Source organism: Phyllobates terribilis, unplaced genomic scaffold (assembly GCF_046119375.1).
Source record: "Phyllobates terribilis strain yellow unplaced genomic scaffold, ASM4611937v1 Scaffold_14__1_contigs__length_39327217, whole genome shotgun sequence".
Classification (NCBI taxonomy): Eukaryota; Metazoa; Chordata; class Amphibia; order Anura; family Dendrobatidae; genus Phyllobates; species Phyllobates terribilis.
The window spans coordinates 11,761,692-12,338,407 of record NW_027362774.1 but is presented as its reverse complement, the minus strand read 5'-3'; the positions used below and the strand labels follow the sequence as shown (position 1 = coordinate 12,338,407).

Sequence of the window (576,716 nt, the reverse complement as noted above, 5' to 3'; positions counted from 1 at the left end):
TCGGGATCTCGATCTTGAAGCTTGGCCCATTCTTGCTGGGACAGGGGAGATCCCACTACGGCTTCAATCCCTCCTACCGCATACTGGCGGCTATCTTCTATTTGCTTTGCGAGCCGGGCAAAGTCAGGCATCTCATCTTCCTCCAACTCTTCATCCCGGTCCCCCACTGGCGGGGATGATGTCACTCTAGACAGGCTGTCAGCATTCTGATTCTCGTTCCCCGCTCTGTATTTAATTTTGTACTGGAATCTAGAGAGCCTGGCCATCCAGCGCTGTTCCATTGCCCCTAGTTTGGCATTCTCTAGGTGGGCAAGAGGATTGTTGTCCGTCATGACCAGCACCTCCGCTCCTGTCAGATAGCCGGCAAATTTCTCCGTCATAGCCCAAGTCAGAGCCAAGAGTTCCAAGCGGAAGGAGCTGTAGTTGACGGGATTCTTTTCGGTGTCACGGAGAGACCTACTGGCATAGGCTATCACGCGTTCTTTATTATCTTGAACTTGAGAGAGGACCGCCCCTAGACCTTGAAGGCTGGCGTCGGTGTGCAACTGAAACGGTAATGTGTAGTCTGCATATGCCAGAACAGGGGGTGATGTTAGAGCAGCCTTAAGTGCCTGAAAGGATTTTTCTCGGTCAGGCCCCCAACTGATGCGTCGTTCTCTGGGGCTGTTCGCGGTCCCTCGGAGAACCTCATGCAGTGGTTCAGCAAGCCGAGCAAAGTCCTTGACAAACCGACGGTAGTAGCCTGCCAGCCCCAGAAAAGCCCGGACTTCTTTGACGGTAGTTGGCTGCGGCCACTCTTGAACGGCTGCTATCTTCTCCGGAGAGGGCTGGACACCTTCGGCCGAGATCCGGTGGCCCAAGTAGTCGATTTCCTGCCGGAACAGACGGCACTTGCTGGGCTTCAACTTCAAGCCGTGTCTCCTCAAGCGCTGGAACACTTGGCCAAGCTTGTGAAGATGATCTTCAAAGGTGGCGGAGTATACCACGATGTCGTCAAGGTATATCAGCGTAAACTCAAAGTTGAAGTCTCCCAGACAGCGTTCCATTAGTCTCTGAAAGGTCCCCGGTGCGTTATTCAAGCCGAACGGCATCCGGTCGAACTCATACAGGCCCATGGGAAGGATGAAGGCGGTCTTTTCCCTGTCCTTCTCACTCATTGGAACCTGCCAATATCCACTGGCCAGGTCTAGGGACGAAAAATATTTGGCCTTCTTCAGGGCGGTCAGTGACTCTTCGATCCGAGGAAGTGGATATGAGTCCCGGATAGTGCAAGCGTTCAGCCTACAGTAGTCCACGCAAAACCTTAGGGAACCATCTTTCTTTTTGACTATCACCACGGGTGCAGCCCACGGGCTCTGGCTTTCACGTACCACTCCGGCGTGTAGCATAGATTCTAACAGGCTTTTCACCTCCTGGTATTGCTGAGGTGGTATCTGCCGGTACCTCTCGCGGATAGGGGGGGTATCGCCCGTGGGTATCTCGTGCTGGATACTGGTGGTACACCCAAAGTCTGTGTCATGCCTTGCAAAGGAGTCTTGGTGTTCCCGCAGGAGTTCCTCCACTTGAGACACTTCTTGTTTGGTGTATTGAGACGTCTCTAGCTGCACTTTTTCCCGTAGTTTTCGCCCAATGTCTTCATCGTCTACTTGAGCGTTTATGGCTGAGACGGTTACCGTCCAGTCGCCTTCTGTAGACGGGGTGAATTCTAGGGGTCCAATGGGATTCACTTCCGTGGGTAGAGCATATACCCGGGCAAGTTGAGTTCCGGCTTCAAGGGCTAGGCCTACGTCCGCAGTGTTGTTTAGCCTGACAGGGACTCTCCCGTTCCTCACGACGGCTAGAGTGCGAGCAACTAGTGGGTTTAGCTTACCCCCACTTGGGGTCTTCGGCTCGATCAACACTTCAACCCCCTCAAGTTGTCGGTGGGTGTTAAGGGGTAAGGAAATGACTGTCTCTTTTTCAGCGGGCAAAGTAATCCGAGTACGGCGTGGCACCGTAATGGCGGCTAGGGGTAGTTGTTCCTCTGCCATCTGTTGAAGTCCAACGGTCCGGATTACGCGCTGGAACGCCAGACGAGTCGGCTTATGTTTGGTGACCTTCTGCCAGTATTTGGGTCCTTTTCTTGTCAACAGCATAAGATCCAGGTCTTTCAAGATGTTCATTCCTACTATCACTAGGGTCTCGGAGCCGAAACCTTCCTTGACGATGACGATCCCTCGTTTCCCTAAGTCCAGTCCGCAGGCCTTTGTGTCCATCCAAGCACCTCCGGTCACTGGAATGGGTAGATTATTAGCCGCAATAATCTTAATGGCGGTGTCTGGGTCACGAGCAGTTCTTGGTTTGAGGTAATTTTCGTAAAACTGTTCAGAGATCGTGGTCACTTGTGACCCGGTGTCCATCAGTCCCTGTACGGCAATTCCTTCCAGGACAACTTCAAGTGTCGGGCTATTCGAGGCAAGAGCACTCTGCCATCGGCTCTGTTTTTCCACACCCCTCTCCTTGGCCTCCGCTGCTGCGCGAGCCTCAGCTGCAGGGGTGTCTAGTTTAACAGCGGCCATTGTGGTGAGGCTCGGCGTGGTAGCTCTGCTTGTGGATATGGCTGGGGTTCCATTCGCTGGTCTGATCGAAATTCCCTTCGCTGGGGTGACTGAGGGCTTGTTCGTTGGTGCGACGGAGGTTGTTGCGGAGGGAAGTGTTGAGGACAACGATTTGCCCTATGGCGAGGATCACCGCATGACCAACACTGTCCCACGGGACGACTAGGCTGTCTTCGCTGGTCTCCCTGTCGGTCTAATGTTAACTGTAATATCTGTCTCTGTAAGTCTGCTACCATCTGTTTCAGGTCTTCCGATTCACTGTTCGGATTTTTAATGTCAGATATGGATCTGCACGCAGCACCTTGAATCCCCACATCCATGACGGGTCCCCTTGAACGTTCTATGGCTTCCTGTTTGACTTCAGCAAAAGTAAGAGCCGGCATCATCCGGATCAAGTCCTGTAACGTGCGGTTAAGATACTGGTCTCTCAGTCCTATTACAAATTGGTCTCTCAGTACCAGGTCACGAGAAGCCATACCAGCTAGTTGCTCCCCTTTTCCACAGGTTTGTTCAAGGAGTACCTGAAGGGCGTTCGCATATTGGGGAATATCCTCCCATTCAAGCTGCGTCCGTCTAAAGAACATGTGTCGCAGTGTTCCCTGGTATGTGGTCGGCCCATAGGTGTTCTCCAGCACCCGCACCAAATCATCTACTGTACGCTGGCCCCTGACCGTCTCCAGTCTGACTGTCGTCCATGCCTCCCCCTCTAGCGTCAGTACCGCCATTTCTGCCAAGGTCTTAGGGTCAATATTATACATTTCCCCCAGTATCCGGACTTGTTCTGCCCACTCTGGTACAGGGTAGTTTCGTCCGCCAAATTTCCTGACCTGATTCACAATAGACACCGGCGGGGCTTTCTGACTGTACACGTGGCCTGGGTGGGAATCTTGTTGGTCACAGATCCTGCCGACTACGCCAGATGAAGTGACCGCGGGCAAGGCGATCTATGATCTGGCCCAGCAAGATCCCCACACACAGACTCCATCTTGATAACCGTATCTTTACTCGTATACATTTTTAACACAGCAAAGAAAAAAAACAATAAATGACAACCGTAAATATGCACAGTAATAACGTGTACTGATAAGCTGACCCTCACTGTCCCTACTCACACGTTACCAGTCCTTTACTCCAGAAGGATGTGTCCCCCGTTGCAGGCCTGTCTGTCTTTGCAGGAGGGCGTCCCAGCCGGAAAAAAAAACAGGAACAACAAATTACGCTGAAAGGAGGGGATACTTCGGCCTCTCGCCAGAGGACCCGCTTACAGTCTCTCTGATCCGGATAGAAGCTCTGGTGGGTCCCCTTATGTAGTCCACACTCCAGTAGCAGGGAGTGTAATAGCTGTATCCCTCAGCAGTGAAGAAGCTGGGGAAGGCCCCGAGGATATGGTGTCAGGTAAAAGAAATCCCGTTGAGAGTCTCTCCTGCGCCACACACGAGGGCCTGCACACCGTCCTGGCTCTTTTCACAGACCACAGCAAACTCCTCGCGCGCTTTTTCCTGCTTCCCACTTTGGTCACGTGACTCTCTAGGGCGGGACACAGGAGGCTCAGTCTTTTTCTCTGTCATCACACCCTGCGCAGGTGCAACCTCTGGCCACAAGGTGGCAACATCATCCTGTGTAATCACTTCTGTAACAGGCTCTATATCAATAATCACAGAACAGCCAGAGCCGGCCAGCTCACTACAATATCACAACCCAATTAATGACGGGAGTAAAGAGCCTTTCATCTTGATTAAATCCGCACTTCACTTGCAGATTTTTATTGTGACATCTTTGAGAAATCCAGCGTTGAAGTGGAGGCTGTACTTCCAGCTCCCCGGCCTCTCTCCCTTTTCCCCACGGCCTCCAGTCTATTGGAGACCGGTCACTCCTATTTCCACTGCCCAACATTTTGCACAGGTGCCGTCACTGTTGGGGGCAACTTCCTCTGTGGGGACGTCTGTTGCTGCCCATGCCCCTGCCGCTGGCATCTGTTGCTGCCCATGCCCCTGGCGTCTGTTGCCGCCCATGCCCCTGGCGTCTGTTGCCGCCCATGCCCCTGGCATCTGTTGCTGCTGCCCATGCCCCTGGTGTCTGTTGCTGCCCCTGCCGCTGGCATCTGTTGCTGCCCATGCCCCTGGCGTCTGTTGCCGCCCATGCCCCTGGCGTCTGTTGCCGCCCATGCCCCTGGCATCTGTTGCTGCTGCCCATGCCCCTGGCGTCGTCTGCTGCCCATGCCCCTGGCGTCGTCTGCTGCCCATGCCCCTGGCATTTTTGGCTGCGGCATTCCTGCCACTGACATCTGAGGCTGGGGTGACCCATGCTGTTCATTGCTGCGGTGGCCCATGCCCCTGGCGTCTGTGGCTGCGGCGACCCCTGACTCTGGCATTTGTGTCTGTGGCTGCAGCGGCTCCAGCCTGTGGCTCATTTGACAACATCTTGATTTGCTGGGATCTGTAGTACTACTTCCTCTGATCACAGTGGGGATGATGGTGTACAGCCCTATCACAGTGAGATCTCATCTACAGTATATATGAGCGGTGGTCTTCAGGAGAACTCCATGTTGTTGCCCCCAGTAGACCATCCGGCGCTCATGAGATCCAGATTTCTGCCTGCTGTATAAGAGTCTGGATCTGTTTTCTTTCTCTCCCGTTTGGGTTTCTGCCCCAGCAATTACATTGTTTCAATGTGACAAATACCTGGAAACAATGTGAGATTCTGCAGCAACAATGAAGCCGCTGGGGATCTCGGCAGACGGCTGCGCCGCTACAATGACACGTAACGCTGAAAGCTGAATGATATCTGCGGGATTTAGAGATCGCTGCACCATATGTCGCTGCTCTACTCAATCGCCAGAGAGCGACGTGAACTTTGTGAAATGCTACTTCTAATAAAAGTCTAATATCCGGTGCGGCCAGGAAGAGTCGGAGCAGGACGGGCGGCTGCTAATATTTCACTCCGAATTTCTCAAGTTCGGACCACATATATACAGTATATGCACCCGGTCTTTATAAATTATTACATGTCTACTGGTGATCAGTAATGGGACCAATGCCCATCTAACAATTCTAGCAAAAAACCTGGTGACAGATTCGCTTTAATGGCACAGAGCAGCCTGCGTGGCCTAAACCTGCTCCCATAGCTGCAGCGTCTCCATCGAGCGCATCAAAGAAGTCATTGATCGGTGATTACACAGGAGCTGCCAGCAGCGGATCTTGATGATTTGCCCAAGTGCATTCAGCAGTAGAACCTTCCTCAGACGACCATTAATAACCTCAGTTACCGCAGCCAAGGCTGGAGGTGCCAATATTTATGCAAAAATTAGTTTCCATCTTTCCATTATTTGCTTATCATTACTATGTCTCCATCCTGTGATTTCCATTACTCCACGACCTTTCCTTCTTGGTGTTGTAATTTCAATGTTGAGGAGTGTATATACAATATATATAAGTATGCAACATATTTCCATGTTACTGGGGTCAGTGCGTCCTTTCAGGAGTAATGAATATTACATGTCTATCTTGGAGAGATTAACTTTCCCCAATGTATTTACGTTTTTTCCAGGAACTGCGACGGTTCAGTGAAGAGTTTACGAGTCTAAAGAACAACCCGCACTTAAGAGCATTTTCCTGCTCGAGAAATGATTTCTTCTCCTGTCATGATGTTTCCTCTGCATCAGATAAAGGTACGTGCTCGAATAAACTTATACTGTATATTGTCAATTGTTTGTTATTGTATCTATAATACTGCCGAAGAATATAAAAATACTGCCCCTATGTACAAGAATATAACTTATATAATACTGCCCCTATGTACAAGAATATAACTACTATAATACTGCCCCTATGTACAAGAATATAACTACTATAATACTGCTCCTATGTACAAGAATATAACCACTATAATACTGCCTCCTATGTACAAGAATATAACTACTATAATACTGTTCCTATGTACAAGAATATAACTACTATAATACTGCTCCTATGTACAAGAATATAACTCCTATAATACTGCCCCCTATGTACAAGAATATAACTACTATAATACTGCTCCCTATGTACAAGAATATAACAGCTATAATACTGCTCCCTATGTACAAGAATATAACTACTATAATACTGCTCCTATGCACAAGAATATAACTACTATAATACTGCCCCCTGTGTACAAGAATATATCTACTATAATGCTGCCCCCTATGTACAAGAATATAACTACTATAATACTGCCCCTATGTACAAGAATATAACTACTATAATACTGCCCCCTATGTACAAGAATATAACTACTATAATACTGCCCCTATGTACAAGAATATATCTACTATAATACTGCCCCCTATGTACAAGAATATAACTACTATAATACTGCCCCTATGTACAAGAATATAACTTATATAATACTGCCCCTATGTACAAGAATATAGCTACTATAATACTGCCCCCTATGTACAAGAATGTAACTACTATAATACTGCCCCCTATGTACAAGAATATAACTACTATAATACTGCCCCTATGTACAAGAATGTAACTACTATAATACTGCCCCCTATGTACAAGAATATAACTACTATAATACTGCCCCCTATGTACAAGAATATAACTACTATAATACTGCCCCTATGTACAAGAATATAACTTATATAATACTGCCCCTATGTACAAGAATATAGCTACTATAATACTGCCCCCTATGTACAAGAATGTAACTACTATAATACTGCCCCCTATGTACAAGAATATAACTACTATAATACTGCCCCTATGTACAAGAATGTAACTACTATAATACTGCCCCCTATGTACAAGAATATAACTACTATAATACTGCCCCTATGTACAAGAATATAACTACTATAATACTGCCCCTATGTACAAGAATGTAACTACTATAATACTGCCCCCTATGTACAAGAATGTAACTACTATAATACTGCCCCCTATGTACAAGAATGTAACTACTATAATACTGCCCCCTATGTACAAGAATGTAACTACTATAATACTGCCCCCTATGTACAAGAATATAAATACTATAATACTGCTCCATGTACAAGAATATAACTACTATAATACTGCCCCCTATGTACAAGAATATAACTACTATAATACTGCTCCCTATGTACAAGAATATAACTACTATAATACTGCCCCCTATGTACAAGAATATAACTACTATAATACTGCCCCTATGTACAAGAATATAACTACTATAATACTGCTCCATGTACAAGAATATAACTACTATAATACTGCCCCCTATGTAGAAGAATATAACTACTATAATACTGCCCCTATGTACAAGAATATAGCTACTATAATACTGCCCCCTATGTACAAGAATGTAACTACTATAATACTGCCCCCTATGTACAAGAATGTAACTACTATAATACTGCCCCCTATGTACAAGAATATGACTACTATAATACTGTTCCCTATGTACAAGAATGTAACTACTATAATACTGCCCCCTATGTACAAGAATATAACTACTATAATACTGCTCCATGTACAAGAATATAACTACTATAATACTGCCCCCTATGTACAAGAATATAACTACTATAATACTGCTCCCTATGTACAAGAATATAACTACTATAATACTGCTCCCTATGTACAAGAATATAACTACTATAATACTGCCCCTATGTACAAGAATATAACTACTATAATACTGCCCCCTATGTACAAGAATATAACTACTATAATACTGCCCCCTATGTACAAGAATATAACTACTATAATACTGTCCCCTATGTACAAGAATATAACTACTATATTACTGCTCCTATGTACAATAATATAACTTCTATAATACTGCCCCCTATGTACAAGAATATAACTACTATAATACTGCTCCTATGTACAAGAATATAACTACTATAATACTGCCCCCTATGTACAAGAATATAACTACTATAATACTGCCCCTATGTACAAGAATATAACTACTATAATACTGCCCCCTATGTACAAGAATATAACTACTATAATACTGCCCCCTATGTACAAGAATATAACTACTATAATACTGTCCCCTATGTACAAGAATATAACTACTATAATACTGCTCCTATGTACAAGAATATAACTACTATAATACTGCTCCTATGTACAAGAATATAACTACTATAATACTGCTCCTATGTACAAGAATATAACTACTATAATACTGCCCCCTATGTACAAGAATATAACTACTATAATACTGCCCCTATGTACAAGAATATAACTACTATAATACTGCCCCTATGTACAAGAATATAACTACTATAATACTGCCCCCTATGTACAAGAATATAACTACTATAATACTGCCCCCTATGTACAAGAATATAACTACTATAATACTGTCCCCTATGTACAAGAATATAACTACTATAATACTGCAAATATGTACAAGAATATAACTACTATAATACTGCTCCTATGTACAAGAATATAACTACTATAATACTACTCCTATGTACAAGAATATAACTACTATAATACTGCCCCCTATGTACAAGAATATAACTACTATAATACTGCCCCTATGTACAAGAATATAACTACTATAATACTGCCCCCTATGTACAAGAATATAACTACTATAATACTGCCCCTATGTACAAGAAAATAACTGCTATAATACTGCCCCCTATGTACAAGAATATAACTACTATAATACTGTCCCCTATGTACAAGAATATAACTACTATAATACTGCTCCTATGTACAAGAATATAACCACTATAATACTGCTCCTATGTACAAGAATATAACTACTATAATACTACTCCTATGTACAAGAATATAACTACTATAATACTGCCCCCTATGTACAAGAATATAACTACTATAATACTGTCCCCTATGTACAAGAATATAACTACTATAATACTGCTCCTATGTACAAGAATATAACTACTATAATACTGCTCCTATGTACAAGAATATAACTACTATAATACTACTCCTATGTACGAGAATATAACTACTATAATACTGCCCCCTATGTACAAGAATATAACTACTATAATACTGCCCCTATGTACAAGAATATAACTACTATAATACTGGACCCTATGTACAAGAATATAACTACTATAATACTGCCCCTATGTACAAGAATATAACTACTATAATACTGCTCCCTATGTACAAGAATATAACTACTATAATACTGCTCCCTATGTACAAGAATATAACTACTATAATACTGCCCCTATGTACAAGAATATAACTACTATAATACTGCCCCCTATGTACAAGAATATAACTACTATAATACTGCCCCTATGTACAAGAATATAACTACTATAATACTGCCCCCTATGTACAAGAATATAACTACTATAATACTGCCCCCTATGTACAAGAATATAACTACTATAATACTGTCCCCTATGTACAAGAATATAACTACTATAATACTGCTCCTATGTACAAGAATATAACTACTATAATACTGCTCCTATGTACAAGAATATAACTACTATAATACTGCTCCTATGTACAAGAATATAACTACTATAATACTGCTCCTATGTACAAGAATATAACTACTATAATACTGCCCCCTATGTACAAGAATATAACTACTATAATACTGTCCCCTATGTACAAGAATATAACTACTATAATACTGCTCCTATGTACAAGAATATAACTACTATAATACTGCTCCTATGTACAAGAATATAACTACTATAATACTGCTTCTATGTACAAGAATATAACTACTATAATACTACTCCTATGTACAAGAATATAACTACTATAATACTGCCCCCTATGTACAAGAATATAACTACTATAATACTGCCCCTATGTACAAGAATATAACTACTATAATACTGCCCCCTATGTACAAGAATATAACTACTATAATACTGCCCCTATGTACAAGAATATAACTGCTATAATACTGCCCCCTATGTACAAGAATATAACTTATATAATACTGCCCCTATGTACAAGAATATAGCTACTATAATACTGCCCCCTATGTACAAGAATGTAACTACTATAATACTGCCCCCTATGTGCAAGAATATAACTACTATAATACTGCCCCTATGTACAAGAATATAACTACTATAATACTGCCCCTATGTACAAGAATGTAACTACTATAATACTGCCCCCTATGTACAAGAATATAACTTATATAATACTGCCCCTATGTACAAGAATATAGCTACTATAATACTGCCCCCTATGTACAAGAATGTAACTACTATAATACTGCCCCCTATGTACAAGAATATAACTACTATAATACTGCCCCTATGTACAAGAATATAACTACTATAATACTGCCCTCTATGTACAAGAATATAACTACTATAATACTGCCCCCTATGTACAAGAATATAACTACTATAATACTGTCCCCTATGTACAAGAATATAACTATTATAATACTGCTCCTATGTACAAGAATATAACTACTATAATACTGCTCCTATGTACAAGAATATAACTACTATAATACTGCTCCTATGTACAAGAATATAACTACTATAATACTGCCCCCTATGTACAAGAATATAACTACTATAATACTGCCCCTATGTACAAGAATATAACTACTATAATACTGCCCCCTATGTACAAGAATATAACTACTATAATACTGCCCCCTATGTACAAGAATATAACTACTGTAATACTGTCCCCTATGTACAAGAATATAACTACTATAATACTGCTCCTATGTACAAGAATATAACTACTATAATACTGCTCCTATGTACAAGAATATAACTACTATAATACTGCCCCCTATGTACAAGAATATAACTACTATAATACTGCCCCTATGTACAAGAATATAACTACTATAATACTGCCCCCTATGTACAAGAATATAACTACTATAATACTGCCCCTATGTACAAGAAAATAACTGCTATAATACTGCCCCCTATGTACAAGAATATAACTACTATAATACTGTCCCCTATGTACAAGAATATAACTACTATAATACTGCTCCTATGTACAAGAATATAACCACTATAATACTGCTCCTATGTACAAGAGTATAACTACTATAATACTACTCCTATGTACAAGAATATAACTACTATAATACTGTCCCCTATGTACAAGAATATAACTACTATAATACTGTCCCCTATGTACAAGAATATAACTACTATAATACTGCTCCTATGTACAAGAATATAACTACTATAATACTGCTCCTATGTACAAGAATATAACTACTATAATACTACTCCTATGTACAAGAATATAACTACTATAATACTGCCCCCTATGTACAAGAATATAACTACTATAATACTGCCCCTATGTACAAGAATATAACTACTATAATACTGCCCCCTATGTACAAGAATATAACTACTATAATACTGCCCCTATGTACAAGAATATAACTACTATAATACTGCTCCCTATGTACAAGAATATAACTACTATAATACTGCTCCCTATGTACAAGAATATAACTACTATAATACTGCCCCTATGTACAAGAATATAACTACTATAATACTGCCCCCTATGTACAAGAATATAACTACTATAATACTGCCCCTATGTACAAGAATATAACTACTATAATACTGCCCCCTATGTACAAGAATATAACTACTATAATACTGCCCCCTATGTACAAGAATATAACTACTATAATACTGTCCCCTATGTACAAGAATATAACTACTATAATACTGCTCCTATGTACAAGAATATAACTACTATAATACTGCTCCTATGTACAAGAATATAACTACTATAATACTGCTCCTATGTACAAGAATATAACTACTATAATACTGCTTCTATGTACAAGAATATAACTACTATAATACTACTCCTATGTACAAGAATATAACTACTATAATACTGCCCCCTATGTACAAGAATATAACTACTATAATACTGCCCCTATGTACAAGAATATAACTACTATAATACTGCCCCCTATGTACAAGAATATAACTACTATAATACTGCCCCTATGTACAAGAATATAACTGCTATAATACTGCCCCCTATGTACAAGAATATAACTTATATAATACTGCCCCTATGTACAAGAATATAGCTACTATAATACTGCCCCCTATGTACAAGAATGTAACTACTATAATACTGCCCCCTATGTGCAAGAATATAACTACTATAATACTGCCCCTATGTACAAGAATATAACTACTATAATACTGCCCCTATGTACAAGAATGTAACTACTATAATACTGCCCCCTATGTACAAGAATATAACTTATATAATACTGCCCCTATGTACAAGAATATAGCTACTATAATACTGCCCCCTATGTACAAGAATGTAACTACTATAATACTGCCCCCTATGTACAAGAATATAACTACTATAATACTGCCCCTATGTACAAGAATATAACTACTATAATACTGCCCCTATGTACAAGAATATAACTACTATAATACTGCCCCTATGTACAAGAATATAACTACTATAATACTGTCCCTATGTACAAGAATGTAACTACTATAATACTGCCCCCTATGTACAAGAATATAACTACTATAATACTGCCCCTATGTACAAGAATATAACTACTATAATACTGCCCCTATGTACAAGAATGTAACTACTATAATACTGCCCCCTATGTACAAGAATGTAACTACTATAATACTGCCCCCTATGTACAAGAATGTAACTACTATAATACTGCCCCCTATGTACAAGAATATAACTACTATAATACTGTTCCCTATGTACAAGAATGTAACTACTATAATACTGCCCCCTATGTACAAGAATGTAACTACTATAATACTGCCCCCTATGTACAAGAATATAACTACTATAATACTGCTCCATGTACAAGAATATAACTACTATAATACTGCCCCCTATGTACAAGAATATAACTACTATAATACTGCTCCCTATGTACAAGAATATAACTACTATAATACTGCTCCATGTACAAGAATATAACTACTATAATACTGCCCCTATGTACAAGAATATAACTACTATAATACTGCCCCTATGTACAAGAATATAACTACTATAATACTGCTCCATGTACAAGAATATAACTACTATAATACTGCCCCCTATGTACAAGAATATAACTACTATAATACTGCCCCTATGTACAAGAATATAGCTACTATAATACTGCCCCCTATATACAAGAATGTAACTACTATAATACTGCCCCCTATGTACAAGAATGTAACTACTATAATACTGCCCCCTATGTACAAGAATATGACTACTATAATACTGTTCCCTATGTACAAGAATGTAACTACTATAATACTGCCCCCTATGTACAAGAATATAACTACTATAATACTGCTCCATGTACAAGAATATAACTACTATAATACTGCCCCCTATGTACAAGAATATAACTACTATAATACTGCTCCCTATGTACAAGAATATAACTACTATAATACTGCTCCCTATGTACAAGAATATAACTACTATAATACTGCCCCTATGTACAAGAATATAACTACTATAATACTGCCCCCTATGTACAAGAATATAACTACTATAATACTGCCCCCTATGTACAAGAATATAACTACTATAATACTGTCCCCTATGTACAAGAATATAACTACTATAATACTGCTCCTATGTACAATAATATAACTTCTATAATACTGCCCCCTATGTACAAGAATATAACTACTATAATACTGCTCCTATGTACAAGAATATAACTACTATAATACTGCCCCCTATGTACAAGAATATAACTACTATAATACTGCCCCTATGTACAAGAATATAACTACTATAATACTGCCCCCTATGTACAAGAATATAACTACTATAATACTGCCCCCTATGTACAAGAATATAACTACTATAATACTGTCCCCTATGTACAAGAATATAACTACTATAATACTGCTCCTATGTACAAGAATATAACTACTATAATACTGCTCCTATGTACAAGAATATAACTACTATAATACTGCTCCTATGTACAAGAATATAACTACTATAATACTGCCCCCTATGTACAAGAATATAACTACTATAATACTGCCCCTATGTACAAGAATATAACTACTATAATACTGCCCCCTATGTACAAGAATATAACTACTATAATACTGCCCCCTATGTACAAGAATATAACTACTATAATACTGTCCCCTATGTACAAGAATATAACTACTATAATACTGCTCCTATGTACAAGAATATAACTACTATAATACTGCTCCTATGTACAAGAATATAACTACTATAATACTACTCCTATGTACAAGAATATAACTACTATAATACTGCCCCCTATGTACAAGAATATAACTACTATAATACTGCCCCTATGTACAAGAATATAACTACTATAATACTGCCCCCTATGTACAAGAATATAACTACTATAATACTGCCCCTATGTACAAGAATATAACTGCTATAATACTGCCCCCTATGTACAAGAATATAACTACTATAATACTGTCCCCTATGTACAAGAATATAACTACTATAATACTGCTCCTATGTACAAGAATATAACCACTATAATACTGCTCCTATGTACAAGAATATAACTACTATAATACTACTCCTATGTACAAGAATATAACTACTATAATATTGCCCCCTATGTACAAGAATATAACTACTATAATACTGTCCCCTATGTACAAGAATATAACTACTATAATACTGCTCCTATGTACAAGAATATAACTACTATAATACTGCTCCTATGTACAAGAATATAACTACTATAATACTACTCCTATGTACAAGAATATAACTACTATAATACTGCCCCCTATGTACAAGAATATAACTACTATAATACTGCCCCTATGTACAAGAATATAACTACTATAATACTGCCCCCTATGTACAAGAATATAACTACTATAATACTGCCCCTATGTACAAGAATATAACTACTATAATACTGCTCCCTATGTACAAGAATATAACTACTATAATACTGCTCCCTATGTACAAGAATATAACTACTATAATACTGCCCCTATGTACAAGAATATAACTACTATAATACTGCCCCCTATGTACAAGAATATAACTACTATAATACTGCCCCTATGTACAAGAATATAACTACTATAATACTGCCCCCTATGTACAAGAATATAACTACTATAATAATGCCCCCTATGTACAAGAATATAACTACTATAATACTGTCCCCTATGTACAAGAATATAACTACTATAATACTGCTCCTATGTACAAGAATATAACTACTATAATACTGCTCCTATGTACAAGAATATAACTACTATAATACTGCTCCTATGTACAAGAATATAACTACTATAATACTACTCCTATGTACAAGATTATAACTACTATAATACTGCCCCCTATGTACAAGAATGTAACTACTATAATACTGCCCCTATGTACAAGAATATAACTACTATAATACTGCCCCCTATGTACAAGAATATAACTACTATAATACTGCCCCTATGTACAAGAATATAACTGCTATAATACTGCCCCCTATGTACAAGAATATAACTACTATAATACTGCCCCCTATGTACAAGAATATAACTACTATAATACTGCCCCTATGTACAAGAATATAACTGCTATAATACTGCCCCCTATGTACAAGAATATAACTACTATAATACTGCCCCTATGTACAAGAATATAACTACTATAATACTGCCCCCTATGTACAAGAATATAACTACTATAATACTGCTCCTATGTACAAGAATATAACTACTATAATACTGCCTCCTATGTACAAGAATATAACTAATGTAATACTGCCCCTATGTACAAGAATATAACTACTATAATACTGCCTCCTATGTATAAGAATATAACTACTGTAATACTGCCCCCTATGTACAAGAATATAACTACTATAATACTGTCCCCTATGTACAAGAATATAACTACTATAATACTGCTCCTATGTACAAGAATATAACTACTATAATACTGCTCCTATGTACAAGAATATAACTACTATAATACTACTCCTATGTACAAGAATATAACTACTATAATACTGCCCCCTATGTACAAGAATATAACTACTATAATACTGCCCCTATGTACAAGAATATAACTACTATAATACTGCCCCCTATGTACAAGAATATAACTACTATAATACTGTCCCTATGTACAAGAATATAACTACTATAATACTGTCCCTATGTACAAGAATATAACTACTATAATACTGCTCCCTATGTACAAGAATATAACTACTATAATACTGCCCCTATGTACAAGAATATAACTACTATAATACTGCCCCCTATGTACAAGAATATAACTACTATAATACTGCCCCTATGTACAAGAATATAACTGCTATAATACTGCCCCCTATGTACAAGAATATAACTTATATAATACTGCCCCTATGTACAAGAATATAGCTACTATAATACTGCCCCCTATGTACAAGAATGTAACTACTATAATACTGCCCCCTATGTACAAGAATATAACTACTATAATACTGCCCCTATGTACAAGAATATAACTACTATAATACTGCCCCTATGTACAAGAATGTAACTATAATACTGCCCCCTATGTACAAGAATATAACTTATATAATACTGCCCCTATGTACAAGAATATAGCTACTATAATACTGCCCCCTATGTACAAGAATGTAACTACTATAATACTGCCCCCTATGTACAAGAATATAACTACTATAATACTGCCCCCTATGTACAAGAATATAACTACTATAATACTGCCCCTATGTACAAGAATATAACTACTATAATACTGCCCCTATGTACAAGAATATAACTACTATAATACTGCCCCTATGTACAAGAATATAACTACTATAATACTGCCCCTATGTACAAGAATGTAACTACTATAATACTGCCCCCTATGTACAAGAATATAACTACTATAATACTGCCCCTATGTACAAGAATATAACTACTATAATACTGCCCCTATGTACAAGAATGTAACTACTATAATACTGCCCCCTATGTACAAGAATGTAACTACTATAATACTGCCCCCTATGTACAAGAATGTAACTACTATAATACTGCCCCCTATGTACAAGAATATAACTACTATAATACTGTTCCCTATGTACAAGAATGTAACTACTATAATACTGCCCCCTATGTACAAGAATATAACTACTATAATACTGCCCCTATGTACAAGAATGTAACTACTATAATACTGCCCCCTATGTACAAGAATATAACTACTATAATACTGCCCCTATGTACAAGAATATAACTACTATAATACTGCCCCTATGTACAAGAATATAACTACTATAATACTGCCCCCTATGTACAAGAATGTAACTACTATAATACTGCCCCCTATGTACAAGAATGTAACTACTATAATACTGCCCCCTATGTACAAGAATATAACTACTATAATACTGTTCCCTATGTACAAGAATGTAACTACTATAATACTGCCCCCTATGTACAAGAATGTAACTACTATAATACTGCCCCCTATGTACAAGAATATAACTACTATAATACTGCTCCATGTACAAGAATATAACTACTATAATACTGCCCCCTATGTACAAGAATATAACTACTATAATACTGCTCCCTATGTACAAGAATATAACTACTATAATACTGCTCCATGTACAAGAATATAACTACTATAATACTGCCCCCTATGTACAAGAATATAACTACTATAATACTGCCCCTATGTACAAGAATATAACTACTATAATACTGCTCCATGTACAAGAATATAACTACTATAATACTGCCCCCTATGTACAAGAATATAACTACTATAATACTGCCCCTATGTACAAGAATATAGCTACTATAATACTGCCTCCTATATACAAGAATGTAACTACTATAATACTGCCCCCTATGTACAAGAATGTAACTACTATAATACTGCCCCCTATGTACAAGAATATGACTACTATAATACTGTTCCCTATGTACAAGAATGTAACTACTATAATACTGCCCCCTATGTACAAGAATATAACTACTATAATACTGCTCCATGTACAAGAATATAACTACTATAATACTGCCCCCTATGTACAAGAATATAACTACTATAATACTGCTCCCTATGTACAAGAATATAACTACTATAATACTGCTCCCTATGTACAAGAATATAACTACTATAATACTGCCCCTATGTACAAGAATATAACTACTATAATACTGCCCCCTATGTACAAGAATATAACTACTATAATACTGCCCCCTATGTACAAGAATATAACTACTATAATACTGTCCCCTATGTACAAGAATATAACTACTATAATACTGCTCCTATGTACAATAATATAACTTCTATAATACTGCCCCCTATGTACAAGAATATAACTACTATAATACTGCTCCTATGTACAAGAATATAACTACTATAATACTGCCCCCTATGTACAAGAATATAACTACTATAATACTGCCCCCTATGTACAAGAATATAACTACTATAATACTGCCCCCTATGTACAAGAATATAACTACTATAATACTGCCCCCTATGTACAAGAATATAACTACTATAATACTGTCCCCTATGTACAAGAATATAACTACTATAATACTGCTCCTATGTACAAGAATATAACTACTATAATACTGCTCCTATGTACAAGAATATAACTACTATAATACTGCTCCTATGTACAAGAATATAACTACTATAATACTGCCCCCTATGTACAAGAATATAACTACTATAATACTGCCCCTATGTACAAGAATATAACTACTATAATACTGCCCCCTATGTACAAGAATATAACTACTATAATACTGCCCCCTATGTACAAGAATATAACTACTATAATACTGTCCCCTATGTACAAGAATATATCTACTATAATACTGCTCCTATGTACAAGAATATAACTACTATAATACTGCTCCTATGTACAAGAATATAACTACTATAATACTACTCCTATGTACAAGAATATAACTACTATAATACTGCCCCCTATGTACAAGAATATAACTACTATAATACTGCCCCTATGTACAAGAATATAACTACTATAATACTGCCCCCTATGTACAAGAATATAACTACTATAATACTGCCCCTATGTACAAGAATATAACTGCTATAATACTGCCCCCTATGTACAAGAATATAACTACTATAATACTGTCCCCTATGTACAAGAATATAACTACTATAATACTGCTCCTATGTACAAGAATATAACCACTATAATACTGCTCCTATGTACAAGAATATAACTACTATAATACTGCTCCTATGTACAAGAATATAACTACTATAATACTACTCCTATGTACAAGAATATAACTACTATAATACTGCCCCCTATGTACAAGAATATAACTACTATAATACTGTCCCCTATGTACAAGAATATAACTACTATAATACTGCTCCTATGTACAAGAATATAACTACTATAATACTGCTCCTATGTACAAGAATATAACTACTATAATACTACTATGTACAAGAATATAACTACTATAATACTGCCCCCTATGTACAAGAATATAACTACTATAATACTGCCCCTATGTACAAGAATATAACTACTATAATACTGCTCCCTATGTACAAGAATATAACTACTATAATACTGCTCCCTATGTACAAGAATATAACTACTATAATACTGCTCCCTATGTACAAGAATATAACTACTATAATACTGCCCCTATGTACAAGAATATAACTACTATAATACTGCCCCCTATGTACAAGAATATAACTACTATAATACTGCCCCTATGTACAAGAATATAACTACTATAATACTGCCCCCTATGTACAAGAATATAACTACTATAATACTGCCCCCTATGTACAAGAATATAACTACTATAATACTGTCCCCTATGTACAAGAATATAACTACTATAATACTGCTCCTATGTACAAGAATATAACTACTATAATACTGCTCCTATGTACAAGAATATAACTACTATAATACTGCTCCTATGTACAAGAATATAACTACTATAATACTACTCCTATGTACAAGAATATAACTACTATAATACTGCCCCCTATGTACAAGAATATAACTACTATAATACTGCCCCTATGTACAAGAATATAACTACTATAATACTGCCCCCTATGTACAAGAATATAACTACTATAATACTGCCCCTATGTACAAGAATATAACTGCTATAATACTGCCCCCTATGTACAAGAATATAACTACTATAATACTGCCCCTATGTACAAGAATATAACTACTATAATACTGCCCCTATGTACAAGAATATAACTGCTATAATACTGCCCCCTATGTACAAGAATATAACTACTATAATACTGCCCCTATGTACAAGAATATAACTACTATAATACTGCCCCCTATGTACAAGAATATAACTACTATAATACTGCTCCTATGTACAAGAATATAACTACTATAATACTGCTCCTATGTATAAGAATATAACTACTGTAATACTGCCCCCTATGTACAAGAATATAACTACTATAATACTGTCCCCTATGTACAAGAATATAACTACTATAATACTGCTCCTATGTACAAGAATATAACTACTATAATACTGCTCCTATGTACAAGAATATAACTACTATAATACTACTCCTATGTACAAGAATATAACTACTATAATACTGCTCCTATGTACAAGAATATAACTACTATAATACTACTCCTATGTACAAGAATATAACTACTATAATACTGCCCCCTATGTACAAGAATATAACTACTATAATACTGCCCCTATGTACAAGAATATAACTACTATAATACTGCCCCCTATGTACAAGAATATAACTACTATAATACTGTCCCTATGTACAAGAATATAACTACTATAATACTGCTCCCTATGTACAAGAATATAACTACTCTAATACTGCTCCCTATGTACAAGAATATAACTACTATAATACTGCCCCTATGTACAAGAATATAACTACTATAATACTGCCCCCTATGTACAAGAATATAACTACTATAATACTGCCCCTATGTACAAGAATATAACTACTATAATACTGCTCCTATGTACAAGAATATAACTACTATAATACTGCTCCTATGTACAAGAATATAACTACTATAATACTGCTCCCTATGTACAAGAATATAACTACTATAATACTGCTCTTATGTACAAGAATATAACTACTATAATACTGCCCCTATGTACAAGAATATAACTACTATAATATTGCCCCCTATGTACAAGAATATAACTACTATAATACTGCCCCTATGTACAAGAATATAACTACTATAATACTGCCCCCTATGTACAAGAATATAACTACTATAATACTGCTCCTATGTACAAGAATATAACTACTATAATACTGCCCCTATGTACAAGAATATAACTACTATAATACTGCTCCTATGTACAAGAATATAACTACTATAATACTGCCCCCTATGTACAAGAATATAACTACTATAATACTGCTCCCTCTGTGCAAGAATATAACTACTATAATACTGCTCCTATGTACAAGAATATAACTACTATAATACTGCTCCCTATGTACAAGAATATAACTACTATAATACTGCTCCTATGTACAAGAATATAACTACTATAATACTGCCCCTATGTACAAGAATATAACTACTATAATACTGCTCCTATGTACAAGAATATAACTACTATAATACTGCTCCCTATGTACAGAATATAACTACTATAATACTGCCTCCTATGTACAAGAATATAACTACTATAATACTGCCCCCTATGTACAAGAATATAACTACTATAATACTGCCCCCTATGTACAAGAATATAACTACTATAATACTGCTCCTATGTACAAGAATATAACTACTATAATACTGCTCCCTATGTACAAGAATATAACTACTATAATACTGCTCCTATGTACAAGAATATAACTACTATAATACTGCCCCTATGTACAAGAATATAACTACTATAATACTGCTCCTATGTACAAGAATATAACTACTATAATACTGCTCCCTATGTACAGAATATAACTACTATAATACTGCCTCCTATGTACAAGAATATAACTACTATAATACTGCCCCCTATGTACAAGAATATAACTACTATAATACTGCCCCCTATGTACAAGAATATAACTACTATAATACTACTATGTACAAGAATATAACTACTATAATACTGCTCTTATGTACAAGAATATAACTACTATAATACTGCCCCTATGTACAAGAATATAACTACTATAATATTGCCCCCTATGTACAAGAATATAACTACTATAATACTGCCCCTATGTACAAGAATATAACTACTATAATACTGCCCCCTATGTACAAGAATATAACTACTATAATACTGCTCCTATGTACAAGAATATAACTACTATAATACTGCCCCTATGTACAAGAATATAACTACTATAATACTGCTCCTATGTACAAGAATATAACTACTATAATACTGCCCCCTATGTACAAGAATATAACTACTATAATACTGCTCCCTCTGTGCAAGAATATAACTACTATAATACTGCTCCTATGTACAAGAATATAACTACTATAATACTGCTCCCTATGTACAAGAATATAACTACTATAATACTGCTCCTATGTACAAGAATATAACTACTATAATACTGCCCCTATGTACAAGAATATAACTACTATAATACTGCTCCTATGTACAAGAATATAACTACTATAATACTGCTCCCTATGTACAGAATATAACTACTATAATACTGCCTCCTATGTACAAGAATATAACTACTATAATACTGCCCCCTATGTACAAGAATATAACTACTATAATACTGCCCCCTATGTACAAGAATATAACTACTATAATACTGCTCCTATGTACAAGAATATAACTACTATAATACTGCTCCCTATGTACAAGAATATAACTACTATAATACTGCTCCTATGTACAAGAATATAACTACTATAATACTGCCCCTATGTACAAGAATATAACTACTATAATACTGCTCCTATGTACAAGAATATAACTACTATAATACTGCTCCCTATGTACAGAATATAACTACTATAATACTGCCTCCTATGTACAAGAATATAACTACTATAATACTGCCCCCTATGTACAAGAATATAACTACTATAATACTGCCCCCTATGTACAAGAATATAACTACTATAATACTGCTCCTATGTACAAGAATATAACTACTATAATACTGCTCCCTATGTACAAGAATATAACTACTATAATACTGCTCCTATGTACAAGAATATAACTACTATAATACTGCTCCCTATGTACAAGAATATAACTACTATAATACTGCCCCTATGTACAAGAATATAACTACTATAATACTGCCCGCTATATATGAGGATACTCCTGATGTAAGTATCTCATTGGATAGATGGCAGTATATAATGAACACTAAGCAGATATTTGGCAGTGATGGATTCTGGGTAATGTAATGTGACATTTATAATATTGTGCTGATGGTTTTCGGTCTCGGAGTTAATGTTCCCTCACTTTGGTGCTTTCTCTCTGCACGTTCCCCTTAGTCAGCAGTGAGGTGACCGACCAGGAGAGAACGGTTATACACTGGCAATCTGTGGCTGACGTGTGGTCGCGGCTGGATTTATGGTCGCTCTGGTCCCGGCTGTTATACATGTTGATGAGGCAGCGCTATTATTTTCGTGTTATTTGCTTACTGTGAATCTGCCCATTAGGAGAATTGCTTAGGTGACAATTTCATAAATCCATATTGGAGTAGAAATGATGGATTCACATGAATCATGGTGAAACTCCTCTATTAGTTATATCCATTTAATCGGGGGCCGATGCAAACAGAGGGGGGCCCCGTGTAAGGCCAGTACAAGGGCCAGTAGCCCATCATGGTGCCCCCTCTATGGGTCTGTGGCAGAAGCTGCTTGCAGCCGTGGAGGTGGATGTGGACCCCTGAGCGTCTGCAGCGGTGTCATCCCCATGAGCGTCTGCAGCGGTCTCATCCCCTGAGCGTCTGCAGCGGTCTCATCCCCTGAGCGTCTGCAGCGGTCTCATCCCCTGAGCGTCTGCAGCGGTGTCATCCCCTGAGCGTCTGCAGCGGTCTCATCCCCTGAGCGTCTGCAGCGGTCTCATCCCCTGAGCGTCTGCAGCGGTCTCATCCCCTGAGCGTCTGCAGCGGTCTCATCCCCTGAGCGTCTGCAGCGGTGTCATCCCCTGAGCTTCTGCAGCGGTCTCATCCCCTGAGCGTCTGCAGCGGTCTCATCCCCTGAGCGTCTGCAGCGGTCTCATCCCCTGAGCGTCTGCAGCGGTCTCATCCCCTGGTCCTATTTATGTTTATTGATTTACAACACGTTTGAATACAATTTTGCAATAAGGGATAAACAAAGAGATATTTGTTAAAATGGAATTTATAGATTACTCCCTGGTCCTATTTGTTACAGTGTATCAGCGCAGATTATACAGGTGTACCAAACCCTCAGCTGTTAGATATATGAGGTCTGTCCCTGATGGAAACAAAAATGTCAAAATGTCTGTTTACAAGTCAATAAATTGTAACATTTTTCAGGATGTGAAGAAGAAAGGGATCAGGGTGGTTATTGCATTTCTGCTCTTAGCTGTGCAGGGGACTGCAACAAGTCAGTGAGGGGGTGCGGCAGCTCCCTGCACAGCGGGGGTCCAACTCCACGGGAATGTTGCTGAGTAGGGTAAAAGGAGCAGCTCTGGGGGTCTAGGTTGTGGTACTCTTGAGGAATTGATGCTCTTCGGATTTGTTATTGCTTGTTATGGTGCAAAACCCCTTTAAATCACCCTAAAAGCTCCTGTAAGTGTTTGGAGGGATTGACCTCGGCTCCCCGGCTCCGCTCCTCATTCCCTCGCCAGACTTGGCAGCACTCCCGGGTAGAGCGATCTGCGGCGTCTGAAAGAGTAAAGCCATGTTTCCTTTACTTCTTTCAGATCTGCTGCTCATAAGATAATGACGCCCTTTAAATATTTTCATAATCTGCATAATCCGCACAACAGATCAGACAACAATGAGGACGTTACCACTTGTTCCTTTAAGTACTTATGTGAGATAACGTTTTTGATGTCGATCGTCTTCAGTAGATGATACAAACAATCGGTTTTCTGGACGACGACGACATTGTGCATCGGTATAACGAGTCTTTTCTGCACCCGGGGCAAAGATTTCATGGGGTGTTCTAGTATAACAAATGTCACAGATGTGGCAATAATGTCTACAGTGGTGGGGGGTCCGCCTTCTGAAACGCCCGCTTATTGCAGAATGAGGCACCTTTGTCCCCCATATGAACGGCGCAACGTTTCATTCATTCTCTGTGTCTGGCGGAGAAAGCCGAACATTACTAATCCGTCTGCGTCTGTCCGACTGAGTGTGTAGAAAAGCGCGCGTTATGGGGTCCCCTGTAGATAGGTGATTACATCCTGCCACTAGAGTACCCCTCTATGGGAAAAGCAGATGAGCCCTCCTGTAAAATTAGCTTGCCGCTAAGGCTCCGTTCCTATTAGATTTTCCACTGCAAATTTGATTTATTTTAATATATCACATGCAAATGCTGCAAAAAATATCTGCAATGTAAATGTACATGAGCTGCGGGTTTCAGATCCTCTGTAAATTGTATATGTGAGACTTCCCTGCACCTCCTTCCTTATCTATCTGCAACGATAGGAACCCGGCGGTCCCTGTTCTAGAACAGTATATGGGTCCTGTGCCGCCCAATAACTCCTCATAGTGCACAATTCCTCCTGCTTTGGAGGTGGATGTGGTCCCCTGACCTGTTGGACCCCTCTGCAGCTGCACAGGCTGCACCAGTCATATGTCTGCGGATGCCCCTGCGTGCGGATTTGCCTGCAGAGCGCTTGAGGTCCGCAGTGCATACTTCCTTAGGCAATGTTCACACGTGTTTGAGTTTTTTAGCGTCACAAATCTGCAGCAAAACCTAATCTCTGTCTTGAAATCAGCTGCGTCAAAAACGCAGATTTTGCTGCGTTTTTTTTTCACTGTCCTTCTGTCTCTATTTATGCATGTACATAAAGTTCTGTGAAAAAAAAACCCAAAAAAACCCCGTTCTATTTTGCCATAAAAAACGCTGAAAAATTGCACCTACATTTTTTGGTGCGTTTTTTTCACCACCCATTACTTCCTATGGGTGAAAAAAATGCTGAAAGAAGTGACATTCGCTCTATTTTCCAAAAACCCAACTAAGACACAAAGTACACAACAACAAAAAACATGATGTGTGAACAGAGAATTCTGGTTTCCTGTAGACTTTGCTGGTACTGAAAAACTCAGCTGAAAATTTGCATAAAAATCTGCAGCAAAATACGCTGAAAAACCCAACGTGTGTGGACATAGACTTAGGGTCGAGCACCTACAGCAGATTTTTGTGCACCAAAAATAAAAAGAGTGTTAGCAAGAAAAACGCTGCAGAAAATAAGAGCATTTTTGATGCGTTTTTATTTTACTCTTTATTCATTTCAATTGGTGAAAATTGCAAAAACACTGAAAGAATTGACGCGGTGCAGATCTGAAAAAAACACTTTGATGGCTCAAATCCACAAGGAAAAAATGAAAAAATAAGCAGCGTGTTCATGAGATTTTAAAAATCTCATTCACTTTGCTGGTACCGTAAAGTGCAGCATTTTGTACCCATGAAAAAATGCAGTGTATGAACAAGCCCTTAGGTCATCAAAGCTGCAACCATTATCTGAAACACAGAGTCGCGGCTTCAGCACGAGTCAGATGCGCTTTGCCAGCGACGTTGTAGCCGCTCCAGTCCGATTCATCTGGCTGCGCTGCGTCTGTGCAGCGGCTGCAGGGATCGCCTGTTGTCGACCACCCGTCGTCGTCTGTTCCCCACCCCGCTTTCCATCCTGCTTACTGCACATGGACAGATCTGATATCATTGTAAATATTAGGAGAAAGAAAGCAAAAGGAAAACTTGGGAACAAGAATGTAACAAAAATAAACATTGAGAAAGAAACACTGTTGCACAAGGTAAAGTGGAGAGAGTGAGGCTTGCTATGGTGACAGAGCCTGAGGCTATGTTGGGAGTTGTAGTCTCACAACAGCTGGACAGTGACAGCTTGGAGGTGTTCCCCTTTAACCATGCCCGCAGCGCCCCCAGCAGAACAGCCTCAATCAGCGCTCGCGGTCTGGGTGAGAACCTGCCCATTTGTACCGGGCCCAGACGAGTTTTGCTAATGATATAATTGCCGCCGATTCCAGCAGCGACAGATTTGTATTCACACGGACGTCTCCCGACAAGGGGTCACTCTAATTAGAACATATCTCTGCGTTTTGCGCTCACATCTTGCCACGATCACAGTCCTTTTGATTAAACGCTGGCAGACAGGACGGCGGCGCGGAGCTCGGATGGGAAGCTGCTGTTTGCATGACAAGAATAAGAAATCTGCCGTTTCCTCCGTGCCGCACCTCTCATGCAAGAAGTGGGCAGATTGCATGAAATGAGCTGGTTCTGAGAGCGCCATTGTGTTCACGTTACTTCAAAAGCCGGGAGCAGATGTGATCCGTGTTATGTCAGACTGCTGGAATGGAGCGGAGCCGTCTCCAGGTGCCGCATCCTCTGTGTGTGATGGGCGCAGGACATGGCAGTCTTGCCACACTGCAGGACTGGGCTGTGGGCACTGGTAACCGAGGGGTTAACATCTCACTTAAAGCCAATATATAGTGCCAGGATTAAAGGGATTGTCTGATCTTGATATGGGAGCCATGGCAGCGATCCGCTGATCACCATGATCCAGGTCCTGACACTTCTGGCCAATGGTTTATATTGGTAGAGAAGCCAATGCCAAACCGACCTGCAGAGGGGACAGTGATGTAAAGGCTAGGACTCGAGTCTAGAACAAGAGACAAGACCACCCTGACTTATACAGGGAGTCCTCAGTGGGTGACAGCCTTTTGCACTAATAGAGACCACCGCTTTTATTATAGATGCTTGGATACGGATACATTGTTTATTGGAGTCGGCGGTAATCTGAAATCCATCTTTTTTTATCAGGGATTAAAGCCCCCCATAGACCATAGATGTCAGCCGAATTGATGTCTTTCAGGTGCGAGTACGATTGAAGCCCTGACCGCCAGCACTTATGGGACAGGGCGATGTCGGCAGTGCAGACACAGTATGGGGAGGATGGGTGTGGACACCGTATGGGAAGTGAGGGGGGGGTGGGTGCAGACACAGTATGGGGAGCGAGGGGGGGAATGGGTGTGCACACAGTATGGGGAGCAATGGGGGGATGAGTGCAGACACAGTATAGGGAGGATGGGTGTGGACACCGTATAGGAAGTGAGGGGGGGGATGAGTGCGGAAAAAGTATGCAGTATGAGGAGCAGGGAGGATGTCGGGAGACTGTTGAGGGAAATTGTGAGAGGAGACGGTATGGGATGAAAAAAATGTGAGGGGGCACAGTATAGAAACTGGGTAGGGTGGGAGGTGGTATGGAGAAGGGACAGTGTGAGGCCACAGCAAGGAAGGGACAGTATGCCGAGGAGGGGGGAGTGTGATGAGAGAGCACAGTACAGAGACTGGGCCCTATAGGGGGGACACAGTGCGAGAGGTCAGTGTGAAGAGGGGGCCCAGTATGGAAAGGATAGGACAGTGTGGAGAGCATGTACCATAAGATGGGCATAGTGAGGGGCAATTATTTATTCAGGGGCTCAGCATAGGGCAGATATTTTTATTCAGGAGCATTATAATGACTCTGCTATCTATAAGGGCATCGTGTGGGGATGTGCTGCAGAAGACCGGAGAAGATGGAAGTCTGCAGAGGCGAGCTGTGGCTGTGAAAAGTCATCATGGCATCTAGAAAAGATAAAGAAAAGAAAGAGAACGACTCCAATCAGAGACATCATCTATAAGGTATCTAGATATAAATGTTTATTTGTGATGCTGGCTAATTCTCATCAGTACTGTGGTTCCTGTATGGTCCTGAGTCTGATGATGACTGATCGCAACAGTTTCCAGTATCTCCTTACCATTCTTAAGGATATACTGGAAGTTTTAGTTTAATGCGATACAAATGTATATGGATCTGACCTGACATTACATTTCTTGTGCCATGTATTGATGGTGGTTTTGGTGCTGAATTCATGTACTAATGGTTGTTCTACTGATGTATTCATGTACTGATGGTGGTTTTGGTGATGTATTTCTGTACTGATGGTGGTCTTGGTGATATATTCATATACCTATGGTGGTCCTGGTGATATATTCATGGACTGATGGTGGTTCTTGTGATATATTCCTGTACTGATGAGGGTTTTGATGCTGTGTTTCTAAACTGATGGGGGTTATAAAGTGTATTTTTGTACTGCTGGTGGTTTTGATGATGAATTTCTGTACTGATGGTGATTCTGATGATGTGGTTCTGGTGATTTATTTCTGCACTGATGAGGGTTGTGATGCTGTGTTTCTGTACTTATAGGGGTCCTACTGATGTATTTCTGTACTTATGGTGTTTGTAGGGATGTATTCTTAAGCTGTTGTTGGCTTCTGTACACATGTAACAAGCCATAGCTTGTAAGATTACGTGATACATGTCTATGTTAATAAAGTGTTGTGCCGTCTAACAAGTTAAGGGTTACTATGTTTTTATTCATGTTAGGAGCATTAAAGGAGTTGTCATCAAAGTCAGCAGTCACTCTCTCTGACTGCAGACTTCTGAATTCGCACAGCACGCTGTCAGGATTCTCTGGTGCCGGTGGTGAGAGTGGGAGGTAACAAAACCATAAGTATGCGATTTGCATACATGCGGTCACAAACCAACTAGACATGCGTGGGCTCGCTCAATGAAAACAAATTGAGCGAGGCCGGACATGTCTAGTCGGAATGTGGCCTGAAGAAACTAATACAAATCTCATGCTTGTGGTGACATGACGGTCCACTCTTGCCACCGGCAAGGGAGAATCTTAAAAGTGTGCAGTGCATGCGCTGTGAGAATTCAGAAGCCTGAAGACACACACAGTGACTGCAGACTTTCATCTCAAACCTGGACGAGCCCATTCATTATAAAATGAAGAACTGTAGCCAATCCTGACAGCGTATAATCTACTCACTGTCAGGATTCAGCTCTGCTTGCTGGTTCTATCAGTCATCACATGGTCACTTTACTCCCATGCCATTTTCATACTTTCGGTCACGTGACAATGAGCTTTTCTTCCTGCATCTCTCTTACTTTCAGTGAACACTGAGAGAATTAGGAAGGGCAACTCGACGACACGTGGCTAAGTGTGCAAATCACATATGAATGAGCGGTGACACGGCGACTACTCAAACTGGTTGGAGGGGGGGGGGGGCGCCAAGCTGAATTCTTGCACTGGGTTCCGGAAAACCTAGATACACCTCTGCCTGTCCTCCCCCCTCCAGATCTATCTGTCTTCCACTTCCGGGCTCCACTGTCTTCCTCCTCCTCCTCCGGGCTCACCTGCCTTCCTCCTCCTCCTGCGGGCTCGTCTGCCTTCCTCCTCTTCCTCCTCCGGGCTCGCCTGCCTTCCTCCTCCTCCTCCTCCGGGTTCGCCTGCCTTCCTCCTCCTCCTCCTCCTCTGGACTCATCTGCCTTCCTCCTCCTCCGGGCTTGTCTGCCTTCCTCCTCCTCCTCCTCTGAGCTCGTCTGCCTTCCTCCTCCTCCTGCGGGCTCGTCTGCCTTCCTCCTCCTCCTGCGGGCTCGTCTGCCTTCCTCCTCCTCCTGCGGGCTCGTCTGCCTTCCTCCTCCTCTGGGCTCGCCTGTCTTCCTCCTCCTCCTCCTCCGGGCTCGCCTGCCTTCCTCCACCTCCTCCTCCGGGCTCGTCTGCCTTCCTCCTCCTCCTCCGGGCTCGTCTGCCTTCCTCCTCCTCCTCCTCCTCCGGGCTCGTCTGCCTTCCTCCTCCTCCTCCTCCTCCGGGCTCGTCTGCCTTCCTCCTCCTCCTCCTCCGGGCTCGTCTGCCTTCCTCCTCCTCCGGGCTCGTCTGCCTTCCTCCTCCTCCTCCGGGCTCGTCTGCCTTCCTCCTCCTCCTTCTCCGGGCTCGTCTGCCTTCCTCCTCCTCCTCCTCCGGGCTCGTCTGCCTTCCTCCTCCTCCTCCTCCGGGCTCGTCTGCCTTCCTCCTCCTCCTCCTCCGGGCTCGTCTGCCTTCCTCCTCCTCCTCCTTCTCCTCCGGGCTCGTCTGCCTTCCTCGTCCTCCTCCGGGCTCGTCTGCCTTCCTCCTCCTCCTCCTTCTCCTCCGGGCTCGTCTGCCTTCCTCGTCCTCCTCCGGGCTCGTCTGCCTTCCTCCTCCTCCTCCTCCTCCTCCTCCGGGCTCGTCTGCCTTCCTCCTCCTCCGGGCTCGTCTGCCTTCCTCCTCCTCCTTCTCCTCCTCCGGGCTCGTCTGCCTTCCTCCTCCTCCTCCTTCTCCGGGCTCGTCTGCCTTCCTCCTCCTCCTCCGGGCTCCTCTGTTTTGGTTTTTGGAACCATATTGACAGAAATCAATGGCACTCCAACGATTTGAAACTACAACTCCCAGGATGTCCAGGCATCTTGTGATTGTCAAGGACTTTTGGGACTTGTAGTTTATTAACAGCTGGAGAGTTTGAGGTTGCTGACCTTTCTCCAACCCCATGCATTATTGGAGTTGTAGTAAATGCAACAGCTCAATTTCAGGTTAATTAGTGGCCTAAGGAGTGTGGATGCAATTACTTTCCATGGTCACAATTAGATGGGGGCGCTGTTTTACTGGCAGCCATAGGATTCCTCTGATTGTCATCCATCATAGCAGCCTATTGAAGGATCTTACAATGAACACAAACCTGCTGGGATCATTCCCTAATAAACCACATAAAGGGGACGGCCAGTAAACCCTTCACAAAGTATCGCCACACGGAGAGCGATAAGCCAAGAATGAAATAAAAGAAGACACAAAAACAAGAAAGTAATTGCACCTCAGCGACTGTCATTGAGACCAACAGATGGGGAATAGAAAGATAATCAGATTTCAGAGCAGCAGGTACAGAAATCCATAAAGCAAAGTAACAAGAGAGCGGACGGACAGACGGACGGGAGGAGGACGAGAGGAGGACGAGAGGAGGACGAGAGGAGGACGAGAGGAGGACGAGAGGAGGACGAGAGGAGGACGAGAGGAGGACGAGAGGAGGACGAAAGGAGGACGCTGCTCCAGTGTCTGATGTTAGATGTAGATGTATATAGCGGCTCAAGCTCCGATATGTTATATTCTTACTAATGCAAGAGAAACAGCAGAGCGGAGTATGAGGACGGCAATCATATCCATGATTAGTGCTAATGGCTCCACTTCTCCTAGTGCTGAAATCACGCTAGCATGGAATATGCTGCTATTAAATCCTTCTCATAAACCATATGTAATCTGTCCACATACTGAATTAATATACATAAAACGTGGAGGCACTGTATATAATGTATATGCACTGCTACTGATCCTGTACTGATCCTGAGTTACATCCTGTGTTATACTCCGGAGCTGCACTCACTATTCTGCTGGTGCAGTCACTGTGTATGTGACACCCCAGGGGTCTGGTTGCCACAGTGATAGAGATATTACGTCTGTGAGCAGGTGGGAGGTCCTTTGGTCAGGGATCCTGTGCATGCCACACCTCCTGCCCAGTCTTGGGAGGGGAAGGACTTCCCCTATATAAACCTGGGGCTGAGGCAGGGTAGGGAGTTCTGAGAGGAGAAGACAGGGAGCAGAGCTGCTCTATGGGCTCTGCTCCACAGGCAGGCCCTGTCCTGGGGCCTGAGCCTGGAGTCAAGGAGAGTAGAGACAGAGAAGCAGCATAGGAAGAAACAGCAGAAGCTCATTGGGAGCAATATTACTACGAGTCAGGGGCTGGCAGCTGCAGAGCTCGCCCTGACTGAGAAGCTTTCTTACCGGACCCGGAGTCCGAGGCTGTGGGGACTAACTCTTACCCAGCAGCAGAAGCCGACCGGCAGGGGATTTCAGGTCCTCAGGCCCAGAAACCCGAAGGCACGGTCACACGCGTGGGACCAGCACCGCCATCGTGGAGCGGAAGCCATTAGAAGGCCCCGAGTCACCGGCCATACGGGTGAGCACCACACGGTACACTCAGGGACGTGGGCTACTTATATCCGCTTCTAGCAAGGTAGCCAGAAGAGTACAGTCAGTTTGGGAGGCCTACAACTCCGCCTGGCCAGGGGAGATCCCATCTGCTCAAGGACTGACCAGGCCCCGTTCACTAGCAAGTACTCCGGGAGGGTCTATCGTTGTTACCAGTAAAGACCCTGAATTACACCGCACCGTCTCTGAGTGGTTCCTGCTACCCCCATCATCCACATCTGCTGCCCTGAGGCCATACCCCTCCCGTTGGGGGTTATACCATCTACGCTGCACCATCAATCCACCGGCCTCAGCGGACTGTCCTGCAGCGGCAGCTCCATAGCTGCATTCAACGGGTGGCGTAGTCGTCCTGCATCTACCGCTGTTACATCGCCGCTCAGTTTGACTCCCTGGGCACGGACCGGGTCACCGCCACGAGACTACAACCCTCAAGAGATCCGGCTCCGGGTAAGCTCCCGCGTGCGCAACGCAGCGCGACACAGGCCCAGGGGCGCGTCAACTTTGGCGCAGTCGGCAGGATTTCGTGCCCGCAACCACCGGGTACTGCGTGCCTGAAAAAGAGACTTTTCAAACTTACCAGTGGTGAAGATTCCCGCCATCTGTGAAGATTCCCGCCATCCGTGGAGTTTTCCCGCCATCCGGCGCCATCTTCTGCCTTCTTCCCGCCATCCGAGGAGTTTTCCCGCCATCCGGCGCCATCTTCTGCCTTCTTCCCGCCATCCGAGGAGTTTTCCCGCCATCCGGCGCCATCTTGGAGACGCCACGCGGGAAGAAGAGGGGCGTGGACTCCCAAAGCGTGCGAGAACTGAAGCCCCGCCTCACGTCCGGACGTTGCGTAAGGTCCTGGAAGGAGCCCAGCAGACGCCGACGTCACAGGAGCGCGACGCCAGGTCCTCTACCCCGACGATTGACTGCGGAGCCGCGGCCTACGGAAGAGGATCTCCGGAAGGTAGGCCACGGTCCACTAGGGGGGGTAGGACACCAGGAACGGACAGCAAGATGGCGGACCGGCAGCAGACTAAGCTGCCCAGCATCGGCAGTGCCCCAGTCGTCGCCGGCCCCGACCAGTGCCGGGAGAAGACGCGTGACGCAGGAGCGGTCGCGGGAGCAGGTAAGAGGAGTCTCCCTGTCCCGGACGCTGCCAGCGTCAGCCTGCTCCCGGGCCCCCTGGTGGAGCCGCCGATTCCGGGCGCTGCAGACACCGACCTGCTCCAGCCCCCGCAACAAGCCCTGCGGCCAAGCCCTCCAGCCCTGGGCACTACCACCACCAGCCCGCGCCCAGGCCCAAAGTCGCACTCTCTGACCCCGGGCGTCATCAACGGCGACCCTCTCCAGGCCCGGTCGCAAGGCCTAGTGAACCAGGGCGCCGCTGTTCCAACAGTGCCCTCTACTTCCAAAGCACCCCCGGCCTGGTCGCAAGGCCGAGTACCCCCGGGCGCTGCCGCCCCTACGGCGCCCTCAACCTCCACAGTGCCACCCCTGGGCGCAGATCTTTTCGCACAACATGCCAGCCCAGACGGGCACCGCAGACGTGATCTCTATCCGGGTGATGTGGTTACTTTCACCCGGCATAAGGGTGCCAAAGGACTGTACGCCCTCCATGTACACCGTCTGACTGAGGAGGAGCTGCAGTACTACCAGTACGAGGAAGGCCAAGAGGACCCGGACGGGTCTGAAGCCTACACACAAGAAGGAGCAGGAGGATGCCGTTACTGAAGTACGGTAAAGTGGAACTGTACATAGTTACCCGTAGGGGTACTTGTGTTGCTAATTAAAATATGGTCCCCGTTGGGACAAGTGTGAACTGTTCCCGTGTGTCCCCTATCCTTAACCAGGCTGAGGACTGTGAGCAGCCATCCCATCTCCCCACAGGCTGAGGACTGTGAGCAGCCAATCCTTATCCCCACTGGCCGAGGACTGAGAGCGGCCATATCTTGTAAATATTATGTGTTTCCAGTTATTTATAGGAGTCCTTGGTGGATTTACTGGGAATCCTTTGTACAGTTAGTGGAGCGTAACCCAGGATGGACTAAAAGACTGTTAAGGACTCGGGGTAGGACAGACCCCTACCTGGTTACGTCTCCCTGTTTTGGTGAAATGGACACCTTGCTTTTCAAAACTGCACCCGGTTGCGGACACGCCGTAACCATCTTATGTGTTTTTCTTATTGTATTGTTATTGTTATACCTTGTTATGTTTTTCTAAAAAAATATGTTTAGTCCCGGAGTACTAAATTTCACTAGGGGGGAATGTGACACCCCAGGGGTCTGGTTGCCACAGTGATAGAGATATTACGTTTGAGAGCAGGTGGGAGGTCCTTTGGTCAGGGATCCTGTGCATGCCACACCTCCTGCCCAGTCTTGGGAGGGGAAGGACTTCCCCTATATAAACCTGGGGCTGAGGCAGGGTAGGGAGTTCTGAGAGGAGAAGACAGGGAGCAGAGCTGCTCTATGGGCTCTGCTCCACAGGCAGGCCCTGTCCTGGGGCCTGAGCCTGGAGTCAAGGAGAGTAGAGACAGAGAAGCAGCATAGGAAGAAACAGCAGAAGCTCATTGGGAGCAATATTACTACGAGTCAGGGGCTGGCAGCTGCAGAGCTCGCCCTGACTGAGAAGCTTTCTTACCGGACCCGGCGTCCGAGGCTGTGGGGACTAACTCTTACCCAGCAGCAGAAGCCGACCGGCAGGGGATTTCAGGTCCTCAGGCCCAGAAACCCGAAGGCACGGTCACACGCGTGGGACCAGCACCGCCATCGTGGAGCGGAAGCCATTAGAAGGCCCCGAGTCACCGGCCATACGGGTGAGCACCACACGGTACATTCAGGGACGTGGGCTACTTATATCCGCTTCTAGCAAGGTAGCCAGAAGAGTACAGTCAGTTTGGGAGGCCTACAACTCCGCCTGGCCAGGGGAGATCCCATCTGCTCAAGGACTGACCAGGCCCCGTTCACTAGCAAGTACTCCGGGAGGGTCTATCGTTGTTACCAGTAAAGACCCTGAATTACACCGCACCGTCTGAGTGGTTCCTGCTACCCCCATCATCCACATCTGCTGCCCTGAGGCCATACCCCTCCCGTTGGGGGTTATACCATCTACGCTGCACCATCCATCCACCGGCCTCAGCGGACTGTCCTGCAGCGGCAGCTCCATAGCTGCATTCAACGGGTGGCGTAGTCGTCCTGCATCTACCGCTGTTACATCGCCGCTCAGTTTGACTCCCTGGGCACGGACCGGGTCACCGCCACGAGACTACAACCCTCAAGAGATCCGGCTCCGGGTAAGCTCCCGCGTGCGCAACGCAGCGCGACACAGGCCCAGGGGCGCGTCATGTACATACATTACATTACTGTTCCTGAGTTACATCCTGTATTATACTCCAGAGCTGCACTCACTATTCTGCTGGTGCAGTCACTGTGTACATACATTACATTACTGATCCTGAGTTACATCCTGTATTATCCTCCAGAGCTGCACTCACTATTCTGCTGGTGCAGTCACTGTGTACATACATTACATTACTGATCCTGAGCTACCTCCTGTATAATACTCCAGAGCTGCACTCACTATTCTGCTGGTGCAGTCACTGTGTACATACATTACATTACTGATCCTGAGTTACATCCTGTATTATATTCCAGAGCTGCACTCACTATTCTGCTGGTGCAGTCACTGTGTACATACATTACATTACTGATCACGAGTTACCTCCTGTATTATACTCCAGAGCTGCACTCACTATTCTGCTGGTGCAGTCACTGTGTACATACATTACATTACTGATCCTGAGTTACCTCTTGTATTATCCTCCAGAGCTGCACTCACTATTCTGCTGGTGCAGTCACTGTGTACATACATTACATTACTGATCCTGAGTTACATCCTGTATTATACTCCAGAGCTGCACTCACTATTCTGCTGGTGCAGTCACTGTGTACATACATTACATTACTGATCCTGAGTTACATCCTGTATTATACTCCAGAGCTGCACTCACTATTCTGCTGGTGCAGTCACAATACATTACATTACTGATCCTGAGTTACATCCTGTATTATACTCCAGAGCTGCACTCACTATTCTGCTGGTGCAGTCACTGTGTACATACATTACATTACTGATCCTGAGCTACCTCCTGTATAATACTCCAGAGCTGCACTCACTATTCTGCTGGTGCAGTCACTGTGTACATACATTACATTACTGATCCTGAGTTACATCCTGTATTATATTCCAGAGCTGCACTCACTATTCTGCTGGTGCAGTCACTGTGTACATACATTACATTACTGATCACGAGTTACCTCCTGTATTATACTCCAGAGCTGCACTCACTATTCTGCTGGTGCAGTCACTGTGTACATACATTACATTACTGATCCTGAGTTACCTCTTGTATTATCCTCCAGAGCTGCACTCACTATTCTGCTGGTGCAGTCACTGTGTACATACATTACATTACTGATCCTGAGTTACATCCTGTATTATACTCCAGAGCTGCACTCACTATTCTGCTGGTGCAGTCACTGTGTACATACATTACATTACTGATCCTGAGTTACATCCTGTATTATACTCCAGAGCTGCACTCACTATTCTGCTGGTGCAGTCACAATACATTACATTACTGATCCTGAGTTACATCCTGTATTATACTCCAGAGCTGCACTCACTATTCTGCTGGTGCAGTCACTGTGTACATACATTACATTACTGATCCTGAGTTACATCCTGTATTATACTCCAGAGCTGCACTCACTATTCTGCTGGTGCAGTCACAATACATTACATTACTGATCCTGAGTTACATCCTGTATTATACTCCAGAGCTGCACTCTCTATTCTGCTGGTGCAGTCACTGTGTACATACATTACATTACTGATCCTGAGTTACCTCCTGTATTATACTCCAGAGCTGCACTCACTATTCTGCTGGTGCAGTCACTGTGTACATACATTACATTACTGATCCTGAGTTACATCCTGTATTATACTCCAGAGCTGCACTCACTATTCTGCTGATGCAGTCACTGTGTACATACATTACATTATAAGCACCTTGTATGACTTCTGGTAAAGGAAGGTCTATGCAAACAATGAACAAGGAGGAGTTGCTGAAGGATTTCAGCTCTGAGGTCTGCAGATATTTTAGGTAGATTGCACAATGGTGGACCTAGCTGTTTTGAATCGTTTTCGCGCTTGTAGTGTTTCAGGCTCTAGTAGTTCAGGTTTCCGCACTGCTGTAATATCTGGGTCCATTCCGCTCTGATGGGGATTTATTCCACTCTTAAAGGTGCAGTGCAGGATCCTCTGGTGGCCATTTAAACCCTGCGGCAGTGAGCTTTGGGAATAGCTTTTAAAAGGGGTTGCACACAATTAAAAAACATGTGACTTCTTTCTTTGAAAACAGCGCCACCCATATCCTGAGGTAGTGTGTGTTATTGCAGCTCAGCCCTATTGATTTCCTATGAGCTAAACTGTAATCCCAGATCCAACCTGTGGACCCGTGTGGCGCTGTTTCCCAGTTGATGAGGCCGATCCATTTCTTGCAATATTTCCTTTTCTCTTTTTCTAAAAATTAGTTTGACCTAAATGGAAGAAAAGAAGAAATAAGAATCCTATGAAATCACTTTTTGCTTCCGTCGTGCCGTTCTCGGCGGTGATTGCTGCCGCCTCTGCTCGCTCCTTGGAACTCTGCATATCCACCATCCTAACCTCAGGTTCATTCTATTAATGTCATTCTCCAGATTGTTTCCCTCCCGGCTGAATGTGTCACCTCCTCGTCTTCTTCATCTCCGATAGTACATTCAATCTCCCAGGATTAATTGTAGCATTCAAAGAAGGACTTGAAGTCGTGGCAAGCCTTGAATTTTCACTTTTCCCAGTTCTGTATTTTTGTGCCCTGCTACATTAAAGACTCTTTGGTGAAAAAATACTTTTCTTAAAAGGGGAATCCTACTTTGTAACACCCCTTCTCAGTGGCGTAACTAGAGTACCATGGGCCCTGGTGCAAAATTTGGACCTGGGCCCCCACCTCCATGTTGGTCAGATGTAAGAGCCTTTGTAGTGTTCTAGATCCTATAAAGACATATGTGTAATAATGTCCCCTTGTCTTGGTTCCTTTCTGTAATAATGTCCCCCATCCTGGGCCCTTTTCTGTAATAATGTCCCCCACCCTGGGTCCTTTTCTGTAATAATGTCCCCCACCCTGGGTCCTTTTCTGTAATAATGTCCCCCACCCTGGGTCCTTTTCTGTAATAATGTTCCCCATCCTGGGCCCCTTTCTGTAATTATGTCCCCCATCCTGAGCCCCTTTCTGTAATAATGTCCCCCATCCTGGGCCCCTTTCTGTAATATTGTCCCCCATCCTGGGCCCCTTTCTGTAATAATGTCCCCCATCCCGGGCCCCTTTCTGTAACAATGTCCCCCATCCTGGGCCCCTTTCTGTAATAATGTCCCCCATCCCGGCTCCTTCCTGTAATAATGTCCCCCATCCTGGCCCCTTGCTGTAATAAGATTCACCATCCTGGACCCCTTTCTGTAATAATATCCACTGTCCTGGACCTCTTCCAGGTAAAATGTCCTCTATCCTGAGCCCCTTCCAGGTATAATGTCCCTCCTGCCTGGTATAATGTCCCTCCTCATGGACTCCTTCATGATATTATATTCCTGATCCTGAACTTCCTCCATCCTGGTATAATGACACAATACCTTCCTGGTATAATGTCCCATGTTCTGAGCCCTTTACTGTAACAATGTCCCCCATCCTGGCCCCTTATTGGTATAATGAATCCCATCATGGTATAATGTTCCCATGCTGGGCCCCTTCCTTGTATAATGTCCCCCATCTTGGGCCCCTTCCTTGAATATTGTCCCCCATCCTGAGCCCCTTCCTGGTATATTGTCCACCTTTCTGGTATAATGTCTCCCCTCATGGTCCCCTTCCAGGTATAATGTTCCTCATCCTCAGCTTCCTCTAGTAATAATGCCCCCCATCCTGGCCCCATCCAGGTATAATGCCCTCCTTCCTTATCTTCTTCCTGGTATAATGTCCCTCTTCCTGGTGTAATGTCCCCCACTCATGGACCACTTCCTGGTATAATGTCCCTCATCCTGAGCTCCCGCTAGTAATAATGTCCCCCATCCTGGGCACCTTCCTTGTATAATGCCCCCCATCCTGGTATAATGTCCGTCCTTATGGACCCCTTCCTGGTATAATGTCCTATGTCCTGAGCCCCTTACTCTAATAATGTCCCCCATCCTGGCCCCTTCCTGGTATAATGTTCGTTCTGTTTTCCAAAACATTAAAAGAACAAGTAAACAATTTTTCTTACCTTCCTCTGCTCCCACGGTGTGCGGCGTCCTCTTCTGTACCTGGCAGCTGATGTCAGTGCAACATCACAGGTAGAGCATGACATTACTGCCATGCGCCTCTTGTGACCGGCAGGCCTCTGATTGGCCGGCGGCGTGTATTGCAGTGCAGGGAGCCGGCAGGTCCCTGCGCTGCAATACACTTCAGCAGAATATATGTCATTGGACGCACATCAGGCTGAAGTAGGTGCTGGTGTCAGCGGGCCCGCTTCCCGCACGGGCCCAGTCTTGGTCTTAGAGGGTGCTGTGACATTACCTCCTGTGTTTGGTGATTCTGTGTCATCAGCTGTGTATAGAGGAGTTACCTGTCATTGTCACCCTGCCTCTGCTGGTAATGAGCCTTCTGAAAATTCCAATGTCCAATGTGAAAACTACAAGATTACTAATTTTATTGGATTATGATAAGAGGGGAAAACAATTGCTAAAATTAAAAAAAAAAAAAGAATGCAACACAAAAGACTAATTTAACAAAAGGTGATTTTCTGCTGATCCATTCCCTTTCGATGACCTTTGTTCGGCTCCGTGAGCGTCCTCTGCAGGTGGCTGTGTTCTCATCTGTGGTGGCGTCCTCTGCAGGATTACAGATAGAGATACACTCTCAATTAGAGCCGCGTACATTCCTCTTATTTATGCTTTTGCTTTTTCTGGCGGCAATTCAGGAAAAATACATTTCCTCTCCTTGAGATTTATTGGCGCGTTGGGTCCATGAATTACGGTGTGAATATTCTGTGCTGTAATATTGTCATAAACCGAACTCGATTAAAGGGACAGTGATGGTTATTTATGTTTAGTGCCCCGGTATCTGCTCTCCGGGAGGAGCCGGGGCCGGTCGGATGCGCAGCTCATCTTATCTGCTGCTTCTTATACACATTGTGATGTCTCTCAGCATTAAAGGTTCTGGAAGATCCTTGTGTTACTGACAAACACAATACAGCTGTACAATGTGCCGAGTATAGTCAGGGGTCCGCCGGAGATCCAAGGGGGGCATGGAGGCTTCCAGAATGGAAATTTACTAACAATAGTTTCCTTAATAAACTCAATAATCCCTGCGTATAACCAGAGACTAAACTACCAAGAGAATGTTTGTCCCCTATCATTACATCTTGTATTATACTCCAGAGCTGCACTCACTATTCTGCTGGTGCAGTCACTGTGTACATACATTACATTACTGATCCTGAGTTACCTCCTGTATTATCCTCCAGAGCTGCACTCACTATTCTGCTGGTACAGTCACTGTGTACATACATTACATTACTGATCCTGAGTTACCTCCTGTATTATACCCCAGAGCTGCACTCACTATTCTGCTGGTACACTCACTGTGTACATACATTACATTACATTACTGATCCTGAGTTACATCCTGTATTATACCCCAGAGCTGCACTCACTATTCTGCTGGTGCAGTCACTGTGTACATACATTATATTACTGATCCTGAGTTACATCCTGTATTATACTCCAGAGCTGCACTCACTATTCTGCTGGTGCAGTCACTGTGTACATCCATTATATTACTGATCCTGAGTTACCTCCTGTATTATATGTATGTACACAGTGACTGCACCAGCGGAATAGTGAGTGCAGCTCTGGAGTATAATACAGGAGGTAACTCAGGATCAGCAATGTAATGGATGTACACAGTGACTGCACCAGCAGAATAGTGAGTGCAGCTCTGGAGTATAATACAGGAGGTAACTCAGGATCAGTAATGTATGTACACAGTGACTGCACCAGCAGAATAGTGAGTACAGCTCTGGAGTATAATACAGGATGTAACTCAGGATCAGTAATGTAATGTATGTACACAGTGACTGCACCAGCAGAATAGTGAGTGCAGCTCTGGAGGATAATACAGGATGTAACTCAGGATCAGTAATGTAATGTATGTACACAGTGACTGTACCAGCAGAATAGTGAGTGCAGCTCTGGAGTATAATACAGGATGTAACTCAGGATCAGTAATGTAATGTATGTACACAGTGACTGCACCAGCAGAATGGTGAGTGCAGCTCTGGAGTATAATACAGGATATAACTCAGGATCAGTAATGTAATGTATGTACACAGTGACTGCACCAGCAGAATAGTGAGTGCAGCTCTGGAGGATAATACAGGATGTAACTCAGGATCAGTAATGTAATGTATGTACACAGTGACTGCACCAGCAGAATAGTGAGTGCAGCTCTGGAGTATAATACAGGATGTAACTCAGGATCAGTAATGTAATGTATGTACACATTGACTGCAGCAGCAGAATAGTGAGTGCAGCTCTGGAGTATAATACAGCATGTAACTCAGGATCAGTAATGTAATGTATGTACACAGTGACTCCACCAGCAGAATAGTGAGTGCAGCTCTGGAGTATAATACAGGAGGTAACTCAGGATCAGCAATGTAATGGATGTACACAGTGACTGCACCAGCAGAATAGTGAGTGCAGCTCTAGGGTATAATACAGGAGGTAACTCCGGATCAGTAATGTAATGTATGAACACAGTGACTGCACCAGCAGAATAGTGAGTGCAGCTCTGGAGTATAATACAGGATGTTACTCAGGATCAGTAATGTAATGTATGTACACAGTGACTGCACCAGCAGAATAGTGAGTGCAGCTCTGGAGTATAATACAGGATGTAACTCAGGATCAGTAATGTAATGTATGTACACAGTGACTGCACCAGCAGAATAGTGAGTGCAGCTCTGGAGTATAATACAGGAGGTAACTCCGGATCAGTAATGTAATGTATGTACACAGTGACTGCACCAGCAGAATAGTGAGTGCAGCTCTGGAGTATAATACAGGATGTAACTCCGGATCAGTAATGTAATGCATGTACACAGTGACTGCACCAGCAGAATAGTGAGTGCAGCTCTGGAGTATAATACAGGATGTAACTTAAGATCAGTAATGTAATGTATGTACACAGTGACTGCACCAGCAGAATAGTGAGTGCAGCTCTGGAGTATAATACAGGATGTAACTCAGGATCAATAATGTAATGTATGTACACAGTGACTGCACCAGCAGAATAGTGAGTGCAGCTTTGGAGTATAATACAGGATGTAACTCAGGATCAGTAATGTAATGTATGTACACAGTGACTGCACCAGCAGAATAGTGAGTGCAGCTCTGGAGTATAATACAGGATGTCCCTCAGGATCAGTAATGTAATGTATGTACACAGTGACTGCACCAGCAGAATAGTGAGTGCAGCTCTGGAGTATAATACAGGAGGTAACTCAGGATCAGTAATGTAATGGATGTACACAGTGACTGCACCAGCAGAATAGTGAGTGCAGCTCTGGAGTATAATACAGGAGGTAACTCAGGATCAGTAATGTATGTACACAGTGACTGGACCAGCAGAATAGTGAGTGCAGCTCTGGAGTATAATACAGGATGTAACTCAGGATCAGTAATGTAATGTATGTACACAGTAACTGCACCAGCAGAATAGTGAGTGCAGCTCTGGAGGATAATACAGGATGTAACTCAGGATCAGTAATGTAATGTATGTACACAGTGACTGTACCAGCAGAATAGTGAGTGCAGCTCTGGAGTATAATACAGGATGTAACTTAGGATCAGTAATGTAATGTATGTACACAGTGACTGCACCAGCAGAATAGTGAGTGCAGCTCTGGAGTATAATACAGGAGGTAACTCAGGATCAGTAATGTAATGGATGTACACAGTGACTGCACCAGCAGAATAGTGAGTGCAGCTCTGGAGTATAATACAGGAGGTAACTCAGGATCAGTAATGTATGTACACAGTGACTGGACCAGCAGAATAGTGAGTGCAGCTCTGGAGTATAATACAGGATGTAACTCAGGATCAGTAATGTAATGTATGTACACAGTGTCTGCACCAGCAGAATAGTGAGTGCAGCTCTGGAGTATAATACAGGATGTAACTCAGGATCAGTAATGTAATGTATGTACACATTGACTGCACCAGCAGAATAGTGAGTGCAGCTCTGGAGTATAATACAGCATGTAACTCAGGATCAGTAATGTAATGTATGTACACAGTGACTGCACCAGCAGAATAGTGAGTGCAGCTCTGGAGTATAATACCGGAGGTAACTCAGGATCAGAAATGTAATGTATGTACACAGTGACTCCACCAGCAGAATAGTGAGTGCAGCTCTGGGGTATAATACAGGAGGTAACTCAGGATCAGAAATGTAATGTATGTACACAGTGACTCCACCAGCAGAATAGTGAGTGCAGCTCTGGGGTATAATACAGGAAGTAACTCCGGATCAGTAATGTAATGTATGTATACAGTGACTGCACCAGCAGAATAGTGAATGCAGCTCTGGAGTATAATACAGGAGGTAACTCAGGATCAGTAATGTAATGTATGTACACAGTGACTGCACCAGCAGAATAGTGAGTGCAGCTCTGGAGTATAATACAGGAGGTAACTCAGGATCAGTAATGTAATGTATGTACACAGTGACTGCAGCAGCAGAATAGTGAGTGCAGCTCTGGAGTATAATACAGGATGGCCCTATGTTCAGTAACTTTTGCTGTTGCTCTATATTCGGTGTCGGCCATGTTATGGGCGAGGACGGTGCGCGGCTTCCTCTGACATTCAATCATCTTTGCGGCTCTACGTGTAATTTCACAGCAGATAGAGCAGATTCTGCGGAGAGTCTCTTCACCGCGCCGTCACATTCCCTTTGAAGCCGGAATATCTTTTAATATTTATCAGTCTCCTTCTCTGACAGATGAAGGCAAAACGGCATCCGGCTCCGTATCTGCTGCTCAACCGAACCACAAGACGCGCAGGGCTCAGCTCCTCCCGCATTTTCTTGGCCTTCACTTGTATTTATACTCCAGTCACATCCAAAGCTTTCAATATTCTGCCGACCACCTCTGCTATACAGCAGATCATGTGCAGTGCTTACAAGCTCTTTTCCATTGAAGCTAGACAGGATCGCTGGAGCGCACTGTTAACCCCCAATGCTTACAAGCTAGACAGCAGAGGTGCTCGGTCTCCTAGGCAACGAGCAGTGGGGACAAGTGCTGTGTAGATGCAGCTTTGGTGGTGACTGGAGTATAGTATATAATATAGAATTGGTACAAGTGATTTAGTCTGCATTTACTTTTTTTGTTTTAAAGGGATTAGCTTTTTTTTTTTTTGCTTTTTTATGAGTTTTTGCATCCGACTGACGGGGTTAACACTCGAAAAACTTTCCCGTATTACAGGAGAAGTTATTGAAGTGCGTCCGGATTTGTTCCCCCCCGTTCGGCCTTTTAATAAGAGCTGATTGTGGTTCTAATCGCCCGGTCCTCCAGTGTGTCATATCCTTGAAAATGAAGAGTTTTCTGTGTAACGAGTCTGAATGGCGAAGATAAGCTCGTCCTGTCTGAATAATTTTCGGAGGAGGCGGCGTTTATGCTCCGCGGTTATCATGACCGTGAACGTTCTGCCTTTTGTAAATACCGTTGCTGCGGAAGAGCCATTGGTGCGATGTACGGATGAGACAAGTGCTCGGCTGATTTCCCCATGACAACACTTCCTGTCCTAGACCTCCTTGTTACAATGTAGCAGCAAAGGGAGGATTCTAGGACAGGAGAGAGATTTATCAGCAAATATGCATGCACAGTCTTAGGCTATGTTTGTAGGACACTATTTATTTTCACACTATGATCTGCCATTGAGTTGCTCAGGGATTGTTCAATTTCACACCTCCGTGGGCCACAGGTATTGTTTAATCTCACACCTTGTTCAGCCACAGGTATTGTTCAATCTCACACTTAGCTCAGCCAATGTTTTAATTAATTTAATTAAACTGTCCTAATCCAAACTGCCATCTCAGGTGACCAAGACAAGATGGTAAAATTACAAAAATAAATGAGTTTCAAGTACTGTTTTACTTTTTTTTTTCTTCACTAAAACGCAGCAAAACCTGATAGCTATATTCACACTAGGCATTTTTTTTCTGCGTTTTTTTTCCACCATCCATTACTTTCAGTGGGCAAAAAACGCTGAAAAAAGTGACATGCTCTATTGTGCAAAAAAACCATGCAAAGCACAAAATACTGACGAGACAAAAACCAAAGACATACTGATAGGCAATTTTAGATTGTGAGCCCCAATGGGGACAGCGATGATTATGTGTGTAAAGCGCTGCGGAATATGTTATCGCTATATAAAAATAAAGATTATTCTTATATTATGTGTGCATGAGATTTCTGAAATCTCATAGACTTTGCTGGTACTGTAGCTGAAAATTTGCGTAAAAAAAAAAAAAAAAAGCCTAGTGTGAACATAGCCTTAAAGGCAATTCTTTAAAAAACAAAGCAAAAATCTTACCGTTTTGTGTTCACAGCTCCTGTACCGAATAGCTTACTTGCATTTTTTTGTAAGTACGCAGCATAAAAAAAACCTCATTGTGGGACCGTAGCTTTAAAATTTGCAAAAGTATACACCCCCCTGATACATCTGTTGTAATTTTTATTTTTCTGCTCGTTTGTTCTACCATCAGCTATTTCGGTCTACAATACATAATTTTTTTTCCCCCCGCTGTCGTCGTGATAAATGGCGCCGAGCCTCCGAGAAACTCAGCTGGAAGCAAAAATTCATTTTTTTTTTTTTTTTTTTTTTTAAAGAAGAAAGAGACACCCGGGACTTAATTTTTCGTCGCTTCTGTCGTTTTTCATTAGCCGCGGCAGCGAGTGTTAACAGTCCGCGCATTTGTATATATTTTCGATGTTTCCACCATCCCCGGCGCGTATGAAATCGTCTCGCCTCTTTATTAGAACCTGCGAGGAAACTGAGCGTGAAATGGATTAGACGTCGTCCTCGGCAGATTTCTAATAGGAATCCTTCATAGGGTTTTATGGGCAGAACTTTGCTGACCACACGATACTCAGGGAGCTCCGAGAAAGGAGGCAACGTCCTACACGGGAACGTTCAGGGAGACCGGCCGCGCCAATGTCCTGTCGTCAATCAGCTCAGAGCTCTGCACATTTAAAGGGGCTGCACATTTTACAGATTTCTGTGACTTCCGGCCATCACTTTTTTTTTTTTAAATTCCCTACAGCGCCCCCAGAGGGGAAATTGAGTATTACATAGTTCTGATTGAAATCGGTGGACTGCCTGGATAATGGGTCCTCCGCTGCGGTAGATGCTTCCTCTATCTTTCCATTATCCCTGATGTGACAATTTTTCACATATATTTAATTAAGGATTTATTAAATAAAAGTTTTTCTTGCCAAGTTTATCAGTTTTTTGGATCATTTGCTTTCCAGTCCGGGTGACCACCATGATAGTACGAGTCATTATATGTTATGTTCTGCTACCAAAGCTAAGGAAAGAGAGGAGATCTGTCCCTACTATAAGACTCAGCTGAATCCCTACGATGTAACAGGGAACCTGATCCTGCGATCAGACCTGCTAAAGTCCTAATCTAGTCTGTACGGAGACCTATAGATGTGAGGAGGGAATCCCTACAAGTACTAAGGACTGGGAGGAATATGGGACACCTCCTAACAGAAATAGTAGCAGACAGACGAACAAACAAAATAGATAGAACATAGAGGTCCGTAGACCAAGCAAACTAACAGAGTTAGATACAGCGCACAGGCTAGCTAGAAAGTAGATATACAATGAAGTCCAGCAAAGCCAGAAGGGCGGAGCAGGATTAAATAGGCCAACAAGGTCATGTGACCAGCAAAGGAAAAAACCTAAGAGCAAGGTTCTAACAGTACCCCCCCTTCTAAGAGGATCCTCCGGATCCCCTAGGACCAGGCTTATCAGGAAATCTCCTGTGAAACGCTCTGATAAGTCTGGACGCGGAAACATCATCTGACCTCACCCAAGAGTTATCCTCGGGTCCGAAACCTTTCCAGGCCACAAGATACTGCAAACTACCTCTATACCGTCTAGAGTCAAGGATGCGAGAAATTTCATATTCCCCGTCCTCCACCACCGGAGGAACAGAGGCAGAGGCGTCACCATCCGACACAACAGCTTTTTTTAACAGAGAGACATGAAATACCGGATTAATTCTCCAGGAGGTAGGAACCTCCAACCTAACAGCAGATTGGTTGACAACCTGAAGCACCTTAAAGGGCCCAACAAACTTGGGACCCAATTTCTTAGAAGGAATCCTCAACCGCAGATTCCTAGAGGACAACCAAACCATGTCACCAACAGCGAACAAAACCTCCTGTCGTTTCCTATCAAAGTAGTCTTTAGATTTTCTGTTGGCCTCCTGAAGATTACCACGCACATCCGTCCAAACTCTTTCCAAATCACCGGAAAAATTCTCCTCCTCAGGCACGGCAGATCCCAACTTGGAGAACGACCCAAACGACGGATGTCTCCCAGAACAACAAAAAAAAAGGCGAACAACCAGCAGAAGAAGATGTATGATTGTTCAGAGCAAATTCGGCAAGTGGCAGAAACTCAGACCACCCCTCTTGATTGTCTGCCACAAAACAACGCAAGAACTGCTCAACATCCTGGTTTTTCCTTTCTGTCTGGCCATTAGATTCAGGATGATATCCGGACGAAAACGACAAATGAATTCCCAACCTGTCACAAAAGGCACGCCAAAAACGAGCCACGAACTGAGGACCCCTATCAGAAACAATGTCAGTAGGAACGCCATGAAGTCTGACAATTTCCTTGACAAAGGCCTTAGCGAGAGTTTTAGCGCAGGGCAGTTTGACGAAGGGAACCAAGTGACACATCTTACTAAAACGGTCCACGACCACCCAGATGACAGTAAAACCCTCAGAGGAGGGAAGGTCAGTTATAAAGTCCATAGCCAAATGTGTCCAAGGAGCACTGGGGACCTCCAAAGGACAAAGCAACCCTGCAGCAGGAGTATGTGAGGACTTAGATCTAGCACATTGACGCACCCACTTAATGACTTCCTTCTGCCATCCAGGCCACCAAAAACTGCGACCCACCAGTCTCTTGGTCTCAGAGATTCCGGGATGACCTGCCAACCGAGATTCGTGACACTCAACAAACAAATCTCTCCTAAAGGTCCCAGGCACAAACAACCTCCCATGGGGAGTGTTAGATGGGGCATTCTCCTGTGCTTTAAGAATCTCATCTTCCAAAACGGAGTCTAAAGCAGCTATCACAACACCTTCTTGTAAAATGTTCTCCTCTTTCTCAGCACCGACTATGGGAGAAAAACTGCGAGACAAGGCATCCGCCTTAACATTCTTAGTACCAGGGATGTAAGTAACGGAGAAATTAAACCGCGAGAAAAACAGTGCCCACCTAGCCTGACGGGCATTCAGGCGCTTGGCAGCATCAAGATATATCAGATTTTTATGATCCGTAAGAACCTGAACGGGAAATTCCGCACCTTCCAAGAAGTGGCGCCAGTGTTCAAATGTGAGTTTAATAGCCAATAATTCCCGATTACCAATATCGTAATTCAGTTCAGTCTCCGAAAATTTTTTTGAAAAAAAGGCACAGGGATGTAATCCATCCCCGTTATCCTGAGACAATACTGCGCCAACCCCCACAGAGGAAGCATCAACCTCAACCAAAAACGGCCTAGTAACATCAGGCTGCATAAGGATGGGAGCAGAGGTGAACCTCTCCTTGAGATACACAAAAGCTTCAATGGCCTCAGAAGACCACTGAACCGCATCAGCACCTTTCCTGGTGAGATCAGTCAGAGGTTTGACAATACTAGAAAAATTTTTTATGAATTTTCTATAGTAATTGGCGAAACCCAAAAACCTCTGTATCGATTTCAAACCAATAGGCCTAGGCCATTCCTGCACAGCCTGAACCTTAACCGGATCCATCTCAAAACCTTTGCTGGAGATAATGTAACCCAAAAAACTAATTCTCTGTACAGCGAACTCACATTTCTCCAGCTTAGCAAAAAGCGAATTGTCCATTAATAACTGTAATACCTCACGCACGCTCCGCCAATGAGACTCCAGATCTGGCGAATAAATCAAAATGTCATCCAAATACACAACCACATTTTTGCCGATCAAAGGTCTAAGGATGTCATTAATCAGATTCTGAAAAAATGCAGGAGCATTAGTAAGACCAAAAGGCATAACCAGATTCTCAAAATGACCCACAGGAGTGTTAAAAGCAGTCTTCCATTCATCACCCTCCTTCATGCGCAACAGATTGTATGCCCCCTTAAGGTCAATTTTAGAGAACCACTTGGCCCCCAATAACTGGTTAAACAGATCAGGAATCAATGGCAGTGGGTAAGGATTGCGTACAGTAATTTTGTTAATCTCACGAAAATCCAGACAAGGACGTAAACCGCCGTCCTTTTTTTTTTACAAAAAAAAATCCAACCGCCACAGGAGACTCAGAGGGCCTAATGTGACCGGCGGCCAAACTTGTCTGTATGTATTCCTCCAAAGCCTTCCTCTCAGGAATAGTAAGGTTAAATAAACGACTTTTAGGAAGAGTCGCTCCAGGGACAAATTCAATAGAACAATCATAGTCTCTATGGGGAGGCAAAACCTGCGATTCCTTCTCAGAAAAAACTCTCCAAAAATCCTGAATAGGAACAGGCAATTCTCCCCTATCCAAAGCTGCAATACGCCCGTTACAACACTTGTCATAACATTTATGGCTCCAGGATTTAATTTCATTGGTAGACCAATCCAGTACAGGATTGTGAAATTTTAACCAGGGCAATCCCAATATTACTGGAGAAGGCAAGTTATTCAACACTACCAAATCCAATTTCTCATGGTGAACACCATTAATAGTGAGAGGAAATTCACAGACCTTGAGAGTAATATTCTTCAAAGGGGAACCATCCACAGAAACCACAGCAATGGGGGAAGATAAAGGTTCAGGTTTTAAATTGAGTTTTTCCACGAATCCCCCATCAATTACATTCAGTGTAGACCCGCAATCAACAAACACCCGAAATTCCATTAATTTTTCCTGAGCAATCGTGGAAGCAGCTAAAAATACACCCTTGGAATTTAAACAGGCAATACGGGCATGACTGACCATTTTTTTTTCTTTCTTCATACGAAGCTCACAGCCTTTAATCAAATGACCAGATTTCCCGCAATAGAAGCACAAGCCTTGCGAAAAACGACGGTCTTTTTCTTGAGAGCGAGGTGCCACCGATCCAATCTCCATCGGTTCACCACTGTTAGTACACACATTCTCATAACCAGAAACTGACATAGCAGAGGATTTGCTCTCATTAACCCTAGCACGCAGTCTTCTATCCACCCGTATAGCTAATTGCATAGCCTGTTGCAAATCCTCAGGTGTAGGATAAGCAATTAGCAGGTCTTTAACCCTTTCACTGAGCCCAGCAAGAAATAGACTTTTCAGAGCAGAATCGTTCCACCCTGTTTGAGTGGACCAACGACGAAAATGTGTACAATATTTTTCGACATTACCTGATCCCTGTTTCAAACGTCTCAACTCAGTCTCAGCTGATGCGACACGGTCAGGATCATCATATAATAGTCCCAAAGCAGAAAAAAAACTATCCACTGATCTGAAGCATGTATCACTAGGTTGCAAAGAAAAGGCCCACTCCTGAGGCTCTTTGCGCAAAAGTGACATTATGAACCCTACGCGCTGGGATTCATCCCCAGAGGACTTAGGTCTCAAACGAAAATACAATAAGCAAGCATTTTTAAATGAAAAAAATTCTCGATGTTCACCAAAAAATAAATCCGGCAAACATACCTTAGGCTCCAAGAAATGTGCTCCAGGACAGTTACTCACGTGCTGACGGAGCTCGGCCACCTCCAGAGAGAGTCCCTGCAGGTGTTTAGCCAAATCCTGAACCGACACCATGATGGAACAGAAAAATCTTTCCTTAGAGAATTTGCTGGCTGAACTTACTGTTATGTTCTGCTACCAGAGCTAAGGAAAGAGAGGAGATCTGTCCCTACTATAAGACTCAGCTGAATCCCTACGATGTAACAGGGAACCTGATCCTGCGATCAGACCTGCTAAAGTCCTAATCTAGTCTGTACGGAGACCTATAGATTTGGGGAGGGAATCCCTACAAGTACTAAGGACTGGGAGGAATATGGGACACCTCCTAACAGAAATAGTAGCAGACAGACGAACAAACAAAATAGATAGAACCTAGAGGTCCGTAGACCAAGCAAACTAACAGAGTTAGATACAGAGCACAGGCTAGCTAGAAAGTAGATATACAATGAAGTCCAGCAAAGCCAGAAGGGCGGAGCAGGATTAAATAGGCCAACAAGGTCATGTGACCAGCAAAGGAAAAAAAACCTAACAGCAAGGTTCTAACATTATAAGCATTGAAGTGGTCACAGGAAGTTCAGAATACTATACAGTAGACTGCCTCTCCAGGCTGCACAGACTTGTTTCCAAGCCAAGGAATCTGTGATGAGGCCAATTTCACAGGACCGGCCGCAGTTCTCCCGACCCAAACACAGCAGCTTCACGGGCGTATATCAGGTCAGAAGGCCAAAAATCGTGGTCCGTCCTCTACAGAGCCCCGTTCTCAGGGTCTCTCAGTGTTCAGACCCCCAGCGATCAATAAGTTATCCCTTATCCTATTAATAGGAAATAACCTATTTGTACTGAAATCATGTTCCTGCCCTCCTCTCACCCCACCACCCATTTACAAGGTCAGTACACTCTTCACCTGAAATGCTCTGTGCTGCTGAGGACTCTGCGCTCTGTAGGTGCCAGTCTGTGGCCTCCAATTGCATCACTTCCCATTTTAACATTGCAAACCTGCTCCGGATCTCACTAGCATCATCACGGCCAGTTCCTGAAATACTCTGTGCTGCTGGGGACCCTACTATTTCCACTATAGAACTTTTAAGACTTTCTGACCAAATGCAAAGATCAGCGCTCGCCTCCCTGAAATACTCTGTGCTGCTTGGAACGCTGCTCCTTTTACTATGTCACTCTGTGACCACCCACAAGATCAACACACTCTTCTCCTGAAATACTCTGTGCTGCTAGGAACGCTGCTCCTTTCACTACGTCACTCTGTCTGTGACCACCCACAAGATCAACACACTCTTCTCCTGAAATACTCTGTGCTGCTAGGAACGCTGCTCCTTTCACTACGTCACTCTCAGTCTGTGACCCCCGAGAAGATCAACACACTCTTCTCCTGAAATACTCTGTGCTGCTTGGAACGCTGCTCCTTTTACTACGTCACTCTGTCTGTGACCCCCCACAAGATCAACACACTCTTCTCCTGAAATACTCTGTGCTGCTTGGAACGCTGCTCCTTTTACTATGTCACTCTCAGTCTGTGACCCCCCACAAGATCAACACACTCTTCTCCTGAAATACTCTGTGCTGCTAGGAACGCTGCTCCTTTTACTACGTCACTCTGTCTGTGACCCCCGAGAAGATCAACACGCTCTTCTCCTGAAATACTCTGTGCTGCTAGGAACGCTGCTCCTTTTACTACGTCACTCTGTCTGTGACCCCCCACAAGATCAACACACTCTTCTCCTGAAATACTCTGTGCTGCTAGGAACGCTGCTCCTTTCACTACGTCACTCTCAGTCTGTGACCCCCGAGAAGATCAACACGCTCTTCTCCTGAAATACTCTGTGCTGCTTGGAACGCTGCTCCTTTTACTACGTCACTCTGTCTGTGACCCCCCACAAGATCAACACACTCTTCTCCTGAAATACTCTGTGCTGCTTGGAACGCTGCTCCTTTTACTATGTCACTCTCTGTCTGTGACCCCCCACAAGATCAACACACTCTTCTCCTGAAATACTCTGTGCTGCTAGGAACGCTGCTCCTTTTACTACGTCACTCTGTCTGTGACCCCCGAGAAGATCAACACACTCTTCTCCTGAAATACTCTGTGCTGCTAGGAACGCTGCTCCTTTTACTACGTCACTCTGTCTGTGACCCCCCACAAGATCAACACGCTCTTCTCCTGAAATACTCTGTGCTGCTAGGAACGCTGCTCCTTTTACTATGTCACTCTCTGTCTGTGACCACCCACAAGATCAACACGCTCTTCTCCTGAAATCCTCTGTGCTGCTAGGAACGCTGCTCCTTTTACTACGTCACTCTGTCTGTGACCCCCGAGAAGATCAACACGCTCTTCTCCTGAAATACTCTGTGCTGCTTGGAACGCTGCTCCTTTTACTACGTCACTCTGTCTGTGACCCCCCACAAGATCAACACGCTCTTCTCCTGAAATACTCTGTGCTGCTAGGAACGCTGCTCCTTTTACTACGTCACTCTGTCTGTGACCACCCACAAGATCAACACGCTCTTCTCCTGAAATACTCTGTGCTGCTAGGAACGCTGCTCCTTTTACTACGTCACTCTGTCTGTGACCACCCACAAGATCAACACGCTCTTCTCCTGAAATACTCTGTGCTGCTAGGAACGCTGCTCCTTTTACAACGTCACTCTGTCTGTGACCACCCACAAGATCAACACGCTCTTCTCCTGAAATACTCTGTGCTGCTAGGAACGCTGCTCCTTTCACTATGTCACTCTCTGTCTGTGACCCCCCACAAGATCAACACGCTCTTCTCCTGAAATACTCTGTGCTGCTTGGAACGCTGCTCCTTTTACTACGTCACTCTGTCTGTGACCCCCCACAAGATCAACACACTCTTCTCCTGAAATACTCTGTGCTGCTTGGAACGCTGCTCCTTTTATTACGTCACTCTGTCTGTGACCCCCCACAAGATCAACACACTCTTCTCCTGAAATACTCTGTGCTGCTTGGAACGCTGCTCCTTTTACTACGTCACTCTGTCTGTGACCCCCCACAAGATCAACACACTCTTCTCCTGAAATACTCTGTGCTGCTTGGAACGCTGCTCCTTTTACTACGTCACTCTGTCTGTGACCCCCCACAAGATCAACACACTCTTCTCCTGAAATACTCTGTGCTGCTAGGAACGCTGCTCCTTTCACTATGTCACTCTCAGTCTGTGACCCCCCACAAGATCAACACGCTCTTCTCCTGAAATACTCTGTGCTGCTAGGAACGCTGCTACTTTCACTATGTCACTCTCAGTCTGTGACCCCCCACAAGATCAACACGCTCTTCTCCTGAAATACTCTGTGCTGCTAGGAACGCTGCTCCTTTCACTATGTCACTCTCAGTCTGTGACCCCCCACAAGATCAACACGCTCTTCTCCTGAAATACTCTGTGCTGCTAGGAACGCTGCTACTTTCACTATGTCACTCTCAGTCTGTGACCCCCCACAAGATCAACACGCTCTTCTCCTGAAATACTCTGTGCTGCTAGGAACGCTGCTCCTTTCACTATGTCACTCTCAGTCTGTGACCCCCCACAAGATCAACACGCTCTTCTCCTGAAATACTCTGTGCTGCTAGGAACGCTGCTCCTTTCACTATGTCACTCTCAGTCTGTGACCCCCCACAAGATCAACACACTCTTCTCCTGAAATACTCTGTGCTGCTAGGAACGCTGCTCCTTTCACTATGTCACTCTCAGTCTGTGACCCCCCACAAGATCAACACGCTCTTCTCCTGAAATACTCTGTGCTGCTAGGAACGCTGCTACTTTCACTATGTCACTCTCAGTCTGTGACCACCCACAAGATCAACACACTCTTCTCCTGAAATCCTCTGTGCTGCAGTGTGCACATTGTGAGTTTGGGCTGCAGGTGATTTTTGTCCCCCTGGCTCTGCTGTGCGAGATGATGGCTTCTCTTCCCCCTGTGTTTCGGGGCTGGATATGACAGCTGTACGGAGACTGAATTAATTTTGTGCCTAATTAAAGCATCATAATTAAACCGCCTGCTGTAGCAACAAACTATTTGTGGCGCTTTAGATTAACCAATTTGTTCCTACACTGTCCTCGAAGGTAATTACTGTAATCTGATTTATGCCGACGTTCCCGCGGTCGGATTTAATGCGTGAAGGATTGGTGTACAGAGATACCGGGTCATCCAGAAAAAAAAACGCCGCTCCGTCCTGATACGCGAAGCTTCATCACGCTGCGACCAAAACTTCTGCAACTTTTCTCAACTTTTTTTTTTTCCCCCCAATTTTAAACTATTTCGGTAGTTTTTTACTTGCTGTCAGTAAATAGAAACATTGTCATTATTACATGAAACAGATGGAGTATTTCTATTCCAAAATGTATCCGGTCTAGAGAAACCACAGCCGACTGATACATTGTAACAAACTCAGGACAAGAGAGAGATTGAGCTCCCAGATGTGCAGAATGGATACATTGTCCGCAAAATTAATGGACATGCTGCAGATTTTTCCGCAATGATAATCTGCAGCGGAAATTTCCGCAGCATGTGCACAGCAGATGCGGATTATCATTGGGGACCATGGGGCACGGATTACCAAGCGCTTTTTACGCGTTTTCACTGCGTAAATTCCATGACAAAAACGCTTGAAAAATGCATAGTGGGCACGCAGCCTTAAGACATTTCCAACCTTCCAAGAGGCAGAACTTCTTTTTTTTTTTCCCATCCACATAACGTTATGCAGGACGAGTTGTAGTTTTGGATGGCACCATTCATTTTACCATGTCATGTACTGAAAAGTGGGAAAAAAAATCCAAGCGGGAAGAAATGAGGAAAAATCCCACAATTCCATCATCGTTTTTTTTGGGGGGGGTTTCTTATTTATGTCTTTAATTGTGCGGTAAAAATGACCTGGCGACTAGATTCTCCACCTTTGTGCTCTTATGACAATACCAAATTTACCTATTTTTTTTGACAATCTGACTAACTAAAAAATCCACCCCCCCAAGAAAAAAACCCTAAAAAAAGAAGAGAAAAAGCCGATCATCTCGTATAGTAAAGTTACTCCACTCATAGGTGAAACTAGAGGTGCCTTTAAAGGGGTAGTATTATTATTTATGATTATAATTAATATATATATATATATTTAGGCTGAATTACATACATTTAAGTAAAAAAAAAATATATATATATTTTTTTACTTAAATGTATGTAGTTCAGCCTAAAAAATAAAAAAATAAAAATAAATAAAAATAAATAAATTATATAAATAATAATAAAAAAAAAATATATATATATATATATATATATATATTTATTTATTTATTTATTTTTATTACTTAAATGTATGTAGTTCAGCCTAAAAAATAAATAAATAAATAAAAAAATAAAAAAATATATATATATATTTTTTTTGCTTAAATGTATGTAGTTCAGCCTAAAAAAGAAAAAAAATAAAATAAAATAAAATAAATAATATATATATTTATTTTTATGATATAATTATAATATAATTTATTTTTTTTATTTTTTTGAAATTTTGTTTTATTTAAAATGTTGCACCGTTTGGCTTTTCCAGGCTCTTGGTTCCCTTTGATGTGATCTGTGCTCATAAATCAGCAGAGAACAGGTCATAAAGAAACAGATGGAAGAGTTGCCATCCTTCCTGCCAGACCATCAGAAGGAGCTCACTGTCCAATTCTCAGTTAACTCATTCTTCAGCCATCAATAGACAGTGTAACAGGCTATAGAAAGCAAACGGTGCAACATTTTTAATGAAACCCAATGACAAAAAAATATTTTTAGCCCTAAATACATGTAATTATGTAAGAAAAGGGAATTGTCTCCAAAGGTGGACAACCCCTTTAAGTTCTCCTTGGCGCTGGGTTATTATCCTGTGTTCTCCTTTTTCGGCGGTCTCCGGTTTTATCACCTCAGCTTTTTCTGGAAACACTTTGCTTTAGCTGACACAGACGGAGACGCGCTATAATTGTTTAGTGCTGCGCCGAGCTCCCGAATGCTCAGAGAGGCGATGAAAAGTCATTTTCTAAAAGATGAATTCTGCGAACATAAAGACACTTGGAATTGTTACAAATGTTCCTACATCCAGGGTTTACTAGGCAGGTACAGCGAACAGAGCCCCCCGGCTACCAACCCCCCGTCACACCGCCCTGACGAAAGCGGCGGTATCATTCTTCTAGAATGTTGGGAAACTCTAACCGAGGAGTAGAAACAATAAAGGGCACCTCCGCCTGGAAAGTATAGCAGAAGCCTCTTCTTATTCAGTTCAGGTTCTGGCAGCCATTATTGCCCTTCAAAGTCCTCAAATAGTAGACTTTAGTGATTGTTAAGATTATGATGCAATTTTGTCTCATTATGGACAATCCCTTTAACTGATCGCTACTGGTTCAGCTCCCAAAGATAAGCAGCCATCAACGGCTTTTACCCTGCAGCGGCCACTACAGGAAAAAATGTAGTATTACACGTGGTCATTGAAATGAATTGCTCTTTGTGTAATACAGAATGGCATCTGCAAGAATGAGAGCTGCACTGGCTCGTGGGGGAGCGCCCCAATCCAGGACCCCCACTCCCTTTATAATACAACATAAAAAAAAGTTAAGGTGAGAACGTCCCTTTAAATATCTTTTTCAAAGCCCCTCAATATCGACTTTTTTTTCCTGTGTTTTCGTAGCAGTAATGCCGCCGATCGCTGATAGATTGTGACTTTTTATTATTCACAGAACATTTACCGAACGGCTTTTAGGACATTTACATCAGCAAAAAAAAAAAAAAATCATTCAGGTTCAGGATCTGAGCGAGAGGAAAAGACTTTAATAACGCTGACATTTTCTTGCAATAAACGCTCTTCCTTCCTGCTCCTCTGACCTTCACTTACAAAGATGCCGTCTATTTAATCAGATCACGCAAAAAAAAAAATAACAGAAAAATGTGAACGCGGCTCATGCAGATCTATAGAGAAAGGTAATTTCATAGCGGAGATCAAACTGTAATATTGTATCATGAGAGGACAGGGAGCAATGAAATCCGAGAGACGAGGAGTCCGCTCAGTGCCCAGCACCGGCCACAGGTAGTAAAGCGCCGGCCGCAGGTAGTAGAGCGCCGGCCGCAGGTAGTAGAGCACCGGCCGCAGGTAGTAGAGCACCGGCCGCAGGTAGTAGAGCACCGGCCGCAGGTAGTAAAGCGCCAGCTGCAGGTAGTAGAGCACCGGCCGCAGGTAGTAAAGCGCCAGCTGCAGGTAGTAGAGCACCGGCCGCAGGTAGTAAAGCGCCGGCCGCAGGTAGTAGAGCGCCGGCCGCAGGTAGTAAAGCGCCGGCCGCAGGTAGTAAAGTGCCGGCCACAGGTAGTAGAGCACCGGCCGCAGGTAGTAGAGCACCGGCCACAGGTAGTAAAGCGCCGGCCACAGGTAGTAGAGCGCCGGCCACAGGCAGTAGAGCACCGGCCGCAGGTAGTAGAGCACCGGCCGCAGGTAGTAAAGCGCCGGCCGCAGGTAGTAGAGCGCCGGCCACAGGTAATAGAGCGCCGGCCGCAGGTAGTAGAGCACCGGCCGCAGGTAGTAAAGCGCCGGCCGCAGGTAGTAAAGCGCCGGCCACAGGTAATAGAGCGCCGGCCGCAGGTAGTAGAGCACCGGCCGCAGGTAGTAGAGCACCGGCCGCAGGTAGTAAAGCGCCGGCCGCAGGTAGTAGAGCGCCGGCCACAGGCAGTAGAGCACCGGCCGCAGGTAGTAAAGCGCCGGCCGCAGGTAGTAAAGCGCCAGCCGCAGGTAGTAAAGCGTTGGCCGCAGGTAGTAGAGCGCCGGCCGCAGGTAGTAGAGCGCCGGCCGCAGGTAGTAAAGCACCGGCCGCAGGTAGTAAAGCGCCAGCCGCAGGTAGTAAAGCGTTGGTCGCAGGTAGTAGAGCGCCGGCCGCAGGTAGTAGAGCGCCGGCCGCAGGTAGTAAAGCACCGGCCGCAGGTAGTAAAGCGCCGGCCGCAGGTAGTAAAGCACCGGCCGCAGGTAGTAGAGCGCCGGCTCCGCAGTCCCTGTTGTGGACTAAAAAGTGAAAAGTTACTTTTAAGAGTCTTTGATCCTCATTGACTTCTGCTGGATTCAGACTTTGATGCTTCTGGCGTTAAACATGTTCATCTCCAGAGACCAGTGAGGGGCAGAATATCGGCACACCAAGCGTTAAATGTAGGGATGGTGCAATAATCCTACCGTATGCAGGACTAAGTGTAACAGAGATGGGATCGGTAAATCCTCTGATGACACCTCCCTCTAATGATAATATAACTCTGCCGATACCACCCTCTAATGATAACATGACTCTGCTGATACCTCCCTCTAATGATAACATGACTCTGTGGATACCACCCTCTAATGATAACATGACTCTGCTGATACCACCCTCTAATGATAACATGACTTTGCTGATACCTCCCTCTAATGATAACATGACTCTGCCGATACCACCCTCTAATGATAACATGACTCTGCTGATACCTCCCTCTAATGATAACATGACTCTGCCGATACCGCCCTCTAATGATAACATGACTCTGCTGATACCACCCTCTAATGATAACATGACTCTGCTGATACCTCCCTCTAATGATAACATGACTCTGTCGATACCACCCTCTAATGATAACATGACTCTGCCGATACCACCCTCTAATGATAACATGACTCTGCTGATACCTCCCTCTAATGATAACATGACTTTGCTGATACCACCCTCTAATGATAACATGACTCTGCCGATACCACCCTCTAATGATAACATGACTCTGCTGATACCTCCCTCTAATGATAACATGACTTTGCTGATACCTCCCTCTAATGATAACATGACTCTGCTGATACCACCCTCTAATGATAACATGACTCTGCTGATACCTCCCTCTAATGATAACATGACTCTGCCGATACCGCCCTCTAATGATAACATGACTCTGCTGATACCACCCTCTAATGATAACATGACTCTGCTGATACCTCCCTCTAATGATAACATGACTCTGCTGATACCTCCCTCTAATGATAACATGACTCTGCCGATACCACCCTCTAATGATAACATGACTCTGCTGATACCTCCCTCTAATGATAACATGACTTTGCTGATACCACCCTCTAATGATAACATGACTCTGCTGATATCACCCTTTAATAACATGACTCTGCTGACCACCCTCTAATGATAACATGACTCGACTCTGCCGATACTACACCCTAATGATAACATGACTCTACTGATACCACCCTCTAATGATAAAATGACTCTGCCGATACCGCCCTCTAATGATAACATGACTCTGCTGATACCACCCTCTAATAACATGACTCTGCCGATACCGCCCTCTAATGATAACATGACTCTACTGATACCTCCCTCTAATGATAACATGACTGTACTGATACCACCCTCTAATGATAACATGACTCTGCTGATACCACCCTCTAATGATAACATGACTCGACTCTGCCGATACTACACCCTAATGATAACATGACTCTACTGATACCACCCTCTAATGATAACATGACTCTGCTGGCAACACCCTCTAATGATAAAATGACTCTGCTGATACCACCCTCTAATGATAACATGACTCTGCTGATACCACCCTCTAATGATAACATGACTCTGCTGATACCACACTCTAATGATAACATGACTCTGCTGGCACCACCCTCTAATGATAAACTGTCTCTGCTGATACCACCCTGTAATGATAACATGACTCTGCTGATACCTCCCTCTAATGATAACATGACTCTGCTGATACCACCCTCTAATGATAACATGATTCTGCTGATACCACCCTCTAATGATTGATAACATGACTCTGCTGATACCTCCCTCTAATGATAACATGACTCTGCTGATACCACCCTCTAATGATTGATAACATGACTCTGCTGATACCTCCCTCTAATGATAACATGACTCTGCTGATACCATCCTTTAATAACATGATTCTGCTGACCACCTTCTAATGATAACATGACTCGACTCTGCCGATACTACCCCCTAATGATAACATGACTCTACTGATACCTCCCTCTAATGATAACATGACTGTACTGATACCACCCTCTAATGATAACATGACTCTGCTGGCACCACCCTCTAATGATAAAATGACTCTGCTGATACCACCCTTTAATAACATGACTCTGCTGGCACCACCCTCTAATGATAAAATGACTCTGCTGATACCACCCTTTAATAACATGACTCTGCTGGCACCACCCTCTAATGATAACATGATTCTGCTGATACCACTCTCTAATGATAACATGACTCGACTCTGCCGATACTACCCCCTAATGATAACATGACTCTGCTGGCACCACCCTCTAATGATAGCATGACTCGACTCTGCCGATACTACCCCCTAATGATAACATGACTCTGCTGGCACCACCCTCTAATGATAACATGACTCGACTCTGCCGATACTACCCCCTAATGATAACATGACTCTACTGATACCACTCTCTAATGATAAAATGACTGCTAATACCACCCTCTAATAACATGACTCTGCTGATACCACCCTCTAATGATAACATGACTCTGCTGGCACCACCCTCTAATGATAACATGACTCTGCTGACACCACCCTCTAATGATAACAAGACTCTGCTGATACCACCCTCTAATGATAATATGACTCTGCTGATACCTCCCTCTAATGATAACATGACTCTGCTGATACCACCCTCTAATGATAACATGACTCTGCTGATACCACCCTCTAATGATAACATGACTCTGCTGATACCACCCTCTAATGATAATATGACTCTGCTGATACCACCCTCTAATGATAACATGACTCTGCTGGCACCACCCTCTAATGATAAAATGACTCTGCCGATACCACCATCTAATAACATGACTCTGCTGATACCAACCTCTAATGATAACATGACTCTGCTGATACTATCTCCAAATATTGGTGATTGCACTCTGTAATTTTAATGAGATGACTCTGCTGACTTCATTCCCAAATAATGTGATTCTGCTTTGCTGATCCTGCACCCTATGTACCGAGAGATTGCTCTGCTGACCATGCCCTCTAATGCTAATTAGACTTTGCTGACCCCTCCCACTAATGATGAAATGACTCTGCTGACCCCACCTTTTAATAGGAGGGCTCTGCTGACCTCGCCTTATACTGTTAATGAGGTTACCCTGCTCCCCCCACCGGCCTTAGATACTGAGATGACTTTGCTGAACTTCTGTCTTTGATGATTTCACCCTTTAATGACAATGTGGTGACTCTGCTCAAGTCTACACAGCAAAGTTAAAAAAGTGAAATGTGGAAAACTAAAAATGTCGACATATTGTTTTGCTCCATGATCCCCATAAGAACTTGAATATTTTAGATTTGTATATGAATGGACTCCAAAATATTGAAACTAATTGAATCCGATGCAGATGTATAGTGACATCACCGGTCCGGAGCAGGCGCCCCGCAGGCTCACTCCCCTCTTCTCCCACTATATATCTGCAGTGACATCACCGGTCCGGAGCAGGCGCCCCGCAGGCTCACTCCCCTTTTCTCCCACTATATATCTGCAGTGACATCACCGGTCCGGAGCAGGCGCCCCGCAGGCTCACTCCCCTCTTCTCCCACTATATATCTGCAGTGACATCACCGGTCCAGAGCAGGTGCCCCGCAGGCTCACTCCCCTCTTCTCCCACTATATATCTGCAGTGACATCACCGGCAAGTGCCCCGCAGGCTCACTCCCCTTTTCTCCCACTATATATCTGCAGTGACATCACCGGTCCGGAGCAGGCGCCCCGCAGGCTCACTCCTCTCTTCTCCCACTATATTTCTGCAGTGACATCATCGGTCCGGAGCAGGCGCCCCGCAGGCTCACTCACCTCTTCTCCCACTATATATCTGCAGTGACATCACCGGTCCGGAGCAGGCGCCCCGCAGGCTCACTCCCCTCTTCTCCCACTATATATCTGCAGTGACATCACCGGTCCGGAGCAGGCGCCCCGCAGGCTCACTCCCCTCTTCTCCCACTATATATCTGCAGTGACATCACCGGTCCGGAGCAGGCACCCCGCAGGCTCACTCCCCTCTTCTCCCACTATATATCTGCAGTGACATCACCGGTCCGGAGCAGGCGCCCCGCAGGCTTACTCCCCTCTTCTCCCATTATATATCTGCAGTGACATCACCGGTCCGGAGCAGGAGCCCCGCAGGCTCACTCCCCTCTTCTCCCACTATATATCTGCAGTGACATCACCGGTCTGGAGCAGGCGCCCCGCAGGCTCACTCCCCTCTTCTCCCACTATATATCTGCAGTGACATCACCGGTCCGGAGCAGGCGCCCCGCAGGATCACTCCCCTCTTCTCCCACTATATATCTGCAGTGACATCACCGGTCCGGAGCAGGCGCCCCGCAGGCTCACTCCTCTCTTCTCCCACTATATTTCTGCAGTGACATCATCGGTCCGGAGCAGGCGCCCCGCAGGCTCACTCCCCTCTTCTCCCACTATATATCTGCAGTGACATCACCGGTCCGGAGCAGGCTCCCCGCAGGCTCACTCCCCTCTTCTCCCACTATATATCTGCAGTGACATCACCGGTCCGGAGCAGGCGCCCCGCAGGCTCACTCCCCTCTTCTCCCACTATATATCTGCAGTGACATCACCGGTCCGGAGCAGGCGCCCCGCAGGCTCACTCCCCTCTTCTCCCACTATATATCTGCAGTGACATCACCGGTCCGGAGCAGGCGCCCCACAGGCTCACTCCCCTCTTCTCCCACTATATATCTGCAGTGACATCACCGGTCCGGAGCAGGAGTCCCGCAGGCTCACTCCCCTCTTCTCCCACTATATATCTGCAGTGACATCACCGGTCCAGAGCAGGAGCCCCGCAGGCTCACTCCTCTCTTCTCCCACTATATATCTGCAGTGACATCACTGGTTCGGAGCAGGCGCCCCGCAGGCTCACTCCCCTCTTCTCCCACTATATATCTGCAGTGACATCACTGGTCCGGAGCAGGCGCCCCGCAGGCTCACTCCCCTCTTCTCCCACTATATATCTGCAGTGACATCACCGGTCCAGAGCAGGCGCCCGCAGGCTCACTCCCCTCTTCTCCCACTATATATCTGCAGTGACATCACCGGTCCGGAGCAGGCGCCCCGCAGGCTCACTCCCCTCTTCTCCCACTATATACAGTTATATGAAAAAATTTGGGCACCCCTATTAATCTTAAGCTTAATGTTTTATAAAAATTGGTGTTTTTGCAACAGCTATTTCAGTTTGATATATGTAATAACTGTTGGACACAGTAATGTTTCTGCCTTGAAATGAGGTTTATTGTACTAACAGAAAATGTGCAATCTGCATTCAAACAAAATTTGATAGGTGCATAAGTATGGGCACCTCACCAGAAAAGTGACATTAATATTTAGTAGATCCTCCTTTTGCATCTAGTCTCTTCCTGTAGCTTTTAATGAGTTCCTGGATCCTGGATGAAGGTATTTTTGACCATTCCTCTTTACAAAACAATTCCAGTTCAGTTAAGTTTGATGGTCGCCGAGCATGGACAGCCCTCTTCAAATGATCCCACAGATGTTTAATGATATTCAGGTCTGGGGACTGGGATGGCCATTCCAGAACATTGTAATTGTTCCTCTGCATGAATGCCTGAGTAGGTTTGGAGCGGTGTTTTGGATCATTGTCTTGCTGAAAGATCCATCCCCTGCGTAACTTCAACTTTATCACTGATTCTTGAACATTATTGTCAAGAATCTGCTGATACTGAGTGGAATCCATGCGTCCCTCAACTTTAACAAGATTCCCGGTGCCGGCATTGGCCACACAGCCCCAAAGCATGATGGAACCTCCACTAAATTTTACTGTGGGTAGCAAGTGTTTTTCTTGGAATGCTGTGTTTTTTTGCCGCCATGCATAACACCTTTTTGTATGACCAAACAACTCAATCTTGGTTTCATCAGTCCACAGGACCTTCTTCCAAAAAGAAATTGGCTTCCCCAAATGTGCTTTTGCATACCTCAGCCGACTCTGTTTGTGGCGTGCTTGCAGAAACGGCTTCTTTCGCATCACTCTCCCATACAGCTTCTCCTTGTGCAAAGTGCGTTGTATAGTTGACCAATGCACAGTGACACCATCTGCAGCAAGTTGATGCTGCAGCTCTCTGGAGGTGGTCTGAGGATTGTTCTTGACTGATCTCACCATTCTTCTTCTCTGCCTTTCTGAAGGTTTTTCTTGGCCTGCCACTTCTGGCCTTAACAAGAACTGTCCCTGTGTTCTTCCATTTCCTTGCTATGTTCCTCACAGTGGAAACTGACAGGTTAAATCTCTGAGACAGCTTTTTGTATCCTTCCCCTGAACAACTATGTTGAATAATCTTTGTTTTCAGATCATTTGACAATTGTTTTGAGGAGCCCATGATGCCACTCTTCAGAGGAGATTCAAACAGGAGAACAACTTGCAAGTGGCCACTTTAAGTAGCTTTTCTCATGATTGCATACACCTGGCTATGAAGTTCAAAGCTCAATGAGGTTACAAAACCAAAAAAAGTGCTTTAGTAAGTCAGTAAAAAGTAGGTAGGAGTATTTAAAACAAGAAAATGATAAGGGTGCCCATACTTATGCACCTGTCAAATTTTGTTTGAATGCAGATTGCACATTTTCTGTTAGTACAATAAACCTCATTTCAAGGAAGAAACATTACTGTGTCCAACAGTTATTACATAGATCAAACTGAAATAGCTGTTGCAAAAACACCAATTTTTATAAAACATAAAGCTTAAGATTAATAGGGGTGCCCAAACTTTTTCATATAACTGTATCTGCAGTGACATCACTGGTCCGGAGCAGGCGCCCCGCAGGCTCACTCCCCTCTTCTCCCACTATATTTCTGCAGTGACATCACCGGTCCGGAGCAGGCGCCCCGCAGGCTCACTCCCCTCTTCTCCCACTATATATCTGCAGTGACATCACCGGTCCGGAGCAGGCGCCCCGCAGGCTCACTCCCCTCTTCTCCCACTATATATCTGCAGTGACATCACCGGTCCGGAGCAGGCGCCCCGCAGGCTCACTCCCCTCTTCTCCCACTATATATCTGCAGTGACATCACCGGTCCGGAGCAGGCGCCCCGCAGGCTCACTCCCCTCTTCTCCCACTATATATCTGCAGTGACATCACTGGTCCGGAGCAGGCGCCCCGCAGGCTCACTCCCCTCTTCTCCCACTATATATCTGCAGTGACATCACTGGTCCGGAGCAGGCGCCCCGCAGGCTCACTCCCCTCTTCTCCCACTATATATCTGCAGTGACATCACTGGTCCGGAGCAGGCGCCCCGCAGGCTCACTCCCCTCTTCTCCCACTATATATCTGCAGTGACATCACTGGTTCGGAGCAGGCGCCCCGCAGGCTCACTCCCCTCTTCTCCCACTATATATCTGCAGTGACATCACTGGTCCGGAGCAGGCGCCCCGCAGGCTCACTCCCCTCTTCTCCCACTATATATCTGCAGTGACATCACTGGTCCGGAGCAGGCGCCCCGCAGGCTCACTCCCCTCTTCTCCCACTATATATCTGCAGTGACATCACTGGTTCGGAGCAGGCGCCCCGCAGGCTCACTCCCCTCTTCTCCCACTATATATCTGCAGTGACATCACTGGTCCGGAGCAGGCGCCCCGCAGGCTCACTCCCCTCTTCTCCCACTATATATCTGCAGTGACATCACTGGTTCGGAGCAGGCGCCCCGCAGGCTCACTCCCCTCTTCTCCCACTATATATCTGCAGTGACATCACTGGTCCGGAGCAAGCACCCCGCAGGCTCACTCCCCTCTTCTCCCCCGGAGTCCATTATTCGCACCACATCATCCTGATGATATCTCGCACCGGACGGACGGATCTTCAGCTCGTCTCATTATTCTGAATCTTTCGGAGAGATTATTTTCTGTCCTTCTGAGACTGACGAGGAGATTTGTGTTGTGTCTGCATTTCATGAGATGATAAGTACGAGGACGTGCGCTCACATCTACGCTGCGTTTCCCAGGTGTTATGAGGATTATCTCATTTAACCATCAATCAAATACATGGAAATTGCGCTGCGGCCGTCGGATTATTGAATCGTAACTCCTCCATGAATGCAGAATTCTCCTGTCCGGCTGATTGAAGTTGCTGTTTGCTCTGTATGACTTCAACACTTATTTTCTTAAAGTGGTAGATGCTTTTTTTTTTTATTAAATATTGTTCAGTATGAAGGAAGTGAAGTAGTCACAGCTCCGCCCCTCTGACTGGTGTCCCTTCTGAGGGTGAATCTGGGAATAACACTATTTCTGCTTGTATCCAGGCTCCATCTCTGATTTTTCAGTTGTCTCTGAGCTAGTGGGTGAAACATAGCTGCTGTGATGTTTCCTATGCACAGTACACACAGATAAGGGATTCCTGCTCTCCTGACTCTATGTGGCATGTGTACAGAAGCAGCAGCAGCACAGAGGACATTTATATTGAGCAGTGTAGCCGTGAATTCAGATCTGGGGTGGGATAAAACGCGTACTAGAAAGCAGCAACTTGGATGACATAATACGGCAGTACGGAGTAATGTGGCTGTAAGACAAGCTCTTGGTAGTAGATATACGGCACTCTGTGTGTTGGGATGCGGTGCTCAAGTAGGGTTTCCAGCCCAAATTTAATATAGACAAAAACTTGGCACTCAAGTAGGGTTGCAGTAAAACAGAAGAGGCGTTTATTCCGGCAATCATAAACGTGTCTATATTTAAAACAAGCTCTGGGGTGAGTTAAAACTCTTACTAAAAAGCAGTAATATGGATAATGTTATATAGCCATACTGAACGGTGTTGCTGTAAATTCAGCTCTGTGGTGAGATAAACAATTACTAGAAAACAACACCATTGAGGGCATTATATAGAAATACTGAGCAGTGTAGCTGTAAATCCAGCTCTAAGGTGAGATAAACACTTAGTAGAAAGCAGCAGTATGGAGGACATTATACACCAGTACTGAGCAGTGTAGCTGTAAATCCAGCTCTAAGGTGAGATAAACACTTAATAAAAAGCAGCGGCATGGGGGATGATATACAGCAGTACTAAGCAGTCTAGTTGTAAATCCAGTTCCAGTGAGATAAACACTTAATAACAATCATCAGCATGGTAGACATTTTACAGCAGTACTGAGCAGTGTAGCTGTGAATCTAGCACTGGGGTGAAATAAACACTTACTAGAAAGCAACAGCATGAATGACATCATTATACAGCAGAATTGAGCAGTCTAGCTGTAGATACAGCTCTAGGGTGAGATAAATACTTAGTAGAAAGCAGCAGCATGGAGGATATACAGCAATACTGAGTACTGTAGCTGTGAATCACGCACTGGGTTGAGATAAACACGTACTAGAAAGCAGCGGCATGAAGGACATTATACAGCAGTACTGAGCAGTCTATCTGTAAATCCAACTCTAGGGTGAGATAAACATTTGCTAGAAAGTGGCAGCATGGAGGACATTATACAGCAGAACTGAGCAGTCTAGCTGTAGCTGCAGCTCTAGGATGAGATAAACACTTAGTAGAAAGCAGCAGCATGGAGGATATTATACAGCAATACTGAGCAGTGTAGCTGTGAATCCAGCACTGGTGTGAGATAAACACTTACTAGAAAGCAGTAGCACCCTCTGCTTTGCTCTGTGCCTCTCACACTTCTCTCCTCTCTCTCTGTTTAAACAGACAGCTGTAATGTGGTCCCTCAGTGTGTTGGCAGTCTGACCTCTCTTGAGCAGGATAACTCAGTATTGCTGAGTTCAGGAGGCAGGAGGAAGCAGAAGTGGCTCATAAGTGGAGAAAACGACTGATTTATCTGATATTACTATTATTAAGGGAATTCCCAGCTGTCAGGTCTCATTATACCCTGAACCCTCCGACAGCCGAGGGCAAATCTGAAATGTGATCTTCTGTCCAAACAAGAATATTAAAAGTCCATTTATGGAGCACTCAGCCCGGCCGCTCGCTGTTGACTCCACACATCCATTTTAATTCTATATTATTTTTTTTTTGCTATTTAATATTCCATTTACTATTGGCACTGCCTGAATTCAGGGGGATGTGATGGTCAGGTGAGAAGACATTGACTAAATGCTTATATATCAATGCAATAATTGAGTCCCTGCCACTGCAGTACAATGTCCTGTTCATCCTGAGTCCTCCTGGTGCATGAATAGAATGCAAAAAGGACAGTAACGACTGGGGTTAGAGGTAATTTTACACTCTAATCACCGTGTCTCCAGTACTGAGACCCTCCAGAGACCCCTCCATTTATTTATGGCTGATATGAGCGGCTTCTATGTTGCTCCAGCTGTGAGCTCAGCGGCTGCCCCTCTTATATCACTGCTGGGCCAATTCTGATCCCCCAATTCTAGGATTAATGCCTGAATGGATAATTCCCGGTCTGGAGGATGTCACCGTAATCCCCTATTATTCGGGGCAGGAGCAGTCGAGAGCTTAGTGTCAGTAAGTGGCGTAAAGCCCCTTGCTCCCCGGGAGTTTATTATTTTATCCTTGCTGTATACATAATCCTACAGTAGTGACTTATGGGGCAGTTGGCTAAGGCGCTAAAGTCTATGGGGGCGCCAAAGTTCACTCCCTCATGCCACTCTCCCCGTCAAGTGATCAGTGCCTAAAAGCATGGGCGTCTTCTTGGAGCAAAGCCGTGAGCTCCAGTCCAAATCTGCTTATGCAAAGTTGGTCATCAGCTGCTTTGCTCTGCATAGGCAGCAACCAAATTTATTAAGCAGAGCATAATGAAGTGAGTTTGTCATCTTGGTTTCTGCCTACACAGAGCACAGAAGCAGATATCAAACTCCACTCCAATCCTGTGTTCTGCATAAGCTGCAAACAAGATGACAAACTTGCTTCTTTATGCTGTAGTTTGTCATTTTTGTCGCTGCCTATGCAGAGCGCGGAAGCTTATGACAAACTCCTCTACACTCCTGCGTTCTGCATAAGCTGTGACCAAGGTGACATACTTGTTTTATCATGCTGTGGTTTGTCATTTTTGTTGCTGCCTATGCAGAGCGCAGAAGCTTATGACAAACTCCTCTCCACTCATGTGTTCTGCATAAGCTTCTACCAAGATAACATTCTCACTTCATGAGCTTTGTTATTATGATCGCTGCCTATGCAGAGCAAAGCAGCTGATGAAAAACTCCTCTCCACTGCTGCGCTCTGCATAAGCAACAACCCCTATGGCAGAAGATGAGCAGCTAATGAATGAAGGTAGTACTGAGTCACATGTACTGAGCCTGATTCAATACTATCTTCCTTCATTAGCTTCTCACATTCTGCCATCGTGGTTGCTGCTTATGCAGAGCGCAGCAGGGGAGATGAGCTTGTCATCAGCTCCTGCGCTTCGCATCGGCAGCAACCGAAATTACAAAGCTCAGCATAATCAAGTGAGTTTCTTATCTTGGTTGCTGCTTATGCAGAACACAGGAATGGAGAGGAGTTTGACATCTACTGATGTGCTCTGCATAGGCAGTAACCACGCTGCTTTATTCTGTGCTTATTCATTTTGGTTGCTGCCTAAGCAGAGCGCAGAAGCTTACGACAAACTCATCTCCACTCCTGAGCCTCTGCTCTGCATAGGCAGTAACCAAGATGACAAACTTCCTTCATTATGCTGTGTTTAGTCATTTCGGTTGTTGCCCAGGAAAGAGTGAAAAAGTAGGGGGGTCTCTGGACTTCTGATTGCAATGCTTTATGGGAAAAGATATGCAAATTAGCTCTCCTCAAGAAGGAAGAAGACTCGCTCTGTAGCGCCACCTACAGGATTAAATGGGTATTGAGTCGTTGTTTCTTTTGCCAAAAGCTTCTGATTGCTATTGGAACCGGTGATCGGTGTCACCCTGCTATGAACTAGACGTCCCTTTAAGAAAGACGATGTAAGACGCTAAGAGCAGTGGGGCATGAAGAGATCTGTTCCCAGACGGCGGGCGTGGCACAGCGCCATAGTGGACGTTACACTGCGTCCATGGAGGATATCACACGTGTCAATGTCACCTTCACATAAGGAACGTCTCCCTCTGATCTCTGGGAAGTGGGACCCGCGGCTTTATCAGCGTCGCTGTCCCACAAGGACCATCTGTCATGTGCTTCATTAATTCAGTGACAGCCTGCCCTCCTGTGCCACCTGCGCTGACCTTCCTGCGCCTCTCCGGTAATATATGTATAATCTCAGCCCTCGAGTGTCATTGTTTGCAATCTTCCATCTTGCGTTTGTTATCCCTCCACCGCCGGCTCCTTGTAAGGCAGAATATAAAACCCGCCGCTACTCGTGTTCCTTACAAGCCCCCGACCGCCTCCTGTGATGAAGGGGGAAGATATCGATCGGCAAAGATGATTCCAGATTTCCGATGAGGAACTTTACGAGTTGACCTTTCCGCCCGAGTCGCCACGGCCTTCCGATATACGAAGGCAAATCTGTCGCACCTTCACAGCCGGCGCGTTTCAGACAGAAATATCCGGATTCCCATGTGTGAGCCTCCGATCAATTCTCATAAGTAGAGCAGTCGCCTCCTGCGTTCCGGTGATTTATTGTCATTTAACCGCGGGACAGCGGCCGCCATCTCACCACGGGAACGCGGACGCCGACCGTGAAGGATTTTAAAGCTGTAACATATTTTTCTTCCTTTATGTTTATGTCTCATGTTGTCTTGCTCGGTGTAAGAAAACCTAAAACAAGTCTGTGCGGTATTGTAGAGGCAGTCCCTTGTAGAGCTGATACAATTTCATCTTGACATGGAGATCAGACTTCTGTATCCAGGAATATGGCCTTCAGGTTTGAGGCCACTTATGAGCCGCCATCACTTTATTTGTACCTGCATGTGATACAATTGGGCATTCGGATTTAGGGGTGATAAGGACTGGCCACGGTGGAACGTGTGGTGCTGGTATGGGGTCCTGTATGGCAGCCATGGAGGGATTATTTGGGTGCTGTGTGGAGGATTATTGTACTTCTTTCTATTATGTATACCCCCTTTTCACATGTAAAGCGCCATGGAATAAATAGCGCTATAATAATAATAGGATCCCTGATCTCACAGGATTCAGTCTGTGATCACATGAACAGACAGAAGGATCTGCACAAGCCTCATACACAGAAGATCTGGGGTCAGTTCTCCAAGATGTTTAGAACAACCTCCTGCCGAGATCCCATAAAAACTGTGAATAAGTGACAAGTGACCGAGAAGAAGTGATGAAGGTGAAAGGCGGTTACCAGATACTGACGATGGAGGTGACAGGCGGTCACCAGATACTGACAATGGAGGTGACGGGCGGTCACCAGATACTGATGATGGAGGCGACGGGCGGTCACCAGATACTGATGATGGAGGCGACGGGCGGTCACCAGATACTGATGATGGAGGTGACGAGCGGTCACCAGATACTAATGATGGAGACAACGGGCGGTCACCATATACTGAGGATGGAGGCGACGGGCGGTCACCAGCTACTGAGGATGGAGGCGACGGGCGGTCACCAGATACTGATGATGGAGGTGACGAGCGGTCACCAGATACTAATGATGGAGGCAACGGGCGGTGACCAGATACTGAGGATGGAGGCGACGGGCGGTCACCAGATACTAATGATGGAGGCAACGGGCGGTCACCATATACTGAGGATGGAGGCGACGGGCGGTCACCAGCTACTGAGGATGGAGGCGACGGGCAGTCACCAGCTACTGAGGATGGAGGCGACGGGCGGTCACCAGATACTGATGATGGAGGTGACGAGCGGTCACCAGATACTAATGATGGAGGCAACGGGCGGTCACCATATACTGAGGATGGAGGCGACGGGCGGTCACCAGCTACTGACGATGGAGGCGACGGGCGGTCACCAGATACTGAGGATGGAGGCGACGGGCGGTCAACATATACTGACGATGGAGGCGACGGGCGGTCACCAGCTACTGAGGATGGAGGCGACGGGCGGTCACCAGATACTAATGATGGAGGCAACGGGCGGTCACCATATACTGAGGATGGAGGCGACGGGCGGTCACCAGCTACTGAGGATGGAGGCGACGGGCAGTCACCAGCTACTGAGGATGGAGGCGACGGGCGGTCACCAGATACTGATGATGGAGGTGACGAGCGGTCACCAGATACTAATGATGGAGGCAACGGGCGGTCACCATATACTGAGGATGGAGGCGACGGGCGGTCACCAGCTACTGACGATGGAGGCGACGGGCGGTCACCAGATACTGAGGATGGAGGCGACGGGCGGTCACCATATACTGACGATGGAGGCGACGGGCGGTCACCAGCTACTGACGATGGAGGCGACGGGCGGTCACCAGCTACTGACGATGTAGGCAACGGGCGGTCACCAGCTACTGATGGGATTTACATTTCTCTTTTATTCGTTCACTTTGCATTTTGTTAATTGATAAAATAACCTATTATTATCGCTTCTCTTTTGAAAGGTTCTTATGTTGCAGCATTTTTTCCCCACCTGCCTATTACTTTTGCACAATCCTGTGTGTGTGTGTATATATATATATATATATATATATATATATATATATATATATATACATATATAATATATATATTCTCATCTTTACCGCCTCCTCATCTATTATATGGCTCTTCTTTAAGTCGCAATGTTTCCTTTCCTCTTATTGGAAACATCCTGATCCATTTCCCTTGGTTCCTCGGCTTTAGTTGGTTGTGAGGACTCGGTGATGTGAGAGGAATCAATCAGCAGCTCCGACTTCTGACGCTACCACTTTTCTATCGCAAACACTAAGAATAATCCCGGCAGCTCCCGTCCACCTCAATTATCTCAGAGGTAGAATGAAGCCGATAAAGTGAATCTTTCTAATACACATATTCGGTGTCAGCGGCTGATAGATCTTGTTTTGCTGCCTGGCGGACAGGCGGGATGACAGGGGATGGAGCGGCTGTGAAGGATCAGCTCTACCGCAGTCCTCACTCTGCAGCCGCCGCCGTGAGATTTGTCACTCCTGAGTGGGTCAATCTGGGGCCTCGTATATGGACACGTCCACCTCTCGCCTTCTCTGTGAAATAGCCCCGGTCATCACATTGCCGAGTTCCCAATCATCCATCACTGTCTGAAAACATCACAACTGGAATTTTATATTTAGTTGGGTCACGACTGTCACCAACAACAGTCAATTAATCATAGTCTCCTGCGCCCCAACGCGCGTTTCAGAAAGCCTTGCTTTATGGCCCCGTGGAGCCATTTCTGCTGTGCCTGTTGCACGGTTCTGCAACTGATACATATAACGGAGAGGATTAATCCTAAATAATTGTCCTGACTAGATAACGGTGATGGCCGGTCAGGGGCGGACATACTATTGGTGCAACCCAAGAGGTGAGGGACCACATCCACCTCCAAGACAAGTGATGATGAGCTGTTGGACTGCTCCATATATTGCCTCCCCTGATATAGGTCACACCCAAGAAAAAAAAGTTTACCCATCTTTCTTAACACCTTTATTTTTATTTTTCAAGATTTCTGCTCGCTATCAGTTTATAGACACTGAAGAATCCTCATGACCTGATCATTAGACTGGAGAAAAAAGATTTGCAAGACCTTGGTCCGGCCGCTATGTCAGTCTGTGACCACTGGAACCTCCTCCTACCGCTCACCATTTTCTCATTACTAAACCCCATACAAGGCCATTAGTGCTTCACCCAATGATGACGCTGCACTGGGTTTACTAATGAGAAAAGGTGGCGGGTCCTGCTCTGGTGCCCATAGACATCGACGTGGCCGCTGACCCGGGGTCCTAAGAGTCTTTTTTGCTTTACAAGTAGACACTGAAAAGTCCTCATGACCGTTCAACAGAGGTCCATGGCTGTCAAAGTTAGCAAATTTATATAGTGTCTGCAGGGTCGGACTGGTCTGTCGGGGTACCGGTGAAATGCCCGGTGGGCCCCCGAAAGAGAAGAAGGAAAAGAAAAACATTTTTTTTAAGGGCATGGGCCCTTTAAAAGCGCAAGAGGCAGGGTTTTGCGCATGCAGACCTGACCCACCACGACAACCATGGCCAGCGTCACCACCTGGCACACCCAGGCAAGTGCAGGAGCCCGTGAGTCGGGGTGGGGGGGAGGGGCAATCTCTGCATGTGTCGCGACTGAGACATAAAGCCGCGGTGACTAGAACGTATTGTACGAGCACGCCAAAGCTACTCGGTAAGCACCCGAGCGTGCTCTGTTAACCCCTTAACCAAGCATGTTCGCTCATCCCTAGATCCGACATGTCCGATTTCAGACTGCCGATCGCATTGTCTCTCGGAGATAAGTCGCCATCAGGCATAGCTGACAGCGGCTGTCATGGAGGACACAGAAGGGGGCGCTCCTGTGTATGGGAGAGACGGCCGAGAGAGCAAACAATTGGCCGAACAGTCATCTAGAATAATCAGTCCAGAGTCCTGATGTTGTTGGTCGGTTACAATGTATCCGGGGGGCCAAATAACACAAATCTCTTTCCTGCTTCGGAATCCAATTGAAAACACTGATACATTGTAACGAAGCCATCTGCTTTGTGCGCAGGATAAGGCAATCAGAAGAGATTAGGAGCAGAACCACGGCGCGGATGTGACCGGCACAAATCTGGGCTCAGCGGCAGCACAAGGTGGAAGGAAATCCCAGAGTAACATCACATAATCCCGTCCCGACTAATCCCATATCCGTCCGGATCCGCAGACACGCGGCGTCACACGGGAGCTCGGGGCAGCACCGTTATATTAACACGTCAGGAACAGAGCGGCTGCCATTTCATTAGGCGCAGAAAGCCCCCCGGACACGGGAGAAAAACGATATTTCTGCTGGAGCCAATACTAATAATAGTAATTAGTGTCAGCAGCCTGATGTACGGACCTCTGTACGCAGCGCGGGATTAACCCCTTCACACTCCGCGCAACTAATCCGGACAAGAGGAATCATGGCGTATGTAGCTTGTGCCTGGTATTGCAATTCCGCTGCACAGAAGTGAGGTGCAATACCAAAACCAACCTGCAGACAGGTGTGGCGCTGTTTTTCTAAAGAGAGCGGCTATGTTTCCCGATAACCATCTTCACGTCCAGCAGCTACACAGGAGAGACCGTATGACCCCTCTTATCCATGCAGCTGCCTGTTGTGCCGGCAGTGGGGGTCTCGCCAGCTCACCGTGCTCTAATGTGCTCTCTGTGCTATTCCCTCTAATGGAGTGAGCCGGGGCGAGCGTGTATGGCACGCCACATTAGTTTTCATGTATTTTTAAAGCGCAGAGTTTACGCTATGGGCTTTAATATGATTGTCCTGCCTGGAGAGGAAAGTCTAGATGTTTTTACGGGGTTCACTCTGGGTGAATACAATGTATCAGTCAATTCTACAGAAACAGCAAGAGACATACGGTATATGGCGCCATTCCTTATGGGTGGCCTCTACCAGGTCGAGGTCTATCGAGGACACAGGATGGACATTGATGAGGTCGCCTGCCTTTCTGTAAAGATAAGAGAGAATGTACAAAAAGAAAACAGGCACAATAATAGTGCCCAAAATAATACTAATGTAGAGTCTCCAAATGATAGGTCCATATAGTGCTCCCATAATAGTAACACATAATACCATGGGAAAATGAGCCAAGTGCTGCATAGTGCCGAATAATCCCTCCACACAGCAGCTAGATAACAGCGCCATACAGTGCTAGAAAATACCTCTGTACAGCACCTATATAGTGCCATACAGCGCCCAAATAATCCCTCCATACAGCACCCAAATAATCCCTCCATACAGCGCCCAAATAATCCCTCCATACAGCGCCCAAATAATCCCTCCATACAGCGCCCAAATAATCCCTCCATACAGCGCCCAAATAATCCCTCCATACAGCGCCCAAATAATCTCTCCATACAGCGCCCAAATAATCCCTCCATACAGCGCCCAAATAATCTCTCCATACAGCGCCCAAATAATCCCTCCATACAGCGCCCAAATAATCTCTCCATACAGCGCCCAAATAATCCCTCCATACAGCACCCAAATAATCCCTCCATACAACAGCCAAATAATCCCCTCATACAGCGCCCAAATAATCCCTCCATACAGCGCCCAAATAATCCCTCCATACAGCGCCCAAATAATCCCTCCATACAGCGCCCAAATAATCCCTCCATACAGTGCCCAAATAACAGTGCAACACAGTGCTAGAAAGTACCTCTATACAGCACCTACAGTCATATGAAAAAGTTTGGGCACCCCTATTAATCTTAAGCTTAATGTTCTATAAAAATTGGTGTTTTTGCAGCAGCTATTTCAGTTTGATATATGTAATAACTGTTGGACACAGTAATGTTTCTGCCTTGAAATTAGGTTTATTGTACTAACAGAAAATGTGCAATCTGCATTCAAACAAAATTTGACAGGTGCATAAGTATGGGCACCTCACCAGAAAAGTGACATTAATATTTAGTAGATCCTCCTTTTGCGAAAATAACAGCCTCTAGTCGCTTCCTGTAGCTTTTAATGAGTTCTTGGATCCTGGATGAAGGTATGTTTGACCATTGCTCTTTACAAAACAATTCCAGTTCAGTTAAGTTTGATGGTCGCCGAGCATGGACAGCCCTCCTCAAAAGACCCCACAGATGTTCAATGATATTCAGGTCTGGGGACTGGGATGGCCATTCCAGAACATTGTAATTGTTCCTCTGCATGAATGCCTGAGTAGATTTGGAGCGGTGTTTTGGATCATTGTCTTGCTGAAAGATCCATCCACTTTGTAACTTCATATTTATCACTGATTCTTGAACACTATTGTCAAGAATCTGCTGATACTGAGTGGAATCCATGCGTCCCTCAACTTTAACAAGATTCCCAGTGCCGGTGACGCGCCCCTGGGCCTGTGTCGCGCTGCGGTGCGCACGCGGGAGCTTACCCGGAGCCGGATCCGTGGAGGGTTGTAATCTCGTGGCGGTGACCCGGTCCGTGCCCAGGGAGTCAAACTAGACGGCAGTCTATTAGTAGTAAATAGTTGATGACTACGCCACCCGTTGAGTGCAGCCAGGAAGCTGCTGCTGCAGGGCAGACCGCTGAGGCCGGTGGTAGGATTGTGCAGCGTGATAGTATAACCCCCAACGGGAGGGGTATGGCCTCAGGGCAGCCGACGTGGATGATGGGGGTAGCAGGAACCACTCAGAGACGGTACGGTGTAGTTCAGGGTCTTTACTGGTAACAACGACAGACCCTCCCGGAGTACTTGCTAGCAAACGGGGCCTGGTCAGTCTTTGAGCAGATGGGATCTCCCCTGGCCAGGCGTAGTTGTAGGCCTCCCAAACTGACTGTACTCTTCTGGCTACCTTGCTAGAAGCTGATGTAAGTAGCCCACGTCCCTGAGTGTACCGTGTGGTGCTCACCCGTATGGCCGGTGACTCGGGGCCTTCTAATGGCTTCCGCTCCACGATGGCGGTGCTGGTCCCACGCGTGTGACCGTGCCTTCAGGCTTCTGGGCCAGAGGACCTGAAATCCCCTGCCCGACGGATTCTGCTGCTGGGTAGGATTTAGTCCCCACAGCCTCGGACTCCGGGTCCGGTAAAGAATCTTCTTAGTCAGGGCGAGCTCTGTAGCTGCCAGCCCCTGACTCCTTGTAACTCTGCTGTTTCCTATGCTGCTTCTCTTCTCCACTCTCCTTGTCTGACTCACCCTGCCTCAGCCCCGGGTTTATACAGGGGAAGTTCTTCCCCTCCCAAGACTGGGCAGGAGGTGTGGCATGCACAGGATCCCTGACCAAAGGACCTCCCACCTGCTCTCAGACATAATATCTCTATCACTGTGGCAACCAGACCCCTGGGGTGTCACATTCCCCCCTAGTGAAATTTAGTACTCCGGGACTAAACACATTTAGAAAAACATAACAAAGTATAACAATAACAATACTATAAGAAAAACACATAAGATGGTTACGGCGTGTCCGCAACCGGATGCAGTCTTTGAAGAAAAGCAAAGGTGTCCATTTCACCAACACAGGGAGACGTAACCAGGTAGGGGTCTGTCCTACCCCGAGTCCTTAACAGTCTCTAGTCCATCCTGGGTTACGCTCCAACTATATACAAGGATTCCCGGTAAATCCACCAAGGTTTCCTAAAAATAACTAGAAACACAAAATTATACACAAGCAACAAGACACAGAAAAACATAGATAAAACAATTTATACACTTTAAATTCTCCAGCGTGCGGGTAACTGGCCTCTAGTGGCCCGAGTGGACCTACGGAGCTGACTGTCTGGCCCTGAACTACAGGGTGTAGGAGCTGTCAAGTGTAAACTGGGCAGCTGTCTACCGGCTCCTTGTCTCACTAGGGGTACGGCAGGCTCACTATAAGCAGAGGGTTGATTCTCCTGTTCTGCTTGTGTGGAGTCTTCTGCCTCCTGGACCGGCTGTTCTTCCAGCTCTACCCGTTGCTCCGTAGGTTCTTGGGATGATGGTTGGAGGAAGGTGAGTACGGGTACCACAACTGCACCATTGACTTGAGTCCAAGACTGAGGAAAGTCCCCGAGCACGGTACTAACCATATCTTCCCTTTCTTCCACGGGTCGATGGTCTTCTTGTTCCTCTTCAGGGTTCCTCAGTTGTTCGGGACACTTCTTCAGGTGGTCCCGGGATACAATGGCTGTGGTTTCCCCTCCGTCTTTACTGATGGTACAGACCTTCGGGTTCTCGTGGCTTGAGGGCAGTACGGTGTACGGGTCCTTCTCCCACTGGTCGTCCAACTTGTGGAGCCGTCTCTTCCTCTTCAAGACCTGCTCTCCGGGTACCAGGGGAACAGCGGGAGCATACTGGTTGTAAGTTTTCTCTTGTCTTTCCCTAGCCTGACAGAGACTTCGCTCCACGCTCTCCTGTACTCTCCGGTACTGCTGCTGCCTCTCTGTGTCCCAGTCTGTTTCTGGTGAAGTGTCCTCGGGGGTCAGGACTCCCATTTCCAGGTCAACAGGTAACTTACCAGGTCTTGCCCTCATTAGGTAAGCCGGGGTACAGTTGGTGGAACCTACCGGGATGTGGTTGTATAGGTCCACCAGATCAGGCAACTTTTCAGGCCACAGACTGCGTTCTTCCAGGGGCAACGTTTTTAGAAGATCCATTACCACCTGGTTCATTTTTTCACAAAGTCCATTAGTCTGCGGATGGTAGGGTGTCGTCCTTATCTTCCGGCAGCCATACAGATTGCAGAATTCCTGAAAGACCTCCGCTTCAAAGGCAGGTCCCTGGTCCGTCAGCACTTGGTCCGGGTACCCGTGTGGACGGCAGAAGTGCTGCTGGAAGGCTCTAGCTGCTGTTTGAGCCGTTAAGTCCTTGACGGGGACGACAACCAAGAACCGGGAGTAATGATCCACGATGGTTAACGCGTAGACGTAGCCACTTCTGCTTGGGGTCAGTTTTACATGATCCAAGGCTACCAGTTCCAACGGTTGCCGGGTGACGATGGACTGCAGGGGAGTTTTCTGGCTGGCTCGGTCCTTCCTTCTCAGGTTGCACGGGCCACAATCTCTGCACCACTTCTCGATGGTTCCCCTCATGCCTACCCAGTGGAACCGCTCGCGCAGCAGGAACTCCAGCTTTTTCCACCCAAAGTGTCCAGCTCCGTCGTGGTATGCCTCCATCACCATGGCTGCGTCTCTTCGGGGCACCACTACTTGCCAGAGTAATTCATGCGTCCGGGAGTTAACCATTCTGCGGCACAACTTCCCTTTGTAAAGGAACAGTCGACTCTTCTCTGCCCATAGTTGTTTGGCTTCCTCCGGAGCGTCTGGTTCAAGGCGAGCCTCCGGCCGAGTCAGCATCTCCTTCACCAGTCGGACGGCAGGGTCGCTGTCTTGCGTTTCCGCCCAGTTGTAGTGGGGTAAGGGGTTCAACGTAGCAGCCTGCTTACTCCTTACCCGGTGGGAATACTGAATAGTCCCATGACGGTGGAACGCAGGGAGTTCAACTTCTTCCAGTCCCTCCGGATCTTCTCCTCCGTCCGGCAGGTTGGGCATCCTGGACAGGGCGTCCGCGTTGGTATTGGAGCGTCCTGCCCGGTATTTAATTGTGAACTCGTAGTTGGACAGACGGGCCATCCACCTCTGCTCCAGGGCACCGAGTCTTGCCGTGTCCAGGTGTGTCAGCGGGTTGTTATCCGTGTACACGGTGAACCGGGAAGAAGCGAGGTAATGCTTAAAGCGCTCAGTGATTGCCCATACTACGGCCAGGAACTCTAACTTAAATGAGCTGTAATTCTCGGGGTTCCTTTCGGTGGGTCGCAGTTTTCGGCTGGCGTAGGCGATTACTCGTTCCTTCCCCTGCTGGATCTGGGACAGTACGGCTCCTAGCCCGATGTTACTGGCGTCGGTGTAGAGGATAAAGGGCTGGCTATAATCCGGGTACGCCAGGATTTCGTCCCCCGTGAGGGCCATCTTCAGCTGGCGGAAGGACTCTTCTTCCAGCTCTTCCCATTTGAAGGGCGGCTTCTGGTTCTTGGCCTTCCGGGACTGGCCTATCAGGAGGTCCTGCATAGGTGCTGCCTTTTTGGTGAAACCGGGAATAAACCTTCGGTAGTAGCCTACCAACCCGAGGAACTGCCGCACTTCTTTTACGCTGGAGGGGCTTGGCCATCCCTTAACTGCGGTGATCTTATCGGGGTCGGGAGCCACTCCGTCAGCGCTCACCACGTGTCCCAGGTACTGCACCTTTGGTTTCAGGAGGTGACACTTGGAGGGTTTCACCTTTAGGCCGTAACTCGCCAGAGCCTCGAACACTTCCGCCAGGTGTTTCAGGTGGTCCTCATACGTCTTGGAATATACGATGACATCGTCCAGGTACAACAGGACCGTCTCGAAGTTTCTGTGGCCCAGACAACACTCCATTAGGCGTTGGAAGGTTCCTGGTGCGTTGCAGAGTCCGAACGGCATGCAGGTGAACTCGCTAAGTCCCATCGGGGTGGTGAATGCGGTCTTCTCCCGGTCCGCCTCTGCTACAGGAACCTGCCAGTACCCGCTAGTGAGATCCAAGGTAGAGAAGAAGTTAGCAGATCTTAAAGCAGCCAATGACTCCTCTATCCTTGGTAAGGGGTACGCATCCTTGTGTGTGATACGGTTGATTTTCCGGTAATCTACACACATCCTCATGGTGTTGTCTTTCTTTTTGACTAAAACTAATGGGGCTGCCCAGGGGCTACAACTATCCCGGATTACCCCAGCCTCCTTCATATCTCTAAGCATCCCCTTGGCGTGTTGGTAATGTGCAGGGGGTACGGGTCGATACCTCTCTTTTATGGGAGGATGATCTCCCGTGGGGATGCGATGTTCTACCCCCTTGACTCGCCCGAAGTCTAACGGGTGTTTACTAAACACTCTCTCATACTCTTGAACCACCCGATAGACTCCTTGTTTCTGATGTGAGGGAGTGGAGTCAGTACCCAAATGTAGTTGCTGACACCAGTCCTCCATGTCTTTCTTAGAGCCGTTACCTTCCTCCGGGTGAGATGGAGGCAAGGGTTCCACAGATTGTATAGAACTTTGATTAGTGGTATATAATTTGGCTAGCGTGGCATACCGGGGCAGGTACACTTCCCTCTCCCCGATATTTATTATGCGAATGGGCACCCTCCCATGGCGTACATTGACCACCCCCCGTGCTGTCAAAATGGTGGGCCTACTGTCTGAGTAAACTGGTTCTACCATTGCCTGGTAATCTCTACCTCTCAGACCAATAGCTGCCCGGCACCAAATCATCATTTCACTTTTTGGGGGCATGGCAATAGGAAAAGGGTCACACATTCTTACGCTACCAATCTCACCGCCGGAGAGTTCCACTTGTTGCCGTTGCATCAGTGCCCGGATCTCTTTCTGGAGCACCCGCTGCTCGCCGGAGCTGGCATTCTTGGCAACCTGCTGTAAAAGGAAAATCACCTCTGCAAGACAATTTTCAATTACATTAGTTCCTAGAGTTATTTTTGGGTGACTCTCATGTTTATCGATATCTACAATGATCAGTCCCTGTGCGGCCAGTTCGACTCTACCAATTTTGATGGTCACCTCTTTAAATCCGATCTGTGGCACGGGCTGACCATTGCTGGCGATGATACTCAAGTCGTCGTCGGGGTAGCGGGTAATATCCGAGTCATTCCAGTACTGCTTGAAGAGCACGTACGGGATGGTGGTGACCTGTGACCCGGTGTCCAGTAGGGCACTCATGGGAATGCCATCCAGTACCACAGGCAAGACTGGACGTCCTCCCACATATCTGTCGCGCCAGTTCGATGGGCCTGGTGATCTTTTTCCTGGGGGTTGGCCCTCTACCCCAGGTTGTGCCCGTTTAAAGAACAGTACCTTGCCATATGTCCGGGTTGATTGCAGCGGCGGCAGATGGGTCGTCCGTCCTCACTGTATCGGTCACTGGGTCTTCCTCTGGCCGGTGGGGTCCTCCTTGGTCGACGCCACGGGATGTCCTCCGGTCCGGATGCCAGCTGGATCTTCCCTGGGGTGGAAACCTGTAAAGACTGCACAGTTCGGGTTAGCGCAGCAACGCTCTTAGCTAGCTCTTGGACCTGATGGTGTAGGTCTGGAGCCGGGTCATTGTCCAAAGCCTGCGCATCAGCTCCCACAGGCCCTGCTGACAAGGGCGCCGCCTCCTGGTAGTAAGTGGTAGTGGGGCGTCTGTGGGTCACAACGCCACCTGGTGCCGGTTCTCGGAGCACCCGGATGGCTCTGTCCTTGAACTGTGCAAAGTCCAGATGGGGATCCTGTAAGGCCATTGCCCGCAACTGGGTTCGGTGGGCATTGCAATATAAACCCTCTATAAATTGTTCAGTCAACAGCCTGTCCTCGTTTCCCACCCCATCAGGGTCGGTCTGCTTTATGGCCCTCAGGGCCTCTTGTAGGTTTAGTGCATAGTCCCTTATACTCTCATGCGCTCGCTGCTTGCACCCGTAGAATCTAAGCTTAATCTCGGCTGAGGTGCGGGTATCAAAGGTGTCCTTCAGCCGGGTTAGTATCCCTGCGACAGTCTTCCTCCCAGGTGGCCAGGATTTTACTTCCCTTTTGGCTGCCCCGGTTAGTTGGGCCACCAGGATGCTCACTTTTTGCTCTTCTGTGAGGGGGTACACCTGGAAGAGGCTATCCAGCTTTTCTCTAAAGTCATGCAGGGTATGTGACTCCCCTGAGTACTGGGGTAGCCAAGCTGCTCCCGGGATATAGGGCATGGTGAAGGGCATAACTGCAGCAGCGGTAGCGCTGGCTGGGGTTGAGGCAGTGAAGCTCTCCTCCGTATCCGACATCTTCCTCCCCCCTAGTGGACCGTGGCCTACCTTGCGATGATCCTCTTCCGTAGGCCGCGGCTCCGCAGTGGATCGTCAGGGTTGAGGACCTTCCGTCGCGCTCCTGTGACGTCGGCGTCTGCTGGGCTCCTTCCAGGACCTTACGCAACGTCCGGACGTGAGGCGGGGCTTCAGTTCTCGCGCGCTTTCGGAGTCCACGCCCCTCTTCTTCCCGCGCGGCGTCCTCAAGATGGCGTCCAATGGCGGGAAAACTCCACGGATGGCGGGAAGAAGGTCGAAGATGGCGCCGGATGGCGGGAAAACTTCGCGGATGGCGGGAAGAAGGTAGAAGATGGCGCCGAATGGCGGGAAACCTTCACCACTGGTAAGTTTGAACAGTCTTTGCTTTTCAGGCACGCAGTACCCGGTGGTTGCGGGCACGAAATCCTGCCGACTACGCCAAAGTTGACGCGCCCCTGGGCCTGTGTCGCGCTGCGGTGCGCACGCGGGAGCTTACCCGGAGCCGGATCCGTGGAGGGTTGTAATCTCGTGGCGGTGACCCGGTCCGTGCCCAGGGAGTCAAACTAGACGGCAGTCTATTAGTAGTAAATAGTTGATGACTACGCCACCCGTTGAGTGCAGCCAGGAAGCTGCTGCTGCAGGGCAGACCGCTGAGGCCGGTGGTAGGATTGTGCAGCGTGATAGTATAACCCCCAACGGGAGGGGTATGGCCTCAGGGCAGCCGACGTGGATGATGGGGGTAGCAGGAACCACTCAGAGACGGTACGGTGTAGTTCAGGGTCTTTACTGGTAACAACGACAGACCCTCCCGGAGTACTTGCTAGCAAACGGGGCCTGGTCAGTCTTTGAGCAGATGGGATCTCCCCTGGCCAGGCGTAGTTGTAGGCCTCCCAAACTGACTGTACTCTTCTGGCTACCTTGCTAGAAGCTGATGTAAGTAGCCCACGTCCCTGAGTGTACCGTGTGGTGCTCACCCGTATGGCCGGTGACTCGGGGCCTTCTAATGGCTTCCGCTCCACGATGGCGGTGCTGGTCCCACGCGTGTGACCGTGCCTTCAGGCTTCTGGGCCAGAGGACCTGAAATCCCCTGCCCGACGGATTCTGCTGCTGGGTAGGATTTAGTCCCCACAGCCTCGGACTCCGGGTCCGGTAAAGAATCTTCTTAGTCAGGGCGAGCTCTGTAGCTGCCAGCCCCTGACTCCTTGTAACTCTGCTGTTTCCTATGCTGCTTCTCTTCTCCACTCTCCTTGTCTGACTCACCCTGCCTCAGCCCCGGGTTTATACAGGGGAAGTTCTTCCCCTCCCAAGACTGGGCAGGAGGTGTGGCATGCACAGGATCCCTGACCAAAGGACCTCCCACCTGCTCTCAGACATAATATCTCTATCACTGTGGCAACCAGACCCCTGGGGTGTCACACCGGCATTGACCACACAGCCCCAAAGCATGATGGAACCTCCACCAAATTTTACTGTGGGTAGCAAGTGTTTTTCTTGGAATGCTGTGTTTTTTTGCCGCCATGCATAACGCCTTTTTGTATGACCAAACAACTCAATCTTGATTTCATCAGTCCACAGGACCTTCTTCCAAAAAGAAATTGGCTTCTCCAAATGTGCTTTTGCATACCTCAGCCGACTCTATTTGTGGCGTGCTTGCAGAAAGGGCTTCTTTCGCATCACTCTCCCATACAGCTTCTCCTTGTGCAAAGTGCCTTGTATAGTTGACCGATGCACAGTGACACCATCTGCAGCAAGTTGATGCTGCAGCTCTCTGGAGGTGGTCTGAGGATTGTCCTTGACTGATCTCACCATTCTTCTTCTCTGCCTTTCTGATGTTTTTCTTGGCCTGCCAGTTCTGGCCTTAACAAGAACTGTCCCTGTGTTCTTCCATTTCCTTACTATGTTCCTCACAGTGGAAACTGACAGGTTAAATCTCTGAGACAGCTTTTTGTATCCTTCCCCTGAACAACTATGTTGAATAATCTTTGTTTTCAGATCATTTCACAGTTGTTTTGAGGAGCACATGATGCCACTCTTCAGAGGAGATTCAAACAGGAGAACAACTTGCAAGTGGCCACTTTAAGTAGCTTTTCTCATGATTGCATACACCTGGCTATGAAGTTCAAAGCTCAATGAGGTTATAAAACCAAAAAAAGTGCTTTAGTAAGTCAGTAAAAAGTAGGTAGGAGTATTTAAGACAAGAAAATGATAAGGGTGCCCATACTTATGCACCTTTCAAATTTTGTTTGAATGCAGATTGCACATTTTCTGTTAGTACAATAAACCTCATTTCAAGGCGGAAACATTACTGTGTCCAACAGTTATTACATATATCAAACTGAAAGAGCTGCTGCAATAACACCAATTTTTATAAAACATTAAGCTTAAGATTAATAGGGGTGCCCAAACTTTTTCATATGACTGTATGTAATACCTCCATACAGCATCTAAATATCAATGCCATAAAGCGCCAGAAAGTACCTCTATTCAGCTATTACACAGAGCTTTACGGCACCCAAATAACAGTGCAAGAAAATACCTCTCTACAGCACCTATATAGTGCCATTCATCACCCAAATATCAATGCCATACAGTACTGAAAAAAACCCTATACAGCACCTAAATACTATTATACAGCACTCAGTTAATACCTTCATACAGCACCAAAATAACAGTGCCACACAGTGCTAGAATGTACATCTATACAGCACCAATATAGTGCCATACAGCACCCAAATAATACCTCCATACAGCACCCAAATAATACCTCCATACAGCACCCAAATAATACCTCCATACAGCACCCAAATAATTAATCTTAGACAATAGAAGTTGCTGACTGGTATAAGAGAGAGAACCTTGCCCGCAAGGGCTCACAATCTACAAGAAGAATGTAACTACTATAATATTGACCCCTATGTCCAATAATATAACTGCTATAATACTGCCCCCTATATACAAGAATATAACTATTATAATACTGCCCCCTATGTACAAGAATATAACTACTATAATACAGCTCCTATGTACAAGAATATAACGACTATAATACTGCCCCCTATGTACAAGAATATAACTACTATAATACTGCCCCTATGTACAAGAATATAACTACTATAATACTGCCCCTATGTACAAGAATATAGCTACTATAATACTGCTCCTATGTACAAGAATATAACTACTATAATACTGCTCCTATATACAAGAATATAACTACTATAATACTGCTCCTATGTACAAGAATATCACTACTATAATACTGCTCCCTATGTACAAGAATATAACTACTATAATACAGCTCCTATGTACAAGAATATAACGACTATAATACTGCCCCCTATGTACAAGAATATAACTACTATAATACTGCCCCTATGTACAAGAATATAACTACTATAATACTGCCCCTATGTACAAGAATATAACTACTATAATACTGCCCCGGCCGGATGCTTTGCTGCATGTCGTGCAGGCTTTATGTGTCCTCGTTACCCCCGTTGTTTTCCTTTATGTGATTCGTCTATTAATGGGATTTATATTACAATCGGACTCTCTTCCTCAGTCGGTGACAGATTGTTGCTGATACTAATGAGAATCTTCAGGATATGAATTCCTTTTTTCCCCCCTTTTTCCTCTAACCATCCTGTGTTGCTTTCCTTTTTGCTATAAGGAGAGGAATAAACCTCCCATATGCTGCGTTCTTGTTTATGGTAATTTCCGCAGCTTTGTGTCTCCGGAGAGGAGGGGGGAAGGGAACTAAGGTGCTTGGTAAAATCAGCATTCTCGCTCCTAATAAATTTCATTGGCGCCAGATGGCTCTTTGATTATGTTTTAAATAAGTGGAAATATGGTTGATGGATTAATCAAATTGACTCCGGGAACTATCTTGTTGGCGGTTGAACGATACAGAAGCAATTACGGAGCACGGAAGAAAAAAAAAAATTGCGATTTTTAACTCATTGAGTGCCTAAGTGAAAATTGCATACCTGGTTGTGCAGTCCTATCGATGGCAGTTCAGGTACATAGCGTACTGCTGCTCTATTGTAGGGTGGAGGGGGCCATGACCCCAGAAGTAATGGCCCCCTGACTACTCTGCCCCCCCATCATATATGATGACCTCATATTAGATAAAACTTCATCAATGTTCCCTTTTAGTTTCTCCCCCTTGTTGTCAGTGAATAGGAACATACTGCGGCTATTTGTTCCAATGTATCCAGTGCGGACAATAGTCCTCAGCACAGACGTCCCCTGCACTGATACATTGTATCTGTCTGGAGACCAGATCTTCACCTAACAATTGTTACAAACTCTCAGAAGTTTTATTTATTTGTTTGTTTATTTATTTGTTTGTTTACATTGAGGAGGTAAAGGTGGCTGGGACCCTAGGAGGCAGCGATCATGCTATTATAGAATTTTGGATAACTAGAGGAGGAAGACATGTGAAGACTCAAACTTCAAGGTTAGATTTTAGAAAGGCAGATTTTAAGAGACTCAGAAAGAGAATAGGAGGGATCCAATGGCTGGATGTCCTTAAGGACAAAAATGTCCAGGAAGGATGGGAAATTTTTAAAAATGAGATTCTCAAAGCACAATCGTTAACAATCCCGAAAAGTAGGAAGAATGGGAAGCATTTAAGGAAACCAGGATGGATGAACACAGAACTTAAACACATGCTAAAAAGAAAGAAAGAAATGTTTATTAAATGGAAAGAGGGAGGCATATCTAAAGAAGATTATAATGCAGTCTGCAGATCCTGCAGGGCACGTATCAGGTTAGCTAAAGCTGACAATGAATTAAGGCTTGCAAGAGATGTCAAAAGCAATAAAAAAGGATTTTGGGGGTATGTCAAAAGTAAAAGAAAAGTCAAAGATGCTATAGGATTTTTACAGGATGAAAATGGAGAAATGGTAAGAGAGGATATTGAGAAGGCCGAACTTTTTAATTCCTATTTTGCATCTGTTTTCTCTCAGAAAGAAAATGTAACATCAACTGATCTTCACTGTCCTTTTAAAGGAATAGAGGAATCCAAGTTATCTGTAAACAGAAAGATTGTGAGGGAATATTTAGCTAACATAAATGAGTTCAAGTCTCCAGGTCCAGATGAATTACACCCCAGAGTACTGAAGGAGATCGTAGAAGAAATTTTAGAACCACTCTCCATAATCTTTGAAAATTCTTGGAGAACAGGAGAAGTCCCAGAAGACTGGAGAAGAGCAAATGTTGTTCCTATCTTCAAAAAGGGGAAGAAGGTGGACCCAGGGAACTATAGGCCGGTGAGTCTGACTTCTATACCAGGAAAGATCTTTGAACAAATTATTAAACAACATGTATGTAAGTACATGGATAAGAATGAAGTGATTAACCAGAGTCAGCATGGGTTTGTAACTAACAAGTCATGTCAGACTAACTTAATTTCCTTCTATGACAGAATCACTGACTGGGTGGATCAGGGAAATGCTGTAGATATAGTATATCTTGACTTCAGCAAAGCATTTGACAAAGTATCTCACACCATCCTTATTGAAAAAATGACCAAGTATGCAATGGACCAGGCAACTGTTAGGTGGATTCATAACTGGCTTAGTGATCGGACTCAAAGGGTGGTTGTAAATGGCTTCACATCCAGCTGGATGAATGTCTCAAGTGGGGTACCACAGGGCTCTGTCCTGGGACCTGTATTGTTCAACATCTTTATCAATGATTTAGATGAAGGAATTGAGGGTAAACTGATTAAATTTGCTGATGATACAAAGCTAAGAGGGATAGCTAATACTAGAGAAGAGAGAGAGAGGATTCAAAAAGACCTAAATAAACTGGAGCAGTGGGCAGCAACCAACAGAATGGTTTTTAACAGGGAAAAATGCAAAGTACTACATCTGGGCAATAAAAATGAAAAAAGCATATACAGAATGGGAGGAATAGAGCTAAGCAACAGTACATGTGAAAAAGACTTAGGTATACTAATAGATCATAGACTGAACATGAGTCAACAGTGTGATGCAGCAGCAAAAAAGGCAAATACAATTCTGGGGTGTATTAACAGAAGCATACAGTCTAGATCAGAGGTCCCCAACCGCCGGTCCGCGGACCAGGACCGGGCCGTTTTGGTTTTTCAGCCGGTCCGCGGGGAGAGGGGGCCCCTCCAGCCTCCAGCAGGGCCGCCATCAGGGCATGACTGCCCTGACTCCAGTATGGGGCCCGGCCGGTAGGAGCCCCCTCGGAGCCCCCCTCTTGTGCGTCTCTCTCCTCATGGGGCCCCCGGCCGCATGCTAAGCGCCGGGTCCGGGACATCTTAGCGCTGCGCTGCTGCGGCAGCACCTTCATTATTCCCCTGACTTCCGGTCATGTGACGGCGCCGTCACATGGCCGGAAGTCAGGAGAACCTGGTGTCAGCGATTTGGACGAGCGCCAGGATTCTGCAGGGATTGCATGGGGGTAAGTATAACAAGTTTTATTTTTTTTTTAAATACAATTAACTAGGAGTGGGGGGAATGGGAGATGCACATGGGGGGAGGGGAGAGATGAGAGATGCACATGGGGGAGGGGAGAGATGAGAGATCCACATGGGGGGGAGGGGAGAGATGAGAGATGCACATGGGGGAGGGGAGAGATGAGAGATCCACATGGGGGGGAGGGGAGAGATGAGAGATGCACATGGGGGAGGGGAGAGATGAGAGATCCACATGGGGGGAGGGGAGAGATGAGAGATGCACATGGGGGGAGGGGAGAGATGAGAGATGCACATGGGGGGAGGGGAGAGATGAGAGATGCACATGGGAGGGAGGGGAGAGATGAGAGATGCACGGGGGGGTGAGAGATGCACGGGGGGGTGAGAGATGCACGGGGGGGATGAGAGATGCACGGGGGGTGAGAGATGCACGGGGGGTGGATGAGAGATGCACGGGGGGGATGAGAGATGCACGGGGGGGTGAGAGATGCACGGGGGGTGGATGAGAGATGCACGGGGGGTGGATGAGAGATGCACGGGGGGGTGAGAGATGCACGGGGGGTGGATGAGAGATGCACGGGGGGGTGAGAGATGCACGGGGGGTGGATGAGAGATGCACGGGGGGTGGATGAGAGATGCACGGGGGGGTGAGAGATGCACGGGGGGGTGAGAGATGCACGGGGGGGATGAGAGATGCACGGAGGGGATGAGAGATGCACGGAGGGGATGAGAGATGCACGGGGGGTGGATGAGAGATGCACGGAGGGGGATGAGAGATGCATGGGGGTGAGCTGCACATGGGGGGGTGAGAGATGCACATGGGGGGGTTATTGTTTACATAACTTTGTTGCCTTATGAAGGGCGGGGGGGGCCCCCAAAAATTTCTTGCACAGGGGCCCACTACAGTCTGTGTCCGCCCCTGGGATGAAGTAAATGCAGCTGAACAGCAGCTGTCAGGACAGCTGCCCTGTCCTGCTGCAGGGCGTGATGGGGCCTCAGTGATGCGGCTCCTGGCACAGCACATTATGTGGGGCTCCTGGCATAGCTCCTGGCGGGGACCTGGTCTACACTATATGATAAGTATGCACTAAACTCCAAATCCCTCCATTACCCCGCCCCCATATGACCAAAGCCCCGCCCACCCCACCCCCTCCTTGCTGGGCCATGGAAAAATGATCTTGCTTCAAGCCGGTCCCTGGTGCAAAAAAGGTTGGGGACCACTGGTCTAGATCACGTGAAGTCATTATCGGTCTTTACTCCTCTTTGGTCAGACCTCATCTGGAATACTGTGTCCAGTTTTGGGCACCACATTTTAAAAAAGACATAGACAAACTGGAGCAAGTTCAGAGAAGAGCGACCAGAATGGTGACTGGTCTGCAAACCATGTCCTATGAGGAACGGTTGCAGGATTTGGGAATGTTTAGCTTGCAAAAAAGAAGACTGAGAGGAGACTTAATAGCTGTCTACACATATGTCAAGGGCTGTCACATTGTAGAAGGATCATCTTTATTCTCATTTGCACAAGGAAAGACTAGAAGCAATGGGATGAAACTAAATGGGAGGAGACACAGATTAGATATTAGAAAAAACTTTTTGACAGTTAGGGTGATTAATGAGTGGAACAGGCGGCCACGAGAGGTGGTGAGTTCCCCTTCAATGGACGTCTTCAAACAGAGGCTGGACAGACATCTGTCTGAGATGATCTAGTGAATCCTGCTTTGAGCAGGGGGTTGGACCAGATGACCCAGGAGGTCCCTTCCAACTCTACCATTCTATGATTCTATGATTCTATGATTCTATGATTCTATGAATGACTTTAAAAGGAAGAAAAAAATTTAAAATTGAGATGATTCTTTTTTTTTTTCTTTTGTATTGACGTGAAAATGAAGAAAAGCCGCCTGATATCTGCATAAATAATTCCGCTCAGACCTCATTAGGTTCCTGATATAAATGTAATGGTGTTAAAGATCAAACCTCCAGCTGCAGTAATTCCTATCAATCAGCAGCGAGGAGCAGAAATGGCTGTGATGTGCAGAGCTGGATGGATGAGGGGGTCTCTGCGGGCGATGTTCTGCCTGCACCACACAGGACCCCTGACATCTGCCACCAGTCGCTGCCGCCATTTCCTGCCACGTTGCCTCATTAATTTAGCAGCGTGAGATACGTTAGCAAAACTCATTTGTGTATACATGACGGATTATCTTCCCATTAGATTGTGAAGCCTGAGTGTATCTATCCGGGCCATGATGGGATATATCTTATATCGATAGATGAGACCTATTTGGTTCTACTATTACTCCATGCTTTACACTACAGCTCTGCTTTTATTATTTTGGATGTAATCAGCAACGCATTGGAACCTTTTGTTAAGGGGTTCCCCAGCTTGTTTCTCCATGCTTTACACTGCAGCTCTGCTTTTATCATTTTGAATGCTGCCTATAATCGGTAACGCATTGGGACCTCTAGTTAAGGGGTTCCGCAGCCTGTTACTCCATGCTTTACACTGCAGCTCTGCTTTGCTCATTTTGCCCGCTGTGTATAAAAGGAAACATACAAATTCCAAATGTCTCTTTAAAGGGCAGCTCCATAGACTGTGAGGCCGAGCATGTGCACCCCATCTCCATTCTTTTTGGGGGGTTTAAAGGTCCAATTTTGTATTCGCTGGGGGTCTTCTATCCCTTAAAAATATAAAGGCAACCCTTTAAGTGTCCCCCGACTTTGGGTGTCTGTGACTGTTAGAAAACTACAATTCCCATCATACCCTAAATCTTTAAACTCAGGTAGCAGATGAGCTGGTACACCATGCTTTATACTGCTGCTCTGCTTTGCTCATATTGACTGTTGTATATGAAGAGGAACCCCAGGAACCTCTAGTTCAGTGTTTCCTGACCTGTGTGTCTGCAGCAGGACTACAGCTTCCAGCATGCCCTGGTCTTTTAAGCTTTGGATTATTTTAATGACTGCAGGATAGTGGGGTCCGATGTACCTTACGTCGTTAACTCTTAATAGGCTTTTCCACGTGTGGGGTACCTGTATGGTGGTCTCTGCTAGCTATCAGTGAATAGACATATTACAGGTTCAGTATTATTTTTAGGGGATCGGTCACCAATATTTGACAGATCTTCAGCAGAGAGTGAAGGGGATGAGCTGCAGTGCCCCATGCAGCCACTAGTGAGCGCTGCAGACCCCTCTCTTTCCTATGTCTTGGCTGCGGACCCCCATCTATCAGATATTGATTGCTTGTTTATCCTTAGGACAGGCCGCCAATATCTGATTGGTGCATAGAAGAGCTAAAAGCAGACCGGGAGCACAACAGGCATCACCTTGGTAACAATGAAATCAGGGCCGCACGGATATAATTATGGTAATCTGGAGGTTTGTGCTCGGAGCACGATGACCTGAATGCCCTATAATAACAATGAAGCTGGAAGGGTCCGGGGGTCCGGGGTCACCGGCCGCCGACACACGGAGAAAGGAACGAGAAGAATCTCTCCTGATTGAAGGAAAACTACTGGGGGCAGCAAGCATCACTGTGTGCATTATCCCTGTACTGTGGCATCACTGTGTGTATTATCCCTGTACTGTGGCATCACTGTGTGTATTATCCCTGTACTGTGCTATCACTGTGTATGTTATCCCTGTACTGTGGCATCACTGTGTGCATTATCCCTTTACTGTGGCATCACTGTGTGCATTATCCCTGTACTGTGACATCACTGTGTGCATTATCCCTGTACTGTGACATCACTGTGTGCATTATCCCTGTACTGTGGCATCACTGTGTGTATTATCCCTGTACTGTGCTATCACTGTGTATGTTATCCCTGTACTGTGGCATCACTGTGTGCATTATCCCTTTACTGTGACATCACTGTGTGCATTATCCCTGTACTGTGACATCACTGTGTGCATTATCCCTGTACTGTGACATCACTGTGTGCATTATCCCTGTACTGTGACATCACTGTGTGCATTATCCCTGTACTGTGACATCACTGTGTGCATTATCCCTGTACTGTGACATCATTGTGTGTATTATCCTGTACTGTGACATCACTGTGTGCATTATCCCTGTACTGTGACATCACTGTGTGTATTTTCCCTATACTGTGACATCACTGTGTGCATTACCCCTGTACTGTGACATCACTGTGTGCATTATCCCTGTACTGTGGCATCACTGTGTGTATTATCTCTGTACTGTGACATCACTGTGTGCATTATCCCTTTACTGTGACATCACTGTGTGCATTATCCCTGTACTGTGACATCACTGTGTGCATTATCCCTGTACTGTGACATCACTGTGTGCATTATCCCTGTACTGTGACATCATTGTGTGTATTATCCTGTACTGTGACATCACTGTGTGCATTATCCCTGTACTGTGACATCACTGTGTGTATTTTCCCTGTGCTGTGACATCACTGTGTGCATTATCCCTGTACTGTGACATCACTGTGTGCATTATCCCTGTACTGTGACATCATTGTGTGTATTATCCTGTACTGTGACATCACTGTGTGCATTATCCCTGTACTGTGACATCACTGTGTGTATTTTCCCTGTGCTGTGGCATCACTGTGTGCATTATCCCTGTACTGTGACATCACTGTGTGCATTATCCCTGTACTGTGACATCATTGTGTGTATTATCCTGTACTGTGACATCACTGTGTGCATTATCCCTGTACTGTGACATCACTGTGTGTATTTTCCCTGTACTGTGACATCACTGTGTGCATTACCCCTGTACTGTGACATCACTGTGTGCATTATCCCTGTACTGTGACATCACTGTGTGCGTCACCCCTGTACTGTAACATCACTGTGTGCGTCACCCCTGTACTGTGACATCACTGTGTGTATTATCCCTGTACTGTGACATCACTGTGTGTATTATCCCTGTGCTGTGACATCACTGTGTGTATTATCTCTGTACTGTGACATCACTGTGTGTATTATCCCTGTGCTGTGACATCACTGTGTGTATTATCCCTGTGCTGTGACATCACTGTGTGTATTATCCCTGTGCTGTGACATCACTGTGTGTATCATCCCTGTGCTGTGACATCACTGTGTGTATTATCCCTGTACTGTGACATCACTGTGTATGTTATCCCTGTACTGTGACATCACTGTGTGTATTATCCCTGTACTGTGACATCACTGTGTTCATTATCCCTGTATTGTGACATCACTGTGCATTATCCCTGTACTGTGACATCACTGTGTGTATTATCCCTGTACTGTGACATCACTGTGTGCGTCACCCCTGTACTGTGACATCACTGTGTGAGTCATCCCTGTACTGGGACATCACTGTGTGCGTCATCCCTACACTGGGACATCACTGTGTGCATTGCCCCTGTACTGTGACATCACTGTGTGCGACATCACTGTGTGCATTATCCCTGTACTGTGACATCACTGTGTGCATTATCCCTGTACTGTGACATCACTGTGTGCATTACCCCTGTACTGTGACATCACTGTGTGCATTACCCCTGTACTGTGACATCACTGTGTGCCTTATCCCTGTACTGTAACATCACTGTGTGCGTCACCCCTGTACTGTGACATCACTGTGTGTATTATCCTTGTGCTGTGACATCACTGTGTGAATTATCCCTGTGCTGTGACATCACTGTGTGTATTATCCCTGTGCTGTGACATCACTGTGTGTATTATCCCTGTACTGTGACATCACTGTGTTCATTATCCCTGTATTGTGACATCACTGTGTGCATTATCCCTGTACTGTGACATCACTGTATTATCTCTGTACTGTGACATCACTGTGTGCATTATCCCTGTACTGTGACATCACTGTGTGTATTATCCCTGTACTGTGACATCACTGTGTGTATTATCCCTGTACTGTGACATCACTGTGTGCATTATCCCTGTACTGTGACATCACTGTGTGCATTATCCCTGTACTGTGACATCACTGTGTATATTATCCCTGTACTGTGACATCACTGTGTGTATTATCCCTGTACTGTGACATCACTGTGTGCATTATCCCTGTACTGTGACATCACTGTATTATCCCTGTACTGTGACATAACTGTGTGTATTATCCCTGTACTGTGACATCACTGTGTGCATTATCCCTGCACTGTGACATCACTGTGTGCGACATCACTGTGTGCATTACCCCTGTACTGTGACATCACTGTGTGAGTCATCCCTGTACTGTGACATCACTGTGTGCGTCACCCCTGTACTGTGACATCACTGTGTGCATCACCCCTGTACTGTGACATCACTGTGTGAGTCATCCCTGTACTGGGACATCACTGTGTGCGTCATCTCTACACTGGGACATCACTGTGTGCATTACCCCTGTACTGTGACATCACTGTGTGCGACATCACTGTGTGCATTACCCCTGTACTGTGACATCACTGTGTGAGTCATCCCTGTACTGTGACATCACTGTGTGCGTCACTCCTGTACTGTGACATCACTGTGTGTCACCCCTGTACTGTGACATCACGGTGTGTCACCCCTGTACTGTGACATCACTGTGTGTATTATCTCTGTACTGTGACATCACTGTGTGTATTATCCCTGTACTATGACATCACTGTGTGTATTATTCCTGTACTGTGACATCACTGTGTGTATTATCTCTGTACTGTGACATCACTGTGTGTATTATCCCTGTACTGTGACATCACTGTGTGCGTCACCCCTGTACTGTGACATTACTGTGTGCATTACCTGTGTGCTGTGACACCCCAAGACTCTTGCCTGTCAGCAGACTACAGGGTCCCTGGTGCCCCCTGTGGCTGTGTCTAGTACAGCAGCTCTGTCCTCTCATTCTGCTGATCGGTTGGGGACAGGCATTAGAACGGACCCTCAATATTTAAATCCCAGAAAACCCCTTTAGGGACCTGGTGCGGATCCAGGGTAGAAATCTGAATGTCAGCCGTGGATTCTCGCCACAGATCCTCATCCATCTTGTGTATCTTTGTATTTCCCGACAGCAAGCAGTGATTGTTAGTTACCCTCGGGCTGTAAACCCCATTTGCTCTTTGGGGGTCACGGGGCCGGCAGCGCCTTTATTACCCTGCAGCCATCAAGATAATCGTTCAGGAGTCCCGCGCCTGATATTCAAGGACAACAAGACGAGCGCTTGAAATATTAAAAGCAGAACCCGGCGCAACATTACAAATTCGATTTTAATTACTGTATTGTAGCAAAGCGCAGAAGGGTTCAGACTCTTTTGCAAAGTAATTACTTTACAATCTAGAACGCTTTCATGTACAAGCGCGCTGTAAATGCCTCCGCTGCTCGCACCGCGCACTCCGGGGCTCCAGGAAGTTTCCTTGAAAAGATGTTTTTTTGTCTTGTAATTCTGTATTTGTGCCGAGGAACAAAAGGAAATTAATTAGCGATCTCCGCCTGTTAATTAAAACATTGGAGATAATGGCGGCTCCTCGGCACAGGACCCCCCCTCTGTGCGCCCGCCACGCGCTGCTTTCCTCTGGGAGCTTTTTTTTTTTTAATTTCCTCTCGTTGAATCCGCCATTGTTGTTCCTGTGGCCGATGACGCCGGTGGTCCGATTGTGTCGGTTCTGCTTCAATGAGAACCCGCGTGATGATGAGACGATATATTGCGGAATTAGGATTGGTCTCTCCTGACCCCTTTGAAATTTGCAAGGACGACGATGATAATTGGACCCCGACCTGATCATTTAAAGGGAAGCTTCTCCTATGGTTCTTTATGTCCTATACACGCTCATATATTCTCCCTGACCCCCCGATAATTTATAATAAAGGGTCCTTGATTCTTAAAAGTCAAAATTCTAGAGAAAAATATGGCTCCTTTCTTTCTCAAACAGCGCCACTCCTGTCCACAGGCTGTATGTGGTATTGCAACTCATTCCTATTCATTTCAATGGCGTTTTGCTGCAATACTAGACACAACCCATGGCCAGGGGTGGTGCTGTTTCTGGAGGACAGCAGCTGTGTTTTTCTTCTATTGGTCAGCCCTTGTGTTTGGGATCCTCAGGTCTTGATGTTGTGATTCAGAGTGAAGCTTTCCCCATCGGGAGTCAGCAGGGAATCATTCAGTGAGCTGCACTGAGGTCACCACGTAAGGCTGATTGTCACAGATCTGCAGCGACTGCTTCAAAGTGAAATTCTGATCCAGAAAATTCAGGTTGGATTCAAATGAAGTATTCAGAAACTTTGCAAAGTTTTTACTTTTCTTGAGCAACATCATGCCTTATTCTCTAGTCACATCCAGAGCTGCATTCACAATTCTGCTTGTTTCTTTAGACTACGTGCAACATATGTTTTTGAGACGTTTAAAAACGACAAGTTTTTTTTAATGGCAACCGCTTCAAGAAATGCTCCTTTTTTTGGAAAGTTTTTGAAGGAGGTTTTTTTTTTTTTTGCAGTCTCTTGATTGGACCATCCCTAGTTTGGAGCATTTTCCATCAGGAGCTGAAACACAGATGTGACTGCGCACCCCCCAAAAAACACTGAATTTATGATCAGTAAAGTGGTTTTAGAACAGAAATGAATAGGAAAAATCAAGAGTTTTTTAGCAATTTTTCAGCCTTTTTTTATAGCGGATCTGCTCCAACAACTCCTCCAAAACCTCTGTGTGCACAACATCTTATGCTGCAGAGCTGCGTATCTCTGTGCTGCCCCCTGCTGGTTCACTGTAGGTGCAAAATTTGTGAGAGGTTACATTGTTGCACTTTCTGACTTCTCTGTTTTTGAGGTCCTGATTACAGAAATAACTTAAAGGTTCCGCGCCCAATGTAAAATCTATTACAGACCCCCAATTTTATGCAATTTACAATCTCCCTGATGCCCCCTTGGTTTCCAGACCCCTGTGTCATGGGTGTGTCAGGTGTAATAAACAGTCGCACTGGATCTGGCTGTAGAAAGTCACTGCGCTTGGCATTACAGACACCTTCTTCTTAGTCCTTCTTCCTTTAAGACCCAGCAGCGACCTCCCTCCTGCTGCTGATTGACACACCCTTGCCTAGGAGTTAAAAACATTCAGTTTACTAGATGGAATCGCCGGTGATACTTCTATGTACAAGCTTGGAGCACTAGCAGTCGGCTATCTTCTTCTCTGGTGCCCTTGGAGGACAGTTGGCGTTACTCCTCTGGTGTCTGCTCAAGTTTATCCCCTTTGTTTGTCTACCTTGTTGTCTTTAGTTTGTAGTGGGGCCTGACCAGTGCTCACCCCTCCCCCTCCCTATCTAGGGCCAAGCTCTAGGGACCTCCTGTGCTTAGGGTCCTGCTCGACGATAGGTGTGGAACCTATATAGGGATGGTAGGGTAGGCAGGGTGATATTAGATCTGCCTAGGGGTCTCCACTTCCCTTTTTCCTAGTGTTTCGACTTCCTCCCCCTCTTCCCTTCTTGTTGCACTTAGTCTTTCCCACACTTTCCATGACACCCTGATCACCAACAGCCCCTGCACCCCGGACTGTGCAAAATCTGCACCCAATCTGTCCTCGTGCTGCACCCCTACAACAGAGGGGCCCCATCAGCCACCAGGGCCCCGGGGGTGACTGCAGCCCCCATTACTGTGCCGCGCTCGCTCGCCTGATCTTACAATTATGTCTTCTGAGCTTTCTCCCTGTCAGTTCAGTCTTACATCCTGGACGACCTCCTTCTAAGCGGAAACTCAAAGCTTTTAATATTAAAAAGTGACAGGTGCCTTTCCCGGCAGCTTCGGGGGCCCGCTGTGCAGCAAATTTCTAGAAAAATCTTATCGCTTCCAAGGAATACAAATGTCCATCTCGTCTTCAGCGCACGAGGAATGGCCCCCGGGTGGAGGCGAGAGGAACCATAAGTCAGGGCTTTGCAAGGAAATCTAATTGGAAAGGGTCAGTGATAACAGATTGAGTGATGGCACATCGTCCGCCACAGGTGCTGCCGCCGCCAGAGGTGCTGCCCCGTCCATCCTCTCCTTAGGGGGGGGGGGGGGCTCGGTGATCGCATCATTTATCTCACCCCTTAAATGACAGCGTCTACTTCACTCCTTAGTGATGATTTATAATCCGGGGCGCAGTCATTTCCTAGCATCGTCCGGATGACTACCACTCTCAGCATCAGGGTCCTGTGGCCCATACGACAAGTCCAGTAGTAGAATAGTGCATTGGAGCCAACATGGCGGCTCTGCAGAGGTTTAGCTTTAGTCGTTGAGCTCCACAGGATCTGGAAGCCAAAAGGGGCCCCCAAAGTTTTCTAAAAGGGGCCACGGTGCTGTATAAGGGGATTCCAGCAGCTGACTCCTACATTTGACTGCTTGGTGACAAACGTAATAACACAGCAGCACTCAGTGTGCGCCAGGATGCGAGCGCTGCTGTATTCTTTTGCACATTATGCAGCCACAGCTGCTCGTGCCTGTTCACACTTGCTTTCCTCTGTTTGGAGGTGCGGATTCGTTTTTTTTTTTGCAATGTCTAGTGATAGAGCCGTCTGCCATCCCGGTGTCCGGCCGCAGCGATGAAGAGGTTTAATAAACAAATGATCATTAATAAATCAGCGCTTCATTTTCTGCTCCACAAGTGGAAGAAGAGAGCGACAATCGTGTGTATCTAACACTGCTGAGATACCTGGTGGTGAGTGAGAGGAGAAAAACCTCAGGAATCATCCATAATGGGACATAGACGAGATGTACCTCTGAGCCGTGTATCTAATCTTATCCTGTGTGATACTGTCTGCTGAACCGTGTATCTAATTCTATCCAGTGTGATACTCTCTGCTGAGCCGTGTATCTAATCCAATCCTGTGATACTGTCTGCTGAGCCGTGTATCTAATCCTATCCAGTGTGATACTGTCTGCTGAGCCGTGTATCTAATCCTATCCAGTGTGATACTGTCTGCTGAGCAGTGTATCTAATCCTATCCCGTGTGATACTGTCTGCTGAGCCATGTATCTAATCCCATCCTGTGTGATACTGTCTGCTGAGCAGTGTATATAATCCTATCCTGTGTGATGTGGGGGCCATTATACTACATGGATGGCTATGTGGGGGCCATTATACAATATGGAGGTCTATGTGGGGGACATTATACTATATGGAGGTCTATGTGGGGGACATTATACTATATAGAGGACATTATACTATATGAAGGACATTATACTATATGGAGGTCTATGTGGGGGACATTATACTATATGGAGGACATTATACTATATGGAAGGCTATATGGGGGACATTATACTATATGGAGGTCTATGTGGGGGACATTATACTATATGGAGGACATTATACTATATGGAAGGCTATGTGGGGGACATTATACTATATGGAGGTCTATGTGGGGGACATTATACTATATGGAGGACATTATACTATATGAAGGACATTATACTATATGGAGGTCTATGTGGAGGACATTATACTATATGGAGGTCTATGTGGGGGACATTATTCTATATGAAGGGCTATGTGGGGGATATTATACTACATGGATGGCTATGTGGGGGCCATTATACTATATGGAGGGCTATGTGGGGGACATTATACTATTTGAAGGGCTATGTGGGAGACATTATACTATATGGAGGACTATGTGGGAGACATTATACTATATGTAGGGCTATGTGGGAGACATTATACTATATGGAGGACATTATACTATATGGAGGACATTATACTATATGGAGGTCTATGTGGGGGACATTATACTATATGGAGGTCTACGTGGGGGACATTATACTATATGGAGGTCTACGTGGGGGACATTATACTATATGGAGGTCTACGTGGGGGACATTATACTATATGGAGGTCTATGTGGGGGACATTCTATATGTAGGGTTATTTGGGGGACATTATTATATATGAAGGGCTATGTGGGGGATATTATACTATATGGATGGCTATGTGGGAGACATTATACTATATGGAGGACTATGTGGGAGACATTATACTATATGGAGGTCTACGTGGGGGACATTATACTATATGGAGGTCTACGTGGGGGACATTATACTATATGGAGGTCTACGTGGGGGACATTATACTATATGGAGGTCTACGTGGGGGACATTATACTATATGGAGGTCTACGTGGGGGACATTCTATATGAAGGGCTATGTGGGGGCCATTATACTATATGGAGGTCTCTGTGGGGGCCATTATACTATATGGAGGTCTCTGTGGGGGCCATTATACTATATGGAGGGCTATGTGGGGGCCATTATACTATATGGATGGAGGTCTATGTGGGGGACATTATACTATATGGAGGTCTATGTGGGGGACATTATACTATATGGAGGTCTATGTGGGGGACATTATACTACATGGATGGCTATGTTGGGGCCATTATACTATATGGAGGGCTATGTGGGGGACATTATAATATTGGAAGGGTTATGTGGGGGACATTATACTATAATGGAGGACTATGTGGGAGACATTGTACTATATGGAGGACTATGTGGGAGACATTATACTATATGGAGGACATTATACTATATGGAGGTCTATGTGGGGGACATTATACTATATGGAGGTCTATGTGGGGGACATTATTCTATATGAAGAGCTATGTGGGGGACATTATACTACACTGCTCAAAAAAATAAAGGGAACACTCAAATAACCCATCCTAGATCTGAATGAATGAAATCTTCTCATTGAATACTTTGCTCTGTACAAAGATGAATGTGCTGACAACAAAATCACACAAAAATCATCAATGGAAATCACATTTATTAACCAATGGAGGCCTGGATTTAGAGTCACCCCCAAAATTCAAGTGGAAAAACAAACTACAGGCTGATCCAACTTTGATGTAATGTCCTTAAAACAAGTCAAAATGAGTCTCAGTATTGTGTGTGGCCTCCACGTGCCTGTATGACCTCCCTACAACGCCTGGGCATGCTCCTGATGAGGCTGAGTATTGTGTGTGGCCTCCACGTGCCTGTATGACCTCCCTACAATGCCTGGGCATGCTCCTGATGAGGCTGAGTAATGTGTGTGGCCTCCACGTGCCTGTATGACCTCCCTACAACGCCTGGGCATGCTCCTGATGAGGCTGAGTATTGTGTGTGGCCTCCACGTGCCTGTATGACCTCCCTACAACGCCTGGGCATGCTCCTGATGAGGCTGAGTATTGTGTGTGGCCTCCACGTGCCTGTATGACCTCCCTACAACGCCTGGGCATGCTCCAGATGAGGCTCAGTATTGTGTGTGGCCTCCACGTGCCTGTATGACCTCCCTACAACGCCTGGGCATGCTCCTGATGAGGCTCAGTATTGTGTGTGGCCTCCACGTGCCTGTATGACCTCCCTACAATGCCTGGGCATGCTCCTGATGAGGCTGAGTATTGTGTGTGGCCTCCACGTGCCTGTATGACCTCCCTACAACGCCTGGGCATGCTCCTGATGAGGCTGAGTATTGTGTGTGGCCTCCACGTGCCTGTATGACCTCCCTACAATGCCTGGGCATGCTCCTGATGAGGTTGCGGATGGTCTCCTGTGGGATCTCCTCCCAGACCTGGACTAAAGCATCCGCCAACTACTGGACAGTCTGTGGTGCAACGTGACGTTGGTGGATGGAGCGAGACATGATGTCCCAGATGTGCTCAATCGGATTCAGGTCTGGGGAACGGGCGGCCAGTCCATAGCTTCAATGCCTTCATCTTGCAGGAACTGCTGACACACTCCAGCCACATGAGGTCTGGCATTGTCCTGCATTAGGAGGAACCCAGGGCCAACCAGCATATGGTCTCACAAGGGGTCTGAGGATCTCATCTCGGTACCTAATGGCAGTCAGGCTACCTCTGGCGAGCACATGGAGGGCTGTGCGGCCCTCCAAAGAAATGCCACCCCACACCATTACTGACCCACTGCCAAACCGGTCATGCTGAAGGATATTGCAGGCAGCAGATCGCTCTGCACGGCGACTCCAGACTCTGTCACGTCTGTCACATGTGCTCAGTGTGAACCTGCTTTCATCTGTGAAGAGCACAGGGTGCCAGTGGAGACTTTGCCAACCCTGGTGTTCTGTGGCAAATGCCAAGCGTCCTGCACAATGTTGGGCTGTGAGCACAACCCCCATCTGTGGACGTCGGGCGCTCATACCACCCTCATGGAATCGGTTACTAACCGTTTGTGCAGACACATGCACATTTGTGGCCTGCTGGAGGTCATTTTGCAGGGCTCTGGCAGTGACCCTCCTGTTCCTCCTTGCACAAAGGCGGAGGTAGCAGTCCTGCTGCTGGGTTGTTGCCCTCCTACGGCCCCCTCCACGTCTCCTGGTGTACTGGCCTGTCTCCTGGTAGCATCTCCAGCCTCTGGACATTATGCTGACAGACACAGCAAACCTTCTTGCCACAGCTCGCATTGATGTGCCATCCTGGATGAGCTGCACTACCTGAGCAACTTCTGTGGGTTGTAGAGTCCGTCTCATGCTGCCACGAGTGTGAAAGCACAACCAACATTCAAAAGTGACCAAAAGATCAGCCAGAAAGCATTGGTACTGAGATGTGGTCTGTGGTCCCCACCTGCAGAACCACTCCTTTATTGAGGGTGTCTTGATAATTGCCAATAATTTCCATCTATTGTCTATTCCATTTGCACAACAGCATGTGAAATTGATAGTCAGTGTTGCTTCCTAAGTGGACAGTTTGATTTCACAGAAGTTTGATTTACTTGGAGTTAGATTCTGCTGTTTAAGTGTTCCCTTTATTTTTTTGAGCAGTGTATATGGATGGCTATGCAGGGGACATTATACTATATGGAAGACTATATGGGAGGACATTATACTATATGGATGGCTATGCAGAGGACATTATATTTGAAGGGATTTGTGGGGGCCATTATACCGTATGGAGGACTATGTGGGGAGCATTATACTATAGTGAGGACTATGTGAGGGCTATTATCCTGTTTTCAGGGCTATACGAGTATTATTATACTGTTTGGGGGGCTATTGGGTGTAGCCATTATACTGTGTGCAAGTAATTATACAGTGTGGAAGATTGTGTGGGGTACCATTATAAAAGGGGTTAATAAACTGTGTGGAGGGTTGTATTGGTGCCATTATACTGTATGTAGGGCTGTGTGGGGGTCACAGTTGGGGTATTATACAGTGTTGGAGTCGCCATAGATTGAGAGGACCAGGTACAGAAGGGTCATCATATTGTGCGTGTGGAGAGTACAGTGGAGGAATTCACCATGGGGGTATCATACTGTGTTTAGGGGGCACATTTGTTGGCATCACACTTTATGGGGGCAATGAAATGGGAATCTAGGGGCTTCAATAGGGGGAAAATAACTTTTGTAAGGGCTGCAAAGTAGTGAGATCTGCTCTTCTTTGACCCCGCCAAATATGAATGTATTTATTTTTTTGGGGTGGGAGTTGCAATGATTTCTATGTATGCCCCTGATGATTGGATTAGATACACAGCTCATCAGACTGTATCATACCTAATAGGATTAGATACACTTTCGGTGCATTTATCTGAGATCTTTCATGAGACCGTTTGTTCCAAATTATGATCTGACGGGTCCCGTGTGTTGTGTGTGATGGAGCCGCGCAGATTGTGTGTAGTTTTGGCGCGGATCTGCCGGCTGCTGCACCGTCCTCTCTGTTCTGTGCCGTACTCCTGACCTTCCTTTGGTCTTGTCCTATAAATACTTTCCGAACCTTCATCAGGTATTGTAAGTGCGGGGGAGGCGGCTCGTGGTTTGCATGCGTCCGCCGGGTTGTGTCTCTGAGATGTGGATTGCATTTAAAACAGAATTTGTGAAATCAATTTTGGCTCAGTAAATTGCTTTGAGATCTATTTCAAGGACGTGCGAGATATCGCCGCTTTCGTGCCGTCTGGCGAGGTCTCTGCAAGCCTCAGATGAAATGCACCGCAGCAATGAGGCCGAGTGCTCGGGAGTCAAATATAGCACCTGAAATGGACTCCGGGATCAATAGACCCGGACGCCAGCCGCTAATTAAAGTCTGACGGCCACGTTTCCCTAACTTAGGAACTTTAGCTGAGCCGGCGAATCCGTCAGACAGCGCAGGAATCTGCAGTCGTCTCATCACCCGCGATCAGCCCAAAACGTGTCTGATCCGACACTAAGCTCCAAGGTGACAGCTAAAAAAGGAGAATCAGCAACTAATAATAGTTTTCTTATGAGATTTCCAAAAATCCACGGGCAGATTTATAAAGGTGGTAATTATCCATATTCTGGACTGCCCATATACTCTGCTGTATATTAGGAGCAGGGAGATGAGATGGAGAGGAGCGGCTGTCATCTGATAGTGGCCTCATCGCCTGTAGTGGAGAGGAGCGGCTGTCATCTGATAGTGGCCTCATCGCCTGTAGTGGAGAGGAGCGGCTGTCATCTGATAGTGGCCTCATTGCCTGTGATGGAGAGGAGCGGCTGTCATCCGATAGTGGCCTCATCCCCTGTAGTGGAGAGGAGCAGCTGTCATCCGATAGTGGCCTCATCGCCTGTAGTGGAGAGGAGCGGCTGTCATCCGATAGTGGCCTCATCCCCTGTAGTGGAGAGGAGCGGCTGTCATCCGATAGTGGCCTCATCGCCTGTAGTGGAGAGGAGCGGCTGTCATCTGATAGTGGCCTCATCGCCTGTGATGGAGAGGAGCGGCTGTCATCTGATAGTGGCCTCATTGCCTGTGATGGAGAGGAGCGGCTGTCATCCGATAGTGGCCTCATCCCCTGTAGTGGAGAGGAGCAGCTGTCATCTGATAGTGGCCTCATCGCCTGTAGTGGAGAGGAGCGGCTGTCATCTGATAGTGGCCTCATCCCCTGTAGTGGAGAGGAGCGGCTGTCATCTGATAGTGGCCTCATCGCCTGTAGTGGAGAGGAGCGGCTGTCATCCGATAGTGGCCTCATCCCCTGTAGTGGAGAGGAGCGGCTGTCATCCGATAGTGGCCTCATCGCCTGTAGTGGAGAGGAGCGGCTGTCATCTGATAGTGGCCTCATCGCCTGTAGTGGAGAGGAGCGGCTGTCATCTGATAGTGGCCTCATCGCCTGTAGTGGAGAGGAGCGGCTGTCATCTGATAGTGGCCTCATCGCCTGTAGTGGAGAGGAGCGGCTGTCATCTGATAGTGGCCTCATCGCCTGTAGTGGAGAGGAGCGGCTGTCATCTGATAGTGGCCTCATCCCCTGTAGTGGAGAGGAGCGGCTGTCATCTGATAGTGGCCTCATTGCCTGTAGTGGAGAGGAGCGGCTGTCATCTGATAGTGGCCTCATCGCCTGTAGTGGAGAGGAGCGGCTGTCATCTGATAGTGGCCTCATCGCCTGTGATGGAGAGGAGCGGCTGTCATCTGATAGTGGCCTCATCGCCTGTGATGGAGAGGAGCGGCTGTCATCCGATAGTGGCCTCATTGCCTGTGATGGAGAGGAGCGGCTGTCATCCGATAGTGGCCTCATCCCCTGTAGTGGAGAGGAGCAGCTGTCATCCGATAGTGGCCTCATCGCCTGTAGTGGAGAGGAGCGGCTGTCATCTGATAGTGGTCTCATCGCCTGTAGTGGAGAGGAGCGGCTGTCATCTGATAGTGGCCTCATTGCCTGTAGTGGAGAGGAGCGGCTGTCATCTGATAGTGGCCTCATTGCCTGTAGTGGAGAGGAGCGGCTGTCATCTGATAGTGGCCTCATTGCCTGTAGTGGAGAGGAGCGGCTGTCATCTGATAGTGGCCTCATTGCCTGTAGTGGAGAGGAGCAGCTGTCATCTGATAGTGGCCTCATCGCCTGTAGTGGAGAGGAGCGGCTGTCATCTGATAGTGGCCTCATCGCCTGTAGTGGAGAGGAGCGGCTGTCATCTGATAGTGGCCTCATCGCCTGTAGTGGAGAGGAGCGGCTGTCATCTGATAGTGGTCTCATCGCCTGTAGTGGAGAGGAGCGGCTGTCATCTGATAGTGGTCTCATCGCCTGTAGTGGAGAGGAGCGGCTGTCATCTGATAGTGGTCTCATCGCCTGTAGTGGAGAGGAGTGGCTGTCATCTGATAGTGGCCTCATCGCCTGTAGTGGAGAGGAGCGGCTGTCATCTGATAGTGGTCTCATCGCCTGTAGTGGAGAGGAGCGGCTGTCATCTGATAGTGGCCTCATCGCCTGTAGTGGAGAGGAGCGGCTGTCATCTGATAGTGGCCTCATCGCCTGTAGTGGAGAGGAGCGGCTGTCATCTGATAGTGGTCTCATCGCCTGTAGTGGAGAGGAGCGGCTGTCATCTGATAGTGGTCTCATCGCCTGTAGTGGAGAGGAGCGGCTGTCATCTGATAGTGGCCTCATTGCCTGTGATGGAGAGGAGCGGCTGTCATCTGATAGTGGCCTCATCGCCTGTAGTGGAGAGGAGAGGCTGTCATCTGATAGTGGCCTCATCGCCTGTAGTGGAGAGGAGCGGCTGTCATCTGATAGTGGCCTCATCGCCTGTGATGGAGAGGAGAAGCTGTCATCTGATAGAGGCCTCATCGCCTGTAGTGGAGAGGAGCGGCTGTCATCTGATAGTGGCCTCATCGCCTGTAGTGGAGAGGAGCGGCTGTCATCTGATAGTGGCCTCATCGCCTGTAGTGGAGAGGAGCGGCTGTCATCTGATAGTGGTCTCATCGCCTGTAGTGGAGAGGAGCAGCTGTCATCTGATAGAGGCCTCATCGCCTGTAGTGGAGAGGAGCAGCTGTCATCTGATAGTGGCCTCATTGCCACCCTTTCCGCTGTTCTTCCCCCCTGTGTACCTTGTGTCCCTGTACTTTGCTCACATTTTGGGGTTATTTTTCCACCTTATGGGAGTTGAATGCTCCCTCTCTGTCGCTCACTTGCCCTTCATATCTGCGGCTGTTGCTCGGGGCCCTGATTGTTCCTTTAGTTTGGCGCAGTGGGTGCGGAGTCGTGGCGGCCGGCCGTTCTGAAGGCCCCAGTTCTGGCTTTTCTGGCACCGCTTCTCCTAATGAGGCGACATTGTAATGTCTCCGTCACATTTATTAGGAGTTTACGCTTTTGACACATCATTAAACCCAGACAAGTTCATGCATCAAAACTGTATATAAAAGTCATCTTTAATTAAAATTCACGTCTCCAAATATTCCAGTAATGGGGTAATGAAAAGGTTAATCTGAGCCGAGGACGAATCCCCCCCAATAATGTTTCATCATCGAGAGGAACATTAATTACTAAACTGCTCCCCGGAGACGCCATTATTGATTCCTTCCCTACAAATGGGATTAATATCCCATATAATTGAGATGATTTACGTCCTGCGCTCCCACATCTCACTAATCACATTCATAAACGACCGGACATCGAAAGCCGTCATCTGCGGGAAGAGGGGCTCACACTAAAGGAAACTCCACCTGCAGCAAATCTGTGGCCAATATTTCTCTTGTACTAACGTTCAGATACATTGTCTCCGACTCCAGTCACATCCAAAGCTGCAGTACAGAAAGCTTCCTGGTCACAGTGAGCAGTGCATTGTGGGAGCTCAGCCGTGCGATCTCGTCTTGGACCGACAGAATCAGAAATGCAGATTTTTATATGAATTCAGGAAACTGCGAGAAATAACTCAAGATTGGGGCAAAAATATATAAGAGCCTCATAAATGTCTTATACAAAGCTCCGAAGCAAATCATGATATGGCGATGGCGCCGAACTCGGGGTGACGGGACGGTCGGGGTGACGGGACGTGCTATAATTATATATATATATATATATATATATATATATATATATATATAGCACGTCCCGTCACCCCGAGTGTCTGCGCCATCGTCCTGTCACCCCGAGTGTCGGCGCTATCCGGTGTACAGGATATATTACACTGACAATGTCGTTATCCTGTACCCCTGGTGTTACTCTATGCCTTTACCTGTCACTTTATTTGCATTCGTGGCTGTCGCTCGCTATGCGTCCGTGGCTGTCGCTTGCTCTGTGTCCGTGGCCGTCGCTTGCTCTGTGTCCGTGGCCGTCGCTTGCTCTGTGTCCGTGGCCGTCGCTTGCTCTGTGTCCGTGGCCGTCGCTCGCTCTGCGTCCGTGGCCGTCGCTCGCTCTGCGTCCGTGGCTGTCGCTCGCTCTGCGTCCGTGGCTGTCACTCGCTCCGCGCCTTTCGCTTGCTCTGCCTTTGTGGCTGTCGCTTGCTCTGTGCCTGTCCCTTGCTCTGCGTCCATGGCCGTCGCCTCCTCTGCGCCTGTCGCTCGCTCTGCATCCGTGGCTGTCGCTTGCTCTGCGTCCGTGGCCGTCGTTTGCTCGGTGTGCGTGGCCGTCGCTTGCTCTGCGTCCGTGGCCGTCGCTTGCTCTGCGTCCGTGGCCGTCGCTTGCTCTGCGTCTGTGGCCGTAGATTGCTCTGCGTCCGTAGCTTGCTCTGCGTCCGTGACCGTAGCTTGCTCTGCGTCCGTGGCAGTCGCTGGCTCTGCGTCCGTGGCCGTAGCTTGCTCTGCGTCCGTGGCCGTAGCTTGCTCTGCGTCCGTGGCCGTAGCTGGCTCTGAGTCCGTGGCCGTAGCTGGCTCTGCGTCCGTGGCCGTCGCTGGATCTGCGTCCGTGGCCGTCGCTGGATCTGCGTCCGTGGCCGTCGCTGGATCTGCGTCCGTGGCCGTCGCTGGATCTGCGCCCGTGGCCGTCGCTGGATCTGCGCCCGTGGCCGTCGCTCGCTCTGCGTCCGTGGCCGTCGCTCGCTCTGCGTCCGTGGCCGTCGCTCGCTCTGCGTCCGTGGCCGTCGCTGGCTCTGCGTCCGTGGCCGTCGCTGGCTCTGCGTCCGTGGCCGTCGCTGGCTCTGCGTCCGTGGCCGTCGCTGGCTCTGCGTCCGTGGCTGTAGCTTGCTATGCGTCCGTGGCCGTCGCTTGCTCTGCGTCCGTGGCCGTCGCTTGCTCTGCGTCCGTGGCTGTCGCTCGCTTTGCGCTGTCTAATAATTGTGATAATATGAGACCTGAAGGAGAGAACACAATATATTTCTGGCAGTGATACGGAAATATCAGGTTATTTCTGGCGCCATATTTATGAATAATCCACAGTAGAAATGTTTCTCCGGTTACTTTGCTCTGCACATTTCTTGGTACGGAGCAGACGGAGCGGCTCGGGGGGGTTTCAGGGGTAATGTGTACCAAGTCGGGTTAATACATGGGTAATGGTCCAGGGAGCACCATGTGTGTGAATTGTTTTTTGCGGCTTCATTAACCATACGTTACCCAGAGTCGCACTGCATTAACTGGGATCCACCGGGAGAGAAGCGAGCGCTTAGCAAACAGCATGAGACCATGATGGCGAAGATTGGAAAGGCGACCGCAGAGAGACGCCATTCATGGAGTTTCTAAATGTGTTTTCAGTGAGGTTTTTACTTTTGTAAATCACTTCCACGCACAAACTTTACAATGCAAAGCGCGGTGCAGTGGGGTGTTACTGGCCAACTCGTTTGCTTGTTAAATCCGGTGGATGGCCGTCGCTTTGAGCTGCATGAGGCAAAGCACCAATGGGACTGTACCCTACCAGGTGTCGTAATTGTGACTGATAGTAGGCGCCCTACCTGGGACCACAGCCAGGCGCCCTACCCGGGACCACAGCCAGGCGCCCTACCCGAGACCACAGCCAGGCGCCCTACCCGAGACCACAGCCAGGCGCCCTACCCGAGACCACAGCCAGGCGCCCTACCCGAGACCACAGCCAGGCGCCCTACCCGAGACCACAGCCAGGCGCCCTACCCGAGACCACAGCCAGGCGCCCTACCCGAGACCACAGCCAGGCGCCCTACCCGAGACCACAGCCAGGCGCCCTACCCGAGACCACAGCCAGGCGCCCTACCCGAGACCACAGCCAGGCGCCCTATCCGAGACCACAGCCAGGCGCCCTATCCGAGACCACAGCCAGGCGCCCTACTTGGGACCACCTCTAGAGAGGGAAACGTGAAAACATGGATCTTGAAATGAGGACATATGAAGATGCTGAGTCCTTTAAAGAGTAAAACCAAGATGGCCTAGAGTTGGAATAATTTTGACTTTCAGAACTTGGATGGTGATGAATAGGACATTGAAAGAAAAAAATAGAAAGGATGAGGTGGTTCTTTAGAAGAGGAACCATGAGTGTCTTCAAAAACTTCCACCTTGAGGACAAGATTCTTGAGCAATCATGACTCCGAGAACTTGAACGATGATTAATAAAGCTTCGTGAAATGGGGCATCTCAAGAAGGAGCGAGCCCGAATGAGGTGCTTCTTTAGATGAGTGTCTTCAAGAATGATTCCTTGGATGATCATGATTCTGAGAACATGAGCTATGAAGAATGAGGCAATGATGTGAATTGGACATCTGGAAAAAGGAAATAAAAAGTTTCTGTAGAAGCTTGAATGATCATGACTTTGAGAACTTGAGCAATAATCAGTAAGACCTTGTATAATGGGATATTGAGAGAAGGAATGAGTCAGGAAGAGATGGTTCTTTAGAACCAAGAATGTCCCCAAGAAAGACTTCCATGATGACTTGGCGAACATGAATGGTGTTCTAGAAGACTTAGGAGAAGATGAAAAAAACAAAATGAGGTAGACCTTTAGAAGAGGAACGATGAGTGTACTCAAGAAAAACCACCATGATGAGGTGGACTCCTACAAGAGATACCCTTAGGGTTTGAAGGTGAGGAGAAGGATCTTCGTAGAATAAACTGAATATTTTGCTTGTCTTTAGTCTCATTGAGGATGATCCTCAGATGAACTCTGCATTTGTTCTTGGCAGCTCTGATCTGTGGCTCCACAATGGTGGTCAGTGCATTTGCTGGAAAAAAGAGCTTCTCTTCATGACCGCCAGCAAGAAGACATGAATGTTTAATGTGTTGGTTAGTTCTGTCTATCCCGTACGTGGAGGAAGCCCAAGGCCACGTCCATCATGTTCCACCAAGCATGATGTGAATTTATAAACCTCTGCACCATCGTACCTTTATTTAATTACTGCTCGATAATGTTCCTCTGCGTCTGGGTACTGAGGCTTCCCCAACATGACATATTGCGGAAACAAAAATTAGCCTGAATTTATCACTGCTCCGACATGAACATCTGTCTGTCAGGAGCGAGCGGCCCGGGCTCTCATCCGTGGGATTTTGTTTTTCCAGGAATAGAAAATGTGGACAGCTGCGAGAGATGAATAATGGAGGAGCTCACAATACGAGGCAGGGTAACAGCATCCAAACAAGACAATTATGGGCCGAGGGGGGGGGGGATCTCTGTGTCCACGGCAGTACCCGAGGCCGGCGTCTTACATGAACAGTATCCATGGATTGTGAACTCTGGAAAGTAGCGCGAGCCCCGCTGCGTCCGTGAAGTCAAAGCCGTTATTTCCTCTGTTACTATCTGCAAAGTGTAGTTTATATTGGCTTATTTCTATGCTGGTGCTGGGATGATGGTGTGAACGGTGACCTTCCATGACCCTCGTGTCGTCGCTGCACTTGCGTTACCATCCAATTTAAAGAACAATTCCATTCTCGATAGATCTCTCAACGTGACTTTTTATTGAATTGGCTTTGCAGACTGACTTCAGGGGTTTACAGATCTCGTCCCCCCATCATTCCTGCATGCAGTGCCGTTGGCATTATTGGCCTGGGAACTCGTGGCTTGCATGCCAGATCTCACCAAGGCGTCTATTTATTTGGACGCCTTACGGCAATGGTGCAAATCTCTTTCTGGGAAATTATATTTGTAAGTGTGAGGAGGAGGAGGGGGTCTGGTAACCCCACCATAATAGTTTTACACATGCAAAAGAGCATGCTGGGAGTTGTAGTTTTGCAACAGCCGGAGTCACAGGTTGGATAAAGCATGCTAGGAGCTGTAGTATTGCAACAGCCAGAGAGCCACAGGTTGGATAAAGCATGCTAGGAGATGTAGTGTTGCAGCAGCCAGAGTCACAGGTTGGATAAAGCATGCTAGGAGCTGTAGTATTGCAACAGCTGGAGAGTCACAGGTTGGATAAAGCATGTTAGGAGCTGTAGTATTGCAACAGCTGGAGAGTCACAGGTTGGACAAAGCATGCTAGGAGCTGTAGTATTGCAACAGCTGGAGAGTCACAGGTTGGATAAAGCATGCTAGGAGATGTAGTGTTGCAGCAGCCAGAGCCACAGGTTGGATAAAGCATGCTAGGAGCTGTAGTATTGCAACAGCTGGAGAGTCACAGGTTGGATAAAGCATGCTAGGAGCTGTAGTATTGCAACAGCTGGAGAGTCACAGGTTGGATAAAGCATGTTAGGAGCTGTAGTATTGCAACAGCTGGAGAGTCACAGGTTGGATAAAGCATGCTAGGAGCTGTAGTATTGCAACAGCTGGAGAGTCACAGGTTGGATAAAGCATGTTAGGAGCTGTAGTATTGCAACAGCTGGAGAGTCACAGGTTGGATAAAGCATGTTAGGAGCTGTAGTACTGCAACAGCTGGAGTGTCACCGGTTGGATAAAGCATGTTAGGAGCTGTAGTATTGCAACAGCTGGAGAGTCACAGGTTGGATAAAGCATGCTAGGAGCTGTAGTATTGCAACAGCTGGAGAGTCACAGGTTGGATAAAGCATGCTAGGAGCTGTAGTGTTGCAACAGCCAGAGAGTCACAGGTTGGATTAAGCATGTTAGGAGCTGTAGTATTGCAACAGCCAGAGAGTCACAGGTTGGATTAAGCATGCTAGGAGCATGAAGGGAGTTGTATTTTTGCAACAGAGGAAGAGTCATAGATTGGAGAGCATACTGGTAGTGATAGTTTTGCATTTGGTGGGAGAGAGCATGATAGGAGTTGTAGTTTTGCAATGGCTAAAGAGGCCTGGATCTGGACATTGGAAGGTCAGACTCCAGCTTCTCCCATCCTGTGGAGTAGTCAGATCTATAAAAGATTGCACAATTGTTTGCAGAGTTGAAGCCGTGCGGACGTTGTATCCGGCTACTGCTCATTTTGCAAGAAAACAGGAGGAAGCAAATGAGCATTACAGTGACTGTCAGCACAGAATGACTGTTCAGACCAAGCACATCTGCTCGGTGCATCAGGGCGAGGCCAATTATTTAAGTGCACCTTCCCACCTGCTTGTTTTCCATCTCAGCCCTTCTATGAAGCCTGAGCTGTCAATCATAGAGGGGAAGTGGAGAACAAGCAGGTGATGCACCGAGCGCCTGCACTTGCATTGAACAGTCCCTTTAAAGGCAAAGACTCCGCTAGTGACCCCCACCGAGCGATGCACAGTCGGGACCGAGATGAAGATCCTCACTTAATGTCCATGAAACAGTCGGCTCCTTAGGCTGAATGTTCTGAATTCTCCCATTTTCACGCTCTTTTCTCTTTATCTCCTCCGGCGGACGGATTTCATGTTCAGCTTACAAGTTTCTGGGACACCGGTGAGCAGCTCCTCCAGGGAACGAACTTGGTTAATGTGTAATGGAGCAGGTAATTGAAAAAGTTATAAGGAATCCTGACGGAGTCTTGGAAAGTGCCGAACGCTGGCTGCCAACCTCACGGGTGGTACTCTTAAAGGGAAACTGGCCCCTCAATAGGGTAAACCGCATCGATGCCCTTTACAAGCGCAAGTGTAACCTGGTCATATTTCTCTAGCTTTTGCAAAACTACAACTCCCAGCATGCAATGAACTTGCCCATTTTTCCATAGATCAATGGTCTCCAGCAAAGCTACAACTCCTAATATGTCTTAATGGCTGTCAGAGCTGCTAGGAGTTGTAGTTTTGCACCCTCGGTAGAACCGCCAGTTGGAGACCGCTGCAATAGACCTGCACTATGGGCTTTTGTCTCCATCATGGATGATAGATATGAATTAGGATCACGTCCTGATTTCAGCTCCCCGTCTTCTCAGATGAGCGACTCATGCAATAAAGCCTCATTTACATCCATTAAAAGTGACTGATCTTCACATAACGACTTGAGCTTTGCACCCGGCAGAACTTGACGTGATCGGATTTGTGTGATGCTCATTTCATCGGCTCAAGAAATAGGATTTTAATGAGGAGAAAAGTTGAAATTGACTGAGATGCCGTTCGCTGCGGGGAGCTGCTCTATGGAGACAGAGACTATTAGGAAACTTTGCTGAAGGGTCTGATAAATGAAGACTCGCAGATGCCAGTGTGGCAACCTCAGTGGGCGGATAACCCCCATTATCCAAGATGGTCCTGTAGGATTGATGGAGGGGTGAGCAAATATGACCAGGACAATCCCACTAACGGGCATATGTATCCAGGAGGACAACCCATGCATATATAGGACCCAGGGGCTTTAATAGAATACGTGCAAGGGTTGCAATCGCACCCGGGCCCCGGATCCTAGGGGGCCCCAAATGGGTCATATGAAAAGACTAATACTATTAAAGACCTGCGATAATTGGGGATCCTGTTGGAGTTTTGCATTGGGGCCCACAAGCTTCCATGGGATCTCTTTGCAGGCACACAGTTGGATCCTCTTCCCTGGCCCGAGCACCAGTATGGCCGCTATTGAAAGGTAACGTTAATTTGTATCTAAAGACTGAATGATTTGGTGTAATGCATCCATGGGAAGTACCTGTCCGGAGGGGATGCACCGGGCCGGACAAGTTACCACTTCTGATGACGGATCCTACGACAACGGACTTTAACCACAAAGTATCGGATGCATCGCCTGTCGTTAGACACAATATTCTACGCGGACTGTGAATATTCTGGCGCTTTCTCCTTGGGAACCTTCACCGCTTTGATACGTTTCCTTTATCTTCACCTTCGCTCAATTAAAGCTTCTTTACATGAAAATCGGTGACATTTCCCGACTAATTGTGTTTACAAAGTGATTCAACATTAATCTGATGTGTTCAGGTGTCGGGCGGCATCCACAAGCCAAAGTAACCGGTGCGGGGCGAACAACGCGCCACGGGGGAGAAGAACGCGCCACGGGGGAGAAGAACGCGCCACGGGGGAGACGCCGTCACATACTCAGAAGTGGTTATCTAAAGGGGAAACCATGTGGAAATTACAAAGTTATCCCATGGGCTCAGGAGATGGGCACTGTGCCCCAAATACCAGTGTAAGCTGTCACACCGTCATCCTCTGGCAGGCATTATGTTGGCTACCTGTTTCCCTATATATACTGTACTGATCCTGAGTTAGATCCTGTATTATACTCCAGAGCTGCACTCACTATTCTGCTGGTGCAGTCACTGTGTACATACATTACATTACTGATCCTGAGTTACCTCCTGTATTATACTCCAGAGCTGCACTCACTATTCTGCTGGTGCAGTCACTGTGTACATACATTACATTACTGATCTTGAGTTACAACCTGTATTATAGTCCAGAGCTGCACTCACTATTCTGCTGGTGCAGTCACTGTGTACATACATTACATTACTGATCCTGAGTTACATCCTGTATTATACTCCAGAGCTGCACTCACTATTCTGCTGGTGCAGACACTCTGTACATACATTACATTACTGATCCTGAGTTACCTCCTGTATTATACTCCAGAGCTGCACTCCCTATTCTGCTGGTGGAGTCACTGTGTACATACATTACTGATCCTGAGTTACCTCCTGTATTATACTCCAGAGCTGCACTCACTATTCTGCTGGTGCAGTCACTGTGTACATACATTACATTACTGATCCTGAGTTACATCCTGTATTATACTCCAGAGCTGCACTCACTATTCTGCTGGTGCAGTCACTGTGTACATACATTACTGATCCTGAGTTACCTCCTGTATTATACTCCAGAGCTGCACTCACTATTCTGCTGGTGCAGTCACTGTGTACATACATTACATTACTGATCCTGAGTTACATCCTGTATTATACTCCAGAGCTGCACTCACTATTCTGCTGGTGCAGTCACTGTGTACATACATTACATTACTGATCCTGAGTTACATCCTGTATTATAGTCCAGAGCTGCACTCACTATTCTGCTGGTGCAGTCACTGTGTACATATATTACATTACTGATCCTGAGTTACATCCTGTATTATACTCCAGAGCTGCGCTCACTATTCTGCTGGTGCAGTCACTGTGTACATACATTACTGATCCTGAATTACCTCCTGTATTATACTCCAGAGCTGCACTCACTATTCTGCTGGTGCAGTCACTGTGTACATACATTACTGATCCTGAATTATATCCTGTATTATAGTCCAGAGCTGCACTCACTATTCTGCTGGTGCAGTCACTGTGTACATACATTACATTACTGATCCTGAGTTACATCCTGTATTATAGTCCAGAGCTGCACTCACTATTCTGCTGGTGCAGTCACTGTGTACATACATTACTGATCCTGAATTACCTCCTGTATTATACTCCAGAGCTGCACTCACTATTCTGCTGGTGCAGTCACTGTGTACATACATTACATTACTGATCCTGAGTTACCTCCTGTATTATACTCCAGAGCTGCACTCACTATTCTGCTGGTGCAGTCACTGTGTACATACATTACATATCCTGAGTTACCTCCTGTATTATACTCCAGAGCTGCACTCACTATTCTGCTGGTGCAGTCACTACGTACATACATTACATTACTGATCCTGAGTTACCTCCTGTATTATACTCCAGAGCTGCGCTCACTATTCTGCTGGTGCAGTCACTGTGTACATACATTACATTACTGATCCTGAGTTATATCCTGTATTATACTCCAGAGCGGCACTCACTATTCTGCTGGTGCAGTCACTGTGCACATACATTACATTACATTACTGATTCTGAGTTACATCCTGTATTATACTCCAGAGCTGCACTCACTATTCTGCTGGTGCAGTCACTGTGTACATACATTACATTACATTACTGATTCTGAGTTACATCCTGTATTATACTCCAGAGCTGCACTCACTATTCTGCTGGTGCAGTCACTGTGTACATACATTTTCCTGTATTTCCATGTTACCGGCCTGGGGACTACAACTTGTTTAATTAATTCTGCCCGTAATAATATTTATCACACCGGTGCCAGGTAATCGTGGTCTCGGGCGGTCTCTGCTTGGGCTCGGTGACAGCTTGCCTCCCCGCTCACTTAGATTTGCAGAGCTGAGGTGTCAGGGATGTGACAGGTATCCTCACTGCTCCGATCACACCGCGGTGACAGCCCTGCTGCTGTCATATGCAGATAACGGAGCTCAGGGGGGCGCTGCGCTGGGACCGGTGAGGTCGGGGCGCCCTTGTGGCTCATCTCCTGCGCCGTCATGGAGAGATCAGCAGCCAGGAAACTGCATGAAAAACAATTCCTCACAATAAGGTCTTGGACTGATACATTGTAACAAGGACAATCATCAGGACTGGATCTTCTTATCCTGTTTGTTACAATGTATCAGTCTGGAGCCTTGGCTGTTTTGTTCACAGATGATGGTATACACTGGATACAATTGTAGCAAACCCTCAGCTGTGCAGGTTTTCATTCACTGACGGACTTAACTCTTTGGCAGGAGCTGAAAATGCCTCCTCTTCCCGCCTTGTTCTCGGGATCGGTGACCCACCAGCACTCAGCCCCATCTGGCGATGGTTTGGACGACACATTGTGACATTTTCATGCGCCCGATCCCTCGGCTGCACACAAAGCTGCTGCGACACCAGAGCGCCGGCTGCGCAAATGTCAGCGTCCTCATCTCGGAGCTGTAATTAAGGCCCCTTTAATGGCTCGTGGGTCCCCGCGCGGCCGCATCTGCTGCGTGATTCATCGCTAACTCACGCCCTCATATATTTATATTTTCCAAGGTTTTTCAGAAAAGGGGGAAGATTATTTGTTCTAAAACAGGTTGGCAAATCCCGAGCTATAAATGATCAGTCACCGCAGTTCTGGCATCTATCAGACGGACGCTGGGGTGCGAGCGCAGAAATAATGGCTGCAAGGCGCCACGGGGGGCGAGCGCAGAAATAATGGCTGCAAGGCGCCACGGGGGGCGAGCGCAGAAATAATGGCTGCAAGGTGCCACGGGGGACGAGCGCAGAAATAATGGCTGCAAGGCGCCACAGTGGGCGAGCGCAGAAATGGCTGCAAGGCGCCACGAGGGGCGAGCGCAGAAATAATGGCTGCAAGGCGCCACGGGGGGGGGGGGGGGCGAGCGCAGAAATAATGGCTGCAAGGCGCCACGGGGGGCGTACGCAGAAATAATGGCTGCAAGGCGCCACGGGGGGCAAGCGCAGAAATAATGGCTGCAAGGCGCCACGGGGGGCAAGCGCAGAAATAATGGCTGCAAGGCGCCACGGGGGGCAAGCGCAGAAATAATGGCTGCAAGGCGCCACGGGGGGCGTGCGCAGAAATAATGGCTGCAAGGCGCCACGGGGGGAGTGCGCAGAAATAATGGCTGCAAGGCGCCACGGGGGGCGTGCGCAGAAATAATGGCTGCAAGGCGCCACGGGGGGAGTGCGCAGAAATAATGGCTGAAAGGCGCCACGGGGGGCGAGCGCAGAAATAATGGCTGCAAGGCGCTACGGGGGGAGTGCGCAGAAATAATGGCTGCAAGGCGCCACGGGGGGCGTGCGCAGAAATAATGTCTGCAAGGCGCCACGGGGGGCGTGCGCAGAAATAATGGCTGAAAGGCGGCACGGGGGGCGAGCTCAGAAATAATGGCTGAAAGGCGGCACGGGGGGCGAGCGCAGAAATAATGGCTGCAAGGCGCCACGGGGGGCGAGCGCAGAAATAATGGCTGCAAGACGCCACGGGGGGCTTCTGTGCAAATCTCACCTGCTAGGGAAGGAGAAAACCGGGATTTTACTGCAGCGAAAGAACAGGGACATCTACGAAGCGGCTGATCATATCCCGTAAATGCAGCTCTGGCTGTGACTGGAGTAATAAGATGCTGCTTTCCTATTAAAGCGGTTGTCCAGAATTAGAAAACCATGGCAGCTTTCTTCTAAAAACAGCACCTGTTAATTGGTCGTGTTCATCTTCTTTTAAGCAATACCGCACCCAACCTGTGCACAGGGGTGGCGCTGTTTATTTTCAAGAAAGCAGCCAAGCACAACCCCTTTAAGTTCCAGGTTCCCCGGCTTCATACTGCCCCCCGCTCGTGTCCGCAGCGCTCTGCTGAGGAGCATTGTGGGACATGTAGTGCACAGGTTACTCATAACATAGGAGACTCCATGAAAAGCCATTTCCTTTAACAAAGTTTTAAAGGGAAAGTATCGTCAGAATGTGACCTAATGTTTTAATCAGAACTTTGTTACGTGTATTTATTTATTTATTTTTTTTCTTCATATCAAAATGTTTATTAAACATAATTAGCAATCTTTTTAGACTCACTCTTCCTGTTGTGTACAGAAGATTTTGCAGCAGTCTCATTATCATTACAGACAATTACTGATAACAGATCACCTCCTCCTGTACAATTACTGATAACACCTCTATATACAGTAGATAACACAGGATCCACCATTCACAATAGGTGATGTGACAGCTCACCTCCTCCTCCTCCTGTACAATAACTGATAACACCTCTATATACAGTGGATAACACAGGATCCACCATTCACAATAGGTGATGTCACAGCTCACCTCCTCCTCCTGTACAATGACTGATAACACCTCTAAAAACAGTAGATAACACAAGATCCACCATTCACAATAGGTGATGTCACAGCTCACCTCCTCCTCCTGTACAATGACTGATAACACCTCTATATACAGTAGATAACACAGGATCCACCATTCACAATAGGTGATGTGACAGCTCACCTCCTCCTCCTCCTGTACAATAACTGATAACACCTCTATATACAGTAGATAACACAAGATCCACTATTCACAATAGGTGATGTCACAGCTCACCGCCTCCTCCTGTACAATGACTGATAACACCTCTATATAAAGTAGATAACACAGGATCCACCATTCACAATAGGTGATGTCACAGCTCACCGCCTCCTCCTGTACAATGACTGATAACACCTCTATATACAGTAGATAACACAAGATCCACCATTCACAATAGGTGATGTCACAGCTCACCGCCTCCTCCTGTACAATGACTGATAACACCTCTATATACAGTAGATAACACAAGATCCACCATTCACAATAGGTGATGTCACAGCTCACCTCCTCCTCCTGTACAATGAATGATAACACCTCTATATACAGTAGATAACACAGGATCCACCATTCACAATAGGTGATGTGACAGCTCACCTCCTCCTCCTCCTGTACAATAACTGATAACACCTCTATATACAGTGGATAACACAGGATCCACCATTCACAATAGGTGATGTCACAGCTCACCTCCTCCTCCTGTACAATGACTGATAACACCTCTATATACAGTAGATAACACAAGATCCACCATTCACAATAGGTGATGTCACAGCTCACCTCCTCCTCCTGTACAATGACTGATAACACCTCTATATACAGTAGATAACACAAGATCCACCATTCACAATAGGTGATGTGACAGCTCACCTCCTCCTCCTCCTGTACAATGACTGATAACACCTCTATATACAGTAGATAACACAGGATCCACCATTCACAATAGGTGATGTGACAGCTCACCTCCTCCTCCTCCTGTACAATAACTGATAACACCTCTATATACAGTGGATAACACAGGATCCACCATTCACAATAGGTGATGTCACAGCTCACCTCCTCCTCCTGTACAATGACTGATAACACCTCTATATACAGTAGATAACACAGGATCCACCATTCACAATAGGTGATGTCACAGCTCACCTCTTCCTGCTGTACAATGACTGATAACACCTCTATATACAGTAGATACCACAGGATCCACCACTCACAATAGATGACGTCACAGCTCACCTCCTCCTCCTCCTGTACAATAACTGATAACACCTCTATATACAGTGGATAACACAGGATCCACCATTCACAATAGGTGATGTCACAGCTCACCTCTTCCTGCTGTACAATGACTGATAACACCTCTATATACAGTAGATACCACAGGATCCACCACTCACAATAGATGTCACAGCTCACCTCCTCCTCCTGTATAATGACTGATAACACCTCTATATACAGTAGATAGCACAGGATTCACCATTCACAATAGGTGATGTCACAGCTCACCTCTTCCTGCTGTACAATGACTGATACCTCTATATACAGTAGATAACACAGGATCCACCATTCACAATAGACGATGTCAAAGCTCACCTCCTCCTCTTGTACAATGACTGGTAACACCTCTATATACAGTAGATAACACAGGATCCACCATTCACAAGAGGTGATATCACAGCTCACCTCCTCCGCCTCCTGTACCATGACTGATAACACCTCTATATAAAGTAGATAGCACAGGATTCACCATTCACAATAGGTGATGTCACAGCTCACCTCCTCCTCCTGTACAATGACTGATAACACCTCTATATAAAGTAGATAACACAGGATCCACCATTCACAATAGGTGATGTCACAGCTCACCTCCTCCTCCTGTACAATGACTGATAACACCTCTATATAAAGTAGATAACACAGGATCCACCATTCACAATAGGTGATGTCACAGCTCACCTCCTCCTCCTCCTGTACAATGACTGATAACACCTCTATATACAGTAGATAACACAGGATCCACCATTCACAATAGATGATGTCACAGCTCACCTCCTCCTCCTCCTGTACAATGACTGATAACACCTCTATATACAGTAGATAACACAAGATCCACCATTCACAATAGGTGATGTCACAGCTCACCTCCTCCTCCTGTACAATGACTGATAACACCTCTATATACAGTAGATAACACAGGATCCACCATTCACAATAGGTGATGTGACAGCTCACCTCCTCCTCCTCCTGTACAATTACAGATAACACCTCTATATACAGTAGATAACACAGGATCCACCATTCACAATAGGTGATGTGACAGCTCACCTCCTCCTCCTCCTGTACAATAACTGATAACACCTCTATATAAAGTAGATAGCACAGGATTCACCATTCACAATAGGTGATGTCACAGCTCACCTCCTCCTCCTGTACAATGACTGATAACACCTCTATATAAAGTAGATAACACAGGATCCACCATTCACAATAGGTGATGTCACAGCTCACCTCCTCCTCCTGTACAATGACTGATAACACCTCTATATAAAGTAGATAACACAGGATCCACCATTCACAATAGGTGATGTCACAGCTCACCTCCTCCTCCTCCTGTACAATGACTGATAACACCTCTATATACAGTAGATAACACAGGATCCACCATTCACAATAGATGTCACAGCTCACCTCCTCCTCCTGCTGTACAATGACTGATAACACCTCTATATACAGTAGATAACACAAGATCCACCATTCACAATAGGTGATGTCACAGCTCACCTCCTCCTCCTGTACAATGACTGATAACACCTCTATATACAGTAGATAACACAGGATCCACCATTCACAATAGGTGATGTGACAGCTCACCTCCTCCTCCTCCTGTACAATTACTGATAACACCTCTATATACAGTAGATAACACAGGATCCACCATTCACAATAGGTGATGTGACAGCTCACCTCCTCCTCCTCCTGTACAATAACTGATAACACCTCTATATACAGTGGATAACACAGGATCCACCATTCACAATAGGTGATGTCACAGCTCACCTCCTCCTCCTGTACAATGACTGATAACACCTCTATATACAGTAGAGAACACAAGATCCACCATTCACAATAGGTGATGTCACAGCTCACCGCCTCCTCCTGTACAATGACTGATAACACCTCTATATACAGTAGATAACACAAGATCCACCATTCACAATAGGTGATGTCACAGCTCACCTCCTCCTCCTGTACAATGACTGATAACACCTCTATATACAGTAGATAACACAGGATCCACCATTCACAATAGGTGATGTGACAGCTCACCTCCTCCTCCTCCTGTACAATAACTGATAACACCTCTATATACAGTAGATAACACAGGATCCACCATTCACAATAGGTGATGTCACAGCTCACCTCTTCCTGCTGTACAATGACTGATAACACCTCTATATACAGTAGATAACACAGGATCCACCATTCACAATAGGTGATGTCACAGCTCACCTCTTCCTGCTGTACAATGACTGATAACACCTCTATATACAGTAGATACCACAGGATCCACCACTCACAATAGATGTCACAGCTCACCTCCTCCTCCTGTATAATGACTGATAACACCTCTATATACAGCTGATAACACAGGATCCACCATTCACAATAGGTGATATCACAGCTCACCTCCTCCTCCTGTACAATGACTGATAACACCTCTATATACAGTAGATAGCACAGGATTCACCATTCACAATAGGTGATGTCACAGCTCACCTCTTCCTGCTGTACAATGACTGATAACACCTCTATATACAGTACATACCACAGGATCCACCACTCACAATAGATGTCACAGCTCACCTCCTCCTCCTGTATAATGACTGATAACACCTCTATATACAGCTGATAACACAGGATCCACCATTCACAATAGATGATGTCACAGCTCACCTCCTCCTCCTGCTGTACAATGACTGATAACACCTCTATATACAGTAGATAACACAAGATCCACCATTCACAATAGGTGATGTCACAGCTCACCTCCTCCTCCTGTACAATGACTGATAACACCTCTATATAGAGTAGATAACACAGGATCCACCATTCACAATAGGTGATGTGACAGCTCACCTCCTCCTCCTCCTCCTGTACAATTACTGATAACACCTCTATATATAGTAGATAACACAGGATCCACCATTCACAATAGGTGATGTGACAGCTCACCTCCTCCTCCTCCTGTACAATAACTGATAACACCTCTATATACAGTGGATAACACAGGATCCACCATTCACAATAGGTGATGTCACAGCTCACCTCCTCCTCCTGTACAATGACTGATAACACCTCTATATACAGTAGATAACACAAGATCCACCATTCACAATAGGTGATGTCACAGCTCACCGCCTCCTCCTGTACAATGACTGATAACACCTCTATATACAGTAGATAACACAAGATCCACCATTCACAATAGGTGATGTCACAGCTCACCTCCTCCTCCTGTACAATGACTGATAACACCTCTATATACAGTAGATAACACAGGATCCACCATTCACAATAGGTGATGTGACAGCTCACCTCCTCCTCCTCCTGTACAATAACTGATAACACCTCTATATACAGTAGATAACACAGGATCCACCATTCACAATAGGTGATGTCACAGCTCACCTCTTCCTGCTGTACAATGACTGATAACACCTCTATATACAGTAGATAACACAGGATCCACCATTCACAATAGGTGATGTCACAGCTCACCTCTTCCTGCTGTACAATGACTGATAACACCTCTATATACAGTAGATACCACAGGATCCACCACTCACAATAGATGTCACAGCTCACCTCCTCCTCCTGTATAATGACTGATAACACCTCTATATACAGCTGATAACACAGGATCCACCATTCACAATAGGTGATATCACAGCTCACCTCCTCCTCTTGTACAATGACTGGTAACACCTCTATATACAGTAGATAACACAGGATCCACCATTCACAATAGGTGATGTCACAGCTCACCTCTTCCTGCTGTACAATGACTGATAACACCTCTATATACAGTAGATACCACAGGATCCACCACTCACAATAGATGTCACAGCTCACCTCCTCCTCCTGTATAATGACTGATAACACCTCTATATACAGTAGATAACACAGGATCCACCATTCACAATAGGTGATATCACAGCTCACCTCCTCCTCCTGTACAATGACTGATAACACCTCTATATACAGTAGATAACACAGGATCCACCATTCACAATAGGTGATGTCACAGCTCACCTCCTCCTCCTGTACAATGACTGATAACACCTCTATATACAGTAGATAGCACAGGATTCACCATTCACAATAGGTGATGTCACAGCTCACCTCTTCCTGCTGTACAATGACTGATACCTCTATATACAGTAGATAACACAGGATCCACCATTCACAATAGACGATGTCACAGCTCACCTCCTCCTCTTGTACAATGACTGGTAACACCTCTATATACAGTAGATAACACAGGATCCACCATTCACAATAGGTGATATCACAGCTCACCTCCTCCGCCTCCTGTACCATGACTGATAACACCTCTATATACAGTAGATAGCACAGGATTCACCATTCACAATAGGTGATGTCACAGCTCACCTCCTCCTCCTGTACAATGACTGATAACACCTCTATATAAAGTAGATAACACAGGATCCACCATTCACAATAGGTGATGTCACAGCTCACCTCCTCCTCCTGTACAATGACTGATAACACCTCTATATAAAGTAGATAACACAGGATCCACCATTCACAATAGGTGATGTCACAGCTCACCTCCTCCTCCTCCTGTACAATGACTGATAACACCTCTATATACAGTAGATAACACAGGATCCACCATTCACAATAGATGTCACAGCTCACCTCCTCCTCCTGCTGTACAATGACTGATAACACCTCTATATACAGTAGATAACACAAGATCCACCATTCACAATAGGTGATGTCACAGCTCACCTCCTCCTCCTGTACAATGACTGATAACACCTCTATATACAGTAGATAACACAGGATCCACCATTCACAATAGGTGATGTCACAGCTCACCTCTTCCTGATGTACAATGACTGATAACACCTCTATATACAGTAGATACCACAGGATCCACCACTCGCAATAGATGATGTCACAGCTCACCTCCTCCTCCTGTATAATGACTGATAACACCTCTATATACAGTAGATAGCACAGGATTCACCATTCACAATAGGTGATGTCACAGCTCACCTCTTCCTGCTGTACAATGACTGATAACACCTCTATATACAGTAGATAACACAGGATCCACCATTCACAATAGGTGATGTCACAGCTCACCTCTTCCTGCTGTACAATGACTGATAACACCTCTATATACAGTAGATACCACAGGATCCACCACTCACAATAGATGATGTCACAGCTCACCTCCTCCTCCTGTATAATGACTGATAACACCTCTATATACAGCTGATAACACAGGATCCACCATTCACAATAGGTGATATCACAGCTCACCTCCTCCTCCTGTATAATGACTGATAACACCTCTATATACAGTAGATAGCACAGGATTCACCATTCACAATAGGTGATGTCACAGCTCACCTCTTCCTGCTGTACAATGACTGATACCTCTATATACAGTAGATAACACAGGATCCACCATTCACAATAGACGATGTCACAGCTCACCTCCTCCTCTTGTACAATGACTGGTAACACCTCTATATACAGTAGATAACACAGGATCCACCATTCACAATAGGTGATGTCACAGCTCACCTCCTCCTCCTGTACAATGACTGATAACTCCTCTATATACAGTAGATAACACAGGATCCACCATTCACAATAGGTGATGTCACAGCTCACCTCCTCCTCCTGTACAATGACTGATAACACCTCTATATACAGTAGATAACACAGGATCCACCATTCACAATAGGTGATGTGACAGCTCACCTCCTCCTCCTCCTGTACAATAACTGATAACACCTCTATATAAAGTAGATAACACAGGATCCACCATTCACAATAGGTGATGTCACAGCTCTCCTCACGATGACATTTGCACACGCTCATTAGCTGCTTCAATACACAGTATAGGGTCAGAGTCCGTCCGTTGCTGCTAATGTTCCCGTGCTTTCCTGATACAACAACAATCATCCGTGTGAAAATTTCTATTGGTCTAATCGATATATTTTACTACAATTTGTGATATAAAATAATAAATTGTGACATTCTTTACATGTAACATAAAACCCTGATTTACACAATAGATGATTGTCTGAGGACACGTCGTTCCCTTCAGGACAGCTGCATTATACCAAGCAAAAGACGAAGCGCTGCAGCTGTGTCTGGTGACCCGTGAATGCAGCTTTGGTTGTGACTCTTGCATTGTCTCTGCATAGACCGTGGTGACACAGCTCGACTAGCAGCGACCGCGCCGTGATGACAGACGTGCTCCTGCGCTTCCCTTCTCGCATTCACTGCTTTTTTTTTTTTTTTCTTCTAACCAGAATTTTGCAGCACATGACGGCGCTGCGTGGTGAGATTGTCACGGCCCCCCGATGTCTGTGCTGTGGAGAGTAACATGGCCGCCTAACCATAGGCTGCGGCTTTCACAGTTTGCAATGTCTTCCGGTAAAGCCGTTTGGCCGCCATTTCTCCGGAGAAGATCCCGGATAGCACCACGGCCCCCGGCGGCGCCGCTCAGCATCTGGAGGACGCGTGAAGGGCGAGTGACGGACGCCTCCTTACTCCTTGTTCTTGGATTTCTCTGCTTAGTATTCGCTTCGTGACCGTGCGGTGGAAACGGCGCTTTCTAATTTCACATGGAATTCTTGTCGTCTTCTATTAGTGAGCATGAAATGTGAATGTCTCGGCTGCAGGGTCTCGAGACGTCACGAGACATCATCCCGGCCGGGATACAGAGCCTCCGCGCATCAATCACCGCCGGCAGATTGGTTGAGGATGCAGAACGTCTGGCGCCCTTTCTGCGCCCGGCTCTTAGGACCTGTCAATAGTGACAGCAGCGGCCCTGACGGCTCTGCAGCTCTCGCCGGCACACATGTAGCAGAGCTGAACGCGTGCCACCCTCTCCTGTGCTTCTGCAAAATTTTCTATTAAAGACATTTCACCTCCCCTCCCCCACACCACCTGCATTACTTAAGACATTAAATTGATTTTTCCAGTATATATATCATTTTTTTTTTTTTAGTTTATAGTGGGAGAAAGATTATAGTTCCATTATAAAATTCTATGTGCCACCACCAGAGGGAGCTCACGAGCTAAGGATCTCTACAGCTCCCTCTAGCGGTGACTGCAGGTATCCAGATGTTTATCATTTCCGTCTATGCAGAGGGTTTGGTGCTTTGTATAATAGCAAGGTGGCTGCACTTTACCGTGGGGAATTCTTTTTTTTTTTTAAGATCTCAGGGCCGGAAATGTTTCCGCAGATCGTGAATTCCAGTGAATAAATACATAACAAAGCTCGACCCCGGAGCAGCCGTTAGTATAAAAGCAAGAAATAAAAAGATGGCAAGAAATATAAATCGCTCATCCGAGGACCGTTTATTTATTCTTTCACGCCGTAAAAAAATCGCTAATTGACGGGAATTCTGGGTAAATGACTGACGGCAGCGTTTAAACCATTCATTATTAAGTCACACACACACACACACGGCAAAAACAGCAAAAAAAACAACCAGTCATGCAAATCTGATGTGGAGGAATCGTGGGTAATTTCTCCTCCGTTCACCTCCAAAGCTGCGATTACTTCTCAATTAGTTATGTGACTCGATGGCCCACAATGCACGATTGTCGTTGCAGCTTTGGCTGTGACTGGAGTAGAAAATGAACTAAATCCAAGTCCAGAGCACAGATCTATGATGAGAACATAATATTATATATATATAGATATATATATATAGATATATATCTCTATATATATATGAGTGCATATAGGACAGTATGGGATAACAGGCGTGGCCCCGTTACTGTACACAGGACGCCTGCACAGCAATGCATCACCACCCGCTATCTGTGATACTACCGGCTTAGATCAACGGTCCGTGGACATAAAGCAGCGATCATAGAGTATCTGCAGCTCCCCACAATCATCCGAAGGAGGAAAACCATAGTCATGTGGCTGATAACAGCGAGCAATAGTAAATAGAGGGGTGTACTGTCCTTTTAAATCCACCCCCTCTGTTCCTATATGACGAAGATCTCTGCTTGCTGTAAGTGACCGGAGACTGACACTTCTCCACAATGATATCCAGCCTCGACGATACAAATCTGTCTCCTGTGCTGATGGTTTGTTACAATGTATCAGTGCAGATTTCAGCTACTGGACAACTGTAACAAACCCTCAGGTGTGAATATGTGCAATCGCTGACAACAAGCAGAGGAAGTAAAAATGATGAAGAATTGATGACGCTTCGTGTCGGGAGACTCTGCCCACTCCTGCCGCTACGACATAGGGGGACCGGTCGCCGTCCCGGAGCGGCCGTTAAAGCCTATTTAATGCAATGCAAAACAGAAGCCAAGCCTTGCATAAGACCCCCCACCACTGGGGGTCTGAGGGCCTGTGGTGGCCACCTTAGCTGACGCTGCATGGGTCGTCGGTGCCAGGGCGGACTTCGGCCTCCAGCAACATGTTCATCACGGCCTTCGTCAGGTAGCTGCAGGTCCCTCTCTTGCCGAGTGGGGGAGTGTTGTAGAAGGCGGACATGTCATCCTGGGGGGAGAGCGCAGAATTAGAGAGCCGCCGGATCACATCTCATCATCCACCTGTTTGTTCGGCGCGCGTCGTGGGAGCACAGGAGAGGTCACAGCTCTGCAACTAACAGATCCTACTGATCAATTACTTCTAATTTTCAATACCTCTGCAGCTGTCAGTGAATGAAAACAGCCCTGTTTTTACTCATGCACCGAATACACCTCATTCACTGACAGCAAGCGGATAATGAAAACAGTGAGGAACTCAAGTGTAAAGTTCATTACAAAGTTGCAGAAATTCTTCTTTTCTTTTAATATCCTTTGTCGGGCCGACGCTCCTCCTTACCTGCTTCTCCGTTCCTTGAAGTCGGCTCTGATCGCTTTGAAAATCATTAAACGCCTCCTTCACCAGTCTGTCCAGATCCACCTTCTCCTGAAACTCAAACTCGGGGTTTCTCTCCAGGATGACGGAGACGATCATCAGGAGCTGAAGAGGGGGACGGGCGAGAAGTCAGCGCACGCGGGGATTAGGATGATTATTTCCTTCCTGATATTTTGCAGCAAATTATTAATATAATCTGTGGCGGAGATTTTTCAAAAATTCTGAGTGACCACAAGGGGCGCCCCGTGGTGCCGTGATGGGACTCGGTACCTCCACAATGATCTGCCGGTATTCGGGCTGTGAGATGTTCTGCAGCATGTCCTCCACCAGCAGGGAGAAGTTCATCTCATACATCGTCATGTCGGACAGGGTGGGTTGCTGTGTGTGAAACAGATTAAGGGTTAAATCTTGGTGCGGATGGTTTATCGGTGATCACAGGGCGATATCGGGGCAGACACTGCCATCTTCATACCTGAGGGAGGAACTTTCCGGACACTATGATCCCGCTGGGCGTCCGCTCCAGGATCTGCCATACTCGGTCGTAGAATCCGGACGGATTTCTGTTCAGAGAGCCGTCTATCTGCCTGCGGTTCAGCCAGCACCTGGGGGGGGAACGGAGGGGTCCGGTCAGTGACACACGGTGCAGAAGACTGCTGAAATGCAGCAGGAGTTACATGGAAACAATCAGCAATTAGGACCCATAGCCTTTACTGACACCCCCTAATATAAGGGTGCATTCACACAGATGTGATCATGCTCCCCTCCCCACAGGACGGCGGCGGTGCTCCCCTCCCTCCGGAGGACGCCGCTCCCCTCACTCCGGAGGACGGCGGCGGCGCTCCCCTCCCTCCGGAGGATGGCGGCAGCACTCCCCCGAGGACAGATCTCCCTGGAGGATGGCGCTCTCCTCCCCCAAGGATGGCGCTCACCTCCCAGAGGACGGCTCTCCCCTCCCTCCGGAGGACGGCGCTCACCTCCCAGAGGACGGCTCTCCCCTCCCTCCGGAGGACGGCGCTCACCTCCCAGAGGACGGATCTCCCCTCCCTCTGGAGGACGGCGCTCACCTCCCAGATCCCAGAGGACGGATCTCCCCTCCCTCCGGAGGACGGCGCTCACCTCCCAGAGGACGGATCTCCCCTCCCTCCGGAGGACGGCGCTCACCTCCCAGAGGACGGATCTCCCCTCCCTCCGGAGGACGGCGCTCACCTCCCAGAGGACGGATCTCCCCTCCCTCCGGAGGACGGCGCTCACCTCCCAGAGGACGGATCTCCCGTCCCACCGGAGGACGGTGCTCTCCTTCCCTGAGGACGGATCTCCCGTCCCACCGGAGGACGGCGCTCTCCTTCCCCAAGGACAGATCTCCCTGGAGGATGGCGCTCTCCTTCCCCAAGGATGGCGCTCACCTCCCAGAGGATGGATCTCCCCTCCCACCGGAGGACGGCGCTCTCCTCCCCCGAGGACGGCGCTCACCTCCCGGACTGCTGCGGCTGCAGAATACAGAGCAGGAGCTGTTTGATCTCGCTGGGCGACAGCTGGTAGATGTCCTCCTCTGGCTGCTCCCCGCTGCGGATCTTCAGCTCATATCTCATGGCATGAATTATCCATCTGTAATAGGAGGATTCAGACATTTCCAGCATTACAGCTCATCCACGTTTGGGGAAAAAGTTTAATTTTTACCATTTCATTTCCCTGGAGATGAGCAGCTACCAAACATCTATGTTGCCGTTTATCTCCAAAGAAAAGAAATTATATATATATATATATATATATATATATATATATATATATATATATATATATATATATATATACTTTGTATATTTCTAATTAAAGGAGCACTCCGAAGAGGGCGAGGTACTAGATAGTGGATTCCTTTAATCCTGCAAGTCAACATAGAAACGTCGCCCTCGTGGATTTACATTAACGAACCCCAGTAAGACGATTACGGCTCCGCTGCCCCCCGTACTGAGCCGCAGCCGCTAATTACATCCACAGGCGCAACAAAGGAAGGTGAAAGGGGATTTTATTTCTTTCCTTAGCCGAAGACCCTAAAATACACAGAAACCGGAAACAAGAGCAACAGGCGCTGAGCTTTATTTCTTGTTTCCTCCATTCACAGTCAGGTTTTGCTCTACGTTACCCGGCTTGTTACCTCTCATAAAGACGGCACAGAGGGACATAATCTGGAGCGGTCGGGGGGCCGCACTCACCCCACGCGGATCTTCAGCATCCCGCTGAACAGCTGCGGAGTGTTGGAGATGATCCACCCGATGTGGATGACGAGCTCCTGCTGCAGCACGGCCTCGCGCTCGTCGTACGGGCCGCACCCGCTGTAGATGATGTCCTTTATCACCCCGGGGGATAGCGGGTTGGAGATCACCGCTTCCTCGTGGCCAAAAACACCGAGAGTCACCTAAGAGGACACAGAATCGGGGGTCACGGCGGGAGCGGAACGGGCAGAGCGGCCGCTGATCGTCAGAGCCCCCCGGGCAGCCATGCACAGAGACGCTGCCGCCCGGGACTGCAGACAGGAAATCCCCGGCCGCTGGTCACCAAGTAGCCGATTAGTCCGTTAGCGAAGCAAAGTCATAGTTGTGATTCAATTCCTCACCCTCTCCAAGAATCCTGCTTGCTGTCAGTGAATACAGACCTGGCAGGGCCGATGCCCGCCGACCCTATACATCCCACAGCTGACTATTTCCTACAGTGTGAACTTGACAGATGAATGATGGGTGCTGACCCCATCGAGATCGTCTGGGCGCAACTGTAACAAATCCTCAGCTGTGAGAATTAAAAGGGTTTTTCTGGTTTAAAAAAACAAAAAACGTGTATTTTCTCACACTCCCTGGGTCCAAACACTCAATCTCCTGCAGCCACTCACTGAGCTCAGCTATCCTGAGATCAGATTGCCTGCAGCGCTGTCGACATGACATCAGCACTGCAGACAATATAACAGACACCAGGAGAAGCAGCGCAAGACTCAGAGCTAGACCCAGGAAGGGTGAGTAAAGCACAACTTTCCTGAAGCTGGAAACCCCCTTTAAGTCTTCACATTTTTTTGGGGATACAAAATTGTTCCCCTCATTCACTAACAAGAAGCAAATTGTGTAAGGGGTCTTGTGGGATGTTTTGTGGGACCCTCGGGACAAAATATCTGATAACGTCTGGGACCCCGGGACCCTCTTATAATACAAAAATGGGGTCCACTGAAGACTATTTGGCAGGTTGGAGAGGTGACCTTGGACACGGCTCACTCCAGGGTCGCCTCTCCGTTTAGTCGACCCCAATAAGCAGCCATATTGGCCCCCACTAAATCTATAGGGCTGCTGCCCCTCTACCACTGCAGGATAAGGGTCCTGACCTCTGACAGTCGCACACGGCTATGGTTGGACACATATATACGTCTGTAGGAGATGATGGTGGTTGTAGTACTCACCTGCTTGCCCTGAACTAATGCGTTAGTTATGGATGGGGCGAGGCTGTCCACTATTTTACCTAAAAGACTGGCAGCGAGACGCACAACAGACCTGCAAGCAGAAAACAGAGCAGTGCCACTCCACCGGCCAGACATGCGCCACCGGGCTGCGCTAACACCGACACTTCCCCTTTAAATCCCTATCTGCGTATTACATGAGAGGCGGCGGATGATCCGTCCGTCGTCGGCCGCTAACGAGGAAACAAGATTAATACAATCGATCAAATGTAACGACCCACAGACTGCAATCACTGAGGGGTCCTGTGCAGAGCGCCGTGGTACTACAAGTCCCAGGCTGCCCCCACATCAGGACACAGTGTAATCCTAAATCACCTTCTTTTATTACATTGTCTTCCCCTCCACTCACATCCAGAGCTGCATTCAGAATTCTGCTGAAAACCACATCCATACCAGGAGCTTCTGTGAATCCCTGAATTGTGGGAGAGCAACAAAAAACTACATGTCCCACAATGCACCGAGCCTGTGCAGAATTATGAATGAAGCTCTGGCTGTGACAAGGAAAGCTAAATACTCACATTTACATGAAGTAATGGGGGGTCTAGTCCTCTCCAAGCCTCAATGTGGTCTCCTACCACGTCTCAGTTCTGCCCCCTGCTGGCGGGAGCTGTAACCACTATATTAGGACACCTTATATCCTGTATACTGAGGGGTTCCACCCCGAGGGTCCGGTCGGCTGTGTTATCGCCTCATTATCCTCCATCCTACACCCGGACTAATGAGCCGTCGTCCTGACGAGCGGCAGGAATTCTGCGCAGTCTGTACAGGTCCGTGTCCCACAAGGTGGACACCTAATTGAGCTGCTGAGATTATTTTGCTCCTTGGGTTTTACGCTGCAGAACTCCAAGTAATGAGGATAATGAATGCCGAGCGCGCGTCAGGGCGCTGCTAATAGTCCATAATGGAGCGCTCAGTCCGGGCCGCGCTGCCGCTGGGTGACTGACATGAAAACGCCTTTCCGGCTGCGGCGCGGAACAGCGACGGTTCAGTTTCGGGAAGCGAAAAATGACTAGTAACGCGATTACACTGTCTGATCTGCAGAGCCTGGTTTGTCATGTGGCACAACCTCTAGGATGGTATACCAGAGCCAAGTTTGCCACCTGGATTTACATAGGATTGACAGTAAATCCTTCTTGGTGCACACAGTTGGCTCTGCTACATCTGATTATTACTCTCAGCTTCTCGTTATCGGAGGCGATGGGTTAGTTCATGCCGGTTAATCCAAGTGCGTGCAGAATTATGTTCCTGGCCGTGCAAAGCAAATCCGTGGCCGCTCCCGGAAAAGCCGACGACAGCGTGGTTGCGGCTTGTTACCTGCTTCCCGTGTACCACAAGCGTGGTGATATGTGGCGCCATAGACGAGGCCACCAACTGCATGAAGGCGGCGGTGTAACGGACCACAAACCTGCGTGTGACAACAGATAACAATCGCGGTGAAGTGGAAGGAGGCTGCAGGGGATGGGCTAGTTGTTTTTTTTTTTAATTTTTATTAGGAAGCCCAAAAATCCTAATCCTCCCATGAGTGACAAAAGCCGCTGTGTGTACAGGAGGAACATGCGGCTCCCATGGAGTGACCCCCTATACTATGAAAGTACTACCTAGCAAAATGGAGAGCGCTGGGACCATTCAGGGACAACATAAAGCCCCGGCGGGCATTGCCCCCCGCACCCGGTATCAGCGGGGGTGACTGTGGTGTTAGGGGACAGAACAATGTGACCATGCAGGGGGTCCGGGGTTAGGAAGTATTATAGCCGGATTATAGTGCAGTAGTGTGAATGATAGGGGTGAAGCGAGGGGTTACTAGTGAGACCGCCGACCTGGATAAAGGAGGACATCATCCGCCATGTAATACACTCACAAGTGACCTCCACTACACAGAATGACATCACATGTAATACTCCAGTCACCACCAAAGCTGCAAGCAGAATAGATCTGGAGGGTACACAGATACAGCACATCTCTGACTGAGCAGCACAGACATGGAACTGCTGCTTTGGATGTGACAGGAGTATAAGCAGAGTCCCCCACAATCACACCTGATGCCTATTATCCCCCCCCCCCCCCTCCCGATAGACCCCGGACTCACCAGAGCTTATTGCTGCCCGCTTTCCTATAGATCCGCTCCATGAAATCAGACACTGTACCTGCCGAAAAAAAGAAAGGCGTGAGAGGCGACGAGCATGGAGGAGGCGAAAGACGCGGGACCGCGGCGTCGCCCCAGCACAGAGGAGGCGAATGACACGGGACCGCGGAGTCGCCCCAGCACAGAGGAGGAAAATGACACGGGACCGCGGCATCGCCCCAGCACAGAGGAGGCGAATGACACGGGACCGCGACGTCGCCCCAGCACAGAGGAGGCGAATGACACGGGACCGCGGCGTCGACCCAGCACAGAGGAGGCGAATGACACGGGACCGCGGCATCGACCCAGCACAGAGGAGGCGAATGACACGGGACCGCGGCGTCGACCCAGCACAGAGGAGGCGAATGACACGGGACCGCGGCGTCGACCCAGCACAGAGGAGGCGAATGACACGGGACCGCGAAGTCGACCCAGCACAGAGGAGGCGAATGACACGGGACCGCGGCGTCGACCCAGCACAGAGGAGGCGAATGACACGGGACCGCGACGTCGCCCCAGCACAGAGGAGGCGAATGACACGGGACCGCGACGTCGCCCCAGCACAGAGGAGGCGAATGACACGGGACCGCGACGTCGCCCCAGCACAGAGGAGGCGAATGACACGGGACCGCGGCGTCGACCCAGCACAGAGGAGGCGAATGACACGGGACCGCGGAGTCGCCCCAGCACAGAGGAGGAAAATGACACGGGACCGCGGCATCGCCCCAGCACAGAGGAGGCGAATGACACGGGACCGCGACGTCGCCCCAGCACAGAGGAGGCGAATGACACGGGACCGCGGCGTCGACCCAGCACAGAGGAGGCGAATGACACGGGACCGCGGCATCGACCCAGCACAGAGGAGGCGAATGACACGGGACCGCGGCGTCGACCCAGCACAGAGGAGGCGAATGACACGGGACCGCGAAGTCGACCCAGCACAGTGGCGGCTTAATTAAGGGAGAAGAACAAGACAGTGGCCTCGCCGTTGCCTCTTCTGATTAATCGGCCCGAGGTGACACACGGATGGCGACGCATCGGGTTATTGATCAGGAGAAGCGTGGAGCCCCCCGGACTATTGATCAGGAGAGGTGCGAAGCCCCTGAATGTTTCTGAAGATGTATTTCTCGTAGTAACTTCTAATTTCCCGCTCCTTTTCTTCCCTGAAGACGTCTTAAGGACGTGGATTCCGCCTCTTAATTAGCGGCTCAGACTCCTTCCTAACAATCACGGTCGCGGGGATCTCGCAGGTTTTTGCCGTTTTATTGCTCTGAAGCCAAAAATTAAATAAAATAAATAATATCCAGGCGGAGAAGAAGTCTGCTAATCCATGTAATTAGCATTAACCCTTACTGTCCAGAGGGTCCGCCAGTGAAATAAGGGGGCAGAAACAATTCCCTAATATCGGGGAGAGCCGGGTGACCGCCCCACGCAGATTCTATACCTGGGCGGCCGCTCACCTTCCTTTGTGATGAAGTTCGGCCCTTCTCTCTTCATCAGGATGCTGATCAGGATAGCCTGAGAGGCGAGGCAGGTGCAGTCCTATGGAAAGAGGCGATGAGGGGGTTAACGGCTGCTAACTGCGAGCAATACCGGAGCCTTGGGCTCGGGGACTCACGTTCAGCTTCTGCAGGATCTCGTAGGTGGGCCGGTGTTTCCAGTCCGCTATGTTGATGTCCGGCTGCTTCTCTCGGTCGGTGACCGGGATGCTGGACTGCCGGTTGACCTTGGAGTGTTTCGGCACCTCCAGCTCCTCGAAGCTGTGGAACTCCGGGATCCTGAGGAACGATCGAAGGAGCGGTGAGAGCGGCCGGCGGAAGTATCCGCAGTAGTGCAGGCAACGCTAGTCTCCCGCCGCACTATGCTAATTTTCATGTTTTTTTCTTCTTATGATTACAATGGTGACACGGGTTCCCTACAGCACGGTGTGTAAATGTAGTTTGGCTGATAACAGAAAACAGTAACAGTAAAACTTCAAGTTCAAATATGGAATGAGCGTCTTCCATTTCTGACTCTTTAAAACAGTGATCATTGATGGTTCACACTCATAAGTGGGCTGTCCCTTTAAGAGCCCTGGTGTAGATGAGCAGTGTTTGCGGTAGGACTGTACGGGGCGGTGGGCGACTTACACTTCCGACTCATTGATCCTCAGGAAGTCCAGCTGCTCGACCATGGCTCCAGATATGAGAGTCTGCAAGAAGAAACACAATCAGAGTCTGGAGTAGACCCCCCAGATCCAGCCACGACCAGCGACCAGCCCAGATCCAGCCACGACCAGCGACCAGCCCAGAACCAGCCACGACCAGCGACCAGCCCAGAACCAGCCACGACCAGCGACCAGCCCAGATCCAGCCACGACCAGCGACCAGCCCAGATCCAGCCACGACCAGCGACCAGCCCAGATCCAGCCACGACCAGCGACCAGCCCAGATCCAGCCACCAGCCCAGATCCAGCCACGACCAACGACCAGCCCAGATCCAGCCACGACCAGCCCAGATCCAGCCACGACCAGCCCAGATCCAGCCACGACCAGCGACCAGCCCAGATCCAGCCACGACCAGCCCAGATCCAGCCACGACCAGCCCAGATCCAGCCACGACCAGCGACCAACCCAGATCCAGCCACGACCAGCCCAGAACCAGCCACGACCAGCGACCAGCCCAGAACCAGCCACGACCAGCCCAGATCCAGCCACGACCAGCGACCAGCCCAGAACCAGCCACGACCAGCGACCAGCCCAGAACCAGCCATGACCAGCGACCAGCCCAGAACCAGCCACGACCAGCGACCAACCCAGATCCAGCCACGACCAGCCCAGATCCAGCCACGACCAGCGACCAGCCCAGATCCAGCCACGACGAGCGACCAGCCCAGATCCAGCCACGACCAGCGACCAGCCCAGATCCAGCCACGACCAGCGACCAGCCCAGATCCAGCCACGACCAGCCCAGATCCAGCCACGACCAGCGACCAGCCCAGATCCAGCCACGACCAGCGACCAGCCCAGATCCAGCCACGACCAGCGACCAGCCCAGATCCAGCCACGACCAGCGACCAGCCCAGATCCAGCCACGACCAGCGACCAGCCCAGATCCAGCCACGACCAGCCCAGATCCAGCCACGACCAGCGACCAGCCCAGATCCAGCCACGACCAGCGACCAGACCAGATCCAGCCACGACCAGCGACCAGCCCAGATCCAGCCACGACCAGCCCAGATCCAGCCACGACCAGCGACCAGCCCAGATCCAGCCACGACCAGCGACCAGCCCAGATCCAGCCACGACCAGCGACCAGCCCAGATCCAGCCACGACCAGCGACCAGCCCAGATCCAGCCACGACCAGCGACCAGCCCAGATCCAGCCACGACCAGCGACCAGCCCAGATCCAGCCACGACCAGCGACCAGCCCAGATCCAGCCACGACCAGCGACCAGCCCAGATCCAGTCACGACCAGCCCAGATCCAGCCACGACCAGCCCAGATCCAGCCACGACCAGCGACCAGCCCAGATCCAGCCACGACCAGCGACCAGCCCAGATCCAGCAAGGAGGGGACCACATGATCTGGCAGCGAGTAGCGACCGTGCCCGATCAGGCAAGGAGGGGACCCCACAATGCAGCAACATTCAGTGACTGATACCGATGAGGCAAGGAGGGGAACTTCTGATCCAGGAGCGACCCTCCAAATCCAGCAACAAGCAGAGACTAGACCCAATCCAGAAGGGCCTAGCACCGCCATCACCCTATCTGGGCAGATTTTACCCCTTTTAGCGCTAAAAGGCACAAAACATAATTGTCTCCAATCTCCATAAGTGTCATTCATACGGCTAAGTGACCTTTACTAATCTGTTTATACTCCAGTCACATCCAAAGCTGCATTCGCGGTTCCTTTAGCTGCCGTCTGAAATCCATCAGCTTAGCGAAGCATCGCTAGTGCACTATGGTGCAGAGCCACGACCAACGACCAGTCCAGATCCAGCCACAACCAGTCCACATCCAGCCACAACCAGTCCACATCCAGCCACAACCAGTCCACATCCAGCCACAACCAGTCCACATCCAGCCACAACCAGTCCACATCCAGCCACAACCAGTCCACATCCAGCCACAACCAGTCCACATCCAGCCACAACCAGTCCACATCCAGCCACAACCAGTCCACATCCAGCCACAACCAGTCCACATCCAGCCACAACCAGTCCACATCCAGCCACAACCAGTCCACATCCAGCCACAACCAGTCCACATCCAGCCACAACCAGTCCACATCCAGCCACAACCAGTCCACATCCAGCCACAACCAGTCCACATCCAGCCACAACCAGCCACAACCAGTCCACATCCAGCCACAACCAGTCCACATCCAGCCACAACCAGTCCACATCCAGCCACAACCAGGCCACATCCAGCCACAACCAGGCCACATCCAGCCACAACCAGGCCACATCCAGCCACAACCAGGCCACATCCAGCCACATCCAGCCACAACCAGGCCACATCCAGCCACAACCAGGCCACATCCAGCCACAACCAGGCCACATCCAGCCACAACCAGGCCACAACCTGTCCGCATCCAGCCCGCATCCAGCCACAACCAGCCCGCATCCAGCCACAACCAGCCCGCATCCAGCCACAACCAGCCCGCATCCAGCCACAACCAGCCCGCATCCAGCCACAACCAGCCCGCATCCAGCCACAACCAGTCCGCATCCAGCCACAACCAGTCCGCATCCAGCCACAACCAGTCACAACCAGTCCGCATCCAGCCACAACCAGTCCGCATCCAGCCACATCCAGGCCACATCCAGCCACAACCAGGCCACATCCAGCCACAACCAGGCCACATCCAGCCACAACCAGGCCACATCCAGCCACAACCAGGCCACATCCAGCCACAACCAGGTCACATCCAGCCACAACCAGGCCACATCCAGCCACAACCAGGCCACAACCAGGCCACATCCAGCCACAACCAGGCCACATCCAGCCACAACCAGTCCACATCCAGTCCGCATCCAGCCACAACCAGCCCGCATCCAGCCACAACCAGCCCGCATCCAGCCACAACCAGCCCGCATCCAGCCACAACCAGCCCGCATCCAGCCACAACCAGCCCGCATCCAGCCACAACCAGCCCGCATCCAGCCACAACCAGTCCGCATCCAGCCACAACCAGTCCGCATCCAGCCACAACCAGTCCGCATCCAGCCACAACCAGTCCGCATCCAGCCACAACCAGTCCGCATCCAGCCACATCCAGTCCGCATCCAGCCACAACCAGTCCACATCCAGCCACAACCAGTCCACATCCAGCCACAACCAGTCCACATCCAGCCACAACCAGTCCACATCCAGTCCACAACCAGTCCACATCCAGTCCACAACCAGTCCACATCCAGCCACAACCAGTCCACATCCAGCCACAACCAGTCCACATCCAGCCACAACCAGCGACTAGCCCAGATCCAGCCAGGACCAGCCCAGATCCAGCCAGGACCAGTGACTAGCCCAGATCCAGCCAGATCCAGCCCAGATCCAGCCAGGACCAGCCACAACCAGTGACTAGCCCAGATCCAGCCAGGACCAGCCCAGATCCAGCCAGGACCAGCCCAGGTCCAGCCACGACCAGCCCAGATCCAGCCACGACCAGCCCAGATCTAGCCACGACCAGCAACCAGCCCAGATCCAGCCACTACCAGTGACTAGCCCAGATCCAGCCACTAGCCCAGATCCAGCGAGGAGGGGGCCACACGATCTGGCAGCGAGCAGCGACTAGCCCAGATCCAGCAAGAAGGGGACCACATGATCTGGCAGCGAGCAGCGACCGTGCCCGATCAGGCAAGGAGGGGACCCCACAATGCAGCAACATTCAGTGACCGATACCGATCAAGCAAGGAGGGGAACTTCTGATCCAGGAGCGACCCTCCAAATCCAGCAACAAGCAGCGACTAGACCCAATCCAGCAGGTCCTAGCACCGCCATCACCCTATCTGGGCAGATTTTACCCCTTTTAGCGTTAAAGGCACAAAACATAATTGTCTCCAATATTCAAAAGTGTCATTCATACGGCTAAGTGTCCTTTACTAATCTGTTTATACTCCAGTCACATCCAAAGCTGCATTCTCGGTTCCTTTAGCTGTCGTTTGAAAACCATCAGCTTAGCGAAGCATCGCTAGCGCACTATGGTGCAGAGCAAAGCGAGACAGGTAGCCCAAAGAGAGCGGGCGCTGCGACCTGACAGTCGCAGCTTTGTATCTGACTGGAGTACAAGGAACAATGACTAAAAAAACAGCATGAAAAATAATTTGCAAACTTGCTGCAGTCCCGATTCTGCTGAGGATTCGTTAGTGATGTTTTTTTTTTTTCGAGTGCTGCCCGCTTTGCGGATCGGTTGGAATTGGCACAGTGCAAGAGGGAAAACGGCAGAATTGTGATTACAGCTCTGGCTGTAAAGTAAAAACTAATTGAGACGCTATTGGGGGTGCAGTATATAAGACGAGGGGTGAAGGTGTCGCCTCGGGAACTTATTCCGCTCTGCACCCCCCTCCGGTTCACGGCGCTGGAAAAAAAATAAAAGCTTTTCTTGGAATCTTTTCTTGTAAGGAGCCGAAATCTGAATTAATTGGCAAAAGTTCAGGGACTGCGGAGGTAAATCACAGGACTGGCCGCCACTACGAGAATTTTAGAAATGTTCAATTATTTTAATGGTTCCTTAAAGCTCCGTCATTAATTTAAGTGGGGCGTGCGGAGGACGGGGGAGGGGACAGAGGAAAAAAAAAAATCCTTTTTCTGAGCGAAAGCAGAAAAATAAAAGTTGTCCCTTTTTTTTGGATCTGACTTCATCACGAGCATGAAGCAGAGCTCAGCGCGCGCCATCCTCCCCTCCCCCGTCGTCGCTTTAATTCATGTTTTTTTTTCCAACAGAAAATAAACATAAAAAAACAAATTAAATATTTAGCCAATTTTTTTCATGTTTTTTTTCGGGCGCGGAGGGAAATGCCGCCTGTCACTTACGTGAGATTAAAGATGGAGCAATTCGCAGGTCGTATGAATAAGTAAACGGAGCTAAAAGCGCAATGATTGTGCAGCCGCAGAAACACAAACCCCTCAATTATTCAGGCTGTGCTCCGGAGCTGCGCTCCTCTGCAGTCAGCACTCACAGAGCTGAGCTTGTCGCCTGTGGATTCATACAGGACCATCCGTGCACTAAGCTCTGCTACATCTGCGGGACGCAGCGCTGACAATGGCCGGGGGGTCCAGAGCCGCCGCCGCTCACCTGCAGTCTGTCCACGTGCACTTTGACGCCTGCCACGTTCCCATTCTTAAAGGAGGCGAGCATGTCCAGGATGGGGTTAAAGCGGCTCCCCCTGAGAGAAGGAACCAGGGCAGAGGTTACGGAGGCTGCAGTGTACAGGACCCCAAAACTTACGTCCCCCCCCCCCCATACTATACCGGATGTTGTCCTCGCGGATCAGCACCAGGAACAGAGGCCGCCCCTTCATCTTCCAGTACTGACGGATGAACTGCAGAGCGTTCTGCAAGAAAAAGAGCAAAAAAGCTGCAAGAACTACAAGTCCCAGCAATGCCGCTCACTCTCCACATCCCTTTAAAGAGTCGGCAGAGAGGGGGTTAAACATCTCAGACTTTCTCCCACGCGTTTCCACCCTGGTGGATTTGCAGTTCAGTCTCATTTACTTTATTAATTCGGCTAATTGAAATAGTTATCAGCGACATTTCCCCAAAATCGTCGTTTTACATTGCAGGAGGAAAAATGGAGACGAGTGCGGAATTAATGTTGGTGGTGAGGGGCAAGGAGAACCGGGGGGCCGTTATAACGAGCCCACGTCTGAGAGCCGCAGGAGCAGCACTGTGCTCAGCAAACCAGTGTTATAGCAGAGCCTATGTGCAAACATGGTCGACAGATCCCATGTGGTGAAGTCACTATAATCTCTGATGTGAGAAGGCAAAGACCGGCACCACTGATCCCGGCGCCCCTCTGAGGCCGTCTCCCCGATCCCGGCGCCCCTCTGAGGCCGTCTCCCCGATCCCGGCGCCCCTCTGAGGCCGTCTCCCCGATCCCGGCGCCCCTCTGAGGCCGTCTCCCCGATCCCGGCGCCCCCCTGAGGCCGTCAACCCGATCCCTGCACCCCCCTGAGGCCGTCAACCCGATCCCTGCACCCCCCTGAGGCCGTCTCCCCGATCCCTGCACCCCCCTGAGGCCGTCAACCCGATCCCTGCACCCCCCTGAGGCCGTCAACCCGATCCCTGCACCCCCCTGAGGCCGTCTCCCCGATCCCTGCACCCCCTTGAGGCCGTCTCCCCGATCCCTGCACCCCTCAGGCCGTCTCCCCGATCCCGGCACCCCTCAGGCCGATCCCGGCACCCCTCAGGCCGTCAGCCCGATCCCGGCACCCCCCTGAGGCCGTCTCCCCGATTCCGGCACCCCTCAGGCCGTCAGCCCGATCCCGGCACCCCCCTGAGGCCGTCTCCCCGATCCCGGCACCCCTCAGGCCGATCCCGGCACCCCTCAGGCCGTCAGCCCGATCCCGGCACCCCCCTGAGGCCGTCTCCCCGATCCCGGCACCCCTCAGGCCGATCCCGGCACCCCTCAGGCCGTCTGCCCGATCCCGGCACCCCTCAGGCCGTCTGCCCGATCCCGGCACCCCTCAGGCCGTCTGCCCGATCCCGGCACCCCTCAGGCCGTCTGCCCGATCCCGGCACCCCTCAGGCCGTCTGCCCGATCCCGGAACCCCTGCTCGTCCCAATACACAGGCTGAGTGCCAGAAGTTTTGTTTTTTACACTGATTGCTGTAACAGAAGAGATTATGTGAAGTGACAGCGCAGCGGAGCCGGCTCCGTCCTCGCGGGATTTACCTGAATGTCGTCAATGAGCAGCATGACGTCCTGGGACATGTAGAAGTCGCTCAGGTCGAACACGATGGGGTAACACACGACCGTCTTCCCGAGGATGCGATAAATCTGAAGACGAGACAGAAATGTGATAAATACAGGGGAGGGATCAGAGACATCTGTACCCATACTGGGGGGCAGGGTCCCACCTTCGATGTCCCCAGGCACCCGATGGGTCGGTCCGGTCTTCCTGACAGTCCCAGCTTCTCATGGACCCCGAGGTGCAGATAAGCCTGTAACAAAGCACAAAAAGGACAATAACCTAAATCAGCCGCGTTATTAGATCTGTGATATAAAGTAGTGATCGTGGGCGGCACGGACCGCTCATCATTAGACAGCTGATAACAGAGAGCAAGAGTCAGTGTACGGTGATAATAAACATGGCCGCTTATTTACGGTCTCCCGATACTTGAACTTTGGAGAGAAATGGGAAACTTTTCTTCCACTCGACATATGGCAGGATTATGCGGTGTTTGCAGAGCGGGGGAGGCTGGCACAGGAACGCCCCCGTCCAGTTGTATTGGTGACCTTGGCACCGCTGCCCGCTCTCATCGTCGTGATTCCCATTGCTTTGCTGGCACTGGCGATACACAGCTTGGCAGAGAAGGAGTCTTGGAGTTGGCACGAGGCTGCGCTGTGACTGGCACGGCTGCTGTAAGTCTGTACAGACCGCAGAGGATAAACACGGAGCCCTCCCCCGGGCGCGGTGCCCGCACCATACCTGTGCCCCCTCCTCAGACTCACGCAATGCCGACTCACAATCACTAATTTCAGCATGTTTCGCTGTCTCCTCCATTCATTGACCGCCCGCGACAAAGAGCCAAATTATGTCTCAAGCGCTAATTACACTTAGAGATGTCAAGATAACGAGCGCAAATCAGTGCAGACCCCTGGAGAGAGGCGGAGAGCGGGGTCAGCGAGACAATATGGCAGCTGCCGAGGAACTCACCTTAACCAACTCCTGCTGCGGCCAAATCTGGATGGGCTCCACCTGCTGCGGGGTCTGAGTCTGTATACCGTAAGTGTTCAGGAACACCTGCAACCTGGGCGCAAAAGAAAGTCTCACTGTAAACAACAGGGGGCAGTATTATAGTAGTTATATTCTTGTACATAGGGGGGAAGTATTATAGTAGTTATATTCTTGTACATAGGGGCAGTATTATAGTAGCTATATTCTTGTACATAGGGGGAAGTATTATAGTAGTTATATTCTTGTACATAGGGGCAGTATTATAGTAGTTATATTCTTGTACATAGGGGCAGTATTATAGTAGTTATATACTTGTACATAGGGGCAGTATTATAGTAGTTATATTCTTGTACATAGGGGCAGTATTATAGTAGTTATACTCTTGTACATAGGGGGCAGTATTATAGTAGTTATATTCTTGTACATAGGGAGCAGTATTATAGTAGTTATATTCTTGTACATAGGGGGCAGTATTATAGTAGTTATATTCTTGTACATAGGGGGAAGTATTATAGTAGTTATATTCTTGTAGATAGGAGCAGTATTATAGCAGTTATATTCTTGTACATAGGAGCAGTATTATAGTAGTTATATTCTTGTACATAGGGGGCAGTATTATAGTAGTTATATTCTTGTACATAGGGGGCAGTATTATAGTAGTTATATTCTTGTACATAGGAGCAGTATTATAGTAGTTATATTCTTGTACATAGGGGCAGTATTATAGTAGTTATATTCTTGTACATAGGGGCAGTATTATAGTAGTTATATTCTTGTACATCGGAGCAGTATTATAGTAGTTATATTCTTGTACATAGGGGCAGTATTATAGTAGTTATATTCTTGTACATAGGGGCTGTATTATAGTAGTTATATTCTTGTACATAGGGGCAGTATTATAGTAGTTATATTCTTGTACATAGGAGCAGTATTATAGTAGTTATATTCTTGTACATAGGGGCAGTATTATAGTAGTTATACTCTTGTACATAGGGGGCAGTATTATAGTAGTTATATTCTTGTACATAGGAGCAGTATTATAGTAGTTATATTCTTGTACATAGGGAGCAGTATTATAGTAGTTATATTCTTGTACATAGGAGCAGTATTATAGTAGTTATATTCTTGTACATAGAGGGCAGTATTATAGTAGTTATATTCTTGTACATAGGGGGCAGTGTTATAGTAGTTATATTCTTGTACATAGGAGCAGTATTATAGTAGTTATATTCTTGTACATAGGGGGCAGTATTATAGTAGTTATATTCTTGTACATAGGAGCAGTATTATAGTAGTTATATTCTTGTACATAGAGGGCAGTATTATAGTAGTTATATTCTTGTACATAGGGGGCAGTATTATAGTAGTTATATTCTTGTATATAGGGGCAGTATTATAGTAGTTATATTCTTGTACATAGGAGCAGTATTATAGTAGTTATATTCTTGTACATAGGAGCAGTATTATAGTAGTTATATTCTTGTACATAGGAGCAGTATTATAGCAGTTATATTCTTGTACATAGGAGCAGTATTATAGTAGTTATATTCTTGTACATAGGACCAGTATTATAGTAGTTATATTCTTGTACATAGGGGCAGTATTATAGTAGTTATATTCTTGTACATAGGAGCAGTATTATAGTAGTTATATTCTTGTACATAGGAGCAGTATTATAGTAGTTATATTCTTGTACATAGGGGGCAGTATTATAGTAGTTATATTCCTGTACATAGGAGCAGTATTATAGTAGTTATATTCCTGTACATAGGAGCAGTATTATAGTAGTTATATTCTTGTACGTAGGAGCAGTATTATAGCAGTTATATTCTTGTACATAGGAGCAGTATTATAGCAGTTATATTCTTGTACATAGGAGCAGTATTATAGTAGTTATATTCTTGTACATAGGGGCAGTATTATAGTAGTTATATTCTTGTACATAGGGAGCAGTATTATAGTAGTTATATTCTTGTACATAGGAGCAGTATTATAGTAGTTATATTCTTCTACATAGGGGCAGTATTATAGTAGTTATATTCTTGTACATAGGGAGCAGTATTATAGCAGCTATATTCTTGTACATAGGAGCAGTATTATAGTAGATATATTCTTGTACATAGGGGGCAGTATTATAGTAGTTATATTCTTTTACATAGGAGCAGTATTATAGTAGTTATATTCTTGTACATAGGGGCAGTATTATAGTAGTTATATTCTTGTACATAGGGAGCAGTATTATAGTAGTTATATTCTTGTACATAGGAGCAGTATTATAGTAGTTATATTCTTCTACATAGGGGCAGTATTATAGTAGTTATATTCTTGTACATAGGGAGCAGTATTATAGTAGTTATATTCTTGTACATAGGAGCAGTATTATAGTAGTTATATTCTTCTACATAGGGGCAGTATTATAGTAGTTATATTCTTGTACATAGGGAGCAGTATTATAGTAGTTATATTCTTGTACATAGGGAGCAGTATTATAGTAGTTATATTCTTGTACATAGGAGCAGTATTATAGTAGTTATATTCTTGTACATAGAGGCAGTATTATAGTAGTTATATTCTTGTACATAGGGAGCAGTATTATAGCAGCTATATTCTTGTACATAGGAGCAGTATTATAGTAGTTATATTCTTGTACATAGGGGGCAGTATTAGAGCAGTTATATTTCTCTACAATGAGAACATTTTGTAGGGGGACGGGACCCTCGTGGACGTATAATTAGTGTTTTGGACGGTAGCCGTTATAAACACCTGTTACTGAATTCCTTTTCATGGCGGAGACTTTGAGAAGAGATTTTTTATCGGGTTTCTTAGCAAAGAGAAGATAAAATCCTTGCAGACAATTTTCTTAGACAAGTTCTTGATTCACTGAGGTGTGAGCTGCACATGGTCGGATACAGATATATGGAAGCCTTATAGCGATATATTACAAATCCATTGCGGGTTTTCTTACCGCTGGCTCTCGGCTACTAGGGCCACGTGGATCACTGTGTCGTTGTCCAGGGGCCCCTAAAGATAAAAAAAAAATATTAACTGGATACTCCGGACAGTCATTACCTAGTCTAGTCATACGGTATACCGCCATTAGGTCTCCATGATAATGTTAGCAGCTCTGCAGTGAGGCTGGGACTTGTAGTCGCCATCCTTATGCAAAAAAGTGGCATCATCCAGGCCATGTGATTGAGGCTTTTACCACTACCATTATGGCGGCGATTTATGCGCCATTTTCCGGCGTCTTTCTGCTCACATTAGCTTCCGTCCTAACAATGAAGAGTGATGACTTCTATTAATAATGTTGGCGCCGAGCGAGTAACATCTTCATCACGGAGGGATTTGCAGCAGCGGTAAAATGGCCGGATGGCGAGCAGCGTTCCAGTCGGCGGCAGCCACAACGTCTCTAATTAAATAAAGCGGCACGCCGGCTCAGACTGCTTCTCTGCTAATGTGTTTCTTTACACCACAACCAAGAGCCATTAATCTCCCAGACAGCGGCGGGGGTCCCGGGGGCCGAGCAGCCGCCTCGCGGGGGGACGAGTCGTTCTATCAGTTTAGTTTCTGCAGCGAGAACAAAAGCGACAGAAAATGTATTTATGTTAATAATCGGCGACGAGGAAGGAGAACAAAGAGGTGAGAGCAAAGGCAAGAGCCCGAGGGTGTGATTAATGGGGTACTAACACTGCAGGCGGTAAGCTCTCCCTGTACCCTGCAAGCTACAGCTCTCTGTTATCAGGCCTGGGGTCCTGCACCTCTTATTCCATTATATTTTCCAGTTGTGGGTCTGGGGTCCTGCTCCTTTCATGATATTACGTCCCGGCTCCGAAGTCTTGCTTCTCACATATTACGTCCCGGCTCTGGGGTCCTGTTCCTCTCATGATATTACGTCCCGGCTCCGGGGTCCTGTTTCTCTCATGATATTACGTCCCGGCTCCGGGGTCCTGTTTCTCTCATGATATTACGTCCCGGTTCCGGGGTCCTGTTTCTCTCATGATATTACGTCCCGGTTCCGGGGTCCTGTTCCTCTCATGATATTACGTCCCGGCTCCGGGGTCCTGTTTCTCTCATGATATTACGTCCCGGCTCCGGGGTCCTGTTTCTCTCATGATATTACGTCCCGGCTCCAGACCCTGCTTGTCTCATGATATTACGTCCCGGCTCCGGGGTCTTGCTTGTCTCATGATATTACTTCCCGGCTCTGGGGTCTTGTTTCTCTCATCATATTACGTCCTGGCTCCAGGTCATGCTTCTCTCATCATATTACGTCCTGGCTCCGGGGTCTTGTTTCTCTCATGATATTACATTCTGGCTCCAGGTCCTGCTTCTCTCATGAGATTACGTCCTGGCTCCAGGTCCTGCTTCTCTCATGATATTACGTCCCGGCTCCGGGGTCCTGTTTCTCTCATGATATTAAGTCACGGCTCCAGGGTCCTGCTTGTCTCATGATATTACGTCCCGGCTCCGGGGTCCTGCTTCTCTCATGATATTACGTCCCGGCTCCGGGGTCCTGCTTCTCTCATGATATTAAGTCCCGGCTCCAGGTCCTGCTTCTCTCATGATATTACGTCCTGGCTCCAGGTCCTGCTTCTCTCATGATATTACATCCCGGCTCCGGGGTCCTGTTTCTCTCATGATATTAAGTCCCAGCTCTGGGGTCCTGCTTGTCTCATGATATTAAGTCCCGGCTCCGGGGTCCTGTTTCTCTCATGATATTACGTCCCGGCTCCGGGGTCCAACTTCTCTCATCATATTACATCCCGGCTCCGGGTCCTGCTACTCCCTTATGATATAATGTCCCGGCTCCAGGGTTTTGCTTCTCTCATGATATTACGTCCTGGCTCCAGGTCCTGCTTCTCTCATCATATTACGTCCTGGCTCCGGGGTCTTGCTTCTCTCATGATATTACGTCCTGGCTCCGGGGTCATACTTCTCTGTTATGATATTACTTCCTGGCTCCGGGGTCCTGTTTTTCTCATGATAATATGTCCTGACTCCGGGGTCCTGCTTCTCTTATGATATTACGTTCTTGGTCCTGCTCCTCTCTTATTACGTCTTGGATCCTTCTTTAAATACCATATTTTTTATGGTCCGGCTCCTCTTATTTCATCCCAGATCCGGGGTCCTGCTCCTCTCTTATTACGTCCCAGCTCTGGGGCACTGCTCCTCTCTTATTACGTCCCGGCTCCGGGGTGCTGCTCCTCTCTTATTACGTCCCAGCTCTGGGGCGCTGCTCCTCTCTTATTACGTCCCGGCTCCTGGGCGCTGCTCCTCTCTTATTACGTCCCGGACCCGGGTCGCTGCTCCTCTCTTATTACGTCCCGGCCCCGGGGTGCTGCTCCTCTCTTATTACGTCCCGGCCCCGGGGCGCAGCTCCTCTCTCATTACGTCCCGGCTCCGGGTTTCTTATCGTCTCTTATTACATTACCAGCACGGAGTACCTTTTCCAGCCAGATAACGCTCGGATTCGGACTCCAGGATGAGGCTTTGTTATAGACTTGAAAAATGATAAAGAAATGAAATTTTCAGCTCTGGCCGGAGCCGCTGAATCTGCAGTGAAATTTCACGGGCGGCTGCACCTGATGAAGTGTTTTATCAGACGCCGCGCTATCGTTTTCCAGTCCACTTATCCTCAGCCTTTGTGGCCGGCAGACTGCGGCGTCAGTGCAGCTTCTGAGTCAGATACTCTTCAGAAACGCACATTAGAAAAAAGGATCCAGGGAGAGAAAATAATATATACAGCAACGTATATACCCATGTTTAATCCTCACAGCTACCCCCAACTACTACCCAGCTACTTTTTTCTAGTGATTCAGTTATGAAGACTCCTTCCTGCTATGTATATCCCCACTTCTTCTTGAGCTTGTGCGTACAGACAGCAGCAAAACTGAGCAAGCAGAGCTGCAGTGTAAAGCATGGAGATAGATTTGCAATGGGACAGAAGGCAGATTTGGCATTAGCTCTAACCCCAATATTAATCCAATCTGTCGCCGTGTATCTAAAATGTGCAAAATCTATAAAAAAAAAAAGCAGATAAATATGTATTATGAAGGGATTACCGCCTGCCCGGACTGTGTACAATGGCCGCCGCTTATCAGAGGGGGACGTTATATGGTCGGGGCACTCACCTGGTTGGAATATCTCATGCTGATGTTCCTCTGGTCGCTCCGATGGACGTAACGGTGCAAGGGATCGATGTCCTTGGGGCTTATTAACTCCTCCACTAATAAGAAAAAAGAGAACGGAGAAGTCAATCTGTCTTGTTATATACCGCCACATCCGAACCAGCATCCTATACCCGAGACCCCCACTGATCGCAAGATCCAAAAGCGTGCGCCCGAGTCCATAGCCGAGTGCGGCGCCTGGACTATCCCTTTAATGCCCCCTGAAAACGATGCGCCCCTCGCTGACGGCAGCGTCTGGATGATGTGGCCCCAAATGTTCCAGTGTATAGAAATGATGAAGGACGGCGCTCCGTTCTCCCTCCTGGCGGCCATGTCTCATGTTCTGCAGAAGAGAAGGGTAATTTAAGGCCGGGACATAAATCTCTGCAGTTTTCCGGAGAAGTCGCGATGACACTTGAGTTCTGCACGAAGCGATGAACTGTTTTGCTAAACAACTCCCCCGGTGAAGGAGACCGGAGACGCTACCGCCCCCCGCTGATGGATGACTGAGCGGGACATTACTGAGTGCTCCGGCCAGGGATCAGTCCTGCCACGACACCGCGGTGCGACATATCGGAGAACAGATCACACCTGTGTACTACGCAGGATGTCAGTCATCACTGTGGCTCTGACATTCCATTCATGAAACAGGCGGCGCAGGATGAGCTGAGGACCTATCTCTATCTGTTCTAGAATATATTTGTATTCCCCGTTAAAATATAAATTACGCATTGTATTAGGATACCACTAACTAAGCTCCAAACTGGAGCATCCCTTTAAACATTAAAGGGAAAAAAGAACCTTTAGCAAAAAGGCAGAGCACATATACAATATGTAACCCCACCCCCCTCAAAAGTGCACAGCACCGTGGTTACGTCATGGGGAGCGATATCCCTTTAAGAAGAAGTGGGCGTCTCGATATTTGGCGCTTACCCAGGAGCTTGGAGATTATGTACAGCGCTTGTCCCCATAGGAAGAGCTTGCCGTCCCGGCCGCAGTTACTGGGGAACCTCTTCTGACTGTTGGGGTTCAGCTTCTCGGCGTCAACGAAGTCGGCGGGGACGTGGTAATACTCCGGGATGACGGGGCACCCTGCGGGAGATTACAAAGAGGGTCGATGAGCAGCCGAACCCCTTTGGGAACGGTTGGTCGATACGGATTCATAAAATGTCATCAGGGTATTTTTTTTTATTAATTGCATTATTTTGGGGTTAAAAGTAAATTTTTGAACCGTTCGGCTTCTACAGCCGCTATGCATCACAGTGCATTAACTCTCTCCGCAGCTGGCTATGTACTGTGACCCACAGAGGCTGCAGAAGACGAATGGGTCACACTTATTAATCAAACCCTATAGTAGTAAAAAGATGCCCCCAAAACCGGCCGTACACCTTCAGCTGACAGATATTGCTCCTACTCCCCCATACACATGCACGCTTGATGTAATGGATCACGCATGTGTTCTCAACAGTGACAGAATGTAGGAAGCCGCTGCCAGACACCATTGGAGGCCACTTATCTCTTATGTGGGCAAAATGATTGAGCATGCCGAAATTCATCAGCCCCATTCTTCTCAACATCTGCCATTACAGGAAAGTTGTGAGAATCCCCCCCAATATACACAAGATATATATTCATCAAATATATACAGCCTATAACGACCATGGGGGGTGAAGACCCCAAATCATCTTTAAAGGGTCGATATGGAGTTGTAGGGTTGCTGGCATTATGGACCCTGTTCTTTTTCCCTTGTGAATAGGCTTTTGCATGTTTTATTTCCCAGGGAGGATTGCATGACCTATAAGCCCCCCTACGCCCCCTTGGTGGTTTCCTCAAGGTCAAGATTTACACTTTAGACAGTCCACAAATGGTCACAGGAGCTTCATCAGCTGCAAATCACCTACCATCGAATGCAAGGAAAAGCACTGGATCCAAGAGGGCCTCAAACTCCTTCACTTGGTCAGGTTTTCCTCTGAAGACCCCTAAAATAAGGACAAAAAAAAAAAAAGAGTCAGCTCCAGTGACCCGATGACCCCATGGGACCCAACACGGAGGACAGTGATGGCTTTCAGGTAGCTACTTCCTGCTAACCACGGGCACGTGGAGACTTACCGGTGACACCGACTAAATGAGAGTGTTCACGTCTACACCCAATGGCTTGTTACAGAAAAGAGACATAAAATGGAGGTAATAAGTCCTGCAAGTACTTTCGATAAAAAAAAATAAGTTTATGCATTTGTGTTTGTTGGAAATGTTTCAATTGCTCGCCTTCTACATCCTCCATGTATCACCGTACATCACCTCATTCTGCACGGAGATGCGTAGAGGTGGGAGAAACCCAATGATTTTAGCGGAAACCTTTTGCAAAAACAAATTTTTTAACCCAAAATACAGAAATTTAAGTAGAAAGATATTAGGAGATTTCAGTTTGCAGATTTCTGCCCCCACCACGTCTGCTGCTCCGGAGTTTATTGGCAGACTTTGCGGCAAGTTTTCGTAGCAAGTTTTGATCAGATTCCAGGGGAAAAAAAAAAAAGTATCAAAAAAATCCGATTCGTCTCATCTTCTGGGTTTTACGTGGAGAGCAGATGTACGGAGCACACGTGCGACGTTCTGTGAGAAGCGTGTGCCGAGCATATGGAGAAGTCAGACGCATTTTTTTTTATGGATTTATTTTTAATTCCCGGTTTTGAGCTCAAGAAAAACACAATGAAAATTATTAACGATCCGACTGTATCCACAGATTTTCAGCCTCCTCGGTGTCATTTAACAACAGCAAGCAGAGGTCTTAAAAAAAACCCGTAACTTTTGCAATGTGTCACAACTTTTTATTAGACAGGAACAGGTGCGGCTCTGCTACATCTCTTGTGACACCCGGCGCAGGACGTGGGCGCTCTCTCTCGTTGTTGGGGGGGTGCAGCGCTGTTTACACGTTCGTTTCAGTGTGGAGGAAACAGATGGAGCGAGATATTATCGTCTTCTAATCAATCACTTTCTGTCGTAACTAAATAAGGACCCGTAAACGAGCTCGTTACCAGCCGGGATTTACTGCTCGTGTGCGGAAGAACGTGTTCAACCCCCGCAGGGACAGCCGACTACTGCTGGTTAATCGCTCTCCGAAACACAGGAGACATCAGGGGTTATGGGGTCCAGACGTCAGAGCCTCTCAGGTGGGGACCGTAAAAATGTGGGTTCTCGTCCGTACCCATAACGGTCCCGTTTTTTAAATAGAGCGTCTCTCCCTTTGGAGCACCATACATTACACGGACGGGGCCATTGATTTCAATAGGAACTGCGCAATACCTATTTCCTCCTGTGGGGGCGTTGCAGAAGAACTAATTGCTTATTGATGGGTTTTCTGGAGGTTGCAGCAGCCCCCTTTGAGTATTGATGTGGGACAACACATTGTAGAAAAGACTCCACCGCTGCCCCAAGAAGCCTGGCCCAGGATGGGGGGCATGTTATTAAACTGGACCCCCTTCTTAATTACCAAGCTTGGAAATGTTTTGGTAAAACTCCTTTTTTTTTGCAACCACAGACGCGACTAATCTTGAGCAACCAGATCCAGATCCTCCTTATTAATAACTACCTTCTCCAGCATCCTCCGTCCTCTTTATCCTGCCATAAAAAAAAACTAACCCACCCCCAGATATGATCCCTGATGAGCGACTTACCGTCGATGATCATGTAGACGAAGAACACCGGAAATTCGCACTCGATGCCATCAAACAGCTGGAAATAAAGAAGAAAGTGTAAGAACGAGAGGAGAGGATGGTGCTGGGACGCGTCAATCCCGGCTACGGTCTATAGACGAGGGGGCGCTGTTTCAGTCATGTCTGGGTTCTATAATTTGCAAATCCACAGAAAATTAGTATTTTGAATGCAGCTTTGGATGTGAATGGAGAAGAAATGAAAAATAAGCATTTTTACTCTCTGACCCCAATCATAGGCAGGCGGATCACTGGGGCGCCCATGTGTCCCAAAACATCTGCACCCCATACCAGATTGTAGCCCTTTTCTGCTCTACGTCTCCCCCTACCTGTGGCGCCGGGCACAGTCAGTAGCACCGATACCTTGATTTCGGCAGGTTTGTAGTAGCGCCGGTTCTCATCCTCCAGAGCCGTCCTGAACCCGTCCCGAAGAAACCGCTTGAAGCCGTATTTTCCTTTCAGCTTGCGCACGATCTTGTCCATGGCCTGATGAAACAAGGCGTCGTCGTCCACCGCGAACGCCGGGTAACTGATGCAGGTGAGGAGTGCGGCGTCCGTGTTCTAGGGGGGGGGGGGGGGGACAGGAAGGTTACATGATGGAGAAGGGGCTACTCCACTATTAGACAGTTGCCGGAGTTTTCCTCATACGGTGATTTCTTTGCCGAGGACCTGTGGAGCGCGGAGGCCTCAGCAACATGACGAAGCACGGGGTGATGTGATTAATTCCCCGTCACGTCCTGTAATTAACCCTCGTCGCGTGCACTTACATGGGAGCGCGACTCTCTGGGCAGCAGGGAGCACAGCGTCTGTCTATTCCGGTTATGTGCGTCCAGATCCACGAATATGACGGACCAGGAGCAGCCCTGCAGACGGGAGGAAGGGAGACTCCATGAGACGCGAGGTCGGCGCAGAAGTCAATTAGCAGACATCAATCAGTGATCGCCTGCGGCCATCGCCGGGATCGATGCAGAAGATTCGATACATTTCTGCCGACAAGATAACAAGTGAGATGTTAATGAGGATCGTGCCGAGGACGTACGGCTGCAGAGTCGCTAGATAGGTGTAACATCACGACTGTCAATGATGAGGGCGCAGGCTGTACGCAGCAGAGCAGATGTGGCGCCCTCTCTAGACTAGAAGCAATGCCATGTGAGACGGCGGCGCGCCCATTCACGACCCAGGGAGACGGCGGCGCGCCCGTTCACGACCCAGGGAGACGGCGGCGCGCCCGTTCACGACCCAGGGAGACGGCGGCGCGCCCGTTCACGACCCAGGGAGACGGCGGCGCGCCCGTTCACGACCCAGGGAGACGGCGGCGCGCCCGTTCACGACCCAGGGAGACGGCGGCGCGCCCGTTCACGACCCAGGGAGACGGCGGCGCGCCCGTTCACGACCCAGGGAGACGGCGGCGCGCCCGTTCACGACCCAGGGAGACGGCGGCGCGCCCGTTCACGACCCAGGGAGACGGCGGCGCGCCCGTTCACGACCCAGGGAGACGGCGGAGCGCCCGTTCACGACCCAGGGAGACGGCGGGGCGCCCGTTCACGACCCAGGGAGACGGCGGAGCGCCCGTTCACGACCCAGGGAAACGGCGGAGCGCCCGTTCACGACCCAGGGAGACCGCGGAGCGCCCGTTCACGACCCAGGGAGACGGCGGCGCGCCCGTTCACGACCCAGGGAGACGGCGGCGCGCCCGTTCACGACCCAGGGAGACGGCGGAGCGCCCGTTCACGACCCAGGGAGACGGCGGCGCGCCCGTTCACGACCCAGGGAGACGGCGGCGCGCCCGTTCACGACCCAGGGAGACGGCGGCGCGCCCGTTCTCGACCCAGGGAGACGGCGGCGCGCCCGTTCACGACCCAGGGAGACGGCGGCGCGCCCGTTCACGACCCAGGGAGACGGCGGCGCGCCCGTTCACGACCCAGGGAGACGGCGGCGCGCCTGTTCACGACCCAGGGAGACGGCGGCGCGCCCGTTCACGACCCAGGGAGACGGCGGCGCGCCCGTTCACGACCCAGGGAGACGGCGGCGCGCCCGTTCACGACCCAGGGAGACGGCGGAGCGCCCGTTCACGACCCAGGGAGACGGCGGAGCGCCCGTTCACGACCCAGGGAGACGGCGGGGCGCCCGTTCACGACCCAGGGAGACCGCGGAGCGCCCGTTCACGACCCAGGGAGACCGCGGAGCGCCCGTTCACGACCCAGGGAGACCGCGGAGCGCCCGTTCACGACTCAGGGAGACCGCGGCACGCCTGTTCAGGACCCAGGGAGATGGTGGCGCGCCTCTTGTGGACCTGGTGGCCGCTTGCCAGACGCTCCCAGATGATATAGACTTTCTAAAGTGACAGCTTTAACTCCACAGTGTTGGCAAAGGGTTAACCGGCAGATTTTTGTGTCAGGTATACAAGTCATCCATAGATTACACCGTATACACCTAATGCCTTCATCCCCCCACCACTACAGCATGATTATGGTAGATCTGCACTAAGCAGCTTGTAGAGGGGGCGACCGTGCGACCTCGCCGCACATCAGGGGATCACGTTACCGCCCGGAAGTATTGGCGGTTTCTGCCGCAGTTCTCTGAGGTCCTTATTATCGGAGATCATACATATATTCTTTGTTCCTGATGACCCGGGATGAGGCACAGCGGCGGCGGCTCAAGGACGGTCGGCGGTATTCAGCTTCTGTATTAACGTAGAGATAAAGAGCGACTTTCTACCGGGAGTTGTGCTGTGCCGCACAAAAAAAAAAAAAAAAATAATGAAAGATTTTTTTTCTTCTTTACAGATTCGAATACATCAATCATCATAGAATCGGCGCTTCTCCTAAACGTCCCCCCGTGAGAGCGCGGTGCATTGAATGTAATGCGCTGGGAAGGTTTCAAAGCCAAAATTTCAATTCCCGGGCTGAATAAAAGCGCAGACGCCGGGCTACAAAGGGCACCGAGCGGCGGCTGTGCAATCACCACGTGTGAACGCGATTCCTGACGCAGCTGTGGCGATATAACGCTCTATAGGTATATAATGCAGTCATGAACCAGCAGGCTCAGGATGAACAGACCAGTGAACACAGGGAATGTTCTCTGGCTAAAAGTAAAGCTGCGGCTGCCGACTACAGGTGAGACATCGGCACGGTCATCCGCGCTGTGAGGTTTACCAGGGAAGGATCATTAGGACAGAGCGTTACCTGGTTTCCAAAGAGGTTGAATCCATCGATGGCTTCTAGAGCGGCTTTAGCCAAACCGACCGAGCTGCAAGGAACAGAGAGAGCGAGGGGTTAATAAGATGCCGGGTACAAGCCGAACGGACAGGAGCCCTCACCCTGCAAAACACCGGGGACTAAACCGGACGCACATGCATCGTTATATACAGGAGATGCCCAGGTTATACCAGCTGTACATATATAATTATATACAGGAGATGCCCAGGTTATACCAGCTGTACATATATAATTATATACAGGAGATGCCCAGGTTATACCAGCTGTACATATATAATTATATACAGGAGATGCCCAGGTTATACCAGCTGTACATATATAATTATATACAGGAGATGCCCAGGTTATACCAGCTGTACATATATAATTATATACAGGAGATGCCCAGGTTATACCAGCTGTACATATATAATTATATACAGGAGATGCCCAGGTTATACCAGCTGTACATATATAATTATATACAGGAGATGCCCAGGTTATACCAGCTGTACATATATAATTATATACAGGAGATGCCCAGGTTATACCAGCTGTACATATATAATTATATACAGGAGATGCCCAGGTTATACCAGCTGTACATATATAATTATATACAGGAGCTGCCCAGGTTATACCAGCTGTACATATATAATTATATACAGGAGATGCCCAGGTTATACCAGCTGTACATATATAATTATATACAGGAGCTGCCCAGGTTATACCAGCTGTACATGCACACTTATACACAGGAGCTGCCCAGGTTATACCAGCTGTACATACATAGTTATACACAGGAGATAACCAGGTTATACCAGCTGTACATACATAGTTATACACAAGAGATGCACAGGTTATACCAGCTGTACATACATAGTTATACACAAGAGATGCCCAGGTTATACCAGCTGTACATATAACAGTACATAGAGGAGATGCCCAGGTTATAGCAGCTGTACATATATAATTATACACATGAGATACCCAGGTTGTACCAGCTGTACATGTATAATTATACACAGGAGATGCCCAGGTTATAGCAGCTGTACATATATAATTATACACATGAGATACCCAGGTTGTACCAGCTGTACATGTATAATTATACACAGGAGATGCCCAGGTTGTACCAGCTGTACATATATAATTATACACATGAGATACCCAGGTTGTACCAGCTGTACATGTATAATTACATACAGGAGATGCCCAGGTTATACCGGCTGTACATATATAATTATACACAGGAGATACCCAGGTTACACCAGCTTTACATATAACATTACATAGAGGAGATGCCCAGGTTATAGCAGCTGTACATATATAATTATATACAGGAGATGCCCAGGTTATACCAGCTGTACATATATAATTATACACAGGAGATACCCAGGTTACACCAGCTTTACATATAACATTACATAGAGGAGATGCCCAGGTTATAGCAGCAGGCGCTGTATACGGTGGACCCTTTGCGGGCGTTGCGGCGTCTCCTCCGGATATGCTTTGGGTGACATCCTCGGTGCGGCGGAGACGCTCGGGTTGTGCGGAGGTGACAGGCGTTGGCTGGTGTCTCGGTGACATTCTGCCCATCTGATTCTTTGGTGCGGCGTCTCGGGAGATGATGGCGGCGGAGGATGAGGCGCTCCTGTTCGTGCCGGTGTAAGTTATATGAAGCCTATGATGCCGCGGTCTGACAGGCGCGCCGACATCTCCTGACAGCGCGCCCAGTAAAGCGACACCTCTGCTGTGGGGGGCGACGAGATGCATCACGGCTTCTGTACACAACGCTCGGTCACCAGCAGGAGACCCTCGGCAGCCTGCCAGCTGATGGCTGGACGCGCTTTCCCACTTTCAAGATCTCTGCTTGTTGTCAGTGAATAGTAACCTTCTTCTTTACATCCAGGGGCTGAAATCTACAGCAGATCTATGTATACGGCTGCTGAGGGTTTGTCCCCTCCAGACCCATACATTTTACCTGCGCTGATACACTGTAACATAATGTTTTGGCTTCTGCTGATTCAAATGAAAGGGCCACGTTTGACTGTATGGACTAGCGTCAATGTGCGCCACTGGCCCGAGCTATGCAGTCAGCCTGTGAGACCAGTCACCTCTGAAAACTCTGCAGAAGTGGCTGGTAACCTCGGCAACTACAGAAATAAAAATCCCTCCGCTCTGGAGAGGGGAGAGGATTTTTAACAAAAGGTAAATTGCAAAGCTTCTAATAAAAAGTAACACTTTTAAATTTTAAGACTAGACGACTCCTTAACTTGACAGCAAGCAAAGATCTTAAGGTGGTAAAGCATAAAGCAGAGTTTATTAGAAGATGTGGGACTGGAGCTGGTGCGGCTCCGCAGCACATCGGGTATGGCGGCATTTCTGTTTTCTATGCTGTAGGATCTGGAGGTGCAGATGGCGGAGCAGATGATGCGCTGTTGTAACGCCATAAATATAACGCGGGGCGTGCGGGTATTTACGGAGGACAGCTGTACCGCCATCACCATGGATTCTGTGGGGTGCCATCCTGCATGGCAGCACCGGAGAGGAGACTGGCAGCAATTGTGTCATCGCAGGATGGTGGAGACGATACAATGTGACAGATTCTCCTTCTTGAAGATGAGGCCGTTTGCCCACGTGGCTACAAGGCGCCATCCCCCCCGCAGTTAAAGTGCGACATCCACCAATGAGGCAACAGGGCGCCGCCCCCGACCCCCAGCGCTACAGGGAGCCGCCCCCGACCCCCAGCGCTACAGGGAGCCGCCCCCGACCCCCAGCGCTACAGGGAGCCGCCCCCCGACCCCCAGCGCTACAGGGAGCCTCCCCCCGACCCCCAGCGCTACAGGGAGCCTCCCCCCGACCCCCAGCGCTACAGGGAGCCTCCCCCCGACCCCCAGCGCTACAGGGAGCCTCCCCCCGACCCCCAGCGCTACAGGGAGCCTCCCCCCGACCCCCAGCGCTACAGGGAGCCTCCCCCCGACCCCCAGCGCTACAGGGAGCCTCCCCCCGACCCCCAGCGCTACAGGGAGCCGCCCCCCGACCCCCAGCGCTACAGGGAGCCGCCCCCCGGCGCTACAGGGAGCCGCCCCCCGACCCCCAGCGCTACAGGGAGCCGCCCCCCGACCCCCAGCGCTACAGGGAGCCGCCCCCCGACCCCCAGCGTTACAGGGAGCCGCCCCCCGACCCCCAGCGCTACAGGGAGCCGCCCCCCGACCCCCAGCGCTACAGGGAGCCGCCCCCGACCCCCAGCGCTACAGGGAGCCGCCCCCCGACCCCCAGCGCTACAGGGAGCCGCCCCCCGACCCCCAGCGCTACAGGGAGCCGCCCCCCGACCCCCAGCGCTACAGGGAGCCGCCCCCCGACCCCCAGCGCTACAGGGAGCCGCCCCCCGACCCCCAGCGCTACAGGGAGCCGCCCCCCGACCCCCAGCGCTACAGGGAGCCGCCCCCCGACCCCCAGCGCTACAGGGAGCCGCCCCCCGACCCCCAGCGCTACAGGGAGCCGCCCCCGACCCCCAGCACTACAGGGAGCCGCCCCCCGACCCCCAGCGCTACAGGGAGCAGCCCCCCGACCCCCAGCGCTACAGGGAGCAGCCCCCCGACCCCTGCCCTACAGTAGTGCCATACAATGCCCACATAATAGTGCCAGAGAACACATCGCAGTACCAATAACGCCACAGAGCGAGCAGAACTTTCCTCATCTGGCTTTTCTTATCTTCTCTCTGACATCTCAGGGGCGGGGTAGGGGACATATATATTTCAATAAATCTGACAGGTTGCCCCACTGATCAATTTATAAGCCGCATCTCGGGCTGTGATAATACAATCCCTCTCCGGTATCTCTCTATGTAAGAACACGGCCGCAGTATTTCATCCACAAACGCTGCCATCATTTCCCGTATGTAGTGATTAAACGCATCAATACTCGGACGAGCGACAGCCTGAAATAGCGGCTTAAAAATTCTTCCCACATCCGCAGCCAATCAGGATGCGGCAGGACGGCTGGTGTATGGGAGACACTAACGAGGGATTCATCCTGCACCGAGCACGGCGGCGGCGGCCGGTTATAAGGCTATAAATCATTAATGTGTCAACACCGGGGTTTAATTTTAATAAATAATCCCCGGGCGGCGGCAAGAGAATTGTGATGCGGGGAGAGCGTGATATGTGGGCGCTGGACGGATTGGGGCGGATTAATATTCTGCTCGGAAGCTTTTGTGCGTTGTGCAGAACGTCTGCTAGATACAACCTGCTCTAAGCGATGAGAGGGCACAGAAGCAGCTAATAAAACATCTCATCTACCTGTCAATGCCGGGGAAGAAAAGGAATAATCAGCAGGAAAAAATAAGTAACAGCCAGCAAACACCACAAGATATCAACCAACCAACCATAATCAAAAACCAAATATCCCCAAACACAACAAAACAACATACAACAGCCAACCACAACCAAACACTAAACAGCCTGTAACAAACAACCCCAAACACAACAAAACAACCTACAACAGCCAACCAGACACTAAACAGCCTGTAACAAACACAAACTAAAAGACAAAACAATCTACAACAGCCAACCACAACCAAACACTAAACAGCCAGTAACAAACAACTCCAAACACAACAAAACAACCTACAACAGCCAACCAGACACTAAACAGCCTGTAACAAACACAAACTAAAAGACAAAACAATCTACAACAGCCAACCACAACCAAACACTAAACAGCCAGTAACAAACAACTCCAAACACAACAAAACAACCTACAACAGCCAACCAGACACTAAACAGCCTGTAACAAACACAAACTAAAAGACAAAACAATCTACAACAGCCAACCACAACCAAAAACCAAACAATCCCAAACACAACAAAACAACCTACAACAGCCAACCACACACTAAACAGCCTGTAACAAACCCAAACCAAAAGACAAAATCTACAACAGCCAACCACAACCAAAAACCAAACAACCCCAAACACAACAAAACAACCTACAACAGCCAACCACAACCAGACACTAAACAGCCAGTAACAAACAACTCCAAACACAACAAAACAACCTACAACAGCCAACCAGACACTAAACAGCCTGTAACAAACCCAAACCAAAAGACAAAACAATCTACAACAGCCAACCACAACCAAAAACCAAACAATCCCAAACACAACAAAACAACCTACAACAGCCAACCAGACACTAAATAGCCTGTAACAAACCCAAACCAAAGACAAAACAACCTACAACAGCCAACCACAACAGCTAGTAACCAAAATAATTACACAAATCAACCACACCCAGAAACAAAACAGCACCTACAACAACCAACCACAAACTAAAATAACTACAGCAAGCAACTACAAACCACAATCAGTAATCAAACAACCAACCACAAACCATAACCAACTGCAACCAGAAATCAAACAGTAACAGCCAACCAAAAAGCACAACCAGAAACTAAACAGCCTGCAACAAAACAAGGCCAAACCACCAAACAACCTACCAGAGCCAACAAGAAACCACAACCAGAAACTACAGCCGGCAACAAACAACCCCAAACCACCATAGACAACAAAACAACCACAACGGCCAACCATAAAACCACAACCAGAAACTAAACAGCCTGCAACAAAACAAGCCCAAACCACCAAACACAACAAAACCTACAAGAGCCAACCAGAAACAAAACAGCTTGCAACAACCAACCCAAAACCCCCAATCGACAACAAAACAACCACAACAGCCAACCATAAACCACAACTAGAAACAACCCCAAACCACCATAGACAAAAACAACCAAAGCAAAACAGCCTGCAACAAATAACCTCAAACCACCAAGCACAACCAAAACCAAACAGATTGCGAAAAAAAATAACCTCAAACCAAACACAACAAAACAGTCAACAGCCAACCACAAACCACAACCAGAAACCAAACAGCCAACCACAACTAGTAAGAAAAAAAATTACAAAGGCCAACCACAAACCACCAAATACAATACAACCTACAAAAGCTAATGTAAGGCGGCGGTGTTCACACCGTGCAGTAACTGAGGCAGTGACTCAAGCAAGTCCAACATAAGGAGCTTTTATTCAGCAAAACTTACAGGTAAACAGAAAGTCCTCCGGTTCGCAGCCGGGTTAACACAAGTCCATAACAAAGGTTGCCGTGGACAACGGCTGCGCTGGGCCGCTCAGAGCCTGACGGGTGCAGAGGCTTCCCAGGCGGGGGTTCAGCCACACTAAATCTTGCTGAGCTTTCCTGCTCTGCTCCCAGCAGGTCCCAACACTAATCCGTAGTGCAGGGTTTTTAAAGGCCCTGTGGCAAGAGCCAGTGGATAACCCGGGTTGGAGGGAGGAGGCCGTCCCACTGCCTTCCTGTAGCCTCCCCCCAGAAATGAAGGCCCTGCCTGGTTTTACTTAATCTGCTTTAGCCAGATAGACTGACCAGGTGATTGCTCACCTTCATTCCTGCATTGCAGCCGCAGCTGTGTCTGTGACGGCAATGCACTCCAATGGATTTAATAGGTCTCTGTACACATTCTGGGGGATGTATAATGTCCCTCGGATACGATCCCGGTCACTGCCTCACACTAGAAACAAAAATAATTGCACCAATCAACCACACCCAGAAACAAAACAGCACCTATAACAACGAACCACAAACCAGAAATCAAAATAACAAGCAAACAACCACAAACAAACTAGTACTCAAAACATTCATACAATAGTCAAACCACAACCAACAGCAACCAGAAACCAAACAGTAAGCTACAACAACCAACCACCTGCAACAGCCAACCACAACTACAAACCAAACAACCTACAGAAGCCAACCACAACTACAAACCAAACAACCTACAGCAGCCAACCACAACTACAAACCAAACAACCTACAGCAGCCAACCACAACTACAAACCAAACAACCTACAGCAGCCAACCACAACTAGTAACCTAAAACACTAAAATAGCCAACCACAATCCACCAACCAAAACCTGACCTGAAACCAAATGTACAACAGCCAAGCACAAGTGATCGAAAATACAACAACCAATCATAACTACAAAAAAAACTGCTTTAGCCTACCACAAACCAGTAATCAAACATACAACCTAGAAAGTCAACAATCTACAACAACCAAAAACCACAACCAGCTACCAAAATAACTACAACTAACTACAAATTACACCAAGAACCAACTGTACAACAACCAACCACAAACCATAACCATTAAACTGAACAAACGACATACCTATAACCAACAAAAAACCAGAGCCAGCAACAAAAATAACTGCAACAACCACAAAAGCAACCTACAGCAGCCAAACACAAAACACTAACCAACCAAATACAGAAACTAAACAAAAACTTGTAACCAAAATAACTACAACAGCCAACCACAACCAGTAAGCAAACAACGGCAAACCAACCAGTAACCCAACAAGCCACAAGCAATAAACACAACAAACCACAACCAACCATAACAAAACCTCAGCTATAATCAACAACAAACTGATGTAAAACCAGCCAGGGTCAAAAACTGCAACCAGTAACAAAACACCGCAAAACAACGCACAAAAACAAGCAACAAACCACAACCTATAGCCAGACACAAACAGCTAGTAAGCACAATATAATATATACACCAGAACCAAACGTATCAAATATAACACAACTAGTAACCAATCATATCTAAAACCGCATAAATATACCACAATAATCACAGTCAGAAGCAAATCACAGCAAAAAGCTACAACCAATGATGTAAATCTACAATAAGCAGCCATAACCGGCACCACCACAGCAACAAGTCACAATCAGTACCTACAACCTAGAATCTAAGATAACCAAAGCAACCACAACTAGCGCTCAACCACAACCAAAACCAACCACTAATCTAACCAGACCACAACCGAAACAACCAAACAGTACCCAACCACCGTTAAACCCACAAGTAACCACAACCACAGCTAGACATTACCACCTACCACTACAGCGCCGGGCACACACCACTATGGTGTCTGAGTAGCGGTATTATTTCAGATGTGAGTGGGATCTGTACATGTGACACCAAGAAGAGTAATCACCATCTCCAGCCTCGGAGCGGAGAGCCCATTTACTTTATCCGGTTTTGCTTTTATAGCTTCAGAGGCTCCATTAATATAAATGACAGTGGTAACAATGTTCTCTGCTTACCTGGGACTGCGCGGAGCGAGCGTCAGAACAAAGCCGCCATCAGTTAATAAGTGGAGGCTCTGCTCGCCATGTGCTATTTATTATCTGCAGGCCGCGCACTGGAAGAAGCTAAAAGCACCAGACCCGTAATTCTTCTAGGTTTAAATAGACCGTGGTGCGTACGACGTAAGGAACAGATGGGGCCTTCACTTACCGGACTGCTGCCGTAATAACAGACCCGCAGGTAGCAGGGGGTGGTAATATGGAGGCGCTCACTGCTCCACGTAACAGCCTATGCACAGAACCAGGTACATCAGACAAGAGAAGACGTAGGTAAAAGCAAAGCAGAACAGTGAGTGCAGCTCTGAAGTATAATATGCAGGATATAGCTCAGGATCAGTAATGTAATGTATGTACACAGTGACTGCACCAGCAGAACAGTGAGTGCAGCTCTGGAGTATAATACTGGATGTAACTCAGGATCAGTAATGTAATGTATGTACACAGTGACTGCACCAGCAGAACAGTGAGTGCAGCTCTGGAGTATAATACAGGATGTAACTCAGGATCAGTAATGTAATGTATGTACACAGTGACTGCACCAGCAGAATAGTGAGTGCAGCTCTGGAGTATAATACAGGATGTAACTCAGGATCAGTAATGTAATGTATGTACACAGTGACTGCACCAGAAGAATAGTGAGTGCAGCTCTGGAGTATAATACAGGATGTAACTCCGGATCAGTAATGTAATATATGTACACAGTGACTGCACCAGCAGCATAGTGAGCGCAGCTCTGGGGTATAATACAGGATGTAACTCAGGATCAGTTATGTAATGTATGTACACAGTGACTGCACCAGCAGAATAGTGAGTGCAGCTCTGGAGTATAATACAGGATGTAACTCAGGATCAGTAATGTAATGTATGTACACAGTGACTGCACCAGCAGAATAGTGAGTGCTGCTCTGGAGTATAATACAGGATGTAACTCAGGATCAGTAATGTAATGTACGTACACAGTGACTGCACCAGCAGAATAGTGAGTGCTGCTCTGGAGTATAATACAGGATGTAACCCAGGATCAGTAATGTAATGTACGTACACAGTGACTGCACCAGCAGAATAGTGAGTGCAGCTCTGGAGTATAATACATGAGGTAACTCAGGATCAGTAATGTAATGTATGTACACAGTGACTGCACCAGAAGAATAGTGAGTGCAGCTCTGGAGTATAATACAGGATGTAACCCAGGATCAGTAATGTAATGTACGTACACAGTGACTGCACCAGCAGAATAGTGAGTGCAGCTCTGGAGTATAATACAGGATGTAACTCAGGATCAGTAATGTAATGTATGTACACAGTGACTGCACCAGCAGCATAGTGAGCGCAGCTCTGGGGTATAATACAGGATGTAACTCAGGATCAGTTATGTAATGTATGTACACAGTGACTGCACCAGCAGAATGGTGAGGGCAGCTCTGGAGTATAATACAGGATGTAACTCAGGATCAGTAATGTAATGTATGTGCACAGTGATTGCACCAGCAGAATAGTGAGTGCAGCTCTGGAGTATAATACAGGATGTAACTCAGGATCAGTAATGTAATGTATGAACACAGTGACTGCACCAGCAGAATAGTGAGTGCTGCTCTGGAGTATAATACAGGATGTAACTCAGGATCAGTAATGTAATGTACGTACACAGTGACTGCACCAGCAGAATAGTGAGTGCTGCTCTGGAGTATAATACAGGATGTAACTCAGGATCAGTGATGTAATGTATGTACACAGTGACTGCACCAGAAGAATAGTGAGTGCAGCTCTGGGGTATAATACAGGATGTAACTCAGGATCAGTTATGTAATGTATGTACACAGTGACTGCACCAGCAGAATGGTGAGGGCAGCTCTGGAGTATAATACAGGATGTAACTCAGGATCAGTAATGTAATGTATGTGCACAGTGATTGCACCAGCAGAATAGTGAGTGCAGCTCTGGAGTATAATACAGGATGTAACTCAGGATCAGTAATGTAATGTATGAACACAGTGACTGCACCAGCAGAATAGTGAGTGCTGCTCTGGAGTATAATACAGGATGTAACTCAGGATCAGTAATGTAATGTACGTACACAGTGACTGCACCAGCAGAATAGTGAGTGCTGCTCTGGAGTATAATACAGGATGTAACTCAGGATCAGTGATGTAATGTATGTACACAGTGACTGCACCAGAAGAATAGTGAGTGCAGCTCTGGAGTATAATACAGGATGAAACTCAGGATTAGTGATGTAATGTATGTACACAGTGACTGCACCAGAAGAATAGTGAGTGCAGCTCTGGAGTATAATACAGGATGTAACTCAGGATCAGTAATGTAATGTACGTACACAGTGACTGCACCAGCAGAAAAGTGAGTGCAGCTCTGGAGTATAATACAGGATGTAACTCAGGATCAGTAATGTAATGTATGTACACAGTGACTGCACCAGCAGAATAGTGAGTGCAGCTCTGGAGTATAATACAGGATGTAACTCAGGATCAGTAATGTAATGTATGTACACAGTGACTGCACCAGCAGAATAGTGAGCGCAGCTCTGGAGTATAATACATTACATTACTGATCCTGAGTTACATCCTGTATTATACTCCAGAGCTGCGCTCACTATTCTGCTGGTGCAGTCACTGTGTACATACATTACATTACTGATCCTGAGTTACATCCTGTATTATACTCCAGAGCTGCACTCACTATTCTGCTGGTGCAGTCACTGTGTACATACATTACATTACTGATCCTGAGTTACATCCTGTATTATACTCCAGAGCTGCACTCACTATGCTGCTGGTGCAGTCACTGTGTACGTACATTACATTACTGATCCTGAGTTACATCCTGTATTATACTCCAGAGCTGCACTCACTATTCTTCTGGTGCAGTCACTGTGTACATACATTACATCACTAATCCTGAGTTACATCCTGTATTATACTCCAGAGCTGCACTCACTATTCTTCTGGTGCAGTCACTGTGTACATACATTACATCACTGATCCTGAGTTACATCCTGTATTATACTCCAGAGCAGCACTCACTATTCTGCTGGTGCAGTCACTGTGTACGTACATTACATTACTGATCCTGAGTTACATCCTGTATTATACTCCAGAGCAGCACTCACTATTCTGCAGGTGCAGTCACTGTGTACATACATTACATTACTGATCCTGAGTTACATCCTGTATTATACTCCAGAGCTGCACTCACTATTCTGCTGGTGCAGTCACTGTGTTCATACATTACATTACTGATCCTGAGTTACATCCTGTATTATACTCCAGAGCTGCACTCACTATTCTGCTGGTGCCGTCACTGTGTACATACATTACATTACTGATCCTGAGTTACATCCTGTATGTACACAGTGACGGCACCAGCAGAATAGTGAGTGCAGCTCTGGAGTATAATACAGGATGTAACTCAGGATCAGTAATGTATGTATGTACACAGTGACTGCACCAGCAGAATAGTGAGTGCAGCTCTGGAGTATAATACAGGATGTAACTCAGGATCAGTAATGCATGTACATAGTGACTGCACCAGCAGAATAGTGAGTGCAGCTCTGGAGTATAATACAGGATGTAACTCAGGATCAGTAATGTAATGTATATACACAGTGACTGCACCAGCAGAATAGCGAGTGCAGCTCTGGAGTATAATACAGGATGTAACTCAGGATTAGTAATGTAATGTATGTACACAGTGACTGCACCAGCAGAATAGTGAGTGTAGCTCTGGAGTATAATACTGGATGTAACTCAGGATCAGTAATGTAATGTATGTACATAGTGACTGCACCAGCAGCATAGTGAGTGCAGCTCTGGAGTATAACACAGGATGTAACTCAGGATCAGTAATGTAATGTATGTACACAGTGACTGCACCAGCAGAATAGTGAGTGCAGCTCTGGGGTATAATACAGGATGTAACTCAGGATCAGTAATGTAATGTATGTACACAGTGACTGCACCAGCAGAATAGTGAGTTCAGCTCTGGAGTATAGTACAGGATGTAACTCAGGATCAGTAATGTAATGTATGTACACAGTGACTGCACCAGCAGAATAGTGAGTGCAGCTCTGGAGTATAATACAAGAGGTAACTCAGGATCAGTAATGTAATGTATGTACACAGTGACTGCACCAGCAGAACAGTGAGTGCAGCTCTGAAATATAATATGCAGGATATAGCTCAGGATCAGTAATGTAATGTATGTACACAGTGACTGCACCAGCAGCATAGTGAGCGCAGCTCTGGAGTATAATACAGGAGGTAACTCAGGATCAGTAATGTAATGTATGTACACAGTGACTGCACCAGCAGAATAGTGAGTGCAGCTCTGGAGTATAATACAGGATGTAACTCAGGATCAGTAATGTAATGTATGTACACAGTGACTGCACCAGCAGAATAGTGAGTGCAGCTCTGGAGTATAATACAGGATGTAACTCAGGATCAGTAATGTAATGTACGTACACAGTGACTGCACCAGCAGAATAGTGAGTGCTGCTCTGGAGTATAATACAGGATGTAACTCAGGATCAGTAATGTAATGTATGTACACAGTGACTGCACCAGCAGAATAGTGAGTGCAGCTCTGGAGTATAATACAGGATGTAACTCAGGATCAGTAATGCATGTACATAGTGACTGCACCAGCAGAATAGTGAGTGCAGCTCTGGAGTATAATACAGGATGTAACTCAGGATCAGTAATGTAATGTATGTACACAGTGACTGCACCAGCAGAATAGTGAGTACAGCTCTGGAGTATAATACAGGATGTAACTCATGATCAGTAATGTAATGTATTATACACAGTGACTGCACCAGCAGAATAGTGAGTGCAGCTCTGGAGTATAATACAGGATGTAACTCAGGATCAGTAATGTAATGTATTATACACAGTGACTGCACCAGCAGAATAGTGAGTGCAGCTCTGGAGTATAATACATGATGTAACTCAGGATCAGTAATGTAATGTATGTACACAGTGACTTCACCAGCAGAATAGTGAGTGCAGCCCTGGAGTATAATACAGGATGTAACTCAGGATCAGTAATGTAATGTATGTACACAGTGACTGCACCAGCAGAATAGTGAGTGCAGCTCTGGAGTATAATACAGGATGTAACTCAGGATCAGTAATGTAATGTATGTACACAGTGACTGCACCAGCAGAATAGTGAGTGCAGCTCTGGAGTATAATACAGGAGGTAAATCAGGATCAGTAATGTATGTACACAGTGACTGCACCAGCAGAATAGTGAGCGCAGCTCTGGAGTATAATACAGGATGTAACTCAGGATCAGTAATGTAATGTATGTACACAGTGACTGCACCAGCAGAATAGTGAGTGCAGCTCTGGAGTATAATACAGGATGTAACTCAGGATCAGTAATGTAATGTATGTACACAGTGACTGCACCAGCAGAATAGTGAGCGCAGATCTGGAGTATAATACAGGAGGTAACTCAGGATCAGTAATGTAATGTATGTACACAGTGACTGCACCAGCAGAATAGTGAGTGCAGCTCTGGGGTATAATACAGGATGTAACTCAGGATCAGTAATGTAATGTATGTACACAGTGACTGCACCAGCAGAATAGTGAGTGCAGCTCTGGAGTATAATACAGGATGTAACTCAGGATCAGTAATGTAATGTATGTACACAGTGACTCCACCAGCAGAATAGTGAGTGCAGCTCTGGAGTATAATACAGGAGGTAACTCAGGATCAGTAATGTAATGTATGTACACAGTGACTCCACCAGCAGAATAGTGAGTGCAGCTCTGGAGTATAATACAGGAGGTAACTCAGGATCAGTAATGTAATGTATGTACACAGTGACTGCACCAGCAGAATAGTGAGTGCAGCTCTGGAGTATAATACAGGATGTAACTCAGGATCAGTAATGTAATGTATGTACACAGTGACTGCACCAGCAGAATAGTGAGTGCAGCTCTGGGGTATAATACAGGATGTAACTCAGGATCAGTAATGTAATGTATGTACACAGTGACTGCACCAGCAGAATAGTGAGTGCAGCTCTGGAGTATAATACAGGATGTAACTCAGGATCAGTAATGTAATGTCCGTACACAGTGACTGCACCTGCAGAATAGTGAGTGCAGCTCTGGAGTATAATACAGGATGTAACTCAGGATCAGTAATGTAATGTATGTACACAGTGACTGCACCAGCAGAATAGTGAGTACAGCTCTGGAGTATAATACAGGAGGTAACTCAGGATCAGTAATGTATGTACACAGTGACTGCACCAGCAGAATAGTGAGTGCAGCTCTAGAGTCACCCATTTTTATACATCTTGAATCTTCATCAGTGGAGAGAATAATTAGTGGATGGACATTGTGTTTCCTGCACAGATTGAATAACACTTGTGCGCTTATTTTTGGCTTGTCTGCTTCTTTAAGACTTGGTGTTCGGCGCTGCTCTTTATTCAGAAGAGTTTTTTTTTTCCTTTTTTTTTTTTTTTAAGCAAAAGTTTCTCCGTTTGATGTTGAGGCATTAAAACTTCATCTAACAGATTCCCGGGAAACTGAGTCGGCGGCTAATGAAGCAAAAATGACATTTAAATGTATTGTACGCGGCTCCCGGTGACGGCGATGAGATGCTCCGCTGTAATCAGAAAACAGATACAACTCTGCCATAAAGTGACTATTACAAGCCATTCAGTCTCATCACATCGCAGCCGATGCTCTGAGACCTGCAGCTCATCCGCAGACAGATACATCAAGAGCCCAAAGGAGCTTCGTCTGCGCGTCACATCCACGTCTACAAGCCGTTCGCCTGAAAAATTAAAAACTCATCCCAAGAGAGAAGAAATTTCCCATCACGCACTCACTGACAGGATCCAATATCTGCAAACAACAAAGCAGCGATGCAGACGCTTCACTTATCTGCACTGATCTCCTGCAACAGCATCCTACTCCAGTCACATCCAAAGCTGCAGAAAACTTTCCTGGGGCCCTGTAATTCCGTGCCCACTGCTGCACGAGTCTGTCCTAACTTGCTACAATGAGATTTGCAGAATTCCATTAGTCTGGAGTGTTACCCACCTGGTCAATGAAGATTTTCTTGTGCTCCACGTTGGGCTTTGCAAGTAGCCCAGCATGCTCCCATGGGCGTCCCCACCGCGGCTTCTAGGGCATCCCCCCCCCCCCTTTGTCTCGCCCGCAGCTTCTAGGGCGTCACCCCCCCCGCCCCGTCTCGCCCGTGGCTTCCAAGGCGTCCTCCTCCCCTCCGTCCCGCCTGCTGCTTACAGGTCGTCCTCCTCCCCTCCGTCCCGCTTGCGGCTTCCTGGGTGTCCCCCCTCCTCCCCGCGACTTCCAGGGTGTCCCCCCTCCCCCTGTCCAGCCCGTGGCTTTAAGGCCTCTGCCCCCCACCGTCCGCGGCTTCCTGGGTGTCCCCCCTCCTCCCCGCGACTTCCAGGGTGTCCCCCCCCTCCCCCTGTCCAGCATGCGGCTTTAAGGCCTCTGCCCCCCACCGTCCGCGGCTTCCTGGGTGTCCCCCCTCCTCCCCGCGACTTCCAGGGTGTCCCCCCCCCCCCTGTCCAGCATGCGGCTTTAAGGCCTCTGCCCCCCACCGTCCGCGGCTTCCTGGGTGTCCCCCCTCCTCCCCGCGACTTCCAGGGTGTCCCCCCTCCCCCTGTCCAGCATGCGGCTTTAAGGCCTCTGCCCCCCACCGTCCGCGGCTTCCTGGGTGTCCCCCCTCCTCCCCGCGACTTCCAGGGTGTCCCCCCTCCCCCTGTCCAGCATGCGGCTTTAAGGCCTCTGCCCCCCACCGTCCGCGGCTTCCTGGGCGTCCCCCCTCCCCCCCTGCGACTTCCAGGGTGTCCCCCCTCCCCCTGTCCAGCACGCGGCTTTAAGGCCTCTGCCCCCCACCGTCCGCGGCTTCCTGGCCAGCCCCCCCCCTCGTCTCGCCCGCGGCTTCCAGGATCCCTTTAAGACTTTTGGTTTGCTCTCAGTAACTTGGCTACCCGTGTCCTGCGTGCCTCACCTGTCTGCTGCACAGATGTAAGTGTGCTCACGAGGACCTTGGGCTTAGAGGGTCCACCTCACCTACTGTGCCCGCTTTCTATAACATGAAGGGTCACAAAGGACAAGTGAGGGTTTGATACAATCGTATCCGGCCCGGACAATCCTCTGTGAGCCAAACACAATCTCTTGTGCATCACCACTTTGCTACAATGTATCACGTACAAGTGTAAAGGAGCTGACCTGCCAATCTAGAGGTAATACTACAAATCCCAGCATGCCCTTATGGATTGTCAGCGCATGCACAGCTGGAATATGCCTGTAATAGAGGCTGTTCTGCACTGCAGCAAACCCGCAGCTGTGAGAAGTACCAGGTCGTACTCACTGATAACAAGCAGAACAATTTATTTGACAAAGCCTTTGATGTCCCTTTTTTTACTGGCAGTCCTATGTAAAGCGGCAGCCAACCCTGACTCAACTACGGAATGAAGAACTAGGCTCTGCTGCAACTGCGCCTTGTACTATCGGAAGAGAAGGGCCCGTGGGACGAAATTTCCATCGAAAGTGACAGAGGCGCTCGGCGTCCCAGAGTGAGGTGTGAGCGGAATGAGTTACGACGGCGGTGATGTGACTGGCTACGTGTACATCCATCAGCGCTGACATCCTAATACGCGGGAAGGTGGCGGGGACGCGATGATTAACTCGTCAGCCGCGCTCCGCGCTCAGCTCTCATCAGCCTTCATTGCTTAATTATGATGCTTAATATCTGTGAGATGAATGCGCTTCCATCACGCGGCCGTCATCGACAGCAACCGACAGCTCCGTTCACTTTACAGGGAGGAGAACGTGACAGCGAGATGGTGTCAGCCGTGGTGGTTACCCCATAATAAGGGCAGGGCCGTGAAGGGGCACATGGCTGCAGGATATCAGCATTCTCCCCGATTGATGGGACTCTGACCTCCATGGGCTTTGACCCGGAACCCACAACAAAAATAATTGTGCCTTTGGTTGGAAAAAGTTTTCTAATTATGATCTTACCTTTTTTATGGTGTAGGGGGGGTTCCAAACTTCCAACTATTCTAACCTTTAAATTAGCATCGAGGCCATGAGCCAATGTGACCCCCGCTGGCAAATAGTTGCCTGCTGCATGAGCCTGGGATCATGGAGGCCGCATCATTGCACTTATCAATGGGTATAAATATTGGAGAGGTATTATATACAGTACTATTTAGGGGCATCAATCTCAAGATAGGATGCCGGACCCCCACCAATCCGATGCTAATGATGTGTTCTAGGCAGGGGTGGGTAATTAATTTTTTCCGAGGGGCTACATGACAGACCCTGACTGTTGCGGAGGCCGAACCAATAGGCTGAAATTAATTCTGCTCAATATTATTAACATTATTCATTATAATTATTTATATTAATTGTAACACTTAATATTGAGCACAATTAATACGCTGACATCCCCCTATATACCGCATGAGCCCGCACACAGCCTCCTGTATACACCGTGTGAACCCCACATAGCCTCGCTACATACCGCATGTGCCCCCCCACATAGCCTCGCTACATACCGCATGTGCCCCCCACATAGCCTCGCTACATACCGCATGTGCCCCCCACATAGCCTCGCTACATACAGTATGTGCCCCCCCACATAGCCTCGCTACATACCGCATGTGCCCCCCCACATAGCCTCGCTACATACCGCATGTGCCCCCCCACATAGCCTCGCTACATACCGCATGTGCCCCCCACATAGCCTCGCTACATACAGTATGTGCCCCCCCACATAGCCTCGCTACATACCGCATGTGCCCCCCCACATAGCCTCGCTACATACCGCATGTGCCCCCCCACATAGCCTCGCTACATACCGCATGTGCCCCCCCACATAGCCTCGCTACATACCGCATGTGCCCCCCCACATAGCCTCGCTACATACCGCATGTGCCCCCCCACATAGCCTCGCTACATACCGCATGTGCCCCCCCACACAGCCTCGCTACATACCGCATGTGCCCCCCCACATAGCCTCGCTACATACCGCATGTGCCCCCCCACATAGCCTCGCTACATACCGCATGTGCCCCCCACACAGCCTCGCTACATACAGTATGTGCCCCCCACACAGCCTCGCTACATACAGTATGTGCCCCCCACACAGCCTCGCTACATACAGTATGTGCCCCCCACACAGCCTCGCTACATACAGTATGTGCCCCCCACACAGCCTCGCTACATACAGTATGTGCCCCCCACATAGCCTCGCTACATACAGTATGTGCCCCCCACATAGCCTCGCTACATACAGTATGTGCCCCCCACATAGCCTCGCTACATACAGTATGTGCCCCCCCACACAGCCTCGCTACATACAGTATGTGCCCCCCACACAGCCTCGCTACATACAGTATGTGCCCCCCACACAGCCTCGCTACATACAGTATGTGCCCCCCACACAGCCTCGCTACATACAGTATGTGCCCCCCACACAGCCTCGCTACATACAGTATGTGCCCCCCACATAGTCTCGCTACATACAGTATGTGCCCCCCACATAGCCTCGCTACATACAGTATGTGCCCCCCACATAGCCTCGCTACATACAGTATGTGCCCCCCCACATAGCCTCGCTACATACAGTATGTGCCCCCCACACAGCCTCGCTACATACAGTATGTGCCCCCCACACAGCCTCGCTACATACAGTATGTGCCCCCCACACAGCCTCGCTACATACAGTATGTGCCCCCCACACAGCCTCGCTACATACAGTATGTGCCCCCCACACAGCCTCGCTACATACAGTATGTGCCCCCCCACATAGCCTCGCTACATACAGTATGTGCCCCCCCACATAGCCTCGCTACATACAGTATGTGCCCCCCACACAGCCTCGCTACATACAGTATGTGCCCCCCCACATAGCCTCGCTACATACAGTATGTGCCCCCCACACAGCCTCGCTACATACAGTATGTGCCCCCCACACAGCCTCGCTACATACAGTATGTGCCCCCCACACAGCCTTGCTACATACAGTATGTGCCCCCCACATAGCCTCGCTACATACAGTATGTGCCCCCAACACAGCCTCGCTACATACAGTATGTGCCCCCCACACAGCATGTGCCCCCCACACAGCCTCGCTACATACAGTATGTGCCCCCCACACAGCCTCGCTACATACAGTATGTGCCCCCCACACAGCATGTGCCCCCCACACAGCCTCGCTACATACAGTATGTGCCCCCCACACAGCCTCGCTACATACAGTATGTGCCCCCCACACAGCATGTGCCCCCCACACAGCCTCGCTACATACAGTATGTGCCCCCCACACAGCCTCGCTACATACAGTATGTGCCCCCCACACAGCCTCGCTACATACAGTATGTGCCCCCCACACAGCCTCGCTACATACAGTATGTGCCCCACACACAGCCTCGCTACATACAGTATGTGCCCCCCACACAGCCTCGCTACATACAGTATGTGCCCCCCACATAGCCTCGCTACATACAGTATGTGCCCCACACACAGCCTCGCTACATACAGTATGTGCCCCCCACATAGCCTCGCTACATACAGTATGTGCCCCACACACAGCCTCGCTACATACAGTATGTGCCCCCCACATAGCCTCGCTACATACAGTATGTGCCCCACACATAGCCTCGCTACATACAGTATGTGCCCCCCCACATAGCCTCGCTACATACAGTATGTGCCCCCCACATAGCCTCGCTACATACAGTATGTGCCCCACACATAGCCTCGCTACATACAGTATGTGCCCCCCACATAGCCTCGCTACATACAGTATGTGCCCCCCCACATAGCCTCGCTACATACAGTATGTGCCCCCCACACAGCCTCGCTACATACCGCATGTGGCCCCCACATAGCCTCGCTACATACAGTATGTGCCCCCCCACATAGCCTCGCTATATACAGTGAGCCCCACATAGCCTCCATATATACAGTGTGAGCCCCACATAGCCTCCTTATATACAGTATAAGCCCCACATAGCCTCCTTATATATAGTATAAGCCCCACATAGCCTCCTTATATACAGTATAAGCCCCACATAGCCTCCATATATACAGTGTGAGCCCCACATAGCCTCCATATATACAGTGTGAGCCCCACATAGCCTCCTTATATACAGTATAAGCCCCACATAGCCTCCTTATATACAGTGTGAGCCCCACATAGCCTCTTTATATACAGTATAAGCCCCAAATAGCCTCCATATATACAGTATAAGCCCCACATAGCCTCCTTATATATAGTATAAGCCCCACATAGCCTCCATATATACAGTGTGAGCCCCACATAGCCTCCTTATATAGTGTGAGCCCCACATAGCCTCCATATATACAGTGTGAGCCCCACATAGCCTCCATATATACAGTGTGAGCCCCACATAGCCTCCATATATACAGTATAAGCCCCACATAGCCTCCTTATATACAGTATAAGCCCCACATAGCCTCCATATATACAGTGTGAGCCCCACATAGCCTCCATATATACAGTGTGAGCCCCACATAGCCTCCTTATATACAGTATAAGCCCCACATAGCCTCCTTATATATAGTATAAGCCCCACATAGCCTCCATATATACAGTGTGAGCCCCACATAGCCTCCTTATATACAGTATAAGCCCCACATAGCCTCCATATATACAGTGTGAGCCCCACATAGCCTCCTTACATACAGTATGAGCCCCACAAAGCCTCCAAATATAGTGTGAGCACCACTTAGCCTCCATATATACAGTGTGAGCACCACATAGCCTCCTTATATACAGTATAAGCCCCACATAGCCTCCATATATACAGTGTGAGCACCACATAGCCTCCATATATACAGTGTGAGCCCCACATAGCCTCCTTACATACAGTATGAGCCCCACAAAGCCTCCAAATATAGTGTGAGCACCACTTAGCCTCCATATATACAGTGTGAGCACCACATAGCCTCCTTATATACAGTATAAGCCCCACATAGCCTCCATATATACAGTGTGAGCACCACATAGCCTCCTTATATACAGTATAAGCCCCACATAGCCTCCTATATACATAGAAATATCCCATTCACAATGGAAAAAAAAAACACCACCACATACTCAACTCACTCACCTCACTCCCGTTCCCCCAGCCCTCTGCTCCAGTCTCTGAAGCACTGACTCTCCGCACATCAGACGTGATGAAATGACGTCATTATGTCTGCTGTCTCACACGCTGATTGGTGGAAGATGGAGACAGAGACCCCGTCCTCCACCAATGTATTCACAGCTGTCAGCATCCTGAAGATGTGGCTCGCGGTTACAGCGGACGGCGTGGCGCGTCCCGCGGGCCACTGCGTCATCCCTTCAGCTGTCTCGGTCCGCGGGCCGGACTTGAACAGCCAGAGGTCCGCAGTTTGCCCAGGTCTGGTCCTAGGGATAGGTCATCGTTATCACACTTCTGGAAAATCCCTTTAAGGACACGAGTGGTAAATTAAATTCCCAACGTCACATGGCGGCATAGGCCGAGGAGCCACCGAGTCTCATTATTGAGTTCAGCTTCCCCTTTAATTTGCGGATGATAGGAGTGATGCTGCGCCCAGGACACAATAATAAAGCTAAAAACAAATGAAATAAAGCAGAACCCGACTGTCCTCGAGCCGCTCGCTCAGCCTTCATCTCCTCATTACCCGGATCTGCTAATCCAATCTATTTATACAGAGCGGCCATAAAGCTCGCCATAAGGAATAATAGGCAAATTAAATGGGGCCGCGACTTAATTAGTTCATCAATGTGAAGAAATAATGAAACACGCCGAGCGCAGATACCTTGAGTGTAACTCTGTGCTGCCGTTGTTGTATTTGCTGCCTCGCTCCCAGATCCCAAAGTCTGGCACCCGGTACGCTCGCTCCACGCAGAAGACCAGGTTCTGGATGAAGGACACCTGGAACAAGAGCAGGAGAGTCAGGAGCATCAGGACTGGGGGGATTGTGAGGACCTAAGGGGGAAGGGGGGGGATATTTGTGAGGACCTGGGGGAGGGGAGGAATTGCAAAGATGGGGGGGGGGGGGGATTGTAAAGATGGGGGGGTGGGGAATGTAAGGAATGGAGGAGATTGTAGGGATCGGGGGTGGGGGAGGTTGTAAGTAGGGATCGGGGGTGGGGGAGGTTGTAAGTAGGGATCGGGGGTGGAGTGGGTTGTAAGGATGGGGGGGGGGGGAGGGACTGGAAGGGTCCGGGGAGTGACTGGAAGGGTCCGGGATCATTACACCAGCTAAGACATTACATAAAAGAAAGAAAAGCTGCAGAAAGAACATGAGGCCAAGAAGGGAGGTGATGAGCATGAAAAGAGGGGAGAGGTAAAGGGCTAGGAAACTGGGAGATGATGGGCCAGCAGCACAGCGCGGATAGGGCAGGTGGGCTTACTGTAACAGAGCAGACAAGGTGAAACTGGGCATCAGGGATCGAGCAGGCCGACAATTACAGGGGAGCCTGGGCATAAACGATAATCGATGGTGCCAAGACCCCAAAAAGACACAGGGCCCAGGGGCCAAGACTCCAAAAAGACACAGGGGCCAAGACTCCAAAAAGACACAGGGGCCAAGACTCCAAAAAGACACAGGGGCCAAGACTCCAAAAAGACACAGGGGGCACAGGGGCCAAGAACCCAAAAACACACAGGGGGCACAGGGGCCAAGAGCCCGAAAACACACAGGAGGCACAAGGGCCAAGAGCCCTAAAGACACAGGGGGCACAGGGGCCAAGAGCCCTAAAGACACAGGAGGCACAGGGGCCAAGAGCCCAAAAACACAGAGGGGGCACAGGGGCCAAGAGCCCAAAAACACAGAGGGGGCACAGGGGCCAAGAGCCCAAAAACACAGAGGGGGCACAGGGGCCAAGAGCCCGAAAACTCACAGGAGGCACAAGGGCCAAGAGCCCTAAAGACACAGGGGGCACAGGGGCCAAGAGCCCTAAAGACACAGGGGGCACAGGGGCCAAGAGCCCTAAAGACACAGGAGGCACAGGGGTCAAGAGCCCAAAAACACAGAGGGGGCACAGGGGCCAAGAGCCCAAAAACACAGAGAGGGCACAGGGGCCAAGAGCCCAAAAACACACAGGGGGCACAGGGACCAAGAACCCAAAAACACACAGGAGGCACAGGGGCCAAGAGCCCAAAAACACACAGGAGGCACAGGGGCCAAGAGCCCAAAAACACAGAGGGTGCACAGGGGCCAAGAGCCCTAAAGACACAGAGGGGGCACAGGGGCCAAGAACCCAAAAACACACAGGAGGCACAGGGGCCAAGAGCCCAAAAACACACAGGAGGCACAAGGGCCAAGAGCCCAAAAGACACAGTCACATGAGGGGAAAAAAAACAAACTGAAATTAGAAATCAAGTAAGAAAAAAAAAAACGGTTGCAAATATATCAAGTGCAGCTCTATATACCAAGGCACACAGGACGCCGCGTCATCATCAGTATTATATACGTGGGTACCCGGATCCGCAGCGTCTCCCCACAACCTCCGCGGTCTAAACTCCATAATGTCATTCAATTAACACTGCAACCAGGTGATCAGTCACACTGACACGAGAACCGCAGCTGTGAGACCTCAGGACTGGCAGACTGCGAGCACAAGACTGAAGATGGAGAGGATCACAAGAAAGGAAAATGGAAGATACAAGTATTGAAAGACAAAGTGGAGGACAAAGTAGAGCATGATTGAGAAATCAAAGGGCGAACGTGCAGGAGAGCGGGATGAAAGGAGGACGGCGGAAATCTTCATCCTCCGGATATCAGAACATCAGCTCTGGATAATTAAGGGAAGAAGAAAGTGATCAAAGAAGCAGAATCTGATGGAACCTGCAGAGAGCGGAAAACTACAGCGGCCTCGTAACGCTCACAACTACAACTCTGCTGCATGAGAAGTCACCGAGCCGATGGGGGGAGACGAAAACTGCGGGAGGGGGTGGGGGGCAGAGTCACCGATATATAGCAGGACAGTCACTGCAAGGGGGCACCAGACAGCGCAGCACGGACCCGAGCATCACGGACGTGTAAAGAGCTCCACAAGCAGAATAGTGAGTGCAGCTCTGGGGTATAATACAGGAGGTAACTCAGGATCAGTAATGTAATGTATGTACACAGTGACTGCACCAGCAGAATAGTGAGGGCAGCTCCGGAGTATAATACAGGATGTAACTCAGGATCAGTAATGTAATGTATGTACACAGTGACTGCACCAGCAGAATAGTGAGTGCAGCTTTGGAGTATAATAAACGATGTAACTCAGGATCAGTAATGTAATGTATGTACACAGTGACTGCACCAGCAGAATAGTGAGTGCAGCTCTGGAGTATAATACAGGATGTAACTCAGGATCAGCAATGTAATGTATGTACACAGTGACTGCACCAGCAGAATAGTGAGTGCAGCTCTGGAGTATAATACAGGATGTAACTCAGGATCAGTAATGTAATGTATGTACACAGTGACTGCACCAGCAGAATAGTGAGTGCAGCTCTGGAGTATAATACAGCATGTAACTCAGGATCAGTAATGTAATGTATGTACACAGTGACTGCACCAGCAGAATAGTGAGTGCAGCTCTGGAGTATAATACAGGAGGTAACTCAGGATCAGTAATGTAATGTATGTACACAGTGACTGCACCAGCAGAATAGTGAGTGCAGCTCTGGAGTATAATACAGGATGTAAATCAGGATTAGTAATGTAATGTATGTACACAGTGACTGCACCAGCAGAATAGTGAGTGCAGCTCTGGAGTATAATGCAGGATGTAACTCAGGATCAGTAATGTAATGTATGTACACAGTGACTGCACCAGCAGAATAGTGAGTGCAGCTCTGGAGTATAATACAGGATGTAACTCAGGATCAGTAATGTAATGTATATACACAGTGACGGCACCAGCAGAATAGTGAGTGCAGCTCTGGAGTATAATACAGGATGTAACTCAGGATCAGTAATGTATGTACACAGTGACTGCACCAGCAGAATAGTGAGTGCAGCTCTGGAGTATAATACAGGATGTAACTCAGGATCAGTAATGTAATGTATACACACAGTGACGGCACCAGCAGAATAGTGAGTGCAGCTCTGGAGTATAATACAGGATGTAACTCAGGATCAGTAATGTATGTACACAGTGACTGCACCAGCAGAATAGTGAGTGCAGCTCTGGAGTATAATACAGGATGTAACTCAGGATCAGTAATGTATGTACACAGTGACTGCACCAGCAGAATAGTGAGTGCAGCTCTGGAGTATAATACAGGATGTAACTCAGGATCAGTAATGTAATGTATGTACACAGTGACTGCACCAGCAGAATAGTGAGTGCAGCTCTGGGGTATAATACAGGATGTAACTCAGGATCAGTAATGTAATGCATGTCCACAGATGTGTGTGGTATTGAAGCTTAGTTCCCATTTATATCTTTGGGGATGAAGTGCAATACCAGAAACAACCTAAAAACAAGAAAAACGCTGTTTTTGGAGGAGAAAAAATATATAAAAAGAGCACACCTTTGTTTGGATTCTGTACAGGATTATTAATCCTTCTCTAAGAGAATAATTCCCAGAGGAAACGTCAGCTGGATAGGACGGCACAGTCGCCTCGGAGCGCCCTAGATTTCATTGGCACAACGGGGATATAAAAGTCATGTAAATATTGGAAGATTCATTATCTCCAATAAGGGATGTACAAGCCACGGCGGTCGGTGGGCTGTGCATGGAGGGGAGGACGGAGCGCGATTCTAATAATTGACGGCGAGCGCCGTAGTGAAAGGAGCTGTTTATAAGTCAGAGCCGCCGTCGCTCCGCACATAATCAGCTCACGCCTCAGTCCTGCAGTCAGAATACGGATTTAGGAACTAGACGGAGATGCAGTTGCTTGTGAACGATAAGGTGAAGGAAGCCGGGGCCAATCTCCGGGTAATAGCCTGTCTGCCGGCGACGCCGAGGAAATACATTACTAAACGTATGAGAAGAGAAGCCCAGACGGAAAATGAAATTGTAATCGCTACTCAATAAAAAAATACAAAAACAAATAGGATTTCTCTTCTCCAAGTCGGAGGACGTAGAAGATTATGCTGAAATGGGGAAACAGAGAGGACAGCATTATTATTAGTAAGACAGTCAGCACTGACGGGGGAGGAGTGTAAGGGGGCGCACTGAGACCCGGGGGTAAAAACCAGAAGCAGGAGCTGTGCTGAGGGTACAGTGTGCGTGCTTATTGAAGAGAGTGAATGGTTACTGCTCTCCACGCACACAGTCCCGGCGTGGGGAGCAGTGACTATTCCGGCACAGCACTTCACTGTGTGAGGGCGCACGGCAGGGATGCCACGCGCGACTCACACAGTGAGAGTGTCGGCAGCAGAGAGGGACGCAGTGCTGGAGGAGAGAGGAGATGAGAATGATTGTTTATTTTTTTTGTGGGCAGCGTGATTGGGATCAGAGGGTGCCAAGCATACCAGGATGAGGGGTGCCAAGCATACCAGGAAGAGAGATGATAGGTGCCACGCATACCAGGATGGGGGAATCAAGGGGTGCCACGCATACCAGGATCAGGGGGTGCCACGCATACCAGGATCAGGGGGTTCCATGCATACCAGGATGGGGGAATCAAGGGGTGACAAGCATACCAGGATGGGGGAATCAAGGGGTGCTATGCATACCAGGATGGGGGAATCAAGGGGTGCCATGCATACCAGGATCAAGGGGTACCATGCATACCAGGATCAAGGGGTGCCATGCATACCAGGATCAAGGGGTGCCATGCATACCAGGATCAAGGGGTGCCATGCATACCAGGATCAAGGGGTGCCATGCATACCAGGATCAAGGGGTGCCATGCATACCAGGATCAAGGGGTGCCATGCATGCCAGGATGGGGATGAGGGCCAAATAAGGAAGGAGGATATTAACAGAATTGGGGGACATTACCCCAATACCAGTGTCAGCAGCAGACCCCCTCCCCCATAACAGTGCATCATGACCACATTTTTAACTTAAATTTTTTTTTCTATTTTCCTCCTCTAAAACCTAGGTGCGTCTTATAGTGCGAAAAATACGATATACAATTATATATCAGTGCTGATGCGTTTCGCTCAGAGCTTAGTCTAGTAGTACACAATTATATTAGTGGTCAACGCGTTCTCGCTCACAGAGCTTGGTCTAGAACCATACAATTATATTAGCAGGAATGGCCAGGTACGAGGTTTTCATTTACTTCCAGCAAGCAGAGATATTTAAAAAAAAAAAAAGAAATAAAAATGGTGAGGACGTGAACCACTAAGTATATTAGAAAGTTGTCATTTTTAATTTATCTAGAGATTCATATAAAACTGGAAAAATCCTGTAAGAGAACTGGGTGACAACTGTGAGATCCGGGGGTTGTCGCTCACATTCCCCCAAAATACCCAGGTAAGGACGCCCCCGGCCCCCCGATCACTGGCGATGTCTCAGCCGGATCTATGTAGGCCACCGCTGAAGGTGAAGCGCAGACTTGTCGGCTCCGCGAACATCACGAGGACGAGGCTTTAAAAATTAAATTCCTGCGTCACCATGGCGACGACTTGTTACATTTCCCATATAGAACATCACATTGGAATGTAGAACAAACCCCCCCAAAACGGCAAAACTGGGAAAAGCGTTCATGTGGGAGCGAAGCCGGGCGTCACGTGTCCCCCCAGAATAACCCCCATGTAATATTGATAATACAAGACAAAGCTTCCTGCCGCCGCACGGGAATCCCGCCGTTTGTAACTTAATTGCCCATTGACATAACTCTCAGATAAATTAGTAAGAACGGATGAGGAGGAGACGGGAAAACATCTCAATCATTTATGGGATAAATAAACTTTGCATTAAAAAGATATATATTTTTTTCTTCTCTATTCACAGTCAAAGCTGCATTCAGAGGTTTTGGTAGCAACCAGAGATCAAGGAATAATGGGAGGTAAAAAAAATAAATAAATAAATAAATAACAGGAGGCATGGAGTAAATTCATGAGTCAGTGTGTAGTGGCAGAATCGTGAACGCAGCTCCGGATAATCAGATAGGATACATTGAAACAGGTCGGAATAATATTTTACAGCACAAGGTTGTGAATGCAGCTCTGGATGTGACTGGAGGATAAGATAAGGTGCAATGCAACCAGACTGTATATTTACTTAAGGTCAATGGTTTGCAATCTACGTCTCCACAGTGGTTCTGACGCTACAACTCCCAGCGTTTTGGGTGCAGCTCCGGATGTGACTGGAGGAAGAGGTAAGATCTGACTGAACCTATAGGGCCCGATTCATCATGCGATGAGCAGTCACATGATGAATCATATTCACTGCTGTTTTTATTGGGTAAATTCTTCAAATTGATGCATAGGTGTTTATTAAATTTGCACAAAAATTATTTTTCTTTTCTAAAAAGGCATAAAATAGGCAAAAAAATAAAATAAAAATAAAGTTACACTTTCTCTTAAAAAAAAAAAAAAAAGTTGAAAGCAAAACTTATAATTTCCGGTGAATGAGAAAAGTAAAAAAAAAATTAATAAAAATAAAATACAAGTACAAAAAAATAATAATAATAAAAATAATAATAATAAAATGTATATTAATAGTGAAAAAAAAATAAAATAAATAATACTAATTATATATTATTCATAATAGAGAAAAAGAAAAAAGGTGATCACATATGAAATAGTGAAATAGACCTAAAAAAAGGCAAATAATAAAGAATTTTGCACAAAACAAAAACAGGCGAAAATGGAATAATGCCCCGGACCCCCGGTCTCCGGCCTGCAGCTCACCAGGTGAGACTATGGCGACTGAAACCTGCATGCTGCTTAGCACAGTATATATTTCCATACTGACAGTTTCCTTTCCATCTAGTAATTAAGCGGCACTGATTATGGGGTTTGATGCAGAAATATAATTAAGCGGCAGAGAGAAGCGGGGAAGAATTAATTAAAAATCTATTGATCGGGGATAATGGAATTGTTCGGCCGCGCACCTCGTCTGTGTTGTAGATGATCTGCAGTCCGGACGAAATCATCTCCACCAGATACAGGAGGAAGAGGGACACCGCGTTTATCTGGAGGAAGAAGGGAAAGGTCAGAGGTCATTGATTGCAACGTATCGTACGGCTGCTGAACGGCGGTGGATTAATATCTGACTGTGCTTTATACACTGAGCGACAGATCTGCAATAGATCAGTGCACAGAGGCCGTCATTGCTCTCGGCAGCACATACTGGTCGCACAGGACGATGCGCTGCCGAGAACAATGATCTTCTCTGCAAACTAAAAGATCATTTCACCTGACCAACGTGCGTCTTGCCCGTTTGTTGGGTGATCGGCAGCCTGTTTGGACTGAAAGATAATCGGGCAGCGTATGTGAAGTCACAGTGAAGGGGACAGCTCGGCCCGACCCCGACAGTGAATGCTTATACCAAGACTCCCAAAACCTAAAGGGACATGGCCCGTACATAGCACACTGGTCTATAAGCATTTAAAGGGACACTCCAGATATGGCCCATACATAACACACGGCTCTATATTCATTAAAGGGACAATCCAGATATGGCCCATACATAGCACACGGCTCTATATTCATTAAAGGGACACTCCAGATATGGCCCATACATAGCACACGGCTCTATATTCATTAAAGGGACACTCCAGATATGGCCCATACATAGCACACGGCTCTATATTCATTAAAGGGACACTCCAGATATGGCCCATACATAGCACACGGCTCTATATTCATTAAAGGGACACTCCAGATATGGCCCATACATAGCACACTGCTCTATATTCATTAAAGGGACACTCCAGATATGGCCCATACATAGCACACGGCTCTATATTCATTAAAGGGACACTCCAGATATGGCCCATACATAGCACACGGCTCTATATTAATTAAAGGGGCACTCCAGATATGGCCCATACATAGCACACGGCTCTATATTCATTAAAGGGACACTCCAGATATGGCCCATACATAGCACACTGCTCTATATTCATTAAAGGGACACTCCAGATATGGTCCATACATAGCACACTGCTCTATATTCATTAAAGGGACACTCCAGATATGGTCCGTACATAGCACACTGCTCTATATTCATTAAAGGGACACTCCTGATATGGTTCATACATAGCACACGGCTCTATATTCATTAAAGGGACACTCCAGATATGGCCCATACATAGCACACGGCTCTGTATTCATTAAAGGGACACTCCAGATATGGTCCGTACATAGCACACTGCTCTATATTCATTAAAGGGACACTCCAGATATGGTCCATACATAGCACACTGCTCTATATTCATTAAAGGGACACTCCAGATATGGCCCATACATAGCACACGGCTCTATATTCATTAAAGGGACACTCCAGATATGGCCCATACATAGCACACGGCTCTATATTCATTAAAGGGACACTCCTGATATGGTCAGTACATAGCACACGGCTCTATATTCATTAAAGGGACACTCCTGATATGGTCCATACATAGCACACTGCTCTATATTCATTAAAGGGACACTCCAGATATGGCCCATACATAGCACACGGCTCTATATTCATTAAAGGGACACTCCAGATATGGCCCATACATAGCACACGGCTCTATATTCATTAAAGGGACACTCCAGATATGGCCCATACATAGCACACTGCTCTATATTCATTAAAGGGACACTCCAGATATGGCCCATACATAGCACACTGCTCTATATTCATTAAAGGGACACTCCTGATATGGTCAGTACATAGCACACGGCTCTATATTCATTAAAGGGACACTCCAGATATGGTCCGTACATAGCACACTGCTCTATATTCATTAAAGGGACACTCCTGATATGGTTCATACATAGCACACTGCTCTATATTCATTAAAGGGACACTCCTGATATGGTCCGTACATAGCACACTGCTCTATATTCATTAAAGGGACACTCCTGATATGGTTCATACATAGCACACTGCTCTATATTCATTAAAGGGACACTCCTGATATGGTCCGTACATAGCACACGGCTCTATATTCATTAAAGGGACACTCCTGATATGGTTCATACATAGCACACTGCTCTATATTCATTAAAGGGACACTCCAGATATGGTCCGTACATAGCACACTGCTCTATATTCATTAAAGGGACACTCCTGATATGGTTCATACATAGCACACTGCTCTATATTCATTAAAGGGACACTCCAGATATGGTCAGTACATAGCACACGTCTCTATATTCATTAAAGGGACACTCCAGATATGGTCCATACATAGCACACTGCTCTATATTCATTAAAGGGACACTCCTGATATGGTCCGTACATAGCACACGGCTCTATATTCATTAAAGGGACACTCCAGATATGGCCCATACATAGCACACTGCTCTATATTCATTAAAGGGACACTCCAGATATGGCCCATACATAGCACACTGCTCTATATTCATTAAAGGGACACTCCAGATATGGCCCATACATAGCACACGGCTCTATATTCATTAAAGGGACACTCCAGATATGGCCCATACATAGCACACGGCTCTATATTCATTAAAGGGACACTCCAGATATGGCCCATACATAGCACACGGCTCTATATTCATTAAAGGGACACTCCAGATATGGTCCGTACATAGCACACTGCTCTATATTCATTAAAGGGACACTCCAGATATGGCCCATACATAGCACACTGCTCTATATTCATTAAAGGGACACTCCAGATATGGCCCATACATAGCACACGGCTCTATATTCATTAAAGGGACACTCCAGATATGGTCCGTACATAGCACACGGCTCTATATTCATTAAAGGGACACTCCAGATATGGCCCATACATAGCACACGGCTCTATATTCATTAAAGGGACACTCCAGATATGGCCCATACATAGCACACGGCTCTATATTCATTAAAGGGACACTCCTGATATGGTCAGTACATAGCACACGGCTCTATATTCATTAAAGGGACACTCCTGATATGGTCCATACATAGCACACTGCTCTATATTCATTAAAGGGACACTCCAGATATGGCCCATACATAGCACACGGCTCTATATTCATTAAAGGGACACTCCAGATATGGCCCATACATAGCACACGGCTCTATATTCATTAAAGGGACACTCCAGATATGGCCCATACATAGCACACTGCTCTATATTCATTAAAGGGACACTCCAGATATGGCCCATACATAGCACACTGCTCTATATTCATTAAAGGGACACTCCTGATATGGTCAGTACATAGCACACGGCTCTATATTCATTAAAGGGACACTCCAGATATGGTCCATACATAGCACACTGCTCTATATTCATTAAAGGGACACTCCTGATATGGTTCATACATAGCACACTGCTCTATATTCATTAAAGGGACACTCCTGATATGGTCCGTACATAGCACACTGCTCTATATTCATTAAAGGGACACTCCTGATATGGTTCATACATAGCACACTGCTCTATATTCATTAAAGGGACACTCCTGATATGGTCCGTACATAGCACACGGCTCTATATTCATTAAAGGGACACTCCTGATATGGTTCATACATAGCACACTGCTCTATATTCATTAAAGGGACACTCCAGATATGGTCCGTACATAGCACACTGCTCTATATTCATTAAAGGGACACTCCTGATATGGTTCATACATAGCACACTGCTCTATATTCATTAAAGGGACACTCCTGATATGGTCAGTACATAGCACACGTCTCTATATTCATTAAAGGGACACTCCAGATATGGTCCATACATAGCACACTGCTCTATATTCATTAAAGGGACACTCCTGATATGGTCCGTACATAGCACACGGCTCTATATTCATTAAAGGGACACTCCAGATATGGCCCATACATAGCACACTGCTCTATATTCATTAAAGGGACACTCCAGATATGGCCCATACATAGCACACTGCTCTATATTCATTAAAGGGACACTCCAGATATGGCCCATACATAGCACACGGCTCTATATTCATTAAAGGGACACTCCAGATATGGCCCATACATAGCACACGGCTCTATATTCATTAAAGGGACACTCCAGATATGGCCCATACATAGCACACGGCTCTATATTCATTAAAGGGACACTCCAGATATGGTCCGTACATAGCACACTGCTCTATATTCATTAAAGGGACACTCCAGATATGGCCCATACATAGCACACTGCTCTATATTCATTAAAGGGACACTCCAGATATGGCCCATACATAGCACACGGCTCTATATTTATTAAAGGGACACTCCAGATATGGTCCGTACATAGCACACGGCTCTATATTCATTAAAGGGACACTCCAGATATGGTCCATACATAGCACACGGCTCTATATTCATTAAAGGGACACTCCTGATATGGTCCGTACATAGCACACTGCTCTATATTCATTAAAGGGACACTCCAGATATGGTCCATACATAGTACACTGCTCTATATTCATTAAAGGGACACTCCTGATATGGTCCGTACATAGCACACGGCTCTATATTCATTAAAGGGACACTCCTGATATGGTCCATACATAGCACACTGCTCTATATTCATTAAAGGGACACTCCTGATATGGTCCGTACATAGCACACGGCTCTATATTCATTAAAGGGACACTCCTGATATGGTCAGTACATAGCACACGGCTCTATATTCATTAAAGGGACACTCCAGATATGGTCCGTACATAGCACACTGCTCTATATTCATTAAAGGGACACTCCTGATATGGTTCATACATAGCACACGGCTCTATATTCATTAAAGGGACACTCCAGATATGCTCAGTACATAGCACACGGCTCTATATTCATTAAAGGGACACTCCAGATATGGTCAGTACATAGCACACGGCTCTATATTCATTAAAGGGACACTCCAGATATGGTCCATACATAGCACACGGCTCTATATTCATTAAAGGGACACTCCAGATATGGTCCATACATAGCACACTGCTCTATATTCATTAAAGGGACACTCCTGATATGGTCCGTACATAGCACACGGCTCTATATTCATTAAAGGGACACTCCTGATATGGTCCGTACATAGCACACGGCTCTATATTCATTAAAGGGACACTCCTGATATGGTCCATACATAGTACATGGCTCTATATTCATTAAAGGGACATTCCAGATATGGTCCATACATAGCACACTGCTCTATATTCATTAAAGGGACACTCCAGATATGGTCAGTACATAGCACACGGCTCTATATTCATTAAAGGGACACTACTGATATGGTCCGTACATAGCACACTGCTCTATATTCATTAAAGGGACACTTCAGATATGGTCCATACATAGCACACTGCTCTATATTCATTAAAGGGACACTCCAGATATGGTCCATACATAGCACACGGCTCTATATTCATTAAAGGGACACTCCAGATATGGTCAGTACATAGCACACGGCTCTATATTCATTAAAGGGACACTCCAGATATGGTCCGTACATAGCACACTGCTCTATATTCATTAAAGGGACACTTCAGATATGGTCCGTACATAGCACACTGCTCTATAATCATTAAAGGGACACTTCAGATATGGTCCATACATAGCACACTGATCTATATGCATTAAAGGGACACTCCAGAAACTAAATACATAGCACACTGCTCTATAACCTCTTAAAGGGACGCTCTGGACATGGCCCGTACATAGCACACGGCTCTATATTTCCTTAAAGGGACGCTCTAGATATGGCCCGTACATAGGACATGGCTCTATATTTCCTTAAAGGGAATTTCAAGATATGAAACATGTTTTATTGCTCACTTAAAGGGATGCTGCAGTCCTGATACATACTGTACATAGCTCACTGCTCTACATTAATTTAAAGGGACGCTCCAGACAATGCATAGTACACCGTGTTTTAAATCGATTTAAAGGGACGCTCCAGACAATGCATAGTACACCGCGTTTTAAATCGATTTAAAGGGACGCTCCAGACATGATACCGGGTACACAGCTGAACAAGTATTTCTGAAGATCAGGTAAGTTACATTCAGACAGAGCTTGGTGAGGATTTCTTCATCTCTCTAAGCCTCAGATCACACGGTCCAGCACAGCGATGGGATCCATCGTAGCGGGGTGTCTCGTCGCCCAGCGGTCAGCCCCATGTGTGGCCGCTCCGATAGTCTTTGCATTTCCTCGATGTTTTCAGGATCTCTTCTTGCCATCAATGGACGATTCTCACATCCACAGTCTGAACACTGCCCTGACCGAACACTGATCACAGCCGGGAGGAAGGTCGCTACAACTGTAACCAGTGTGAATGATCCTCTGTGAGCGGCCTGAGTTTTGTACGCTTTGTGCAGTAACGAGGACGAGATCTCCAGGTAATTATCTCAATTCTCGCCCATTTATCTCAGTGACAGCCTCACTGGCAGGAAAAGTGGCGGAGTCATCTGAATAATGGCTTCCACTATGTGCCGGGCACCAGGGGAACGGCGCGGCGCCTCCTCACCGCTGACAATGGAAGCGTCTCCTGCCGGGAAGGATGAATGGCGCGGGTCGGAGCGGCTCCGCTGTCCTGTGTGGGCAGGATAACGAGCCGCCGTCTGGTGTCAGCAAACAGTCTGCAGTCCGCGAGGGAGACGGAAGAAAGCCGGACCTGCACCGACTCGCCCGGTGTCCGCAGCCTGATCCGGCCATAATGGATGCGCTGTTTTTAGATCTCTGCTTGCTGTATGAATGGAAGAGCGAATCCTGCTCACACTGTACGCACCGGATACAGTAACAAACCCTCAGCTGTAACAAGTAACTGGAAATATATGATATCTCACTCTGCAGCCTCGGACCGGCACAGACTGATCACTTCTCACAGCTGAGGCTTTGGCACAATTGCTCCAATTGCATCATTGTCACAGGTCTGCAGACAGCCGCTCAGCGCCCCCTACCTGGATGTGGCCGTACTGCTCGTAGGACAGGACCTCGTCCCCCGTGTCCAGGTGGAAGATAGAGTGGAGACATTTCTGGGGGCGGGGGTCCTGCTTAAACTGCTCCACCTGCAAGACAAGAAGTCAGAGATAACAACGGGGGAGGGGCTGCGGACCGCTGCATCAACCTGTATGTGAGGGTCTCAGGGGCCGACACGTTTCTCCCACAGCAGGGTGTGAATAAGAGGGCGCACCGCAGTCTGCATTACCATAAAGGGGCGCACCGCAGCCTGAAGTACCATGGGGGGTGCCCACCGCAGTCTGCATTACCATAAAGGGGCGCACCGCAGCCTGCATTACCATGGGGGCAGGGGCGCACCACAGCCTGCATCACCATGGGGGGGGGCGCATCGCAGCCTGCATCACCATAGGGGGGGCGGCGCATCGCAGCCTGCATCACCATAGGGGGGGGCGGCGCATCGCAGCCTGCATCACCATGGGGGGGGCGCACCGCAGCCTGCATCACCATAGGGGGGGGGCGCATCGCAGCCTGCATCACCATGGGGGGGGGGTGGGCGCATCGCAGCCTGCATCACCATGGGGGGTGCCCACCGCAGTCTGCATTACCATGGGGGGGGGGGGGGGCGCATCGCAGTCTGCATCACCATGGGGGGGGGGGCGCATCGCAGCCTGCATCACCATAGGGGGGGGCGCACCGCAGCCTGCATCACCATAGGGGGGGGGGGCGCACCGCAGCCTGCATTACCATGGGGGGGGGGCGCACCGCAGCCTGCATCACCATAGGGGGGGGGCGCACCGCAGCCTGCATTACCATGGGGGGGGGGGGCGCATCGCAGCCTGCATTACCATAGGGGGGGGGGGCGCACCACAGCCTGCATCACCATGGGGGGGGGGGGGGGCGCATAGCAGCCTGCATCACCATGGGGGGGGGCGCACCGCAGCCTGCATTACCATGGGGGGGGGGGGGGGTCGCAAAGCAGCCTGCATCACCATAGGGGGGGGCGCACCGCAGCCTGCATCACCATTAGGGGGGGCGCACCGCAGCCTGCATTACCATGGGGGGGGGGGGGCACCGCAGCCTGCATTACCATGGGGGGGGGCACCGCAGCCTGCATTACCATAGGGGGGTGCCCACCGCAGTCTGCATCACCATGGGGGCGGGGGCACACCACAGCCTGCATCACCATGGGGGGGGGTGAATCGCAGCCTGCATCACCATGGGGGGGGGTCGCACCGCAGCCTGCATTACCATGGGGGGGGGGGGGTCGCAAAGCAGCCTGCATCACCATAGGGGGGGGCGCACCGCAGCCTGCATCACCATAGGGGGGGGCGCACCGCAGCCTGCATTACCATGGGGGGGGGGGGCACCGCAGCCTGCATTACCATAGGGGGGGGCGCACCGCGGCCTGCATTACCATGGGGGGGGGGGCACCGCAGCCTGCATTACCATGGGGGGGGGGGGCACCGCAGCCTGCATTACCATAGGGGGGTGCCCACCAAAGTCTGCATCACCATAGGGGGGGGCGCACCGCAGCCTGCATCACCATAGGGGGGGGCACCGCAGCCTGCATTACCATGGGGGGGGGGGCACCGCAGCCTGCATTACCATAGGGGGGTGCCCACCGTAGTCTGCATCACCATGGGGGCGGGGGCACACCACAGCCTGCATCACCATGGGGGGGCGAATCACAGCCTGCATCACCATGGGGGGGGGGGGGCGCATCGCAGCCTGCATCACCATGGGGGGGGGGGGCGCACCACAGCCTGCATCACCATGGGGGGGGGGTCGCACCGCAGCCTGCATAATCATAGGGGGGGGGCGCGCACCGCAGCCTGCATCACCATAGGGGGGGGCGCACCGCAGCCTGCATCACCATAGGGGGGGCGCACCGCAGCCTGCATCACCATATGGGGGGGGGCACCGCAGCCTGCATTACCATGGGGGGGGGGCACCGCAGCCTGCATTACCATGGGGGGGTGCACCGCAGCCGGTATTACCATAGGGGGAGGGGCCCACCGCAGCCTGCATTACCATGGGGGGGGGCACCGCAGCCTGCATCACCATAGGGGGGGCGCACCGCAGACGGTATTACCACAGGGGGAGGGGCGCACCGCAGCCTGCATTACCATAGGGGGGGCGCACCGCAGCCGGTATTACCACAGGGGGAGGGGCACACCGCAGCCTGCATTACCATGGGGGGGGCACCGCAGCCTGCACTACCATAGGGGGGGCACACCGCAGCCGGTATTACCACAGGGCGAGGGGCGCACCGCAGCCTGCATTACAATAGGGGGGGGTGCAGTGCAGCCTGCAATACCACGGACAGATGCATTTCTCCCCGTAGCAGGGTGTTCCAGAGTTATAGGGGGCACCCCGCAGCCTGCTTTCTCGGGGGTAGACGCATTTCTCCCCCAGCAGGGCGTTAGTATTAATAAGGGGGGCACTGGAGCAGTTTGTCTTTTCCGTAGCTTATACCCGTTACACATTGGCGCTGGGCTCGGAGGCCGCTCTGCGCGGTGAGTAATGGGGCGAGCTGCAGGAAAACAAGAAACAGACAAAACAATGGAAAACACCAAAATCCATTATGGACGGCTCCGGGGCGCGGAGAGCGGCCAGATCATGGGGCGAGGGAAACGCACTCGGAGCAGATCTTCAGGTCAACCGTTGGGGCTCTGGGGTCTGCGCTGATGTCAGTAATGAACCTCACACAGAAACAGAGGAGAAAGGGTGACCCCTTGCCCTCTGAACCCCACTACCAATAATGTTCAGGGTCCTGGGAAAGCTGGGTGGGAGCGTGACAGCGGTGGGTCGGCGAGCGCCATCCGTTACCTTATCAGCCTGCCGCATATAGCAGTACAGGATCCCTCGCATGCACTTGATGGCGGAGTGCTCCAGCTCGTGCGTCCGACCCTTGTCATCATCGATACGTCTGGACGCGGGAAGATAAAAAGGAGACAAAGCAGAAACAAAATCAGGGACAATGGAGCCGGGCTGCGAGCAGCGCACAGAAAGGAAGGCGGCGGTACAACCAGCCGGAGCGGCGGCCATTACTGAGAACACGGACAAAGCTGCGATCCTCAGATAAACCCGCTCATCAACAGAGTCCATATACGTATACCTCAGAGCTGTAATCACACGTCTGCTGTTACCACTGGAAGCGAAAAGACAGGCACAACCGAACACATCATTACTTCTACCTCCAGAGCAAGGACTGTGCAGAATCCGAACAAGCAGGGAATGCTGGGAGATTCCTGCTCTGAACCATAGCTGAAGTATATTAAAATGTATGTACACAGTGCCTGCACCAGCAGAATAGTGAGAGCAGCTCTGGAGAGTAATACAGGATGAAACTCAGGATCAGTAATGCAATGTATATACACAGTGACTGCACCAGCAGAATAGTGAGTGCAGCTCTGGAGTATAATACAGGATGTAACTCAGGATCAGTAATGTAATGTATGTACACAGTGACTGCACCAGCAGAATAGTGAGTGCAGCTCTGGAGTATAATACAGGAGGTAACTCAGGATCAGTAATGTAATGTATGTACACAGTGACTGCACCAGCAGAATAGTGAGTGCAGCTCTGGAGTATAATACAGGATGTAACTCAGGATCAGTAATGTAATGTATGTACACAGTGACTGCACCAGCAGAATAGTGAGTGCAGCTCTGGAGTATAATACAGGAGGTAACTCAGGATCAGTAATGTAATGTATGTACACAGTGACTGCACCAGCAGAATAGTGAGTGCAGCTCTGGAGTATAATACAGGATGTAACTCAGGATCAGTAATGTAATGTATGTACTCAGTGACTGCACCAGCAGAATAGTGAGTGCAGCTCTGGAGTATAATACAGGATGTAACTCAGGATCAGTAATGTAATGTATGTACACAGTGACTGCACCAGCAGAATAGTGAGTGCAGCTCTGGAGTATAATACAGGAGGTAACTCAGGATCAGTAATGTAATGTATGTACACAGTGACTGCACCAGCAGAATAGTGAGTGCAGCTCTGGAGTATAATACAGGATGTAACTCAGGATCAGTAATGTAATGTATGTACACAGTGACTGCACCAGCAGAATAGTGAGTGCAGCTCTGGAGTATAATACAGGATGTAACTCAGGATCAGTAATGTAATGTATGTACACAGTGACTGCACCAGCAGAATAGTGAGTGCAGCTCTGGAGTATAATACAGGATGTAACTCAGGATCAGTAATGTAATGTATGTACACAGTGACTGCACCTGCAGAATAGTGAGTGCAGCTCTGGAGTATAATACAGGATGTAACTCAGGATCAGTAATGTATGTACACAGTGACTGCACTAGCAGAATAGTGAGTGCAGCTCTGGGGTATAACACAGGATGTAACTCAGGATCAGTAATGTAATGTATGTACACAGTGACTGCACCAGCAGAATAGTGAGTGCAGCTCTGAGGTACAATACAGGATAATATATTTTGTTTGTCAGCAAGATAAAAATGCTTTTCAATTATGGTGTAAAATGTGGAGATGGGTGACAGAGCGACGCTCCTGATGATCTGCTTCTGCACACTGTGGGTGATTTCATCACATTGCCCCTTCCCCTTCCTTTGCCCCCGCCGTCTATTGCTCCGGTGTGAAGGCTGCGGTCGCCCTGCTGAGACAGATAGTAAAACAGGACAAGTAGGAGCGCGGCCGCTGCGGGGCACGTTCAGAGAGTTATCAGGGGGAGAAATCTTCTCTATAGAAGGAGGGAGCATATATATATATATATTCAGTATTCAATGCATTCTAATTAGCCGCTGTGTGGAGGGAGAGGAGCGACGTTCCTGCAGCCGCAAGATTTGTGCAGAGGAAGAGCGATTATCATCTCAATGTATTATGGAGTCTGTCAATACGCTGTAAATAATTCATCAGCAGCCGCCGCTCTTCTCTACAGCAGATCAGACGCCGCAGCACCTGCATGCGAGCGTGAGCAAACCGCAAGCGGAGAATGGGGGGCACACGAGCCCCCCGCACCGCCTCCCTCCAATCCTGCAATAAAAAGCCAATGGAATACAGAATATCCCCAATATCCATTACTGCTGCACTCAGCGGGTTACTTAGATTTCTGACAATTACCGAACCGCACCCCTCAGACGGGCGAAAAGCGAGTGTAAAGCGCAAATGTACCCCCGCATGCCCCCAAAGCTGAAAACTACCCCGCATGCCCCCAAAGCTGAAAACTACGCCGCATACCCCCAAAGGTGAAAACTACCCTGCATGCCTCCCCAAAGCTGAAAACTAGTCCCGCATGCCCACTAAGCTGAAAACTATGCCGCATACCCCCAAAAGGTGAAAACTACCCTGCATGCCTCCCCAAAGCTGAAAACTAGTCCCGCATGTCCCCCAAGCTGAAAACTAGTCCCGCATGCCCCCTAAGCTGAAAACTAGTCCCGCATGCCCCCTAAGCTGAAAACTAGTCCCGCATGCCCCCTAAGCTGAAAACTAGTCCCGCATGGCCCCTAAGCTGAAAACTAGTCCCGCATGCCCCAAAGCTGAAAACTACCCCGCATGCCCCAAAGCTGAAAACTACCCCACATGCCTCCCCAAAGCTGAAAACTACCCCGCATGCCCCAAAGCTGAAAACTACCCCACATGCCTCCCCAAAGCTGAAAACTACCCCACATGCCTCCCCAAAGGTGAAAACTACCCCGCATGCCCCCCAAAGCTGAAAACTAGTCCCGCATGCCCCAAAGCTGAAAACTACCCCGCATGCCCCAAAGCTGAAAACTACCCCACATGCCTCCCCAAAGCTGAAAACTACCCCGCATGCCCCAAAGCTGAAAACTACCCCACATGCCTCCCCAAAGCTGAAAACTACCCCACATGCCTCCCCAAAGCTGAAAACTAGCCCTGCATGCCCCCCAAAGCTGAAAACTAGCCCCGCATGCCCCCCAAAGCTGAAAACTACCCCGCATGCCCCCCAAAGATGAAAACTACCCAGCATGCCCCCCAAAGATGAAAACTACCCCGCATGCCCCCCAAAGATGAAAACTACCCCGCATGCTGTCACAGGGTGCAGAACCTCACTGCGAAGCATCATCGAACGTAAGGAGATCTGCCAGAAATTATTATGGGGGACAAGAGGCGTCCAGTCCTCCCCGTATCACAACTGTATATCCACAGTGACTGCACCAGCAGAAAAGTGAGTGCAGCTCTGGAGTATAATACAGGATGTAACTCAGGATCAGTAATGTAATGTATGTACACAGTGACTGCACCAGCAGAATAGTGAGTGCAGCTCTGGAGGATAACACAGGATGTAACTCAGGATCAGTAATGTATGTACACAGTGACTGCACCAGCAGAATAGTGAGTGCAGCTCTGGAGTATAATACAGGAGGTAACTCAGGATCAGCAATGTAATGTATGTACACAGTGACTGCACCAGCAGAATAGTGAGTGCAGCTCTGGAGGATAGTACAGGATGTAACTCAGGATCAGTAATGTAATGTATGTACACAGTGAGTGCACCAGCAGAATAGTGAGTGCAGCTCTGGCTGTGTGTATATATACATACACCCGCACACACATACATAATATAAATATATATGTTTTTTACTAGCAGTAAACACCATTTGTTGCCTTCCCTTCGGATGTGAATTATCGTTTCCCCGCAGGCCCGAGCACCACGGGGGATGAGGAGTTTAGTGCTCAATCTCTTTTGTGTCGCTATTTTAGGTTTTTTACAAAGCCGTCACTTTAAGCCTCGGAGCGGCGCTCCGCACAAAGGAGGCAGCCGCCATAATGTGCTAATACAAAGACACTGGCGTTAAAGGCGGTAATTGCCGGGCAGCCGCAGAACGTCGCTTTCTCGTGGATTAAAGTGCTGAACACAAGTGTAATAATTCCTGGTCTCCGATTACAATGTAGGAATCAGCGGCTGCATAGTAGCGGTGGTCAGGCGGGGTCCGCACCCATCCGAGAAGAGGGGCTGCGTTTAGGGTAAATTCTCACCGCAAAGGAAGTCAATGCAAAAACAAGCTGAAAATTATAGACTTTCCAAGCAGCAATCATCTGTCGTGAAACGAAAAATAAGCGATTAAGATAAAGGCGCAAAAAAATGAATAAAAGCGATGATATCCAATATGGAGCAGATATTAGAGGACAGGAGACGCTTCGGCGATATTTTATGGCACCAGTAGTCGGACCCCCAGTGATCAGTAAGTTATCCTCTAAGTTATCCTCTATTTAGTGGATAAGGAATAAGGCAAAAAAACAAGGCTGCTTCTTCCAAGAACAGCGCCACCACTGTCTACGGGTTGTACGTGGAACTGCAACTCAAACCAAGTCACATACATGCAGGTAAGGTTGCAATGACACACACAACCTATGCGCTGTCCTATAGGGACCTGTCCACTGAAAAGACCCTAAATTGGTCCTGAAGGCCAGAATCAGAGTCCTGCGCAAGGCGTGCGGCAATTCCCGATGTCACGGGTCCTGATAGAAAAGTCGAACATTTTATTGTCAGCAGCGACATAACGCATTATTGTAATGTGACAGATGATGGCGCCGGCAGCTGACTGCTCCTAACGACGCCGCACGTTTGTCAGCTACGGGAAAAAAACACCGGATCAGATCTAATGGATGCTGAAGCCGCAGAGAGACACGAAGCGGCGGGATCAATATCTGCAATCCCACGGCGAGCGCGACGCGCGTCACGGTTAGCATGACAGGGGGCCACGAAAAGTGTCACCAAGAGGAGATCAGCCCGAGAGGTGAAGAGCGACTACATCCAGAATCATCATCCTGCCCTGCATGGAGGGTGCGAGCTCCTGCCTGGGGGGTCCCGGCCCGGTGTGCGAGGAGGCCGCCGGTGCGCAGCTCCCTACTACAATAGAAGCTGTGAAAACATTTTCGGCTTAGGGTCACTGGGGTGGGACCTGCACCTATTCCACATTTATGGCACAACTTGGGGATTCATTTCTCATCAGTGCTGATCCTAAACTTCAGAGCTGCATTCACAACGCTGCAGATTGATATCTTTTATATCCAATATTTCCTGCTTGTTCAGTCTCTGGCACAGATGTGCTTTGTAGGAAGCCTCAGAGATGTCATTATTTCCAAATCTTGTAAGGTAAAACCACATGAAGAGATGTCATAAACCACCCAGGACCTGACTCAGTGTATTCTAGCTTGTCTGTCTTACTTTTCCTGGTGGGCCCCTTCCTCACTATTCTCAGTAGCCTGCACCAATGACCCTGGTGCGCCATTCCTTCAATGTTCTTTGTAGGCCCACCCTAACTGTTCTCAACAAGCCCACCCCCACTGATCCTGGGAGCCTCTCCCTCATGGTTCTCTGTATGCCTGCCCTAATGATCCTGGTGGGGCTTGCCCTTCCTTGTTTTCCGAAGACCCGCTCCCACTGATCCTGGTGGGCCTCTTCATGATGATTCTCAGTAGGCCCATCTCCACTGATCCTGGTGCGCCCCTCCCAACTTGTTACCCGTACACCCACTCCCACTGATCTGGGTGGGCCTCCCACCTTGTTCTTCGTAGGCTTACTCCCACTGATCCTGGCGGGTCCCTCCCTGATTATTCTCAGTAGACCCACCCACACTGTTCTTGATGGGCCCCTCCCTGAGGATTCTCAGTAGGCCCACTCCCACTGACCCTGGTGTGTCCCTCCCTCCTTGTTATCCATGGACCTACTCTCACTGGTCCTGGAGATATACCGAGAACCATGAGGGTGGGACGTCTTTCCCCACTAATTCTGGTGCGTTCCTCTCTCCTTTTTCTTTATAGGCCCACCCCCACTGATCCTGGTGAGCCCCTCCCTGATGATTCTCAGTAGGCCCATCCCCACTGATCCTGGTGAGCCCCTCCCTGATGATTCTCAGTAGGCCCATCCACACTGATCCTGGTAAGCCCCTCCCTGATGATTCTCAGTAGGCCCATCCCCACTGATCCTGGTAAGCCCCTCCCTGATGATTCTCAGTAGGCCCATCCCCACTGATCCTGGTAAGCCCCTCCCTGATGATTCTCAGTAGGCCCATCCCCACTGATCCTGGTAAGCCCCTCCCTGATGATTCTCAGTAGACCTATCCCCACTGATCCTGGTAAGCCCCTCCCTGATGATTCTCAGTAGGCCCATCCCCACTGATCCTGGTAAGCCCCTCCCTGATGATTCTCAGTAGGCCCATCCCCACTGATCGTGGTGGGCCCCTCCCTGATGATTCTCAGTAGGCCCATCCCCACTGATCGTGGTGGGCCCCTCCCTGATGATTCTCAGTAGGCCCATCCCCACTGATCGTGGTGGGCCCCTCCCTGATGATTCTCAGTAGGCCCATCCCCACTGATCCTGGTAAGCCCCTCCCTGATGATTCTCAGTAGACCTATCCCCACTGATCCTGGTGAGCCCCTCCCTGATGATTCTCAGTAGGCCCATCCCCACTGATCCTGGTAAGCCCCTACCTGATGATTCTCAGTAGGCCCATCCCCACTTATCGTGGTGGGCCCCTCCCTGATGATTTTCAGTAGGACCATCCCCACTGATCCTGGTGAGCCCCTCCCTGATGATTCTCAGTAGAACATGGACCGTGAAATATACTAGTGTGAACTCGGCCTTAGACTACCGTGAGCAGAGTGGCTGCACTGGGGTGTACATAGAAAAGAAAGAAAAACTGGTGCCAGACACGCCTGGCAGCTTATTTCCTCATGGTCCATCAAAGGGTCAGACATGTCGAAATCCATCATGCCCGATCTCCCCTAACTCCTGCCTTCAGTAGGGACATACACATGAGAAAGCGGCCTGGTCCTGCTGAGATCAGAGGGTTGGGACAACTTTCCTCCCATGTGTTTAGGCATCTATAGGTTATCAGGTCCCAGTGAGACCACCGGAGAATGACCCCTGAATCTGGAGGAGACATCACTCATAGGTCAGAAGGACTTACCTATAGGCGAGAGCCAGCGCCCAGGTGCTGGCAGCGCAGTACAGACTGTCATGGATCTTGGCCTTCTTACAGTCGCCGACTGTCTCGGTAGGGAATAAACCGGTGGTCGGACTCTGAAAGTTCAAAACTGTGACTTTCACTGGAAAATAAAAAGGAAAAATTAAAAAATGAATAAATTCTGCAAATAATCAGGACACTGCACAGAGAAAAAAACAACACGACTGTGATCTTCCATAAACAGCGCCATCCTGTGCAAAGGATGAATGTGGTATTGCAGCTCAGCTTCATTTACTTTAATGGTGCAATACCAGATGCAACCTGGAGACAAGAGTGGCGCTGTCGGGGGAGGAAAGCTGCCATGTTTGGTTTCACATCACAGATTTCCAGAGCCCAAGGTTGGATAATACCGGACCCCCGGCAGGAGGGGACGACGCAAGGACTTGGGATTATTCGAGGGTGAGGTTTTGTGCTGGTTAATTTACAAGGAATTTGGAAGAAAGGCGCCGCATGAAGATGTGGAACCCACCGCGTCCCCCTGATCTGCTGCCTGTGCTAATAGAGTATTAGAAAGTTCACCGCTATCACAGCTCATTTATCGCCGGCAGACGATCTCGTAATTAGTATTCTGTCCGAGCGACTGCTGCTCCGAACTGAAGCTTCCACCGAGCTGCAGACAATCGCTCAGCAGAACTCTCAGGCATCAGTCATGGGAGCTTGTGCCGCTTACTGAGCCGTGAACGCACTAATTATTCCGCTCTGTCTTCAAAACGCTGTCTGTACGCGCTCTCCAGGCGAGACGTGTCTACGGCGAGGAGGACCGACACAAAGGCCCGAAATCCTGCTCCGAAATGTCATCATGACCAAGGAGGAATTATCACCAGATTAGTAGCCATTACACACAACGATTCCCACAGTTTTGACCCACGAGCGCCGGCGTCACCGACCCGGACCCACGAGCGCCGGCGTCACCGACCCGGACCCACGAGCGCCGGCGTCACCGACCCGGACCCACGAGCGCCGGCGTCACCGACCCGGACCCACGAGCGCCGGCGTCACCGACCCGGACCCACGAGCGCCGGCGTCACCGACACCGACCCGGACCCACGAGCGCAGGCGTCACCGACCCGGACCCACGAGCGCCGGCGTCACCGACCCGGACCCACGAGCGCCGGCGTCACCGACCCGGACCCACGAGCGCCGGCGTCACCGACCCGGACCCACGAGCGCCGGCGTCACCGACCCGGACCCACGAGCGCCGGCGTCACCGACCCGGACCCACGAGCGCCGGCGTCACCGACCCGGACCCACGAGCGCCGGCGTCACCGACCCGGACCCACGAGCGCCGGCGTCACCGACCCGGACCCACGAGCGCCGGCGTCACCGACCCGGACCCACGAGCGCCGGCGTCACCGACCTGGACCCACGAGCGCCGGCGTCACCGACCCGGACCCACGAGCGCCGGCGTCACCGACCCGGACCCACGAGCGCCGGCGTCACTGACTCGGATCCCTGACAGCCATTATCTTCCACCACAAGTGTCAGCGTCATTATTCTGCACCCCGGGCGTCATTATCGTGCACCCCGAATTTCAGGGTCACTATCCCGTACCCCAATAACATGTTCTGTTCTTCTGTCCACAGCAAAAGGGTTGGACCCGCAAAAAAATGTAACGGCTGAAGCTAAAGAAAGATCCCCAATATTAGGAGCCGTTTCCAGGAGAACTCTGCAAAAAAAAAAAAAAAATTTATATATAAATGATCCGTCGTGCTGGTCATGGACACTTGGGTGTAGGACTCGTTACAAGACACCATAATGAGCCGTGGACCAGAAAACATTGGTGTAAACCGCCCCCCCGTCTCCTGCTGCAGATGGTTCCATCCAGCCTATTTACTCTGCACGGACTTCACCAATTCGCCATTACAAAGGGGGGCAGTGGAGGCTGCAGAGCGGCTCTGAAGACTTTGTAGAAATTTCCGATTCTTTTCCAGTCTTCAAAAACACAAAGAAACTTCCAGAAGGGATTAATTTTAGAACATTAAATGGAGGAAATTAAAGGGCGGGTAAATAAAATGTCACCTGGGGAAACGTCGGCTGTGTTATGTCAGAAGTCGACAGGATCTGGAGTGTCAGATAAAAATAAATGTTAATCACGGTAATTAGCGCCTCGTTACCGTCCCATCTCGCCGCCTTTCATTAGGTCGCTCCCAATCTTGCTGATTAACAAATTAATGCGCTCTATGAATGTAATTATTTCTGAAGTTTCCGTCCTTCAAACCTTCGCAGGAGATGGAAAAACTGATCGAAGACATCAGGCTCCCGACAGGCGGAGCGCGGCGCGGGCGGTCGACGTCTTGTTCTGTATCACCGTCACATTGCTTCTGCAACAAGCACGTTCTTAAAAGGGCTAAACCTCATCAATAGTAGTAATTTACAGTGTCTTGAGCATAAAAAAATTCAGTATTCATCATAATTTTTTTACTCAGTCTACTTCCCCTTCTGGCAGCTATGTCAGCTGCCAGAGGGGGAAGTAGACAGAGTAAAAATAAAAAAATATATATATATAAATTATAGACTCTTCAGGAGAGGCGAGTGATGACGGTAGCGAGGACAGGCTGCAAAGGACGACACAAAGCTTGTTTGATCCTGTAGGAGGTGGAAGAAAAATAACGATCTCACAGCAGCACCAAGTATTAAAGGAGAGGATGATAAGAAGTCGCTGAGGCCACAGATTTTGCCCCAAGACTGTTTACATTACCCAGGAGCCGCCACATGTCACAACCCCCGGCCCTGTCCGGAGACGAGGCAGCGGCTCTCACCATACGTTCACTTCCTCTTAAACACAATTATAATAAACCGGCAATTATAGATTTACACGGCGGCCGGCGAGTGAATGTGGGAAGACGGAGCGTTCTTCAAATTAGTCCTTAATTGCAGTTTATAATTCTGGATAATGAGTTGTCAAAATGAGCTAAAGCGCCAGCGCCGCGCCGCACACAATACCCGCTGATTGCATCCAGCCACAAGAAGGGTTATTACAGAGTCCGGACATAAGAGCCTGCCGCACATGGAGACCGAAAGCTGACAGCACGGGGCGCGGCACCAGCACGGGGCGCGGCACCAGCACGGGGCGCGGCACCAGCACGGGGCGCGGCACCAGCACGGGGCGCGGCACCAGCACGGGGCGCGAGCAGAGGCGCCACAGACGCAGCTCATCACTCATAATGCACACCTTAGCTGCTACAGAACCCCATGATACACCTCAGCTGCCGCAGAACCTCATAATACACCTCAGCTGCCGCAGAACCTCATAATACACCTCAGCTGCCGCAGAACCTCATAATACACCTCAGCTGCCGCAGAACCTCATACTACACCTCAGTTGCCGCAGAACCTCATAATACACCTCAGCTGCCGCAGAACCTCATAATACACCACAGCTGCCGCAGAACCTCATAATACACCACAACTGCCGCAGAACCTCATACTACACCTCAGTTGCTGCAGAACCTCATACTACACCTCAGTTGCCGCAGAACCTCATACTACACCTCATCAGCCGCAGAACCTCATAATACACCTCATCAGCCGCAGAACCTCATAATACACCTCAGCTGCCGCAGAACCTCATAATACACCTCAGCTGCCGCACAACCTCATAATACACCTCAGCTGCCGCACAACCTCCTAATACACCTCAGCTGCCGCACAACCTCCTAATACACCTCAGCTGCCGCACAACCTCATAATACACCTCAGCTGCCGCAGAACCTCCTAATACACCTCAGCTGCCGCACAACCTCCTAATACACCTCAGCTGCCACACAACCTCCTAATACACCTCAGCTGCCGCACAACCTCCTAATACACCTCAGCTGCCGCAGAACCTCATAATAAACCTCAGCTGCCGCACAACCTCATAATACACCTCAGCTGCCGCACAACCTCATAATACACCTCAGCTGCCGCACAACCTCATAATACACCTCAGCTGCCGCACAACCTCCTAATACACCTCAGCTGCCGCACAACCTCCTAATACACCTCAGCTACCGCAGAACCTCCTAATACACCTCAGCTGCCGCACAACCTCCTAATACACCTCAGCTGCCGCACAACCTCCTAATACACCTCAGCTGCCGCACAACCTCCTAATACACCTCAGCTGCCGCACAACCTCCTAATACACCTCAGCTGCCGCACAACCTCCTAATACACCTCAGCTGCCGCACAACCTCCTAATACACCTCAGCTGCCGCAGAACCTCCTAATACACCTCAGCTGCCGCACAACCTCCTAATACACCTCAGCTGCTGCGGAACCTCCTAATACACCTCAGCTGCCGCACAACCTCCTAATACACCTCAGCTGCCACAGAACCTCATAATACACCTCAGCTGCCGCACAACCTCCTAATACACCTCAGCTGCCGCACAACCTCCTAATACACCTCAGCTGCCGCACAACCTCCTAATACACCTCAGCTGCCGCAGAACCTCCTAATACACCTCAGCTGCCGCACAACCTCCTAATACACCTCAGCTGCCACAGAACCTCATAATACACCTCAGCTGCCGCACAACCTCCTAATACACCTCAGCTGCCGCACAACCTCCTAATACACCTCAGCTGCCGCACAACCTCCTAATACACCTCAGCTGCCGCACAACCTCCTAATACACCTCAGCTGCCGCACAACCTCCTAATACACCTCAGCTGCCGCACAACCTCCTAATACACCTCAGCTGCCGCACAACCTCCTAATACACCTCAGCTGCCGCAGAACCTCCTAATACACCTCAGCTGCCGCACAACCTCCTAATACACCTCAGCTGCCGCACAACCTCCTAATACACCTCAGCTGCCGCACAACCTCATAATACACCTCAGCTGCCGCACAACCTCCTAATACACCTCAGCTGCCGCACAACCTCCTAATACACCTCAGCTGCCGCACAACCTCCTAATACACCTCAGCTGCCGCAGAACCTCATAATACACCTCAGCTGCCGCAGAACCTCATAATACACCTCAGCTGCCGCACAACCTCATAATACACCTCAGCTGCTGCAGAACCTCATAATACACCTCATCAGCTGCAGAACCTCATAATACACCTCAGCTGCCGCAGAACCTCATAATACACCTCAGCTGCCGCAGAACCTCATAATACACCTCAGCTGCCGCAGAACCTCATAATACACCTCAGCTGCTGCAGAACCTCATAATACACCTCAGCTGCTGCAGAACCTCATAATACACCTCAGTTGCTGCAGAACCTCATAATACACCTCATCAGCTGCAGAACCTCATAATACACCTCAGCTGCCGCAGAACCTCATAATACACCTCAGCTGCTGCAGAACCTCATAATACACCTCAGCTGCCGCAGAACCTCATAATACACCACAGCTGCCGCACAACCTCATAATACACCTAATCAGCTGCAGAACCTCATAATACACCTCAGCTGCCGCAGAACCTCATACTACACCTCAGCTGCCGCAGAACCTCATAATACACCTCAGCTGCCGCAGAACCTCATACTACACCTCAGCTGCTGCACAACCTCATAATGCACCTCAGCTGCTGCAGAATCTCATAATACACCTCAGCTGCTGCAGAACCTCATAATACACCTCAGCTGCCACGGAACCTCATACTACACCTCAGCTGCTGCAGAACCTCATAATACACCTCAGCTGCCGCAGAACCTCATAATACACCTCAGCTGCCGCAGAACCTCATAATACACCTCAGCTGCCGCAGAACCTCATAATACACCTCAGCTGCCGCAGAACCTCATAATACACCTCAGCTGCCGCAGAACCTCATAATACACCTCAGCTGCTGCAGAACCTCATAATACACCTCAGTTGCTGCAGAACCTCATAATACACCTCATCAGCTGCAGAACCTCATAATACACCTCAGCTGCCGCAGAACCTCATAATACACCTCAGCTGCTGCAGAACCTCATAATACACCTCAGCTGCCGCAGAACCTCATAATACACCACAGCTGCCGCACAACCTCATAATACACCTCAGCTGCCGCACAACCTCATAATACACCTAATCAGCTGCAGAACCTCATAATACACCTCAGCTGCCGCAGAACCTCATACTACACCTCAGCTGCCGCAGAACCTCATAATACACCTCAGCTGCCGCAGAACCTCATACTACACCTCAGCTGCTGCACAACCTCATAATGCACCTCAGCTGCTGCAGAATCTCATAATACACCTCAGCTGCTGCAGAACCTCATAATACACCTCAGCTGCTGCAGAATCTCATAATACACCTCAGCTGCTGCAGAATCTCATAATACACCTCAGCTGCTGCAGAACCTCATAATACACCTCAGCTGCTGCAGAATCTCATACTACACCTCAGCTGCCGCAGAACCTCATAATACACCTCAGCTGCCGCAGAACCTCATACTACACCTCAGCTGCTGCAGAACCTCATAATACACCTCAGCTGCTGCAGAATCTCATAATACACCTCAGCTGCTGCAGAACCTCATAATACACCACAGCTGCTGCAGAACCTCATACTACACCTCAGCTGCCGCAGAACCTCATACTACACCTCAGCTGCCGCACAACCTCATAATACACCTCAGCTGCTGCAGAATCTCATAATACACCTCAGCTGCTGCAGAATCTCATAATACACCTCAGCTGCTGCAGAATCTCATACTACACCTCAGCTGCTGCAGAATCTCATAATACACCTCAGCTGCTGCAGAACCTCATACTACACCTCAGCTGCTGCAGAACCTCATACTACACCTCAGCTGCTGCAGAACCTCATAATACACCACAGCTGCTGCAGAACCTCATAATACACATTCTAAATAGCATCAGCAGAGTACCCAGGACTTGGACTTCCATTCACTGACAGAAAGCAGAGACCCAACACATTTTTTGTAAGCGAGACACAAAGTATATAATAAATTGAGAACTGGGCGATGATTACTCTTCATTTACCCAGGACCGGAGTGGCCCCATAATTCCCACCGGCCCCCCAGAATCACCTGTCAATCACCTTGGCCGTGGAGTAACGCACGCCAGTGTCACCGCCTGCCCTCCGCTCCCATCGGTCCCCGGGAGGTGAAATTACACTTCAAGATGCATTTTTATTTGTGGGAATGATTTGTTATGAGCGGCAGAGCCGGAGCGGCGCGGGCTAGTAATCATGCATTTATTTAATGTGACCGGCGGTGAGCGATGTGATGGCAGAACACACTGACCCGAAGGATAGAAAGGCAATTTCAGAGCTCGGAAGAAAATGAGAGGCTGCCGCACATAAGTGCCATGTGCCGTCAGATGTGCGCTGACAGATCGTCTCCTCCAAAGTCACAGACGCCCTCGGCTCCACTTCATCAACGCCTCGCAACATTTAAAGGGACGGGGAGTCCTGCAACAACGTGGGTCTGCGGACGGGCGCTACATTGGAGCAAAACGCTGCGTTACTCAGGTAGCAGGGGGGCGGCCGGACCCCCAGCGGTCATATATTTCAATAGTGGGCATATCCCTTTAAGTGGGGACCGCCCGGACCCTCACCAATTCTGTAGTACCGGTCCAGCTTGTCCCACAGGCTCTCATTGTCCGGCCGGGGGAGGTCGATGCTTTTTAGGGGTTCGTAAACGGAACCTGAAAAGAGAAGAGGGAACAGAAATCAGAGACCTGTAATAAGGAGCGAGCTCATTATAAGACCACCCGGACCCCCACAGATCCCATCTCATCGCAGAATTGGCTTTGGATCTATTTTATGCTATTTTCCTCAAGAGCTGTAATTAGAATTCCGCTAGTAGTCATTTGAAACACACTGCAACATTGCAATTAAGCTCCCACAATGCACTGCTCCATTAGACTTGAGATATCATTTGCATACATTTGCTTTTTTCTTTACTTTTTGTTGGAAATCTCATAATTTGCATTCCATTATTTTTTATATAGTGAAGTTGTTTCTATCGATTTTCCGGGCAAGTCATAGCTAAGAAAATGAAACGCAATAAAGTATAGAGGGAGCAGACACTGATTCAGCAGGGGGCGCAAGGGTGAATATAGTGTCACAAAGCCTGCATCGGTGGGGGGACAAGCTCCAAGCCAAGGGGGCGCGAGGCCGCGGACGCCGAGCTCCAAGCCAAGGGGGCGCGAGGCCGCGGACGCCGAGCTCCAAGCCAAGGGGGCGCGAGGCCGCGGACGCCGAGCTCCAAGCCAAGGGGGCGCGAGGCCGCGGACGCCGAGCTCCAAGCCAAGGGGGCGCGAGGCCGCGGACGCCGAGCTCCAAGCCAAGGGGGCGCGAGGCCGCGGACGCCGAGCTCCAAGCCAAGGGGGCGCGAGGCCGCGGACGCCGAGCTCCAAGCCAAGGGGGCGCGAGGCCGCAGAGCCCGAGCTCCAAGCCAAGGGGGCGCGAGGCCGCAGAGCCCGAGCTCCAAGCCAAGGGGGCGCGAGGCCGCAGAGCCCGAGCTCCAAGCCAAGGGGGCGCGAGGCCGCAGAGCCCGAGCTCCAAGCCAAGGGGGCGCGAGGCCGCAGAGCCCGAGCTCCAAGCCAAGGGGGCGCGAGGCCGCAGAGCCCGAGCTCCAAGCCAAGGGGGCGCGAGGCCGCAGAGCCCGAGCTCCAAGCCAAGGGGGCGCGAGGCCGCAGAGCCCGAGCTCCAAGCCAAGGGGGCGCGAGGCCGCAGAGCCCGAGCTCCAAGCCAAGGGGGCGCGAGGCCGCAGAGCCCGAGCTCCAAGCCAAGGGGGCGCGAGGCTGCAGAACCCGAGCTCCAAGCCAAGGGGGCGCGAGGCCGCAGAGCCCGAGCTCCAAGCCAAGGGGGCGTGAGGCCGCAGAGCCAAAGCTCCAAGCCAAGGGGGCGCGAGGCCGCAGAGCCCGAGCTCCAAGTTCCAAGCCAAGGGGGCACGAGGCCACAGACGCCGAGCTTCAAGCCAAGGGGGGCCAAGGCCGCAGACGCCAAAGCTCTAAGCCATGGAGGCGCGAGGCCACAGACGCTAAGCTCTAAGCCAAGGGAGCTCCAACCTCCCTGCTGGCTCAGTGTCTTCTCTTGTAGTGCATTCTGGTTGTTGCAGTGTTTACACCAGAGAAGAGATCAGGCTGTGAATGGAGTATAAGACCTTGTGCTGTTAATTTAAGATGACACTGGAAAGCAGCAGAATCCAAGCTGCAGCTCCGGATGTGACTGGAGTAAATGTGCACAATGTCACAATAAAAATATTGCAAAACTAAAAACCAATAAAAACACTCAGAAGCTGAGAGACGGTGGAAACCAGCGAGCTCAGTCTGCGCTCGCTGCTAGGAGTAAATTAATATTCCTTCGCAGAGACATTCGCCTAATAAAAATGCAGCGCTTCATTAGCTGTGAAGGAATTAAAGCCTTTCTATTAATATTTTAATTGCCTTTTTAATTTCTGCACAAATCGCAGACAGGCTTCCTAGCAACAAACATCTGACGGCTTAAAGTAAACTTGACTCCGTGCCCGAATCTACCGGCAAATTATACGAAAAAGCCTGGAACTAATTCAACGAGGAAAAGGAAGCGGCCGCGATTCTCCACCGCACCGAGAACAATCACCGCGAGCCCGGGGATCACAGACGCTACCTTATAATGGCAATCACTACAAAGCTACATACTGTAACTATCTCATACTCCAGTCACATCCAGAGCTGCACTCACAACTCTGTAGTTAGAGCTCACTACTGTCCTCTACTGGACTAGTATGTACAGCGCAGAATATCTGATGCTCCACAACTGGTGGAAAATTACCACTCCAAGACACTGTGTATTATACTCCAGAGCTGCACTCACTATTCTGCTGGTGCAGTCACTGTGTACATACATTACATTACTGATCCTGAGTTACCTCCTGTATTATACTCCAGAGCTGCGCTCACTATTCTGCTGGTGCAGTCACTGTGTACATACATTACATTACTGATCCTGAGTTACATCCTGTATTATACTCCAGAGCTGCACTCACTATTCTGCTGGTGCAGTCACTGTGTACATACATTACTGATCCTGATTTACATCCTGTATTATACTCCAGAGCTGCACTCACTATTCTGCTGGTGCAGTCACTGTGTGCATACATTACTGATCCTGAGTTACATCCTGTATTATACTCCAGAGCAGCACTCACTATTCTGCTGGTGCAGTCACTGTGTACATACATTACATTACTGATCCTGAGTTACATCCTGTATTATACTCCAGAGCTGCACTCACTATTCTGCTGGTGCAGTCACTGTGTACATACATTACTGATCCTGATTTACATCCTGTATTATACTCCAGAGCTGCACTCACTATTCTGCTGGTGCAGTCACTGTGTACATACATTACATTACTGATCCGGAGTTACATCCTGTATTATACTCCAGAGCTGCACTCACTATTCTGCTGGTGTAGTCACTGTGTACATGCATTACATTACTGATCCTGAGTTACCTCCTGTATTATACTCCAGAGCTGCACTCACTATTCTGCTGGTGCAGTCACTGTGTACATACATTACATTACTGATCCTGAGCTACATCCTGTATTATACTCCAGAGCTGCAGTCACTATTCTGCTGGTGCAGTCACTGTGTACATACATTACATTACTGATCCTGAGTTACATCCTGTATTATACTCCAGAGCTGCACTCACTATTCTGCTGGTGCAGTCACTGTGTACATACATTACATTACTGATCCTGAGTTACCTCCTGTATTATACTCCAGAGCTGCACTCACTATTCTGCTGGTGCAGTCACTGTGTACATACATTACTGATCCTGAGTTACATCCTGTATTATACTCCAGAGCTGCACTCACTATTCTGCTGGTGCAGTCACTGTGTACATGCATTACATTACTGATCCTGAGTTACATCCTGTATTATACTCCAGAGCTGCACTCACTATTCTGCTGGTGCAGTCACTGTGTACATGCATTACATTACTGATCCGGAGTTACATCCTGTATTATACTCCAGAGCTGCACTCACTATTCTGCTGGTGCAGTCACTGTGTACATACATTACTGATCCTGAGTTACATCCTGCATTATACTCCAGAGCTGCACTCACTATTCTGCTGGTGCAGTCACTGTGTACATACATTGCTGATCCTGATTTACATCCTGTATTATACTCCAGAGCTGCACTCACTATTCTGCTGGTGCAGTCACTGTGTACATACATTACATTACTGATCCTGAGTTACCTCCTGTATTATACTCCAGAGCTGCACTCACTATTCTGCTGGTGCAGTCACTGTGTACATACATTGCTGATCCTGATTTACATCCTGTATTATACTCCAGAGCTGCACTCACTATTCTGCTGGTGCAGTCACTGTGTACATACATTACATTACTGATCCTGAGTTACATCCTGTATTATACTCCAGAGCTGCACTCACTATTCCGCTGGTGCAGTCACTGTGTACATACATTACTGTTCCTGAGTCACATCCTGTATTATACTCCAGAGCTGTGCTCACTATTCTGCTGGTGCGGTCACTGTGTACATACATTACTGATCCTAAGTTAAATCCTGTATTATACTCCAGAGCTGCACTCACTATTCTGCTGGTGCAGTCACTGTGTACATACATTACATTACTGATCCTGAGTTACCTCCAGTATTATACCCCAGAGCTGCACTCGCTATTCTGCTGTGAGGCTCATCCCTACCTCCACGATTTTCTGCAGAGTATCTCTCCGGTACAATGGACACCACTGCAGCGCATTTCTACCATAGCAGGGCTTTGCTTGCTCAGTCGCAGATGGGGGTGACTGTATAATGGAGTACAGCGGTGAGGATACTGTGGATGTGGAGGGCCGCGCAGGCGGCTGCAGGAACACATCAGTGAGCAGTGTCCTTGTAATGTCTTTCCGCCCCCCATCACCATCCGCCGACCGTTCATCTGAACAGAAGAAGCAACAACCATCAAATACAAACTGATAAAACAGCAAACAGAGTTATTATTAGCTCCCCGCAGACGCGCCGCGCTCACTGCACTAACACAGGCATCACTCAACCAGACACATGAATATTAAGTATGAAGACACAAAGCTGCCGCTGCCCATCACTCACAGTGACAGCCGCCAGGCAGAGCCGCCAGGGAAGCAGAGAGACGCCCACCAGCATGAGCAACAAACCATCCAGACCATTTAAAGGGGGTCTCATGTACCAAGCAAATCTAGGGAGCTCCCCCTAGTGGTGGCTGCAGACAGAACCTTATGTATCGCTGTATACAGGGAGCTCCCCCTAGTGGTGGCTGCAGACAGAAACTTATCATGTATCTCTGTATACAGGGAGCTCCCCCTAATGGTGGCTGCAGACAGGATCTTATCATGTATCTCTGTATACAGGGAGCTCCCCCTAGTGGTGGTTGCAGACAGGATCTTATCATGTATCTCTTTATACAGGGAGCTCCCCCTAGTGGTGGCTGCAGACAAAATCTTATCATGTATCTCTGTATACAGGGAGCTCCTCCTAGTGGTGGCTGCAGACAGGATCTTATCATGTATCTCTGTATACAGGGAGCTCCCCCTAGTGGTGTCTGCAGACAGGATCTTATCATGTATCTCTGTATACAGGGAGCTCCCCCTAGTGGTGGCTGCAGACAGGATCTTACCATGTATCTCTGTATACAGGGAGCTCCCCCTAGTGGTGGCTGCAGACAGGATCTTACCATGTATCTCTGTATACAGGGAGCTCCCCCTAGTGGTGGCTGCAGACAGGATCTTATCATGTATCTCTGTATACAGGGAGCTCCCCCTAGTGGTGGCTGCAGACAGGATCTTACCATGTATCTCTGTATACAGGGAGCTCCCCCTAGTGGTGGCTGCAGACAGGATCTTACCATGTATCTCTGTATACAGGGAGCTCCCCCTAGTGGTGGCTGCAGACAGTATCTTATCATGTATCTCTGTATACAGGGAGCTCCCCCTAGTGGTGGCTGCAGACAGGATCTTATGTATCCCAGTATACAGGGAGCTCCCCCTAGTGGTGGCTGCAGACAGAATCTTATGTATCTCTGTATACAGGGATCCCCCCCTAGTGGTGGCTGCAGACAGAATCTTATGTATCTCTGTATACAGGGAGCTCCCTCTAGTAGTGGCTGCAGACAGGATCTTATCATGTATCTCTGTATACAGGGAGCTCCCCCTAGTGGTGACTGCAGACAGGATCTTATCATGTATCTCTGTATACAGGGAGCTCCCCCTTGTGGTGGCTGCAGGCAGGATCTCATCATGTATCTCTGTATACAGGGAGCTCCCTCTAGTGGTGGCTGCAGTCAGGATCTCATCATGTATCTCTGTATACAGGGAGCTCACCCTAGTGGTGACTGCAGACAGGATCTTATCATGTATCTCTGTATACAGGGAGCTCCCCCTAGTGGTGGCTGCAGGCAGGATCTCATCATGTATCTCTGTATACAGGGAGCTCCCTCTAGTGGTGGCTGCAGTCAGGATCTCATCATGTATCTCTGTATACAGGGAGCTCCCTCTAGTGGTGGCTGCAGACAGGATCTTATCATGTATCTCTGTATACAGGGAGCTCCCCCTAGTGGTGACTGCAGACAGGATCTTATCATGTATCTCTGTATACAGTGAGCTCCCCCTAGTGGTGACTGCAGACAGGATCTTATCATGTATCTCGGTATACAGGGAGCTCCCCCTAGTGGTGACTGCAGACAGAATCTTATGTATCTCTGTATACAGGGAGCTCCCCCTAGTGGTGGCTGCTGACAGAATCTTATGTATCTCTGTATACAGGGAGCTCCCCCTAGTGGTGGCTGCAGACAGGATCTTATCATGTATCTCTGTATACAGGGAGCTCCCCCTAGTGGTGACTGCAGACAGGATCTTATCATGTATCTCTGTATACAGGGAGCTCCCCCTAGTGGTGACTGCAGACAGGATCTTATCATGTATCTCAGTATACAGGGAGCTCCCCCTAGAGGTGGCTGCAGACAGAATCTTATCATGTATCTCTGTATACAGGGAGCTCCCCCTAGTGGTGGCTGTAGACAGAATCTTATCATGTATCTCTGTATACAGGGAGCTCCCCCTAGTGGTGGCTGCAGACAGGATGTTATCATGTATCTCTGTATACAGGGAGCTCCCCCTAGTGGTGGCTACAGACAGGATCTTATCATGTATCTCTGTATACAGGGAGCTCCCCCTAGTGGTGACTGCAGACAGGATCTTATCATGTATCTCTGTATACAGGGAGCTCCCCCTAGTGGTGGCTACAGACAGGATCTTATCATGTATCTCTGTATACAGGGAGCTCCCCCTAGTGGTGTCTGCAGACAGGACCTTATCATGCATCTCTGTATACAGGGAGCTCCCTCTAGTGGTGACTGCAGACAGGATCTTATCATGTATCTCTGTATACAGGGAGCTCCCCCTAGTGGTGACTGCAGACAGGATCTCATCATGTATCTCTGTATACAGGGAGCTCCCCCTAGTGGTGACTGCAGACAGGATCTTATCATGTATCTCTGTATACAGGGAGCTCCCTCTAGTAGTGGCTGCAGACAGGATCTTATCATGTATCTCTGTATACAGGGAGCTCCCCCTAGTGGTGACTGCAGACAGGATCTTATCATGTATCTCTGTATACAGGGAGCTCCCTCTAGTAGTGGCTGCAGACAGGATCTTATCATGTATCTCTGTATACAGGGAGCTCCCCCTAGTGGTGACTGCAGACAGGATCTTATCATGTATCTCTGTATACAGGGAGCTCCCCCTAGTGGTGGCTACAGACAGGATCTTATCATGTATCTCTGTATACAGGGAGCTCCCCCTAGTGGTGTCTGCAGACAGGACCTTATCATGCATCTCTGTATACAGGGAGCTTTTCCTAGTGGTGACTGCAGACAGGATCTTATCATGTATCTCTGTATACAGGGAGCTCCCCCTAGTGGTGTCTGCAGACAGGACCTTATCATGCATCTCTGTATACAGGGAGCTCCCTCTAGTGGTGGCTGCAGTCAGGATCTCATCATGTATCTCTGTATACAGGGAGCTCCCCCTAGTGGTGACTGCAGACAGGATCTCATCATGTATCTCTGTATACAGGGAGCTCCCCCTAGTGGTGACTGCAGACAGGATCTTATCATGTATCTCTGTATACAGGGAGCTCCCTCTAGTAGTGGCTGCAGACAGGATCTTATCATGTATCTCTGTATACAGGGAGCTCCCCCTAGTGGTGGCTGCAGGCAGGATCTCATCATGTATCTCTGTATACAGGGAGCTCCCTCTAGTGGTGGCTGCAGACAGGATCTTATCATGTATCTCTGTATACAGGGAGCTCCCCCTAGTGGTGACTGCAGACAGGATCTTATCATGTATCTCTGTATACAGGGAGCTCCCCCTAGTGGTGACTGCAGACAGGATCTTATCATGTATCTCTGTATACAGGGAGCTCCCCCTAGTGGTGGCTGCTGACAGAATCTTATGTATCTCTGTATACAGGGAGCTCCCCCTAGTGGTGGCTGCAGACAGGATCTTATCATGTATCTCTGTATACAGGGAGCTCCCCCTAGTGGTGACTGCAGACAGGATCTTATCATGTATCTCTGTATACAGGGAGCTCCCCCTAGTGGTGACTGCAGACAGGATCTTATCATGTATCTCAGTATACAGGGAGCTCCCCCTAGAGGTGGCTGCAGACAGAATCTTATCATGTATCTCTGTATACAGGGAGCTCCCCCTAGTGGTGGCTGTAGACAGAATCTTATCATGTATCTCTGTATACAGGGAGCTCCCCCTAGTGGTGGCTGCAGACAGGATGTTATCATGTATCTCTGTATACAGGGAGCTCCCCCTAGTGGTGGCTACAGACAGGATCTTATCATGTATCTCTGTATACAGGGAGCTCCCCCTAGTGGTGACTGCAGACAGGATCTTATCATGTATCTCTGTATACAGGGAGCTCCCCCTAGTGGTGTCTGCAGACAGGACCTTATCATGCATCTCTGTATACAGGGAGCTTTTCCTAGTGGTGACTGCAGACAGGATCTTATCATGTATCTCTGTATACAGGGAGCTCCCCCTAGTGGTGTCTGCAGACAGGACCTTATCATGCATCTCTGTATACAGGGAGCTCCCTCTAGTGGTGGCTGCAGTCAGGATCTCATCATGTATCTCTGTATACAGGGAGCTCCCCCTAGTGGTGACTGCAGACAGGATCTCATCATGTATCTCTGTATACAGGGAGCTCCCCCTAGTGGTGACTGCAGACAGGATCTTATCATGTATCTCTGTATATAGGGAGCTCCCTCTAGTAGTGGCTGCAGACAGGATCTTATCATGTATCTCTGTATACAGGGAGCTCCCCCTAGTGGTGACTGCAGACAGGATCTTATCATGTATCTCTGTATACAGGGAGCTCCCTCTAGTAGTGGCTGCAGACAGGATCTTATCATGTATCTCTGTATACAGGGAGCTCCCCCTAGTGGTGACTGCAGACAGGATCTTATCATGTATCTCTGTATACAGGGAGCTCCCCCTAGTGGTGGCTACAGACAGGATCTTATCATGTATCTCTGTATACAGGGAGCTCCCCCTAGTGGTGTCTGCAGACAGGACCTTATCATGCATCTCTGTATACAGGGAGCTTTTCCTAGTGGTGACTGCAGACAGGATCTTATCATGTATCTCTGTATACAGGGAGCTCCCCCTAGTGGTGTCTGCAGACAGGACCTTATCATGCATCTCTGTATACAGGGAGCTCCCTCTAGTGGTGGCTGCAGTCAGGATCTCATCATGTATCTCTGTATACAGGGAGCTCCCCCTAGTGGTGACTGCAGACAGGATCTCATCATGTATCTCTGTATACAGGGAGCTCCCCCTAGTGGTGACTGCAGACAGGATCTTATCATGTATCTCTGTATACAGGGAGCTCCCTCTAGTAGTGGCTGCAGACAGGATCTTATCATGTATCTCTGTATACAGGGAGCTCCCCCTAGTCGTGACTGCAGACAGGATCTTATCATGTATCTCTGTATACAGGGAGCTCCCCCTAGTGGTGGCTGCAGGCAGGATCTCATCATGTATCTCTGTATACAGGGAGCTCCCTCTAGTGGTGGCTGCAGTCAGGATCTCATCATGTATCTCTGTATACAGGGAGCTCCCTCTAGTGGTGGCTGCAGACAGGATCTTATGTATCTCTGTATACAGGGAGCTCCCCCTAGTGGTGACTGCAGACAGGATCTTATCATGTATCTCTGTATACAGTGAGCTCCCCCTAGTGGTGACTGCAGACAGGATCTTATCATGTATCTCTGTATACAGGGAGCTCCCCCTAGTGGTGGCTGCTGACAGAATCTTATGTATCTCTGTATACAGGGAGCTCCCCCTAGTGGTGGCTGCAGACAGGATCTTATCATGTATCTCTGTATACAGGGAGCTCCCCCTAGTGGTGACTGCAGACAGGATCTTATCATGTATCTCTGTATACAGGGAGCTCCCCCTAGTGGTGACTGCAGACAGGATCTTATCATGTATCTCTGTATACAGGGAGCTCCCCCTAGTGGTGACTGCAGACAGGATCTTATCATGTATCTCAGTATACAGGGAGCTCCCCCTAGAGGTGGCTGCAGACAGAATCTTATCATGTATCTCTGTATACAGGGAGCTCCCCCTAGTGGTGGCTGTAGACAGAATCTTATCATGTATCTCTGTATACAGGGAGCTCCCCCTAGTGGTGGCTGCAGACAGGATGTTATCATGTATCTCTGTATACAGGGAGCTCCCCCTAGTGGTGGCTACAGACAGGATCTTATCATGTATCTCTGTATACAGGGAGCTCCCCCTAGTGGTGACTGCAGACAGGATCTTATCATGTATCTCTGTATACAGGGAGCTCCCCCTAGTGGTGGCTACAGACAGGATCTTATCATGTATCTCTGTATACAGGGAGCTCCCCCTAGTGGTGTCTGCAGACAGGACCTTATCAAGCATCTCTGTATACAGGGAGCTTTTCCTAGTGGTGACTGCAGACAGGATCTTATCATGTATCTCTGTATACAGGGAGCTCCCCCTAGTGGTGTCTGCAGACAGGACCTTATCATGCATCTCTGTATACAGGGAGCTTTTCCTAGTGGTGACTGCAGACAGGATCTTATCATTTATCTCCGTATACAGGGAGCTCCCCCTAGTGGTGGCTGCAGACAGGATCTTATCATGTATCTCTGTATACAGGGAGCTCCCCCTAGTGGTAGCTGCAGACAGAATCTTATCATGTATCTTTGTATACAGGGAGCTCCCTCTAGTTGTGGCTGCAGACAGAATCTTATCATGTATCTTTGTATACAGGGAGCTCCCCCTAGTGGTGTCCACAAAAAACAAACAGCCTTAATAAATCTCCACTGTCTAAGCTGTGGATTTGGAGCTCTGCCTGATATAATGATACATAATCCACCATGGATGAAAAAAGAGAATAAAAAGATAAATTTGAGTTTTCCATAAAATAAAATCTCTACAAATCCGATGTTCTCGCCATGAATATGCATAGACCACATAAGAATGTATAATATGTTGCAGCAGATCTGATGGGGGGGATGACGGGCAGGACAGCGCGGCCTCAGTCACCGGCACGATTAAAAATCCTCGCTGTGAGGTCGGCGGTCTAATTGAATGTCATATAATTCACACTTCCCTCGGATCGGTCGGCGTGATACCATCTCCTGTCCGCCGGAGGATTTACAGAACATAATTGCTTTGTTGTTGGGATAAATTGTGATTTTTTTCGGGAGATACTTTGACGTTGGACACTTTCGTAATGAAGGAGGGTATGGAAATGATGGAGGACGCAGGGGATAAATGACGTGACCCCGAAAGACAAGAGGCGGAGGACTGCGCCCATCAGGTGTATGGGACAGCTGTAGATGATACATTGTATCATCACATGAAGAGGATTGTGCACAATGTAGCAAAGGGGAGAGGGGAACTGCAGCACATGGTCAGGGACTAAAGGGGGTGTCCACAATGATTTACTGTAGGCATGGGCTTCCTTTGCTGGATCAGCGGCTCGGATGGCAGGAATAAAAGTGTCGAAAGCATGGAAGTCATTGGGCTCCATCTCTGCTTGCTGTCAAGGAAAGGGAAGATATAAGACTAAACAAAGCCGCTTTTCTGAGCGGGCCGCCGGGGGTGATGGATGCAGGACTCTTCCTCTGCTGACAGGTAAAGTGCACTCCGCCGCGCTCGCTGCGTCCCCATCAGCAATCCGAGCCGAAGAAATCTCAACATTCCCTCATTCTCCTGAGCAAGCAAATTCTGCGAGCGCCTTAATAGGGGATGTCACCGCACGGCGACCCGCAGAACGGGACAGATTAATGGCTTCGCCCGGACACCGTGACCTCTATCAGGGCTCCGGTTTTCAGTTAATATTAAGCACGATGGGATCTCAAGTGTCTAAAATAAGGAACTATATGTACGAAGAGCAAGAAAGGATTTAAAAGGGGAAATCAGGGTTCAAAAGAATGCGTGTCCGGAGCTGTAATCAGAATTCTGCAGAGAAGGATTAGCACGAGCACTTCTGTCAATCATGAGCTCTTTCCGCCAATCAACACATTCCCTCTCGATTAAGTTTGACATCATTAAATAACTGATGTCATTGATGCCTTCACTGGCTGCGACCGCTGCAGCCAATCAGTATTCCGTCAGCAGAGGAAGTTCGATGGGAATCAAGAGCGCAATACTTATTTAAAAATAAGTCAATCATAAACTCTCCCCCCCAATCTCCTGGAACTCCGCACCTGCAGAATTAAATTTCCCTACAGCGCCACCTCAGGTGAAATAAAGTATCTCACAGTGGCCATTCCAACCGATGGTCTGTCCGAGAAAAGCAGGAAAGAGAGAAGCTCTTTGCAGCAGGAGATCCCGGAAAGAAAACACGCCTATATTTAGCTTTGATTCCCCACCATATATAAAAAAAATGGAGGACCCCTTTAAGAACCTGGTGTGAGCTGTGCCTCCCCTTTAAGTCCCTGACTATAGGATTACCATATTTTATGCTATGGAGAAAGAAGAGAAAAATAAAGAAATGCAAGAAATTCTCTCCGACCTACAGCGGGGTTTGCGCCACGTGTGACCCGACCGCGGGCTCCTCGCTGGTAATTACTGGAAGCTGCAGATCACCGGCGGCAGAGAACATCCTGCCTGATTAATTCACCCCAGAAATGGATACAGGTCCCCGGAGAAAAGACCCCGGACGCTCAGGAGACAGAACTAAATAATAAGTGCCGGGTACGAGGGGCCGATACTTAGAGAATACACTGGTGTGCGCTCACACAGGTGTACACCGCGCTGCCCCTAATGCAGGGTCCGGGGCTCACACAGGTGTACACCGCGCTGCCCCAAATGCAGGGTCCGGGGCTCACACAGGTGTACAGCGCGCTGCCCCTAATGCAGGGTCCGGGGCTCACACAGGTGTACAGCGCGCTGCCCCTAACGCAGGGTCCGGGGCTCACACAGGTGTACAGCGCGCTGCCCCTAACGCAGGGTCCGGGGCTCACACAGGTGTACACCGCGCTGCCCCTAACGCAGGGCCCGGGGCTCACACAGGTGTACAGCGCGCTGCCCCTAACGCAGGGCCCGGGGCTCACACAGGTGTACAGCGCGCTGCCCCTAACGCAGGGTCCGGGGCTCACACAGGTGTACACCGCGCTGCCCCTAACGCAGGGCCCGGGGCTCACACAGGTGTACAGCGCGCTGCCCCTAACGCAGGGTCCGGGGCTCACACAGGTGTACACCGCGCTGCCCCTAACGCAGGGTCCGGGGCTCACACAGGTGTACACCGCGCTGCCCCAAATGCAGGGTCCGGGGCTCACACAGGTGTACAGCGCGCTGCCCCTAACGCAGGGTCCGGGGCTCACACAGGTGTACAGCGCGCTGCCTCTAACGCAGGGCCCGGGGCTCACACAGGTGTACAGCGCGCTGCCCCTAATGCAGGGTCCGGGGCTCACACAGGTGTACAGCGCGCTGCCCCTAATGCAGGGTCCGGGGCTCACACAGGTGTACACCGCGCTGCCCCAAATGCAGGGTCCGGGGCTCACACAGGTGTACACCGCGCTGCCCCAAATGCAGGGTCCGGGGCTCACACAGGTGTACACCGCGCTGCCCCTAATGCGGGGTCCGGGGCTCACACAGGTGTACAGCGCGCTGCCCCTAATGCGGGGTCCGGGGCTCACACAGGTGTACACCGCACAGCCCCTAATGCGGGGTCCGGGGCTCACACAGGTGTACACCGCACAGCCCCTAATGCGGGGTACGGGGCTCACACAGGTATACACCGCGCTGCCCCTAATGCGGGGTCCGGGGCTCACACAGGTGTACAGCGTGCTGCCCCTAATGCGGGGTCCGGGGCTCACACAGGTGTACAGCGTGCTGCCCCTAATGCGGGGTCCGGGGCTCACACAGGTGTACAGCGTGCTGCCCCTAATGCGGGGTCCGGGGCTCACACAGGTGTACAGCGTGCTGCCCCTAACGCGGGGTCCGGGGCTCACACAGGTGTACAACGTGCTGCCCCTAACGCGGGGTCCGGGGCTCACACAGGTGTACAACGTGCTGCCCCTAACGCGGGGTCCGGGGCTCACACAGGTGTACACCGCACTGCCCCTAATGCGGGGTCCAGGGGCTCACACAGGTGTACACCGCACTGCCCCTAATGCGGGGTCGTGCGGTGTACACCTGTGTGAGCCCCTGGACCCCGCATTAGGGGCAGTGCGGTGTACACCTGTGTGAGCCCCTAACGCGGGGTCCGGGGCTCACACAGGTGTACACCGCACTGCCCCTAATGCGGGGTCCAGGGGCTCACACAGGTGTACACCGCACTGCCCCTAATGCGGGGTCCAGGGGCTCACACAGGTGTACAGCGTGCTGCCCCTAATGCAGGGTCCGGGGCTCACACAGGTGTACAGCGCGCTGCCCCTAATGCGGGGTCCAGGGTTCACACACAAGTGTACAACATGCTGCCCCTAATGCGGGGTCCGGGGCTCACACAGGTGTACAGCGTGCTGCCCCTAATGCGGGGTCCGGGGCTCACACAAGTGTACACCGCGCTGCCCCTAATGCGGGGTCCGGGGCTCACACAGGTGTACACCGCGCTGCCCCAAATCCAGGGTCCGGGGCTCACACAGGTGTACAGCGTGCTGCCCCTAATGCAGGGTCCGGGGCTCACACAGGTGTACAGCGTGCTGCCCCTAATGCGGGGTCCGGGGCTCACACAGGTGTACAGCGTGCTGCCCCTAATGCGGGGTCCGGGGATCACACAAGTGTACACCGCGCTGCCCCTAATGCAGGGTCCGGGGCTCACACAGGTGTACACCGCGCTGCCCCAAATCCAGGGTCCGGGGCTCACACAGGTGTACAGCGTGCTGCCCCTAATGCAGGGTCCGGGGCTCACACAGGTGTACAGCGTGCTGCCCCTAATGCAGGGTCCGGGGCTCACACAGGTGTACAGCGCGCTGCCCCTAATGCAGGGTTCGGGGCTCACACAGGTGTACACCGCACTGCCCCTAATGCAGGGTCCGGGGCTCACACAGGTGTACAGCGTGCTGCCCCTAATGCAGGGTCCGGGGCTCAGATGAGAGCAGTCAGGTCAGGCTGCAGCGGTCATGTGTGAGAAGCCCACCCCCCATCCTCGGCTGCCTGGGGGTAGTGTCAGCTAACATCGGGGGCTATATTTAGGATATTGATCTTTTCGCTGTTCTTGACCCCGCAGGGTCACATGTAAACAGAGCGACCAAATATAATGTCAACCATGGACGACTCAGAAGACCCCCAGGAGCAGGAGGAGACCGAAGAAACAAAGTATCAGAGTCACATATAACAACCAGGGAACAATCAGAACCTGTAACAGATCAGGGAGAGCACCGGGATAAAGGTCACTGAGAACAACACTAACAGCAGAATAGTGAGCGCAGCTCTGGAGTATAATACAGGATGTAACTCAGGATCAGTAATGTAATGTATGTACACAGTGACTGCACCAGCAGAATAGTGAGTGCCACTCTGGAGTATAATACAGGATGTAACTCAGGATCAGTAATGTAATGTATGTACACAGTGACTGCACCAGCAGAATAGTGAGTGCAGCTCTGGAGTATAATACAGGATGTAACTCAGGATCAGTAATGTAATGTATGTACACAGTGACTGCACCAGCAGAATAGTGAGTGCAGCTCTGGAGTATAATGCACAATGTAACTCAGGATCAGTAATGTATGTACACAGTGACTCCACCAGCAGAATAGTGAGTGCAGCTCTGGAGTATAATACAGGATGTAACTCAGGATCAGTAATGTAATGCATGTACACAGTGACTGCACCAGCAGAATAGTGAGTGCAGCTCTGGAGTATAATACAGGATGTAACTCAGGATCAGTAATGTAATGTATGTACACAGTGACTGCACCAGCAGAATAGTGAGTGCAGCTCTGGAGTATAATACAGGATGTAACTCAGGATCAGTAATGTAATGTATGTACACAGTGACTGCACCAGCAGAATAGTGAGCGCAGCTGTGGAGTATAATACAGGATGTAACTCAGGATCAGTAATGTAATGTATGTACACAGTGACTGCACCAGCAGAATAGTGAGTGCAGCTCTGGAGTATAATACAGGATGTAACTCAGGATCAGTAATGTAATGTATGTACACAGTGAATGTACCAGCAGAATAGTGAGTGCAGCTCTGGAGTATAATACAGGATGTAACTCAGGATCAGTAATGTAATGTATGTACACAGTGACTGCACTAGCAGAATAGTGAGCGCAGCTCTGGAGGATAATACAGGATGTAACTCAGGATCAGTAATGTAATTTATGTACACAGTGACTGCACCAGCAGAATAGTGAGTGCAGCTCTGGAGTATAATACAGGATGTAACTGACGATCAGTAATGTAATGTATGTACACAGTGACTGCAGCAGCAGAATAGTGAGTGCAGCTCTGGAGTATAATACAGGAGGTAACTCAGGATCAGTAATGTAATGTATGTACATAGTGACTGTACCAGCAGAATAGTGAGTGCAGCTCTGGAGTATAATACAGGAGGTAACTCAGGATCAGTAATGTATGTACACAGTGACTGCACCAGCAGAATGGTGAGTGCAGCTCTGGAGTATAATACAGGATGTAACTCAGGATCAGTAATGTAATGTATGTACACAGTGACTGCACCAGCAGAATAGTGAGTGCAGCTCTGGAGTATAATACAGGATGTAACTCAGGATCAGTAATGTAATGTATGTACACAATGACTGCACCAGCAGAATATTGAGTGCTGCTCTGGAGTATAATACAGGATGTAACTGACGATCAGTAATGTAATGTATGTACACAGTGACTGCACCAGCAGAATAGTGAGTGCAGCTCTGGAGTATAATACAGGATGTAACTCAGGATCAGTACAGGATCAGTAATGTAATGTATGTACACAGTGACTGCACCAGCAGAATAGTGAGTGCAGCTCTGGAGTATAATACAGGATGTAACTCAGGATCAGTAATGTAATGTATGTACACAGTGACTGCACCAGCAGAATAGTGAGTGCAGCTCTGGAGGATAATACAGGATGTAGGGGAGCAGGGGGTCCAGGGTTCACATGCGCCATCAAGGACAACATCTGCAAGGAGTTTGTATGTTCTCCCCGTGTTTGCGTGGGTTTCCTCCCACACTCCACAGACATACTGATAGGGGATCTAGACTGTGAGCCCCAATGGGGACAGTGCTGATAATGTCTGTAAAGCGCTGTGGAATTAATGGCGCTATATATGAGTAACATAAATAAGTAACTCAGGATCAGTACAGGATAAGTCGGCATTCACAAGGAAAACGAGACGCCTTGGGCAGAGATCGTGACAGTAATCCCAAAAAATGCCTTCTGACAGATAACTGCTGCAGTAATCATTGACATCACAATAAATCGCGTGCAACATTGTATCACACAAGCAATAAACAGGAATTCTCAGCACTCACCTGATCGCAAGAACGAGGGCGACAAAGATACGGTCCTGTCGACCAGCTGCGCCATTTTACTCGACTGCATTGGGACCAACCACAGACGTCTCAACCCAATTGGGCGACAGGTTAGTAGCGGTTAGGGGCAATTACAGTGAAATTAAGGTGTTAGCGGCTGCGTTACAAGAGAAATCCGCAAAATGAGGAGCAGAAGAAGACGACAGAAGGAGAGAAAAACAAAAAACATCACTCAGGTGTTAATCACACACGGTATACAGTGCACAAAACACAGAAACCCCAGCTCACGTCAGGATGCCGTAAAGTGTGAACGCTGCAAAATTTATCACGGGTTCTGGGATTGTCAGCGCCATGACACTATATGGCATCCTAAGGAGTGGGGAAATGTGATGGTGTAAAAAAGGGGTCCAGTCCGGACCCCCCCAACTCAAGTCAGTCTACTACATACTTGTGGCCAACATTACAATTTCAATGTTAGATTGGTGGCTTTAAGGAGCACTCCGGATAAAATGGTGTCACCCCTGATGGAAGACCCCCAGGAGCGCGGAGCATGACACACGGATTATTTGTTTGTCATTCTCTGCCCCTGAGGAACTAACTTTTTTTTTCCGGAGTGTTTCTTAAAAATGGAAGACATGATTGGTTAATGACCATGTGATCACTAAGAAGTCTGTGGATGGGGGTGATAGTTACCAGCGACGGAGCGCCAACCCCCCGTGGGTAAAGCCGGGTACACACTTAAAGGAGCCGGAAATCACCCCAGATATTTCAAGAGCAGGACGGTGACTCAAATCCCTGTGTTGTGGCCCCTGAATGAGCCAGAAGTTATATGAAGTTCTGCTGGGTGGGGGGCGGATTGGTCTTCATAAATATGCACTTAAGGCCCTACTAATAATCTAAGGTTCCTTTTATTACTCCGCTGTGACCGAGGTCAGTAAACAGCCAGCACAATGGACCCAGCCCCTGTGTGTACCCAGCTCATCCTGGGGAGGGGTGCAGGTTAGGGAACAATGGGGCCACTGCAAGTAATTGTGAGATCATCGATGTGACGACTTCTAGAGCCACAATCACTGGATCAATGAGCTAAGAGTCAGGTCTTACCGGTGATTTTACATAGGACTGCAAAACAGCTCTGCGACATACAAGACACACAACCGGGCCATGTAACTGTGAGAACTCCTCTTGTATTGTGCTTGATACATTTCCAAATATCACAGCGGCTGCACCCAACGATAAACCGCTCCGCCCGGGAAATAAAATAAAGCGGCCGTCCATCCAGGCCTCGCTCAGATTTTTATATATATATTGAAAAAAAAAGTGTAAAATAAACGATGCAAAATAAAAATGTGTCCAAATTTGCACCTATTTATTTGCCAGAAAACTGGAGCAAGAAGGTGAGTTAATTCCCCACAGTGTTTATTAGAAGGTGGCACAAGGGGGTCCGAGCAGATGGACCCAATAAAAATATCCTAACAGCACAAAGACGCCATGTTCTGAGTGATCGCAATAACCATTCTATGAAGCAGGGCTCTCCCATCGCTGCAACACTACAACTCCCAGCAGCATGCCCGAACAGATTATAGTCAAAAGAGCATGCTGGGAGCTGAAGTTTTGTAACAGACAGGAAGCCGCAAGTTAGGAATAGTGAAAATGGATTCCATTATAAAAAAGGTGATGGCGTATACGATGTGCCGTCATTTCACGATCGGTGAGGGTCCGACCTGTGGAACCGGGAACGATCCGGAAAAAGGATCAGTGCTGGTGTAGCGCCGTCTCCAGCTCTTTCTACCTATAAAATTCAGGCTGGCAGTAAGTGAAGGGGGGTCCCAGGGAAGGCCGAGCCGTCGCCAACCCGATCGTCCGAGGGGGCCGAGCCGTCGCCAACCCGATCGTCCGAGGGGGCCGAGCCGTCGTCAACCCGATCGTCCGAGGGGGTCCCGAAGGGGGCCGAAGCCCCCTGATCATGTGACCCCACATCCTGTAGATGATGTGACTTCGCGGGTCGTCGGTCTATGTGATGGACGCGACGCTCCAGGCAGCTGCAGACCCCACGTGCCGCGCTCCGCGGTGATGGTCCCTTGACATACGATAATCGGGGGGCACACGACACGTAACCAGGGGCGACGCTCATACACCGCACACTGTCAGGTCACACGCGGCGTCCGGACGTCGCATTGTGACCACTGGATCGATTATTCGAGTAATAACAGACTCTAGGGAAAGGTAAAGACGCAAACCCTGCGTTTCCATGGCGACAGTTGCTATCGTGGGTGACCGCTCACAAAATGTAAGATATATAAAAATGTATGTGACCAAAACCGTAAAAGAGAAGCCACAAAGGACGACATGGCCGGAGGGGGCGACAGTGGGGGCCCCACACAGCACAGCACACAGGGGCCACATGCGGGGCCCCGCACACACACTGCCCGGGGTGCAGGGGGGACACTCGCACACAGCACCGCCTCCTGCCCGCACCTGAGCGCCTGGACCGGGCCCGCAGCTCCAGCACCTTCCAGCTCACGTCCGCCAGCACCTGAGCCATGACCGCACTCCACAGTGTTGTGCCGCTTCCAGGCCGCCGTCCCGGCGCGTGGTGACGTCATTACCCGGAAGTGCTCTGTAGACAGACGGCGCTGCTGCTGACAGCCGGGATGGAGGAGCTCAGACTCCCGCTCCTGCTGCTGCTCCTCTTCGTCGCCGTGTTACCGCTCCGGGCCTCCCTGAGGAACGTCACCGGGGACGTGCTGGGCGCAGACTCCCGGGGGTGGCTGGCGGCATTCGGGGACTTCAACGCGGACAAACAGACGGATCTGTTCATCGTCAGAGGAGGTGAGAGGAGGCGGGCGGTCCTGTGTGACAGCGGAGTGTCAGCTCCTGGGACCAGTGTGTGTGTGCACAGCCCCCTGTGCGCTATAATCCGCCTCCTTAAAGGAATTGTCCACTTTGAGAAAATCTCCATCCACTGCTGAAGTAAATAAAAAAAAGTGCCTTCCTCCCTCTCCCTGGGTCCACTACTCATTCTCCTCCGCTGCCTGCGGTGCTGACATCACATCAAAAGCCAATCAGCAAACTGCGCATCTGCCGCGTACACGGTCGCCCTAAGAGCTGCAGAGCTCATGGTGGACCTGGGGAGGGTGGGGGGATATTTACTTTATTTGGTTTTATAACAAACTGCGGCTGAGGATGACGACTTTCTGAAAGTAGAACTTGGGCGAGACGGAGCCAGGGATGAAGACGTTACAGGACGGACGGAGGGCCAGGGTGGGAGCTGCACCGAACCATGGAGGATTCCACACTGATGTGTGTCGCCTTTAATATATGGCCGCCCCATAAGGTCCCAGATTGGATTGGCGCATGTGTGGAGTGTCGGCTCCCCTATCAATCTATGGGGTGTGTTAGTGCGCATTCACACTGGTGACTGTGTCAGAGCATAAACAGACATCAGAAGTTATTCCTCCTATTACCTGTGCAGTATATTCACCAGCGTAGACCCCCAGAGGGCGACACAGCAGAAGGTGCACTACCTGGCTACTATCATTTTAATGGCAGCTTTCTGGGGTCTGTTCCATCAGTGATTCCGGTCAGAGACTCCGCCCGGATCTGGTGGCGACGGTCAGAGGCCCCCGCCCTCCCCACCCCGGATCTGGTGGCGACGGTCAGAGGCCCCCGCGCTCCCCACCCCGGATCTGGTGGCGACGGTCAGAGGCCCCCGCGCTCCCCACCCCGGATCTGGTGGCGACGGTCAGAGGCCCCTGCGCTCCCCACCCCGGATCTGGTGGCGACGGTCAGAGGCCCCCGCGCTCCCCACCCCGGATCTGGCGGCGACGGTCAGAGGCCCCCGCGCTCTCCATCCCGGATCTGGCGGCGACAGTCAGAGGCCCCCGCACTCCCCACCCCCCTGATCTGGCGGCGACTGTCAGAGACCCCCGCGCTCCCCACCCCGGATCTGGCGGCGACTGTCACATTACAATTGAAAGTATAGTTCGCTGTAGAGAGTGGTAAAGAATGATGCGTAAGAGCAGTTTGCTGACATCGACAACCCTGGGGAGGAGACAGAAGGTCTAGTCCATCAGTCCATCTCGTTTGGTGCTGTACTGAGAGCCTGAAGGAGGGGGGCCGGGGTTGGGACCCTGGGTCTCTTGAGGCCGGAGATGTGAAGGACGACAACAAAGGACAATGTCCTTTAGGTTTCATGATGGAAGCACTGGAAGATGTGTGATACGGGTTTCCCTGTGCATGACGGGCGTCACTAATGTCCTTTATCATCTGGGTGATGATCTTCCATTGGTTGGACACATAGGTTTCATCTCCTGTGACTTGTGCAATTTTTTGGGGATATTCCAATATTTTATAATCTGTAATAAGCAATTGACATTTGTTTATTACCTTAAAACGATTAAATAGCTTAAAAAATAGAAAGTTCATTTGTATCAGATAGCAAAATACAAAGTGAAGGAACAAAACAGATAAGTCCCATCAATATTTGGCGACCGCTCTCTACCTTCACCAGCGACCAGTGGGACCAGTTACACCCTTTACTGTCTGGAGACGTCTGGGCACAAGTTGTCTTTGTGGAAGAATTGCAGCCAGACGTTCCACGTGTAAGCAAGGACAAGTGACTAAACTATGTACAAAACACTGGAGCCGGGGTGCAGAAAATGTGAAGATTAGACCTTAACAGAAGCAGTTTGTCCATGAGAGCAGCACAATACTGAGGGTCCGCAGGAGCGGTGGCGCGCGGTGGAGGGTCCGCAGGAGCGGTGGCGCGCGGTGGAGGGTCCGCAGGAGCGGTGGCGCGCGGTGGAGGGTCCGGAAGGTTTGTGGCTACATTTTCAGGATATGGATCTGTGGATTTGGTCAGGATTAATTGTCCTCAGTGCTGAGAAATCCCAGCAGATAATTATCCATCATGTAACACTATCAGGGAGGAGTCTGATTGGCTCCAAAGTTATTCTGCAGCCAGACAACGACCCCCCAACATCCAGCCAATATCATTAAGAACGAGGACTCAGGGAAGTGATGATCCGGCCCTGGAGCCCTGATGTCACATCATCCCGTCTGTCTGGGGTCACATGAAGGATCTGCACAAGCCTCGTACACAGAAGATCTGGGGTCAGTTCCCCAAGATGTTTGGCAAAACCTTCTTCTGAGATCCTTCATAACCTGTGTACAAGTGACGAGAAGAAGTGAAGCTTTGATGCTGTTTTGAAAGCAAAGTTTTTGCTTTATAGATTTGTATTTTGTTCATTCAACTTTATTTTTTGACAATGACAAAATGCAAACTTAGCGCTTCTATTTTTGAAAGCTTCTTATTTGACTCCATTTTTTTTCCCACATCTCACTTTTACTCGGTACAACTTTTCCTGTCCTGTATACTGGGTGTAGTTCTCGGTGTCTTTATTAATATCTAGATATGATCACTGCACAGTACCACTTCTTCTGTGTCTCTTAGGCCCCCTTCACACGTCAGTATTATACCTGTGTCATCCATTTTTTTCCAGTATAGCTTAAGAAAAAGCTTCTCCTATACCTTGTAATGTAAGGCCTCCTTCACACATCTTGGTGGTTCTGGTACTGGAAAAACCAGTAACGGTGAGATCCGCGGTACCTGTCTGTGTTTATCATTATGTATGTGTGGACTAAACGTGTGCTATTTGTGTTGCACCCATGTGCCACGTACTGGAATAGAATGCACAATAGAAATCAAAGATTTTTTGCTGTTAAAGATGTGCAAAGATAGAGAGAGTTAGATAGTCCCCTCTATTTTTAATAACTAGCAAAGATAAAGCAGACAGCTGTGAGCTGATATTAGACTGGGAAGGTCCATGGTTATCTGGCCCTTCCCAGTCTGATAATATCAGCTCACAGACCTGTCATAAGGCCACGTTGACACGATCAGTATTTGGTCAGTATTTTATATCAGTATTTGTAAGCCAAAAGCAGGAGTGGAACAATCAGAGGATAAGTATATTAGAAACACATCACCACTTCTGTATTTATCACCCACTCCTGGTTTTGGCTTACAAGTACTGATGTGAAATACTGACCAAATACTGAACGTGTGAACGCGAACTTAGGATAGGTCATCAATGTCTGATCGGCGAGGGTGCTCACCCGATGCCCAGGGATAAATCTTTGGCTGGTGTAGATTGCCACAGACATTTAAAGAAGTGAACCAAAGCCTGCAACTTTTCCATGCGTCATTTTTCTAGCTCTCTGCTTTTGTCCTTGTATGTTTTTCCATTCAGGGGCTGAATATCTTTACGGATGTAATCCTCACAGCTGAGGGTTTGTTACAGTGATATCCAGTCTGTGCTTGTTCCCAGAGGTTTCTCCATGTGCTGAATTTACATCAAGGATGGTGAACCATAACCCCTAGTGTGATGGTTGTCGGTGAATGTAGTGAGTTGTAGTTCTATCATTATTTCGTGCTTGGTCAATACGATGAGTCCTAACCCTGGGATGTTATATTAGTTTGTATCCATGTCTTTAAGGTGTATATGTCAGGTCTCCACGTGCCCTCCACACCCTGCCGTGCCTGTGAGGTGGACTGTTTGTTTTTGGGGAGGTGAAGAGAACGAAGCCGTCAGCTCTTGGCAAACAATCTGCAGCTCCTGCGCCCGGCGTCCGGGCCTCTCGTTCGCCCGGCGTCCGGGCCTCACCTACAGCAATATGCACATATCTGTTATCCGCTATCCCTGTTAAAGTGGAGCATTGACTGACGTTAAAACAAGTTATCACCGATTCATGGGCTACACAGGATAGGTGATTACTTATTGATCTTTTGGGTCCGAACATTGGAAAACGCACCTATCAGGACACTTATCCCCATTTTAAAATGCAGCGACAGGTGGGACGTCTGACCGCAGCTCTATTCATTCTCTTGGGGGCTTCCAAAAAAGAGCAGCGCTCACAGCCACTGTGGGAATGATTGGATCAGTGGTCACATCTCACATGCCGCTCCAGTCTAATAGGGAGAAAAGCTTCACATTCTGCCGATTCTGTGCCAGCAGTCAGACCCCCACCAATCAATATTATCACTGATCCTGTGGAGAGGTGATTACTTGTTTTCACCAGAGAACCCCTGTAAGTGCATCTCTGACGCTCTGGTCCAAGTATTTAATCTCTAAGGCCACGGCCCCACTATCAGTATTTGGTCAGTATTTTTTCATAGAATCATAGAATGGTAGAGTTGGAAGGGACCTCCTGGGTCATCTGGTCCAACCCCCGGCTCAAAGCAGGATTCACTAAATCATCTTAGATGTCTGTCCAGCCTCTGTTTGAAGACGTCCATTGAAGGGGAACTCGCCACCTCTCGTGGCAGCCTGTTCCACTCATTAATCACCCTAACTGTCAAAAAGTTTTTTCTAATATCTAATCTGTGTCTCCTCCCATTTAGTTTCATCCCATTGCTTCTAGTCTTTCCTTGTGCAAATGAGAATAAAGATGATCCTTCTACAATGTGACAGCCCTTGACATATTTGTAGACAGCTATTAAGTCTCCTCTCAGTCTTCTTTTTTGCAAGCTAAACATTCCCAAATCCTGCTGATCCTGATGATGCTCCAGAGGTTCTCAATGTGGTTGAGGTCAGGGGAGCATGGGTGCAACACCATAAGTTTGTCCCCTTTTATGCCCATAGCAGCCAGAGATGCAGATGTGTTATGTGCAGCATGAGACGGGGCATTATCATGCATGAAAATGATCTTGCTGCAGAATGCACGGTTCTTCTTCTTGAACCATGGAAGGAAGTGCTGTTTGAGAAACTTAACATACATTATGGAGTTCATCTTTACCCCTTCAGGGATCCTAAAAGGGCCGACAATCTCTCTCCCCATGATTCCAGCCCAAAACATTACTCCACCTCCTCCTTGTTAGCGCCGTAGCCGTGTTTGCATTGGGTGTCCATCAACCAGCCATCCTCCACTCCATCCATCTGGACCATCGAGATCATTTCATGCATGATAATGCCCCGTCCCCGCTAAGGGTTAACATTATTCGGACCTGATCTAATCAGGTCCCGATGATGTCCCCTGTCAGAGCTACTGCTCTGCACTGCACCCATAGCGCTTGCAGGACCACCGACCTTTTATAAAAGTCGGCGCTGCACAGAGCCCAGGCAGCACAGACGTTGATATACAGTGGGCGGTCGGGAAGCGGTTAAGGCTTTCAGGTTAATAGTTCTAAAGGTACAGTCAGGTTTAGAAACCAGGAAGAGGGGAGAGTAGAACTCCAACACTTTTTCAGCCGCTGGGACCTCCATCAGGAATGCCTTCTGCACTAAATCCAGTGGAAAGGACCAGGGTCAAGATGAATCTCTCATAAGGGATCACCTGGAACTCAAACCTAAGACCCGAACCTATCAGAACAAGGATCCAGGTTACTGGCTGAAATATTTGTCCAGGTAGGCAAGTAGCCCAACAGCCCCCCCTTCCACCGCAAAATTATAGTCTATAGGTACACCTGGATAGATTGGGGAATCCCTTCTTCACATCACTTGCTTTGTCCAAAATTTCATCTGGAGCAGGCCCAAAGAGATGATCTCCCCACGCATGGAATAGAGCAGTCTCATTCTCGCCTGGACTCCATGAGCCGCATTGGACAGGGCAGCCGATCTTGCGGCCAACATGGCCGAATCTGCCGTGGTGTCCGGTAGGAAAGCAGCAGCTCCTTGCATGAGCAGGATGCTAGACAATATATTTTTCCTGGGCGTCCTTTCAGATGGGACCCGAGCTGTTCCAGCCATATCAGAGACCTGGCCGTACAGGTTGCTGCAACCGCGGGCTTTAAATCTCCAGCAGATGTCTCCCAGGTCCCCCTTAAAATCATCAGTTTTTCTGTCCAAATGGCCCTTGAGGGCTCCCATATCAAAGGCAAGGAAGGACTTCCTAGATGCTTTTGTTATCGCCACATCAAGTCTTGAGGCTTTCTCCCAAGAGGATGAGGCCGAGTCCTCAAAGGGAGCATTTCCTTTTAAAGGAAGAGGGGAGAAAGCCCTTTCTGTCTTGTCTTTCCCACTCTCTTCGTATCAGACCCTGAACCGAAAGACATTTTCTTTTTCTTTGTTCTAGGCCCCTAATCATGACGTCCTGGACAGATTTCTCTGGCCTAGTGTCCATAATACCCATAGTCGTACGCACTGCTTTAACCAGACCATCAATTTCATTTAATGGGAAACAATGTCGCCCAGCCCCACTATCTGAGGACAAGTATGAGGAAGAAGTGCTGTCAGACTCTTCTTCATAGTCCGATGGGAAGGGGGAGGGGATGTCCAAAACTAGGGAACCTTCCCATTCCGCAACTTCATTCCCCTTTCCTTTTTTAAAGAGTGCCTAGCTGATCTCGGATTTGACCAAGGATTTTAATTCTGATGAAAAACTAGGAGTCTTGCCTGCCAGAGTCTGGTTGATACAGGACTGACACAGCCTTTTTGGCTATGAGTCCGCTAACAGGATTTTACACAATGCACATTCCTTGTGCCTAGTTTTGGTGACGCACTTCTTCCCCCTAGTAAAAGATAGACAAGAAGGGACACCCTATTAAGTGAACTTTCTCGAAGACCACTTACCCATACGACTCAAATGGCTGGTACCGGTTTGGAGGAAGGATCTTTCTCAGCCGGGGGATTGTCCCTGAAAGTTGCAGATTCATCCATCCTGCTGGAGCTATGGTGACTGGACCTACTTGCAGATCCACGCCTTTCCAAGGTCCGGTTACCTCCGCTGCCCCGAAGGAGCAGTTTCTCCTGGGGTTTCACAAGGAGCCGCTGAGATTGTGATGGCAGCGGCTGCTGTTGCTCAGTCTCCATTTGGAATATGGGTCAGAAGTAGCTGGGAAGCACAGGGCTGTGGTGCCAGACCCAATTTATAGGTGCGCCAGCCCCCTCCATTTTTTTTTTTTTTTTAAAAATTAAAGACTGGGCGTTCCCACCCCCTCTCTCGTGGTGCTGTCATGGTCGACCGAATAAACCTATACTAAAAAGGTATGCTTTCTATGGGACATAAGTCTCATATGACTACCAGTAACTTGAATATGGGCACGACAGACTGCCTTTAAAATCCAAGTTCAGGTGGTAATGTAGAAAGCTACAAATTTTCTAGACATCAATCCAAGCGGAAAAGCAGTGTGTACATTTACTCACAAAACTTGCTCCAGCAGGTCCCCCAACACAATTATTTTAGTAAATGTTGGAAGTTCTTTTTAAGTTTATTGCTCCTTTAAAAGCTCAGTGGTATAAATGAGAACATGCCTGTAGAACTTTGTGGCTACAAACCTGGAAACATTTTAAAGATGAAGAAAACTATTATATCCTATTCTGGAATTTTCTCAGGAGTGGGAGCCAAAACCAGGTGAGGAGCAATCAGAGAAAAGGTATAATGGAAACAAGTCACCAATTCTGCATTTATCACCCATTCCTGGTTTTGGCTCCCACTCCTGAGAATAAATACTGACCGAATACTGATAGTGGGGCGGTGGCCTAATGGAAAAAAGTATTTTCCAAGTTAATATCAGTGAGAACAAATGACCGCCATACACAACACAGTCCACTATACCAACACCAATAATACCACATACAAAAGGGACCAATATCGCCACACCATGACCAGATCACATATTACCACCACATAGTGACCGAATACTACAATACTGATCATGAATACAAACCACAATACTAGCAATACTGTTATTACCACCAGTGACATTATACACATGAGCTCTGTATATAGTGTACAGGTAATACAGTGATCACCGGTGACATTATACACAGGAGCTCTGTATATAGTATATAGTGTACAGGTAATACAGGGATCACCGGTAAAATTATACACAGGAGCTCTGTATATAGTGTACAGGTAATACAGGGATCACCGGTGACATTATACACAGGAGCTCTGTATATAGTGTACAGGTAATACAGGGATCACCAGTGACATTATACACAGGAGCTCTGTATATAGTGTGCAGGTAATACAGTGATCACCGGTGACATTATACACAGGAGCTCTGTATGTAGTGTGCAGGTAATACAGTGATCACCGGTGACATTATACACAGGAGCTCTGTATATAGTGTACAGGTAATACAGTGATCACCGGTGACATTATACACAGGAGCTCTGTATATAGTGTACAGGTAATACAGTGAACACCAGTGACATTATACACAGGAGCTCTGTATATAGTATATAGTGTACAGGTAATACAGGGATCACCGGTGACATTATACACAGGAGCTCTGTATATAGTGTACAGGTAATACAGGGATCACCGGTGACATTATACACAGGAGCTCTGTATATAGTGTACAGGTAATACAGGGATCACCGGTGACATTATACACAGGAGCTCTGTATATAGTGTACAGGTAATACAGGGATCACCGGTGACATTATACACAGGAGCTCTGTATATAGTGTACAGGTAATACAGTGATCACCGGTGACATTATACACAGGAGCTCTGTATATAGTGTACAGGTAATACAGGGATCACCAGTGACATACACAGGAGCTCTGTATATAATGTACAGGTAATACAGTGATCACCAGTGACATTATACACAGGAGCTCTGTATATAGTATATAGTGTACAGGTAATACAGGGATCACCGGTGACATTATACACAGGAGCTCTGTATATAGTGTACAGGTAATACAGGGATCACCGGTGACATTATACACAGGAGCTCTGTATATAGTATATAGTGTACAGGTAATACAGGGATCACCAGTGACATACACAGGAGCTCTGTACATAGTATATACACAGGTGGCTAAAATTGTTGGTACTCCTTGTTTAATGAAAGAAAAACCCACAATGGTCACAGAAATAACTTGAATCTGACAAAAGTAATAATAAATTAAAAATCTATGGAAATGAACAAATGAACGTCAGACATTGCTTTTCAACCCTGCTTCCAGTGACCCCCCCTTTTGTCCTATCCCGTGGATTACAGTTTCCTAAAAAGTTATTATATTACAGAAGTAATAATGTCCCTAATTGGACTCTGAAGTAATAATGTTCCCCACTCGCCACGATAAACTAATAAAGTATGTTCCTCAATCTGGCCCCCAAACAGTAATTAAGTCCCTTGTCCAGCCTGGCACCCCCATAAATCCATCCTGGACCCCCCCTACATATATCCATCCTGACACCCCCCCCCCCTCCATTTATGCCCCTTCTGGCCCCCATATGTCCAGGGTGGCCTCTACATATATTTATCCTAGTCCACGTGTATCGAGCCTGCCCCCTCCCATATATCTGTCCTAGCCCCCCATATATCCATCCTGACTCCCACCCATATCCCTTCTGGCCCCCATATGTCCAGTGTGACCGCTCCATATTTTTATCCTAGCCCACGTGTATCAAGCCTGCCCCCGCCCATATACCCATCCTAGCTCCCATGTGTCCAGCCTCCCCCCCCCCCCACATATCCATGCTGGCCTCCATGTGTCCAACCTGCCGCCCCCCCACATATCCATCCCGGCCTCAATGTGTCCAGCCTTCCCCCTCCACATATCCATCCTGGCCTCCATGTGTCCAAACCGCCCCCCCCACATATCCATCCCGGCCTCCATGTGTCCAGCCTTCCCCCTCCACATATCCATCCCGGCCTCCATGTGTCCAGCCTCCACCCCCCCACACATATCCATCCTGGCCTCAATGTGTCCAACCTCCCCCCCCCCACATATCCACCCTGGCCTCCATGTGTCCAACCCGCCCCCCCTCCCAGATATCCATCCTGGCCTCCATGTGTCCAGCCTTCCCCCTCCACATATCCATCCTGGCCTCCATGTGCCCAGCCTTCCCCCTCCACATATCCATCCCGGCCTCCATGTTTCCATCCCGCCCCCCCATATATCCATCCTGGCCTCCATGTGTCCAACCCGCCCCCCCCACATATCCATCCTGGCCTCCATGTGTCCAACCCCCCCCCACATATCCATCCTGGCCTCCATGTGTCCAGCCTGCCCCCCCCACATATCCATCCTGGCCTCCATGTGTCCAGCCTGCCCCCCCCCACATATCCATCCTGGCCTCCATGTGTCCAGCCTGCCCCCCCCACATATCCATCCTGGCCTCCATGTGTCCAGCCTGCCCTCCCCACATATCCATCCTGGCCTCCATGTGTCCAGCCTGCCCCCCCCACATATCCATGCTGGCCTCCATGTGTCCAGCCTCCCCCCCACATATCTATACTGGCCTCAATGTGTCCAACCTGCCCCCCCCCACATATCCATCCTGGCCTCCATGTGTCCAGACTGGCTCCCCTCTCACATATCCATGCGGGCCTCTGTGTGTCCAGCCTGCCCCCCGTATATCTGTCCTGGCCTCCATGTGTCCAGTCTGCCCCCTCCCATATATCCGTCCTAGCCCTCCATGTGTCCAGCCTGCCCCCCATATATCCATCCTGGCCTCCATGTGTCCAGCCTGCCCCCCTTATACCCATCCTGCCCCCCCTTGTGTGTCCAGCCAGCCTGCCCCCCCTTGTGTGTCTAGCCAGCCTGCCCCCCCTTGTGTGTCTAGCCAGCCTGCCCCCCCATTGTGTGTCCAGCCAGCCTGCCCCCCCATTGTGTGTCCAGCCAGCCTGCCCCCCCATTGTGTGTCCAGCCAGCCTGCCCCCCCATTGTGTGTCCAGCCAGCCTGCCCCCCCATTGTGTGTCCAGCCAGCCTGCCCCCCCATTGTGTGTCCAGCCAGCCTGCCCCCCCATTGTGTGTCCAGCCAGCCTGCCCCCCCATTGTGTGTCCAGCCAGCCTGCCCCCCCATTGTGTGTCCAGCCAGCCTGCCCCCCCATTGTGTGTCCAGCCAGCCTGCCCCCCCATTGTGTGTCCAGCCAGCCTGCCCCCCCATTGTGTGTCCAGCCAGCCTGCCCCCCCATTGTGTGTCCAGCCAGCCTGCCCCCCCTTTGTGTGTCCAGCCAGCCTGCCCCCCCATTGTGTGTCCAGCCAGCCTGCCCCCCATTGTGTGTCCAGCCAGCCTGCCCCCCCATTGTGTGTCCAGCCAGCCTGCCCCCCCATTGTGTGTCCAGCCAGCCTGCCCCCCCATTGTGTGTCCAGCCAGCCTGCCCCCCCATTGTGTGTCCAGCCAGCCTGCCCCCCCATTGTGTGTCCAGCCAGCCTGCCCCCCCATTGTGTGTCCAGCCAGCCTGCCCCCCCATTGTGTGTCCAGCCAGCCTGCCCCCCCATTGTGTGTCCAGCCAGCCTGCCCCCCCATTGTGTGTCCAGCCAGCCTGCCCCCCCATTGTGTGTCCAGCCAGCCTGCCCCCCCATTGTGTGTCCAGCCAGCCTGCCCCCCCATTGTGTGTCCAGCCAGCCTGCCCCCCCATTGTGTGTCCAGCCAGCCTGCCCCCCCATTGTGTGTCCAGCCAGCCTGCCCCCCCATTGTGTGTCCAGCCAGCCTGCCCCCCCATTGTGTGTCCAGCCAGCCTGCCCCCCCATTGTGTGTCCAGCCAGCCTGCCCCCCCATTGTGTGTCCAGCCAGCCTGCCCCCCCATTGTGTGTCCAGCCAGCCTGCCCCCCCATTGTGTGTCCAGCCAGCCTGCCCCCCCATTGTGTGTCCAGCCAGCCTGCCCCCCCATTGTGTGTCCAGCCAGCCTGCCCCCCCATTGTGTGTCCAGCCAGCCTGCCCCCCCATTGTGTGTCCAGCCAGCCTGCCCCCCCATTGTGTGTCCAGCCAGCCTGCCCCCCATTGTGTGTCCAGCCAGCCTGCCCCCCATTGTGTGTCCAGCCAGCCTGCCCCCCCATTGTGTGTCCAGCCAGCCTGCCCCCCCATTGTGTGTCCAGCCAGCCTGCCCCCCCATTGTGTGTCCAGCCAGCCTGCCCCCCCATTGTGTGTCCAGCCAGCCTGCCCCCCCATTGTGTGTCCAGCCAGCCTGCCTCCCCATTGTGTGTCCAGCCAGCCTGCCTCCCCATTGTGTGTCCAGCCAGCCTGCCCCCCCATTGTGTGTCCAGCCAGCCTGCCCCCCCATTGTGTGTCCAGCCAGCCTGCCCCCCCATTGTGTGTCCAGCCAGCCTGCCCCCCCATTGTGTGTCCAGCCAGCCTGCCCCCCCATTGTGTGTCCAGCCAGCCTGCCCCCCCATTGTGTGTCCAGCCAGCCTGCCCCCCCATTGTGTGTCCAGCCAGCCTGCCCCCCCATTGTGTGTCCAGCCAGCCTGCCCCCCCATTGTGTGTCCAGCCAGCCTGCCCCCCCATTGTGTGTCCAGCCAGCCTGCCCCCCCATTGTGTGTCCAGCCAGCCTGCCCCCCCATTGTGTGTCCAGCCAGCCTGCCCCCCCATTGTGTGTCCAGCCAGCCTGCCCCCCCATTGTGTGTCCAGCCAGCCTGCCCCCCCATTGTGTGTCCAGCCAGCTTGCCCCCCCATTGTGTGTCCAGCCAGCCTGCCCCCCCATTGTGTGTCCAGCCAGCCTGCCCCCCCATTGTGTGTCCAGCCAGCCTGCCCCCCCATTGTGTGTCCAGCCAGCCTGCCCCCCCATTGTGTGTCCAGCCAGCCTGCCCCCCCATTGTGTGTCCAGCCAGCCTGCCCCCCCATTGTGTGTCCAGCCAGCCTGCCCCCCCATTGTGTGTCCAGCCAGCCTGCCCCCCCATTGTGTGTCCAGCCAGCCTGCCCCCCCATTGTGTGTCCAGCCAGCCTGCCCCCCCATTGTGTGTCCAGCCAGCCTGCCCCCCCATTGTGTGTCCAGCCAGCCTGCCCCCCCATTGTGTGTCCAGCCAGCCTGCCCCCCCATTGTGTGTCCAGCCAGCCTGCCCCCCCATTGTGTGTCCAGCCAGCCTGCCCCCCCATTGTGTGTCCAGCCAGCCTGCCCCCCCATTGTGTGTCCAGCCAGCCTGCCCCCCCATTGTGTGTCCAGCCAGCCTGCCCCCCCATTGTGTGTCCAGCCAGCCTGCCCCCCCATTGTGTGTCCAGCCAGCCTGCCCCCCCATTGTGTGTCCAGCCAGCCTGCCCCCCCATTGTGTGTCCAGCCAGCCTGCCCCCCCATTGTGTGTCCAGCCAGCCTGCCCCCCCATTGTGTGTCCAGCCAGCCTGCCCCCCCATTGTGTGTCCAGCCAGCCTGCCCCCCCATTGTGTGTCCAGCCAGCCTGCCCCCCCATTGTGTGTCCAGCCAGCCTGCCCCCCCATTGTGTGTCCAGCCAGCCTGCCCCCCCATTGTGTGTCCAGCCAGCCTGCCCCCCCATTGTGTGTCCAGCCAGCCTGCCCCCCCATTGTGTGTCCAGCCAGCCTGCCCCCCCATTGTGTGTCCAGCCAGCCTGCCCCCCCATTGTGTGTCCAGCCAGCCTGCCCCCCCATTGTGTGTCCAGCCAGCCTGCCCCCCCATTGTGTGTCCAGCCAGCCTGCCCCCCCATTGTGTGTCCAGCCAGCCTGCCCCCCCATTGTGTGTCCAGCCAGCCTGCCCCCCCATTGTGTGTCCAGCCAGCCTGCCCCCCCATTGTGTGTCCAGCCAGCCTGCCCCCCCATTGTGTGTCCAGCCAGCCTGCCCCCCCATTGTGTGTCCAGCCAGCCTGCCCCCCCATTGTGTGTCCAGCCAGCCTGCCCCCCCATTGTGTGTCCAGCCAGCCTGCCCCCCCATTGTGTGTCCAGCCAGCCTGCCCCCCCATTGTGTGTCCAGCCAGCCTGCCCCCCCATTGTGTGTCCAGCCAGCCTGCCCCCCCATTGTGTCCAGCCAGCCTGCCCCCCCATTGTGTCCAGCCAGCCTGCCCCCCCATTGTGTGTCCAGCCAGCCTGCCCCCCCATTGTGTGTCCAGCCAGCCTGCCCCCCCATTGTGTGTCCAGCCAGCCTGCCCCCCCATTGTGTGTCCAGCCAGCCTGCCCCCCCATTGTGTGTCCAGCCAGCCTGCCCCCCCATTGTGTGTCCAGCCAGCCTGCCCCCCCATTGTGTGTCCAGCCAGCCTGCCCCCCCATTGTGTGTCCAGCCAGCCTGCCCCCCCATTGTGTCCAGCCAGCCTGCCCCCCCATTGTGTGTCCAGCCAGCCTGCCCCCCCATTGTGTGTCCAGCCAGCCTGCCCCCCCATTGTGTGTCCAGCCAGCCTGCCCCCCCATTGTGTGTCCAGCCAGCCTGCCCCCCCATTGTGTGTCCAGCCAGCCTGCCCCCCCATTGTGTGTCCAGCCAGCCTGCCCCCCCATTGTGTGTCCAGCCAGCCTGCCCCCCCATTGTGTGTCCAGCCAGCCTGCCCCCCCATTGTGTGTCCAGCCAGCCTGCCCCCCCATTGTGTGTCCAGCCAGCCTGCCCCCCCATTGTGTGTCCAGCCAGCCTGCCCCCCCATTGTGTGTCCAGCCAGCCTGCCCCCCCATTGTGTGTCCAGCCAGCCTGCCCCCCCATTGTGTGTCCAGCCAGCCTGCCCCCCCATTGTGTGTCCAGCCAGCCTGCCCCCCCATTGTGTGTCCAGCCAGCCTGCCCCCCCATTGTGTGTCCAGCCAGCCTGCCCCCCCCCATTGTGTGTCCAGCCAGCCTGCCCCCCCCATTGTGTGTCCAGCCAGCCTGCCCCCCCCCATTGTGTGTCCAGCCAGCCTGCCCCCCCCCATTGTGTGTCCAGCCAGCCTGCCCCCCCCCATTGTGTGTCCAGCCAGCCTGCCCCCCCCCATTGTGTGTCCAGCCAGCCTGCCCCCCCCATTGTGTGTCCAGCCAGCCTGCCCCCCCCCATTGTGTGTCCAGCCAGCCTGCCCCCCCCCATTGTGTGTCCAGCCAGCCTGCCCCCCCCATTGTGTGTCCAGCCAGCCTGCCCCCCCCCATTGTGTGTCCAGCCAGCCTGCCCCCCCCCATTGTGTGTCCAGCCAGCCTGCCCCCCCCATTGTGTGTCCAGCCAGCCTGCCCCCCCCCATTGTGTGTCCAGCCAGCCTGCCCCCCCCCATTGTGTGTCCAGCCAGCCTGCCCCCCCCCATTGTGTGTCCAGCCAGCCTGCCCCCCCATTGTGTGTCCAGCCAGCCTGCCCCCCCCCATTGTGTGTCCAGCCAGCCTGCCCCCCCATTGTGTGTCCAGCCAGCCTGCCCCCCCCATTGTGTGTCCAGCCAGCCTGCCCCCCCCATTGTGTGTCCAGCCAGCCTGCCCCCCCCCATTGTGTGTCCAGCCAGCCTGCCCCCCCCATTGTGTGTCCAGCCAGCCTGCCCCCCCCCATTGTGTGTCCAGCCAGCCTGCCCCCCCCCATTGTGTGTCCAGCCAGCCTGCCCCCCCCCATTGTGTGTCCAGCCAGCCTGCCCCCCCCCATTGTGTGTCCAGCCAGCCTGCCCCCCCCCATTGTGTGTCCAGCCAGCCTGCCCCCCCCATTGTGTGTCCAGCCAGCCTGCCCCCCCCCATTGTGTGTCCAGCCAGCCTGCCCCCCCCCATTGTGTGTCCAGCCAGCCTGCCCCCCCCCATTGTGTGTCCAGCCAGCCTGCCCCCCCCCATTGTGTGTCCAGCCAGCCTGCCCCCCCCCATTGTGTGTCCAGCCAGCCTGCCCCCCCCATTGTGTGTCCAGCCAGCCTGCCCCCCCCATTGTGTGTCCAGCCAGCCTGCCCCCCCCATTGTGTGTCCAGCCAGCCAGCCTGCCCCCCCCCATTGTGTGTCTAGCCAGCCGCCCCCCCCCCCCCCCATTGTGTGTCTAGCCAGCCGCCCCCCTTGTGTGTCTAGCCAGGGCCCCCCTTGTGTGTCTAGCCAGGGACCCCCCCCCCTTGTGTGTCTAGCCAGGGACCCCCCCCCCCCTTGTGTGTCTAGCCAGGGACCCCCCCCCCCTTGTGTGTCTAGCCAAGGCCCCATCCCATTCTGCTTCCACTCATATACACACACACCTCTTACGTGCGCTCCCGTGCGGTGTCCTCCTTCTCCGGCGGCTGAGTTGCGCGCCTCCTTCACAGCAGACGCATGATGATGACGTCATACGCCGGCCAGCGAAGGGAGACTCGCAGCTTTAGCTGCTTCACCGGGACGTGCGCCGCAGCAGGGGGCGGGGCCCACCGGGGAAATTCCCGGTACCCCGCCAGCCCAGTCCGACCCTGGCCAGGGATAGCTTGTAACTTGTTGCCATTTGCAGTGATGAGGTGGGGGGGCGATCACACCAGAAATGTAACTGCAGTGGTCTCCAACTGCTGCGAAACTACAACTCCCAGTATTGCTGGAGAACCGCATGTAGTGGGGCATATGGATATCATGTGCTTGGCTGGCAGTGACGTACCCTTCCCATGTGCAGGGGGAGCTGCAGGGAGCGCCACCCGGGGGCAGCTTTACCATGTGTAGGAGTAGATGAGACCTCGCTGTGCAGGGGGCGCCGTCACCTCCAGCCTCTATAATCTTAGTTGTCCGCTCGCTGCTGTTCTCAAGCATCGATTAGGAAATCCCGAAGCTTGAGGCGTCTCTCCTGCAATTGTTTTGATTGTCTGTGTGTGCAATGAGCAGCCAATTGTCCAAACCTGTCTCGTGAAGTTGATTTACACTGCAGCTCCTCTCACTTGGCTCTCGTCATTTTGTCATTTCAGGTAACGAGTTAAGAATCTTTTTGGCCGATCTGAAGTCCACGCCGTGCTTCAGCCCCAAAGTCAAACTCTCATTAGAGTAAGTACGAGGCTGAGTGTCCGCCGCAGATGTCGGGGTAGGGACTTATGCAACCCCAGCGGGATATATATAATATACACGTATAGACAAAGTGCCCTCTCATCCCAAGAATGCCTTTCTGCGCCGCTTGGAAGCTCCTCTGCTCTGCTGGGGAGCTCCTCTGCTCTGCTGGGACGCCCCTCTGCGCTGCTGGGACGCCCCTCTGCGCTGCTGGGACGCCCCTCTGCGCTGCTGGGACGCCCCTCTGCGCTGCTGGGACGCCCCTCTGCGCTGCTGGGACGCCCCTCTGCGCTGCTGGGACGCCCCTCTGCGCTGCTGGGACGCCCCTCTGCGCTGCTGGGACGCCCCTCTGCGCTGCTGGGACGCCCCTCTGCGCTGCTGGGGAGCTCCTCTGCTCTGCTGGGACGCCCCTCTGCGCTGCTGGGACGCCCCTCTGCGCTGCTGGGACGCCCCTCTGCTCTGCTGGGACGCCCCTCTGCTCTGCTGGGACGCCCCTCTGCTCTGCTGGGACGCCCCTCTGCTCTGCTGGGACGCCCCTCTGCTCTGCTGGGGAGCTCCTCTGCTCTGCTGGGACGCCCCTCTGCGCTGCTGGGACGCCCCTCTGCTCTGCTGGGGAGCTCCTCTGCTCTGCTGGGACGCCCCTCTGCGCTGCTGGGACGCCCCTCTGCTCTGCTGGGGAGCTCCTCTGCGCTGCTGGGACGCCCCTCTGCGCTGCTTGGGAGCTCCTCTGCTCTGCTGGGGAGCTCCTCTGCTCTGCTGGGGAGCCCCTCTGCTCTGCTGGGGAGCCCCTCTGCTCTGCTGGGGAGCCCCTCTGCTCTGCTGGGGAGCCCCTCTGCTCTGCTGGGACGCCCCTCTGCTCTGCTGGGACGCCCCTCTGCTCTGCTGGGACGCCCCTCTGCTCTGCTGGGGAGCCCCTCTGCTCTGCTGGGGAGCCCCTCTGCTCTGCTGGGACGCCCCTCTGCGCTGCTGGGGCGCCCCTCTGCGGTGATATTGGTAGTGTTATGTCTTTGGTTTCGCTGATCTTTGTCCTCTTCCCCCAGGAGTGAGGGCGCGGTGATAACCAGCGTGGTCCCCGGTGATTACAATGGAGATTCGCAGATGGACGTGCTGCTGACCACTGTGCCCAGTTCTAAGGCCGGGAGCGACCAACCGCTGACCGTGGTCATCTACTGGGGGAACAACCAAACCCTCAGTAAGTTCCCCAGTCCCATCAGGGCCTTGAATGTGCCGCCTCTGCTGCTGCCCGGACAGAAGGGATCAGCATCACGCACTAAATGTGCCCTGGTCATCCCCTACCTGTATATAGAGGTGTTATCAGTCATTGTACAGGAGGAGGTGAGCTGTGACATTTTCTATTGTGAATGGTGGATCCTGTGTTTTCTACTGTATATAGAGGTGTTATCAGTCATTGTACAGGAGGAGGAGGTGAGCTGTGACATCACCTATTGTGAATGGTGGATCCAGTGTTATCTACTATAGACAGAGGTGTTATCAGTCATGGTACAGGAGGCGGAGGATCCTGCCTCTGATGATTAGGAAACTGCTGAAAACTCTTCCTGAAAGGACAAAGTATGAATCTATATCGTCCCCAGCGTTCAGTGTGAGCATCACCGGATTAGTAATGTTCCTTCTTTCCTCGGCCGCCCTGGATCTCCTCTTCGTCTCCTTTCATCTGGACTTTTATGTTTTCTCTTTCAGGTTCGGATCGCAAGTTGCAGCTTAACAACACCTACCCTGACGAGCCCCACATCATGGAGTAAGTGGTCCGCCATTGCCTCCAGATATATAACCCCCTCCACCACTCTGTGATTATTATGGCTGACATTGCATATACAAAGGTTACGGCTTCTTGAGCAGATTGCCTTTAATCTGGCATCTGATAATCCAGAACAGAAGTGTGATAATTCACGACATCGGTGTCTGGTATCGGAGATGGCTCTGATCCTGGCTGCAGTCGGCACCGTGTCTATAGCGGGGGCCATATCGCTCTTTTATTATTTAAGGGGTTGTTCTTTTAATGGGGAAAAAAACAAACTGAAACCTGAATTCTGGCCAAAACTGTGACCTCCGTAATCCAAACTGCCTGATAATTCATCACCCCCCCCGTGTGACCCCTCTACGCCCCGTGCGGACCCCGGTATACAGCAGCTCAGTTGTCAGTCACTTCCCATTGTCTGATTTCCTGATATCATGTTTTCTCTAATAACCCCCCCACAACAGCACACAGAAGGATGTAACCCCACCCTAATAGGGACAGGAAATACGAAGAGGTTTAAATAGCCCCCCGCCACATCCTCCCTCCAGTGTTATTTCCTGTCCCTATCGGGGATGAAGAGGTCATCCCCGGTGTGCCGTGCCGGCGACAGGCACTGGGGGAAAGCTAGTAGCCGGGCAGCAGAGGATCGGGCGGTCTTTACCTCTCCTCCTCAGGGTGCTGCTCCCGTCTCCTCCGGATTCGGGACCCCCTCCTGCAGTCCGCGCTCTCGGGCAAGGTCTGCAGGATCTTCTGACCAGAGGCCTCTCTGAGCTCTCCGGTCCATCTCCTCCCCCTCTCCCCCGCTGGATGCGCGGGCGGTGCCGGCTCCAGGATGTGGAGCTCCCGCCGCGGCGCCGGAAGTGACGTCTGATGCCGGGCGGTGGATGATGACGTCACTTCCGGCAGCTTTGCCTTCCACTGTGAACCTTTATCAAAAAGCTATGGGGGAAGAGCGGAATGCCGCCGGTGATCAGAAATCTTCACCTGGACACCGGGGGAGGAACCCTCTAAACACAGGGAGGCGCTTGTCCGGTCTCCCATAAAAGGAGCCTTGGACAGGAAGACATCTACAGGAAGGACAAAACCATGTCTGTTGAAGCTTCTCGCTCTGCATCTGTAGAGCCCAGCGCCGGTCCGGTCCCGGTAAGTATGGCACTGGTAGTCCATCTCCCAGATGCAGGAAATAGTGATTATAGCTCCCCTCCTCCCCTCTCTTGTAGGGGGACAAGGAACCTGCATCTGGAGAAAAAGTTAAACCGTCACGCAGATGTCCCATCTGTACAAAAAAACTATCGTCCTCCCATAGAAAGCCCCTATGCAAGGACTGTACGGAGAAGATTATCAGGCAGGAACAACCTTCCTTAATGGAGGAGATAAAGGGGATTGTACGTCAGGAGATCAAATCCTCCTTAGCCTCGGTCTCTCTCCCTAAGCCCTCACCTAGTCAGGGTTCTACATCTACTCCCTCAGCAGCCAAAAAGAGGAAAAATAGCCGGCCAGAGGGAGGGGAGGAAGACTCTCAAGAGGAGATGTATATCTCGGAAGATCTTCGAGAGGAAGGTGAACTGAGTCCAACTCCTGATAACTCCCAGCGAGAGAGATATTACTTTCCATCAGATAGTTTGGAGGAACTCCTCATGGCAGTAAGGAGAAATATGGAGGTCGAGGAAGAAAAAGTACCCCAAACAGCACAGGATCAGATGTTTGGGGGGCTACGTTCCAGGAAAAAATTGGTGTTCCCTATACACCAGATTATTAGGGACTTAGTCTTAGAGGAGTGGGAATCTCCAGAAAAGAGATTAAATACCCCTACAGAGTTAAGGGATAGATTTCCTGTAGACAATGAGACGGCAGAATGCTGATCTGAAGTCCCAAGAGTGGATATCCAGATTGCACGAGTAGCAAAGAAAACCACACTGCCCTTTGAAGATTCCTCTCAATTAAAAGACCCCTTGGAACGCAAAATGGAGGGACTACTCAGAAAATCCTGGGAGACCTTGGCAACACTATTAAGCACCAACGCAGTCTCTACAGGCGTGGCTCGATCAATGGCTCGTTGGCTAGATCAACTGGAGGAACACCTAGTTTCAGGCACCCCCAGAGAAGACATCTTGGCATCCCTACCGCTTCTACAGAAAGCTACGGGGTCTTTAGCAGACTCCTCTGCCGAATCCGTGAGAGTAGCTTCAAGAGTATCCGGGCTATCAAACGCTGTAAGATGGGCCCTATGGTTGAAATCCTGGAACGGTGACGTGGCATCAAAAATGAAGTTGTGTTCCATCCCCTTTAAGGGGAAATACATGTTCGGGCCAGCCCTAGATGATCTTCTAGAGAAGGCCTCAGACAAGAAGAAGGCCCTCCCGGAACCTAGGAATGTGAGGAAGAGGCCGTTTTGTCCCTCCCAAGAGCAGACCCCTCAATATAGGGGTAAAGGCAAAACAGGACGATGGAGCTACCCAAAAGGTAGAGGAGGCAAAAATCTTTTTCTCTCCCAAAAGCAACGTCAAAAACAGACCATGACGTCAGGACAGTCGGGGACTGCATCTCGAATTTTCTCCCTCAGTGGAAAGAAATCTGCTCAGACCCATGGGTCCTGAGAGTTGTCGAGTTCGAAGTAAAAATAAATTTCTCCTCCTATCCTCCAGAGAGGATAAGGTTAACACCGCTCTCCTCTGAGTCGTGAGGCCACCCTGATATCCGGTCTTACACCCCTATTGTCCTCAGGGGTGATATCCCTGGTTCCTACGAGAGAGATATGCACAGAACATTATTCCTGACTCTTCCTAATAAAAAAACCAAATGGCTCACACCGAATTATAATCAATCTAAGGCCACTGAATCAGTATATCCACTACCAACGATTCAAGATGGAATCCATCAGGTCGACGGTCCTGTGGATAGGACAGGACCATGTCATGGCCACAATCGACCTCCAGGATGCATATTACCACATCCCCATACATCCACTTCACAGGAGGTTCCTAAGATTCGCAGTGGCTCAAGGGGATCAAATAGTCCACTATCAATTCAATGTTCTCCCATTCGGGATATCACCAGCCCCGCGAATATTTACAAAAGTCATGGCAGAAGTCATGGCTTATATCAGGGGTCAGAACATTTCAATAGCACCATACATCGACGACCTGTTACTAATCGGGCCCTCAGTACCAGTACTCCGAGAATATCTACAGTTGACCACTCAGATCCTATCTTCTCTGGGCTGGTTAGTGAACCAGAAAAAATCAGATATGGTTCCCTCAATGACAAAAACATTTCTAGGAGCACTATTGGATTCCCATAGCCAGATATCATTCCTGCCAAAACAAAAACAGGTCATGATAAAAGCAAAAATCAATGTCCTAAGGAGCAGAAGATCAGTATCATTAAGGTCCTCGGGTCTATGATATCCTGTATTCAGATGGTGTCCTGGGCTCAGGCGCATACCCGAACATTACAGACCCGCATACTTACGAATTGGGATGGATCCCCATGGTCTCTGAGCAGGAGAATCCCTATACCACCACGAGTAAGGACCTCTCTAATCTGGTGGCTGAACGGAAAAAATCTGAACAGAGGAGTACCATGGATCCAGAATCCGCTGGGAACCATAAAGGTGGATGCCAGCGAAAAGGGATGGGGAGCCATGGTCTCCCAAGAGCTATTCCAGGGTATATGGACCAAAGAGGTGAGCAAATTTCAGAAAACTAAAGGCCGTAGAGGAAGTCCTCAGAGCAGCAGAGCCTCCGGTCCAGAAATCTCACATTCAGATATTTTCAGACCATCTCACCACAGTAGCCCACCTTCATCATCAAGGGGGCACAAGATACGAAAGCTTAAAAGCAATCTCGGCAAGAATATTCTCCTGGGCTGAAGAACATCTTCTATCCCTGTCGGCTCTTCGTATCAAAGGTTCAGTCAATATCCAGGCCGACTTCTTAAGCAGAACATAGATTCATCCAGGAGAGTGGAGCCTAAACCCAGACGTCTTCCAGATGTTAGTCGAGAGATGGGGCTATCCAGACGTAGATCTCTTCGCCGGACACCAGAACGCGAAAGTACCTCAATATTTCTCCCTGGATCCAAGCTTCCCTTGCCTGGGCGTGGACGCATTCGCTTACAAATGGGAGTTCAAACTAGCATATGCCTTTCCCCCACTACCTATCCTTTCAAAAACCTTACAGAAGATAAGGACCGAAGGGACCAGAGTAATCGTAGAGGCCCCTCGCTGGCCAAAAAGAAGTTGGTTCAGAACGTTAACCAGTCTGAGTGTGGAGACCCCTCTAATCCTTCCTCCCATCAAGGATCTCCTCCTCCAGGGACCGATTCCCCATCCGGATCCCAAGAGACTACACCTAACTGCCTGGCTTCTCAATTACTGATATTAAAAACAAGAGGCCTCTCCGAGAAAGTCATCAAAGAAGATCCAGAAGAGCAGGAAACCTGTAACGAACGCCATTTACCATAAGATCTGGAAAACCTTTTTAAGGTGGTGTGCACCCACTCGCCCAGACCCTCATAGGGCTGATGTGGCTCAGATTCTAGACTTTTTACAAGAAGGCCTGGACAAAGGTCTCAGACCTAGTACTCTTAAGGTCCAGGTAGCGGCGTTAAGTTTATACTTCGATCAAAGACTAGGGGAACATCAGTGGGTGAGAAGATTTATGACAGCAGCCACCCGCATCCACCCTAGAGTAACAGACCTGGTTCCCCCCTGGGAGCTTTAACATTGTTCTGAAAGGGTTAACCCTTCCACCCTTTGACCCCTTATCAACCATAAGACTGGACAGGCTGACCTGGAAAACGGCTTTCCTGGTGGCAATAACTACAGCCAGACGAGTGTGTGAACTACAGGCCCTTTCGGTCAACGAACCCTACCCGAGAATCCTGGAAGATCGTCTAATTTTCCAACTTGACCCTTCATTTCTACCTAAGGTGGTGTCAAATTTCCACAGATCTCAGGAGATAATCCTTCCATCTTTTTTGTGACAACCCAAAAGACAAAAAAGAGATGATGGAATCCCACACTCTGGACGTTCGGAGAATAGTACTGCACTGTCTTCAGGAAACAGAAGAAGGAAAGACAAGAACCTGTGTGTCCATGCACAAGGTCCAAACAGAGGAAAGAAAGCAGCAAAATCCACAATAGCCAACTGGATTAAGAGGGCGATGACGGAGGCTTACCAGATCCAGGATCTACCTCCTCCACCAAAGCTCAAGGCCCATTCTTCAAGGGCGATATCTGTCTCCTGGGCTGAAGAAGCCGGGGCATCCATCGCACAGATCTGCAGAAGGTCCTTCAGGCTACTGTCCATCCCTAGTATATCTTTGGTATACCTCCTGTGTGAGTCGTGGGGGGTTATTAGAGAAAATAGAGTTAGACTTACCGGTAATTCGGTTTCTAATAACCCCCCACGACAGCACGGGTCATTCCCTCCCCCTCGCTTATTGCTTCTACGACTGCCGGATCAGTAGAAATAAGACTTAATGTGAAGCATCTATAGTCTCGTGGTCCTTTGTAATAACACTGGAGGGAGGATGTGGCGGGGGGCTATTTAAACCTCTTCGTATTTCCTGTCCCTATTAGGATGGGGTTACATCCTCCTGTGTGCTGTTGTGGGGGGTTATTAGAAACCGAATTACCGGTAAGTCTAATTCTATATTTATCTCTTCCTTCCTGCAGCTTTAATGGAGATCTGATCCCTGATGTCTTCGGTGTCCCCTCTGGAAGCCAGACGCCTCTAATCATATATGGCGGGTAAGAGTGGCCGGCGTATTAGTGCAGCGGGGGCTGGCACCGATACTGGGGTGTCCACCATTACATAAGATAGACACGTCCAATCACCGAGTGACTAATGGAATTATGTACAGTACTGATCCTGTATTATACCCCAGAGCTGAACTCACTATTCTGCTGGTGCAGTCACTGTGTACATACATTACATTACTGATCCTGAGTTACATCCTGTATTATACTCCAGAGCTGCGCTCACTATTCTGCTGGTTCAGTCACTGTGTACATACATTACATTACTGATCCTGAGTTACCTCCTGTATTATACTCCAGAGCTGCACTCACTATTCTGCTGGTGCAGTCACTGTGTACATACATTACATTACTGATCCTGAGTTACATCCTGTATTATACTCCAGAGCTGCACTCACTATTCTGCTGGTGCAGTCACTGTGTACATACATTACATTACTGATCCTGAGTTACCTCCTGTATTATACTCCAGAGCTGCACTCACTATTCTGCTGGTGCAGTCACTGTATACATACATTACATTACTGATCCTGAGTTACCTCCTGTATTATACTCCAGAGCTGCACTCACTATTCTGTTGGTGCAGTCACTGTGTACATACATTACATTACTGATCCTGAGTTACATCCTGTATTATACTCCAGAGCTGCACGCACTATTCTGCTGGTGCAGGCACTGTGTACATACATTACATTACTGATCCTGAGTTACCTCCTGTATTATACTCCAGAGCTGCACTCACTATTCTGCTGTTGCAGTCACTGTGTACATACATTACATTACTGATCCTGAGTTACATCCTGTATTATACTCAAGAGCTGCACTCACTATTCTGCTGGTGCAGTCACTGTGTACATACATTACATTACTGATCCTGAGTTACATCCTGTATTATCCTCCAGAGCTGCACTCACTATTCTGCTGGTGCAGTCACTGTGTACAAAGATTACATTACTGATCCTGAGTTACCTCCTGTATTATACTCCAGAGCTGCACTCACTATTCTGCTGTTGCAGTCACTGTGTACATACATTACATTACTGATCCTGAGTTACATCCTGTATTATACTCCAGAGCTGCACTCACTATTCTGCTTGTGCAGTCACTGTATACATACATTACTGATCCTGTGTTATACTCCAGAGCTGCACTCATTATTCTGCTGTTGCAGTCACTGTGTACATACATTACATTACTGATCCTGAGTTACCTCCTGTATTATACTCCAGAGCTGCACTCATTATTCTGCTGGTGCAGTCACTGTGTACATACATTACTGATCCTGTGTTATACTCAAGAGCTGCACTCACTATTCTGCTGTTGCAGTCACTGTGTACATACATTACATTACTGATCCTGAGTTACATCCTGTATTATACTCCAGAGCTGCACTCACTATTCTGCTGGTGCAGTCACTGTGTACATACATTACATTACTGATCCTGAGTTACCTCCTGTATTATACTCCAGAGCTGCACTCACTATTCTACTGGTGCAGTCACTGTGTACATACATTACATTACTGATCCTGAGTTACCTCCTGCATTATACTCCAGAGCTGCACTCAGTATTCTGCTGGTGCAGTCACTGTGTACATGCAGTTGTGATACGGGGAGGACTGGACGCCTCTTGTCCCCCATAATCATTTCCGGCAGATCTCCTTACGTTCGGTGGTGCTCTGCAGTGAGGTTCTGCCCCTGTGACAGCTGGTATATACTGTATACACCCCCTCCGGTGCTCCGCTCACACACGCCGCTCGTCGTCCATATTTCCCCGGAGCTGCTGTTCTTCTCGGTAACACTTTGGTGATTTAGATGTGAGGAGTCGATCAGATCTGAAGGATGGAAACCTCTGACGCCCTGACAGCGAGCGCTGCGGCGAGCCGCCATCACCCGGCTGATGAGGATCCTGTATGATGAGTGATGGCCGCCCTTGTATATGGGGTCAGGTGCCCACAGTCTTTATGTTCGGTGTGGGACCCCCACAGATGGAGCTGTATCCGTTATACGCCTCCTGATGCCCCATTATACTCACACATTGGCGCAGGAGGCAGAATAGTGCGAGGCTCGGTGTAGCGCTCAGCGACGCTCCTGTAAGCTGAGGGTTTGTTACAGTTGTATCCAGTCTAGACAGCTAAATATCCGGGACCCAGAGCTGATGCGTTGTTGCACACTTGTGCTGGGTGGGGGGCACGGATGTAACCGAGCCCCGGCTGAGTGAGGTGATACTACAGGACGGGTTGTCAGCAGTTCAGTGACAGCGAGCCGAGACCCCGGAGGAGGCGAGAGCCGAAACTCATCACACATTTCTCCTATTTTACAGGAACCTGACAATGACGGCAAACCTGAGTACGACGCGGCCCATGTGTGCGCCCCATTCCCACGCCTTCATCGACCTCACCGGGGACTTCACCGCAGGTGGGACGCAGCGAGGACCGAGGACGCTAAAGCTGATCACACCCCCTATATATATAATCACACTATATCTATCTATCTATCTATACATATATATACATGCACACACACTATGCACACACACTATGCACACACACTATGCACACACACTATGCACACACACTATGCACACACACTATGCACACACACTATGCACACACACTATGCACACACTGTACACACACTACACACACACACCATGCACACACACACCATGCACACACACACCATGCACACACACCATGCACACACACACCATGCACACACACTATGCACACACACTATGCACACACACTATGCACACACACTATGCACACACACTATGCACACACACTATGCACACACACTATGCACACACACTATGCACACACACTATGCACACACACTATGCACACACACTATGCACACACACTATGCACACACACTATGCACACACACTATGCACACACACTATGCACACACACTATGCACACACACTATGCACACACACTATGCACACACACTATGCACACACACTATGCACACACACTATGCACACACACTATGCACACACACTATGCACACACACTATGCACACACACTATGCACACACACTACGCACACACACCATGCGCACACACACCATGCGCACACACTATGCACACACACTATGCGCACACTGTACACACACTACACACACACTACACACACACACACTATACACACACACACCATGCACACACACTATACACACACACCATGCGCACACAATACAGACTATAGATAAACCCTACACATACATGCTGTGACCCTCTCTCCGAGCTGTGTGTTTCCCCCCTACCGTTATAGTAGGATGGTGTGATGTGTGCTGCGCACTATTTCCATCTTATAGTGATGATAATGCAGTCACTTTTTTGGGGTCTGACCCCTGAGCCCCCCACCGACCCTGTGAATAGTGGGGCTCCCTCTCTGATTTGGTGCTGTATCTCAGCCCTCTGCATTTCCCTGCACAGGGGGTCTCCGGAGCGCTGCTCCATGGGGGTGACCAGGCCCTAAATCAGTTCTGTGGCCCCCTACATTCTCAGTATCAGTGGGGGCCCCGAGTATTGAGCAATATGATTGCCCCCAATCTTTGTGATGGGGCCAGATCTGGGTCAGACCGCGCCATCCGTGTCCAGTGTGGCCCGTTATGTTGCCCTCCAGGCTCTGCTGGCCGCGGCAGTTCGGTGCGTTCGGCGGTAGATGTTGTCGCTCGCTGCGATCCCCGGGTGACGTGGGAACATCACGCCGGTACAAGTTAATCATAGAAATCATGTTCCCATCATTTCCGTTTCGGGATCCCGCTGGCAGCTTCATTACAAACATTAGATTTTACAGCAGCAATCAATGTCCCGTGTGCGCGGCCGGTGGAGCAGAGCCAGCCATGTTCTGTTTTGTGCTGCACCGGCGTTTTCTGCTCTGAACCTGCTGACGTGCAGAACACGGGGAGACGGGAACACGGGGAGACGGGAACACGGGGAGACGGGAACACGGGGAGACGGGAACACGGGGAGACGGGAACACGGGGAGACGGGAACACGGGGAGACGGGAACACGGGGAGACGGGAACACGGGGAGACGGGAACACGGGGAGACGGGAACACGGGGAGACGGGAACACGGGGAGACGGGAACACGGGGAGACGGGAACACGGGGAGACGGGAACACGGGGAGACGGGAACACGGGGAGATAGGAACACGGGGAGACGGGAACACGGGGAGACGGGAACACGGGGAGATAGGAACACGGGGAGACTGCCACGGTCATTGTATCAGCACCCGCCTGATCGGTGACTACTTAGCGGGATATGGCAGACCCCCAGATGTAATCATCTACAAGGCTAGGACCGATACGGAGGGGTCCGTGTGTGTGGCGGACGCCGGCGCGGAGGGGTCCGTGTGTGTGGCGGACGCCGGCGCGGAGGGGTCCGTGTGTGTGGCGGACGCCGGCGCGGAGGGGTCCGTGTGTGTGGCGGACGCCGGCGCGGAGGGGTCCGTGTGTGTGGCGGACGCCGGCGCGGAGGGGTCCGTGTGTGTGGCGGACGCCGGCGCGGAGGGGTCCGTGTGTGTGGCGGACGCCGGCGCGGAGGGGTCCGTGTGTGTGGCGGACGCCGGCGCGGAGGGGTCCGTGTGTGTGGCGGACGCCGGCGCGGAGGGGTCCGTGTGTGTGGCGGACGCCGGCGCGGAGGGGTCCGTGTGTGTGGCGGACGCCGGCGCGGAGGGGTCCGTGTGTGTGGCGGACGCCGGCGCGGAGGGGTCCGTGTGTGTGGCGGACGCCGGCGCGGAGGGGTCCGTGTGTGTGGCGGACGCCGGCGCGGAGGGGTCCGTGTGTGTGGCGGACGCCGGCGCGGAGGGGTCCGTGTGTGTGGCGGACGCCGGCGCGGAGGGGTCCGTGTGTGTGGCGGACGCCGGCGCGGAGGGGTCCCTGTGTGTGGCAGAAATCACTGTGCCCCCTTTTTCAATGCTTTCCTTCTGATGTCTCGGCCTCTTATCTTGAAGCCGCTGGGTTTCTTTCCATCATGGATGGACATCTGGACCCCCCACAGCCGCTCTCCTGTCTCCTTTAAGAGCCGCAGTGAGTGCGGGGGTCTCAGGACACGTCGCCCCTCGGCGGGGTGAAGCCTCTGTTCTCTCCTGTTTATTCCCATAAAGCTCTGCTCGCCGCCTGCGGGAGACATAGAAATAATGAGCTTTAAGTACCCGCTGATCGCAAATTGGCACTTTCTGTTGCCCATGGCGACAGAGCAAGTAAAATAGTCGTATTAAAAGGAATTTCCTGCCCAGGTTTTGACAGAAGGAGCGACTGCTGCTCCTGACGGGGTTAATTCTGCCTCATTTACAGAAATCAAAACTTAATTTGATCTGAATCTTCAGCAAGGATGAAAGGGAAGACGCCGAGTCGGGGGGTGACCGGAGGGGTCTCGGGGGGGAAACATCCTAATGACGGCACCAAAACCTTCCAGCCCCGGATGCTGCATGTCTTTCTTAATGAATACAATGCAAGAACGACAGTGTAAACTGACACCAAAGTGCAGCCATTGCTTTGTAACCAATCAGTTACATAATTGTTACGTCACTCGCATTCTATCCCATACTCCAACCACAGCCAAAGCTGCATCGAATTTTCTCACGACCTCAGATTTCGGACCTGGTTTGCTGCTAGGTTCAGTGTCTTCTGTCCTGCTTCATTGATTCTATTTTGAATGCAGCTTTGGCTGTGACTAGAGACTATGGTGGAATGTTTCGATCATCGGTCTCTGCTCTTCCAGAGTTTATTAATGATCCGCAGCCCCTCCCCCACCCCCGATAATAAGAAATAGGAGATATGGGGGGGGCGACAGACCGATCTCTGACTCGCAGATAGCCCAAATGGGATTATCGCCCCGGAGAGAATTCATCTTCCTCGTGTCTGATTACATTACGTCTCGCTTTCTTACGTTCTGAAGGAATGATCCCAGAATGAATACTGTTATCGTGTGCCGCACGGGAGTCCGGGGGTCCGGGTGCAACTGCTCTCGTTTCTACCTGGATGCCGATCATTATCAGACGATAACGTTTCTTTGTTGCCCTTTAAACAGAAGATTATTATAAAACCAGACTGCTGCCCCCTCTATAAGGTGAAACCCCCCTGACTAATAAAGGGCCCGCAGCGTTCACTATGATATCACCTGCTCGGGGGTCCGGGAGCTTCTCCGTGCTGCAGCTTATCAATATTTACCCCTTATGTTATTGACGTTCCCGCGGGCTGCGCAGGTCACCGCCACCGAGTGACTGCTGAGAGGGAGGAAAGTAATGAAATATTCACAGGAACAAGGGAGACGAGCGCAGGGGCCTTATAGGGTCAGTCCAGGGTACCGCCCTACATCACAGCCGTCCATAGTCCTCCATATAGGGGGCAGTATAATAGTAGTTATATTCTTGTACATAGGGGGCAGTATTATAGTAGTTATATTCTTGCACATAGGGAGCAGTATTATAGTAGTTATATTCTTGTACATAGGAGGCAGTATTATAGTAGTTATATTCTTGTACATAGGGGGCAGTGTTATAGTAGTTATATTCTTGTACATAGGGGGCAGTATTATAGTAGTTATATTCTTGCACATAGGGAGCAGTATTATAGTAGTTATATTCTTGTCCATAGGAGGAGTATTATAGTAGTTATATTCTTGTCCATAGGAGGAGTATTATAGTAGTTATATTCTTGTACATAGGGGGGCAGTATTATAGTAGATATATTCTTGTACATAGGGGGCAGTATTATAGTAGTTATATTCTTGTACATAGGAGCAGTATTATAGTAGTTCTATTCTTGTACATAGGGGCAGTATTATAGTAGTTATATTCTTGTACATAGGAGCAGTATTATAGTAGTTATATTCTTGTACATAGAGGCAGTATTATAGTAGTTATATTCTTGTACATAGGGGCAGTATTATAGTAGTTATATTCTTGTACATAGGGGGCAGTATTATAGTAGTTATATTCTTGTACATAGGGGACAGTATTATAGTAGTTATATTCATGTACATAGGGGCAGTATTATAGTAGTTGTTATGCACACGCCTGGACTGACTGGCGTGTGCGGGAGTAGTGGTTCCACTGGACCATGAACTGGAGAGTGCCTGGAGGGGCGTGACTAAGTATCTGGCCAATCCGACCAAGGTGGCACGACGGCATACGACGCCAGTGCACCAGGGAGAAACCGGGCAGAGGGACCAGGTGCTACTCCAGGTCAAACTCCGGACACGGGGGTTGACCCACACTAGGATTGCTGGAACAGGCAGGTTAGGCTGGCACAGACTGGTGGATATAAGCGAACACGGCAGGTATGCAGACGGGTGGATACAGGCGAGTATGCAGGCGGGGATGTACTGGCCGAAAGGACGGGCTGGAGCACAGAGAGGACAAGACCCAGTACAGACTGGGTCACAGAAAAAGAACCGCAGATGCGGTAGCCAAACACAGCAGAGAGGGAACGCCCGAAGCGGTGGGCAAGAGCAGAGCAGGACGGGACTGCCGGAGCAGCGAGCACAAGCAGAGCAGGACAGGACTGCCGGAGCAGCGAGCAGATGCAGAGCAGGACGGGGCTGCCGGAGCAGCGAGCAGAAGCAGAGCAGGACAGGACTGCCGGAGCAGCGAGCAGAAGCAGAGCAGGACAGGACTGCCGGAGCAGCGAGCAGATGCAGAGCAGAAACCGCAGGAGCGGCAAGCAAGGCAAGAGCAGAGTGGAAACCGCAAGAGCGCCAAGCTAAGCAGGAGCAGAGCGGAAACCGCAGAGCGGTAAACAAGGCAGGAGCAGGACGGAGACCGCAGAGCGGTAAATGAGGCAGGAGCAGAGCGGAAACCGCAGAGCGGCAAACAAGGCAGGAGCAGAGCAGAAACCGCAGGAGTGGCAAGCAAGGCAAGAGCAGAGCAGAAACCGCAAGAGCGGCAAGCTAAGCAGGAGCGGAGCGGAAACCGCAGAGCGGTAAACAAGGCAGGAGCAGAGCGGAAACCGCAGAGCGGCTAAGAAGGCAGGAGCAGAGCGGAAACCGCCGGAGCGACAAACAAGGCAGAGCAGAGGGGACAGGGCTCTGTTCACACGGAACAGACAGGAAGAGAAATGCAGAGCCAGATACCCACAGGGTACTTGCAGTGAAGTAGCGAGTGGACCACAAACTCACAAACGGGAGTACAGAGACAACAAGCAGGAGTTAGGTACGAGTTCAGACTCTGCAGAAAAAGGAAGGGAACGGACATAGAGGCAAAACAGGTAAAGGATAGGAGAGAGTTCAGATTGGAACTGAGTGTACGGAGGAGACCGACACTGCAGCGGGATACAGGAGCGGGTCTGGGAATACGGCCCACAGAGAGGCGGGACGAACAGGCAAGGAGCGTGTTCAGACAGGACAGACAAGATACAGGAGCGGGTCTAGGTAATCGGCCCCTAGAAGGCGGGAGGAACAGGCTAGGAGCGTGTTCAGACAGGCCTGGAAATACAGCCTCCAGGAGAGGCAGCAGGCAAGAGTACACAGACAGGACTCAGTTCAGACACAGGAACTGATACCGCAAGGCAGGAGACAAAGACAGGACTCAGTTCAGACACGGGAACTGATACCGCAAGGCAGGAGACAAAGAACGGGACCTGGCACCTTCAGAGTGCAAGCACACACTGAATGAAACACTATGCTCAGGCAGGAATAGATGGGAGCAGCTGAGCTATACACCAGGTGACAGACAGCAATAGGCTGAGGACGCACAAGGGGTGTGACCCACAGCAGGTACAAAAAGCAGGAAGTGATCGGGCGCCGCCCTTAAGCAGCAGAAACAGACACAAACAGACAGCATGGAGGGAAGCCAGAGAGACATTCTGGACTGGAGACCAAGTGCGCGCTCTTGCACAGTGGGAGATGGACCACCATGCAAGGACGCCGCCAGGTATGTTACAGTAGTTATATTCTTGTACATAGGGGCAGTATTATAGTAGTTATATTCTTGTACATAGGGGCAGTATTATAGTAGTTATATTCTTGTACATAGGGGGCAGTATTATAGTAGTTATATTCTTGTACATAGGGACAGTGTTATAGTAGTTATATTCTTCTACACAGGGGGCAGTATTATAGTAGTTATATTCCTGTACATAGGGGCAGTATTATAGTAGTTATATTCCTGTACATAGGGGGCAGTATTATAGTAGTTATATTCTTGTACACAGGGGGCAGTATTATAGTAGTTATATTCCTGTACATAGGGACAGTATTATAGTAGTTATATTCCTGTACATAGGAGCAGTATTATAGTAGTTATATTCCTGTACATAGGGGCAGTATTATAGTAGTTATATTCTTGTACATAGGGGGCAGTATTCTTGTAGTTATATTCTTGTACATAGGGGGCAGTATTATAGTAGTTATATTCTTGTACATATGGGGCAGTATTATAGTAGTTATATTCTTGTACATAGGGAGCAGTATTATAGTAGTTATATTATTGTACATAGGAGGCAGTATTATAGTAGTTATATTCTTGCACATAGGGGGCTGTATTATAGTAGTTATATTCCTCTACATAGGGGCAGTATTATAGTAGTTATATTCTTGTATAAACGGGGCAGTATTATAGTAGTTATATTCTTATACATAGGGGGCTGTATTATAGTAGTTATATTCCTGTACATAGGAGCAGTATTATAGTAGTTATAGTCTTGTATATAGAGGGCAGTATTATAGTAGTTATATTCTTGTATATAGGAGCAGTATTATAGTAGTTATATTCTTGTACATAGGGGCAGTATTATAGTAGTTATATTCTTGTACATAGGGGCAGTATTATAGTAGTTATATTCTTGTACATAGGGCCAGTATTATAGATGTTATATTCTTGTACATAGGGCCAGTATTATAGATGTTATATTCTTGTACATAGGAGCAGTATTATAGTAGTTATATTCTTGTACATAGGAGCAGTATTATAGTAGTTATATTCTTGTACATAGGAGCAGTATTATAGTAGTTATATTCTTGTACATAGGAGCAGTATTATAGTAGCTATATTCTTGTACATAGGAGCAGTATTATAGTAGTTATATTCTTGTACATAGGAGCAGTATTATAGTAGTTATATTCTTGTACATAGGAGTAGTATTATAGTAGTTATATTCTTGTACATAGGAGCAGTATTATAGTAGTTATATTCTTGTACATAGGAGCAGTATTATAGTAGTTATATTCTTGTACATAGGTGCAGTATTATAGTGGTTATATTCTTGTACATAGGGAGCAGTATTATAGTAGTTATATTCTTGTACATAGGAGCAATATTATAGTAGTTATATTCTTGTACATAGGGAGCAGTATTATAGTAGTTATATTCTTGTACATAGGGGCAGTATTATAGTAGTTATATTCTTGTACATAGGAGCAGTATTATAGTAGTTCTATTCTTGTACATTGGGGCAGTATTATAATAGTTATATTCCTGTACATAGGAGCAGTATTATAGTAGTTATATTCTTGTACATAGGGGGCAGTATTATAGTAGTTATATTCTTGTACATAGGGAGCAGTATTATAGTAGTTATATTCTTGCACATAGGGGGCAGTATTATAGTAGTTATATTCTTGTACATAGGGAGCAGTATTATAGTAGTTATATTCTTGTACATAGGGGCAGTATTATAGTAGTTATATTCTTGTACATAGGAGCAGTATTATAGTAGTTATATTCTTGTACATAGGAGCAGTATTATAGTAGTTATATTCTTGTACATAGGGGGCAGTATTATAGTAGTTATATTCTTGTACAAAGGAGGCAGTATTATAGTAGTTATATTCTTGTACATAGGGGGCAGTATTATAGTAGTTATATTCTTGTACATAGGGGGCAGTATTATAGTAGTTATATTCTTGTACATAGGAGCAGTATTATAGTAGTTATATTCTTGTACATAGAGGCAGTATTATAGTAGTTATATTCTTGTACATAGGGGCAATACTGTAGTAGATATATTCTTGTACATAGGGGCAGTATTATAGTAGTTATATTCCTGTACATAGGGGCAGTATTATAGTAGTTATATTCTTGTACATAGGGAGCAGTACTATAGTAGTTATATTCCTGTACATAGGGGGCAGTATTATAGTAGTTATATTCTTGTACATAGGGGGCAGTATTATAGTAGTTATATTCTTGTACATAGGGGGCAGTATTATAGTAGTTATATTCTTGTACATAGGGGGCAGTATTATAGTAATATTCTTGTACATAGGAGCAGTATTATAGTGGTTATATTCTTGTACATAGGGGCAGTATTATAGTAGTTATATTCTTGTACATAGGGGCAGTATTATAGTAGTTATATTCTTGTACATAGGGGCAGTATTATAGTAGTTATATTCTTGTACATAGGAGCAGTATTATAGTAGTTATATTCTTGTACATAAGGAGCAGTATTATAGTAGTTATATTCCTGTACATAGGAGCAGTATTATAGTAGTTATATTCTTGTACATAGGGGGCAGTATTATAGTAGTTATATTCTTGTACATAGTAGCAGTATTATAGTAGTTATATTCTTGTACATAGGGGGCAGTATTATAGTAGTTATATTCTTGTACATAGGGAGCAGTATTATAGTAGTTATATTCTTGTACATAGGAGCAGTATTATAGTAGTTATATTCTTGTACTTCGGGGGCAGTATTATGGTAGTTATATTCTTGTACATAGGAGCAGTATTATAGTAGTTATATTCTTGTATATAGGGAGCAGTATTATAGTAGTTATATTCTTGTACATAGGAGCAGTATTATAGTAGTTATATTCTTGTACATAGGGAGCAGTATTATAGGAGTTATATTCTTGTACATAGGGAGCATTATTATAGTAGTTATATTCTTGTATATAGGGGCAGTATTATAGTAGTTATATTCTTGTACATAGGGGGGCAGTATTATAGTAGTTATATTCTTGTACATAGGGAGCAGTATTATAGTAGTTATATTCTTGTACATAGGGGCAGTATAATAGTAGTTATATTCTTGTACATAGGAGCAGTATTATAGTAGTTATATTCTTGTATATAGGGGTAGTATTATAGTAGTTATATTCTTGTACATAGGGGGGCAGTATTATAGTAGTTATATTCTTCTACATAGGGGGCAGTATTATAGTAGTTATATTCTTGTACATAGGGGGCAGTATTATAGTAGTTATATTCTTGTACATAGGAGCAATATTATAGTAGTTATATTCTTGTACATAGGGAGCAGTATTATAGTAGTTATATTCTTGTACATAGGGGCAGTATTATAGTAGTTATATTCTTGTACATAGGAGCAGTATTATAGTAGTTATATTCTTGTACATAGGGGCAGTATTATAATAGTTATATTCCTGTACATAGGAGCAGTATTATAGTAGTTATATTCTTGTACATAGGGGGCAGTATTATAGTAGTTATATTCTTGTACATAGTAGCAGTATTATAGTAGTTATATTCTTGTACATAGGGAGCAGTATTATAGTAGTTATATTCTTGTACATAGGGGGCAGTATTATAGTAGTTATATTCTTGTACATAGGGAGCAGTATTATAGTAGTTATATTCTTGTACATAGGAGCAGTATTATAGTAGTTATATTCTTGTACTTCGGGGGCAGTATTATGGTAGTTATATTCTTGTACATAGGAGCAGTATTATAGTAGTTATATTCTTGTATATAGGGAGCAGTATTATAGTAGTTATATTCTTGTACATAGGAGCAGTATTATAGTAGTTATATTCTTGTACATAGGGAGCAGTATTATAGGAGTTATATTCTTGTACATAGGGAGCATTATTATAGTAGTTATATTCTTGTATATAGGGGCAGTATTATAGTAGTTATATTCTTGTACATAGGGGGCAGTATTATAGTAGTTATATTCTTGTACATAGGGAGCAGTATTATAGTAGTTATATTCTTGTACATAGGGGCAGTATAATAGTAGTTATATTCTTGTACATAGGAGCAGTATTATAGTAGTTATATTCTTGTACATAGGGGGCAGTATTATAGTAGTTATATTCTTGTATATAGGGGCAGTATTATAGTAGTTATATTCTTGTACATAGGAGCAGTATTACAGTAGTTATATTCTTGTATATAGGGGGCAGTATTATAGTAGTTATACTCTTGTACATAGGAGCAGTATTATAGTAGTTATATTCTTGTATATAGGGGGCAGTATTATAGTAGTTATATTCTTGTATATAGGGGTAGTATTATAGTAGTTATATTCTTGTACATAGGGGGGCAGTATTATAGTAGTTATATTCTTCTACATAGGGGGCAGTATTATAGTAGTTATATTCTTGTACATAGGGGGCAGTATTATAGTAGTTATATTCTTGTACATAGGAGCATTATTATAGTAGTTATATTCTTGTACATAGGAGCAGTATTATAGTAGTTATATTCTTGTACATAGGGAGCAGTATTATAATAGTTATATTCCTGTACATAGGAGCAATATTATAGTAGTTATATTCTTGTACATAGGGGGCAGTATTATAGTAGTTATATTCTTGTACATAGGAGCAGTATTATAGTAGTTATATTCTTGTACATAGGGAGCAGTATTATAGTAGTTATATTCTTGTACTTAGGGGGCAGTATTATAGTAGTTATATTCTTGTACATAGGAGCAGTATTATAGTAGTTATATTCTTGTACATAGGAGCAGTATTATAGTAGTTATATTCTTGTACATAGGAGCAGTATTATAGTAGTTATATTCTTATACATAGGGAGCAGTATTATAGGAGTTATATTCTTGTACATAGGGGGCAGTATTATAGTAGTTATATTCTTGTACATAGGGGCCGTATTATAGTAGTTATATTCTTGTACATAGGGGCAGTATTATAGTAGTTATATTCTTGTACATAGGGAGCAGTACTATAGTAGTTATATTCCTGTACATAGGGGGCAGTATTATAGTAGTTATATTCTTGTACATAGGGGGCAGTATTATAGTAGTTATATTCTTGTACATAGGGGCTGTATTATAGTAGTTATATTCTTGTACATAGGGGGCAGTATTATATTAGTTATATTCTTGTACATAGGAGCAGTATTATAGTAGATATATTCTTGTACATAGGGAGCAGTATTATAGTAGTTATATTCTTGTACATAGGAGCAGTATTATAGTGGTTATATTCTTGTACATAGGGGCAGTATTATAGTAGTTATATTCTTGTACATAGGGGCAGTATTATAGTAGTTATATTCTTGTACATAAGGGCAGTATTATAGTAGTTATATTCTTGTACATAGGAGCAGTATTATAGTAGTTATATTCTTGTACATAAGGGGCAGTATTATAGTAGTTATATTCTTGTACATAGGGAGCAGTATTATAGTAGTTATATTCTTGTACATAGGAGCAATATTATAGTAGTTATATTCTTGTACATAGGGAGCAGTATTATAGTAGTTATATTCTTGTACATAGGGGCAGTATTATAGTAGTTATATTCTTGTACATAGGAGCAGTATTATAGTAGTTATATTCTTGTACATAGGGGCAGTATTATAGTAGTTATATTCTTGTACATAGGGGGCAGTATTATAGTAGTTATATTCTTGTACATAGGAGCAGTATTATAGTAGTTATATTCTTGTACATAGGGAGCAGTATTATAGTAGTTATATTCTTGTACATAGGGGGCAGTATTATAGTAGTTATATTCTTGTACATAGGGAGCAGTATTATAGTAGTTATATTCTTGTACATAGGAGCAGTATTATAGTAGTTATATTCTTGTACATAGGGAGCAGTATTATAGTAGTTATATTCTTGTACTTAGGGGGCAGTATTATGGTAGTTATATTCTTGTACATAGGAGCAGTATTATAGTAGTTATATTCTTGTATATAGGGAGCAGTATTATAGTAGTTATATTCTTGTACATTTGAGCAGTATTATAGTAGTTATATTCTTGTACATAGGGAGCAGTATTATAGGAGTTATATTCTTGTACATAGGGAGCAGTATTATAGTAGTTATATTCTTGTATATAGGGGCAGTATTATAGTAGTTATATTCTTGTACATAGGGGGGCAGTATTATAGTAGTTATATTCTTGTACATAGGGAGCAGTATTATAGTAGTTATATTCTTGTACATAGGGAGCAGTATTATAGTAGTTATATTCTTGTACATAGGGGTAGTATAATAGTAGTTATATTCTTGTACATAGGAGCAGTATTATAGTAGTTATATTCTTGTACATAGGGGGCAGTATTATAGTAGTTATATTCTTGTATATAGGGGCAGTATTATAGTAGTTATATTCTTGTACATAGGAGCAGTATTACAGTAGTTATATTCTTGTATATAGGGGGCAGTATTATAGTAGTTATACTCGTGTACATAGGAGCAGTATTATAGTAGTTATATTCTTGTATATAGGGGGCAGTATTATAGTAGTTATATTCTTGTATATAGGGGTAGTATTATATTAGTTATATTCTTGTACATAGGGGCAGTATTATAGTAGTTATATTCTTCTACATAGGGGGCAGTATTATAGTAGTTATATTCTTGTACATAGGGAGCAGTATTATAGTAGTTATATTCTTGTACATAGTGGGCAGTATTATAGTAGTTATATTCTTGTACATAGGGGGCAGTATTATAGTAGTTATATTCTTGTACATAGGAGCAGTATTATAGTAGTTATATTCTTGTACATATGGACCAGTATTATAGTAGTTATATTCTTGTACATAGGGGGCAGTATTATAGTAGTTATATTCTTGTACATAGGAGCAGTATTATAGTAGTTATATTCTTGTACATAGGAGCAGTATTATAGTAGTTATATTCTTGTACATAGGGAGCAGTATTATAATAGTTATATTCCTGTACATAGGAGCAATATTATAGTAGTTATATTCTTGTACATAGGGGGCAGTATTATAGTAGTTATATTCTTGTACATAGGAGCAGTATTATAGTAGTTATATTCTTGTACATAGGGAGCAGTATTATAGTAGTTATATTCTTGTACTTAGGGGGCAGTATTATAGTAGTTATATTCTTGTACATAGGAGCAGTATTATAGTAGTTATATTCTTGTACATAGGAGCAGTATTATAGTAGTTATATTCTTGTACATAGGAGCAGTATTATAGTAGTTATATTCTTGTACATAGGGAGCAGTATTATAGGAGTTATATTCTTGTACATAGGGGGCAGTATTATAGTAGTTATATTCTTGTACATAGGGGCCGTATTATAGTAGTTATATTCTTGTACATAGGGGGGCAGTATTATAGTAGTTATATTCTTGTACATAGGGAGCAGTATTATAGTAGTTATATTCTTGTACATAGGGGCTGTATTATAGTAGTTATATTCTTGTACATAGGAGCAGTATTATAGTAGTTATATTCTTGTACATAGGGGGCAGTATTATAGTAGTTATATTCTTGTATATAGGGGCAGTATTATAGTAGTTATATTCTTGTACATAGGGGGGCAGTATTATAGTAGTTATATTCTTGTATATAGGGGTAGTATTATAGTAGTTATATTCTTGTACATAGGGGGGCAGTATTATAGTAGTTATATTCTTCTACATAGGGGACAGTATTATAGTAGTTTTATTCTTGTACATAGGGAGCAGTATTATAGTAGTTATATTCTTGTACATAGGGGGCAGTATTATAGTAGTTATATTCTTGTACATAGGGGGCAGTATTATAGTAGTTATATTCTTCTACATGGGGGGCAGTATTATAGTAGTTATATTCTTGAATATAGGGGCAGTATTATAGTAGTTATATTCTTGTACATAGGGAGCAGTATTATAGTAGTTATATTCTTGTACTTAGGGGGCAGTATTATAGGAGTTATATTCTTGTACATAGGGGGCAGTATTATAGGAGTTATATTCTTGTACATAGGGAGCAGTATTATAGGAGTTATATTCTTGTACATAGGGAGCAGTATTATAGTAGTTATATTCTTGTACATAGGGGCTGTATTATAGTAGTTATATTCTTGTACATAGGAGCAGTATAATAGTAGTTATATTCTTGTACATAGGGGGCAGTATTATAGTAGTTATATTCTTGTATATAGGGGCAGTATTATAGTAGTTATATTCTTGTACATAGGGGGCAGTATTATAGTAGTTATATTCTTGTATATAGGGGTAGTATTATAGTAGTTATATTCTTCTACATAGGGGACAGTATTATAGTAGTTATATTCTTGTACATAGGGAGCAGTATTATAGTAGTTATATTCTTGTACATAGGGGGCAGTATTATAGTAGTTATATTTTTGTACATAGGGGGCAGTATTATAGTAGTTATATTCTTGTACATAGGGGCAGTATTATAGTAGTTATATTCTTCTACATAGGGGGCAGTATTATAGTAGTTATATTCTTGAATATAGGGGCAGTATTATAGTAGTTATATTCTTCTACATAGGAAGCAGTATTATAGTAGTTATATTCTTGTACATAGGAGCAGTATTATAGTAGTTATATTCTTGTACATAGGGAGCAGTATTATAGTAGGTATATTCTTGTACTTAGGGGGCAGTATTATAGTAGTTATATTCTTGTACTTAGGGGGCAGTATTATAGTAGTTATATTCTTGTACATAGGAGCAGTATTATAGTAGTTATATTCTTGTACATAGGGAGCAGTATTATAGTAGTTATATTCTTGTACATAGGAGCAGTATTATAGTAGTTATATTCTTGTACATAGGGAGCAGTATTATAGGAGTTATATTCTTGTACATAGGGGGCAGTATTATAGGAGTTATATTCTTGTACATAGGGGGCAGTATTATAGGAGTTATATTCTTCTATATAGGGGCAGTATTATAGGAGTTATATTCTTGTACATAGGAGCAGTATTATAGTAGTTATATTCTTGTACATAGGAGCAGTATTATAGTAGTTATATTCTTGTACATAGGGAGCAGTATTATAATAGTTATATTCCTGTACATAGGAGCAATATTATAGTAGTTATATTCTTGTACATAGGGGGCAGTATTATAGTAGTTATATTCTTGTACATAGGAGCAGTATTATAGTAGTTATATTCTTGTACATAGGGAGCAGTATTATAGTAGTTATATTCTTGTACATAGGGGGCAGTATTATAGTAGTTATATTCTTGTACATAGGAGCAGTATTATAGTAGTTATATTCTTGTACATAGGGAGCAGTATTATAGTAGTTATATTCTTGTACTTAGGGGGCAGTATTATAGTAGTTATATTCTTGTACATAGGAGCAGTTGTAACATACCTGGCGGCGTCCTTGCATTGTGGTCCATCTCCCACTGTGCAAGAGGGCGCACTTGATCTCCTGTCCAGAATGTCTCTCTGGCTTCCCTCCATGCTGTCTGTTTGTGTCTGTTTCTGCTGCTTAAGGGCGGCGCCCGATCACTTCCTGCTTTTTGTACCTGCTGTGGGTCACGCCCCTTGTGCGTCCTCAGCCTATTGCTGTCTGTCACTTGGTATATAGCTCAGCAGCTCCCTTCTATCCCTGCCTGAGCATAGTGTTTCCTTCAGTGTGTGCTTGCACTCTGAAGGTGCCAGGTCCCGTTCTTTGTTTCCTTGTCTGCCTTTCCTGGAGGCTGTATTTCCAGGCCTGTCTGAACTGAGTCCTGTATGTCTCCTGCTCTGCGGTATTAGTTCCCGTGTCTGAACTGAGTCCTGTATGTCTCCTGCTTTGCGGTATCAGCTCCCGTGTCTGAACTGAGTCCTGTATGTCTCCTGCTTTGCGGTATTAGTTCCCGTGTCTGAACTGAGTCCTTTCTGTGTTCTCTTGTCTGTCCTGTCTGAACACGCTCCTAGCCTGTTCCTCCCGCCTTCTAGGGGCCGATTACCTAGACCCGCTCCTGTATCTTGTCTGTCCTGTCTGAACACGCTCCTTGCCTGTTCGTCCCGCCTCTCTGGGGGCAGTATTCCCAGACCCGCTCCTGTATCCCGCTGCAGTGTCGGTCTCCTCCGTACACTCAGTTCCAGTCTGAACTCTCTCCTATCCTTTACCTGTTTTGCCTCTATGTCCGTTCCCTTCCTTTTTCTGCAGAGTCTGAACTCGTACCTAACTCCTGCTTGTTGTCTCTGTACTCCCGTTTGTGAGTTTGTGGTCCCCTCGCTACTTCACTGCAAGTACCCTGTGGGTATCTGGCTCTGCCTTTCCCTTCCTGTCTGTTCCGTGTGAACAGAGTCCTGTCCGTTCTGCTCCGGCAGCCTTGCTCCGCTCCTGCCCTGCTTCTGCCCGCTGCTCCGGCAGTCCTGTCCTGCCCTGCTTCTGCCCGCTGCTCCGGCAGTCCTGTCCTGCCCTGCTTCTGCCCGCTGCTCCGGCAGTCCTGTCCTGCCCTGCTTCTGCCCGCTGCTCCGGCAGTCCTGTCCTGCCCTGCCTGTACCCCTCTGCCTGTAATGTTCCTGAGTCCCAGTGTGTACTGGGTCCTATCCCGCCTGTGTTCCTACCTGCTAGTGCCTCCCTGTCTGCACTCTAGCTGTGCTTGCCTGTACCCCCCTGCCTGCTTACCCGCCTGCCTGCATACCAGTCGTGCCTGCCTATACCCACCAGTCTGTGTGCCAGCCTACCAGCCTGTTCCAGTAATCCCTGTGTGGGTCAACCCCCGTGTCCGGAGTTTGACCTGGAGTAGCACCTGGTCCCTCTGCCCGGTTTCTCCCTGGTGCACTGGCGTCGTATGCCGTCGTGCCATCTTGGTCGGATCGGCCAGATACTTAGTTACGCCCCTCCAGGCACTCTCCGGTTCATGGTCCAGTGGAATCACTACCAATCACACGCACACGCCGCTTAGCCCGGGCGTGTGCATAACAGCATGCTCAGGCCATGGTTCCCGTTGAGCCCCACGGCCTTCGCTCTCTGAGAAGTTTTCCAGCGAATATATGCATTAAAATAAATAAATAAATTTTTTTTCTCTTAGCTGAGTTCCAGGCGAAATTACGCACCGTCCAGATGGATCTATCAGCTCTCGTTCCTGCGGATCCGCCACGTTACTATGGGGATCCAAGACAGTGTCGTGCATTTGTGGAGCAATGCATGCTACACTTTAAGGCCTACCCTCTCTATTTTCCTTCCGATTGGGCTAAAGTGGCCTTTATGATGTCTTACCTGGCGGGTGATGCCTTGGAATGGATCAACCCCCTATATGAAACACAGGATCCGATCCTCCTGGACCTAATGGCCTTCCTGGTGGCCTTTCTAATGGTCTTCGATGATCCTAACCCGGAGGCTCCTGCTGAAGCTTCACCTCCCAATATCCCGGAGCTGCCCCGATGGGTAATGTGTGTGGGTAGCGCAATAGTCCTCCAGCCCAATGAGACTACTGCCCACCCAGAATCCTCACAGGGTGACTATGCTTTCCGGAATACTTCTCTCAACCTCAAGAGGCAGTCCAGACGTGCTAGACTTAGAGGCAAGCCGTCACGCCAGGGTCTGTCCTCCCTGAGACCTCCTGACCCCAACCTTGAAGTCCCTACTGAAGCTTCATCTCCCTGTATCCCGGAGAAACCCCAATGGGTAGTGTGCGTGGGTAGTGCACCAGTTCTCCTGCCCGAAGAGACTTCTGCCCATCCAGACTCCACACAGGAGAACTTCCTGCACCCGGCATCAGATGCTTCTCTCTCTTTAACCGGTGTGCATGTCCAAGGATGCTCCAAAGCTGTGGTTACCTCTGAGTCTGTGCACCTCTACTACCTGGCGGAGGATCCCCTGTTGCCTCCTGAATCCTCCGGGATACCACTCGATGACAAATGGAGAGAGACTTCTCTACACCCGGTACTCAATACTTTGTCCGCTTCGTCCTGTGAGCCTGACAATGGGTACCCCAAAGTGGTAGTTACCTCCGAGTCTCTACACCCCTCCGACCAGGCGGAGGATCTCCAGTTGTCTCCTGAACCCTTCGGGGTGCTACCTGGTAGCGAAAGGACAGAGACTCTCCTATACTCTGTACCTGATACCTCGCTCGCTTCGTCCAGTGAGTCCAACCTAGTGTACTCCGAAGCAGAGGTTACTCCCGAGTCTCTACACCCCTCCGACCAGGCGGAGGACCTCCAGTTGTGTTCAAAATCCTTCGGGGTGCCACCTGGTGGTGAATGGACAGAGACTTTCCTATATCCTGGATCTGATACCTCGCTTGCTTCGTCCAGTGAGTCCGACCTAGTGTACTCTGAAGCAGAGGTTACCCGTGAGTCTCTACACCCCTCTGACCAGGCGGAGGACCGCCAGCTGTCTCCAGAACCCTTCGGGGTGCCACCTGGTGGTGAATGGACAGAGACTTTCCTATACTCGGTACCCGATACCTCGCCTGCTTCCTCCAGTGAGTCCGACCTAGTGTACTCTGAAGCAGTTGTTTTCTCTGAGCCTCTGCACTCTTCTGACCCGGCGGAGGACCTCCAGTTGTTTCCTGAATCCTCCGGGATACCACCAGATAACAAGGAGACAGTGACTTTTCCTCATTATGTACCTGATAACCCGTCTATTTCTTTCTGTGAGCTTGACAAGATGTACCTCGAAGCAGAGATTACTCTCAAGTCTCTGTCCCCCTCCAACCCAGTGAACGACTGGTCCTCGAATTCCCTGCGGAAGATTCTGGCAGGCCTGAAGAAGAGGGGGCGTAAGGGGGGAGGTACTGTAACATACCTGGCGGCGTCCTTGCATGGTGGTCCATCTCCCACTGTGCAAGAGAGCGCACTTGATCTCCTGTCCAGAATGTCTCTCTGGCTTCCCTCCATGCTGTCTGTTTGTGTCTGTTTCTGCTGCTTAAGGGCGGCGCCCGATCACTTCCTGCTTTTTGTACCTGCTGTGGGTCACGCCCCTTGTGCGTCCTCAGCCTATTGCTGTCTGTCACTTGGTATATAGCTCAGCAGCTCCCTTCTATCCCTGCCTGAGCATAGTGTTTCCTTCAGTGTGTGCTTGCACTCTGAAGGTGCCAGGTCCCGTTCTTTGTTTCCTTGTCTGCCTTTCCTGGAGGCTGTATTTCCAGGCCTGTCTGAACTGAGTCCTGTATGTCTCCTGCTCTGCGGTATTAGTTCCCGTGTCTGAACTGAGTCCTGTATGTCTCCTGCTTTGCGGTATCAGCTCCCGTGTCTGAACTGAGTCCTGTATGTCTCCTGCTTTGCGGTATTAGTTCCCGTGTCTGAACTGAGTCCTTTCTGTGTTCTCTTGTCTGTCCTGTCTGAACACGCTCCTAGCCTGTTCCTCCCGCCTTCTAGGGGCCGATTACCTAGACCCGCTCCTGTATCTTGTCTGTCCTGTCTGAACACGCTCCTTGCCTGTTCGTCCCGCCTCTCTGGGGGCAGTATTCCCAGACCCGCTCCTGTATCCCGCTGCAGTGTCGGTCTCCTCCGTACACTCAGTTCCAGTCTGAACTCTCTCCTATCCTTTACCTGTTTTGCCTCTATGTCCGTTCCCTTCCTTTTTCTGCAGAGTCTGAACTCGTACCTAACTCCTGCTTGTTGTCTCTGTACTCCCGTTTGTGAGTTTGTGGTCCCCTCGCTACTTCACTGCAAGTACCCTGTGGGTATCTGGCTCTGCCTTTCCCTTCCTGTCTGTTCCGTGTGAACAGAGTCCTGTCCGTTCTGCTCCGGCAGCCTTGCTCCGCTCCTGCCCTGCTTCTGCCCGCTGCTCCGGCAGTCCTGTCCTGCCCTGCTTCTGCCCGCTGCTCCGGCAGTCCTGTCCTGCCCTGCTTCTGCCCGCTGCTCCGGCAGTCCTGTCCTGCCCTGCTTCTGCCCGCTGCTCCGGCAGTCCTGTCCTGCCCTGCCTGTACCCCTCTGCCTGTAATGTTCCTGAGTCCCAGTGTGTACTGGGTCCTATCCCGCCTGTGTTCCTACCTGCTAGTGCCTCCCTGTCTGCACTCTAGCTGTGCTTGCCTGTACCCCCCTGCCTGCTTACCCGCCTGCCTGCATACCAGTCGTGCCTGCCTATACCCACCAGTCTGTGTGCCAGCCTACCAGCCTGTTCCAGTAATCCCTGTGTGGGTCAACCCCCGTGTCCGGAGTTTGACCTGGAGTAGCACCTGGTCCCTCTGCCCGGTTTCTCCCTGGTGCACTGGCGTCGTATGCCGTCGTGCCATCTTGGTCGGATCGGCCAGATACTTAGTTACGCCCCTCCAGGCACTCTCCGGTTCATGGTCCAGTGGAATCACTACCAATCACACGCACACGCCGCTTAGCCCGGGCGTGTGCATAACAGCAGTATTATAGTAGTTATATTCTTGTACATAGGAGCAGTATTATAGTAGTTATATTCTTGTACATAGGAGCAGTATTATAGTAGTTATATTCTTGTACATAGGGAGCAGTATTATAGGAGTTATATTCTTGTACATAGGGGGCAGTATTATAGTAGTTATATTCTTGTACATAGGGGCCGTATTATAGTAGTTATTCACACTTACTTTAAGAGTTTATGATCCATGCCGAGTTTACTAGTCTGTTTTTTTTTTTTTTTTTTTTTTTCCCTGCACTTTATGGTCTCCTGTTGTCTTTTAAGCTAGTGATTGATTGTTAATGAGTTAAATCTGTGCAGATCTAAGCAGATACGTCCCTATATATTGAGACTTAGTTAAGGGGAGGCATTTATGCGGGGGCATTTATGCATATAGCATTTATGCATACTTTATCGAAGTGCCATAATTTAGCAAAGTGCCCTGGCAGTTAGAAAATGGCAGTTGGACAGGGCAGGAGACAGGTAAGACAATTAAACAAACTTGCTTCCAGGTCATCTTTTTGGCAAACAGTATTCACCATTTGTATCTGTGCCATTTATACTCTGGTTGCTACAATCATCCACATTCACCGTTCTCCCACAAATGCGGCACACTTCATCCATATTAATCCCTCACTCCTCTCTTCTCCTATGTACAGTTGTCATGCTCTCTTCACAATGTTATACCACGCAGATCCATTCATTCCCACCATACAACGCAGGAAACGCTCTCACAAATCACTCAATCATCTGCTCACTCTCTGTATCTTCCTTCTATTAGTCGCAGGTGATATTTCTCCCAACCCAGGACCCTCCAGTAATAATAACACTAACTCTTTCCCTGTTACATTCAGTAACCCTGCTAATCTCATTAATATTCCCTGCATATCTTCTGTCTCATTCAACTGTGCCCTTTGGAATGCACGCTCAGCTTGTAATAAACTCTCTTACATCCATGACTTTTTCCTCTCTAATTCCCTCAACCTTCTGGCTCTCACTGAAACCTGGATCCAGCAGTCGGACACCACCGCCGCTGCAGCTCTCTCCTATGGTGGCCTACATTTCTCTCATACCCCGCGACCTGACAACAGATCAGGTGGAGGTGTTGGTCTGCTTCTTTCAACAAAATGTACTTTTCAGGTTATCCCCCCTGTACCCTCCCTTATCTTCCCATCCTTTGAGGCCCACACAGTCAGACTCTACCGGCCCTTCTCCCTGCGAGTGGCGGTTGTCTATCGCCCCCCAGGTCCCCCCCGTCAATTCCTGGATCACTTTGCTGCCTGGCTTACAAATTTTCTATCCTGCGACATCCCCACGATAATCATGGGAGACTTTAACATCCCAATTGGCGATCCTCTTTCCCCATCTGCCACGCATCTTTTATCATTAACCTCCTCCTTCGGCCTTTCACAGCTTGCTAATTCTCCTACACATGAGGATGGGAACACATTGGACCTGATCTTCTCCCGGCTTTGCTCAGTACATGACTTTACTAACTCTCCCCTTCCACTCTCTGACCATAATCTTCTTTCATTCTCTGTCAAGAACTGTGACTCTACTCAAGACACTCCCACCGTCCACACTTATAGAAATTTACGCGCCATTAACACCCAGAAATTTATAAAAAGGTTGCAATCATCATTGGCCCCAATCTCCTCCCTCTCATGTCCTGAATCTGCATTGAAGCATTATAACAAAATAATGCTATGCGCCCTGGATGAAGCCGCACCTCCTACACAAAGAACAATTCGGCATAGACGGCGACAACCCTGGCACACGCCTCAAACACGTCTTCTCCAGAGGTACTCCAGGTGCGCTGAACGGCTGTGGAGAAAATCAAATCTGCCCGAAGATTTCCTCCACTATAAATTTATGCTGAAAACATATAACTCTGCCCTTCACCTCTCCAAACAAACCTACTTTAACAACCTCATCATCTCACTTTCCAATAATCCTAAACGACTCTTTGACACGTTTCATTCTCTCCTCAATCAAACAGCACAGGCCCCGACCACCGACCTCAGCGCTGACGATCTGGCTAACTATTTCAAAGAAAAAATTGACCATATCCGACAGGAAATTTTCTCCCAATCCCCAAATGTTATGCATGCTCCCCCCCGCCACATTGTATCTTGCTCATTTTCTGACTTCGAACCAGTCACGGAAGATGAAGTGATCAGGCTCCTTGCATCTTCTCGCCCTACCACCTGCACCAGCGACCCTATTCCCTCACATCTCCTTCAGTCCCTTGCTCCAGCTGTCACCTCTCACCTAACTAAAATTTTCAACCTTTCCCTCTCATCTGGTATCTTTCCCTCTTCTTTTAAACACGCCAGCATACAACCATTACTTAAAAAACCATCCCTCGACCAGAACTGCACGGCCAACTACAGACCTGTTTCCAATCTTCCCTTTATCTCTAAACTCCTGGAACGCCTGGTCCACTCCCGTCTAATCCGCTATCTCTCAGACAACTCTCTTCTTGACCCTTTACAATCTGGTTTCCGCTCTTTACATTCTACTGAAACTGCCCTCACTAAAGTCTCTAATGATCTACTAACAGCTAAATCTAATGGTCACTACTCCCTGCTGATTCTCCTGGATCTCTCTGCAGCATTTGACACTGTGGATCACCAGCTCCTCCTCACTATGCTCCGCACTATTGGCCTCAAGGACACGGTTCTCTCCTGGTTCTCCTCTTATCTCTCTGACCGCTCCTTCTCTGTGTCCTTTGCCGGCTCCTCCTCCTCCCTACTTCCTCTTACTGTCGGGGTTCCTCAAGGATCAGTCCTAGGCCCCCTTCTTTTCTCCTTATACACCGCTCCTATTGGACAAACAATCAGTAGATTCGGTTTTCAGTACCATCTCTATGCTGATGACACCCAATTATACACCTCTGCTCCGGACATCACCCCTGCATTACTACAAAAGACCAGTGATTGTCTTTCTGCTGTGTCTAACATTATGTCCTCCCTCTACCTAAAACTGAATCTGTCAAAAACTGAACTACTCGTCTTTCCTCCCTCCATTAATCTACCTGTGGCCAATATTGCCATCTCCGTTTGTGGCTCAACCATTACTCCCCAGCTACAAGCCCGCTGTCTTGGGGTCATTTTTGATTCAGATCTTTCTTTCACTCCTCACATCAAATCACTCGCTCGGTCATGTCATCTACACCTCAAAAACATCTCAAGAATCAGGACTTTTCTCACCTTTGACTCGGCAAAAACTCTTACTGTCGCTCTTATTCATTCTCGTCTTGACTATTGCAACGCTCTACTAATCGGTCTCCCTCTTACTAAACTCTCCCCTCTCCAATCCGTCCTGAACGCAGCAGCCAGGATCATATTCCTCGCCAACTGCTACTCGGATGCCTCTTCCCTGTGCCAGTCATTGCATTGGTTGCCCATCCAATATAGAGTTCGTTTTAAACTTATCACGCTTACCCACAAAGCGCTCCATGCTTCAGTACCCCCCTACATCTCCTCCCTTGTCTCAGTCTACCACCCTACACGTGCCCTCCGTTCTGCAAATGACTTGAAACTAAAATCCTCCATAATCCGAACTTCCCACTCCCGTCTCCAAGATTTCTCGCGTGCTGCGCCAATTCTCTGGAATGCACTACCCAGGACAGTTCGATTAATTCCCAATACCCACAGTTTCAAGCGAACCCTAAAAACACATTTCTTTAGACTGGCGTATCACCTAAACACACTGTCCATCCCAGCTTTCCCCCATATTAAAATCTTCTTCAACTTCGGGTTCAAACCAACCATGCACATAAAAGCCTCTGTCAGGACTGCACACATACTGGCTGGCGACCAGTCCATGTATTATTTATCCTATTCAGTATATCAAGGCTGCATTATACAATATATGTACCTTTTACCTTTTGTGTCTCCCCCACTTCCTCATAGACTGTAAGCTCGCGAGCAGGGCCCTCACTCCGTTCGATATGAGATATGCTTATTCTGTATTGTCTGTATAAGTCCCCCCTAAAATTTGTAAAGTGCTGCGGAATATGTTGGCGCTATAAAAATAAACTATTATTATTATTATTATTATTATTATTATTATTCTTGTACATAGGGGGGCAGTATTATAGTAGTTATATTCTTGTACATAGGGAGCAGTATTATAGTAGTTATATTCTTGTACATAGGGGCTGTATTATAGTAGTTATATTCTTGTACATAGGAGCAGTATTATAGTAGTTATATTCTTGTACATAGGGGGCAGTATTATAGTAGTTATATTCTTGTATATAGGGGCAGTATTATAGTAGTTATATTCTTGTACATAGGGGGCAGTATTATAGTAGTTATATTCTTGTATATAGGGGTAGTATTATAGTAGTTATATTCTTGTACATAGGGGGGCAGTATTATAGTAGTTATATTCTTCTACATAGGGGACAGTATTATAGTAGTTTTATTCTTGTACATAGGGAGCAGTATTATAGTAGTTATATTCTTGTACATAGGGGGCAGTATTATAGTAGTTATATTCTTGTACATAGGGGGCAGTATTATAGTAGTTATATTCTTCTACATAGGGGGCAGTATTATAGTAGTTATATTCTTGAATATAGGGGCAGTATTATAGTAGTTATATTCTTGTACATAGGGAGCAGTATTATAGTAGTTATATTCTTGTACATAGGGAGCAGTATTATAGTAGTTATATTCTTGTACTTAGGGGGCAGTATTATAGTAGTTATATTCTTGCACATAGGGAGCAGTATTATAGTAGTTATATTCTTGTACTTAGGGGGCAGTATTATAGGAGTTATATTCTTGTACATAGGGGGCAGTATTATAGGAGTTATATTCTTGTACATAGGGAGCAGTATTATAGGAGTTATATTCTTGTACATAGGGGGCAGTATTATAGGAGTTATATTCTTGTACATAGGGAGCAGTATTATAGTAGTTATATTCTTGTACATAGGGGCTGTATTATAGTAGTTATATTCTTGTACATAGGAGCAGTATAATAGTAGTTATATTCTTGTACATAGGGGGCAGTATTATAGTAGTTATATTCTTGTATATAGGGGCAGTATTATAGTAGTTATATTCTTGTACATAGGGGGCAGTATTATAGTAGTTATATTCTTGTATATAGGGGTAGTATTATAGTAGTTATATTCTTGTATATAGGGTGGCAGTATTATAGTAGTTATATTCTTCTACATAGGGGACAGTATTATAGTAGTTATATTCTTGTACATAGGGAGCAGTATTATAGTAGTTATATTCTTGTACATAGGGGGCAGTATTATAGTAGTTATATTTTTGTACATAGGGGGCAGTATTATAGTAGTTATATTCTTGTACATAGGGGCAGTATTATAGTAGTTATATTCTTCTACATAGGGGGCAGTATTATAGTAGTTATATTCTTGAATATAGGGGCAGTATTATAGTAGTTATATTCTTCTACATAGGAAGCAGTATTATAGTAGTTATATTCTTGTACATAGGAGCAGTATTATAGTAGTTATATTCTTGTACATAGGGAGCAGTATTATAGTAGGTATATTCTTGTACTTAGGGGGCAGTATTATAGTAGTTATATTCTTGTACATAGGGGGCAGTATTATAGTAGTTATATTCTTGTACATAGGGGGAAGTGTTATAGTAGTTATATTCTTGTACATAGGGGGCAGTGTTATAGTAGTTATATTCTTGTACATAGGGGCAGTATTATAGTAGTTATATTCCTGTACATAGGGGCAGTATTATAGTAGATATATTCTTGTACATAGGAGCAGTATTATAGTAGTTATATTCCTGTGCATAGGAGCAGTATTATAGTAGATATATTCTTGTACATAGGAGCAGTATTATAGTAGTTATATTCTTATACATAGGGGGCAGTATTATAGTAGTTATATTCTTGTACATAGGGGGCAGTATTATAGTAGTTATATTCTTAAACATAGGGAGCAGTATTAGAGTAGTTATATTCTTGTATATAGTAGCAGTATTAGAGTAGTTATATTCTTTAACATAGGAGCAGTATTATAGTAGTTATATTCTTGTACATAGGGGCAGTATTATAGTAGATATATTCTTGTACATAGGGGCAGTATTATAGTAGTTATATTCTTGTACATAGGGGCAGTATTATAGTTGATATATTCTTGTACATAGGAGCAGTATTATAGTAGTTATATTATTGTACATAGGAGGCAGTATTATAGTAGATATATTCTTGTACATAGGAGCAGTATTATAGTAGTTATATTCTTGTACATAGGGGGCAGTATTATAGTAGTTATATTCTTGTACATAGGGGCAGTATTATAGTAGTTATATTCTTGTACATAGGGAGCAGTATTATAGTAGTTATATTCTTGTACATAGGGGCAGTATTATAGTAGTTATATTCTTGTACATAGGGGGCAGTATTATAGTTTTTATATTCTTGTACATAGGGGCAGTATTATAGTAGTTATATTCTTGTACATAGAGGGCAGTATTATAGTAGTTATATTCTTGTACATAGGAGCAGTATTATAGGAGTTATATTCTTGTACATGGGGGCAGTATTATAGGAGTTATATTCTTGTACATAGGGGGCAGTATTATAGTAGTTATATTCTTGAATATAGGGTCAGTATTATAGTAGGTATATTCTTGTACATAGGGGGCAGTATTATAGTAGTTATATTCTTGAATATAGGGTCAGTATTATAGTAGGTATATTCTTGTACATAGGAGCAGTATTATAGTAGTTATATTCTTCTACATAGGGAGCAGTATTATAGTAGTTATATTCTTGTACATAGGGGCACTATTATAGTAGTTATATTCTTGTACATAGGGAGCAGTATTATAGTAGTTATATTCTTGTACATGGGGGCAGTATTATAGTAGTTCTATTCTTGTATATAGGGAGCAGTATTATAGTAGTTATATTCTTGTACATATGGGGCAGTATTATAGTAGTTATATTCTTGTACATAGGAGCAGTATTATAGTAGTTATATTCTTATACATAGGGGCAGTATTATAGTAGTTATATTCTTGTACATAGGAGCAGTATTATAGTAGTTATATTCTTGTACATAGGGGCAGTATTATAGTAGTTATATTCTTGTACATAGGAGCAGTATTATAGTAGTTATATTCTTGTACATAGGAGCAGTATTATAGTAGTTATATTCTTGTACATAGGGGGCAGTATTATAGTAGTTATATTCTTGTATATAGGGGGCAGTATTATAGTAGTTATATTCTTGTACATAGGAGCAGTATTATAGTAGTTATATTCTTGTACATAGGGGGCAGTATTATAGTAGTTACATTCTTGTACATAGGGACAGTATTATAGTAGTTATATTCTTGTACATAGGGGGCAGTATTATAGTAGTTATATTCTTGTACATAGGGAGCAGTATTATAGTAGTTATATTCTTGTACATAGGGGGCAGTGTTATAGTAGTTATTCTTGTACATAGGGGGCAGTATTATAGTAGTTATATTCTTGTACATAGGGGGCAGTATTATAGTAGTTATATTCTTGTACATAGGGAGCAGTATTATAGTAGTTATATTCTTGTACATAGGGAGCAGTATTATAGTAGTTATATTCTTGTACATAGGGGGCAGTATTATAGTAGTTATATTCTTGTATATATGGACAGTATTATAGTAGTTATATTCTTGTACATAGGGGGCAGTATTATAGTAGTTATATTCTTGTACATAGGGAGCAGTATTATAGTAGTTATATTCTTGTACATAGGGTGCAGTATTATAGTAGTTATATTCTTGTACATAGGAGCAGTATTATAGTAGTTATATTCTTGTACATAGGAGCAGTATTATAGTAGTTATATTCTTGTACATAGGAGCAGTAATAGTAGTTATATTCTTGTACATAGGAGCAGTATTATAGTAGTTATATTCTTGTACATAGGGGGCAGTATTATAGTAGTTATATTCTTGTACATAGGGGGCAGTGTTATAGTAGTTATATTCTTGTACATAGGGGGCAGTATTATAGTAGTTATATTCTTGTACATAGGGGGCAGTATTATAGTAGTTATATTCCTGTACATAGGGGCAGTATTATAGTAGATATATTCTTGTACATAGGAGCAGTATTATAGTAGTTATATTCCTGTACATAGGAGCAGTATTATAGTAGATATATTCTTGTACATAGGAGCAGTATTATAGTAGTTATATTCTTATACATAGGGGGCAGTATTATAGTAGTTATATTCTTGTACATAGGGGGCAGTATTATAGTAGTTATATTCTTAAACATAGGGAGCAGTATTAGAGTAGTTATATTCTTGTATATAGTAGCAGTATTAGAGTAGTTATATTCTTTAACATAGGAGCAGTATTATAGTAGTTATATTCTTGTACATAGGGGCAGTATTATAGTAGATATATTCTTGTACATAGGGGCAGTATTATAGTAGTTATATTCTTGAATATAGGGTCAGTATTATAGTAGGTATATTCTTGTACATAGGGGGCAGTATTATAGTAGTTATATTCTTGAATATAGGGTCAGTATTATAGTAGGTATATTCTTGTACATAGGAGCAGTATTATAGTGGTTATATTCTTCTACATAGGGAGCAGTATTATAGTAGTTATATTCTTGTACATAGGAGCAGTATTATAGTAGTTATATTCTTGTACATAGGGAGCAGTATTATAGTAGGTATATTCTTGTACTTAGGGGGCAGTATTATAGTAGTTATATTCTTGTACATAGGGGGCAGTATTATAGTAGTTATATTCTTGTACATAGGGGGAAGTGTTATAGTAGTTATATTCTTGTACATAGGGGGCAGTGTTATAGTAGTTATATTCTTGTACATAGGGGCAGTATTATAGTAGTTATATTCCTGTACATAGGGGCAGTATTATAGTAGATATATTCTTGTACATAGGAGCAGTATTATAGTAGTTATATTCTTGTACATAGGGGGCAGTATTATAGTAGTTATATTCTTGTATATATGGACAGTATTATAGTAGTTATATTCTTGTACATAGGGGGCAGTATTATAGTAGTTATATTCTTGTACATAGGGAGCAGTATTATAGTAGTTATATTCTTGTACATAGGGTGCAGTATTATAGTAGTTATATTCTTGTACATAGGAGCAGTATTATAGTAGTTATATTCTTGTACATAGGAGCAGTATTATAGTAGTTATATTCTTGTACATAGGGGGCAGTATTATAGTAGTTATATTCTTGTACATAGGGGGCAGTGTTATAGTAGTTATATTCTTGTACATAGGGGGCAGTATTATAGTAGTTATATTCTTGTACATAGGGGGCAGTATTATAGTAGTTATATTCCTGTACATAGGGGCAGTATTATAGTAGATATATTCTTGTACATAGGAGCAGTATTATAGTAGTTATATTCCTGTACATAGGAGCAGTATTATAGTAGATATATTCTTGTACATAGGAGCAGTATTATAGTAGTTATATTCTTATACATAGGGGGCAGTATTATAGTAGTTATATTCTTGTACATAGGGGGCAGTATTATAGTAGTTATATTCTTAAACATAGGGAGCAGTATTAGAGTAGTTATATTCTTGTATATAGTAGCAGTATTAGAGTAGTTATATTCTTTAACATAGGAGCAGTATTATAGTAGTTATATTCTTGTACATAGGGGCAGTATTATAGTAGATATATTCTTGTACATAGGGGCAGTATTATAGTAGTTATATTCTTGAATATAGGGTCAGTATTATAGTAGGTATATTCTTGTACATAGGGGGCAGTATTATAGTAGTTATATTCTTGAATATAGGGTCAGTATTATAGTAGGTATATTCTTGTACATAGGAGCAGTATTATAGTGGTTATATTCTTCTACATAGGGAGCAGTATTATAGTAGTTATATTCTTGTACATAGGGGCACTATTATAGTAGTTATATTCTTGTACATAGGGAGCAGTATTATAGTAGTTCTATTCTTGTACATGGGGGCAGTATTATAGTAGTTCTATTCTTGTATATAGGGAGCAGTATTATAGTAGTTATATTCTTGTACATATGGGGCAGTATTATAGTAGTTATATTCTTGTACATAGGAGCAGTATTATAGTAGTTATATTCTTATACATAGGGGCAGTATTATAGTAGTTATATTCTTGTACATAGGAGCAGTATTATAGTAGTTATATTCTTGTACATAGGGGCAGTATTATAGTAGTTATATTCTTGTACATAGGAGCAGTATTATAGTAGTTATATTCTTGTACATAGGAGCAGTATTATAGTAGTTATATTCTTGTACATAGGGGGCAGTATTATAGTAGTTATATTCTTGTATATAGGGGGCAGTATTATAGTAGTTATATTCTTGTACATAGGAGCAGTATTATAGTAGTTATATTCTTGTACATAGGGGGCAGTATTATAGTAGTTACATTCTTGTACATAGGGACAGTATTATAGTAGTTATATTCTTGTACATAGAGGGCAGTATTATAGTAGTTATATTCTTGTACATAGGGAGCAGTATTATAGTAGTTATATTCTTGTACATAGGGGGCAGTGTTATAGTAGTTATTCTTGTACATAGGGGGCAGTATTATAGTAGTTATATTCTTGTACATAGGGGGCAGTATTATAGTAGTTATATTCTTGTACATAGGGAGCAGTATTATAGTAGTTATATTATTGTACATAGGGAGCAGTATTATAGTAGTTATATTCTTGTACATAGGGGGCAGTATTATAGTAGTTATATTCTTGTATATATGGACAGTATTATAGTAGTTATATTCTTGTACATAGGGGGCAGTATTATAGTAGTTATATTCTTGTACATAGGGAGCAGTATTATAGTAGTTATATTCTTGTACATAGGGTGCAGTATTATAGTAGTTATATTCTTGTACATAGGAGCAGTATTATAGTAGTTATATTCTTGTACATAGGAGCAGTATTATAGTAGTTATATTCTTGTACATAGGAGCAGTAATAGTAGTTATATTCTTGTACATAGGAGCAGTATTATAGTAGTTATATTCTTGTACATAGGGGGCAGTATTATAGTAGTTATATTCTTGTACATAGGGGGCAGTGTTATAGTAGTTATATTCTTGTACATAGGGGGCAGTATTATAGTAGTTATATTCTTGTACATAGGGGGCAGTATTATAGTAGTTATATTCCTGTACATAGGGGCAGTATTATAGTAGATATATTCTTGTACATAGGAGCAGTATTATAGTAGTTATATTCCTGTACATAGGAGCAGTATTATAGTAGATATATTCTTGTACATAGGAGCAGTATTATAGTAGTTATATTCTTATACATAGGGGGCAGTATTATAGTAGTTATATTCTTGTACATAGGGGGCAGTATTATAGTAGTTATATTCTTAAACATAGGGAGCAGTATTAGAGTAGTTATATTCTTGTATATAGTAGCAGTATTAGAGTAGTTATATTCTTTAACATAGGAGCAGTATTATAGTAGTTATATTCTTGTACATAGGGGCAGTATTATAGTAGATATATTCTTGTACATAGGGGCAGTATTATAGTAGTTATATTCTTGTACATAGGGGCAGTATTATAGTAGATATATTCTTGTACATAGGGGGCAGTGTTACAGTAGTTATTCTTGTACATAGGGGGCAGTATTATAGTAGTTATATTCTTGTACATAGGGGGCAGTATTATAGTAGTTATATTCTTGTACATAGGGAGCAGTATTATAGTAGTTATATTCTTGTACATAGGGAGCAGTATTATAGTAGTTATATTCTTGTACATAGGGGGCAGTATTATAGTAGTTATATTCTTGTATATATGGACAGTATTATAGTAGTTATATTCTTGTACATAGGGGGCAGTATTATAGTAGTTATATTCTTGTACATAGGGAGCAGTATTATAGTAGTTATATTCTTGTACATAGGGTGCAGTATTATAGTAGTTATATTCTTGTACATAGGAGCAGTATTATAGTAGTTATATTCTTGTACATAGGAGCAGTATTATAGTAGTTATATTCTTGTACATAGGAGCAGTAATAGTAGTTATATTCTTGTACATAGGAGCAGTATTATAGTAGTTATATTCTTGTACATAGGGGGCAGTATTATAGTAGTTATATTCTTGTACATAGGGGGCAGTGTTATAGTAGTTATATTCTTGTACAAAAAGGGGCAGTATTATAGTAGTTATATTCTTGTACATAGGGGGCAGTATTATAGTAGTTATATTCCTGTACATAGGGGCAGTATTATAGTAGATATATTCTTGTACATAGGAGCAGTATTATAGTAGTTATATTCCTGTACATAGGAGCAGTATTATAGTAGTTATATTCTTATACATAGGGGGCAGTATTATAGTAGTTATATTCTTGTACATAGGGGGCAGTATTATAGTAGTTATATTCTTAAACATAGGGAGCAGTATTAGAGTAGTTATATTCTTGTATATAGTAGCAGTATTAGAGTAGTTATATTCTTTAACATAGGAGCAGTATTATAGTAGTTATATTCTTGTACATAGGGGCAGTATTATAGTAGATATATTCTTGTACATAGGGGCAGTATTATAGTAGTTATATTCTTGTACATAGGGGCAGTATTATAGTAGATATATTCTTGTACATAGGAGCAGTATTATAGTAGTTATATTATTGTACATAGGAGGCAGTATTATAGTAGATATATTCTTGTACATAGGGGCAGTATTATAGTAGTTATATTCTTGTACATAGGGAGCAGTATTATAGTAGTTATTTTCTTGTACATAGGGGCAGTATTATAGTAGTTATATTCTTGTACATAGGGGGCAGTATTATAGTTTTTATATTCTTGTACATAGGGGCAGTATTATAGTAGTTATATTCTTGTACATAGAGGGCAGTATTATAGTAGTTATATTCTTGTACATAGGAGCAGTATTATAGTAGTTATATTCTTGTACATAGGGAGCAGTATTATAGGAGTTATATTCTTGTACATAGGGGGCAGTATTATAGGAGTTATATTCTTGTACATAGGGGGCAGTATTATAGTAGTTATATTCTTGAATATAGGGGCAGTATTATAGTAGGTATATTCTTGTACATAGGGGGCAGTATTATAGTAGTTATATTCATCTTCATAATGAGCAGTATTATAGTAGTTATATTCTTGTACATAGGGGCAGTATTATAGTAGTTATATTCTTGTACATAGGGAGCAGTATTATAGTAGTTATATTCTTGTATATAGGGAGCAGTATTATAGTAGTTATATTCTTGTACATATGGGGCAGTATTATAGTAGTTATATTCTTGTACATAGGAGCAGTATTATAGTAGTTATATTCTTATACATAGGGGGCAGTATTATAGTAGTTATATTCTTGTACATAGGAGCAGTATTATAGTAGTTATATTCTTGTACATAGGGGCAGTATTATAGTAGTTATATTCTTGTACATAGGAGCAGTATTATAGTAGTTATATTCTTGTACATAGGAGCAGTATTATAGTAGTTATATTCTTGTACATAGGGGGCAGTATTATAGTAGTTATTTTCTTGTATATAGGGGGCAGTATTATAGTAGTTATATTCTTGTACATAGGAGCAGTATTATAGTAGTTATATTCTTGTACATAGGGGGCAGTATTATAGTAGTTACATTCTTGTACATAGGGACAGTATTATAGTAGTTATATTCTTGTACATAGGGGGCAGTATTATAGTAGTTATATTCTTGTACATAGGGAGCAGTATTATAGTAGTTATATTCTTGTACATAGGGGGCAGTGTTATAGTAGTTATTCTTGTACATAGGGGGCAGTATTATAGTAGTTATATTCTTGTACATAGGGGGCAGTATTATAGTAGTTATATTCTTGTACATAGGGGGCAGTATTATAGTAGTTATATTCCTGTACATAGGAGCAGTATTATAGTAGATATATTCTTGTACATAGGAGCAGTATTATAGTAGTTATATTCTTATACATAGGGGGCAGTATTATAGTAGTTATATTCTTGTACATAGGGGGCAGTATTATAGTAGTTATATTCTTAAACATAGGGAGCAGTATTAGAGTAGTTATATTCTTGTATATAGTAGCAGTATTAGAGTAGTTATATTCTTGAACATAGGAGCAGTATTATAGTAGTTATATTCTTGTACATAGGGGCAGTATTATAGTAGATATATTCTTGTACATAGGGGCAGTATTATAGTAGTTATATTCTTGTACATAGGGGCAGTATTATAGTAGATATATTCTTGTACATAGGAGCAGTATTATAGTAGTTATATTCTTGTACATAGGAGGCAGTATTATAGTAGATATATTCTTGTACATAGGAGCAGTTTTATAGTAGTTATATTCTTGTACATAGGGGGCAGTATTATAGTAGTTATATTCTTGTACATAGGGGCAGTATTATAGTAGTTATATTCTTGTACATAGGGGGCAGTATTATAGTAGTTATATTCTTGTACATAGGGGCAGTATTATAGTAGTTATATTCTTGTACATAGGGGCAGTATTATAGTAGTTATATACTTGTACATAGGGGGCAGTATTATAGTTGTTATATTCTTGTACATAGGGGCAGTATTATAGTAGTTATATTCTTGTACATAGGGGGCAGTATTATAGCTGTTATATTCTTGTACATAGGGGCAGTATTATAGTAGTTATATTCTTGTACATAGGGGGCAGTATTATAGCTGTTATATGCTTGTACATAGGGGCAGTATTATAGTAGTTATATTCTTGTACATAGAGGGCAGTATTATAGTAGTTATATTCTTGTACATAGGGTGCAGTATTATAGTAGTTATATTCTTGTACATAGGGGGCAGTATTATAGTAGTTATATTCTTGTACATAGGAGCAGTTTTATAGTAGTTATATTCTTGTACATAGGGGCAGTATTATAGTAGTTATATTCTTGTATATAGGGGGCAGTATTATAGTAGTTATATTCTTGTACATAGGGGAGCAGTATTATAGTAGTTATATTCTTGTATATAGGAGCAGTATTATAGTAGTTATATTCTTGTACATAGGAGCAGTATTATAGTAGTTATATTCTTGTACATAGGAGCAGTATTATAGTAGTTATATTCTTGTACATAGGAGCAGTATTATAGTAGTTATATTCTTGTACATAGGAGCAGTATTATAGTAGTTATATTATTGTACATAGGAGGCAGTATTATAGTAGATATATTCTTGTACATAGGAGCAGTATTATAGTAGTTATATTCTTGTACATAGGGGGCAGTATTATAGTAGTTATATTTTTGTACATAGGGGCAGTATTATAGTAGTTATATTCTTGTACATAGGGGGCAGTATTATAGTAGTTATATTCTTGTACATAGGGGCAGTATTATAGTAGTTATATTCTTGTACATAGGGGCAGTATTATAGTAGTTATATTCTTGTACATAGGGGGCAGTATTATAGTTGTTATATTCTTGTACATAGGGGCAGTATTATATTAGTTATATTCTTGTACATAGGGGCAGTATTATAGTAGTTATATTCTTGTACATAGAGGGCAGTATTATAGTAGTTATATTCTTGTACATAGGGGGCAGTATTATAGTAGTTATATTCTTGTACATAGGGGGCAGTATTATAGTAGTTATATTCTTGTACATAGGAGCAGTTTTATAGTAGTTATATTCTTGTACATAGGGGCAGTATTATAGTAGTTATATTCTTGTATATAGGGGGCAGTATTATAGTAGTTATATTCTTGTACATAGGGGAGCAGTATTATAGTAGTTATATTCTTGTATATAGGAGCAGTATTATAGTAGTTATATTCTTGTACATAGGAGCAGTATTATAGTAGTTATATTCTTGTACATAGGGGCAGTAGTATAGTAGTTATATTCTTGTTCATAGGGGGCAGTATTATAGTAGTTATATTCTTGTACATAGGGGAGTAGTATTATAGTAGTTATATTCTTGTATATAGGAGCAGTATTATAGTAGTTATATTCTTGTACATAGGAGCAGTATTATAGTAGTTATATTCTTCTACATAGGAGCAGTATTATAGTAGTTATATTCTTGTACATAGGAGCAGTATTATAGTAGTTATATTCTTGTACATAGGAGCAGTATTATAGCAGTTATATTCTTGTACATAGGGGCAGTATTATAGTAGTTATATTCTTGTACGTAGGAGCAGTATTATAGTAGTTATATTCTTGTACATAGGGGCAGTATTATAGTAGTTATATTCTTGTACATAGGGGGCAGTATTATAGTAGTTATATTCTTGTACATAGGGGCAGTATTATAGTAGTTATATTCTTGTATATAGGAGCAGTTTTATAGTAGTTATATTCTTGTACATAGGGGGCAGTATTATAGTAGTTATATTCTTGTATATAGGAGCAGTATTATAGTAGTTATATTCTTGTACATAGGGGCAGTATTATAGTAGTTATATTCTTGTATATAGGAGCAGTATTATAGTAGTTATATTCTTGTACATAGGGGCAGTATTATAGTAGTTATATTCTTGTACATAGGGGGCATTATTATAGTAGTTATGCTCTTGTACATAGGGGGCAGTATTATAGTAGTTATATTCTTGTATATAGGAGCAGTATTATAGTAGTTATATTCTTGTACATAGGGGCAGTATTATAGTAGTTATATTCTTGTACCTAGGGGGCAGTATTATAGTAGTTATATTCTTGTACATAGGGGGCAGTATTATAGTAGTTTTATTCTTGTACATAGGAGCAGTATTATAGTAGTTATATTCTTGTACATAGGGGCAGTGTTATAGTAGTTATATTCTTGTACATAGGAGCAGTGTTATAGTAGTTATAGTCTTGTACATAGGAGCAGTATTATCGTAGTTATATTTTTATTCTTATATTATATTTCGCTGTATTATGCTGCTGTTGTATTTGGAATATTAATCATTAATATGTCGGCATTGTCGTATCATTAGCTATTACGTTCCCTCGTTAGTTGCTTTTTGTGCCTGTCGGCAGTGAATGGGTCAATCCGACTTTTTTTCTTCCTTTTATTTTAATTTGCTCCTTGCCCGGCGCCTCGCTCGCTGGAGGATTTCCCCGGGATATGTGCGAGGAATCTATAATAAGGGCCAAAGGCTTCTTGTTCATACAAAACAGCTATTGACAGAGTAGCCGGCGCTGAGCACTGATCGCGGGGCCTCCGCTTCCCAGCACGGACCTTTGACATTCACCGGAAAGGTCAAACCAGTCATTGCGGCGCGTGATACCCCCTGTATAAATAGCATTTCTTCCAAGACGGCGCCGGGCACTTGTAGAAGGTTAATTAACCTGCAAGTCAGACAGAATTTAGGGAGCATCGATTAGGCGTCGGAGCAGGGTAAGGGTTAAATGGGGATTACAAGGATCATCCTCTTAATCCCGTTAAGTATCACCTGCTTTCTGGCGCTGTGCTGGGAGACTGCGGTAATCTTGTCTTGTCTTGATCGTGTACAGTTCCCTGTAATTTGGATCCGTATTTGGCCTCCGACCCGACCTTCCCTTTGTCAGTCCCCGGTACTGCAGTTGGCAACCCCAGTGGTCATGTGCGCTGACACTGATAAGGACTCTGGCTCCGTTCAGGCTACTAGGTTCTGTCTCGTCCACAGAACGGTTACTGACACGGATTAGGGATTCATTCAGACCTTACTGATTTGGAGACGGGTTTTGCCACTCGCCGCACACGGACCGGTGGACGAGGTTCAAGCAATGGCTGCACTAGGACCAGGGACTTCAAGTTCAGGACTCTGGCTACACCGGAACCATGGATTCAGGTTAAGGACACTGGCCACACCGGGACCAGGGGACTAGGTTCAGGCACTAGAACTAGGGACTTCAAGTTCAGGACACTGGCCACACCTGGACTAGGCATTCGGGTTCAGGACTTTGGCCACACTGGGACCAGGGAAACCGGTTCAGGACACTGGCCACACCGGGACCAGGGATTCGGGTTCAGGTCACTGGCCACACTGGGACCAGCGAAACAGGTTCAGGACACTGGCCACACTGGGACCAGGGAAACAGGTTCAGGACACTGGCCACACCAGGACCAGGGATTCAGGTCCAGGACACTGGCCACATTGGGACCAGGGAAACAGGTTCAGGTCACTGGCCACATTGGTACCAGGTAAACAGGTTCAGGACACTGGCCACACTGGGACCAGGGAAACGGGTTCAGGACACTGGCCACACTGGGACCAGGGAAACGGGTTCAGGACACTGGCCACACTGGGACCAGGGAAACAGGTCAAGCACTTGGCCGCACTAGGACTACAGGCTGAGGGCATTTGACTATATGCGCGTCCTGCCCCTATAAAAGCAGGGGAGCGCATGCACTAGGCGTGCCGCCAAGAGGTGCAGCACGCACAGACAGACCAGTAGACAGGTAACACACTAGGGACAATGCCGCATGACCTGGGTTGTGAGTATGCCGGCGTCCCTGCATGGTGGGGGAAGGGGAGCCATGCGGGGATGCCGGCAGCGGCTTTACACAAGCATTAATGCTGTTACCAGTGACCTTATGCTGTACATGCAAGCATTTGTGCCAAGACCAGTGATTGGCTGCAGTGGTCTTGTGCTGTACATTCAAGAATTGGTGCAGAGACTGGTGATTGACTGCAGTGGTCTTGTGCTGTACATGCAAGAATTAGTATAGAGCCCAGTGATTGGCTGCAGTGGTTTAGTGCTCTACATGCATGAATTAGTGCCAACACCTTTGATTGGTTGCAGCTGTCCAGTGCTGTATATGCAAACATTAGTGCCAAGGTCAGTGATTGGCTGCATTGGTCTCAGTTTTGAGGCCAGTGATTGTCTACAGTGGTGTTGTGCCGTAAATTCAAGCAGTGATTGTTTGCAGCGGTCACTCCCTTTACAGCGGCAGGAATCCTTTCCTTGCGCCTTTTGCTTCTTCTCCGGTGTTGCTCCCTCGTGCTCATTGTTTTCCTTTTACCCTGGAGGGAGATTTCTCTTCTTAAAGGGGTTTTCTAGGTGGAAGCGAGAGGCGCTGGATGACACATCGGGGGGCCGGGATCATTGGAGAAGTGGCTTCCGTCAGCGCGGCCGGCAGATGACGGCACCTGTCATGTTGTATCTTGGCATAATACCGCCGATCTAATCTTCTTAAAGCCACAGATGACATTTACTTTTTTTTATGCGCAGATTTTCCTTATTTCGGCGCCCGCACGTTTACTCTAAGCCGTGTAAGAAAATATCTATACGTGGCTTTACACGAGTGCCCGCAAAGCCTGCTGTACTGTTATAGGGTTATTACGGATATACACAGGCTTATGTGGCTATAGGATAAGCCGGGCTGAAGGTCCGTTCACCCAGCAGTGCAGCTGCCTGTGATAATCCTTATAGAAGCCCTGCAGCTGCGACTCCTATTACCACGGCACGGACTTGTGATGGCGGCTCAGTGGCGGATGCGTCCTGCGTCACTGACATTTATTTTCCTGTGTGTTTAAGCTCATGAAATTCTTCCTTTTTTGCTGCTACGTTAGTTTTTACCACTAGGTGGCGCTTTAGTGCATAGCGCTGCTCAAGGATAAGCTCAATTTAACAGCACTCCATGTGGCCAAGGCTGGTACTGCAGGTAAAAAAAAAAAAAATCTCTTGATATTTCTGACCAATTGTTAAAGTAGATCATGAATATCAGTGGGGGTCAGACACCTGGCACCCTCACTGCTGAGCTTTTACCTGAACTTCACGGAGCAGAATAGCACAGAGCCTTATACTATGTAGTGGCCAATTTCAGGTACTGTTGAAGTAAATGGGATCTGAGCTGCAGTACTTGAGATCAGCCACTACTTAGATGGCGGCGCTGTGATGGGGTCGGACTTCCACCAATATGACATAAGGATAAGTCTTCAGTATGTGAGCCCTGGACACCCCCTTTAAGGATTCTTTTCATTTAAAGTGCATGTATAAACCTGACAACCCCTTTAATGTATGTTTTTATCTATGTGAAGCATGGTGATTTTTCCCGTCGCTTAGGTTTGATAAGTCATTAGGCGTCCTCCGCAGCCTAAGTGTCCGTCCTGCCGGAGATCTGCGGTGAAGTCTCGCTTTTTTTTTTATCCTCCGCCCCAGGCTGAATTGTACAGAGCAGAGTAAAGGCTCTGCGCCGCGCGACTCCACTGCGCCGCGCGACTGCCAGTAATTAGCGTGCTGAGAGCTGCTTTTCCCTCCCAATTATGTGCGGAGCGGCCGCACCGCGAGGACAAGCGGAAGGAGAACGCTCCTCATCCGCGGCTGCTTATCCATCACTCGCCCGCTCTGCACAGAGACCTCCGTGCCGCACTCATTTACTGAATGAGGTCACCGGAAAAAATGTTGTTTTTTTTTGTTTATTTTTATTTTTTCTCTGAATTACAACTCTGTTTGGTTTAAGTGATTGTGGATGTCTGCAAAATTATTTACAGGGGAGAGTGTTTTATACATGAAGGCAGCCATGTTTTCCTGATTGCATGCAGCCTCTTTAAATTACCTTTTTGGACTGTGTAAATGTGACAATTGCTTAGGCCCCAACTTCCTCAAGGCGCCTCCACTTCCTCAAGGCGCCTCCACTTCCTCAAGGCGGCCCCGCCTCGTTGACGCGGCGGCCCCACCTCGTTGACGCGGCGGCCCCACCTCGTTGACGCGGCGGCCCCACCTCGTTGACGCGGCGGCCCCACCTCGTTGACGCGGCGGCCCCACCTCGTTGACGCGGCGGCCCCATGACTAGATGTGACTAGAGGATGAGACGAGATTGATCGGCTGGTCTGTAGAGATCGCTACTAACTTGATGGGATCAGTGTTACCCCCCCTGAACATGGCGGCTGCCGTTGCCAGTGTTTGTTGTCAGCAGCGGTACTGATTGGCGCGGTTGTACGCGGCTCCGTCATCGCATTAGGGTTTGCCAGCTGGAGCAGCAGATTTCAGTGACGAGATGAAAACTCTTCAATATTTGATGTCTTATCCATTCAGTGCAATAACAAAATAAAATCAGCGGCGCTCGGATCGTGCGCGGCGCCAGCTGTCTGCTCGTTAGCATTTGCGTAGCTCATAGGGGTCCGCGTGCCAGCCTATTATTCTCCCCCAATTACTGCGCGAGCGGATGCGGATTTCGTGCTTTTAGCAGGATCATCGCTGTCCGGATAATCGACAGCACGTGGCTCCATTCATCCAATATCCGGGGCCGGATCTGTGGCTGGGAAGCTGCCTGACAACCTATCTGGCCGCCATGACACCACCCACTGCATGACTGCTCCTTTAAGAGCTGCAAAAGCAGCCATATTGGTCAACAGAAGTGTAAGCCCGGCCCGTATGTGACACCAACGTATACGGCACATGTCAGACTCTGGCCCGCAGGTTAAATTTGGCTCGCGATGGCCACATATGGAGGACTATGTGGGGCCCATTATACTGTATGGAGGACTATGTGGGGCCCCTTATTCTGTATGGAGGACTATGTGGGGCCCCTTATTCTGTATGGAGGACTATGTGGAGCCTATTATACTGTATGGATGACTATGTGGGCCCATTATACTGTATGGAGGACTATGTGGGACCCCATTATACTGTATGGAGGACTATGTGGGGCCCATTATACTGTATGGAGGACTATGTGGGGCCCATGATACTGTATGGAGGACTATGTGGGGTCCATTATACTGTATGGAGGACTATGTGGGGCCCATTATACTGTATGGAGGACTATGTGGGGCCCATTATTCTGTATGGAGGGCTATGTGGGGCCCATTATACTGTATGGAGGACTATGTGGGGCCCATTATACTGTATGGAGGGCTATGTGGGGCCCATTATACTGTATGGAGGGCTATGTGGGGCCCATTATACTGTATGGAGGAGTATGTGGGGCCATTATACTGTATGGAGGACTACGTGAGGCCATTATACTGTATGGAGGACTATGTGGGGCCCATTATACTGTATGGAGGACTATGTGGGGCCCATTATTCTGTATGGAGGGCTATGTGGGGCCCATTATACTGTATGGAGGACTATGTGGCTCACATTATACTGTATGCAGGACTATGTGGGGCCCATTATACTGTATGGAGGGCTATGTGGGGCCCATTATACTGTATGGAGGGCTATGTGGGGCCCATTATACTGTATGGAGGAGTATGTGGGCCCATTATTCTGTATGGAGAGCTATGTGGGGCCCATTATTCTCTATGGAGGGCTATGTGGCTCACATTATACTGTATGGAGGACTATGTGGGGCCCATTATTCTGTATGGAGGACTATGTGGGGCCATTATACTGTATGGAGGACTATGTGGGGCCCATTGTTCTGTATGGAGGACTATGTGGGGCCCATTGTTCTGTATGGAGGACTATGTGGGGCCATTATACTGTATGGAGGACTATGTGGGGCCCATTATTCTGTATGGAGGACTATGTGGGGCCCATTATTCTGTATGGAGGACTATGTGGGGCCCATTATTCTGTATGGAGGACTATGTGGGGCCCATTATTCTGTATGGAGGACTATGTGGGACCCATTATTCTGTATGGAGGACTATGTGGGGCCCATTATTCTGTATGGAGGACTATGTGGGGCCCATTATTCTGTATGGAGGACTATGTGGGGCCCATTATTCTGTATGGAGGACTATGTGGGGCCCATTATTCTGTATGGAGGACTATGTGGGACCATTATACTGTATGGAGGACTATGTGGGACCATTATACTGTATGGAGGACTATGTGGGGCCCATTATTCTGTATGGAGCACTATGTGGGGCCCATTATTCTGTATGGAGCACTATGTGGGGCCCATTATTCTGTATGGAGCACTATGTGGGGCCCATTATTCTGTATGGAGCACTATGTGGGGCCCATTATACTGTATGGAGCACTATGTGGGGCCCATTATACTGTATGGAGCACTATGTGGGGCCCATTATACTGTATGGAGGACTATGTGGGGCCATTATTCTGTATGGAGGACTATGTGGGGCCCATTATACTGTATGGAGGACTATGTGGGGCCCATTATACTGTATGGAGGACTATGTGGGACCCATTATTCTGTATGGAGGACTATGTGGGGCCATTATACTGTATGGAGGACTATGTGGGGCCATTATACTGTATGGAGGACTATGTGGGGCCATTATTCTGTATGGAGGACTATGTGGGGCCATTATACTGTATGGAGGACTATGTGGGCACATTATTCTGTATGGAGGACTATGTGGGGCCCATTATTCTGTATGGAGGACTATGTGGGGCCCATTATTCTGTATGGAGGACTATGTGGGGCCCATTATTCTGTATGGAGGACTATGTGGGGCCCATTATTCTGTATGGAGGACTATGTGGGGCCCATTATTCTGTATGGAGGACTATGTGGGGCCCATTATTCTGTATGGAGGACTATGTGGGGCCCATTATTCTGTATGGGGGACTATGTGGGGCCCATTATTCTGTATGGAGGACTATGTGGGGCCCATTATTCTGTATGGAGGACTATGTGAGGCCCATCGTCAAGCCGGACCTTTTATTAAGAGAGAGAAAAATATGTCTGTTTTCTTCCAATAAAAAGGCGCCACTCCTGTCCACAGGTTGTTTCCGGTACTGCAGCGTCACCTCTTTTTCTTCTATTGTCCAGAGCTGCAATACCAGACACGACCTGTGGGCAGGAGTGGCGCTGATTCTTCTTGGTAAAGCGGGGAGATAGTCACAGAATTGAGCAGACGTCGGTCATCGCATGCCGCAGTGTGAAAACCAAATCTTAAAGGGCCACGCCGCCCTCCGGTGACTCAATTCACAACCTTCCGGAGTCTTGAGAGAAGAGCAACACAATGTAGCGGATTGTATTCCCCCCACCCTTGTATTTTATATGGCGGGAGGTTTTCTCTGCGGCAGAGCGCCCCCTATGGCATGGCGGCAGCTTCTCATCCGTTACCTGGTATAATTGCATTGCACCCATGTAGCTGAGCCGAGTCTGACTCTGGTTTTCCGTTTTTTTTTTCGCGCAGGTCGGTCCACCATCGCTCTGTCGATGAGCTGCTGCTTGACATTTCCAAATGTCAGGTGCGAACGCGGAGTTAACTTTTTTGGTACATTTAATAAAACGTTCCCTGTGATGTATTGAATCCGATGACAAAAGCTGCTGACCCCCGTTATCTGCGCGCACCGCCACCGCCGCTGTAAAGAGCAACTCTGCCCGCTGCAAAATACCAAAACAGTATATACCGCCATCCGCTGCGCGGAGCATCGTATATACGCTCTGAAGTCGACGTCCGAGACAAATACACGGCCTGCATCATCAGCCTGAGCCTCCTGGTTCATGAATAGAATGCAAGGACAGAAAGACTGACACGAAGGCAGGAGGAGCCAGAGGAGGAGTGAATCGCTGGAAAACTTGCAAATTGTGTTATTTTGTTTGCTTTGTTTTTAAGATTATTTTTTCCTCCTCCAGATCTGTTTCTCACCACTCTGGCAGAAGACGGCAACATTCAGTTCGAGACTTGGGAGAATCAGGTAAGAAATAAGGCAAAATAAGATCCTCCTAATACACCTCAGCTATTGCGGAACCTCCTAATGCACCTCAGCTGCTGCGGAACCTCCTAATACACCTCAGCTGCCGCACAACCTCATAATACACCTCAGCTGCTGCAGAACCTCATAATACACCTCAGCTGCCGCGGAACCTCATAATACACCTCAGCTGCCGCGGAACCTCATAATACACCTCAGCTGCTGCAGAACCTCATAATACACCTCAGCTGCCGCAGAACCTCATAATACACCTCAGCTGCCGCAGAACCTCATAATACACCTCAGCTGCTGCAGAACCTCATAATACACCTCAGCTGCCGCGGAACCTCATAATACACCTCAGCTGCCGCGGAACCTCATAATACACCTCAGCTGCCGCGGAACCTCATAATACACCTCAGCTGCCGCGGAACCTCATAATACACCTCAGCTGCCGCGGAACCTCATAATACACCTCAGCTGCCGCGGAACCTCATAATACACCTCAGCTGCCGCGGAACCTCATAATACACCTCAGCTGCCGCGGAACCTCATAATACACCTCAGCTGCCGCGGAACCTCATAATACACCTCAGCTGCCGCGGAACCTCATAATACACCTCAGCTGCTGCAGAACCTCATAATACACCTCAGCTGCCGCACAACCTCATAATACACCTCAGCTGCCGCACAACCTCATAATACACCTCAGCTGCCGCGGAACCTCATACTACACCTCAGCTGCCGCAGAACCTCATACTACACCTCAGCTGCCCCGGAACCTCATAATTCACCTCAGCTGCCGCGGAACCTCATAATACACCTCAGCTGCCGCGGAACCTCCTAATACACCTCAGCTGCCGCACAACCTCCTAATACACCTCAGCTGCCGCACAACCTCCTAATACACCTCAGCTGCCGCACAACCTCCTAATACACCTCAGCTGCCGCACAACCTCCTAATACACCTCAGCTGCCGCACAACCTCCTAATACACCTCAGCTGCCGCACAACCTCCTAATACACCTCAGCTGCCGCACAACCTCCTAATACACCTCAGCTGCCGCACAACCTCCTAATACACCTCAGCTGCCGCACAACCTCCTAATTCACCTCAGCTGCCGCGGAACCTCATAATACACCTCAGCTGCCGCGGAACCTCATAATACACCTCAGCTGCCGCGGAACCTCATAATACACCTCAGCTGCCGCGGAACCTCATAATACACCTCAGCTGCCGCACAACCTCATAATACACCTCAGCTGCCGCACAACCTCATAATACACCTCAGCTTCCGCGGAACCTCATAATACACCTCAGCTGCCGCGGAACCTCATAATACACCTCAGCTGCCGCAGAACCTCATAATACACCTCAGCTGCCGCACAACCTCATAATACACCTCAGCTGCCGCACAACCTCATAATACACCTCAGCTGCCGCGGAACCTCATAATACACCTCAGCTTCCGCACAACCTCATAATACACCTCAGCTGCCGCAGAACCTCATAATACACCTCAGCTGCCGCAGAACCTCATAATACACCTCAGCTGCCGCACAACCTCATAATACACCTCAGCTGCCGAAGAACCTCATACTACACCTCAGCTGCCGCACAACCTCATAATACACCTCAGCTGCCGCACAACCTCCTAATACACCTCAGCTGCCGCACAACCTCATAATACACCTCAGCTGCCGCACAACCTCATAATACACCTCAGCTGCCGCAGAACCTCATAATACACCTCAGCTGCCGCAGAACCTCATAATACACCTCAGCTGCCGCACAACCTCCTAATACACCTCAGCTGCCGCAGAACCTCATAATACACCTCAGCTGCCGCACAACCTCCTAATACACCTCAGCTGCTGCAGAACCTCATAATACACCTCAGCTGCCGCAGAACCTCATAATACACCTCAGCTGCCGCACAACCTCATAATACACCTCAGCTGCCGCAGAACCTCATACTACACCTCAGCTGCCGCACAACCTCATAATACACCTCAGCTGCCGCACAACCTCATACTACACCTCAGCTGCCGCACAACCTCATAATACACCTCAGCTGCCGCACAACCTCCTAATACACCTCAGCTGCCGCAGAACCTCATAATACACCTCAGCTGCCGCAGAACCTCATAATACACCTCAGCTGCCGCACAACCTCATAATACACCTCAGCTGCCGCAGAACCTCATACTACACCTCAGCTGCCGCACAACCTCCTAATACACCTCAGCTGCCGCACAACCTCCTAATACACCTCAGCTGCTGCAGAACCTCATAATAAACCTCAGCTGCCGCAGAACCTCATATGGACACTGCAAGCTTCAGCTGCAGCATCGCGTTCATGTCCGATCTTCCCAGGAAAGTCACAATTCTCCATCGTTATTTTTTAGCCGGTCTTTGTGGCTTTTCCTGTGATTCGGCAGTAGTCGTACATCCTTGCCGTCCTTCTGCCGCGCCGGCGTCTGACAATGAGGCCGTCCGTCTGCCCTAATGTCGGTGATAACAGGGACCCTGCTGCGGCGTCGGCTGTTCCGGGAGCTCCGCGTGCTGCATCTGCCGGCGCTCTGTGCTGTGAACACGCCGCTCTTCATCAGGACAAACCTTAAGGCCAAGTAGATTTTTTTTCTTAAAGCTGCGGCACCTTTTGTTCCGTCACTTTCTGCTGCACATTCCCCGGAGCATTCTCCTGATTGCGCACATTAATCAGAACATACGGAGACGTGTAGGACCGACGTGAGCTGATTACTCCGCGGCGCAGCGATAGGAGCCTGGTGTAATCTCCCATCAGGAGTTTCTTATCCGAGGAGCCTGGAGCGACGCTGCTACCGACCGGTACTTAGGGAGTTAAAGGCCGGGAGCGCAAAATCTAGTATATACACCCTGATGCTTCGTGCACACTAGAGGGCGCCAGCGGGGAGGCAACGTAGCCACCCTGTGGGTCACTCACCTGTCATAGTCATCCATCCATCTTTACTTTAAGGATCTGCGGACCCCAAGCCCATTAGACAAGTATGGGCAAAATTGTTTGAGCTTATAAGTCATCAGTGATGCTGAGGAGGGGTGCTGCGGACGGTGGGGCTCTGAAGAGGGGTGCTGCGGACGGTGGGGCTCTGAAGAGGGGCGCTGCGGACGGTGGGGCCCTGAAGAGGGGCGCTGCGGACGGTGGGGCCCTGAAGAGGGGCGCTGCGGACGGTGGGGCCCTGAAGAGGGGCGCTGCGGACGGTGGGGCCCTGAAGAGGGGCGCTGCGGACGGTGGGGCCCTGAAGAGGGGCGCTGCGGACGGTGGGGCCCTGAAGAGGGGCGCTGCGGACGGTGGGGCCCTGAAGAGGGGCGCTGCGGACGGTGGGGCCCTGAAGAGGGGCGCTGCGGACGGTGGGGCCCTGAAGAGGGGCGCTGCGGACGGTGGGGCCCTGAAGAGGGGCGCTGCGGACGGTGGGGCCCTGAAGAGGGGCGCTGCGGACGGTGGGGCCCTGAAGAGGGGCGCTGCGGACGGTGGGGCCCTGAAGAGGGGCGCTGCGGACGGTGGGGCCCTGAAGAGGGGCGCTGCGGACGGTGGGGCCCTGAAGAGGGGCGCTGCGGACGGTGGGGCCCTGAAGAGGGGCGCTGCGGACGGTGGGGCCCTGAAGAGGGGCGCTGCGGACGGTGGGGCCCTGAAGAGGGGCGCTGCGGACGGTGGGGCCCTGAAGAGGGGCGCTGCGGACGGTGGGGCCCTGAAGAGGGGCGCTGCGGACGGTGGGGCCCTGAAGAGGGGCGCTGCGGACGGTGGGGCCCTGAAGAGGGGCGCTGCGGACGGTGGGGCCCTGAAGAGGGGCGCTGCGGACGGTGGGGCCCTGAAGAGGGGCGCTGCGGACGGTGGGGCCCTGAAGAGGGGCGCTGCGGACGGTGGGGCCCTGAAGAGGGGCGCTGCGGACGGTGGGGCCCTGAAGAGGGGCGCTGCGGACGGTGGGGCCCTGAAGAGGGGCGCTGCGGACGGTGGGGCCCTGAAGAGGGGCGCTGCGGACGGTGGGGCCCTGAAGAGGGGCGCTGCGGACGGTGGGGCCCTGAAGAGGGGCGCTGCGGACGGTGGGGCCCTGAAGAGGGGCGCTGCGGACGGTGGGGCCCTGAAGAGGGGCGCTGCGGACGGTGGGGCCCTGAAGAGGGGCGCTGCGGACGGTGGGGCCCTGAAGAGGGGCGCTGCGGACGGTGGGGCCCTGAAGAGGGGCGCTGCGGACGGTGGGGCCCTGAAGAGGGGCGCTGCGGACGGTGGGGCCCTGAAGAGGGGCGCTGCGGACGGTGGGGCCCTGAAGAGGGGCGCTGCGGACGGTGGGGCCCTGAAGAGGGGCGCTGCGGACGGTGGGGCCCTGAAGAGGGGCGCTGCGGACGGTGGGGCCCTGAAGAGGGGCGCTGCGGACGGTGGGGCCCTGAAGAGGGGCGCTGCGGACGGTGGGGCCCTGAAGAGGGGCGCTGCGGACGGTGGGGCCCTGAAGAGGGGCGCTGCGGACGGTGGGGCCCTGAAGAGGGGCGCTGCGGACGGTGGGGCCCTGAAGAGGGGCGCTGCGGACGGTGGGGCCCTGAAGAGGGGCGCTGCGGACGGTGGGGCCCTGAAGAGGGGCGCTGCGGACGGTGGGGCCCTGAAGAGGGGCGCTGCGGACGGTGGGGCCCTGAAGAGGGGCGCTGCGGACGGTGGGGCCCTGAAGAGGGGCGCTGCGGACGGTGGGGCCCTGAAGAGGGGCGCTGCGGACGGTGGGGCCCTGAAGAGGGGCGCTGCGGACGGTGGGGCCCTGAAGAGGGGCGCTGCGGACGGTGGGGCCCTGAAGAGGGGCGCTGCGGACGGTGGGGCCCTGAAGAGGGGCGCTGCGGACGGTGGGGCCCTGAAGAGGGGCGCTGCGGACGGTGGGGCGCTGCGGACGGTGGGGCTCTGAAGAGGGGCACTGCGGACGGTGGGGCTCTGAGGAGGGGCGTTGCGGACGGTGGAACCAGGGAGGAGGGGCGCTGCGGGCGGTGGAACCTGGGAGGAGGGGCGCTGCGGGCGGTGGAACCTGGGAGGAGGGGCTCTGCGGGCGGTGGAACCTGGGAGGAGGGGCTCTGCGGGCGGTGGAACCAGGGAGGAGGGGCGCTGCGGGCGGTGGAACCTGGGAGGAGGGGCTCTGCGGGCGGTGGAACCTGGGAGGAGGGGCTCTGCGGGCGGTGGAAGCTGGGAGGAGGGGCTCTGCGGGCGGTGGAAGCTGGGAGGAGGGGCGCTGCGGGCGGTGGAAGCTGGGAGGAGGGGCGCTGCGGGCGGTGGAAGCTGGGAGGAGGGGCGCTGCGGGCGGTGGAAGCTGGGAGGAGGGGCGCTGCGGGCGGTGGAAGCTGGGAGGAGGGGCGCTGCGGGCGGTGGAAGCTGGGAGGAGGGGCGCTGCGGGCGGTGGAAGCTGGGAGGAGGGGCGCTGCGGGCGGTGGAAGCTGGGAGGAGGGGCGCTGCGAGCGGTGGAAGCTGGGAGGAGGGGCTCTGCGGGCGGTGGAAGCTGGAAGGAGGGGCTCTGCGGGCGGTGGAAGCTGGGAGGAGGGGCGGTGGAACCTGGGAGGAGGGGTCGCTGCGGTCGGTGGAAGCTGGGAGGAGGGTCGCTGCGGGCGGTGGAAGCTGGGAGGAGGGGCGCTGCGGGCGGTGGAAGCTGGGAGGAGGGGCGCTGCGGGCGGTGGAAGCTGGGAGGAGGGGCGCTGCGAGCGGTGGAAGCTGGGAGGAGGGGCGCTGCGGGCGGTGGAAGCTGGTGAGGAGGGGCGCTGCGGGCGGTGGAAGCTGGGAGGAGGGGCGCTGCGGGCGGTGGAAGCTGGGAGGAGGGGCGCTGCGGGCGGTGGAAGCTGGGAGGAGGGGCGCTGCGGGCGGTGGAAGCTGGGAGGAGGGGCTCTGCGGGCGGTGGAAGCTGGGAGGAGGGGCGGTGGAACCTGGGAGGAGGGGTCGCTGCGGGCGGTGGAAGCTGGGAGGAGGGTCGCTGCGGGCGGTGGAAGCTGGGAGGAGGGGCGCTGCGGGCGGTGGAAGCTGGGAGGAGGGGCGCTGCGGGCGGTGGAAGCTGGGAGGAGGGGCGGTGGAAGCTGGGAGGAGGGGCGCTGCGGGCGGTGGAAGCTGGGAGGAGGGGCGCTGCGGGCGGTGGAAGCTGGGAGGAGGGGCGCTGCGGGCGGTGGAAGCTGGGAGGAGGGGCGCTGCGGGCGGTGGAAGCTGGGAGGAGGGGCGCTGCGGGCGGTGGAAGCTGGGAGGAGGGGCGCTGCGGGCGGTGGAAGCTGGGAGGAGGGGCGCTGCGGGCGGTGGAAGCTGGGAGGAGGGGCGCTGCGGGCGGTGGAAGCTGGGAGGAGGGGCTCTGCGGGCGGTGGAAGCTGGGAGGAGGGGCGGTGGAACCTGGGAGGAGGGGTCGCTGCGGGCGGTGGAAGCTGGGAGGAGGGTCGCTGCGGGCGGTGGAAGCTGGGAGGAGGGGCGCTGCGGGCGGTGGAAGCTGGGAGGAGGGGCGCTGCGGGCGGTGGAAGCTGGGAGGAGGGGCGGTGGAAGCTGGGAGGAGGGTCGCTGCGGGCGGTGGAAGCTGGGAGGAGGGTCGCTGCGGGCGGTGGAAGCTGGGAGGAGGGGCGCTGCGGGCGGTGGAAGCTGGGAGGAGGGGCGCTGCGGGCGGTGGAAGCTGGGAGGAGGAGCGCTGCGGGCGGTGGAAGCTGGGAGGAGGGGCGCTGCGGGCGGTGGAAGCTGGGAGGAGGGGCGCTGCGGGCGGTGGAAGCTGGGAGGAGGGGCGCTGCGGGCGGTGGAAGCTGGGAGGAGGGGCGCTGCGGGCGGTGGAAGCTGGGAGGAGGGGCGCTGAGGACTGTCGGATTATAGAAGTGGTTACTGGCATCAAGGGACTTGGTGGCCGGGCGGAGGGCATAAGGGCTGTTGGGAATAAAGACCCCGAGGAAGGGGGTGTGGGGGTCTGTGAAGAGGGGCCCTAGGGGAGGAAGCCCCCTCGAATGGATTATTACCTCGTCTTCCGTCCTGATATTTTGTTACATCTCTTTTTTTTCTCAGGGTGGAAATTTCTCCGCAGCCACATCCACCGCCCCAAAGCCGAAGGACGCCAGGATCGTCGGACAGTCCGTTTTTGCTGATTTTGGTAGGTGGCGCTCAATACGTTGCGATATCACATGTCTGCGTATCAGAAGTGGGAGAAAAGAGGAGATGTCGGGAGTGGAGAGGCGCGAGACCACCGGGGGGCGAGAGACCACGAGGGGTCAGTGTGATCCCTGTGTGTCATTGCTCCTGGTCTTTATGATACCGGTGACTTATTGAGGATCTCGGATCGGACTCCATCTTTAGGTATTTTAGTCTGAGACGTGTGGACAGGACACAGCGGAGGTCGCCCGGCTGATGGATGGCGGCTGATAGTCCGCACTTTATTGCTGTAAATGATGAACTCCTCCATTCATCTCCTGGAACGAGGGAGAACAAGAAATCGATGTCTCCCGTCTCACCGGCCGCTGGTTCCGGCTCCTTGTCTTCCTCGCACTCCGGCACGTGGAGAAAATGATTGTGGGGTCCGTGCTGGTGCCCGTCTATAATGTATCTGATGAGTGGGTGCGCAGCGTCCTGCTCGCTCATGTCTCCCGCTCGCTCATGTCTCCCGCTCGCTCATGTCTCCCGCTCACTCCTCTTCCATAATTCTGCACCCCCCCCCTCCGGGAGATATTTGTTTGGCAGCGACATTGATGAAAGGCTCTTTCCCCGGCGGGGGGGGGGGGGCTTTATGGCACATATTGATGCATTACCGGCACTGGAGAACAATGCGCCCCTCGCCCGCCGAGACCCCGCGCTTTCATCCTCCCCAGACTTTGTGACACCAAATTGCCGTAAATAGCCGCGTGAGTGATTACAGCGAGACGTTCGGGGCCCCAGATACCGAGCTCATCCCCGGCACCCCCCATCCCACGTTTCTATGGGGATAAGGGGGGGTTCACATCATTAAAGAGATATCATCCCAAAGGAGCTGCGTTCAGAGCAACTCATTTAAAGGGGACATGTCGCTATTTCCTTCCTAAAGGGTCACCCCCATAATACAAACCAGGAGACTCCTATATCTTTCCTGCTGATAAGTAATCATTCCCCCTTTTAACTCATTAATAATAGGTCCTTCCTTTTTTAAAATTGGGGGTCCACGGAGCTTGGGACCATCAAATTAACATTTAAAGGAGCGGCGCGGGTCATATGGGAAGTCCGTCAACTAAAGGTATCACAGCCATAGGGGGTCTGATAATAACGGACCCTGCTCCTTTGTGTCTTGTAGATGGAGACGGTTTCCAGGACCATTTGCTGCCAGTCTGCGAAGACGAAAAATGCCTGAAAAGTGTCATTTATCTCATGAAACACGGCTCCACACAGGTGAGGACACTGCACTCGTTACCTGCTGCAGGTATATATCCGGTGTATACAGGTGAGGACACTGCACTCGTTACCTGCTGCAGGTATATATCCGGTGTATACAGGTGAGGACACTGCACTCGTTACCTGCTGCAGGTATATATCCGGTGTATACAGGTGAGGACACTGCACTCGTTACCTGCTGCAGGTATATATCCGGTGTATACAGGGGAGGACACTGCGCTCGTTACCTGCTGCTGGTATATATCCGGTGTATACAGGGGAGGACACTGCGCTCGTTACCTGCTGCTGGTATATATCCGGTGTATACAGGTGAGGACACTGCACTCGTTACCTGCTGCAGGTATATATCCGGTGTATACAGGTGAGGACACTGCACTCGTTACCTGCTGCAGGTATATATCCGGTGTATACAGGTGAGGACACTGCACTCGTTACCTGCTGCAGGTATATATCCGGTGTATACAGGGGAGGACACTGCGCTCGTTACCTGCTGCTGGTATATATCCGGTGTATACAGGGGAGGACACTGCGCTCGTTACCTGCTGCTGGTATATATCCGGTGTATACAGGTGAGGACACTGCGCTCGTTACCTGCTGCAGGTATATATCCGGTGTATACAGGGGAGGACACTGCGCTCGTTACCTGCTGCAGGTATATATCCGGTGTATACAGGGGAGGACACTGCGCTCGTTACCTGCTGCAGGTATATATCCGGTGTATAGAGGGGAGGACACTGCGCTCGTTACCTGCTGCAGATATATATCCGGTGTATACAGGGGAGGACACTGCGCTCGTTACCTGCTGCAGGTATATATCCGGTGTATACAGGTGAGGATACTGCGCTCATTACCTGCTGCAGGTATATATCCGATGTATACAGGTGAGGATACTGCGCTCGTTACCTGCTGCAGATATATATCCGGTGTATACAGGGGAGGACACTGCGCTTGTTACCTGCTGCAGGTATATATCCGGTGTATACAGGTGAGGATACTGCGCTCGTTATCTGCTGCAGGTATATATCCGGTGTATACAGGTGAGGACACAGCGCTCGTTACCTGCTGCTGGTATATATCCGGTGTATACAGGTGAGGACACAGCGCTCGTTACCTGCTGCAGGTATATATCCGGTGTATACAGGGGAGGACACAGCGCTCGTTACCTGCTGCAGGTATATATCCGGTGTATACAGGGGAGGACACTGCTCGTTACCTGCTGCAGGTATATATCCGGTGTATACAGGTGAGGACACTGCGCTCGTTACCTGCTGCAGGTATATATCTGGTGTATACAGGGGAGGACACTGCGCTCGTTATCTGCTTTTTGGTATATATCCGGTGTATACAGGTGAGGACACTGCGCTCGTTACCTGCTGCAGGTATATATCCGGTGTATACAGGTGAGGACACTGCGCTCGTTACCTGCTGCTGGTATATATCCGGTGTATACAGGGGAGGACACTGCGCTCGTTACCTGCTGCTGGTATATATCCGGTGTATACAGGTGAGGACACTGCGCTCGTTACCTGCTGCAGGTATATATCCGGTGTATACAGGTGAGGACACTGCGCTCGTTACCTGCTGCAGGTATATATCCGGTGTATACAGGTGAGGACACTGCGCTCGTTACCTGCTGCAGGTATATATCCGGTGTATGCAGGTGAGGACACTGCGCTCGTTACCTGCTGCTGGTATATATCCGGTGTATACAGGGGAGGACACTGCGCTCGTTACCTGCTGCAGGTATATATCCGGTGTATACAGGTGAGGACACTGCGCTTGTTACCTGCTGCAGGTATATATCCGGTGTATACAGGTGAGGACACTGCGCTCGTTACCTGCTGCTGGTATATATCCGGTGTATACAGGGGAGGACACTGCGCTCGTTACCTGCTGCAGGTATATATCCGGTCTATACAGGGGAGGACATTACGCTCGTTACCTGCTGCAGGTATATATCCGGTATATACAGGGGAGGACATTACGCTCGTTACCTGCTGCAGGTATATATCCGGTGTGTACAGAGGAGGACACTGCGCTCGTTACCTGCTGTAGGTATATATCCGGTGTATACAGGGGAGGACATTGCGCTCGTTACCTGCTGCAGGTATATATCCGGTGTGTACAGAGGAGGACATTGCGCTCGTTACCTGCTGCAGGTATATATCCGGTGTATACAGGGGAGGACATTACGCTCGTTACCATCTGTAGGTATATATCCGGTGTATACAGGGGAGGACATTGCGCTCGTTACCTGCTGCAGGTATATATCCGGTGTATACAGGTGAGGACACTGCGCTCGTTACCTGCTGCTGACAGGGCGTAGTGAAGGCCGGGGAGTCCTGCGCTTCTCGCATTATCACGTCTCTCTTCTCATTCATTATTCATTAATTTGAGCATGAAATGAGTGCAGCGATGATTGCGGCTTCTTGGCCCGAGATCAGTGACTGATCGTTCACATGTGCTGCTCATTAGTCTTCTGCTTCTTTCCCTGCGCTCCTGTGCCCGGGGAAGACGCCGCTCCGTTCTCTTTATTCTTCCCTTTCCACCCGGGCCGCAGTCTGCTCTGCCCCCGGGTGGGGACGCTGCGCCCGGCCGCCGTCTGCTCTGCCCCCGGGTGGGGACGCTGCGCCTGGGCCGCTATGTGCTCTGCCCCCGGGTGGGGACACTGCGCCCGGCCGCCGTCTGCTCTGCCCCCGGGTGGGGACGCTGCGCCTGGGCCGCTATGTGCTCTGCCCCCGGGTGGGGACGCTGCGCCTAGCCGCCCTCCGAGGAAATAAAATAGGTCAAGAAGGAATTTTCATCTATATCAATGTGCAATTTAAGCCCTGGTTATATTTGGCTTCTGTCACTTTTCCCATCACTGCCAAGCCTTAAAGGGGATCTCCATTCTTTGTTTTGTTCTTTTTTTCTCAGTTTTATTCACCTTTTTAGCTTTTTTTTTTTTTTTATATCTGTGTCCATCCTGAGCCACCTGCTTCATGATCTAAATGGCAGAACTACAGTAAAGACTGACACAAAATGAAGGAAGGGGAAGAAATTGGGAAATGTATCTGTACTCAGCTTCAACATGTTCTGCGGCCGCATTATAGGGAAAAGACAATGGTTTTCTGCAATTCATCTTGATTTTCCATGTAGGCATTAAAGGGGATTATGTACTATAAAAAACGGTCTCATCCCATCCCCCTCCCCGCCTTTCAGAAACGGTGCCGATCTTGTCCTAGTGGCCGGGTTTGGTTTCACCGTCTGTGCCTCTTCAGGGGTGCAGTGACCCACGCATTTGTCAACATTGTATTCTGGCGGAGTCGTGTCACTGTTGTGGGCACCTAGTGGCTCTGTCTGGTATTGCAGTTCAACCCCTTAATGTGAACCCCCCCTCTCACTGGGCACTGTCTTGATGAAGGTTGTAATTATCCAAAGCGTTTCACCATCTGTGCTTCTTCAAGGGTGCAGTAAACCACCATGTGTCGGCATTGTATTCTGGCGCAGTCGTGTCACTGTTGCGGGCACCTAGTTGCTTTGTTATTGCAGTTCACCAACTAAAAGTGACCCCCCTGGCTGGGCTCTATCCTGATGAAGGTCGTAATTACCCAATGCGTTCCACCATCTGTTCTCCTTCAGGGGTTCAGTAAATCACGCATGTGTCGGCATTGTATTCTGGCGGAGTAGTGTGACTGTTAAGGGCACCTAGTGGCTGTGTCTGGTATTGCAGTTCAGCCCCTTAAAGTGATACCCACCCATCCCAGCTGGGCAATATCCTGATGATGGTCATAATTACCCAGAGCTTTTCACCATCTGTTCTTCTTCAGGGGTGCAGTGAACCACCACGTGTCGGCATTGTATTCTGGCGGAGCTGTGTGTGGTATTGCTGTTCAGCCCCTTAAAATGACCCCTTGGCTGGACTCTATCCTGATGATGATAGTAATTACCCAACATGTTTCACCGTCTATGCTTCTTCAGGGGTGCAGTGAATCACACATATGTCAACATTGTATGCTGGCTGAGTCGTGCCACTGTTGTGGGCACCTAGTGGCTGTGCCTGGTATTGCAGTTCAGCCCCTTAAAGTGACCCCCCCCCCCCGGCTCGGTTGCTATCCTGATGAAGGTTGTAATTGCCCTACGTGTTTCACCATCTGCGCTTCTTCAGGGGTGCAGTGAACCATGCACATGTCGCCATTGTATGGCGGAGTCGTGTCACTGTTGCGGGCAGCCTGCTTAACCCCTCGCAGTAAGGACCGTTACCGCCAGCCATGCATTTACAGCGCCACAGTCTTTCCTCTTCTTCTCTCACCCCGATCTTACGCGGGTGAGCGCAGGCCAGTACAGTTTCCAAGGCAACCGTGCAAAGTCCAGAGAGTCTTGTAATCTGGTCCTTATTATAATAGGATAGAATTATAGGGACCCTTTAAGAAAAAGACTAACAGCGAGACATGCGATCGAGTCACAGAAGAAAATGGTGATAAATCCACAAAAGAAAACCTATAAACCGACCCCAAGACTGTGACATGGGGAAATAATAATAATAATAAAAAAAAGTCTAAACAAGTTTATTTATTCATGAAATCGACAGACGAGGACGATTCAGGGACGAATATTTTCCTGTGTCATGTCTGGGAAAAATAAAAAAAATAAATAATTAAAGTAATGTTGCTTTAAAAAAATATTTTTTTTTTTATATATAATATATATATATATATATATATATATATATATATATATATATATATATATATATATATATATATATATATATATATATATATATATATATGCACTGTGTTCAGAATTATTAGGCAAGTTGTATTTTAGAGGATTATTTTTATTATTGATCAACAACTATGTTCTCAATCAACCCAAAAGACTCATAAATATCCAAGCTTAATATTTTTGGAAGTTGGAGTGTTTTTTTTTTAGATTTGGCTATCTTAGGAGGATATCTGTTTGTGCAGGTAACTATTACTGTGCAGAATTATTAGGCAACTTAATAAAAAAACAAATATAATTCCATCTCACTTGTTTATTTTCACCAGGTAAACCAATATCAGTGCACAAAATTTAGAAATAAACATTTCTGACATGCAAAAACAAAAACCAAAAAAATGAGTGATGAATATAGCCACCTTTCTTTATGATGACGCTCAACAGCCTCCATCCATAGATTCTGTCAGTTGCTTGATCTGGTTTCGATCAACATTGCGTGCAGCAGCCACCACAGCCTCCCAGACACTGTTCCCAGAGGTGTACTGTTTTCCCTCCCTGTAGATCTCACCACAGCCCCCCAGTCACTGTTCCCAGAGGTGTACTGTTTTCCCTCCCTGTAGATCTCACCACAGCCTCCCAGACACTGCTCCCAGAGGTGTACTGTTTTCCCTCCCTGTAGATCTCACATTTTATGATGGACCACAGGTTCTCTATGGGGTTCAGATCAGGTGAACAAGGGGGCCATGTCATTATTTTTTCTTCTTTTAGACCTTTACTGGCCAGCCACGCTGTGGAGTAGTTGGATGCATGTGATGGAGCTTTGTCCTGCATGAAAATCATCTTTTTCTTGAACGATACCGACTTCTTCCTGTACCACTGCTTGAAGACGTTGTCTTCCAGAAACTGGCAGTAGGTCTGGGAGTTGAGCTTCACTCCATCCTCAACCCGAAAAGGTCCCACAAGTTCATCTTTGATGATACCAGCCCATACCAGTACCCCACCTCCACCTTGCTGGCGTCTGAGTCAGAGTGGAGTACTCTGCCCTTTATTGATCCAGCCTCTGGCTCATCCATCTGGCCCATCAAGAGTCACTCTCATTTCATCAGTCCATAAAACCTTTGAAAAATCAGTCTTAAGATATTTCTTGGCCCATTCTTGACGTTTTATCTTACGTTTCTGGTTCAGAGGTGGTGGTTTTTCAGCCTTCCTTACCTTGGCCATGTCCCTGAGTATCGCACACCTTGTGCTTTTTGATACTCCAGTAACGTTGCCGCTCTGAAATATGGCAAAACTGGTGGCGAATGGCATCTTGGCAGCTTCACGCTTGATTTTCCTCAATTCATGGGCAGTTATTTTGCGCCTTTTTTGGCCAACACGCTTCTTGCGACCCTGTTGGCTATTTGCCATGAAACGCTTGATTGTTCGGTGATCACGCTTCAAAAGTTTGGAAATTTCAAGACTGCTGCCTCCCTCTGCAAGACATCTCACAATTTTGGACTTTTCAGAGCCGTCAAATCTCTCTTCTGACCCATTTTGCCAAAGGAAAGGAAGTTGTCTAATAATTAAGCGCACCTTATATAGGGTGTTGATGTCATTAGTCAACACCCCTCCTCATTACAGAGAGGCACAGCACCAGATTTACTTAATTGGTAGTTGGCTCTGAAGACTATGCAGCTTGGAGTAGGACAACATGTATAAAAAGTATCATGTGAGCAAAATACTCATTTGCCTAATAATTCTGAACACAGTGGATATATATATAATTAATAAATGAAATGATATTGGGGAAAAATATATAAAAAAAAATAATAAAATGATGTTGGGGGGAAAAAAAATAAAATAATAATAAAAAAAAGATACATTTCCGTGGCGGCTCCTGTGTTCCCATTTCCTGGCGTCGGACATCTATTTTCTGAATCCGTGACTGTTAACCCCTTTTTTTTTTTTTTTTTTTTTTTTTTTTTTTTTGCAGTGGGTTCCAGTGCTCCAGAATTTTACCAATGTGAACACAGTTTGGGGGTTTGTATCCCAGGACTCTGCCCACGTCCCATCTCTGCCCATCTTTCTGCACGTTGGGGATTACAACATGGACGGCTACCCCGACGCCCTGGCCATCCTGCGGAACACGTCCGGGAGGTAGGTCCGCTCCCGATCCCTCTCCTCGTCCTTCCTCTGCCCATTGATCTCCCTCTGCGGCCGGTTGTCTGGATTTGGACGTGGCTGGAGGCGTTCACTTCTCTAATGAGTCGTCAGGAGACCGGTAAGTAGAAGGACTGCAGCCGCGGAAATCAATATCTCATCTGATATTTCTCACACCGCGGCTGAATTCCTTTTTTTTTTTTTCTGGGTTTATTCCTCGCGTTTCTTTTGTTTTCTTTCACATGTAACATTATCAGATTTTGGGGCATGTGCGGAGCAACAATCAGATTTTGGGGGATGTGCGGAGCAACAATCAGATTTTGGGGGATGTACGGAGCAACAATCAGATTTTGGGGGATGTGCGGAGCAGCAATCAGATTTTGGGGGATGTGCGGAGCAACAATCAGATTTTGGGGGATGTGCGGAGCAACAATCAGATTTTGGGGGATGTGCGGAGCAGCAATCAGATTTTGGGGGATGTACGAAGCAACAATCAGATTTTGGGGGATGTGCGGAGCAACAATCAGATTTTGGGGGATGTGCGGAGCAGCAATCAGATTTTGGGGGATGTACGGAGCAACAATCAAATTTTGGGGGATGTACGGAGCAACAATCAAATTTTGGGGGATGTACGGAGCAACAATCAGATTTTGGGGGATGTGCGGAGCAGCAATCAGATTTTGGGGGATGTACGGAGCAACAATCAGATTTTGGGGGATGTACGGAGCAACAATCAGATTTTGGGGGATGTACGGAGCAACAATCAGATTTTGGGGGATGTGCAGAGTAACAATCAGATTTTGGGGGATGTGCAGAGTAACAATCAGATTTTGGGGGATGTGCAGAGTAACAATCAGATTTTGGGGGATGTGCGGAGTAACAATCAGATTTTGGGGGATGTGCGGAGTAACAATCTCCTGCCCTTTTAGGACTTGTTTAGTTAACGATGTGGGAGTTTACTATTCGTAGTGTAAGAGCTTAATTCTGCACATTGTGAATCTTGGACGGCATCGGTACGACGATGATTGCAGCTCTGCAGCGGAATATGGTGTATGCTCATTTACGCTGTGAGCCAGGGAGCGGTCGTAAGGTCTATGAAGGGTTAAATAAACTCTAGAAATTGATGGTGCTCCAGAGCTGTATTTAAACTTCTGCTAACGAATTCCGCTCCAGTGCATATAGTGCCTGGGTTGTGGAGCAGGGACATGCAGCTTTGGATGTAACTCAGGCGATTCTGGGGCAGTCACGTCTCGCGTCGGCCCCATCTGTGTCTTTTCATACGTGAAGGATTTATTTGTGAACTCTCCGCCCGTCTCTAAGTTTTCCCCAGAAGCTGCAATTACTTTTCTCCCCTTCTCCGGGCTGGCACCTGGCACCACCACTCGGGTTCTGCCAACCAATTGTCTCCAGCCTGTAATTATTCCATCAGAATGTCACGGACGATTTGCAGCGGAATATAATAAAGCCGCTATTGTTTGTTATGCCTGTCGGATCCTGCCGCGTTTCGGGGGCTGCGTAAGAACACTCGGGGTGAAGTAGGTTTTTGTCACAGGAAGGGTCAGCAGTGAAAACGAGGAAAATACATTTCCTGAATTACTTAGTGAAAATTGGAACGCGCGTCACGGAGGCGACTGACGCCCGCTGACGGAGGCGACCGCGGGAGGTGGAAAGTAAAACCCACACACGCACACATAGTCAGTCAGAGTGGGGGAAAACAAAAACTCTGCAGAACTTGGTTTCCTTCCAGAAAGGCGTCATCGCGCCCGGACAGGGGCTCCTAATCACAGCAACACAAATAACTGTTTTCCGGCGCTGTCGCTTCCAATTGGCCGCGCCAAAGCCGATTTATAGAGGAGAAGTGAGAATGCATTGTGCAGCGAACAGCGGACGGGGAGACGCTGCGGACGGGAGGCGACGGCGCGCTTTACTCAGGACTTGAAAGTAAAAAAATAAAGAGACGCCCCAGCTGTGCGTTTCATCTCCGGTCCCCACTGTTCTCCCCTTCACATCTCTGATAGCAGCCAGTCGGTGCCGGGGCCGGCACACAGCCAGCCGAGCGTTTAGGAAATGTTACCACAGGATCTGGAGCAGCGAGGAACGGCGTCTTACTGCGCTCAGCTATTCTCTCCTGTTCTCAGAAGTTTCTCTCCTGGACGACACGCAGATATTTGTTAGCGCTCGCGAGCCGCACCAACGCTAATTGATATATTTATTCTGCTGGAAAGAAAATTCAGATCTTCTGCACGGCGCGGGAGTGGGGAGGGATCAGGAGGATGCTGCGGGGGGTGGTCAGGAGGCTGCTGCGGGGGGTGGTCAGGAGGCTGCTGCGGGGGGGTCAGGAGGAGGCTGCTGCGAGGGGGTCAGGAGGAGGCTGCTGCGGGGGGGTCAGGAGGAGGCTGCGGTGGGGTCAGGAGGAGGCTGCTGCGGGGGGGGGTCAGGAGGAGGTTGCGGGGGGGGGTCAGGAGGATGCTGCGGGGGGGTCAGGAGGAGGCTGCTGCGGGGGGGTCAGGAGGAGGCTGCTGCGGGGGGGTCAGGAGGCTGCTGCGGGGGGGTCAGGAGGCTGCTGCGGGGGGGTCAGGAGGCTGCTGCGGTGGGGTCAGGAGGATGCTGCGGGGGGGGTCAGGAGGCTGCTGCGGTGGGGTCAGGAGGCTGCTGCGGGGGGTGGTCAGGAGGCTGCTGCGGTGGGGTCAGGAGGCTGCTGCGGTGGGGTCAGGAGGATGCTGCGGGGGGTGGTCAGGAGGATGCTGCGGGGGGTGGTCAGGAGGCTGCTGCGGGGGGGTCAGGAGGAGGCTGCTGCGGGGGGGTCAGGAGGAGGCTGCTGCGGGGGGTCAGGAGGCTGCTGCGGGGGGTCAGGAGGCTGCTGCGGGGGGTCAAGAGGCTGCTGCGGGGGGTCAGGAGGCTGCTGCGGGGGTCAAGAGGATGCTACGGGGGTCAGGAGGATGCTGTTGATTAATCACCGGACAATTGCCGATTAGTCACTGATCAGTCACCAATTGGTTACCAATTTATCATCAAGTCGTCACCAATAATAATAATAATCTTTATTTTTATATAGCGCTAACATATTCCGCAGCGCTTTACATACATTATCGTCACCAGTAACAGATTAGCTGCCGATTTGTCACCAAGTTGTTGCCGATTAGTCTCTGACTGATCAGTGATTGGTGACTGGTTAGTTGCCAGTCTAGTAGCCAAGTAGTCTCCGATTACTAACCGATTATCGATTAATTAGTTGATACTTGGCAGGCGGTGTTTATCGACAACCGACCGGTAACCGATGAGCCGCTGATGACGGTTTAACGGTAATCAGTTACTGTGTGACTGACGCTGACGACTAGTCGGTTATTGGTCGGTGACTTATCAGGTAATTAGTTTACTGATGCTAGTTGGGCGGTAGTGACCGAATGGTTAATGATGATTGACCGCTAACCGATTACTCACTTTCTCCATCCGCCATGTTTTCTGCCCGTCCTGAACCTGCGATGTTACAAGTCTGCAGAGCGTTACTCCGATCTCGGAGTCACATTTATTGCACATAATCACACGTTGCAGAAGTATTGGCGCCCATCTCCAGATAGCTGCGCGTTAGTGCCACAGCGCGCGTAACATCAGCACCCACTTTCCTGACGGTGCCGCCATAATTACCCGCAGCTGCCTAATGGGCTGTAATAGAGGATCTGGCGATCCGGGAAGTGAGACGATGATGATGGTGGGGGGCGCAGGAAGGAGGCGCCGCTGAGCTGCAAATGTGACAGGGCGATCCTGGTTATATCGTGTTCAGCCTCCTCCTATGTTATTGGGGCATTCAGCCTCTGTTAGTCGTGTCTGCTCCTGGGAAAGCTGGGTAGCTGCCAGTATGAGCGCTGATGGCCTGGAGCAAGAATCAATATCCTCAAAGGGGGAAAAGAAGACGCAGGGATGTTCCCCTTCTCCTGTATCATCACTAGACTAAGATGAATGACTGACAGGATTATGAGAAAGCTGGGTACCGTCCCTAAAAAAACATTATTGGATGTTACCCTGTGCGATGGCCACCATAGCAGATATTACTCAGCTTTTCCAGGATCAGATACAGTCAGAACACAGACTAGTTGGATGGCAGCCCCTGTATGAGCTGTGATGGCAGCCTTAGTGAACATCACCCAGCTTTCCCAGGAGCAGAGTCTAGCTGGTTGTCAGCCCATGTGTGATCGGTAGCGGCAGCCTCATCCACTGTCACCCAGCTTTCCCAGGAGCAGAGTTTAGCTGGTTGTCAGCCCCATGTGTGATCAGTAGTGGCAGTCTCATCCACTGTCACCCAGCTTTCCCAGGAGCAGAGTCTAGCTGGTTGTCAGCCCCATGTGTGATCAGTAGTGGCAGTCTCATCCACTGTCACCCAGCTTTCCCAGGAGCAGAGTCTATCTGGTTGTCAGCCCATGTGTGATCAGTAGTGGCAGTCTCATCCACTGTCACCCAGCTTTCCCAGGAGCAGAGTCTATCTGGTTGTCAGCCCATGTGTGATCAGTAGTGGCAGTCTCATCCACTGTCACCCAGCTTTCCCAGGAGCAGAGTCTATCTGGTTGTCAGCCCATGTGTGATCAGTAGTGGCAGTCTCATCCACTGTCACCCAGCTTTCCCAGGAGCAGAGTCTATCTGGTTGTCAGCCCATGTGTGATCAGTAGTGGCAGTCTCATCCACTGTCACCCAGCTTTCCCAGGAGCAGAGTCTTATCTGGTTGTCAGCCCATGTGTGATCAGTAGTGGCAGTCTCATCCACTGTCACCCAGCTTTCCCAGGAGCAGAGTCTAGCTGGTTGTCAGCCCATGTGTGATCTGTAGTGGCAGTCTCATCCACTGTCACCCAGCTTTCCCAGGAGCAGAGTCTAGCTGGTTGTCAGCCCATGTGTGATCGGTAGCGGCAGCCTCATCCACTCTCACCCAGCTTTCCCAGGAGCAGAGTCTAGCTGGTTGTCAGCCCATGTGTGATCGGTAGCGGCAGCCTCATCCACTCTCACCCAGCTTTCCCAGGAGCAGAGTCTAGCTGGTTGTCAGCCCATGTGTGATCAGTAGTGGCAGCCTCATCCACTCTCACCCAGCTTTCCCAGGAGCAGAGTCTAGCTGGTTGTCAGCCCATGTGTGATCAGTAGTGGCAGTCTCATCCGCTGTCACCCAGCTTTCCCAGGAGCAGAGTCTAGCTGGTTGTCAGCCCATGTGTGATCTGTAGTGGCAGCCTCACCCAGCTTTCCCAGGATCAGATAAGACTAATATACAGAAGACTGCAGGGCTTGCGGACGATCCCATCCTTGTAAGTTATATCAGACGTTGCGGCGGTGGTTGGGATTGTGACCGCGGTGATCTGCCGCGTTCGGCGCCGCTGCGCAGGCCTCCGGTGACGTCGCTGTAATTGTCTGCTGTAATTATAAAACCTGGAGGAGGTGAGATCTCCGGAGCACCAGCCTGTAATTGGAAATCGGTGATTACGGCGGCTCCCAGGTCTCCGCCGGCTGCGCTCTCATAGCTGATACTTGAAGTGAAACGTTTCGGCGGGAGCCAATTTCAGCGCCTCCCGCCGCGCGCCTGAGTCACAGGCAGATTACGTCTGATCCCCACGCGGTTTACGACCTCTCCGGGGGTCTCCTTCACTTACCCTTGGTCGGAGATGAGGACTTGTTTCATCTGCTCCCGGGTGACCCCAGAATGACGGGTGATGATGGTGGCCACCCCTAGATCTGGCGATCTCAGCACCGCGCATGCCCCCCGGCTAATTTCTGGAGTGCCCCCCCCAGAGGGTGGTCTCTGCATTACAGAAAACTAATCAGAAGCGTCTCGGAATGAATTATATCTGATCTCGGCAATGAGGCGTCAATATCGGTTTACTATTGAGGAGGCTTTGTGGCGGTTCCCCGTTGCTGCCGCCGCTGAGCTCCTCTCTATCGATTCATCTGCCTAGAAGATGCAGTTATGTCTCCAGCTCGGCGTCATTACTCCTCGTTATCTCCCCTGAAGATGCCCCGTGACGTCCGCCCATTAACCCTTCCATGCTGTCACTTCGGGGACTGCTCAATCCACCGGCTGCATCCGGGTCGGGAAGTCGCTCACATGAGAAAAAGAAAAGCTCTGCGACGTTCTTTAATTTCGGCGAAGAAGCCGTCCTGGTATCGGGCGCATCCGGCTTTTGTGCAGTCTCGTCCGGCGCTCTCTCCAGAGACGACCGGCACCATTTACATTCAGCCGCTTCCGACACATAGTTAGAAAAGAGACGTGTCGGATCCATCATGCGGAACGGCCGGTTAATTTCCTCTTCTATTCCTGGAACGAGATCATCAGATCTCATTCCGGTGATTGATCGTCCTGATTAAGGAGATAAGCGGCGTCCCGTCCTGCTGACTCCAATTCTCACCGCGCACAGGGGGATAGGGAAATGGCGCTGTAAATCGCTCTGATAGAGGCGAGGACAGACAAGTCTCCTTTGTCGTGAAGGAGGGGACGGTGATCGGTGTCCCGGACACTTGTGGGATCACAGGAGGGGGCTGGCTGTGCTTATCTCTATATCTGAGCCAGTGTCCTCCTGTCACCACCAATGCACAGTCAACATAGGGGGCTGGTTTAGCCATTGGCTTTATGAAATGCTAACTGATAGAGCGTAGCTGCAGTGTAAAGCATGGAGGATGAACAGCAGAAGTCTAATGCCCATTTATACGTTTCGGTCCTCACTCCGCGCCCCTGGCTCTGTGTTTCAGCGCTTTCCTCCTCCTGGTGATTTGGACTCTCCATTCGGCGCTCGCTCCGTCATCCGATCGTCTGAGCCGGATTTGTATAAGGAATTCCCGAGGCTCCTCCGAGTAGAAGAGAATTGATGGCCGATCGCCCGACAGCCGCTCCCCCGTCCGGATAAACCGTAACGGATGAGTCCCGGCGGAGCGGTTACATCGCACACAAGTGCTGGCAACAATGGGGCCAATTATGGGAGGTAAAGGGTCCGGGATTATACTGGAGAGGAGCTGAACACATGGCACCCTGTCAGCCATTACCACCCCCTCCTAATATTGTGCCCCACCCTCCCGGCCCGGACTCCACCAATCGGCAGCGGCAGATCCTGCTCCTGCGCTCCGTGCCGCCGACATGGATCAGACTCCTATTTCCAGCTCATCCCAAAGATGATCGATCAGACGGAGTCCGGGAATTTGGAGACAAGTCGTCACCTTGATTTTGTTTTCACCTTTATTTACCATTATCCTCCTGATGGAGGCGCTATCACAAAGGGGGCAGCCGACCCCCGGCTCGATCTGTGCATCAACTGTTATAAAGGAAGCAGACACCCCACAAGACCCCCTGTATATTGGAAACACCCCACAACACCCACCATGGACCGGGAGCACCCCAAAAGACCCACCGAATACTGGGAACCCTCCATAAGATTTACCATGGACTGGGAGCACCCCACAAGACCCCCCTGTATATTAGGACCACTCCACAAAACCCACAAAATACGAGGAGCACTCCACAAGACCTGCAGTATTCAGGGAACACCCCACAAGACCCGCCGTATACCGGGAACACCCCACAAGACCCGCCGTATACCGGGAACACCCCACAAGACCCGCCGTATACCGGGAACACCCCACAAGACCCGCCGTATACCGGGAACACCCCACAAGACCCGCCGTATGCAGAGAACACCCCACAAGACCTGCCGTATACCGGGAACACCCCACAAGACCTGCCGTATGCAGAGAACACCCCACAAGACCCGCCGTATACCGGGAACACCCCACAAGACCCGCCGTATACCGGGAACACCCCACAGGACCTGCCGTATACAGGGAACACCCCACAAGACCCCTGTATATCAGGACCACCCCACAGGACCCGCCGTATACCGGGACCACCCCACAGGACCCGCCGTATACCGGGACCACCCCACAGGACCCGCCGTATACCGGGACCACCCCACAGGACCCGCCGTATACCGGGACCACTGCACAGGACCCGCCGTATACCGGGACCACCCCACAGGACCCGCCGTATACCGGGACCACCCCACAGGACCCGCCCTATACCGGGACCACCCCACAGGACCCGCCGTATACAGGGAACACCCCACAAGACCCCTGTATATCAGGACCACCCCACAAGACCCGCTGAATACAATGACCTTCCCACAAAACCCTCCTTATACCACATACACTCCACAAGACCTGCTGTGTATTATGAACGCCCCAGAGGATCTGCCCCATACTGGAGCCATGGCAGAGTACTCTGCATGGACCGGGACCGCCGGAGAGGACCCTCCATTTTGGGGATTCTATGCCTTTGTCCTCTACACATCACAGTTTGGTCATCGTCAGATCCTGACTACTCGGTGATTGCGTGTAGTCTGTTACCGTGGTGACACAGAATCTTTTTGCTTCTGTCGGTGATCTCCAGACATTGCCTGATTTCGGCCGCTCCTCTTGTGACGCCCCCGTACCATTAGAGGATCGGGAGCGTGACGACTGCAGGATCTGACCGGTCTCTAGTAGGAGCAGTCATGTGTCGCCCTCAGGGTGGACGTATCGTGTGACCCTGTGCCCGGGCGGCCGGGATACAAGATACCACGCTAGTAACCCACGAGCCGCCGGCCACAGTTACGTCATTGGTTATAATTGCCATACAGTAACCGGATCGGTGTGATCCGCCCCTCCCCCGCACCGCACTGCCTGGAGAGGGGACCGGTGCGGGGATCTGGAGAGGATTGCCTTCCTCGCAGGGGGCCGCAGATGGAGCTTTGTGCTCGGGGGATGGGAGGAAAGTCTTCATCGTAATCTGCTCCTGAAATGGAAACCGTGGATGCCATCATCCTGCGCCCTGCGTGAGACGCCACTGGAGAGGATGGGGGTGATCGTCATGTGATCAGCAGTTTATCTGTCAGATATAGGGGTCACAGTGACGCTGACACTGGGGGTGCAGGATAGTGACACTGGGGGTGCAGGATAGTGACACTGGGGGGTGCAGGATAATGACACTGGGGGTGCAGGATAATGATGCTGACACTCAGAGTGCAGGATGATAATGATGCTGGGGGTGCAGGATAATGACGCTGGGGGTGCAGGATGATAATGATGCTGGGGGTGCAGGATAATGACACTGGGGGTGCAGGATGATAATGATGCTGGGGGTGCAGGATAATGACGCTGGGGGTGCAGGATAGTGACACTGGGGGTGCAGGATAATGACGCTGGGGGTGCAGGATAGTGACACTGGGGGTGCAGGATAGTGACACTGGGGGTGCAGGATAATGACACTGGGGGTGCAGGATAGTGACACTGGGGGTGCAGGATAGTGACACTGGGGGTGCAGGATAATGACACTGGGGGTGCAGGATAATGGCACTGGGGGTGCAGGATAGTGACACTGGGGGTGCAGGATAGTGACACTGGGGGTGCAGGATAATGGCACTGGGGGTGCAGGATAGTGACACTGGGGGTGCAGGATAGTGACACTGAGGGTGCAGGATAATGGCACTGGGGGTACAGGATAATGACACTCGGGGTGCAGGATAATGACACTCGGGGTACAGGATAATGACACTCGGGGTGCAGGATAATGATGCTGACACTCGGGGTGCAGGATGGTAATGACGCTGGGGGTGCAGGATAATGACACTGGGGGTGCAGCATGGTTACACACTGGTTTTTGTCTTTCTCCTGTGATTTCGGCCTCGTGTATATGATACAGTCGTTGTACACTTGCACAGCTTACTCTTCCCTCCGGGGCTGGTGATGACGCTCAGGGTGCAGGATAATGACGCTCGGGGTGCAGGATAATGACGCTGAGTGATGGCGCCCGGCTCTGTGCACTTGTGGTCGCCTCTCTCCTCTATTTTCGGCACAGGCCTCTTGTCCTCCTTACATGAGATTCTTCTCGTACGGGAGACTTTGGTTTCTGACATCTTTGTTTCCTGGATAGATGTAATGGCTGTCGGAGCCCCGCCCCCTTGTCAGTTTTCCTGCAGCTTATTATGGCTGTGGTCGTTATCCCGCCTTCCTGGCTCATTAGCGTTGATTTGCGGCCTGTCTCTCGTCCATTGATCGAGCTGTTCGCAGTCTTGCGCGTTCGGCGTCGCTGCTTCATGTTATTTTATTATCGAGGTTTAATTGAATTTGCAGCCGCTGATTTATTTGCCGGCGGCGCAGATGTCGGCCCGGGAGGACTGTAAATATGGCTGCTCACGTCACTGCTGGGGATTCAGTCTTATGTCATTGGTTACTCTCCAAGCTGCAAAATAAGGTCACAGCAAATGTGTGGAGCGTGCACGTCGCGGGGGGATGTCTGGAGCGTGCACGACGCGGGGGAATATTTGGAGCGTGCAAGGCACGGGGGAATATTTGGAGCGTGCAAGGCACGGGGGGGGGGGGGGGGTGTCTGGAACATGCACGAACGGGGTCCGTCCACCCCAAGATGTTGACACCAAGTCACTTATCTCCATGGTCCAATTTAGAACCTGGGGTCTCCTTCATGCACTAGGAGGCTCAGGATGAGCAAAGCTCCATGTGAAGCTGTATGACGGGAGGAGACGATGAATTTCACCATTACGTCAGTGCTCCGTCCCTTGCGCCCCACCGCGCGTTCTGGGCACGTAATATTATTATTTCCTTTGATGTATAAATTTGGTTGCAGATTTGCGCGGCTCTGAGGCCGTCAGGTAATTGGACACGGAGCGATGTGTGAGCGGAGGGGGGTCTCCTGCACGATGTATGGGGGGATGTAAATGAAGTCACAAATAGCCTGAGCTGCTGCCCCTGTAATCAGCTCCTCGTACACGGCGGCCACAGCCAACATGGATCCGCCGGCGGCAGCGCAGAGTTGTACAGTATAAAAGGAAAGGAGCACCATAGGTATTGTCAGAAATGACACCAAAGACCCTTATGGTGGACGGAGCACGACCAGCGTTATGTATTTGTATGTGGGTGATGGCCGCACACATAGAAGTAGGTCAGATCGGGCAGATCACATGGCGATAGGACTTGTCTCTGATGGATCTGTTCTCTCTCCTAGTGAGCAGCAAGCCTTCCTGCTGGAGAACGTCCCCTGTAAGAACAGCTCCTGCTTCCGGATGTTTGACGTCCACTGGGAGATTTCCGACCTCAATCAGATAACAGACGCAGCGATGGCGAGCTTCTTTGATCTTTACGAAGACGTGAGGATCCTTTTACTACTTTTAATTGCCGCTTGTCTCTGATCGCGCCGCGCCGACTCCTCTCTGGTGTCAGAAATGAGCGGATAATGTAAGCAAACAACGTAATTATGGAGAGACTCTGGGGCCAATGAAGCAGGCACCTGCTCTTTTAGCGGGTCAGGCAGGGACGGCGCCTGCGCTTTTAGCGGGTCAGGCAGGGACGGCGCCTGCTCTTTTAGCGGGGGAAAGCAGGGACGATGCCTGCTCTTTTAGTGGGTCTTGCACGGACGGCGCCTGCGCTTTTAGTGGGTCAGGCAGGGACGACGCCTGCGCTTTTAGTGGGTCAGGCAGGGACGGCGCCTGCGCTTTTAGCGGGTCAGGCAGGGACGGCGCCTGCGCTTTTAGCGGGGGAAAGCAGGGACGACGCCTGCTCTTTTAGTGGGTCCTGCACGGATGGCGCCTGCTATTTTAGCGGGTCAAGCAGGGACGGCGCCTGCGCTTTTAGCGGGTCAGGCAGGGACGGCGCCTGCGCTTTTAGCGGGTCAAGCAGGGACGGCGCCTGCTCTTTTAGCGGGTCAAGCAGGGACGGCGCCTGCGCTTTTAGCGGGTCAAGCAGGGACGGCGCCTGCGCTTTTAGCGGGTCAAGCAGGGACGGCGCCTGCGCTTTTAGCGGGTCGGGCAGGGACGGCGCCTGCGCTTTTAGCGGGTCGGGCAGGGACGGCGCCTGCGCTTTTAGCGGGTCAAGCAGGGACGGCGCCTGCGCTTTTAGCGGGTCGGGCAGGGACGGCGCCTGCGCTTTTAGCAGGTCGGGCAGGGAGGGCGCCTGCGCTTTTAGCGGGTCAGGCAGGGACGGCGCCTGCACTTTTAGCGGGTCGGGCAGGGACGGCGCCTGCGCTTTTAGCAGGTCGGGCAGGGAGGGCGCCTGCGCTTTTAGCGGGTCAGGCAGGGACGGCGCCTGCACTTTTAGCGGGTCGGGTAGGGACGGCGCCTGCACTTTTCGCTGGTTGGGCACTGACGGCGCTTTCGCTTGGTCAGGCATGGCGCTTCCGCTTTTAGGTTAGGAGCGTTTGTCTGGGCCCCTTTGTATAATCCTACAAACGCCCCTAACTGTTAATTCAGATCTGCTGTCTCTCCTCCAATTTGCGGACTATTCTATTTCCTATTTCAGCTTCTCTTTTTTCCCTGGAAACTCATTCTTTTTCTATCTGTTCCTGGGAAAGTTGGGTGACTACATATGTGGCTTTCTTTATGGCTCCTGCTATCACTGTAGTGCGGTGGAGATCGCCATAATTAATACCATAAATTTAGTAGCGATGGCTCCAACCCTCCAGATCCATCCATGTAGCTTTTAATAAAATCGGATTGAATTATTCACCCCGCCAGTCCGTGCCGATTTATTACTTTGATGTTGTCGATAAACGCAAAACAAAAAAGATGAATCTGCTGCCAAAGAGACAATGGCCCCTGTTTATTGGCGGAGTCTCTCCATATGTTATAAAGGATTTGTTAGTCGGATTTATAGCATAAGATCGTGCTCTGAAAAAATAATAAGTGATGGGGGGTCCTGCTCCTGAGACCCCAACGATTGCTCAGAGGAAGAGTTGAGCTTGCTCAGGCTTAGGCTCAGAGACCGGGGGTCTCAGGACATTGGCTAAAACATAGTCCCTTGTTGACTTGTGTTTGTTGCAGGGCGTCCTGGACATCGTCGTAATAAGTAAGAAAACCTCCGAGGACGGCGCCATCAACTTTCTGATGAATAACTTTGAAGCCGACGCTTATTTTGTCAAAGTGATTGGTAAGACTAAGACTGAAAAAATATATGTATATGCTGTGTGTGTATATACTGAGTATGTGCTGTGTGTGTATATATGTATATGCTGTGTGTGTATATATTGTATATATGTATATGCTGTGTGTATATATACCGAGTATGTGCTGTGTGTGTATATATGTATATGCTGTGTGTGTATATATTGTATATATGTATATGCTGTGTGTGTATATATTGTATATATGTATATGCTGTGTGTATATATACCGAGTATGTGCTGTGTGTGTATAGATATACAGTACAGACCAAAAGTTTGGACACACCTTCTCATTTAAAGATTTTTCTGTATTTTCATGACTATGATAATTGTACATTCACACTGAAGGCATCAAAACTATGAATTACCACATGTGGAATTATATACTTAACAAAAAAGTGTGAAACAACTGAAAATATGTCTTATATTCTAGGTTCTTCAAAGTAGCCACCTTTTGCTTTGATGACTGCTTTGCACACTCTTGGCATTCTCTTGATGAGCTTCAAGAGGTAGTCACCGGAAATGGTCTTCCAACAATCATGAAGGAGTTCCCAGAGATGCTTAGCACTTGTTGGCCCTTTTGCCTTCACTCTGCGGTCCAGCTCACCCCAAACCATCTCGATTGGGTCAGGTCTGGTGACTGTGGAGGCCAGGTCATCTGGCGTAGCCCCCCATCACTCTCCTTCTTGGTCCAATAGCCCTTACACAGCCTGGAGGTGTGTTTGGGGTCATTGTCCTGTTGAAAAGTAAATGATGGTCCAACTAAACGCAAACCGGATGGAATAGCATGCCGCTGCAAGATGCTGTGGTAGCCATGCTGGTTCAGTCTGCCTTCAATTTTGAATAAATCCCCAACAGTGTCACCAGCAAAGCCCCTCACACCATCACACCTCCTCCTCCATGCTTCACGGTGGGAACCAGGCATGTAGAGTCCATCCGTTCACCTTTTCTGCGTCGCACAAAGACACGGTGGTTGGAACCAAAGATCTCAAATTTGGACTCATCAGACCAACGCACAGATTTCCACTGGTCTAATGTCCATTCCTTGTGTTCTTTAGCCCAAACAAGTCTCTTCTGCTTGTTGCCTGTCCTTAGCAGTGGTTTCCTAGCAGCTATTTTACCATGAAGGCCTGCTGCACAAAGTCTCCTCTTAACTGTTGTTGTAGAGATGTGTCTGCTGCTAGAACTTTGTGTGGCATTGACCTGGTCTCTAATCTGAGCTGCTGTTAACCTGCGATTTCTGAGGCTGGTGACTCGGATAAACTTATCCTCAGAAGCAGAGGTGACTCTTGGTCTTCCTTTCCTGGGGCGGTCCTCATGTGAGCCAGTTTCTTTGTAGCGCTTGATGGTTTTTGCAACTGCACTTGGGGACACTTTCAAAGTTTTCCCAATTTTTCGCACTGACTGACCTTCATTTCTTAAAGTAATGATGGCCACTCGTTTTTCTTTACTTAGCTGCTTTTTTCTTGCCATAATACAAATTCTAACAGTCTATTCAGTAGGACTATCAGCTGTGTATCCACCAGAGTTCTGCACAACACAACTGATGGTCCCAACCCCATTTATAAGGCAAGAAATCCCACTTATTAAACCTGACAGGGCACACCTGTGAAGTGAAGACCATTTCCGGTGACTACCTCTTGAAGCTCATCAAGAGAATGCCAAGAGTGTGCAAAGCAGCCATCAAAGCAAAAGGTGGCTACTGTGAAGAACCTAGAATATAAGACATATTTTCAGTTGTTTCACACTTTTTTGTTAAGTATATAATTCCACATGTGGTAATTCATAGTTTTGATGCCTTCAGTGTGAATGTACAATTTTCATAGTCAGGAAAATACAGAAAAATCTTTAAATGAGAAGGTGTGTCCAAACTTTTGGTCTGTACTGTATATGTGTGTGTATATATATATATATATATATATATATATATATATATATCATGTGTATGTATGTACTTAGTGTGCATGTTTGTGTGTGTAGTTATATACACTGTACCGGGGCCAAGGAGACTTCGTGAAAATTACATTTGTTGTGAAATCCGTGTTTCTATGCCAACCAGACGTAAAAAAAAATTGTGATGACTTAAAGGGGAAGTATCTCTCTTCCTTTCCTGCCGTATCTTTAAGATAAACATAAAGTGCAGAAGGATATGGGGGCGCTCGAGAGTTCTCAGCTCTCCCTCTATCGAGGTTCATTCCCTAGCCAATCAGCCCGCTGTTTACAAGTTCCCTTTAAAGCAGCCAGTATGAAGAAGCAGAGCTGCAGTGTAAAGCATGGAGAAGGGACGGTGAATTTTTAAGTTTTCTGCTCAACAAGTTTCTTACTATATTCCAAAATCTTTATTAACAAGTTGATTGACTTCATAGGTCAGAGTGCTCTCCCGTCGAAACCCCCCCCCCCCCTTCCCGGCGCCGCTCTCTCTCCCGTCTCCTCCCCCCACGCCGCTCTCTCTCCCGGCGCCGCTCACGGTGCCACTCTCTCCCCCCCCCGGCGCCGCTCTCTCTCCCTCCCCCCCCCGGCGCCACTCTCTCTCCCGTCTTCCCTCCCCCCTGCGCCGCTCTCTCTCCCGTCTCCTTCCCCCACGCTGCTCTCTCTCCCGGCGCCACTCTCTCTCCCGTCTCCCCCCCGGCGCCGCTCCCTCTCCCGTCTCCCCCCCCCTCTGCGCCGCTCTCTCTCCCGTCTCCTCCCCCCACGCTGCTCTCTCTCCCGTCTCCCGGCGCCACTCTCTCTCCCGTCTCCCGGCGCCGCTCTCTCTCCCGGCGCCGCTCTCTCTCCCGTCTCCCCCCCCCCCCCCCCCCCCCCCGGCGCCGCTCTCTCTCCCGTCTCCCCCCCGGCGCCGCTCTCTCTCCCGTCTCCCCCCCGGCGCCGCTCTCTCTCCCGTCTCCCCCCCGGCGCCGCTCTCTCTCCCGTCTCCCCCCCGGCGCCGCTCTCTCTCCCGTCTCCTCCCCCCACGCTGCTCTCTCTCCCGTCTCCTCCCCCCACGCTGCTCTCTCTCCCGGCGCCGCTCTCTCTCCCGTCTCCCCCCCGGCGCCGCTCTCTCTCCCGTCTCCCCCCCGGCGCCGCTCTCTCTCCCGTCTCCCCCCCGGCGCCGCTCTCTCTCCCGTCTCCCCCCCGGCGCCGCTCTCTCTCCCGTCTCCCCCCCGGCGCCGCTCTCTCTCCCGTCTCCCCCCCGGCGCCGCTCTCTCTCCCGTCTCCCCCCCGGCGCCGCTCTCTCTCCCGTCTCCCCCCCGGCGCCGCTCTCTCTCCAGTCTCCCCCCCCGGCGCCGCTCTCTCTCCCGTCTCCCCCCCCGGCGCCGCTCTCTCTCCCGTCTCCCCCCCGGCGCCGCTCTCTCTCCCGTCTCCCCCCCGGCGCCGCTCTCTCTCCCGTCTCCCCCCCGGCGCCGCTCTCTCTCCCGTCTCCCCCCCGGCGCCGCTCTCTCTCCCGTCTCCCCCTCCCCCCCGGCGCCGCTCTCTCTCCCGTCCCCCCCCCCCCCCGGCGCCGCTCTCTCTCCCGTCTCCCCCCCCCCCCCCCGGCGCCGCTCTCTCTCCCGTCTCCCCCCCGGCGCCGCTCTCTCTCCCGTCTCCCCCCCGGCGCCGCTCTCTCTCCCGTCTCCCCCCCGGCGCCGCTCTCTCTCCCGTCTCCCCCCCGGCGCCGCTCTCTCTCCCGTCTCCCCCCCGGCGCCGCTCTCTCTCCCGTCTCCCCCCCGGCGCCGCTCTCTCTCCCGTCTCCCCCCCGGCGCCGCTCTCTCTCCCGTCTCCCCCCCGGCGCCGCTCTCTCTCCCGTCTCCCCCCCGGCGCCGCTCTCTCTCCCGTCTCCCCCCCGGCGCCGCTCTCTCTCCCGTCTCCCCCCCGGCGCCGCTCTCTCTCCCGTCTCCCCCCCGGCGCCGCTCTCTCTCCCGTCTCCCCCCCGGCGCCGCTCTCTCTCCCGTCTCCTCCCCCCACGCCGCTCTCTCTCCCGTCTCCTCCCCACACGCCGCTCTCTCTCCCGTCTCCTCCCCCCACGCTGCTCTCTCTCCCGTCTCCTCTCCGGGCGCCGCTCTCTCTCCGGGCGCCGCTCTCTCTCCGGGCGTGCTCTCTCTCCGGGCGCCGCGCTGTCTCCGGGCGCCGCGCTGTCTCCGGGCGCCGCGCTGTCTCCGGGCGCCGCGCTGTCTCCGGGCGCCGCGCTGTCTCCGGGCGCCGCGCTGTCTCCCGGCGCCGCTCTCTCTCCCGTCTCCTCCCCCCACGCTGCTCTCTCTGCCGGCGCCGCTCTCTCTCCCGTCTCCCCCCCGGCTCTGCTCTCTCTCCTGCCCCTGCTCACCCCCCGGCACCGCTCTCTCTCCCGCCTCCCCCCCTTCCCGGCACCACTCCCCCTCCCATCTCCCCCCCCGGCACCGCTCCCTCTCCCGTCCCCCCGACACCTCTCTCCTGACAGTGTAGCATCTCCAGTGAAGCGCGCTGGATTAATTGCACTCATTCCCGGGGACGCGTTGACGCCTTTTCCTCCCGGCTTCTCGGGTTTTGCAGAATGTAACATATAATCATCACTTTGTAAATTCACTTAGAAAAAAAAAACCTGAGACCCGGGGGCTGCAGCGACGTACGGGGGACCTCCGAGTGATCGCTCTCTGCCCGTGGCGCGGCGTCTCCTCTTGGCAGGGGGATGGATACACTCCTGAACAGATGTTGGCCAGTATTAAGGGTCTTGGAGAAATAGTCCGGGGATGGTAATTTGTCGTCTGCTCGTGGATTTCACAAGGGGAGCGGCTGCAAACTCCTGGCCGAGCGCTCCTCTATAAATATCTCCGCACACAGGGATTTCCTCGTGTCCAGCAGACGCTCGCTCAGGACTTGTCCTCATGTAAATGCAGCTGGCTCTGTGTCCGTCTGCAGTTTGGTGCAGAGCAGCGCTCCCCTACCTGAGCGACACGTACAGCATGATGACCAGGACACGGAGAAGGGATGTGTCTGCCCTGTGTTCTTGTCCCCTGCATGTAAAGTCCAGGGGATGAGCCAGAACCTGAGTGAGTGGCTGGTGCAGCGTCCTCTGCCGTTTCCCCCGCCCGGGTCCTCTGCCGTTTCCCCCGCCCGGGTCTTCTGCCGTTTCCCCCGCCCGGGTCCTCTGCCGTTTCCCCCGCCCGGGTCCTCTGCCGTTTCCCCCGCCCGGGTCCTCTGCCGTTTCCCCCGCCCGGGTCCTCTGCCGTTTCCCCCGCCCGGGTCCTCTGCCGTTTCCCCCGCCCGGGTCCTCTGCCGTTTCCCCCGCCCGGGTCCTCTGCCGTTTCCCCCGCCCGGGTCCTCTGCCGTTTCCCCCGCCCGGGTCCTCTGCCGCTTCCCCCGTCGCGTGGTCTTATGTCAAAGTGTAATACAGTCCTGCAGTTTTATCACAGACGCGTCATTCGTCACATAGTACCTCTGCTTGCTGTCAGACAAGACTTTTGCTTACATCAGGGGGGTAAAACCTACAGAGACCTAACACTGCTCACAGCTGGGGAGTTGTTACCGTTGTATCCAGTCTAGAGCTGCGGAGCCACAACTCGCCCTCCTGCCCAGATAAAATGGCACCAACCCCGCATCTGTGACAAGTCTGCAGTCCCTTACAGTAATAATTTGGTCTGCCCTGCTTTGTACCGGCCCGCAGTGCCCATCCAGCGGGGGGCGCCCATCCTGTGGGCTGGCGCTGGGTCGGGGATAGTGTGCGGCTGGCGCTGACTCCTTGTCTCTTCTTCTTGCAGTGCTCAGCGGCATTTGCTCCAACGACTGCCCACATCAGGTAAGGACCCTGCGAGTCTGCTGAAACACTCTGTGCTGCTTTCATTATTTAATAGTCTGTCACATGCAGCTCTGCCCTCACTAACCTAAGAACCCATCAGTACATTATCCCCTCCTGAAATGCTCTGTGCTGCTGGTAGGAGATCCTGTTTCTTTTATGGTGAGTCAGTGACAAGGTCACATTAGAGCATGGGGCACTGAGCATGACTAGCCGGGGGCGTCCTCCTCCTGGGGGAATTGATGGGGTTGGTTATATACGTCTCATGTAGGGGATGTATATACATACAGCTGGGTCAGCAGCCTCCTCCGGGGGGATTGATGTGGCTGGTGGTATACGGCTCATATAGGGGATATATATATACTTCTCAAAAAAAGTAAAGGGAACACAGAAATAACCCATCCTAGATCTGAATGAATGAAATATTCTCATTGAATACTTTGTTCTGTAGAAAGTTGAATGTGCTGACAACAAAATCACACAAAAATCATCAATGGAAATCACATTCATTAACCAATGGAGGCCTGGATTTGGAGTCACCCCCAAAATGAAAGTGGAAAAACACACTACAGGCTGATCCAACTGTGATGTAATGTCCTTAAAACAAGTCACAATGAGGCTGAGTATTGTGTGTGGCCTCCACGTGCCTGTATGACCTCCCTACAACGCCTGGGCATGCTCCTGATGAGGCTGAGTATTGTGTGTGGCCTCCACGTGCCTGTATGACCTCCCTACAACGCCTGGGCATGCTCCTGATGAGGCTGAGTATTGTGTGTGGCCTCCACGTGCCTGTATGACCTCCCTACAACGCCTGGGCATGCTCCTGATGAGGCTGAGTATTGTGTGTGGCCTCCACGTGCCTGTATGACCTCCCTACAACGCCTGGGCATGCTCCTGATGAGGCTGAGTATTGTGTGTGGCCTCCACGTGCCTGTATGACCTCCCTACAACACCTGGGCATGCTCCTGATGAGGCTCAGTATTGTGTGTGGCCTCCACGTGCCTGTATGACCTCCCTACAACGCCTGGGCATGCTCCTGATGAGGCTGAGTATTGTGTGTGGCCTCCACGTGCCTGTATGACCTCCCTACAACGCCTGGGCATGCTCCTGATGAGGCTGAGTATTGTGTGTGGCCTCCACGTGCCTGTATGACCTCCCTACAACGCCTGGGCATGCTCCTGATGAGGCCGAGTATTGTGTGTGGCCTCCACGTGCCTGGATGACCTCCCTACAACGCCTGGGCATGCTCCTGATGAGGCTGAGTATTGTGTGTGGCCTCCACGTGCCTGTATGACCTCCCTACAACGCCTGGGCATGCTCCTGATGAGGCCGAGTATTGTGTGTGGCCTCTACGTGCCTATATGGCCTCCCTACAACGCCTGGGTATGCTCCTGATGAGGCTGAGTATTGTGTGTGGCCTCCACGTGCCTGTATGACCTCCCTACAACGCCTGGGCATGCTTCTGATGAGGCAGAGTATTGTGTGTGGCCTCTACGTGCCTGTATGGCCTCCTTACAACGCCTGGGCACGCTCCTGATGAGGCTGAGTATTGTGTGTGGCCTCTACGTGCCTGTATGGCCTCCCTACAACGCCTGGGTATGCTCCTGATGAGGCTGAGTATTGTGTGTGGCCTCCACGTGCCTGTATGACCTCCCTACAACGCCTGGGCACGCTCCTGATGAGGCTGAGTATTGTGTGTGGCCTCCACGTGCCTGTATGACCTCCCTACAACGCCTGGGCATGCTCCTGATGAGGTTGAGTATTGTGTGTGGCCTCCACGTGCCTGTATGACCTCCCTACAACGCCTGGGCATGCTCCTGATGAGGCTGAGTATTGTGTGTGGCCTCCACGTGCCTGTATGACCTCCCTACAATGCCTGGGCATGCTCCTGATGAGGCTCAGTATTGTGTGTGGCCTCCCCGTGCCTGTATGACCTTCCTACAACGCCTGGGCATGCTCCTGATGAGGCTGAGTATTGTGTGTGGCCTCCACGTGCCTGTATGACCTCCCTACAACGCCTGGGCATGCTCCTGATGAGGCTGAGTATTGTGTGTGGCCTCTACGTGCCTGTATGACCTCCCTACAACGCCTGGGCATGCTCCTGATGAGGCTGAGTATTGTGTGTGGCCTCCACGTGCCTGTATGACCTCCCTACAACGCCTGGGCATGCTCCTGATGAGGCTGAGTATTGTGTGTGGCCTCCACGTGCCTGTATGACCTCCCTACAACGCCTGGGCATGCTCCTGATGAGGCTGAGTATTGTGTGTGGCCTCCACGTGCCTGTATGACCTCCCTACAACGCCTGGGCATGCTCCTGATGAGGCTGAGTATTGTGTGTGGCCTCCACGTGCCTGTATGACCTCCCTACAACGCCTGGGCATGCTCCTGATGAGGCTGAGTATTGTGTGTGACCTCCACGTGCCTGTATGACCTCCCTACAACGCCTGGGCATGCTCCTGATGAGGCTGAGTATTGTGTGTGGTCTCCACGTGCCTGTATGACCTCCCTACAACGCCTGGGCATGCTCCTGATGAGGCTGAGTATTGTGTGTAGCCTCCACGTGCCTGTATGACCTCCCTACAACGCCTGGGCATGCTCCTGATGAGGCTGAGTATTGTGTGTGGCCTCCACGTGCCTGTATGACCTCCCTACAACGCCTGGGCATGCTCCTGATGAGGTTGCGGATGGTCCCCTGTGGGATCTCCTCCCAGACCTGGACTTAAGCATCCGCCAACTCCTGGACAGTCTGTGGTGCAACGTGACTTTGGTGGATGGAGCGAGACATGATGTCCCAGATGTGCTCAATCGGATTCAGGTCTGGGGAACGGGCGGCCAGTCCATAGCTTCAATGCCTTCATCTTGCAGGAACTGCTGACACACTCCAGCCACATGAGGTCTGGCATTGTCCTACATTAGGAGGAACCCACGGCCAACCACACAAGCATATGGTCTCACAAGGGGTCTGAGAATCTCATCTTGGTACCTAATGGCAGTCAGGCTACCTCTGGCGAGCACATGGAGGGCTGTGCGGCCCTCCAAAGAAATGCCACCCCACACCATTACTGACCCACTGCCAAACCGGTCATGCTGAAGGATGTTGCAGGCAGCAGATCGCTCTCCACGGCGTCTCCAGACTCTGTCACGTCTGTCACATGTGCTCAGTGTGAACCTGCTTTCATCTGTGAAGAGCACAGGGCGCCAGTGGCGACTTTGCCAATCCTGGTGTTCTGTGGCAAATGCCAAGCGTCCTGCACGGTGTTGGGCTGTGAGCACAACCCCCATCTGTGGACGTTGGGCCCTCATACCACCCTCATGGAGTCGGTTTCTAACCGTTTGTGCAGACACATGCACATTTGTGGCCTGCTGGAGGTCATTTTGCAGGGCTCTGGCAGTGCTCCTCCTGTTCCTCCTTGCACAAAGGTGGAGGTAGCGGTCCTGCTGCTGGGTTGTTGCCCTCCTACGGTCCCCTCCACGTCTCCGGGTGTACTGGCCTGTCTCCTGGTAGCGCCTCCAGCCTCTGGACATTATGCTGACAGACACAGCAAACCTTCTTGCCACAGCTCGCATTGATGTGCCATCCTGGATGAGCTGCACTACCTGAGCAACTTCTGTGGGTTGTAGAGTCCGTCTCATGCTACCACGAGTGTGAAAGCACAACCAACATTCAAAAGTGACCAAAAGATCAGCCAGAAAGCATTGGTACTGAGATGTGGTCCCCACCTGCAGAACCACTCCTTTATTGAGGGTGTCTTGATAATTGCCAATAATTTCCATCTATTGTCTATTCCATTTGCACAACAGCATGTGAAATTGTCAATCAGTGTTGCTTCCTAAGTGGACAGTTTGATTCCACAGAAGTTTGATTTACTTTGAGTTATATTCTGTTGTTTAAGTGTTCCCTTTATTTTTTTGAGCAGTGTATATACTGCAGGATCAGCGGCCTCATCCGGGGGGATTGATGTGGTTGGTGGTATACGGCTCATGTAGGGGATATATATACAGCTGGGTCGGCAGCCGCCTCTGGTGGGGATTGATGTGGTTGGTGGTATACGGCTCATGTAGGGGATATATATATATACAGAGGCTTGTCCTCGTCTGCTTTGTGCTCGGCCCTTTTCATGTCTCTTCTCTTTGTGTCGGGTGTCACCGAGGTCGATCCCGCAAATCCGCCAAGCTATTGATTTCCATAAAAGCGTTGGGCCCCGTCCTCCGCGCTCCGCCTGAGGCCGCTGCCTTTTGATGTTTCCATTACTCCGCAGACGCCACAAATATACTATATGGGGATAAATGGCAGAGGAGTGAATAGGACGGATGACCCCGCGACCGGCGTTCATTAGCTGCAGCCGAAAAGGGAAGAACATTCCTCCCCGGAGACGTAGAATAATAGGGGGGCGCAGCGGCGGCTGCATGTCTGTGGATGGCGCTCCGCTGTTATCTGCAAATGTTTCATAAAATGTCTCAGACTTTTGTACTAAAATATGTGAATTTCTCTAAAGGAAACCAGTCGCACCCCATTGTAGTCCCCATGTATGTGGTCTTGTCTCGGCCTGACACAGCTGAGGGTTTGTTACTGTGTCAGCCCTGTGGCACCTGTCGTGTCATGGAGTCCGGCCTCGCGCAGCGGCACTGATTCTGCCTGTTGTCCCGGCACTGATGTCCGTCTCTATACGACCTTATATACCACCTCGGTGATTCACCCTCCTGGGAGTCGGAACCGGTCGCACATTGTGTATTCTGGTAATGTGTATTCTGTATTCTCCGCCATGTCTGGGGGAGCAGCGCCATCTGAGAAGATCAGCGAGGCAGCGCCCAACAGCGCCTCCAAGGTCGCTCCGTCCTCACGCCACTCTGATAATGACAGAGCCCTGATCGCAGCGCGTGTTCTGCTGCGAGACTGATCGGAGCGACGCAGCAACATCGGAGCCACAAAACATATCAGAGCAACATAGCATCGGAACCACGCAACATATCAGCGACGCAGCAGCATCGGAGCCACGCAACATATCAGAGCAACATAGCATCGGAGCGACACAACAACATATCAGCGACGCATCAGCATCGGAGCAACGCAGCATATCAGCGACGCAGCAGCATCGGAGCCACGCAACATATCAGCGACGCAGCAGCATCGGAGCCACGCAACATATCAGAGCAACATAGCATCGGAGCGACGCAGCAACATATCAGCGACGCATCAGCATCGGAGCAACGCAACATATCAGAGCAACATAGCATCGGAGCGACGTGGCAACAAATCAGCGACGCATCAGCATCGGAGAAATGCAGCATATCAGCGACGCAGCAGCATCGGAGCAACGCAGCATATCAGCGACGCAGCAGCATCAGAGCCACGCAACATATCAGCGACGCAGCAGCATCGGAGCCACGCAACATATCAGCGACGCAGCAGCATCGGAGCCACGCAACATATCAGAGCAACATAGCATCGAAGCGACGCAGCAACATATCAGCGACGCATCAGCATCGGAGCAACGCAACATATCAGAGCAACATAGCATCGGAGCGACACAGCAACTTATCAGCGACGCATCAGCATCGGAGCGACGCAGCAGCATCGGAGCCACGTAACATATCAGCGACGCAGCAGCATCGGAGCCGCGCAACATATCAGCGACGCAGCAGCATCGGAGCCACGCAACATATCAGAGCAACATAGCATCGAAGCGACGCAGCAACATATCAGCGACGCATCAGCATCGGAGCAACGCAACATATCAGAGCAACATAGCATCGGAGCGACACAGCAACTTATCAGCGACGCATCAGCATCGGAGCGACGCAGCAGCATCGGAGCCACGTAACATATCAGCGACGCAGCAGCATCGGAGCCGCGCAACATATCAGCGACGCAGCAGCATCGGAGCCACGCAACATAGCATCAGAGCGACGCAGCAACATATCAGCGACGCATCAGCATCGGAGCAACGCAACATATCAGAGCAACATAGCATCGGAGCGACACAGCAACTTATCAGCGACGCATCAGCATCGGAGCGACGCAGCAGCATCGGAGCCACGTAACATATCAGCGACGCAGCAGCATCGGAGCCGCGCAACATATCAGCGACGCAGCAGCATCGGAGCCACGCAACATAGCATCGGAGCGACGCAGCAACATATCAGCGACGCATCGGAGCAACGCAACATATCAGAGCAACATAGCATCGGAGCGACGTGGCAACAAATCAGCGACGCATCAGCATCGGAGCAATGCAGCATATCAGCGACGCAGCAGCATCGGAGCGACGCAGCAGCATCGGAGCCACGCAACATATCAGAGCAACATAGCATCGAAGCGACGCAGCAACATATCAGCGACGCATCAGCATCGGAGCAACGCAACATATCAGAGCAACATAGCATCAGAGCGACACAGCAACTTATCAGCGACGCATCAGCATCGGAGCGACGCAGCAGCATCGGAGCCACGTAACATATCAGCGACGCAGCAGCATTGGAGCCGCGCAACATAGCATCAGAGCGACGCAGCAACATATCAGGGACGCATCAGCATCGGAGCAACGCAACATATCAGAGCAACATAGCATCGGAGCGACGTGGCAACAGATCAGCGACGCATCAGCATCGGAGCAATGCAGCATATCAGCGATGCAGTAGCATCAGAGCCACGCAACATATCAGCGACGCAGCAGCATCGGCGACACGCAACATATCAGAGCAACATAGCATCGAAGCGACGCAGCAACATATCAGCGACGCATCGGAGCAACGCAACATATCAGAGCAACATAGCATCGGAGCGACACAGCAACTTATCAGCGACGCATCAGCATCGGAGCGACGCAGCAGCATCGGAGCCACGTAACATATCAGCGACGCAACAGCATCGGAGCCACGCAACATAGCGACGCAGCAGCATCGGAGCCACGTAACATATCAGAGCAACATAGCATCGGAGCGATGCAGCAACATATCAGCGACGCATCAGCATCGGAGCAACGCAACATATCAGAGCAACATAGCATCGGAGCGATGTGGCAACATATCAGCGACGCATCGGAGCAACGCAACATATCAGCGACGCAGCAGCATCAGAGCCACGCAACATATCAGCGACGCAGCAGCATCGGAGCCACGCAACATATCAGAGCAACATAGTATCGGAGCGACGCAGCAACATATCAGCGACACATCAGCATCGGAGCAACGCAGCATATCAGCGACGCAGCAGCATCGGAGCCACGCAACATATCAGAGCAACATAGCATCGGAGCGACGCATCAGCATCGGAGCAACGCAGCATATCAGCGATGCAGCAGCATCGGAGCCATGCAACATATCAGAGCAACATAGCATCGGAGCGACGCAGCAACATATCAGCGACACCGCAGCATCGGAGCCATGCAACCTATCAGAGCAACATAGCATCGGAGCGACGCAGCAACATATCAGCGACGCAGCAGCATCGGAGCCACGCAACATAGCATCGGAGCAACGCAACATCAGAGCAACATAGCATCAGAGCGACGCAGCAACACATTGGAGCGATGCAACATATCAGAGCGACAAAGCAGCATCGTAGTAATGCAGCATTTCATGTGACTGACAGTGGACCCGATTGCATCACTCCAGGCTCCGCGTCAATCATCCCGTCCTCACGCTCCGTCCCGTTCACATGTGCACTGCTGGACGGAGAGGAGCATCTGTTTTCCACTCACCAGCATCCTGATCGCTGCTCTCCTGAAATACTTTGTGCTACTGTGAGGCCGGCTCCTTCCGTCACGTACCTGTCAGTCTCCCATTATTACTACCCATCACTTGCACTATCGTCCTTACTTATATCCTCATATATTGCCCCTCTCCCCTGCTGAAATACTCTGCGCTGTTGATGACACGTCCTGTCGCATACCTAACCCTGTCCTCACCATCATCATCATCATCATCATCATCATCATGTGAGCGGGCAGGTCATTGCCTCTCAGTATGTGCACTCTTGCTCTGCTCTCCTGAAATACTCTGTGCTGCTGTGAGACTTTTGGCCTTGCCCCGCTCTGCCCGTCCAGTTTGTGCAGATCATTAATCTCCGTCTTCCTCTTGTTTCAGCCTTTCGGTGTTAATCAGCCGGGTCCGTACATCATGTACATGACGGTGGACGCCAACGGTTACCTGAAGAACGCATCAGGTGAGATAATCTGCGGGGGTCGTGCAGGTGACAGTGCTTCTGTTATATGGCGCCCCCTGCTGGTGAGACGGGACGTGGATTTCAGACTCTCGGCAGTTATTGCAGCTAAAGTAAAGTCATCGATCACTTATCATAATAAAGCTGAGCTGCAGTGTAAAGCAAGGGGGTGAGACGATGTATTATTTGGAGCTGTGGAGTGGACTGCGGCATTACAGATACGCTTCCTCCCCGGTATACGGCTCCTTCACGGCCGTCGTACCTGGTGACGGCTGCCAGGCGCTGTTATATCGGTGCAGTCAGTGATATCGCGGCGTCGTTGCTTGATAATGGCCGGGGCGCGGTTATCAATGATTTCTTCCGCTTCTCTCCTCGCTGACGCTGCGATTGATGAAGTGTCATCTGGATGAAGGAGTAATTCTCTGTAATCCTCGGGCGGCGGATCCCTGACGGGCAGGAACAATGGCGCACTCCCCTCCCCCATAGCTCCGAAACGCGTTATCCCACGACGCACAAAGCGATTGATTTATTGGAAGCATCTTCTGAAATGATAGGGGACAAGATGGACGGATGATGAAGAGGCGGCCGTCGTATCAGTGTCACACGTGGTGGGGGCCGCAGTGGTGGTAATTGATTGACAGCGTGTACCCACTGACGTAGGCCGCAACGAGACCCCAGGGACAGTGCGGGGGGATGGGATCTCGTTTGAATGTAGATATGTATATCTATATATATTTTTTTTTAGGGAAATGGTGAGTAGTGTCTGTGCCATATAGTGCTTATATAATACTGCCATATTGTGCCCATTAACTAGTGTCATATGGTGTCCAGATGACCGTGCCACAGAGTGCATATATAATAGTGCCGCAGAGGGCATATATAATAGTGCCGCAGAGGGCTTATATAATAGTACCGCAGAGGGCATATATAATAGTACCGCAGAGGGCATATATAATAGTGCCGCAGAGGGCTTATATAATAGTGCCGCAGAGGGCATATATAATAGTGCCGCAGAGGGCATATATAATAGTGCCGCAGAGGGCATATATAATAGTGCCGCAGAGGGCATATATAATAGTGCCGCAGAGGGCATATATAATAGTGCCGCAGAGGGCTTATATAATAGTGCCGCAGAGGGCATATATAATAGTGCCGCAGAGGGCATATATAATAGTGCCGCAGAGGGCATATATAATAGTGCCGCAGAGGGCTTATATAATAGTACCGCAGAGGGCATATATAATAGTGCCGCAGAGGGCTTATATAATAGTGCCGCAGAGGGCATATATAATAGTGCCGCAGAGGGCTTATATAATAGTACCGCAGAGGGCTTATATAATAGTGCCGCAGAGGGCATATATAATAGTGCCGCAGAGGGCTTATATAATAGTGCCGCAGAGGGCTTATATAATAGTGCCGCAGAGGGCATATATAATAGTACCGCAGAGGGCATATATGATAGTGCCGCAGAGGGCTTATATAATAGTGCCGCAGAGGGCTTATATAATAGTGCCGCGGAGGGCATATATAATAGTGCTTATATAATACTGTAATATAGTCCTTATGTAATAGTGCCCGTGTATTACTACCATAGAGTGCTTATATAATACTGCCATATTGTGCTAATATAACAGTACTCATGTAATACTGCCATATAGTCCTTATGTAATAGCGCCTTCTAATGCCCATGTGTTATTACCAAATAGTGCTTATATCATACTGCCATCTAGTGCCCATGTAATACTGACATAGTCCTTATGTAATAGTACCATGCAGGGCTGATCTAATACTATATCTCTCCTACATAAACCAGGAGGGGCCGCGATGTAGTATCGGGCCGCGGGGGACATAGTGCTGGTGATGAGGCTCCTTTTACCCCTGAATCCGACCCATGATATGATAACTGTTTTATAGGTGCATAAACTATTGCTTAAATGACAGTTCCCCACTACAGTGTTATGGAAATGCGTCAGTCTCTGTGCTCATTGCTGCAGTGTAAAGCATGGTGGAGAATCTGAGATCAGTTCTAAACCATGCTGCACTTTCAGGGGTCTCTGGGATTAAATCTTTCCTTCCTGCTGATTTCCTCCATGTTTCTCGCCCCGTCCATCCCCCCGATTCCATTCCCCATTGGCAGGGGACAGTTTTGGGGGGCACCGGCAGATCAGAGCGTGAACGCTCACCCCAGATTCCCCCAGGAACTGAAGGAGTTAAAGGCACGGGTTGTATAATTTCAGTTAATCCCCTCGCTCACGCCTTAATCCTGCTCAGCTCTGTGGAAGGAGATTGACAGGTCGGGTCCTGCCGAACCCGGCAGGAAGCTGCGCAGCAGACACCACTTGTCCCAGTAGGACGAGCGCGACGTGGCGGAGACTCGCGGCCGCTCCGACAACCCCACGTTCTGCTCTTGTTATTTATTTCAAAAGGGGAATTCAGAGCTGCGTTTTGCTTCTTCTCTGGCAGTAAAGGGAAGCCCCGCAGCCATCGCTCTCATTAGCATGGGGAAAGGCAGCGACATCTTGCAGCTTCTGCAGATAAAGTCCTGCTCCAGGCACCGGCGGATTAAAGCGTAAGCGCTTTACAGCGGCGATTGCTGGCGCTGCCATCCTGACAGACAGGCATCATAGAGGGGAAGGCGCCTCAGGGACGACGGGCGGCCAGGACGGGGACATGCCAGGCTGGTACGCCAGTGTCGGCCGTATACGGGGGGTATATGCCGGTATACGGAGCTACTTCTGCTGTTTAAAGTGTCATTCTGCCCCATTGATTCTACATGTCCGGAGCAGCACCTTTACTCCAATCACATCCAAAGCTGCTCCCAAAACACAGTTGTCTCACTGTCCTAGCCAGGCGTTGGTCGTCCCATGTGGGCGCTGACCCCTCATCAATTTCTCTTGGGCCTAGCTGGGTAATGAGCCATACGGACGTTTTCACCAGAAGCACCCCATCCCCCTCATCTCTTGGTGCACCTGCTCTGTTGGGGGTTGTAGTCCTGACTCCTGGATGAATAGCATCCTCTGCTCCTGTTATGCTGCATACATAAGAAGATTGGTCATTCAGGATTCAAAGAAAGCTGGGTGAGCGCCCCCCCTGTGCTGGAGGTGTAATGGCAGATTTTCATCTTGACTAATAAGCAGGATAGATGTCAGTGCAAGATGCCACTGACTACACGACTCGACAGCGCCCCACGTGGTGCCGCACCGCATCCTCAGGAACTTCTTGCTTCCCAGTCCTGATTTTGGTCACATAGTGAAAGCTGAAACCTGTGAAATCATTAGAGCGGAGCAAGAGGAGAGATGATGGCAAGCAGAAAGCACGGCGAGACGTGCTGCAGAGGGGAGCGCACGAATTAATGAGGTGACGTGCTGCAGAGGGGTGAGCGTGGAGGATGCGTGCTGCAGAGGGGAGCGCACGGAGGAATGGGGTGACAGCGAGAGGAGAGGGGTGCTGCAGAGCAAAGAGCGAGAGAAGGAGAGGGTGATGCAGAGTGCACGGCGGATCTGTGCTGCAGAGGGGTGAGCGCGGAGGAGGCATGCTGCAGAGGGGAGACTACAAGTCCCAGCACGATTGTCATTTCTCAGCAGCTACATTAGTACACAGTGCTTGACAAGTTCTCTTCTGCCCGTTATTCCGTGGGTGGCCTGTAGATGGCGCCCAGTGCGGGGCTCCTGGGCAGCACGTGGCTACCTGTCAGTAAATGCTTCCTGACTGTTGTGTCCCGTGTCCGTTCATCTCTCGCATCTTAGGAACGTTCTGAGACGAGTGCTGAGCAGCCGTTCAGCTATCGGGGTCTTTGTTCAGTGAGTCTTGTGGTCTCGGGGGGTTTCTTTGCAGTCACAATGGATGGCAGTGTCGTTCTCGGCCCCTCACCGTCCGTGTATCCGGAGCGATGCTCTTTTTACGCTTTGGTAAATGCGGCTCTCGGCCCGGTGTAACCAGCCGTATGAGCAGAATGATCTGGGAGTATTGATCTGGGTGCAGCCTGGTACTTGGCGATACTTTATAGGGCGGAAGCCATTAGCAGCGATATCTGTTTAACCAGACGATGGACGCGGCTCTGCAGCCGAGGAGTCGGTGGGTGCGAGCGCTGCATGAGCTGGAATGCATGAGGGTCCCAGAGACGACCTCAGCAGGAGTAGAGGGGGCTCCAGAGACCACCTCAGTGGTTGTGTTAAGGAACTTAATATACAATGAAGATATACAAAATGACTCTTGCATCATGTACCACTCCTGTGTTAGGTTCAGACTCGTGTCATGCTTAAATGGACATTGATCTGCTTTGTGCTTACACTGACATTAATCTGTTTGCTCTGCTCTCGCTAATGAAGTTTATTGCACAGCTACAAATAACAGAAGCAAGTGTCTATATAAACTTGTGTCACTTGCTTAATAAACAGAATTTATGCTTTGACTCCAAATGTCATTTCTCCGTGTACGTGCATGCACTTCCATATCAGATTTGGCAGCAGACAATTAAGAGGGTTGCACACAGCTACAGTGTGTCCAAAATCAGCTGGCGCCCAACGTGGGGCTAGGACGAAGCGTCCAGACCATGGCAGCCGCGCCACAACCTCTACTCCCAGGACGGACCACACCCGAGGGGGAGACTGCAGCTCCGCATAAGGTAAGAAAGTTATTTATCTTGCCTAGCATCCTCCCGTGTCTCCGTGCAGGGACAGAGGCAGTTGGCAGTCAGACTCAGGACATAGTTGACCGATACTGACAAGTCCTAGCCTGAACCCCCGGTCAAAGCAGTTTTCTTAATTGTCTGCTTTGTCTGTATAAGTGAATGTTGTCTTAGCTAGCCTGAAAAGACAGAGAGACGTTCTATGTAGACAACCCACAATCCCTCTGGTTCCAGCCTCTACAGCTGATGACTTTTAAGTTCCCCGCCCCAAAACTGCCTAACTAAGGTCTCCTTCCCAGCTGTAGTAATACAGGCCGAAGGACAATTAAATTGAGTAAAGTGATTGCTGTCTCCCTGCTTGATGGTGTGTACATTGTGCTGTGCCGACAGGGCGTAGAACTTGTTATTTCAGCATCAGGCTGGCGGATAGCGAGAGTTCTGGATACACCCTTTGCAAGACAGGAGACTGGTTATAAACTGTTTTCAGGTATCCAGGATTGAGATCAGCGGGAGTAGAGGAGTCTCCAGGGTCAACCTCAGCGGAAGCGGTGGGGGCCCCAGTGACGGCCTCAGCGGAAGCGGTGGGGGCCCCAGTCACGACAGCTGGAGCGGAGGGAGCCCCAGTCACGACAGCTGGAGCGGTGGGGGCCCCTGTGACTGCCTCAGCGGGAGCGGAGGGAGCCCCAGTGACGGCCTCAGCGGGAGCGGAGGGAGCCCCAGTGACGGCCTCAGCGGGAGCGGAGGGAGCCCCAGTGACGGCCTCAGCGGGAGCGGAGGGAGCCCCAGTGACGGCCTCAGCGGGAGCGGAGGGGGCCCCAGTGACGGCCTCAGCGGGAGCGGAGGGGGCCCCAGTGACGGCCTCAGCGGGAGCGGAGGGGGCCCCAGTGACGGCCTCAGCGGGAGCGGAGGGGGCCCCAGTGACGGCCTCAGCGGGAGCGGAGGGGGCCCCAGTGACGGCCTCAGCGGGAGCGGAGGGGGCCCCAGTGACGGCCTCAGCGGGAGCGGAGGGGGCCCCAGTGACGGCCTCAGCGGGAGCGGAGGGGGCCCCAGTGACGGCCTCAGCGGGAGCGGAGGGGGCCCCAGTGACGGCCTCAGCGGGAGCGGAGGGGGCCCCAGTGACGGCCTCAGCGGGAGCGGAGGGGGCCCCAGTGACGGCCTCAGCGGGAGCGGAGGGGGCCCCAGTGACGGCCTCAGCGGGAGCGGAGGGGGCCCCAGTGACTGCCTCAGCGGGAGCGGAGGGGGCCCCAGTGACGGCCTCAGCGGGAGCGGAGGGGGCCCCAGTGACGGCCTCAGCGGGAGCGGAGGGGGCCCCAGTGACGGCCTCAGCGGGAGCGGAGGGGGCCCCAGTGACGGCCTCAGCGGGAGCGGAGGGGGCCCCAGTGACGGCCTCTGCGGGAGCGGAGGGGGCTCCAGTGACGGCCTCAGCGGGAACAGATAGCATGTACACCAGGAAAGCCTCCGTACACGCTATGTCCGTCCAGTGACATCGCCTCATCCACATTGCGGAGCTGTGTGTTACTGATTGCGGAGCACGAGGTGATCAGGATTATTTTGCTGTTGTCTGAATTATTTACACACAGAAGTTATCAGTGAGATCAGGTCAGATCCAGAGATCGATCAGCACAGCAAAGAGGTAATTGATCCAGGAAAGAGCACTGCGGGCTTAAAGGGACAGGCAGGATTGAGAATGAGCAGCCGATACCAGCGCACCTTAGTGAAGAGATCACCGTTCCTCGGCTTCACTTGCGGAAATTAAAAATCCTCAGTGGTATAAAATGAACGTTTTTACACGAATCCGTTTCAGCATCGGACTGGCGCCTGTTTCAAGGAAAAAATACAAAGCCAATATTAATGGTTATGTCCTGAAGTCTTGGTGGTCTCAGCCACCTGATTGTAGGATCCCTACACTTATTTAGGGAGTTCCTGGCGAGCTGTGCACTGGAGGTGCGTATACATTAGGAATGGCCTCCTACAGGAGTGGTCTCCAGCTATTGTGAAACTACAACTCCCAGCATGCCCAGACATCCAATGCAAGGCGTAGCTTTGCAACAGCTGCAGAGCCACAGATGGGAGACCACTGACCTAAACAATATTGGGGGGGGGTCAAAGAAAAATTAGATATGTCTAGTGCGGCCAACTACACAATGCATCCCATCGAGTACGCTCTTTCCTGATCTCCCACAATGCATTCCATCGAGCATGTTCTTTCCTGATCTTCCACAATGCATCCCATCGTGCACGCTCTTTCCTGATCTCCCACAATGCATCCCATCGAGCACGCTCTTTCCTGATCTCCCGCAGTGCATCCCATCGAGCACGCTCTTTCCTGATCTCCCACAATGCATCCCATCGAGCACACTCTTTCCTGATCTCCCGCGATATATCTCATCGAGTACGCTCTTTCCTGATCTCCCACAATGCATCCCATCTTGCACGCTCTTTCCTGATCTCCCGCAATGCATCCCATCGAGCACGCTCTTTCCTGATCTCCCGCGATACATCCCATTGTGCACGCTCTTTCCTGATCTCCCGCAATGCATCCCATCGAGCATGCTCTTTCCTGATCTCCCGCGATACATCCCATTGTGCACGCTCTTTCCTGATCTCCCGCGATACATCCCATTGTGCACGCTCTTTCCTGATCTCCCACAATCCATCCCATTGTGCACGCTCTTTCCTGATCTCTTGCTATACATCCCATTGTGCACTCTCTTTCCTGATCTCCCGCGATACATCTCATCGAGTACGCTCTTTCCTGATCTCCCACAATGCATCCCATCTTGCACGCTCTTTCCTGATCTCCCGCAGTGCATCCCATCGAGCACGCTCTTTCCTGATCTCCCACAATGCATCCCATCGAGCACGCTCTTTCCTGATCTCCCGCGATATATCTCATCGAGTACGCTCTTTCCTGATCTCCCACAATGCATCCCATCTTGCACGCTCTTTCCTGATCTCCCGCAATGCATCCCATCGAGCACGCTCTTTCCTGATCTCCCGCGATACATCCCATTGTGCACGCTCTTTCCTGATCTCCCGCGATACATCCCATTGTGCACGCTCTTTCCTGATCTCCCACAATCCATCCCATTGTGCACGCTCTTTCCTGATCTCTTGCTATACATCCCATTGTGCACGCTCTTTCCTGATCTCCCACAATCCATCCCATTGTGCACGCTCTTTCCTGATCTCTTGCTATACATCCCATTGTGCACGCTCTTTCCTGATCTCCCACAATCCATCCCATTGTGCACGCTCTTTCCTGATCTCTTGCGATACATCCCATCGAGCACACTCTTTCCTGATCTCCCGCGATACATCCCATTGTGCACGCTCTTTCCTGATCTCTTGCTATACATCCCATTGTGCACGCTCTTTCCTGATCTCCCACAATCCATCCCATTGTGCACGCTCTTTCCTGATCTCTTGCGATACATCCCATCGAGCACGCTCTTTCCTGATCTCCCGCGATACATCCCATTGTGCACGCTCTTTCCTGATCTCCCACAATCCATCCCATTGTGCACGCTCTTTCCTGATCTCTTGCGATACATCCCATCGAGCACACTCTTTCCTGATCTCCCGCGATACATCCCATTGTGCACGCTCTTTCCTGATCTCTTGCTATACATCCCATTGTGCACGCTCTTTCCTGATCTCCCACAATCCATCCCATTGTGCACGCTCTTTCCTGATCTCTTGCGATACATCCCATCGAGCACGCTCTTTATAAATCTCCTGCGATACATTCCATTGTGCACAATCTTTCCTGATCTCCTGCGATACATCCCATTGTGCACGCTCTTTCCTGATCTCCCACAATGCATCCCATCTTGCACGCTCTTTCCTGATCTCCCGCGATACATCCCATTGTGCACGCTCTTTCCTGATCTCCCGCGATACATCCCATCGAGCACGCTCTTTCCTGATCTCCTGCGATACATCCCATTGTGCACGCTCTTTCCTGATCTCTTGCTATACATCCCATTGTGCACGCTCTTTCCTGATCTCCCACAATCCATCCCATTGTGCACGCTCTTTCCTGATCTCTTGCGATACATCCCATCGAGCACACTCTTTCCTGATCTCCCGCGATACATCCCATTGTGCACGCTCTTTCCTGATCTCTTGCTATACATCCCATTGTGCACGCTCTTTCCTGATCTCCCACAATCCATCCCATTGTGCACGCTCTTTCCTGATCTCTTGCGATACATCCCATCGAGCACACTCTTTCCTGATCTCCCGCGATACATCCCATTGTGCACGCTCTTTCCTGATCTCTTGCTATACATCCCATTGTGCACGCTCTTTCCTGATCTCCCACAATCCATCCCATCGAGCACGCTCTTTCCTGATCTCCCACAATCCATCCCATCGAGCACGCTCTTTCCTGATCTCCCACAATCCATCCCATCGAGCACGCTCTTTCCTGATCTCTTGCTATACATCCCATCGAGCACACTCTTTCCTGATCTCCCGCGATACATCCCATTGTGCACGCTCTTTCCTGATCTCTTGCTATACATCCCATTGTGCACGCTCTTTCTTGATCTCCCACAATCCATCCCATTGTGCACGCTCTTTCCTAATCTCCTGCGATACATCCCATTGTGCACGCTCTTTCCTGATCTCCCACAATGCATCCCATCTTGCACGCTCTTTCCTGATCTCCCGCGATACATCCCATTGTGCACGCTCTTTCCTGATTTCCCGCGATACATCCCATCGAGCACGCTCTTTCCTGATCTCCCGCGATACATCCCATTGTGCACGCTCTTTCCTGATCTCTTGCTTTACATCCCATTGTGCACGCTCTTTCCTGATCTCCCACAATCCATCCCATCGAGCACGCTCTTTCCTGATCTCTTGCGATACATCCCATCGAGCACACTCTTTCCTGATCTCCCGCGATACATCCCATTGTGCACGCTCTTTCCTGATCTCTTGCTATACATCCCATTGTGCACGCTCTTTCCTGATCTCCCACAATCCATCCCATTGTGCACGCTCTTTCCTGATCTCTTGCGATACATCCCATCGAGCACACTCTTTCCTGATCTCCCGCGATACATCCCATTGTGCACGCTCTTTCCTGATCTCTTGCTATACATCCCATTGTGCACACTCTTTCCTGATCTCCCACAATCCATCCCATCGAGCACGCTCTTTCCTGATCTCCCACAATCCATCCCATCGAGCACGCTCTTTCCTGATCTCCCGCGATACATCCCATTGTGCACGCTCTTTCCTGATCTCTTGCTATACATCCCATTGTGCACGCTCTTTCCTGATCTCCCACAATCCATCCCATTGTGCACGCTCTTTCCTAACCTCCTGCAATACATTCCATTGTGCACGATCTTTCCTGATCTCCTGCGATGCATCCCATTGTGCACGCTCTTTCCTGATCTCCCGCGATACATTCCATCGAGCACGCTCTTTCCTGATCTCCTGCGATACATCCCATTGTGCACACTCTTTCCTGATCTCCCGCGATACATCCCATCGAGCACACTCTTTCCTGATCTCCCGCGATACATCCCATTGTGCACGCTTTCCTGATCTCCCACAATCCATCCCATCGAGCACGCTCTTTCCTGATCTCCTGCGATACATTCCATTGTGCACGCTCTTTCCTGATCTCCTGCGATACATACCATCGAGCACGCTCTTTCCTAATCTCCCTCGATACATTCCATTGTGCACGATCTTTCCTGATCTCCTGCGATACATCCCATTGTGCACGCTCTTTCCTGATCTCCCGCGATGCATCCCATTGTGCACGCTCTTTCCTGATCTCCCGCAATACATTCCATCGAGCACACTCTTTCCTGATCTCCTGCGATACATCCCATCGAGCACGCTCTTTCCTGATCTCCCGCGATACATCCCATCGAGCACGCTCTTTCTCTTTCCTGATCTCCCGCGATACATTCCATTGTACACTCTTTCCTGATGTCTTGCGATACATCCCATTGAGCACGCTCTTTCCTAATCTCCCGCGATGCATCCCATCGAGTACGCTCTTTCCTGATCTCCCGCGATACATTCCATCGAGCACGCTCTTTCCTGATCTCCCGCGATACATCCCATTGAGCACGCTCTTTCCTGATCTCCCGCGATACATCCCATCGAGCACGCTCTTTCCTGATCTCCCGCGATGCATCCCATCGAGCACGCTCTCTCTTTCCTGATCTCCCGCGATACATCCCATCGAGCACGCTCTTTCCTGATCTCCCGCGATACATTCCATTGTGCACGCTCTTTCCTGATCTCCCGCGATACATTCCATTGTGCACGCTTTTTCCTGATCTCCCGCGATACATCCCATCGAGTACGCTCTTTCCTGATCTCCCGCGATACATTCCATCGAGCACGCTCTTTCCTGATCTCCCGCGATACATCCCATTGAGCACGCTCTTTCCTGATCTCCCGCGATACATCCCATCGAGCACGCTCTTTCCTGATCTCCCGCGATGCATCCCATCGAGCACGCTCTTTCTTTTTCCTGATCTCCCGCGATACATCCCATCGAGCACGCTCTTTCCTGATCTCCCGCGATACATTCCATTGTGCACGCTCTTTCCTGATCTCCCGCGATACATTCCATTGTGCACGCTCTTTCCTGATCTCCCGCGATACATCCCATCGAGCACGATCTTTCCTGATCTCCCACGATACATTCCATTGAGCACGCTCTTTCCTGATCTCCCGCGATACATCCCATTGAGCACGCTCTTTCCTGATCTTCCGCGATACATCCCATCGAGCACGCTCTTTCCTGATCTCCCGTGATACATTCCATTGTACGCTCTTTCCTGATGTCCCGCGATGCATCCCATCGAGCACGCTCTTTCTCTTTCCTGATCTCCCGCGATGCATCCCATCGAGCACGCTCTTTCCTGATCTCCCGCGATATATCCCATTGTGCACGCTCTTTCCTGATCTCCCGCGATACATCCCATCGAGCACGATCTTTCCTGATCTCCAGCGATACATCCCATCGAGCACTCTTTCCTGATCTCCCGCGATACATTCCATTGTGCACACTCTTTCCTGATCTCCTGTGATACATCCCATTGTGCACGCTCTTTCCTGATCTCCTGTGATACATCCCATCGAGCACGCTCTTTCCTGATCTCCTGCTATACATCCCATTGAGCACGCTCTTTCCTGATCTCCTGCGATACATCCCATCGAGCATGCTCTTTCCTGATCTCCTGCTATACATCCCATTGAGCACGCTCTTTCCTGATCTCCTGCGATACATTCCATTGTGCACGCTCTATCCCTACCTTGTGGACCCCCATGTAAGTGGGTGACCATAATGGGGGCCGGATCAGCCCCCGATGTCTCCAGCTTCTTCCTACTTTACGTTGCGTCTCCGTTCGCCGGAGCCTTCTTACCCTGTAGACGACGGAGCGGTCACTTCAGGAGAAGACACTGATTATACGGTGCTGGAGGCTTCCACTGTGACTTGAGATTTCATCGGGTGACGTTCCCTGACCTCTCGCACGTGTGAATTACAGAATCCCAGCATGGCGGCCTCGGGGTTAATAACGTGATCACATGATGCAGCTGGGACCCAAAGCGCGGCGCCGTCCAGCAAAACTTCCACTATAAAACCTGGGATCAAGGTCTCCGAGCAAGAGCGCAGGGATGGAGATGACGCCTAATGCACAGGTGTCCGCCATTGCTGGCCGCACGGTGCGGCCGTCCTGCTGACGTCTCCCCTCCTTCCCGTCATGAAGCGTTCCGGACAAATTAATATCATAAGCAGATGGTTAGACATGGCGGCTCCTGGCTGCAGGCGCGGAGGGTTAGGACCCCCACACAGCTAATTTCATCTCTCATCCTGTAAAAGCCTCGTTACCAGAGCGCGTCCTGGACTCCTTCCAGAAATCTGCATCTCCGCAGGGAGCGCTTGGCCGCGCCGCCATATCCTGGAGAGCCATAGGAAGCGCAGGCTTTTAGCGTTTATTAATAGCCCAGCAATTAAAAGCTGCGGAGGAGTCGGGGAATCCATCCATCCCGCTAATGACTCCGGGTAATGGAGCAGAGAAAAGAGGGGACTGCGAGATGTATAGAAGGGGGGAGGGGAAGCCGAGACGTCGCCCGTGTATCAGCACCGTTATCCTCCTCTAATCCGGCACATCCTGAGCCAGAGGAACGCTGGATTACCGGATTAGGAGTGGTCAGATCCTGCACTGAAAATTCCCATAATCCGGCACATCCTGAGGCACAGGAGCCGCTGGATTATCAGATTAGGAATGGTCAGATCCTTCACCGAAACTTCCCGTAATTCGGCACATCCTGAGCCAGAGGAACGCTGGATTATCGGATTAGGACTTGTCAGATCCTGCACTGAAAATTCCCATAATCCGGCACATCCTGAGCCGCTGGATTATCAGATTAGGAATGGTCATATCCTTCACCGCAACTTCCCGTAATCTGGCACATCCTGAGCCAGAGGAACGCTAGATTACCGGATTAGGAGTGGTCAGATCCTGCACTGAAAATTCCCATAATCCGGCACATCCTGAGCCGCTGGATTATCAGATTAGGAATGGTCAGATCCTTCACCGCAACTTCCCGTAATCCGGCACATCCTTAGCCAAAGGAACGCTGGATAACCGGATTAGGAGTGGTCACATTCTGCGCAGAAATCTCCCTTAATCCGGCAAATTCTGAGCCAGAGGCATGTTGGATTATCAGATTAGGACTGGTCAGATCCTGCACCTAAATTTCCCGTAATCCAACACGTTCTGAGCCAGAGAAACTCTGGATTATCGGATTAGGACTGGTTAGATCCTGCACCAAAACTTCCCATAATCCGGCACATCCTGAGCCAGAGAAACTCTGGATTATCGGATTAGAACTAGTCAGATCCTGCACCGAAATTTCCCGTAATTCGACACATCCTGAGCCAGAGGAACGCTGGATTATCAGATTAGGAATGGTCAGATCCTGCACCGAAACTTCCTATAATCCTGCACATTCTGAGCCAGAGAAATGCTGGATTATCAGATTAGTAATGGTCAGATCTTGCGCAGAAACATGCAGCATTGTGAGATTCGTTCAGATTTTATCTGCACGGAAAATAATCAGTAAAGACGCAGCTGAGTGTGGGACCCCCCAGGCGTCGGGGTACCCTCCAAAGTCGCACTGATTGCAGACAACACCCCGGGGTCGTGCACTGGGTGCCGGTCGTAGCTCATGATTACCTATGGGCTATCAGAGATTTCACCAGTGGGTGTCCGATCCTGAGACACCCGATAACCTCCATCTGTTGCACTTGTTCTGACCGGGGGGCATTTACTTTCTCTTCCCGCGGCTCCATGTGTCCTCTGCTGCTTTAGGCTGAATATCACAAAGCTGCTGAGGCTGCGAGAGCCGAGGATCGAAACGCCGACCAGTGCACGAACCTCCGGGACCAGCGGAGGCCTCGCCCTGCCGTATACTGTGTGTATATATATATATATATATATATATATATATACCCGGCCGTATACTGTATACATATATATACCCGGCCGTATACTGTATACATATATATACCCGGCCGTATACTGTATACACATATATATACCCTGGCCGTATACTGTATACACATATATATACCCTGGCCGTATACTGTATGCACATATACCCGGCCGTATACTGTATACACATATATACCCCGGCCGTATACTGTATACACACATATACCCCGGCCGTATACTGTATACACATATATATACCCTGGCCGTATACTGTATACACATATATATACCCTGGCCGTATACTGTATACACATATACCCGGCCGTATACTGTATACACATATATACCCCGGCCGTATACTGTATACACACATATACCCCGGCCGTATACTGTATACACATATATACCCCGGCCGTATACTGTATACACATATATACCCGGCCGTATACTGTATACACATATATACCCCGGCCGTATACTGTATACACATATATACCCCGGCCGTATACTGTATACACATATATACCCCGGCCGTATACTGTATACATACAGTACAGACCAAAAGTTTGGACACACGTTCTCATTTAAAGATTTTTCTGTATTTTCATGACTATGAAAATTGTACATTCACACTGAAGGCATCAAAACTATGAATTACCACATGTGGAATTATATGCTTAACAAAAAAGTGTGAAACAACTGAAAATATGTCTTATATTCTAGGATCTTCACAGTAGCCACCTTTTGCTTTGATGACTGCTTTGCACACTCTTGGCATTCTCTTGATGAGCTTCAAGAGGTAGTCACCGGAAATGGTCTTCCAACAATCTTGAAGGAGTTCCCAGAGATGATTAGCACTTGTTGGCCCTTTTACCTTCACTCTGCGGTCCAGCTCACCCCAAACCATCTCGATTGGGTTCAGGTCTGGTGACTGTGGAGGCCAGGTCATCTGGCGTAGCCCCCCATCACTCTCGTTCTTGGTCAAATAGCCCTTACACAGCCTGGAGGTGTTTGGGGTCATTGTCCTGTTGAAAAATAAATGATGGTCCAACTAAACGCAAACCGGATGGAATAGCATGCCGCTGCAAGATGCTGTGGTAGCCATGCTGGTTCAGTATGCCTTCAATTTTGAATAAATCCCCAACAGTGTCACCAGCAAAGCCCCCCCACACCATCACACCTCCTCCTCCATGCTTCACGGTGGGAACCAGGCATGTAGAGTCCATCCATTCACCTATTCTGCGTCGCACAAAGACACGGTGGTTGGAACCAAAGATCTCATATTTGGACTCATCAGACCAAAGCACAGATTTCCACTGGTCTAATGTCCATTCCTTGTGTTCTTTAGCCCAAACAAGTCTCTTCTGCTTGTTGCCTGTCCTTAGCAGTGGTTTCCTAGCAGCTATTTTACCATGAAGGCCCGCTGCACAAAGTCTCCTCTTAACAGTTGTTGAAGAGATGTGTCTGCTGCTAGAACTCTGTGTGGCATTGACCTGGTCTCTAATCTGAGCTGCTGTTAACCTGCGATTTCTGAGGCTGGTGACTCGGATAAACTTATCCTCAGAAGCAGAGGTGACTCTTGGTCTTCCTTTCCTGGGGCGGTCCTCATGTGAGCCAGTTTCTTTGTAGCGCTTGATGGTTTTTGCAACTGCACTTGGGGACACTTTCAAAGTTTGCCCAATTTTTGGGAACTGACTGACCTTCATTTCTTAAAGTAATGATGGCCACTCGTTTTTCTTTACTTAGAATTTGTATTATGGCAAGAAAAAAGCAGCTAACAGTCTATTCAGTAGGACTATCAGCTGTGTATCCACCTGACTTCTGCACAACACAACTGATGGTCCCAACCCCATTTATAAGGCAAGAAATCCCACTTATTAAACCTGACAGGGCACACCTGTGAAGTGAAGACCATTTCCGGTGACTACCTCTTGAAGCTCATCAAGAGAATGCCAAGAGTGTGCAAAGCAGTCATCAAAGCAAAAGGTGGCTACTTTGAAGAACCTAGAATATAAGACATATTTTCAGTTGTTTCACACTTTTTTGTTAAGTATATAATTCCACATGTGTTAATTCATAGTTTTGATGCCTTCAGTGTGAATGTACAATTTTCATGGTCATGAAAATACAGAAAAATCTTTAAATGAGAAGGTGTGTCCAAACTTTTGGTCTGTACTGTATATATACACCCCTGCCGCGCACTATATACATATATACCCCTGACGCGCACTATACACATATACACTGGGGTCTCATTGGTCGGTGAGGTCCTGTACAGATTGAGGTTCTTGTAACATTTGTCACCGTTCACACTGTGCGATGATCACTTTTAGGTACGTTCCCAAATTTCGTTGAGGAAATGGTACCGCCAGCTTCGCCTCTTGCACTGCAGGGGGCGACATCCGCAGTATAATTTGGCGCGTAGTAACCTCCCGCCTCCGGTGGTATCATCCAGCGTGTCCTCTGCCGTGACCGGGGACGGACCCTCAGACGGGCGTTACATCCCCCGCCTCGTGCCGCCGTACAGGTTACAAAGACAGAGATAATTGCTTCTTCCAAGTCCAGGCAGAGTCGGGGGACGTCGGGGAGAGCCGGGGGATGTGGGATCTCTGGATTCGGCCTTTTAAGTGTTAGTACTTGGGTAGACGATGATGAGGCGGACACTCGGTCACATCCTGGATGTCTCTGCTTTCTTAAAGGGGAACTCCACTGTTAACAAGCAATGTCATCTGGGGAGTCGGAAAACCTCCACCGATTCCCTGAAGGAAGAGGACATTGACATGAAGGTGGAGTTCCCCTTTAATAGGAATATGAAAAGCGCTTTTAACTTATGGAAGATATGCTGCTGTGGCGGGCGTGGACAGAAAGTGTAATACAATGTTCCTGTGCTGAGATAATCTTATAAATGTGTCCCTGCTGTGTGCTGTGTAATGGCTGTGTCCTGACCGTACAGGGACATAGTCTGATCATACCCCACATACAGCAGTGTGCGGTGATATGGGGGGACGCGCTGCTTCAGGCACTGTGCGGCGTGCGCTGATCCTCTGCGTCTTCCATTACAGCCGGGCAGCTGAGTCAGTCGGCGCACTCGGCCCTGCAGCTGCCGTACAACGTCCTGGGATTAGGGCGCAGCGCCAACTTCCTTGATCATCTGTACGTCGGAATCCCACGACCCCCAGGAGAAAAGGTCAGTGCCCCCGATGAACACTGAGGCGGCACAGTATGTGTACTCATAGGTCTGTGTGTATTACATGTATGTATGTGTGTACTGTATCTAATATATATAATCGTCTTATCCCGTCTGTCTGTCTGTCCTTCTGTCCAGGAAACCCCGCATTGCAGATTGGTGCGGCCGCGACCAATCAGCGATTTTGGCGCCAAATTTAAACCCCGCTCTGCTGATTGGTCGCGACCGCCAGCCGCGACCAATCAGCATTATTGGCGCCAAATATAGACCCCGCTCTGCTGATTGCGCCCGGTCAGCCACGTACATATTCTAGAATATCCGATGCGTTAGAATCGGGCCACCATCTAGTATGTACATATTTGTGTACAGGCTGCCATATACATCAACAGTATACAGGCAGTCGTGTACGGCGGTCATATACAGCGGTCGTGTATGGCGGTCGTGTACGGCGGCGGTAAGTAGGCGGTCGTGTACGGCGGCGGTATGCAGGCGGTCGTGTACGGCGGTCATATACAGCGGCGGTATACAGGCGGTGGTGTACGGCGGCGGTATGCAGGCGGTCGTGTATGGCGGCAGTACGCAGGCGGTCGTGTACGGCGGCGGTACGCAGGCGGTCACGTATGGCGGCGGCACACAGGCGGTCACGTATGGCGGCAGCACACAGGCGGTCACATACGGAGGCGGCACACAGGCGGTCACGTACGGAGGCGGCACACAGGCGGTCACGTACGGAGGCGGCACACAGGCGGTCACGTACGGAGGCGGTACACAGGCGGTCACGTACGGCGGCGGTACGCAGGCGGTCACGTACGGTGGCGGCACACAGTCGGTTACGTACGGTAGCGGCACACAGGCGCTGAAAATCTCCTCCTCGTCATCGTCGTCATTTGTCAGGCGTTGGAGTCGCTTATGAATCATCTGAACGGTCAGTCAGAAATCTTATTACAGTAGAGATTTATAAATGAATTTATTTTCTTAGGACGACGGATTATTAAGGAGCGGCGCTCGTGTCCGTGCATACCGATGTGTCACTACTCAGCTTTTCCTTCTGTTTTCCAGCAAATTCGGAGGCAGGAGTGGACGGCCATCATCCCGAACTCCCAGCTGATCGTCATCCCGTACCCCCACCAGAACCCCAAAAGGTAAATCACCCCCATACACCGAGCAATCACCGCAATCAGATACTACACAATCCCAGTAATCTGGCATTCCCAGGTCCAGATGTGGAAGGGGTTAATCCGTCTTTCTGGAGATGCCCCCGCGGCGCTCCCCTTCCTGGCACTTGGTGCCATCTCTTGAATGTATCTCACTTAATAAGTGTCTATTGATTTTCCTCTCCGGTGTGTTCCAAGTTATTTTGGGAATCAGAAGGGGGAAACCTGAAGTCAAAGCTTTCACAATTAACCTGTAAATCTTTATCATAACCGAGGACAATTTACTCGTCCTCCCTGGATGCTGCGTGATCGGAGGAGAGGGCCGGAGATCAGCGTCACCCGCTGCCGCAATTAATAAGCGGTTATTAGTATCATTACTGAAAAAGATGTATGGTGCAAACTGCCGGCAACTATCGCCCCACACTCAGGATAGTCGCCTGACGCCACAGCACATACACATATATATCTCTACCACCCACTGCACATACATACACATCTCTGCTTATTATAGTAGTTATATTCTTGTACATAGGGGGCAGTATTATAGTAGTTATATTCTTGTACATAGGGGGCAGTATTATAGTAGTTATATTCTTGTACATAGGGAGCAGTATTATAGGAGGCGGTATTATAGTAGTTATATTCTTGTACATAGGAGCAGTATTATAGTAGTTATATTCTTGTATATAGGAGCAGTATTATAGTAGTTATATTCTTGTACATAGGAGCAGTATTATAGTAGTTATATTCTTGTATATAGGAGCAGTATTATAGTAGTTATATTCTTGTACATAGGGGCAGTATTATAGTAGTTATATTCTTGTACATAGGGGCAGTATTATAGTAGTTATATTCTTGTACATAGGGGCAGTATTATAGTAGTTATATTCTTGTACATGGGGGGCAGTATTATAGTAGTTATATTCTTGTACATAGGAGCAGTATTATAGTAGTTATATTCTTGTACATAGGAGCAGCATTATAGTAGTTATATTCTTATACATAGGGGCAGTATTATAGTAGTTATATTCTTGTATATAGGAGGCGGTATTATAGTAGTTATATTCTTGTACATAGGGGCAGTATTATAGTAGTTATATTCTTGTACATAGGGAGCAGTATTATAGTAGTTATATTCTTGTACATAGGGGCAGTATTATAGTACTTATATTCTTGTACATAGGGGGCAGTATTATAGTAGTTATATTCTTGTACATAGGGAGCAGTATTATAGTAGTTATATTCTTGTACATAGGGGCAGTATTATAGTACTTATATTCTTGTACATAGGGGGCAGTATTATAGTAGTTATATTCTTGTACATAGGGAGCAGTATTATAGTAGTTATATTCTTGTACATAGGGGGCAGTATTATAGTAGTTATATTCTTGTACATAGGGGGCAGTATTATAGTAGTTATATTCTTGTACATAGGGAGCAGTATTATAGTAGTTATATTCTTGTACATAGGGGGCAGTATTATAGTAGTTATATTCTTGTACATAGGGGGCAGTATTATAGTAGTTATATTCTTGTACATAGGGAGCAGTATTATAGTAGTTATATTCTTGTACATAGGGAGCAGTATTATAGTAGTTATATTCTTGTACATAGGGGGCAGTATTATAGTAGTTATATTCTTGTACATAGGGAGCAGTATTATAGTAGTTATATTCTTGTACATAGGGGGCAGTATTATAGTACTTATATTCTTGTACATAGGGGGCAGTATTATAGTACTTATATTCTTGTACATAGGGGGCAGTATTATAGTAGTTATATTCTTGTACATAGGGAGCAGTATTATAGTAGTTATATTCTTGTACATAGGGGGCAGTATTATAGTAGTTATATTCTTGTACATAGGGAGCAGTATTATAGTAGTTATATTCTTGTACATAGGGGGCAGTATTATAGTAGTTATATTCTTGTACATAGGGGGCAGTATTATAGTAGTTATATTCTTGTACATAGTGGCAGTATTATAGTAGTTATATTCTTGTACATAGGGGGCAGTATTATAGTAGTTATATTCTTGTACATAGGGGGCAGTATTATAGTAGTTATATTCTTGTACATAGGGGGCAGTATTATAGTAGTTATATTCTTGTACATAGGGGGCAGTATTATAGTAGTTATATTCTTGTACATAGTGGCAGTATTATAGTAGTTATATTCTTGTACATAGGGGGCAGTATTATAGTAGTTATATTCTTGTACATAGGGAGCAGTATTATAGTAGTTATATTCTTGTACATAGGGGCAGTATTATAGTAGTTATATTCTTGTATATATGGGCAGTATTATAGTAGTTATATTCTTGTACATAGGGGCAGTATTATAGTACTTATATTCTTGTACATAGTGGCAGTATTATAGTACTTATATTCTTGTACATGGGGAGCAGTATTATAGTAGTTATATTCTTGTACATGGGGGGCAGTATTATAGTAGTTATATTCTTGTACATAGGAGCAGTATTATAGTAGTTATATTCTTATACATAGGAGCAGCATTATAGTAGTTATATTCTTGTACATAGAGGCAGTATTATAGTAGTTATATTCTTGTATATAGGAGGCGGTATTATAGTAGTTATATTCTTGTACATAGGGGCAGTATTATAGTAGTTATATTCTTGTACATAGGGAGCAGTATTATAGTAGTTATATTCTTGTACATAGGGGCAGTATTATAGTACTTATATTCTTATACATAGGGGCAGTATTATAGTAGTTATATTCTTGTATATATGGGCAGTATTATAGTAGTTATATTCTTGTACATAGGGGCAGTATTATAGTACTTATATTCTTGTACATAGTGGCAGTATTATAGTACTTATATTCTTGTACATGGGGAGCAGTATTATAGTAGTTATATTCTTGTACATGGGGGGCAGTATTATAGTAGTTATATTCTTGTACATAGGGGCAGTATTATAGTAGTTATATTCTTGTATATATGGGCAGTATTATAGTAGTTATATTCTTGTACATAGGGGCAGTATTATAGTACTTATATTCTTGTACATAGTGGCAGTATTATAGTACTTATATTCTTGTACATGGGGAGCAGTATTATAGTAGTTATATTCTTGTACATGGGGGGCAGTATTATAGTAGTTATATTCTTGTACATAGGAGCAGTATTATAGTAGTTATATTCTTGTACATAGGAGCAGCATTATAGTAGTTATATTCTTGTACATAGAGGCAGTATTATAGTAGTTATATTCTTGTATATAGAAGGCGGTATTATAGTAGTTATATTCTTGTACATAGGGGCAGTATTATAGTAGTTATATTCTTGTACATAGGGAGCAGTATTATAGTAGTTATATTCTTGTACATAGGGGCAGTATTATAGTACTTATATTCTTGTACATAGGGGGCAGTATTATAGTAGTTATATTCTTGTACATAGGGAGCAGTATTATAGTAGTTATATTCTTGTACATAGGGGCAGTATTATAGTACTTATATTCTTGTACATAGGGGGCAGTATTATAGTAGTTATATTCTTGTACATAGGGAGCAGTATTATAGTAGTTATATTCTTGTACATAGGGGGCAGTATTATAGTAGTTATATTCTTGTACATAGGGGGCAGTATTATAGTAGTTATATTCTTGTACATAGGGAGCAGTATTATAGTAGTTATATTCTTGTACATAGGGGGCAGTATTATAGTAGTTATATTCTTGTACATAGGGGGCAGTATTATAGTAGTTATATTCTTGTACATAGGGAGCAGTATTATAGTAGTTATATTCTTGTACATAGGGGGCAGTATTATAGTAGTTATATTCTTGTACATAGGGGGCAGTATTATAGTAGTTATATTCTTGTACATAGGGAGCAGTATTATAGTAGTTATATTCTTGTACATAGGGGGCAGTATTATAGTACTTATATTCTTGTACATAGGGGGCAGTATTATAGTACTTATATTCTTGTACATAGGGGGCAGTATTATAGTACTTATATTCTTGTACATAGGGGGCAGTATTATAGTAGTTATATTCTTGTACATAGGGAGCAGTATTATAGTAGTTATATTCTTGTACATAGGGGGCAGTATTATAGTAGTTATATTCTTGTACATAGGGAGCAGTATTATAGTAGTTATATTCTTGTACATAGGGGGCAGTATTATAGTAGTTATATTCTTGTACATAGTGGCAGTATTATAGTAGTTATATTCTTGTACATAGGGGGCAGTATTATAGTAGTTATATTCTTGTACATAGGGGGCAGTATTATAGTAGTTATATTCTTGTACATAGGGGGCAGTATTATAGTAGTTATATTCTTGTACATAGGGGGCAGTATTATAGTAGTTATATTCTTGTACATAGTGGCAGTATTATAGTAGTTATATTCTTGTACATAGGGGGCAGTATTATAGTAGTTATATTCTTGTACATAGGGAGCAGTATTATAGTAGTTATATTCTTGTACATAGGGGCAGTATTATAGTAGTTATATTCTTGTATATATGGGCAGTATTATAGTAGTTATATTCTTGTACATAGGGGCAGTATTATAGTACTTATATTCTTGTACATAGTGGCAGTATTATAGTACTTATATTCTTGTACATGGGGAGCAGTATTATAGTAGTTATATTCTTGTACATGGGGGGCAGTATTATAGTAGTTATATTCTTGTACATAGGGGCAGTATTATAGTAGTTATATTCTTGTATATATAGGCAGTATTATAGTAGTTATATTCTTGTACATAGTGGCAGTATTATAGTAGTTATATTCTTGTACATAGGGGGCAGTATTATAGTAGTTATATTCTTGTACATAGTGGCAGTATTATAGTAGTTATATTCTTGTACATAGGGGGCAGTATTATAGTAGTTATATTCTTGTACATAGTGGCAGTATTATAGTAGTTATATTCTTGTACATAGGGGGCAGTATTATAGTAGTTATATTCTTGTACATAGGGGGCAGTATTATAGTAGTTATATTCTTGTACATAGGGGGCAGTATTATAGTAGTTATATTCTTGTACATAGGGGGCAGTATTATAGTAGTTATATTCTTGTACATAGTGGCAGTATTATAGTAGTTATATTCTTGTACATAGTGGCAGTATTATAGTAGTTATATTCTTGTACATAGGGGGCAGTATTATAGTAGTTATATTCTTGTACATAGGGGGCAGTATTATAGTAGTTATATTCTTGTACATAGGGGGCAGTATTATAGTAGTTATATTCTTGTACATAGGGAGCAGTATTATAGTAGTTATATTCTTGTACATAGGGGCAGTATTATAGTAGTTATATTCTTGTATATATGGGCAGTATTATAGTAGTTATATTCTTGTACATAGGAGCAGTATTATAGTACTTATATTCTTGTACATAGTGGCAGTATTATAGTACTTATATTCTTGTACATGGGGGGCAGTATTATAGTAGTTATATTCTTGTACATGGGGGGCAGTATTATAGTAGTTATATTCTTGTACATAGGGGCAGTATTATAGTACTTATATTCTTGTATATATAGGCAGTATTATAGTACTTATATTCCTGTACATAGGGGCAGTATTATAGTACTTATATTCTTGTACATAAGGGCAGTATTATAGTAGTTATATTCTTGTACATAGGGAGCAGTATTATAGTAGTTATATTCTTGTACATAGGGGGCAGTATTATAGTAGTTATATTCTTGTACATAGGAGCAGTATTATAGTAGTTATATTCTTGTACATAGGGGGCAGTATTATAGTAGTTATATTCTTCTACATAGGAGCAGTATTATAGTAGTTATATTCTTGTACATAGGGGGCAGCATTATAGTAGTTATATTCTTGTACATAGGGGCAGTATTATAGTAGTTATATTCTTGTACATAGGGAGCAGTATTATAGTAGTTATATTCTTGTACATAGGGAGCAGTATTATAGTAGTTATATTCTTGTACATAGGGAGCAGTATTATAGTAGTTATATTCTTGTACATAGGGAGCAGTATTATAGTAGTTATATTCTTGTACATAGGGGGCAGCATTATAGTAGTTATATTCTTGTACATAGGGGCAGTATTATAGTAGTTATATTCTTCTACATAGGGGACAGTATTATAGTAGATATATTCTTGTACATGGGGGGCAGTATTATAGTAGTTATATTCTTGTACATGGGGGGCAGTATTATAGTAGTTATATTCTTGTACATGGGGGGCAGTATTATAGTATTTATATTCTTGTACATAGGGGCAGTATTATAGTAGTTATATTCTTGTACATAGGGGGCAGTATTATAGTAGTTATATTCTTCTACATAGGGGGCAGCATTATAGTAGTTATATTCTTGTACATAGGGGCAGTATTATAGTAGTTATATTCTTGTATATATGGGCAGTATTATAGTAGTTATATTCTTGTACATAGGGGCAGTATTATAGTACTTATATTCTTGTACATAGTGGCAGTATTATAGTACTTATATTCTTGTACATAGGGGGCAGTATTATAGTAGTTATATTCTTGTACATAGGGGCAGTATTATAGTACTTATATTCTTGTATATGAGGGCAGTATTATAGTAGTTATATTCTTGTACATAGGAGCATTATTATAGTAGTTATATTCTTGTACATAGGGGGCAGTATTATAGTAGTTATATTCTTGTACATAGGGAGCAGTATTATAGTAGTTATATTCTTGTACATAGGGGGCAGTATTATAGTAGTTATATTCTTCTACATAGGGGGCAGCATTATAGTAGTTATATTCTTCTACATAGGGGGCAGTATTATAGTAGTTATATTCTTCTACATAGGGGGCAGTACCTTATTTCCCTCTCGGTATATCTCTCTGTAGGGGGAGAAGTTCTTTAGTGAAGGTGATATAATATACGTGCGCCATGCTTTGGCCGGTGATACATTTGTGCCCTTTCTCTGCCTTCTCTTGTGCCATATTACATGGATCTAGTTGCTGCACAGATGCTCGTGGTCTCGCCCCCTATTATGGGTAAACTATATACCATTCGATGGCGTTGATCACATATTTTGAGCCTTTGTGACCGCGCTGGAGTATCCACTTTGGAGCCGCACATCTGAGCGCCGCCGCGCTCCTCGGACGCCTGACGAGTGCATCTGGATTACACACAACAACAGATGGCCGGAAGATTACACCTTCCCCTTTTTTCTGCAATCACTGCACAATAATGCTGGACCCGTCATTGTGTGGACCTTTCAGCTTCCAGATAATAAGCAGTTGTGTGAAATCTCTGACTCCGAGCAGTAATGCGTCAAACAACTACCAGGCCGCGAGATCCAGCAGCCCCGTTAACCCTGCCGACGCCGGGGCCCCGCAGTGCTGCCGGCTCTGTGCCTGATTGTACCAGAACTGTGCAATAAAGGCGTTGTCCATCTTAGAGGAAGCGGTCCTGCTTACCCCTCTGGTATGGGCCGATGGTCGTCCCCAACAGTCCCTGTAGTTACTCGGAGCACGCCGAGTACCTGCAGGACCTCCTCAGCCCCCGTCCACATCCCTGGGAACAAAACCGCAGATAAATTAATGTGGAGTCGGCAGCCCGTGCTCCTCCAGCCTGGGCCGAAGGCGACTGACAGTGACGGCCATAAATGCTGATATGTGGGTCACCGCCGCCGCTCCCATACAAACTAATTGCTGCAGCCAGATATTTGGCAGTAAATTTAATCGCCCCATGCTGCTGTCAATCAGCGCTCACATCGCGTGGTTTCACAATGCCCGGGGGCAGAATATCAGCATTTATAGGGGAATTAAACCGGGGGAGCGGATGTCGATCCCGTTACATCGTAAACAGGCGCATTAACCAGAAGAGACTTATATTTCGCCAACAAAAAGATATTTCCAGCCGGCGGCGGCGGCGAGGTCACCGTCCTCCCTCTCCGGGATACGGAGGAATCTCATTCCATTTATCTTCCCTATTATATTATTATCAGATCTCGCGGCTCCCGAGAAGCACTTGGGGTCCCGAGATAGCACACGAGAGGTAGCGCCTCTTATCTCCCGCTACATTTATTGCAGCCGCTCCTGCAGTCCGCCGGTGTCCAGGATACAATGTATCAGCCCGGACAATGAGACGATACATTGTAACAATCCGTCATCACCTGGTTAACCCTTCACTGTTCTCCCTCAGCTGGAGCGCCAAATTGTACCTGACCCCCAGTAACATCGTCCTGCTGACGGCCATCGCCCTCATCGGGGTGTGCGTATTCATCCTGGCCATAATCGGCATCCTGCACTGGCGAGAGAAGGTAAGACCCCTGTGGTTGGGGGTGATGCGGCACTGAATACGTGGATGGATAAGATGGGGATATATCATGTCTAAACGGAGAACAATCCTCCATGTCCGTATTAAGATATTCCGTGACATCGGGGTTAATAACATTTCCACTTTCTGCTGTTTTCCGCCCAAAAAAAAAAGTAATTTCTTGCATTTGCAAAAATTCCCCCGTGTGCAGGAGTGTCGGCCATTAACCGTCTGTGATACAGATAATGGTCCTGGTGGGAGGGGGGCTTCTCAGAAGAGCGGCCGATGGCGGTAAATCCGCTACTCCCGAAAATCTGTTAGTCCAGAATAAATTATATAGAGGTAGCCTTGTAGACGTAGGATTTTCTATTTCTGGTGGCGCAGAGTAGTCTTCTTTTTTTTGTTGTTCATGGTGATTATAGCCTATGGCCGACCTACAGCGAACATCACGGGAAGTAGGACAGATAAGAGCGAGACGGCGGGGCGGCCATAGACCAAAATAACCAGACGGCGGCACTGATCTCAGACTATTCTGGTAGAAAGAAGCCAAAGAAATAAGGGCACGGTTACCAGAAGGACGTCTAAACCTTATTCTCTCTCATCTTCATCAAAGACCAGTTCTAAAAGCAAAAATGTGCTGATCCTATTCCGAGTTACATCCTGTATTATACTCCAGAGCTGCACTCACTATTCTGCTGGTGCAGTCACTGTGTACATACATTACATTACTGATCCTGAGTTACATCCTGTATTATACTCCAGAGCTGCACTCACTATTCTGCTGGTGCAGTCACTGTGTACATACATTACATTACTGATCCTGAGTTACATCCTGTATTATACTCCAGAGCTGCACTCACTATTCTGCTGGTGCAGTCACTGTGTACATACATTACTGATCCTGAGTTACCTCCTGTATTATACTCCAGAGCTGCAGTCACTATTCTGCTGGTGCAGTCACTGTGTACATACATTACATTACTGATCCTGAGTTACATCCTATATTATACCCCAGAGCTGCACTCACTATTCTGCTGGTGCAGTCACTGTGTACATACATTACTGATCCTGAGTTACATCCTGTATTATACTCCAGCGCTGCACTCACTATTCTGCTGGTGCAGTCACTGTGTACATACATTACATTACTGATCCTGAGTTACCTCCTGTATTATACTCCAGAGCTGCACTCACTATTCTGCAGGTGCAGTCACTGTGTACATACATTACTGATCCTGAGTTACATCCTGTATTATACTCCAGCGCTGCACTCACTATTCTGCTGGTGCAGTCACTGTGTACATACATTACATTACTGATCCTGAGTTACATCCTGTATTATACTCCAGCGCTGCACTCACTATTCCGCTGGTGCAGTCACTGTGTACATACATTACATTACTGATCCTGAGTTACCTCCTGTATTATACTCCAGAGCTGCACTCACTATTCTGCTTGTGCAGTCACTGTGTACATACATTACATTACTGATCTTGAGTTACCTCCTGTATTATACTCCAGAGCTGCGCTCACTATTCTGCTGGTGCAGTCACTTTGCACGTACATTACATTACTGATCCTGAGTTACATCCTGTATTATACCCCAGAGCTGCACTCACTATTCTGCTGGTGCAGTCACTGTGTACATACATTACATTACATTACTGATCCTGAGTTACATCCTGTATTATACTCCAGAGCTGCACTCACTATTCTGCTGGTGCAGTCACTGTGTACATACATTACATTACTGATCCTGAGTTACCTTCTGTATTATACCCCAGAGCTGCACTCACTATTCTGCTGGTGCAGTCACTGTGTACATACATTACATTACTGATCCTGAGTTACATCCTGTATTATACTCCAGAGCTGCACTCACTATTCTGCTGGTGTAGTCACTGTGTACATACATTACATTACTGATCCTGAGTTACATCCTGTATTATACCCCAGAGCTGCACTCACTATTCTGCTGGTGCAGTCACTGTGTACATACATTACATTACTGATCCTGAGTTACATCCTGTGTTATACTCCAGAGCTGCACTCACTATTCTGCTGGTGTAGTCACTGTGTACATACATTACATTACTGATCCTGAGTTACATCCTGTATTATACTCCAGAGCTGCACTCACTATTCTGCTGGTGCAGTCACTGTGTACATACATTACATTACTGATCCTGAGTTACATCCTGTGTTATACTCCAGAGCTGCACTCACTATTCTGCTGGTGTAGTCACTGTGTACATACATTACATTACTGATCCTGAGTTACATCCTGTATTATACTCCAGAGCTGCACTCACTATTCTGCTGGTGCAGTCACTGTGTACATACATTACATTACTGATCCTGAGTTACATCCTGTATTATACTCCAGAGCTGCACTCACTATTCTGCTGGTGCAGTCACTGTGTACATACATTACATTACTGATCCTGAGTTACATCCTGTGTTATACTCCAGAGCTGCACTCACTATTCTGCTGGTGCAGTCACTGTGTACATACATTACATTACTGATCCTGAGTTACATCCTGTGTTATACTCCAGAGCTGCGCTCACTATTCTGCTGGTGCAGTCACTGTGTACATACATTACATTACTGATCCTGAGTTACCTCCTGTATTATACTCCAGAGCTGCACTCACTATTCTGCTGGTGCAGTCACTGTGTACATACATTACTGATCCTGAGTTACCTCCTGTATTATACTCCAGAGCTGCACTCACTATTCTTCTGTGTACATACCTTACATTACAGATCATGAGTTAAATCCCGTATTATACCTCAGCTTCAGAGCTGAAATCTCGCAGACTTCCCTGTTTGGCCAGTGTTTCTATACTTGGAGGTGTCATTGTTACATCAGGTCGTGTACAGTCTTCTGCTCCCTCCCATATTTATAAGTTTGTTGACTGTAATAAGCAGCAGAATTGTGAAGGCAGCTCTGGAGTATAAGGGCTCCTGCAGACATCTGTGGATCTGGGACTGGCCGGGGGTCTTGTGACCGCCTCATAGCTGTTTTAAGACTCCGTTTGCGAGACCTGGTTCCGGTTCTTGCTCTCACCATTTACAGGAATCCTGTAGGAATCGCCATAACCGCGGCGCGGACTTCTTTTCCTCCACATATATTAGTGCGAGGCCGTGATGGTGGCGCTCAGCGGCGCCCCCCGGCTCGTTAGCAGTTAATGACTTGTTTGATCATGAGGAATAGAACATTTTTGCATCATTAACACAGAATTATATCCATCATACACTGGACCCCATTAGCGGATGATGAAGAGCAATGTGTCCGCCGCCGCTAATGGTCTCCTCTGACAACTCTGACGGTTTGTGGCCTAATATCGCTCCGCTCCCCCTCTAACATCGCTCCCCTCCCCCTCTTCTCTGTTGCAGAAAGCCGACGACCGGGAGAAGCGGCAGGAGGCCCATCGCTTCCACTTTGACGCAATGTGATGGGCAGCGGCTCGATGTCCCAGTGGACGAGCGGAAAATGACTCTTCTGTATATTCTGCGTCCTTTCTTAATTTATTGGTGCACACGATGATTTCCGGGCGTCCGGCGGTCTCTGCGCCGCTCTGCCTTCTTGTCCTGGGGGGGGGGGGGCTATAATTTATTGGAGGGGATTATGTACGTGATCACGAGATCGGTGAGGGGCCATCTACACATCCATTGTTGTCGCCCCCGGCAACCAGACAGATACTTTGTTTCCTTTCTTGTAGAATGAGGGCTGGATGCTGATTGGTTGCCGGGGGCCGCAGCATCGGCGCTCATGTTTATGCACGACTCCCATCATCTGTTACTTTCTGTGATTTTTGCACGTTTGCACAAGATTGACGGAAAATAATGTGGGGTTTTTTTTTTTATTTTTTTTATTTTAATGCTTTTAATGTGGGAAACAGGTGGGAAAGTGTTATGTGGGGTATGATAATTAGACGTTGCTGGGAAAAGCTTCGATTTTGTAGAATCTGTTGCCTACACACCGCCGGATAAATGCAGCTTGCTGGAAACTAGAGGCCGGATGAGGTGCGAGAGTAGAAAATGCTCCAATTGTCCATGGACAACAATGGTGATCTTCTGTAAGGCTGCGAGGGGTCTCACACTTCCCAACAGCCAATCAGATTGCAGCGTTTGTAAGAAGAAACGACCCCGCATGCTGCAATCTGATTGGTCCTTGGCGGCGGGCAGTGTTGCTGATTGATTTCTTTTTTCGGTTAACGATGGAATTGCCAAATTGTTGTGAAATTCTGTTATTATGTAAATGTTAGTGAACGTCTTGTACCGACCCCCCGCTAAAATCCACGAGGGCACGATGCCATTGTATTAGGTCCAGAGGCTGTTACCGGCTCCTGCTGTAAATTATATTGCAAGACAGAAGTGGTTCAGCGATTATATGTGGCTCTCCATTTGTTGCAAAACTACGACTCCCAACATGCCCAGACTACCTGTGACCATCGGGGCATGCTGGGTGTTGTACTCATTGTTGCAAAGCTACAACTCCCAGCATGCCCAGACCACCTGTGACCATCGGAGCATGCTGGGTGTTGTACGAATTGTTGCAAAAGTACAACTCCCAGCATGCCCAGACCACGTGTGACCATCTGGACATGCTGGGTGTTGTACTAATTGTTGCAAAACTACAACTCCCAGCATGCCCAGACCACCTGTGACCATCTGGGCATGCTGGGTGTTGTACTCATTGTTGCAAAGCTACAACTCCCAGCATGCCCAGACCACCTGTGACCATCGGAGCATGCTGGGTGTTGTACGAATTGTTGCAAAAGTACAACTCCCAGCATGCCCAGACCACGTGTGACCATCTGGACATGCTGGGTGTTGTACGAATTGTTGCAAAACTACAACTCCCAGCATGCCCAGACCACCTGTGACCATCGGGGCATGCTGGGTGTTGTACTAATTGTTGCAAAAGTACAGCTCCCAGATTGTCAATGGGCGGCGGGGCATGCAGCAGTTTAGGAGTCAGCGCTACAGAAGAGTCCAAGTCCTGCTGATGGCGGGGCCCCGTCCTGTGCGCAGTATGTTCTGTCGGCCATCGTTGCCGCGCACGGACCGTTTGGCATTAGTCTTTTACACATTCCTGGGTTGTGTCTTGTGAACGGATTTACTGACGTCTGTTTTATTCCTGATTGATCCGTAATTAAATAGAAGCTGACGATTCCCAATCCGTGTCCTGTATCTCTGCACCAAACCCTCCCTGCAACACAATAGAGTTTGAGGACCGTGGTCCCCGGCCCGGCGCTCTGTAAACCTCCTCGGCACCGTCTCCGATTACTACGTCAGTCCGTGGAAACAGCAGGTGGCCACGGACTACTGATGTGGCTGCCGGACTGGATCCTGTGAACCTTTTGCTTCTCTCCATGTCACAACAATCTATAGGTTGTGTATGGAATTGCAACTTTAATCCGTTCATTTCAGTGGCGATGAGCTGCCATACCAAATACAACCTGCAGCCTGGGGTGGCGCTGTAAGAAATCAGCCATGTTTTTTAACCCTACTAATACTGCAAAATTTTAATAGGCGACACAACTTGCAATGCGCCGTCTTACGTACAGGAGCCCTTCATGGGACAGGACAAAGAGATGAAGGACTGGATTCTGGCTGCCTGCAGCCACCACTAGAGGGCGCTCAGTGTATAACCAGTAAGTGCACAGCAGATCTGTGGGCAGAAGAAAAAAAGTTTTCCAATTGACTGCACATAACAACTCAAGTTTGGCTGAAAATTGTAAACACTTTTGTTTACAGCTTGTTGCCTTGGATACCGACCACCGCTGCTAGACCGCAGACCTGACTTGTGCAGTGCTCACAGGCTCTTTTCTATTGAGCTTGTAAACTCCATTATAAAGCTGTCCAAGATCGCTGGAGCTGTTACTCCCTGATCCCGGTCAGCGCAGCGCTTACAAAGTAGACGGCAGCGGTTGTCGTTCTCCTAGACAACGAGCTGATATCCTAAGAAAAGTGTTCGTATCGAGAATGGCTGAAATTTTAATAAGCAGTAAATTGTAAAAGTGATCGGTTTTGCAGTAACTTTTTAAAGAAATTGTCCCAGGATAGATCTCAATCGGGGGGAATGCCAATGTCCCCCAATAAAGAACATGCATGAACTCCTCCAGCCTGTGTGAGCAGAGCCAAAGTGCACATGTAAGACCCCAAATAAGGGGATTGGTGAGGGTCTGCAAGCATGTTTATCACCCATCTTGTGAAAATCCCTTTAAGACAAAACCCAGAAAACAATGTAACACATATTCGGCTCTGCTACATCTGTACGTGGTGTTCTGCATGTCCCTGACCTCTCCCCACCCACACACCTTGGAAAGCCTTAAATCATACGCCTCGTTCAGACTCGGCCGCTTCCATCTTAAAGCCGCGGAATTGTCACTTATAAAATAAAAATTGACACTAAAATAGAGGAATATTCACGTTTTATTAACTCTTGTGACAAGAGAAAGTCGCTGTCATTATGATCCCCGGCGATTTCTTACTTTTTATTCTACCAATTAAATGCCACATTTCTAGACGTACAACTCGCGGGAAGAAAGAATTCACCCAGAGATTGGGACTCTATAGAGGAGACTGTCAGCATTGCTGTAGAAACCTCCGGGAACGAGCTGCGACAATCCGTGCAGGACATGGCGGATACGTCTGGAGCAGACGACCGGCGAAAAATGGACACTTAACCTCGCTTCAGCAGTCGTCTCAATCCCATCTTCCAGAAAAACACAACATCTGAAGGTTTCATACAGTAAAGCTGCTGCCAAGATGATAGCCACAGGCGGCTGGATCGAGGCAGCGCTTCAGTTGTCACCGGCTGCCAACGACTGTTCCGAGCAACGATATTTCTACTCCGAAACCTGGAGATGTAGGAGTAGTCAGGTGACGTACGATACACATGTCCTCTGCCCAAGGCTGTAGGAGGCATCCATGGCTTACAAGAAGATTTCGGCAGGTGAGGTCAGTCTGCAGCAAGTAAAGCCACTACAAAAATGTAGGTCCTTGGCACTCTTAAATAGAGTCTGGCAGCATTAAACCAGGCGCTGGGTGCACCCTTGGCATGCCCAAGCAGTTCCTGTTTTCCATCAGCCTCCGCCCACTCTTCTGTGATTGGCTCCTCTTGTAATATCAGAGATGGTAGTGAAATGAGTAGGTGGAAAGGCACACTGAAGAGTTTGGCCACACCAAGGGTGCACCGAGTGCTTGGTCTGAACAGTCAGACTTACGTTAAATGGATTGTCGATTATTTCTAAAACAGTTTCACTAATGAAAGTAGGAAACCAGGGCAGGTAAGAGCTGGTACAACTCATAAATCTCCTGAGAAGAATCGCAACACTGCACTAATGACAGTGACGCTCTGCAGATAATCACCGCCCGCTGCCAATATCATTATTCCTCATCCTGGCAGACAGTGAAAGCGCTGTGTCATCTTCATAGAGAGTTGGACGGATCCACCAGAAAATAATAATCAGAATTAAAAGAAAAAAAAAAAAAAGCTCTGGAATTACAGCACTGGCCAGTTATCCGGAACCGGGACATACGGACTCGCTCATAACCGCGGCGCGGCCGGCTCCCTGGTCGCCATTCCTATCCTCGCTTTCTTGGCTGCCTGGTTTCCTGCACTTCATCGCTCTGCCCATCACACATCAACTGAACTGGTTCATCCAGAGTCTTAATATGGGGACATTCATTATCATCTCCACATCTGTGTCCAGAGACATCGTACCCAGAACATACAGTAGGTGGTACTACGGGGGAGGGGCGAGGCGAAGGAAGGAGTAGTCTCCGCTTTGTACAACCCCCTATGTACAAGAATATAACTACTATAATACTGCCCCCTATGTACAAGAATATAACTACTATAATACTGCCCCCTATGTACAAGAATATAACTACTATAATACTGCTCCTATGTACAAGAATATAACTACTATAATACTGCCTCCTATGTACAAGAATATAACTACTATAATACTGCCCCCTATGTACAAGAATATAACTACTATAATACTGCTCCTGTGTACAAGAATATAACTACTATAATACTGCTCCTATGTACAAGAATATAACTACTATAATACTGCCTCCTATGTACAAGAATATAACTACTATAATACTGCTCCTATGTACAAGAATATAACTACTATAATACTGCTCCTATGTACAAGAATATAACTACTATAATACTGCCCCCTATGTGCAAGAATATAACTACTATAATACTGCTCCTATGTACAAGAATATAACTACTATAATACTGCTCCTATGTACAAGAATATAACTACTATAATACTGCTCCTATGTACAAGATTATAACTACTATAATACTGCCCCCTATGTACAAGAATATAACTACTATAATACTGCTCCTGTGTACAAGAATATAACTACTATAATACTGCCCCTATGTACAAGAATATAACTACTATAATACTGCCCCCTATGTACAAGAATATAACTATTATAATACTGCCCCCTATGTACAAGAATATAACTACTATAATACTGCTCCTATGTACAAGAATATAACTACTATAATACTGCCCCTATGTATAAGAATATAACTACTATAATACTGCTCCCATGTACAAGAATGTAACTACTATAATACTGCTCCCATGTACAAGAATATAACTACTATAATACTGCTCCTATGTAAAAGAATATAACTACTATAATACTGCTCCTATGTACAAGAATATAACTACTATAATACTGCTCCTATGTACAAGACTATAACTACTATAATACTGCCCCCTATGTACAAGAATATAACTACTATAATACTGCCCCTATGTACAAGAATATAACTACTATAATACTGCTCCTATGTACAAGAATATAACTACTATAATACTGCTCCCTATGTACAAGAATATAACTACTATAATACTGCCCCCTATGTACAAGAATATAACTACTATAATACTGCTCCCATGTACAAGAATGTAACTACTATAATACTGCTCCTATGTAAAAGATATAACTACTATAATACTGCTCCTATGTAAAAGAATATAACTACTATAATACTGCTCCTATGTACAAGAATATAACTACTATAATACTGCTCCTATGTACAAGACTATAACTACTATAATACTGCCCCCTATGTACAAGAATATAACTACTATAATACTGCCCCTATGTACAAGAATATAACTACTATAATACTGCTCCTATGTACAAGAATATAACTACTATAATACTGCTCCCTATGTACAAGAATATAACTACTATAATACTACCCCCTATGTACAAGAATATAACTACTATAATACTGCTCCCATGTACAAGAATGTAACTACTATAATACTGCTCCCATGTACAAGAATATAACTACTATAATACTGCTCCTATGTAAAAGAATATAACTACTATAATACTGCCCTCTATGTACAAGAATATAACTACTATAATACTGCCCCCTATGTGCAAGAATATAACTACTATAATACTGCTCCTATGTACAAGAATATAACTACTATAATACTGCTCCTATGTACAAGACTATAACTACTATAATACTGCCCCCTATGTACAAGAATATAACTACTATAATACTGCCCCTATGTACAAGAATATAACTACTATAATACTGCTCCTATGTACAAGAATATAACTACTATAATACTGCCCCTATGTACAAGAATATAACTACTATAATACTGCCCCCTATGTACAAGAATATAACTACTATAATACTGCTCCTATGTAAAAGATATAACTACTATAATACTGCTCCTATGTAAAAGAATATAACTACTATAATACTGCTCCTATGTACAAGAATATAACTATTATAATACTGCCCCCTATGTACAAGAATATAACTACTATAATACTGCTCCTATGTACAAGAATATAACTACTATAATACTGCCCCTATGTATAAGAATATAACTACTATAATACTGCTCCCATGTACAAGAATGTAACTACTATAATACTGCTCCCATGTACAAGAATGTAACTACTATAATACTGCTCCCATGTACAAGAATATAACTACTATAATACTGCTCCTATGTAAAAGAATATAACTACTATAATACTGCTCCTATGTAAAAGAATATAACTCCTATAATACTGCTCCTATGTACAAGAATATAACTCCTATAATACTGCCCCTATGTACAGGAATATAACTACTATAACACTGCTCCCTATGTACAAGAATATAACTACTATAATACTGCCCCTATGTACAAGAATATAACTACTATAATACTGCCCTCTATGTACAAGAATATAACTACTATAATACTGCCCCCTATGTGCAAGAATATAACTACTATAATACTGCTCCTATGTACAAGAATATAACTACTATAATACTGCTCCTATGTACAAGAATATAACTACTATAATACTGCCCCTATGTACAAGAATATAACTACTATAATACTGCTCCTATGTACAAGAATATAACTACTATAATACTGCCCTCTATGTACAAGAATATAACTACTATAATACTGCCCCCTATGTGCAAGAATATAACTACTATAATACTGCTCCTATGTACAAGAATATAACTACTATAATACTGCCTCCTATGTACAAGAATATAACTACTATAATACTGCCCCCTATGTACAAGAATATAACTACTATAATACTGCTCCTGTGTACAAGAATATAACTACTATAATACTGCTCCTATGTACAAGAATATAACTACTATAATACTGCCTCCTATGTACAAGAATATAACTACTATAATACTGCTCCTATGTACAAGAATATAACTACTATAATACTGCTCCTATGTACAAGAATATAACTACTATAATACTGCCCCCTATGTGCAAGAATATAACTACTATAATACTGCTCCTATGTACAAGAATATAACTACTATAATACTGCTCCTATGTACAAGAATATAACTACTATAATACTGCTCCTATGTACAAGAATATAACTACTATAATACTGCCCCCTATGTACAAGAATATAACTACTATAATACTGCTCCTGTGTACAAGAATATAACTACTATAATACTGCCCCTATGTACAAGAATATAACTACTATAATACTGCCCCCTATGTACAAGAATATAATTACTATAATACTGCTCCTATGTACAAGAATATAACTATTATAATACTGCCCCCTATGTACAAGAATATAACTACTATAATACTGCTCCTATGTACAAGAATATAACTACTATAATACTGCCCCTATGTATAAGAATATAACTACTATAATACTGCTCCCATGTACAAGAATGTAACTACTATAATACTGCTCCCATGTACAAGAATATAACTACTATAATACTGCTCCTATGTAAAAGAATATAACTACTATAATACTGCTCCTATGTACAAGAATATAACTACTATAATACTGCCCCTATGTACAGGAATATAACTACTATAACACTGCTCCCTATGTACAAGAATATAACTACTATAATACTGCCCCTATGTACAAGAATATAACTACTATAATACTGCCCCCTATGTACAAGAATATAACTACTATAATACTGCCCCCTATGTGCAAGAATATAACTACTATAATACTGCTCCTATGTACAAGAATATAACTACTATAATACTGCTCCTATGTACAAGACTATAACTACTATAATACTGCCCCTATGTACAAGAATATAACTACTATAATACTACCCCCTATGTACAAGAATATAACTACTATAATACTGCCCCTATGTACAAGAATATAACTACTATAATACTGCTCCTATGTACAAGAATATAACTACTATAATACTGCTCCCTATGTACAAGAATATAACTACTATAATACTGCCCCCTATGTACAAGAATATAACTACTATAATACTGCTCCCATGTACAAGAATGTAACTACTATAATACTGCTCCTATGTAAAAGATATAACTACTATAATACTGCTCCTATGTAAAAGAATATAACTACTATAATACTGCTCCTATGTACAAGAATATAACTACTATAATACTGCTCCTATGTACAAGACTATAACTACTATAATACTGCCCCCTATGTACAAGAATATAACTACTATAATACTGCCCCTATGTACAAGAATATAACTACTATAATACTGCTCCTATGTACAAGAATATAACTACTATAATACTGCTCCCTATGTACAAGAATATAACTACTATAATACTACCCCCTATGTACAAGAATATAACTACTATAATACTGCTCCCATGTACAAGAATGTAACTACTATAATACTGCTCCCATGTACAAGAATATAACTACTATAATACTGCTCCTATGTAAAAGATATAACTACTATAATACTGCTCCTATGTAAAAGAATATAACTACTATAATACTGCCCTCTATGTACAAGAATATAACTACTATAATACTGCCCCCTATGTGCAAGAATATAACTACTATAATACTGCTCCTATGTACAAGAATATAACTACTATAATACTGCTCCTATGTACAAGAATATAACTACTATAATACTGCTCCCATGTACAAGAATATAACTACTATAATACTGCTCCTATGTAAAAGAATATAACTACTATAATACTGCTCCTATGTACAAGAATATAACTACTATAACACTGCCCCTATGTACAGGAATATAACTACTATAACACTGCTCCCTATGTACAAGAATATAACTACTATAATACTGCCCCTATGTACAAGAATATAACTACTATAATACTGCCCCCTATGTACAAGAATATAACTACTATAATACTGCCCCCTATGTGCAAGAATATAACTACTATAATACTGCTCCTATGTACAAGAATATAACTACTATAATACTGCTCCTATGTACAAGACTATAACTACTATAATACTGCCCCTATGTACAAGAATATAACTACTATAATACTACCCCCTATGTACAAGAATATAACTACTATAATACTGCCCCTATGTACAAGAATATAACTACTATAATACTGCTCCTATGTACAAGAATATAACTACTATAATACTGCTCCCTATGTACAAGAATATAACTACTATAATACTGCCCCCTATGTACAAGAATATAACTACTATAATACTGCTCCCATGTACAAGAATGTAACTACTATAATACTGCTCCTATGTAAAAGATATAACTACTATAATACTGCTCCTATGTAAAAGAATATAACTACTATAATACTGCTCCTATGTACAAGACTATAACTACTATAATACTGCTCCTATGTACAAGACTATAACTACTATAATACTGCCCCCTATGTACAAGAATATAACTACTATAATACTGCCCCTATGTACAAGAATATAACTACTATAATACTGCTCCTATGTACAAGAATATAACTACTATAATACTGCTCCCTATGTACAAGAATATAACTACTATAATACTACCCCCTATGTACAAGAATATAACTACTATAATACTGCTCCCATGTACAAGAATGTAACTACTATAATACTGCTCCCATGTACAAGAATATAACTACTATAATACTGCTCCTATGTAAAAGATATAACTACTATAATACTGCTCCTATGTAAAAGAATATAACTACTATAATACTGCCCTCTATGTACAAGAATATAACTACTATAATACTGCCCCCTATGTGCAAGAATATAACTACTATAATACTGCTCCTATGTACAAGAATATAACTACTATAATACTGCTCCTATGTACAAGACTATAACTACTATAATACTGCTCCTATGTACAAGACTATAACTACTATAATACTGCCCCCTATGTACAAGAATATAACTACTATAATACTGCCCCTTATGTACAAGAATATAACTACTATAATACTGCCCCTATGTACAAGAATATAACTACTATAATACTGCTCCTATGTACAAGAATATAACTACTATAATACTGCCCCTATGTACAAGAATATAACTACTATAATACTGCCCCCTATGTACAAGAATATAACTACTATAATACTGCTCCTATGTAAAAGATATAACTACTATAATACTGCTCCTATGTAAAAGAATATAACTACTATAATACTGCTCCTATGTAAAAGAATATAACTACTATAATACTGCTCCTATGTACAAGAATATAACTCCTATAATACTGCCCCTATGTACAGGAATATAACTACTATAACACTGCTCCCTATGTACAAGAATATAACTACTATAATACTGCCCCTATGTACAAGAATATAACTACTATAATACTGCCCTCTATGTACAAGAATATAACTACTATAATACTGCCCCCTATGTGCAAGAATATAACTACTATAATACTGCTCCTATGTACAAGAATATAACTACTATAATACTGCTCCTATGTACAAGAATATAACTACTATAATACTGCCCCTATGTACAAGAATATAACTACTATAATACTGCTCCTATGTACAAGAATATAACTACTATAATACTGCTCCCTATATACAAGAATATAACTACTATAATACTGCCCCTATGTACAGGAATATAACTACTATAATACTGCTATGTACAAGAATATAACTCCTATAATACTGCCCCTATGTACAGGAATATAACTACTATAACACTGCTCCCTATGTACAAGAATATAACTGCTATAATGCTGCTCCTATGTACAAGAACATAACTACTATAATACTGCCCCTATGTACAGGAATATAACTACTATAACACTGCTCCTATGTACAAGAATATAACTCCTATAATACTGCCCCTATGTACAGGAATATAACTACTATAACACTGCTCCCTATGTACAAGAATATAACTACTATAATACTGCTCCTATGTACAAGAATATATCTACTATAATACTGCCCCCTATATACAAGAATATAACTACTATAATACTACCCCCTATGTACAAGAATATAACTGCTATAATGCTGCTCCTATGTACAAGAACATAACTACTATAATACTGCCCCCTATGTACAAGAACATAACTACTATAATACTGCCCCCTATGTATAGGAATATAACTACTATAACTAAACCTTCCATGGTCTCCTGACTATTCACCTAAAATTGCCCTTCTTAGATTTTAGCACTTATGTATCAGACAGAACCTGGGATAGACAGAGCAGTGCGGTGACTGGATGCGGTTTCTTTAGTAATGTCGTGCAGTATAATGGCAGATTATGTATAATTCCTGACATGTGTTACATGACCACCGGGCGCATTAAAGACACTTGATGCCTCTTTAACACATCAATAATGTGATAATTGTATTCAGTGCATTGTAGAAGCCATGAAGAGTTCGCGTCTCTAGAGCTTTTCTGGTGAATCCACTAATGTATTCATGTATCTGCCCTTATTTATTGTCAACCACAAAGCTTAACACCAATAACCCGGGCTGATCGATTATCACCGCTCCCTGCTGGAATTGGTATTGATAATATGACACCCACTACTCAATATTCATTCATATCGAGCCTGACCAATCCGCCACAGCCTACATACTAACTGCACCCAGACAACAGTAACATGGTGCAGACAAGAGCCCACTACAGGCAGATTCTCAGCAGTATTATAGTAGTTATATTCTTGTACATAGGGGGCAGTATTATAGTAGTTATATTCTTGTACATAGGGGCAGTATTATAGTAGTTATATTCTTGTACATAGGGGCAGTATTATAGTAGTTATATTCTTGTACATAGGGGCAGTATTATAGTAGTTATATTCTTGTACATAGGGGCAGTATTATAGTAGTTATATTCTTGTACATAGGGGGCAGTATTATAGTAGTTATATTCTTGTACATAGGAGCAGTATTATAGTAGTTATATTCTTGTACATAGGGGGCAGTATTATAGTAGTTATATTCTTGTACATAGGGGGCAGTATTATAGTAGTTATATTCTTGTACATAGGGGGCAGTATTATAGTAGTTATATTCTTGTACATAGGGGGCAGTATTATAGTAGTTATATTGTACATAGGAGGTCAGTATGAAGTGTTTCCCGGAGCTGTTGGGAGTGGCCATCGGGCCAACCAAATCCACAGCTACCCTCCTGAAAGGCTCTTCGATGATGGGCAGAGTTACCAGTGGGGCGTTGGGGCGCCGCTCCGCCTTCCCCACCCTCTGACAGGTGTCACACGAACAGCAGTAGGCAGTCACCTCAGCCCCCATCCTTGGCCAGTAGAAATGCTGGGCTAGCCTGGCCTTTGTCTTATGGACCTATAGATGTCTGGCCATCGGAATCTCGTGCGCCATCCGCAACAACTCCGCCTGAAACGGATAGAGTACCACTAACTGCCGGTGCCTGGGCCACACCTCCGGTGAACCTCGCTGGACCGTTACCTGGTACAGCCGTCCTTGGTCCCAGACCACCCTCTTGAGGTCTGAGTCCAAGGGAGTCTGCGCCGCCTGCTCCTTAAGAGCTTTCAGGCTGACGTCAGTCTCTAACCCTGCCTGAAATCCCTGACTGGACGTGGCAAGAATAGACAAAACTGCCATGTCTTCTGTCAGTTCCTTGGGACCTGTCTCCTGGCCTCCGTCTTACCTGGCAGCCACTTGGTCGGAAGGGGAGAAGCTGTCAGACTCTCGAGGGGGCCCGAGTGCCACCACTGCCGCTGTGTCCGCGGGTAGCGCCCTCTTCTCTGCTTCTGACCAAGCCTCCGGTCTAAACTACGCTGGCCCTCTGACATTCCAGTTGTGGGTGAACCCTGCCATGCGGCCTTACCTGGGAGCCCTACCTCTCCTGGGACTGCCCCGCCCTCCATGGCATGCTCCTCCACAGCAGCTGTTTGCCCCCTGTCAGTCACCTCTGTGACACCCTCACAGGATGAACTGCTCCAGCCGGCCGGCTGGCTGCACTCTAAGGCTTTATCACAGCCAACTTGATCAATCTCCCCCCCTCCCCAGGGGAGAGGGACACATTACATCACCCACCCCCGCATCCCCATCAGTAGGCATGTTAATAACATTGGAATCAATAGGGGTGGACATGATGTCCGGGGAGTCAGGCCTTGGGGGTTCAGTAGCCACATTGTGGGACACTAGCCGCCCCAAGTCTCTCCCAAGTTAAACACTCGCGGGAATGTTCAGAGCTACCCGCATTCCCCTCCAGGCGCCCCAGTCCAAATACACCTTGGTGATGGGCAGCACCGGCTGGACGCCTCCATTCCCTGAGATGGCGAGAGTTTTTCCAGGTATCAAATCCTGGGACGACACCAGTTCAGGCCGCACCAGAGTCATCTCAGCGCCGGTGTCTCCTAGTCCCACTGCCCTGGCCTGGCCTATGGTGACAGTTTGCAGGTTGTCAAGGGATCTCCCACCACCCCCACTCACACACAAAACAGTGGCCGGTCTCTGGGACAGGGTGGACCCTTTGGCGTTGGGGACACATGATTTTGAAGTGGCCCGGCTGTTGGCAAAGGTGACACAGTCGGGGTTCCCCTACCGGCGTGGAGAGGGAAGCATGGGTAGGTGCCCCCTTGAGCTTGGGGGCAGGGACAGCAGGCACAGCAGGCACCGCGTTCGACTTACTCCCTCTCCAGCTGGCAAATTTCTTGGCCGCTGGAGCCTGGTTGTTGGAGTACTCGTCGGCAAGTGTCGCTGTTGCACAGGCTCCCTGTGGCTTCCAGTCACGGAGGTACTGTTGGAGGTCCTCCGGGCAGTTCCACAGAAACTGCTGAATTGCGATGAGCTCCTTCAGGTGCTGGACGGTGGTGAGTTCCAGTCCTGCGGTCCATTGATCAACGGCTCTCATTAGGGCCCGCACGTGATCGACCCAGCTGTCCGCAGGACCCCGCTGTAGACTCCGGAGCTTCTTTTGGTATGTCTCAGGAGTCAGGTTGTACTGCCGGACCCCAGCCTGCTTGATGTCCTCATAGCTCAGGGAGGTCTCACTGGGCAGGTACCCAAAGATTTCCAGGGCCTTACCTGTAAGGCGAGGGGTTAAGAACCGGACCCACTGATCCTCAGGCAGATGGTGCTGACGGCAGGTTCTTTCAAATGCCAGCAAGAAAGTGTCCAAGTCCCCTCCTTTGTCCAGCAGGGGGAAGTCCTCCGCCTATAGCTTCGGGATGCGGAGCTCAGGGGACTCGGGACTGCCTGGGACCGGCAGCTGGAGCTGGAGTCGAAGCATATTTTCCTGGTGCTCGCACTACCGCTGACGTTCTGCTGCTGTTGCCTCGCGACATGCTGCTGCTACCTCGAGATGTTCCTGGTGCTTGCGCACCACGGGACGTTCCGCCATGAGGGTCTCTAAGATGGCCCTGTCCCCAGCCTGGAGACTCGCAAGGGCAACTTGCATGAGGGGGTCAGAACCTGCCTGGCTGGGCGGATGGGTAGGTGGTGGGCAGTCCACTACGGGACCAACCATTAGCGACACTCTCCCTGGGGTGCCTGAGCGAGACTCCCCTTCTCTTAGAGCGACATTGTCTTCCACCTCCTCAACACCATATGGAGCATTTGATATCTCATTGGTTTTGCTCCTGGTGCCACTGGTCATTCTTGCACGCTACGGTCACTGACACTGAACTGCAACCTGTTGCACACACACACACCTTACAGTATTTGCACTCTGACTGTCTAGTGCCGAGTTGATCTTAAGACCCCAGCAGCAAAAGCTACTACTAGCCGTCCTTAGTGTCTGTGAGTATGCGTAACACACACACTATTATCTCGATCCCACACCGCTTGCCACCAATGTGAAGAAACAGCACCAGGGGGGCCCCGCAGAATCCCGCTGTTGCCGCTTCTTGCAGTGGATCCACACCCTGACAGGCTGAGAGGCTCTCTTTCACTACTCTAGTTAAGCAGAGCCTTGACTGCCTGGTAGAGCTGCCACCAGTCTCTATTTGATATAGAAGACTTATATCAGTCTAGAAACCAGCCCGGTAGCGTGTTTGTTGAATCGAACAACAGACGAAAGGTTCGCAGGTCGAGATAAAAGAACAGCCCAAAATTAAATTATATATTTAATCGCCATAAGGGCTCACTAAACAATCTACTATATATATATAAGGGTTATACATATACAGTGGTCAGAGTTGCAAATACAAAAGCATGGTACAACAAGTATAAGCAGATCTTAAAGTCAATTACCAGATAGATGGAAGGCCTGGCTCGGGGGATGGGGGGCCACATGGGGAGGTTGTGGGCCCTCACTTGGTTGGTGGACTTCTCCCACACGTCTTGATGTCATGAGCTCCCCAGGAGAAAGACAGTAGAAGGAAACCTACAGGAGTTTTTAAACTCTCTGGTCACTCCCAGGGCTGGACCTAACTCTCCACCCTCTGGTCTATGCTTGCTACCATCTCCGGAAACCAAAATGGGCTACAATTCCTTACTGGATGCTCCTAGGGAGCTGGTTCTGGAGTCATCGGATCCAGCTGGACCCCTGCTACGCGTGGAGACCAAACACACTAGTCCTAGGAGTTTACAAAAGGCTAGGGCGGGTATCTCCTTGTCCTTACACGCTAGATTAGGCTGGGATGCAGTCTGGCATTCGCTATCTCCCCCTGAGCTAGAAAATCCATTTTGTGACAAGCTGGGACACATAATTCTTCCACAACTCGGTATTGAAGTATAATACCTTAACAAAATAGCACATGTTAGGGATCACTACATGGGGCCCTTCCTGTCAGCTCAGCTCACAGCTGCAGAGAGACACTGGTACTGAAGCCCCTCTCCCTCCTCTCTTACAGCTGTGAGTTGGATTACACTGTGCCTGGAGATTGGTATAAGACCTGACAACCAGGGCACATGTGATTATTTTAGAATATTCTTTGCAGGGGGCTGTTATTATAAGAATATTACTGCTATATAGCCGTCACACAGTAGGTGGCGACACTGTGCTGCACAAGAGAAAGCTCCCTTCTTGGTATTATGAATAATATCTGCTTTGAATCTTGAGGCATGTTGGGAAGGAACTTATGTATAAGAACACACATTCTACGATGACATGAACAATGCCAGTAATATTGGGATCTGAGCAGAATGTGGTGCTGAAAGAACAGCTCCTGCCTGCATCGGGTGATGGATATAGTTCCGATAGATACAAAGACACAAGATAAATCCTAATACTCCCATTGTATTTATTCCAAGCTCATGTCCACAACGTTTCGGGCCAATGAGCCTTTTTCAGTAACTTGTACCTGCACTTTCTGATTGATGCTGCTGTTTCCCGTTTTTCTGGTATTATGGATGGATTAGATAGAGATAGGATTTATCAATATCTGTCCTTCTTCAGACTACGGCCGCCTCTGCGATCTCTGCACTCAGTGATTATATGACATTATTGCTGCGTTACATACTCATCGTTGGCCAATCTGTGCATTGTGACAGTTATCTGCATACTTATATATTCCGCATTTATTTTCTCTCCTTCCGAAAATGCTGCCAATGATAGTGAACAAGTACAAATGTAGCAGTGCTGAGTGTGTAACTCCGCATCACCTGACCTTGTAGGAGCTGTGGGTTTATCAACTTTCTGCTCTTATAATACAATCCCGAGAAGGACAGATTCAGCTCTGCTACATCCCATGCACGCACAATACCGCAGGGTCTCCAGCTCCACAACCCATGCACGCACAGCACCGCAGGGTCTCCAGCTCTACATCCCATGCACGCACAGCACCGCAGGGTCTCCAGCTCCACAACCCATGCACGCACAGCACCGCAGGGTCTCCAGCTCCACAACCCATGCACACACAATACCGCAGGGTCTCCAGCTCCACAACCCATGCACGCACAGCACCGCAGGGTCTCCAGCTCCACATCCCACGCATGGACAGCACCGCAGGGTCTCCAGCTCCACATCCCACGCACGGAAAGCACCGCAGGGTCTCCAGCTCTACATCCCATGCATGCACAATACCGCAGGGTCTCCAGCTCCACAACCCATGCACGCACAATACCGCAGGGTCTCCAGCTCCACATCCCACGCACGGACAGCACCGCAGGGTCTCCAGCTCTACATCCCATGCACGCACAGAACCGCAGGGTCTCCAGCTCTACATCCCATGCATGCACAGAACCGCAGGGTCTCCAGCTCCACATCCCACGCACAGCACCGCAGGGTCTCCAGCTCCACATCCCATGCACGCACAGCACCGCAGGGTCTCCAGCTCTACATCCCATGCATGCACAGCACCGCAGGGTCTCCAGCTCTACATCCCATGCATGCACAGCACCGCAGGGTCTCCAGCTCTACATCCCATCCATGCACAGTACCGCAGGGTCTCCAGCTCCACATCCCACGCACAGCACCGCAGGGTCTCCAGCTCCACATCCCATGCATGCACAGCACCGCAGGGTCTCCAGCTCTACATCCCATGCATGCACAGCACCGCAGGGTCTCCAGCTCTACATCCCATGCATGCACAGTACCGCGGGGTCTCCAGCTCCACATCCCACGCACAGCACCACAGGGTCTCCAGCTCCACATCCCATGCATGCACAGTACCGCAGGGTCTCCAGCTCCACATCCCATGCATGCACAGTACCGCAGGGTCTCCAGCTCTACATCCCATGCATGCACAGTACCGCAGGGTCTCCAGCTCCACATCCCATGCATGCACAGTACCGCAGGATCTCCAGCTCTACATCCCATGCACGCACAACACCGCAGGGTCTCCAGCTCTATCTCCCATGCAAGCACAATACCGCAGGGTCTCCAGCTCTACATCCCATGCACGCACAATACCACAGGGTCTCCAGCTCTATCTCCCATGCAAGCACAATACCGCAGGGTCTCCAGCTCTACATCCCATGCATGCACAGTACCGCAGGGTCTCCAGCTCCACATCCCATGCATGCACAGTACCGCAGGGTCTCCAGCTCTACATCCCATGCATGCACAGTACCGCAGGATCTCCAGCTCTACATCCCATGCACGCACAACACCGCAGGGTCTCCAGCTCTATCTCCCATGCAAGCACAATACCGCAGGGTCTCCAGCTCTACATCCCATGCACGCACAATACCGCAGGGTCTCCAGCTCTATCTCCCATGCAAGCACAATACCGCAGGGTCTCTAGCTCTACATCCCATGCACGCACAATACCGCAGGGTCTCCAGCTCTATCTCCCATGCAAGCACAATACCGCAGGGTCTCCAGCTCTACATCCCATGCACGCACAATACCGCAGGGTCTCCTGCTTCAACCCTGATCCTTTCTGGCTGGAACATGGCTTGTCTCTCAGCTTCTCTTCTGTGTGGACGATGGATCTAGTGCATTATGTCAGGCGCTGAAGGTCCCTTACTCCTCTTCCTGCCCATAGATGGATGTTCAGATGGTGTGAACTGTGCTGTACCGTGTACTCGTTTTTGTGCAGCAATGAATGTGTTAATCACTCTTGGGGTCTAGTCCCTGGTGAATGGTAATGTGGGTGCAGTAAATGAGCTGAACGTTATACACTGCAGTCCAGTGGAGAGGGGGTTAATGTGCCGTAATGGAGAAGATGCAGCTCTGTGTGACCTGGGTCCATCATTAACCGTGGGCCACTCACTATCAAGTCAGGTGGTCAGCAAGGGGTTAACCTGCAGGAAATATCTGCACCCCTCTTCTATAAAAGATGATGGGGGGAAAAGACATGACAAGAACAGAGCCAGGAAATGTGCAAAATCTGTCCATAGAGATATCAAGAAAATGCATCTGTACAATGCAGACAGTGGCAGGAAGAGGTTAAGTTGCACATTGCCCCTAATACACCTGCCCTCCCCCCAGTGCCCCCTATACACCTGCACCTCCTCCGAGTGCCCCCTATACACCTGAACCCCCCCCCAGTGCCTGCTATACATACACCTGCACCTCCCTCCCAGGACCCCCTATACACCTGCACCTTCCCCCCAGTGCCCCTTATACACCTGCATCTCCCCCTAGTGCCCTCTATACACATGCACCTCCCACCAGTGCCCGCTATACAAATGCACCCCCCAGTGCCCCTATGCACCTCCCCCCAGTGCCCCCTATATCCCTGCACCTCCCCCCAGTGCACACTATACACCTGCACCCCCAATCCTCCACCGGTAAAGCCAGGCTCTGCAGGTAGCAAACTAAAGTCCATGAACAGCTGGCAAGGGGTTAATCTCAGCTGCACAGCTCACCTGCGGCCCCAGGTAGTGAGGTGCTGCAGCAGCTGAGTGCACCCCCCTCCATGACTGCATAGGGAGGGTGTTAACCCCTTTCTAGCCGGGACACGTGGCAGCCGGGCAGGGAGCCCAGGTCCGTGCAGGGCAGGGAGCCCAGGTCCGTGCAGGGCAGGGAGCCCAGGTCCGTGCAGGGCAGGGAGCCCAGGTCCGTGCAGGGCAGGGAGCCCAGGTCCGTGCAGGGCAGGGAGCCCAGGTCCGTGCAGGGCAGGGAGCCCAGGTCCGTGCAGGGCAGGGAGCCCAGGTCCGTGCAGGGCAGGGAGCCCAGGTCCGTGCAGGGCAGGGAGCACAGGTATGTGCAGGGCAGGGAGCACAGGTATGTGCAGGGCAGGGAGCACAGGTATGTGCAGGGCAGGGAGCACAGGTATGTGCAGGGCAGGGAGCACAGGTATGTGCAGGGCAGGGAGCACAGGTATGTGCAGGGCAGGGAGCACAGGTATGTGCAGGGCAGGGAGCACAGGTATGTGCAGGGCAGGGAGCACAGGTATGTGCAGGGCAGGGAGCACAGGTATGTGCAGGGCAGGGAGCACAGGTATGTGCAGGGCAGGGAGCCCAGGTCCGTGCAGGGCAGGGAGCCCAGGTCCGTGCAGGGCAGGGAGCCCAGGTCCGTGCAGGGCAGGGAGCCGAGGTCGTGCAGGGCAGGGAGCCCAGGTCCGTGCAGGGCAGGGAGCCCAGGTCCGTGCAGGGCAGGGAGCCCAGGTCCGTGCAGGGCAGGAAGCCGAGGTCGTGCAGGGCAGGGAGCACAGGTATGTGCAGGGCAGGGAGCACAGTTATGTGCCGGGCAGGGAGCCGAGGTCGTGCAGGGCAGGGAGCACAGGTATGTGCAGGGCAGGGAGCACAGTTATGTGCAGGGCAGGGAGCCGAGGTCGTGCAGGGCAGGGAGCACAGGTATGTGCAGGGCAGGGAGCACAGTTATGTGCCGGGCAGGGAGCCGAGGTCGTGCAGGGCAGGGAGCACAGGTATGTGCAGGGCAGGGAGCACAGGTCGTGCAGGGCAGGGAGCACAGGTATGTGCCGGGCAGGGAGCCGAGGTCGTGCAGGGCAGGGAGCACAGGTATGTGCAGGGCAGGGAGCACAGTTATGTGCCGGGCAGGGAGCCGAGGTCGTGCAGGGCAGGGAGCACAGGTATGTGCAGGGCAGGGAGCCCAGGTCCGTGCAGGGCAGGGAGCCGAGGTCGTGCAGGGCAGGGAGCACAGGTATGTGCAGGGCAGGGAGCACAGTTATGTGCCGGGCAGGGAGCCGAGGTCGTGCAGGGCAGGGAGCACAGGTATGTGCAGGGCAGGGAGCACAGGTCGTGCAGGGCAGGGAGCACAGTTATGTGCCGGGCAGGGAGCCGAGGTCGTGCAGGGCAGGGAGCACAGGTATGTGCAGGGCAGGGAGCACAGTTATGTGCCGGGCAGGGAGCAGAGGTCGTGCAGGGCAGGGAGCACAGGTATGTGCAGGGCAGGGAGCACAGGTCGTGCAGGGCAGGGAGCACAGGTGCAGGGAGCACAAGTCGTGCAGGGCAGGGAGCACAGGTCGTGCAGGGCAGGGAGCACAGGTCGTGCAGGGCAGGGAGCACAGGTATGTGCAGGGCAGGGAGCACAGGTATGTGCAGGGCAGGGAGCACAGGTATGTGCAGGGCAGGGAGCACAGGTATGTGCAGGGCAGGGAGCACAGTTATGTGCCGGGCAGGGAGCCGAGGTCGTGCAGGGCAGGGAGCACAGGTATGTGCAGGGCAGGGAGCACAGTTATGTGCCGGGCAGGGAGCAGAGGTCGTGCAGGGCAGGGAGCACAGGTATGTGCAGGGCAGGGAGCACAGGTCGTGCAGGGCAGGGAGCACAGGTGCAGGGAGCACAAGTCGTGCAGGGCAGGGAGCACAGGTCGTGCAGGGCAGGGAGCACAGGTCGTGCAGGGCAGGGAGCACAGGTATGTGCAGGGCAGGGAGCACAGGTATGTGCAGGGCAGGGAGCACAGGTATGTGCAGGGCAGGGAGCACAGGTATGTGCAGGGCAGGGAGCACAGGTATGTGCAGGGCAGGGAGCACAGGTATGTGCAGGGCAGGGAGCACAGGTATGTGCAGGGCAGGGAGCACAGGTATGTGCAGGGCAGGGAGCACAGGTATGTGCAGGGCAGGGAGCACAGGTATGTGCAGGGCAGGGAGCACAGGTGCAGGGAGCACAAGTCGTGCAGGGCAGGGAGCACAGGTCGTGCAGGGCAGGGAGCACAGGTGCAGGGAGCACAAGTCGTGCAGGGCAGGGAGCACAGGTCGTGCAGGGCAGGGAGCACAGGTATGTGCAGGGCAGGGAGCACAGGTATGTGCAGGGCAGGGAGCAAGGTATGTGCAGGGCAGGGAGCACAGGTCGTGCAGGGCAGGGAGCACAGGTACGTGCAGGGCAGGGAGCACAGGTACGTGCAGGGCAGGGAGCACAGGTACGTGCAGGGCAGGGAGCACAGGTACGTGCAGGGCAGGGAGCACAGGTACGTGCAGGGCAGGGAGCACAGGTACGTGCAGGGCAGGGAGCACAGGTACGTGCAGGGCAGGGAGCACAGGTACGTGCAGGGCAGGGAGCACAGGTACGTGCAGGGCAGGGAGCACAGGTGCAGGGAGCACAAGTCGTGCAGGGCAGGGAGCACAGGTATGTGCAGGGCAGGGAGCACAGGTATGTGCAGGGCAGGGAGCACAGGTATGTGCAGGGCAGGGAGCACAGGTATGTGCAGGGCAGGGAGCACAGGTATGTGCAGGGCAGGGAGCACAGGTATGTGCAGGGCAGGGAGCACAGGTATGTGCAGGGCAGGGAGCACAGGTATGTGCAGGGCAGGGAACACAGTTATGTGCAGGGCAGGGAGCACAGGTCGTGCAGGGCAGGGAGCACAGGTGGAGGGAGCACAGGTCGTGCAGGGCAGGGAGCACAGGTCGTGCAGGGCAGGGAGCACAGGTCGTGCAGGGCAGGGAGCACAGGTATGTGCAGGGCAGGGAGCACAGGTATGTGCAGGGCAGGGAGCACAGGTATGTGCAGGGCAGGGAGCACAGGTCGTGCAGGGCAGGGAGCACAGGTATGTGCAGGGCAGGGAGCACAGGTATGTGCAGGGCAGGGAGCACAGGTATGTGCAGGGCAGGGAGCACAGGTCGTGCAGGGCAGGGAGCACAGGTGCAGGGAGCACAAGTCGTGCAGGGCAGGGAGCACAGGTCGTGCAGGGCAGGGAGCACAGGTGCAGGGAGCACAAGTCGTGCAGGGCAGGGAGCACAGGTCGTGCAGGGCAGGGAGCACAGGTATGTGCAGGGCAGGGAGCACAGGTATGTGCAGGGCAGGGAGCACAGGTATGTGCAGGGCAGGGAGCACAGGTATGTGCAGGGCAGGGAGCACAGGTATGTGCAGGGCAGGGAGCACAGGTGCAGGGAGCACAAGTCGTGCAGGGCAGGGAGCACAGGTCGTGCAGGGCAGGGAGCACAGGTGCAGGGAGCACAGGTCGTGCAGGGCAGGGAGCACAGGTATGTGCAGGGCAGGGAGCACAGGTATGTGCAGGGCAGGGAGCACAGGTATGTGCAGGGCAGGGAGCACAGGTATGTGCAGGGCAGGGAGCACAGGTCGTGCAGGGCAGGGAGCACAGGTACGTGCAGGGCAGGGAGCACAGGTACGTGCAGGGCAGGGAGCACAGGTACGTGCAGGGCAGGGAGCACAGGTACGTGCAGGGCAGGGAGCACAGGTACGTGCAGGGCAGGGAGCACAGGTACGTGCAGGGCAGGGAGCACAGGTGCAGGGAGCACAAGTCGTGCAGGGCAGGGAGCACAGGTGCAGGGAGCACAAGTCGTGCAGGGCAGGGAGCACAGGTCGTGCAGGGCAGGGAGCACAGGTACGTGCAGGGCAGGGAGCACAGGTACGTGCAGGGCAGGGAGCACAGGTACGTGCAGGGCAGGGAGCACAGGTACGTGCAGGGCAGGGAGCACAGGTACGTACAGGGCAGGGAGCACAGGTACGTACAGGGCAGGGAGCACAGGTACGTGCAGGGCAGGGAGCACAGGTGCAGGGAGCACAAGTCGTGCAGGGCAGGGAGCACAGGTCGTGCAGGGCAGGGAGCACAGGTGCAGGGAGCACAAGTCGTGCAGGGCAGGGAGCACAGGTCGTGCAGGGCAGGGAGCACAGGTCGTGCAGGGCAGGGAGCACAGGTCGTGCAGGGCAGGGAGCACAGGTCGTGCAGGGCAGGGAGCACAGGTATGTGCAGGGCAGGGAGCACAGGTATGTGCAGGGCAGGGAGCACAGGTCGTGCAGGGCAGGGAGCACAGGTCGTGCAGGGCAGCGAGCACAGGTACGTGCAGGGCAGGGAGCACAGGTACGTGCAGGGCAGCGAGCACAGGTACGTGCAGGGCAGGGAGGACAGGTATGTGCAGGGCAGGGAGCACAGGTCGTGCAGGGCAGGGAGCACAAGTCGTGCAGGGCAGGGAGCACAGGTCGTGCAGGGCAGGGAGCACAGGTGCAGGGAGCACAAGTCGTGCAGGGCAGGGAGCACAGGTACGTGCAGGGCAGGGAGCACAGGTACGTGCAGGGCAGGGAGCACAGGTACGTGCAGGGCAGGGAGCACAGGTACGTGCAGGGCAGGGAGCACAGGTACGTGCAGGGCAGGGAGCACAGGTACGTGCAGGGCAGGGAGCACAGGTACGTGCAGGGCAGGGAGCACAGGTACGTGCAGGGCAGGGAGCACAGGTACGTGCAGGGCAGGGAGCACAGGTCGTGCAGGGAGCACAGGTCGTGCAGGGCAGTGAGCACATGTACGGGCAGGGAGCACAGGTATGTGCAGGGCAGGGAGCACAGGTATGTGCAGGGCAGGGAGCACAGGTACGTGCAGGGCAGGGAGCACAGGTACGTGCAGGGCAGGGAGCACAGGTACGTGCAGGGCAGGGAGCACAGGTACGTGCAGGGCAGGGAGCACAGGTCGTGCAGGGAGCACAGGTCGTGCAGGGCAGGGAGCACATGTACGGGCAGGGAGCACAGGTATGTGCAGGGCAGGGAGCACAGGTATGTGCAGGGCAGGGAGCACAGGTATGTGCAGGGCAGGGAGCACAGGTATGTGCAGGGCAGGGAGCACAGGTACGTGCAGGGCAGGGAGCACAGGTACGTGCAGGGCAGCGAGCACAGGTACGTGCAGGGCAGGGAGGACAGGTATGTGCAGGGCAGGGAGCACAGGTACGTGCAGGGCAGGGAGCACAGGTACGTGCAGGGCAGGGAGCACAGGTCGTGCAGGGAGCACAGGTCGTGCAGGGCAGGGAGCACATGTACGGGCAGGGCAGGGAGCACAGGTACGTGCAGGGCAGGGAGCACAGGTATGTGCAGGGCAGGGAGCACAGGTCGTGCAGGGCAGGGAGCACAGGTCGTGCAGGGCAGGGAGCACAGGTCGTGCAGGGCAGGGAGCACAGGTATGTGCAGGGCAGGGAGCACATGTCGTGCAGGGCAGGGAGCACAGGTATGTGCAGGGCAGGGAGCACAGGTCGTGCAGGGCAGGGAGCACAGGTATGTGCAGGGCAGGGAGCACAGGTATGTGCAGGGCAGGGAGCACAGGTATGTGCAGGGCAGGGAGCACAGGTATGTGCAGGGCAGGGAGCACAGGTATGTGCAGGGCAGGGAGCACAGGTATGTGCAGGGCAGGGAGCACAGGTATGTGCAGGGCAGGGAGCACAGGTATGTGCAGGGCAGGGAGCACAGGTATGTGCAGGGCAGGGAGCACAGGTATGTGCAGGGCAGGGAGCACAGGTATGTGCAGGGCAGGGAGCACAGGTATGTGCAGGGCAGGGAGCACAGGTCGGTGCAGGGCAGGGAGCACAGGTCGGTGCAGGGCAGGGAGCACAGGTCGTGCAGGGCAGGGAGCACAGGTCCGTGCAGGGCAGGGAGCACAGGTCCGTGCAGGGCAGGGAGCACAGGTCCGTGCAGGGCAGGGAGCACAGGTCCGTGCAGGGCAGGGAGCACAGGTATGTGCAGGGCAGGGAGCACAGGTATGTGCAGGGCAGGGAGCACAGGTCGTGCAGGGCAGGGAGCACAGGTACGTGCAGGGCAGGGAGCACAGGTGCAGGGAGCACAGGTACGTGCAGGGCTGGAGTGCGGACCTGGAGGAGGAGAAGGCGCAGACAGAGAAGGGGAAGCTCTGGATGGAGATGGGGAGTTGTGAAGAAGACGCATGCGCACTGCCTCCTCATTCAGCCTCATCCTAAATAAGCCTCATTGTTGGCAACTCTTCATTTGAGCTGTGAGCCCACCCTGCCGAGCTCCTGCCCCCAGCTCCTGCCCAGCATCATGGAGCCCCTGCACCAGACCCCAGGGCACAGCTGAGACCCCTGGACAGCAGCTACTTTTGGGGGTGAAAAGGAAAAGGGAAGGCAGGAGCTCCTGATGGATTGCGGAGCTGCTGAGCAGCTTTGTGTATTGCTGCTGCCTCCAGAGCTGCACATCTCCGGGAGAGGAGCCCCGCACAGACCCCCAGCCTGCTGCCCAGGGGAGCAAGTTTCCGGGGGCTGCAGGGCACACTCCAGGGTCCTGGCATGCTGAGGGGTCTGACTCCCATCCCAGAAAGCCCCTGACCTCCTCACCCTGTGTCTGGCATTGGCAATGTGATGGGAAGACCCAGCAGTTTGGATTTGTGACCAGGCATTTGGCAGAAGATCCAGCAGCTTCATCAGTATTCAGGATTATCCCTCATCATCATCATCTTCACCATGATCCTGGAGAAAGTCTACTTCATTCTAGAAGGTAAGAGCTGGAGCTGTGGGGGTCCTGCGATGCCCCCAGTATCAGGCGGTGCATTATGGATATCAGGGCTCTGCAGATTGCCATTACTAATGCTCTACAAGTTACAGGACAGAGCATGCGGAGTCTGCCCATATGCCCCATCCTGGCAGTGCCCTGCATGCATGGCTGCCACTGGGCAGTCACATAGTATCACCTGCCTCAGCCCTGATGGGCTGCACTGATCTGAGAGCTGGAGACCCCTGTGGATTCCATATTCCTATTACTACTCCCTTGTCAACAAGCCACAATACAGCACAGGCTGCCTGGTCTTCTACTGCCCCCTAGTGGACAAGGCTGGCTCTGTGCAGCTGGCGGGGGGACTGTGGTAGTGGTGTGATACATTATATATATATAATGTATCTCATTGTATCTACAAACAATCCCTTGATAAAAGGTTTTAAACCTCTTAATGATACAATTACTTTATGGCTTTGGGAATCTTTCTCTGGTGCCCGCTGGGTGATGGGTGCCCCTTGTTTTTGGGCACCAGCATGGTACTGAATGCACACATCATGGGCGACAGTGGGTGACAGCATTCCTAGAAGTCATCGGTCACGGTGGGCACCCACTCTATTACCAGGAGCAGAGTGGCATGGAGGGGCTGGGTTACTGTTAGTTTTCAGACCAATTCACCCAGAACTGTGGGGCAGATGGATATCAGCGGGTTAACTCCACCAGGATCCTCTCGTCTGTCACTGGGACCAGAAAGTGCTCCAGAATTGTGCCCATTGATAGTGTCAGTAGGCACCGGCAGCGATGCACAAAGTGTAACCGGACAGTCGCCAATATTACCATCATCCAGGGGGAAGGTATGAAAAATATTGTGTCCAATAACGATCCATATTCTATAGGAACATTGCAAGAATTGCCTGTATCCAAGATGTGATACTGTGTAACCAATCCACCCTGGTGTGATACAATGTAACCAACCTAAATGTGATACACTGTAACCAACCTAAATGTGATACACTGTAACCAGTCACCACTGGGTGTGATACATTGTAACCAATCAACCTAGGTGTGATACCCTGTAACCAGTCACCGCTGGATGTGATACATTGTAACCAGTCACTACTGGATGTGATACATTGTAACCAATCAACCTAGGTGTGATACATAGCAACCAGTCACCGCTGGATGTGATACATTGTAACCAATCAACCTAGGTGTGATACATTGTAACCAGTCACCGCTGGGTGTGATACATTGTAACCAGTCACCGCTGGGTGTGATACATTGTAACCAGTCACCGCTGGGTGTGATACATTGTAACCAGTCACCGCTGGGTGTGATACCCTGTAACCAGTCACCGCTGGGTGTGATACATTGTAACCAATCAACCTAGGTGTGATACATTGTAACCAGTCACCGCTGGATGTGATACATTGTAACCAGTCACCGCTGGGTGTGATGCACTGGTTACAATGTATCACACCCAGCGGTGACTGGTTACAATGTATCACACCTAGGTTGATTGGTTACAATGTATCACACCCAGCGGTGACTGGTTACAATGTATCACACCCAGCGGTGACTGGTTACAATGTATCACATCCAGCGGTGACTGGTTACTATGTATCACACCTAGGTTGATTGGTTACAATGTATCACATCCAGCAGTGACTGGTTACAATGTATCACATCCAGCGGTGACTGGTTACAATGTATCACATCCAGCGGTGACTGGTTACAATGTATCACATCCAGCGGTGACTGGTTACAATGTATCACATCCAGCGGTGACTGGTTACAATGTATCACATCCAGCGGTGACTGGTTACAATGTATCACATCCAGCGGTGACTGGTTACAATGTATCACATCCAGCGGTGACTGGTTACAATGTATCACACCCAGCGGTGACTGGTTACAATGTATCACACCCAGCGGTGACTGGTTACAATGTATCACACCTAGGTTGATTGGTTACAATGTATCACATCCAGCGGTGACTGGTTACAATGTATCACATCCAGCGGTGACTGGTTACAATCATCGCATTCTCTTCCCATGTGAAACATCGTTACCAGTTGCCCCTGGATGTGATACATTGTAGCCAATCAACCCTAATGTGATACATTGTGACCAGGACCCCTCACCTGGATGTGATACTCTGCAGCCAGCCCCCCCCCCCCCCCCCCCTGGAATGTGATACTCTGCAGCCAGTCACCCCTGTAATATTCCTCCATGTTCCAGCAGTTTATGGTCTGTGACTTTCGGATGGCTTCCTAGCGATTCCTCCAGTCGATTCATCTCGTACTCCAGATACGGGCAATGACAAGAGGTGGATGCCAGGTTTGTGCCATCCCATTATCCCATCCCTTTACCTGTGGATGTACTACAAGCTCCAGCATGCATGGTTAGGATTCATCTCCCAGGTGATGCTGGAGCTTGTGGTTCTATAACAGCCGGCACAGTGGGTATCTTCAGTGATGGGGCTCGGTGGGTATAATCACTCGGGCAGATCCAGCGCCGCTCGGATTTACATGATTGGACCATTGAATGAACCCAATCACTCGCCTTGGCTGGTGGACACATGGACAGAATATACAGACCCCTGAGTTAATGTCTACTCTTATCGGGGGCTTTAATACAATCGCAATTATATCTGTGGATGCAGGGATTACCGTACAAGTCACAGAACTACAGATTTGGAGCATTTGACCTAAAAATGGGTCACTGTATGGCGGTTTTATTGGTCGGTAGTAATGAGCCAGCGAGAGAGCGCCGTCAGCTACACGCATAGAGGAACATTTCTATAGGGGAATGTATAGGGAGCGCTTCAGTTTCCGCCTCAGGCAGTGAAACGCTCATGTAGGATTTTTTTTTCCAGCCAGCGGGACCAGAAGAGAATCTGCAGATCCCAAGAGAGGGGAATAATTTAATAATCCACCGATGGGGATCTGTATAGTAGAACATGCGGCCGGTATCATCTGACCTAATACGCAGTCCTGTCCTTCTATAGGGCTCGGAATTAATCTCCAGAATTCTCATACGTCCAATGATCTGGGACTGATGCAGGACTACAACTCCCAGCAAGCTGGAGACCAGTTCTCCAACACACAGCTATGAGTAAGGGAGTATCTGCGGCTAAGCTTAGGGGGGTGCATCATAGACACTTCTCTTACCCTGATCCCCCCCTGTGATGGTGGTAACGGGGTGTGAGGCATCATTCGGTCTATATTATATATATATATTTTATCGGACCTTTTATAAGGTAATTAAGACTCCAGACAATACGGGGAATACACAGAATGACAGAGCAACAAGACAACACATGAACATAGACAGAATGATACCCCACACACCGTATCCCACCATCACAGCCCCCTTTACAAGCAGAAGATATTTGGATAATAAAGACGAGGGGGGACTGATCTGTTGGTTATGGCCGCTGTAACTGCGGTCAGATCCCACAGCTCCCACGCTTGCTCCATTTGCAGAGTACAGGCTGCCGACAGTGCCCCCCCTATTCTGTTGATGGTCCTAGGGGGGGGTAACTTTGTTTTCTCGCTGTTCCTCTAATATTTTTATGATCCTGTTTATTAAAAAGTACCTCAAAAACTGCCTGTCCATCGTTAGGAATAGGGCACGTTCCTATAGGGTGAATAACTGCTCCAAGGTCTCCAGGAAGCAGGGACAGGTGGGACTTATTCCTTAGTCCTCAGTTCTTTTCCAAAGTGCCACCTTGCAAATCTCCAGTCCGCGGCCGTCCATCTGCTTTAATGCACAAAGTCCAAGAGTCCTCACAGCATCTGGAAAGACTCCGGATCCAAAATCTAATCCCGCTCCCTGCTGAATCCGGGGGATCAGCAACAGCGAAAATGTGAGCTTTGTCCTATCGCTTGGCTGCCCGAACTGGGATGGATTATTGTGTCTCCAGGATAAATCAGCCGGATCATGGCAGACTTTAATGCTGCTGTCTCATACTGCACTTAAATGGTATGTCCCCCGACGCGCGCCATTTTACTGTTTATATATCAGAGGCGATCTACGGAACGATCAGGAGTCACTTTGGATGGACATCCTTCATTATACCCCAGAGCTGCACTCACTATTCTGCTGGTGCAGTCACTGTGATCCTGAGTTACATCCTGTATTATACTCCAGAGCTGCACTCACTATTCTGCTGGTGCAGTCACTTTGTACATACATTACATTACTGATCCTGAGTTACATCCTTTATTATACCCCAGAGCTGCACTCACTATTCTGCTGGTGCAGTCACTGTGTACATACATTACATTACTGATCCTGAGTTACATCCTGTATTATACTCCAGAGCTGCACTCACTATTCTGCTGGTGCAGTCACTGTGTACATACATTACATTACTGATCCTGAGTTACATCCTGTATTATACTCCAGAGCTGCACTCACTATTCTGCTGGTGCAGTCACTGTGTACATACATTACATTACTGATCCTGAGTTACATCCTGTATTATACCCCAGAGCTGCACTCACTATTCTGCTTGTGCAGTCACTGTGTACATACATTACATTACTGATCCTGAGTTACATCCAGTATTATACTCCAGAGCTGCACTCACTATTCTGCTGGTGCAGTCACTGTGTACATACATTACATTACTGAACCTGAGTTACATCCTGTATTATACCCCAGAGCTGCACTCACTATTCTGCTGCTGCAGTCACTGTGTACATACATTACATTACTGATCCTGAGTTAAATCCTGTATTATACTCCAGAGCTGCACTCACTATTCTGCTGGTGCAGTCACTGTGTACATACATTACATTACTGATCCTGAGTTACATCCTGTATTATACTCCAGAGCTGCACTCACTATTCTGCTGGTGCAGTCACTGTGTACATACATTACATTACTGATCCTGAGTTACATCCTGTATTATACCCCAGAGCTGCACTCACTATTCTGCTGGTGCAGTCACTGTGTACATACATTACATTACTGATCCTGAGTTACATCCTGTATTATACTCCAGAGCTGCACTCACTATTCTGCTGGTGCAGTCACTGTGTACATACATTACATTACTGATCCTGAGTTACATCCTGTATTATACTCCAGAGCTGCACTCACTATTCTGCTGGTGCAGTCACAGTGTACATACATTACATTACTGATCCTGAGTTACATCCTGTATTATACTCCAGAGCTGCACTCACTATTCTGCTGGTGCAGTCACTGTGTACATACATTACATTACTGATCCTGAGTTACATCCTGTATTATACTCCAGAGCTGCACTCACTATTCTGCTGGTGCAGTCACTGTGTACATACATTACATTACTGATCCTGAGTTACATCCTGTATTATACTTCAGAGCTGCACTCACTATTCTGCTGGTGCAGTCACTGTGTACATACATTACATTACTGATCCGGAGTTACATCCTGTATTATACTCCAGAGCTGCACTCACTGTTCTGCTGGTGCAGTCACTGTGTACATACATTACATTACTGATCCTGAGTTACATCCTGTATTATACTTCAGAGCTGCACTCACTATTCTGCTGGTGCAGTCACTGTGTACATACATTACATTACTGATCCTGAGTTACATCCTGTATTATACTTCAGAGCTGCACTCACTATTCTGCTGGTGCAGTCACTGTGTACATACATTACATTACTGATCCGGAGTTACATCCTGTATTATACTCCAGAGCTGCACTCACTATTCTGTTGGTGCAGTCACTGTGTACATACATTACATTACTGATCTGGAGTTACATCCTGTATTATACCCCAGAGCTGCACTCACTATTCTGCTGGTGCTGTCACTGTGTACATACATTACATTACTGATCCTGAGTTACATCCTGTATTATACTCCAGAGCTGCGCTCACTATTCTGCTGGTGCAGTCACTGTGTACATACATTACTTTACTGATCCTGAGTTACATCCTGTATTATACTCCAGAGCTGCACTCACTATTCTGCTGGTGCAGTCACTGTGTACATACATTACATTACTGATCCTGAGTTACATCCTGTATTATACCCCAGAGCTGCGCTCACTATTCTGCTGGTGCAGTCACTGTGTACATACATTACATTACTGATCCTGAGTTACATCCTGTATTATACCCCAGAGCTGCACTCACTATTCTGCTGGTGCAGTCACTGTATACATACATTACATTACTGATCCTGAGTTACATCCTGTATTATACTCCAGAGCTGCACTCACTATTCTGCTGGTGCAGTCACTGTGTACATACATTACATTACTGATCCTGAGTTACATCCTGTATTATACTCCAGAGCTGCACTCACTGTTCTGCTGGTGCAGTCACTGTGTACATACATTACATTACTGATCCGGAGTTACATCCTGTATTATACTCCAGAGCTGCACTCACTGTTCTGCTGGTGCAGTCACTGTGTACATACATTACATTACTGATCCTGAGTTACCTCCGGTATTATACTCCAGAGCTGCACTCACTATTCTGTTGGTGCAGTCACTGTGTACATACATTACATTACTGATCTGGAGTTACATCCTGTATTATACTCCAGAGCTGCACTCACTATTCTGTTGGTGCAGTCACTGTGTACATACATTACATTACTGATCTGGAGTTACATCCTGTATTATACCCCAGAGCTGCACTCACTATTCTGCTGGTGCTGTCACTGTGTACATACATTACATTACTGATCCTGAGTTACATCCTGTATTATACTCCAGAGCTGCGCTCACTATTCTGCTGGTGCAGTCACTGTGTACATACATTACTTTACTGATCCTGAGTTACATCCTGTATTATACTCCAGAGCTGCACTCACTATTCTGCTGGTGCAGTCACTGTGTACATACATTACATTACTGATCCTGAGTTACATCCTGTATTATACCCCAGAGCTGCGCTCACTATTCTGCTGGTGCAGTCACTGTGTACATACATTACATTACTGATCCTGAGTTACATCCTGTATTATACCCCAGAGCTGCACTCACTATTCTGCTGGTGCAGTCACTGTATACATACATTACATTACTGATCCTGAGCTACCTCCTGTATTATACTCCAGAGCTGCACTCACTATTCTGCTGGTGCAGTCACTGTGTACATACATTACATTACTGATCCTGAGTTACATCCTGTATTATACTCCAGAGCTGCACTCACTATTCTGCTGGTGCAATCACTGTGTACATACATTACATTACTGATCCTGAGTTACATCCTGTATTATACTCCAGAGCTGCACTCACTATTCTGCTGGTGCAGTCACTGTGTACATACATTACATTATTGATCTTGAGTTACATCTTGTATTATACTCCAGAGCTGCACTCACTATTCTGCTGGTGCAGTCACTGTGTATATACATTACATTACTGATCCTGAGTTACATCCTGTATTATACTCCAGAGCGGCACTCACTATTCTGCTGGTGCAGTCACTGTGTGCATACATTACATTACTGATCCTGAGTTACATCCTGTATTATACTCCAGAGCTGCACTCACTATTCTGCTGGTGCAGTCACTGTGTACATACATTACATTACTGATCCTGAGTTACATCCTGTATTATACTCCAGAGCTGCACTCACTATTCTGCTGGTGCAGTCACTGTGTACATACATTACATTACTGATCCTGAGTTACATCCTGTATTATACTCCAGAGCTGCACTCACTATTCTGCTGGTGCAGTCACTGTGTGCATACATTACATTACTGATCCTGAGTTACATCCTGTATTATACTCCAGAGCTGCACTCACTATTCTGCTGGTGCAGTCACTGTGTACATACATTACATTACTGATCCTGAGTTATATCCTGTATTATACTCCAGAGCTGCACTCACTATTCTGCTGGTGCAGTCACTGTGTACATACATTACATTACTGATCCTGAGTTATATCCTGTATTATACTCCAGAGCTGCACTCACTATTCTGCTGGTGCAGTCACTGTGTGCATACATTACATTACTGATCCTGAGTTACATCCTGTATTATACTCCAGAGCTGCACTCACTATTCTGCTGGTGCAGTCACTGTGTACATACATTACATTACTGATCCTGAGTTACATGCTGTATTATACTCCAGAGCTGCACTCACTATTCTGCTGGTGCAGTCACTGTGTACATACATTACATTACTGATCCTGAGTTACCTCCTGTATTATACTCCAGAGCTGCACTCACTATTCTGCTGGTGCAGTCACTGTGTACATACATTACATTACTGATCCTGAGTTACATCCTGTATTATACTCCAGAGCTGCACTCACTATTCTGCTGGTGCAGTCACTGTGTACATACATTACATTACTGATCCTGAGTTATATCCTGTATTATACTCCAGAGCTGCACTCACTATTCTGCTGGTGCAGTCACTGTGTACATACATTACATTACTGATCCTGAGTTACATCCTGTATTATACTCCAGAGCTGCACTCACTATTCTGCTGGTGCAGTCACTGTGTACATACATTACATTACTGATCCTGAGTTATATCCTGTATTATACTCCAGAGCTGCACTCACTATTCTGCTGGTGCAGTCACTGTGTACATACATTACATTACTGATCCGGAGTTATATCCTGTATTATACTCCAGAGCTGCACTCACTATTCTGCTGGTGCAGTCACTGTGTACATACATTACATTACTGATCCTGAGTTACATCCTGTATTATACTCCAGAGCTGCACTCACTATTCTGCTGGTGCAGTCACTGTGTACATACATTACATTACTGATCCTGAGTTACATCCTGTATTATACCCCAGAGCTGCACTCACTATTCTGCTGGTGCAGTCACTGTGTACATACATTACATTACTTATCCTGAGTTACATCCTGTATTATACTCCACAGCTGCACTCACTATTCTGCTGGTGCAGTCACTGTGTACATACATTACATTACTGATCCTGAGTTACATCCTGTATTATACTCCAGAGCTGCACTCACTATTCTGCTGGTGCAGTCACTGTGTACATACATTACATTACTGATCCTGAGTTACCTCCTGTATTATACTCCAGAGCTGCACTCACTATTCTGCTGGTGCAGTCACTGTGTGCATAGTGGAGTGGAGCGTAGTTTTAGGTAATTGTCTTCTGAGACCAGAATGCAAATGACAAGAGCTTTGTGCCTAATCTTAGATGGGCGAGGGTTGGATTGCTTGGGACGTGTTCACATGCACATGCGGTTTTGTTGCGGTTTTTCTGCGCAGATTTGCCAGTCATTACCTGGTGGATGGGAATGGCGACGTCTCGTGCGCTCGTTGCTTATTCTTATTTGCAGCGTCATGTCTTTCAGCGTTTTGCTGCAGATTTCATCCATATTAATGAGGGGAAAAATCTGCACCAAAAACGCAAGTAAAAGTCGCGTCTATTTCATGCAGCTTTTTTCCTGCCAAGAGATGCAGAAATTTCTGCTGCAAATACGTAATGTGTGAACAGACCCTTAAGACCTCGACGTGTCTCTACACGGATGACCCCAGTCCCGGTCTCTGAAGCTGCGGCTTCATACAATTCTATGGAAGATATGGAAACAATCGCTTTTTTCGGGGGTCCTAGTGGTTGGACCCCCGCCCATAGTTACAGATCTCTCATGGGCTTTATGGCAGCTGCAGCAGTGTTACAATGTGTCCATAGACATGAATGCCGCCTTTGTCCCCAACTTCCTGTGGCCAAACACAGGGTTAAGTCCCCGGGAAGCAGAATTAACCCTTGTGAGTCCAGACTCCTCCATCAATGGATCTCTCCCCTGATGGAGGCGGCAGGCTGCGCTGCTAATTCTTGTGGTTTTGTCATTGACGGCCTCGGACCACCTATTGGAACGTCTGCGGGGTCCTCAGCGCTGGAGGTTGTGATATAATCAATGCCTCATTCCCTGAAGAACACTATTGTCCACCTCTCTCCCCTTGAAATGGCTGATACCAGGGAACAATAGCTGGCAATCCCCTGCACCACACAGGATACAATATTAAGGGGTTGTTGGGGTTTTACAGAACTATTGCAAAAAAAGGCAATTCCGTTATAATGAGGGGGGATTCTGTAATAGGCTGCAGGGGGGCGGACATTATCCTGAGAGTCTTGTAGTATTATATACGGAGACGGCTGCGCGATTAACAGATTAATATACGGACATAAGTCAGAACCTCCGACAGAACGTGCCCCACACAGCCCACCATCAGTGGGTCAAGGGCATGAGAGGTGGGCACACATGGAGCAGGAGCACTGGTGGTGGGCACGCATGGAGCAGGGGCACTGGTAGTGGGCACACATGGAGCAGGGGCACTGGTGGTGGGCACACATGGAGCAGGGGCACTGGTGGTGGGCACACATGGAGCAGGGGCACTGGTGGTGGGCACACATGGAGCAGGGGCACTGGTGGTGGGCACGCATGGAGCAGGGGCACTGGTGGTAGGCACACATGGAGCAGGGGCACTGGTGGTGAGCACACCTGGAAGGGGGCAGCTGAGGCAATTACCTGGAGCAGGGCACTAGTGGTGGGCACACATGGAGCAGGGGCACTAGTGGTGGGCACACATGGAGCAGGGGCACTAGTGGTGGGCACACATGGAGCAGGGGCACTGGTGGTGGGTACACATGGAGCAGGGGCACTGGTGGTGGGCACACATGGAGCTGGGGAACTGGTGGTGGGCACACATGGAGCTGGGGAACTGGTGGTGGGCACACATGGAGCAGTGGCACTGCTGGTGGGCACACATGGAGCAGGGGCACTGGTGGTGGGCACACATGGAGCAGGGGAAGCTGAGGCAATTACCTGGAGCAGGGGCACTAGAGGTGGGCACACATGGAGCAGGGGAACTGGTGGTGGGCACGCATGGAGCAATGGCACTGGTGGTGGGCCCGCATGGAGCAGGGGCACTGGTGGTGGGCACACATGGAGCAGGGGCACTGGTGGTGAGCACACATGGAGCAGGGGCACTGGTGGTGGGCACACATGGAGCAGGGACACTAGTGGTGGGCACACCCAGAGCAGGAGCACTGGTGGTGGGCACACATGAAGCAAGGGTACTGGTGGTGGGCACACCTGGAAGGGGGCATATGAGACAATTATCTGGAGCAGGACACTAGTGGTGGGCTCACCCGGAGCTGGGGCACTGGTGGTGGGCACACATGAAGCAAGGGTACTGGTGGTGGGCACACCTGGAAGGGGGCATATGAGACAATTATCTGGAGCAGGACACTAGTGGTGGGCTCACCCGGAGCTGGGGCACTGGTGGTGGGCGCACATGGAGCAGGGGCACTGGTGGTGGGCACACCCAGAGCAGGAGCACTGGTGGTGGGCACACATGAAGCAAGGGTACTGGTGGTGGGCACACCTGGAAGGGGGCAGATGAGACAATTATCTGGAGCAGGACACTAGTGGTGGGCTCACCCGGAGCTGGGGCACTGGTGGTGGGCACACCCGGAACAGGGGCACTGGTGGTGGGCACACATGGAGCAGGGGCACTGGTGGTGGGCACACCCGGAGCAGGAGCACTGGTGGTGGGCACACATGGAGCAGGGGCACTGGTGGTGGGCACACATGGAGCAGGGGAACTGGTGGTGGGCACAACTGGAGCTGGGGAAGCTGAGGCAATTACCTGGAGCAGGGGCACTAGAGGCGGGCACACATGGAGCAGGGGCACTGGTGGTGGGCACTCATGGAGCAGGGGCACTAGTGGTGGGCTCACCCGGAGCAGGGGCACTGGTGGTGGGCGCACATGGAGCAGGGGCACTGGTGGTGGGCACACCCGGAGCAGGGGCACTGGTGGTGGGCACACATGGAGCAGGGGCACTGGTGGTGGGCACCCCCGGAGCAGGAGCACTGGTGGTGGGCACACATGGAGCAGGGGCACTGGTGGTGGGCACACATGGAGCAGGGGCACTGGTGGTGGGCACACATGGAGCAGGGGAACTGGTGGTGGGCACACCTGGAGCTGGGGAAGCTGAGGCAATTACCTGGAGCAGGGGCACTGGTGGTGGGCACACATGGAGCAGGGGCACTGGTGGTGGGCACACATGGAGCAGGGGCACTGGTGGTGGGCACACATGGAACAGGGGCACTGGTGGTGGGCATACCTGGAGCAGGGGCACTAGTGGTGGGTGAACTTTAGGGAGGGGAGGACTGGAGCAGAAGTAGTAGATGCAGGGAACTATCCCATTATTCTGACCCCATATGCCCGTAACAGAACCTGGGCATTGGACCTGGGGTTGGTGACATAGTATCCCACAGCCTCGGGGAGGGTCCGGGTAGGGGGGACACAGGAAAGATCTCATCATAATGCACAATCCCACCTGCTGTGGAGGTAGAGCTCGGCCCCTTCACCTCCAGGCTGCACAATGATCCGTCTGCCCTCAGCACTACAATGACATCATGGATGGAGATCTGGAGAAGTGTTAGTGGCCATGGTCTCCTTTTCCATGCACAGGGCATGCAGCTACTTGTAGTTCCCCAGCACATGCACAGGACATTGCCCTGGTCCAGGCAGATCTCCAGTGCCAGGGACGGATCGGAGCAGCGGTGGCTCATCCTCTGTCATTAGGTCCCACCATCAGTTTCTGCGGTGGTAGAGAGGCATCAACCAGTGAGCCGGGGGGGGGGGGTGCCCGATACAGAGCGGAGCCCCCAACATACATTTCTATACACATGTTGTCTTACATCATGTATGCTCCAGTCACATCCAAAGCTGCATTCACCATCCTGCTGTGTACAGTATGTACAGTCCAAAGGCAGACGTGTGACCTAACAACTTCAGGTGGCTACACCTTTAATAGATCTGGGCCTACATCTCCGGCCCACATGGTGATTATATTGGTCCCACAACACCAGAATCACCACCCCTATATGGGGCCATTATACTGTATGGAGGACTATATGGGGCCATTATACTGTATGGAGGACTATGTGGGGCCCATTATTCTGTATGGAGGACTATGTGGGGCCCATTATACTGTATGGAGGACTATGTGGGGCCATTATACTGTATGGAGGACTATGTGGAGCCATTATACTGTATGGAGGACTATATGGGGCCATTATACTGTATGGAGGACTATGTGGGGCCATTATGCTGTATGGAGGACTATGTGGGGCCCATTATTCTGTATGGAGGACTATGTGGGGCCCATTATACTGTATGGAGGACTATATGGGGCCATTATACTGTATGGAGGACTATGTGGGGCCCATTATTCTGTATGGAGGACTATGTGGGGCCCATTATACTGTATGGAGGACTATGTGGAGAACCATTATACTGTATGGAGGACTATGTGGGGCCATTATACTGTATGGAGGACTATGTGGGGCCATTATACTATATGGAGGACTATGTGGGGCCATTATACTGTATGGAGGACTATGTGGGACCATTATACTGTATGGAGGACTATGTGGGGCCATTATACTGTATGGAGGACTATGTGGGGCCCATTATTTTGTATAGAGGACTATGTGGGGGACATTATACTGTATGGAGGACTATGTGGGGGACATTATACTGTATGGAGGACTATGTGGTGCCCATTATACTGTATGGAGGACTATGTGGGACCCATTATACTGTATGGAGGACTATGTGGGGCCATTATTCTGTATGGAGGACTATGTGGGGCCCATTATTCTGTATGGAGGACTATGTGGGGCCATTATACTGTATGGAGGACTGTGTGGGGCCCATTATACTGTAAATTTTTCATTTTGGCCCTCTGCGTGTTTGAGTTTGACATCCCCGGTATATCTGCCATGCACCTGCACGCTCTGATCAGCTGAGTGTGCACATGTTCTCATTGTGGACAGAAGATTAAGCCACTGCATAACATCTAAAGTGGTGGATTATCTCCCCTGAAAACAAAGGATCGGGCATATTGAAATGTAACATGCCCACTCATCCTTATTATACTTGCTGTTGGGAAAGTGGCGTCACGCCCATGTACATTAGATGGTCAGCCGAACACACTAAAACCAGACGACCTTGTGTCTAATGTGTATAGGTGATAAATCAGTCTCTGACGGCTGGGACCTGCACTGATCGGCACTTTTATCCCGCAGAGATTACCCGACCACCGCTCCATTCATGCTTTATGGGGCTGCTGGAAAAAGCAGAGATATACAGTGGGGAAAATAAGTTCCGTATTTTTTAACCATAAGATGCACCTAGGTTTTAGAGGAGGAAAGAGAAAAAACATTGATGCAAGAAATGCGGTCATGATGCCCTGTTATAGGGGGGCTCTACTGCTGACACTGTTATAGGGGTAATGTCCCCCAATTATTTTCTAATATCCCCCATCCTGGCATACATGCCCCCCCTCCCCCATCCTGGTATACATGGCCCCCCATCCTGGTATACATGGCCTCCCCATCCTGGTATACATGGCCCCCCTTATCCTGGTATACATGACCCCCATCTCGCTGCACACATAAAAAAAATAAACAATCCTACTCACCTTCCCTCTGCTCCCTCACAGCGCTGCATCCTGTTCTGATGCCGGCAGCTGTAAGTTGCGCATGACGTCACTGCTATACGCGTTCACACGCCAAGGTCAGCTGCCGGAATATTCACTGCTCCCCACGCCCGGGACAATGGGTGTGGGGAGCAGTGAATAGTCATTTTCTTTAATAGCGGGCACAGTGTTAGCTATAGCTGCCAGCTCCTGCCTCCTGTCACCCTCTCCTCCGCCACTGCTGCTCCCCCCCCATCCACAGCCACACTATAAGGTACTTCCGCACCATAAGACGCATCCTCCCACTTTACCCCCAAAATAATGCAATTACAGAGGTCAGACGTTTCCTGTAGTTCTTGACCAGGTTTGCACACACTGCAGCAGGGATTTTGGCCCACTCCTCCATACAGATCTTCTCCAGATCTTTCAGGTTTCGGGGCTGTTGCTGGGCAACATTGAGTTTCAGTTCTCTCCAAAGATTTTCTGTTGGGTTCAAGTCTGGAGACTGGCTACACCACTTCAGGACCTTGAAATGCTTCTTACGAAGTCACGCCTTAGTTGCCCTGGTTGTATGTTTCGGGTCATTGTCATGCTGGAAGACTCAGCCACGACCCATCATCAATTGTCTTACTGAGAGAAGGAGGTTGTTAGCCAACATCTTGCAATACATGAACCCATCCATCCTCCCTTCAATACGGAGCAGTCGTCCTGTCCCCTTTGCAGAAAAGCACCCCCAAAAGTATCATGTTTCCCCCACCATGCTTCACAGTTGGGATGGTGTTCTTGGGGTTGTACTCATCCTTCTTCCTCCAAACACAGCGAGTGGAGTTGATACCAAAAAGTTCTATTTTGGTCTCATCTAACCACATGACCTTCTCCCATGCCTCCTCTGGATCATCCAGGTGGTCATTAGCGAACTTCAAACGGGCCTGGACATGTGCTGGCATGAGCAGGGGGACCTTGCGTGCCCTGCAGGATTTTAATCCATGACAGCGTAGTGTGTTACTAACTGTAATGTTTGAGACTGTGGTCCCAGCTCTCTTCAGGACATTGACCAGGTCCTCCCGTGTAGTTCGGGGCTGATTCCTGACCTTTCTCATGAGGCGAGATCTTGCATTGAGCCCCGGACAGAGGAAGATTGACAGTCATCTTGTATTTCTAATAATTGTGCCAACAGTTGTTGCCTTCTCACCAAGCTTTGTGCCTATTGTTCTGTAGCCCATCCCAGCCTTGTGCAGGTCTACAATTTTGTCCCTGGTTTCCTTAGACAGCTCTTTGGTCTTGGCCATGGTGGAGAGGTTGGAGTGTGATTAATTGAGTGTGTGGACAGGTGTCTGTTATACAGGTAATGAGTTCAAACAGGAGCAATTAATACAGGTAATGAGTGCAGAGTAGGAGGACTTCTTAAAGAAAAACTAACAGGTCTGTGAGAGCCAGAATTCTTGCTGGTTGGTCGGTGATGAAATACTTATTTCATGTAATAAAATGCAATTTAATTATTTAAAAATCATACAAAAAGATTTTATGGATTTTATTTTTAGATTCTGTCTCTCACAGGTGATTTGTACCTGCGATAAAAATTACAGACCTCTCCATTCTTTATAGGTGGGAAAACTTGTAAAATCGGCAGTGTATTAAATATATATTTTCCCCACTGCAGCTGCCAGCTGAGGTCAGGTATTGTGCTCCTGTTTAGGAAAGCAGCAGAATTGTGAGTGCAGCTCTGGGAGTGACTGGAGTATCAGACATGATGTAATCTGGGATCAGTAAAGAGCTGGCAGAATAACTGATTAAACTGTGAAATATGAAGCCATTCTTCCGAGGGGGGGAGCGGGAGGAAAACTCCCCGGTAATTAATTCTGTATTTTACCATCTGCATAAAAAGCCTGTAATAATATCATTTGTACAGTTGATGCCGGTAACGTGATCCGGGATTATAATTGCTGTTTTTTCATATCGGGACCTCGCTTTAAATTGTCTTTTTTTAATTTCCATTGATTGAAAGTTTGAATCCAATTAAAGGTTGTGAAGTAAAGCGGCGTCATTAATTCCCATTAAACCTGCCGTAATTGTTTCTGAAATGATTAAAACACAAAAAAACGTAGAAGCGGCAGCGACAGATTCTGCCCACACACTCCTGCCGCGGCCTTCAGGTGGCAAATTAGCGCACAAAGGGACGGAAAGTCGTGTACCTGCGGCTGCTGGAATCGCAAAACGCAGACGCCGGGCCGAGCTCGGGGGCGAGATGACGCACCGCCATTGTGAGTTTGTCAGCAGAGGTTCTGCAGCAGCTGGGGCATAGTATACAGGACATTGCCCCTGCTGCTAAAAACAAACGTCTTACTAGTGCAGTGCCCCCATTCTTGAAGTTTGGGACTTTTGACGAAGAATTACACCCACCAATGTCATGGGTGTGTCAGATGTGACAGACAGTCGCTCTGGAGCCGGCTGCAGAAGGTCACTGCGCTTGGCACTGCAGATGCCTTCTTGATCCTCTCATCTCTTTAGTATTGTTATCCTTCTTCCTTTAGGACCTAGCAGCTACCTCCACCTTCTGCTGCTGATTGACACACCCTTGCTTGGTAGTAAAAACTCAGTTTCTCCAGAGAGGCGCTGGTGATACTTCTATGTACCTTTGTGCAGGCTTGGAGCACTTGCAGTTGGCTAGTTTCCTCTCTGGTGCCCTTGGAGGACAGTTGGCCTTATCTCTCTGGTGTCTGCTCAAGCTAAGTGTATCCCCTTTGTTTGTCTACCTTGTTGTCTTTAGTTTGTAGTGGGGCCTGACTAGTGCTCACCTTGTCCCCTCCCTATCTAGGGCCTAGCTCTAGGGACATTCAGGGCTTAGGTTCTTACTCGGCGATAGGTGTGGAACCTATATAGGGATGGTAGGGTAGGCAGGGTGATATTAGATCTGCCTACGGGTCTCCACTCTCCCTTTCCCTAGTGTTTGGGCTTCCTTCCCCTCTTCCCTTCGTGTTGCACTTAGTCTTTCCCTCACCGTGCGTGGCACCCAGTCCACATAACTAGATGCTTAAAATGTAGAGGGCGTTTTTGGGAGTTCGTCTTGTCTTGTAATCATAAAGGAAGCAAGTCAAGGAGATAGGGATAACCTGGTGTGAAGGCAGAAGCAGGATAACCCTTTATTAAATTCTGTACAGATTTATGTCCTATTACAACCCCTGGCAAAAATTATGGAATCACCGGGCTCGGAGGATGTTCATTCAGTTGTTTAATGTTGTTGAAAAAAAAGCAGATCACAGACATGGCACAAAACTAAAGTTTTTTAAACTTGATTTCTTTTAGTGTTTCTTAAAGCCCTAAAGTTTCCATTTGAAATGACTTTAGTTTTGTGCCATGTCTGTGATCTCCTTTTTTTCAACAACATTAAAAAACTGAATGAACATCCTCCGAGCCCGGTGATTCCATAATTTTTGCCAGGGGTTGTATATCTTTATAGCAGTTGGAACCCCATTTTTCTAAAGGAGAGCTGAAAATTTCAAATATGTGTCGGCCACTAGAGGGAGCTCCGGAGATTGCTGCATACTGTGCAATGGATTGAATGGTAACTCAGACAGCTCCTGAGCTCCCTCTAGTGGTGGCTGCAGACAAACCGTTATCTTTCCAGTTTATGACTATGCCGATGTGGATGGACCTTCACTTTTTGGGTTGTTTGCACATGTACAGGTTTAATAAAATCTATGGTGCATTTTTTTCTAAGCAGTCAGTCCGCACCATTGTAAGGCCGACCCACTGGAGGGGGGTCCGGTGCTCGGTCCGGACTATGGACATTAATTGTAATGTCATTTATGTGTGCCGCGGATCCACTCCATCATCGGGGGGCAGATCCAGCAAATGACTCCGGTGACATTTCCCCGGCACATTGCCGCCTCTACAATAGGCTTTCCAAATTTGTTTTTAGTGAAAAATAGACTGACCTTTACCGTTCTCCTGGCGCTTAATACAATAAATGAAGACTAAGTCCTAATCACCGAGGGCAGAAATCAATAAGTCCCTGTCTGAGACGAGCGCAGCTCCCGGATTTAACCCTCCCCTGTGCGGCATCCGGCAACAGACTGACGCACAAGGCTGCACAATTCAATATGAGACCTGCAGCCCATCAATCTACATCAATGGTGTCTGACCTGTAGAACTATAACTCCCAGCATTCACTGAGCCACAGCTTGGAGATCTCACGCATGGATCTGAGCTGGACAGTGGGAATAAAAGTTGTAGGGATTCACGCTCTCAGGTAGGCATTAGGCAGCGTTCACACAAGCAATGCGGTTTGGTCCAAACAGGGGCAGTTTTGTTGCTTTCAAAAAACGCAAAGGTATTAAAAACCAAAAAACAGCCTCTTCTGGGCACAAAGGTATCACAGCTAATAAACAGTTAATTCAGCAGCACATATGTCAGGGTGGGCTTAGCTGAACAGATTACAGACTTTATACACAGACGAGGCGCAATCCCACCAGTCCCGGTATCCCCTTCAGCAGCTTCCAGCGCCAAACAGAAGTGTTCAACTCCGGGCACAGTTCACACTGAACAGGCTGCAGCTTCCACACACACAGACTGCTCAGCTTTCCTAGCTGATCCGTGCAGTCTCCATTCAGAGAGAGAATCTGTCACAACTCTCACTCAGATACAGCTCACATTTTGGCTGGTCACTCACCAGCAGCACACTCCACTCTGCTTCATAGAGCAGACTGACACCTCTAGCGACCACAGGCCCTGGTTCTAGTAAAAAAAAAAGCTAGGCAGGTGCATCTAATCAAGTTGGACTTAACCCTGTCCTACCTGGCTCCGCTACAAAGATTTCTGACCAATTTACATCTAAAATATTATATGAAATGATTAGTCTTAATTAGAAATGTGCCGTTTTATGTATACGGCTCCCATGCAGAGCCATGCGAGTCCAAGGTGTCAGACTACAAATAGAGGAGAGCAGTTCGATTTGCGCTGTCTGGTCTTCATTTCTGTGCCTGCCATCAATGGCCCCTGTGACGCTTGATGCTCAGGTGGTGCCCAGGATGCCGGGTGCAGAAGTGGTCCATGGTTCATTGTAGCAGCACAGAGCGTTTTAGCAGAGTGACTCTAGTCCAGCTCATAGAGGGTTCCTAATATGTCATATGGACAGGGGATTGTCCAGCTGATTTGTTTGACCCTGGCTCCTATGGAATATATTCACTTATGGCCAAGATGGCGTTTTAAGGGCTGAAGAATGGGCATCTGAGGACGTACAGCACAGCAGAGGGGGCCAGCATTACCCCACAGATTTCCGCTAGACCCTTTAAATCAAACTCTGGTAGAACGACACTGTAACGATTAAGAAACACTACAATTAGCTAACGATCGGGCAGAGCGCGGAGCCTCACCGTGAAATTGCTTTGGCCATAATTTCCCCGATCTTTACTTGACCGGCCCCGAAGCTTTTACACTTGATTTATCGCCGACCCGTGAGAAATCGCTAAAAAGCCATAAAACACCAGAAATTTATTGCAATCCTATAAGTGACTGGGCAGAAACGCTTCCGGTCAATATCAATTCCTATAATTAACGGAAATCGTCACGGTCCAAATAAATGGGGAAAAGCGCTCAATAAAGAGGACGGCGCCCCCTAATGGAGGCCGAGGCCGGAACGCAAACGTCAGGAAGACGGCCCAGTGTATACATCCCAAGAGGGGGACCTGCATCCTGGCACCACAAGGCTTAGATACACAGCTCAGCAGACAGTATCACACAGGAGAGGATTAGATACACGGCTCAGCAGAGAGTATCACACAGGATAGGATTAGATACACAGCTCAGCAGTCAGTATCACACAGGAGAGGATTAGATACACGGCTCAGCAGACAGTATCACACAGGAGAGGATTAGATACACGGCTCAGCAGACAGTATCACACAGGAGAGGATTAGATACACAGCTCAGCAGACAGTATCACACAGGAGAGGATTAGATACACAGCTCAGCAGTCAGTATCACACAGGAGAGGATTAGATACACGGCTCAGCAGAAAGTATCACACAGGATAGGATTAGATACACGGCTCAGCAGACAGTATCACACAGGAGAGGATTAGATACACGGCTCAGCAGTCAGTATCACACAGGAGAGGATTAGATACACGGCTCAGCAGTCAGTATCACACAGGAGAGGATTAGATACACAGCTCAGCAGACAGTATCACACAGGAGAGGATTAGATACACAGCTCAGCAGACAGTATCACACAGGAGAGGATTAGATACACGGCTCAGCAGTCAGTATCACACAGGAGAGGATTAGATACACAGCTCAGCAGACAGTATCACACAGGAGAGGATTAGATACACAGCTCAGCAGTCAGTATCACACAGGAGAGGATTAGATACACAGCTCAGCAGTCAGTATCACACAGGAGAGGATTAGATACACAGCTCAGCAGTCAGTATCACACAGGAGAGGATTAGATACACAGCTCAGCAGACAGTATCACACAGGAGAGGATTAGATACACAGCTCAGCAGTCAGTATTACACAGGAGAGGATTAGATACACAGCTCAGCAGTCAGTATCACACAGGAGAGGATTAGATACACAGCTCAGCAGACAGTATCACACAGGAGAGGATTAGATACACGGCTCAGCAGACAGTATCACACAGGAGAGGATTAGATACACGGCTCAGCAGTCAGTATCACACAGGAGAGGATTAGATACACGGCTCAGCAGTCAGTATCACACAGGAGAGGATTAGATACACGGCTCAGCAGACAGTATCACACAGGAGAGGATTAGATACACGGCTCAGCAGACAGTATCACACAGGAGAGGATTAGATACACAGCTCAGCAGTCAGTATCACACAGGAGAGGATTAGATACACGGCTCAGCAGACAGTATCACACAGGAGAGGATTAGATACACGGCTCAGCAGTCAGTATCACACAGGAGAGGATTAGATACACGGCTCAGCAGACAGTATCACACAGGAGAGGATTAGATACACGGCTCAGCAGTCAGTATCACACAGGATAGGATTAGATACACGGCTCAGCAGACAGTATCACACAGGAGAGGATTAGATACACAGCTCAGCAGACAGTATCACACAGGAGAGGATTAGATACACGGCTCAGCAGACAGTATCACACAGGATAGGATTAGATACACGGCTCAGCAGACAGTATCACACAGGAGAGGATTAGATACATAAGTGTAGTGGACATTATCCCATACTGGCTTAGATACACAGGTACGTCCTAGTTTTGTACTATCTTAGGCCCCGTTCACACGTTCAGTATTTCACATCAGTATTTGTAAGATAAAACCAGCAGTGGTGATAATACGGAAGTGGTGACGTGTTTCTATTATAATTTTCCTCTGATTTTTCCTCTGATTGTTCCTCTCGTGATTTTGGCTCAGAAAAACTGATGTAAATTACTGACGGTGTGAACGTGGCCTTACTGTGTGATACCGGAGAGCTCGTCCCGCTTCTGCCGCCATCAGACAATCCTCGGTGACTGATCACAGTGGAGATTAGTAATTTATTCATCTTGATTTTTTTCTGACTGGTTACAGTCACTTCCTCTGAGAGACGCTGCTGCCAATCGATGGGTCATAATTGCTGTATGCACCGAGGGGATCTGGTAATAAAACCTGCTGCAGTATGAGATCTCTGTAGGGCTCTAGGGCTGCGTTCACACACGTCAGGGGGTCATGCATTGCTATTTTTGACTCCACTAGTCAATGCTTTCCGTCAGCTCTGTCTTTAGGATCCCTGTTTGCCGTCAGTGAGAGGAACAAATCTGAAAATGCTTTCTGATTATTGATCGGCAGCAAGCAGAGGTTTTGGAAACTTGGAGGAATTGTCCTTTTAACGGCATCAATGACGTCACTAGTCCGTGCAGCAGCGATGGCTGTCAGGGCCTCTTGAAATCTCCACTTATTGCCTCTCGACTGTGATGATGACTCACCTGCCTCCTCTTGTCCCTCCTGACAGTGCTGCTGATTACCATCCTGGTGGTGGAGGGGATTGCGGTGGCGCAGCGCACACAAGGTAAGGATCAAGAGGCGCTCCCTGTTCCGCTCTCTCGGACGGCACGCTGTTTTGCAAAAATTGATTTGCCATTTTAAGTAGTGCGCTCACCCAACGCCGAACAATGCGAGATCTGATTAGATTTCAATAATAATGGCTTGTTCAGCGCTGCCCGGGCCGCAGTGATTACTCCGAAAACCCAGAATGTAAGGACGGGAAATGCACGACAGCGAATGGCCTCTGATTGTGTATGTGTGCGTGCTTGTATATATGTATAATTGTTCCAGAAAATTAAGTATTTCTCCCAGAAAATTATTGCCATTACATATGTTTTGTTATACACACGTTTATTTCCTTTGTGTGTATTGGAACAAAAATTGTTGGCACCTTTCCAAAATTGTGGGTAGACAACTTTGTTTCAAGCATGTGATGCTCGTTCACACTCACCTGTGGCAAGTAACAGGTGTGGGCAATATGAGACTCACACCTGAAACCAGATAAAAAGGGGAGAAGTTGACTCGATCTTTGCATCGTGTGTCTGTGTGTGCCACACTAAGCATGGAGAACAGAAAGAGGAGAAGAGAACTGTCTGAGGACTTGAGAATCAAAATGGTTGACAAATATCAACAATCTCAAGGTTACAAGTCCAACTCCAGAGATCTTGATGTTCCTTTGTCCACGGTGAACAACATAATCAAGTTTACAACCCATGGCTCTGGAGATAATCTCCCTGGATGTGGACAATAGAGAAAAATTGATGAAAGGTTGCAACGTAGGATAGTCCGGATGATGGATAAGCCCCAATCAAGGTCTAAAGAAATGCACCCTGAGCCTGTAGGACAGCTTGAATCAGTGTCAGCGCTAACTATCCGTCCACCTGTGAATGAAATGAATCACTACGGCAGGAGACCCCGGAGGACCGCACTGCTGACACAGAGACATAAAAAAGCTAGACTGTAGTTTGCCAAAATGTATGTGAGTAAGCCAAAATCCTTCTGGGAAAGTGTCTTGTGGACAGAAGAGACCAAGATAGAGCTTTTCGGTAAAGCACATCATACTACCCTAATCACCGAGGGCAGAAATTAATAAGTCCCTATCTGAGACGAGCGCAGCGCCCGGATTTAACCCTTCCCTGTGTGGCATCCGGCAACAGACTGACGCACAAGGCTGCAGAATTCAATATGAGACCTGCAGCCTATCAATATGCATCAATGGTGTCTGACCTGTAGGACTACAACTCCCAGCATTCACTGAGCCAGACAGTTGGAATAGAAGTTGTAGGGATTCGCGCTCACAGGTAGGCATTAGGCAGCGTTCACACAGGCAATGCGGTTTGGTCCAAACAGATGCAGTTTTGCTGCTTTCAATAAAAAAAATTGAAAGTAAAAACAGCCTCTTCTGGGCACAAAGGTATCACAGCTAATAAACAGTTAATCCTGCAGCACATATGTTAGGGTGGGTTTAGCTGAACAGGTTACAGACTTTATACACAGATGAGGCGCGATCCCACCAGTCTCGGTATCACCTTCAGCTGCTTCCAGCGCAAACAGAAGTGTTCAACTCCCGGCACAGTTCACACTGAAAAGACTGCAGCTTCCACACACACACAGACTGCTCAGCTTTCCTAGCTGATCCGTGCAGTCTCCATTCAGAGAGAGAATCTCGCACAACTCTCACTCAGCTACAGCTCACATTTTGGCTGGTCACTCACCAGCAGCAATCTGGACTCTGCTTCATCCAGCAGACTTACACCTCTACTGACCACAGGCCCTGGTTCTAGTAAAGAAAGCTAGGCAGGTGCGTGGGCAGGTGCACTAGGTGCCTTGACTGTGTGCAAGGCATCATGAAACCTGAAGATTACCAAAGGATTTTGGGTGGCAGTGTAGTGCCCACTGTCAGAAAGCTGGGTTTGTGTCCTAGGTCATGGGTCTTCCTGCAGGACAATGACGCCACACATACTTCCAGAAGCCCCCAGAAATGGATGGAAACAAAGTGCTGGAGAGTTCTGAAGTAGCAGCAATGAGTCCGGATCTAAATCTCATTGACACCTGTGGAGAGATCTTACAATTGCTGTTGGTAGAAGACGTCTTCACATATGAGACCTGGAGCAGATTGTAAGAAGAGTCCAAGATCCCAGCTGAGGAGTAAGAAGCTGATGGTTATAGGAGGCGACTGATTGCAGTTATTTATTCCAAAGCGTGCAACCAAATATTAAGTGGAGGGTGACAACAATTGTGTCCGGCCTATTTTTGGGATTTTGCGTGAAATTATGTCCAATTTGCCTTTTTCTCTGTTTGTTGTGTTGTTCCAATACACACAAAGGAAATGAACGCGTGTATAACAAAGCTTGTATAACTAATAATTTTTTGGGAGAAATACTTCATTTTCTGGAACAATTTCAAGGGTGCCAACACTTTCGGCCATGACTATATACATACATACATACATACATACAGTCATGGCCAAAAGTGTTGGCTAAACTGTCACCCAAGACCCTGACAGCTCAGCCCCTGTCCCCGATTGGACGGCAGAGCTGTCATTCACTGCGTCCAGACGCGCTGATTGGAGGAATCGTGACAACTTTTGCTTTTGTTTTTTATTGATCTGAGTCTTCATTTCTTTTCCTTTCAGATGGACAAAACATAGGAGCCAAACACATCCCGGTGACCCAGTGCGGCACCTGGGTACGAACCAGTAATGGAGGGCATTTCGCCTCCCCAAACTTTCCAAACACCTACCCCCCTAACAAGGAATGTGTCTACATCTTAGAAGGTTGGTACCCTCTCTAGGTATATGACTGATATACCTATATTGCAAAAGTATTCAGCCCTCTAACAGGTGAACAGATGTGTCTGGATAACAAATGATCATAAAATAAATCCCCACTAGACGATTGTTGCATAGAGGATTGGGGGCTGTGTTGGTTCTTACTATGCAATAAAATGGGAATGAGACCAGCTTGGAGTTGGCCCCCTTCTTTAGGGACCCATAGCTGCGGTGTGCTCTGCTTCTATACGTATGCCCTTGCTAATAAATAGGTCTTGTGGTTTCCACATCTGTCCTCTGGATGATAAAATGTTTCGCCATCTCAGCTCCCTCAGGAGTGGTCTTTCCCTGACCCCAGACTTGCACATTTTCCACCCTTTGCACCTACAGGGCTGGATAGGTTTAGTGTCCAGTGCACTATTACTGCTCCATTGAACCTATAAAATGTATTACGCTTTATTGTATTTCGCCATTTTTCCCCCTTAGCTGCTCCTCGCCAGAGAATCGAGCTGACTTTCGATGAGCCTTATCACATAGAGCCGTCCTTCGAGTGCCGCTTTGATCACTTGGAGGTCAGAGATGGCCCGTTTGGCTTCTCCCCGCTGATTGACCGATACTGCGGCATCAGGAGTCCGTTGCCAATCCGGTCCACCGGCCGATTCATGTGGATTAAATTCACTTCGGATGAGGAGCTGGAAGGACTTGGCTTCAGAGCAAAGTATTCCTTTATCCCAGGTACTCTGTCCGTGCATTGAATTCCTCCTCAGCTTGTACATATGCATAGCAGCCAACTACAACAAGCAGAGCTGCAGTGTAAAACATGGCGGGGGGACAGTATAGTCTTCTGATAAGACAGGAAGTTGTTTTCAGACCTCCCAAGACTTCAGTATAAAATACATTTAAGCTGGAATAGCAAAAATAATATTGGCTTAATGTAGCAGAGCTAAAAAACAGCCAACACAAGCAATATATAACTGAGCAAAAACATCTGCAAGACTCGGGTCCAACAGCCATGTAGGAGGTAAGTTGCCACCGAACCAGATTCCACCTGGAGCGGTGTCAGGTAGACCTGGAGCGGTGTCATGTTTCCTTGGAGCGATGTCATGTAGACTTGGAGCGATGTCATGTAGACTTGGAGCGATGTCATGTCACCTTGGAGCGATGTCAGGTAGACCTGGAGCGGTGTCATGTTGCCTTGGAGCGAAGTCATGTCACCTTGGAGCAAAGTCATGTCGCCTTGGAGCGCAGTAATGTAGACCTGGAGCGGTGTCATGTTGCCTTGGAGCAATGACCGGTAGACCTGGAGCGGTGTCATGTTGCCTTGGAGCGATGTCAGGTAGACCTGGAGCGGTGTCATGTTGCCTTGGAGCGATGTCAGGTAGACCTGGAGCGGTGTCATGTTGCCTTGGAGCGATGTCAGGTAGACCTGAAGCGGTGTCATGTTGCCTTGGAGCGATGTCAGGTAGACCTGGAGCGGTGTCATGTTGCCTTGGAGCAAAGTCATGTAGACTTGGAGCGAAGTCATGTCATCTTGGAGCAGTGTCATGTAGACTTGGAGCGGTGTCATGTAGACTTGGAGCGGTGTCATGTAGACTTGGAGCGAAGTCATGTAGACTTGGAGCGAAGTCATGTAGACTTGGAGCGAAGTCATGTAGACTTGGAGCGAAGTCATGTAGACTTGGAGCGAAGTCATGTAGACTTGGAGCGAAGTCATGTAGACTTGGAGCGAAGTCATGTAGACTTGGAGCGAAGTCATGTAGACTTGGAGCGAAGTCATGTAGACTTGGAGCGAAGTCATGTAGACTTGGAGCGAAGTCATGTAGACTTGGAGCGAAGTCATGTAGACTTGGAGCGATGTCATGTAGACTTGGAGCGATGTCATGTAGACTTGGAGCGATGTCATGTCGCCTTGGAGCGATGTCATGTCGCCTTGGAGCGATGTCATGTCGCCTTGGAGCGGTGTCACGTAGACTTGGAGCGGAGTCACATAGGCTTGGAGCGATGTCACGTAGACCTGGAGCGATGTCACGTAGACCTGGAGCGATGTCACGTGTCTATTTTGCCGAAATGATGATATTGCGCCTGGCCTCTTAATCAAAAGAGGTACCAGGAATGCCAGGAGGAAGGAAGGAGGTTCGCGCTCTCTAGTCCTGCGGCCACGGACTGCCGACATGACCACTGGACCAGGATCCTTCAAATCTTCTTGCTCAATCTGAATGTAATAATATATACATATTGTATATATACACACACATATACATATACCCTGTATATGGCATTCTTTACAGTAGTAATAAAACATAATTTCTGTCTCTGCAGATCCAGACTTCAGCTATCTCGGAGGGATTCTCAATCCTATCCCAGGTCAGAGTTCTCTTCCGTGTTGCCCCTCTGTCGTCAGACACTGGACCCTCTTCATACCCCACTGACCATCCCCTCCTATATTCCTTTATCTTCACAGATTGTCAGTTTGATTTATCAGGACCGGATGGAATAATCCGCTCCAGCCAAGTGGAACAAGGCGATAAGCTGAAGGCCGGTCAGGCTGTGGACTGTATATGGACCATTAAAGCAACGCCAAAAGCCAAGGTCTGTCATGTGGGGGTCCATTATGGTGAAGTCTTTAAAAAGAGCCTCAAAAGCCAATTAAAATATTCGAAAATTTAAACTAAGAAACTAATTTAGAATTCTAATTGTTTACTTACTTTTTAAATACAAAATTAGGCAGCTTTCTAAATAGTCTCCTACAAACATTTCATACATCTACACGGCTGGTCTGCAAGTTCGTAAGAGCTGTGCTTTTGTCTCCCATAGCTCAGTCTGCCTGTCTTCTCTCAGTGTTAAATAAAGTAACAAGGGAGAGGTATTTTGTATATATGAGACAGGGAGGAAAGCATTCAAGTTATCAGGGAGGGCGGATCACTCAGGCTGTAGATAGGGAGGAAAGCACCTGATCTTTTATAGAGGGAGAAATAACTGCAGAAATAAAGCTGTAATGATAAAAAAAGTGTGTTTCCAGAAGCGTCCTGGACACACACAGCTCTCATTCCCCATGAGTTACTGCAAGGGATATGTCCACAGGAGTAAAGTATTAGACTAGAGGCAGGATACAAAAAGTGCATATCCAATGGTATGAAAATAAGTGAACGAATAAGAATTGTAGGACGCTGTCAAATTTCTTTCATGCCAAAGGTGTCCATAGACTTTAAAGCATGTAATCTTATGCACAAGAAACAGAGCTGCCCCAACAAGATGGTTTCCAGAAATACATTAGAAATTTGCCCATTCCCATGATAAATTTTGTCTATTCCGCTTGTAGTGTTAGAGGTTAAAAACCTCAATGTATGGAAAAGAAGAGAAAACGGAGCAAAAATAGTCTTCATTTTAAAAAAATATATATATAATTCTTAAGCAGTGCAATGTGTCTCCATGGTAACAGACTACAAGCAAACCTTTTGTAGTCAGATCCTGCAGTCGTGCTCCCATCTACTTCAGGGGCTGCACAGGATCAGTAGAGGAGGCGGCTGTAATCATGAAGTCGCCATTGTGACATGTAAATGCTAAATCGTATCCTCCATTTATCCAGATTTACTTGCGGTTTCTGGACTATCAGATGGAACACTCCAACGAATGCAAGAGGAACTTTGTGGCCGTGTATGATGGAAGCAGCTCAATAGAAAACCTAAAGGCCAAATTCTGCAGCACCGTGGCCAATGACGTCATGCTGCAAACCGGCACCGGGGTTGTGCGGATGTGGGCGGATGAAGGGAGTCGACTGAGCCGTTTCCGAATGCTCTTTACTTCATTTGTGGAACGTGAGTTATTAGGATTAATGTCCGCCGTCCTGTGAGGATGCGACCGGCCGACTGGCGAAGGGCTGCCGATTGTCGGACGCTCACTAGGCAATGATCAGGAACGTATAATCATTAATTCTGCGGAACAACTATTGCTTACCCAATAAAGCACCTGCAAATTATGGCCTCCAATTTTTCAGATATGATAAATTGTATCTTTCAGAGCCTCCACTAGGGGGAGCTCACTGCATGTATCTGTGTACAGATAATAATAAATCAGTGAGCAGTGAGCTCCCCCCCTAGTGGATTTTCTTTAAAATATCAACGCAAGCAAAGTAAACAGTGGTGACAACTAGCAAAAGTGCGCCCCCCTGTAGTTACACTTGCAGATTATGTCCCATAAATCATCTAATACATGTTTGTGTCTGATTACAACAGCTCCGTGTGGGGACGGCACGTTCTTCTGCCACAGTAACATGTGCATTAACAACTCGCTGGTCTGCAATGGAATCCAGAACTGTGCCTATCCCTGGGATGAAAATCACTGCAAAGGTAAGAGTGTCCGACGCCTTACTGGAGCCCATCAATGTACTATGCTGACTGCCGTCAGGGCGGCTTGCTGGGACTTGTAATTTTACGACAACTGGAGGGCCGATGTTTGCAGACCCGTGTCCTATAACATCCAGAATAAACTCATTGCACATTGCAGAATCCCGCCCCTTACCTCCCCTCCGAGCTCTGCAGCCATCCACCTCATCAATAACCTCCAATGTAACGGAAAGGATCATACAAAACACAATAGAAGTCGCAACCCGCAATGTCCAGAGGAGCCTGAAGAAGAATCGCTTCGTCTCAGGGTTTATACACAAACATGACAAATGTATGGTGGGCTCCACAAGATGCATGATCCCTCTGCACCGCCATGACTATCTGTGTACAGCTCTGGGCTGCCACCTAGTGCTCATATTTAGATAACCAACTGGAAAAAACAACTAGTTTTATTATTATTAATTTATTAAATTATTTTTGTTTGTGCAAAATTTGTGCAAAATTTTAGCAATGTGCACTAGTATGGCAGCAACCTGATGATACATTTGTCACTTTCTTATACAATGATGCTTCCTACGACACTTTTGATACTTCCGATCCATTGTATTTTTTTTTTTTACAGAAAGGAAAGAATCGGGGCTATTTGAGCAGATCACCAAGACCCATGGGACCATCATTGGGATCACCTCTGGGATTGTCTTGGTTCTTCTCATCATTTCCATCTTGGTGCAAGTCAAACAGCCTCGAAAGAAGATCATGGCCAGGAAGACGACTTTCAACAAAACCGGTTTCCAGGAGGTATTTGATCCCCCGCACTACGAACTCTTCTCCCTGAGGGATAAAGAGATTTCCGCAGACTTGGCCGACTTGTCGGAGGAACTGGAAAGCTACCAAAAGACGAGAAGATCGTCCGCCACCTCCCGCTGCATTCACGACCATCACTGTGGCTCCCAAACCGCTACCCTGAAACAGAGCAGGACCAACCTAAGCTCCATGGATCTTCCGTTCCGCAACGACTTTGCCCAACCGCAGCCAATGAAAACGTTTAACAGTACATTCAAGAAGAGCACCTACGCTTTCAAGCAGTCCCACGACTGCGCCGACAAAGGCATAGAAGACCGCGTCATGGAGGAAATTCCTTGCGAAATTTACGTCCGCGGCCGAGAAGATTGCGCTCAGGGTTCGATGTCTATTGACTTTTAATTGCCTCACAGATTAAAAAAAAAAAAAAATAAAATAAAAAATAAAATCAGATTCCTTCTACTAAAGCGATATACATATATATATATTTTTGAGACGATCTGTGATAATCATTGCGTTTTCTAAGAGGCGACAATTCGAGGGACTACACAGAATTGTACATTAAAGCTCTCTATTTTTTGAGCAGAAAAAGAGACTGAGCGTTTTGCATGGTATCGGCTCTCTGTATTAATAGGATTCTCCATGGACTTGACTGGGGGAGGGGAAGGGCATTATCACGCGGATCAGTATTGTCATGATTGATTTTTTTTGTATCCGTTTTTGTTTTTGTTTTTTTTGTCTTGTTTGTTTTTTTTTTTGCCTTTTAAGTTTTTACACGAAATAGAAAATTTGTTACCTTCTGATACAAATGTTCTAGGATCATATATGGTGCTACCGAAGAGGGAAATAATAAAAGAAGAGAGCCTTGAAGGGTCTACGAGTTGGAGATTACTTTGGTTTGCACTTTTTTTTAGGTTAAAAGGTTTGGCTGCCAATGGCTTTGCAGGTAAAAAAAAAATAAATCTCACAACCACATGTGGAGTGGAGAGCCGATTCCTGCATAGGGCCCACCAGAGAATTCCCCTGTTCTCATGTTGGCCAGTCCGAGCTTGATTGTAACAAACAAACAGATTGTAACAAAGCCCCCACATACTATGTATTGATTTCTCATTTGCAGAGGGTCTTTTGCACCCCCATGTGTGACTGCTCCCTGTGTACCCCCTGCTTAGGGCTATAACCTATGGCGGCCCACCGGAGGATTCTTCTCTTCTTCCGTTGGCGAGTCCGAGCTTTATTGTAACAAAGCCCCCACATACTATGTATTGATTTCTCCTTGTGTTGCAGAAGGTCTTTTTGACCCTTGGGTGTGACTGCTCCCTGTGTACCCCCTGCTTAGGGCTATAACCTATGGTGGCCCACTGGAGGATTCTCCTATTTTCCCGTTGGCCAGTCCGAGCTTTATTGTAACAAAGCCCCCACATGCTAAGTATTGATTTCTCCTTGTGTTGCAGAGGGTCTTTTTGACCCTTGGGTGTGACTGCTCCCTGTGTACCCCCAGCTTAGGGCTATAACCTATGGCTGCCGCATCATGAGGATATTCGGTTGCATTATAGGACCGCATTCTCATTAGACACATTTCTCAGTTGTCCATCCCATACATTTACTAATGACGGATGCAATATAATATCAAGACTAGATCTTAAGGGCATAGTCCAGTCCAGGGTACAGACCTATACAGGGGCACACAGTTGGCAATGGGTCAATAGTATTGATGTCTCTCCCCCAAAAATAATCCAGAAAAATTACTATAGGCTGATTTGCATTAGTAGTTCACCGGCCCAATTAACAGTACCTTGCCCACTAGTATTTTAGGGCTCCTGGGCATCAAATAAAATCTTGATCTGGGCCTCACCGATCAATTTTTGGACTGTTGTCACCAACCATGTGCCCTTTTTAGTATATGGGCCAAATTAAGCAACAGGGCAAATGCCAGTTTCCACTTGCCCACCATACAGTATATCACCCTATTTGCACCCCTCCTACACCCAGGGGCTGGGGTAAGAATCATAAGGGGAATGCGTCGTCTTCTGGTGTTGACATTCATTCTATAGCATGCATATTTTTACCAGGAGGGGGTCCGACCCTCCCACCTACGAACACAAATCTGCAGACTATTCAGTTCTAGCCGTGAACTAAAGTTTACTGGTTCCACTCGTCTTGCGAGCCATTCCTAAGTGTGGTAGTCAGCGCTGCTCCCATTAAAACTGTAAGTGGCAATTAAAAACGCCATTCCGCTGGATCCATCTGGCCCACTTGAAAAAAAAAAGTCACGAGACGTCTCGTCTTTAATTACCGGCAGTGAAAAATGGGAACATACAGAAGCGGCTTTTCTGCACAGCTCGTTTATGGAGGAATCTTTTTATTTTTTTCATTTTTGCAAATGAATGTTGGATCAAAAGAAGAATTTAGAAATCTGAAATGGCGCTGTGCGGGGGGCAGGGGGATACTTATATGGTTTAGATTCTAAAAAAAGGGACATTAACCTCATAATGATTACTCCGCGTCGGTTTGTGTCGTCGATTACAAGAAAAAAAGTGAACCAGTTGTCTATAGCAATCTAGAAGGGAGCTTCTTTTTTCTAAAATAAAATGTGAGATAATGATGCCACGATGGAGAGGTAGTGAGGTCCATGGAAAATGCTGCCGATTGTGGGGCTATATGTGCCCAATGGTGGCGGATATACAAGTTACAAGTCCTGCAGCTGTAAGGGAGTGGGAACATGTCCATATTGAATTTCTGGAACAATACCTCCTATAAAATACATTGTATTGTGAGGTGTTTCTTGCTAGAGGAGAACACGAGGGCAGACAGCAAGAGCCACATGGAAAAAGAGCTAGTGACCCCACCGTTGTCTCAGAAAGAGGGAAAAAAGGAGTGGCGGGAATGTGAGAGGTGGTAAATACCTGCAATTCCCCCAAGTTAGTGAATATAACTGACGTGACCCTGGGCCTACTTAGTGTAGCGTTGCGCACGCGGGGACTACCCGGATCCGGGCCTGTTGGGGGTAGTAGTTTCGTGGCGGTGACCCGGTCCGTGCCCAGGGAGTCAAACTGTGTGGCTGAGTATATTAGCAGTAGATGTAGGACGACTACGCCACCCGTTGAATGCAGCTATGGAGCTGCCGCTGCAGGGCAGACCGCTGAGGCCGGTGGTACGATTGTGCAGCGTAGATGGTATAACCCCCAACGGGAGGGGTATGGCCTCAGGGCAGCCGACGTGGATGATGGGGGTAGCAGGAACCACTCAGAGACGATGCGGTGTAGTTCAGGGTCTTTACTGGTGATAAAGATAGACCCTCCCGGAGTACTGGCTAGCGATCGGGGCCTGGTCAGTCTTTGAGCAGATGGGATCTCCCCTGGCCAGGCGGAGTTGTAGGCCTCCCCAACTAATTGTACTCTTCTGGCTACCTTGCTAGAGGCGGGTAAAGGTAGCCCACGTCCCTGAGTGTACCGTGTGGTGCTCACCCGTATGGCCGGTGACTCGGGGCCTTCTAGTGGCTTCCGCTCCACGACGGCGGTGCTGGTCCCACGCGTGTGACCGTGCCTTCGGGTTTCTTGGCCAGAGGACCTGAAATCCCCTGCCGGGCGGTTTCTGCTGCTGGGTCTGGGTTAATCCCCACAGCCTCGGACTCCGGGTCCGGTGGTAACTCTTCAATCAGGGCGAGCTCTACAGCTGCCAGCCCCTGATTCCTTTTAGCACGACTTCCCCAGAGCTCCTGATCTCTCTTTCCTATAGCTGCTTCTCTTCTTCTCAACTCTACTCACTAACCCTGCCTCAGCCCCAGCTTTATATAGGGGAAGTTCTTCCCCTCCCAGGACTGGGCAGGAGGTGTGGCATGCATAGGATTCCTGACCAAGAGACCTCCCACCTGCTCTCAGACATAACATTGCTATTACTGTGGAGACCAGACCCCTGGGGTGCCACATTCCCCCCTAGTGAAAGTTAGTACTCCGGGACTAAACATATTTTTGTAACATAACAAATTACAAACAGAAACAACGCAATAAAGAAAAACATTAGGATGGTCACGGCGTGTCCGCAACCGGGTGCAGTTTTTCAAGAAAACAAGGGTGTCCATTTCACCAACACAGGGAGACGTAACCAGGTAGGGGTCTGTCCTGCCCCGAGTCCTTAACAGTCTTTCAGTCCGTCCTGGGTTACGCTCCAACTATATACACAAAGGATTCCCGGTAAATCCACCAAACACTCCTATAAATAACTAGAAACACATAATTATACACAAGCAACAATAAACAGGTAAACATTAATAAAATAGCTTGAACATTTTAGATCCTCCACCGTATGGGCAGCTGGCCTCTAGTGACCCTAGTGGACCTACGGAGCTGGCTGACTCGTCCTGAGCTACAGGGTATAGGAGCTGTCAAGGGTAAACTGGGCAGCCGTCTATGGACTCTTTGGCTCACTAGGGGTATGGCAGGCTCACTATAAGCAGAGGGTTGATTTTCCTGGTCTGCTTGTGTGGGGCCTTCTGCCTCCTGGACCGGCTGTTCTTCCAGCTCCACCTGTGTCTCCGTAGGCACTTGGGATGCTGGTTGGAGGAACGTGAGGACGGGTACCACAACAGCACCATTGACTTGAGTCCAAGACCGAGGGAAGTCTCCGAGCACAGTACTAACCATATCTTCCCTTTCCTCTACGGGTCGAGGGTCTTCTTGTTCCTCTTCAGGGTTCCGTAGCTGTTCAGGACACTTCTTCAGGTGATCCCGGGATACAATGGCTGTGGTTTCCCCTCCGTCTTTACTGATTGTACAGATCTTTGGGTTGTCGTGGCTTGAGGGCAGTACGGTGTACGGGTCCTTCTCCCACTGGTCGTCCAACTTGTGGAGCCGTCTTTTCCTCTTCAAGACCTGCTCTCCGGGCACCAGGGGAACAGCGGGAGCATACTGGTTGTAAGTTTTCTCTTGTCTTTCCCTAGCTTGACAGAGACTTCGCTCCACGCTCTCCTGTACTTTCCGGTACTGCTGCTGCCTCTCTGTGTCCCAGTCTGCTTCTGGTGAAGTGTCCTCGGGTGTCAGGACTCCCATCTCCAGATCAACAGGAAGCTTACCAGGTCTTGCCCTCATTAGGTAAGCCGGGGTACAGTTGGTGGAACCTACAGGGATGTGGTTGTATAGGTCCACCAGGTCGGGCAGCTTTTCAGGCCACAGACTACGTTCTTCCAGGGGCAATGTTTTCAGAAGATCTATCACCACCTGGTTCATTTTCTCACAAAGTCCATTAGTTTGCGGGTGATAGGGTGTTGTTCTAATCTTCCGGCAGCCATACAGGGTGCAGAACTCCTGGAAGACTTCCGCTTCAAAGGCAGGCCCCTGGTCCGTCAGCACCTGCTCCGGGTATCCGTGCGGACGGCAGAAGTGCTGCTGGAAGGCTCTAGCTGCTGTTTGAGCCGTTAAGTCCTTGACGGGGACGACAACCAAGAACCGGGAGTAGTGATCCACGATGGTTAATGCGTAGACGTAGCCACTTCTGCTTGGGGTCAGCTTTACATGATCCAAGGCTACCAGTTCCAACGGCTGTCTGGTGATGATGGACCGCAGGGGAGTCTTCTGGCTGGCACGGTCCCTCCTTCTTAAGTTGCATGGGCCACAGTCTCTGCACCACCTCTCGATGGTTCCTCTCATGCCTACCCAATGGAACCGCCCGCGCAGCAGGAACTCCAGCTTCTTCCATCCGAAATGCCCAGCTCCGTCGTGGTATGCCTCCATCACCATAGCTGCGTCTCTTCTTGGCACCACTACTTGCCAGATTAGTTCATGCGTCCGGGAGTTAACCATTCTGCGGCACAACTTTCCCTTATAAAGGAACAGTCGACTCTTCTCAGCCCACAGTTGCTTGGCTTCCTCCGGAGCGTCTGGGTCAAGGCGTGCATCTGGTCGAGTCAGCATCTCCTTTACCAGACGGACGGCAGGGTCACTGTCTTGCGTCTCCACCCAGTTGTAATGAGGTAAGGGGTTGAACGTAGCGGTTTGCTTACTTCTTACACGGTGGGAATATTGGATAGTCCCATGACGGTGGAACGCGGGGAGCTCAACTTCTTCCAGTTCCTCTGAATCTTCCCCTACGTCCGGTAGGTTTGGCATCCTGGACAGGGCGTCTGCGTTGGTATTGGAACGTCCTGCCCGGTATTTGATTGTAAACTCATAGTTGGACAAACGGGCCATCCATCTCTGCTCTAGGGCACCGAGTCTTGCAGTGTCCAGGTGTGTCAACGGGTTGTTATCCGTGTACACGGTGAACCGGGAAGAAGCGAGGTAGTGCTTAAAGCGTTCGGTGACTGCCCACACCACTGCCAGGAACTCTAGCTTAAATGAGCTGTAATTCTCAGGGTTTCTTTCGGTGGGTCGCAGTTTTCGGCTGGCGTAAGCAATTACCCGTTCTTTCCCCTGCTGGATCTGGGATAGTACGGCTCCTAGCCCGATGTTACTGGCGTCGATGTAGAGGATAAAGGGCTGGCTATAATCAGGGTACGCCAGGATTTCATCCCCCGTGAGGGCCATCTTCAGCTGGCGGAAGGACTCTTCTTCCAGCTTCTCCCATCTGAAGGGTGGCTTCTGGTTCTTGGCCTTCCTGGACTGGCCTATCAGGAGGTCCTGCATAGGAGCTGCCTTCTTGGTGAAACCGGGAATGAACCTTCGGTAGTAGCCTACCAACCCGAGGAACTGCCTCACTTCCTTTACGCTGGAGGGGCTTGGCCATTCCTTAATTGCGGTGATCTTATCAGGGTCGGGAGCCACTCCGTCAGCACTCACCACGTGTCCCAGGTACTGCACCTTTGGCTTCAGGAGGTGACACTTGGAGGGTTTCACCTTTAGGCCGTAACTTGCCAGAGCTTCGAACACTTCCGCCAGGTGTTTCAGGTGGTCCTCGTAGGTCTTGGAATAGACGATGACATCGTCCAGGTATAACAGGACCGTCTCAAAGTTTCGGTGTCCCAGACAGCATTCCATCAATCGCTGGAAGGTTCCTGGTGCGTTGCAGAGTCCGAACGGCATGCAGGTAAACTCGCTAAGTCCCATCGGGGTGGTGAATGCGGTCTTCTCCCGGTCCGCCTCTGCTACAGGAACCTGCCAGTACCCGCTAGTGAGATCCAAGGTGGAGAAGAAGTTAGCAGATTTTAAAGCAGCCAAAGACTCCTCTATTCTTGGTAAGGGGTACGCATCTTTGTGTGTGATACGGTTAATTTTCCGGTAATCTACACACATTCTCATGGTGTTGTCTTTCTTTTTGACCAAGACTAGTGGAGCTGCCCAGGGACTACAGCTATCCCTGATTACCCCAGCCTCCTTCATGTCTCTAAGCATCTCCTTGGCGTGTTGGTAGTGTGCAGGGGGTATGGGTCGATACCTCTCTTTTATGGGAGGATGGTCTCCCGTGGGGATGTGGTGTTCTACCCCCTTTACTCGCCCGAAGTCTAACGGGTGTTTACTAAACACTCTCTCGTACTCTCGAACCACCCGGTAGACTCCCTGTTTCTGGTGGGAGGGAGTGGAGTCAGTACCCAAATGTAGTTGCTGACACCAATCCTCCATTATTTTCTCAGAGCCGTTACCTTCCTCCGGATGAGATGGAGGCAAGGGTTCTACAGACTGTATAGAATTTTGGTTGATAGTATATAATTTGGCTAGCGTAGCATACCGGGGCAGGTATACTTCCCTTTTCCCAATATTTATTATGCGAACGGGTACCCTCCCATGGTGTACATCAACTACCCCCCGGGCTGTCAAAATGGTGGGCCTACTGTCTGAGTAGACTGGCTCTACCATGGCCTGGTAATCTCTACCTGTAACATACCTGGCGGCGTCCTTGCATAGTGGTCCATCTCCCCCTGTGCAAGAGCGCGCACTTGATCTCCTGTCCAGAATGTCTCTCTGGCTTCCCTCCATGCTGTCTGTTTGTGTCTGTTTCTGCTGCTTAAGGGCGGCGCCCGATCACTTCCTGCTTTTTGTACCTGCTGTGGGTCACACCTCTTGTGCGTCCTCAGCCTATTGCTGTCTGTCACCTGGTATATAGCTCAGCTGCGCCATCTATCCCTGCCTGAGCATAGTGTTTCTTTCAGTGTGTGCTTGCACTCTGAAGGTGCCAGGTCCCGTTCTGTGTTCTCTTGTCTGCCTATCCTGGAGGCTGTATTTCCAGGCCTGTCTGAACACGCTCCTAGCCTGTTCCTCCTGCCTTCTAGGGGCCGATTACCTAGACCTGTTCCTGTATCTTGTCTGACCTGTCTGAACACGCTCCTAGCCTGTTCCTCTCGCCTTCTAGGGGCTGATTACCTAGACCCGCTCCTGTATCTTGTCTGTCCTGTCTGAACTCGCTCCTTGCCTGTTCGTCCTGCCTTTCTGGGGGCCGTATTCCCAGACCCGCTCCTGTATCCCGCTGCAGTGTCGGTCTCCTCCGTACACTCAGTTCCAGTCTGAACTCTCTCCTATCCTTTACCTGTTTTGCCTCTATGTCCGTTCCCTTCCTTTTTCTGCAGAGTCTGAACTCGTACCTAACTCCTGCTTGTTGTCTCTGTACTCCCGTTTGTGAGTTTGTGGTCCACTCGCTACTTCACTGCAAGTACCCTGTGGGTGTCTGGCTCTGCCTTTCCCTTCCTGTCTGTTCCGTGTGAACAGAGCCCTGTCCCCCCTTCTCAGCCTAGCCTGCTCTGACTCCTTTGCTCAACGCTCCGGCGGTTCTAGTCTGCTCTGACTCCTTTGCTTACCGCTCCGGCGGTTCTAGCCTGCTCTGACTCCTTGCTCACTGCTCCGGCAGTCCTGTCCTGCCCTGCTTCTGCCCGCTGCTCCGGCAGTCCTGTCCTGCCCTGCTTCTGCCCGCTGCTCCGGCAGTCCTGTCCTGCCCTGCTTCTGCCCGCTGCTCCGGCAGTCCTGTCCTGCCCTGCTTCTGCCCGCTGCTCCGGCAGTCCTGTCCTGCCCTGCTTCTGCCCGCTGCTCCGGCAGTCCTGTCCTGCCCTGCTTCTGCCCGCTGCTCCGGCAGTCCTGTCCTGCCCTGCTTCTGCCCGCTGCTCCGGCAGTCCTGTCCTGCCCTGCTTCTGCCCGCTGCTCCGGCAGTCCTGTCCTGCCCTGCTTCTGCCCGCTGCTCCGGCAGTCCTGTCCTGCCCTGCTTGTGCTCGCTGCTCCTGCAGCCCTGTCCTGCTCTGTTCTTGCCCACCGCTTCGGGCGTTCCCTCTCTGCTGTGGTTGTCTACCGCATCTGCGGTTCTGTGACCCAGTCTGTACTAGGTCTTAACCTTTCTGTGCTCCAGCCCGTCCTTTCGGCCAGTACCTCCCTGCCTGCATACTCGCCTGTATCCACCCATCTGCATACCTGCCGTGTTTGCTTATATCCACCAGTCTGTGCCAGCCTAACCTGCCTGTTCCTGAGTCCCAGTGTGTACTGGGTCCTATCCCGCCTGTGTTCCTACCTGCTAGTGCCTCCCTGTCTGCACTCTAGCTGTGCTTGCCTGTACCCCTCTACCTGTATTGTTCCTGAGTCCCAGTGTGTACTGGGTCCTATCCCGCCTGAGTTCCTACCTGCTAGTGCCTCCCTGTCTGCACTCTAGCTGCGCTTGCCTTTACCCGCCTGCCTGCATACCAGTCGTGCCTGCCTATACCCTCCAGTCTGTGCGCCAGCCTAACCAGCCTGATCCAGTAATCCCTGTGTGGGTCAACCCCCGTGTCCGGAGTTTGACCTGGAGTAGCACCTGGTCCCTCTGCCCGGTTTCTTCCTGGTGCACTGGCGTCGTATGCCGTCGTGCCATCTTGGTCGGATCGGCCAGATACTTAGTCACGCCCCTCCAGGCACTCTCCGGTTCATGGTCCAGTGGAATCACTACAATCACACGCACACGCCGCTCAGCCCGGGCGTGTGCATAACACTACCTCTCAGACCAATAGCTGCCCGGCACCAAATCATCATTTCACTTTTCGGGGGCATGGCAATAGGAAAAAGGTCACACATTCTTACGCTACCAATCTCACCACCGGAGAGTTCCACCTGTTGCCGTCGCATCAGTGCCCGGATCTCTTTCTGGAGCACTCGCTGCTGGCCGGAGCTGGCGTTCTTGGCAACCTGCTGTAAAATGAAAATCACCTCTGCAAGACAATTTTCAATCACATTAGTTCCTAGAGTTATCTTTGGGTGACTCTCGCGCTTGTCAATGTCTACAATGATCAGTCCCTGTGCTGCCAGTTCGACTCTACCGATTTTAATGGTCATTTCTTTAAATCCGATCTGTGGCACGGGCTGACCATTACTGGCGATGATACTCAAGTCGTCGTCTGGATAGCGGGTTATATCCGAGTCATTCCAGTACTGCTTGAAGAGCACGTACGGGATGGTGGTGACCTGTGACCCGGTGTCCAGTAGGGCACTCATAGGGATGCCATCCAGTACCACAGGCAAGACTGGACGTCCTCCCACATATTTGTCGCGCCAGTTCGATGGGCCTGGTGATCTTTTTCCTGGGGGTTGGCCCTCTACCCCAGGTTGTGCCAGTTTAAAGGACAGTACCTTGCCATATGTCCGGGTTGATTGCAGCGGCGGCAGATAGGTTGTCCGTCCTCATTGTACCGGTCGCTGGGTCTTCCTCTGGCCGGTGGGGTCCTCCTTGGTCGACGCCACGGGATGTCCTCCGGTCCGGATGCCAGCTGGATCTTCCCTGGAATGGAAACCTGTAAAGACTGCACAGTTCGGGTTAGCGCAGCAACGCTTTTAGCTAGCTCTTGGACCTGATGGTGCAGGTCTGGAGCCGGGTCATTGTTCAAAGCCTGCGCATCAGCCCCCACAGGCCCTGCCGACAAGGGCGCCGCCTCCTGGTGGTAAGCGGTAGTAGGGCGCCTGTGGGTCACAACGCCACCCGGTGCCGGTTCTCGGAGCACCCGGATGGCTCTGTCCTTGAACTGTGCAAAGTCCAGATGAGGATCCTGTAAGGCCATTGCCCGCAACTGGGTTCGGTGGGCATTGCAATATAGTCCCTCTATAAATTGTTCGGTCAACAGCCTGTCCTCGTTTCCCACGCCGTCAGGGTCGGTCTTCTTAATGGCTCTCAGGGCCTCTTGTAGGTTTAGTGCATAGTCCCTTATACTCTCATGTGCTCGCTGCTTGCACCCATAGAATCTAAGCTTAATCTTGGCTGAGGTGCGGGTATCAAAGGTGTCCTTCAGCCGGGTTAGTATCCCCGCGACAGTCCTCCTCCCAGGTGGCCAGGACTTTACCTCCCTTTGGGCTGCCCCGGTTAGTTGGGCCACCAGGATGCTCACTTTTTGCTCCTCTGTGAGGGGGTACACCTGGAAGAGGCTATCCAGCTTTTCTTTAAAGTCATTCAGGGTATGTGACTCCCCTGAGTACTGGGGTAGCCAGGCTGCTCCCGGGATATAGGGCATGGTGAAAGGCATGACTGCAGCAGCGGTGGCGCTGGCGGGGGTTGAGGCAGTGAAGCTCTCCTCCGTATCCGACATCTTTCTCCCCCCCTAGTGGACCGTGGCCTACCTTGCGATGATCCTCTTCCGTAGGCCGCGGCTCCGCAGTGGATCGTCAGGGTTGAGGACCTTCCGTCGCGCTCCTGTGACGTCGGCGTCTGCTGGGCTCCTTCCAGGACCTTACGCAACGTCCGGACGTGAGGCGGGGCTTCAATTCTCGCGCGCTTTCGGAGTCCACGCCCCTCTTCTTCCTGCGCGGCGTCTTCAAGATGGCGTCCAATGGCGGGAAAACTTCGCGGATGGCGGGAAGAAGGTAGAAGATGGCGCCGGATGGCGGGAAAACTTCGCGGATGGCGGGAAGAAGGTAGAAGATGGCGCCGGATGGCGGGAAACCTCCACGGATGGCGGGAATCTTCACCACTGGTAAGTTTGAACAGTCTTTTTCAGGCACGCAGTACCCGGTGGTTGCGGGCACGAAATCCTGCCGACTACGCCAAAAGCTGACGCGCCCCTGGGCCTACTTAGTGTAGCATTGCGCACGCGGGGACTACCCGGAGCCGGGCCTGTTGGGGGTAGTAGTCTCGTGGCGGTGACCCGGTCCGTGCCCAGGGAGTCAAACTGTGTGGCTGAGTATATTAGCAGTAGATGTAGGACAACTACGCCACCCTTTGAATGCAGCTATGGAGCTGCCGCTGCAGGGCAGACCGCTGAGGCCGGTGGTACGATTGTGCAGCGTAGATGGTATAACCCCCAACGGGAGGGGTATGGCCTCAGGGCAGCCGACGTGGATGATGGGGGTAGCAGGAACCACTCAGAGACGATGCGGTGTAGTTCAGGGTCTTTACTGGTGATAAAGATAGACCCTCCCGGAGTACTGGCTAGCGATCGGGGCCTGGTCAGTCTTTGAGCAGATGGGATCTCCCCTGGCCAGGCGGAGTTGTAGGCCTCCCCAACTAATTGTACTCTTCTGGCTACCTTGCTAGAGGCGGGTAAAGGTAGCCCACGTCCCTGAGTGTACCGTGTGGTGCTCACCCGTATGGCCGGTGACTCGGGGCCTTCTAGTGGCTTCCGCTCCACGACGGCGGTGCTGGTCCCTTGCGTGTGACCGTGCCTTCGGGTTTCTTGGCCAGAGGACCTGAAATCCCCTGCCGGGCGGTTTCTGCTGCTGGGTCTGGGTTAATCCCCACAGCCTCGGACTCCGGGTCCGGTGGTAACTCTTCAATCAGGGCGAGCTCTACAGCTGCCAGCCCCTGATTCCTTTTAGCACGACTTCCCCAGAGCTCCTGATCTCTCTTTCCTATAGCTGCTTCTCTTCTTCTCAACTCTACTCACTAACCCTGCCTCAGCCCCAGCTTTATATAGGGGAAGTTCTTCCCCTCCCAGGACTGGACAGGAGGTGTGGCATGCATAGGATTCCTGACCAAGAGACCTCCCACCTGCTCTCAGACATAACATTGCTATTACTGTGGAGACCAGACCCCTGGGGTGCCACATAACCATAGAACAGCTGATACTGTACCAAGAGGCGGATCAATCTGTAAGCAAGGTAACGATTCAGGTTGCAATGTTACAACTATTCTAAAAAAAAAAAAATTAACTTGATATAAGAAAGCTCTTGTGTCAGATGTGTTGTCGGGTAGCCAGGTACCCTCCGGAGGTGCTATACTTTTCCTTGCAAAGTGATGCTGTTAGTTTTGATACTGTATGGTTTTAGTATGTATATAGTAGGTCCATAGAGCAGATTGGGTACTGTGGTGAGCTCTATGTTGTGGCATACAGATCTGTTTTGGTTATATTATGGTATACAGCATTGTCCAGCTCAGCCTTATCCTCTTTATATCAGCTAAGGTGTAATAATAGACACAACCCATAGACAGAGGAGGCGCTCTTCTTCAGTGGCAGGCTGTCACATTTTATTTAGTCCCGGAAAACCCCTTTGGTATTCATTCCCCAGGCACAGAGACTTTAATAATGAGTTTATTTTTCCATATTCCCCCCATTTACTGTCATCAAAAAAAGACTAAATTCACTGAAGTCCCCGCGTCCTTTCACAAATTTATTTCCTTTCACGTGAAGTAATTTACAAAAAAAAAAAATTCCTTTTTTGTAGTTGCAAAAAGTAAAGATTTAATCAAGCGGCCGATATTTGGTCAGAGAATCATCCTGGGATATCGGAATAAAGTCAAAGCTTTTTGGGTCATTCATCAAATCTATCAGCAGAGAAACTCACAGTAAATTACCTCCCGAGATCCATCAATGAGACTATCCCGGCCGGGACTGTCTGCAGCGCCTGCACCCTGACTAATGATGCTTCCGCTTATTTTGGCTCTCGCTTTCCGAGACTGTGATAAAATTCTCTCTTTGCATTTTCATTAAAATACATCTGTCAATGGCAGAAGCAAAACTCAACAGCGCTTTAATCAGCCGCCTGGTTCTGTATCCAGCAATAAGCTAATGATCATAGCCCATAAATAACAAGAAAGTCTCTGATACCTGCAGCAAAACAATCTGCTACCAGAAATACTAGAAAATGCTCCTGTTATACCAGCTAGTATACATTGCAACCGATGAACATAATGGTATAATAAAGACATCTTCTGGCATTTATCACTATCTACAGTGCCTTGTGAAAGTATTTTGCCCCCTTGAACTTTTCTACCTTTTTCCACATTTCTGGCTTCAAACATAAAGATATAAAATTCTAAATTTTGGGGGGAAAAATCAACAACAAGTGGGACACAATCCCAATTTATCGGATATTTTAAACTTTTTTAACAAATTCAAAACTGAAAAGTGGGGCGTGCAATATTATTCGGCCCCTTTACTTTCAGTGAGGATCTCTGAATGATCCAATGTTCTCCTAAATGACTGGTAATGATCAATAGGATCCACCTGTGTGTAATCAAGTCTCGGTATAAATGCTTCTGCTCTGTGATAGTCTCAGGGGTCTCTGCTCTGTGATAGTCTCAGGGGTCTCTGCTCTGTGATAGTCTCAGGGGTCTCTGCTCTGTGGTAGTCTCAGGGGTCTCTGCTCTGTGATAGTCTCAGGGTTCTGTATCAAGTGCAGAGAGCATCATGAAGACCAAGGAACACACCAGGCAGGTCCGAGATACTGTTGTGGCAAAGTTTAAAGCCGCATTTCGATACAAAAAGATTTCCCAAGTTTTAAACATCTCAAGGAGCACTGTGCAAGCGATCATATTGAAATGGAAGGAGTATCAGACCACTGCAAATCTACCAAGACCCGGCCGTCCCTCTAAACTTTCATCTCGAGCAAGGAGAAGACTGATCAGAGATGCAGCTAAAAGGCCCATGATCACTCTGGATGAACTGCAGAGATCTACAGCTGAGGTGGGAGAGTCTGTCCATAGGACAACAATCAGTCGTACACTGCACAAATCTGGCCTTTATGGAAGAGTGGCAAGAAGAAAGCCATTTCTCAAAGGTATCCATAAAAAATCTCGTTTGAAGTTTGCCACAAGCCACCTGGGAGACACACCAAACATGTGGAATAAGGTGCTCTGGTCAGATGAAACCAAAATCGAACTTTTTGGCCACAATACAAAACGATATGTTTGGCGTAAAAGCAACACAGCTCATCACCCTCAAAACACCATCCCCACTGTCAAACATGGTGGTGGCAGCATCATGGTTTGGGCCTGCTTTTCTTCAGCAGGGACAGGGAAGATGGTTAAAATTGATTTGGAAGATGGACGGAGCCAAATACAGGACCGTTCTGGAAGAAAACCTGTTGGAGTCTGCAAAAGACCTGAGACTGGGGCGGAGATTTATCTTCCAACAAGACAATGATCCCAAACATAAAGCAAAATCTACAATGGAATGGTTCAAAAATAAACGTATCCAGGTGTTAGAATGGCCAAGTCAAAGTCCAGACCTGAATCCAATCGAGAATCTGTGGAAAGAGCTGAAAACTGCTGTTCACAAAAGCCCTCCATCCAACCTCAATGAGTGCAAGGAAGAATGGGCAAGAATTTCCGCCTCTCGATGTGAAAAACTGATAGAGACATACCCCAAGTGACTTGCAGCTGTAATCGCAGCAAAAGGTGGCGCTACAAAGTATTAACTCAAGGGGGCTGAATAATATTGCACGCCGCACTTTTCAGTTTTTAATTTGTTAAAGTTTAAAATATCCAATAAATTTCGTTCCACTTCACGATTGTGTCCCACTTGTTGTTGATTCTTCCCCAAAAAATTAGAATTTTATATCTTTATGTTTGAAGCCAAAAATGTGACAAAAGGTAGAAAAGTTCAAGGGGGGCAAATACTTTCACAATGCACTGTAGATGAATATATAATTATATACAGGAGATGCCCAGGTTATACCAGCTGTATATATATATAATTATACACAGAAGATACCCAGGTTATACCAGCTGTATACATAGAATTATACACAGAATATACCCAGGTTATACCAGCTGTATATATATATAATTATACACAGAAGATACCCAGGTTATACCAGCTGTATATATATAACTTTACACAGAAGATACCCAGGTTATACCAACTGTACATATATAATTATGTACAGAAGATACCCAGGTTATACCAGCTGTTTATATATAATTATACACAGAATATACCCAGGCTATACCAGCTGTATATATATAATTATACACAGAAGATACCCAGGTTATACCAACTGTATATATATATAATTATACACAGAATATACCCAGGCTATGCCAGCTGTATATATATAATTATACACAGAAGATACCCAGGTTATACCAACTGTGCATATATAATTATATACAGAATATAGCTGTACATACAGTGAAGGAAATAAGTATTTGATCCTTTGCTGTTTTTGTAAGTTTGCCCACTGACAAAGACATGAACAGTCTATAATTTTTAGGGTAGGGTAATCTTAACATTGAGAGAGAGAATATCCCAAAAAATCAAGAAAATCACATTGTATAAATTAGATCATTTTTTGCATTTTGCAGTGAGAAATAAGTATTTGATCCCCTACAAACCATTATGAGTTCTGGTTCCTACAGACCAGTTAGATGCTACTAATCAACTTGTTACCTGCATTAAAGACAGCTGTCTTACATAGTCACCTGTATAAAAGACTCCTGTCCACAGACTCAATTAATCAGTCAGACTCTAACCTCTACAACATGGGCAAGACCAAAGAGCTTTCTAAGGATGTCAGGGACAAGATCATAGACCTGCACAAAGCTGAAATGGCTACAAAACCATAAGTAAGATACTGGGTGAGAAGGAGACAACTGTTGGTGCAATAGTAAGAAAATGGAAGAAATACAAAATGACTGTCAATCGACATCAATCTGGGGCACCATGCAAAATCTCACCTCATGGGGTATCCTTGATCACGAGGAAGGTGAGAGATCAGCCTAAAACTACACTTTGGCATTAACTCAACTCACCGTGTTTGGAGAAAGAAGAAGGATGAGTACAACCCTAAGAACATTGTCCCAACCGTGAAGCATGGTGGGGGAAACATTATACTTTGGGGGTGCTTTTCTACAAAGGGGATATGACGACTCCAAGCACAGTAAGGTCATGGAGTGGCCTAGCCAGTCTCGAGACCATAATCCCATAGAAAACTTATGGAGGGAGTTGAAGCTCCGAGTTGCCAAGTGACAGCCTCAAAATCTTAACGATTTAGAGATGATCTGCAAAGAGGAGTGGACCAAAACTCCTCCTGACATGTGCACAACCCTCATCATCAACTACAAACAACATCTGACTGCTGTGCTTGCCAAAATGGGTTTTGCCACCAAGTATTAAGTGTTGTTTGCCAGAGGGATCAAATAATTATTTCTCACTGCAAAATGCAAAACAATGTATCTAATTTATACAATGTGATTTTTTTGATTTTTTGGGGGATATTCTAGCTCTTAATGTTAAAATTAACCTACCCTTAAAATTATACTGTTCATGTCTTTGTCAGTGGGCAAACTAACAAAAACAGCAAAGGATCAAATACTTATTTCCCCCACTGTATATAATTATATAAAGAAGATGCCCAAGTTATACCAGCATGGTCTATTTTAGATCACTATATACAAGGAGATGTTTAACTTACACCAGCTGCACATATATAATTATATACAGAAGATACCCAGGTTATACCAGCTGTACATATACACTGCTCAAAAAATAAAGGGAACACTGAAATAACCCATCCTAGATCTGAATGAATGAAATATTCTCATTGAATCCTTTGTTCCGTACAAAGCTGAATGTGCTGACAACAAAATCACACAAAAATCATCAATGGAAATCACATTTATTAACCAATGGAGGCCTGGATTTGGAGTCACCCCCAAAATTAAAGTGGAAAAACACACTACAGGCCGATCCAACCATGATGTAATGTCCTTAAAACAAGTCAAAATGAGGCTGAGTATTGTGTGTGGCCTCCACGTGCCAGTATGACCTCCCTACAACGCCTGGGCATGCTCCTGATGAGGCTCAGTATTGTGTGTGGCCTCCACGTGCCTGTATGACCTCCCTACAACGCCTGGGAATGCTCCTGATGAGGCTGAGTATTGTGTGTGGCCTCCACGTGCCTGTATGACCTCCCTACAACGCCTGGGCATGCTCCTGATGAGGCTGAGTATTGTGTGTGGCCTCCACGTGCCTGTATGACCTCCCTACAACGCCTGGGCATGCTCCTGATGAGGCTGAGTATTGTGTGTGGCCTCCACGTGCCTGTATGACCTCCCTACAATGCCTGGGCATGCTCCTGATGAGGCTCAGTATTGTGTGTGGCCTCCACATGCCTGTATGACCTCCCTACAACGCCTGGGCATGCTCCTGATGAGGCTCAGTATTGTGTGTGGCCTCCACATGCCTGTATGACCTCCCTACAACGCCTGGGCATGCTCCTGATGAGGCTGAGTATTGTGTGTGGCCTCCACGTGCCTGTATGAACTCCCTACAACGCCTGGGCATGCTCCTGATGAGGCTGAATATTGTGTGTGGCCTCCACGTGCCTGTATGACCTCCCTACAACGCCTGGGCATGCTCCTGATGAGGCTCAGTATTGTGTGTGGCCTCCACGTGCCTGTATGACCTCCCTACAACGCCTGGGCATGCTCCTGATGAGGCTCAGTATTGTGTGTGGCCTCCACATGCCTGTATGACCTCCCTACAACGCCTGGGCATGCTCCTGATGAGGCTGAGTATTGTGTGTGGCCTTCACGTGCCTGTATGACCTCCCTACAACACCTGTGCATGCTCCTGATGAGGCTGAGTATTGTGTGTGGCCTCCATGTGCCTGTATGACCTCCCTACAACACCTGGGCATGCTCCTGATGAGGCTCAGTATTGTGTGTGGCCTCCATGTGCCTGTATGACCTCCCTACAACGCCTGGGCATGCTCCTGATGAGGCTGAATATTGTGTGCGGCCTCCACATGCCTGTATGACCTCCCTACAACGCCTGGGCATGCTCCTGATGAGGCTGAGTATTGTGTGCGGCCTCCACATGCCTGTATGACCTCCCTACAACACCTGGGCATGCTCCTGATGAGGCTGAGTATTGTGTGTGGCCTCCATGTGCCTGTATGACCTACCTACAACACCTGGGCATGCTCCTGATGAGGCTGAGTATTGTGTGCGGCCTCCACATGCCTGTATGACCTCCCTACAACACCTGGGCATGCTCCTGATGAGGCTGAGTATTGTGTGTGGCCTCCATGTGCCTGTATGACCTACCTACAACGCTTGGGCATGCTCCTGATGAGGTTGCGGATGGTCTCCTATGGGATCTCCTCCCAGACCTGGACTAAAGCATCCGCCAACTCCTGGACAGTCTGTGGTGCAACGTGACATTGGTGGATGGAGCGAGACATGATATCCCAGATGTGCTCAATCGGATTCAGGTCTGGGGATCGGGCGGGCCAGTCCATAGCTTCAATGCCTTCATCTTGCAGGAACTGCTGACACACTCCAGCCACATGAGGTCTGGCATTGTGCTGCATTAGGAGGAACCCTGGACCAACCGAACCAGCATATGGTCTCACAAGGGGTCTGAGGATCTCATCTCGGTACCTAATGGCAGTCAGGCTACCTCTGGCGAGCACATGGAGGGCTGTGCGGCCCTCCAAAGAAATGCCACCCCACACCATTACTGACCCACCGCCAAACCGGTCATGCTGAAGGATGTTGCAGGCAGCAGATCGCTCTCCACGGCGTCTCCAGACTCTGTCTCGTCTGTCACATGTGCTCAGTGTGAAACTGCTTTCATCGGTAAAGAGCACAGGACGCCAGTGGCGACTTTGCCAATCCTGGTGTTCTGTGGCAAATGCCAAGCGTCCTGCACGGTGTTGGGCTGTGAGCACAACCCCCATCTGTGGATGTCGGGCCCTCATACCACCCTCATGGATTAGGTTTCAAACCGTTTGTGCAGACACATGCACATTTGTGGCCTGTTGGAGGTCATTTTGCAGGGCTCTGGCAGTACTCCTCCTGTTCCTCCTTGCACAAAGTAAGAGGTAGCGATCCTGCTGCTGGGTTGTTGCCCTCCTACGGCCCCCTCCACGTCTCCTGGTGTACTGGCCTGTCTCCTGGTAGCGCCTCCAGCCTCTGGACACTATGCTGACAGACACAGCAAACCTTCTTGCCACAGCTCGCATTGATGTGCCATCCTGGATGAGCTGCACTACCTGAGCAACTTCTGTGGGTTGCAGCGTCCGTCTCATGCTACCACGAGTGTGAAAGCACAACCAACATTCAAAAGTGACCAAAACATCAGCCAGAAAGCATTGGTACTGAGATGTGGTCTGTGGTCCCCACCTGCAGAACCACTCCTTTATTGAGGGTGTCTTGATAATTGCCAATAATTTCCATCTATTGTCTATTCCATTTGCACAACAGCAGGTGAAATTGATTGTCAATCAGTGTCGCTTCCTAAGTGGACAGTTTGATTTCACAGAAGTTTGATTTACTTGGAGTTATATTCTGCTGTATAAGTGTTCCCTTTATTTTTTTGAGCAGTGTATATGACGCGCCCCCTGGGCCAGTGCTGTAGTGCGGCGCGCGTGCGCGCAGGGAATACCCGGAGCCGGATCCGATGGGGGTAGTAGTCTTCGTGTGGCGGTGACCCGGTCCGTGCCCAGGGTGGTCAAACTAAGTGGCAGTTATTGGTATGATGGTATTAGTGTCCGACTACGCCACCCGTTGAATGCGGCTATGAAGCCGCCGCTGCAGGGCAGTCCGCTGAGGCCGGTGGTACGGATGTGCAGCGTGGATGGTATAACCCCCAACGGGAGGGGTATGGCCTCAGGGCAGAGGATGAGGTTGATGTTGGGAGTGATGGTGTGGATGTCCCAGCACTAATGGTGCGACAAGGAAGCACGGAGACGCGAGGGTACAGTTCAGGGTCTTTACTGATGGTACAAGGCAAATTCCCCCGGGAGTACTGGCTAGTAGTTGGGGCCTGGTTAGTCTGCGAGCAAGCCGGAGTTCCTCTGGCCAGGTGGAGTTGTAGGCCTTCCCGTTAGTCTGTACCCTTCCTGGCTACCCTGCTTTCGGCGGTTACAAGTAGCCCACGTCCCTGGGTATACCGTGTGGTGCTCACCCGTATGGCTGGTGACCTGGGGCCTCCCGTTAGCCTCCGCTCCAGGACGGCGGCGCTGGTCCCTTCGTTGTGACTGAGCCTCCGGGCCTCTATGGCCAGAGGACCTGGAATCCCCTGCCGGATGGACTCTGCTGCTGGGTATATCTCAGTCCCCACAGCCTCGGACTCCTGTGTCCGGTTTTAGTACCTTCTCCCAGGGCGAGCTCTGCACAGCTCCAGCCCCTGGCGCTTCTCCTTGGCTCCTACAGAGCTCCTGATGTCTATCTGTCCCTGTTTCTGCGTGTCCAGACCAGACTCCGTCTCTGTCTGGAACTCCTCTCTCTAACCCTGCTTCAGCCCCAGTTTATGTAGGGGAAGTTCTTCCCCTCCCAGGACTGGGCAGGAGGTGTGGCATGCTTAGGATTCCTGCCCAGGAGACCTCCCACCTGCTCACAGACGTAATATTGCTATTACTGTGGAAACCAGACCCCTGTGGTGCCACATTCCCCCCTAGTGAAATTTAGTACTCCCGGACTAAACATATTTTTGAAAACATAACAGGGTATAAACAATAACAATTAAATACATGAGATGGTCACGGCGTGTCCGTAACCGGGAAGCAATAAGGGTGTCCATTTCACCAAAGAACAGGGAGCCGTAACCAGGTAGGGGTCTGTCCTGCCCCGAGTCTTTAACAGTCTTTAGTCCATTCCTGGGTTACGCTCCAAACATATTTACAACAGAGTTCCGGTTACTCACTGTCCATAACCTGTCAATCCATATAAAGAAATCTGTAACTGAAAAACATAATTAGCAACGGCTACAACAAAACAGGTAAACATAAAATAGTTAAAGCAACTAGCCAACTTAGATTCTCCAACGTACGGGCATCTGGCCTCTGGTAACCCTAGTGGACCTACGGAGCTCACTAACTGGTCCTGCACTACAGGGTGTAGGAGGTGTTATGGGCAGGCTGGGCAGCTTTCTGCGCACTCTTTGGCTCACTAGGGGCACGGCAGGCTCACTACTAGCAGAGGGTTGATCCTCCTGTACTGCTGGTGTGGACTCTTCTGCCTCTTGGGCCGGCTGCTCTTCCAGCTCTTCCGGTTCCTCTGTAGGCACTTGCGGGGCTGGCTGGAGAAAGGTGAGGACGGGTACCACGACAGCACCGTTTACTTGTGTCCAAGACCGGGGGAAGTCTCCGAGTACAGTCCTGATCATTTCTTCCCTTTCCTCTGCGGGTCGAGGGTTTTCTTGATCTTCTTCTTCAGGGCTTTGCAGCTGCTCGGGACACTTCTTCAGGTGGTCTCTGGAGACAACGGCTGTGGTTTCTCCTCCATCCTTACTGATCACGCAAATCTTTGGGTTCTCATGGCTTGATGGCAGTACGGTGTACGGGTCCTTCTCCCACTGGTCGTCCAACTTGTGGAGCCGTCTTTTCCTCTTCAAGACCTGCTCTCCAGGTACCAGGGGAACAGCGGGAGCATACTGATTATAAGCCCTCTCTTGCCTTTCTCTAGCTTGAGACAGACTTCGCTCGACGCTCTCCTGTACTTTCCGATACTGCTGCTGCCGTTCTGTATCCCAGTCTGCCTCCGGCGAGGTGTCCTCGGGCGTCAGGACTCCCATATCCAGGTCGATAGGCAGCTTACCAGGTCTCGCTCTCATTAGGTAAGCCGGGGTACAGTTGGTAGAACCTACAGGGATGTGGTTGTATAGGTCCACCAGATCAGGCAGCTTCTCAGGCCACATACTGCGTTCTTCCAGGGGCAATGTTTTCAGGAGGTCCATCACCACCTGGTTCATCTTCTCGCAGAGTCCATTGGTTTGAGGGTGATAGGGCGTTGTTCTTATCTTCGTGCAGCCATACAGGTTGCAGAACTCCTGGAAGACTTCCGCTTCGAAGGCTGGCCCTTGGTCTGTCAGCACTTGGTCCGGGTACCCGTGTGGACGGCAGAAGTGCTGCTGGAAGGCTCTAGCTGCTGTTTGAGCCGTTAAGTCCTTGACCGGGACCACCACCAGGAACCGGGAGTAATGATCTACGATTGTGAGGGCGTAGACATACCCAGATCTGCTTGGAGCCAGTTTCACATGGTCCAGGGCTACCAGTTCCAGTGGCTGTCGGGTGATGATGGGCTGCAAGGGAGTATTCTGGCTGGCACGGTCCTTCCTTCTTAGGTGGCACGGTCCACAGTCTCTGCACCACCTCTCGATGGCTCCTCTCATGCCTACCCAGTAGAACCGTTCACGCAACAAGAACTCCAGCTTCTTCCACCCGAAATGTCCTGCTCCGTTGTGGTACGCCTCCAGAATCATAGCCGCGTCTCGTCTGGGGACCACTACCTGCCAGGTCAACTCATGTGTTCGAGAGTTAACCATTCTACGGCACAACTTCTCCCTGTAGAGGAACAGCCTACTTTTCTCCTTCCACAGTTGCTTAGTCTCCTCTGGGGCGTCTGGGTCCAGACTGGCATCGGCTTGGATCAGCATTTCCTTCACCAGACGGACTGCGGGATCACTGTCTTGCGTCTCCGCCCAGTTGTAGTGGGGCAAGGGATTGAACGTCGCGGAGCGCCTGCCCTTCACACGGTGGGAATACAGGGTAATCCCATGACGGTGGAACGCAGGGAGCTCAACTTCTTCCAGATCTTCTGGATCTTCCCCTACGTCCGGTAAGTTCGGCATTCTAGACAGGGCATCCGCGTTGGCATTGGAGCGTCCTGCCCGGTATTTGATGGTGAATTCAAAGTTGGACAGGCGAGCCATCCATCTCTGTTCCAGAGCACCGAGCCTTGCAGTGTCCAGGTGTGTCAACGGGTTATTATCCGTGTACACGATGAATTTGGAGGAGGCAAGGTAATGCTTGAAACGTTCGGTCACTGCCCACACTACTGCCAGGAACTCCAGCTTGAATGAGCTATAATTCTCAGGGTTCCTCTCGGTGGGTGAAGCTTTCGGCTAGCGTAAGCGATTACCCGTTCTTTTCCTTGCTGGATCTGGGACAGCACGGCTCCTAGCCCGATGTTGCTTGCATCCGTGTGGAGGATAAAGGGCTGGCTGTAGTCTGGATATGCCAGGATTTCATCCCCCGTGAGGGCCATCTTCAGCTGGCAAAAGGACTCCTCTTCCAGCTTTTCCCACCTGAAGGGCGGCTTCTGGTTTTTGGCTTTTCGAGATTGACCTATCAGGAGGTCCTGCATAGGGGCTGCCATTTTGGTGAAACTGGGAATGAATCTTCGGTAGTAGCCTACCAACCCGAGGAACTGCCGCACTTCCTTTATGCTGGAGGGTCTTGGCCAGTCCTTAATCACGGTGATCTTATCAGGGTCAGGAGCCACTCCGTCAGCACTCACCACGTGTCCCAGGTATTGCACCTTTGGTTTCAGGAGGTGACACATGGAGGGTTTCACCTTTAGGCCGTAGTTTGCCAGAGCTTCGAACACTTCTGCCAGGTGTTTCAGGTGGTCCTCGTAGGTCTTGGAATAGACCATGACATCGTCCAGGTATAACAGGACCGTCTCGAAGTTCCGGTGTCCCAGACAGCATTCCATCAACCGTTGGAAGGTTCCTGGTGCGTTGCAGAGCCCGAACGGCATACAGTTAAATTCGCTGAGACCCATCGGGGTGGTGAATGCGGTCTTCTCCCGGTCTGTCTCTGCTACAGGAACCTGCCAGTACCCGCTAGTGAGATCCAAAGTAGAGAAGAAGTTAGCAGATTTTAATGCAGCTAAGGACTCTTCTATCCTTGGTAACGGGTACGCATCTTTGTGTGTGATACGGTTGACCTTCCTGTAGTCTACACACATTCTCATAGTGTTGTCCTTCTTTTTCACTAAGACTAGTGGAGCTGCCCAGGGGCTACAGCTGTCCCTGATTACCCCAGCCTCCTTCATGTCTCTAAGCATCCCCTTGGCGTGTTGGTAGTGTGCAGGGGGTACGGGTCGGTATCTCTCCTTTATGGGAGGATGGTCTCCCGTGGGGATGTGGTGTTCTACCCCCTTTTCTCGCCCGAAGTCTAACGGGTGTTTACTAAACACTCTCTCGTACTCTTGAACCACCCGATAGACTCCCTGTTTCTGGTGTGAGGGAGTGGAGTCAGTACCCAAATGTAGTTGCTGACACCAGTCCTCCATTGGTTTCTTAGAGCCGTTACCTTCCTCTGGTTGAGATGGAGGCAAGGGTTCCACGGCCTGTACAGAATTCTGGTTTATGGTGAACAATTTGGCTAGCGTGGCATACCGGGGCAGGTGTACTTCTCTCTCCCCGATATTTATGATGCGAACGGGCACCCTCCCATGGCGTACATCGACCACCCCCCGTGCTGTCAAAATGGTGGGCCTACTGTCTGAGTAGACGGGTTCTACCATTGCTTGGTAGTCTCTACCTCTTAGACCAATAGCTGCCCGGCACCAAATCATCATCTCACTTTTTGGGGGCATGGCAATAGGGAACGGGTCACACATTCTCACGCTACCTATCTCACCACCAGATAGTTCCACCTGTTGCCGCTTCATCAGTGCCCGGATCTCTTTTTGGAGCACACGCTGCTGGCCGGAACTGGCGTTCTTGGCAACCTGCTGTAAAATGAGAATCACCTCTGCAAGACAATTTTCAATTACATTGGTTCCCAGGGTGATTCTAGGGTGACTCTTATGACGGTCTATGTCCACTATAATCAGTCCTTGTGCCGCTAGTTCGACTTTACCGATTTTAATGGTCACCTCCTTGAATCCCACCTGCGGCACGGGCTGACCATTGCTGGAGCTGATACTCAGGTCGTCGTCTGGGTAGCGGGTTATGTCCGAATCATTCCAGTACTGCTTGAAGAGCACGTACGGGATGGTGGTGACCTGTGACCCAGTGTCTAGTAGGGCACTCATAGGAATGCCATCCAGTACCACAGGCAAGATTGGACGTCCCCCTACGTATTTATCACGCCAGTTTGATGGGCCTGATGGTCTTATGCCTGGGGGTTGGCCCTCTACCCCAGGTTGTGCCCGTTTAAATGACAGTACCTTGCCACATGTCCGGGTTGATTGCAGCGGCGGCAAATAGGTCGTCCGTCCTCGTTGTATCGATCGCTGGGTCTTCCTCTGGCCGGTGGGGTCCTCCTTGGTCGGCGCCACGGGATGTCCTCCGGTCCGGATGCCAGCTCGATCTTCCCTGCAGTAGAAACCTGTAAAGACTGCACAGTTCGGGTTAGCGCGGCAACGCTTTTAGTTAGCTCTTGGACCTGATGGTGCAGGTCTGTAGCCGGGTCACTGTTTAAAGCCTACGCATCAGCTCCCACAGGCCCTGCAGACAAGGGCGCCGTCTCCTGGTGATAAGTGATAGCAGGGCGCCTGTGGGTCACAGCGCCACCTGGTGCCGGTTCTCGGAGCACCCGGATGGCTCTGTCCTTGAACTGTGCAAAGTCCAGGTCAGGGTCCTGTAAGGCCATTGCCCGCAACTGGGTTCGGTGGGCATTGCACAGTAGACCCTCAATGAATTGTTCAGTCAACAGCTTATCTTCATTTCCCACGCTGTCAGGGTCTGCCTGCTTAATGGCTCTCAGGGCCTCTTGTAGGTTTAGAGCATAGTCTCTTATACTCTCATGTGCCCGTTGTTTGCACCCATAAAATCTTAGTTTTATTTCGGCTGAGGTGCGGGTGTCAAATGTGTCTTTCAGCCGGGTTAGTATGTCTCTGACAGTCCTCTTCCTCCCAGGTGGCCAGGACTTTACCTCCCTTTGGGCTGCCCCGATTAATTGGGCCACCAGGATGCTCACTTTTTGCGCCTCCGTGAGGGGATACACCTGGAAGAGGCTATCCAGCCTTTCTCTGAAGTCATTTAGGGTATGTGACTCCCCTGAGTACTGGGGTAGCCAGGCTGCCCCCGGGATATAGGGCATGGTGAAAGGCATGACCGCAGCAGCGGTGGCGCTGGCGGCGGTTGTGGCGGTGAAGCTCTCCTCCGTATCCGACATCCTCCTCCCCCCTAGTGGACCGTGGCCTACCTTGCGATGATCCTCTTCCGTAGGCCGCGGCTCCGCAGTGGATCGTCAGGGTTGAGGACCTTCCGTCGCGCTCCTGTGACGTCGGCGTCTGCTGGGCTCCTTCCAGGACCTTACGCAACGTCCAGACGTGAGGCGGGGCTTCAGTTCTCGCGGGCTTTCGGAGTCCACGCCCCTCTTCTTCCCGTGCGGCGTCCCGAAGATGGCGTCCGAAGGCGGGAAGCAGCTGCGGATGGCGGGAAGAAGGCAGAAGACGGCGGGAAACGGTCCAAGATGGCGTCTGATGGCGGGAATCGGCTCCGGATGGCGGGAAACTTCACCACAGGTAAGTATAAAAGTCTCTTTTTCAGGCACGCAGTACCCGGTGGTTGCGGGCACGTAATCCTGCCGACTACGCCAAAGCTGACGCGCCCCCTGGGCCAGTGCTGTAGTGCGGCGCGCGTGCGCGCAGGGAATACCCGGAGCCGGATCCGATGGGGGTAGTAGTCTTCGTGTGGCGGTGACCCGGTCCGTGCCCAGGGTGGTCAAACTAAGTGGCAGTTATTGGTATGATGGTATTAGTGTCCGACTACGCCACCTGTTGAATGCGGCTATGAAGCCGCCGCTGCAGGGCAGTCCGCTGAGGCCGGTGGTACGGATGTGCAGCGTGGATGGTATAACCCCCAACGGGAGGGGTATGGCCTCAGGGCAGAGGATGAGGTTGATGTTGGGAGTGATGGTGTGGATGTCCCAGCACTAATGGTGCGACAAGGAAGCACGGAGACGCGAGGGTACAGTTCAGGGTCTTTACTGATGGTACAAGGCAAATTCCCCCGGGAGTACTGGCTAGTAGTTGGGGCCTGGTTAGTCTGCGAGCAAGCCGGAGTTCCCCTGGCCAGGTGGAGTTGTAGGCCTTCCCGTTAGTCTGTACCCTTCCTGGCTACCCTGCTTTCGGCGGTTACAAGTAGCCCACGTCCCTGGGTATACCATGTGGTGCTCACCCGTATGGCTGGTGACCTGGGGCCTCCCGTTAGCCTCCGCTCCGGGACGGCGGCGCTGGTCCCTTCGTTGTGACTGAGCCTCCGGGCCTCTATGGCCAGAGGACCTGGAATCCCCTGCCGGATGGACTCTGCTGCTGGGTATATCTCAGTCCCCACAGCCTCGTACTCCTGTGTCCGGTTTTAGTACCTTCTCCCAGGGTGAGCTCTGCACAGCTCCAGCCCCTGGCGCTTCTCCTTGGCTCCTACAGAGCTCCTGATGTCTATCTGTCCCTGTTTCTGCGTGTCCAGACCAGACTGTGTCTCTGTCTGGGACTCCTCTTCTTCTCCCTAACCCTGCTTCAGCCCCAGTTTATGTAGGGGAAGTTCTTCCCCTCCCAGGACTGGGCAGGAGGTGTGGCATGCTTAGGATTCCTGCCCAGGAGACCTCCCACCTGCTCACAGACGTAATACTGCTATTACTGTGGAAACCAGACCCCTGGGGTGCCACATATAATTCTATACAGAAGATGCCCAAGTTATACCAGCTGTACATATATAATTATATACAGGATATACCCAAATTATACCGGCTGTACATATATCATTATATACAGATGATACTCAGCTTATACCAGCTGTAGATATATAATTATATACAGGAAATACCCAGGTTATACCAGCTTTACATACTGTATATCATTATATGCAGTAGATACTCAGCTTATACCAGCTGTACATATATAATTATATACTGAAGATGCCCAGGTTATACCAGCTGTACAAATATGATTATATACAGTAGATACTCAGATTATACCAGCTGTACATATATAATTATATACTGAAGATGCCCAGGTTATACCAGCTGTACATATATAATTATATACAGGAGATACCCAGGTTATACCAGCTGTACATATATAATTATATACTGAAGATGCCAAGATTATACCAGCTGTACATATATAATTATATGCAGTAAATACCCAGGTTATACCAGCTCTACATACTGTATATTATTATATACAGTAGATACTCAGCTTATACCAGGTGTACATATATAGTTATATACATAAGTTACCCAGGTTATACCAGCTGTACATATATAATTATATACTGAAGACGCCCAGGTTATACCAGCTGTACATATATAATTATGTACTGAAGATGCCCAGGTTATACCAGCTGTACATATATCATTATATACTGAAGACACCCAGGTTATACCAGCTGTACATATATCATTATATACTGAAGATGCCCAGGTTATACCAGCTGTACATACACTGCTCAAAAAATAAAGGGAACACTGAAATACCACATCCTAGATCTGAATGAATGAAATCTTCTCATTGAATACTTTGTTCAGGACAAAGTTGAATGTGCTGACAACAAAAATCGCACAAAAATCATCAATGGAAATCACATTTATTAACCAACCGCACAGCCCTCATGTGCTCGGCAGAGGTAGCCTGACTGCCATTAGGTACCGAGATGAGATCCTCAGACCCCTTGTGAGACCATATGCTGGTGCGGTTGGCCCTGGGTTCCTCCTAATGCAAGACAATGCCAGACCTCATGTGGCTGGAGTGTGTCAGCAGTTCCTGCAAGATGAAGGCATTGAAGCTATGGACTGGCCCGCCCGTTCCCCAGACCTGAATCCGGTTGAGCACATCTGGGACATCATGTCTCGCTCCATCCACCAACGTCACGTTGCACCACAGACTGTCCAGGAGTTGGCGGATGCTTTAGTCCAGGTCTGGGAGGAGATCCCACAGGAGACCATCCGCAACCTCATCAGGAGCATGCCCAGGCATTGTAGGGAGGTCATACAGGCACGTGGAGGCCACACACAATACTGAGCCTCATCAGGAGCATGCCCAGGCATTGTAGAGAGGTCATACAGGCACGTGGAGGCCACACACAATACTCAACTTCATCAGGAGCATGCCCAGGCGTTGTAGGGAGGTCATACAGGCACGTGGAGGCCACACACAATACTCAGCCTGATCAGGAGCATGCCCAGGCATTGTAGGGAGGTCATACAGGCACGTGGAGGCCACACACAATACTCAGCCTCATCAGGAGCATGCCCAGGCGTTGTAGGGAGGTCATACAGGCACGTGGAGGCCACACACAATACTCAGCCTGATCAGGAGCATGCCCAGGCATTGTAGGGAGGTCATACAGGCACGTGGAGGCCACACACAATACTCAGCCTCATCAGGAGCATACCCAGGCGTTGTAGGGAGGTCATACAGGCACGTGGAGGCCACACACAATACTCAGCCTCATCAGGAGCATGCCCAGGCGTTGTAGGGAGGTCATACAGGCACGTGGAGGCCACACACAATACTCAGCCTCATTTTGACTTGTTTTAAGGACATTACATCAAAGTTGGATCAGCCTGTAGTGTGTTACCTGATGAAGGCTCTATGAGCAGAAACGCGTTGTGTGATTCTTTTTAAAAACTCCCTTCTCCCTCCCCTTTTTTGTATATCCATGTCCTTTATGTGTATTCATGGTTGTATGATTTTTTAATAAACCTACAAATGTTAATCCCTTGTGGAATATCTTCCATGTGATTGCACCACATTTGGAAGATTCAACAATTTTTTGGTTACTCTTTCCTCCACGGGAGTGTGTGACTCACGCACGTCCTTCTGTAAGCCCTACCCTGGGAGATGGGGGACTCGAAGTCGGGACCTGTGATGTAGAGATGGGGTGCAGCCGTGGCCCGGACCCGCTCCGTGCCCAGCGTCGTCACACTAAAACAAAAGAGATGGTACGGACTTATCCGGGTTGAGTGGCTGATCTCGACTACGCCACCTGTGGCACCTGGTGAAGGCCACCAGCGCTGCTGTAGTCCGCTGAGGCAGGATGTTATGGCAGCCGTCGTTGTTACTACTCCCCACAGGCGGAGCAGGGCCTCAGGGCAGAGAGACAGGATGGAGGGGGTTGTAGTCTAGGAGGTCCGGTGCTGCGTAGTGCGGTGTAATGCAGAATAAAGAGTCCGGAGGCCATATGGGTTAACTTCCAGGGTTTTTACTCACGTTGAAGAGTACAGCTGCAAGGCTTCTCCCTGCTCCTCGTGGAGTTCTGCGGTCACCAGAGACGGGGGGGGGGGGGGGGGTCCGACAACCTCCGAGTAAGTCCAGTGTTCAATCAGGACCCCGCACCAGAGTGTTCCTAGACTTCAGACCGGGTCCTTTCCTGTCTGTGTGTGTGTAAATAGGCCGGGTCTCCCTCTGAACTTCACTCAGAAAAAGGGTACGGGTGGCAGCTCTGCTCTTTCCGTTACCCGGTGGGATCCTCTGGGCCTACCGGGCTTTCCCGACCAGGACGTGGAGTAGCAAGGTCGGATGTCGGGGGCCGGTACCCCTCTTGCAGCCGGAATCCCTCTGAATAGATCAGGTTGGCGAGGACAGGTGGCGTATACCGCTCCGTCTGCATCCTCCCTGGGATCCATTTGTAGTGGAGCTACACTCTTAAGCTCCGGGCCTTCTTGGTCATGGTCCTTGACCGGGTTGAGACATCCATTATCTGCAACCTGCCCCTCGACCCAAGGCCGGGGTACGAGGGCCGTGTCTCCATCCTCTGCAGGCCCACACAGGATCCACTCTCAGGGAGGGAGATCACGCTAGAAGAACAGTCAAAGAACAATGAGCTCAAGATGGCTGTGTGTTAAATATGAATTTTACAGTGTCACTAAAATGTGAGTCCTCCACCCTCATCCACTAAATGGTTCCCCTATCTCTTGGTTCCCCAGTCTCCCGAGTACCAGGAGGGGCAGCACCTAGTGCATTCTAGCCCCCTCTGGTGGGAGAAGTGTGGTGTTGAATGTGGAGGTGAGGTCCTGACCATCACACTGTTCTTACCTCAGAGGAGGAACACTACACTCCATTAGAGAAGTGCAGCATCCCTGTGGCGGTCGAACCCTCAGGGGCGCCACATTCCCCCCTGGTGAAACACAGCACGTCCGTGGGCTGCAAAAGAGTAATACCTAGGAAAGTTTTCTTTTTATATAACAATAAACCATCTTCCCTTTATGGGAGGCACTTCTTCTTAAACGTTTTAAACAGAATATATAATATAAAAGTACAAAGGTATAAAAGTATAAAATTATAAAAGTGCTAGCATTATCCAGAGACATTTATGCACAGACAGACAGGTTAAAGTGCAAGGATGAAGAGTCAGTTCAGGAGCGCGAGGGACCTGTCCCAAACCCCCAACGTGGGCCCTGGGGTGGCTGCAGGGCATGAAGATCCCGAGTTGGACCTCCAGGAGAGCCACCCTGACAGGTTTTTCTTCTGAGGTAGAAATATCCGCGGTTTTACATAAAACCAATAAGGAGCACCTAAAGAGATGCAAACTATTTACAGGGTAAGAGTCTGTCTACTGCAAGTCCGCAGGGACCGATGTCTCTAGAAACCGGGGTAAGCAAATCAAAACCATAAACGTCAATATAATAACTTTGAACAGGTTACAGCCGCTGGGGCTGCTTGATTCTCGGGTTCCCTCCTGGAAAAGGCTCGTTCCTCCCGACGGAGGCTGACCGGTCCTCTGAGGCTGAGCGCGAGGGGTCATCGCTCCCGGACACCTTGTGGACATCCAGGGCGTACCGCCCCCGCACCCCATGGTGGCGGGTGTATGTAACTACGTCACCCGGGAAGAGGTTCCGGCCAGGGTGTCCCTTTTTCAGACGCGGCTCGACGTCCCGCCTGCTGACGAAGACATCGTCCTGATAATGGGGGCTCCTTATGAACCCCCACCCCCCCTCATGGTGGAAGCGGACGACTTGCCCTTCCACGCGGGGGCTTGGACGGGTTGCCTCTTCCTGTCGGGCCCGGGACTTTGCAGCCTTGGCCCGCACCTCGAGCCGCTCGCAGCGGATCTCCCTCTGGCGTTGCTCCCGTGTGAGTTGGAGAATCTGCTCACGGCACCGCTCGCTCCTCCTCTGCGCTTCAGCCCGGGTCTCCCGGGGGAAGCCCATCAGGTCCCCCCCCTGGTTGTCCCAGGACAACTCCTCAGCCGCCGGCCAGGTGACTGTCGGTGCTGGTAGCGGTGTCATAAGGGGTTGCTGCGGGTCCTCTGCAAGTACGAAGCAGTCCGTGTTGGGGTCGGTGGACACCCCAGCAGCCTCAGGCGCTTCCGATTCGGGAGTTGGGCGGCAGTGCAGGTCTCCGCCTATAGCTGATGCTTGCAGCTCCGGGGCAAAGACCTGCTCCCAGGTGACCGCGCCGAGCAGGAGATATTCGGCCATGAGGTCCAGTATGGGTACGGTAGGTTCAGCTGCCGGGGCAGGGGTAGTACACTCACCCGCCTCAATGCCGCTCGCGACCTCTGTCACCGCTTCTCCCTGAGCTTCAGCTCCTTGGCAGCGGCATGTCTTCCCGCCACGCAGCAGACGCCGCCTTCTGGGCCTCATCCAGTCTCCGTGCAAGACCCAGGGCTTCTTGGTGGAGAAATGCTATATCTCCCGCTGTAAGTCTGGTGCCGCTTCGCTCCCTGCTTGGGGAAGGGCCTGGATAGGGTTCGGAAGGCTCCGTTTGTTGCGCTCCAGCAGCGTCCATGTCCACTCCTGAAGGTCGCCAAACTCCAACTGCAATGGCCGCACCTTGTTATTTTTCTCTTTCCTCCTCTTTCGGGGCGGCTCCAGGGTGGCATGCTGACAGGCCCGCCTTCGTTCAGCCCATCCGGTTTGACGGGCATTACCCCACGGACAGTTTCTGATGGAAGGGGCGGTCCGCACTTTTGGCGCCAAGTGGGAGAACTGTGGTGTTGAATGTGGAGGTGAGGTCCTGACCATCACACTGTTCTTACCTCAAAGGAGGAACATTACACTCCATTAGAGAAGTGCAGCATCCCTGTGGCGGTCGAACCGTCAGGGGCGCCACAGGAGCGCCTTCAGAATCCATTTGTCTCAATTTGTTCAGGTGGTGGCTGTCTGTCGGGTAGGACAAATATACCACCACCATCTATGGAAGAGCTGCAAACCGTGGTCTGAGAACCCTAATAACGGACAAGTTCCTCTAATAGAGTTGTGCCTATCAGCACAACGTGCTCAGGTGAGCATAAAAGATTTTTTATTCTTTTAAAATTTTTAGTCTCTACTTACTACGCTCAGGTAGTGCTCTCTTTCCCTTTTTCCTCCACATCTTTCTACCCAGGAACAATCACATTTTTTCACGTTAGACCCACAAACTTGACTTTTTATTGGAATTACATTCAGTGACGTACCGCTAATAGCAGCAGAGTACACGGATGCAGATACGGTTAAAAGCAATGATCGAAGAGGGGGCCGTCAGCTGACACTTCCTCCTGCATCATTCTGCTTGTACGTCGGACGACTCAGAGCAGTGGGAGCGATGACATCATTATATCGCGACCACTGTGCTGAGCAGTGCAGACCACAGACGGCAGAGATCAGAGCAGCAGGGGAACCGCAAGAGTTTTTTTTTTAATCAGAGTGATTTGTGAGGCCCATCATCCTATAATAATAATATATTTTTTTTTTTCTATTACTCCAACATATTCCGCAGCTCTTTACATTTTAGAGGGGAATTGTACAGACAATAAAAGACATTACAGAATAACAATAATCACATAAATCAACACATACCAGGAGAAGTGAGGGCCCTGCTCGCAAGCTTACAATCTATGAGGAAATAGGGAAGACACGAAAGGTGGATTGTAACAATCCTACTTGGGGAGCCATCATACTAATTGGAGTGCTTTTTGGGGGCCATCTTACTATTTGGAGTGCTATGTGGGGGCCATCATGTTACTTGGGGGGCTATTTGTGGGGCCATCATACTATTTGGAGGACTATTTGTGGGGCCATCATCATACTATTTAGAGGATTATTTGTGGGGCCATCATACTATTTGAAGGGCTATGTCGGGGGCCATCATGCTATTGTCACAGGTGTGTCGGGTGTGACAAACAGTTGTTCTGGATCCGGCTGTAGGTCATTGCGCTTGGCTTTGCAGACATCTTCCTGATCCTTTCACGATCCTTCCCTCTCTAGGTCCCAGCTGTGAGCTCTCCTTTCTGCTGCTAATTAACACACTCTTGCTGGACCATTAAATAACACCCAGTCTCTCCAGAGAATCGCAATTGATAGAAGCATTTTCCTCTGTTCAGGCCTGGAGTTCTAGCAGTCGGCTAGTTTCTTCTTGGAGTTCTTTTGTGATCGTTGTCATGATTGCTCTGGTGTTTCCTCAAAGATAAGTGTATCTTGTTTGTCTTTAGTTGCAGTGGGGCTGACTAGTGTTCACCCCTCCCCCTCCTTACCTAGGGCCTAGCTCTAGGCTCAGTAGGGATTAGGTATCCTGCTCGGCGATAGGTGAGGAACCTATTTAGGGACGTTAGGTGAGCCAGGGTGTTGTAAGATTTACCTAGGGGTCTCCACTCCCTCTTTCCCTAGTTGCAGGCTTCCCCCCTTTTCCCCTCGACATATGATGGGTCCTTCTCATACCTATCATGACAATTATTTGGCGTGCCATGTGGAGGCCCCCTCCCTTATTCCCCTTCTGCTCAGCACAAAAGCCCCAATTAACACAGTCATGAGGGAGGCCTTACACAAATTCCAGCCAAGAACAGGTACAAGCTAACTAAAATGTAAATGTATTTCCTCTCAACACAGACCTGAGACAGATTGACACCTTCTCCCAGGCCAGAGTTTGGAGGAAAGAGGAAATATTTCGTGAAGTTCAAAGGCACTCACAAACAATTCCCGGCCACCAGCTATAGCCAGGTCAACTCAGATATGAAATATGAAATATTGTGAGTTTCATACATCTGGTGATAACGGGACCTATATTTTTAGAGGTAAAATCAGCGATGGAATGAAAGGGATATTTTTCTGGCCCGGAAAAACGCTACATAGAGCTGAAGCGCAAAAACACCAGAATAGCAGACTGCAGCTATGCGGTGTGTGGTCTCTAACTGAAGATAAAAAGGGAAAAAATGGCATCATTTGCAAGCTTCTGCGATCAACGCGTGATAAGTTATTGCAGAAGTTAGCGTTTTTAATAAAAATGTACAGGGTGGAGACGGGCCCACATGATGTCACCACAAGGGGCGTGTGGCCAGATCTCCCCTTAGGTATAAGAGAACTCATGGACAGTACAGAAGCACTCATTGTCAGGGGGAAATAAGAATTATAAGCAATGGGTCCTGTTCGATAACAGCATAATCCAACTGGAGAGCCCCTCCTCCACCTATATTGAATCGTCTCAGCGATCGTATAGTGTAAGTTATCTTCTTTTATCCTGTTTATTTTATGTAACTGCTTATGTATTTTAATGTCTCCTTTGTAACATCCTTGTATATATTTTTCCTAAACACTGCCTCCCTTTTGGATTAAATATAAATTTTAATAGTCCTGTTTCTTTTGTTCTGTAATCCGTTCCCTTCCCCGAATACGTTACCAAAACGCAGGCGTCCGGCCAGGCCTGTATTATATTTCATAAAGAGAAAACGCCGCACAACTGGACTGGTGCACAGTAGGGTCCAAACCCAAATACTTGTGAAATAACCTCGGCACTCAAAATATGATGAATTTATATTGAATTTAATGCAGTCCAAAATCAAAACAAACGTTTCGGCCTAAACATAAGGCCTTCATCATTGTGGTCAGACTGCTGAAAAACTCAGGTGTGGAGGGAGAGAATGGGCGATGGGCTTCAGGTGATGTGCATCACTAATCTGTGATGCTGTACAAAATGGTCTGGGAGCTAGAACGCGGCGTCCACCGCTAGTTCAGTATATATTTCAAACTCGGCCGGTGGTGACAGAGAATAATAATAATCGGGCTATCGTGAAGCTGACAGTGACCATACAGAGGGCGTTAAACACGGATTCCATGCATTAGAATCCCCGAGGTATGATGCCATATGCTCACTGGTTGCTTGCCGATATCCACGTAGTAAGATAGTGTAACGGCATGGTGAGATATCGCGTGATCTCCCCGGTGTCATCCCTCTGTCTGTGTGGTGATCCCTGACAGTGGCCTTCACACTATTTGGGGGGGTCATCATACAATCCAGGGGCTCATCATACTATTTGTAAGGCTATGTGGGGTTATCATACTATTTGGAAGGTTATGTGGGGGCCTTTTTGTACTATTTGGAAGGCAATGTAGAGGGCTATCATAATATTTGGACAGCTATGTGGGGGAGCCATCATACTATTTGGAGGATACTATTTGGAAGGCTATGTAGAGGGCTATCATAATATTTGGACAGCTATGTGGGGGAGCCATCATACTATTTGGAGGATTATGTGGTGGCCACTATACTGTTTGGAGGGCTATGTTGGGTGGGTATTATACTATTTGGAGGGCTACATGGAGGCCATCATATTATCTGGAGGCCATCATACTATTTAGAGGGCTATGTTGGGGGCATCATGCTACTTAGGGGGCCATTACACTATTTGGAGTGCTTTGTGAAGTCCATCATACTATTTGGGGGGCATCATACTGTTTGAAGTGCTATGTGAGGGCCATCATGCTACTTAGGAGGCCACCATGCTATTTGGGGGGCATCATACTATTTGGAGGACTATGTGGGGGTCATTATACTGTTTGGAGGTGTGTGTGGTGGTCAATTATAATGTTTGGAGAGCAGTGTGGGGCCAATTATACTATTTGAAGTGCTATGTGGGGGCTATCATGTTACTTGGGGGGCCATTATACTATTTGGAGGGCTATTTGTGGGGCCATAATACTATTTGGAGGACTATTTGTGGGGCCATCATACTATTTGGAGGACTATTTGTGGGGCCATCATACTATTTGGAGGGCTATGTGGGGGGCCATCATACTATTTGGAGGGCTATGTGGGGGGCCATTATACTATTTGGAGGGCTATGTGGGGGCCATCATACTATTTGGAGGGTTATGTGGGTGCCCATTATTCTATTTGGAGGGCTATGTGGGGGCCATCACACTATCCAGGGGACCATCATACTATTTGGAGGGCTATGTGAGGGCCCTCATACTATTTAGAGGGCTATGTGGGGGCCATCACACTATCCAGGGGACCATCATACTATTTGGAGGGCTATGTGGGGGCCCTCATACTATTTAGAGGGCTATGTGAAGAGGCTATGTGGGGGGCCATTATACTATTTGGAGGGCTATGTGGGGGCCATCATACTATTTGGAGGGTTATGTGGGGGCCCATTATTCTATTTGAAGGGCTATGTGGGGGCCATCACACTATCCAGGGGACCATCATACTATTTGGAGGGCTATGTGAGAGCCCTCATACTATTTAGAGGGCTATGTGGGGGCCATCACACTATCTAGGGGACCATCATACTATTTGGAGGGCTATGTGGGGGCCCTCATACTATTTAGAGGGCTATGTGAAGAGGCCTTCACACTATCCAGGGGATCATCATACTATTTGTAAGATTATGTGGGGTTTCATTTTGTACTATTTGGAAGGCTATGTGGAGGGCTATCATAATATTTGGACAACTATGTGGGGGGGGGGGCATCATACTACTTGGAGGACTATGTGGTGGCCACTATACTGTTTGGAGAGCTATGTGAAGGCCATCATACTATTTGGGGGGGGGGATCATACTATTTGGAGGGCTATTTGAGGGCCATCATATTGTTTGAAGTACTATGTGGAGGCCATCATGCTATTTAAAGTGCTATGTGAGGGCCATCATGCTACTTAGGGGGCCACCATACTATTTGCAGGGCTATTTGTGGGGCCACCTTACTATTTGTAGGGCTATTTGTGGGGGCATCATACTATTTGGAGGAGTATGTGGGGGCCATTATACTGTTTGGAGGGGTATGTGTGGTCATCAGTTATACTGTTTGGAGAGCTGTGTGGAGGCCATTATACTATTTAAAGTGCTATGTGGTGGCCATCATGCTACTTAGGGGGCCATCATACTATTTCCAGGGCTATTTGTGGGGGCATCATACTATTGGGAGGACTATGTGGGGCCCATTATACTGTTTGGAGGGCTGTGTGATGGCCACTATACTGTTTGGAGGGCTGTGTATGGGTCAATTATACTATTTGGAGGGCTGTTTGGGGGCCAATTATATTTGCAGGGTTGGGCGGGGTCCATTATACTGTGTGGTGGGCTGTGCGGGCCCCTTTTTACAGTGTGTAGGTTTGGGTGGGGATCACTAAACTGTATGGAGGACCATCATACTGTATGGAGGGCAGTGTGGGGGCCATAATATTGTGTAGAAGGCTGTGTTAGGGCCACTATTCTGTGTGGGGGTCACTGTGGAAGTATCATACTTTGCACAAGGTATTGTAGGATCATCATACTGCATGCGGTAAGTACTGTAGGGAAATTCACTGTGAGGTTATCTTAAGGTGGGCAAATATGTTGACATCACACTTTATGGGGGCCAAGAAAGGGCTATCATAGGTTGTGGGAACACTAAGAGGCTTCAAAAGGGGCAAAATTATTTTGTAAGGGTTGTAAAGCTGTGGAATATGTGGCCTCGCTGAAAATTATTTTTTTTTGTGGGTAGGGGGACAATTAGGACTTCTGGTATGGGGTCCCATGATTTCTATGTATGCCCCTGATTATATGTGATATACCAACACAAAGTAACAAGTATTTGTGACATGTAAAAGGAAATGATATATGTTTTTCTAATTATTTTTAAAATATAAATCTGAAAATTGTAAGGTGCATTTGTATTCAGCCCTCAGAGTCAGTACTTTGTGAGACCACCTTTCTCTGCAATTATGTTTGGAAGTCTATTGGGGCATGTCTCTCCACCTCTTGCTGCAGTCTTTTGGGGTATCTCCAGCTTTGTACATCTACAGGTTACATTTTCCCCTTCTTCTTTGCACTCTCGCTCAGTGAGATTGGATGGAGACGTCTGTGATCAGTGATTTTCACGTCTTGTCACAGATTCTGTGGGATTTGGGTCTGGACTGTGACTGCGCCGTTCACACACAGGAATATGCTCTGATCTAAACCCTCCATTCTAGCTCGGGCAGGAGGTTGAGGGTCGCTGTCCTGCTGGAAGGTGAACCTACGCCCAAGGCAAACGTCTTCTGCAGCCTCTAACAGGTTTTCCTCCAGGACTGCCCTGTATTTAGCTCCATCCATCTTCCCAACAATTCTAACCAACTCTCCTGTCCCTTATGAAGAAAAGCCTCCCTACAGCATGATGCTGCCACCACCATGTGTGACGGTGGGGATGGTGTTTTCAGGATGATATGCAGTGTTAGTTCTCCAACACACATAGCATTTTGCATTTAGCCCAAAAAGTCCTCCTTTGGTTTCATCTGACCAGAGCCCCTTCTTCCACATGCTCGCTGTGTCCCTTACATGGCTCTTTGCAAACTGCAAACAGACTTCTTATGGCTTGCTCTCAAAAATGTCTTCCTTCTTGACACTATTCCATAAAGGCTGGATTTGTGGAGTATAGTTCTCCTGTGGACATATTCTCTCCCTGATCTGTGGATCTCTGCAGCTCCTCCAGAGTGACCATGGGCCTCTCAGCTGCTTCTCCAATTAGTGCTCCTTTTGTTTGTGATGTCAGGTTAGGTGGACGGCCATGTCTTGGTAGGTTTGCAGTTATGCTGTACTCCTTCCATTTTTGGATGATGGATTGCACAGTGCTCCATGAGATGTTTAGAGCTTGCGTTATTTTTTCATAACCTAACCCTGCTTTACTCTTCTCCACAACTTTATCCCTGACCTGTCTGGTGGGCTCCTTGGTTTTCAGCTTTATCCCTGATCTGTCTGGTGGGCTCCTTGGTTTTCATGATGCTGTTTGATCCCCAATGTTCTCAAAAACACATCTGAGGCCTTCATAGATCAGCTGTAGTTATTCTGAGAAGAAATCACACACATGTGGACACAATGTACTAATTATGTGACGTCTGGAGGAGATTGGTCACTTAGGATTTTATTTAGGGGCGTCAGACTACAGGGGGGGGTGAATACTAATGCACATAATAATTTTCAGCTTTATATTTTTAAAATATTTATAAAACTATGTACTGTATGTGTGTTGGAATCAAATAAAATCCCACTAAAATACATTTAAGTTTGTTGGTGTAACTTGAAAAAATGTGCAAAAGTTCACAGGGTATAAATACTGTACTTAATATACGTATACAGAAGATACCCAGGTTATACCAGAATGGATTTGGCAGCCATTTTGGTCTCCATTCATTCCGGAGCATAAGTACAAAGGGCACTGTATACACCCCCGGCAGGTTTGTGGGTCCAGTGAGTGTGTACAGGTGGTCAGTCATATTTCTGCATTAGAAGGATGTACAGTAGGGGATAATTTTTGGATGCCTCCGTCCTGAGCCATCACCATTGTATGAGCCAATGACCGTGTAGGTTTATAGTTTCCTCGCATGTTCCTCTTCCCTAATCCTAGGTAACACTAATTCATGGTGTGACTGACGCCTTTATTTACAGGTGGACAGTAGCTGCAGAACGAGCTGTGAAGTAATGGAATATGTAAGATGTATATTTACTTATGAGACCAGCGCGGTGATATAACGGCCAGGGCTCTGCTTCATCAATCTTCCATTTTATGGAACTTTTGCTGGGAAATTTACCAAGAGCAGAAAACAGGAGATTAATCAACTGCAGAAATGATCTGATAGGTGACATTTTGCAAAACAGCACTTTGCCTTGATGTATCGAATTGCTTCAATTCCTCTGTTTTTTCATCAGTTTTGTTTTCCACAACAGTAAAAGCAGAAGTTTATTCATAAATCTTCGGTCTCAGAGAACAGTATCGACAGCGGCCATTAGTATGTACGAGTACGCCAGTCGTCAGTGCCAATAGATGGGTGTAAAGGAAATATCCATAAAGACGACCTGCCATATGTACAGCTGGTATAACCTGGGCATCTCCTGTATATAATTATATATGTACAGCTGGTATAACCTGGGCATCTCCTGTATATAATTATATATGTGCAGCTGGTATAACCTGGGTATCTCCTGTCAATGAAAATGCTGACAGGCTGACTCTTATAAAAATGAACAAGGGCTGGATTGGGCCAGACTTCTCAACACCACCGAATGATAGCAGTGTAACATAACTCAAATCCAGTGTCTTTTTTTGGGAGGTGTATTCCCATGCACCTTTTCACACCCACACATGGGTATACGCTTCCTGATTTTGTCTATTTGCTCTTGTCCTCCTCCTTCTCCTCATCCTCCACCACCATATCACCAGGGTGACCGTGGTCCGTGATGCAACACCCACATGATTTTTTTAACGGGTGTTTATGATGCCCGTAAAAACAAATTTTTATACAGTATGTTCATGTATACCCCCCAGGGGTAAATGTTTGTCAGCCCATACACTTAGTGCATGGGCATTACAAGTATAGGAGGCCCGCTCCTTTCTAATGGGAACATTTTTTATGAGGCCCTCTTCCACGTCTCTTCCAAGGTGCATTGAAGTGCCTCCAAATTTTTGGCAGCCCTTGCATTCACTGAATAGGCCAACACTATGGGAGACTCTCTCCTTTCTAATGGGAACATGTCATACCTTGTTACTGTGGCCCTGCTCCGTGTGTCTTTAAATTCTTAGTGGGGTTTTTCCTAAAATTGGTCAGCCGTTGGACTCACTGCATACCCTATAACTGTATAGCAGACCCTCTCCTTTCTAAAGGGAACATGTCGTACCTTGTTACTGTGGCCCTGCTCCATGTGTCTTTAACTTCTTAGTGGGGTTTTTCTCAAATTTTGGCAGCCCTTGCTGTCACAGCATGGGCATTACCACTTTAGGAGACCAGCTCTTTTATAATGGGAACATTTTTTTTACTGAGACCCTCCTCTATGTCTCTTCAAAGGGGTATTGGGTTGCGTCCAAATTTTTGGCAGCCCTTGCAGTCACTGGATACGCAATAACAGTATAGGAGACCCACTTGTTAATAATGGGAACAACAAAGCATAGCCGGCTGATGACTCTCTAACAACAGCTAGGGCCAACTGCTGGCCTTTTAAGAATAGTAAGGGCTGTCTGATGTCCCTGTAAAAATAGGCTTTATGGCTTTCAGAGTCCCTCCATCATAAATAAAACAGGATGTGTCTGATTATGTGTCACACACCACATTGCCAGATAAGGTTGTAAAATGTTAAAATGACATTTCCCGGTGAATGCATTTGTCTTAAGAAATAACGTAAAAAAAATAAAACAATAGGATCTTTCTTTAGTATAAAAAACAGCATCACCAATTTAACCTCAATGTAATCACATTGCTCAGCTCATGCACCTCCACCTCCATCTCCGAAATGATCGCATCAGTAACAATCTGACAGCACTGCAGCACTGCCTTGGCCAAGTGGCAACAGGCTGTGCTGAAGATAACATGCTTAATGCTTAGGTGACAAACCGCCCAGCGCTGCAGAGTTGTTGAAAGCTGTAACACAGCAGCCTTATCTGTGGCTCTCACCGCTGAACATACAGCCAGGCATGGTCGTGTGTGACAATCGGCGGAACCTGGTGACGGAGATATGACAGCCGGAGTAGATACGGTTTCCCTCTATGCCAGCCCTTTCACTGAGCTAAACAATATGGCTGTGGTGAAATACAACTCCCACTGAGAAGCTGTTTCAGATTGAAAAACATTGTATCCACCAGAGGATTTGATTCTGAGGGCTAACCTTTCTCACTCGCTCAAGAGCCCCATAGCAGCTGCAAAGTTAGCGCTATCTCTTCTGAGGTAGAAGCCAAGGCACACCAGAGGGTTCTCTGGTGGGACCGTCCAACCCTGCTGAGAAGCAGTCCTGGCTAAGAAAAGTGTGTGGGAAGGTTCCCGGACACTCTATAGTTGCTTTTTAACTGAGGAGGAAACACACGCAAACACGGGGAGAACATAAAAAGTCCTTGCAGATTTTGTCCTTGCTGGGATTCGAACCCAGGATCCCAGAGCTGCAAGGCTTCAGTGCTAACCACTGATCCAATGTGCTGCCGTTCACCCTCTAATATCTAACAGAACTTGCACCTACTGCCACTCTATCTTCAGCTCCTTTGTGAGAAAATGTATTTGGGCAGCCACTCAGTCTACCAAATAAAATTCCTGAGAAGGAAATTGGGGATGGCTTCGCTACTGGTACTGGGGGCAGTGCTAATACCATGGCGTCGTACCATAGTTTGCTGGAAATATTCCATGCTGGTAGAAGGCAAGCAAATTCCCACAGAAAAGTACCAGCAGTAATGTTCAGGCCACATTTCAAGTGCAAGCAGCTTTAGAGGACTTCCTGGGAGAAAAGACACCCAGGGTAGATACGGTTTCCCTCTATGCCAGTCCTTTCACTGAGCTAAATACAACTCTTAGCAAAAAAAGTTGTGGACTGGCTCCGTACCGTCCCTGGCCACATTCACCTGTCCACGTGTTTGTGGTTAGGCGGTCCTTCCCAGTAAGTGCACTGGGGAGGGCACGGGTAATGTTGTGGGACCCGTGCTTGTGGAAGGCGGAGGCGATACCGGGAAATATAGTGGCGGCTGGGGACCGAGTATGGACACCCGGCCGCCGCTTGTATAAGGTTGTGAAAAGCTTCCGCCTCCACGAGCTTAAAAGGTGTTATGCACACGCCCGGGCTGACTGGCGTGTGCGTGATTTAGTGATTCCACTGTGCCATGTACCGGAGAGTGCCTGGAGGGGCGTGACTAAGGATCAACCCGATCCGACCAAGGTCGCACGACGGCTACAACGCCGTGCACCAGGGAGGAACCGAGCAGAGGGACCAGGTGCTACTCCAGGCCAGACCCCGGACACGGCTGTTGACCCACACAGGGGAATACAGGAACAGGCCAGCTAGGCTGGCACACAGACAGGTGGGCACTGGCAGGCACTGCTGGCATGCAGACAGGTGGGCACTGGCAGGCACGGCTGGAGTGCAGACAGGAGGATACTGGCAGGCATGGCTGGTATGCAGACAGGGGGATACTGACAAGTATGGCTGGCGTGCAGATGGAGAGGTACTAGCAGGTTAGAGCACAGGCTGGATAGGGTCCAGTACAGACTGGGATTCAGGAACAGAACCGCAGATGCGGTAGACAAGCAGAGCAGAGAGGAACCGCCGGAGTGGTGGGCAAGGCGGAGCAGAGAAGAACTGCCGGAGCGGTGAGCAAGACAGAGCAGGCAGGAACCGCCAGAGCGGTGAGCAAGGCAGAGCAGGCCAGAACCACCAGAGCGGTGAGCAAGGCAGAGCAGGCAAGAACCGCCGGAGCGGTGAGCAAGGCAGAGCAGGCAAGAACCGCCGGTAGCGGTGAGCAAGGCAGAGCAGGCAAGAACCGCCGGAGCGGTGAGCAAGGCAGAGCAGGCAAGAACCGCCGGAGCGGTGAGCAAGGCAGAGCAGGCAAGAACCGCCGGAGCGGTGAACAAGGCAGAGCAGGCAAGAACCGCCGGAGCGGTGAGCAAGGCAGAGCAGGCAAGAACCGCCGGAACGGTGAGCAAGGCAGTGCAGGCAAGAACCGCCGGAGCGGTGAGCAAGGCAGAGCGGGCAGAAACCGCCGGAGCGGTGAGCAAGGCAGAGCGGGCAGAAACCGCCAGAGCGGTGAGCAAAGGCAGAGCAGAGGGGACAGGGCTCTGTTCACACGGAACAGACAGGAAGGGAAAGGCAGAACCAGATACACACAAGATACTTGCAATGAAGTAGCGAGTGGACTCTAAACTCACAAACGGAACTACAGAGACAGCGAGTAGGAGTTAGGTGCAGGTACAGACTCTGCATAAAAAGGGAAGGTACGGACCTAGAGAAAAACAGGTAACAGGCTAGGAGAGAGTTCAGACAGGAACTGAGTGTTCAGACAGGAACTGACACTGCAGCGAGATACAGGAGCAGGTCTGGGTATGCGGCCCCTAGAGGGCAGGACGAACAGGCTAGGAGCGTGTTCAGACTGGCCTGGAAATACAGCCTCCAGGAAGGCGGACAGACAGGCAAGAAAACACAGAACAGGACCTGGCACATTCAGAGTCAAGGAGCACACTGAATGATAGAGTTGCTCAGGCACCAGCTTCCAGGTGAAGCTGGTTTAAATATCCAGTGACAGACAGCAATAGGCTGAGGACGCATTCGGGGTGTGCCCACAGCAGCTACAAGAAACAGGAAGTAACCGGGCCGCCGCCCTAAGCAGTCAGAACAGAGACAAACAGACAGCATGAATAGAAGCCAGGCTAGCAGACTGGACTGAAAATCAAGTTTGCAATCTTGCATGGTGAGAGATGGTGCACCATGCAAGCCCGCTACCAGGTATGTTACAAAAGGCCATATTTCAAGTGCAAAGAGCTGCCCAGAAATCTGGCAGTTTAGTGTTGCGGCCTGTGGGTGGGTGGGTGGCTGGCTGCATACTTGCACTTGCATTCCAAGTAACAGAAAACTAAGCAGATGGTGGCCTCTATCATCATCATGGCCTCACCTCTGCACTATGAACTCTCCTGAAGGAGAATCCAGGGCCCGCCTGAGCAGTCTCCGGTTCTCTGGTGGGCCCGTCTGACCCTGCCGAAAAGCAGCCCTGGCTAAGAAAAGTGTGGGGGAAGGTTCCTGGACACTGTATGGCTGCTTTTTTAATGTGGATTGGCCATGCTTCTGCATGTTATTTCTCAAAACGCATTACAGATCAGGCCATTGTCCAACTCTGTATTCAAGAAATTAAATGCGCAAAGAAAGATGTGTGTGTGTGTTAAAGCACCTCCAACAAGTGCGAGTTGATGTTGGACGGGCTGCCATTGCTTCTGCAACAAGCTCAATTACAGGACTTCCTGGGAGAAATGACACGCAGGGTAGATACGGTTTCCCTCTATGCCAGTCCTTTCACGGAGCTAAATACAACTCTTAGCAAAAAAAGTTGTGGACTGGCTCCGTACCGTCCCTGGCCACATTCACCTGTCCACGTGTTTGTGGTTAGGCGGTCCTTCCCAGTAAGTGCACTGGGGAGGGCATGGGTAATGTTGTGGGACCCATGCTTGTGGAAGGTGGAGGCGATACCGGGAAATATAGTGGTGGCTGGGGACCGAGTATGGACACTCGGCTGCCGCTGGCATGAGGTAGTGAAAAGCTCCCGCCTCCACGTGCCTAAAAGGCCACATTTCAAGTGCAAGCCGCTGTCAAAAATTTGGCAGTATAGTATTGCAGCCTGTGGGTGCGTGGCTGGCTGCATACTTACGCTTGCAATCCAAGGAATGGGGTAGGGACAACTGAACGCAAAAGTGGGACAAGGAGGTGGACGGTGATTGTTGCAAGTCTGCAACGACAGGTGCATGGCGGGAGGCATCTTCGCATGCGCCAAGGATCACTTATGATGGGCACACTTTTAGGCCTTGACCTGGGTGTCAGAGATGCTTCCAGAGGTCTTCCCCATGCTGTTCCCATGTCTTTTCAGCACTGTATGCATGTGTGTCTGATGATGTGTCACACACCACATGGCCAGATAAGGTTGTAAAATGTTAAAATTACATTTCCTGGTGAATGCATTTGTCTTGGTTGAAAGCAATGCAAAAACGCATCAAAAACGCTACATGTGAACATAGCCCAAGGTGTGGAGGAGTATTTTTGTTTTTGGTTATTTATTTTGCCTTATATACAAGTCATTACCCTGGAAAGGATGTTCCTTAACATATTTCCCAGGAAAATCCATTTAAGTTTCGTCTTTGTAATGTTTTATTGTGAGTCCGTAAAAGTGGCATAATACTCTGACAACGTTGTTGACAGCAGTGACCTGGGAGTCAGAAATGCTTCCAGGGGTCTTCCCCATGCTGTTCCCATGCCATTTGAGCACTGTTCCCATCGATTTGGGCAATTTTTAGTCCCTCTGCAGACCGCTGGGGGGAGCCGCCGGAAAAATGCTCGAGTTTCCCATAGACTTACATTGGGCTCGTTGCTCGGGTCGAGCACCCGAGTATTCCAATGTGCTCGACCCGAGCATCGAGCACACTAGCATTTAAGTGCTCGCCCATCACTAATAATTATATATGTACAGCTGGTATAACCTGGGCATCTTCTGTATATAATGATATATGTCCAGCTGGTATAACCTGGGCATCTCCTGTATATAGTTATACTAGATGGTGGCCCGATTCTAACGCATCAGGTATTCTAGAATATGTATGCGGCCGACCGGGCGCAATCAGCAGAACGTTGTTTAAATTTGGCGCCAAAATCGCTGATTGGTCGCGGCCGGCAACCGCGACTAATCAGCAAAACGGTGTTTAAATTTGGCGGCAATATCGGTGATTGGTCACGGGTGGCGGCCGCAACCAATCAGCGAACTGTGTTAGTGAGGACCGGAGAGCTTGTTTAAATTTGGCGATAAAATTGACCAATCAGCAGAGCGTTGTTTAAATTTGGCGCCAATCTCGCTGATTGGTAGCGGTTACCGGCAGCCGCGACCAATCAGCAGAGCGTTGTTTAAGTTTGGCGCCAATCTCGCTGATTGGTCGCGGTCGGCCGGCGGCCGCGACCAATCAGCAGAGCGGTGTTTAAATTTAGTGCCAATCTCGCTGATTGGTCGCGGCCGGCCACCGCGACCAATGAGCAGAGCGGCGTTTAAATTTGCAGCCTATATCGCTGATTGGTCGCGGCTGGCGACCGCGATTAATCAGCAGAGCGGCGTTTAAATTTGCTGCCCATCTCCCTCTTTGGTCGCGGCCGGCCACCGCGATTAATCAGCAGAGCGGCGTTTAAATTTGCCGCCTATCTCCCTCTTTGGTCGCGGCCGGCCACCGCGACCAATCAGCAGAGCGGCGTTTAAATTTGCCGCCCATCTCGCTGATTGGCCGCGGTGGCAGGCCGCGATTAATCAGCAGAGCGGCGTTTAAATTTGCCGGCCATCTCGCTGATTGGTCGCGGCCGGCCACCGCGACCAATCAGCGTCGTATTAGTGTGGGCCCGGGAGCGGCGCTGCTTGTGCGGCTCCGTATTAACGAGGACCGGGGAGCAGCGCTGCCTATGCGGCTCCTTCTGCTGCGTGAAGCCGGGAGATGAGCGGCTGCTCGCAGCAGAAGCATCCCGACCGGTGGCGCCGCTCCCCGGTCCTCCGTTCACACTTCCTGTCGGAGATCAGCGGGCCAAGCTGCTGATCTTCCGACGTTAGCCGCATGGAGGTCAGCGGCGCCGGTCGGGGTAGTTGTGCTGCTAGCGCCGCTCATCTCCCCGCTGCATCGCCGCTGACCTCCGTCCGCCAGATGAGCCGTTAACGGCCGCCATCTTTTTTCAGAAATCCCGCGGCGCTGAATGGCCGCTGCCGGACCAATGAGCGACGCGGGATTTCCAGGACAGACAGACGGGATAAGACGATTATATATATAGATACGTACAGCTGGTATGTTATGCTATACTTAGTGAAATGGATGATACTGGTATTATAAGGACCTGGGAATGATATGACGGTTAACAATCATGAAGCTATAATAATGTGCAGACCTGGATACCGGAGGAGACAGTAGAGGGCTTTATAAATGAATACGTGCGGACCCCCCGCTGTTCTCCGGTGCTCTATAGACATAAATAATTAATATTGTAGACACATGTAAATTGTCTTGTTTCAGTTTCAGGCTCATTAGCACCAAGGTCAGGAGAAATGGCATTTACCACCCACATCACTCTTATCTATCTCTCCTCTTCATCTCAGGGGGGAGTCTGGAGTCTGCTGTGAGACCCCAGGACCAGGGTCTGCATTTAGGGTGAAGTTCTCTGCAGGGGGTGCCGCTGACATTACCACTACATAGTCATAATAATGAAAGGTCACAGTGAAACAGAATTGTGCTGCAACATGTTTGGGTGTGCAACTATGTCATAGATGTGTAATGCAGGTAACTATATCATGTGTGTAATTGTATTTCATACATGTGTAATGTGTGCAATTATATCATACATGGATAATGTGTGTAATTATAGCATATACAGTGGCATGTAAAATTTTGGGCACCCCTTGTTAAAATTATTGCCACTGTGAACAGTTAAGCAAGTTGAAGATGAAATGATCTCTAAAAGGGCTAACGTTAAAGATGACACATTTCCTTTATATTTTAGGTATATTATATATATATATATATATATTTATTTATTTTTCATCTTTTACATTTTAAAAATTACAAAAATGAAAATGGGCCGATGCAAAACTTTGGGCACCCTGCATGTTCAGTACCCAGTAGCGCCCCCTTTTGCAAGTATCACAGCTTGTAAACGCTTTTTGTAGCCAGACAAGAGTCTTTGAATTCTTGTTTGAGGGATTTTCATCCATTCTACCTTGGAGAATTCCTCCAGTTCTGTGAGATTCCTGGGTCGTCTTGCATGCTTTGCTATTTTGAGGTCTAGCCACAGATTTTCAATGATGTCCAGATCAGGGGACTGTGAGGGCCATTGTAAAACTTTCAGCTTGCGCGTTTTGAGGTTGTCTATTGTGGATTGTGACTTGTGTTTAGGATTACTATCCATTTGTAGAAGCCATCCTCTTTTTAGCTTCAGGTTTTTACAGATGGTGTTATGTTTGCATCAAGAATTTGTTGAAATTTCATTGGATCCATTCTTCCTTCTACCCGTGAAATATTCCCCGTGCTATTGGCTGAAACACAACCTCAAAGCATGATTGATCCTCCCCCATGCTTAATGGTTGGCGAGATGTTTTCCTTAAATTCTGTGCCCTTTTTTCTCCACACATACACCTTTGATCATTGTGGCCACAGACTTCTATTTTATCTCATTGGTCCACAGAACTTGGTTCCAAAATGAATCAGGCTTGTTTAGATGTTATTTTGTATACTTCTGACACTTAATTTGATGGTGAGGATGCAGGAGAGGTTTTCTTCTGATGACTTTTCCATGAAGGCCATATTTGTGCAGGTGTCTCTGAACAGTAGAGCAATGTACCTCAATGCCAGAGTCTGCTAAATCTTTCTGAAGGTCTTTTTCAGTCAAGCGGGGGTTCTGATTTGCCTCTCTAGCAATTCTATGAGCAGCTCTCCTGAAATTTTGCTTGGTCTTCCAGACATTATCTTGACCTCCACTGTTCCTGGTAACTGCCATTTCTTAATTAAATCTCAAACTGAGGAAAGAGCAACTTGAAAACACTTTGCTATCTTCTTATAGGCTTCTCCTGCTTTGAGGGCCTCCAACATTTTCATTTTCAGAGTCTAAGACTTTTCAAGACTAGCTGCTTAGAAGAACCCATTGCTGCTGTTTTTTGGCACAAAGTTGGAGGAGGGTGGGTTTATATAAAGCTGGAAATTTGTATCACCGGTCTTTCCTAACGATGACAGTGAACAAGTCATAACCCTAACAGGCTAATTAAAGTCTGAAACCTTGGTCAAAGCTATCTGAGCACATAAATCTCCAAGGGTGCCCAAACTTTTGCATTGGCCCATTTTCCCTTTTGTAATTTTCAAAATGTAAAAGATGAAAATATATATATATATTTTGTCTAAAATAAAAAGGAAATGTTTCATCTTTAACTTTAGCCCTTTTAGAGATCATTTCATCTTCAACTTGCTTAACTGTTCACAATAACAATAATTTTGTCCAGGGGGGCCCAAACTTTTACATGCCACTGTATGTGTAATGTGTATAATGATATCATGCATGTATAATGTGTGTAATTACATCATGCATGTATACAGTGTGTAGTTATGTCATGCATATATAATGTTTGTAATTATATCATGCATGTATACAGTGTGTAGTTATATCATGCATGTATACAGTGTGTAATTATATCATGCATATATGTGTGTAATTATATCATGCATGTATACAGTGTGTAATTATATCATGCATATATAATGTGTGTAATTATATCATGCATATATGTGTGTAATTATATCATGCATGTATACAGTGTGTAATTATATCATGCATGTACGCAGTGTGTAATTATATCATGCATGTATAATGTGTGTAATTATATCATGCATATATGTGTGTAATTATATCATGCATGTATACAGTGTGTAATTATATCATGCATGTATGCAGTGTGTAATTATATCATGCATGTATAATGTGTGTAATTATATCATGCATGTATAATGTGTGTAATTATATCATGCATGTATAATGTGTGTAATTATATCATGCATATATGTGTGTAATTATATCATGCATGTATACAGTGTGTAATTATATCATGCATGTATGCAGTGTGTAATTATATCATGCATATATGTGTGTAATTATATCATGCATGTACAGTACGGACCAAAAGTTTGGACACACCTTCTCATTTAAAGATTTTTCTGTATTTTCATGACTATGAAAATTGTCCATTCACACTGAAGGCATCAAAACTATGAATTACCACATGTGGAATTATATACTTAACAAAAAAGTGTGAAACAACTGAAAATATGTCTTATATTCTAGGTTCTTCACAGTAGCCACCTTTTGCTTTGATGACTGCTTTGCACACTCTTGGCATTCTCTTGATAAGCTTCAAGAGGTAGTCACCGGAAATGGTTTTCACTTCACAGGTGTGCCCTGTCAGGTTTAATAAGTGGGATTTCTTGCCTTATAAATGGGGTTGGGACCATCAGTTGTGTTGTGCAAAAGTCTGGTGGATACACAGCTGATAGTCCTACTGAATAGGCTGTTAGAATTTGTATTATGGCAAGAAAAAAGCAGCTAAGTAAAGAAAAATGAGTGGCCATCATTACTTTAAGAAATGAAGGTCAGTCAGTGCGAAAAATTGGGCAAACTTTGAAAGTGTCCCCAAGTGCAGTTGCAAAAACCATCAAGCGCTACAAAGAAACTGGCTCACATGAGGACCGCCCCAGGAAAGGAAGACCAAGAGTCACCTCTGCTTCTGAGGATAAGTTTATCTGAGTCACCAGCCTCAGAAATCGCAGGTTAACAGCAGCTCAGATTAGAGACCAGGTCAATGCCACACAGAGTTCTAGCAGCAGACACATCTCTACAACAACTGTTAAGAGGAGACTTTGTGCAGCAGGCCTTCATGGTAAAATAGCTGCTAGGAAACCACTGCTAAGGACAGGCAACAAGCAGAAGAGACTTGTTTGGGCTAAAGAACACAAGGAATGGACATTAGACCAGTGGAAATCTGTGCGTTGGTCTGATGAGTCCAAATTTGAGATCTTTGGTTCCAACCACCGTGTCTTTGTGCGACGCAGAAAAGGTGAACGGATGGACTCTACATGCCTGGTTCCCACCGTGAAGCATGGAGGAGGAGGTGTGATGGTGTGGGGGGGCTTTGCTGGTGACACTGTTGCGATTTATTCAAAATTGAAGGCATACTGAAGCAGCATGGCTACCACAGCATCTTGCAGCGGCATGCTATTCCATCCGGTTTGCGTTTAGTTGGACCATCATTTATTTTTCAACAGGACAATGACCCCAAACACCTCCAGGCTGTGTAAGGGCTATTTGACCAAGAAGGAGAGTGATGGGGGGCTACTCCAGATGACCTGGCCTCCACAGTCACCAGACCTGAACCCAATCGAGACGGTTTGGGGTGAGCTGGACCGCAGAGTGAAGGCAAAAGGGCCAACAAGTGCTAAGCATCTCTGGGAACTCCTTCAAGATTGTTGGAAGACCATTTCCAGTGACTACCTCTTCAAGCTCATCAAGAGAATGCCAAGAGTGTGGAAAGCAGTCATCAAAGCAAAAGGTGGCTACTGTGAAGAACCTAGAATATAAGACATATTTTCAGTTGTTTCACACTTTTTTGTTAAGTATATAATTCCACATGTGTTAATTCATAGTTTTGATGCCTTCAGTGTGAATGTACAATTGTCATAGTCATGAAAATACAGAAAAATCTTTAAATGAGAAGGTGTGTCCAAACTTTTGGTCTGTACTGTATAATGTGTGTAATTATATATGTAAGGTGTGTAATGATGTCATACATATGTAGGGTGTGCAAATATACATGTGTACAGTGTGTAATTACATCATGTATGTGTAAGGCTTATTCAGACATCTGTGAATCATGTATGTGTTTTGTGTTTTTCACAAGTAGAACAAATACTTAGTAAAATCATTGGCGTTATTCACGTCTGTGTTTTTTGCAAACCACGTGTCCGCAAAAAAAAACACGGATACATGTCTGTTATTGAGCCGAGTCACAGATCAACATTATCCATACAAGTCTACGGGTCCGTGAAAATCATGGACAACACACGGATGGTATCAGTGTGCAGCCGTCTGCTGTCCATCATTACATTGTCATATATAGGAAAAGCTTTGCCATTTTTTGTGAAGCTCACGATCACTGTTTACTTCTTCTTCACCCTAAATCACTGAAGATACTGGGTATTGCCAAGAACGTTCCCTCATTATGGCCTCTGGTTACTGATTCTGTTACACAACACTCTTATTTCCAGTTGTCTCTGAGCTATTGGGTGGAAACCAGTGAACCTAGCCCACACAAACATGAGAGATTCCTGCTCTCCTCTCTCTATGTAGCACATTTTCAGAAACAGCAGCGGCATGGAGGACATTATACAGCAGTACTGAGCTGTGTAGCTGTGAATCTAGATCTGGGGTGAGATAAAACACTTACTAGAATGTGCCAAAATAAACTGCACTGCAAACTGTAAACTGCCTGGCTGAAGCAAAGCCGGCAAAGACGTGTTAACCTGGCGTTATATAACTACATGAGTAATGGGAAGGCGATTGCGGAGCCGATTTACTTACTTCGCAGCCCACACAATCCGGTTTTGTAACATTACAACAATTCGCTGGCACAAAGCGAAGAGGAAAAGCGAGAAGTGTGAAGGTCAAACTCTGTTTAGATAATGGAGTTTCACCCACATCCGGAAATTTCATCATAATTAGCCGTCATTAGTGGCAATGCGTTTAATGACAGACTTGATCAACATTCTGCTCTATTATTATCGGTGGAGGGGGTGTCACATTCGGCAAAGACTGTATGAATGCATCTCTGTATTAGTATTGTGGGCGCTGTCAATAGAGAGGAGTTTGACACCATGACACCATATACCGGAATCGCAGATAGGAATTTTAAGCGTTGAAATCAAGGTCTTTTTTTAATACGCTTCAGCCGGGGATAGGTGGGCTTCACACAACAACCCCTCCTTTTCATGTCCAGAAGTAAAAAAAAAAAAAAAGGAAAAAATAATAACATTATTCTGAGATTCTTTTACATTTTATCAGCCATTGTGGATATTCTGGAGGTCAGAAAAGGAAGGTACTGATCAATGTTTTTTGCTCTTCACTCTGCAGTAAGGTTTCGATATGACCCCAATCCTGGGCTATACAAAGAGGTGACTCATAAAACTTTTGTCACTGTACAGTGGAACTTCTGAAACTTTCTAAGACACTTTTTGCCTTTTGGATGAAGCATGCGATGAAGTAAGATGCCTTGCGCCGGAGATAGAAATGTAAAGGAGCAAGTTTGTTCACATCTAGAGGCTTAAAGCAGATCTGCACAAGATTTCCCAATGTGATCAAATCTTAGACTTGATGAGGCTGTAGTACTTATTCTACAAATCCATGTCAAAAAGGCTGTATGATCTGGATATTAAAAAATAATAATAATAATAAAAAAATTATGGCGTAATGGGAAAACTTTCACAACGAATTATACAGCTATTTCCTCATGGATTCTGAAAGTAAGCACATCAGCCTCATCAGGTCTAAGAGTTCTATTTAATAACGTATGAAGCTTGTACTTGGAAATCTGGTGACAGATCTGCTTTAAACAGGTGCACCTAATACTTTTAGGGCTTTGTATTTGCATTTTTTAATTTCCCAGAGGAGCATTGCATGGCCTATTAGTCACCTTACACTCGCATGTTCACAAGGAGGGACATTTTTCCTTAGACCTCAGTCAGAAGCCTCTCAGACAACCAAATCAGATCTCTTGATTTGCACTGAAGAGGGGCAACCCTCTGAAACATGTGTCTGCAAATTGAGATTCTGGTTTGGCTTTTATCCTAAGTCATATGATAAGGCTCGTTAAAGGGTCGATATTGACTTTTAGGACTGCTACTTCCATTAGGTGGCACTAGAGTTCAAGTCCTCTTCCACTGTGAAGAGGCAATTTGCATCTTTAATTTCCCAGAGGAGCATGCATGGCCTGTAAGTCTCCTTACACTGGCATGTCTGGCATGTCACTATCCACAAGGAGAGATGTTGCCCCTTAAACCCCAACGCTTTGTAGCAAAGTATCACATCAGAAAACTTGTGCTGATCCCATATTTAGAACACAGGGGACTGTCTGCCCTAGATACACCCAGGTGTGTAAGTAAGGTTACAATAGACCAAGGTTTCTAACAAAAATATTACTATTCACTGACAGCAAGCAGGATCTTAAAAATGAGAAAGTAGGGAGTCAATGGTGCCTAAAATCCACCATGCCAAAAGAGACAAATTACTATTGCATGTCTAAAAATTGCAGCAATATCCACTTTAGGGTGATCTTCACACAAGCAACGAAACTGCAGATTTTTCAATCCAGCTTTGTGGGTGGAAATCAGTAAAGTGGAAATTTTATGAAATCTGATGCATATTTGTCCTGTGGTGCAACAAGTCAATTAAGGACTCGTTCTCCTCTACACATCAATCGGACTAGAGCAATCTGATAAAAAAAAATCGGATTGCACTCGGACTAATGTTGTTCAATGATTCTGTGCTGTTCTGTATATCGGATGAGACTCACCAATGCAAGTCACTGGGTGCGAGAAAAAAAATCGCACGGCACACGGATTATGTGTGCTCCATCCGATTGTTATGCACGCATCTCATAGGAAACCTGACATTTCATCAGCAAAGTACAGTAAATTCACAGTGTGAACAGTCAGAATAGATACAGTGCATTGTGGCCCCCTTGAACTTTTCTACCTTTTGCCACATTTCTGGCTTCAAACATAAAGATATAAAATTCTAATTTTTGGGGGAAGAATCAACAACAAGTGGGACACAATCGTGAAGTGGAACGAAATTTATTGGATATTTTAAACTTTTTTAAAAAAATTAAAAACTAAAAAAGTGGGGCATGCAATATTATTCAGCCCCCTTGAGTTAATACTTTGTAGCGCCACCTTTTGCTGCGATTACAGCTGCAAGTCTCTTGGGGTATGTCTATCAGTTTTGCACATCGAGAGGCGGAAATTCTTGCCCATTCTTCCTTGCACTCATTGAGGTTGGATGGAGGGCGTTTGTGAACAGCAGTTTTCAGCTCTTTCCACAGATTCTCGATTGGATTCAGGTCTGGACTTTGACTTGGCCATTCTAACACCTGGATACGTTTATTTTTGAACCATTCCATTGTAGATTTTGCTTTATGTTTGGGATCATTGTCTTGTTGGAAGATAAATCTCCGTCCCAGTCTCAGGTCTTTTGCAGACTCCAACAGGTTTTCTTCCAGAACGGTCCTGTATTTGGCTCTTTCCATCTTCCCATCAATTTTAACCATCTTCCCTGTCCCTGCTGAAGAAAAGCAGGCCTAAACCATGATGCTGCCACCACCATGTTTGACAGGGGGGATGGTGTTTTGAGGGTGATGAGCTGTGTTGCTTTTACGCCAAACATATCGTTTTGCATTGTGGCCAAAAAGTTCGATTTTGGTTTCATCTGACCAGAGCACCTTATTCCACATGTTTGGTGTGTCTCCCAGGTGGCTTGTGGCAAACTTCAAACAAGACTTTTTATGGATATCTTTGAGAAATGGCTTTCTTCTTGCCACTCTTCCATAAAGGCCAGATTTGTGCAGTGTATGACTGATTGTTGTCCTGTGGACAGACTCTCCCACCTCAGCTGTAGATCTCTGCAGTTCATCCAGAGTGATTATGGGCCTTTTGGCCGCATCTCTGATCAGTCTTCTCCTTGTTCGAGATGAAAGTTTAGAGGGACGGCCGGGTCTTGGTAGATTTGCAGTGGTCTGATACTCCTTCCATTTCAATATGATCGCTTGCACAGTGCTCCTTGAGATGTTTAAAACTTGGGAAATCTTTTTGTATCCAAATCCGGCTTTAAACTTTGCCACAACAGTATCTCGGACCTGCCTGGTGTGTTCCTTGGTCTTCATGATGCTCTCTGCACTTGATACAGACCCCTGAGACTCTAACAGAGCAGAGACCCCTGAGACTACCACAGAGCAGAGACCCCTGAGACTCTCACAGAGCAGGTGCATTTATACGGAGACTTGATTACACGCAGGTGGATCCTATTTATCATTACCGGTCATTTAGGAGAACATTGGATCATTCAGAGATCCTCACTGATCTTCTGGAGTGAGTTTGCTGCACTGAAAGTAAAGGGGCCGAATAATATTGCACGCCCCACTTTTCAGTTTTTAATTTTTTTTAAAAGTTTAAAATATCCAATAAATTTCGTTCCACTTCACGATTGTGTCCCACTTGTTGTTGATTCTTCCCCAAAAAATTGGAATTTTATATCTTTATGTTTGAAGCCAGAAATGTGACAAAAGGTAGAAAAGTTCAAGGGGGACAAATACTTTCACAACGCACTGTATATAGATAGAAATATGGAGGTGAGATATATAATCAATGCTTTGCATGTATAGTTTACTGTACATGTATTTAGTTAATAAATTAAAAAAAAGACGTGGGGTCTTCTTATTTTTAATAACGGGAACAATAACCATGGAGCTTCACAATATCAGCTCACACCTGTCAGCTTAGCCTTTACCGGTTATTAAAAAAGGGGGGACCCTAAAAAAAAAAGAAAGACGAGGGCCCCCCCCCCCTATTTTTAATAACCAGCAAAGGCTAAACAGGCAGCTGCGGGCTGATATTAATGGGCTGGGAACGTCCATGGATAATGGCCCCTTCCTATGCTAATAAGATCAGCCCTCAGCTGTCCTGGCACTTAGCCTCGACTCTTCCCAGTTGCCCTGGTGTGGTGGTAATTGGGGTAATGGTTTGGGGGTTGATGTCAGCTGTGTATTGTCCGCTGACATCAAGCCAAGGGGTTATAAATGGAGAGGAGTTTGACAGACACCCCCATTACTATTACTATTCTCTAGTTAAAAGAAAGAAACACACACACAAAAGGCCTTTACTTGTAAAAAGCACTCCACGTAAAATTCCCTCTATGACCATTTAGTACCCAAGAAAAAAAATCCACAGTGAGCCGCCGAAGTCCATGTGGAGGTCCCACGATGATCCCAGTCTTCTTCGTCCAGTTTATGGAGCCTTGTTCAGAGAATGCAGATAGCTGAAGCTGCAGCCACTGCTGGTTCTCACACAGTACAGTAAGTTCTCAAGCTGTGAGCGGAGATGTCAGTAAGATTACCACAGTTCAGCGGCTGTGAACTGCGATAACCTTACGGACATCACCGCTCATCACAGCAGCTGGGTTCTGGCTCTACGCAGCGTGAGAACCGGCAGTGGCTGCAGCTTCAGTTTATGGAGCTGCGTTCTCTGAACGGGCTCCATAATCTGGATGAGGAAAAAGGGGATTGTTGTCGGATCTCCATATGGACCTCATGCAGACCACTGTGCATTATTTTTTTTATGGTGATAAATGGGTAAGAAAGAGGGAATTTGTTGGTGCTTTTTGCAAATAGAGGACTTTTGTGTGTGTCTGTTTCTTTCTTTTGACTACGGTGTTAGTAATGGCGGTGTCTTGACAGACGCCTCCCCATTACTAACCCGTGGGCTTGATGTCAGTGGACATTATACAGCTGACATCAAACCCAAAACCATTACCCCGATTCCTAATGCACGAGGGCAATCATGAAGAGTCAAGGCCAAGTGCCTGAATTGGTGCTTCTAATGGACGCGCCATTTCTGGGGTGGCTGAGGGCTGGTCTTATTAGGCTGGGAAAGGGTCATTATCCATGGACCTTCCCAGCCTATTAATATCAGCCAGCAGCTGTCTACTTATTCTTTGCTGATTATTAAAAATAGGGGGGACCCCACATCTTTTTTTTTTTTCTAGGGTCCCCCCTTTTTAATAACCGGTAAAGGCGAAGCAGACAACTGTGAAATGAAATGAATAGGCTGGGAAGCTGCATGGATATTGGCCCCTTCCCAGACTATTAAGACCAACTCACAGTTGTCTATTTTCCCTTTGCTAGTTATTAAAAATAAGGGAGACCCCACGCCATTTTTTTTTAAACATTTTTTCCTTAAAAGCTGCCGGATAAGCACCACAGAGCTTATTAAATATCTGACGGCTAGCTAGTTCTGTATCTATCTATCTACATATAAGACTGCTTTATTACTTAGAAAACTAGCTTTAAATTACAATAAATATTAATGTATGTAAAAGATTATGTTAAAAATGCATTGCATACAGATTGCATATCATATGGATGAAATACGGATGCATTGTACTTCCATGGCAATCATCCTACTTTTCTAGATCAACATCGGGGTGATTTTTTTTACACAGCAGGTTTCACCCTTTGCAATGCAGAGTGTGAAATCCACAGCAAATCTGGTGCAAAATCAGTGCAGATTCTCACACATTATGTGAGGTTTTCTGTGCTGTGTCATAGGTCTTCAGAAGTGAAATACTGTATGGACTAAAATGGGACCCATCTACTGCATCTAACCGCAGGCGCAGACCCTCGTGTACAGATTCTTACAGCGGGGTTTGTACTTCCAGGGATAAGCAGACAGCAATGTATGGGGGGCATGCTATATTCATCCTTGCCACTAGAGGGAGCAGCTGTAATCCTGCCATCTAACACAGACGTCATGTTACATTGTTTCCCTCTAGTAAATGATACATTTTACAATATGGATACATTGCCTGTGAACAGTACATGTCCTCAGATTCATTGATAATCAAGGCCAAACTGTATCTATTTTTGGTTAAAGCAAATAAGGAAAAAAGTTCTTTTGTGGAATTGCCGAATATAAACAGACGGGGGGGTGGACATATCAATGGGGAAACCTATGCAGCCAGACAGGGGCACAAAAGGTAAAGGGGCCGCATCCACCTCCAAAGCATGGGCTGACCATCACGAAAGACCCTTGCCTAATGAAGGGGGTCTTCATTGTTGAGTTGTGGGGGGCTGTACTGGCAATCAATGGAATGGAGGGCGAGCATGCACACTCAGGACAGAGCTGCAGAGCACAGGTCATGGGATCGTTGGGGGTCTAATTCCCTATTCTATGAATAGGAGAAAGTTTGTTTTTTGGGGGGTGAAAAACCCTTTAAGAAAAAAAAAAGAAGATTAGTGTCAGTGCCATGGGTTGTAAACTTCTTGATTATGTTGCACGCCGTAGACAAAAGAACATCAAGATCTCTGGTTATGGACTGATATTTTTCCACGCTTTTGGTTCTCAAGTCCTCAGACAGTTCTCTTCTCCTCTTTCTGTTCTCCATGCTTAGTGTGGCACACACAGACACACAATGCAAAGATTGAGTCAGCTTCTCCCCATTTTTATCTGGTTTCAGGAGTGATTATCATATTATCCGGGCAAAAAATGGTGGTGCACCAACATGACAAAAAAAATTCAAGGGAAAAACTCCCAAAATAACGTAAGGGGGGAGTAAATGGTGGCTTTTGAATATTTCCTCTGTTGGGCCTAATGTACTTGTCTTACAGCCCAACTAACGATACCACATTTTATAATAATGATGCAAAGACCACAGACAGGCGACCAATGCCCATCTAGCTGCGCGGAGCCACAACGCCCATGTCAATAAAGCAAAATATGATACAACACTGCCATCTAGTGACCACACTCTCCTTCTGCAGGACCCCTTGAAGAAACTGATTTTAGGAGGCCGTATCTGCTCATTTTACACTGGACGTGAAGCTTTATATGGAGTTTATTAAGAAAAACGGAACAGGAGAAAACCGCCCATCGCAGCTCTCCACTCAGTCCGACCATGCAGAAAACTGCACCTGAACATCAGATCCGTCCATCTGAATGGAGTCGTAGATGCACCACGTCCATGGAGTTCTGTGATTGGCCATTTTGATAAAAAAGGACAATTGCAAAATTTCTGCCACACGTGAATATATCATAATAAGAGTATAGGAGAAGGGGGCATAAAAACTGAATAACCCCTTTAAGTGGCATGGTAAGGTTGTGCTTGGGTATATTTTAATTTTAGGGGAACAAAAGAGGTCCTTGTTGCTTGGAGGGGGCAATATATGGGGGCACTCCAAGCAGCACTATTACAGTGTGGGGCCTGGATGAGAACTTACTAGGGTTCTAAAATGCAGCACTTACTGTGTGGGGTCTATAGGGGGCACAAAAGAGAAAGGCACAAAGTGGGACACTGGTATCAGTGGGAGAGCTATTCAGGTGTTGGGTACTGTGGATGGGGAATCTGTGTAAAGATCTGGAATATGCCGGAATCACCTGCACAGTCTGCAGAGCTGCAGGTAGAACTGGTATCTGGAACTTCAAAGTTGTTGTCCGGACTCTATGTGACGACAGACTTGTGAATCCAGCCAGCGCCCGCAGTGTGTGTGTGCTGCTGCTGTGAGGATTTACCAATCTCTGCCCCAGGAACAGAGGTCAGATATGCGATATACAGTACAGACCAAAAATTTGGACACACCTTCTCATTTCAAGATTTTTCTGTATTTTCTTGACTATGAAAATTGTACATTCACACTGAAGGCATCAAAACTATGAATTACCACATGTGGAATTATATACTTAACAAAAAAGTGTGAAACAACTGAAAATATGTCTTATATTCTAGGTTCTTCAAAGTAGCCACCTTTTGCTTTGATGACTGCTTTGCACACTCTTGGCATTCTCTTGATGAGCTTCAAGAGGTAGTCACCGCAAATGGTCTTCCAACAATCTTGAAGGAGTTCCCAGAGATGCTTAGCACTTGTTGGCCCTTTTGCCTTCACTCTGCGGTCCAGCTCACCCCAAACCATCTCGATTGGGTTCAGGTCTGGTGACTGTGGAGGCCAGGTCATCTGGCGTAGCCCCCCATCACTCTCCTTCTTGGTCAAATAGCCCTTACACAGCCTGGAGATGTGTTTGTGGTCATTGTCCTATTGAAAAATAAATGATGGTCCAACTAAACGCAAACCGGATGGAATAGCATGCCGCTGCAAGATGCTGTGGTAGCCATGCTGGTTCAGTATGCCTTCAATTTTGAATAAATCCCCAACAGTGTCACCAGCAAAGCCCCCCACACCATCACACCTCCTCTTCCATGCTTCACGGGGGGAACCAGGCATGTAGAGTCCATCCGTTCACCTTTTCTGCGTCGCACAAAGACACGGTGGTTGGAACCAAAGATCTCATATTTGGACTCATCAGACCAAAGCACAGATTTCCACTGGTCTAATGTCCATTTCTTGTGTTCTTTAGCCCAAACAAGTCTCTTCTGCTTGTTGCCTGTCCTTAGCAGTGGTTTCCTAGCAGCTATTTTACCATGAAGGCCTGCTGCACAAAGTCTCCTCTTAACAGTTGTTGTAGAGATGTGTCTGCTGCTAGAACTCTGTGTGGCATTGACCTGGTCTCTAATCTGAGCTGCTGTTAACCTGCGATTTCTGAGGCTGGTGACTCGGATAAACTTATCCTCAGAAGCAGAGGTGACTCTTGGTCTTCCTTTCCTGGGGCGGTCCTCATGTGAGCCAGTTTCTTTGTAGCGCTTGATGGTTTTTGCAACTGCACTTGGGGACACTTTCAAAGTTTTCCCAATTTTTCGCACTGACTGACCTTCATTTCTTAAAGTAATGATGGCCACTCGTTTTTTTTTACTTAGAATTTGTATGACGGCAAGAAAAAAGCAGCTAACAGTCTATTCAGTAGGACTATCAGCTGTGTATCCACCAGACTTCTGCACAACACAACTGATGGTCCGAACCCCATTTATAAGGCAAGAAATCCCACTTATTAAACCTGACAGGGCACACCTGTGAAGTGAAAACCATTTCCGGTGACTACCTCTTGAAGCTCATCAAGAGAATGCCAAGAGTGTGCAAAGCAGTCATCAAAGCAAAAGGTGGCTACTTTAAAGAACCTAGAATATAAGACATATTTTCAGTTGTTTCACACTTTTTTGTTAAGTATATAATTCCACATGTGGTAATTCATAGTTTTGATGCCTTCAGTGTGAATGTACAATTTTCATAGTCATTAAAATACAGAAAAATCTTGAAATGAGAAGGTGTGTCCAAACTTTTGGTCTGTACTGTACATACTCCGGACACAACCAGTGTAGTGGGCGCGATCTCGCTAAATACACAAATAGCAGAATAGTGAGTGCAGCTCTGGGGTATAATACAGGAGGTAACTCAGGATCAGTAATGTAATGTATGTACACAGTGACTGCACCAGCAGAATAGGGAGTGCAGCTCTGAAGTATAATACAGGAGGTAACTCAGGATCAGTAATGTAATGTATGTACACAGTGACTGCACCAGCAGAATAGTGAGTGCAGCTCTGGGGTATAATACAGGAGGTAACTCAGGATCAGTAATGTAATGTATGTACACAGTGACTGCACCAGCAGAATAGTGAGTGCAGCTCTGGAGTATAATACAGGAGGTAACTCCGGATCAGTAATGTAATGTATGTACACAGTGACAGCACCAGCAGAATAGTGAGTGCAGCTCTGGGGTATAATACAGGAGTTAACTCAGGATCAGTAATGTAATGTATGTACACAGTGACTGCACCAGCAGAATAGTGAGTGCAGCTCTGGAGTATAATACATGATGTAACTCAGGATCAGTAATGTAATGTATGTACACAGTGACTGCACCAGCAGAATAGTGAGTGTAGCTCTGGAGTATAATACAGGAGGTAACTCAGGATCAGTAATGTAATGTATGTACACAGTGACTGCACCAGCAGAATAGTGAGTGCAGCTCTGGAGTATAATACAGGAGGTAACTCAGGATCAGTAATGTAATGTATGTACACAGTGACTGCAGCAGCAGAATAGTGAGTGCAGCTCTGGAGCATAATACAGGATGTAACTCAGGATCAGTAATGTAATGTATATACACAGTGACTCCACCAGCAGAATAGTGAGCGCAGCTCTGGAGTATAATACAGGATGTAACTCAGGATCAGTAATGTAATGTATGTACACAGTGACTGCACCAGCAGAATAGTGAGTGCAGCTCTGGAGTATAATACAGGATGTAACTCAGGATCAGTAGTGTAATGTATGTACACAGTGACTGCACCAGCAGAATAGTGAGTGCAGCTCTGATCAGCTGTTGCTCAGTGTGCTGATTGTGGGTGTGGTGGCTGTAGATCCTGCTGTGTGATCCAGCTCTCCTGAGTACCAACACCTCTCCACCTGGGGATCTGCTCTCTCTCCTACCCAGGGAGGGAGTGGGTTTCCTGGGATGAGTGATGGAGCCAAGTCCCAGGCTTCTGCTTCCCGAACCAGGCCGGTGGGGGGGCAGGAGAAACCAGCAACCGGCCTGCACATCAGAGGACTCGGGGGTGAGACGCTCCACCAGGAGTCGCAGCAATGTGGCTCCTACTCCCCCCGGGACTGTGGAGACTCCCAGAAGCCGCAATGCTTCCAGCATGGAGGAAAAGCCTGACAGCGCGCATGATGGTGCTCCTTCCGGAGGAAAGCTGAGTGCTCACGGAGGTGAGGCCAACCTCACTCAGGGGGGTTGGGGGCTGCAGGGACCCTGGGAGTCTGTGTCCACCTATGCCTCCCGGGTCATGATCCACCTCCGTGAGTATGAAGATGCGAATAAGCTCGTCAGGAGACTTCGGGAGGAGCTGCGCTGCACAAGCACCAAAGCTGCAGGTGCCTCCAAACAGAGGAAGGCTAAACTCCAGGCCGAAGTAAAGAGGCAAACATCTGAAATTAATGTGCTGGAACTAAGAAAAGCCACCATCAGAGAGCAGAGTTGTCCATTCAAGGAAAAGCTGATAAATGAAGACCGATTCATAGAAATGGCTGATAACAGAGAGCAAAGGCAGATGGGGCTGCAGCCTGAGAGCCAGGTGGATGATGAGAGTGATGATGACCAGCAGGAAGCCCCACCTGGCAGCCTGCAAAGTCACCCGCAGGCCACGTGCAGCGAGCTTCCTGCAGGACAGGCGATAGTGACATCCGGTCGCAGTTCTGCCGGCTCTGGGGAGGACAGTGACAGCAGCGGCCAGGGAGGGGCGCTAATGGCGGAAATAAAGCTCCTGGAGTCCCCAGTGTGCCTCCAAAACTTCCATCTTGGTGACGATTTACCAGAAGAGGCACCAGGGGGCCACAAAAAGGCTAAGAAGAAGAAGCCAAAGCTGCAGGAAGCGGTAAGATACATATATGCCCCCCTCCCTGTACCCCCTGAGTCGGTGGCAGGCTCAGCTCGCTGTATAAGCCCCGTTGTCCAGCCCAGCCCGGGTTCTGCTGTGGATCCGGTGCAAACGCGAGGGGAGATTGCACAGCGTTGTAGTGAGGCACAGAGCTCCGTCCCTACTTGTAGTAGTGGGGACGCAGCAGGAGGTGCATCAGCCGAGAGGCTGGACAGTGAGGGCGGCCCGGCGGTGGGCGTTCGGTCAGGCCACGATGCTGTGGTGCGCTCCTCAGTGGGAGGGGGGAGCAGCCCGGTGTCGGGGGCAGCTCCGGTAGCCTCGGCGCCTCTGAATGCTGTTGCCGCTGATCACTTAGTTGAGAAGCGGCGGCAGTGTGAGGGGGCTGTCGGGGCTGAGCGTTCCGGTCCTCCCACGAAAGTGCTATTTTGTGTTGGCGTCACTGGTCCGGAAGATCCTGATGCTAAAGATCAGCGGCGTCTCACAGCAGCTAAAGATCAGCGGCGCATTATACCGAATGCCAAACAGAAATTACCGACTGATGATGTTGGGGGCACACATAAGACCAGGGGTGAGGTCGCCTCCAGTTCTATGGAGGTGACTGAGCCGCTTGTGCCTGATGATGCTGAGGTCAAAAAGCCATCCACCATTGTTACTGGTCCAGCAGGAATGAATGTGGTGGTGGGGGTGAATGAGGCTAATTCATTGTCTAGTAGTGTGGCTGCTGGTTTGGTGGAGGGTGAGATGGAGATGGGTAATGGTGATGCTTTTGGGGCTGATGTAGTCACTGGTCCGGTTGCCCCCCCGGTGGTGGCAACGATTGTCCAGAGTTATGTCAGTGTTTACCTCCGGGGCAAATAGGGCATCCTCCTCGTCTCCGGGCTTTGGGGACGGCATGTTGCAACGGCGCCTTCTGGAGGCTCTAAAGAAGGGGGAGAGATCACTAATGGTAGAGGGTCGAGAGGTTGATCTATCCTTCTGGATAGAGAGGCATGGCCTCGGGGCCTTCTGAGAGAGCAAAAAGAGGGGGATACAGTGTGGTCCCTCCCAACAGCCGGGCCAGGTAGTGTGCGTAGGAATGTGGTCCGTTTTCGGTGGAGGGGCAGTGATGCATGTCCTCCAAGGTCTAAAGTTGTGGAGCTCCTGCTGAGGATGGGCTTCAAGGCGATTGACATCTACGCCTTGATACATCCCTATTCCACGCCTGAGTTTGATGTCAGCTTTGTTTGGCCAGAGGGGCTTGAGCTCTTCTGGACAAATTATGAGTTGGCAAAAAATCAGCCCGGCTGGCGAGACTTTGCTGTTCAGACAGTGTCTCGCCAAAACCAGATCAAGAAAGTGACCGTGATGACTCGTAACGAGTCGCTTTCTTGTTATGACATCATGACGTGGCTTGGTCGGTATGGAGAGGTGGTGGAGATGCCAAAAAAAAACCGTGACGAGTTTGGTATGTGGTCAGGGGCCTGGACGTTTATGGTAAAACTTAAGCGTTCAGGTGGTACGGTTGCCCACATTCCATCATCTGCCTTCCTGGGTAGGGATCGTATCCTGGTCTTCTACCAGGGGCAACCGAAGCTCTGTCGCAGGTGCGACGACCCCGCACACTTCAGTGCAAATTGCACCGTGCAGAAATGTGCGTTGTGTGCGGGTGTCGGCCATCTTGCTGCCACCTGTGTGGTGAGTTAGGTCACCCATTCAGCCGTGGTCCTCGCTCCTTCGCTAATGCAGTCGAGACCCCGGTGGGAGAAAGCCGTGAGGCCGATTCTGCTGGGGAGGGGACTAGCAGGGGTGGGGGAGCTGAGGGGCCAGGGAAGAAAAGCAATAAAAAGATGCCTGCCCAGCTGAGGCGTCTAGACAAGCGCAGACAGGAGAGGGAGCGGGGCGAGCCCCGGGCTACTGGGGCAGCCCCTATCCTGGATGCCAGTGTTGCTGCTGAGGCCCCGAGGGATGATGAGTTGGATGAGGAGGTCAGGAGGATCCACAGGGAGGAAACCGCCTCTGCCTCAGAATCCTCCCATTATGAAAGCATGGATGAGAATAATAAGCGGTGGCTAGAGAACAAGCGTAAGTTCGGCACCAAAAAGAAGAGAAAGAAGGGAGATAAAACATCTTCTCCCGCTCTGACCAAGGTACCCAAGGAAGGTAAAACTGACTCCCCTCTAGTTGGTCTTTCTAACCGGTTCCAAGCCCTTGATAACATCTCTTCCTCAGAAGAGGAGGCTGAGGGCGAGGTTCCGGCTTCGGCGGAGCTTACAGGGGGAGCCGAGTCTCCTTCTCCTGGGGATGCAAGGTCCTTGGGGGGAGGGACTGGCCCAGAGTCCGGAGACGAGGACGAAAAAAGAAGGAAAATTGTGGGAATGGACACCTCTGTGTCATTAAAGAGGGGAAAGGATTCCTCCTCTGAGGCAGAGGATAAGGGGAGTGGGAAGAAGAAAGCCATCTAACTCAATCACCAATGATGGCGGTACCCACTCCGTTGACGCTGGCGTCCATTAATGTCGCCAGCATTAAGTCAAATATGGCTCGATTTGCGGCCTTTGATTTTCTCAGCCGGGTTGAAGCTGACATTTTCTTTTTGCAAGAGACCAGGCTGCCAAATATGGCAGAGGTGTTTATAGCTAAGAGGGAGTGGAGACTCGGGCCCTCCTATTGGTCTCTTGCGGCCGAGCCGTATAGCGGAGTGGCGGTCCTTTTTACCGCACCGGTAGAATGCCGACGGGTTATTGAGTTAGAAATGGGGAGGTGCCTGATATTAGATGTCCTCATGAAGGGACAAGAGCTCCGGCTCATTAACATCTATGGTCCCCAATCTAAGTGGGACCGGAAGTGTCTCTTTATGAGGATCAAGCCCTACCTTTTTACGAGTCGGCAGGTCGTCTTTGGAGGGGAATTTAACACTGTCACGAGGCCCCGGGATAGAGGAGGTTCCAGAGACAAGCTGACTTATGATAGCGTCGCCCTTAATAGTGTAGCTAGTGAGGCTCGCCTGGTGGATGTCCACATCCGGCACACCCCAGGCCACGAGGGATTCACCTATCATAGAGGTAACTGTAGGTCCAGGATAGACAGGTTTTATTTAAAGGAGGAAGCAGTCTCTTCAGCAGTATCTGTTGTCGAGGTGGAGTTCTCCGATCACTGTTTGATTTTGTTTTCTCTGAATGTTACAGAGACCCCCCGGATGGGAAGAGGCTTTTGGAGGCTCAATTCGTCTCTCTTGGAAGAAGCGGAGATAAGACAGTCCTTTGAGGATTTTCTTCAGAGCCAGGTACCCTTACTGGATCTTTGTAGTAGTAAGTCAGAGTGGTGGGAGATGTTCAAGAAAAGAGTGGCGAGATTCTTCCGCCAGCTCTCGAGCCTCAGGAGCCTGGACAGGCATCGCCTGTATCAGAGCCTGAGGAGGAAACTCAAGCATCTTGTCTCAACTGGAGGTAGCCGCGAGATCTCCAGAGTGAAATCTTTGCTAATGAGGTGTCAGTATGATAGACACGCATCTTTGGTTTTTGAGAGGGATTATGGGAAGTACCGCTCGCCCGACCCTTACAGAAACTGCAAGATGTCAGTGAATAGTAAAGTTGTTACAGGACTGGTTGACACTGCGGGTTCCCAGAAAAGATCCAGATCAGGGATCCTGGAGGTTGTCAGATCCTTCTACTCGCACCTCTTGGGGAAGAGGGATCTGGATTGGGATGAGATGTCGGCTTTTCTGGCTGAAGCCGTCCCCGAACCAGGGGTAGACCCCTCTCTTGGCGTTTTGACAGAGATGATCAGGGAAGAGGAAGTTAAGTTGGCGATTGAAGGGCTTGCCCTGAAGAAATCTCCCAGTCCAGATGGCTTAACATCTGAATTCTATAAGACCTTTAAGAACGCCTTGGTTCCCCTCTTGACTGAGGTATTCAATGAGTGTCTTTCCTCAGGCACTCTGCCAAAGTCAATGAGGAGGTCTGCCCTGATCATCTTGTCAAAGGGTAAGGACTCATCTTGCATTGAGAATTGGTGTCCCATAGTGCTTCTCAATGCAGACAGGAAGGTTTTGGCAAAGGTGCTGTTTAATCGGCTGGTGAAATTTGCACCCCGGCTCCTTTCGGGGGCCCAGCATTGCTCTGTTCCAGGTTGCAGTACAATTAGTGCTGTACTCTGTGTCCGAGATGCGGTGGAGCAGGGTAGGGCTGGTCACTGGAAGGGGTACATGCTGTCATTGGACCAGGCAAAAGCGTTTGATAGGGTTAATCATGAGTACCTCTGGTCTGTCCTTCTGAGGTATGGCCTGCCGGGGGGGTTTGTTGATTGGCTTAAGACCTTGTACGCTGGGGCAGAGAGTTTCCCGCTTGCGAACGGTTGGATTGGCAGCTCTTTTGAGGTTGGGTGTGGTGTTCGCCAGGGTTGTCCCTTGAGCCCGCTGCTGTACGTGTTTGCGATTGACCCACTTCTTAGGAGGGTGGAGCGTGGACCGTTGGCTGGGATCGGGATGGACCGGGCAGCACCGGAAGCCACTCTGAGAGTGGTGGCGTATGCCGATGACGTCACCGTTTTTGTTTCCTCTGATGGGGAGGCAGAGTGGCTGATGTCAGAGGTAAATCGCTACTCGGAGGCATCCGGGTCCAAGATCAACCGGGATAAGTGTGAGAGTCTCTGGCTGGGAGGAAGAGATCCTGGTTTTGATCTCCCGGACACCCTTCCAGGACCCAAAGTCTCTGCAAAAGTTCTTGGCATCGAATTTGGCCAGAGGGATTACCCCAAACAAAATTGGGACAGCAGGCTAGAGATCGCCACTCAGAAGGTGAACCAATGGAAGGGTTGGTCTTTGACCCTAAGGGAAAGGGTAAACCTGATCAAAACTTACCTGCTCCCTTTGCTGATCTATCTGGGCAGTGTGTGCATCTTACCGGAGCCTCTCTGGACTCGGGTCTACAGTTTGTTCTTGCAACTGTTATGGGGGAATAGACTGAACCTGGTCAAGAGGGAGGTTACTTACCGTAAGAGGAGACTAGGAGGGTTGGGTATGGTCAACCCTGTGGTATTCCTTGTGAATACCTTCATTAAGATCAATATTGCAAACCTCTGGAAAGAGAGGGCTCCTCCGTGGGTATTCTCCTGTAAGGGATGGTTTCAGCCTTTCTTCCAGGAATGGGAGACTGGAGGGCAAGTGAAAGATCTACGCACACCGCCTGGACTTCTCCCGGCTTACGCTACCCTGGTTCTGAAGGTAATTCGCCGGTGGGGTCTGGGAATGTGGGAGGTCAGGACTCTGTCAAGGAAGTTCCTTGACAAAAGGGTTCTGTTGACCCATTTTCAGAGGCCTCTAGCGCTCAGGGATTGCCCAAGTCGGGATCTTGGGGTGGGTCTGCATCTTTTGAATTCTATCAGGATCCCCTCGAAGTTTTGGGACTTGGCTTGGCGCTGCTTCCATGGGAAACTGTGTGTGAGGGACAATCTGAAGTGTAGGAGCTCTGAGGACAGGAACTGTCCTTGGGAGCATTGTGGTACCATGCTTGAAAGCATGGACCACTTCCTGCTTTGTTGTCCCTTTAACACAGAGGTGTACAACAGGGTGGGCGCCTCCATCGGCTAGCCCCGGCTGGCCGGTCTCTCTTATGCGGAATGAACCTATGGAGCATTTGGAGACTTGGGTGGTCGGGACCGCTGCACGTTATTTCTAGTTAGCGCAGTGGTTAGGTATCACACGTGGAACGCACGGTGCTTAGTATCGACGCAACGGAAAATCCTCCCAGTGGACGATGTGTTTAGGACCATACTCGGTGACCTGGTGAAGGTGCGTTCTCTGGAGTATGAGAGACTGGGCACACGAAGGGCCGCTCTCCTCTGGAGGGGCTTTTCTTTTAGTGTACCCTAGTCTGGTAATCTCCTCTCTTTGTGGTGGGCTGCTGCTGACACCATAGATTTTTGTTTTGTTTTGATCAGTAGAGAGTGATGCAGGGCTGCAGGCGCCGAACTTGGGCTTTGTCAGTTGTGGTTATTGTATTGTTTGTTTCTGTATATATTGTATATATGGGTTGGGGTGGAGGTGTTAGGTTGGGTGGTGGGAAAAGGGGGGAGGTGGGTTCATCTTGTGGGACACTGGTTATTTGGGTGAAAAACTGGCACTGCCTGATCTGGCCTAAGGATGTTGGACATGGACTGAGGCATGAGGCGCAGGACCAGCTCTCAGGTCAGTGCCGGGGAGGGACTGGTGGTCTCGAGTGTGGGGTGTTTTGTTTAGTATTGTATATATTTGTATAGCTAGTATTTATTTTATATTAATATCCAAAAAAAAAAATGTATATTTATATATTAGTTTGTATATATTTTTGTCAGCTATTGTTTATTTTACTTATTATATTGTTATTATTTTGTTTGGTAACCGGACCAGACGTCACAGTGTAAGTAGTTATTATTGTGTGTATATGTATAATATGTGTATGAGGAGAGAGGGAGCGGATGGGCCAGTTCATTACATTGTTTATTTTGTGGTTGTTAATTTTGTTATGTTTCTGTTATTATTATTGTTATGTTTTTCATTTTTATAATAAAAAGATCTACAGGATATAACTCAGGATCAGTAATGTAATGTATGTACACAGTGACTGCACCAGCAGAATAGTGAGTGCAGCTCTGGAGTATTATAGAGGATGTAACTCAGGATCAGTAATGTAATGTATGTACACAGTGCCTGCACCAGCAGAATAGTGAGTGCAGCTCTGGAGTATAATACAGGATGTAACTCAGGATCAGTAATGTAATGTATGTACACAGTGCCTGCACCAGCAGAATAGTGAGTGCAGCTCTGGAGTATAATACAGGATGTAACTCAGGATCAGTAATGTAATGTATGTACATAGTGACTGCACCAGCAGAATAGTGAGTGCAGCTCTGGAGTATTATAGAGGATGTAACTCAGGATCAGTAATGTAATGTATGTACACAGTGCCTGCACCAGCAGAATAGTGAGTGCAGCTCTGGAGTATAATACAGGATGCAACTCAGGATCAGTAATGTAATGTATGTACACAGGGACTGCACAAGCAGAATAGTGAGTGCAGCTCTGGGGTATAATACAGGATGTAACTCAGGATCAGTAATGTAATGTATGTACACAGTGACTGCACCAGCAGAATAGTGAGTGCAGCTCTGGAGTATAATACAGGATGTAACTCAGGATCAGTACAGGATCAGTAATGTAATGTATGTACACAGTGACTGCACCAGCAGAATAGTGAGTGCAGCTCTGGGGTATAATACAGGATGTAACTCAGGATCAGTAATGTAATGTATGCACACAGTGACTGCACCAGCAGAATAGTGAGTGCAGCTCTGGAGTATAATATAGGATGTAACTCAGGATCAGTAATGTAATGTATGCACACAGTGACTGCACCAGCAGAATAGTGAGTGCAGCTCTGGAGTATAATACAGGATGTAACTCAGGATCAGTAATGTAATGTATGCACACAGTGACTGCACCAGCAGAATAGTGAGTGCAGCTCTGGAGTATAATACAGGATGTAACTCAGGATCAGTAATGTAATGTATGTACACAGTCTAATAATGTACATTTCTACCTGCCTTGGAGATATAAGTAGGCCCTTTACCTCTTGGGACCCTGGTGCAAGAAACAAACCCTCAGGTATAAGAATAAGGTAGCATTCAGTCTGTGTCGTTAACTAGCAATAGTCCAGCTGTGTAAGTTGTTACATACATTTTAAACCCTTTCATTAGAGGCAGCAGCATCACAGGATATCCAGTCTGACAACCAGTCCAGTCCACAAGAGGTCAGTACTTGTGAACTACAGGATGACAAGTGACAAATCTTTCTTGTCAGCTCTAAGACTCTTCTTTACACCAAGGTTCACCCACTTCAACCTCTGTATTTCCCACATGTGCAGCTGAAGGTGTATTTCTGCTTTGTATAGGACAGCTGAGATAGGGTACGTCTATACAATATATGGCTTGTTTAAAACTTCCCTCCCTTACCACATTGTCTGTCGAGGACTATAAGTGATGTTTGCAAAATTTCTAAGTTATTTCTTACGAGATGCTGTTTTAAACCATTCTGTTTTCTACTTGTAAGTGCTGACAGGAAGAAACATCACAAGCAGGAGGCAGAGAAGATGTAGCCAACAGAATGAAATGGGCCTTTGTGGTGTGAAGATACATCACATAGGCTATATTAAGACTCTACTGTATAAATCACACAGGATACAACACAGACTGTTGTATACATCACATAGGATACACTGAGACTTTGCTATATATTTATATACATCACATTGGATTCACGGAGACTGCGATATGAATCACATATACAGACTGCTGTTTAACCCTTTAAGCCCCGAGGGTGGTTTGCACGTTAATGACCAGGCCAATTTTTACAATTCTGACCACTGTCACTTTATGAGGTAATTACTCTGGAACGCTTGAACGGATCCCCCTGATTCTGAGATTGTTTTTTCGTGACATATTGTACTTCATGATTGTGGTAAAATTTCTTCAATATCACTTGCGTTTATTTGTGAAAAAAACGGAAATTTGGCAAAAATTTTGAAAATTTTGCAATTTTCAAAATTGGAATTTTTATGCCCTTAAATCAGAGAGATATGCCACACAAAGGAGTTAATAAATAACATTTCCCACATGTCTACTTTACATCAGCACAATTTTGGAATCAAAATTTTTTTTTGTTAGGGAGCTATAAGGGTTAAAAGTTGACCAGCGATTTCTCATTTTTCCAACAAAATTTACAAAACCATTTTTTTAGGGACCACATCACATTTGAAGTCACTTTGAGAGGTCTTTATGACAGAAAATACCCAAAAGTGACACCATTCTAAAAACTGCACCCCTCAAGGTGCTCAAAACCACATTCAAGAACTTTATTAACCCTTCAGGTGCTTCACAGGAATTTTTTGAATGTGGAAGAAAAAAATGAACATTTAACTTTTTTCACAAAAATGTTACTTTAGACCCAATTTTTTTTATTTTCACAGAGGTAACAAGAAAAAATGGACCCCAAAATTTGTTGTGCAATTTCCCCTGGGCACGCAGATACCCAATATGTGGGGAAAAAACACTGTTTGGGCGCACGGAAGGGCAGGAGCGCCATTTGACTTTTTGATTGTAAAATTTGCTTGAATAATTAGCGGACGCCATGTTGTGTTTGGAGAGCCCCTGTGTGCCCAAACATTGGATCTCCCCCACAAGTGACCCCATTTTGGAAACTAGACCCCCCAAGGCACCTATCTAGATGCATAGTAAGCACTTGGAACCCCCAGGTGCTTCACAAATTGATTCGTAAAAATGAAAAAGTGAAAAAAAAAACACTTTTTCATTTTTACGAATCAATTTGTGAAGCACCTGGGGGTTCCAAGTGCTCACTATGCATCTAGATAGGTGCCTTGGGGGGTCTAGTTTCCAAAATGGGGTCACTTGTGGGAGAGCTCCAATGTTTGGGCACACAGGGACTCTCCAAATGCAACATGGTATCCGCTAACAAATTGAATGGAAAATCGGCTCAAATTGTTAGCGGACACCAAGTTGCGTTTGGAGAGCCCCTGTGTGCCCAAACTTTGGAGCTCCCCCACAAGTGACCCCATTTTGGAAACTAGACCCCCAAAGGCACCTATCTAGATGCATAGTGAGCACTTGGAACCCCCAGGTGTTTCACAAATTGATTCATAAATATGAAAAAGTGTTTTTTTTTTACTTTTTCATTTTTACGAATCAATTTGTGAAGCACCTGGGGGTTCCAAGTGCTCACTATGCATCTAGATAGGTGCCTTGGGGGGTCTAGTTTCCAAAATGGGGTCACTTGTGGGGGAGCTCCAATGTTTGTGCACGCAGTAGCTCTCCAAACGCAACATGGCGTCCGCTAACAATTTGAGCCGATTTTCCATTCAATTTGCTAGCGGACACCATGTCGCGTTTGGAGAGCCCCTGTGTGCCCAAACTTTGGAGCTCCCCCACAAGTGACCCCATTTTGGAAACTAGACACCCCAAGGCACCTATCTAGATGCATAGTGAGCACTTGGAACCCCCAAGTGCTTCACAAATTGATTCGTAAAAATGAAAAAGTGAAAAAAAAACACTTTTTCATATTTATGAATCAATTTGTGAAACACCTGGGGGTTCCAAGTGCTCACTATGCATCTAGATAGGTGCCTTGGGGGGTCTAGTTTCCAAAATGGGGTCACTTGTGGGGGAGCTCCAAAGTTTGGGCACACAGGGGCTCTCCAAACGCAACATGGTGTCCGCTAACAATTTGAGCCGACAATTTGTTAGCGGATATCATGTTGCATTTGGAGAGTCCCTGTGTGCCCAAACATTGGAGCTCCCCCACAAGTGACCCCATTTTGGAAACTAGACCCCCCAAGGCACCTATCTAGATTCATAGTGAGCACTTGGAACCCCAGGTGCTTCACAAATTGATTCATAAAAATGAAAAAGTGTTTTTTTTTTTCACTTTTTCATTTTTACGAATCAATTTGTGAAGCACCTGGGGGTTCCAAGTGCTCACTTTGCATCTAGATAGGTGCCTTGGGAGGTCTAGTTTCCAAAATGGGGTCACTTGTGGGGGAGCTCCAATGTTTGGGCACACAGGGGCTCTCCAAACGCAACATGGCGTCCGCTAACAATTTGAGCCGATTTTCCATTCAATTCGTTAGCGGACACCATGTCGCGTTTGGAGAGCCCGTGATGTGCCTAAACAGTGGAGCTCCCCCACAAGTGTCCCCATTTTGGAAACTATACCCCTCAAGGATTTTATTAAGGTGTGTAGTGAACATTTTGAACCCAGAGGTACGGCACAGAATTTGTTTACATTAGGTCATCATATTGAATAAGTTGTCATTATTCTTGAGCGCAAGTGCTCGCTACTTGAGTTTGCATCGGGTACTCAGGTATGCACCATGTACAGCGTGTGCTCGAGTGACATGCTCGAGTCCCTGCTCCGCATGTTTCACGGTTATTAGACACCCAAAAAAAAACATGCGGGGATCGCTCGTGCATGGCAGGCAATCCCCGTAAAGTTTTTTTGGCCGCGAAGCATATGGGGCAGAGACTCGAGCATGTCACTCAAATACCCACGATACTCAATGCATACCAGAGCACCCGATGCAAACTCAAGTAGCGAGCACTTGCGCTCAACACTAGTCGCCATATCGTCATCTTTTTTTCTTACTTTTGAAAAAAATCCCAACCCCAGCCCTAACCCTAGCACAACCCTAACCATAGCACAACCCTATCCCTAGCACAACCCTAGCCCCAGCACAACCCTAGCCCCAGCACAACCCTAGCCCCAGCACAACCCTAGCCCCAGCACAACCCTAGCCCCAGCACAACCCTAGCCCCAAGCCCAGCCCTAACCCTAGCCCAATCCTAACCCAAGAGTTTATTTTTGACGCCGTTCCTTGTGCGGTATAAGTGATTAGATGACTTTATTCTTCAGGTCGGTGTGATTACAGCAATGCCAGAATCATATGGGGTTTTTATGACTGACAGCTGTCACACACTAAAAGAAGCATTTTTTGTAAAATCTAGTTTTTGCATCGCCATATTTTGAATGCTATAATTTTTCCAGATTTTGGCAGACAGTCATGTGACGGCTCGTTTTTTGCAGGATGACTTGACGTTGTTATTGGTGCCATTTTCAGGCACGTGACATTTTTTGATCGCTTTCTATTCCGATTTTTGGGAGGCAGAATAAACAAAAACCAACAATTCAGGAATTGTTTTTTTTGTTTTTTTTTTTATTCTGTTCCGCGTGTGGTAAAATTGATGAAGTAGCTTTATTCTTCGGGTCAGTACGTTTACAGCGGTACCACATTTGTATCATTTTTCTATGTTTTGGCGCTTATACACAATAAAAGCTATTTTATAGAAAAAAATATTTTCTAGCATCGCTTTATTCTGAGAGCTATAACTTTTTTATTTTTCAGCTGATGGAGCTGTATGGCGGCTTGTTTTTTGCGGGACAAGATGACGTTTTCAGCTGTACCATTTTTATTTATATGCGTCTTTTTGATCGCGTGTTATTCCACTTTTTGTTTGGCGGTATGGTGATAAAAAATTGTTTTTTGCTTCGTTTTTTTTTTTTTTTTTTTTTACCGTGTTCACTGAAGGGGTTAACTAGTGGGACAGTTTTATAGGTCAGGTTGTTCCGGACGCGGCGATACCAAATATGTGTACTTTTATTGTTTTTTTTTTTTTATAATAATATTTATTGATGGGTACATTATATTTTTATTTTTGGTGGATTATTTTTTTTATTTTTATTTTTTTTTATATATTTGCAATTTATTTTTTTTTTTTTGCACTTTCAGACAGTTTATACACTTTATTACTTTGTCCCACTCTGGGACTTTCACTTTTTTTTCTCTGATCGCCTGCATGGCACAGGAATGCAGCACCATCCCTATGCAATGCAGGCTATCAGCGGTGCACAGTGTGAAGATTGTTTGGAGATGCACTGCGCATATCCAAACAATCTTCCTGCTGTCTGGTGACCCGGATGTTGTCATGATGACATCGGGTCGTCATGGCAACACCCGGGAAGCCTTTGCAGACTGCGCTGGAAGCCGGAAGAGGAGGTGAGTATCGGCGATCACCCCCCCTTGCCCCCGCAATGCCGCGATCGACTTCGATCGCAGCATCACAGGGGTTAATGTGCTGGGAGCGGTGCAGGACCGCTCCCTGCACATAGTACCGGGTGTCAGCTGTGACAATCAGCTGACACCCGGCGGCGATCGCGCCCGCACAGCCTGTGTGCGCGCGCGATCGCGATGACGTACTAATACGGGTCTGGCTCTTAAGTCCCAGGGCACAGACGCGTATTAGTACGTCAGATGTTGTTAAGGGGTTAAATCACATAGGATACATTGAGGCTACTATATAAATCACATAAGATGCATTGAGGCTGCTGTATACATCACATAGGATACACCAAGACTCTGCAGTATACATCACATAAAATACATTGAGTTTCTGCTGTATATACATCACATAGGATACACTGGGACTTTTCTATACATCACACAGGAAACACCAAGATTGGTGTATATACATCACATAGGAAACTATGAGACTGCTGTCTATACATCACATAGGATACACTGAGACTCCGCTTTATTTCACATTAGATAAACTAAGGCTCTACTCTATATACATCACAAAGGATACAGAGAAACTGCTGTACATAATATAGTATACACAGGGACGTTTCTATACATCACATAGGAAACACTGAGGCTGCTGTATATAAATCACATAGGATACACAGACTACTGTATATATATCACACAGGAAGCACAGATAGCTGTGTATACATCACATAGGATATCCTGAAATTGCTGTATACATTACATAAGATACACTGAGACTGCTGTATATATATCATATAGGATACACTGAGACTGCTGTTTATACATCATATAGGATACACTGAGACTGCTGTATATACATCATATAGAATACACTGAGATTGCTGTATATACATCATATAGGATACACTGAGACTGCTGTATATATACATATATAGGATACACTGAGACTGCTGTAAATACATCATAAAGGATACACTGAGACAGCTGTATATACATCATATAGGATATACCGAGATTGCTGTATATACATCATATAGGATACACTGAGACTGCTGTATATAATATCAATAGGATACTCAGACTGCTGTATATACATCACATAGGATACACTTAGATTGCTTTGTACATTACATAAGATACACTGAGACTGCTATATATACATTACATAGGATGCCTCAAGACTCTTCTGTATATATATCATATAGGATAAACTAAGGCTCTTCTTTATATACAGTACATCACATAGGATACACAGATACTGCTGTATATACTTCATATTAGTATACACTGACATTTCTATACATCACATATGAAACACTGAGGATACCGTATATACATCACATAAGATAAACTAAGGCTGCTGTATACACATCACATAGCATAAACCGAGTAGAAAAAATATGGTAGGCACACTATAGTAAATGTAGATTGGGTGATTAACGGTAGACAAAAATAACCAAATCAGCATTGAGAATACCATGGTACTTCCAGATTCAAATAAGAAAACGTACAGAAATAAGGGCCGTACACTTCCTTTGAAGGTAAAAGTCAGGGGCGGACATACTGCCGATGCAGCCGGTGCAGCTGCACCGGGGCCCAGAGGTCCAGGGGGACCCTTGCAGGGTGGCTAATACTGAGGGCAATCTGGCCAGTTTCTCGGAGCCCGAGGCTCCAGGGGGCCCATGACCAGATTTCCCTCATCACACGCGACTGGGAGGGAGCAATCCTTGCAGCTCTGCTGCCTACAGGAGAAAATGGCAGCGGAGCTGAGGAATCCGTCCTCTGCTTCCTGCCCGGCGCTTTCTGTCTGACACAGATGCGCGCAGCTTGATAACGTCAGCAAGCAGCGTGGGCCTGTGTCAGGGAGAAAGGTGCCGACAACGACGATGCTGTGGGGGAACAGGCTGAGAGATAAGTGTTTTTAATTTTTTTTATCCAATACACTGGGGAGAGTACACTGAGGTGCAGTGTGGGACAGCAATGATGGGGGTGGTGTGGGATAGCAATGATGGGGGTGGTGGGGGACAGCAATGATGGGGGTGGTGGGGGAGAGCAATGATGGGGGTGGTGGGGGAGAGCAATGATGGGGGTGGTGGGGGAGAGCAATGATGGGGTGGTGAGGGAGAGCAATGATGGGGGTGGTGTGGAACAGCAATGATGGGGGTGGTGGGGGAGAGCAATGATGGGGGTGGTGGGGGAGAGCAATGATGGGGGTGGTGGGGGAGAGCAATGATGGGGGTGGTGGGGGAGAGCAATGATGGGGGTGGTGGGGGAGAGCAATGATGGGGTGGTGTAAGAGAGCAATAATGGTGGTAGTGTGGGAGAGTAATGATGGGGGTGGTGTGGGAGAGCAATGATGGGGATGGTGTGGGAGAAAAATGATGGAGGTGGTGTGGGCAAACAATGATGAGGGTGCTGTGGGAGAACAATGAGGAGGGTGGGAGAGGTCACTGCAGTGTGGTGTGAGAGAACAAAGATAGAGGAGAGCAATGATGGGGTAAGGTGCATAGGAGACTTTATAATGAATTGAAAGGTGGAAGAAAACGCTGTCAGGGACTTGCAATGAATTGGGAGGTGGCGCAGGATGCTCAGTACCCGATATTGTCTTCTCCCACTTCCAAATTCATTATGATGCTATCAAGGACGTATATTAAATGGGTGGGGGACACAGGGCAGGGACTAGGGCTATGTGCACACATTCAGGATTTGCAGGAGAAAATTCTGCTGCTTGTCCTAATGTGTTGGCAGGAAGACCGCTGCGTAAAATATTTTTTTTGCCACGTTTTTGATATGCTTTTGTTAAATATTTTCCCCCACTCATTAGTATGGGTGAAATACGCTGCAAAAATTGACATTATGCAGATTTTAATTTGCTGCAAATCTACAAGGAAAAAATAAGCAACGTGTCCATGAGCACATAGCGTTACAGTTAATTGGGGAGAATCACAGAGACTGAATAGTTTATATTATTGGGCGGCGGAGATTATAGTTAATGGGGGCACCGTGCTGCTTATCACTTTATATTTTGATTGGTGCGTGGCTAATAGTATATTAATGGGAAGGGGGTACATATCTGTATTCAGGGGCGCAGTGAGGGTGAGATGCATGTATATATACTATATATGTGACCTTGTTATTTTCTAGGCTGCAGATCATCGTCACAAGACGAGTCGTGGCTGGGAGATGTCGACATAAAGGTCTGACCAGATGGAGAAGAAACAGCAGAAAATGACTCTAATCAGATGAGATGTCAGCGGTAAGTGCCTGGATGTAAATATTTTTCTGTATCTGCACTGTATGACTTGGAGTGATAATGTTATCTGTAAAATCGCTTAGGTTAAGTGCACACTGTGTGTTTTTGATGCGTTTTTGCAGTGTTATTTCCGCGCGGAAATGCATCAAAAACGCTATGTAATCTGTCTGCCAGGTAATGCAATTGCCATTGCGTTTAAATGCGAAGCTTTCCATTCTATGTAGCGCTTCTGCAGCGTATCCCCCCCATTGACTTTAATTGAACCGCAGCTAACCCACAGGTATAAATATATTTGCGGATTTGCTGCAGTTGTTTGCTGCTTATTTGACTAGTCAATGGGTCAAATACGCTGCAAAAACGCACATAGATTGGTACCCGGGTCGGCTGGGGAAGACTACTTCTCCCATCATCCGACCGCTGCTCCAGCTGATAACAGCGAGAGCGGCGCGGCTGAGGGGAGCAGTAGTCTCCTCAGCCAAGCCGCCGTGTGTGGCGAGTGTAAAAAAGAAAAAAAAAACACCTATGCTCACCTGTCCGGCGTCTCCCAGTGTCCTGATCCCTCGGGGGCCGCGCTCGGTCCCGGCACTGTACATCGCTGCGGTGCCAGCTGAGGTCACACGAGTTCACAGCTTGAGATCAGCTGATGAGCTCGGGACCTCACTTTACGGCACCGGTGCTGCGTGAGTACATTTGTGAGAATGTTCCCACGTACCACTGATGCTGAGGTCACCGGGCTGATCAACTGATGAACCCAAGTGACCTCAGTCCTGCTGCCAGCAATGTACACTGACAGGAGTGGTTACACTCCTGTCAGTGTACAGTGCTGTCTTCTACAGCAGTCACATCAGTGATTGATGTGGCTGCTGTAGAAGTGACCAGAATCGCCAAGGGGCAATCTGGATTACGTCGTGACGGCGGACAGGTGAGGGATATGGTTGTTTCTTATTTTCGTTTTTTTTACAGAAGATCGAGGGATTCGGGGACTGGGCGTGTAATAAAAAAATGATTAAAATTGAATGTCATTTTATTTAAATAAAATACTTTATTTTGGCGGTGTCTTTTATTGAAAAAGCATAGAAAACTTTACAACGGGGTTAGTAATAGGGGCGTCTTATAGACGCCCTCCATTACTAACCTGGGCTTCATGTCAGCCGCCAATACAAGGCTGACATGAACCCCAACCCAATAACCCCACTCGCCACTGCTACAGGGCAGTGGGAAGAGCGGAGGCTAATCGCCAGATTTGCCGCATCTTATGGATGTGCCATTTCTGGGACTGCTGAGAGGTGATATTAGCCGGGTAGGGGGCTGGTATATATGGCCCCTTCTCTAGCTATTAACATCCGTCTGCACCTGTCTGTTTAGCCTTTTCTGGTTAGATTTTATAGGGGGACCCTACGTCAATTTTTTTCTGGAGTCCCCCTGTAATCTAGCCAGTAGAGGCTAAGCAAACAGCTGTGGGCTTTTATTAATAGCCAGGGAACATTTTTTGGCTAATGGCCCCTTACCCGGCTACTAATATCAACTCCCAGCGGTCGGCTTTTCCTCTACTGGTTATAAAAATGACATGGGAGCCCAAGCCATTTTTTAAAAATTTTTTTAGGCTATGTGCCCACGATCCAGATGTAGCAGCGCTTTGGATGCAGCATATTTTTGTTGCGTCCAAAACGCTGTGTTCTATTGAACGCAGGTAAATCCACATGTGTTCACTTATTTACCGCATTCAATACATTCTAGTGGTCAAATTTCAGTTGCGGAGACTAGCGACTCCACAAGAGAATTTGACATGCTGCGGTCCTCAAAGACATGCGGCATGTCAGTGTCCACGGGTGATTCGCAGCCTCAGATGCACGCATAGTGGACATGGGATTTCTAGAAATCCCATCCACTATGCTGTAACATCTGGCCGCTGCAGGTTTGACTCTGAATAAATACACAGCTTCAAACCTGCAGTGGCTCCTGATCGTGGCCACGTACCCAAACTCACCCACAGCAGGTTCATTTCTGTAGTGGAGACACCAGTCTCCGCTGAAAATTTTGAGTGATTGAAGTGTCATTATATGCGGTGGATTCACATATACCGACAACAGAAGTGCGGCATTAGAACACAGCGTTTTGGACGCTGCAAAAATACGCAGCAACAAGCAGCGCTTTGGATGAAGTTTGTGGGGACGTAGCGGCTAATGAAACAGCTGTGAGCTGTTATTAAAGCCAGGGAAAATGTTTGCTTAATGGTACCTTCCTAGGCTAAAAATAGCAGCTCTCAGCTGCCCCAGAAATTACATGAATGGAAATGCTAATGAGATTGGGTATATGGGATTAGCTGACACCTAGCCCTTTTGTTTGGTGATGACAGGGTGTCAATCAGACCCTTTTATTACCAAACCTAATTAAAGTAAAGTAAAGAGTTAAATAAACACACACAGAGTAAACACTTTATTTGAAATACAACAGACACATTATTTAATCACTTAAATTAACCAATATACTCACCCCAGGTCTGATGGTAATCTAAGGGTTAAGCAATGTCCCACATTTCTTTTTACAAATAACTTTATTTAGCTCCAAAAGCATTCACTGATGTACAAAAACGCTTAAAAAAACGCATTAAAATCTGCATCAAAAAACATATCAAAAACGCGTCAAAATTTCTGCAAAACGTGCGTTTTTTTCTGCAGTGTACTTCCTGCCAAGAGATGCAGAAACGCTGCAGAAATTTCTGCAATCAAATCCTGAACGTGCGCACATAGCCTTAGGCTGCATTCTCACATTTGTGTGATATGTCTATGTGATGCCAGATTTTTTTATTGGACTGCACAAGGACTTGTAGAGTTTTATACATTCAATCACACATCCGTGAAAATCACGGATCTGAGAATGCGATCCGTGAGGGTCAGGGAATGTCCTTTTCTGATCTGATTTTGAGGATCAGAATAGGACATGCTCAATGTGTCTGTAAAAGCGGGCAGCACACCGACACTGCACACGGATACACAAATGTAGCACAGTCCCTTAGTATATAGTGTACTCACTTATTATGTATAGCGCCGTTCTTAGTTAGTGTGCTTTGCACACTCTTGGCATTCTCTTGATGAGCTTCAAGAGGTAGTCACCGGAAATGGTTTTCACTTCACAGGTGTGCCCTCTCAGCTTTAATAAGTGGGATTTCTTGCCTTATAAATGGCGTTGGGACCATCAGTTGTGTTGTGCAGAAGTCTGGTGGATACACAGCTGATAGTCCTACTGAATAGACTGTTAGAATTTGTATTATGGCAAGAAAAAAGCAGCTAAGCAAAGAAAAACGAGTGGCCATCATTACTTTAAGAAATGAAGGTCAGTCAGTCCGAAAAATTGGGAAAACTTTGAAAGTGTCCCCAAGTGCAGTTTCAAAAACCATCAAGAGCTACAAAGAAACTGGCTCACATGAGGACCGCCCCAGGAAAGGAAGACCAAGAGTCACCTCTGCTTCTGAGGATAAGTTTACCCGAGTCACCAGCCTCAGAAATCGCAGGTTAACAGCAGCTCAGATTAGAGACCAGGTCAATGCCACACACAGTTCTAGCAGAAGACACATCTCTACAACAACTATTAAGAGGAGACTTTGTGCAGCAGGCCTTCATGGTAAAATAGCTGCTAGGAAACCACTGCTAAGGACAGGCAACAAGCAGAAGAGACTTGTTTGGGCTAAAGAACACAAGGAATGGACATTAGACCAGTGGAAATCTGTGATTTGGTTTGAGGAGTCCAAATTTGAGATCTTTGGTTCCAACCACCGTGTCTTTGTGCGATGCAGAAAAGGTGAACGGATGGACTCTACATGCCTGGTTCCCACCATGAAGCATGGAGGAGGAGGAGGTGTGATGGTGTGGGGGTGCTTTGCTGCTGACACTGTTGGGGATTTATTCAAAATTGAAGGCACACTGAAGCAGCATGGCTACCACAGCATCTTGCAGCGGCATGCTATTCCATCCGGTTTGCGTTTAGTTGGACCATCATTTATTTTTCAACAGGACAATGACCCCAAACACACCTCCAGGCTGTGTAAGGGTATTTGACCAAGAACGAGAGTGATGGGGTGCTACGCCAGATGACCTGGCCTCCACAGTCACCAGACCTGAACCCAATCGAGAGGGTTTGGAGTGAGCTGGACCGCAGAGTGAAGGCAAAAGGGCCAACAAGTGCTAAGCATCTCTGGGAACTCCTTCAAGATTGTTGGAAGACCATTTCCGGTGACTACCTCTTGAAGCTCATCAAGAGAATGCCAAGAGTGTGCAAAGCAGTCATCAAAGCAAAAGGTGGCTACTTTGAAGAACCTAGAATATAAGACATATTTTCAGCTGTTTCACACTTTTTTGTTAAGTATATAAGTCCACATGTGTTAATTCATAGTTTTGATGCCTTCAGTGTGAATGTACAATTTTCATAGTCAAGAAAATACAGAAAAATCTTTAAATGAGAAGGTGTGTCCAAACTTTTGGTCTGTACTGTATATACACACACAATATATATATATATATATATATATATATATATATATATATATATATATATATATATATATATATATATATATATATATATATATATATATATATATATATATATATATATATATATAAAAGGAGGGGGGCCCATACACATTTCTTGCACCGGGGCCCCAAGCTGTCCGTGTCCGTCCCTGGTAAAAGTTGTCACCAAATAGATAGTTTTCATGTAGAAGTCATGGAGACGCCCTCCACCAAAATACAAACCCGATCCAGGATACGAGTACAGGCTTAGTGTTAAATATTTCTTCCAGGATCCTTTCTCCTGCAGAATCATTGGCGGATTATAATGAGGGAAATCCGGGCTACCGCCCGGGGCCTCAGGGGGGTCGGGGCTCCGGGGGGCCCATGACCAGATTGCCCTCATCATAATATGTGCGGTGCCTCGGCACATACCGGCAGTCAGAGGCGGAGGGGCCCCGGACCGCTCCCCCAGCAGCAGCGCAGGGCCGCTGCTTCTTCTTCGGCCGGGCCAGCACTGCTAACTGCTAGGAGACACGGCCCTGTGAGCGGCCGTGTCTGCTAGTGTGACGTCATGCAGTGCGCGCCCTGCACTGCTACTTACCACCAGAGAGGAGCTGGACGACGTCTGGCGCCGAGCAGGGGGATGATGTGTGTGTGTGTGTGATTGTGTGTGTGTGATTGTGTGTGTGCAGGCAGATATCATTGTGTGATGTCTGTTTATATGTATTTTTGTGTTTCAAATGTGTTTATGCGTGTATGTATGTATATGTCTGTATATGTTTGTGTGTGTGCGTGACTGAGTGTGGCCTCCCGCTGTCTCTGGGGGGGGCACCGTGTGACCTCCTGGTGTCTCTGGGGGGGGCGCCATGTGGCCTCCTGGTGTCTCTGGGGGGGGCGCCATGTGGCCTCCTGCTGTGTCTGGGGGGGCGCCGTGCGGCCTCCCGCTATCTCTGGGGGGGCACCGTGCGGCCTCCCGCTGTCTCTGGGGGGGCGCCGTGCGGCCTCCCGCTGTCTCTGGGGGGGCGCCGTGCGGCCTCCCGCTGTCTCTGGGGGGGCGCCGTGCGGCCTCCCGCTGTCTCTGGGGGGGCGCCGTGCAGCCTCCCGCTGTGTCTAGATGGCTACGTGCGGCCTCCCGCTGTGTATAGATGGCTACGTGCGGCCTCCCGCTGTGTCTAGATGGCTACGTGCGGCCTCCCGCTGTGTATAGATGGCTACGTGCGGCCTCCCGCTGTGTCTAGATGACTACGTGCGGCCTCCCGCTGTGTCTAGATGACTACGTGCGGCCTCCCGCTGTGTCTAGATGGCTAAGTGCGGCCTCCCGCTGTGTCTAGATGGCTACGTGCGGCCTCCCGCTGTGTCTAGATGGCTACGTGCGGCCTCCCGCTGTGTCTAGATGGCTACGTGCGGCCTCCCGCTGTGTCTAGATGGCTACGTGCGGCCTCCCGCTGTGTCTAGATGGCTACGTGCGGCCTCCCGCTGTGTCTAGATGGCTACGTGCGGCCTCCCGCTGTGTCTAGATGGCTACGTGAGGCCTCCCGCTGTGTCTAGATGGCTACGTGAGGCCTCCCGCTGTGTCTAGATGGCTACGTGAGGCCTCCCGCTGTGTCTAGATGGCTACGTGCGGCCTCCCGCTGTGTCTAGATGGCTACGTGCGGCCTCCCGCTGTGTCTAGATGGCTACGTGCGGCCTCCCGCTGTGTCTAGATGGCTACGTGCGGCCTCCCGCTGTGTCTAGATGGCTACGTGCGGCCTCCCGCTGTGTCTAGATGGCTACGTGCGGCCTCCCGCTGTGTCTAGATGGCTACGTGCGGCCTCCCGCTGTGTCTAGATGGCTACGTGCGGCCTCCCGCTGTGTCTAGATGGCTACGTGCGGCCTCCCGCTGTGTCTAGATGGCTACGTGCGGCCTCCCGCTGTGTCTAGATGGCTACGTGCGGCCTCCCGCTATGTCTAGATGGCTACGTGCGGCCTCCCGCTGTGTCTAGATGGCTACGTGCGGCCTCCTGCTGTGTATAGATGGCCCCGTGCGGCCTCTCGCTGTGTATAGATGGCTATGTGCGGCCTCTCGCTGTGTCTAGATGGCTACGTGCGGCCTCCCGCTGTGTATAGATGGCCAAGTGCGGCCTCCCGCTGTGTATAGATGGCCACGTGCTGCCTCCCGCTGTGTATAGATGGCCACGTGCTGCCTCCCGCTGTGTATAGATGGCTACGTGCGGCCTCCCGCTGTGTATAGATGGCTACGTGCGGCCTCCTGCTGTGTATAGATGGCTACGTGCGGCCTCCAGCTGTGTATGGGAGGATTGTGGCAGCTCATATTGTGTGTAGGGTCTCATACTGTATATAGGGGATGTCAGCATACTTAATTGTGCTCAATATTAAGCCATACAATTAATGTAAAAAAAATTATTATAACTAATATATTAATATTGTGGCAAAATAATTTCACGTGAACTATCACATGATCTATCACAGTCACGTGATACATCAGGTGTGTGGGGGGCCCGCGCCTTCTAAACTGCCCGGGGCCCTTGCTACTCTTAATCCACCCCTGTGCAGAATATAAGTTGTTGCAGAGGGGATTGTCATTTTGCCCTACGAGACAACTTGACACTTTCCTCCTCGAAAGGGAAATATAATATTTGTATCATTCTTTACCTTTAAAACCCATTTTTCTACAATAAAACAGAATGTTGTAGATTCTCATACATCTACTGATCCTCTCTATTGTTTCTCTTGGTTTACACTCTAAAAGCTCTTGCAGACCTCCACGTAATTTACATGGAGTTGAAACCTACATCAGAACAGTGTCACGCGGCATAGATTACAACATTAAATCATATAAATTAGAACAATTTCTCCATAAAACTCATATGAGTAGTTTATTAATTATGGCACTTAAGATTTTAAAAGAAGACAAATCCCTTATAATTAAATCAGCCAATAAGGGCTGAGCTATAGTCATGATAGACAAATCCTATTACACTTCTGAAATATAATTTTTCTTACTGGAAAATTGATATTCTACACCTATTTCTTATAACCCTGTTATATCAATTACAAATGACATCATTCTTGATAATTATTTACAACTGCAGATTATCGACAAGAAGACTTACGATTTTTTTTTTACATAAATCTGATCCTATAACGCCTGTCTTCTATATGCTTCCTAAAATTCCTGAGAACTTACAATCTCCTTTGGGACCCCAAACTGTGGCATCCACTGACTCCGTTGGTTAAAACCACTAGGTAATTTGTTCTTGATACTTCTCATTTGTTAACCACTCCATCATTAGCTAGCATACCTTCAGATAGCCTACTTAGAACACTTTAAGTTAATAGTCTATACATGTTAATTTGACATGAACGTGGTATTTCTGCTGTTACACGACTGTTACAATTTTCTAGATTATCATTGATGCAAATCTCCTTTTGCAGTGATTTCCTTCAATACTACATGAGAACCATTTTCTTTTTGATGACAACTTTACCTTCAAAAGAAGGGTACGGCCATGGGGTCTATTGTGGCCCCTTCCTATTCAAAGTGTTTTATGCCCAATTTTGAAGAATGATATTTTTATTGCTATCCATTGTTTTGCACATGCTATCGTTTGGCTACAATATATTGATGATATATTTTTTGTATTTGGGTTGGCGAGCTACAGACCGTCCACATATTGTTTCAGTCTATTAATTCTAGCGATCCGGACATACAGTCCACTCTTCATATTGACAAAGCCCAAGTTAATTTTATCGAAGTTCTGGTACAGAAGGATTCTGCTGAACTTATATCCACTGATTTATACATAAAAAACACTGATCGTAATAGTCTATTAATATACAACAGTAATCATCCCCGGGTGACAAAAGCATCATTACCACAATCCCAATTTTTTAGAATTGATCGTATTGTCAGTGACAGCTCTACTAAAAAAACTCAATTGAATGAGATGTCTGTCCGTTTCCAAAATCTTGGTTATCCTCTACTATTATTGAATCACACATTGGAAGGTAATTCTAATTACAATAGTCAACTGAATTCATTGCCTTGTTTACCATTCATCAATACATATCACTCGCACATGCCTAGAATACATGGAGATCTATGTAAACATTGATCTATTCTTTATCTTGCTCACATACAGTACAGACCAAAAGTTTGGACACACCTTCTCATTTAAAGATTTTTCTGTATTTTCATGACTATGAAAATTGTACACACAGTGGGTAGGGAAAGTATTCAGTTCAGATCCCTTTAAATTTTTCACTCTGTTTCATTGCAGCCATTTGGTAACTTTTTTTTTCATTAAAGTACACTCTGCACCCCATTTTGACTGAAAACGATAGGAATGTTGACATTTTTGCAAATTTATTAAAAAAAGAAAAACTGAAACATCACATGGTCATAAGTATTCAGACCCTTTGCTCAGACACTCATATTTAAGTCACATGCTGTCCATTTCCTTGTGATCCTCCTTGAGATGGTTCTACTTCTTCATTGGAGTCCAGCTGTGTTTAATTAAACTGATAGGACTTGATTTGGAAAGGCACACACCTGTCTATATAAGACCTCACAGCTCACAGTGCATGTCAGACCAAATGAGAATCATGAGCTCAAAGGAACTGCCCAAGGAGCTCAGAGACAGAATTGTGGCAAGGCACAGATCTGGCCAAGGTTACAAAAGAATTTCTGCATTACTCAAGGTTCCTAAGAGCACAGTGGCCTCATTAATCCTTAAATGGAAGAAGTTTGGGACCACCAGAAGTCTTCCTAGACCTGGCCGTTCAGCTAAACTGAGCAATCGTGGGAGGAATAGCCTTGGTGAAAGAGGTAAAGAAGAACCCCAAGATCACTGTGGCTGAGCTCCAGAGATGCAGTAGGGAGATGGGAGAAAGTTCCACAAAGTCAACTATCACTGCAGCCCTCCACCAGTCAGGCCTTTATGGCAGAGTGGCCCGACGGAAGCCTCTCCTCAGTGTAAGACATATGAAAGCCTGCATAGAGTTTGCTCAAAAACACATGAAGGACTCCAGACTATGAGAAATAAGATTCTCTGGTCTGATGAAAGGAAGATAGAACTTTTTGGTGATAATTCTAAGCGGTATGTGTGGAAAAAAACAGGCACTGCTCATCACCTGCCCAATACAATCCCAACAGTGAAACATGGTGGTGGCAGCATCATGCTATGGGGGTGTTTCAGCTGCAGGGACAGGACGACTGGTTGCAATTGAAGGAATCATGAATGCGGCCAAGTACAGAGATATCCTGGATGAAAACCTCTTCCAGAGTGCTCTGGACCTCAGACATGGCTGAAGGTTCACCTTCCAACAAGACAATGACCACAAGCACACAGCTAAAATAACAAAGGAGCGGCTTCAGAACAACTCTGTGACCATTCTTGACTGGCCCAGCCAGAGCCCTGACCTAAACCCAACTGAGCATCTCTGGAGAGACCTGAAAATGACTGTCCACCAACGTTCACCATCCAACCTGATGAAACTGGAGAGGATCTGCAAGGAAGAATGGCAGAGGATCCCCAAATCCAGAGTGAAAAACTTGTTGCATCATTCCCAAGAAGACTCATGGCTGTACTAGCTCAAAAGGGGGCTTCTACTCAATACAGAGCAAAGGGATATTTCAGGTTTTCTTCTTTAATAAATTTGCAAAAATGTCTACATTTCTGTTTTTTTTCCAATCAAGATGGGGTGCAGAGTGTACTTTAATGAGAAAAAAATGAACTTTTAAGAATTTACCAAATGGCTGCAATGAAACAAAGAGTAAAAAATGTAAAGGGGTCAGAATACTTTCCGTACCACGTGTATATTATATATATATATATATATATATATATATATATATATATATATATATATATATATATATATATATATATATATATATATATATATATATATATATATATATATATAATGTACATGCAGCTTCTTGATGCCTGCTGTCTTGTTCCTTATCCCCAATGGTGGCGGTTGCAAATGGAGAAGCAGAAAAAAAAAAAGAAAATAATTTTAATCTCTGCCTCCATTTTCCCTTACAGATAGTTAAGCTTTTGTTGCAATAAATTCTCTATCATTTATGTGTGCACTGCAGCCCTTAAACCAGTCCTTGATCTACACTCTGATTTAATCAGAATAATTACAAAATCATTGATTTTTATATTGATTTTTCCTATAAATTATCCCATTATCACATTTTGTTCCATTAGTGATTCTCGGGTAATCTGGTGGCGGCTGGTTCTGTTATACACCATTTCTCCTGCAGGTGGCAGCGCTGCATTAGATTTTAATATAGCCTATTACTGTTGTTTGACATGGATGCAAGACATTTTGGGGCTCCTCTGTGCCCCAGTATCTTAAGAGTAGACATGGACACATAACAGCTCGGTTTTGTATAGAGCTGTAATAGAGTTTTGTGGCATGTTCTAATAAATGTAGAATGTATAGAGGTGTACGGGAGAATTGGTGCTAGGGAAGAATCTCTCCCCATGGAGCTTGCATGGCTGTGCCGCTTCTGGGAGTCGTCTAGCAGTACACACTACTGTAAGACTTAGTTTTTTTTGTATTACCTAAATACTACATTTAATCCACCTGCACCTTCGATCTTTCCAAATTGGAGTAACGTTGTGACCGTTGTAAAAAATCAGGCCAAATTTTGTTTCCATAGGCAAACATTGAGATTGCGGTGGAGCTCATTAATGGTAAATTGTGGTCGAGAGGAAGAATATATGTATGTGCAACACCAGGAATGAACAGATGGATATGAATTAGGGCTCTCTCCATTCACTTCTATGGAAGTTTGGTAAAACAGCAGACGTAATTATTGCAATTTCGAATAGAAGCAAATGGAGGGTGACGCGCATCCTCCAGGAGTGGAGAGGTGCAGGAGGATGCGCAGCTCTCCTATCATAGTTTCATAGAATTTCTGAAAATTGCAGAGTCCACTTCTTTTTTTCATTTATGGAAATCCGTATGTGCAGCTCTTTTATTTCCTTCCAAAGGAGTTCCAAAAATTGCTATGCACACTTGTTCCACTATTTTTGGGAAACCCATCCCATAGAAGTTAATGGAGAGAGCAAGCGCATGCGGGGGCATTTATCTATTCCTGGCAGCATATGACAGAGCCCAGTGCAAAATACAAAGGTGAGACCTGCATTTATTAGACTTATCCTGTGGATATAATATAAATGCCAAAGTGGGAATATCCCTTTAAAGTTTTAAATGACCTAAAAGTATAAAAACCCCTTTAACTTTGCTGCAAAGGCAAATTGCATCTACATAGCATTAGCATTGTCAGTCTGTTATCATAGCTGGCAAAGACGCCGTTCTGCAAAGTTAAAATCTCCCATCCCTTTTATTTCCGTCTAGGGGGAAGGCAAGTGCCTGGAGTGGTTGTCACAGTTAAAGCCGCTCGCACCGTTCCCTGGGCAACAACCCCTGATGCAGTTCATGTGTTCCGAGCGAGTATACATATATTTGCTCATATTATCAGCAGCCCCCATAAAATAAAATAAAAAAAGAGCATCGCGTGTCTCGATTACTGTCCTTTTAAATATTGTCCTATTTCCCGTTTTTCTCGGAGAGCGATGCCTCCGCTCCACCGCTTCTTATGCTAAGCATCCCAGCCAAGCTTGTTTTCCAGTCCGGAATGCATTAAGACTTTCACAAGAATACATTTCGTCAAATCTATTTAATTCAAGTGTCTCATACATTTTAATTCTTAGAAAATAAGCTTTTCAAATTAAAGATCTGAACAACTGTGACCGTCCTGGGAAATTAACCCGAGCTCGGAAATCAGAGGGAAAAGCCACCCGAAGGGGAATATGTAAAGAGCGCTCAAGTGACACTATGAATAAGTATATTAAGAATCCCACTGATCGCCCAGCAACATTGACATAACCTCCTGTCATGATGCGACTCCACTGCCGGCAGCAAGGGAAAACTATGGAGTCGAATTCGCCAGGAATGGTGGCAACAAGCAAAGCGCGGACAGCTAATCCTTTCTCCGGCGGTAACCGATGACATCACTGCTGATGACATCATACACTTCTATCGATCACTTAATAATAATATATTTTTTTTAATTCTGGAACAATTTGCACCCAAAAATCTGCCCAGATTTTTTTACACCACACTCTTAATAAAGTAAGTTGCACCAAATTCATAGGGATCCTCTTAATGAATTGGTGCATCCTGCGCCAGCGAAAAACTCCAGTAAGGGACATTTCTGTAGAAATTTAGGCCACTTTTGTGAAATTTGTCAGCCGCCCCATTTAGGTTAAGCTCCACTTGCTTTTCAAAAAAGCTGCCGAAGTGCGCAGGATTTGGTGTAAAACTGCAAAAGTTGCAACATTTTTGCACAAAGTTCTGTGACGTTTTAAACAGTTTTGCGGCAGAATTTGGGCAAAAACTATGTGATGAATTGAGGACTGAGTGCTAAAATTTTGACACAAATTACGCTACCAGGTATAGTGAGCGGGATGCAATCAGAACCACTGCAGATTGTACTGCTAAGCTGGTGACATGGGGCTTTTTGTTGGGTTAGAGGTTCTAAGGCTATGTTCACATGTTGCTTTTTTTGCTGCTTTTTTTCCTGCAGCCAAAAACCTGATCAATTGGCAGTAAAGAAGCAGCAGGCAAAATGAGGGTTTTGCTACTTTTCTTGCTGTGTTTTTGCACTTTTTCATTGCTTTCTAGGGGTGAAAAAAACAGGCCAACAGAGGGCCCTCTCCTAGGACTCAACATGGTCTATGAGGTCTAGCGAAGGATAACCCAATCTGGATATCTCCCATTAGGACAATATAAAATACACAGGGTTTCCGGCGTACTGCAGTGACAACATCCAGTTTAAGTTTTTAGGCTGTGTTCACATGTTGCGTTTTTTTCTGCAGGCTCTCTTAGCAGTAAAGAAGCTGCTTAGAAAAAGCAGGTTTTGCTGTGTTTTTTGGGATCCCAAAGTTCAGCTTTTGTTTCCACCACAGAAGCATAAACACAGGTCACCAATCTGAAACCATAAAACCATTTTTGGAAAAAGGGCAATTTGATTAAATTATTTGGTGGAAAAAGATTTTTAGGTCTAAAAAAATAGTGACTACTCTGAACAAAAAAGTTAATGAAAAAATACACAATTACAAATGTAACAATGGGGGGAAGGTGAATTGGTTGGGAATAGTTTACCTAAGACACTGGTAGAGCATTGAGTTTGTAGGACGCTGTTTACCTTCACACTTTGGTTGGCCATTAAGTTGATCAGGTTATGTTCAATTTCACACCTTGGTCTGCCAATGTTTACCTTGCACACAAATTGTAGTAATCCTAACTGCCATTCTCAGGTTAGAACACCATGACATTATGGTTTAAACTTAGGAAAATCACAAATATAAATGGGTTTCACATACTGCTGTACCTGCTTTTCTTCACTAAAAACACAGCAAAACCTGATACTTGTGTTTTTTCCTGTGTTTTGGCACTAACGCATTGCTTTCTATGGGTGAAAAAAATGCTACAAAAATGCAATTTTTACGAAAACGCAACAATTTTCCAATTCAGTCAGGAAAAAAACCAATGTGTGTGCATGAGATTTCTGAATTCTCATAGCTTTTGCTCATACTCTAAAAGCAGATTTTAATTTGCATAAAAAAACATAGCAAAGAAAAACGCAACGTGTGAACATAGCCTATAGTGGTTTTCCAAGTAAGATCAGAAATGAAGGGGTATTTCTATCTTGAGCAGGATTTGCCATATTGCCTGATATGTGAGAGTCCCAGGGGTGCGGAAGGCAGCTGTCAGGAGAATGGGGGTCCTGTGACCCCCTTTTAAATCATGTGACTAAAGCAAGATTCAAGGTCATACATCTGGTTAATCATAGAAGCTGCGTGCATTTCCAACATGGCCAAGTTCCCAAGCTTATAAGTCGATCTGGTCATGGCTTTGCTGACATGGGGCTGAAATGTCTCCAGTTTGGGGGCTTGACTTGGAAACGTTGAGAAACGCAATGAAGGTGCAGCCACAGCAACACAAGTGGCGTGACCGGGTGAAGCCCACCACCGACAGGAAGGTATGGAAGCATGATTGCCTAGCAGACATTCTTGTATCAGGAGAGGTAAGAAAGCTTCGGGTATTATGTTCTTTTCACGGCAGATTTCTTGATGCAGCCTATACATTGAGAAAGTAAAGATTGTCATGACAACTGAGGAGGTTCATTACTAATAAAATAACCGTCTTGTCTTTACAGAAACCAGATCCAATTCTGAGAGGAGCCCAGATCTCACACGGCCCGGTACATAGACAGATCCAAACCCTATAGGGTGTCCATTATAGGAAAAGCCCCAAACACTCACCGCAATCCTCTTCCAATGGTAAGATCTGGACCTGGTGGGAGGGAGGTCCATGTAAGACCACCACTCTCCTTCCTACCTGACTCTGCAAAACACTGGCACCCCCCAGGGCACATAAGACCCAGTATATATGACTAAATGACATACATTAAAAAGATTATTCCCAAGTTATATCCATAGCATAGGCGATCTGACTGTTGGGACCCCGCAATTCCAAAATTGGGGCTGTCTTTAATGGAGCGGAGGTGCACATAGAACTTCCGGGTACATTCATAGACAATGAATGGGTGAAGGTCAAGCATGTGCACCTATGCTACAATCAGGACTGGGTCACAGAGCCACGACCTCGGGAAAGCTGGGGTCCTAACGGTGAGACCACCAGTGATCAGCAAGTCGATAGGGGAGAACTTGATTTTTTAGGAATAATCCTTTAAAGCAATACTCTATCTAATTCCCTGCAGTCCCTCATGGCATCCTCCAAAGTTAGGGAATAGCATAAAAATAACAAGAAATCCAAGAACCTGGCTGCCATCTCGCTCTCCATGCTAGCCATAACCAGTGCTGCTGGGACGTACATGAACAAATGCAAGTGTCAGTCTGTACTGTGTGTCTAGCATTGTATTGAGGAACCAGGAACACCAAGCCCAACGCCATAGTCAACTCCCAGATAAAAGGGGGTGTCTATAACGAAGCAAAGGACAGAGGTAAATGTGATCATCCGTAAGCAATGCTACACCTGTGTCTGTGATCTATGAGGCCTCTTGCAATGTTCTTTTAAAGGGAACCTGTCAGGATGATTTTGAAGATCAGACCAGTGGTGCAGTACGGCTGTATAGGTCAAAGAATTGTGATAAAAATAACACCGCTTTGGAAGAAATCCGATCTGCCATCGCTGAGAAATTGAGCTTTGAAGCCACATACAATTCAACTTGGAAGTGCATTGTAGGCGTGGCACTGACCTCCAAGTGCATTGACATGCCCCCTATTGCACTTACATGGTAATTTGCATACATCTGCATAGCTCAATTTCTCAGTGATGGCAGGTCGGATTACTATAAGACATGTATAATTTTTATTATTGCTGTACAACTTATACACCCATGCTACTAGTTTCAGTATGAAGATCGTCTTGACAAATTCCCTTTAAAGAGGACCTGTAATATTTTACTTGGTGTAAATGCTGCTGTTCTCCTGAATCCAGCGTTGTTTTCCTTTTTTTCCTGCTCCTTTCCATTCCCAAGATATGGCCCCTTCTTCCCTGTATATAAATTTAGTCTTCTTCTTAAGTGGGCGTGGCCATTAGAACCCACCCATGAGTAGAGTTGAGGACCACACCTACTTGGCTAAACAAGTACAGAGAAGAAGGGGCCATATCTCAGGAACGGAGAGGAGTAGGAAAAAAAGAAAAACATCGCCGGATTCAGGAGAACAGCGGCGTTTACACCAGGTAAAGAAATTACATGTTTATGGCAAGTGACCGGATCCATTACTTGTGGAATCCTTGATCATCAGCTTTGGTGGCCAAAGTACGGGGGTCTATGGTTCTAGTAAAACAAATGGGTGATGGGTATTGTCTCTCATGCAGAAGGCAAACAGATTTCTCATGATAATGCATCTGTCTTTCATTGTTCATTTATTTTCCCCCCATCTCTGGTTATTGCACAATTTGTCGTGCGTAGACGCCGCGCCGCTTGCTGTATACTAAACAGTTTATTAGCCATTTCTGCGGCCTCCGGAATGAGATGGAGACATTAAACAGCAAGCTCCTTGTTCACGGAGCAGAGAACGCCACTGTCTGCCTTTATAAATACTCCTATAATTGTGATTAACGTCGGGGGCCGACGGCAGCATCCGCAAACAAGTGGAGAGCTCAGCTTAATATATTCCCATTCTAATATCTCCATCGATGCGAGATCAGTGGCGGCTCCTGTAAGGGGCTCGGTATTTACACACTTTGCACGGCATATAAAACAGGGCAATTATTTGTATTTCAAAGAATTGCAGTTCTTTATCTTTATCTTGCCATGATGGGATTTTAGCCGAGGATTTCCTGAAAACGTTGATTAAACTTCTAAAGGCAGTCGTAGAAGGGAGAGATTTATCGCGGCGCTATTGTAAATGCAATGTTTTCATATAAATACAGTAGAGAAAATTTACTTTGTGTTTCGGAGATGAAGAGTTTTCCAAATTCAGTTTTTTTTTTTGTTTTTTTTTTTATTAATCTAGATAAGCTGCGTTGTCTATATGTGTATAGATTGTAAATCAGCGATCGCGGCGTATAATGTTTCCATCCTATTATTCAGACTATTCTCCGAGCTGCCGGGATGAATCTATTAAAGGCTTATTTTGTGGACGATGAGGCACATTTACAAGAAGTGTCATTCTGACTGCAAAACTGTACAAAGTCTTTCCAAAAATCCTCCAACAATAGACGTTTCTTCTGAACCCGGCACTTTTTGGTCTAGCATAAAATTAAAGGGGGCGATCCATGAAAAAATATATTTCCCTTATCTACAGGAAGAGTAATACACGGTGTTCCAAATTATTATGCAAATAATATTTTCTCAGATTTTCCCAAATTACCTATATGAATTGCAGTCATTGTAATTTTCCAGTCAAATAACTATTAGAGTACAATTGAAAGGTTTTTGTACAAAATTGCCTATGATAACAGGATATTTTTAAAAAAAATAAAAAACTCAAAATGCATGTTCCAAATTATTATGCACAGCAGAGTTTTCAACCTTTTCATTTTAATAAAGAACAAAAAAATGGACATTTTTGAAATTATAAGCATTAGCAGGTTATTACACACTGAAATCAAACCGTTTTCAACTGAAAACTTTATTCTAGGTGATGTTACATTTTCACATAGGACCCCTTGTTCGAAAGGAGCTTCTGAACTCTCTCGTCCATTGAATTTGTCAGGTTTTGGATGGTTTCTGCTTCAATTGTTTTGCATGATAATGCCCCGTCTCATGCTGCACATAACACATCTGCATCTCTGGCTGCTATGGGCATAAAAGGGGACAAACTTATGGTGTGACCCCCATGCTCCCCTGACCTCTACCCCATTCAGAACCTCTGGAGCATCATCAAAAGGAGTGTCTATGATGGCGGGAGGCAGTTCACATCTAAGCAACAGCTCTGGGAGGGTATTCTGTCCTCATGCAAAACAATTGAAGCAGAAACCATCCAAAACCTGACAAATTCAATGGACGAGAGAGTTCAGAAGCTCCTTTCGAACAAGGGGTCCTATGTGAAAATGTAACATCACCTAGAATAAAGTTTTCAGTTGAAAACGGTTTGATTTCAGTGTGTAATAACCTGCTAATGCTTATAATTTCAAAAATGTCCATTTTTTTGTTCTTTATTAAAATGAAAAGGTTGAAAACTCTGCTGTGCATAATAATTTGGAACATGCATTTTGAGTGCAGTTTGAGTTTTTTATTTTTTTTTAAAATATACTGTTATCATAGGCAGTTTGTACAAAAACCTTTCAATTGTACTCTAATAGTTATTTGACTGGAAAATTACAATGACTGCAATTCATATAGGTAATTTGGGAAAATTTGAGAAAATATTATTTGCATAATAATTTGGAACACAGTGTAAATAGAGGATCCCTGGGGGACTGACCACTGGGAACCCTATCGATCACAATAATGGGTGTCCCAAAGCCGCCTGTGTGAATAGAGTTGAAGTGAGCATGTGCGACCATTCATGGTCGCACATGCTCACTTCAACTCTGAACACCCATTCTTGTGATCAACGGGGTTCTCAGTAGTCAAACCCCCAGGGATCCTCTATTTATATCCCTTCCTAGATATAGGGACCTTTGAACACCCCAGTTTTGGGATTGGCACCCCCAGCAATTATATATTTATTATTTAACCTGTGGAAAAGTATTAAATGTTGTTTAAGGGGCAACTCCTGTTAAGCCTCACCTCCAAACTGAATCTTGAAAAAAAGGCAACTTAACTTAAAATCTTGTATTTGGGTCTAATTATCATTTGTGCAATCTGGTCTCATTAAAAATTTTGAGCAGTTTTGCTCTTACTGGCTTTTTATTTCAATTTTGATCAGTGACTATCACTTAAAGGGATTGTCCACCTTTGGGGGGACAATCATTTTTTTAACTTAAAATCATGTATTTGGGTCTAAAAAGATCATTTGTACAATCTGGTCTCATTAAAAATTTTGTGCGTTTTTGTTCTTACCGGCTTTTTGTTTCAACTTTGTTGTACTCTGTGGTCATACTGAAGCTGAGAAAAAGACAGGGAACAAAAGAGAAACAAATTCTCCCATTGGACCATTAAGGCTACATAATTATTTTTAATGAAACCAAAATTACACAAATAATTTTGTAGCCCAAAAAAAAAAAATGTGTATAAGTAAGAAAAAAAAAAGTGGAAGACCCCTTTAAATATAATAGAGATTGAGGTGGTCAAAAAGGTTCTTCCCTGGAGTGTGGCTATAGGGGATGCGGAGGTAGCAATCACATATCTGCCTTGTATCTAGGGTTGGAGACTAAAGACCCCTCTGATACAGAGATTACCAGTATCTGTGGTGTAACATAGGTGCAGGGGTTGCAATTGCACCCGGGACCCGGAGACTAGGGGGGGCCATAGGTCCTGTAGCACCATGAAAAGACTATTCCTATTAAAGACCTGTATTAGTTGGGGGCCCCATTGGAGATTTCGCATTGGGGCCCACAAGCTTAAAGTTACGCCAATGACCAGTACGGTACATGGTCAGTGGAGGACCTGTTACAAATTTTGCATTAAACCTCAAAAGCTTCTCAAGATCTACTACCCTATATCTCCTTACGAAGGTGCACCTTCCACCAGGCATTATACATAGAAACAAGATGAGCCCACAACCCATGGAGAAAGAAAGACCCTTTGATGTTGGCTCTTTACCCAACTTCTGAAGCATGATCCAAATGACTGCCTTTTCCAAGTTTGGCCAGTGCAAAGTCCTGGTTTCCACCATTCATGGTGAAGGTGAAGCATGACCCAAATGGCGGCCAAAGGCTAGGTTTCCACCATTCATGGTGAAAGTGAAGCATGACCCAAATGGTGGCCAAAGTCCAGGTTTCCGCCATTCATGGTGAAAGTGAAGCATGACCCAAATGGTGGCCAATGTCCAGGTTTCCACCATTCATGGTGAAGGTGAAGCATGACCCAAATGGTGGCTAAAGTCCAGGTTTCCACCATTCATGGTGAAAGTGAAGCATGACCCAAATGGTGGCCAAAGTCCAGGTTTCCACCATTCATGGTGAAAGTGAAGCATGACCCAAATGGTGGCCAAAGTCCAGGTTTCTGCCATTCATGGTGAAAGTGAAGCATGACTCAAATGGTGGCCAAAGTCCAGGTTTCCGCCATTCATGGTGAAAGTGAAGCATGACCCAAATGGTGGCCAAAGTCCAGGTTTCCGCCATTCATGGTGAAAGTGAAGCATGAGTCAAATGGTGGCCAAAGTCCAGGTTTCCGCCATTCATGGTGAAAGTGAAGCATGACTCAAATGGTGGCCAAAGTCCAGGTTTCCACCATTCATGGTGAAAGTGAAGCATGACCCAAATGGTGGCCAAAGTCCAGGTTTCCACCATTCATGGTGAAAGTGAAGCATGACCCAAATGGTGGCCAAAGTCCAGGTTTCCACCATTCATGGTGAAAGTGAAGCATGACCCAAATGGTGGCCAAAGTCCAGGTTTCCACCATTCATGGTGAAAGTGAAGCATGACCCAAATGGTGGCCAAAGTCCAGGTTTCCGCCATTCATGGTGAAAGTGAAGCATGACTCAAATGGTGGCCAAAGTCCAGGTTTCCGCCATTCATGGTGAAAGTGAAGCATGACCCAAATGGTGGCCAAAGTCCAGGTTTCCGCCATTCATGGTGAAAGTGAAGCATGAGTCAAATGGTGGCCAAAGTCCAGGTTTCCGCCATTCATGGTGAAAGTGAAGCATGACTCAAATGGTGGCCAAAGTCCAGGTTTCCACCATTCATGGTGAAAGTGAAGCATGACCCAAATGGTGGCCAAAGTCCAGGTTTCCACCATTCATGGTGAAAGTGAAGCATGACCCAAATGGTGGCCAAAGTCCAGGTTTCCACCATTCATGGTGAAAGTGAAGCATGACCCAAATGGTGGCCAAAGTCCAGGTTTCCACCATTCATGGTGAAAGTGAAGCATGACCCAAATGGTGGCCAAAGTCCAGGTTTCCACCATTCATGGTGAAAGTGAAGCATGACCCAAATGGTGGCCAAAGTCCAGGTTTCTGCCATTCATGGTGAAAGTGAAGCATGACTCAAATGGTGGCCAAAGTCCAGGTTTCCGCCATTCATGGTGAAAGTGAAGCATGACTCAAATGGTGGCCAAAGTCCAGGTTTCCACCATTCATGGTGAAAGTGAAGCATGAGTCAAATGGTGGCCAAAGTCCAGGTTTCCGCCATTCATGGTGAAAGTGAAGCATGACTCAAATGGTGGCCAAAGTCCAGGTTTCCGCCATTCATTGTGAAAGTGAAGCATGACTCAAATGGTGGCCAAAGTCCAGGTTTCCGCCATTCATGGTGAAAGTGAAGCATGACTCAAATGGTGGCCAAAGTCCATGTTTCCACCATTCATGGTGAAAGTGAAGCATGACCCAAATGGTGGCCAAATTCCAGGTTTCCGCCATTCATGGTGAAAGTGAAGCATGACTCAAATGGTGGCCAAAGTCCAGGTTTCCGCCATTCATGGTGAAAGTGAAGCATGACCCAAATGGTGGCCAAAGTCCAGGTTTCCGCCATTCATGGTGAAAGTGAAGCATGAGTCAAATGGTGGCCAAAGTCCAGGTTTCCGCCATTCATGGTGAAAGTGAAGCATGACTCAAATGGTGGCCAAAGTCCAGGTTTCCGCCATTCATGGTGAAAGTGAAGCATGACTCAAATGGTGGCCAAAGTCCAGGTTTCCGCCATTCATGGTGAAAGTGAAGCATGACTCAAATGGTGGCCAAAGTCCATGTTTCCACCATTCATGGTGAAAGTGAAGCATGACCCAAATGGTGGCCAAATTCCAGGTTTCCGCCATTCATGGTGAAAGTGAAGCATGACTCAAATGGTGGCCAAAGTCCAGGTTTCCGCCATTCATGGTGAAAGTGAAGCATGACCCAAATGGTGGCCAAAGTCCATGTTTCCACTATTCATGGTGAAGTAGCGGATAGTGGTCTGGAGCCTAGTAAGAACTTTTCCAGCCGTGACTACCCCAGATTCTCCAACTCCACCTGCGTAGACATGGGTTGTCAGTCACCCATCGGTGTGCACGTATGGTTGAGATAACAGCTGATGCCACCAAGCGCTGCCCGGCGGAGGCTAGAGTATTATTGTTGTTTTTTCAATAGCGTGGTTCAGGAGATTTTATTTCTCGTCTTTATCTGTATTAATAACCATCACAAAGAAATCAGATTCTACAAGGTCCTTTTCTTTTTGTCTTTCTAATCGAGTGTACTGTTTGGAGAGGCTTCTTCATGGAGAGAGAGAGAGAAAAAAAATGAAAGGACTGAGTACATTCAATATAATGTATTCTTCAGCCTGTGCAATTTTAATATTTTGCCTCATACCCAAGAAAAAAAAAAGAAAGAAATTTCTATTAAATTATTCCTGAAAGCAGATGAGGTTCTATGGAAGTGGACAGCGCTTTAATACAAATACAATGTATCAGGATATTTCCATAACACATCCCTCTCCTCCGCACCAGTACAGCATGTCCTGAGCGCTCACAAGGATTAGTATTAATGGTAGTAAATTTACATTAAAGTGTCCCTCTAGTAATAAAAGTCACTTTGCCGCAATGAGGCCTTGGGGAAGCCGCTGCCATTCTGCTCCCGGCTCCCAGGCTTCTATTTGGATAGTGTAATAGTTAAAATTATTTTTATGTTCTTGCTTGCAATGATAATCAGTATCTCGCACGTTATGAATGATCTCTTGTTTCGGAGACAATCTGTTGGCAATTGTCTGAGATTCATATAATGGGTTACAGAAGTTTCAGGATTGAGTCGTGATGTAAAGTCAGCTGGAAAAAGAAAAAAATGAATATTGAAGATATGATACATACATTATGTGGAGCACTTAGAGGGGAATTACTCAGCCATCTGCCTTTAAAGATATAGATTATGGTTTAATATACTCCACAAGTGTGATACATATTCCGTCGCTAAAAGCGCCGCCGAGATTATTTCGCTCGCTGATAACTTCATCATGACAGGTGGCGTCAATCATGGCGGTTCTGAGGGGGGGGGGGGCGACTGGCAGCTCCTGCAGAACCACTTTGAGAGGCTCGTGTATGGCAAAACAGAGCTAATTAGGTCAAGCCGCGCACCACCGTCCTCCTATACATTAACTTATTTTCTTCTGGCATCGGTGTCACAATATGGCGCCATATTTGTAAGCAAGTTAAAGTGGGGTCTACATTTTTTTTTTTAAATTTAGATATTTAGGTGGGGTCTGTCCTGCATACTGGAATGCAAAGATGTGTGAAATTAAAATAGCATTTAAATCCGGTGCAGCCAACTTATTAAAGTTTCTGGAGGTGCTTCAATAACTTGCAGATACAGTGGTAATCTGCGGATAAACAGAGTATGTCTGGCTGCCTAAATGGAGCAGCGGCTACAGGGAGAAAACTAAGTTTCATTCTCCTTGCAGCTGCCCACTTCCAGTCATTGGGGAAGTGCAGGGAGTGATGACAGTCACCACTCAGTATACAATGAGGTGTAATCACTCCCCGGCATGAAGATTGACAGCACACTCTGCGCGCACACTCTGCGCGCACACTCTGCGCGCACACTCTGCGCGCACACTCTGCGCGCACACTCTGCGCGCACACTCTGCGCGCACACTCTGCGCGCACACTCTGCGCGCACACTCTGCGCGCACACTCTGCGCGCACACGCACTCTTTCTGTGGAGCAGGCTGTCAATCAGAATGCCATGGAGTGATTTCAGCTCACTGTGTAGCGAGCGGTGACTAACCTCTCCCTGCATCGCCCCTATGACTGTAAGCGAGCAGCTGCAAGGAGAATATAACTTCATTTTCTCCCTGTAGCCGCTCCTCCATTAAGTTAGCCAGACATGCTCTGTTTATCCGCAGATTACCACTGTATCTGCGGAAAATAGAGTTTCTGGAGGTGACAGGTTCCATTTAAAGGAAACCTGTCATTATTATCATACTACCCAAACTGTGGGAAGAATGAATCAGACACTGGCTGCGTGATTTCAGCCATGTCTTTCTCTGAAACGTTGAGATATTTAGAAAGCCAGGGACTATGCATCTCGGCTATGTATCTCGGCTGACTAGTTGGAGGCAGGTCTCTGGCGTCTTCTCCCCATCCTGATCCCTTTGACTGACAGGAGTCTTCCTATGTACACACAGAGAGAAAAATCAAGAGGCGCTCCCTGTGTAACACCATGGGCAACAGGTGAGGGTGAGTTGGAGGGTTGGTCGCTCACCTTATCAGGTTGTGCGCGGCACAACTACATAAAGAGTGATGCATAATCCAATCATGGCTGCTACTCCGGCCACTATACTCACACCAAATGGAGAGAGGAGTGCAGTGGATCCCGGGCGATGCAGCTGACAAAGGGTAATCCAGGCGGTAAGTATAAAAAACTTACAATTTATTGAAACGCATTTCGTAATTGAACCTGCCTCTGAGTTTTTTTTATACTTGCCACCTGGATTAACCTTTGTCAGCGCAGCGCCCGGGATCCACCGCACTCCTATCCACACACACAGGGAGAGACCTGTCCGTTAACAAGAGCAGGTCAGGACTAGAATGCTGGTGACCACATCGGACTAGTCAACCAGGACACACAGTCGCCGGACAGCTTTTCAAAGTATATTTTCTTTAAACGCCTCGGCATTTCAGAGTGAAGCGTACACATCTGCAAGCGTGCAGCAAATGTCTGATTCATTCCCGTAGTCTGAGAAGCAAGTCTCTAATGACAGATTCCCGTTAAAGGAATTGCCGAAATTTAGCAAGTTATGACTTATCCACAAGAGTCCCACCGTGGGGGACCCACACAGAACCCAAGAATGGGACATCAATGTGACCGGTTTGAATGGAGCCATGGCTGTGCATGTGCACCGCCACTCCATTCATCGTCTCCTACCTGAGATAGTCGCATGTGCACCACCACTCCATCCATTGTCTCCTACCTGAGATAGTCGCATGTGCACCACCACACCATCCATTGTCTCCTACCTGAGATAGTCGCATGGACACCACTACTCCATCCATTGTCTCCTACCTGAGATAGCTGCATGTGTACCACCACTCCATCCATTGTCTCCTACCTGAGATAGTCGCATGTGCACCACTACTCCATCCATTGTCTCCTACCTGAGATAGTCGCATGTGCACCACTACTCCATCCATTGTCTCCTACCTGAGATAATCGCATGTGCACCACCACTCCATCCATTGTCTCCTGCCTGAGATAGTAGCATGTGCACCACCATTTCATCCATTGTCTCCTACCTGAGATAGTCGCATGTGCACCACTACTCCATCCATTGTCTCATACCTGAGATAATTGCATGTGCACCACTACTCCATCCATTGTCTCCTACCTGATATAGTCGCATGTGCACCACCATTCCATCCATTGTCTCCTGCCTGAGATAGTCGCATGTGCACCACCACTCCATCCATTGTCTCCTGCCTGAGATAGTCGCATGTGCACCACCATTCCATCCATTGTCTCCTGCCTGAGATAGTCGCATGTGCACCACCACTCCATCCATTGTCTCCTGCCTGAGATAGTCGCATGTGTACCATCACTCCATCCATAGTCTCCTGCCTGAGATAGTTGTATGTGCACCACCACTCCATCCATTGTCTCCTGCCTGAGATAGTCTAGTACAGTCCTCACAATTGGTGCATCTAAACTGATCATGTGCAAAACTGCATGGTAAACCAATGAATCAAATGTTATAAGCATTTCATGTGTGACACTTTCTGTTATATCTAATACCATAAACAATGACTATCTGCTCAGACACCCCCTGAGCCATGAATTAAATCACACGATTCCTTCTACTGACACTAAGGGGAGCTCACTTCATGCTAATTTATTATGGAGTTCAATGGGGGCTGAGCTCCCTCTAGTGGCGGCTACAGGTAGACAGAATCTTTGCTTTTCTGAGGCACAGCTCCCAGGTAAATGACGTCTCCATCTCGAGTATTAGCTATAAAAATCTTGCATTTGCCTTTAAATCTCCCCCCACCCAAAAATTATTAGTATAAAAGCCATTTTTCGTACTATGAACAGTTTAGCGAATGGTTTCAATCTGCAAATTGTGGATAACATTGCTGCCAGGCTGATCCATATTAGCATGAGAGGAGCAGATTTACAGGTCAGTAAGCAGTCACCTCCAGCTACGACTGCTAAGCTTTCCTATGGGTGCAGTGTCTTCTAAGAGGTGCTAATCTGGAAGACGACTCAATATACAATCCTGCTGTGTATCACACACCAAATAGCAACTTGTACAAATTACACTATAAGCCGCTTAAGCCTTAGGAGTAATTAAGGACTCTTCTTGTTAATAAGTAGAACGGTCACAGATCCTGCTAAGCTCATACACAAACAGATGGGAGATGTCAGTATGCTCATGGACTCCGCACATTGATGGAGACGTAATCTGGTTTATACATGGATCTACACCGTGCCCTCTGCTCAGCTGAACTGGATTGTGTCCTCAGCCGCCATGTCCACCGGAGCTACATCACAGCTTTAGTGTTTTGTCGGTATAGATGAGAGACAGAGGTTGTCTTAGTGACAATCATGACTTCTTGCTTTTTGCCTTCGGCCACCTTCAAGTAAAATTTGCAAAGTGCCACAAACTGTTGCATTCGGTCACAGAAATCTTAATTTCCCTTATTTCTCACCCTGTGACAATGGTGGTGGATCCGCCATTTCTTCATGTGACCATTTAATCGTCTTTGCCTACTTCTGCCCAACCGCTAGATGTTACACAAAGCGGGCTCACACGGTAAGGTGGATCCTCTAAGCCCAAGGTCCAGGTGGGCGCACGGACCATGGGCGTCAGTACAGTTGGTGAGAGTAGCACGAGGGAAACAGATAGCAGAGTTACTAGAAGCCACAGGCGGACGCGTTGAGGCAAACCAAAATCTTAAAGGGATTCTGGAAGCTGCAAAGTGATAGGTGATGGTCCTGAAAGTCGCAGACGGACATGTGCATATTGATAGTCTTAAATAGGTGCTGGAAGCTGCAAATGGACAGAAGACTTCCTGGAAGCCACAGGCAGAGACAGAGGCAAACTGAAAGTCTTAAATGGGTCCTGGAAGTCGCAAGCGGACAGGAGATGTCCTGGCAACCACAGGCAGATGCATAGAAGCATACAGAAAATCTTAAAGGGGTCCTGGAAGCCGCAAGCAGACAGGAGACGTCCTGGAAGCCGCAGGCGGACAGATGGAAGCAAATAGGAAATATTAAAAGGGTCCTGGAAGCTGCAAACAAGCAGGTGAAGTCCTCCACTGTCAGGTAGCAAGGTTACTGGAAACCGCAGACAAGCAAGTGAAGTCCTGAAGACCACTGGCAGGTAGCAGAGTTACTGTAAAACCCATGCAATCAGTTGAAGTACTGAAGACCACTGGCAGGTAACAGGGTTACTGTACACCCCATGCAATCAGCTGAAGTCCTGAAGACCACTGGCAGGTAACAGGGTTACTGTACACCCCATGCAATCAGCTGAAGTCCTGAAGACCACTGGCAGGTAACAGGGTTACTGGAAACTGCAGACAAGTAAATCAAGGATGGGAAACCTTAGACAGCCAGGAGACGTCCTGAAGCCTGTGGACAGGAACTGTGCACAGACAACTAAAAGAGTTACTAGAAAGTCTTAATATAATACCAAGACACAGGTACAGTATGTGTCTTGGGAAGCCTTATATACGGCTAGGAAATAGAACACATGGGAGCACGCCGGGCAGCTTGCAAAGCCAAATGTGAAGCACAAAAAAAAAATCTAATGGACCGAGGCAGATGGGTAACACTTAGATATTAGTGGATTTCGTTCAGCAGATATGGGAGAGTCTGTGGCCTGTATCTGTGCCGGCTCTGAATGCATAAAACACCAGTGGAGAAATGAGTGTGGTCAGGGAAACGACGGCCATCACCATCCTGAGTCCTTATTAACCAGCCATACCCATAGTAAAGAAAAGTCCAGCTTTCTCACCACCAGGTGCACGGATCACACGGTCTGTGTGTACTGAGGGGAAAATGAAGAAACATCCGGCTCCCACGATCCCAATAAAATAATGGATGGCTTTATTGAATAATCCACAAAAAATATGAACAAGACACAGAGTGTAGATATACAACGCGTTTCAGATCAATTGTGATCCTCCTTCAGGAAACCACTGCCGTCCAATGTATAGTCATCCTATCCAAGGGGAACAGAGAGGAATGAAGGGATTTGTGGTTTCTGTAACAGAACACAACAGTTGTATTCATTTTACAATTTTTTTTCTAGATAGTGACCATCCCTTTAAAGGCTTTTGGTTTTTATATTGAGGTACTGTATATATCTTCTGCTACTGGAGGTGAAAAGAGTCTGTTAACAGTCATTTTACACTTATCACAGGGTTTGTTACAATTGTATCCAGCAACTCCAATCTCTCACCTTGCCTCTTGATAAAGCTAAACGCGAAACGCGCGTCGAGGCCCCTGGTGGATGTCCTTTGTTCGCCTCCCTGTGCCCTATACATTGGTGAGAGTTACCAATCAGCTCGGTGAGTGCCCTGATCTACTTATTACTACGGTCTCCCATTTGGGAATTTTATTTCAGGGTTATCTTATTCCGTTTATCTGACTGTGACTTTATACTCTCCTTTTGGTTCCACCTTCCCCGCGTACTCCTGTTTGTTCTTTCCCCTTTTCTCTTTTCTCCCTCTCTACTCTTCCCCCTGTGGATCTCATCTGGACACATTGTACCTTGCAACATATATATATGAGGGGTTTTGAAGATGTTACGGGGGTTTTTCCTCTTTTGATCCAATATTCACCCACTGTCTCTATATTTATATGTATTTATACATGTTTTGCATCATTATTGTACATTTTTAATCGATTAATAAACTTTACTGTTTTATGCCATTAATACTCACTTTCGCGTTTTTCATGGAGGTGAAAAGAGTCTGTTAACAGTCATTTTACACTTATCACAGGGTTTGTTACAATTGTATCCAGCAACTCCAATCTCTCACCTGTAATTTGCTACAATGTATCAATTGTAGGTAAATGGTATCAGCCTGGTTAGCCCTCAAAGAATTGCCTAGATTGGATACAACTGTAGCAAACCTTCAGCTGTGAGCAAGACCGAGAGATGTCAGCATGTTCCCATTTACTGACAGCAAGCAAAGATTCCTATGTTGGGGAATTAAAACCCCTAAAAGCTCTATTATGGTAAACGTATATTCATTTTTTTTATTTATCATACTTGGTTTTACTGTGACTTGCTGCGTTTTTGAAGGATTTTTTTTCAGCCAAGTGTTTTTGCAGGTAGAACATGTGAAATAAATGCATTTTACCTGTAAAAACTGCATAAGAAAACGCGAGGTCAAATAAAGGAATAAGTAAATGTACCTTTAAAAGTTACAAAGGTGGAAAATTCCTTTAAGACCTCCTTCACATGTCCGTATAACACCAGAACCGGAAAAAAACAGTACAGAGTCATCAGCGTTTTGGATTAGTGTGTCATCAGTGTGCCAGTGTGTCATCAGTGTGCCATCCGTGAGCCAGTGTGTCATCCATGTGCCAAAGTGCCATCCATGTGCCAGTGTGTCGTTAGTGTGCCATCCATGTGCCAGTGTGTCGTTAGTGTGCCATCCATGTGCCAGTGTGTCGTTAGTGTGCCATCCGTGTGCCAGTGTGTCATCAGTGTGCCATCCGTGAGCCAGTGTGTCATACATGTGCCAATGTGCCATCCGTGTGCCAGTGTGTCGTTAGTGTGCCATCCATGTGACAGTGTGTCATCAGTGTGCCATCCGTGAGCCAGTGTGTCATCCATGTGCCAGTGTGTCATTAGTGTGCCATTCATGTGCCAGTGTGTCATCAGTGTGCCAGTGTCATCAGTGTGCCATCTGTGAGCCAGTATGTCATCTATGTGCCAATGTGCCAGCAGTGTGTCATCCGTGTGCCAATGTGCCATCCGTGTGCCAGTGTGTCTCATCAGTGTGCCATCTGTGTCCCATCATTGTGCCAGTGTGCCATCAGTGTGCCAATGTGCCATCCGTGTGTCAGTGTGTCATCAGTGTGCCATCTGTGAGCCAGTATGTCATCTATGTGCCAATAGTGTGTCATCAGTGTGTCATCCGTGTGCCAATGTGCCATCCTTGTGCCAGTGTGTCATCAGTGTGCCATCTGTGTCCCATCATTGTGCCAGTGTGCCATCAGTGTGCCATCCATGTGCCAGTGTGCCATCAGTGTGCCATCAGTGTGCCATCAATGTGTCATCAATGTGTCATCAGTGCGTCATCAGTGTTTTTTCGGTATGGATAAAGAAAGAATGAAATTACAAAGCTTCTCCTATAATTTGCAATATTAAACACGTTCAGCACACAGACAGCTTAAGCTAAATGGTGGCATCCTCCATAACAATTCCCGGTGGTCATACATGCACAATAATCGTTAAGGCTACTGTGGCGCCCCTGAGGGTTCAGTCGCCACAGGGGTACTGCACCTCAGTAGAGGTGTGGTATCTCCTCTTCCAGGTAAGGATGGAGAATTTCTCAGGACACCACTTCACCACTCAACACTACACCACTCCTGTCCTGTAGGGGGCCTAAATGCACCAGGGTGCTGTCCCGGTCCGGGATAGAGTAGATGGGGGGAACCAAAGATAGGGGGAACCATGTAGTGAGTGAGGGTGGAGGACACACTTTTAGGAAACACTTATTGATTCATATTTAATCTACAGCCATCTTAAGTTCAAGGTCTTTGATTGTGGTCTTCTGCCAGGATCCAGCAAAAGTCTGCAGCTGACTGAAGATACACGGTCCTCGTACTCTGGCCTTGAGACGAGGAGCGGGTCAGAATTAACCACTGTCTCTACCCGGTCAGGGTCCGGTTCTAAGAAGGCCTTGGAGGGGAGCAGAGGATATAGGCTCCACAGGCAAAAGGATCCCAGGGGGATACGGACGGAGTGGCCTACGCCACCTGTATTCTTTATTCTGGCCTAGTCAGAGGGATTCCTGCTGCAAGAGGGGTGAACGGCCCCCGATATCTGACTTTGTTACTTCACGTCTCAGTCGGAAAAGCCCGGAGGCTTAGTGGATCCCTGGGGATACGGACGGAGCGGAGTCGCCACCTGTATCTCTCACACTGCGTTTATCCAGGGGGACCCGGCCTTACACCTTGTTCTAACCACACAAACAGTCAGGAGAAGACTTAGTGGGAGAACTCACCAAGGAGAGGAACACACGCCAGAGGGGTCTCGACAGGTGCTCCTGAACTACCTGGAAAGTGCTGAACCCCCTTCCCGGTGGCCGCAGTATGCCATGAGGAGCAGAGGGAAGCTTTGTGGCTAAAGTTCATCTGAATGTGAGTAAAAACCCTGGATGACTTCACACACCGCCTCAGCCTGTTATTTCCTGCGCGGCACTGCACCCACCATCCTTCCTCACACTGCCCTGAGGCCTGCTCCGCCTGCGGGGAGCCGTCCCATCTCAGCTGCCCGTAACACCGGCCTCAGTGGACTGAAGCAGCGCTGGTGTCCATCACCGGAAACCGCAGGTGGCGTAGTCGAAATACCACTCTTACTTGAAAGCCCATTAAAATCCTTTTATGTGACCGCCCTGGGCACGGACTGGGTCCGGGCCACGACTGCCTCCCCCGCTACCCCTACACCGACCCGGCTCCGAGTGACCCCATTTCTCAGGGAGGGCCTCACAACTTGGCGTAGTCGGCAGGATTGCGTGCCCGCAGCAACGGAAAAGAATAATCCCCATTGCCGACGGGTACTGTGCGCCTTTTCATAAAAAGACTGTCGTTACACACTTAAAGTGGCGCTGCCCAAGAAGAACGGACGCCATTATGTGCAAAAACAACAGGAACCAAAGTCCTCCCATCGTGGGCCTGGCTCCCCAATGGCGCCAAAAGTGCAGACCGCCCCCCTCCAGCAGAGACAGTCCACATAGTAGTGTCCGTCAAGACAGATGGGACGTCCCAAGGAGTGCCCGTCAGCCAGCCGCCCTGGTGCCGCCCCAAAAGAAGGAGGAGAATCAGACCACACCCAGCAGCAAAAATGGAAGCAGCAAATGAGAAGTCCTCAGTCGCTGGCCCACCTGCTGCTACCTCTCTCGGTATGGAGGGAATCCACCTGACCGCGGAGGAGGCCGAGTTCCTCCATGGTGAATCGCAGGACCTGACCCGAAGGGTCGCAGAGGCACAGCGACTGGCCGCCGCAGAGTGGAGAGAGGATGTGTTGCGGAGGACCCCGCTTCAGCCTGTTATTTCCTGCGCGGCACTGCACCCACCATTCCTCCTCACACTGCCCTGAGGCCTGCTCCGCCTGCGGGGAGACGTCCCATCTTAGCTGCCCGTAACACCGGCCTCAGTGGACTGAAGCAGCGCTGGTGCTCATCACCGGAAACCGCAGGTGGCGTAGTCGAAATACCACTCTTACTTGAAAGCCCATTAAAATCCTTTTATGTGACCGCCCTGGGCACGGATGGGGTCCAGGCCACGACTGCCTCCCCCCCTATCCCTACACCGACCCGGCTCCGAGTGACCCCATTTCTCAGGGAGGGCGTCACACTACATTCCCACCTTGAGCTTTTGGTGAGTTTTTGATGTTGCATATTTTCTGCACCCATTAAGTAAAATAGGTTACTTGCATTTTTTGTCAAAAATACGCAGCATGAAAAAAACTCACCAAAAACTCAGCGTGGGAACGTAATCTTATACATTTTGCTCCTCACAGGAACTTTTACATACAGTATATATATCCCCATAGCGCTTACTAAGGTATATATCAGCTTCTCAAAATAGCTGCAGAAAGAAGCAGTTGGTGAATACACAAGTAAGCAGTAACTATTTACTCTGTTGTAGACCATTATTGCAATTATCCATCTGCTGTTCCCACATGCAAATCCTGCCGGCGTGCAGGCCTGAGAACAGAGAACGAGCCGCACTGTATGATCCATCTTGGGTTATTTTCCATTAGACGTCTCTTAAGTCTGTGCTCTATATTATTTTACACCGCGGTGTTTCTACAAACTTCAGTATTTGAAGAAAATGTTCTTCAGGTGTCAGATCTAATTCCTTTGCTGAAGAGAAGAAGGTGAGGATATCAGTGTATTACTTATTACACTCCGGACCACTGCTGAGAGGCATGGCCGCCCTGCAGCTATCTATGAAGCCTGGAGCTCGGTGTCTCACTTTCCCTGCAGCTTCTTCCAAGTCACAAACTATTTTATCTGTAATGAGTAATCATAGTTGGCACCAGGCAGCTGGTCCAGGGCTGCTGCTGAGGGTGATGCCCTCTCAACCTCTGCAGGAAAATATATAGCAATGTGGGTATCACGTGGCGATGTGCAGAAAAATAGGGCAAGGTTTAGAGAAAGTGGAGCAGATTATAGATTAACTATGTCCTGCCCAGATCTCTTAAAGGCAGTTTTGTAGGGATGGAGAACAGCAGAAAATAACAAGATATAGGGATGAGAGCAAGAAGGACATTGAATGTGTGCTCCTCATAACGGGACCCAACTGACCCAACAATGGAGCTTCAGTTTAAAATGATCAAGTACTAATGAGATGCTAAATACTGGTAAGATCTTGGGGCCATTTTAGAGATCACTTCACTTATTCACTATATATATTTTACATCTTACTGAGTATGATATTCAGAGAAGGCATAATGTGTGGTGGAAGAGCAATGGGCTGCTGGCACTTGGGGTTACAAGACAATGGCCAACTGAAATAACAGGGCAATGGCCAAATGGAATATGGAATTACAGGTCAATGGCCAAGTGGAATTACAGGGCAATGACCAGCTGGAATATGGAATAACAGGGCAATGACCAACTGGTATAAGGAATAACAGGACAATGGCCAACTGGAATATGGAATAACAGGACAATGGCCAAGTGGTATAAGGAATAACAGGACAATGGCCAACTGGAATATGGAATAACAGGACAATGGCCAACTGGAATATGGAATAACAGGACAATGGCCAAGTGGAATTACAGGGCAATGACCAGCTGGAATATGGAATAACAGGGCAATGGCCAACTGCAATATGGAATAACAGGGCAATGGCCAACTGGAATATGGAATAACAGGGCAATGACCAGCTGGAATATGGAATAACAGGACAATGGCCAACTGGAATATGGAATAACAGGGCAATGGCCAAGTGGAATAAAAGGGCAATGGCCAACTGGAATATGGAATAACAGGGCAATGACCAGTTGGAATATGGAATAACAGGACAATGGCCAACTGGAATATGGAATAACAGGACAATGGCCAACTGGAATATGGAATAACAGGGCAATGGCCAAGTGGAATTAAAGGGCAATGGCCAAGTGGAATAAAAGGGCAATGGCCAACTGGAATACAAGTGCAATGGCCAACTGCAATATTGAATAACAGGGCAATGGCCAACTGGAATATGGAGTAACAGGGCAATGGCCAATTGGAATATGAAATAACAGGACAATGGCCAACCAGAATATGTATTAACAGGACAATGGTCAACCTGAATATGGAATAACAGGGCAATGACCAACTGGTACTGTATATGGAATAACAGGACAATGACCAGCTGGTATAAGGAATAACAGGACAATGGCCAACAGGCATAACAGGGCAATGGCCAACTGGAATAACAGGGCAATGACCAACTGGTATAAGAAATAACAGGTCAATGGCCAACTGGAATATGGAATAACAGGACAATGGCCAACTGGAATGTGGAATAACAGGACAATGGTCAACTGGAATATGGAATAACAGGGCAATGGTCAAGTGGAATAAGAGGGCAACAGCCAAGTGGAATAAAAGGGCAATGGCCAACTGGAATAAAAGGGCAATGGCCAAGTGGAATATGGAATAACAGGACAATGGCCAAGTGGAATCACAGGGCAATGGCCAACTGGAATATGGAATAACAGGACAATGGCCAACTGGAATATGGAATAAGAGGGCAATGGCCAAGTGGAATAAGAGGGCAATGGCCAAGTGGAAGAAAAGGGCAATGGCCAACTGGAATATGGAATAACAGAGCAATGGCCAACTTGAATAAGTAGTAACAGGACAATGGCCAAGTGGAATATGGAATAACAGGGCAATGGCCAAATGGAATATGGAATAACAGGCAATGGTCAACTGGAATATGGAATAAGAGGACAATGGCCAACTGGAATAAGGAATAACAGGACAATGACCAACTGGAATATGGAATAACAGGGCAATGGCCAACTGGAGTATGGAATAACAGGGCAATGGCCAACTGGAATATGGAATAACAGGGCAACAGCCAACTGGAATATGGAATAACAGGACAATGGTTAACTGGAATATGGAATAACAGGGCAATGGCCAACTGGAATATGGAGTAACAGGACAATGGCCAAGTGGAATATGGAATAACAGGACAATGGCCAAGTGGAATATGGAATAACAGGACAATGGCCAACTGGAATATGGAATAACAGAGCAATGGCCAACTGGAATATGGAGTAACAGGACAATGGCCAAGTGGAATATGGAATAACAGGACAATAGCCAACTGGAATATGGAATAACAGGACAATAGCCAACTGGAATATGGAATAACAGGACAATGGCCAACTGGAATAAGGAATAACAGGACAATGGCCAACTTGAATATGGAATAACGGGGCAATGGCCAACTTGAATATGGAATAACAGGGCAATGGCCAACTGGAGTATGGAATAACAGGGCAATGGCCAACTGGAATATGGAATAACAGGGCAACGGCCAACTGGAATATGGAATAACAGGGCAACGGCCAACTGGAATATGGAATAACAGGACAATGGTTAACTGGAATATGGAATAACAGGGCAATGGCCAACTGGAATAAGGAATAACAGGACAATGGTCAACTGGAATATGGAATAACAAGGCAAATGGCCAACTGGAATATGGAATAACAGAACAATGGTCAACCGGAATATGGAATAACAGGGCAAATGGCCAACTGCAATATGGAATAACAGGGCAAATGGCCAACTGGAATATGGAATAACAGGGCAAATGGCCAACTGGAATATGGAATAACAAGGCAATGGCCAAGTGAAATAAGAGGGCAATGGCCAAGTGGAATAAAAGGACAATGGCCAACTAGAATAAAAGGGCAATGGCCAACTGGAATATGGAATAACAGGGCAATGGCCAACTGGAATATGGAATAACAGGACTATGGTCTGCTAGTGCATGTAGTGGTAGGATAATGACCCACCGACATGTGGTATGAAAGGGTAATGGCCGCTGACACCTGGAAAGACTAGAAAATGGTCCTCTGGCATGTGGGGGGATAGAGCAATAAATCACTGGTATATGGGAAGACCATAAACCAGGATAATGGCAACTGACATGTGAGATGGTAGGGCAATAGTCTACTGGAATATGGAATAATAGGGTAATGACCCACTGGCACGTGCAGTGGTAGGGCAATGGCCCACTGGCTTGTGGTGTGAAAAGGTAATGGCCCACTGACACCTGGAGAGACTAGACAATGAGAGAATGGTCATCTGGCATGTGGGGTGAAAGGGCAATGGCCGACTGGCAAGTGAATAGACAGGGCAACGGCCTACTGGCATGGGAATAGACAGGGCAATGGCCCACTGGCTTGGGAATAGACAGGGCAATGGTCCACTGGCATGGGAATAAACAGGGCAATGTGGCCCACTGGCATGGCAATAAACAGGGCAATGGCCGACTGGCATGGGAATAGACAGGGCCAGAGGCGGAGATACCATTGGTGCAACCTATGCTGCCGCACAGGGTGCCAGCAGGTCAGGGGGCCATATCCAGCTCCAAAGCAGGAAGATTTATGCATTATGATGAGCTATTGGACTACAAAGGGCCCATATATTGTTGTTGCATTGGAGCCTCTTATGTCATAGGATGATATCAGAATTGTCCGCTGTCCCTGCCTGAGAGGGTACTAGTCTGGTAGCATCTGGAGAGACATGGTACTGGCCCCCTGGCACATGGATTGGTAACACAATGTCCCATTGGCAAGTGATGGCATCATACTGTCCATAGGTGGCATGACTGGTCAATGGTCTGCTGGCACCATGGGTGACAGGACAAATGGCCTCCTAAGGTGGAATGAGTGGACAATGGCACGCTGAGCTTCAGGGAGGGTAAAGGATAATGAAGGGTAAAGGATAATGACGGGTAAAGGATAATGACCAGGTTATCACTTTGGGTGCACTAAGGGTTCCCAGAATAAATGATGCACTAATAACTAAGAACAATGAATGGTGAGATAAAGATGACTAGTGATTATAAAGACAGCTCTGTATGTGTATACTGTAGAATTGTAGTTTACTGAGTAGATCAGAGTGATTGTCTGCACCCGAATATGATGAGCACAATTACTTTCCATAGATTAAGACTTTCATAGCATTTACTCTGGAAGATTGCAGATGATTGTCAGGAGCCTGACACCTCACACACAATCTGTCCATGTAATAGATGCTGCTGCTTCACACACCAGATCAGGGCAAATGCTGCGAGTCTGTAATGTGGAGACACAGATGTGCTGAATGGGAGCTGCTCGGATCTCTCCACCCAGAGGTGGGAGCGCAGACTGCAAGGACTGGTGCGAAGAAGCGTCTACAGTCTGCATCCATCTGCTCCACAACAAGCTGCGATCTCCTGTCCTACAAGAGGCTGCGATCTCCTGCCCCAACACAAGCTCTGATCTCCTGCCCCACCAGAAGCTCTGATCTCCTGCCCCACCAGAAGCTGCGATCTCCTGCCCCACCAGAAGCTGCGATCTCCTGCCCCACCAGAAGCTGCGATCTCCTGCCCCACCAGAAGCTGCGATCTCCTGCCCCACCAGAAGCTGCGATCTCCTGCCCCACCAGAAGCTGCGATCTCCTGCCCCACAAGAAGCTCTGATCTCCTGCCCCACAAGAAGCTCTGATCTCCTGTCCTACAAGAGGCTGCGATCTCCTGCCCCACCAGAAGCTGCGATCTCCTGCCCCACCAGAAGCTGCGATCTCCTGCCCCACCAGAAGCTCTGATCTCCTGCTCCACCAGAAGCTGCGATCTCTTGCCCCACAAGAAGCTGCGATCTCCTTCCCCACCAGAAGCTCTGATCTCCTGCCCCACAAGAAGCTGCGATCTCCTGCCCCACCAGAAGCTGCGATCTCCTGCCCCACAAGAAGCTGCGATCTCCTTCCCCACCAGAAGCTCTGATCTCCTGCCCCACAAGAAGCTGCGATCTCCTGCTCCACCAGAAGCTGCGATCTCCTGCCCCACAAGAAGCTGCGATCTCCTTCCCCACCAGAAGCTCTGATCTCCTTCCCCACCAGAAGCTGCGATCTCCTGCCCCACAAGAAGCTGCGATCTCCTTCCCCACCAGAAGCTCTGATCTCCTGCCCCACAAGAAGCTGCGATCTCCTTCCCCACCAGAAGCTCTGATCTCCTGCTCCACCAGAAGCTGCGATCTCTTGCCCCACAAGAAGCCTCCTCAGATAACTGGAGCACACACTTTCCTCACAGCTGGGATGATGGGCATTGCTAGCTTGCTGTGGAGCATCTTCAAAGCTTCTTCTCTTGTGGTTTTGGTAACATTTGCAATTTCCAGGAGTGATGGAGCAAAGCACAAGAGACCTGTTTTCTCAGGATCTGTCCAGGAGAATAGACCTATTGGAACAAAAGTCAGCGGCATAAACATCCCCTTAAACAGAATTAGCCCAGAGCCCTGGTGCTCCAAGGTGGCCGGGAGAAAGTGGCACCTTCAGCTAGTAGGGGAGAAAGACTCTCACTTTGAGGTCTACTTCCACCACAGGTATGCGCAGATGTCCCTCAAAACTGCCCAGATCCTGGACAGGGAAGACAAGTCCAAGTATATCTTCAGACTGGGGCTATGCTGCAAACTTTGCCTCTCTCCAGAGCACATAGTAACAGAACTGGCACTGGTTACTGTATATGTGCTGGATCTGAATGACAATGCACCCCAGTTCTTCTCCAACAATCAATCAAGGATCAGTCTGGATGACACCACTGGGCTCAAGTCTGTGGTGTACAGTGTCCAGGCAGAAGATCTAGATCAGGGCACCAATGCTGACCTGGTTTATTTTGCAGACCCTATAAGCTCCTATTTCTTTGTCATCCCCAAGACTGGACAGGTGGTCCTGGTAGAGTCCATCCTGAACCTCAAGAAGACCATCAACCTGACCCTATTCGCCAGGGATCATGGGCAGCCACCTCTGGTCAGTGCACCCTTACAAGTAGAGATCTGTCCAAGGGTCAAAAAGTTTTCTCTGCCTGAAAAAGAAGACTATGCTCTAGGGCTGTACAGGCAAAAGAGGTCACCTGAGCTACCTGAATCCTTCACTGCTATATCCATCCCTGAGGATATTTCTGTTGGCTCAGTCATCATTACCTTGATGTCCAGAGATTTCCAGGACCCCTGGTATGAACTGATGTCTCCCTCTACAGAACAGTCTCCTATTGCAGTAAATGGAGAGAGTGGGGAAGTGTCTGTGATCAGGACCCTGGACAGGGAACAAGCTGATAACTATGAGTGTCTGATCAAAGTGCTGGACAGAGCTGGTAAGAATCCCCTGTGTGTATACTATGTATCTATGCAAGCTGATTGTTTTCTGCATGTATCATTTATTATTAGGACAATGATCAACAGATCTCAGCTCTGTAATCCCCACATTATATACAATGTATAGAGATGTAAAGTAACAGGAGCTTTAATCATGGTATGGATGACTGTATATAAGCCATATTATAGTCACCTGTTGCTTTGTATAGATAGTTATTACTGCTTTACTATGCTCATCAGTGATCATTGCTGCCATTACTTTCCCAGCTTTTCCAGAATCCTGCACGCCAGGTATGCACTGATGTGACCGCACAAAAATGATTTCTGATTGAAAATATTGGAAAAAAGTGGGTTGCATTACTGTGCAAAGGATGATGACAGCCATGATGGCTTTCCTGGGAAAAGAAAAATTGATAAATTGGACACTAAAAGACTTAAATTGGCATTGCAGCATCCACATTTATCACCTAAGCATAGGAACAGTCAGAAATTATATTTCAGTGGGGGTCTGACCACTAAAAAAAAAAAGGGACCCCACTTCGCCATCCCTTCCCACCCGAAGCAGACTAACAAGTCTTTTAATGTCTTATTCAGCTACTTTTAATTTATCTGTTCCCTGGAAAAGCTGGATAAACACCACTATTATAGCTGGCATGGGGTTGTAACCCAATTCTTCTTGAGTATTGACGTGCATCAATTCCTGTGGATCAATGAGGGGGTCCAATAAATGTTATCATGCCACAAGGCTAACCAAAAGGAGATAAAAATTCTATTTATTCCTTAGGGCTTGCTGAGACTTGCAGTACTCTAGCCACGTCCACCTACTGGTGTTACACCAGTAAATATTATTCTATAGAAGAATCATTGTATCTGTATCATGTTTTGTTGCAATTTACTGCGCGATATTTAGGCATGTCATTCTATTTAGCAATTAATGGGTTAACTCCGAGAAGGATTCACATTTGTATACAAAACAAGAAGTCATTATGGTTTCCTAATCCCACGTAACATCCATGTTTTGCTCATTACTTGGCATTACCGCTATAATCCCCCTGTTATTTGCAGAGACCACCTAGCTGATTGAAATCCCCCAGGACATTAAAATAGAAAATCTACCTGAATCCCATCATCCGCCATTCTCCCAGTATGTTTAGGGCTAAGTCTAGTTAAAATGTAATTTCTATCTATATTGGTCATTTTCCAAGTGTAATAAGCATCGTATACTCCGAGACAATGCAGCCAGGTTGTACAATGTGGCCATTGCAAGAGTTTCCCCATAAACATGAACATTTATATTGGTCAAACTTGTCCCTTTGTGTCCACACAAAATTCTGGGTGGTAAATAATCACACAATTCCGGATGATTTCCCTCCAGTAGACTCGTCGCTTCCAGGCTTTAAATAAATGGTTATTGATTTTAATTGGTGCAATGTAATATTCCAACGATAGCTCGAAGCCCCTCATCCTTCCCCCAATAAACTCATTAAAGGATTCTTATTCTAACTGAATTGTTCACATTCTGCATTGTTTCCAGGGTAAAAAAAAAAAAAAAAAGCTGCACGGAACCAGCAAAGCGAATGAGATTTCTAAAATCCGGTGCACAAGCTGATTTTTTTTTTCCTCGAAGAAGCATCAAAGTATTTTTTTCAAATCCGCAGCGTCAATTCTTTCAGCAAATTGCAGCGTTCAAATGAATAGGGAGGAAAAACGCATCAAAAAGTGAACAGCAGAGTTGTCTGTGGCCAAAAAAGCACACACCCTTACACGTCTTATGCTCCTACATAGCAAGTCTTTGCCCTCGTGAACAGAATGGGAATCCCAAAGAGATTGGATAGGGGTTTCCTAAAACGGATAATTCATTCATTCCTTATCTCTGTAGTGATAAATATACACAATAGTTCCAAAGGATGGAAGATGACCAGCACTGACACCGCTAATCCGGTGGCAACTCACCCAACAAATTGGCTATCACCTCTGACTTTTGTCAATATTCAATTGTTAAAGGGGTTCAACACAATAAGTTTAGTAAATATGCTATTAATGATGGGGTCTGGGTAATGCAATGCAATGATTGAAATCAGTGGTGACGCCAGGATATTTCCACACCAGATAGGGCATCACCAGATTGGTCTAGGATCCACTGCAGGTTTTTGATGCTGTATGTGCATTGGGTTCACTAAGTCCACATTCAGCAACAAACTGTGCACTGTACTGATCGGACATATAATGGCATATCTAATCAATATCACCGATTGTGGAAAGGTGTTAACCAACCATATAACGTGATAGCATGTTCCCCGGATCCCACCAACTCACTGGTTTGGAGAACCACTGATATGTAGAAAAGTGTTCTCACCAATAACTGCCCTGTGCAGAGAACTGCAGCGTGACCCCCACCAAAATAGCAGGAGCTGTATTTACCTATACAGTAAGTGTCCTGAGAACCCTGCTAAATACCAATTCTGAACTGCAGCCTGTATTATACTACACAGCTGCTTTCACTATCAATATACTATACATCACAATACTTATCTGGAATTATACTCCAGAGCTGCACTCACTATTCTGCTGGTGCAGTCACTGTGTACATACATTACATTACTGATCCTGAGTTACATCCTGTAGATCTTTTATTATAAAAATGAAAAACATAACAATAATAATAACAGAAACATAACAAAATTAATAACCAGAAAATAAACAATGTAATGAACTGGTCCAGTCGCTCCCTCTCTCCTCACACACATATTATACATATATACACAATAATAACTACCTACACCATGACATCTGGTCCGGTTACCAAACAAATAATAACAATATAATAAACAATAACCGACAAATTATGAACAAACTAATATATACATTCTTTTTTTTTTTTTTTAAATAAATAAAATAAATGCTAACTATACAAATATATACAAGACAAAACAAAACCCCCCACACTCGAGCCCACCAGTCCCTCCCCGGCACTGACCTGAGAGCTGGTCCTGCGTCTCATGCCTCAGTCCATGTCCAACGTCCATAGGCCAGATCAGGCAGTGCCAGTTTTTCACCCAAATAACCAGTGTCCCACAAGATGAACCCACCTCCCCCCTTTTCCCTCTACCCAACCTAACACCTCCACCCAAACCCATATATACAATATATACAGAAACAAACAATACAATAACCACAACTGACAAAGCCCAAGTTCGGCGCCTGCAGCCCTACATCACTGTCTACTGATCAATAAAACAAAAATCTATGGTGTCAGCAGCAGCCCACCACCAGGAGAGGAGACGACCAGACTAGGGCACACTAAAAGAAAAGCCCCTCCAGAGGAGAGCGGCCCTCCGTGTACCCAGTCTCTCATACTCCAGAGAACACACCTTCACCAGGTCACCGAGTATGGTCCTAAGCACATCGTCCACTGGGAGGATTTTCCGCTGCGTCGATACTAAGCACCGTGCGTTCCACGTGTGATACCTAACCACTGCGCTAACTAGAAATAAGGTGCAGCGGTCCCGACCACCCAGGTCCCCGAATGCTCCATAGGCCCATTCCGCATAAGAGAGACCGGCCAGCCGGGGCCAGCCAATGGAGGCGCCCACCCTGTTGTACACCTCTGTGTTAAAGGGACAACGAAGCAGGAAGTGGTCCATGCTTTCAAGCATGGTACCACAATGCTCCCGAGGACAGTTCCTGTCCTCAGAGTTCCTACACTTCAGATTGTCCCTCACACACAGTTTCCCATGGAAGCAGCGCCAAGCCAAGTCCCAAACCTTCGAGGGGATCCTGATAGAATTCAAAAGATGCAGACCCACCCCAAGATCCCGACTTGGGCAATCCCTGAGCGCCAGAGGCCTCTGAAAATGGGTCAACAGAACCCTTTTGTCAAGGAGCTTCCTTGGCAGAGTCCTGACCTCCCACATTCCCAGACCCCACCGGCGAATTACCTTCAGAACCACGGTAGCGTAAGCCGGGAGATGTCCATGCGGTGTGCGGAGATCCTTCACTTGCCCTCCTGTCTCCCATTCCTGGAAGAAAGGCTGAAACCATCCCTTACAGGAGAATACCCACGGAGGAGCCCTCTCTTTCCAGAGGTTTGCAATATTGATCTTAATGAAGGTATTCACAAGGAATACCACAGGGTTGACCATACCCAACCCTCCTAGTCTCCTCGTACGGTAAGTAACCTCCCTCTTGACCAGGTTCAGTCTATTCCCCCATAACAGTTGAAAGAACAAACTGTAGACCCGAGTCCAGAGAGGCTCTGGCAAGATGCACACACTGCCCAGATAGATCAGCAAAGGGAGCAGGTAAGTTTTGATCAGGTTTACCCTTTCCCTTAGGGTCAAAGACCAACCCTTCCATTGGTTCACCTTCTGAGTGGCGATCTCTAGCCTGCTGTCCCAATTTTGTTTGGGGTAATCCCCCTGGCCAAATTCGATGCCAAGAACTTTTGCAGAGACTTTGGGTTCTGGAAGGGTGTCCGGGAGATCAAAACCAGGATCTCCTCCTCCCAGCCAGAGACTCTCACACTTATCCCGGTTGATCTTAGACCCGGATGCCTCAGAGTAGCGATTTACCTCTGACATCAGCCATTCTGCCTCCCCATCAGAGGAAACAAAAACGGTGACGTCATCGGCATACGCCACCACTCTCAGAGTGGCTTCCGGTGCTGCCCGGTCCATCCCGATCCCAGCTACCGGTCCACGCTCCACCCTCCTAAGAAGTGGGTCAATCGAAAACGCGTACAGTAGCGGGCTCAAGGGACAACCCTGGCGAACACCACACCCAACCTCAAAAGAGCTGCCAATCCAACCGTTCACAAGCGGGAAACTCTCTGCCCCAGCGTACAAGGTCTTAAGCCAATCAACGAACCCCACCGGCAGGCCATACCTCATAAGGACAGACCAGAGGTACTCATGATTAACCCGATCAAACGCTTTTGCCTGGTCCAATGACAGCATGTACCCCTTCCAGTGGCCAGCCCTACCCTGCTCCACCGCCTCTCGGACACAGAGTACAGCACTAATTGTACTGCGGCCCGGAACAGAGCAATGCTGGGCCCCCGAAAGGAGCTGGGGTGCAAATTTCACCAGCCGATTAAACAGCACCTTTGCCAAAACCTTCCTGTCTGCATTGAGAAGTGCTATGGGACGCCAATTCTCAATGCAAGATGGGTCCTTACCCTTTGACAAGATGATCAGGGCAGACCTCCTCATTGACTTTGGCAGAGTGCCCGAGGAAAGACACTCATTGAATACCTCAGTCAAGAGGGGAACCAAGGCGTCCTTAAAGGTCTTATAGAATTCAGATGTTAAGCCATCCGGACCGGGAGATTTCTTCAGGGCAAGCCCTTCAATCGCCAACTTAACTTCCTCTTCCCTGATCATCTCTGTCAAAACGCCAAGAGAGGGGTCTACCCCTGGTTCGGGGACGGCTTCAGCCAGAAAAGCCGACATCTCATCCCAATCCAGATCCCTCTTCCCCAAGAGGTGCGAGTAGAAGGATCTGACGACCTCCAGGATCCCCGATCTGGATCTTTTCAGGGACCCCGCAGTGTCAACCAGTCCTGTAACAACTCTACTATTCACTGACATCTTGCAGTTTCTGTAAGGGTCGGGCGAGCGGTACTTCCCGTAATCCCTCTCAAAAACCAAAGATGCGTGTCTATCATACTGACACCTCATTAGCAAAGATTTCACTCTGGAGATCTCCTCGCGGCTACCTCCAGTTGAGACAAGATGCTCGAGTTTCCTCCTCAGGCACTGATACAGGCGATACCTGTCCAGGCTCCTGAGGCTCGAGAGCTGGCGGAAGAATCTCGCCACCCTTTTCTTGAACATCTCCCACCACTCTGACTTACTACTACAAAGATCCAGTAAGGGTACCTGGCTCTGAAGAAAATCCTCAAAGGACTGTCTTATCTCCGCTTCTTCCAAGAGAGACGAATTGAGCCTCCAAAAGCCTCTTCCCATCCGGGGGGTCTCTGTAACATTCAGGGAAAACAAAATCATACAGTGATCGGAGAACTCCACCTCAACAACAGATACTGCTGAAGAGACGGCTTACTCTTTTAAATAAAACCTGTCTATCCTGGACCTACAGTTACCTCTATGATAGGTGAACCCCTCGTGGCCTGCGGTGTGCCGGATATGGACATCCACCAGGCGAGCCTCACTAGCTATACTATTAAGGGCGACGCTATCATAAGTCAGCTTGTCTCTGGAACCTCCTCTATCCCGGGGCCTCGTGACAGTGTTGAAGTCCCCTCCAAAGACGACCTGCCGACTCGTAAAAAGGTAGGGCTTGATCCTCGTAAAGAGACACTTCCGGTCCCACTTAGATTGGGGACCATAAATGTTAATGAGCCGAAGCTCCTGTCCCTTCATGAGGACATCTAATATCAAGCACCTCCCCATTTCTAACTCAATAACCCGTCGGCATTCTACTGGTGCGGTAAAAAGGACCGCCACTCCGCTATACGGCTCGGCCGCAAGAGACCAATAGGAGGGCCCGAGTCTCCACTCCCTCTTAGCTATAAACACCTCTGCTATATTTGGCAGCCTGGTCTCTTGCAAAAAGAAAATGTCAGCTTCAACCCGGCTGAGAAAATCAAAGGCCGCAAATCTAGCCATATTTGACTTAATGCTGGCGACATTAATGGAAGCCAGCGTCAACGGAGTGGGTACCGCCATCATTGGTGATTGAGTTAGATGGCTTTCTTCTTCCCACTCCCCTTACCCTCTGTCTCAGAGGAGGAATCCTTCCCCCTCTTTAATGACACAGAGGTGTCCATTCCCACATTTTTCCTTCTTTTCTCATCCTCGTCTCCGGACTCTGGTCCAGTCCCTCCCCCCAAGGACCTTGCATCCCCAGGAGAAGGAGACTCGGCGCCCCGTGTAAGCTCCGCTGAAGCCGGAGCCTCACCCTCAGCCTCCTCCTCAGAGGAAGAGATGTTATCAAGGGCTTGGAACCAGTTAGAAAGACCAACCAGAGGGGAGTCAGTTTTACCTTCCTTAAGTACCTTGGTCAGAGCGGGAGAAGATGTTTTATCTCCCTTCTTTTTCTTCTTTTTGGTGCCGAGCTTACGCTTGTTCTCTAGCCACCGCTTATTATCCTCATCCATACTTTCATAATGGGAGGATTCTGAGGCAGAGGCGGTTTCCTCCCTGTGGATCCTCCTGACCTCCTCACCCAACTCATCATCCCTCGGGGCCTCAGCAGCAAGACTGGCATCCAGGACAGGGGCTGCCCCGGTAGTCTGGGGCTCGCCCCGCTCCCTCTCCTGTCTGCTCTTGTCTAGACGCCTCAGCTGGGCAGGCGTCTTTTTATTGCTTTTCTTCCCTGGCCCCTCGGCTCCCCCACCCCTGCTAGTCCCCTCCCCAGCAGAATCGGCCTCACGGCTTACTCCCACCGGGGTCTCGACTGCATTAGCGAAGGAGCGAGGACAACGGCTGAATGGGTGACCTAACTCACCACACAGGTGGCACCTAATCTCCACACAAGAGGCGGCAAGATGGCCGACACCCCCACACAACGCGCATTTCTGCACGGTGCAGTTTGCACTGAAGTGTGTGGGGTCGCCGCACCTGTGACAGAGCTTCGGTTGCCCCTGGTAGAAGACCAGGATACGATCCCTACCCAGGAAGGCAGACGATGGAATGTGGGCAACCGTACCACCTGAACGCTTAAGTTTTACCATAAACGTCCAGGCCCCTGACCAGATACCAAACTCGTCGCGGTTTTTCTTTGGCATCTCCACCACCTCTCTATACCGACCAAGCCACGTCATGATGCCATAGCAAGAAAGCGACTTGTTACGAGTCATCACGGTCACTTTCTTGATCTGGTTTTGGCGAGACACTGCCTGAACGGCAAAGTCTCGCCAGCCGGGCTCATTTTTTGCCAGCTCATAATTCGCCCAGAAGAGCTCAAGCCCCTCCGGCCGAACAAAGCTGATATCAAACTCAGGCGTGGAATAGGGATGTATCAAGGCGTAGATGTCAATCGCCTTGAAGCCCATCCTCAGCAGGAGCTCCACAACTTTAGACCTTGGAGGACATGCATCACTGCCCCTCCACCGAAGACGGACCACATTCCTACGCACACTGCCTGGCCCGGCTGTTGGGAGGGACCACACTGTATCCCCCCCTTTTTGCTCTCGGAAGGCCCCGAGGCCATGCCTCTCTATCCAGAAGGATAGATCAACCTCTCGACCCTCTACCATTAGTGATCTCTCCCCCTTCTTTAGAGCCTCCAGAAGGCGCCGTTGCAACATGCCGTCCCCAAAGCCCGGAGACAAGGAGGATGCCCTATTTGCCCCGGAGGTGACACTGGCATAACTCTGGACAGGTGTTGCCACCCCCGGGGGGGCAACCGGACCAGTGACCACATCAGCCCGAACAGCAACACCATTACCCACCTCCATCTCACCCTCCACCAAACCAGCAACCACACCACTAGACAATGAATTAGCCTCATTCACCCCCACCACCACATTCATTCCTGCTGGACCAGTAACAATGGCGGATGCCATTTTGACCTCCGCATCAGGCACAAGGGGCTCAGTCACCTCCATAGAACTGGAGGTGACCTCACCCCCGGTCTTATGTGTGCCCTCCACATCATTGGTCGGTAATTTCCGCTGTTTGGCATTCGGAATAATGTGCCGCTGATCTTTAGATGCTGTTAGGCGCCGCTGATCTTTAGCATCAGGATCTTCCGGACCAGCGACGCCAACACAAAATAGAACTTTCGTGGGAGGACCGGAACGCTCAGCCCCGACAGCCCCCTCACACTGCCGTCGCTTCTCAACTAAGTGATCAGCGGCAACAGCATTCAGAGGTGCCGAGGCTACCGGAGCTGCCCCCGACACCGGGCTGCTCCCCCCTCCCACTGAGGAGCGCACCACAGCATCGTGGCCTGATGGAACGCCCGCCGCCGGGCCGCCCTCACTGTCCAGCCTCTCGGCTGATGCACCTCCTGCTGCGTCCCCGCTACTACAAGCAGAGACGGAGCTCTGCGCCTCACTACCGCGCTCTGTAATCTCCCCGCGCCTTTGCACCGGATCCACAGCAGAACCCGGGCTGGGCTGGGCAACGGGGCTTATACAGCGAGCTGAGCCTGCCGCCGACTCAGGGGGTACAGGGAGGGGGGCATATACGTATCTTACCGCCTCCTGCAGCTTTGGCTTGGTCTTCTTTGCCTTTTTGTGGCCCCCAGGTGCCTCTTCTGGTAGATCGTCACCAAGATGGAAGTTTTGGAGGCACACTGGGGACTCCAGGAGCTTAATCTCCGCCATTAGTGCCCCTCCCTGGCCGCTGCTGTCACTGTCCTACCCAGAGCCGGCAGAACTGCGACCGGATGTCACTGTCGCCTGTCCTGCAGGGAGCTCGCTGCACGTGGCCTGCGGGTGACTTTGCAGGCTGCCAGGTGGGGCTTCCTGCTGGTCATCATCACTCTCATCATCCACCTGGCTCTCAGGCTGCAGCCCCATCTGCCTTTGCTCTCTGGTATCAGCCATTTCTCTAAAGCGGTCTTCATTTATTAGTTTTTCTTTGAAATGACCACTCTGCTCCCTGATGTCAGCTTTCCTCAGTTCCAGCAGGTGAATCTCGCTGGTCAGTCGCTTTACCTCGGCCTGGAGTTTAGCCTTGCTCTGTTTGGAGGCCCCCGCAGCTTTGGCGCTTGTGCAGTGCAGCTCCTCCCGGAGCCTCCTGATGAGCTTACTGGCATCTTCATACTCACGGAGGCGGATCATGACCCGGGAGGCATAGGTGGACACAGACTCCCGGGGTCCCTGCAGCGCCCAACTCCCCCTCAGGGAGGTCGGCCTCACCTCCGTGAGCACTCCGCTTTCCTCCGGAAGGAGCACCATCATGCACGCTGCTGTCAGGCTTTACCTCCATGCTGGAAGCCTTGCGGCTTCTAGGGGTCTCCACAATCCCGGGAGGAGTAGGAGCCACATTGCTGCGACTCCTGGTGCAGCGTCTCACCCCCGAGTCCTCTGATGTGCAGGCCGGTTGCTGGTTTCTTCAGCCCCCCCGCCGGCCTGGTTCGGGAAGCAGAAGCCTGGGGCTTGGCTCCTTCACTCATCCCAGAAACCAGCTCTCCCTCCGTGAAAGAGAGAGAGCAGGTCCCCAGGTGGAGAGGTGTTGGTTCTCAGAGATCAGGAGCTCACAGCAGGATCTGCAGCCACCACACCCGCAATCAGCACACTGACTAGCAGCTGATCAGAGCTGCACCCAGTATGCTGCTGGTGCAGTCACTGTGCACATACATAACATTACTGATCTGGAGTTACATCCTGTATTATACTCCAGAGCTGTGCTCACTATTCTGCTGGTGCAGTCACTGTGTACATACATTACATTACTGATCCTGAGTTACATCCTGTATTATACTCCAGAGCTGCACTCACTATTCTGCTGGTGCAGACACTGTGTACATACATTACATTACTGATCCTGAGTTACATCCAGTATTATACCCCAGAGCTGCACTCACTATTCTGCTGGTGCAGTCACTGTGTACATACATTACATTACTGATCCGGAGTTACATCCTGTATTATACTCCAGAGCTGCACTCACTATTCTGCTGGTGCAGTCACTGTGTACATACATTACATTAGTGATCCTGAGTTACATCCTGTATTATACTCCAGAGCTGCACTCACTACAGTCATGGCCAAAAGTATTGAGAATGAGACAAATAGTAATTTTTCCAAAGTTTACTGCTTCATTTTTTGTAATGGCAATTTGCATATACTCCTGAATGTCAAAGAGTGATCAGCTTAACAGCAATTACTGTACTTGCAAAGTCAATATTTGCCCAGAAAATGATCTTTAACCCCCAAAACACATTTCAACATCATTGCAGTCCTGCCTTAAAAGGAGCAGCTAACATCGTTTTAGTGATTGATCCATTAACACAGGTGTGGGTGTTGATGAGGACAGGGCTGGCGATCAATCAGTCATGATTAAGTAAGAATGACATCACTGGACACTTTAAAAGGAGGCTGGTTCTTGGTATCATTGTTTCTCTTCAGTTAACCAGGGTTATCTCTAAAGAAACACGTGCAGCCATCATTGCACTGCACAAAAATGGCCTAACAGGGAAGAGTATCGCAGCTACAAAGATTGCACCTCAGTCAACAATCTATCGCATCATCAAGAACTTCAAGGAGAGAGCTTCCATTGCTGTCAAAAAGGCTCCAGGGCGCCCAAGAAAGACCAGCAAGCGCCAGGACCGTATCTTAAAACTGTTTCAGCTGCGGGATCGGACTACCAGCAGTGCCGAGCTTGCTCAGGAATGGCAGCAGGCTGGTGTGAGTGCTTCTGCACGCACTGTGAGGCGGAGACTCTCTGAGCAAGGGCTGGTTTCAAGGAGGGCAGCAAAGAAGCCACTTCTCTTCAGAAAAAACATCAGGGACCGACTGATATTCTGCAAAAGGTACAGGGAGTGGACGGCTGAGGACTGGGGCAAAGTCATTTTCTCTGATGAATCCCCTTTTCGATTGTTTGGGACATCTGGAAAACAGCTTATTCGGAGAAGAAGAGGTGAGCGCTACCACCAGTCTTGTCTCATGCCAACTGTAAAGCATCCTGAAACCATTCATGTGTGGGGTTGCTTCTCAGCCAAGGGAATCGGCTCACTCACAGTCTTGCCTAAAAACACAGCCATGAATAAAGAATGGTACCAGAATGTCCTCCAAGAGCAACTTCTCCCAACCGTCCAAGAGCAGTTTGGCGCCCAACAATGCCCTTTCCAGCATGATGGAGCACCTTGCCATAAAGCAAAGGTGATAACTAAATGGCTCATGGAACAAAACATAGAGATTTTGGGTCCATGGCCTGGAAACTCCCCAGATCTTAATCCCATTGAGAACTTGTGGTCAATCATCAAGAGACGGGTGGACAAACAAAAACCAACAAATTCTGGCAAAATGCAAGCATTGATTATGCAAGAATGGACTGCTATCAGTCAGGATTTGGTCCAAAAGTTGATTGAGAGCATGCCAGGGAGAATTACAGAGGTCTTGAAGAAGAAGGGGCAACACTGCAAATATTGACTTGCTGCATTAACTCATTCTAACTGTCAATATAACCTATTGGTACTCATAATATGATTGCAATTATATTTCTGTATGTGATATAAACATCAGACAAACACGAATAAAAACCAGAGGCCAGCAGATCATGTGAAAATATCATTTTGGTGTCATTCTCAAAACTTTTGGCCATGACTGTATTCTGTTGGTGCAGTCACTGTGTACATACATTACATTACTGATCCTGAGTTACATCCTGTATTATACTCCAGAGCTGCACTCACTATTCTGTTGGTGCAGTCACTGTGTACATACATTACATTACTGATCCTGAGTTACATCCTGTATTATACCCCAGAGCTGCACTCACTATTCTGCTGGTGCAGTCACTGTGTACATACATTACATTACTGATCCTGAGTTACATCCTGTATAATACTCCAGAGCTGCACTCACTATTCTGCTGGTGCAGTCACTGTGTACATACATTACATTACTGATCTTGAGTTACATCCTGTATTATATTACCAGAGCTGCACTCACTATTCTGCTGGTGCAGTCACTGTGTACATACATTACATTACTGATCCTGAGTTACCTCCTGTATTATACTCCAGAGCTGCGCTCACTATTCTGCTGGTGTAGTCACTGTGTACATACATTACATTACTGATCCTGAGTTACATCCTGTATTATACTCCAGAGCTGCACTCACTATTCTGTTGGTGCAGTCACTGTGTACATACATTACATTACTGATCCTGAGTTACATCCTGTATTATACCCCAGAGCTGCACTCACTATTCTGCTGGTGCAGTCACTGTGTACATACATTACATTACTGATCTTGAGTTACATCCTGTATTATATTACCAGAGCTGCACTCACTATTCTGCTGGTGCAGTCACTGTGTACATACATTACATTACTGATCCTGAGTTACCTCCTGTATTATACCCCAGAGCTGCACTCACTATTCTGCTGGTGCAGTCACTGTGTACACACATTACATTACTGATCTTGAGTTACATCCTGTATTATATTACCAGAGCTGCACTCACTATTCTGCTGGTGCAGTCACTGTGTACATACATTACATTACAGATCCTGAGTTACCTCCTGTATTATACTCCAGAGCTGCGCTCACTATTCTGCTGGTGTAGTCACTGTGTACATACATTACATTACTGATCCTGAGTTACATCCTGTATTATACTCCAAAGCTGCACTCACTATTCTGTTGGTGCAGTCACTGTGTACATACATTACATTACTGATCCTGAGTTACATCCTGTATTATACCCCAGAGCTGCACTCACTATTCTGCTGGTACAGTCACTGTGTACATACATTACATTACTGATCCTGAGTTACATCCTGTATTATACTCCAGAGCTGCACTCACTATTCTGTTGGTGCAGTCACTGTGTACATACATTACATTACTGATCCTGAGTTACCTCCTGTATTATACCCCAGAGCTGCACTCACTATTCTGCTGGTGCAGTCACTGTGTACATACATTACATTACTGATCTTGAGTTACATCCTGTATTATATTACCAGAGCTGCACTCACTATTCTGCTGGTGCAGTCACTGTGTACATACATTAAATAACTGATCCTGAGTTACCTCCTGTATTATACTACAGAGCTGCACTCACTATTCTGCTGGTGCAGTCACTGTGTACATACATTACATTACTGATCCTGAGTTACCTCATGTATTATACTCCAGAGCTGCGCTCACTATTCTGCTGGTGTAGTCACTGTGTACATACATTACATTACTGATCCTGAGTTACATCCTGTATTATACCCCAGAGCTGCACTCACTATTCTGCTGGTACAGTCACTGTGTACATACATTACATTACTGATCCTGAGTTACATCCTGTATTATACTCCAGAGCTGCACTCACTATTCTGCTGGTGCAGTCACTGTGTACATACATTACATTACTGATCTTGAGTTACATCCTGAATTATATTACCAGAGCTGCACTCACTATTCTGCTGGTGCAGTCACTGTGTACATACATTAAATAACTGATCCTGTACTGATCCTGAGTTACCTCCTGTATTATACTACAGAGCTGCACTCACTATTCTGCTGGTGCAGTCACTGTGTACATACATTACATTACTGATCTTGAGTTACATCCTGTATTATACTCCAGAGCTGCACTCACTATTCTGCTGGTGCAGTCACTGTGTACATACATTACATTACTGATACTGAGTTACCTCCTGTATTATACTCCAGAGCTGCGCTCACTATTCTGCTGGTGCAGTCACTGTGTACATACATTACATTACTGATCTTGAGTTACATCCTGTATTATACTCCAGAGCTGCACTCACTATTCTGCTGGTGCAGTCACTGTGTACATACATTACATTACTGATACTGAGTTACCTCCTGTATTATACTCCAGAGCTGCGCTCACTATTCTGCTGGTGCAGTCACTGTGTACATACATTGCATTACTGATCTTGAGTTACATCCTGTATTATACTCCAGAGCTGCACTCACTATTCTGCTGGTGCAGTCACTGTGTACATACATTACATTACTGTTCAGTTCACAGCTACCTCTTCTGATCTCCATACATATGTATGCTCAGCCAACCCTGCATGTGTTCTCAGTGGGGAGAAAGTAGTAAACTGTTGCCAGAGACGGCAAAGTGACTCCTCCACCAGCAGAATAGTGAGCGCAGCTCTGGAGTATAATACAGGATGTAACTCAGGATCAGTAATGTAATGTATGTACACAGTGACTGCACCAGCAGAATAGTGAGTGCAGCTCTGGATGATAATACAGGATGTAACTCAGGATCAGTAATGTAATGTATGTGCACAGTGACTGCACCAGCAGAATAGTGAGTGCAGCTCTGGAGTATAATACAGGAGGAAGCTCAGGATCAGTAATGTAATGTATGTGCACAGTGACTGCACCAGCAGAATAGTGAGTGCAGCTCTGGAGTATAATACAGGATGTAACTCAGGATCAGTAATGTAATGTATGTACACAGTGACTGCACCAGCAGAATAGTGAGTGCAGCTCTGGGGTATAATACAGGATATAACTCAGGATCAGTAATGTAATGTATGTGCACAGTGACTGCACCAGCAGAATAGCGAGTGCAGCTCTGGGGTATAATACAGGATGTAACTCAGGATCAGTAATGTAATGTATGTGCACAGTGACTGCACCAGAAGAATAGTGAGTGCAGCTCTGGAGTATAATACAGGATGTAACTCAGGATCAGTAATGTAATGTACGTACACAGTGACTGCACCAGCAGAATAGTGAGTGCAGCTCTGGAGTATAATACAGGATGTAACTCAGGATCAGTAATGTAATGTATGTACACAGTGACTGCACCAGCAGAATAGTGAGTGCAGCTCGAGTATAATACAGGATGTAATTCAGGATCAGTAATGTAATGTATGTACACAGTGACTGCACCAGCAGAATAGTGAGTGCAGCTCTAGAGTATAATACAGGATGTAACTCAGGATCAGTAATGTAATGTATGTACACAGTGACTGCACCAGCAGAATAGTGAGTGCAGCTCTGGATGATAATACAGGATGTAACTCAGGATCAGTAATGTAATGTATGTGCACAGTGACTGCACCAGCAGAATAGTGAGTGCAGCTCTGGAGTATAATACAGGAGGAAGCTCAGGATCAGTAATGTAATGTATGTGCACAGTGACTGCACCAGCAGAATAGTGAGTGCAGCTCTGGAGTATAATACAGGATGTAACTCAGGATCAGTAATGTAATGTATGTACACAGTGACTGCACCAGCAGAATAGTGAGTGCAGCTCTGGGGTATAATACAGGATATAACTCAGGATCAGTAATGTAATGTATGTGCACAGTGACTGCACCAGCAGAATAGCGAGTGCAGCTCTGGGGTATAATACAGGATGTAACTCAGGATCAGTAATGTAATGTACGTACACAGTGACTGCACCAGCAGAATAGTGAGTGCAGCTCTGGAGTATAATACAGGATGTAACTCAGGATCAGTAATGTAATGTATGTACACAGTGACTGCACCAGCAGAATAGTGAGTGCAGCTCTAGAGTATAATACAGGATGTAATTCAGGATCAGTAATGTAATGTATGTACACAGTGACGGCACCAGCCGAATAGTGAGTGCAGCTCTGGAGTATAATATAGGATGTAACTCCGGATCAGTAATGTAATGTATGTACACAGTGACTGCACCAGCAGAATAGTGAGTGCAGCTCTGGAGTATAATACAGGATGTAAGTCAGGATCAGCCGACCTCCATCTAAGGCAGAATTCACACTCCCGGGCTGTACTGGACTGCACACAGATGAAGCATTGAAGGAATCTATGTGCCAACGTCTCACATGAATTAGACCTAGTTCGGACATGTTTTCGCTCTTTATTCGTCCACAATAAAAAAACAAGAGAAAACAGCCATAGACTATAACGTGTCCGTGTGATATAGCGATAGCACACGTACTTGAAACACGGCCAATGAACGAGCCCCGAGTTTATGGGGAAACTTTCGGCTTAGTACCGGATGATGTACGACGTTTACAAAAAAAAAAAAAAAAAAAAACCCTAACTTTCAAATTAAATTATATCAGAACGTTAACTGCAAAATACTGATCAAAAGGTGAAAATGCCCTTAAAAAGTACAAAACTTTATGAGCAGCAACATAAAAAAAAAGAATTAAAGTCTCGTGCATCACTGAAAATATTTAGAGTCATTCAGATGATATGATTTTTTGGATCGATGGCAATGAGTGCGCTCAGAGCTCGGGCTTCCTTGATTTAATGGGAACATTTACAGCTTGTTTGACCTTCAGACTAATAATAAAGCAGACTTGCCATGTCTTAATAAATGCATCGTCTTCATTTCATGCCTTGCAGTAGACGCACATTATATTTATAATGTGGGGTGTGCAGGGGGTGATGTATGGATTCTCTGCCGCTGGGGAAGTAAATCTAGGTGGGGCTTATGCAGCAATATTCAGATATATGGCCGTGTCTGTAATACATTATTAACTCCAGTTTACAAGAGCGGTTCTCCATCCTGGCTCATAAAGGGGGTCCTGAGAGGGGGATACCCCGCTATGATGCCCCAATACGACATAAGCACAGTAGTGATGACGTTCAGAGCCGCGCGTTTCCGCACCGTGTGAGTGGTGCAAATGGCGTTACGACCCCACACACCTCCCAGATCCGATTTTACTGAAAAAGACCCATGCACGATACCTGCTGATGGTGCACAAGTCTTGGCGGGTGTGTGGGGTCATGACATCATCTGCACCGCTAACTTTCACTCCCCTTTAAGGATTTGCATTATTCGGTTGCAAAATATGGCGCACATTTACCCCTTTTCCGCTTCCCTTCCCAATTTTTCAGTTTCGGCCAGTAACATTTACTGGCCAAAATTATAGCTCATGGGCAGCCCAAAATGCATCAG

At 48.0% G+C, this 576,716-nt stretch overlaps 4 protein-coding genes across 6 annotated transcripts in view; 3 read left to right on the top strand and 1 right to left on the bottom strand.

The window, feature by feature from the left end:
* Window positions 1-132,590: 132,590 nt before the first annotated feature.
* On the bottom strand, window positions 132,591-236,528 carry PHKB (phosphorylase kinase regulatory subunit beta). 3 transcript variants are annotated; one of them, XM_073659675.1, is made up of 32 exons: window positions 236,376-236,528; window positions 233,901-234,057; window positions 216,470-216,559; window positions 208,900-209,038; window positions 201,805-201,904; window positions 198,975-199,082; window positions 192,008-192,088; window positions 184,805-184,920; window positions 162,701-162,764; window positions 160,283-160,378; window positions 159,879-160,076; window positions 159,480-159,537; window positions 157,710-157,787; window positions 156,742-156,900; window positions 155,773-155,867; window positions 152,607-152,662; window positions 149,621-149,714; window positions 148,821-148,904; window positions 148,636-148,740; window positions 147,214-147,296; window positions 147,038-147,128; window positions 141,889-141,950; window positions 141,378-141,537; window positions 141,220-141,301; window positions 139,724-139,781; window positions 138,952-139,042; window positions 136,355-136,557; window positions 135,615-135,749; window positions 134,617-134,746; window positions 134,415-134,522; window positions 134,109-134,249; window positions 132,591-133,781 (listed from the first exon to the last, which is right to left on the bottom strand). In XM_073659675.1, the coding sequence occupies exons 2-32, from the start codon at window positions 233,968-233,970 to the stop codon at window positions 133,644-133,646; spliced, it is 3,273 nt and encodes a 1,090-aa protein (XP_073515776.1). In that variant the 5' UTR covers window positions 233,971-234,057; window positions 236,376-236,528; the 3' UTR covers window positions 132,591-133,643. The 3 variants fall into 3 exon arrangements, with proteins under 3 accessions (XP_073515776.1, XP_073515775.1, XP_073515777.1); XM_073659674.1 differs by lacking the exon at window positions 138,952-139,042 and adding an exon at window positions 137,581-137,671; XM_073659676.1 differs by lacking the exons at window positions 138,952-139,042; window positions 233,901-234,057 and adding an exon at window positions 137,581-137,671 and having other exon boundaries at window positions 236,376-236,520.
* Window positions 236,471-382,632, top strand: ITFG1 (integrin alpha FG-GAP repeat containing 1). Its single transcript, XM_073659677.1, has 18 exons — window positions 236,471-236,729; window positions 253,339-253,414; window positions 254,455-254,606; window positions 255,113-255,170; window positions 260,851-260,925; window positions 263,257-263,351; window positions 308,631-308,692; window positions 315,706-315,790; window positions 316,958-317,052; window positions 323,729-323,892; window positions 334,910-335,051; window positions 336,720-336,825; window positions 342,526-342,563; window positions 350,646-350,724; window positions 367,896-368,020; window positions 369,080-369,162; window positions 377,331-377,448; window positions 380,846-382,632. The coding sequence occupies exons 1-18, from the start codon at window positions 236,552-236,554 to the stop codon at window positions 380,903-380,905; spliced, it is 1,791 nt and encodes a 596-aa protein (XP_073515778.1). The 5' UTR covers window positions 236,471-236,551; the 3' UTR covers window positions 380,906-382,632.
* A 24,015-nt stretch (window positions 382,633-406,647) lies between these two features.
* Window positions 406,648-438,481, top strand: NETO2 (neuropilin and tolloid like 2). The gene is made up of 9 exons (XM_073659673.1): window positions 406,648-407,208; window positions 429,658-429,714; window positions 432,325-432,465; window positions 432,946-433,194; window positions 434,779-434,823; window positions 434,921-435,048; window positions 436,046-436,274; window positions 436,692-436,805; window positions 437,425-438,481. Exons 1-9 carry the CDS (start codon window positions 407,175-407,177, stop codon window positions 438,003-438,005), a joined length of 1,578 nt encoding a protein of 525 aa, XP_073515774.1. The 5' UTR covers window positions 406,648-407,174; the 3' UTR covers window positions 438,006-438,481.
* Window positions 438,482-557,976: 119,495 nt separating this feature from the next.
* Window positions 557,977-576,716, top strand: part of LOC141175746 (neural-cadherin-like) — a 235,890-nt gene continuing 217,150 nt past the window's right edge. The window contains exon 1 of the mRNA XM_073659672.1: window positions 557,977-559,192. Coding sequence (XP_073515773.1) covers window positions 558,142-559,192 — 1,051 coding nt within the window. The 5' untranslated portion in view covers window positions 557,977-558,141. The remainder of the gene's footprint in view (window positions 559,193-576,716) is intronic.

Coding starts and splice junctions, on each gene's coding strand:
- ITFG1 (XM_073659677.1), top strand. CDS start 236,552: ATGGAGGAGCTCAGACTCCCGCTCCTGCTGCTGCTCCTCTTCGTCGCC. Junction 255,171..260,850: donor GACGAGCCCCACATCATGGA/GTAAGTGGTCCG, acceptor TCCTTCCTGCAG/CTTTAATGGAGATCTGATCC. Junction 263,352..308,630: donor CACCGGGGACTTCACCGCAG/GTGGGACGCAGC, acceptor TTCCTCCTCCAG/ATCTGTTTCTCACCACTCTG.
- PHKB (XM_073659675.1), bottom strand. CDS start 233,970: ATGCAGTCGAGTAAAATGGCGCAGCTGGTCGACAGGACCGTATCTTTG. Junction 199,083..201,804: donor ATATGCGGCAGGCTGATAAG/GTAACGGATGGC, acceptor CTTGTCTTGCAG/GTGGAGCAGTTTAAGCAGGA. Junction 192,089..198,974: donor AGCAGTACGGCCACATCCAG/GTAGGGGGCGCT, acceptor TTCTTCCTCCAG/ATAAACGCGGTGTCCCTCTT.
- NETO2 (XM_073659673.1), top strand. CDS start 407,175: ATGATCCTGGAGAAAGTCTACTTCATTCTAGAAG. Junction 429,715..432,324: donor GGTGGCGCAGCGCACACAAG/GTAAGGATCAAG, acceptor TTTTCCTTTCAG/ATGGACAAAACATAGGAGCC. Junction 434,824..434,920: donor GATTCTCAATCCTATCCCAG/GTCAGAGTTCTC, acceptor TTATCTTCACAG/ATTGTCAGTTTGATTTATCA.